This window comes from Thamnophis sirtalis, unplaced genomic scaffold, assembly GCF_051295495.1.
Source record: "Thamnophis sirtalis isolate CommonGarterSnake01/CBP01778 unplaced genomic scaffold, rThaSir2_p1.2 scaffold_1, whole genome shotgun sequence".
NCBI lineage: Eukaryota > Metazoa > Chordata > Lepidosauria > Squamata > Natricidae > Thamnophis > Thamnophis sirtalis.
Genome location: NW_028261381.1, coordinates 30,790,523 through 31,317,117, shown reverse-complemented (window position 1 = coordinate 31,317,117; position 526,595 = coordinate 30,790,523). Strand labels below are relative to the sequence as shown.

The 526,595-nt window shown below is 38.6% G+C and overlaps 4 protein-coding genes and 1 long non-coding RNA gene across 48 annotated transcripts; 2 read left to right on the top strand and 3 right to left on the bottom strand.

The window, feature by feature from the left end:
- Positions 1 to 8,975: 8,975 nt before the first annotated feature.
- Positions 8,976 to 18,970, bottom strand: LOC106549922 (uncharacterized). 2 transcript variants are annotated; one of them, XR_001313619.2, is made up of 5 exons: positions 18,892 to 18,970; positions 17,120 to 17,302; positions 12,575 to 12,723; positions 11,054 to 11,187; positions 8,976 to 10,254 (listed from the first exon to the last, which is right to left on the bottom strand). It is a non-coding gene; the product is annotated as an uncharacterized LOC106549922 (long non-coding RNA). The 2 variants fall into 2 exon arrangements; XR_001313618.2 differs by lacking the exon at positions 12,575 to 12,723.
- TANC1 (tetratricopeptide repeat, ankyrin repeat and coiled-coil containing 1) lies at positions 18,400 to 172,362 on the top strand. 8 transcript variants are annotated; one of them, XM_087710185.1, is made up of 27 exons: positions 18,458 to 18,534; positions 33,980 to 34,050; positions 77,751 to 77,830; positions 97,996 to 98,196; positions 110,035 to 110,139; positions 114,686 to 114,816; positions 116,471 to 116,660; positions 119,970 to 120,227; positions 126,773 to 126,898; positions 127,813 to 128,091; positions 131,983 to 132,134; positions 134,860 to 135,091; positions 137,691 to 137,857; positions 139,259 to 139,866; positions 143,783 to 143,891; positions 145,993 to 146,115; positions 149,403 to 149,639; positions 151,997 to 152,182; positions 155,715 to 155,793; positions 157,596 to 157,729; positions 158,312 to 158,435; positions 158,715 to 158,890; positions 160,305 to 160,437; positions 163,433 to 163,524; positions 167,719 to 167,865; positions 168,351 to 168,451; positions 169,786 to 172,362. In XM_087710185.1, exons 3-27 carry the CDS (start codon positions 77,770 to 77,772, stop codon positions 171,149 to 171,151), a joined length of 5,517 nt encoding a protein of 1,838 aa, XP_087566311.1. In that variant the 5' UTR covers positions 18,458 to 18,534; positions 33,980 to 34,050; positions 77,751 to 77,769; the 3' UTR covers positions 171,152 to 172,362. The 8 variants fall into 8 exon arrangements, with proteins under 8 accessions (XP_087566305.1, XP_087566330.1, XP_087566311.1 ...); XM_087710192.1 differs by lacking the exon at positions 33,980 to 34,050 and adding an exon at positions 43,570 to 43,691 and having other exon boundaries at positions 18,485 to 18,534; XM_087710197.1 differs by lacking the exon at positions 33,980 to 34,050 and adding an exon at positions 97,059 to 97,139 and having other exon boundaries at positions 18,519 to 18,534.
- On the bottom strand, positions 169,618 to 193,762 carry WDSUB1 (WD repeat, sterile alpha motif and U-box domain containing 1). Its single transcript, XM_014068976.2, has 11 exons — positions 193,224 to 193,762; positions 192,060 to 192,244; positions 190,604 to 190,693; positions 189,760 to 189,853; positions 188,504 to 188,537; positions 186,802 to 186,842; positions 186,597 to 186,703; positions 185,111 to 185,290; positions 180,278 to 180,418; positions 173,486 to 173,708; positions 169,618 to 169,993 (listed from the first exon to the last, which is right to left on the bottom strand). Exons 1-10 carry the CDS (start codon positions 193,697 to 193,699, stop codon positions 173,530 to 173,532), a joined length of 1,527 nt encoding a protein of 508 aa, XP_013924451.2. The 5' UTR covers positions 193,700 to 193,762; the 3' UTR covers positions 169,618 to 169,993; positions 173,486 to 173,529.
- A 10,714-nt stretch (positions 193,763 to 204,476) lies between these two features.
- Positions 204,477 to 448,839, bottom strand: BAZ2B (bromodomain adjacent to zinc finger domain 2B). Of its 26 annotated transcripts, XM_087710070.1 has the most exons (39): positions 448,704 to 448,839; positions 389,887 to 389,929; positions 316,558 to 316,710; positions 296,490 to 296,678; positions 293,520 to 293,693; positions 289,099 to 289,260; positions 282,444 to 282,637; positions 279,913 to 280,134; positions 278,217 to 278,612; positions 271,180 to 271,804; positions 269,523 to 269,822; positions 266,718 to 266,778; positions 263,816 to 263,924; positions 263,195 to 263,296; positions 257,567 to 257,777; positions 254,536 to 254,628; positions 254,365 to 254,426; positions 252,505 to 252,585; positions 249,241 to 249,306; positions 248,148 to 248,192; positions 247,820 to 247,852; positions 246,502 to 246,567; positions 240,489 to 240,629; positions 237,633 to 237,887; positions 235,218 to 235,432; positions 234,810 to 234,884; positions 230,764 to 231,004; positions 230,078 to 230,140; positions 228,593 to 228,737; positions 225,542 to 226,218; positions 223,011 to 223,290; positions 222,505 to 222,660; positions 221,476 to 221,636; positions 219,161 to 219,471; positions 218,615 to 218,750; positions 217,066 to 217,212; positions 214,366 to 214,631; positions 211,640 to 211,783; positions 204,477 to 205,975 (listed from the first exon to the last, which is right to left on the bottom strand). In XM_087710070.1, exons 3-39 carry the CDS (start codon positions 316,706 to 316,708, stop codon positions 205,822 to 205,824), a joined length of 6,909 nt encoding a protein of 2,302 aa, XP_087566196.1. In that variant the 5' UTR covers positions 316,709 to 316,710; positions 389,887 to 389,929; positions 448,704 to 448,839; the 3' UTR covers positions 204,477 to 205,821. The 26 variants fall into 26 exon arrangements, with proteins under 26 accessions (XP_087566196.1, XP_087566128.1, XP_087566217.1 ...); XM_087710002.1 differs by lacking the exons at positions 389,887 to 389,929; positions 448,704 to 448,839 and adding an exon at positions 350,942 to 351,104; XM_087710091.1 differs by lacking the exons at positions 389,887 to 389,929; positions 448,704 to 448,839 and adding an exon at positions 350,942 to 351,104 and having other exon boundaries at positions 219,266 to 219,471.
- A 49,310-nt stretch (positions 448,840 to 498,149) lies between these two features.
- MARCHF7 (membrane associated ring-CH-type finger 7) lies at positions 498,150 to 524,761 on the top strand. Of its 11 annotated transcripts, none has more exons than XM_087709931.1 (12): positions 499,285 to 501,652; positions 502,434 to 502,596; positions 503,817 to 503,975; positions 507,188 to 507,368; positions 507,777 to 507,938; positions 512,108 to 513,212; positions 513,382 to 513,551; positions 514,878 to 514,987; positions 519,377 to 519,490; positions 521,091 to 521,139; positions 523,358 to 523,455; positions 523,877 to 523,937. In XM_087709931.1, exons 1-11 carry the CDS (start codon positions 501,636 to 501,638, stop codon positions 523,405 to 523,407), a joined length of 2,280 nt encoding a protein of 759 aa, XP_087566057.1. In that variant the 5' UTR covers positions 499,285 to 501,635; the 3' UTR covers positions 523,408 to 523,455; positions 523,877 to 523,937. The 11 variants fall into 11 exon arrangements, with proteins under 11 accessions (XP_013914535.2, XP_087566057.1, XP_087566049.1 ...); XM_087709923.1 differs by having other exon boundaries at positions 523,874 to 523,937; XM_087709956.1 differs by having other exon boundaries at positions 499,287 to 501,652; positions 523,400 to 523,455.
- The last annotated feature ends 1,834 nt before the right edge of the window (positions 524,762 to 526,595 follow it).

Below are 526,595 nucleotides of genomic sequence, written 5' to 3'. Positions count from 1 at the left end.
TCAAACTTCTGGGTATTGTTCTTGCTTTTTAGAAAAGCATCTCAGTCAAGCAACAGTCCAGTATCATAACTCTTCTTTTGTTATTTGCCTGAGGATCAAGTTCTCAGCAAAATGTTAAATCGTATGTAAATGTTTATAGTTTGTTATCTGACATACTAGCCCTCTGGTTTTTATTCCTATTCTCCAAATTATTAGTCTCTGAACAATAAAAGGATATCTCTTATCCCATGACTGCTGTGTTTGTTCAGGGACCTTTATTTGGGAAAGGAGTCACAATTCTTTTTGTTTGTGGTATGTTCATGAGCAATGTGACATAAATGTGCAGAAGAGATTTGCCTAAATTAGGACATTTGTTTTTTCTACATATAATCCAAGTAATTGTGAAATACTCAGGATGTTTTATGTGCTGCAAGAATAATAATTTTGGTTTGGTTATTTTAAAGGGCCTCATGGGTAACTTGGGAAGAACACTGAACTTGGGGCATGTGGTAAATATGATCATTTTTGAAAAGTCTGTATCAGCAACTAATTCATGCTTTTCTGTGGAATGAATTCAAAGGCTTGGCTCCATAGAAAGTCAGCATTAACCAAAGATAGAGTGGATTTGTTAATTATACAGATCAGTATGGAAATCCTGACCAAGTGGAGCCACCAGCATGCCTGGAATTCAAATTTGTCTAACTGGTAATGTGATCTATTACAGAATTTGTATCATGAATTGTCATCCTGAAATATACTTAAAAGTTTTAGCTGGTCTAGGCCTTCCAGAGGAAAGGAACTTCATAGCTCCAAATTTGACACTTAGGAATTCACCAGGAAGCAAAAAGATCTGCAGATTCTTACACTAGGTATATTTTACACTGAGTAAAAATTTGTTTAGGTTTAAGGCCCCCTCTCTTCCCACACACATAATGCCCTAATTTGGCCCCTCGTAAATCATTGTCTTCTGCCAAAGGCTTTCATGGCCTCATCTGGTAGCAATGATTCAAGTCTCTTGTTTAAATTTCCTGTAATGACAAACAGCAACACTCCCTCGGAAGCATTCTGATGTTCCATAGGAAGCTTTTATGGTGCCTCTGAACTACTAAAGCATGCACAGAAATTGGGACAGATATCAGCAGTAGATCCTGCCCCAGCACAGGGATTCTTACATCTGCCCAAAAATGTAGTTTGCTGATGCCAGCTACATTAGTATGCATCACATTGACCATAGAAAGATAATGTAACTGGGATTGTAATATTCTTAACTGGCACCTATTTTTGGTGTAATGGTTTTGTCCTATATTAGGACTAGGTTCTGTAGGCGTGGCTTGGTGGGCGTGGCTTGGTGGGCGTGGCATGGCTTTATGGGCATGGCAGGTGAAGGATACTGTAAAATCTCCATTCCCAGCCCACTCCAGGGAAAAATTACTGCAAAATCTCCATTTTAAATACCACCAGTTCTCCAAACTACTCAAAATTTCTGCTACCAGTTCTCCAGAACTAGTCAGAACCTGCTGAATACCACCTCTGCTTCTACTATATTTAGCCATTCGTGGTAGAGGAGTGGATAATGTAGTGCAAAGTGAAAGAATATCAGAAAAGGAGAGTTGGAAGGGACCTTGGAGGTCTTCTGGTCCAACCCCGTTTAAGCAGGAAACCCTATACAATTTCAGAGAAATAGTTGCCCAATCTCTTCTTAAAAACCTTCAGTGAAAGAATACCCAAACCTTCTGGAGGCAAATTGTTCCACTGATTAATTACAATATTCTAACTGTTAGGAAATTTCTCCTTAATTCTAGATCCTCTCCTTGATTAGTTTCCATTAATTGCCTTCAGGTGCTTTGGAGACGGTCTATGGAAAATTGCAGCACCTACCCATGTAAGATTTCTTAGGAAAATATCTGAAAGCAGCAGTCAAGAAAGCATGGTAAATCTTTGCTGTGTGTGGCCTCGCTTAATCTTGTCTATAAGTTTCTTTTATTTTTGAAATGTGACCTTGAAAAAAGCATGTCTTTGTGTCATCCCCTGAGCTTTTCGATAATAATTACTTTCATAGTAACCACCCAGCAGCATTAGAACTGATTGACAAATAAATTAACTCTGACAGCCAGCAGGCCGAAATAATCAAAAACAGATTGTAATTTTCCTTGAGCAACAGGCAATAAAAATGGGGGGAAATGTTATAGATCATGTACAGGGAAATGTTTGTATCCTCCCTCTAAATCAGTTGCACTCTTAAAAGATGTACAGTTTTGTCCTATCTTTTCAGAGTCGCCTATAATAAATAAATAATCCTACATGGCTGAAATGATTGAAAGAATGTCACTCTATACCTTTACTATGTAAGATCAGTTTTCTACCAAAACACCACCATCATTTTTTTCAGGGTGGAATTTTATAGTGAATGAGACGGGAATGGGAATGTCTAATGATCATCTGTGATTTGTTTTAGCCCCTTGCAGATTTAGCTTGCACCATGGCGTATCTGCTTTTGGAGCTATCTAAAGCCCAAGATAATTTTTAAACACCATGTACTATGAGTGTTATATTACAAAGATTTCTGCTACCTTAAAGACAAGCTTTATTATGCCGAAATTTGTATTAGCATATTTCCAAACAAAAATAGTGTCACGGGAGATTGTTGTTAATTTCTTTTGTCAAAGAACACTAACATTATTCAAAAGAGTCAAGAAAGTTTGTAGGCTGTTATTTAGCATCAGATTCTGGTAATAATGGTAATAACAGTAATAGTGATAACAACAACAACAACAACAATAATATAATGAAATATTGTGACCCGGCCATTGAAACTACATGGCTATGGATGAAGCATGTAACAGTGATACCTATTGTCATCGGGGCACTTGGTACCGTGTCCAAGAATTTTATAAGTTACATCAACAAATTGCAGCTTCCTGCAATAACACCAGTGGAACTGCAAAAAACTGTGCTACTCGGAACATCTTATATTTTAAGAAGGTACTTGGTTGATACCTAGGACACTGGCAGCAACCAGTATCAACCATTAGCACCAGTCAATGGTATTTGTAATGCATTTTTAATGTTCAGTTGGCTCATGTTTTATGAATAAAGTATATAATAATAATTATTATAATAATAATAACAACAACAACAACAAGTAGTAGTAGTAACAACTCAGGCTTGAAATGGAGGTGGTTCTTGACACTCTCTGAGCTTGGTTGTTTTCTTGCAGATGTTTCATTACAAACTAGGTAACATCAGCAGTGCATTGATGATGTTACCTAGTTTGATAATGAAACATCTACAAGAAAACAACCAAGCTCAGAGAGCATCAAGGACTCCACAACAATAGAGGCCTTAGGTGCAATCCCCAAAGTAAGTGGAGCACCACTTAAACACCATCGGCATTGACAAAATCACCATTGGGCAATTCCAAAAGGCAGCTTTACTTGGAACAGCTTACATGCTGTGATCATACCTATAATACCATCATACATCAATGTTGAATACTAGCGCGGGAAAACTAGCGCGCGAACAAAGGACTCCTTCCTGATTGGTTCCCGGGCGGAGCCGGTTCAATCCTCGCCCTGATTGGCCGAGCTACTCGACGCCCCATTGGCTCCTCGTTCAAACTCGGGGGTATAAATGTAGGGCGCGAAACACGCCACGTTGAATCGCAGTTTACTATGAGCTGAATAAAGTCACTTTCCTCTTAACTCTTGTCGCGTCCTTCCCTTCGCTCCAAGATACAAAACTGGCGACGAGGGTGGGATTCCGATTCCCGCGACCACGGAGAAGAACAGCCAGCTGCCACCGCGTCTGAACCAGCTAGCACGCTACCCTCGGACCAAGAACGCCGGCAGCGAACGCGAAATTTTCTCCGTCACTTCTCTCCCTCTCTCCGGCTCCACATCACGATGGCGTCATCGCTTCCTCCTTTCGCGCCATTCGGCGGAGCCACCGGAGAATCATGGGACGGGTTCATGGAGCGGTTCGAGTGCTACCTGATCGCCTCGAAAAACCAGGCTCAGACCGACGAGGAGAAGTGCAGTTTCTTCCTCTCCTGCTGCGAGCCGTCCATGTTCGCCTCTGCGAGAGCCCTGGCCGCCCCGAGGCCAGCCTACAAACTTGGGTGGGCCGAGCTGATGTCCAGGCTGAGGAACCACTACGCTCCCTCACCCTCTCTGTTTGCACGCCGTTTCGCTTTCCGCCGCCGAGTACAAAGGGCCAACGAGTCCATCAGCCATTTCCTGGAGGCTTTGCGCACCGTGGCCGCCCAGTGTGATTTCGCAGACCTGGAAGAGAATCTTGCGGAACAGTTTGTGTGCGGGGTCCGCGACGCACATTTACGCGGCCGATTACTCCGGAACCACAAGATTACCCTGATGCAGGCCGTGGAGATAGCGCGAGCAGCCGAACTCTCCGAACAATCCACGGCCGACATGGAACGCCTCCAGCTAAACCCCCCCGCACAACCCGCCGCGGGGCCGTCCACCCAGACGAACCTCGTCGACGATCTCTCCCCTGCTGAAGATGAGGAGGAGGAGGAAATCGTCGGCCAGATGAGGATGCAACCGAAGCAGAGGCCACCCCAGCAACCGCCGGCGCCCGTTCAGCCAGCATCAAACGCACCTTGCCGCGGTTGTGGCGGCCGCCACAGCCGCGCAGCCTGCCCGTACCGCTCTGCCGTTTGCCGCCGCTGCCGAGGAGAAGGGCACCTCGCCAGAGTATGCCGGGCTCCCCTGCCAGCCCCGTCGTTCATGCAACCCAGCAACCAGCGCCCGGCGCCGCAACGCCGCCAGCAACCACGTCCCGCGAAGCGCACTGAGGACTGCTACTCAACCTACCAGCCCTCCAGCGCTGACTGCGTGGTCTACCAGGCATCCCACGCTCCTGCCGGCCACCGGAAAATAAGCACCGCCGTCCGGCTCGAAGGTCAGCTTTGCCAAATGGAGGTGGACTCCGGTTCATCCCGTTCTCTCCTATCTTGGGCTTTGTTCTCCCGCCTTTGCCCCGGGGTTCCCCAGAGAAAGCTGCGCCCCGCCCGGGTCTCCCTCCTAGACTACCAGGGAAATGGGATTCCCACAGCCGGGATATACCACATCCGGGTGGAATACGGGAATTTTAAAGGGAAACTCCCAGTTTTAGTCGTTAGAAACAACCTGCCCGCTCTCCTGGGGTTGGAATGGTTCTCCGCTTTGGGCCTCACCATAGAAGGGGTACACAGGGTAGTTCCCCTCGCCGTAGATAGCGTCCTAGACGAGTTCTCAGACGTATTTGATGGGAGATTGGGCTGTTATAAGGGCACCCCCATTTCCCTCTGCCTCGATCCCCAGGTCGCTCCCGTTAGACTAAAGGCACGCAGGGTTCCCTTCGCATTGCGAGCAAAGGTAGACGCAGAACTGGACAAACTTATTGAGCAAGGGGTACTCGAGCCCGTAGATCACGCCCGTTGGGAAACCCCCATAGTCCTCCCGGTCAAACCCGACGGATCGGTGAGAATATGTGCCGACTACAAGTCGACCATCAATTTGGCCCTGCAGGCAAACCCATATCCGGTCCCCGTAGTACAGCACCTACTCCACTCCTTAGGACAGGGCCGCATTTTCGCCAAGCTAGACATGGCACAGGCCTACCAGCAGCTTCCCGTAGACGACGATGCGGCTACAGCCCAGACCATCGTCACCCACCGTGGGGCCTTCCGTTGCCGCCGCCTACAATTCGGCGTCTCGGTTGCCCCTGGGATTTTCCAGAGCCTCATGGAGCGGTTGCTCCATGGGCTCCCAGGCGTCGTTCCCTACTTCGACGACGTCCTGGTCGCAGCCCCCAGCCACTCGGAACTCCTGAAAACACTGCGGGAGGTCCTCACACGTTTTAGGGAGGCTGGACTGAAATTAAAGCGCAGCAAATGCGAAATTGCTGTCCCCAAAGTTGAGTTCTTGGGGTTCCTCATTGATGCCCAAGGCATCCACCCCACTCCTTCCAAAGTTGCCGCCATCAAAAACGCACCCGCACCCACCTCTAGGGCGGAATTACAGGCGTTCCTGGGGCTTCTAAATTTCTATGCCCCTTTTATCCCCCACAAGGCGTCACTAGCTGAGCCGCTACACCGACTACTTGACCGGTCAGCGGCCTGGAAATGGGGTAGCCGTGAGGCGCACGCATTCGCGGCTATAAAAGATATTTTAACTTCATCGGCAGTCCTAATCCAGTACAGCGATAGGATGCCTCTAATTCTGACTTGCGACGCCTCCCCCTATGGCGTTGGGGCGGTCCTGAGCCACGTCCTCCCGAACGGCTCAGAAGCCCCCATAGCTTTCTATTCCCGGACACTCTCCTCTACGGAGCGGAACTACAGCCAAATCGATAAAGAGGCCCTGGCTGCAGTCTCCGGCATTAAGCGGTTCCATGACTACCTCTACGGTAGGAAATTCACCCTGGTCACGGATCACAAGCCCCTCTTGGGGCTACTGGCGGGCGACAAGCCAACTCCCCCCATTCTGTCCCCCCGCATGACTAGATGGACGGAGTTTCTAACAGCGTATTCATATACGCTGTTATACCGTCCGGGCAAACAGCTAGGGCACGCAGACGCTCTAAGCCGTTGCCCTCTGCCAGAGACGGACACAGCCCACGTGCCCGCGCTCTCTGTTCTGTCCATCGCCGAATCCGACCTCCCTGTCTCGGCCGCGGACGTCGCAGCCTGCACAAAGGCTGACCCCGTCCTATCTCAGGTTGCTTCATGGGTTTTGAGGGGGTGGCCCACGGAAAAGGTAGCGGAAGAATTCCGTCCATTCAAAATGCGACAAGCCGAACTCGCCCTTCATGGGGGGTGTCTTGTCTGGGGGGATAGGGTAGTGATCCCCACAGCCCTGCGGGCACGAATCCTGCCTGCACTCCATAAAAACCACCCAGGCATAGCACGAATGAAAGCGTTAGCCCGTAGCTATGTGTGGTGGCCCTTGTTAGATTCCGAGATCGCAGATCATGTAGGCCGATGTAGAATATGCCAAAATTCCAGGCCGAATCCCCCCACAGCCGCCCCTCGCGAGTGGGAAATCCCCAGAAGCCCATGGTCCCGTTTACATATTGATTTCGCCGGTCCCTTCCACGGCCGAAACTTTATGATAGTGGTAGATGCTTACTCTAAGTGGGTGGAGCTGGTAATCATGACCTCCACCACAGCGGAGAGTACAGTGAGGGCCCTCCGTAAGATGTTCGCTACCCATGGGTTACCGGATGTGATAGTTTCCGATAATGGGCCCCAGTTTACCTCCACCACGTTCCAAGAATTCCTGGCCGAGCAAGGAATCAGACACGCGGCCACAGCCCCCTATCACCCAGCTAGTAATGGCCGGGCGGAGCGCGCAGTTCGCTCAGCGAAAGAAGCCTTGGGCCGCATGGGCCAGGGCGACTGGCAAGAAAGAGTGGCGGCTTACCTCTTGAGCCAGCACTCCATACCCTGCCCAACGACGAATAAAAGTCCCGCAGAGCTCTTGATGGGTAGGAGATTGCGAACCTCCCTAGACAGGCTCCATCCACTATACGCAGGGGATCTGCCGAGCAACCTGGGGGCCCTCCCTTCCCACGCGTTTAAGTTAGGGGATCCGGTATGGGCCCGCTCCTTTTCCGGGGATCCACGGTGGGTTCCCGCAACCATCACAGCTCTGACCGGCCCCTGTTCCTTCAGGGTCGGCCTGGCCGACGGAGCACAATGGAGGCGCCACGTGGACCAATTAAGGCGTCGCCTTCCCGCGGAAACAGACGGCCCGAGCCCTGCGCACACCCGCTCACACCAGGAGCCAACATCGTTGATCTTTTCCCCATCGGACCGTTTCCACCTGGGGAACGAGAGGCAAGCCGATGCGAACTTTCCGGACAGGCACGCCTCAACCGGCTACTCTTTTCCTCGAAGCCCTTATCGAGACTCTGAACCTACACCCCAACCAGACTGCACGGGACCGCAACCGGACACTCCGGTGGCCACGGAAACGCCACCCCAGACAGTTGGACATTGGACAGGGGACCCGGGGCCAGCTCTCTCCCGCGGGCCCGAACCACAGGTTCACCGCCCCACCACGGACACGCCTCCGCCAGCGGTTTCCCCCCTGTCAACGACCGCCGGGGAGCCACGAAGGTCAGGGCGAGAACGCCACCGCCCCGCCTACCTACAAGACTATGTTTGCCCTTCCCAAAAGAACTCTTTGACTGGGGGGGGAGGGGTGTTGAATACTAGCGCGGGAAAACTAGCGCGCGAACAAAGGACTCCTTCCTGATTGGTTCCCGGGCGGAGCCGGTTCAATCCTCGCCCTGATTGGCCGAGCTACTCGACGCCCCATTGGCTCCTCGTTCAAACTCGGGGGTATAAATGTAGGGCGCGAAACACGCCACGTTGAATCGCAGTTTACTATGAGCTGAATAAAGTCACTTTCCTCTTAACTCTTGTCGCGTCCTTCCCTTCGCTCCAAGATACAAAAATCAACACCTGCCTATTCCAAGTTCTTGGGAAGGAATCCAAAGATGGATAAAATGCCAAATAACGTGAGGTTGATTGTACAACAAATCATAATAATAGTAAGACCATATTTTAATGGGTACTGATGCTTTGTCTATCAATATAAACTCTTTACTAAACATACTGATCTTTTATCTTAATCAAATATTAAGATAAAATAAAACAAAAAAGGTTGGGGACCACTGCTTTAAAGCATCCCTTAGTGGTTTACTAAGTTTCTTCAGCTGCTTTTGCAAAAATCCAACACGAATGTGCAGAATTTATCAGCATTCTGTTCTCTGAAGCATTACCCACAGTTTAAGAGAAGTCATACATGGAGACAGGGATGCTGGAATTTTTTCACTTGCCTGCCATTTATTGCGTTTTGTTACTTTCACACCTATTTAAAATAAATATAGAAGAAATGTATGAGCGAGAGTGGGCAGGTCAGGAATGAAAATCTGAATATCCTCTTAAAAACAGAAGAAAAGCTACTTTGTAAAAACAACAAATTCAGTTAGGATTATAATGCAGGTTTATTAGAACCAACACAATCTCATAAATCAGAATCAATTTCTTCCTCTCTTAAGTAGAATTCCTAAGATAACAAATATTGTAATCAGGCAACTAATTAGACAATTCTGACCAATTAATGATATACATTCAAATACCATACCATACTTTTTCATAATATCACGTTTTGTCATCTTTGCTACTACTACTATTTCTATGTTGGAAGCACTTCAGTGGTGGAAGGATTTGCCGGTGACTTCACTGTTGCCCAGTGGACGCCCAGTTGGGGGCTCCTTTCGTGTCCTCATAAAGTTGGTTCCCAAAGTGGTACCCGTCTATCTACTCTTGTTCGCCCACCTCGACTGCTGGATCGGCAGAAGCTGTAACATGTAAAGGGAGCTCACCCTGCCCACCCCATGGCAGCAATGGGTCTCGAATGCAAGCCTGCCGATCGGCACCCCACTCCACCTCATGAGCCACCCCTCGTAATTTTTGCTGATGTTACTATATCTTCAGGGTAGTAAAATTAAAAGGGATTGCAAAGGCATTCTAAAAAATCTGTCCAAAATGGATGCACAGATTTTAGAATGACAAATGCAAGTAGTTTATTGTAAACAAATGTAAAGAGATCCATGTTGGTACAAAGGAAGGAAACTTCACCTATACATTGATGGGATATTTACTGGCTGTGACAAAACAGGAAGAGGATTTTGAAGCCATATCTCAATGGAAATGTCAATCAGTGAGCAGTTGCTGCTAAAAGAGCATTTGTGTTGCAAGATGTCAAAGGTGAAGTAGACCTGTCTTATCCTTTCATCAAGGAAATGTCCTTCTGCTTTCTGTAGGATCTTGTCTTCTCTGTAACCAATCCTTGACCGTGGATTGCAGCCATAGTTTCATTGGGATGAGACTCTGTTGTCTGCACTTGAAGTATAGGTGAGTCCTGTAGTCTGTCACATTTTTGCTGTCTTTTCATATTCCAGCACCTGCCTCAGGGTTTCTTCCCCAAAATGTGTGGCAACATACCAGTGAAGATTCTCACTCATCCTGGTAGAGTTGTCTGGCATCTGAGTTATGGCAACTGCATTGCTTTTCTTGTTGGCTCGAAGCATTTTGCTGCTTATCCAAATAGCTTCTTTGGTCTGAGCAACTTGGTTAGGGGATTCCATATATGTCCTACAGGGAGGTCACCTAATCTGGATGGGCTCATTAGGTGAGTAGGCAGAGAGTTGCTGTGGGGGATTGGTGTTTATCCGTTACAGGTAGCAGGGCTTAAATATTGGCTGTTGGAAAGTAGCAGGGAAAGAAAGTTATTGACTTCAACTCCAGACTTGAAAAACATAGTAGGTGATAAGCAGTGGGAGGAAGCACTATCACCAATTTGTTTTTCAGTAGTCGGTATTTATCATAATAAGTGGCCATTTTGTGAATGTCCCCAGCTCAAAAACATCTTTGCAGATCAAATCCAAAGTACTGCATAGCCCTAATGATTTATTTAATCTTAGTTTACTAAATAAGAGCAAAGTTGACATTTGGTCATTCACATAATACACTAAGATTGGTGACCCAAAACTTTCAAAGTGAGTGGGCATCCTTTGGAGATTGAGTCTATAGAATTACCCAACATTAACCAACCAAAGCAAAAAAAAAAAAGTGACCACAGTGTGATAGCGGTTTAGAATTTAAACTTTATATAGCTCTTTGCTGCCATCTACTGATTGAATGATTTTTTGCCATTCTAATCTAACCGCGCACACCCACACCTGTCATTCAGACTTTGTGAGAGGCAGCTGTAGCAAACAGTTTAGGGGAAAAAAGGTATCTGATGCAGCAAAACTAGAGAGACTAAGAAAGATCACCTTTACAAAAATATACAGGAACCATTATCTAGTATTTTTAAAGTCCAGAATGACGTTTGATATTGGCTCAGGAAGATGCCTCCTGAATTCATTGAAGTACAGTATAAGTCAGGCGTGCAAGTCTATTGTTCTAGCCAATCTCAATAATTTTGAGTAATTTTAGGCAACCTGTAGAGTTGATTTGACTAGGTCTGTTTTACCTATACAGCTGATAAGAACCTACCAAAAATTTACTTTTACTAGGTGTAGAAGCATAATCCAAGACTGCTCCTCTCAAACAATTCAAAAGGGTCTTCTGTCGAACAAAATACAGGTGAAAAGGTTCAGAGAAGTTGTGTTCTTGGTCTAGACAATTATCTGCAAGGCAGAAGAATGAAATGACACCATCATTACAGGTATAAAAAAAGGACCTTGAGGTCTGCAAAACTTCTGTAAAATATATTCTTGTTTTTGTATTTGGTGCTTCTGGGTCCCTAATTTTTTTAGTTCTTTGTAAAAGACCAAACAGAGACCGTGGGAAGCTTCTGTGCAAGCATGTTCCAAGAAGCAGCTGTATCTCATGAAAGCTCTATTGTTCTAAACTATATGCTGGGCTCCCTGTTTATACCCTTAAAAAACCTTTTAGGGTCAGCTGCTTGTGCTAAAACAAAATTGATAATTATTAGCCATCAACTGTAAGCACTGTGACCATTGCCTCTTATCCTGGAACGAGTTACATTTCGGTGCCTGTGTGCTGCACAAAATGAGGAGTTCCTTTGAACAGCTTTCTTCTAATTGCAGTAATCTGAACAAAGGAACACAACCAAAAGAGCAGCTACATTTTGTAACTAGAAACCATAGTAGAAAGTAGCTAAAATAAAATGGCTAGGAACAAATATGTTATATAGCAGGAGGGAAAGTTTCTGAACTCCCAAAGCTGGACTAGCCTTTTGCTGCTGTCATTCCTAGCTCACGTTATGGTGGTTGATAACTTGAACAGATTTTTCAATAGTTTCAATTTTTGCAAGGGGAAATTTGAGAATCTGAAAGTAGACACGGCTCCTATTTTTTAAAAAAACTCAGCCGTTTGGCTCAGACAAGTTATCTGAATATCAGAGCAAGAGGAGAAATCTTAAGTGGAAGAACAGCTGTGAATTTGGCTCCTCCTAGGAGGAAGCTCCTGAAGATGATAATATTCCGTTTCTTCCTTTCCGTATCATTAGACATAGTACCGTAAAGCAGCATAATATTCCAGATTCCAAACCATTCTGTTGAGATTCAACCTGATTTGTTTCTTTTACATTTAAGTATTCCAGATCGTATTATTATGAATGAGGATTACCATATCTGGTTAACAAAGATCAAAATGCAGAAAAGTGCAATGGGGTTGCTGGGTTTTTTGGTTTTTTTTGCTATTTAGTGGTTGCCTGAATCACTGCAGAGCACATTTGATAATCCAATTTGTGTGTTATTAAAGGAATGTAATAAATCAGAAATGCCTTGGTTGTAAGGAGTGTCCTACTGGATTTCCAGAAATGTTCAATGACACTAAGCCATGATTTAACTGTTGCTTTTTGAAAATGTATTTAGCTGGCTGCATTCATATATTCATGCTGAGACATTCATTAAGAATGATAAATTATACTTGTGTATTCAGAAGATATACTATATATAAGGCTCAACTGCACTACATGCTAACTTGAAAAGTCTGGTTGATGAGTGTATATTTTTTTCTTCAATCAGCTCAGAGGTGGGCTGCACTTACCTTAACAACTGGTTTGATGGTTGTGAGCATGCGCATGTGCACATACTTCATTCGCAGGCGCCTCTTCAGAGCTGAAACAGAGCTTCAAACATGCAGCTAATCAACTCAGGCAGCTCCAGTGAGTATAGCAGGCGGAGCACGAAACTCAGCTAGGCAAAGGGGGGGGGGGGAGTTAGTTATAAATGGAAAGGATAGCAAAGGGGTGGGCGGGCCCAGCCAGTGATCACAACTACCGGTTCCCCTGAACCGGTCTGACCAGGCAGCAGCCCACCACTGAATGAGCTAGTATAATAATTAGGATTATAGAAACCAGTTTGTTACCTATGACATACTATAGATACCCATTGTAGTTTTTGTAAACTCTAAATGGCAGCCCCTTGGGATTCAGGCCAGATAAGACTAAGCCTTCAATTAAAGTGCTGCATGGGAGTGAGGAAGGGGAATATCATGCTAATTAGGCAAACATAGCTTAAGTCAAAAGAATAAACCATGTAATGGGTTGGCGGGATGTCTTGCTCTCACTGACAGAGGAAAATTTGTCTTCAGGATGACATTTTAAATCAATGTATCCCCATTTTTTGAGCTCACAGTTTAAACCATGTCTTATCTCAGGGTTATGCTGAGATAACCGTTCTCTGATTATGTGAACAAGACATTCCAATGTATTTCAGCCACACCTTCTGGGACTTCACTACTTAATGGGCATTAAATTCTTCCAGAGATAACAGTTCTTTTATTTACATCATCTGTCAACACAGGATGAAAGGGAGACAGTCAGGAGCTTCTAATCTTGTCTTTTGCAATTCACTTCAACCTGAATAACCCTTGGAATATGTACACAAGCCAGATGGCAAAGTTTGTCCAAGTCAGATGATTGTATAAACTGGGGAGGGGGGAGTTTTCCACCAAGGTTATGGGCCGATGCAGGAAAACATAGGGAGTTCTGTCGGGATGGGACCAGTTGACCAAGGATAGAATCTGCATCATCACAAGAAAGGCTGTTGTTTCCTTTTGCATCTATTCATTTACTTTTTGTAAAAAAAGAAAACTGGTATATGTTCTGTATACAACATAAGTATAATTCTAGTGGAGCATTTAAGAGTCGAAGGAATGCAGAGAATTAGGTGAAATTATAAAGAGATTCTTAGTTTGAAATGTGGGGACCTCAATCCCAACCTGTTGCGTGTGAACAATCATACTCACATGTGCGGAGTTCAAACTACTTTATTATGTTATGCCTATAATACAGGAATCTCCCTTGTCTGGCAACTTACTCCTAGGAACAAATAGATAAGTCTTTAAGGAACTTAAGGGGTGGATGGGTCAGACCTAGCTCTTTTGAGGTTGTGCAGTGACTCCAGACTAGTTCCATGTTTGATCCTTCCTTCCTGCCAGGCTGGGTGCTTCCCAAAACAACCATCTCCAATAATTTTTCTACAGCTGTATTTTGTTCAGAATTAAAGGAGGCTGATGTTTATCAGACTATGCAGTAATTGGTTCTCTGTGATTTACATTAAATGGCTACAAAACCTACTTCAGTTCACACATCTTATTACTTTTATTTATTTATATTTATTTATATTTGTTTGCTGCTCATCTCACTATGAATGTCAGCGTTTCAAAAATCATCCAGAATTAAATCAGAAGCCAAGGCAGAACTTTCCTCAAAGTTCCAATTTAATAAGAGAGACATTTTGGTACATCTGTGGAAAACCCGAATCTAAAAGCTTCCTGGGTTTTCCACCCAGTTGAAAGTTCAAGATCTTGCCCCACACCCACAAGTCCATCACATGGTCCAATCTTCCATTGCCACGCTGGCATCTCCACCCATCTAGTTCCGCTCAGGTGCAGAGGTGCGGAGGGAAAGAATGACCTTGGGCTTCTAGAAAGGAATGTTTTATTTTGACAACAACACATTCTACAATTCTACTCCTTACTATTCCCCTTCCCAATTACCCCACTAACAAAACAGTAAAGTAAAATAATAGCGTGTGTGGCAGGCCAAAGATCCTAAAAGGAATATGACTGTAGGCCTGACAATGAGTTAACTTTTAAGTATGATTTGTTGACTAAGCTATAGTTTGTCAGGTTTACACATGGTACTAATTTATCAACCACTATTTATAAACCAAAATGGCTTGATCCCCATGTTGTGATACGTTAAAAAAAAGCAAAATACACTATGGGGGTGTAATGATTTGTAAATCATGAATGGAGACTAAACAAAATTTGCCAAATTTGTTTAAGAAAATGGTAAAACTCCTTGGCCTAAAGGTGTGGACAGCAATATGGTACAGACTAAGAGCAAAGTAATCATAGAGATTGTACTACATGATTAAAAGCTTTCAGGATTTTTGAAATAGCTTCATCCCCCATCCTTTCTAGTAAAGTTGTTAAGAATTCAACTGATCATTATTCTGGTATTCTTGTGGAAGGAAAATTGGTTTAATTCCAAAAAAGGAAAGATTTTCAACTGATTCTCCTCACAAAATATAATTGACAAAGTAGCAGACAGACCGATATTATCCTGTATGTTCCAATATTAAAAGACCCTCCAGAAACTATAAATGTTGGGAACATAAAAGACACCAGGATAATGATAGATAGGTAAGAAGTCTGCAGTTAGACTGATATAAGCCAGTGATTTCTCACAACAGGGCTAACTGTGAATTAGCTACAAAGAAAACTAAAAGGGTTGCTTTCAACTTTAAAGGTCACACTAAATTGCGATGAAGACACCAAACTCAGATTTTTTTTATTTTTAATATTATGCGGCAAATTAAATCAATATAATTATAAAGCACCCGCCAATAAAGATTGCGTTGTCACTTAAAATTCAACTGGTACTGATGAAGTTCTTATAAGTATTTCTTATTAAATGGCAGTTCTGAATGAACAAGTAATTCCATTATTAGAGATATATATGTAGAATAATCAAACTGGATCAAAATGTTAAATAGCTGCATTTGTATAATAGAAGAAATACTTCTATTATAAAGATGGTGGGTTCATTTTAAGGTTATCATCTTTCAAATGTCTTAGGCTATCTGAAATAAGTTACATACTGGTACTCCTTGACTTACAACTATGGTATAATGAAGCCTACCAATCATGGCTGTAAGTTGTGATGATTGTAAAATGGATCTTTTCATGGTTTTGCTGAAAACTGGAATAACTGCTGATAAATGGTAAAATGTGATCATGTGACTACAGGATGTTAAACAGCTATAAATATGGCCAAGATGTTGAGCGCCTGAGGTTTGGTCATGTGACAGGTAGGGGAGGCAACCATCAGACTTACAATCTGGATCACAAGACCCTCCAGGTAGGCCCATGCAACATTAAGTTGTGGACTACCTGTAATCAGGTACAGATACAAATACAAGTAGTTCTCATTTAATGACCATGATTGGGACCAGCAATTTGTTGTTAAGCAAAGCAGTTGCTGAGTGAAATTGCAACTGTAGTTACAATCTTCCTTCAGCCTTCCTTTGCTTTATAGACCTGCAAAGATTGCAAATGCAATCACTTTTTCATCCGTGTCATAACAGGATAAATGAGGACTACCTGTGAATCACTGAATGGTGTGAAGTCACACACCATTCCAAATAATTATGAATTTACCCATTCTAGAGAGAGATGGGCAGCTATATAAAATTTAAAAATAAAACAAAATGTTTGATTATCTCTAAAAGATTTTAAGGATTTTTTTTAAAGCAGGGCTGGGCTGCTCTGCCCCCACTCTAATTTGTTGGAGGGCAGGGAACAAGGGAGAAAGGTGGAGAGAGAGAAAAAGTTGGAAGAGTTACAACAGATTGAGCAAGAGAAAGTTCTCTCTAAGTGATCAGTTCAGACTTCTGGCACAGAAGAGTAAAAATGACAGATAGGAGAAAATCCTTTCTACAAATGATAAGTTTAGGCCTTTGGCTGACAGAAGGCAGTGGAAGACTGGACTCAAGCCATAATGCAGTTTATTTGGGTTTGACTCATATCCTTCAGCTGACAGAAAACTTTTTATATACATGAAATCTGCTGTCCCCATTACAGATCTGTTGCCTGTTTCAAGTTAGCACAGTCCTCTGAAACCTCCTCTAGCTAGACAATTTTATAGACCTTGTTGCTACTGTTGGAAGAAGTGGGAAGAGGAGGGAAATAGAGATTTAATCCCAGAATGAGTAATGAGGAAGGCAGTGTTCTGTGGGAATAGGGAAGAAGCATACAGGATATGCTTGCATTATCTTTAGGTGCAAACGGGGAAAACCTTTTGCCCTAATGCACAAATTCTGCTAAATTAAGAGGAAGTAAAGTAGTTCTCCATATTTGGTTTTGCCCTTCTGCTGCTTCCATGTACAGACAGTCCTCGATTTACGACTACGAGCGAAACAACAATTTATGTTACTAAGCAAGGCAGTTATTAAGTGAATCACATGGTCATTAAGTGAATCCACTTCCCCCTTACTGACTTTGCTTATTGAAATCTAGTTGGAAAGGACACAAATAATAATCATATTGACCTAAGGGGCTCCAACTGTCAAAAATACATACCTGTTGCCAAGTACCTTAATTTTAATCACCATTGTGAGGAGACTGTGATGTTTGTGTAAGGACCAGTCATAAGTCACTTTTTGCAATTTCCGTGTAACTTCAGTCACCAAATGAATGGTTATAAGTTCAGGACTACTTGTACTCCATGGACTTATTCTTGTGTACCCCACCAGAAAGATGGCCCTGAAATAGGGGAAAAACAAATAATCTCTGTTTGAAAAAAAAATTGTCTTTCTTTTCTTTAAAAAAAATAAAATAACACAGCAGATATAGTTAGAATTCAGCCAGATTTATTTACCAAATACTTGAAAAGTATTTTTTTTTTACTCAAAGGACAAGATATATGAGTCACCCGAAGGCAGGTAAAAACTATAAAGATGTTTTTTTTTTAATGACAACTTTTGAAGATCCTGCCTTCATCAAAGGGGGGGCGTTTTGATTTCAGTCCTCTAAAATATCCCTTTTTTCCCCCTTCATTTTTCACCCCCCCCCCCTTTGCAATCCTGAAAACCCCTCAGGGGAAAAACCTGTGTCTCTTGGGACCACAGCAATGAACTCCCAAGGTCATACACAATGGCAGGGCTTATATTGTGTGTGGAAGCCGATCGCAATACGCAGTTATTTCCTACTCCACAGATAAGATACCCGAGATGCTTTCCTTTGAACCCAACTGGCAAAAGGACAACCCCACAGACCATACAAAGTAACGTGCAGTAGCATACAGATGACAGTTGCATTCCCCACCCCACTTTCGGCCGACTGACTCCATAGCCCCCCCCTTTTTTTTTTGAATGTCATGCCCCGGCCTCCCCCACCCTGACTTCCAGCTCGCCTTGTTGATCCTGGGAAAGAGAGGGGGGAGGCGGGAATGTCAAAGGCCGGGGCTCTAAAACCCGGCCTGCAATCCTGCTGAGCCCCTTCCTGCTAATTGGTCCCAGATAGTTGTGCTTTTTTTTCACCAAGCAACAGGAGCTTTGGCCGCCCGGGGTGGGGGAGGGCGAAGTGCGGGCAGGAACCGAGGGGGGGGGATGGGGTTGCCGCGGTGAGTTAGCCGCGCCCGGTGGTGGGTGGCGGGTGGGTTTGGCTTAAACTGCGGAGTCTCAGCCCAGCCTTGCCCTGCCGTCCAAACCCGACGGGGTGGAGGAGAAAAAGGGGGAAGACGCGACGCATCCATTTGCAACCTGGAAACTCCTTCCCTTCTTCCCTTCCCCCCAGCAAGAGACTGGCTGCTCAGGGTAAAGGCGGCCTTAGGGAGAACCGCGGAAGGCGGAGACTGGGGCTGCTGGCTTCCAATGAGCTCAGGCGTCTTGCTTTGCCTTGCCTGCCCGGCGCTACTGGAGGAGTCTCGGTCGAGAGACTCTCCGAGAGACCCCCAAGCGTCTTCTTAAGAGGCGCTGGACGGCCAAGCCAAGGCGGTAAGTGCCCGCTCGCACAGCGGCGGCGGCGGCAAGCAGGGAGTTTCCCGAGCCTCCCGCTTTGCACCGCTAAGGCATCCGCCCTGACTCCCTCCCGCCCCGCCTCGGTGTTTACAGCCTTTCCTATATAAAAACAGAGGTAAACGTGTCTATTGAGTGGGAAAGCAAAGCGGGTCGAAGTTTGTGGCGGGGGCAAAGGTGCGGGACGGGTCCGTCGTCATGCGGGAAAGGTTCGAGGCTCTCCCTGCTTTCCGCGGCGGTGAATTCGGGGGTTGCCGCCTCCGGCTTGCAAAAACGCGGACGGCCACGAGGCGGCAAGGAAGCTTTGGCGATTTTATGCTGCCCCGCTTTGCTCACTTGTACGTGATCCTCGGGATTCATTATTCGCAGCCGGATCGGGTAGCCCTCTGGGAAAGGTGGAAGCTCAGGTGAGGGTGGAGCTGGGGGAGGGGGAAAAAAAGCTTCTCTAAAGCTGCGCGTATCGGATTCCATTGTGGGCACCGGAGGCTGGCATGGACGCCGAGGTTTTCAAGGGCCTAGAGGCGGTGCGGGGCCGGCGAAGCTAGAAGCAAATACAATCTTGATCTTTACCTCTCCGGCGCCGAAGGAAATCGAAATGACCACTACGTGGCGTTCACACTGGACTCCGGAATTTGAGGAAAAAAAGGGCATCTCGCCCAGAGGATGAGCCATATAGACCTGGTAAACTGGGTTTGGTGGAATACGGGCCGCCTGGTCCATAGGGACTAGGTCAGTGGTTAAAAGAAAGAAAAGAATTCCTCTTGGGTGGCATGTGTGCCCAATTGTCAAAGGCATCTCCTGAGTGTCACCTCACAGGTGGCAATTTTTATACATGGCTGGAGGAATGCTACAACTTAGTTTGAGAATGATAGAAGTCAACATGCCTGCGTGGGAAAACAGACCCAGGATTAATTGTTGGAGGTGTGTTGTAGTTGTGGGTGTGATTTTCCTAGGGTGGTTTAGGAGAATCATGAAACAGCACAGTTCTAAGAGAAGTTGGCAGCAAGGTTTAGCCAGGGTCACTTCAAATTTGTGCATTTCTCATAGAATAAAGTACCTAAGGCCTAGGCAGAGTGTTTTTAATGTCATCCCTGAGTAATCTCCAGTACTGTCATCCTAACCCCCTTGACATTAGAAAGCAAGTGTTTTAACATTAGAAAGTTATTTTTCAGGTTAAACATTGATCACAGGAGTATGCTCCATATGTTCTATTTGGAAATAGGATATAGGACAAAGAGGGAGGTAGTTAATATTGTTGTATATTGATCATCTTGGAAAAATAGACTTAAGGAAGATCGAGGCAGCTGGTATGATTTAAAAAAAGGGAAGATTAAGCTTATAGTGATGTTTCCAAATGGAAATGTTCCAAATAGGCTTTTGTATGAAAAGGTAAAATAATATTGTTGGCAGAGAAGTAGGCAAGCACATTTTATTTTTTCCTCTCAGTGTCCTTATTGTGTCTCCTACATACACATGATGATGTCTGTGTATGTGAAAATATTCAAGATTAAATGTTGTTTTGCAACATAGACAACTTATTTTGAATTGGCCTTTATCAAGTAAATGTCATCTGTAATTAGAAGTGGAAAGGTACAGAATCAAGTGGCATGTTTCTGCCTTGGTTTATTTGTCTTTTGACAGTTAGAAAGATGAATGTAACAGAGTTGCCCAGTGAGGGTAAGGAGAAAGAAGGGATAATCTGGACAAAAGGGAAGGTGTCCAAGATAGTCCTGTGCTCTCAGTAAGACTTGTGGATTTAGTCCAGGTTTAATGTATAACTTCCTTCAACGTAAGTTTTATGTAAAACCTTTCTTTTCTGTGTATTGTTGAACAGCCTATTTGCTCAAACAAGTTGAGTCAAGCATAATTTTAAGGCTGTGTTAACATATTGTGCTAAGACAGAATGTGGTTTGTTTGGTTTTGGCTTACGTTAGTACAGGCATTATCTATTGTAAATCATGTCTTAGGGCATGCTGTTAGAACCTAGCCATTTGTTTCCAATAAACCATGGCTTGTTTAGTGTAATATGTGAATTCCTTTTAATCAATTCTTGTTCCACAAATATCCCTGTATTTGTAGAACTATATCTTTGCAACTATTCTCTTTGGGATGTCATTCCAATGCACTGAACAGAGACCTGCAGTGAAGCAAGCAGAACAGTATTTAATAAACTGGCTTCATTTTTATGTTTTACATTGCCAGATTTTCATTGAATGCTTTCATTATTTGTGTGTTATTAAAGACAAAGATTGCCTTTACTGTGTACTGGGGAGTCTTGTCATTTTACTATTTTTTAAACATACAGTACAAGCTGGTCCTTTCACTCAAAATGCCTAAACCACTTAGCCACAAATCTTTGCATTGCTTGCTGACAGTCCCAGTAAAATCAGAGGTGTCAAACTGGCGGCCTGTAGGCTGGATACGTCATGCGCAGGCCACGCCTACTCTAGCTTCATGAAGAGAAAAAAAAGTGTCGTGATACGTCACGTGATGGCAACATGACGCAAGTTTGACACCCGTGCAGTAGTTGGTTCAAGGGTTGCCATTTTAGGAATATTTCCTCCAGTTGGGAGTCATAACTGATGAGCACTTTAGTTGGAAAAGCTCTGACAAGGCTTTATTCTATCAATACCTCCTTTTCCCCATTGGGCAGTAGGTAGTAAAGATCATGAATATAGTCTGCAATTGGGACTTGGAAGGTATTACCTTGTTACCCTTTTTTGGAATGGAGTATTTTTTGAGCCAGACTTGGACTGTGACCTATAGATGATTGGATTTTCAAGTTTTCATAACATAATCAACTGGGAGAGGATAGTTTGACTCACAATTGCTCTTGGCCCAATCAGTACTTGAACAAGCTATCCACACCTCCCCTCCCCAGTTACTTTAAGTGTGTTGAGTGAATTAAGTTGCTGTCTTTATATACTAAATTGTGACTTGTTTAATGATAGAAGGATGAACCAGAATTATTTTGCATTCATGCTACTTGCCAAGCCCTGATTTACAAACTGCAGTGACTGAGTTAACATAATACGGACAATCACAAACAAGCAGACAATATTATAACTGAATATATTGTGTCACAACAGCCATTGTCTCCTAATGGTTAAATGTTTTATATTTATCCATTTTAGAAATGTTCATTAAGCACATATTTTACATGTAAGTAATGTCAAAATCAATCCTTGTTGTCCTACCATAGGGCAAGAATCATACAAGTGGCAAAAAAATAGGGGCAGTCAGGCATAACACAGGTTATGTAGACAGTAAACACAGGGTCAATCAAAATGGACTCAAATGTCTATACACCAATGCACAGAGTATGAGGAATAAACAGGGTGAATTAGAAATTCAAGTAAAAGAGGGCAGATTTTTCTATCTTCATTATATCTAGATTGTATCTGTACATATGAATACCAGTTCATTTCCATCCCTTCTTGTTTCAACTCTTGAATAGATTTGAGCTCACCCGCTGCATTCAATAATTCTATATATCTAACTGTTTGTTCCTTTTTATATATTATTGGATATGAAAATGCTTCAGTTGTTGATATCCAGACTGGAATTTTCAAATAGTGTAATCTTTTTACCTTTTCCCAGTTTAACAGCAACACCTCCCTTATATAATGTCTTCTAAAATAACCATGTGATTTAGTTCCCTTATACCATAAGAAAGCATGCCATCCCAACAATAAGTCGTGACCTTCTACATTCAATAATCTAGAGTTTTTTAATGATATCCATTCCTTAATCCACATCAAGTTTGTTGCTTGATAGTATAGCTCCCAATCAGGTAGCCCAAATCCTCCTCTAGATCTAGCATCTTGTAGTAATTTAAGTTTTATTCTAGCTTTTTTCCCTTGCCAAATAAATTTCAAAACTATTTTATTTAGATCTTGAAAGAAGTCCTTACCCAATCTGATTGGGATTGTCTGAAACAGGTATAGAATTCTAGGTAGAATGTTCATTTTAATTGTAGAGATTCTTCCCATCATTGATAAGTGCAATTTTTCCGATTTCTCCAAATCAATTGCTATTTGTCGTTTAGCCTCTTTAAGAGTGCTACATCTAGGTGATAGGTATATCCCCAAATATTTAACCTTACTTGTATTTTGAATCTGCAACATTTCTGACAGCTCTTCCTTTTGTGTTGCTGGGATGTTCTTCATCATGATCTTTGTTTTATCTTTGTTTATTTTCAAGCCTGCTACTTCTCCATATTCCTCTATTCTTTCTAGCAATTTGGGTGCTGTTTCTAAAGGATCTTCAAGAATAAAAACTAAGTCATCTGCAAACGCTTGTAGTTTATACTCTTCTCTCTTAATTTTCATTCCTCTTATTTCTTCTTCTTCTCTGATCTTTCTGTTTAAGACCTCTAGTGTTAGGACAAAAAGTAGTGGTGATAGTGGGCAGCCTTGTCTCGTACCTCTCTTTATTTCGATCGGATCTGTTAGTTCTCCATTTACCATTATCTTTGCTGCTTGTTTCTGATATATCATTCGTATAATTTGAGTGAATATCTTGCCAAAATTCATCTGCTCCAGTTGCAAAAACATAAATTGCCAATTCACATTGTCAAAAGCCTTCTGCGCATCGAGGAACATCAGTGCCATTTGCTTTTCAGGATGGGCCTCATAGTATTCCAAAGTATTCAAAATCATTCTCATATTGTCTTTAATTTGTCTTTTAGGTAAGAAGCCATTTTGATCTGAGTGGATGAAGCCCTTTAAATATTTTTAAGTCTCTCAGCTAGTATAGATGCAAATAGCTTGTAGTCTGAATTTAATAAGGAGATTGGTCTATAATTCTTGATTTGTGTTAGATCGGTCTCTTCCTTGGGTAGTAGTGTGATATACGCTTCTGACCATGACTTCGGTATTTTGCTCTCAGACATCACTTCATTCATGACTTGTAGGAGTGGGAAGGTCAGTGTTTCTTCAAATGTTCTGTAAAATTCCACCGGTAGTCTATCTGGTCCTGGAGCTTTCCCGTTGGGCAGATACAATATTGTTGCCATTACAGAAACTTGGTGGGATGAAACCGACAAATGGAACATACAGCTAGAAGGATTTAAATTATTTAAAAGAAATAGGCCAAATAAAAGAGGAGATGGAGTTGCACTATATATAAGAAATAATTACCTCTCTACAGAAATAGAGCACAACAATGATGGGAACTATCTTGAATGCATTTGGGTCAATATTAAAGGTTGGGGGAAATGACATTGCCATAGGTCTATACTACAGGCCACCCAACCAAGCAGAGGAAGTAGATGAACTTTTTGCTAGTCAGCTAACTAAGGTATGTAGGAAGCACACCACAATAGTAGTGGGAGATTTTAACTACCCTGACATCAACTGGGAAACAAACTGCACCAAGTGGAAGATCCAACAGGTTCCTAACAAACCTAGGAGACAACTTTGTTTCCCCAAAAGTAGAGAAGGGAACAAGGGGATCAGCCATATTGGACTTAATTCTCACTAACAGAGAGGAAATGATAGAAGGTGTTGAAGCCACAGGAACCCTGGGGGCAAGTGACAATGCAGTATTGGAATTCAACATTATGCAAACACAAGTAGTAGAACAAAGTGAAACTAGACTCTTGGATTTTAAGAGAGCTAATTTCAATAAACTTAGAGCTTGAGAAGAATTCCATGGATGAGAATCCTCAAGGGGAAAACAACTCAAGAAGTTTGGGAAATTTTGAAAAATGAGATTACAAAAGCTCAGTCTAGCACAATACCAATGAAGAAGAAAAATAACAGCTCCCAAAAGAAACCAGCATGGCTGCATAAAGAACTCTCTGACAAATTGAAAGACAAAAAAGATAAGTATAAAAAGTGGAAAGGGGGGGACATAACTAAGGCAGAATATCAGCAGATAGCCCGAGCATGTAAAGATGAAGTGAGGAAACCGAAGGCTCACAATGAAAAAAGGCTTGCCACAAAAATAAAAAATAACAAAAAAAGCTTCTTCCAACATATTAAAAACAAGAAAAAGGTTAAGGGAACAATTAGTCCATTGCTGGAAGAAAGTGACAAGCAACAGGGAGAAAGCAGAACCATTTAACTCATGTTTTGCATCTGTCTTTACACAAAGAGATAAAACAGTCCAGCCTATCAAAAACAGCACCACAAAAATCAGATTAGGAACACAAGTTGAAATAGGGAAGAAAATGGTAAGTGAGCACCTGTCTACCCTAGACGAGTTCAAATCACCAGGACCAGATGGATTACACCCCAGGGTTCTGAAGGAACTGGCAGACAAGATCTCAGAACCACTGAACTATATCTTTCAGAGATCCTGGAGTACCGGGGAACTACCAGAGGACTGGAAAAGAGCTGATGTGGTTCCCATCTTCAAAAAAGGGAAAGGAACAGATCCAGGAAACTACAGACCTATCAGCTTGATCTCAATACCAAGAAAGATTCTGGAAAAGATAATCAAGCAACGAATTAGCGAACACCTAGAAGCAAACATAGTAGTAGCCAAAAGCCAACATGGGTTTGTCAAAAACAGATCATGCCAGACTAATCTTATTGCACTCTTTGATAATGTGACAAAATTAGTGGACCAGAGGAATGTTGTCAATATAGTTTACTTGGACTTCAGTAAGGCATTTGATAAGGTAAACCATAACCTACTACTAGATAAAGTAGAAGAATGTGGGTTAGACAGCATCACCACCAGATGGATTTGTAACTGGCTGACCTCAATGGAACTGCATCTTCATGGAGGGAAGTATGCAGTGGAGTACCCCAAGGCTCTGTTTTGGGCCTAGTCCTCTTCAACATCTTCATCAATGATTTGGACGAGGGAATAAATGGGGAACTCATCAAATTTGCAGATGACACCAAGCTGACAGGAATAGCCAACACTCCAGAAGATAGGCTAAAGATATAGAAGGATTTTGACAAACTTGAACATTGGGCACTATCTAATAAAATGAAATTCAATGGTGAAAAGAGTAAGGTTCTACATTTAGGCAAGAAAAACGAAATGCACAGGTACAGTATAGGTGGTACCTTGCTCAACAATAGTAACTTTGAAAGGGATCTTGGAGTCCTAGTGGACAACCATTTAAATATGAGCCAGCAGTGTGCAACAGCTGCCAAAAAAGCCAACACAGTTCTAGGCTGCATAAACAGAGGGATAGAATCAAGATCACGTGAAATGTTAATACCACTTTATAATGCCTTGGTAAGGCCACACTTGGAATACTGCATTCAGTTTTGGTCACCACGATTTAGAAAAGATGTGGAGGCTCTAGAAAGAATGCAGAGAAGAGCAACAAAGATGATTAGGGGACTGGAGGCTAAAACATATGAAGAATGGTTGCAGGAACTGGGTATGTCTAGTTTAATAGAAAGAAGGACTAGGGGAGACATGATAGCAGTGTTCCAATATCTCAGGGGTTGCCGCAAAGAAGAGGGAGTCAAACTATTTTCCAAGGCACCTGAGAGTAGAACAAGAAGCAATGGGTGGAAGCTAATCAAGGAGAGAAGCAACTTCCTGACAGTTAGAACAATTAATCAGTGGAAGTTGTGAATGCCCCAACACTGGAAGTTTTTAAGAAGATGTTGGATAGCCATTTGTCTGAAACGGTATAGGGTTTCCGGCCTAGGCAGGGGGTTGGACTAGAAGACCTCCAAGGTCCCTTCCAACTCTGCTATTGTATTATTGTATAAGTGTTTTTACCTGAAATACCAGAGAGCTACTGGCTATGTTTTTCAACATACTTACCACAGTTAATTTTACCAAGGTATAGTAATTAGTTCAGTTGCTTGAGTTTATCCAATATATGTCAGTTAATCAAGCTGGATTTTCAAAACACATTGTGCCACATATTGGCCGAACACATTCGGTTCTTGCCTGTTGAGTGTTCTCAATCTTTGCCAAACAGAGTTGACAGTGCTAAACTAGATAAACCAGTGCCTGACTTGGCATAAGGAGGAATCCTATGACAGCAAATAAACACTGTGAATCAATCCTGGTAACTTTCAGCATTCATGGTTATATAGCTTGAATCTTTAAAACATTTTGTATATAGTTTAATGCTAATCTATCTCTACAAATTCATATGATGACCAAATTATTCATGGGAGCATATTAAGGAAAAAATAGTTAATCAAAAGCTACCTGATTAGCAGTAAGTTGGAGACTCTGTTTATACTTTAGCTCTTAAGACTAGCTGTCAGTTCAGAAACTGTTATTGTGGGTACAGCGACTATTAATACTTATTATGGAATGTTTCCCTAGATAACACTGAAGTTTTGTTGGTGATACTCATGGTTCTTTTTTAAAAGCGTTCTGTCATATATAGTTATGACTCCATTGACTTCTATTGCATATGGATAGCAGTACATACGAGTGACACTGCCTAATATTAAAAGTATCTGACAGTAGGGTTTCCAAAGTCCCAAGATTAATAAAAGTGGAAAAGATGAATAACTAAATCTTAATTTCCACGAATTGAGATTTGAAAAATTATTCATATGTGCTATCTAAATCTGGTTCTCTTTAAACAGGGTTGAGCACCTTGAAGATACTCTTAAGAGAAGTGCTTAAGATGAGATGCTACAATATAGTTTACAGCTACCATATTTGGGCTCCAGAATCTGGGGTACAATTGGATGGCAGCAGAGAGTATGTGTTATATATGGTCCCATCTTGTGGTCATCTGGATTTTACAGCTCAGATATGGTAGCGGGTAGAGCTGTGTTATGTTCATTAGCGGCTCAGGGATCTTTTTTCCTTCTTTCTGGGAACCAGGGTGGGTGTGGTTTGTTTGTTTGTTTGTTTGTTTGTTAAGCAATACTAAGTCTACTTTAACATTTTGGCTTTTAGGCGTCCCCCTCCCCCAATGGAATGAAACAATAGTGTTCAGATGGAGTTATTTCACTTTAAAATAGTAGAAGCCAAGGTAACTGAACTTCTCTGAATAATAAACTGCTATAATCCATTTTGAAGGAATTTGAAAGATAAATGTTGAGCTCATCATTTAACAAGGTTTTTAGAAACTTAGCTTGAAACATTCCCAAATGATTGCTAATTGAAATTTATGTTGGATGCTGATTCAAAATATGTACATGTTATTAAACTAATTACATTGTAAATGATACTGAGGAGTCATGTAATTTCCTTGGTACTGGTTTAGTGTAGTGTAAACTCAGTCTATTGTGGTTTATTTGAAAACAAATTATGGGTTAAGATGATGTGTGAATCCCAGTGATGGTTTAATATATAAATCAAATTGTTGCCCAAATCATGGCATCTTAATTAAAATCTAAATGATCAAACCTTTAGTTCTAAACTTCATTGAACTAAAATAAAAGCTTTAATTGGAATTGTGATTTTCTTTCTTTTTTCAAGTTTTCCCCATTTTTCCTATTGTGACAACAACAAAAATGACCCATAAATATTTGGGATGAAGGTTCTTTGCTTGGGGAAAACATACTACTTTACTAACGTGTTTGTTAAAATATTCTTTCTAATAATATGGTTATTTTGCTTACTAGGATCAAAAGAAGTTAGCATTGCTTTGATAGTGCTTGTTATAGTATGTGTGCACATACACAAACAGTGGTGCTTAAAGGCTTTTCAATATTTCTACACAGATATGACTTAAAATATTATCTCTTCTGCATTTAAGTCCCAAGACTAGATAGATAATCCAATTTAACAAATTGGATGCTTACATACACACATGCACAAACACATAGACAAAACCATTATGTGCTTTATCTAGCTGTTCCATTTTTTAAAAAAATCAGGGGCAGAGTAGACAGTGAATTATCAACTGTTTGCAGAATTTGTCTGTCAGCTATAAACTTTGGTCTGTGGCTTTAAAAAGAAACGCTAGCATAATATCCAGCTTTCATTACAAAAGGAAATGAAGGCAATATCTTACATCCTTCAGAATTTCCTTTTAAGAGCTGATTTTATTTATGTGCGTGTGTTTTGGGATATAGAACTACTATGAAACTTCCTAGTTTTTGAAGAACACTAATGAGGAATTGGATGTTATGATATTTATTTAAATCTGTTTGTTATGAGAGGGCAATTGACTATATGTGAAGATTGCTTTTGATGTGCAGGGCATGTCTATCACTTTGATAGGATAGCAGCTTTACTTTGCTCAACAGCATAAAGTACCAGTTGTTCTGCTTTCTTGGTTTAGCTAACCACTGGAATGTCCAAATGATGATAAATTAGGTCTACTATAGAGGCCAAAGCATACTTGGTTCTTTTCCAGAACTGCTTGCTTCCCATCGCTGCCTCTAGGAAAGAGACATTTTCTGCCTTTAACTGTAGAGTCTTGTACAATCAATGCCATAGCAGTTCTGAATTGGAGGACATCATTTTAAAGTCAGCTGTGGAATCTGTACTGAAGTGTATGTGTTTAAGGAAAAATGCCATCTAGGGGAAGTTTCTCTTGAATTATGCAAACCCCTTTCTAGTTAAGTCAAGTATATTAATATTTAAAACTAGGTTTTATTTGATGTTTTCCAGATGTAGAACTTTAAAAAGCCTTTGAAAACTTTCTAAACACAAAATGAATTGATGGAAGTATAAAAATAGGGTATAATCTATTAAATATTTTAAAAAGATGGTGTCATCCTAGAAATAACAGGTATAGAAAATCTGAAACCAAATAATTATACATATGGTACCTTGGGAAATTTCCATTATTATGATTGTGAGAAGTTTGTGTATTACAGGGAGCAGTACATTCTCTTGTCATCTGTAGAAAAAGACTTGCTTGTAGGAATTCTTTATTCCTTCCATTGCCAGGGGATACAACAGTTCTTTTGACCTATATTGTTCCTATTGCACAGTAGTAGTATTGCAGGTAATTGATTTATCAGCATATACAGCCGTAGAACACTCATCCCAACTCACAGCTGCATTATTTTTAGTTTGTGGGAGTGAATGGCATCTACTTACCAGCTTGTTTATACTATAATGCTGATTTTGTGCAATTTAAAATGACTAATCCTAGCAAAAATGACATCATCACTTCTATAAAAGGCATTATAAATACATTTAAAGGAACTCTACAAAGTTTTAGAAGTGCAAGAACCTTTCCATCCCAAACACTCAAATGAAAACTGACCCTGTTCAGTGGTCCTGACTGATTTATATGCAGTGGGAAAAGAGGATGGAAATGGATATTTGGGGAAAGGAATACACTTGAACAAGAGCTCTTCCCTTTGAAGCATTTATTTATAAAATAAATGGATCCCAATTGGCCTATTAATAGAAGAAGAACAGAATAGCATCACCATTACAATTACAAGCTTAAAAGTGGAAAAAATAAGACTTGCAGCCTTGTCCTTGCTAGTTTACCCACCTACAGTAAATGTGATCTATGGGGAAGGGGGAATTTCCAAGTTACTTTCTTCTGGATTTGCTCTGTTCCTGGGAAGGACACTGGACACTCAATTTGCAAGCCATTGCTTTTAATGTGATCCAGGAAATAGATTCTTGCAGAGACTTCAATAGATTTGCAAGCCATTGCTTTTAATATGATACAGGAAATGGATTCCTGCAGAGACCTTTATATTGCATACACATGATTCTCTTGATGTATGCCACCAGATTATGATTGCAAAAGCTTGAAATGATTTACAACCCTACATCAAAAGACTCGTTTACATCCATATGTTTCCCTTTCATTATGTAGGCATATGAAAAGGGTGATCTCCTGCCCCCCCCCCAACAGTGACTGCTGTGTAAAGGAGTGACATATTTGGATTCCTTCTGTTGTCATGTAAATGGATTTCATATATCATCATTTTAAGTGCCTTTGTAACTGTAAAACGTATAATTGCTAAACGTAATTTTAACAATACGATTGTTAAAAACACATAATGGGGATGTGGTTAGTGGTTTTTGCATATTATAACTATGATGAGAGGAGTATTTTTAGAATTATTCTACGTGGGAGCTGTAGTACAAAAATAAATCTAACTCTTGTGGTTCTGGAAATGAGCTCTGTGAATATAAAATGGTAAACTGTTATTTTATTTTATCCCTAACATGTGTCCTACCTAGTTTAAGAAGGTTAATAGATAGAGATTTTCATCTGCTTCTTCCATTGTGCCCAATTGTGACCTCTAAAATATGTCATTTTATTCAAGATTTTTTAATGGTGTGGGAGGAGTTTCAGCAATGTTTTGAAGGAAGACCAAATTTGTCCTCTTCCGCGTTTTCAAAAGGTTCCTTCTAGAGATTTTAAATTTATTTATTTCTCATATTTGTATAACTGCTCATCTTGCATGAAAGTGACTTTGGGCAGCATATAACATTTATGGTAATTAAAAAACAAATACATAAAACAATCACACTTAAAAATAATTATAATAGGGACGCCAAACAGGAGAGAATGATAATTATGATACAATTCTTGATTGCACATTGTAAGTGCTTTGCTATTATTCCTCACTGTAAAGTGACAGAAATGTATGGTTGCTTTGGTGGTATAGAAATTTAATTCTTTATTCAGTAAATTAGATTAATATCTTGTTAGACTTTTGGGGGAGAGATGAGGTAGATTAAGAAGGAAGAAATTGGGAAATTAACCTTTTGTCAATTATTTTCAGCCAGGTTGATTTAGGCTTTAAAGATACATTTCTGAGGTAAAGCTTTTTTTAGAATACCACTTGTTCATGCCTGCTACAGAGATTGCCTTATAGTTTAATATTTTGGGTTAACTATCACACATGATTATAAACTATTGACCATATAACATAACATGTTATAATAATGTCACTTGCAAATTATACACAAACTTCATATGGATTTTGAATGTGTGAGAGTCAGACAGACAGATAGACAGACAGACAGACACACTTTCTATATGGATCACATACATTTCTAAGCCAAGATTTATAATGTGTCTGTATTTTGTGTTTGTTTTTGCTTTTTGTGGTAATGTGATCTCAGTCTCAATGTTATCCTACCGGTAGTTGTCCAAAGTTGCTTATTACTGAATTGCTGATAGATAATTTTTAAAAGAAATCTAAATATTCCATTCTAAAAGAATATAATTGCTTAGGCTTAACAATTTATTAGTAAGTTTCAGTCATTAAGTATATCAATCTAGAAAACAGCTTACTCTGTTCTGAAGACCCCCCCTTGAATAAATTTCACTGAAATGCATAGGATTATATCTCAAAACAAGAATTACAGAATTATGAAAAAGTTGGTTAAAGTTTTGTTTGATTAATAAAAGGAAATATTTTAAGGTCATACTTGTTTACCATTTTAGGTGCTCTCACTTAGGAAAACTGAATAAAAAACTTAGTGGTGCCGGGCTGTTCAATGAATAACAGAATAACAGAGTTGGAAGGGATCTTGGAGGTCTTCTAGTCTAACCCCCTATAACTGTGATAGCGAATCTATGGCACACGTGCCACAGGTGGCACATGTAGCCATATCGGCAGGCATATGATCTCAGCTCCAGCGCCTATGAGCGCACCAGCCAGCTGATTTTTGGGCCCACCAGAAGTTTCCAGCCTCCGGGGGGGGGGCTGTTTTTGCCTTACCCAGGCTCTTAGAAAGGCTCTGGAGATGGGAGAGAGTGAAAAATAGCCTTTTGGTCCAAGCGGAAGTTGGCAAACAGGCCATTTTCAGCCTCAGGAGGGCCTCCAGGGGTCAAGGAAGGCATTTTTCACCTTCCCCAGGCTCCTAGAAAGGGTCTGGAGCCTGGGGAGGGCAAAAAATGGCTTTTTGCCATTGCATGCCAAAAGCGGGGGTCGCACAGGGGGTCACGTATGGGTGTGGGCACATGCATGCATGAGTCCCCCCCCTCCCGCTTTTGGCACGCAATGGCAAAAAGGTTAGCTATCACTGCCCTATATAGACCCTACCATTTCAAACAAATGAGAGTTTAAATGTCTTCAGAAAAGCATCACTTCTGAGAAGAACAAACTTAACGCTGTCACCCAGTTAACACACTTTCATTATTTAACAATTCCGCTTTCTAATTCTGTTTTATAATATAAAAACAATTATATAATACGCAGATGCTTAGTTCTAGCAATATTGGGTTCTCCAAAGTTTAACATTTCTTTATTCATGAGCTTACTGATAGAAATGAAGATCACACAGCAGTTTGATATGCTAAAGTGTCGTGTCTTTTCATATAGTTTCCTGGAGAAATTTTTATAAAGAACATTATTCAAAGATAAGAAAGCAGAAGTAAAAGAAAAAGCTGAGAGTCATTGAGATTCAAGTGGCATACAGACTTAATAATCAGGATATTATTTATATGGAATGCATGAATCTCACCAAGTATTTATTTATATTTCATATTTCTTAACTACTCATCTCCCTTTACAACTTCGATACTGATTATTTATACAGGTAGTCCTGGTTTAGCAATTATGTCAGTAAGCGGGTTTTTACAGTTACAACAATGATGAAACGGCAATTTTTTGACCAATGCCCATATTTACAATTTTATCAACATCTCTCAGTCATGTGTTTGCCATTACTATCAATCCCGTACCTTTTTCTCCCCCCCCCTCCTTTCACTAGAGAGAGTCATTAAAGAAGCTAACTCTTCATGGGCCGCTGTTCTTTGCAGTGCAGCACCTAAAGAATTAACAAGCTGAGCTCTATGACCTTAATTGCTAATTGAATAGAACCTCCAGCTGGCTGATACTGCTGCCTGACACTGACCAGACCCTAATTTCACATTGAAGGGTTTTTTTGGGGGGGGCTCCTAAGCAGCTAGGGCATTCCTGTCTATGTGATTTCGCCATTGTGTGCATGCTTATTCTCTTGCAATCCTGTCCTTTGCAATGAATGTAGATACAAATATCAGTTCTCTTCCCAATTATCTCCATGCCGGGTGAGCATCCCAAAGGCTGTGGGATTGGAGAAAGCGGCTATAAGATTTGCCATTTTATTCTGCTTCCTTGCGAGTAAAGTTCCAGAAACTTTATGGGTCCAAGTTACTTGTGGGTCTGTCTGACCCCACTGAGATTGTACTACTTGTGTTGGCAGAGGAGGCATGCTGCGGTTCCTATCAACCCTATTAATCCACCTAGCAGGGTCCAGGAGGAGGGCCTTCTCTGCTGTTGCCCTGCCCTCTGGTAAATCTTGCCCCCCTCCCTGCTCTGATCTGAAGTTAGCCCCAATCCTCATATCTTTTCGTCAGGGCATAAAGATCTGGCTCACCAGTTGACTTGGTACCCCAGAGGGGGAACAGTGCAATGGTGGTAGTTGACTGAGTAATAACAGATCTCTCATACTCCCACACACTGCCCCCGCTCTCCCCATGTGTCTTTGGTTTTAATGTTTGATTGTAACTTTTTATGTTTTACCTTAGATGTTACTTAAACCAGAGTTACCCTATGGGAAAATGGGCAGCCAAGGGTCATTAGATGACTTTGAGCCAATCATTGTCTTTCAGGTCATTCTTTCTCACAAAGTGGTTGGGAGAAATTGGAGAAAGGAGCATCAAGCCTTGTTCCTGGAGAAAAGGTGGGATAATTCAAACAAAACTGTTCCCTCATTTGTGTTAGTGACTATGCTGTAAAAGGAAGTATGTGATATGCTCATTTAAGTTTTTGCGTTACATTAATATAGTAGCTGCAGAAAAGCCATATTATGTGGAAGATATTTCCTATGCACTTGTTCCCAAAAGATATAATTAGTATGATCATGGAACAAAATTGATGCACGCACATGTCTGTACATAAGTACATCTAAAATACACATGAATCTATATATAATGTGAACATGTGGAAGACATAAATGAAGTCTGCATCAGTGAGCTAGATGGAAATATGTTTAGAATTAAGGCATAGTGGCCTGTTGTAATTTTTATAATACTTGACATGCAAGTAAAATATTACCAATTTGCTTTATAAAACAAAACTGGCTTTATTTCAATTGCATAATACTTACTTAGTATATAGAAGAGGTTTGGTTCTTTGCATAAAGAAATGCATCAGGTTACATGATGTAAATGTGAATCTAGCTGGGAGTCATTAAGCTATTTGTCTAGATAAATATTAATTGAATATCCAGTGTTACCTCTGAATGTCATGATATTTATATGCATTACCTTATACTGTAAGCATTTGAATGTAGTTCCAAATTCTGACTTTATCATGTACTACCAGAGATGGGTCAAAATGTTTATTGGATAAAAGTTATGAGTATTGGTCTTGCATATTTTCATTATGTTTCATCATATTCACTTATTTTGAAATCTCTTGATATTTTTAGAAACAATTAAAATTAATAACATCCAATTTTATAAAATTTCACGAAAAAAAAATCCAGTTTTGTTGTTAATAATTTCTTACCTGGATGTGATCCATAACAAACTTTTCTAGCTCTTAGCTTCCTTTCACAAGTTTTTATTGGCTTGGTTTTTACAAATTACTGGTATGGCTTGTATATTGAAGGACAAAATGTATTAATACTGTATAAATTCCTTGAAATTAATAACAGATATGCTGTAATCTTAGTACATATCTACACTTTGTTTATGGAGAGTAGAATCTGGTCTTGGTGTTTTCAGCTTCTCAGTTAATATAGGGGCTGCGTTTGTACATAATCACTATTCTTGTTTACACTATAGCTATGTGTTGTGGTACAAAATATTACTACTGGAAGCTTGCAGTTCAGATTAGGATTATTGGAAGTAGTTATCAGGTCCCCTTTAAATAAGTGTGCAAACTATTCCTTGAAATATTGGTGACCCGATTCCTATGGAGCTTTTTAAAGTTTAAATATGCAAACTTGTATATATTGATTTTATAGAAAACATGCTTGAATTTTCTATTGTGTATGCTTCTATGCAATAACTAGTCTAGAAGAATCTAGTTATTATTTTTTAATATATAATTTATTTTTACAAAAGCAAATAATCCTATCGCTCCAGTCCAGGATTTTTAATTTTGTAGGAAATGTAACTTGTCATTTCAAATAGCCTTGGAAAAATAAGAAGATAATTTTCCCCTTAATCTATTTTCATTTTAGAAATCTGCAAACAGACTTAGAAGGTCCCCAAAGAAAATCAGTGTTTATGAAGCAGGTATAATAAAATCCTTGCTCTCCACTGGCACAATCGGAAACCTTTGATATTCACATAAATAGAGAAAATGTGCAAATGTTAGTTTAGAAAATAAAATTTAAAATATAAGTCACAGCAAGACACAAGCCTTTACATCAAGTCAAACTCCACGTTAGTAGCTACAAGTCATTATTTAAATAACAGGGATTAATAAACATCAATGTATTGTCAGAAAAAAGGCTATGTATGATGTATGCAGTAATGGGCAGCAGTTGGAATTTCCAAACGTGAAGTCCATCAAGATAGATTCTAGTGATCAAATGGTGAATTCTCTTTGTTTCTGCCTCATAGGTAGTAACAGCATTTTACTTTCAGGAGGGAAGACTTGTGTTTCCCCCCCCCCCTCTGATAAAATACTGTGGATAAAGCCACATAAAGAACTGCAGGATTATAATTAACACTGATGGACTAAACCAAATAAGATATTGGAGACCCATAATTAGCTATTCAATTTCTTTTATAAGAAGCCATAGGGATTGATGTGGAATGCAAATGCTTACCTGCTGTTTTCCTACACTAAGTCTGTATTTGTATGACAAGCTGACCCAATATTCATGGTGAATCATGGTTAGTGAAATTAGCCCAATTAGTTACTACATTGGCTAGTTTACACAAATTGAGAACTAACCAAACTGAGAGCCAGTTTGGTGTAGTGGTTAAGGTGCCATGCAGTGTAGGTTTCCACATTTTACTACTGATTCGCTCGTGCCATGTGCAGAACCGTCTGGGTGGGTGGGCGGAGTCTTCTGTCACCACTACTACTGGTTCGGCCGAACCGGGAGCAATCCACCTCTGGGTGCCACGCTAGAAAGCAAGAAACTATGAGTTGAGGTCCCATCTTAACAATGAAAGCCAGCTGAGTAACCTTGGGCCAGTCATTCTCAGCCCAACCCACCTCACAAGGTTGTTGTCAGGAACATAGGAAGCTGTATTGTATATGTTTGCCACCTTGAATTATTTGTGGGATATAAACCAAACAATGATAGACTGATGTGTGGTTCATTGTGTTATACAAAAATAAAACTATCTATTCATATTACTTTAGAACCTAGGTAATTTTATTTAATATTTATGTGTTCTCTACTGTGGTAGATAACAGCTTAAAAGGAATAGATACAACAAAGAAAAGAGTACAAAAGGCAATTTTATCCAGTTTGTGCTTTCTTAAAACTGCTTTTGAAAAAATTGAAAGACCAGCGACTGTAACTGTTTTCCTACATTTCTTTTGGATTGGCCATTATGTAGTTTAGAGAAAAAGAAATTTAATGGTTGTTTAATCTGAATATTTTAAAAAGCCATAATAGTATCGTACCACATCATAAGATTGTTTTAGACTTGCTTCCCCACCCCCTACCCCTATAGTTCGGGGGGGGGGGAGGGAGATATTGAGTCATCTTTAGCAATTTTTCTCAGCTGATAGGGGTTATTTTATTTTTTTGATTTCTTGAGTAACACATTTTGGTACTGAATCATCTCTATTATTATTTTTTACATTTTTAAAATTAAATTGTACAGATTTTCATAAAAAGTTACAAAGTTCATAAGAAAAAAAGAAAAGTGATAAAATATTTAAGGAAGTCTAAAATACTTGGCAGCTGTTAATTTACATAATTGCCCAAATATGGGATATTAAAATATTGAAGTAATCTTAAATATGCTAAAATAGCAATTTTTGTGTAATGTTTGGCTACTATAAATAATGAAAAGCTTAAAACTTCCCCTTTATTAATAATTCCCTGGGATAGAGAAACTGCTTCAGAACATAGTTACCTGAAAATGACTCTGTATATCAAATATATTTTTATCTATATTTTTTATTTATTTCATAGAGAATGTGTAAGATGAGGGAGGCTTAACCTTTTCTCATAAAAACTTTCCATGGCACAGAAGTGGGAGGCAGTTGAGAAGGAAAGATTAATCCTGTGTGGTAATTCCAATTTATAGTGATATCATGCAGTTTTACTTGGCACAAAAATAGAGAGGGAATTATCTATTATAGCAAACACGGTAAAAACAATCTTCACAGCAAAAACATCTTAACATATTTTATCAAAATACGTTGTGTAGAGATGTATAGTACTTGGGTCCAATTCTGGCATAAGTATTATGTTACACTGTCAGCTGCTTACACCACACTCAAAGTGCTCTTCCCTGCTTGGAATACAAATACTTTAATAACATGATTTGAGCAGTTTTTGTTCAGCATCATGTATGGGGTTAATTTGACACAGCATTTAAATAACATTGTGCTTTCATATCATGTGTGAGCCCATAATGTAGTTTGTGGAGGCAGAGCTGGAGTCTATTGTTGTTAGAGACTGCAGCTACACATGGTTACAGGAAGGCGTGCTTCAAGACAATCAGGTAGATGATGAGTCAGAGACAAGAAACCGAAACTGGTAACTCATCCTGATGTACTCTGGAAGATTTCGACTTCTATTTCTTTCAGCCCTAGCCATATAATAAGGAATTGTGAGAACTGTAATCCAGAACTTCTGGAAGACACCTTGCTGTCTTCTCTTGCCAAAGTATTTAGGAGTCTGTTGTAGCTTGAATATCTGCTGCTGAAATTGAAAAAAAAACTGGATTGACTATGAGGGATTTCTAGTATATGCAGGTTGGTTGTAAAATTAGCAGGCTACATTAAACTTGGGAAATAAGCTGATTTTCAATGTGGAACAGCAACCTAAGAGAGACTAGGTGACCTACTTTGCTTGATGTTTCGAGGAACCTGTTTTTAAACCATTAATTCAAGAGGCAGGATAAGAATGACCCTGAAGAGAAATAAGCCCTTCCCTCTTTGGCAAGATATAGAGCAGGAGAAAATGGTATCTTGTGGGAATAGGGAGCTGGTGGTTTGAAGTAATTGTTTTGGGTGATCTTCTGATCTCCTGGAAGTCAGACAAGTCTTTTAATATGTATTATGAGGGCCTATAGAGAATATAATTAGTGGTTACTGCTTGCCTGGAAACACCATGGAACCGATGGTAGTAACTAGGGGTGGGAGGTAGCAAAATAATTAGAATTCTTTATTGGCCAAGTGTGATTAGACATACAAAGAATTTGTCTCTGGTGCATAACCTCTCAGTTGCCCTTTTTATGGGGTCTCCTTCATGTTTCACCCACCATTTTAAAAAATGAAAAGGTATCCAGCTTTATTGATCGCATTCCCCGACATAGGTACAGGTAGTCCCAACAGTTCATTTATCAATCATTCAAAGCTACAACGGCACTGAAAAAAGTGACTAATGACCATTTTTCACACTAACAACCTTTGTAGTATCCCCACAATCATATGTTCAAAATTCAGGTACTTGACAATTGGTTCATACTTACGACCATTCCTGTGTCCCAAGGTCATGTGATTCCCTTTTGCAGCCTTTTGACTAGCAAAATCAATGGGGAAATGAGATTCACTTAACAACTGTTACTAACTTATCAACTGCAGTGGTTCACTTAACAACTTTGGCAAGAAAGGTTGTAAAATGGAAAAAAATTCACTTAACAAATGTCTCCTTTAGCAACATAAATTATGGGCTCAAGTTGTAAGTCAAGGACTACCTGTATTTTCTTGCGTCTTCAGTTCTCAAGTATACATTTAACAATAATGTTGATGGAGAGGCAGGTGTTTATTGGCTTCTTATTTTATGCAGGTGTTCATCGGCTTGAACTGTTTTGTGGAGTTCTATGAAATCAACTAGAACATTTTCATCTAACCTTTTAAATTTTATTAATATAATATTCCAAAAAGTTTGGATGGGCTATCAAAGGTTGGTGGGAGGATTCTGTCTCAAAATAATTTTTATATGTTTCCTTTAGCCACAGAATTAGATAAGGGACATCCTATGCATAAGGGATGTGCTAGCTTTTATAATATTTGAAGCCAAGAGCGAGTTACCAAGGATTATTCAAAGAAGACATCTTGGACCTCAGTCTACATGCACTTATTTGATGTTAAATGAACATATTGTATGTACACGAAAGATATGAGCAAGACAAAGATCTGTGAAAAGGCTGGAACTGGTTTTTTAATTAAGCAAGGTGTGAAGAAGTCTGTATGACGTATATTGGCAGGTGTGCAGGAAAACACAATTATGGAAACATTAAGAAAGTTAAAGAATAGTTTGAAGACTTGGTTAACAAACAAGGTAAAGGTGGTTTTCCATGGGATGTTTTAAATAAAAGCAAGTCTTACCAGAGAGAAGCTGCAACTTGTTAATCTGAGAAACGCCCTTAACCAAGAGGTGTGTATAGGGCTCTACTGTATATGAGTAAGAACTGTGTAGCTGGATGTACTTGTTGCAAACTCTTATTTGCTTTTAGGGTAGCTATGAAACATGTGGTGTGGTATAAATTCCTGCTTCCTCTGAATCTTTTTAAAAAGAGAATGGGAAATATCCTACATCAAACTCAGTTTAAATGCACGACACACTATAGATCTGAATCTTTTGCAGACCAGTTTGAAAAGCTTTTAATTACTAAAAATGTAAGAACTTGCTGGTTTTCATTAGCTATAAACCACTTTAGCTTTTAGGAGAGTTTTTTTTTTAAGAATTCAAAGCAACGTGACGTTTTGCATTCTGCCTTTTGCTAGAATAAAAACAAATAGAATAACTATTGGGCAAGAAAGATGAATTAACTTTTTCTTGAGGAATCGAACTTTTCCCCTCTTCCCTTTTCTTCCAGCAGAATTAATGTGAAAGGGAATGTAACTTCAAATAAATAAAGTAGATGTGGAATATTACACCAGACAGTGACTCTGTTTGCATGTCATGTTAAGGCACATAATGTAGTTATAGGTGAACTCAATGTTACCCAATGCCTTCTTCCATGAGTATATAATTAACAAACTATAAATGATGGTTTCACAAATATAGGGCAAACTCTGGATTAATAAAAAGGTAAAGATTCCCCTCGCACGCATGTGCTAGTTGTTCCCAACTCTAGGGGGCGGTTCTCATCTCTGTTTCAAAGCTGAAGAGCCAGCGCTATCCAAAGACGTCTTCGTGGTCATGTCTAAATGCTGAAGGTGCATGGAATGCTATTACCTTCCCACCAAAGGTGGTTCCTATTTTTCTACTTGCATTTTTACATGCTTTCGAACTGCTAGGTTGGCAGAAGCTGGGACAAGTAGTGGGAGCTCACTCCGTTATGTAGCGCTAAGGATTTGAAGTGCTGACCTTTCTGATTGACAAGCTCAGCGTCTTAGCCACAGAGCCACCACATCCCCTGGATTAATATGCTAAATAAGGTACAAATATAGTTTGTTAACCATATCCATTGGGGGGGGGGCAGAACAATGAGTTTAAGAATACTTGTATTCCATCATATTATTATAGCATTTGTTTTGAATCCGTCCCATAGAACAAAACAAGTTTGTATTTATTTCTATTGTCATTGTTGAATTATAGGATTTCTGAAGTCCTTCCATGTGCCTAAAGTTCAGCATATTCCATAGATATTCAGTGATATGAATATGATTGATTATACCAATTTATATGTATTTATATATACAAAACAACATCAGATACATGGTGATGACAAAGCCAGGGATGGCAACCCACAGAGAAAAATAGCCATATGTTTGTTCTGTGTTCTAAGATGAATGGTAAGGAATTATTTCTGCCAATTTTCAAGTCTGTCTCCATTTGGAGATGAAGCTATGTGTTCTGCGATAATGATAAACATAGCTTGAAAGGACTTGTACTTGTTCTTCTGGTTTGTAGTCAACAGCTTCCTCTACATTCTCAAGTGGCTCGTTTTTTTAAGCACCATGAAAACATTGCATGAAGTTCAACATGTATTGCTTTTGTAAAATTCCTGTTTCCTGTTTTGGGAAATATTTGACAAGAAAAAAGGAATTTAATATGAAGATTAGATGAAGTCCGATAATTCTTTTCTTATTGCTAAAAATCTATCCTTTGGATGGTTTGGAAAGCAAATACAGCAAGCCAGTGTACTGTTGGAAATCGGCTCTGTTGAATTCAGACAAGTTTCTAAATGCTTATGCATTTGCCTCAATCAACTATGATACTTTCTGCATAAATTCCTGCTGCATAATATATTCATATTATCTCAGGATCATATAGATGAGTAAATCATATAGGGTCACTATAGGCTCAAAGCATCTTTCCCTTGACAACATGGTTCTCCATCAGTTTGTGAACAGTGGCATTGGAGGAAGGGCTTTTACCAAATTTGTATACATTTCAAAGCTATATTTGTGATTAAAGAGACATGGAACTGAACTGATATGCTAACTGATTGGGAAGAGATTGTATTCTGTCTTTTGCTAATCTGAATGGCCACAATCAACGTGGTACTCTCCAGATCAGAGGTGGGTTCCTACCGGTTCGGATTGGTTCGGCCTAGTAGGTAGTAACTCGGCTGGCCATGCCGCCAAACTGGTTCTATTGACGGTGCTTAGGCTTCGCCATCTAGTTTTTTGCTTCTGCGCATGTACACGAAGTGCATCCCTGAGCAAACCAGCAATAACAGAAGCTGGAATCCATCCTTGCTCCAGATGCTTGGGGCTACAACCTTTAGTGCATTGCTATTGAGTTTTCCTATATCCAGCCTCAAGGTTTAATTATTTTATTTTAGTGCAATCCATCCTGACTAAAATTACAGTTATTATAATGTCTCTGAATTGAATTGATTTGCGTGTTCACTAATTACCATAAACTGTGGTTAAACTTGAGAAGTACATTGTGTGCTATTTAAAAAAAAGTATTTTGTTGTAAGGAAAAAAAAGGATATAAAGAAACATAAGGCTTCATTCTGCTCAGAGGTTGTGTTGTGTACACCCACTTGTCATCTGGAGTTCCATTTTTCCATCTGAGCTGTGAGAAAGTCACTTTGCTACAAGCAGCTGATTGGCAATGCAGTCCTTTACATGGCTGTTCAGAAGTAACCATTAAGTTCAGTGAGGCATATTCATGGTAAGACAAAGGATTATTATAAACAAAGTATCTTCAAAATAGCAATGTTTTTGTTAGTTTTGTAGGAAAATCAGTTTGAAAAATGAATTCGCAAAATGAAGCATTTAAATACAACAGACTTCACCTCAGTTTCAGAGGTGCCAGCCATTTCCTCTTTTGGTTAAAACCGTTCTTTCTTCCTATAATGGTTCATAAAAACAGCCTTCATTTATAATAACAAAAACAACATTAGATGCCACAGTTTAAATAATCATGTTTTATTCTTATCCGTTGAGTACTTTCAACCCAAGTAGTGAGGAGTAAACGTATTCTATTTGCCTAATTCTAATCATTCATATAAAGCAACTTTCCTCACTTTCAGATTAAACCAAACACCTAAACCTACAAAAATTATAGCCAATATATTAGAACATTATATCCATCTTTTAAAGCTTTTTGAAATAGGCAGGTGCCTGGTTGGGAGCACATCCATACATCCATATCATATGCATTTCTATTAGTTTAAAAGATTTATAGCATGCTTCATATAGACAGAATAATGATAGCATTCAATGTATAAGGTATAATACAGGCAAAATATAACTCATAAACTAGTAACAGGATAAAACCTCAGTTGATTGTGACTATACACAGACTACAACAAACAAGTTTTAAGAACCCCCTGAAGGGTAACATGCCTCCATCCCAGAGAAGGTATTTCTAAAGATGTAAGACTACTATAAACGGTTTGATCTCTGAAACCTGGACATAAACTATACACAAAAGTCCAGCAACTGTTTATCTTTAAGTGTAGTTAGGCTTATACACCAGGGAAGTATTTTTGACCTACTTTGAAACAAATTCTCTTCATTTTGTACCAGTTGTTAACTACAAGACTTACTTCCACAAGTCCATCTCACATAAATTGTGTAATGATAATTAAGATTAAATGTAACAAAGGTATGTATTTCTAATGAAAGTTCCCGCTCTCTCTAGATAAGGTAGTTAACAGACCGAGTGAAGCTGAAAATGCATTCCTGGCTAAAGATACTTTCTACACCTCCATGATAAGAACCATGTGTAACCATTCAGAGCCAGTTGATTCCACCCCAGCATAAGTGAGTAGGGCAGAACCTTTATTTTCTTCCGATAAACTCTCATATTTATTGCCTTGCTATATTACATTGCTGTTAGAGTAAGGAAGCAGACCAACGTAGCTTGTCAATTGGCAGTAGGGAAGAGTGGACCCGAGTCTTCTGCGTGTGAGCCTTGAATTTTTATAGACTACAAACACCAAAGTGCACGTACATTTGGTGCATTTGCAGTGGGAAAATCCAAATAATGTTCTATGCAAAACAGGACAGATGCTGGATGATGATGGGGTGTGTATGTGTGTACTGCTGTGATACCATTTCAAAGAAAGGCTTGTCTCTTATTTTCTCCACCCTTATTTCTAAAGAGACTTGTGGGTCTGCTGAGAACATCTAAGACTACAATGAGGTTTCGACAGGATTAGGCAAGACCTTGAGGCTGCAAAGTATAGACTTTGCCTCTCTAATTGCACACAGAAACAATGCGTTCATTAAAGACTTTTTTTCCTTATTTTGGGAAACACACACACGTTGAATTCTTTTTTTTTGATCCACTGATAATTTATTGCTCTTAGCACTGTTTGAATTCTTAATTAGCTAAGCAGTCTGGTAGCTTCCATAAATCTTCTACCTACAAATGACAAATAATTCATTATCTTTTGCTTTTCTATTCACCTTTGCAGCAGTTATTACCAGAATTATTTATGCAGTTTTCTTCTATTTATTATTTATATTTATAACTGATTTATGCATGGCTTGTATTTCTAATTTACTATATAGATTTATTGTTACAAATGTGAATGTTTTCTTTAGCAAGAAAAAATACAAGTTATTCCTGAAGCACTTAACAGTTTCAATAAAATAGAATATTTGTAGCTTAAGGTTGACATATGGGATACTGATGATGTTACCTAATTTGGGTAATGAAACGTCTGCAAGAAAACAACCAAGCTCAGGGAACACCAAGGACCCCTTACATAACTGTATGTAGTTTTTTCCTTGAAAATGCTTAAGATATTAATAACATATTTTTGAAAATCTATGATAAGCCTGTTGGTTCAGTGAGCCGGTTAAAATTCAATGAATGTAGGATGTAGCTATAGGTAGATTTATATATATGATGCTTGCAGCAGATTCTAGATTTGCAACAATCACAGATTTTGGTGCAGACCTCCTTCAGATCCCATCTGCCAAAGAATTTTGGCTGTTGGGATCCAGGAGAAGAGCTTTTTCTGCTGTAGTGCCACCCTTTGGAATATTCTCCTGCAGGAAGTGAAGTTGGTCCCACATTCCTGACCTTCTGGAAGAGCCTCAACACCCAGTTCTGCCAGTTGGCTTGGAGGATAAGGGTGCTTAATGCTGGGGATGGCTGTAGAAAGAAGATCCCCATCTTCAATTTTCCTGTCCTCTTAGTTTTTAGTCTTTATTTAATCTTTCTTAATTTTAATAGCTTTGTATGTTTACCCTTTTATAATTTTTAAGCTGGCAAAGGTAGCTGCAGCAATATTTAATAAATAATAAATAATGATTAGAGCATGGATGATTTCTGTGAAAGCTGTCTGAGTCACCTTGGGCCATCGCTCTCAAAGCTGTTGGGAAAATGGGAGGAGGAAGGTGTGTTACTTACGTTAGCCAGCACCTTGAGTTATTTGTAAAAATAATAAAGGTAGGATACACATAAGTAAATAATGTTCATATGCTACTTGCAGGAAAATGAAATCTGAATGCTTAATAGATGTATATCTATTGGGTTTTTAAGTATTCTTTCCTTTTTTCCTTGGTATTTGAAATCTACACACTCTGCTAGGAAAATGACCAGCTTTTCAGTTCTAATAGAAATAAGATCATGTTCATATAAGTTGTTTCTCAATGAATTATCTCAGACCTTGGTCTCATTTGTGATTTATTACATGTATTGAAAATATTTCAAGCCCTATAGAAAATCTGAGCTTGAAAGAAAGTCGGGTCTCAGATTTTTTTTTTCACAATACATTTCAGGATATACAAAAATAGTTTGGTTTTTTCCAAGAAGAGAAGGATGTTGATGTCATGTTTATCATGTGAACTATTTTGAAGAAAGAAAAATAAGCTGATAATTTGCATGTTCTGTTACAAGATATGGAGAAAATATTTAGACAAAAACTTCAGCCATCTTTAGACAAAACACTTCAACAAATGAAATGTGATAGCTATACGAAAGAAATGAAGTTGAGTGACTTAGGAGTTAATTTATTTGATGAAGGAAAAGTTACAAAATCAAGGAAAAATGATAAATATGTACGGTTATGATTGGGGGAAAATTTTTATCTTTAAATGAAATACTCCTCACTACATATACTGAGTTTTCTTGAAAATCTTCTGTAGGTTACAATCAAACAAGATTATTTAAATTGCAATTTTCTTCCCTCCCTCTACTGAACCAGGCTGCACTACTCATTTTAGAATAAAAAAGTATTTTGTAGGCTGAGAAAAAGTAAAATTGCTAATCTAGTTAGGAACTTATTTTTTGATTGTATGAACCTTTCCGCTTGGTTCCATTTGTGCTATTCAGTAGGCATTGCCCTACTTTAATTACCACAAGTTGTGGAGGAGAAAGACACTTTCTCTCAGCCCTAGTAAGGAGAATACTGGCAAACTATTTCTGAAGGACTTTGCTGAGAAAACTGCAGGGACTTGAGAATTGGACACAATCAAACAACACTAAAAAAAATTAAGAATTTTTCTCTGTTAGAATTCCCTGTCTACTCCAGTAATATCTATTGATAGGTGCCACTACCCTTTATGAAAGGGATGTGATGGCTCAATGGCTAAGACACTGAGCGCTGGCTCTTCAGCTTTGAAATGGAGATGAGCACTGCCCCCTAGAATAGCAATGAATAGCACATATGTGCAAGGGGAACCTTTACCCTACCCTTTATGTGCAAGGGGAACCTTTACCTTACCCTTTATGAAGCAGGGTTTTGTTGGCCTGAATGTCTGACCCCCAACACCCACTGCTTAAGTTCTGCCAGGTTTTTTTTAAAGGCTGGTATTCTCAATCCATACTGTCCTTTGATGGGGTGGCACTAGCCTGAAAGAGCAGTTGGACTGCAAGGTGGCGGGGATTGAGTACTGGGACTCTGGGGCAGTTGGCTGTAAGACAGAGCTTGAGTCAGCATTTCTTGGCAGTGGCTTTGGGGCTGAAGTAGAGGTCTGGGGTTGAGACTGCTGAAGAATCAGGGACTTCAACACCAGAGTTGCTGGCACAGAGGCGTCACACTGTGCAGGATGGTTAAAACGGTGGGAATAGGCAGAGGGATGGAGTTGAAGCAACCAAACAATGGTAAATTGGTGAGGGCTGCCAAGTGCCCAAATTTTTAATCCTGTGAATGCTGCAACAGGCACATCTTTGGGAACCTGGCACAAGAGGTCACTGAATGCATGTCTCTTAAGTGAGGACTACCTGTAGAGTGAGAGGAGAAAAGAAATGAAGTATAATATATGGATAAGGCTACTGTCTGCTTCAGGTATTTTCACCAACTGAGAATGAAACTTGTTCTCTCCATTTTCATTCTGTTTCTGTTTTTTCACCTTATATTGTATATTGTCATATAGGACACATAGTGGAACTAATGCTATGTTTATAAAATAATAATAATAATAATAATAATAATAATAATAATAATAATAATAATAATAATAAGTAGTCAAATGCAAAAAGCCGCACTGCTTGGATCTGCACGCATATTACGAAAATACGTTACGACGTCCTAGGCCCCTGGGTGGGGCCCAACTAGTAACCAATGCCAAATCTAGCAAAACAACTGGCCGCTGTGATACAATTGTATAACAACAACAACAACAACAACAACAACAACAACAATAATAATAGCAGCTTTGCATGGATAATGCATTGAGGGAAAATGTGATGACAACCTTACATGGGCATGGCTTAAGATGGGAACCATTAAGAAAGAAACGGAAGGTTTAATACTCGCTGCTCAAGAACAAGCACTACAAACTAATGCCATGAAAGTGAAGATACAAAAATCCACTGACAATTCAAACTGCCGACTTTGTAACAACAAAGTTGAAACTATTTCACATTTAATATATGAATGCAACAAAATTGCACAAACTGATTACAAAGCTAGACACGACTGAGTTGCTAAATTAATCTACTGGTCATTATGTAAAAAGTACGACTTACCCGTATCAAAAAAATCATGGGACCACAAAGTTGAAAAAGTTACCGAAAATGAGAAGGTGAAGATCTTGTGGGACTTTCAAATACAGACAGATCGTCATTTGGAACACAACATGTCAGATATCACAGTTGTAGAGGGCTGAAATATACAATTGATTGACATCGCGGAACCAGGACATGCCAGAGTCAAAGAAAAAGAACTGGGAAAAATCATGAAATACCGTGACCCGGCCATTGAAACTACATGGCTATGGATGAAGCATGTAACAGTGATACCTATTGTCATCAGGGCACTTGGTACCATGTCCAAGAATTTCATAAGATACATCAACAAATTGCAGCTTCCTGCAATAACACAAGTGGAACTGCAAAAAATTGCGCTACTCGGAACAACACTGGCAGCAACCCATATCAACTATTAGCACCAGTCAATGGTATTGTGATGCATTTTTGAATTTGTGGGAAAATAACAAGAAGCACAACAAAAATGCAAAATGGATCAAACAGATTGAGGATTCTATTAAAGTGCATCAAATGGAAGATGTGAAAATAACAAAAGAAATGGTGCAAAGACAGTCAAGAAATGTGAAGAACTTGAGTGCACCTGGACCAGATGGGTTACATGGCTTCTGGTTAAAGGCACTTACAAGTGTGCACAAAAGATTGGCAGCCCAAATGAACCAGATCTTAAAAACACCTGAAAATGGTGAATGGATGAAAACTAGGACATTTTTGAACCAAAAAGATAAAGGAAAGAATCCTGGAAACTATAGGCTAATCACCTGTTTGCCAACAACATACAAACTCCTTACTGGTATTGCAAACCAAATTTATGGATACTTGGAAAGAAATAACTTGCTTCCTGTAGAACAGAAAGGATGCTGCAAAAATTCAAGAGGAACAAAGGACCAACTGGATTAATTGACAAATTAATCCTAAAGAATTCAAAGAAAAGACAAACCAACTTGTTCATGGCTTGGATAGACTATAAGAAAGCATTTGATTCAGTTCCCCATAGCTGGATCAAGAAATGCCTGAAAATCTTTGGCATCAGCAGCAACATACAAAAATTCATGGAAACTTCAATGGACCTCTGGAAAACGAAGCTTATAGCTAATGATGAAGTACTGGGTGACGTTGAAATTAAATGAGGCATTTTCCAGGGTGATTCCCTTTCACCCCTACTTTTTATACTCTCAATGCTACCACTGACAATCATTTTGAAGAAGATGAACTATGGATATGAACTTGTAAAGAAAGGACTGAAAATTTCACACTTGGTGTACATGGATGATTTGAAGCTGTTTGGTAAAACAAAAGCTGAACTGAATTTATTAATTGAAAGAACAAAAGAATTTAGCCAAGACATTGGTATGCAGTTTGGAATTAACAAATGTGCAACAATGGCAACCAAAGCAGGCAAGGTCATAGAAGATGGTGGAATAGAACTTAAGAATGAAGAAATGATAAAGGCAGTAAAACCAGAAGAAGGCTACAAGTACTTGGGGATTTTAGAGGCCTCTAACGTAATACATAATAAAGTCAAGGAATTAACTTCAGCCAAGTACATTCAACAAATTCGCAAGATATTAAACTCCAAATTGAGTGGAGGAAACATCATAAAAGCCATAAATACCTGGGCTATACCTGTGATTCCATACCCTGGTGGAATAATTGACTGGATCCAGATGGAGTTGGACAATTTGGATAGAAAAACAAGGAAACAATGAATCATGCTTTTCACCCTAAAAGTGATGTTGACCGATTATATCTACCAAGAGCAGAGTGTGGTCGAGGACTCCTACAAGTAAAACAGACCGTGGAAGAAGAAAAACACAGCTTGAATGATTACATCCAGAAAAGTGAAGAACCAATGATTAAGGAAGTCAATAAAGGAGGCGTTTTAAAGACAACTAAGTCAAAAGCTGAATATAAGAAAGAAGTAATTGAGAAGCGAGCTGAAAATTGGAAAAACAAAGCTATGCATAGCCAAAACTTGAAAAGTATTGAAGGCAAAGCTGATCAAAAGCTAACTTGGAACTGGTTAAGATCAGGAGCACTGAAAAAAGAAACAAGGCTTTATTTTGGCAGCTCAAGAACAAGCCTTAGCCACAAACTGCATGAAGGCAAAAATTCAACATGTTACCACCAACAGCAAATGTCGCCTCTGTAATGAGAAAGACGAGACAGTCGACCACTTGATCAGTGGGTGCAGCAAAATTTCACAAACTGACTACCTACAATGCCATGACCAAGTTGCTAAAATCATTCACTGGAAATTGTGCCAGAAGTTTGGATTTGAGTACACTGGGAACATCAGATTGAGAAGGTTTTAGAGAATGAAAAAGTCAAGATCTTGTGGGATTTCAGAATTCAGATTGACAGGCACTTGGTACAACACACCTAACATAACAATAATAGGTACAACACACCTGACATAACAATAGTTGAAAAGAAAAAAGCTTGGTTCATTGACATTGCAATACCTGGTGATGTGCGAATTGAAGATAAGCAGCAAGAAAAAAATCACAAAGTACCGGGACTTGCAAATTGAAGTTGAGCGACTGTGGAAAAAGAAATCGTTTGTTGCTCCGATTGTAATTGGAGCCTTTGGAGCAATACCTAAAGGGCTACCTTGCTATTTTGGAAATTCTAAATTTATCAGACTTGAACATTCTATTCTACAAAAAACCACCCTACTTGGAACAGCTTATATCTTCCGTTACCTTAACAATTCCTAGGTCCTTGGTTAGGACTTGAGCTGCTGAGCTACCAACCAGCCCCAAAGGCTGTGAATCTCACCAAAGATTAACATAATAATAATAATAATAATAATAATAATAATAATAATAATAATAATAATAATAATATCATTTACAAATACAGTCCGAGTATTCAGCACCGATATTTCAATGCAGTTTGGCATGGAAAAATGCGCCACTGTATCCATAAAAAGAGGGAAAATCACTGCATGTGAGGGAATTGAAATGCCCAATGGCCAACTAATTAAATGCAATGAAAATGAAGCCTACAAATACTTAGGCATTCTGCAGTTGGATAACATCAAGCATGGAGAAGTAAAAACTATTGTCAGGCGAGAGTACACCAACAGAGTTAGGAAAATTTTGAAATCTAAATTGAATGGTGGAAATACAATCAAGGCCATAAATACCTGGGCAATACCAGTTATAAGATACACTGGTATAGTTAACTGGACACAAGCTGATTTGGACATTTTGGACCGAAAAACCAGGAAACTAATGACAATGCACTACAGTTTACATCCACGTGGTGATACTGATAGACTATACCTGCCCCGAAAATCAGGTGGCAGAGGATTATTACAAGTGAAGCAAACAGTTGAAGAAGAAAAACATGCACTGGCTGATTATTTAAAAGAAAGTCAAGAACATCTATTAATCGAAGTAAAGAGCAAAAATCTACTGAAGGCCCAACAGACGAAACAAGAATACAGAAAACGTGATAAAATCAAGAATGGAAAGTTGGCAGAACAAAGCACTGCATGGCCAATTTCTTAAAAGATAAAGTGGACAGTGAACAAACTTGGTTATGGTTAACAACAGGTACATTAAAGAAAGAAACAGAGTCACTAATCCTGGCTGCGCAAGAACAAGCTATCCGCACAAATGCCATTAAGGCCAAAATCGAAAAATCCTCCGATGATGCCAAATGCAGACTTTGCAAAGAAGCTGATGAAACTGTTGATCACATACTCAGCTGCTGTAAAAAAATCACGCAGACTGATTATAAATTGCGGCACAATTCAGTAGCACAAATGATCCATTGGAATTTGTGCAAAAATTATAATATTAAAACAGCAACAAACTGGTGGGAACATCAGCCTGAAAAAGTCACCGAAAATCAGATGGTCAAGATTTTGTGGGATTTCCGTATACAAACGGACAAAATACTGGCGCATAATACACCAGACATCACACTGGTTGAGAAAAATAAGGTCACAATCATAGACATCGCAATACCAGGTGACAGCAGGGTCGCCGAGAAGGAACATGAAAAAAATCACAAAATACCAGGACTTAAAAATCAAAATTCAATGACTATGGCAGAAACCAGCAGTGGTAATTCCAGTGGTAATTGGCACACTGGGTGCTATTCCAAAAGCACTAGAATTACATTTAAAACAGTTAAAAATTGACAAAATCACCATCAGTCAAATGCAAAAAGCCGCACTGCTTGGATCTGCACGCATATTATGAAAATACATTACGACGTCCTAGGCCCCTGGATGGGGCCCGACTAGTAACCAATGCCAAATCCGGCGAAACAACTGGCCACTGTAATACAATTGTATAATAATACAAAGCAATAGCAATAGCAATAGCAGTAGACTTATATACCGCTTCATAGGCCTTTCAGGCCTCTCTAAGCGGTTTACAGAGAGTCAGCATATTGCCCCCAACAATCTGGGTCCTCATTTTACCCACCTCGGAAGGATGGAAGGCTGAGTCAACCCTGAGCCGGTGAGATTTGAACTGCTGACCTGCTGATCTAGCAGTAGCCTGCAGTGCTGCATTTAACCACTGCGCCACCTTGGCTCTTAGTACATCAAGAAATTGCAGCTTCCTGTAATAACACCAGTGGAACTGCAAAAGACTGTGCTACTTGGAACAACATACATTTTAAGAAGATACTTGGTCGATATCTAGGATGCTGGCAGTGTACCCGTATCAACAATCAGCGCCAGTCAATGATATTTGTGATATATTTTTAAATGTTCAGTTGACTTAGTTTCATGTTTAATGAATTTTTTTTTTTAGCAGCCTTTAGTTTCATTGTACATCATGTATACAACAAAATTGGTTTAGCCTTTACTTGTGCAATCCATAACAGAAAATACAAGACAACAGGAACAGTCTATACTTATGCAAGTAATTGTGGAAAAATATACATTTATTTTAAATGCTTACAGAATTTTGTGGGTTCAGCTCCTTCTTCAGAAGAACCCCAGGTTTCCCCCCTTTCTGTGTCCTTATTTGAGTATACAGTGCATCTCTTTGAATATATAATGCATTGCTTTTCCTATCTGTGAAATGATTTGGGTTTATTCAAAATAATGAGCACAAATAGCATTGTTATATGTTTGCTTTATATGGGCATATTCCTAATTAATTAAAAATCTTACCTCTGAAGACAAGATAGAAGAGGTGATTTCAGGGGAGAGAACATATTTCAATTTGTTGCAGTTGAGGATTGACATACTGTGTGATTGGCAGTCTTGACCTAGCATTCCATCCAAAAAACAAAAACAATTAATTTGGCAGGGTCAAAACTATGCACATCTAATATCCTCTTTTGGAATCAACAAAAGAACATTGGCTGTCACCTGGACATTCCTTTCTCTTTTTCCTTTGTGTGCTCCAGGGCCTTGCTTTTCAGATATGTGCAACAAGAGCTTTGAAACTGAAGTCTGCAGTAGAGTAGAACATTTTTCAGTTCATCAAATATATATGTGGGAGGTTGCATTCTGCATTTGGGAGACGCTTCCTCCCTTTGCTCCTGTCTTTGGATAGCAATGTTCTTGTTGAGGCTGTTTTTTTCTTCTCTCTCTCTCTCTTCAATTTGTAGCACAAAAAGACTTTTGTTTAGAAAGCCTTTTAGGCTTATTTCAAAGCGCTGTTAAGGAAATATGTAATGTAGTATGAAGAAAGCCTCCACTGACTAAGTAGAGATGGCTACAATGCCACCCTGGAATTTTTGATATTTTGCTCTCCAAAATGATACATCGAATGAGGGTTCATTTTGAAGTTATGGAATGTGTGCTTCCTGGAACTCACAATACCCCAATTCTGTCAGTTGAACCATTTATCCTTTTAATATCATGTAGCTCCCCCATTCATTTAGGTCATGTGTTTTATTTATTTGCCACTGCAGTGTCCTTTAAATGTAGCAAGATCAAAGAAGGCACTATTGTAATGCTATCTTTAATTTTCTGTTTGATATTCATCCTCTATAATGATTAGTAGTGACAGAACGCCACATATTCTTTCTTTTTTTTCTTACCCAGGCAATGCAACAAGGAATCTGCTGTAGTATCTTCAAACAGACCTGCTGTTCCTTGCAGTAATTCAGCAGAGGGTTTTCAAGCTGTCATGCTATATACAGCAGATGCACAAAACCGTTGATTTACTCATACTCCCTCTCACACACACTCCTTCAGAAAGTACCAGAAGTCATCTGGGCTGTGTTTAAATTAAACAAATATTAATGCGCTCAGGGAATTGTGCACTCTTAAGTGTTTTTCCTCTCATTTTATATAGGGTTTCCAGAAATTAAAACGAGTCTGTATTTTTCTGGTAATTGCAACAAAGACTTGTTTTGTCATGTGTTTCTGAGACCAAATTATAAACGTACAGAAAGAAATGTTCCCAGAATTATTAAATGCACCCAAACCAAAACTGATCAGTAGTTATGCAAGACATCTGGCACATTAGTTTATATCAGGTGTCTGCAATATTTTTGTATTGAAAACCACCTTCTCTTTTTACAGGGCTACACCAATAAAATGAACAGGGCCAAGAGAAACAAATTCAAAATAATGATTAATTCGATAAAATGCTATTAATTAAAATATAACTAATAAGATTACTCTAGGAACACAGTGGCTCAGTGGCTAAAACGCTGAGCTTGTTGATCAGAAGGTTGGCAGTTCAGCGGTTCGAATCCCTAGCGCCACATAATGGAGTAAGCTTCCGTTACTTGTCCCAGCTTTTGCCAACCTAGCAGTTAGAAAGCACGTAAAAATGCAAGTACAAAAATAGGTGGGAAGATAACAGCATTCTGTGCGCCTTCACTATTTAGTCATGCTGGCCACATGATCACAGAGCTGTCTTCAGACAGCCCTGGCTCTTCGGCTTTGAAATGGAGATGAGCACCGGTCCCTAGAGTCGGGAACAACTAGCACATACAGTATATGCGAGGGGAACCTTTACCTTTACCTCAATAAGATTACTATCCTTATAAAAATGTTTCCTGTTCTGTCATCTTAAATATTAATAGGCTGTTCAGCCTAGCAGCAACATTGGGAGAAATTGGATCACAATTATAGCTTTCGGGATAATACTGCATTGCCTATAGTCCTGAGGCCTTGGATTGTGCAGATCAGATTACAAATTCAGAGGATTGTGTTCTGTTTGGTCAGACATTTCAACACAATTCTGACATATCTTATAAGAGGAACATGATCAGTGAGAAAGTGTCTCCAATGCAGACTTATTGATAGATTTGACAAAAGTGGTTAAAAACAATGTGAATAGCATTGAAGAATTTTTACATGGGAGCATCATTTTTGCATGGAATTATTCTATGTTAACATTTAATTTAGTTTCCTTTTAATATTATGCATCCAAGATAGTGAAATTTAGAAGAAGAACAACTTTTGTTTCTCACTTTATTCATTTACTCGGTGAATTAACTTCATTCTTGTGCATTACCTTTTCTACTCAAATGAATACTTGAGGCATGAGGAAATATAGTACTGCTGTTAGTAATATTGATACTGTAATTTTTAAATAGTAAAACATTCCCCATTATTTTGGCTAACTCACCTTTTGGGGGTCATATCCTTCTGATGTTGTTAAGCAAAGAAAGTTGAAGTAATAAGTGCATCATTGAGACACATTAAATAATAAGTTGGAGGTGGATTGCTTTGGAGAAATTCTATCTGCAATATGTGATTCCTAGGAGTCAAAAACATTTTGGTGGCACATAATCTACCACTTTGTTTAATGACTGAATCATCATTCATTACCAGTGCTGGTCCCAATTGTGGTCACTACCTGTATAAGGGAAAGAAGTGATTATTGGAGATAATATATTTGTTCCACACTCTCAATTCATCTTACAAGTTTGCATAATATTGGCATTTGCAGTATAAATGACTGGGGGAATAGCAAAGAATGGAAAGGACGTATTATATGTTTTATTATCAAATGTTTATGTTGTTAATTAACTCACAGTCATTTTTAATATAATAAAATGAGAACCTGAAATATTACAAAATCTGGTATCAAAAGCCTACTTTAAATGTGTCCAATTCTTAAAAACCAAATAAGAAATAATTCCCTCAATTGAAGAAGTAGTGCTGTGAAGAACTAGTGATAAACCAATTCTGAGTTTGGTTTGCTTAGAATTAAAGTTAAGAACTGTGATGCACTAATGAAGAAAAACCTAAAATACTATCTTATGGTGCTTATTGTTTCTTCTGAATCTGTAAAATATAAAGTGAGTTAAATCTAAGTATTTGGGACATCTTGAGCTTGTTCACATGTAATTAATGCACAAAGGAGTATTCAGTACTCTATGTTGATGAAAAAGTCTTTGATTTAGTGAAGGTTTAATCAGCAGAATTTTGTGGCTACTCCAAGATTATATCAAAAGAGTGGAGGCTTTTGGAAAGTGCCAAAAATCATCATAGTGGGAAGGCAACTATCAAAAATTGTTGCTTATCTGGTAGTGGAAGCCTCTATTGGATCAAAAGCCTTGTGTCCATAGTGACCTTCCATCATTGGATATAGTTCTAAGAAATGAAACATGTTGTTTTAATCAGAATAGAAAAGTATAGATTCAACTATGTATATTAAGAGAAATATTTTGTGTCAGTTTCCTCCAGCAGTTTGATGGTGATAAAAAACATATCTGATTCAAAATACAGATCAGTATTGTAAGGAACATTGTTACATTTATATTAATTGATGATGATATTTGTTTCCTTTGATGAAAATTCTGCAATTACTCTTATATATAGAAAATAAAAATGAACAAATAAATAACCACGTGACATTTTGCAAACAAAATGTTCCAATTAACTGATAGGGTAACTGCTACTTTATGGATTCCACACCATTCTAATCATATAATTTTCAAAAGAAAAACTATAGAAAAATCACCAATACTTTAACCCTGTAACAATTCTCTGGACTCACTAAGGGAAATTATCAGAAAGAGTCTGTACAAATATGCCCAAGACCTTTTTGTATCATTTCTAATTAGCTTTTTCTTCCTTTTTAAGCTGCTCAGTTATATTGTCTTTAAAATTCATTGCAGTGACTCTATAAACTTAGAGGAAATAACTTAAGCACATTGATTATGTTTTTCTAAGGCTTCATTTAAAAAGCTGGCTTGCCTGTAAACCTAAAAATACTCTAGGCAAATGTTCCCATATAAAACTATGTATTTTCTCCTCTCTTGTTCATGTTTTGGAGGAGATTAATTGTGTAACAACATCCTCAGGAATGTGATATCTCCACCATCTTGTGCTTTGGAACAGATTCTATGTGCACACACTCTTGACTGAAAATAAGCATTATAGTTGTCTGCTGAAATTGCTTTGTAAAAAGTAGTGCAATTAAGCTATATGAAACAGAATCATTTAATGTCATTAATAGTATGTTCAGTCAAAACATACAAAGGTTATAAGATTATGCTTTCTTGCAGACTGCTGCTGGTCACTTTATTGTTTGAGGTTTATGGCAAATTGTTTAGAGAGGTTGTTTTAGAAGTTTATGTATAGATTCACTATCAATAGATACATATCTGTTCTAATGCAGTTCTTTAAGTTAAACAAAGGAATCCAGCATCTGTTTCCAAGAATCTTTCTTTTAATGGTTTGGGAAGGCCGCTAGTTTGAAAAGCATGGAGTTAATTCAAAGGACTTACAGTAGGTCTTGATTTAATGTTCCAATTATACTCGTAGTCCTGTTTTATCCGAAGAATCAAGTATTCTCCTATCTGTAATGCAAACCACATGTAGAAGGTTGAATCCTGTTTTGTGCCAGCATTTTGGTAAATTAATTTTTGATCCCAGCTAAGCTTATCAGCCATCTTTATACAGAGATCAGACAGGATATACTGTACATCTGACAAATGTTTCGGGAAGTAAACATTTTTACATTGATGATATGGCAGTTCAATTTATGTTTTAAATGCTTCAACATCTTCCTTGCGAACCTGCCCTGCTCTTTCCCTTTAATACTTGTTTAAGAGGTTTTTTTTTAAAAAAAGTTGTAGCATCAGTTTGAAAGCGTATTTACTGTACTCAGTTCAAATATATGTTTCATTATAAATACAGTCATAAGGAATTCACCTGTTTTTGACATTTTCTCCATTTTGCATTCTTTGAAAGGGAAACAATTAGAAGACACAGGCAGCATCTGGAAGTGAGTGTGGCAGGGTAAGATGGCCCAAAGAAGCATTAGTGATGTTGTGATGCAATACTTTTTCCATATGCCTCAAGTTATTGCAAGCACCAAGAAGACGCTGTCTCTTTTATTCCAAAGCTTATTTGGTTCACCTTTCCTCCTGGCTGTTCCACTGGTTTTGAAGTTATTGGATTTGTTATATTTGATATTCCCTTGCCTGTGGGCAAGATATGCAGATCCCTGCTGAATCCTCCTACAGGTCGAGGAAGATGGATGGAAACAAACTGTGTTATAGTGTGGTGAAATCTTGAGTGCAGGCAATAAAGTATTTTAGCTCATCTATGATTGGAGAATAAGCGAAATTTCCTGCAAGGTTGTCTCAGTTTTAACTTGATTTGTTCTCATGTCAAAAGTGTAACTAATGTCTAAGAAAAGAGTTGTAACTTTGAGCCTGAGGGAGGAGCCAAATGAGTCATCAGTCTTAAGTCCCTTCACAGCCACAAGAGATCTAAGTCAAGTCCACTTTGAATTCCACTGACTCTTATCTACTGCCAATTTGCTTTGACTGTTAGTAGTTCAGATTCTTGTAGAGAACATTAGCTTGCAAGAAACCTTTATGTTCATTTGAACTGCTTGTATTTTTGATTTTCCTGCACTTGATAAGTGTGCTTTGTAGCTTTTATTAGCAAAGTCGGCTTGTAAAGCATCACACACTACAGGCATTCTGCACTCATTTCTATAGTTATGTCTTCATTCCCTCAATTCAGTTTTGTACTTTGACATTTGTGTTATCCAGGCTGAGCATCTGGATTCTGTTGTCTTTCCTTCACAATGGAGGACAAGAATGAGGTCCTGCATATAGGCTGCCAAGGTAGGTCTTGCTTAATGGTGCCAGTTGGAACCAGAAACTCTATTAATAAGCAACACAGTTGAAAAACCACATGACTACGCCACTTAGCAACAGCAATTCTGATAGTCCTGGCTGCTGTCATTAAGTGTGGACCATATGGATTATTAAGTAAGACCTGACATGACCTGGCTTTTAACTTCTGTTGGTTTCCCCATTGACTTTGCTTGTTGGAGGCTGGCAGGGAAGGACACAAATCATGATCATGTGACTCTGGAACCTTGCAACAGTTGGAAATCCAATCACCAAGCACTTGAATTGCAGTCATTTGCCTCAGGATCAATTGTAAGTATCGAGGATACTTGATCGATTGCAAGGACTATTCATTCAGCATGGCTTCAAACAGTCGCTGAATGAGTGGTTGTTAAATGAGGACCACATGTACTTCCTTTTCCTTTGTGCCAGCACATCTGGTCTGCCTGAGTTAGGGTTATAGGAAGATGAATGGGAGCAAGAAACCAATGCATGTTCTCTGCACTGAGAATGCTAGAAAACTAGGGTATAACACTATGGCAGTAAAGGATGGAGAGATAATTAAGTGGGAGATAATTACCCTACTATGCAGTAGTCTGCTTCTAGGGCTGTATAAATCAATATATATTTAACAGAACTTTTTCTGCAAAGTTGTGGTATTTGTAAAACAAACAATTATGATTTGATAAATGTTTACGTGGCTGAGAAGTACAAACCAAAACAAGTTTAGTTTGCATTACTTCTGAAAGGAATGCCACAATTTGCAATCCTGCCTGCCTGCCACTGAGTTCTATAGTAGTTAACTGGCAGTTAATGTTTATTATCAATTAACAGTGAAATGTTCAATAAAATATCTACAATAAATAAATGAATCCACAGTCATTTCTTAGTAACAGAAAAGGTATTCACAGTATATTAAAACCCCCAGATAGTTCCAATCAGTCAAGGCACAATATGTGGACAAACACAGTTTTGAACAGTATCTGAAACAAGATGAGCAAATGTAATTTCAACAGAGAGAGTGTTGTAAAGAGTAGGTGCTGTTACTGAAAATTACTACTGCACCTCAGTTTCCTTCATGGAAGTAGGCTACTATTGGCCGTTTCTTCTGGAAGATTGGCTATGCTGATTTGAATTCAGAAAAGATATGATACATAGGGCTTCATAGGGCAAAATCAGCACTTTGTCAGGCCTGGAAGCCATCTTTTACATTGGGCCTTCCGGCCTGCCACATTTAATGCTGTGGGAAAATGGGAGGGGGGATTATATGGAGATGGGGGATATATAGTCAAAATAACATTCCTTTCTCAGAGAGTTAAGGTCATCTTGCTCTGCATCTGGACTGGTGTGACTGGGAGGCATCTCCCAATCATATGCCTGATTGGACCATGTGATGGATATGTGGATGCTGGGCAGGGACTTGTACTTTCATTTGAGTAGGGAAAACCTGGAAACTTTCAGATTCAGGTTTTCCCAGATGTGCCAATATGACATCTCTAATAAAATGGAACTTTGAGAAATCTCAAGCCTTGGAGTCTTCTTTCGCTGGGGGTGTTAATAGGAACCCCGACACACTTTGTATTAGAGTTTGAATTATGTTGGAAGCCAGTGGTGATGTAATGTCCTCCCAAAAATGCTCCCTAAGACACAGGGCACTGCGTCTTGTACCACCTCTTTTTTCTTAGTGTACTTTAGAGACAATCTTAGGTAGAGCAATAGCAGTCCATGCAGGTAAAACACAAAATAGAACCACAGCTGGCTTACTATATAGAGTGGGATGTAGGGGCTCTAGCCACAACCTCCACTTGATCAACCAACAATAAGCTGAGGCTAGGAGGGCTCCTTCCTCAACAAGGGAAAATAATGTAGCCAACACAGCCTCTTGATTTAAGCAATCAGACATCTTGTTTGTTGGGTTCTGCTTTAGACTGTCATACTCTATCCAGATCCTAGATCATCCTTCAGTATGATCTTAGGTGAGGTGAGGAGAGGAGAGAATAAAATGAAACAGAATAAAATAGAATAGAATTCCTTATTAGTGGCCAAGTGCGATTACACAGAGAATTAGTTTCCTGTGCATAAGCTCTCAATGTACATACAACAATAGCGATAGATTATTAATACAGTAATTGTAAAATACATTCATCATAAAATATTAGATACAACACTTATGATGGAAAACTGCATCTCATCTTGACTTTGGTGCTGCTGTATCCCAATCCAGCTCAATGACCTCTTCTAATGGTTTCACCTCAATGTTAAATATCAAGAAAGAGAAAACTTGTTTTTACTTTTGTTGTTTTATATGATTGTAGCGTGCTGTCCAGAGTTGCTTTTGGTGAGATGAATAACTATATACGACAGACAAGCACTGACTGACTGACTAAACCTTCTTTCCTTACTATCCCCAACTGGAGCCAGCTGCTGGAAGGAGCTGCCTCTAGTCCCTAGTCCTAAAAGGATTCCAAGGTTGCTGGTGTTGAAGTCTGCTGAAGATCAGAGGGTCATACTCCCCCATTCAAGTCCTACTAGAAGTCATCTGCTTTATGTCTTTTTCCCATTATTGGGAGTCCTGATTTTTTTTAAATTTATTGTGTCTCATTTCCATAAAACAGATTTTGCAAAAAATAGAAAAAGAACTCCATGCCTGTTGCAAGATATATTTACTCTGCAGTCTCTTGCAGAATAAAATATTTATAGGAAGCTTATAAAGAACACAATGCTCTTCCTCTGTTCTCTTTAGCTTCCTTTCAAAGAAATGATCTTTCATTTGAAAGAGAATAATAATAATTCAAGATCAGCTCCATTATCCACTTTCATTTCCTGATACTCTTAAACTGAGATAACTTATTATATTCACATGAAGAAAGAATTGGCGTTAGTAACATAATTACATTTTGAGAGAATTCTTAAGGTCCTAAATCTGATGATTGTATCTTATTTTATTAAATACTACATGTAGCTTGCCTCTTAAATCTAGTAGCTTTCCTCAAGTTTCACTTTTGGGGAGGTTTTGCTATTTTCCAGTGCTGCATTTCTTGTTGCTTGGCTATCAATCTGTTGTTACTTAAAATAGACTCATTTTAAAGTGGGGAATTGTTGACATGTTGGGTACATGTGATGCAGATAATTGAGTTTCAGATTGCCAGAATTTTTCAAACATTGTCAGACTTCACCATCGCTAATAATGTTGACCCTGTATGCAGACAAGTCCTTCATATCTCTAGATTATATTTGGGCCTTGAAGCTCAACAGGTTTTACCTGGTTAAGACTGAAATAGGAGATTACTAGGGGACTGCAATTTGACTTAGGAATCAAGTGCATTGTGGGTGGGGAATGATGTCCCTTTTATGACTTGTGGACTTCAACTCCCAGAATTCCTGAGCCAGCCTGTGTTGTTGTTCTGAATTCTGTACGAATATTTCCTTAGTATTAACACAAATCAAGTTTAATTTGAAGGAATTGATCCCTGAACATACAGTAGCTATTAATAAACTTGATATTTCTTTATCAAATTCATATTGTTTTCCAAGTCACCAAAAGCAACTTTGGACAGTGCCCAACAATAAGATAAAAGAACAAATGTAAAAAAAAAACAGGTGAAAATATAAAAATCTATGTTAATACATATCATAATAACCAAATATACAAGCCATAGGTGAAGGAGGGTAAAAAGAGCCACCTCAACAATAGAACCATCTAGGAAAGCAAGTATCAAACATAGTATTAAAACTTGAGGATGCAGACTTATTTTCTGATGCTTTGTTTTGTGTATTTTGGAAGAAAGTGGCATTTTTCATAGTTCAGAAGTGATGTTTTGCTCTGTTTCTTTTCTTACTAGTTTAAGTATGAAATTTCTTCTTTTGGGGGGAGGGTTGTTTTTAAAAATTTCTGACAATTTAGGATAAGTGGCATATACATTCTGCTCCAAAGGAAATAGTTTTTCCATAAATTCCATTTATTTCTGGAAAGGAGGGGAAAATTCTAAATTTAGCTTTCCTGTATAGCTTTATGAAGCTTTGTTAAAAAAATACATTAAATGGATTCATAGAACTTTTCCCCTCATTTACCATTATTGCAATAAAAGCAGGATTACATGCTATTTTTTCTAATAACTTTTAATACATGTATAGCCATGTAAAGCAGAGAAAGCTATTTTATTAATGTATGATACAAAAAATGCAAGGAAGGGAGAAGAGCTAAACCATTCATTTTTTAAAGTTGTTTATCCTGTTTAAAGGGGATGCGGTGGCTCTGGATAAGACGCTGAGCTTGTTGATCAGAAAGGTTGGCAGTTTGGCAGTTTGAATCCCTAGTGCCGGGTAATGGAGTGAGGTCCCGTTACTTGTCCCAGGTTCTGCCAACCTAGTAGTTCGACAGCATATAAAAATGCAAGTAGAAAAATAGGAACCACCTTTGGTGGGAAGGTAACAGCGTTCCGTGTGCCTTTGGCATTTAGTCATGCCGTCCACATGACCATGGAGACGTCTTCGGACAGCGCTGGCTCTTCAGCTTTGAAACGGAGATGAGTACTGCCCCCTAGAGTCAGGAACAACTAGCATATATCTGTGAGGGGAACCTTTATCTTTATCCTGTTTTAAAAAAAACAAGGAGCTTTCATGTAAGATGTTTTGTGCTGCCACGTTACCTCATATAGGGATTTTTATGGGACTGCAGGTGTTTTTAGTTCTCTATTTAAAACATATTCTGCGTTGTCACAATTTTTTTCCCTTTCTTTCCTACTATAATGATAGAATGGATAGATGAAGCTTGTTGATTGGTAGTGCTAGAGAAATGTAAATCAGATGTAATGATTTTTCAATTCTGTTACTGTGAGGATTATATGCTGCCTTGAATTCAATCCAGAAGAGACCTTTTGGGGCACAAATGCACAACTGCTCTAAACTTACTAAAGCAATAGTATCTGTTCCCAAGATTACACAGCCAAAGCAATGAGAGGTAGGTTCTTCTATGTGTCTGAAGCACTTTTCCCCCCCCAAATAAATGTCTGAAATATTGCACAGTTCTTTTTGCTTCTCCTTCCTTACCCACTACCTTCCCCTCTCTATTTGAAAACTGTGCTCATTGAGGATAGCATATCGACCAAAGATTATTAGTAGTCCTTGCTAGCGACAGCTTGTTCAGTGACCAATTCAAAGTTATGATAGTGCTAAACAAGGAGGAGCTAGTCCTTGAAATTGTAGCTATCACAGTGTCCCCACAGTCATGTGATTTTGAATTTGGGCATTTTGGGCAGCTGGCACATACCTATGATAGTGGCAAGTCCTGCAATCATTTGGTTATCATTTGTGACTTTCACTGCTGGCCTATGACAAATAAAGCCAATGGGAAGCTGGCAGGAAGTCAGAAGTTGTGCTCGTATAACGTTGCCTTTAGTAACCCTGCATGATTTGTTTAATGACTGCCACCTGAACTGCCACTGTAAGTCAGCAAGTCATTTGTTTTACAACCCCGTTGCTTAGTGTTGGAGTTTCCATTCTTAATTATGATTGTTAATTGTGGACTACCTGTAATATATTTAATGTATTGGATGAAACTACACTGTAGTTTTTGGTAGATATTTCATTCCTTATGTTGGAATTGTAGGAGCCGAAGTCCGCATACAGAAAGCTGCAGGTTGGGGGAAACTGATGTAATGTTTTTTTTTAGTGGCAGTGAGAGAGAGAGGTAAAGAAAGAAGGAAGGAAGGAAGGAAGGAGGGAGGGAGGGAGGAAGACAGAAAGAAAGAAGAAAGAAAGAGAGAGAAAGATGAAAATTTGACACAGAATTTAAAGGAAGCAGATAATTTTGATGGAATTTGATACTGGATATTGGATATGTAATTGCATTTTCAGTAGTAGTTTCCATCTGCATCTTCTGGAGGTCCCAACTGGTATGCCTTATGGAAGCAATATAAGGTTTTATATTACTGTGACAAGAAGGAGCCAGATGAACTTCCCTCAGTGCCAGGGAAGTGCCAGTACTGCTGATCCACAGTACAGCTGAGCAGTAACAAGTAATGCTACTGTTGTATTTGATGTGGCAACCATGCCAAACTCTTTGGTCTGCAGAAGCAGCTTGTGCTTATAGCAGAAGAACTGATCAGGAAAAGCTTAGGGAGCAACCAGACCGAGGAAGCTTCACTAAGCTGAACAAAATACTTCACTATTTGAACTATTCTGAGGAAGCTCTTTTGTTCTAAGAAGATCTCTGCAAATTGCTTCCAAAAATAAGGGAGATTTTTTTTATAACTCTCCATGCATTTCTTCACCATACAGTGTACTTGGCAAATGGAAGCACGTTTTAAAAATTAAATTTCAGTAAGAGCAAAAGGGAAAAAGAGAAGGAAAATATCCAGGGACAATAATGGCCAATATTTATAAGGATCTGAAAGCCACTATCCATTGGCAAGAAAATTAAGTCCTCAGCTGTATCTTTCCACAATATAAGTTGAAAAGGAGGAGGTTGATATGAATATTTTATCCACACAAATAATAAAAAGGAAACCATATGCCCACAAAATTTGTTTTTGTTGCTGTATCCTTAACAGCCTTATTTTTTTCTAGCATCGTGAGGTAAGTTCCAGGGTTTAATACTTTGTAAACTAAATGGATTTACATAAATAATTTAATTCTTCACTCTGTCATCCTTCGTTGCGTTTATTAGATTTCAGGTAGACCATAGTGTTGTGCTTGGGTTAAATAATTAGCGATGAGTTAGTACATTACCTATTACCTAACCATAAACCTTAAGGAAAATGGCCAAGCTGTAAAGTCGTCTGTATAGAGATTTGATGTTATGAAATGCAGTTTCCTTGAAAAATGTTTGAAGTGTTCTCTGGATCTCTGCTTAACAAGACCATTTAATTAGTCTTCATTCCTTACCAAACCCTTCCCTGATTTGCAAGTCTGTTATTAGTGGTTACTTCTTGAGTTCAGTAACTCTCTAATCTGCTGGTTTCTTCCTTTCTTCTAAATGTTGCCACACCAGTTACTAAGGGTGGAACTGTGCTTTTAAGTTTGAAATGAATATTGTTTTGCCACAAATGGAAAGCATTTTCACTCTTGTGCCATGCTAACTATGCGTTCATCCCCAAATACATTTTGAGCACCATTTCTCTGACCTTCCTTGTGTACTGAACTGCTGAAAACCTATCATGAAGAAAATTCTAGTCTTTTAGGGATTTCTTCAGTGCCCAAAAGCATTCATAGAAAAAAAAACATATCTGTGAACCTTTAATTCTACCCATATTGTGCAAACAATGTATTTTAAGGAACAAAAGACTGAAATGAATGGGGAAAAAAGAAACCTGCAGGACAAAGCATTGTACTGTAATTAGAAATCTAGAAGCTGAAAAGCAACCATTTAGCTGAGTTTCTTGCATCTCTATTTTAAATAAAAACAACATTTATCTTTCAGTTTAAGTATATTTATCAGTTAATTTTGGTAATTAGACTGTTGAGCCTTTGATAGGACTATAAAATAAGTTCCTTCACGTGGTTCCTCTCTTTATCCCAGGAAATGACGGAGTTTTAAATAAGGATGATTGAAGTGTATTAAGTACTCTTGTGTGGCCAAGTTGAACGTTCTCTTGCCTAGCTATTGTTTTATTAGTTTAATATGGACTTCAACTAAACTTCAAATATTTGTTATCATAGAGATTATTGATCTAATTACATATAGCCTAGTATTTGGAACTGATCTATGAAACCATTTGAAATCGGTGTAGGAAAGCTTTTTCAGTTCGAGATCAGAGTTGGACAGCCTGTGAACCATAAGTGACCCTAGCCCAAATTTTTGTAACTGGCAAGTGCCTCCAAAAACATTGTACCAAATTTATCTACAACCTGGCAGAATAGGTGCATTAATCTTGCTGTTAATGCTTCTGTTGTGCTTCCTGTGATCACTGCGTTACCACCAGGCTCCAATGGCTTTCGGTGGCCAAATAAATGCAATATAATAAGAACAAAGTCCAGATCCTGGTAAGACAAAGATTGACCCTGAGAAGTTAGACTAACACATTTAACATGTAGGAGATGACCCGGCTGAGCTCAAGGGTGGGATCAAAGGCATCAGTTTAGACTCTCTATAACCCCATAAGAAACCCAAGTCCAGCACCCCCCTCCCCTTGAAATCCGTTGATTGTTATCTGGTGTCAATTCACCCTGACCATTAATAGATCAGTATATAGGTTGCATGGAATAAACTCATAATGCTTTTGAACTGTGTCCTGGCTCCTGATTTCCTGTGCCTGATATAAATAGCTTACATATGGTAAACCTGTAAATATTGCCACTTGATTATATAATTGTTTGATAAATCAAATTTATAATTTATATCGCACGCTAAATAAAACGTATTTAATCGTAATTTTTTTCAAAAATTGTGTTCTAAGCAAAAGAGTGGGCCCACCACTAAAACTCATGTTGATAGACTCTCACTGGCAGTCTGTAAACAAAAATGATGCATATGCGGCTTTTAAGGAAGAATAGATCTGCATATGTTCAAAATGTAATGTATTCAACTATTTGTACTAAAAATCAGGATTCATTATTAGATTTATGTACTACCCATTTTATCTAGAGGTGACTCTGTTTAGCCCTGATAATTTGCTACAAAATTATTACTGTGATGGTCTTCACTGTGATATAATAATGATTTGTTTATGGTTTAATAACCTGTTAAAGCCTGCAGTCTCTCAGACTGATCTTCTTTGTAAGCTAGTAAATAGTCTCAGATCAGTGTTTTCCTATATTAAACTACATTTCACAGCACACCCTTCCTTTTTACATGATCACTCCCTGGCAGCCTTCCAAAATACCTACCACATTACTTCCCATTTCCTCTGAAATCTTAAAAACAATCTCTTCTCATTTTTCCTTTGCTCAAATGGTTTGGTCTTTACATATCTTTAGTCCTTAGGAATCATTGATCTGGTATCCTTCGATGGCTATTGCAAGAATTCTTGAGAAGCCCTTACAATTGGAAGCAGAACGTCAAAAGAAGTCTCAGGATAATCTATTAAATTAAGTCAGGCTTTGTGCATTTATTTCATTTTATTTTAGAATGCATCAAGAAGCCTGGTGTACACATCTGACATATTCCTCTTTAAAAAAAAAAAAGGTTTGACTTTTAACTTGCTCTTTTCTCTCTCCTATGTGCCGCAATTTCTAAACATAAAGTTTTCATAATTAATGCTGATCCATCATTGTTGAGATTTAAGCTACAGTATACACTCATATGAGAAACCTACATTGTTGTATTGACATGGTGGGTGGGAATCATTGTTTAAAGTCCCTCCTGCAGAGACTAGGTATTACAAGAACCAGGAGATTCTCTGATCCCATGGGAGGAGATAGGAGAGTTGTGACAAAGGAGGGTTTAAAAGGTGCAGCATATATTGAAGAATTTCAGAAGCGTGTAATGTTATCTTAAGCATGGTTCTTTTGTGTTTGTTTGCTTCATAGACTTTACTAGACTTCCCCGGTTTAAACTTTTGAAAACCAGTTTGGTAAGCCAAAACACAGCTGTTCTGGAAGGAAAGGTTTTCACTTTTATATGTTTTTGTGTCCTGCCTCCCCCCCCCCTTCCAAAACTTCCTTAAATTCTTCCAATGATGTTTATAACTTTTGCTTTGCTGGAGTTAGTATGAATGTTTAATGTTTAACTGCTGTTCTGGCATGTTGTCAGTGTTTTCTTGGTAAAGTCAGTGAGAAAAGAGGCCAACAGCACAAGTTTCTCTGGGCATTAACGTAATGGTAGGAAATTTAGTTGTTCAGTATTAGAGCAAACACAGATATGAAACAGAACAAAAAAAAATCCCTCACCTCCCTTACACTGATAATTTTTTCTAAGATAAAAACTTACAAAATGTGCCATTTGGCTCCTTTTACAATTGGCAATTGGGTTATAAAAATGGGGATGAGAAGTGGAATGAATCCACAATATTCTGTTTCTACCTATGAATTGCATTGCTTTGCATGTTAATACATGGGGCTCTCCATATTTTCTGGAAAAAGTTATGCATTTAAAAGATTGAGTTTATGTAATGAGCATATAGAGCAGGGGTGTCAAACTCACAGCGTCACGGTGGTATCATATGACATATCGTGACTTTTTCCCCTTCACTAAACCAGGCGTGGGCATGGCCCGTGTGTGATGCATCTGGTCCGTGGGCTGCATGTTTGACACCCCTGATCTGGAGTGAGCCAGTTTGGTGTAATGGTAAAAGCAGCAGCCTAGAAATGAGATTTTGAGTTCTAGTTCCACCTTAGACACAAAGCCAGCTGGGTGACCTTGGGCCATTCACTCTAGCCAACCACTTCTGAAATCGTGCCAAAAAATCCTGTCCAGGCAGTTGCCAGGAGTTGCCAAGAGTCAGCACCGACTTGAGAGCTCACAGCATCCAAACTCAAATGGCTGCTATAGAAGGCATAGTCAGCCACAATGTGTGCAGTGTTTCAGAGTTGCTTTGCCAAAGGTACAGGAAAATAATTGTGGCAACTGTTTGCAGCTCGGTGAAGCAGGTGGGCCTGTTTTCAGGATTGTACAGCTACTGTGGGGAGGAAGACAAGAGCTCTGCTCACACTTCCACATGTTCTGAAGCATCTTTTCTGAACTGTGTCAAAAGGTTTGCACATTATAAAGCAGCAGAACGCAAACTGCTGAGGATACCTCCCCATCTCCCCCTTTTATCCCATCCCAGGATCCTCTGTTTTAATCACCAGAATGACTCAGAAGAAGACAGCGGCAAACTACGTCCCTATTGTTTTCAGGAAAACTACATGGACCTCTAGGTAGTCCTTGATCTACGACTACAACAGAGGCCAACTTTTCTGTGCTTAAGCAAGGCACTTGTTAAGTGAGTTTTGCCCTATTTTATGATCTTTTTGCCACAGTTCTTAAGCAAATCACTGCAGTTGCTAAGTGGATCATGTCATTAGGTGTATCTGGCTTCCCCGTTGATTTTGCTTGTCGGAGGCAGGCTGGGATGCATGCATGCCAGTTGGTAAGCACATGACCATAGGGATACTGGCAACAGTTGTAAATAAGTGTGAAAAATCAGTCATAGGTCACTTCATTCAGTGCTGTTGTAACTTCAAACGGTCATTAAATGAATGGTTGTAAATTGAGGACTAGCCGTGTACATCTAGGATTCAGCTTCAGTCAAAGGAGTTAATATATATGAATGAACAAACATAGGCACCTCACCTTTCAGAATGATTTTTCTTTCGAAAGCAGGTTTTTATGGTGATGCAGGTTTGGGATATGTGCATGACTAAAAGCAATTATGAAGAACAGTATAAATAATTGCATAGACGTAGAAGACTTATGATTGCTAATAATCATGCCTGTCCTGCTAAAACCTGTTAGAGTTGAATTCCTTGTGGACGTTCAGGAAGCAGTTAATTTGATGAAAAATAGTGTTTATTGTCAACAAGACGGCCTTTTTTTCTGATAGACTTGTTCAAAAAAGCTATGCTAGCAGTTTTATGCCGATTACTGGTCCCTAGGCAAGTTGCCCTATATATCTTCAAATGATTTATTGTGCTAGTATCAGAGAGAGTGTGTGTAAGTGTAAATATGTATGTATGTATGTATGTATGTATGTATGTATGTATGTATGTATGTATGTGTCAGTGACGTGCGGTGAGGTTTATGGCTGATAAGGCACTGACATCATCACAATCTTTTTATTAAAATGCCTTTGTAATACAGGGGGTTTTAATAAAAGGATCTGCGCCGCTTTTTCCCGTCCTTGCGCATTTCGAAGGGGTGGCGGGCAAGAGTGTATTGCCGAGGACCATATGTGGTGACCACCAGTGGCCAACAACAACAAAAAAAAGAGATGGGGGGGGAGCAAGGAGCCAAGGAGTTCCTTGTTGTGTTTTCCACAAGGACGACAGTCCCTCCAAGGGGGGGAGGAGAGAGAGAGAGATATGATGATGATGATGATGATGATGATGATGATGATGATGATGATGATGATGATGACGACGACAATTAAGTATCAAAAACTTTTTGAGTTTGACAATATAATACGTTACCCAAAATTATAAATAATCTTATTTTCAGATGCATTTTTTTGCCATCTCTGTTATTTTCTTTTTAAAAAATCAGACTTGCCTCCAATTTGTGCCTTCTGGCAAACTATAGTTTTCTTGGCAAGAGTTCTAGCTTGCCATTGCTTTCGCCATAGGTCTGAGAAAGTTTCTATTTTCTTTCTTTCTTTCTTTCTTTCTTTCTTTCTTTCTTTCTTTTTTTCTTTCTTTCTTTTCTCTTCCTTTCTTTCCCTGATTTGTTTCCCTCTCTTTTCTCTCTCTCTCATTCTCTCCCTTCAGCTCTTTCATTTCTCTCTCCCTCTCCCCTTCTCTCTCTAATTTGTTTCCCTCTCTTTTCCCTCTCTCCCATTCTCTCCTTCCAGCTCTCTTTCAGTGTTCTCTCACTCCCTCTCTCTTTCTCTCTCTCTCTCTTTCTCCCCTTTTCTTTTCAACTCTTCCTTGCACGTGCAAGCGAAATACTTTTCTGGGCCGGGATCATGGCGGCGGGGACAGCCACTCCTTCCCCTGCCACCACTGAGAAGTGAATACCTGGCTGTGCTGCGGAGAAGAGCCACGCTGTGCAGGAGGCTCCTTAGAGCTAGATTCAGGTCAGCGCGAGCTGCAGTCCCATTTCCCTCCTTCCTGAGCCAACATGAAGGGGACCACGGCTCTCGCGCTGACCTGAGTCTAGTGCTGAGGAGTCTACTGCACAGCGTGGCTCTTCTCCGCAGTGCAGCGGAAGGAGTTGCTGTCCCCGCCACCGTGATCCTGGGGTATTTTGCTTGCACATGCAAGGAAGAGATGAAAGAGAAAAGGGGAGAAAGAGAGAGAGAGATGGAGAGAAATGAAAGAGAGCTTGAAGGAGAGAATGGGAGAGAGGGAAAAGAGAGGGAAACAAATTAAAGAGAGAAGGGGGAAGGGAGAGAGAAATGAAAGAGCTGAAGGGAGAGAATGAGAGAGAGAGAAAAGAGAGGGAAACAAATCAGCGCTAAAAGCCACTCCCGTCCTCCCTCCCTTCCTCTCCACAACCTTCCCCCGAAAACTTTTTCCCAAATAATACCAGCAGCCATTTCATCTCCACCAAAGTAGATACATGCATACGCACGTGCGCGCCACACACACACACGCATGCACAACAAACAATAAAATAAAATAAAATAAAAAATGGCAGAAATGGAGAAAGAAGTGAGACCTCCAGAAAATAAAAGAAGCCGGAAGCTGGCTCATCCTGTAAAAAGGGAAATCAATGAAGAGATGAAGAGACATCTCTGCGCTCCCCCTTTATTGTCACTGTATTTCAAGCGAGAAGGGAAGAAAAAGGGAAGAGAGGTAGCGTGGAGTCACAGGAAGAACGAGCGCCCTCTACTATGAGGCAGAAGAACTGCATGCCTCACCTACCTCGGGATTTTTTTAGAGGCTTTTAACCCTCGCTTAACTCTGCTCGAGCGATCATAAAACGCCTTAGAAGTCAGACTAGACTAGATGAGGCACACAGTTCTCCTGCCTCATAGTAGAGGGCACTTTTTTAGAGGCTTTTTTAAACAGGCAGTCATTCACGGTGAGGCAGCAGCTAGCTAGCCTCACCTCAGCACTCGCCATTTTCCTTTTCATGATGACAGTGGTGAAGCTGTGCCACCCCTGACTGCACGTCACTGATGTGTGTGTGTGTGTGTGTGTATATGTGTGTGTGTGTGTGTGTGTGTTTCTAATGACTGAATATTATTTAATATACTGCTTTACAATGCTGTGTGTGACTTCAACCTCTTTTGGCTGACGTGGGATGGAGAAAGTCACACTGCTCTTTTGACCATGAAAATTGAGAATAAATTTTAATTACTCTCAATTTTCATGGCCAAAGAGCATGAACACACTCTGGGTCCTCTAGAGGCTCAAAGACTGCACATCTAGTTCTGTTTGTGCTTATTGACAGAATACATATATGCAACTTACTTTGAGAAGACTACACGCAAAGGATAAGATGAAGCCAAGGATTTATGGTAGGGTAACTCTTGAAAATTTGTGTAAAGTAAGAAGATGGTGGTATTCTGGAAGAAGGCAGAGAAATTTCATGGATGTTTTTTTCAACCGATGGAAACTTAAGATAAAGACTTCCATCAACATTGAGAAAAACATCCATGAAGTTTCCCTGCTTGCTTCCAGATTTTTCTAAAAATTCCCCACCCAGCAAACATGTGAAATGAATCAGTGAGAAAGGACGAAAGCCTGGGGAGGAGAAAAGATAACATCTAATTTTAAGGGATTGCTATGAAAGATTTAGCTTTGCTAAAGTCTTCTTTGCCAGCTTTCTTTTGTTTGGGCATCTTTTTCAATACTTTGCGCTAAGCCATTCCCTGATATTTCAAAGTCACCTTCCAAGTCTGTGCACTGCATAGAATACCAATTAATTATTCACCACATGTCCTGATTTCACAGTAGATCGGTTAATATTTCCATGCTAGTTAAATCACCACTCTGTTCGGTTTTAAAATACCCTTAACATAGATGCTACTTATTGCCAAAGATTTTCCTACTAGTAGAGTTCATTGATCATGCCTACAATTTAGGATCTGTGATAAATGAATAGAAAGTAATATTCTATATACCTGCTTGAGATTATATTTAATGTGCAATTGCAAATCTAATTGCTTTGTTCCTATTCTATTTTTCCAGACATTAGGACTTGTTTTCTTGTCAGAACATAAGGCATTCCATTTATTTTTGGATACAATGATTGAAGGTTTTAATATTCATGAAGTCTACATTATTTCAGACCTCTCATTTCTCCTCCCCCACATTTTAGATCAATAACTGGAAGGGGAAAAATCTTTAACATGCAAATCACTTTTAATTTCCCTTTTTTTGTTTCCTAATACATAACCTAAGAGAAGAGTTAAGAAATAATGCCTGATGCTGTTTTTCAAATTGCTATGAAATACATTGGCAGAATTTGTGGAATGTGATCCTATGGCTTTGACCTACTAATTACATATTATTATACTGTACTTTTTCCAATTTCTAAAAAAAAATTCTTAATGTGACTTGTGGCTGAAAGAAATATATTGGAATTGAACATTGGCAAGGGCAACATGGAAAAAAAGGATCAGTTTGCCATGTGTTCATAATTTCTAGTTCAGAGGTGTGCAGATCACTAATATTTTACAAAGTAAAAAACTACCCGATGCTTGAGTATTTGTTATGAAATCAGTGTAGAAGATACACACAAATCACTCTTTTCACTGGGGTTAGAAGTTCCATTCAACCATATATGAAGTTGCATACCACTAGTATCCATATATGAAGTTGCATCACTAGTATCCATATAATCCTCTCGAAATGTAATATAATTCTTATGGAAGGATTGTCCATTAGACACTTATAAATACAATAGAAGTTTAAGAAAAACATGATTGGCAAATCTAAGATTGTGCCATATTCCCAAAGCACAATTTTGCAGTGCGAATAGAAACAATTGGATGCTTTTCAAAGGTGACATTAAAGACTGCTCAACAAGATTCACATGAGTTAGGAAGCTGAAAAAGTTATTTAAAAAATACCAAATGTGATCTGGCTATTCTAAGTACTGAATTGAATTCAGATTATAAATGTGGGAAACGCAAAAAAGTGACTTGAAATGTTGGAAAAAGGCCTTGGGGTGCTGCCTAAAATTAGAACCATGCTGTTCTAAAATGTTGTTCAGGAGAGTGGAAAAGGGAACAATGAGATTAAGAATCTGGTGTTTGCAAGAGGAAGTAGCAACAATGGAGGCTCCTAGTAGTTTTGGCTGGAATGTTAGAGATGTAAATCACAGCCGTCTCATGATCTTGCACTACTTGCACAGCTGTAGGGCTCTGAAAACATCAAAGAAGTCTGCTGATACTTTGAGCAGAAAACATATGGACTCCACCACATGGAATAATTTGTCCCTCTTTTATAAGTTGTAGCCATGAACATTTTTTAAAAATACATTAAAGAATATATAAAGAACATATTGTATTCAGTTGCAAAATAGTCACAAAGGAAAAGGCTTTTGTATTAAAAACATGTCTTGGCCTCACTTAAAGAAAGAGTAATACTGTTCCTCAGTGTTGACAAGAAAAATGACATATCCAGAAAAGAGGTATCAGCTTTGTTTGGAAAGTATATGGCAGTGATGGCTAACCATTTTTTCCTCGTGTGCCAAAATTGTACGTGTGTATGTGCCCACAATACAATGTGCGTGTGACACCACCACCTCCGTGCAGCCTACTCGGCCTCCTGCACCACAGGCCCATTTCCGGAGTTCCGGAACTTCCTGGAGGCTCATTTTTCGACCTCCTTCCAGCCTCCAGGGAGGTGATAACAGCATTTCCTGGACTCCAGAGGCCCTTGCTGAAGCCTCCTGGCACCAAAAATGTAGGTTGGTGGTGGTGGTGGTGGTGTACCGCACCCCTTGTGCTCCTTCCCCCTGCGCATGTGCGCATGTGTCTCCTGCATGTGCAGCAGAGACCCAGAAATCAGCTGGCTGGTGGGAGGCACGCACACGTGTGCCGTGGAGCTAAGCTGGGTGACGGCTCATGTGCCCACAGAGAGGGCTTTGTGTGTCACAGGTTCGCCTCACGGCTATATGGTGATAACTTACTTTTATTTCTTGCAGATTACTGGACAATTCATAAGTGAATAATACTGTACAAAATAAAGAAAATGAAAATAATTATATTTAGAGTTTTTTCTTTCAATGCCCTCATTCCCATCCCTGGGATTTTATCCAAATAGAAAGGCATTGATACTACACCACAAGCTCAGGTGGTTTTATTTCTACAGAGAAAAGCAATTAACAACACTGTGTAGCCATTTCCCCTCTACTAAATATCTCAAATTAAAAAAAATCAGGTCTAGTCATAGTGTTTTAATGTAGTCAAAGACTTTGTGGTATAAACTTTCATGAACTATACTATAGTTCATAAAATGCATGCTCCTTTGATAAGGGTAAATTTCATTTCATGCCAAAAGTATCTATTTCATGATAAGTCATTTTCTTATTTACTACACAAAATTTCAAATTTAAAAAATGGACACTGTTCTTCCATTTAATGCAACTCTTCTGTATAACTGTAAGGACAAGGATTTTTCTCCACACCTATTCATAAAATTTAATGCAGTTGCAATTTATATGCATTACATTTAGTAAAAAAGTGCTTTCATGATGGTGATTATAATTTTATCCGGATAATAATCAAATTCTATAATTATGCTAAATAGTTTCACATCATGGAACCAGATGTTATAGGTAATTCTACGAAAAAGGCAGGAGTAGAGAGAAACCTCAAAACTGAAGCAATAATGACTTTTTGGCACTAGATATTCATAAAAAATATTGTAGTAGATATTCTACCACTGGAGAGTTGGTTGGCATTTGTTGCATAAGAACATTTTGTCCGGTCCTCAGGTGGGAAAGCTTAATTGTCTTAGCTACTTTGTGATTAAATATATCTTCCTAATTCTTTTGATGAGAGATGGTCTCCTTGAAATCAGAAGTACTATATTGCATTCATTTTAGATGGTACTATTAGATTTCTGTGAAAATAGGAATATTAGTGGGACATACTGGCAAGATGATTAGATATTTCTACTTTTGATGAAGGTGCAGGCAGGAAGGATTGGGGCTATACCCTATGGAGTTTTTAAACAGGATTGTAAGCCACCCATGTATGAATTGGGCGGCCATAAAAGCATGTTTAATAAAACTTGTGTTTAATAAAAAGTTGGCACTTTTAAATGAAATAAACATGTCCAAGATGCCACAATACTAGTATTTTCATACACACAGGTCTGAAAACAAAAATGTAGTTTAAAACCCAGGGATGTATGAATGTAGCATTTATTTGCAACGCCAAAAAGCAGCCTTTCCTTTTCAGGAATCATACAGCTGCTGTTCACAGGTGCCACACCATCCAAGAAAATAGATGTATTTAATTGAACGGGTTGAAGAAAGCTTTTGTTTTTGTGCTCCTGTGCATTTTGAAGCATCTTTTTACCTTCAGTGCAAAAGTCTCGCACCAAGCTTGTTACCTAACATATAAGTTGTTAAGAAAGGGGGGAGAAATACTCCTAGAAAGTGTTACACTAAAAATCCCACCTTTAAAAAAGTATTATCCATAGGACATCTGGAGCATTTAAAGTGGCCTTCAAGAATGTGGAACCGATAGTCGTCCAGATGTTGCTAGCTACAACCCCTTATATTTCAGAAAGCATGGTCAATGGTCAGGGATGTTGTGGATTGAAGTTCAGGAAATACTTGGAAACCTCTAGTTCTTCTACTTCTACAATTCAGACTTCATTTTGTATCTATTTATATAGAGGAGTTTTAAAACATACTGAGGAATGTTCTTTCAAGGATGCTTATCTTACCTAGACTTCCCTCCATTTATAGTAGACAGTGTAATGGTACAGATTATTTCCCCTCTTGATGAACTCCGGTCAAAAACCAGACATGCTTGTGCCCAAGTGCCTAATGGTAACGTATCCAGGTTTAGCCTTCTAACCTTAATTATATGTGGAATGTAGAGAATGTTGTGTGCTGTTTTTCTTTATAACGAGACAATAAACCCCTGGCCACTTGCTTTTACTATTAAAACATTCTTTTTTACCTTCAGTATTTGGTTCACTAATATAACATGATTGTTTAAAAATAAAAGTATGCCCTCAACATGTTTTGAATTATTATGTTTGTTTATTTGCATGCAATGTGCAAAAATTAAATACATTGGTATTATCTCCATGTGCAGTCATGTAAGATTATTATATCCTGTGTTCTGTTTTAGGAAAAAGAACAGTGCTAAAATGTTAAAAGCAGTTTTGAAAAAAAGCAGAGATGGTGGAAAGGCAAACAAGAAGGAATCTGGTAGGATATTTTACTTTATTGAAACACATATTATGAGAAATTGATTTCTAAGTATTTTACAGTTGGTGACAAGTGAAGAATCTGTGTCCCTCAGCTACAACTATTAGTTCCCTTCCCCTTCTCTGCAGATTGAAAGTTCCTAGAAAATAAAGATTTCTCACTCTTGAAATAGATTGCAATGAGTGATTGTTAGTTTCCTGAGCAGACTGTATGGGACTAGAGGGAACATCTTTTTAGCTGATCAATCCTAGAGTGATGGAAAGCTGGACATGGATGTTCTTTAGAAAATAAGAGAAGAGAAACAAATCTTTTGCAGGTGCATCTTCAGTAGTTGAATATGTGGGGCCAGGCTAATCTCCTTTGTCGGGAGATGGAAGACATACAATTTTCTAATGGCCCTTGGTCCTTAGGTTGATGTTGGTCAATGGTCCTTGGTCTTCTGGCAAGGTGTATTTTCTTTCAGTCCTGGCACCTCCCAGGAAAATAGAAATGTAGTTAACAGAGTTTGAAGGGACCTTAGAGACTTCTTTTCCAAACTCCTGCTTAAGCAGCGCATCCTATTCCATTTCAGACAAGATGCTGTCCAGTCTCTTCTTAAAAGCCTCCAGTCACAGGGCACACAATACTTCTGTAGTCAAGGCATTCCACTGGTTAACCGTTCTCACCATTAGGAAATTTCTCCTTAGTTCTCGGATGCTTCTCTCCTTGATTAGTTTCCATCCATTGTTTTTTACCTTGCATTCTGGTGCTTTGAAAATAGGTTGACAGCCCATCCATCCCAATCTTTGTGGTAGCCCTCAAATATTGGAACACAAATTTTTTTGTAGGGAATTGAGAAAGTATTGAGGTTAAAAGAGTGATGAGGTACTGGATTTAATAGCAACTCTAAAAGTATTCCTTATGCAGGTGTGAGTTATACTGTACTGTAAGGTAAAAGTTAAATACCTGAACGCAATTCTCCTTTAGAAAATAACTCCAATAACTTAGCTCTTAAAACAAGAAAGCAGGGCCTGTTTATTTCCTTTGCAAGATTATGTGTTTTCATATGATTTAATTGATAAAGAATTCAGCCAACTTCCTGAGAAAGTATCAAAAAAAGAAGGGATATATAAGTGTTAGGCTTGAATGGTGTGCACAATGAGGCAGTTGCAATATTTCAATGAAATATATTTCATTTTGATTGGGGACATGCCTCAGTGAGACTTGAGACTTTGTGCTACCTGCATTCTTATCCTATTAATACATGGTTAATAGGATTTGTGTGCTTCTGGTATATATGATTAATGTGTTGGAGACTGAGAGGACCTGGATTCAAATAATTGAGTTCCTCTTATCAGCTCTTATCTCAGTCTAAATTTTATAGGTATTAGTGCACTATATTTTGTGAATTCTAGATATGCAGGCCTCATAAATGCTGTGTACCATCAGATATTCAGGAGAAGCCATAAACTGATATCAGAATCATTTCCTCAATCTCTTCAAGCTTCAGATAATAATAACAAAATAATAAAAATTTATCTTGGATGATGCAATATGTAATATTTCCTATATATTTATTCCTGAAGCTGATTAAGACATAAGTTAAATATCATTTCCCCTTCAGCTAGATAAAAATATTGTGAGAATAGTGGTGTACAAACCACAGCTATTCGGCTAAGGCTGATGTTCATTTCTAAACACAAATCATTTTGTCTCAGATTTCCATCTTAGTATATAGTGAAATTAAAGTTAGAAATTTTTAGCCAAATATCCTGTGAGCAAGAGGTCTTCTTCAGTTTGCTTGTAAAATGCAAACTTTCCTAAACAAAGAACTTAAGCCAAGAGTAGGCAACATGTTTTTTTTTTACTTTTATCTTCCTTCAGAGCCTGAGAAAAGCCCAGTGATATCATGACCTCATTGAAATGGATGAGGCTAGTTAGCTAGCAGCTGTGTTTTAGAAAGAAATTGATGATTGCATCGTTTATTTCCTCTTCTGATGAATATAAATATAACTGGATCACATATAATGGGGCTCCCAGCCCCTGGGCTGCAGAAGTGGTGGACGAGCATCCACACACTTGTGCCTACAAAGCCACTTTTGTGAAAGCAGTACATCCAAAACCATCCCCTCTTTCCCGCCACTGACGCCACCTTTTCCATTGGTCCACCAAGCCAAAAAGGTTGTGGACCGCTGACATATAAGACTACAGTATCCCCATACTAAACGGCACTTTCTTTGCTAAATTGGTGGCAAATTCTACCCTTCCGTGCTGCTGCACAATCAGAGGTAGTATTCGGCAGGTTCTGACCAGTTCTGGAGAACCAGTAGCGGAGATTTTGAGTAGTTCGGAGAAACGGTAAATACTACCTCTGACTGGCCCCGTCCCCATCTATTGTCTGCTTCCCAAGTCCCAGCTGATGGGGAGGAAATGGGGATTTTGTAGTAACCTTTCCCTGGAGTGGGGAGGGAATGGAGATTTTACAGTATCCTCCCCTGCCACTCCCACCAAGCCATGCCCACCAAGCTATGCCCACAGAACCAGTAATATTTTTTTTTGAATCCCACCACTATACACAATGTGAGAAAATCCAAACCACATTGAAAAGGCTTCTGCCATTTATCTGTCCCCACCCAACCTTAATAAGTCATCCTGCAATATAAATAAAGAAAACATATTAGAAAACCTCTGCTGTAAACATAGCAGTTTATTTGCTGCTTGATAACATGCTAAAAGGTTATTTTGTTAAAAAAGAAATTATTTTCTGGCTCACTGGTGAATCTTTGTTCCAATTGGACTGACTGGAATAGTTTGCATGAGTGACCCATTCTGGATGAAACTCTATGGCAAGATTTAAGCTCTCATCAGCCCCAATCAGTATGGCTAGCAAAATTGTGATCTAAAACAGCTGAAGGGCAATAGTAAACTGCGGAAATCTGTAGTTTGATTTAATTGTTGTTGTTTTTTAAGTTGGACTCTTGCGCACAAATAATTATATCAAACAGACTTTAGTTTGTCTCATTGTTTTCCTTCCTCTCCTCTGAATATAGAGTTACTCTGCATCAGAGCCATTTCAGAGATAGCTGAAAGGGGCAGGAATCATGACCGTTTTCTTTTGACTCAGAGCAAAATACAGCCGTTAGTTTTATTCTGAAGCCTCCTGGGCAAAACTTCATTCTCTGAGGGTTGCCTTTTTCAATAAGAATGTTTTTTTTAAATACTAAATATTTACTGGTGAGTATATAGGAAAAGTAGATGTTAGTAATAATGGGGTCCTGCAAAGAGAAGCAGTTATGGTAATTGTTGGAAGAATGTTTTAATGAGAAATGAGTGGGTACTCTTGATAGTGAAGGAAGTTGTAGATCAAAGTACAGCTACATCTGTTAAATTCCTGGCACTGTAGCTAAGACTAAAACATGCATTTGATATTGTTAATTAGACACAGATTAAAATGTCCATAAAGTCCTTCATTTTTTTTCAACAACAGGATACAGTTAGGCTGAAGAGTAAATATCTTATAAGCAAAACATATATTGTCAGATGGAGTAAGAAAAGAAGGAATTGGTTGTCAAAGTGTCAGAGAAAGATTTACAATAGGACGTTTATCTGGTCTCGGTTTGGCATCAACCAAATTCTAGGCCTGTAAGATGCTGAAATAACATTAGGTAGATTCATGCACTAAGTTCATCTTCCCTCTTAGAAGCTCACTTCAAATCAGTTTGTCTCAGTCCAACATTTCACACACATTTGTTGTAGGGCTAAAACCTTGGAAGATCTCCCTGAAATAATAGTAATTTATCACATCTATATGCTGCCTGACTCTGAGTTGTTTACAAATTGCTAAAGATATTTTTTTTTAAAAAAAAGAAAAGTAATACCAAAAATACAAAGCAAAGAACCAAGATGGCTGAGAAAATCAGGAACAAGAACAAGGAAATAAAAGGACATCAGTTGTGCTTACCAAAGGCCTGGGCAAAGAGCCAGGTCTTCAGAGCCCTTTGATACAACAGCAGGGTGGAGACCATTCATATCTCAGAAGAACCTCATTCCAGAGGTAAGGTACTTCTTCTGGGTTCCCAAAGATGGTATTGTTTAATCAGTGGAACCCAGAGTATGCAACAGCTGCTGGATTGAGTCAGCTGGACAGATAACAATGGGAGACAGGTAGTTCTTCAAATAACTAGGTCCTATGCCATGTAAGACTTTATAGGCAGACTAGCACCCTGAATTGCACCTGTCTGTCAGTCCATCTAGGTAACCCGGACAGGAAATATGGCACTACATGGCATGGCATGGCATGGCATGGCATAGAATAGAATAGAATAGAATTCTTTATTGGCCAAGTGTGATTGGGCACACAAGGAATATGTCTTTGGTGCATATCAGTGTACATAAAAAGACAAGATACATTTGACACAAATCATAAGGTACAACACTTAATGATAGTCATAGGGTACAAATAAGCAATCAAATCATACTAGGAAACAATCAGTATAAATTGTAAGGATACAAGCAGCAAAATTACAGTCATACAGTGATAAATGGGAGGAGATGTGTAATAGGAACGATGAGAAGAATGGTGGTAATAGTAATGCAGCCTTAGTGAATGGTTTGACAGTGGTGAGGGAATTATTTGTTTAGCAGAGCGATGGCGTTCTGGAAAAAACTGTTCTTGTGTCTAGTAATTCTGATGTGCAGTGCTCTATAGCGTTTTGAGGGTAGGAGTTGAAACAATTTATGTCCAGGATGAAAGGGGCTGTAAATATTCTCACGGCCCTCTTTTTGACTCGTGCAGTGTACAGGTCCTCAATGGAAGGCAGGTTGGTAGTAATTGGTTTTTTTTTTCCTGCAGTTCTAATTATCCGTTGAAGTCTGTGTCTTTCTTGTTGGGTTGCAGAACCAAACCAGACAGTTACGGAGGTGCAGATGACAGACTCAATAATTCCTCTGTAAAACTGAATCAGCAGTTCCTTGGGCAGTTTGAGCTTTGACTGCATATGACTTCATGAACTAATTCTACTTTATTGTAAGGATACATTAACAGAATCTCGCAAGTCTGAAAGTACAAACTTCTCACTCACCACTTTTAACTGCTTGACCCATTAAGATAAGCCCTTCCTAAGTTCTTTCTCTGACTGTTAAGCCATTTGGAACTCCTGCATCTCTTGTCTGATAGTTTCCTAGGTGCTGTCTCTTTCCCTTGTTTCCCCAAAGCCATCTATACATTCCATTACAATGGCAACCAGTGCAGTTTGCAAAGCAGAGGTGTTACATTCTAAGGCATTACTACCTGCACCGCTGAATTGTGGACCGGCTGAAGCTTCTGGGTGATATTTAAAGGCAGCCCAGGTAGAGTGCATTCAACCATAAAGTGACCTGGGCCTGAGTGAGTGTGTGAAGGCCTCCCCCCAACCTAGGAAAAGGCACAACTCCCTAAACAAAGGCCTTCCACATCAAGCATGACCTGTGAATCTAAGCAACCTCAAATTGCCCACTGCCCCATCCACAAAAGTTGGAATATCTTCAGATCTGGGAGGTCCAATCACCATGTCACTAGGTCTTGGTAGGAGTTATTCAAAGATGGTTCTTCCCCGTCTAATTCCACACAGCTTCCAGTCTGTCCACTGTGCCTTGAACAGGATATGATTATTAATAGAGTTACAATATCTATGCCAGATGACTGCAATGAATTGGAATTTTCTATATCTAGTAGTTGTTAGTAGTTGCTCAGCCAAAATATTGGAACCCTAACTGTAAATTGAACAAGTAAATGTGTGAAGAAGTCTGATTAAAAGATATAATTTTGAGTTACTGTGGAAAAACTAAAATAATAACGTGTTTGCTTCCTCTTGGCCGTTGCTAGAGTTTTCTGGTTTACTGTGCCAACGTTTGTAAATTAAGAGTAAAAACTGACTTATCACTGTGGTTTGTGATAGATGCGACTGAATGGGAGCCCCACTTCCATTGAGATCTTAAAGTTGCTCAAGGTAGCAGAAAGGCCCAGTGGAGCAAATACGTTATGTTTACAGTTTATTTACTGTAAACCGTGATTCGCCATTCATCTAGTTTACTATTTTGTGGAGGTATGACTACCAGCTGTGATATATATTGTGGATAAAGCCGTTGTAGTTTGTTTAGGCTCAGCATAAAATACTATTTAGATTTTTATTGTACAGACATTTAGGCTAGTTTGCCAGTGTACAAAATAGATACGGTAAATAAAATAAACCAAACAAGATACTTAAACAATTCTTGAAAAGTTACATTCCAATTTTGATGAGTTCAAAATTAAAGCATCCCTGAAAAGGATTTATTGATTGTGTGCCATCAAGTTGTTATAAACTTTTATTGGATGGATAAATTGTCTCCAGGAGAATCTGTCTTCAATCTGTTCCTTTGGATCTTCTAATGATGCATCAATTGCTGCTGTGAATGAATTCATCTACCTTATCGGCTGGCATTCTCCTTTTTTTCTTTCTTTCCATCTTTATCAGCACTGTGGGCTGATCCAATGAGGGTAGGTCTTCTTTACACATAGTATTTCCAACATCTATAATTTGAACTATATTATTTGTGCCTCAAATGAAAACTGTGAATTGACTGCTTTCTTGACTGTCCATAATATTTTTAAGAGTGTTTTCCAGTACCAAAGTTCAAAAGCATCAATACTGAGCCATGGTGGCACAGTGGTTAGAATGCAGTATTGCAGGCTAACTCTGTCTTCTGCCAGAGGTTCAGTCCTGTCCTATAGCAATAGCAATAGCAATAGCAGTAGACTTATATACCGCTTCATAGGCCTTTCAGGCCTCTCTAAGCGGTTTACAGAGAGTCAGCATATTGCCCCCAACAATCTGGGTCCTCATTTTACCCACCTCGGAAGGATGGAAGGCTGAGTCAACCCTGAGCCGGTGGGATTTGAACCGCTGACCTGCTGATCTAGCAGTAGCCTGCAGTGGTGCTTTTAACCACTGCGCCACCTTGGCTCTTTACCTGCTCAAGGTTGATTCAGCCTTCCATCCTTTCAAGGTTGGTAAAATGAGGACCCAGATGGTTGGGGGTACTGGTTCTGTATATCACAGAGATGGCTGAAAAAGCACTATGAAGCGGTATATAATCCTAAGTGCTATTGCTATTGATAAATCATACTACCATCAAGGCTAATAGCCCTATGATTTCCATGAATCATGGTAAAAAAATATATAATATAAAAACATAAAATATAATTAAAAGTATAAGGAAAATATGCTTGAGTCAAAATTTCCTGTAGGAAAATCAGATTTATTTTCCTACATGAAGCAATGGCAGCTAAAAAAGCTGTGACTCTTCTAAAATGTTAAAGTTCTGATCTTATAACAAAGTACTAGATGAAATCAATTTCAGAACCAGTGAAACTCCTCAACTTACAACCACAATTGAGCCCAAAATTTCCATTTCTAAGCAAGACAGTTATTGAATTTGCTCATTTTACCTTTCTTGCCCAAGGTAGTAACTCAGTTATTAAGTGGATCTGGCCTCCCCATTGACTTTGCTTGTCAGAAGGCCACAAAAAGTCATCACATGCTCCTGCAACACTGCAACCATAATAACTACCGTATTTTTTGAAATATAAGACGTTTTCATGAAAAATGGGTCGTTTTTAAGGAGGTTTGCAGAATGCAAAAACTTTTTTTTTTCCTTTTGGAAAGCTCTTTAACTGATTGATGAGAATTACATTGATCAAGTGCTGTGCCAGTAGAAAGGAAGTCTTAGGTGCTGCAGATTGTCAGCAATTTCCTTTTCCAGCACATTGATAAATACACCTGGAAACATCTACCTACCTACCAACTCTCTCTCCCTCCCCCTACCTACCTACTATATTTCTCCCCCCCTCTCTCTCCCCTCCCTCCCTCCCTCCATCTACCTATCTACCTACCTATCTATTCTCTCTCCCTACGTATCTACTGTATTTCTCTCTTTCTCTCTACCTACCTACCTACCTACCTACCTATCTACCTACCCTCTCTTTCTCCCTACCTATCTACTGTATTTTTCTCTCTTTCTATTTCTCTCTCTCTATCCCTCTACCTACCTACCTACCTACACACACACTCTCTCTCTCCCTACCTACCTACTGTATTTTTTTCTCTCTCGCTCTCCCTTTATCTACCTACCTACCTACTCTCTCTTTCTCCCTACCTACCTACTATATTTCTCTATCTACCTACTTACTTTTTTAAAAAAGTTGCCTCTTCAAAACCTTAGTGCGTCTTATACTCCAGTGCGTCTTATACTCCGAAAAATACGGTACATGCCAAGAGTCTGAGTTTTAATCATGTGACCATGGGGGTACTGCAATAATAATAAGTGTAAAAAAATGGTCATAAATCACTATTTTCAGACCCATTGTTCAAACAAGAATAGAACAGAACAGAACAGAACAGAACACAGAGTTGGAAAGAACCTTGGAGATCTTCTAGTCCTACCCCCTGCTGGGTAGGAACACCTATACCATTTCAGTCAAATGGTTGCCCAATCTCTTCTTAAAAACTTCCAGTGTTGGAGCATTCACAACTTCTGGAGGCAAATCATTGCATTGATTATTCTAACTGTCAGAAAATTTCTCCTTAGTTGTTTCTCTCCTCCTCTTTTCCTGCCTTCAGGTGCTTTGGAGAATAGCTTGACTTTGTGGCAGCCCCTGAGATATCGGAGCACTGCTATCATGTCACCCCTAGTTCTTCTCTTTATTAAACTGGCCGTATCTAATTCCAGCAACCGTTCTTTATATGTTTTAGCTTCCAGTCTCCTAATCATATTTGTTGCTCTTCTCTGCACTCTTTCTAGAGCAGGGGTGTCAAACTCACGTCATCACGGTGGCATCACATGATGTATCAGGACTTTTCCCGTTCGCTAAAATGGGCATAGCCAGTGTGTGATGCATCCAGCCCATGGGCCGGGAGTTTGACAACCCTGTTCTATAGTTTCTACATCTTTTTTACATCGTGACAACCAAAATACTAAACAAATGACACTAAACAAATGATTGTAAATTGAGGACTGCTTATATAGGTGGAAAGAAAACAATATTGCAGAGGTCATAGAGCACGCTCAAATATGTTTCTACACATATTAGAATTAATAAAATGTTAAAGGACTGAATTGGCTCTCTTATTAATACTCTTTCCTGTTCTTTTTTCCTAAGTTTTAGATTATTTTATCTACTATTATATATGGACAGAAACATGTTCTTCCCGTTCCAATTCTGCTCATTGCTTGACAAATTCCCCTAATTCTATTACTTTTTATTTGAAAATGCTATAGGTTCTAAGAGAAATATAGTTAAGTATGTATGTTATGTCGGTTTGAAATAATAAATAAAACACTGGTTTTAATACTTAAACATTTAATTAGAGGTTTTTTAAAAAAAACAACAACCCTGGAGTATATAATATTATATAAGATGCCAACTGTGCTGTAGAAATGCTACCGTATTAAACTTCTTATAATAATCAACACCATAAAAATGGAATAGGATTCAATAAATCATAAACAGATCCATACATTTAGTATTATTTATTTTTTTAAAAACTTCTGTTGAGGAAATTGTGCTAAAAATCAGATTGCAACTTGAAAATATTCCAAGGAAAGCTCCACATTTACAATGAACAGATCTGAACTTTTCATGCCAGAAAACTTAAAACCCATGACATATGGCCTATATGATGCACTTCAACGGAGTTTGCCAGTTTTAGCTTTTCAGATGTCAAAAATGATTTTTATGATTTTGAAAGTTGAAGATCTTGGAAACCCATCACAGAAAATACTAATAACTGCTGTTTCAGTTTGCTATTATGTTCACACACAAGAGATACACAGGAACTATAACTCTGGCCTCAATTAGAGATCTCCACATAGAAGATAATGGCTTTTTAATTATGTAACACATTCAACTGTCACAAATTGTCTGGCACTGCCTTATTTCTAAGAGTGTAATCCTGCAGCTAAACCTGTCCTGAAAAAATCCTGAGCCCCAAGCAGCTGGAATCCATAAAGTGTTACTTTCTACAGCTACAGTAATGTGCTATTCTTCCCATCCTCCATTCACTCTTCCCCCCCCCCTCCCCTCTAGAAGACTTCTTTTGAGCATGCTGATTTGACATCCATTCCATCAATTTAGGATCTATCTAGTTGGGTCCTTTTTATAGCCATTTAAAGGCAAAGACAACTTGATAACAGCAAATATGTTAAATTATCAACAGATAATAATTCTTTAAACTTCAGCTTTTCTTTTACATTCAGGACTTCAAATAATTTATTGTTTGCTTGAGCAATAGTAAGGAGTGGAATAGCACAATTTGAAGGTCATTCTAATTATCTTTAGTAAAAGTCTGGTTCAACCAATAGGACACCCCATGTTCTTTATTTATATAATACTAAGCCAGCTGTCAAAAGGAGTGGAGGTGGAGTGAAAGAATTTCTGTTGTTTTTTACAAGTTGCTGCAACGTTAGAAACTCAATGAGTATTATTTCATTCAATCTATTTAATTTAATACTATTAAGAAAAAGCATCCATTTAAATTTTGCTTAGGAATGCGCTTCATTGAACACAACTGGATTTATAGCCAAATGTATAAAATCAAAATTGTGCCAATAGCACTATTAACTTTCAATAGGAAAACAAACTGGTTCATAGATCATTTTGTATCACTCTGGTAGGGAATTCCTGTTTCATTAGAGCTTTGAATTTATTATTCACATCTCAGTAAGGAGGCTAGAATTTTGTGCATATTGAATATAGAAAATTTGCTGGTTCTTTGGAAATGTATTAGGAGGTTTGACTTTGAGAAAGCAAGATAAAGTAGCAATAGCAATAGCACTTAGATGTATATACTGGTTCATAGTGCTTTTACAGCCCTCTCTAAGCGGTTTACAGAGTCAGCATATTGCCCCCAACAATCTGTATCCTCATTTTACTGACCTCGGAAGGATGGAAGGCTGAGTCAACCTTGAGAATCGAACTGCTGGCAGTCAGCAAAATGAGCCTGCAATATTGCATTCTAACCACTGCGCTGGAAGACTAGCTGCTTTCAATTCAATTTAATTTATTAGATTTATAGGCCGCCCAATCCCGGAGGACTCCGGGCGGCTTTCTTGTGCAGTTGGTTGGATTGTGAAAACAAAGCAGTAGATTAAATGGGCCATAGGGGCCATCTAGCAGGACACTGTTTCTGTACTGGTCACTGGTGTCACAAAGTAATTTAGTAATTCAGTACTCTATTCATAAAATTGTTTTATTGTGAACTAGTTTTAAGTATTTATAATAGTACTCAACTATTGTTTATAGTGTTATTTTAATTTGATCCATTTTATTTCTGTGAATCATCTAGAAAATATTTGTGTATCTTAATCAGTAGCCCTTTTACAAAAAAAAGTCTAAAATGCTGACCATTGCTTATAATAACAGTACTACAATTTGATGTTTACTAAAGCTTGGGCCCATTGATTTTCCAAGCTTTAGATATTCCAAGTCTTTATTCCACAGATCATATATTAACCAATATGTTTTGGGTTTTGTATAGAACAGGCTTTATTTCAAATAATTATCTTTTAAATATTCAAGTATTACAAATGCCTCTGAAACAGCTAACTGGTTGAGGCCATACTGGAATAGACTGTATTTTAAAAATACATGCTTCAACTGTATATACTGCCAAGGAACTGATTCAGATAAATTATATTCAAAATGTAACCTCTAAAAATATCGTTTTAACTCTCAGGTACTCTGGTGGTCAATTATTTGAAGAAAATGTGTCCATTTTGTACTGTGGCTATATTAGACTGTAGGGATGGAAAGAATTCCTCTAAATTGTTGCTTTGACTTGTGACCCAATTGCTAGTATTTCCTGGTTCTTCATTGTTGGTTTAGAGCAGATGCAAAATAACAGTTCTTTGGGATTTCTATTCCATCTGTTCTTTCTTGTCTTTTTACTGCTTCTAAAAATAAAATGGCTCTTATATCCAGCAAATGAATGGGATTTATTATCCATGAATGTACCAATTCTATAGAATTATGTTCAATGGGAAAATAAATTAGTTTTTATAAAAATTAGCGGCAGAATGTTTTCCGTCAATATATGCCTGGCTGGAATGTATGGATAATGTGTTTATTGAGAAAAGAGCCCTTGCATTGCTTACTGTATAAGTATAATGAAAGTGATACAGACATCTGTGCTGCCTGTGGAATATCATAGCATATCTGTTTTATTTAAGCGATGTATCATGGAGATCATGAAGTTCCGTTGATCTGGCTAATATGCATGCAAGATTTCCATTTTTTTAAATCTTCTCTAACATTAGTTTTTGATGACGATACAACACAAATCTATGTATTTCAGTTGATTGCCTCTTTCATAATTTGTTTTCCATATACAGTAAATCATCTTTTTCAAAATCATTCTATCTGCCTGTCATTTGTAATGTTGGTATTATAGCTACTGATTTATGGCTCCATTCTTCAAAGATCTCCTTTAATATTTCCAAAGTTATAATCTTTTATGTCAATTTGTAAGTCCCAATATGAATGGCCATCAACTGTACTGTATCTTTTTTCCTTCTGCTTAGAATCTTTAGTCCCTCTAGTGTCCAGTTTTTAAAATCATAACTTATCTTTGTTATGGCGTATAATACCCAGGATAGCCAAAATAAATCTGTTTTCCACAAGAAGCTATTTTTTATGATTTAATTTCAAAATCTTTTAATAAAAGCCAATATTCCAAATTTATTTTGATCATTAATCCATTTATAACTTTATTAGAGCAAAAGTTTATTTAGCTTTTGCTTCAAATTCTTCAAGTTCTTAAGTTTATAATTTTTTTTTGTTAAACCCATCCAATGAAGATTTTTCAACCTTATAATTCTAAATATCTCTAATATCTTTAAGATGGTAAATAGCCAATTTCTGAAAGTGATTAGAAAGTGATACTTGAAAACTTTAATGTCCTTTAAAATGTCCACTAAAATTGCAAGCAAGATGCCTGGTCCCCATCACCACCATCGTCTCCTGGTGCTCAAACCCATGGAAAACACAGTCCTGCAGTCTCCTAGGGAGGAGCAGCTTTTCAGAGTGTGTCACGGCCCAGTCTCCTTAACTGGAGAGGTTCTAAGGAATCAGTCGACACACAGGTTCCTTGATTTTTGCCTGGTCGTCAACTGGTTGACAGTGCTTCAAACAATTAGGCATGCCTTCTTCATAAGTCTTAGTTTGTCATACATTTCTTAATGCTTTCATTTTGTTTTCTTTCTTCTCTTCCATGCTCCTGAAGTTCTCTAATAATCTTTGTCCTCTTTGTTATGCTGTTTCTATCACTTGGAGCTCTTTTCTATCTAATATATCAAGTTACTTACCCTGCTTCCCTGAAAATAAGACCTCCCCGGATAATAAGCCCAATCAGGCTTTTGAGCGCATGTGCTAAAATAAGCCCTCTGCCCAAAATAAGCCTTCCCCTAAAATATTTAACCGCATGCACAGCCGGGCCCTGCCATTTCCTGGGGGGAAAGGGGGACATGCCCCACATGCACCTGCCATCCAAGTGGAACAGCCTCACAAAGGCCACTCCTGCAAACCCTAGCTACCATGCCCCTTCTCTTAGTGGCGGCCGCAAAAAGAGCAGCAGGCCCAGCGACGCTAGGGCTGGCAAGAGTGTGCTAGAAACAGACAGAATTTCCTATCCTCTCTGGATCAGCTGATCCACGGGCTGAAGTCTGAGGTTAAGGGGCCTCCTGCACCTCAAAAACAATAAGACCTCCCTGAAAATAAGGCCAAGCCCTTATTTTGGGGGTCAAAAGAAAATAAGACCCTGTCTTATTTTCAGGAAAACACAGTACCATTTTAAAAACATAGCATTTGGTTTTCTGTTTTTATTCTAATTTTATTCTATTTTCCCCCAAATAAACCCAAATTTACTTTTAAGCAAGCAGCAAGGTATTGTGTTGCAAAACAGAATGTTTTGCTGAAATCATAAAGCTTTAATCTGTTAATGAAAGTGTTAGTTCATTAGGCAAATTATGTACTGAAATTGAAAAGAGACATTTCTTATATATATTTCATTTCTGTTTTATCAGCAAGACATCGCTTTTTAGGTAGTTTTTAAACCAGTCTTTTAGATTTTGAGATTGTTAATCTTGTTTTTTTTTTAAATTTACACAAAGATATTTGCCAATGTCTTTTTGCCCTTTTTAATTAAACTTCTTAAGGTCTTGCTTGAAAACATCAATGAATTTTAGAGGCAGAAAATATATCACTATTCCCGTGATGGCAAACCTATGGCACACATGCCCAAAGTGGCACACGAAGCCATGTCACCCAGCACACACGGACTTGCTTGTTTGTCTTCCAGGTTTCTGGCACGTATGCATGCGCAACGATTAGCTGTCCTTTGTACGCGTGGCAGTGCCAGCTGATTGTTGGGTACGCATTCGTGCCAGAACCCAAAAGTTCAACTTTTTCAGAGCATGATTTCTTCACGCACATGGCAGTGCCGAAAACCGGCCTGCGCATGCATGCCAGCCAGCTAATTGTCAGGTACGCATGCGGGCTAGAACCCGGAACTTTGCCTTTTCTGGAGCCCAATGAGTTCGGGAGCACACGACATTTCCACACAACCTTTTTAGCACTCGGTGCCGAAAAGGTTCGCCATCACTGCACTATGCTGAAGTTATCTTATAGTTGGGCCAGGAATCTCTATTCCTATCTCATTTCATCAATAGATGAGTGTGGAATCATGTCTAGATACTCTGTAAGATGATGAAAATCAGTGTAGACGTTATTAAGTCCCACTAGTAGAAAATTGTTGTCAGTTATCCCCATTCTGTGGAACATAGTCTCACCAATCTTATTTGTTTGTTTGTTTGTTTGTTTGTTTGTTAGTTATTTATTTATTATTTATTTATTATTTTCATATACCATCCAGCTTGCTATTTGAGACAACTCTAGGCCGCAACAACATAGACATCAATACATACATTAAAAATGTTTAGGCTTTTCATTCATGGTAAACTTACACCTTTATTTTTCTACATGTATTCATGAGTTCCACTGCATAAAATCAAACTGCCAATTAGATCTGTTGCATTCTTTCAGTCTGACTTCGTTTTACAAACACACAACATATTTTTTTATGTTTATTTTTAATTAATTCATGTTCTTTACTACTTACTTCTCCTACATTCCAAAACAGAATCTTCCATGGACCATACTTGTCAGAATATGGGCCCATAGTTGCTATCCTTTGTGACCTGTCATGTCTTGTATAATTGGGGTTTTCACATAACACTTTTTAATAAGTTTAAAAAAGGTCTAGACTAGATTACAAGCTTTAGTCATACTTATACTACATCCAACAATTTTGCTAACGGAAAGTACATATTTTCTCCAAGGATATATTCTATTCTAGGCAAGATAGGATCTCTGATCTAGAGACTATCTTGTAAGCTAACATATTGTTGTCTGCTTCCCACCAACTGGGAGCTAACATGATTCCCTGGGTATTGATACACACTAAGGAAAACAGAATTAAATTATTTACTACTGCAATATAATAATAAAGCTTTTACTGTTCATGAGAATGTAATTGGAAAAGTGGACAAACATGCCTTCTCTTTAGTGTCTAGAATATATACAACATTCCTTTAATCAATTTTTATTAATGACTGTTCAATCTTCACTAATCAGTGTATTTTAGATTGTAAGGCCAGGAAGTATGAACATCAGTATTCTTAGCAGTATATAGTTTTAAAGTGTGAAATATCTATTTTTATAACATATGTGTTCTAAAAATAAAAGTGTAAGATTAGTTTTTATTTGCAGGCTTCCTGTTATTTCCAGAATTGCATATTGCATAAATTTAAAATTATTTAAAATTATAATGGATGTAAATTAAACATAAAGGTAAATGCCCAACAAATAACTACATATTTTGTAGCAAAAATAAAATTACATGGAGATAAGTTAAGATATTTTCCTCGTTGGTGTGATAAAGATGAAAATCTTGCCCCCTGCATTATATTAATTCTGGAAGAAACACTTACATTAGTAAAGACCCATTTTCCAGTGGGTTCCTGCTCGAAAACTTCAAGTACAATTTGTACACAGGGACTGGGTTCAATCATCAGGCTTATATACCACTTTTGAATTCCTGAAAAAATGTCTAATACAAATAATTAACCAGAATTGTTTCGGTTCACCACATTTCAAGCAGGGATGGGTTCCGGATTCTTTTACTGCTAGTTCGCTCTGGGACTCTATGCGCGCATGTGCAGGAGTGAAAAATTGTTTATGCACATGCGCAGAAGCAAATAATAAGATGGTGGCGCCTATGGCACCACTGATAGAACCAGTTTGGAGGCATGGGTGGCCGAGTTACTACCTACGCAGCCTAACCTGTAGGAACCCACCTCTGATATCAAGCCCTAAATCATGGTTTACACATTACAGTGGCTAATATTAAATATTTCACCAACATCATGAATTAATATGAAACAATGTTTTCATCCTATACTCACAGTTGTAAATGTCCTCTCAGATGTAAATGGGTTTTTTTTATTGATTTTTGCAAACCAACTTGGTTCTTTAAAATATGCTGCCTGACTCTTAAATCTGGCATGTAAATACAACAACTTGAGTATCTTTACCTGGACTCTCACTAGAGAAATATATTGTAATGAATGAATGATTTCAGATATTCAGCATAGGATATTTAGGTGGTTTATTTCTGCCCTGGAGCTCTTCAGATGGATAAGATATATAGAAATGTTTGTTGCAGGAAATCCCCTGGCGGGCAGCCAAAAGACATAGCTGGGTGTGGACAATGCCATTCTTATCAAACAATGTTAATAAGCTAAGTATGAATGACTAATTAGGGCATTTATCCTGAATACTTTTCTCAGCCTGAAATCTTACTGATTTTCGTGGTATATTTTTGTAAGCGTTCCTAATTCAATATGATGTGTTGAATCCTAAAAAGCATTACTACACTGAAGGCAAAAACTATACTTTCAAATAAAGAGGGACACAACTCTGAGAATAACAATATGTCAGGTTGTGAGCTTTTTTCCCATACGTAGACACAACAATCTAATAGAACTGTTGAACATTTTTAAAAGGATAATCTATGTAAAGTGATCCTAATGAATTTGTGTTTGAACTGAAAATTGAATTAGAATCTGAGATCATGTTCTTAACTGCAGTAAGGTTTAGTGATTTAATATTTGCTCCACAAGAACTGCAAAAATATACTGTTTATCTTTTACACAGGATCTTTGATGCATTTAATAATTTAAATATGCATGAGATGTCCTAATACAACCATAAATTCTACAGTTAGCTAGAGATACCCATTTTTTCTAAAGCAGGCTTTAATGTAACACAAATAAACCATTTCAAACTGTGCTTTAATATTTTTCTCCTTTAGATTTGGCAATTATCAATTCCTCTTTCTCATGAAAAAGGGAACAACAATTATTAGAGGTTTCCCATTTTTAGTTATGTTGTATTGAGAAGGGCTTACAATTTTGGTACTCATTAATATTCCAGCTTATGGAATCAATAGTAGTTGTAATACACATAGGTGATGGCTGTTCTTAACAAAGGCAGAACATAATATTATAATAATGTTTTTATTCAAATAAACAAGAATATGCTGTGAATCAGAGAAACTTAAGAGCTGTTACTCTTAACATAGATGAAAATACCCTGATTTAAATAAAGAGAAACATTGCTAAGCATCCATAGCTAGGCATTTTTAGCTAGGACAGATAAGGCCGTACTGATTCAGTCTCTAGTCCAGGGGTGTCAAACTTGCATTATCACGTTGTCGCCACGACTGTGATGTATCACGACTTCCCCCCCCCTTTGCTAAAATGGGAGTGGGCATGGCCAATGCGTGACGCACCCGGTCCATGGGTCTCGAGTTTGACCCCTGCTGTAGTCTGTAGCTTTGTGCTGAATTTGCACTGCAAACCTTATGACTTAAACACAATTTTGGGAATTTTATGTCTTGTTTCCAATTATTTTTTCTAGCAACCTTCCTTAACTCTAAAAATACCAGAAAGCTAAAAAGGCCTGTGTATGTTGTTGTTGTTGTTGTTATTTTGGTTAGTCCTCAAAAAGACATTTTAGAGAGTTTGCTTCTGGCTATTTGTTGATTGACATGAAGCTAAACAGAAAGAGTCTGAAAATAGGTGAAAAAAGCCTAATTTTGTTAACATCTGTATTTGAGGATGAGTTATTTAATTTTTTTTAAAGGTTTATTTCCCCCCCCCCCACTTCATCCTAATCTAAGTCTTCTGTTATAAAGTACTACACAAAATGTAAAACATATAAACTGTTAAACTGATTTATTGGTGTGCATGTAATTAATGATTCAGTGGCTAGAAATTGGCAGCTGTAGACTGTGATTGTGGGACTGTTCTGTCATTAATTCTATGAAATATACAGACCTAGCAACAAGATACCAGATCAACTTTCCCCAACCCAATGCCCTCCAGATGTGGTGGGATTACAACCCTCAGAATTACTGGCAGATTTCAGCAAGAGAAAGAAGTACTGAGTTGATGTAATTTGGGGAAAAAAACTTCACTACAACATTTTGTTGCAAGGCTTCCAAGTTCTATTTATTTTGAAGATTTATAGTTGGTCTTCTGCAACAGACTGCTCTAAAACAAAACAAACTTTCCCACCTCCTAGCAGTTCTTTGGATGATGAATGGAGACAGCATATCCTTCTCTTCGGTTCTGGCATCCTATGGCAACTGGCTCTTGGAGCCAATTGTTTTTTGGAGGTTAGGGAAGCAAAAGCCTTGCAGATGCTCTTTCTAAGTGTTTGAGACCAAGGATGATCAAGGAGCTTGTCCCTTTGCCATGGCCTTCTTGTAAAAATAATCTGTGATGCATAATTTTAAAATGCTACATCCAGCATGCCAAAATAGCTTCTTAATCTTAGTCTTTATTCTTTAGTATAATTTTAATAGTTATTCTTTTAATATTTTAATCTTTATTATTTATTTTTAATCCTTATTTATTACCAATAGAGCTAATAGTTTATAATCTCTAGCTTAGTGCCTTAATCACTACAGCTAACTGTAGAGTCTCTCTCTCTCTCTCTCTCTCTCTCTCTCTCTCTCTCTCTCTCTCTCTCTCTCTCTCTCTCCTCCCTCCCTCCCTCCCTCCCTCCCTGTGTGTGTGTGTGTGTGTGTGTGTGTGTGTGTGTGTGTTCTAGCATAACCCTGGAACACCGAGCAATTTCAACCAAACGTGGTATCCAGATGACTTACTCTCTGGGGAAAAAAATACTGTAGGGGTAAGACACCCCTAACACATCTCATGCTATGTGTTCTGTTAAGATACAGCCTGTTGCGCCTTAAAATGGCTTCTACTGTACTGTTATGAAATGGCTTCTACTGAACAGCACAGTGGAGTTGCCATGGATTTTTCCCCTTACAGAGGGATCCTCTGTAAGGGGGAAAATCCATGGAGTACTGCTTCACAGAACTCCACAAGGGGGGGGGTCCCTCTGTAAGGGGGAAAATCCAATATTAGAAATTACGTTTGGTCTGGACATTTTCTCCCTATAAATAAATACCTGGCCAATGCTGGGTTATCAGCTAGTTAGAGATAAATGTTACAGCCGTCCTATAAGAAAACAAATAGAACTTTGCTTTTGTATTTAATTTATTTAATATTTTTAATCCTTAATGGTTTTAATTATAAGCCTCCTACCGTTGTTTTTCAGAGTGAGCTGGCCATTGTATCAATTTAACAAATAAATTATTTTTTCGATTAAACAGGATAAACATGAACAACAGCAGTGGTCCGGTTCCTAGCAAAAAACCTGGAATAGATATTTTCTTTTGATATTGTGTATGCTAATTCAGCTTTAAGAGTTTGGCGCTGGCGTAGCAACATGATTTGAGTACAAAACAAACTAACATAACCTTTTTGTTTTAGTTCTTAGAATCTGAAGCAAAGTTTATCCTATTCACTAACTATTTCTGTTTCTAGTTCTCTCTTGCGACCAATGCCACTAAAATTAATTTGTGCTCTGTTGCCAGTACATCAAAGAGATCCGTGTGCTATATCATACAGCTCTGATCAATTTTGTAGGACTTACGAGATTTCATTTGCTAAGTAGCTTAATTTGTCACTGTTTGTTTTAGGTGATTCATGTTCAGAAAATGTACCGCAGATCATATCCACATCTGGCCACAGTGCAGATTGTCAAAGTGGCATCCAACCTGTATCTGAAGATGTCTACAGAATGAATTTGGCCAAAGGAGTTTCAGTCTCCTTGCCCTCATCACCTTTGTTGCCTCGTCATGCTTATTTGATGCAGACAAGAGTAAGCAAAAAATCTCCAGGTAACTAGAAAGACGCACTTGCAGTTCCACACTATTTAGTGAACAAAATAGTTTCCAAATGGCTGTGGTTTGCAGATCGCTTCATTACGACCTTGTTAATTTTTGTTTGTTTATTGGGGGGGGGGGGGGATATCCTACTTTTTATGCTTCTGATTTAATACCTGAAATGAATTGTCTCTATTTTTTAACAGATAAATGTGGATAAACTGTTTGTCTGATATTTTTTACAGGTAGTCCTCAACTTACGACCACAGTTGAGCCCAAAAATTATGTTGTTAAGTGAGATGTCTGTTAAGTGTTGCCCCATTTTGCATCCTTTCTTGCCTCAGTCATTAAGTGGATTACTGCAGTTGATAAGTTGGTAATCTTAGCTGTTTAGTGAATCTGGCTTCCCTATTGATTTAACTTGTCAAAGGGTCACAAAAGACCTTGGGACATAGCAAGGGTCATATATAAATATGAATCAGTTGCCAAGCATCTGAATTTTGATCACATAATCATGAGGATATTGGAAATGTCGTAACTATGAAAAATGGTCATAAGTAACTTTTTTCAGTGCCGTAACTTTGAACAGTCACTAAAAGAGCTGCTGTAAGTTGAGGACTACTTGTATTTGCCACAGTTGGATAAGTCATAATGCACTTTGTTTATTTTTGGCATAGCATAAGGTGTAAACCCACCCATCCAAAGTTGTAGTTTACAAACCATAATTCTTGACTGTTTAACACAACTTTTTGAAGTCAGCTATTGCTTGAATAGATATTTTACCTGCCAGAGTTGTATACTTCAAGGTTGACACTTGGGTTTGATGCTGCACACTATAAAAAGCAGGTACATTAAAATGATTTAATTTTAAAATTAAAAAGTAATCCATAAAAATTGGTGTTACCTTTCAGGATACCAAGCTTTTTCAACATGTTATAGGGCTTGTCCAATTGGAAACTTGAAGATAGGAGCAGATAACATGATAAGAAGGAAAAAAATTGGGTTTTGCAATTTTGTTGTTGTTACTCCCCCTGAACTTTGCCTAATGTGTGATCTTTATAGACCTTTTGAGGACAGATGAAAAGCTCCTGATTGGTCAGTTATCAAAGATACATTGCCCGCTATCTCAAATCCATACTTGCTTGCTCAGGTTCCTTTGTCTACATGGGCAGATTGGAATTTTATGGGGCTATTAATAAGATTCTGACTCCTTTTCCAAAAGGATCCAAAAATTAGTCTTGGTCCTGGATTTCTCTCTCTCTCTCTCTCTTTCTTTCTTTCTTTCTTTCTTTCTTTCTTTCTTTCTTTCTTTCTTTCTTTTTTCTTTCTTCTTTCTTTCTTTCTTTCTTTCTTTCTTGTTCATCACTTCTGGACTATCTGCCAAGTTCGGATATGCATCTAATTTTTTACTCTGTTGCCTTATTTGGCAACTAAAACTTTGTAACTAATTCCACAAATAAATAGAAAAAGAGACGGCTTTGTTTCTCCATGTCATACCACCTGAAGCAATGTTTAAATTTCCCATCTTTAAAAAATAATAAATAAATTGGGTGAAAAAAAATCTTCATGTTCTTTCCCTAGGAGAAAGCAATGTTCAATATATAGGGCTGAGTAGCAGCCTAACAATTGGCCCAAATGTGTTATCAGTTCTGCACACTTATAGCAGAGGTGGTATTCAGCAGGTTCTGACCAGTTCTGGAGAACCAGTAGCAGAAATTTTGAGTAGTTTGGAGAACCGGTAAATACCACCTCTGACTGGCCCCGCCCCCATCTATTCTCTGCCTCCCGAGTCCCAGGTGATCGGGAGGAAACAGGGATTTTGCAGTAACCTTCTCCTGCCACATCCACCAAGCCATGCGACACCCACCAAGCTTTGCCCACATAACCAGTAGTAAATTTGAATCCCACCCCTGATTATAGGCTTAAGGATATGAGAGAAAGTTGAAAAGAATATTTAAGGTAATAGAATGAGGGAGGGACAGGAAGAGATAGTTACAAGAATCCGGTGACATAATACTGGATGAAAGACTTTTTGTAACCTGTTGATGTATTTAGAAATGTATTTGATAAAAGTAGTTATAAGTGTGTCATATTTTGTCCTTGTAAAATAAGTGTGAACTTAGAAAGAAGCAATTATAGCATATTTACCTAGATTTTTCAGAAGGGAGAATTTGTATTTTGTATTTGTATTTGTATTTGTTTATTATTTATAGGCCGCCCTTTTCCCTGAGGGGACTCAGGGCGGCTTACAATTTATGGGAAGGTGAATACAAGACAAGACATGAGACAATACATAAGTAAAAATAGAACACAACATTCATTCATCATTCGGGTGGGGACGGATTAGAATCTTTATCCCCAGGCCTGACGGGATAGCCAGGTCTTGAGGGCTGTGCGGAAGGTCTGGACGGTGGTGAGGGTGCGAATCTCCATGGGGAGATCGTTCCAAAGGGTCTGAGCTACTACTGAAAAGGCTCTCCTCCACGTAGTTGCCAGTCGACACTGACTGGCGGATGGAACTCGGAGGAGGCCTAATCTGTGTGATCTAATAGGTCGTAGGGAGGTAATTGGCAGGAGGCGGTCTATCAAGTAATTTGGCTATATTACTTTCCTAAAGCTCTTATTTCATATGAAGTTTAGAAAACATGAACACCCAGTTAATACAGCAAACTTGGGACTATATTGCTATGCCTAGATTGTGTCTGACTTGTAAATTACTTGTCAAGTTAAATAAAACATGATTTGGAAAATGGAGAACTGTTTGGGTTTGGAAAGAATAACTCTTGAAAGATTTATTTGTAACAATAAATAGAATGTTTGTGTACATATCTTACTAAATAAGGTGTATCTACTAACTTCCCTTTTATCAATATATTGGACTCAGTCCAGTATAGTAACATTTTTATGTTGGCAGGCTAGAGTTCTAGGCATCTGCAATAGTTTGCCAGGTGCTTTTTATCTTTAGTTTTTGGCTACTCTAAATCAGGAGTGTCAAACTGGTGGCCCATGGGCCAGATCGATCATGCCGCGCCCACCCCAGCTCCACAAAGGGAAAAACATTGTGAAACATCATGTGACGGCAATGTGACCCCTCAGATTTGACACCCTTGCTCTAAATGATCCTTCTTTGAGCACTTTATTTGTCAGGAAAGAAGCACACCTAGAAAGATATGTAATTTCTCCCATTTTTTCATTTTTATATATTCGTGTAACTAATGCTCTTTCTCAGTACAAGCACCAAGGAAGCTTTAATTGATTTCCTGTGTAAGCTATTAAAATTAAATATTATTGTCATTCAGGAACTTAATTTAAAAATAGCTTTGCCTTGAAAATATAATATATATTTAAAATCTAGCTGGAGTTTTATTTTGGTTGATGCGCTGTTATAGAGCCAACTAGGTTTTTTTTTAAAAAAAAAATCCCTAGAACGAGTAGAAAATATTTCCAATGCACCTAAATTTTTCTAACTTTTACAGAAAAATATATCAACTTGATTGTAGTTAACTCCTGAACATAACTATAATATTTAGTTGATATTTAGTAAATAAACAAAGGACCCTCTGAGATGGCCCAATGTTAGTGCCTTATGCTTTTGGGACTAAGAGGCTTAATTTTATTTTGAGATGAATACTGGCATAGTAAATATCAGAATGAAAGTAGGTGGCATCCAGACAAATATTAAATGTTTCAATTTGTTATAAATTAAGTATAATTAACAAACAAGTGCCCAATGTAATTATTAACCATTTGAGTTACATTAAAATTACAGTCAGTGGCAATTTGGAGAACACTTTCTCCAGAGTTATGTTTGTAAGAGCATAACCTCTTCCAAACTTAATAAGTATGTCATTTTTATGTGATAACAATTCTGTTGTTTCATTTATGTAATTCAAATATTAAACATAGTGATTGGTGACACCATGTGGACAATAGTAGAATAATTTCTGGGTGGCTTAGGAAAAGGAATAATTGATGAAGAGAAGAACAAAGGGAATACTGGAACATAGAATAAAGTATCAGCAACTAAAAGAGACATTCAGGAGTAGCAGCAGTAAGAATGTAGGAAATTGTAGGTCAAATGAGGGAGGGACGCAGCTTCCTCCTTCTTCTCTTCTATCACCTTTCTCATTTGCAGTTTCCAAACTAGTGGGATATGTTTATAATGCCACTTTAATGTCTTTCATTCAAACATGCATGAAGTCAAAAGGCATTGCTGTGTTTTATATGTTTAATATTTTACTTGGTATAAATCAGTAAAATGTTGTCAACAAGAATTCATAGCCGCAGTGAAATTGGATACTGATAGATTCACATTTATTTCAGTGTTCTCTCTAGTTCTACTTCTATTGTATTTTTGTACTATTTCTTTTTGGCCCACCAAATTATGCTAATTCATTGGCAAGATGATCTAAAGACTTATTGTTCTATTTTGGGATGGTCCTTGGTTCTACAGCTCTTTTATATGACATTTTTAGCCGATGAAAAGTAAATTAAGACTTTTGAAGACAGCAGTGACTGATTCTGAAAGCGTTATATTTTTCCCATAACAGCTGTATCATTCTGAACACTTAAAAATTTTTCATTTGCCAGGGTTTGCCCTTAAATTTGTGGTTAGAAGTTCATGACAATAGTCTGCAGCTTTTTTGTTTGTTTGTTTTAAACATTGCTGTGATGTCTGGTCTATGATGTTTAAAGTTTAAAGTTTCCATTGTTCCTGCAATAATGAAATTTTGGAGGGAAGCTGTGTCAGAGGGAGATTTAAAATCTTTTCAGGCTGTAATTTAATTTTACCCTTTCTTGTTTGTTACTCTAATCCAGATTCCAAATGGTTGTCCTCTGATGTTCCAGTTTATTGTATCTAATTATAGCATTCATCTGCAGTAAAGAACAGAAAGAAATTGTCTTTTGACAATTTGAATGTTAAATTATGAATATTAGGGTTACTCCATTTTCATTTGGTCTTGCTGCTTTTATTTCAGAGCAAATACATATCAAAGTAGCACCCTCTACTGGTATTTTTATATTTAAATAATTGATTTTTAGATTTATAAAAGTCTTTTTCTGCTGCTGCATCTCTCTTGTATTGAATGTAGAAAGCTTACCACAGAATCATTTTGCTGAGGGAGGGAGGGAGGGAGGGAGGGAGGGAGAGAGAGAGAGAGAGAGAGAGAGAGAGAGAGAGAGAGAGAGAGAGAGAGAGAGAGAGAGAGAGAGAGAGAGAGAGAGAGAGAGAGAGAACGCAGAGGAACGCAGAGGAACGCAGAGGTGTGTTGCTGCCGGTTCAACCCCGTTCAGCTGAACCGGTAGTGGCAACAGTGCGAGGCTCTGCCCACCTGCTTGGAGGCTAATGCACATGCTCAGAAACGTGTGCGTGCGTGAGCACGAGCAAACTGGTAGTAAACTGGTTAGCAACCCACCACTGATGTAGACATAGATATATAGACATATACTTTATACATATACTTTAAATCCTGATTTAAGGTACCGTTCTACAAGATATAGTTTAATGATTTAAATCAGGTTTCTCAACCCTATGGAACCCTAGGTTTTTATAAGAATTTCAAGAGACTCATAAGGGCAAAACCAAAAGTTCACCTAGACACAGACACTTTTTTGTCATTTGAATGTTGCTTCTTGATTAGGTCCTAAAAAACTATGGGTAATCCTCAACTTACAACCATTTGTTTACAGCCTGTTTGAAGTTAACGCTGAAATAAGTGACTTACGATGTTTTTCGCAGCTGGCATGTATTTATGACATTTGGAGTGTCCTGAGATCATGTGATCACCATTTGTAACCTTCCCAGTTGACTTCCTACAAGTTAATGGGGAAGCCGGATTCACTTAACAACTGCATGATTCATTTAATAACTGCAGTGATTTGCCTAACACTTTTGGCAAAAAAGGTTGTACAATGGGAGCAACTCACTTAACCACTTAGCAATGTTAATTTTGGGCTCAATTGTGACCTCTTGATAAAACCTTTCTTTATTCATTACTTTGGAAAATTCTGATCAATTCATCTCTAACAAAAATACATTCTGCTTGATTACAAACTTCCTATATTTTCCCATTCCCTTTTTTTTAAAGAAAATGAATTGCTCAAATGGAAGAAATGACAGAAATAGTAGAAACTGTTAATGTTAAAAGTTGGATTACTATTTCAGTAGTCTCTGAATCAAAATGTTTAAGTGACTTCTACCATCTCACACGTTACCAGTAATATATTTATTTGAATGAATCACTAGTTGCCCTGAAATTTATTACAACTGAATAACTGTTGAAGAATGATTGCTGTAGATACACATGATACAGCCAAGTCTTCTTTTTCAATAGTTAAGTATTGATTCTAGTACTAAGTACTTAGTGCTCACTTTGGCAACAAAGTGAGTTGAAAAAAGTATTTGCACTATTCATTATTTTCTTAAAACTGTCATTGTCTATTATATATAAAAAAGCTTCCATTGAACATCAACTGAGACTATTAATTTGGTTTTCTTTGCTTTCTTAAGAGCAGCTGTTAGAAAAGGGGTTATTGTGCAAGTATTTTTTAATACTTTTTAAATTTTTTAAATGTGTAATATAGTTTTTGTGTCTAGAAATCCAGTAAATCCTCAATTTAATGGAGCATTTGAGAGGAAAGGGTATCTATTAAACCTGAATTTCTCTTAGAATAATAAAATACCTATAATTATATAAAAAATGTAAACAGATGCAAATTATGTAAACATTTTCAGTTGTCTGGGTTACTCTGATAAAGTGAACATTGCCATTATTTTGGTGAGAGGCCCAAAGAAAATTGTTGTCTGATGCATCCAAACTCCACTGAGTAAAGGTTTAATCATATTGAAATGTTAGACTATACTGAAATCGAGCGACTTTTTTTTGTTCCTTTTAATATTTTAATTCATTTTGGTATCATCATCTGTGATGCTGTGCATGTGAAATTCTTGGGACATTCATTACAGTTTTTACTACTACTACTTATAAATATGTAATAGTATGTGGATTATCTGCTTTCTCAGTTATTTGAATATTTGAATAAGGAAGACACTATTTTATTGATGCTGGATTTCCTTACACATTTTATCTATATATAGATTTCTCTTGTTTGCCCGTCACCTCAAATCCCTACTGATTTGGCTTTGTGTCTTCCACCTTTGGAACGGGACAACTCACTGTGGCCAACTTGCTTAGGATAACTCGCCGTGGCCAACTTGCCACAGGACAACTTGCCCCGTGACAACTCAACAATACAAAAGTTAAATTAATTTCAATAGAACCGTGGCCAATAGTAACACAGAAAGTCAATCCAGAAATAAAAGAGTTACAATATTTTTTATGAAAACATGGTCACCAATAATAAAAGTAACTGAATAAAATGATTAATACAATGTTGAATTGCCTCACAGTGAGTAGTCCCGGGACAAGTTGGCTGTGGTGAGTTGGCCATGGCGAGTTGTCCTACATCGGTGCCGAGTGCCAAAAGTGCATGTGCACCCATAATGCAATGTGTGTGCCCCCATACCACCCCGTGTATGCATGTGCAACCCCCACACATGTGCCCCGCCCCATGCATTCATTTGTGACCCTGCACATGCACACATGACCCCCCCTGTGCGTGTGTGCCTGCCCATGCATGCATGCACATCTCCTGCATGCATCTCCTCCCCCATGCATGCATGGCAGAGGCCCAAAAACCTGCTGGCTGCAGGAGGCACATGCACGGTGGGGCTGAGCTGGGGTGACGGCTTGCATGCTCATAGAGAGGGCTCTATGTGCCACCTGTGGCACCCGTGCCATAGGTTCGCCATCACGGTCCTATATCCTCCAGCTTCTTACAGTTTTTCCTTTTTTCAGAGGCTGAAGGAACTTTGTTGTTTCCCTTTCCTCAGTATAGCTGAGTAACTTAGTAAATCCCTCAGTTGCTCTTCCTCTACCATGTTTCCCCAAAAATAAGACAGGGTCTTACTTTCTTTTGAGCCCCGAAATAAGCACTTGGCCTTATTTTTGGGGAGGTCTTATTGTTTTTGAGGTGCAGGAGGCGGCGAGCATGGTCACTTCATGGCTACTGCTGTGTTGCAATATTTTCAGGGGAGGGCTTATTTTAGTGCATGCGCTCAAAAGCCCGATTGGGCTTATTATCCGGGGAGGTCTTATTTTTAGGGAAACAGGGTAGTTCAAAAGAGGGAAGGGTTGGAGTAACTTCTCTGGATCTCAACCAGCAGGTATGAATGTTTTTTATGTTTCAGATCTTTGCAACTGAAGTTACTTCTGGTGGAGCTTATTTTAAAGTTACTATCATTGGCTTAAATCTTTTTGCTACTTCTGTGTGTAAGAAAATAAATATTGCCATTTTTAGATTAGTTACTATTAGGTGAAAGAAAAGAATAGGCTGCCGGTTTTTAATATGAACTTGATTGACTGCCAAGATGAAGTATAGAATAAAAGCTATTTTTATTGTATACATGGGGTTGGTATGAGCTCAAGTATGGTATATCACTGAAATTTAAAACTATGTGCAGTTTAAAAAAAAACAGTTTATGACTCAGAGACAATACTGTAAGAAAAACAATGTTCCAGTAAATTCAGAATAAGGACAATTATGAATAATTTAATTTGAAAATCCACTTGAGGCTCTGGAAGCAAAGTCATGATTAATTAAGGTTGTGCAAAACATTTCAGACTGAACCATCTTAAACTTGAAACCTTGCATCTCAAATACACAATACTCTACCTCGTACGCAAATTGGATATTTTGAATGTTTTGGAGGTGTTGAGCTGAAGTGTTTCCCTACTTGAAACAATGTTGTTCAAGTGTTCAAGGGGGCATGTTTTGCATTCAAAACAGGCTACTTCACAGCTGAACTGGGGTATTTTGAATTTGAAATTCTTGTATTCAGTGTTTTGCATACTCCCATTAGTAAAATTCTTCCCCCCCCCCCCCCAATCTTCTATGCTGTACCAAAGTCTACAAAGGAGATAAAGATTTTGAATTAAATAGCCTTTTGCAGTGTTGGAAGAAATGTCCATCTGGGTTCAGTTCCAAGTGGGGAAAAAGACTCTGGAAACATGGGGGCTGTTTGGAAATATGTTTTAATGGTGGACAGGATCACATGGCTTGAGCTCCTGAGCAGAATCACATGACTTGTGAAAAGCAGAAGGGAAGAGATGCTGAGAGTCCCTGGGTTTTATCCCCTCTCTGGGCTTTGAACTTCCTGGGGCATAGGAAGAGTATCCTGATTGGTTGCTGTCAGAGGTCATAGCTAGCTTTATAGGTTTTCTGTGTGCTAAGTTTGGTTGAAACTTGGTGGGTGAGGCAGTGAAGGGAATGGCCCATTGACAAATGTCGGTGGGCTATTAAAACGAGTCTGTTTCCTGTCTAAAAACATGTTTCTCCATTTCTTATCCAAGGAAATATAATAATCTGCCTTTTTAATATTTCCTAGAATATTTCATTCTTCTAGGAGAGGGGTGGGTGCTAACTTCCTACAGCAGATAGCCAACCTTACTCTCTGATAGAGCCAAAATAACAAATGAACACTCATTTTGTTAGCTCTCCCACCCTTAGCAAAGAGAGTTATCAGTTGAAATATTGAAGCTGTGGATGGTTTATTGTTGAACGTAGTGAAAAGGTTACCCAATGAAAATATAGTCAGGTTTAAGAATTATTTTACTATATTGGAAGCCTGCCTCTTCTTAATTGAAAGCCCATTTGGCTTCAAAAATCCAGGAACACTATAATTTAACAATGAAATAGAAAATAATGCAATTCGCATTTAGGTAGAACTGCAAGGAATTGAATTTAAGTCAGACAAATACTTTGCTAGTTTTATCTGTTTCTCTATAAAAATACATGCTAAAATAACTTTTAAAGAAACAAAATAGATAATTAAAGACATGTAGACTACAGGTAGTCCTCAACCTAAAACCGCAACTGAGCCCAACATTTCTGTTGTTAAGTGAGACATTTGTTAAGTGAGTTTTGCCCCATCTTACAACCTTTCTTGCCACAATTGTTAAGTGAATCAGTGCAATGGATAAATTAGTAACCGGGTTGTTAAGTGAATCTGGCTTCCCCATTGACTTTGCTTGTCAGAAGGTCGCAAAAGGGGATCCCGTGACCTTAGGTGGGGTGCACAGCAATGCTCATGAATATGAACCAGTCGCCAAGCATCTGAATTTGGATCACGTGACCAAGGGGATGCTGCAAAGGTGGTAACTGTGAAAAATGATCATAAGTCACTTTTTCCAGTGCCGTATGAGGGACGCAGTGGCTCAGTGACTAAGATGCTGAGCTTGTCAATCAGAAAGGTTGGCGGTTCGAATCCCTAGTGCCACATAATGGAGTGAGCTCCCGTTACTTGTCCCAGCTTCTGCCGACCTAGCAGTTTGAAAGCATGTAAAAATGCAAGTAGAAAAATAGGGACCACCTTTGGTGGGAAGGTAATAACATTCCTTGCGCCTTCGGCATTTAGTCATGCCAGCCACATGACTAAGGAGATGTCTTCGGGCAGCGCTGTCTCTTCGGCTTTGAAACGGAGATGAGCACCGCCCCTAGGATCGGGAACAACTAGCACATATGTGGGAGGGGAACCTTTACCTTATGTAATTTTGAATGGCCAATAAATGAACTGTTGTAAGTTGAGGATTACCTGTATACCATTCATGTACAATGGCATGAGCTGCACCTGAAAGCTTTGATGAATTGATGGCTATTGGTGGCTGCAGTATGTGGCATTTCTTCATGAGTGCTGTTTCAGTTAATGGCAATAGTACAAATTGTGATTGGCTGCAGCAATGAAAATGCAATGGGGATGGCAGCTGTCGGTGGTGCTGTGGAGTGCTTACTTCTAATAGTAGTCCAATTATGGGGGTGGGGTGGGGGGATAGGATGACAGATTGCAGTGAGAACATAAAACAGTCCAAATTAAAGCTATTGCCTGAGTACTGAAAGCCTTCCTCCAAAGAAACTTTAGATGGCAGTATTTTCATTGTGACTACACATTCTATTGTTCCCTGAATGTTTCCAGCAATTGTTGCATTTGGTAGAGTACAGTGCCATTAATAATTTAAATACCCTAATGAAAGTACTTAGTCCTTCTTCTTTTTTCTTTTACACTTGATGAAATCTGTTTGATGAATTGACCCAAGTGAAAAAGACAAGCTTGTGAAATACTGAATATACTTTGGCTTAATGTAGCTATCCGTGGGCAAATGGCTGTAGGTCTTTTTTAAAACGAAAATATTGAGAGAGCTGCCAAATGGATATTTCCCCCCACCCTCTCTTTTATTTCTCTCATCGCTGACCTGTATGCGTCATTGACTTGGCCAAAAATACAGTACTCAGTAATATAAAGCTATAGACCGGGGTATTAAGAGGGCTGATGCTGCAAGCTGCCTTTGTAATCATTGCCTCCCAGTTTCAAAGATTATTCTTGTAAACAAGGGTTATCTTCCAATTGAAGTGAAAAATAGGGATTTGGCCTCCAGAGGCCAGTGCTGATGCTTGTGTGGCTTTTGATCATGACATAGCCACTCTCTTTACATATGCTGGCGGCTGCTTCAGGGGCATCACAGCTAGGAATCTGCTTTTGTTCTACAGAAGAGTTTACATTCCAAAAAGTGAGCCTAAATACAGCTTGCTGTTGCTGCTTTCCCTCCTGACAACAGACTGCACAAGTTGGAAGTACGAGAGAGATTACTGTAATCACTATATAGTATATGTGGAGGAGAGTAGTTGCATGATGAACGTCTGCTTTTAGTGTATTCTGATGATGTCTTCTGGAAATCTGTGTTCCTTTTTGGAAAAAAAAATTACAAAAGGTAATATAGTAAGTATTTCCCATTTCAGGTCCGGTTAGGAAGCCCAAGTATGTGGAAAGTCCTCGCATACCTGCAGATACAGTTGTCGTTCCAATGAGAAAAGTGTTGGAGCCAACAGAACCTAACCAGAATGGTAAGCCTGTATATTTGGAATTGTTTCATTTTTTTAACTGAATGGCTGGACGTTGCCTTGAAAGGGAAATGGGGACGAACTTTTTACAGACCTTGCATTGGTGAATGTATGATTGTATTTGGTTGCTTGACATTCTGTAATGATGATGTGCACCTGGTCTTCAAGCGAAATTTAGTCCAATGGTTGTGGGAGGGGGTGTCACATTTAATGTGAGAGGCCTGCTTAGAGTTAGTTTCTGAACTTGCTTTCAGGGTTCCCCCCCCCCAAATCAGAGTGTTCCACTTATGCCATGTTATAGTGATGTGCCTTGCCACAGCAATGAAAAGCTTGCTAAATCAGACAGCAATAACAATAGATGACTGTGTCAGCAAGACTAGTAACAGCCTGACCCTGGAGTTAATTGGTATTCTTGAAAAGTTCCATGTTCATTAAATTTGACCACGGCATAACAGAGTGCAGTTTCAGTGAATGTCAGTGAGAAATTACAATCAAATGCTCCATAAGTATTTGTAATATAATAAGAATTTCTTCTTCAGCATTATATTTTAGATTTACAGCCTGGTTGACATCAGCAAAATCAGTATATAGCATCTAGTTAAGTAAATTATCTCCTTGTTTTTCTTGAGCTTGAACTCTCAAAATCTCTTGCTATTTGAGGCATAGATTTTTCTGGCAGAATTGAAAGCTTTGCCTGCCTGTTCCCCCACATCTCACACCTTCTCCCTTCCTTTCTTTAGTGAGAAATCTACTATGGCCTTGATTCTCCTTTGGGTTTAGCAAAGCTAGTTTCTAAAACGTAGTGTTTTATGCCTCCAGTTTTTCCCCTAGATTGAGGAAATTAATGGAGCGCTAAAACCATCTACCATTATAATTTCCAATGGTAGTTTTATGTATATTAATGCTGTCATAGATGTCAAGCCTAAAATGTTTGACGGTTATAATGTATTGATTTTGAGCATTTTTCCTTTAAAACTCTACGCTCATTCTTTTATTCTATGAGCTGTGCATGCAGTGGCTGGGAAGGATTGGCAAAGTGAGGTCTTTTTTGTAGACGAAACATTGTAGTTAATTGTGCATAAAAATTCTTCTACCATCTCCAATGCCATATTTATTACTAGTTCTGTTTATTCAGCAGAGAAGACCTAGCTAGGGCTTGTAATCCAGAAAAGGGACTAAAGAACATCATATAAACCTGAAGAAACGCATTGATTTTGCTAGTTAGTTGATTTCAATCTCCATTCTTATCAGTTCCACATGACAGGATGCCACACAATCACTAGTCTGTATGTATTCTTTATACTTAATACCGTATATTAAAAATAACATTAGGACAAAAAATAAAATAAGGTCTAATATTTAATAAACTAGGTAGGAGAAATCATAGACATCACAGATGCACAGATTAGTTTATTGCATTGTTTATAATCCTGTAAAGATTGCTGTAGGAATTACAGGTTTTTGAGAAAGGACCTTCATGAATGGACTCAAATAGCTAGGATAGCAAAGCCATTGCGAAGTAAGATTTTTGGCATAGCAGGCATTATATGAATGCCATGGCATAGCTCACAGACATGGTAAGATTATATATTTTAACTTTCATTATATTATAAAAATATTCTCAGATCAGATTCAAACAAGTCTTTGTTAGGTGTTTTTTCTAATGTCTATCTACTCAATTTGTTTATTTTAGCTAGGAAAGGCTGATTCTGATTTGGGAGAAAGTTTGTCTCATTGTCCCAGAAGTATTATGCTTGTGAAATCTGCTAAGTAAAGGATTGTGGTACTGGTTTGAGTGAAGGTGGTTTGGCTCATAATTGTGGGCAAGTGATAATTAAATTGCAATATTTTGATTTAAGCATCTTGAATCTTTGGCAAGTTTAATAGGTGGGATAAATGACTTAATATAGGATTGAATGGCAATCAGAGAGATTTGATTTGTCTCTAATCAGTAATTAAACCGGGTTTTCTGTTGTTAGGAAAGCCCTGGCAGCATCATAAATTGTAAAAAGAAGGCTTTTAAAATGTATACATTTCATCCACCAAATATCTTCAATTCTAGATTAGCCCTTCATCCTGTACTTTTCACAAAACATTCAACCATGAAAAGGCTACGTGAAGTAAGGTTAAAAAAAAAGGTTGAAAGAAAAACGAATACATTCGAGAGTAAGACAAAGTGTTTCATTTGTTCACAATACATTAAGTTTGTCTTGTTTTGTTTTGATATGATACGCGAAACTAGCTACCGTAGTTATTGAAAAGACCTGATTAAACAAACTGTACCAATAAAGGAGAATAAACAAAACTGTGTTTTAGTGGGTTGAGTAAACTTAGTCAACGTGATGTTGACTTCCCAGAATATGGGTTTGAGCAAGTTATTTGAATCCCTGATTCACAAATTTCCTTTTTTGTAATGTCAACCACAGTGATAACAGCACAAATGTGGTCATAGGAATTATGCGTTGTGTGGATTAAACATTATCTTTTTCTTGTACTCAGGTTGCTGCTTTAAGTAGTTTTTTTGTCTCGATGTCATATATCACGATTCCAACAACAAACAGCTGCTAGGTCTGTGTACATTTACAAGGGTTATATGATGACAACAGCATTCCCCTTTCTTGTCTTGAGCATCTGGTATTCAGAATTAACTGTGTTTGGACATGAAGATTCCCTTAGCTTCTGTAGCTGATGAAAAGGTCTTTGGCGATGTGGCTGGCATGGGGCAGATCATAGATTTTTTTTTCTCATAAGAAAATGGATTGCCAAGTAAAGCTGAAGCATGTGGATCCTTGCTTTAGAATGTCTTGTAAATGGACATCATTTAAAATCTTATTGTTATTAAGATTGTTTTACTTTTTAGCACATCACTTATTATTTGTTAAATATATTTGCTGCCTATCTTGCTACTGTAGGCCAGTGATGGCTAACCTTTTCGGCCTGAGTGCCGAAACTGGAGCACCCTCCCACACTGGAGCACCAGAACCCGGAAGAGAGCAGCTGGCCAGTGTAAATATGCGTATCAACCAGCTGCTCTTCTGGTTCCGGCACACATGCTGGTCCGTTGTGAATGTGTGCGACAACAGGCTGTTCTCTTTTGGGTCTGATGTGCACATGCGCACCAGGCAGCTGGTCTTCATGTGAAGACCATCTGGCCACTGCATACATTCACAATGGACCAGCTGGCCAGCGTGCGCGCGCAATGGAACCAGGAGGAGCAGCTGGCCACCACACACATTTGTGATGGACTAGCTGGCTGGTGCACATGGACAACGGAACCCGGAAGAGCAGCTGGTGATGGTACGCATGCCCACAGAGAGGCCTTTGTGTGCCACTTGTGGCACGCGTGCCATAGGTTCACCATCATGGCTGGAATTTCTATAAAATTTCTATTTCTATAAAATAATAGTACAACTGAAGAAAGTGGATTATGGTATCAGCCAATGGTGAGGATATTTCTTCAATTTAAATACCTCCTTTCCAGCTGTTGAATCTATTTAACAGTTGGAAAAGTCCTTGGAGGCCTTCTAGTCCAACCCCTGCTTAAGCAGGAAACCCTGCATGTACCATTTCAATCAAGTGGCTGTCCAATCTCCAGTGTTGGAGGACCCACAACTTCTGGAGGCAAGTCGTTCCACTGATTAATTTTCTGATTATTTGTTTTGTGTATGGGAGGATTAATATGCCAGAAGATTGTCTAATTGCAAGAATGAAAAAGGCCATGCACTTCTAAAACAATTTTGCTTGTTCATTCATGGAATTCTTGGTGCAATTTAAAACATAAAACAAATTTATTTGTTAAATATATTTATTTAACAGAAACTTAGCAAAGCAAACAATGAAATATAGCAGTATAACATCCAGGAAGCCTGAAGGTATTTTGGTTGGTAGCATAGCTGCTAACTGAATTGTTTCATATGATCAGTCATGAGGAATTACCATATTACACTGGTAGACAATTTCATAGGTTTGCTTTGTTAGCATAGAAGGGCCTGGAAAAAAATCACATTGAGCTTTTTTGGTCATCTCCCAGTCTGAACCATTTTAGAAATTGCTGTCAGTTTCCATAAGAATATAGATATAGGTGTGCAGACACACACGGGCACACACATACATAAAAGAGGCTCATATATGACCACATATATTCTGTGCATTTTTTGTTTTAATCCATGGAAAAAAATAGCATCTTCACATTCTACTTATCTGTGTGAGAGAAAAGGCATTCTTTATACTCTAAAAACTCATGCTGGATGCAAAACTGAAATAATTTAGTTCTAGATTGCAGAGCTAGTATTTACATCTTGTTTAATTCTTCAGTTTCAGAAGTTAAAAGTGTGCTAAGATCGCTCTTTACATAGGGAGTTCTATTTAATAAATAGACATTAAAGGTGCTTTTTAAATAGAATTTTGTTAGAATATGGCAAAATAAAATGCGTTGATAATAACTTGTTTAAATTTTATTATCTGCCTTTGTGTGGGAAGCCACAATCATTTGAAGTGAATGTAAACATTGTTTTTTTTCATTCTCTTTGAAATTATCTTTTTTGAACAGAAGCAAAGTCAGAGAAGGAATCAAGCTGTTCTCCAGCAGCTCAGGAACTGATGACAAGACTTGGGTTTCTACTGGGAGAAGGTCTCCCAACTTCTGCCCATATCTCCACAGAAGAAAAACATGAAACTATGGTACGCGAATGGAAAATAGTCTCAATCTAAGATGCTACATATTTTTTGCTTTCAAAATATAAATGTGTCATACATATAAATGTGTCATACAAATAACTTTAGGTATTCCTCAATTTAACACATTGACTGTTCAAGTTACAACGGCATTGGAAAAAGTAATCTATGACTGTTTTTCATACCTACAACTATTGCAACATCCATGTGGACATGTGATGAAAAATCAGATGCTTGGCAACTGACTCATATTTATGACGGTTGCAGTGTCCCATGGTCATGTGATCCCCTTTTGACAAGCAAAGTCAATGGCCAGATGCATTTAACAATTGTGTCACTAACTTAACAACTGCAGTGATTCGCTTAACAACTGGCTAAAAAGTTGGAAAGTCACTTTAAGTGTCTAACATAGCAACAGAAATGTTGGAATCAATTGGAGTCTACCAGTAATACGTAAGTGGTATATTTATTGGCAATAGAAACACTACTTTTAAGATACACCACATAGAATGATTAGAATACTATTGAATAATTGTTTTTTAATTCAGATGATTCAAACTACTTGACCTAGAAAATATTTTTAAAAATATTTAGAATATTTAGTTCTTACCCTTTTCTTCTCTAAGGCCACAGTGATGCAGGTTATGGTACTTGACTTGCTGGATCTGTGGAGAAAAGCTAAATGAAATTCTCTCCTGGCAGAAAAATTAAGTCTATACAATTTTTGTTTGACATTTGGAAGTCAGTTTTGAATCATGATGCAAATGGAGATTATTATTTTTTCTTACAGTGCAACATGCGTAGTTATTTTGCAAATGAACACTCTATATATTGAATTAAAGGTTTTTCAATTCGACAAATTTTATCATTTAGCATGATACAGAAAAATCTTCTACAAAATGTTTAAAGAATGGAATCTCTGTCTAAAAGAATATGTGGTTTATTAATCTGCTTCATTCTAAATTATAATCAGTTATGACCAGAGGTGATATTCAGCTAGTTCGAACTGGTTCGCCTGAACTGGTAGCAGAAATTGTAAGTGGGCCCACCCCAGCTCTATGCCATTATATTTAGGCACATTTTTGAGGCTGGGCGCTTGCACGGAAGGCACACAAGAGAGCAAAGCACATGTACAGAAGGCTGGGAGCATGCGTGAAGCGAGTGGACATTTGTGGGGTGAACCGGTGGTAACAAAATGTGAAACCCACCGTTGGTTATATGACCAAATAGTTTTAAATAAGATCTTCTATATAGCTCTGGGATTTTGGGGGGGGGGAGGGGGAGAAGGGGGTTCTTTGTTTAAAAAACTAATGAAATATAATCTGCATTTCACCTTCCTTCTGAAAGCCCAATAGCTGGGTTTGGTATTGCTGGCTTTTAGCAAGATGATTTTTCACCAGTATTTCAGAAACTCCTGCACAGTTCTGACCTAGAGTATCAAAGGTCCATAAGTTGATTTAACTTCTTATTGTGGTCATGGCTGTACTAACTCCCTGAAAAATGTTCAATGGATCATTCTGAGAAACATCCAGGGGAACTTTGTATGTCTATGCAGGGTTTTGTGTTTTTTTTCTTTTTTTCTGCTGAATATGAACTGTTCTCTTTGTGGATTGATCTGTGCTGTGTTTGTTAATTCCTTGTTTCATTCATTTTTTTTTAGTGCACAGTAGCTAGTCAAGGAGTCAGTCCTTGTTCTACACTAACAAGCAGCACTACGTCGCCTAGCACCGATAGTCCCTGCTCTACTCTGAATAGCTGTGCTGACAAAACAGCGGCCAACAAAAGTAGTCCCTGTGGGACCATTAGCAGCCCAAGCTCCACGTTGGAAAGCAAGGACAGTGGAATTATAGGTAAGCAGTTTAATTCCTGATAGTGCAGTCACTTCTGGCTGTCTCTTCTGTAGCTTGCTTTTTGTGTGTGTCTGCAAAGGCTATCTGCTGCAAAAAAAAGGGAGCTGAAGCTCTCTTACCTTAATTCCTGATAGCGTGTGACTCCAATTTCTTCTTTTTTAAAAAAAATGTAGAGTGATCTTTCATTCAATACTATGTCATTCTCTGGAATTCCTTTGAGTATTTTTTTAGGTATGTAATTGTGTTCTATTTACTTTCAACTCTTATTGGGCTAGAAGGGGTTGAAAACACGACTTCATTTATTACAAGACTGTGGTTTTCAGAGGTATATGTTGGATGTGGAAGATTGTAGTTACTTTCCGTAGAAACAGATAATGTTCCTATAGCATAATAGTTTATAGATTTATGAATTTCAAAGTCCTTTCTTCAGATTTCAGTGCTACTATGATCTTGTTAAAGTATCTTCAAAGTTGATATTATCCCTGAATCCCATCTAGAATGCAACGACAACCTTCTGACAAGCAAAGTTGATGGGGAAGCCAGATTTACCAAACAACTGTATTACTAACTTGACAGTTAGAATGACTCACTTAACAACTGTGGCAAGAAAGGTTGTAAAATGCGGTAAAACTCACTTAACAAATGTCCTGCTTAGCAAAGGAAATTTTAGGCTTAACTGTAGTCGTAAATTGAGGATTATGTTAGAAGATTAGAAAAGGAGGTCACATGACCCTGGGAACTGCGAACGACATAGTCTGTTTCCAAGCACCTGAATTTTGATCATGTGACCATGGGGTTGCTGCAACGGTAAGCGTGAAAAATGGTAATAAGTCACATTTTTCAGTGCCGTTGTAATTTTGAACGGCCACTAAATGAACTGTTTATACTTATATTCACAAACATGTTAGTGTAGCACAGTGCAGAGGATTTGTGGTATCTTGAGTTGTGGGGATGATGGGTGAATGGTTCAGTAGTACTACTTAGGTATAGTCAAGGCTTGTGTGCAAAATCTTGGACATCTGCTGCCAGCCATTGTCCAGTCATTACTAATCTAAAGCAACCAATAATGTACCTCTCTAAACAGAAGTCTTAAACAGGGGGTCCCAACCTCTGGGCTGTGGCCCACTAGTGGGCCGTGAATTGTTTGCAACTGGACTGCGGAAACAGGCAAACGAACAAGCACGTATTGCGCATCCCCATTTGCGTGAGCAGCAGACAAGTGTGTGAATGCACACTGTATTTGTGTGAGCAGTGGACGCATGTGCACACAGCTCGTGTAAATGGAGCTGTGCGTGTACACATGCTTGCTAGCCAGTTGTCCAGAACCATTCCCTCTTCCCCCAACCCCCCCGCCGGTCCACAAAGCCTGAAAGGTTGAGGAAGTCCTGTCTAAAATATGGAAATAATTGTGCATATGTTGTGCCTATGAATGACCTAGTGCTCTATTGCTCAGCAAAAGGCTCATCCCCACCGTGATGTCTATGTTAATTGGAAGTTACCATGCCAGGTTTAATTGCCTGGAAAATTGGTTTTCTTATACTGAAAAAAACAACACTGGTCTGTATAAAATTTGAAAAAAATCTGAAGTAAATGTGCAAGCTGGATGCCTAAGAGTTGCTTTCTGTGAAATGAGCAGCTACATAAATTTGATAAATAAATAAATACAAATAAGATTTCTTGCAATTTTTGTGAAGCTATATATTTCCCTGGGAAGTGGCAGTGCACAAAGCATTTAGCTGTTTTACTTTGAAGTTGCTGTGGCAAGGTCAGGCTTGGAGTTCAGAATGGTAGTGAAGGCAAACAATGGGCACTGGTAAAATGCTGCTTGTCTTCCAAGAAATAAGACAATGTTGCTTATTTTTAAGATGTGGAAGCAGATGAATTTTTATACTAAGGAATGGTTTGCATGCTTAGTTTAAAATTGGGAATGTAAAATGAACACAAAGTAAGCTATAGAGATCTGAACTAAAGTGAAAGCTTTAGGAAATCTGGAAGAAAGCCAAGGAAAAATAGCTGGGACAACAAGGATCTGTCTCAATGTACATAAGTTCATATCATTTATTCTTAGTGCTGTTACAAAAATACATAAGATGCATCAGTCTGTCAGACATACTTCCCAGCAAATATTGAAAGACGGTAGTGGTTTTTGAAAGAGAAATTTTAAAATGGACTGAAAATGATGGACTAAGTTTCTTCTGTTTGCATTTATCTGTTTAGTTTATTTCCCATCTTTTCATTCATACAACCCTCGGGTCACTTCACAGCATTAAAAGAATGAAAAGCTAATAATGAAATATTTCACGAGTTCCTTATAAATCTACTTATTCTGCATTTATTTGATAAGGAAAGCAGACTCCATTTTTCAAACCTACCAGGCCTTTTTTTTTAGGTTTATGTGTGCAAATATATTACTAGCATTAATGTTCATTCGGTACACAGTTTAATAAGTATGCCTTTTGTAAGGTTTTCTTGTGGAGGGAGGGCAAGTTTTGCTCAACCATGAAAATAGTTGTTCTTCTATGCCACTTAAGTCGGCTTCTATTCTGTTTCCATTCCTGCTACGTTATTCTGGGCCAGTAGCTCCTTTGAGTGGAAGGCTACCTTCCCCTCCTCCTCCTCCCACACTTTTTACTGGCTCAGATAGCTTTCCTTCTCTTTTTGGTGTTTTATTGCGTTAGTTGAAATTGTCTGTGCCTCCACTGACATAAAAAAAAAAGTAAAGGCAGAATTTCGTCTTTTCCAGTGAGCTAAAGAAGAGAAAGGTCTGGGCTAGTGGCCAAAAGGAGGGGAGCGGGGGGGGGGGGGCATTTGGCAAGATGCCTTCTTTTCAAGGTTTCAGACTTGAGTGGAAAACCTCTTCTTTCAATTAGAAAATCAGGAGGGAGTTTTCTTTCATAATATATCAAAAGACCAATTTTTTTAAAAATCAAAACATTTAATAATTCTGTCACATGGAAGCATACTATAAGGCTCTCTTCAAAGTTTTAGATTTTTTTATAGTGCTTGAGTTGTTAGTCATCGCAATTAAATGATAGTAGTTTTCATGGCATATTTTCTTGAATGTTAAGAAGCGTGCAGTATATATAGTCAAAACTAAGAACATTTACAGCGACTATCCTATATTTTCCCAAGGGTTATAATTTAAAATGGCATGAAAGAACTTGTAGATTTGCCAGATGGGTCACATAACTATCATTTCTCCTTATGTCAATTCAAACTTTCCCATGATTGTGTGGGTGTAACCAAAACTGTACCACTATTACCCAGGAGGAGTGTATTTTTATGGATTTGTGTTTGTTGGGTTTTTAGGGACAGTAACAAGTTCATCTGAAAATGACGACCGGAGTGGATCAAGTTTAGAATGGTCTAAAGAAGGAAATCTCAGATCTGGTGTACACCAAGGAATTATTGACCGAAGGACGGATAATTGTTCACCAGTTGCAGAAGAGGAGACAACAGGTTCCTCAGAAAGTTTGTCAAAAGTGGAAGTATCTTCTGGAGATGGCCCCATTACCTATATTCAAAACTGCGGCTCGTTAGGAATGCCTCGACCCAATTCTGTTGCAGGTAAGGAAGAACTGAACAGTTAATGTTGATTGCTTTCCATATTTTGTTCTGCTGAAGTGAAAACATTTCCCTTTTAATGTTGCCCTTGTATTCGCATCAGCCAGTTCTTGTAAATTTAGATACCTTCTTTAGCTAATGGGCAGACAGAGGCAGAGTTCAACAACAGGAATTTTTAAAAGTACAACATAAACCATAACTCTGTTTATAGAATATTCTGACTTTTGTAATAGTTCTTGCAAAAGCCACCTATGCAGTTTTTTAGGATTCTAGTCAGGGCACAGAAGTTCGCATCCCCTGATGGAGAAGAGAAATTTGTCCTGTATGAAATTACTTTAAAATAAAGTCAAGTGCATTCCTGCTGAATTATCTTCTCTTTGTTTCTCTTAAGTTTTAAGTCAAATGGTGGTAGTCCCTGCCTATCTTTATTTTTACATGAAATTCTTTTGTGAAGGCTAAATAGTTCCAATTCCTCAGCCCTATATTTATGGCTCGTGTAGTTCATTCTTGGTTAAAAATATAGTCATCATAGGATGGATGGACAGGATTGTTGTCTTACTGAGAAGAGCCTGTTCCACATTGCTAGAAGTATATTAAGCAAATGGGTAATAACTGGTCACCCAATGGCATGCCTTGCTTTTCTGATGAGGTTGCTATGAAATAGCAATAGCACTTAGACTTATATACCGCTTTATAGTGCTTTCTAGCACTCCCTAGCGGCTTACAAAGTCAGCATATTGCCCCCAACAATCTGGATCCTCATTTTACCCACCTTGGAAGGATGGAAGGCTGAGTCAACCTTGAGCCTGGTGGGATTTGAACCGCCAAATTGCAGGCAGCCCGCAATCAACAGAAGTAGCCTGCCAGTACTGCACTCTAACAGTACTGGGTGTGGGGGAGAAAAAAAGCAAGGACTTTCTGTGACAATCTCTCCTTTGCTTGACCCTTTCTCTACCCCACAGAGCAGAGAGATTGGAGAGGTAGGGTTTTCAAGAGAGTAAGCTGTTTGCTATTCTACCACATCAAAAACAGTGTGATTGTACTCGCGCCCTGAAGCCCAGGGCTGGGAGCCCGCAGGCATACTACACCAGCAGCTTACAGTATTTCCTTGCATCTTCTCACAGGGCTCTTAAAGATTAATTCAGGACTCTGCACATAAAAGAAAGAACTATATCCTGAATTTGCTCTAAAGATAGTTAGTTGCTGCATTATAACCTTGTCCAGCTTTGGAAATGCTTAATGGCATAATAATCTTCCCGTTGCAAATTTATATAACTATTATAAATCCTCTGCAAGAGGCTGCAGAGCAATACATTTTAAACATAAAAAGAAAGGGAAGTGGTCACTTTCAAGTTGAGGAACAATTTTTAAAAACTGATTTTTTAAAAGCAGATCGGTCTATGTAGGCAAAGTTGTGGAAACTCTTTTCTGTTTTGTTTGGGCAAACCTGCAGTGGGCTTATCTAGGCATAGGTGTGTGTGTGTGTGTGTGTGTGTGTGTGTGTGTGTGTGTGTGTGTAAAACCTGAAGCAACTTTTGGGAGAGGACTAAACCCATGGATCGAAACATTTGTCAAAACCAAGTGCCAATCACAGCAATTTTATTCAGTTAGTTAATGTTTAGTGTGTCAGGGTTCCAAGTAACACCCCCAACGAAAGAAGGCTCCGAAGCTTGAGTTTCCTCAAAGTTGAATTTTATTACAAATGTCATATTGGCACACCTGGGAAAACCTGAACCTGAAAGTTTCCAGGTTTTCCACACCCAAATGAAAGTTCAAGTCCCTGCACAGGTCCATCACATGGTCCAAACAGGCATCATCACAACTGAAGATGCCTCTCAGCCACACCACTGCAGGTGCAGGGCAAAATGTCCTTGACTCTCTGAGAAAGGAATGTTATTTTGACTATATATCTCCCATACTCCACATAATCTCCCCTCCCATTTTCCCACAGTAGAAAATGAGGCAGGCCTGAAGGCCCAATGCAAAAGATGGCTTCCAGGCCTGACATAGTGTTTTTCAAGGAGAGACCAGGCACAAACATTTACCATTTTAGAGACTACCCCAATATCGCAAAGTTTAAGAACTCTTGCTTCACTGCGTTCTGTAAAGTTATCGGCGCTTTCCTATTGGGGGTTGTTTTTTTAAAATGCTTTTTATCAGCCGAATGAATCAGTCAGATGTGGCCTTGCATCTTCTATAATACCGTAGAGATATTTGGATCCCCGATGGACCACCTTCCTCTCCCCCAGTTTCCCGCAGAGGCCCATTTCCATGGATCCCTGCTTTCCAATTTTCTTTCCAGCTTGAAGTGGCTCCGCAAGTGCAGACGAGTGCCCCGGAGTTCTTTTCCCTGTTAATGCAATTGGCCCACTTAGACAAGGGGGTGTCTTTTCCATTGTAAATGTCACTGCTTGAACAATCCAGGCATGGATAAGAGCTGCTGGATCTTAGCCTGCCCTTGAATAGCGAGTCTAAAGAAGGGAAGAAAGAAGCTGTATCTGCGTTTCAAGGACTCCCTCTTGCATGTTTGTAGTGTTGCTTCTTTGAGACCAGCCGCTTGTGTTCTTTGTGGGAACTACAAAGCTCATAATTCATCTGGGTGGCTGTCTCAGTGTGGATCCCTTCCCTTAAACAGCATCTAGCTGTCTGCTAAATGCATTGAGCTCATGTTAAAACATGGTTTCTTGATCTTCAATTAGAAGTAATAGGACAGCTCTTCTTTTAATCTAATTTACTTCTGTTTCCAAGCCCTTGTTTTCTGCTATGCATAAAACAACAACAACACCTGATTATTGTCATTTTATTTAGCTGTTGTCACGGTTAACTTTACTTCATTTGCTTTTCTGATCTGCTTATCGGCTTTCTTATTTTTGACTTTGAGGTTATTAAAAAGTTTTTATTATTTTTTCTATAGCTGTCAGGCCTGCAGCCATCTTTGCTTTTGGATCTTTGGCCTGCCACACTTTCTATTATTCTACTATGCATTCTCTATTGTGAGAAAATGGGAGGGGGGATTGTATGGAGTTAGATGATATGTAGCCATAACAAAATTCTTTCTAGAAAGCCAAGGTCATCCTTTGTCTTTGCACCTCTGCACCTGACCGGAACTGGATGGGTGGAAGCTGCCAGCAATTTGGAACCCTGACAATTGCAATGTTTAGTAAATCTAAGAGATGCTTAAATCCTTGGAAATACCTCCAGAATTTCTAGTTTGTTTGTTTGTTTTTAAATAGAAAGAATAATTTCTAAAAGATCTTCCAGATTAAAGATAGCTTTTGGTTTGTATACAAGTCTTAATTCCCAGCCTTGTACATGGATATGTTGTAAGAGTTGAAGGATTTCACTTAGATTTTTTTTTTTAGATTTAGATTTTATTAATATTTGTAGGCCGCCCTTTTCCCTGAGGGGACTCAGGGCGGCTCACATAAAATCAGGGAGGGGGAATACAGACATTGACATAAAGACATATAATAAAATAGCAAGCAACATACATTCATCATTCGGGAGGGGCGGCTATCCTTATCCCCAGGCCTGACGGGCTAGCCAGTTCTTAAGGGCTGTGCGGAAGGCCTGGACGGTGGAGAGGGTACGAATCTCCACGGGGAGCTCGTTCCAAAGGGTCGGGGCTACTACTGAGAAGGCCCTCCTCCTTGTAGTTGCCAGCTGGCATTGGCTGGCCGATGGAATACGGAGGAGGCCTAATCTATGTGATCTTATTGGTCGCAGGGAGGTAATTGGCAGAAGGCGGTCTCTCAAGTATACGTGCAAACAAACTCAGGATCTCATTACCTCTTAATGAAATTTTGTCTTTATTGCAATATATATCAGAACTCTTTGAAAATTAATTCTGCTATTCAGTTTAACTGAGAACTGGAGCTATGCCAGGGTATATATTGTTGTTATTTCAGTTAGAAATAGATGAGAAATGAGGCAGATAGATGTTGCTTAAATGCAAAAGAGCTAAATAGGGACAGTCCCTTACTCCAAGATATTGGAAATTATCCAAATCTCTAAACTAAATTACCAATGGCTAAAGTGAGTTTGGCTCTTTTGGAAAACATCACACAAATATCAGGATGCTAATTGTTACTAGCCAGTCTCTGCTCTTGTGTGACCCAAAGGTTGCTCAGTAAATGAGAAATGTTTCAACAACCTTGGACAGCCCACTTATTACAGTTGGATATGTTTGAGGTTTCCCTTCTAATTTATATATAAATGTTAACTATGGGTTTGCTTTTTAAAATTTCTGCTGCATAACTAAAAAGGTTCTAAAAAGGCAAGATTCTTGAAAGTTGTACCTTTGTAGGTTGTGCTATTGTATAGCAATCTTTCTCTCTACCCTCCCAAAAAAGGAAAAACCTGGACTTGGGTTAAGGTCTGTGGTGTGAACCAGAACTCTCTATTGTCAGAGTTTGTTGCAGAAATCACATGCAGAAAGCACACACAGATTACTGATTCAGTGGGATTCATTAACTTTTTTATATACATAATAACACATGAGTAAATGTACAATACCAATAGTGGATTCTCCAATGTGGTAGTAGTTTCAGGCAAAACACAGTCAGAGGAGGGAATGGTTTCAGTTCAGAGTTCAGAGCTTAATAGAGACAAGACCAGACTAATTTCATTTTAGAGCTGAGCACAGAGCTAAGCCATGGCCAGACTCCTTGCTTAAGTTTCTGTTTCCAAACAGTCCTCATTGGTTGACTTAGTTGCTATGCCTATTCGTTGGCAGACCTTGTTACCATGTCTCTGCCAGTTCATGAATATTCTGACATCTATCTTGATATACCTCCTCTTATTAATCCTTTGAGGTAGCTATTAATTCTGAGGTTCACCAGACTGTTTCCCAATCTCTTGAAAAGATGTTATGATTAGTTATCTTTGGGAAAGTGAGGCTGGGAACCCAATCAATAACAGTTTATTGTTAAATGCTGCACGAAGTCTTTCTTGCCTCCTTTGGATATCCATTGACTCAAAAGTCATCTCAAAAGCTATCTTGTCATACAGAAAAGCAGAAAGTTTAATACATAATTTGAATGTCAAACATCCTATTAAAATGGAGTCAGATACTGCCTAACTAAATCAGTTTTAAACCCTTTCCAATGTTACTTTATATTAAAAATACATATCATAAACCATATTTTAATTGAAATAAAGGAGCCTTGACCCAGGCAATTTGGTCAGAAGTAGGATACTTGAAAAATGTTTTCTCTACAAATAGGAAATTATACATAGTAAAAGCAACTTTCATGTGCAGATTTATTTCCTACTACAAAATATTTCTGGTTACATTATGTCTTCAAAAGAAGAACATGGATTGTCTTGAGTATCTGATATTTCATAATTCAACAACTTGAAGCATAATAAATTCTTAAAATTTAGGGCCATGGAATATTACGATTGATATATTCATAGACAGTAGTGATTTGACTCTTAATTAACTTCATACTCATGAAAGTTCAAGGCTCTATTTCCAGAGTGACAAAACTGTCAAAAGTAGTTGTGTGGTTCTGACAAGAAAATATTTCAAAGATCATTGCATTGGTTGTTGTTGTTGTTTCTTGCTTATATCAGTTTTTCCAAAGAATTCCAGAGAACATATTAATTTCACATTTTCTCTTTCTCAAAGAAATAAACGTTCTTTGTCTTGGCAAGTAGACACAATTTCCTTTTGTATGAGTAAGAGCTGAATATTTTCCTGAGAGTGAATATAGCTTCAAATTATGGCTTTATAATCCTGACCCTTTTTTCTTCCTCTTCCATTTCTTATGTAGAATTAAGAACAATGAACTAACAGGTAGCACTTTAAAAATTTTTAACCCTTCTACTTTTCCTACTTAAAAGTGTCCAAATATAGAGTGATACTTAATATAGCATCAAATCATCTTTTTCCAAGTCCATTACGGCAACACTATGAGAATATGTGGTAGCATATGCAAGGTCCTTACATGTCTTATCTGAGGATGGTTTGATAATCCATGCATGAAGTTGAAAAAACAATATACTACTGTATGGTTTCCTTCTTTTGGAGCTACCATGTTTCTCCCAAAATATGACTTGCCCCCAAAACAAGCCCTAACCTGATTTTTGCACCCAATATAAGCCCTACTCCAAAAATAAGCCCTAGTTAAGCACCACCCCACCATCTGCTGGGGGTGGGGGTGAAGAAAGCGATGGATAGGGTATAAATACCCTATGGATAGCAGAAGAGCCAATGATAGTTTTGGGGGGTTGGTAAGATGAATTGACATAATTTTGAATAATATAAAATAGTGGTTATCTGTATGAAAATTAAAAAGAAACTTTTTATTAAAAAAAAAAGCTAGAGGTGGGGGTGGAGGTTCCCCATGTACCCCGTACCTGGTTACCTTACCAGGACACTGCTAGGCTCATCACACCGGTTCCACCGCTTGCAGCAGAACACCCCCACACTTGCCGCCTCTTGCACATTGAAAAAATAAGACCTCCCCGAAAATAAGCCCAAATGATCCTGTTGTTCAGCCTTGTTTAGTTCTTCTTACCTTCCTGAGTTATTCTCATTACAGCCACAAGTTCCACAAAGCTTGAAGATCTGAGCTATTTGGATGGACAGAGGAATACTCCTTTGCGGACTTCAATTCGCTTACCTTGGCACAGCACTGCTGGAGGGAGAGTTCAGCAAGAAATCAAAGGTAAGACCTATGCCAAAGCCATGATTTAAAAACTCGCTATTCTTTTTTTAAGAAGGCCGTGCTACCAGTAGAAACTGCAGAGGGTGTATTTGTGGCTAACATCAAGCACTGATAACGTTACTTAGTTTGGTAATGAAACTTCTTCAGGAAATGATATAGGGTCTCCTGCTTGGGTGGGGCGTTGGACTACATGACCCAACTCTGTTAATCTGTTAAACAATCAAGGTCAGAGCATACCAAGGTCTCCAGACTATGACTATGGTCATGAAAGACAAAAGATGTCTTATTTTTAAATATTGTATTTTTCAAAGAAATAAGTTCTGGGCCTAGAACATTATGCCTGAGTATTTAAGGTCAACATTTAATAGGGCTCATTTTCTATTGCTTGATATCTGGGTTTATGATTTGCTGCCATGTTGTCGCCCCCCCCCCCACCTCCCTTGGGCTGTCTATCTTCATATTAGGTATTCTCAGAATTTGTGACTTGTCCTGCTGCCTTTGCTCTTTCTAATTCAAATGATAAATGTCGAATCCCCATCCTTTCCTTAATCCTCCTTCATATCTGTTAAGTCTTAAAGCACACATTTATTCAGGAGAATTAGGGATAAGGCTTACTGAGCATGATTGTTGAAACTAAGAGCATTTTGGATGAAAAATCTAGTGTGTTCATTACAGAGTCTAACTTCCTGATTTGTTTAGCACTCCTGCTGGAAGGAGGAGTCATGTGGGAATAATGGACAGCATGGACAATTATGCTTCCCACCCCCCCCACCCCTTTAAAATCGACTCACTATATCTGGACTAGATTATTGAATTTCAAAGCAGATTAGATGCTTCTGTAGGATTTAAATTCTTTTAAAAACGCACGTTTTTTCCATTGCTTTGTCTTCTAATAAAGTCTTTCCTTCTTTTAGCACGTTTTGTCCCATATAAGCCTCAAGATATTTTGCTAAAGCCATTATTGTTTGAAGTGCCAAGCATAACAACAGACTCTGTGTTTGTCGGAAGAGACTGGCTGTTTCAAACCATAGAAGAAAAGTTGAAGAATCCCAAGCAGACAGAGACGAGGGGCGCTGTCGTCATTGGAAATGTGGGGTTTGGAAAGACGGCTATTATTTCCAAGCTTGTGGCACTGAGCTGCCATGGAGGTCGCATGCGGCAAATTGCTTCCACCAGCTCTGCTTCTCCCAAAAGTAGGTTTGAAACTTTTTTTTTTCTATTTAAGGGGAAAAAAAATATTTAATTCAGAAAGCGGAGCTATATATGCTTTTGTGTAAATGTGTCTTATATAGATTGCCATTCCTAAAGGATAGTGAACTTTCTATTAAAAGATCATAAAATTGTTATTCTCCCCCCACCCACCCCGCCCTGCTCTGTTAATACGGAAAGACAAGTCCTTGTCTACAGGTAGTTTTTGATTTATAACCATCATTTATTTAGTCACTGTTGAAAGTTAACTGAAAAAAGTGACTTGCAACCACACTTAAGCATCCCCACTGTCACAATATCAAAATTCAGGCGCTTGGCAACCAGCATGTATTTATATGATGGTTGCAGCATCCCAGAGTCATACAATGGCCTTCCAGCTGGCTCCAGACAATTAAAATCAATAGGGGAAGCTGGATTCATTTAACAACAACACGATTAACTTAACACCAGCAGTGATTCATTTAACAATGGTGGCAAAAAAGGAAACAAAATTGGGTGCAACTCACTTAAGTACCGTCGTGTGTAGCAATGAATAGTCTAGTCCCAACTGTGGTCATAAGTTAAGGACCGCCTGTATTCACATTGTATGTCAAGACCTGTTTGAGATTCATTAAGTGCCGTTCGATGCTTCCTAGCATAGAAGCACCTGAAGCCTTTTTTTTTTTTTTGCACTGCCTGGAGCTCTTTTCGGATTTTAAATCAAAATTGGTGACAAAAGTTCCCCTCCCCAGTTTTGAGGTGGGGAACACATGAAAACTACAAACATAATCCATAAAATATTTAATATGATTAAAAAACCCTCTAACCTCACAAGATCAGAGAAACACAGGAAATCTTTAGTTTTGCTCTGGGGCTGCCTGCTGAAGTCCTTCCCTTCCCCAAGATGTTTCCATGGAACCTCTTTTTGCTGTCCTTCAATGCAACAGATTTTGCATGCAACACTCCAAATTTCCACAGCAATTTTCATCATTTGAATAATTCCGTTGTCATATACATGATGCAAATTACGCCTTGACTTGTTTATGTCATTTGCATATTAACATGTAATTTTCTTCATGGCATCATGCCATCGAACTGACATTTGTGGATACTGGACATCCTCTCCCTGGGGATAGTTTGATAACAGGAGGTGTCATTTTAATTGTGGCTTGTGGTTAAAAGCTTTTTATCCTAAAGGTTGATTTCATGGGCCTTATCTATGGAGATTCTCAATTATCCAGGTCATGGTTGTCCCAAAGATGCATTTTCAAGAGGCAACTGGACTTTCTTGGGTTTTTTTAAAAAGATGTTTCGTTTCTCATCCAAGAAGCTTCTAATATGCGCGCTGGAGCCATATCTGAGGGCACACAAGGCATTGCCCTATGTCGGCTCCAGAGCACATACACATGCTGGCCATCTGATTTTCGGCTTTCCGGAGGTCAAGGGGAGGCCATTTTCGCCCTCCCCAGGCTTCCTGAATCCTGTTTCTGAACTTCCGGTAGACCTGTTGGGCACCCGTGCCATAGGTTTTACATCATGGGCATAGTTCATAAAGGAGGTAAACTTTGCAGCCAAATAACTTTCACATTTAATATTAAAAAGACTGTTTACAGGACCATGTATAGGTAGTTCTCAACTTACGATCGCAACTGAGCCCCGAGTTTCTGTTACTAAGTAAGAAATTTCTTAGGTGAGTTTTGCTCCATTTTATGGCCTTTCTTGCCACCGTTGGTAAGTGAATTACTGCAGTTGTTAAGTTAGTAACACAGTTGTTAGATGAATCTGGCCTCCCCATTGACTCTGCTTGCTAGAAGGTTAGAAAAGGCACTCACATGACCCTGCAACACTGCAACCACGATGGAGCTGACATAGGGCAATTCCTTGCGTGCCCTCAGATATAGCTCCAGCGTGCATGCGCACACTGGCCAGCTGATTTTCGGCCTTCTGGTAGACTGTTGGGCATGTTTTTCGCCACCCACAGGCTCCAGAGGCTTTCCTGGGGAGGGCGAAAAACATCCCAACGGGCAAACTGGAAGTACGGAGGCTTCAGTGTGGCCTGTGTGCATGCGCGGGGGCAGCAGGGGCGGGGTTGTTTGCACAGGCATGGAGGGGGGAGGTAATTGCATTATGGGTCTGGGCACGCACGCACATGCCATCACGTGCATGTGTGCCCCTTTGGCACCAAGCAGAAAAAGGTTCGCCATCACTGAACTATGTGCTTTGCACTCATTAATCCAATCCCATGATCACTTGCTTATTGGGAGATTACTCCTATTTACAGCTATATATTACTCCTATGTTGGGAGATGTGGTTCCTCTCTGCTCCATTCACTGGAATGTGCTTTTTTTTCAAAAAGATTCTGGAAAAGGTTTTGAAAGATGTGGGCCAAGAAGCTCAAGTGGCTTGAAAAGGGAAACTGAAGAAAATTAGGAGGAACCCAAAAAGGAGAAGGTTGGGGGGTGGGAGAGCAAGTGAAAGGCCCATTGTGTTGATGAGGCCACCTGCCATTTTCTTGGATCATGCTTTGGCAGGGAAACTGAAGAGCAATTTCTCCTGCAGGCTTCAGTGAAAAGTGTGTGGATCACGTCCAGATCCTAGTCAGTCTATGTCAGCCTTCTTTATCCACATGGATAGGATTCTAGGTGCCGTCTTATATGTGCCGGATGGATTTGACAGCTGCTGACAGGGAGCTATTTATCCTGTTTCCAGAAATGATGCAAAAACTGGTGTGTGAGGAGAGGACACAGAGCTTCAGCCAGAGGCTATTAGCTACAGATAAATTTGTGGAAGCCCAGAAGATCAACACTTTAAAAAGTTGCCCAGGGAGCTCTGTTAGGACTAAAGGAGAAAATAAATTCCAATTTAAAGGTGAAAAAAGTGGAAAGTCATATACCGAATCATAAATTGAAGAGAAGAAATTATCCTATATTCCTGGCAAATCCACAGATTCAATACTTGTTTTGTTTCACAAGATGAATTTGTGTAGAATTTGAATTGATTCAGTAGATGTCAATGTTCAGAGCTGGGCACAAATTCTGCTTCTAACATACCATTCTTTTCCCTCCCATTCCTGTTCACAGCATAGCTAATCACCACATTTAGCAGGGCCCTTGAAACTGGGATGGACTTGAGGGGAGACTAGAATGGATGCGAAGGAAATGTCCTATTTTATCATGTATTCATTAGATGCCGTCTCCACACTTGTGTACTCTACAGTAGCATGAGTGCTTTTGGCCTTGAGCTCTTGGCTGGTTTCTAAGTACTATTGAGGTCCATTATATCTCATAATTAATGCCTGTCTCTCTCTCTGTGTCTCTCTATCTCTCTCTTTCTCTCTCTCTCTCTCTGTCTCTCTCTCCCTCCCTCCCTCGCTCTCTTTCTCTCTCTGTGTCTGTCTGTCTCTGTGTCTGTGTCTCCCTCTGTCTGTCTGTCTGTCTCTCTCCCCCCTCCCTCCCCCCTCCTGCCCTCCATCTATTCTATTCTGTTTGCTGACTTGTAGCCTTTTGGGAATAAGACTGTGTGACAAAATGTGATTGTATTTAAAATTCTGATGTGAAGATACAAACAGAAATCAGTGTAGCATGACACAATTTTGTGAGAGCAGGGGGGCGGGGGAAGTGTGTGCATTTGCCCTTTCTGTAATCCACTTCTTTGGAGATGCTGGCTTGTTTCAGTTAACTTCTCGTGCCAAGATTTTGTTACCAGAAGACTCCAAAGGGAAGCATAGCCAGAAGCTATATTCCGGAGTCCTAACTGGTAACACCTGAGAAAAGAACACAAACAGTGTTTAGGTTTTTCTTGAAGACTAAACATCTCCAGCATGACAGATACATAATGTACACCACAAATGGATGCCGTTCGGTTATAACTCTAGTCTCTGCTTCTTCCCCTGCAGCCAGTGATTCTTGTCAGGAGATTCCTCTCAGCCAGCTACCCCCATCCCTGGTTCCTTCAACTGGTACCAGTCCAGCCAAAACTTCAGCTGGTCCTCCTGCTCAGGAACACCAGAACCAAATGGATGAATCAGTTAAACGCCTTGCATCCAAGGTAGCACATTTAATGTTAAATTGGGGTTTTTTCAGTCTTATGACAATACAAAAGCCATGGTTTGTGAACAAACACACAAACACACACAGTCTGTGTGTGTATACACATAAGCGTACATAAGCGCGCCAACGTGCCTACCGTCCCTATCCTAATGTCCCCTTTTATTCTATCCTTTTCATGTATTCAAAATCATGTTTATACTTTTAGCTGTTATCTTATATATATGCTTGACAAAACAAACAAACAAACAAACAAACAAATAAATAAATAAAACACACACCACCCACTCACTCACTTATCATGAAATCTCCAGAACTGTAAAGCCTACAAATTTGAAATTTGGTACATATGTTCCTCTTGGCTTCTAGATGCTCACTAACAAAGGATTTTTCAAAATGACTATCAGATCATTAGTATTTCTTATACAGTAATTAATACACTCTGATGCTAAGGAGTTCTACTCTCCCTCCCCATCTGAAAAGAACTCTGTTCCAACTGCCAGTTGCCTCACATTCCGTTACCTCAGTTCAAACTGGCAGACATTCCACTTCTTCACTCAGGAGCGGTCTGGGCTCCTTACAGTACTAAATGTCGGTATCTCACCAAAATGTTTATGCCTTCCACCTATGGAACTGTTTCCGGACTCAAGGCGGCAGGAGCGATATTCCCTTATGCGTTTCAATCACCAACCACCACTGAGCCAACAGATTGAACCAGAGTGAATCGGATTTCTCCTACATTGCCCGATCACATAGTTTTGTCGCGAAGCACAGGTATCCAGCTAGTATATACACACACACAAACACACACACACTTTCTCTGTATGTGTGTGTATATGTGTATTCAGGATGCTGTGCAGATAGACAAGCTTATGTCGCACCGTTTTATTTTATTGTTGTTTAGTTTTAATAAAACCTGATCAATTTGCTGCACGAAGGCAGAGAAGAGACAGTGCACATTCTTGAGGACTATTTTTCTCCTTCCTAATGTTGTTGCTTCTGTCTGACTTTGACAGGGTTAATCTGTGATTCCAAAAGGAACAGATCCCACCCCCCTTCCACTTCTTCCTAATTTATTCAGTATAATTTCCTTCCTCGTCTATTGGGAAGAGAGGGAAGGGGAGAAAAAAAACACTGGATTTAGCAGCTTAGAGTGTGTTCGTCACTGATGTATCTAACAGTTACATAAACTGGAATTAGCAGATTGCAGCAGGGATAATTCTAATGCATTTACTTTGGTAGGAAGGATTGTGAAAATAGGAAAGCCTTGCAAAGGATTGGAAATAAAAGAGGATTTGCTTTGGTGTTGAAGTATTTACTTAAAGCGGTATTATGTAACTGTTATCCTAATGTTGTCATCCTCAGTGCCATGCTATGTTTAGAATTTGATAGAAAGCACACACATTAAGGTAATTTAATTTAATTAAAGCTATAGTTTTATGCCCCTTGCTTGGGTTTACACTGTGGAATTCAGCTGTATTTCTGAATAATGGAGTACAGTTGCTGAAATTAAATTGGATGTCCCTACTGTTTGTGCACTAATTAAATGTACCTAAACTGTGGAGCTTCACGACAATTATTTAATTTTTTGATATCACGCTCTCAAATAACGGTAGAGTTGATTGTCAGCAACCAAATAGCATTCTGCAGAAAAGCAAACAAATGAACAAAAAGACAGTCTGTAGACACTGGATTGGGTTGCCGCTGTACTGAATACGTGGAGTAAAACTTTCTGGTTTTATTTACATATTGGCAGGAACTTCCCCCGTGGGGTTAATGAGGTGCCATGTTTATTTCCTATTACTTTAACTATTTATTCTGGCGTTGGGTACGGAGTAAATTCTTTCAGTGCACAGCACAGATCTCTGATGCTGACCAAGATTATAGGATGGAAAGTAGAAGCTTTTAAACATTTTCTCCTGCAGAAGAATTGATCCTAATTTCGGGGGAGGGGGCTTTTGTTTGCAATTTGCATTGCCAAAAGTGTTCTTTTGCTTCCTTAAATGAAGTGAAAGGATGAGAAATTAGCTGCACCTTCCCAGTCTTGTTTAGATGATGTAATGGGGGACAAAAGGTACATGTATTCTTGAATAAGACAATATTCTGTAGAATGGATGAAACTGATAATGAGTTTCTCTTGAAAACTCATGTGCTGGCCATCAAATGAATTATATCTGATGACTTTCAAAGATCTTTTAAGACTTTCTGTAAAATACCGGGCATAAGAACTCCATCCTAAACGTTTCTTGAATATTCTCTAAAACTCTTGTGCTATGAAAATATATGCTATATTATGTAATATAGAAGATTTTTTGTGGGGGAAAGAAAAGTAATGTTTTATAGAGATATTTATAGGTAAATTTATCCCAGTTAAGAAAAAATGCCATACTGTGATTCTGCTGTTGTAAAAAATTAAAATAAATTATTCACCCATTGCATAGAGAATTATATTAGATGTACAATGCTGGGGGCCAGATATATTTAGCTAATGGATGTAAAAACATATATACATGCACGCTGAAGAAAAAGATTTGCTAGTTTTAACGATTGTATGTTAAACTAGAGTAGTGAGATCTGCACATACAGCTTGAATAGTCTTCTGAGGTTTATATCTCAAATGGTTTAAGGAATAATTAGAATGCATTTCAGCCTAGGATACTGCTTTTTCATTATTTTATGTGGTTATCAGCCAGAAATTCTAAACAATGTGGTGTTTTTTTTAAAAGGTCGTTGCCTATCACTACTGCCAAGCTGACAACACTTACACATGCCTTGTCCCAGAATTTGTGCATAGTATCGCAGCTCTACTTTGCCGGTCACCTCAGTTAACAGCATACAGAGAACTTTTGATAAAGGAACCACACCTACAAAGTATGCTTAGCCTTAGGTCCTGTGTTCAAGATCCTGTGGCAGCATTCAGAAGAGGCGTATTGGAACCACTGGTGAATCTCAGGAGAGGTAAGCAGGAAAACATACATGTGGCTAATATGGAAAAGTATGTGGAGTATTTTATAGCAGTGGACTGGAGAAGAGTGAAGAGGTTTTCTTTCTTTGAAAGAGAAAAACAAATACCTTACAGAATGAAACGGGAATGAAAGGTGATGTTTAAAAGGTAAATGTTTCCTGTCCAGTCATGTCCTGACTGTAGGGCTCATTGCTCATCTCTGTTTCTTGGCCAAGTGGTCATGTGACCAGCATGGCTATACGCCAAAAACACACAAAACTTTCTCACCAAAGCGGTACCTATTTATCTACTTGCATTTGCATGCTTTCGAACTGCTAAGTGGGCAGGAACTAGAGCTCACCCTATTGTGGGGCGCTCAGGTCTCAAACCTCGACTATCAGCTTTCCCACTGACAAGCTCAGCACCTTTAACTACTGTTATTATTAATTAAATGTGTATTCTGTGGGACTCTGGGCAGCTCACAACAATCTAAGAAATTAAAATGAATGATACATTGTTGAAAGAAAGAAAGTGTGATGAAGTGAGAGATTCCACTCTTCCTTGCTCATTCCTTCCCTTCCCAGGGCTTCACGGCTCTTCCAAATAACAGCAGAGTGGGAGAGGGGCATCTCGATCTCAGGAGGAATCCCATTCCAGAAAGCAGGTGTTTCTAGAGAGAAGGCATACATGCAGGGTTTTAGAGATGGTATTGCCATGTATGTGTCATATAGGGCTTTATAAGTAAAAATAAGCACCTTGACTTGTACCTGGAAGCAAATTGGTAATCAATGCAGTTCATGAAGCAGAGGTGTTACATGGGCATACCATGGCAAGGTGCTTAGTAACTTAAGGTGACTAGGGCATGAATTACTATCTGAAGCCATCCCTCGATCTAGGAAAGAGGGCAACTGGTGTTGCCAGATGGTGTTGTGCAAAAGCCGTCTTGCCACAGATGACACCTTGTATTCAAGCAGGAGCTGCAAATGCATGGAGCTCCCCAGATTATGTTTATATTTGTTAGCCAGGAGAGAGACAGAGAAAGAGAGAGTTGATACATTAGTCTTAAATTAATAATGAAGATTAACATCAAAGGTTTTTTAGATTATAGTTTTATATATGTATTGATATGCTTCCAAACTGTCTCATCTATACAATAATGGAAAACACGAATTATTCATGAGAGGCGCTGTGTATCCATTTGCAAAATGGAACCTCAGGGTGCCGTGCAGATGTTTGTTCCACAATCTAGAAATGCTTTGTAATCATTCTACTTTTAGTAATGTTGCCACTCTCTAGAAAAAAATGAAATGCAATTGCTATCCCTTCATTTAAGTATATTTGTTAGATAGAAATTGAAGCAAACACCAGCCTGGATTGCCACTTTTTGATGAAATATCTAAGTGGACAAAACACATATAACTCTTTTCTTTTGGTTTGTTAGTCATGCTTGATAATCTTATCTATTGTTCTTAAGATTCTAAAATAACAACATGATATAGTATTTGTTTCATCTCAATGCTGTCAAACTTGTGGCCCATGGGCTGGATATGTCATGCGCTGACCACGCCCACACCCAGTTTAGTGAAGGGGAAAAAAGTCGCAATATGTCATGTGATGATGCCACGAGTTTGACACCCCTGTTTTATCTTTTGTGTCTATAATTAATTGTGTAAATTTAAAATGGGATGTTTTGGTTTCTTCAAGAAGGCAAGAAGCTATTCAGTGCTATGTTGTTTTTTTAATTCTCTGACCATTTTAATGAATTTCGGAATTTGTGTCATTATTGTTTTATGTTAATATTTGTATATTTTTTTAGTAACAACCTTCCATACAAAGAAGTACTGTGGGTTATAATTAGATAGTGTGTACTTAAAATATGTATTTAATAATGTTTTCAAATAGAACAGTAACAAATAAATCACATCTTGAGAATTTTGGTAATTTGATAGATTATATTGCTGCATAAGAAATAGCATAACATAGATGCACTATAAATTTTGGGCACATAGGAGCTATTTTTTCAGGGGATGAAAGCATGTTAAAGCATATTGTCTGCTTATCAATAAATATTTTTGATCTCTTGTCAATTTTTAAATTAGTACTATTGCCAAATGTAACATTTTGCTTGAGTGAACTATTTTAATATTTCTATTAACATGCAAAGGATCATTCCTTTTTAAAAATATTTTAATTTTTTAAAAGTATGAGCACAATTCTGGGAAATTGTCAGAGTGGGACATTTGTTTTCCCTTTTAAAATTATAATACTTTTTTTTACAAAATCTAGCTTTTACTGCCTATCTTATTAAGAGAGAATGATCTGATTTACTAGAAAGAAGGCTCCTTTACAGACAGTAAAATAACATTCAGCTATGTCGCTTTTTAGTAAAGGAGTCTTTGCTATAGGTTTCTTAGAAAATAGGTAAAAGAGATTTTTAATATTTAAATTAGTTGGCCAATGAGGAAATAGCCTTTTATTATTCACTTCATCCTGTGTTCCATATATAAAAATTAAGGAACATTAATACTTGTTTTTCTAATCAGAAATCACATTGCTGCAATATATTAATAAATGTTGTTACCTCTTTTGCTTTTTCACAATCGTGTCCTTCAGAACAGAAAATTTCAGAAGAAGAATGCATTATTTTGATAGATGGCTTAAATGAAGCTGAATTTCATAAACCTGATTATGGGGATACAGTTTCTTCCTTCATCACAAATATTATTTCTAAATTTCCACCATGGCTAAAACTGATCGTGACCGTAAGAACAAACTTTCAGGTAATATTGAAGCAAATGGTGGTATCAATTTTTGCTCTGTTAATAACATTGCACTCTCAGAACAGAAAACACCGTTTTAAGTTTTACTTGGAAGGACTGATCTGAACTCTCTGACAGTTTCTTCTGTTACAAACTAGATGTAGGCAGGAATGGCCATCATCATAGTTTATACGCAGTGGAGGCTTGTACAAAAGGTCATAATGTATTTGTTATGGGTCTCCAATATTTGTATTCAAGTGTTTTCATTGTGTAGTAAGAACATTCTTCCACACCAATGCCACTGTGAGTCAATTTGACTCACATTGATGCTTGCTAAACTCTAAAACGTAGGAGTTGAGAACTGTGTAGTATTCTGAAGCAGCCGCTGTGACCTGATGCAAGTCTTTTGATTATGTACCACACAGAATTGCTAGAATTTCTGTTGTTCTTCCCATTTTCTCTTTTGTTATGAAATATCTGTGCTTTCAAAGTTTTATTTTTAAATTCCTTTTCTCCAATACAATCTGATTTCAAAACGTAGACTATAAATCTCTGAATTGAAGAATGCTAGGGATCAGTTTAGAGCAGAATTCACTTCCCAATCTTGACCACAGCAGGAGCCTAACCAGGAGGACTATCAGAATAGTATGTCAGAAAGTCACATGATTGTCTCCTATTAAAACATATGGGGAAAGTTTTTTCATGAGTATAAGATGTCTCATTGTTTTGCATATCCCCTTGTTTAGTGTATATTGGGCCTTTAGCTTTTAAGTAACTCTTGTTTGGTCAAAAGAACAGGGTCAGGATTAGGGGTGGTATTCACTTACTTTCCCTACTGGTTCGCAAATGTGAGCGTGCGCGCATCCACGAATACGTTTGGTCTTCTGTGCATGCGCTTTGGCTTGAAAACGTGCCTAAATAGGACGGCATAGAGCCGGGGTGGGTGGGCAGGCCACTATCTGTTTGGGTGAATTGGTCCGAACCAGCTGAATACCACCTCTGGTCAGGATGAATCACTGTCAAGTTATTACACTTGACCTGTATCAAAGATTACCATTTTAGAATGCAAATAAAATATTTTGAATGCTTTTTTATACTAAAACATTCAGGCAGACTAGAAAAAATGCATTGATTTTGTTTTGTGTATATAAGGAATCTGGGGTTTTTTTTGGTCCCTGATGATAAGTGTCTGAATATTGAATTGTTGTATGAATATAAGAAATGAATAAAGGTATTGTTAGACCAAAGAGTTCCCTGTTAATTTAATAAATACACACTAGTGCTAATTTGTTTTTCTGATTCCCACTCAAAAAGCTTTCACCAGCTTTAATTTAGCATGCTTTTAAAATCAGTAGATATAATAATGAAGTTTGACAAATGCTATAAAGTACTTATTTCTTTCTCCTTCCTTCTCTAATGCAGGAAATAACCAGCTCGCATCCTTTCTTCACAATCTCTCTGGACAATTTTTCAGACAACAAAGAAATACAGTCTGATTTAAATGCATATATTCAGTACAGGATCAATGCCAGCCAGGATATAGTAAACAATATTTCCCTCAATGGAAAAGTTGATGCCACGACTATTGGGAAAGTGAGCAACCACTTGATCTTGAGGAGCATGGGATCTTATCTCTATTTGAAGTTGACACTAGATCTCTTCCAGAAGGGTCACTTGGTGATTAAAAGTGCAAGTTACAAAGTAGTTCCAGTATCTCTTTCTGAGCTTTATTTACTTCAGTGCAACATGAAATTCATGACAAATTCAGCCTTCGAAAGAGCCCTCCCGGTGTTGAATGTGGCTCTAGCATCCCTTCACCCAATGACAGATGACCAGATCTTCCAAGCAATTAATGCTGGCCAGATACACGGGGAACAGGAGTGGGAAGAGTTCTCGCAGAGGATGGAGGCCCTTTCAGGCTTTCTGATAAAAAGACGTGACAAAACACGGATGTTCTGCCATCCTTCCTTCAGGGAGTGGCTTGTATGGAGAGCAGATGGGGAAAGCACTGACTTTTTGTGTGAGCCAAGGTAAAATATAGGAGATACTAAAAAGAAAAGCTTTAAGAGCCATCATATTGTACACTTTTCAAAGTATAAGACGCTCCGAAGTATAAGACACACCTAGCTTTTAGGGAGGAAAACAAGAAAAAAAACTGCCTCTGCCTCCTAGCAATTTGCCTCCTTTCAGCAAACAGCCTGTTTCAGCACAGCCTGATTAGCGCACACAAAAAATCTGCCTCTGCCTCCCAGCAATTTGCCTCCCTGCAGCAAACAGCCTGTTTCAATTTCAACACAGTCTGATTAGCACAAGCAGATGATTGTTGGTTGGATTGGCCTCCCGATGATCAGCTGTTTCAGGCTTCGGGGATTGCCATAGCTGTTGCCACCTTTGTGCGCCCCATTTCGGCCTCTGCATCCCACTTCCAACCTTCACATCCCTTGTTTTCGTCCTCCCATGTCCTATTTTCCATCCATTCCAGGTGGCAGGGATCGGAATGGGCAGAAAATGGGATGGGAGAAGGCGGCAATAGGCAATCCCTGCACCCTGAAACAGCTGGCCGATCCAACCAAATCAGCTGCTTGTACTAATCAGGGTGTGCTGAAACTGAAACAGGCTGTTTGCTGCAAGGAGGCAAATTGCTGGGAGGCAGAGGCCAAAGGGTGGGGGCCAGCAGGTGGGCAGGGCTACATTTGGTGTGTAAGACCCAAATTTCACCCTCTTTTATGGGGGGAAAGTGCGTCTTATACTCCAAAAAATATGGTAAGTTGGTTGAAGGATACATAGAGTTGAAAAATAAAAAGGAGATTTGTGCATATCCAAAAGTAGAGGTCCTACCATTGTTACGGAATGAATTATTAATTATTTGATTCTGCATTTTAAAATTTAGTAACGGGAAGGATGGTGTTCTCATCTGCTGTAATGCTAGTGAGTCTGACTGTCCAGAATTTACCAAATTATTCTTGTACACTTTCAGACATGAATTTCTCAGATTTGCAGAGATTATAGACACAGACGGAATACTTATTTTATTTATTTCAAATATTTACTGTCCATAGCTGCCTCTCATATAGAATAATATGGGAGGAGGGAACCTATTGGAGGAATCTATTAAGTTTTTGAATTTGGGGCACTGATAAGTATTTTTAATAAATAAATAAATTTGGGTCTGGTCTGTAATGGAATTATTGATGTCTCCGGTGACATTCATATTATTTGGAAGAAAAAAAAGTTCAGCTATCTAAGATTTATGGGCCCCTGCTGCTTGGTGCTCTAAATTTAGAAGCAGTTCAAAAATTAATGAAGGAGAATGAATGAGCATGTTGGCTCCTGGAGAAATGTACTTCATCAGGTTTCTTTTGCTAAGCAGAAGTATCATTTGCATGCTGGTCCTGGCGCTGCAGAAGCTCTTAACAATTCCCTTTCCTAGCTCCGAGCATTTCAGTATGCAAAATTGGGGATTTAGTGCTGAGCATAGCTATCCTTCGAGGCTTTCTTAACTACACAAAAGTAACACTGACTGAGGCTCTAACAGGTCTTCAGATGAGTTTTTCTTGCCACAAAAATTACAGTCACGGTACATCTGAAACCCAGGCGTGCCTTAAAAACACTGGGAGGTGACTTTGAGGGAGAGCATTGCTGAAAATAAAAATAGTGAAAGTTCAAGTTACATGTGTGCAAACCATTAAATACGACAAAAGTAATTTTCTCAAAGGTATCTTTCAGTTCAGAACGAAGAGGCATTTATCACAATAACCTTGTGATAGATAGGTTGTGCTAGTCAAGGGTGGGCAACTTGCAGCCCCAAATCTTCAGTAAACCCAGTTACCTTCTTGTGGCCCAGGAGGCCTGTCTAATGATTCCCCAAACTGGAAGAGGTGGTTTCCTTCTATTTTGAAGGACAAAGGAAAATATGTAACCACATACATATAAAAATATCCTAGATAAGACACAGTTGACTCAGGAAGATTTCTAAAATTGCTTCCCCTGCGCGCCCCACTCCCCAGTTGTGCTGTTTAGGTAATCCTCAACTTATGACCACAATTGAGTCCAAAATTATGTTGCTAAGTGAAACATTTGTTAAGCGAGTTTTGTCCCATTTTCTATTTTTTCTTGCCACAGTTGTTAAGTGAATAATTGCCGTTAGGTTAGTAAGACGGCTGTTAAGTGAACCTGGCTTCTCCATTGAATTTGCTTGTCAGAAGATCGCAAAAGGTGATCACATGACCCCCAGACACTGCAACCAGTATAAATAGGAACCAGTTACCAAGCAACTGAAATATTTTCACATGACCATGGTGATGCTGCAGTGGTCATAAGTGTGAAAAATGGTCATAAGTCACTTTTTGCTCTGCTTATTGTAACTTTGAATGGTTAGTAAATGAACTGTTGTAGATCGAGGACGACCTGTATATGTGATGGGCCTTCACCCATCTCACAAAATGCTAAGAGTGTCCATTGTCACCAAAGCATTGCTTTCCCTTATCATTGCAATGAGTATAATTACTCAATAGTTTCCCCGAACTGCAAGATTAGTGACATACACATTTAATAAATTGAATTAAATTAAATTATGCAGCATTATTTGACAATTCTGATATATTATGAAGTATTGTTTTTATGTAGGCAGCATATATTTTGATTGATCTTGAAAACTAATCCTTAATTCTTCGTTGGGAGGAAAGTCTGAGGCTAGACGGAGAAGTTAGCAAAAAAAAAAGCTTTCTGTATTATTTGAAGAATATAATATGGATAAGTCCATGAGGTCACTAAGAGTTGAGCTCAAATAAGTGATTACCTTTTTGTTTCTTTTAATCTCTTAACATGCATAAAATATTAATCCATTAAAATAAATTGGAAGTCATCTTCCTGAAGATCTAAAGTTGACTTACATCAGCATAGTTACATTGTCATAGTTTTATTATGATCAGGAAAAGAACCAAAATCTGCTTACTGTTTGAATATTGCGCAGGGAATTGACAGTGGCGTTTGCACAACTTTGTAATCATGTATATTTATACTTAATTTGCATTGGTATTATAAATACAATACATTTTCTTCCTAAAAAGAACTGATTTAGTTTCAGACGGATGTACAAATAACAGACTAACAGATCAGTTAACCAAGTTGGAAGGGACCTTGGAGGTCTTCTAGTCCAACCTTCTGCCCAGGTAGTAAACCCTATGCCATTTCAGACAAATGATTGCCCAATCTCTTATTAAAAACTTTGAGTGTTAGAGCATTCACAACTTCTGGAGGCAAGTCATTGCACTAATTAATTGTTCTGTCAAGAAATTTCTCCTTAGCTTTAGGTTGCTTCTCTCCTTGATTAGTTTATTGTTTCTTATCCTGCCTTCAGGGGCTTTGGAGAATAGCTTGTCTCCCTCTACTTTGTGGAATCCCCCCAAATAATCCTTAATTTACAACTGGTTGTTTAACGACAATTAGAAGTTATGACAGATTACAAATTAATGACCTATATGCAAAGTTACAGCTGCCAGCCCACCCCACAGTCACATGATTGCATTTTAGGCCCATAGCAATGGATTTGAATTTATGACCGCTTGCAAGATTCCCTGGTTACGCCATCACGTTTTGCAATGTTTTCGCTGTTTTCCAGCAAAAAAAAAAGTCCATTGGATAAGTTGAATGAGGACTTAAAACCACGTGATTTACTTACTGATGGCTGTGTCTCACTTATGAAATAGAATCTGGTCACATGACTCAACTTACGACTGCAACAACTTCCAACCCAAAGTCTAGGTTCAATTGTGGTTCCCAAGTCAAGGACCAATAGCTTTTTTACTTCCTAAGTTTAATATATTTTGAAATTTAAACTTTACGCAGAGGAAAGAGAGAATGAAGACCTGTCAGTTGAGATATTCTGAAGGGACTTATTAGGAACCTTTTAAAACTTGTTTCCATTCATTTTATTGTTGCATTTAGGAATGGGCACGCTTTGCTTGCATTCCTCTTTTCACGTCAGGAAGGAAAACTTAACCGTCAGCAAACAATGGAACTCGGGCATCACATCCTTAAAGCTCATATTTTTAAGGTAAGAGATACATTATGTTCTCCCATTTAATCTGCCATTTTGGCTTATTCTTTGTTAGGTATTATGCCTTACATTACAACATTCTTGGTGCTTTGAAAGAACCGGAGGCCAACACCACTAAAGAACTGGCAGCTGTGGCTTCACATTGCTGTGCATAATAATAGTTGTTCTTTATTATTGTTATTTGATTAATATACAAAGCCAAAACAATTTATGAACCACAAAATACCCAGTTTAAAAAAAAAAACGGAAAGGGAAACAATTACAGAAACAAAAGCCATTACTTGAACATTCAAATAGAGAAGGCTTGGTTTAAGACAGTGGTTCCCAATGTGGGGCCCAGGCCCCACAAGAGGGCAATTTGATTTTTAATGGGGGCAATTTGAACCTTGTTTAAACCAAGTTAATGGCTTTTTTAGGCTTTCTCGGCGTGAGTAGAGTTCACTTTTGGAATAAAGTAAGAATTATATGTCACAGGGGCTGGGGGCATCAAGATTTTAAAGATGTTTAGGTGTGGCATGGCCCAAAAAAGGATGGGAACCACTGGTTTAAGATAATAGATTTTCAAGTGCACCATTAAGATATAATGTTAGGTGCTCTGAGAATTTCAGTGATTTGAGCATTCCAGAATTGAGGCAAAAGAGAGAAAACCTTTAAATATCACTAAACAGAAGACTGCCAACCAAAGGCCACCGAACAGTTCCTTGTTTTTCTGGGTACATGCATTCAGTTCTCCCCTTAGGATCCATTAGGATCAAAATCATACCAGCAACTATCCATGGCCAGAGGTGTACTCTTCAGATACTTTCCAAATCCATTACTCCAAACCAGGATCCGAAACCTTCACCCCCACCGTGTAACTATAGAATTCATAGCTGTAAATTGTCTCAAAACAATGTAGGAGGATATCACACTTGGCAGTATCAAAATGTCCCGAAATTGCACTTCCTCTGCCTCCTGTATGGTTATCTGACAAGATGACTGTAGTTATACTGTATGGGTTTTTTTAAATTGTTTTTAATGCTTGTATTGTTTTTATGGTTGCTTTATTTTTTAGATTTTTGTTAATATTTTAATTGTAAGCTGACCAGAATAATACAATATGAGAGAGATGTCTCTATAAATTGATTAGATAAATTGAATAGTTAGGTAGACAGAAAGATTGATTATTTTTCCCACAAAGCCAGACTGGAACTGAAATTGAAAAAGTTTGAGATAATTGGGGGAAAGACCTAGCATTCTCTCAACTACTTGTCCCAGAAGGGATATTGGTACTAGGGCAACAGTTGGCAAATCTCTGGATGCAAGGCGAGCTTCTTCAGGAGTGGACAGACCCAGGGGTGGGTTCCAGCAGTCACTACTGCCGGTTCGCTTGTGGCGCACGTTTGATGTGTGCTGTGCGTGCATGCACAGTGTAAACAATTGTTCTGCCCATGCGCAGAATAAAAAAACAAGATGTCGGCACTGTAGGCGCCACCCGGAGAACCAGTTCATGGGCTTGGCAGGCCAGGGTTGCTGCCGGTTCCAGCAACCCAGGCCGCCAAACTACTACCAGTTCGGTTGAACTGGTCCAAACCAGTAGGAACCCATCATTTTGAACAGACCACTTTGATATACCATTCAGGGATCTTTAAATTAGATGAGCAATCCTTTTTGTTCCAAGAGCTGCATTTGTATCTATGCAAACATGTGTAGTTACACGTCTGTCTCTCCCTTCTGGCCACTCAGTCACATTCTAGTTTTCTTTGTTATAGGTCAGAAAAAAAGAAAAGGTAAAACTTTTTCCCCCTCTTCAGGCAGGAAGAAAACTCTGCTGACTGCTGCTATATCCATGCAGTGGCACAAGGAACCCTCATCAGGTGACAGAGAAAAGATCTTAAGGCCTTTAGGATACATGTACTTTAAAAGATTATGCACCTTAAGTATATTTTTATGCCATGCGCCACTATGATAACCACCCTGAACTATGAGAATTTAGTCCATGAGGGCTTTTTTTAAAAAAATGTCAAGGAACATTCAAGGCTTCTTTCTGTAGCTTCCCCTCCCTGCAATTTTGTTGCTTCAGTTTTTCTTATCATCACCATTCATTGTGTCTTGCCAGGGACTGAGTAGAAAAATGGGCATTTCTTCCAGTCACCTTCAGGCCTTGTGGATTGGCTACAGCACTGCTAGTTTGTCAGCAGCACTTGCGTCTTTGAGAAATCTCTACACACCAAATGTAAAAGTAAGAAAGTAAATTATTGGTTATGTTTCCAATTTGTGTTCTGATTTTAAAAATAATAATAATAATAAAGATTTGGTAGCTGGTATGGGGGGGACATCTTTCTTTAAAAAAAGAATTTGGAAATAATAGTAGGTTTTAAATGTGTTGAGAATTTGTTCCAGTATGAAGAGAAATACTGCCAAGGTGGCGCAGTGGTTAAATGCAGCACTGCAGGCTACTGCTAGATCAGCAGGTCAGCGGTTCAAATCTCACCGGCTCAGGGTTGACTCAGCCTTCCATCCTTCCGAGGTGGGTAAAATGAGGACCCAGATTGTTGGGGGCAATATGCTGACTCTCTGTAAACCGCTTAGAGAGGCCTGAAAGGCCTATGAAGCGGTATATAAGTCTACTGCTATTACTGGAATATTCCATCAGTCTTCAAATCATAAAGTTGAAAGGTGCCCTTTCAGCCATTGTGTCCAACCTCAGCTCAATTTGGAAAGGTTCTTTTTCCCCCTGAAAACTTTATTGTTTCTGAAAAGTTAGTAGTTAGGATGGCAAACAGAAGTAATGAGAGTAAGGTAAAAAAAAGCAACCAATTTTATGAAAGAAGAAATGTGCTATTACAAAAATATGCCCAGATTCTGAGGTGATATTTCGCTATCTGCATTTGCAGAATTTTTTTGGGGGAAAAAATCCCCATTTTAGGAGAAAAACCTCAGTGGAAGAAATCTGGATGAAGTCATTGCTTCTGCAAATGTTAAGGCTAGAAAAATTAAGATGGCCAAATTCTCTAGCCCAGTGTTGGCGAACCTTTTTCGCCTCGGGTGCCAAAAACATGTGAGCACTATCGCATGCATACGCGTACCCACGCTCATAATTTAATGCCCCCTGCGCATGCGTGTGTGACCCACCCCGTGCATGTGCACATGGCATTTTTGGCCTCCCCCATTCCCCCAGAGGCCGAAAACGCCCTCCCAGAGCCTCCACCTGAGACCTGTACTTACCTGGTATTGTGTGCCATAGGTTCGCCATCATGGCTCTAGCCTGTATATAGGGTTCCAGTCCTGACTTGGGACCAAAGCCAGTGACCTTGGGCTAGTCACTTTGTATGAGTCCTAGGAAGGAGACAATGGCAAACCACTTCTGAAAAACCTTGCCAAGAAAACCGCAGAGACCTGCCCATGCAGTCTCCAAGAGTCAGACATGACTGAACGGAAGAAAAAGGAGCATATTATAGCATTTTCTGTACAACAGAACTAGAGAGACCAATGGTCTCCCAACATGTTTTAATAATATCTTAATGTAATATTTATCTGGGACTGCTGCAGTCACAGACTTGAATTTAATTGACTCAGTATGATTTTCCACTTAAACATTGCTCTGGAGTAAGCTAATAAACATTATTACAGCAATTCACTGGCAATTTACTCAGTATAACTGCTGTCATTATTACCATAAATTTAGAATCCTACAGGTTACGGTTCCGTAGTACAATTGCAAGCTGAGTTGCACTGAATTCTATGGCTCACTATTAAACAATTACAATGTTATAATTCTTAAAATTATAAATACTACACCCCCACCCCCACCCACTCTTCTCTAATGGTAGTGTATCATGCCAAATGACACTAATGAGAACATTTGATTTGATGAATTTGAAGTATGATTGCATTCAATGGAATCCAAGTTAGTTGGGACTAAGTTTAGCTAGTCCAGTGTGGATGACTTTGATGTAAATGAATAATCAGTTTATTCCAGTAATGTACATTCATTCATAATGTAGAAGATAGAACTCCCATTCTCCTGGTTTCTAGTCTGATGCCTTAATCACAACACCAAATGGACTCTCTTTAATATGTACAGGTAGTCCTCGACCTACCACCGTTTATTTTGTGAACGTTCAAAGTTGCATCACTGAAAAAAGAGACTTATGACCATTTTTCACACTTACAACCATTACAGAATTCCATGGTCACGTGTTCAGAATTTGAATACTTGGCAACTGATTCATATTTATGACGGGTGCAGTGTTCTGGGTCTTGTGATCACCTTTTGCGACCTTCTGACAAGCAAAGTCAATGGGCAAGCGAGATTCACTTAATGTCTGTGTTACTAACTTAACAACTCCAGTGATTCACTTAACAACTGTGGCCAGAAACGTAAAATGGAGCAAAATTCACATTCCATCTCATTTAGCAACATAAATTTTGGGCCCAATTGTGGTCATTGGTTGAGCACTACCTGCATAGATTGTATTAAACCTTATGCTCTAGTAGGCACAAAGAAACATCAGTTAGTTGATGTCGATAATAAAAGTGCCATCTAGACAGTACATCCTGCACTTGTGAAGTGAATAATTTAAGGCACAGCAGCCTGTAAATATGCCCCATAATAATAATGCAAACACAGAGGGCTGTCTGCCATTGTATAAACAGCTTACACAATCATTCTTATTCCTTTTGCACATGAAACATCCTTCCACCTGGGTTCACATAATTCTTCGTCCCAATTAGGTTTTTTGGGAAAAGCATAGGGAGAAAAAAGTAGGTTGCACAGAATGTCTTCATCTTTAAAACATAGAACAACTAATATAGGTTATTGCCCACAACAAGGATGCCCGTGCTTTCCTTTTAAGTTCTTGATTTTTATAAAATATAAAGGGCAGTAGTGAAATTTCAATCTGTAGCTTTAAGTTATTGAAATTGATTGGCACTTTTTTTTACAGTTTTTATTGATTTGGGCTGTCATTTTTCTTATACATTTGAATTGTTGTATATGTTTCAGTGTTTATTTAGATTATACAAGTAGCCCTCGACTTACAACATTTAGTGACTGTTCAAAGTTACGTCACCGAAAAAAAAGTGACTTACGACAGTTTTCCACATTTATGACTCTTGAAAGCACGCTCGTGATTGGGTGATCGAAATTCAGGCACTTATGACATTTGCAGTTTCCCAGGATCATGTAATCACCTTTTACGACCTTCTGACAAGCAAAGTCAGTGGGGAAGCCAGATTCATTTAACAACTGTGTTAATAGCTTAAGAACAGCAGTGATTCACTTAACAACTGTGGCAAGAAAGGGTGTTAAATGGGGCAAAATTCACAACAACAAAATTTTGGGCTCAGTTGTGGTCGTAATTTGAGGAATATCTATAAAGTAATAAAGGATAAATATTAACAGAATAAAGGAATGACCTTCAGGTGACCTGAATCAATTTCCTGCTTTAACACTCAGAATCAAATGAATTTTAATTAAAATAGTGTTATCAAAATGACGGTGATTTATTTATTTTTTAAACCTAGGTGAGTCGTCTGCTGATTCTGGGTGGTGCAAATGTAAATTACCGGACAGAAGTCCTGAACAATGCCCCAATATTGTGCGTTCAATCTCACCTTGGGCATGAAGAAATGGTCCTCCTCCTCCTAGAATTTGGGGCTTTGATTGATGGAGCATCTGAAAATGGGATGACTTCACTTTGCTGTGCAGCAGCTGCAGGCCATATGCCCATAGTTTCACTTCTTAGCAAAAGAGGAGCCAAGGTAAGTTTCATAGGAGACTTTGCATGTTTGGAATTGTAGCAATAGCTATAAGCAATGGCACTTAAACTTGTCTTCTGCTCCATAGTGCTTTAGTTGTAGCAGTGTTGTTGATAAGCAGAGCACGCTCCATCAGCATATGCTTTCTGTCAATTCAACGTGGAAAATTTATGTATAAAACTGTAACCATAGGGTTGATGTCCTGCTCATGTTTGCGCAAAATTGATTGGAGAAAACTAAGTTAAAAGCTGCAGGATGCAACTGTATATGGCCCTACTTTTCTAACATTTAGTGTATCTTACTTGGTGATAAGTATCTTTATTATTTGAGAATTATGCACCAAGAAATGGTTAAAATGGTAATATAAGTAATTAAATAATTAAATGGAAGCATTAGCTGAATCCTTGAGGAAGAGTACTGTAGTTACTTTGCAAGAAGAAACATAAATGAAGGGGGAGAAAGAGCTCTAATTTAGACATGTGCTGTTCGGAGCTTAAGATTATTAGGAGAAGCTTGTGCCTTCCAGAGATTTGAGAGGTAAGAATATTGACGTGTACTTATGCATGCTACAAAATCAGCCTGACCCAGTGGCCTCTAGAGAGAGCAAGAAGGGTCATGCTTACAAGAACAGCATCGCTATTGTCAACCCTGAAGTTTGTCTGAACTGAAGCCATGTTTATTTTTCCACTTCAGTGCTGGCACTTACTGGAGCTGAGGATAGGGAGGGGGGGAATAGAGATAACTGGGGTGCTGTAGCCAAAACACAATGCTTCCCCATGGGAACCAAGGACAGTCCTGCAGGTGTTCAGGGAGGAGGAGGCTGAGGTCATCTAGCAACAACTGTATGCTGATTGGACCATGTGACTGAGGGTTTAGTGGAAGTGACAAACTTTCACTTTTAGTTAGGTGAAAACTGTGGGAACTTTTAGAGTTGGTTTTCACCAGATCTGTGTCGATATGATATTTCCAATAAAGCTATTCCTTGAGGACTTCACCTGCCTCGGAGTTTTACTTGATACGGGATTATTACTTGGAACCCTGACAGCTACATAAGCCCCATCCTTTTTTTATGTGTTTTGACATTGCAAACATGCCCCAAAGTTTATAGCATGACACTACAGTGCTATTTTTGTGGGATCTTGCTTTGATCTCATCTCTCCCTTTCTGCAGGGTTCTTTTGAGTCAGGAGAAATAATTGCTAATTAACAGGTTGCCTCTCCCACCACCTAAGTGTCATTTCATAGTGCCTTTTCTTCTTTAAGCTTCCTAAAGCATCAGCATATACAATCAAGAAATTAGATCACCTCTTTATTACTATTGCTTTGATCTACTACACACTGTTTCAGGTTGTTGATACTATGAAAGAAACATTGGCTAGTAAATAATTCTTGGCACACTGTAATGTTTGGTGACTGATAGGTTGCCAAGAAATCCTGTGATAGGATCTTTGTCTTTTGCATGTACCTTGGCTAATCTTTTGTGGCTGAAAAGCAACTAGAGACTACAAGGTTATAATTAACCCAGTACCTACATTGAAATCATTTGGGAAAGGGAAAAATCATTTTGTTTGAAACATTTTGTCAGGCCTTCTAATAACTCTTTAAGAAAAAAGATCTTATCATAAAATTAGACTGAATAGAGCAGGCATGAAATTCTCTTACCTTTGCTGCCGGTTCGGAACCAGGAGCATGCACTTGCACGTGGCGCTTCTGTGCATGCACAGAACCTTCTGCACATCTTCTATGATGACGTCTGGGCAGGTGGGCGGAGCCTCCCGCCGCCACCACTACCGGTTCGCCTGAACCACGACAAACCAGCAGAATATCACCTGTGGAGCAGAGACTACCATATTTTTCGGAGTATAAGACACACCAAGTTTTTGAATAGGCAAATTAAAAAAAAAAGTTTTTGAACTCTGTAGATCTCCCCAAAACAGCCTGTTTTTTGTCAAAAGGGCATGCATAGCCTTTAGGGGGCTTATAGAGTGCTTCTGGGGGCTGGGGGGGTTCACAAATAAGCAAAAAACGGCCTATTGCTTCCAGGGAGGCGCACCCTGAAAGCCTCCTAAAGACTATGCATGATTTTGGTGAAAGGGGTGCGGTTTTGGCAGGAAAAAATTGCTGTATTCAGTGTATAAGATACACCCAGATTTTCGCCCTCTTTTCTGAGGGAAAAGGGTGCATCTTATACTCCAAAAAATACAGTATGTTTGTTTTGTAATATGTGGGATGCCAAAACCACAGTCCTAAAGGCCTCAGGGTTCCTTCTGATGGGGTGTATTCTTAACTGGATTATTAGCTTGATTGTTATTTTGATTATTATTATGCTTGATGCATCATTTTCTTCTCCCTTTAAAATAGATCGATCACTTGGACAAAAAGGGACAATGCGCTTTGGTTCACAGTGCTCTAAGAGGTCACTCTGATATTCTCGAATATATGCTCAGCATAGATTGGCAGACTTCGCCTCACCAGCAAAGCTCCCTGTCAAAGAAGCAGGCTCTTCAGCAGGCTCTGACTGCCTCTTCAAGCATGGGACATGGCCAGGTAACTTTTCTACTCTTGGTTTTCCATGGTCTGTTCTCACTCCTTCGGGGTAGACCAGGTTAGGAAAGTAATGGAGGCTGCTTTTATTATAGAGCTATTGTAACAGAATCTTGCCAGTCTGAATACACCTTCTTTCCTTTATCTTCATGAGAACTAGGAAGTTTCTTATCTGCAATGTCTTCTCAGGCTACAGTTCTGGCCTGGACTTCGATTTCTTTTATCTATTATTTTGGTTCCAGCTTTTCTTCCCGTTCCTCAAGGTTGTTTCATTACATCTTTTCATAGATTTAAAAAAGAATCGCTTTCTCTCCGTTTAAAGAACTATATTTATTGCATCTTTGTGTAAAATGGGAAGCAAAAGAAAGAGGTTTGCATATACAGTAGACCTGCTGATACTGGATTGACCCTGAACCCAGCCTGCATCACTGCCAAACTTGGATGCTTATAATTTTAACATACAGCAAAAAGAGTCTTGACTGGTATTTTTTTAAACCATTGCCTTTGATTTTGGGCTTGGTTTCAGATAGCTGGACAACATAACTTTATTTTGTAACTAAAGCTACTCCATTGGCAATATTGGGCTGAAAAGCTCAACTGATGCATCTATAATTTTATCAAATTAATCTTTGCTTCCACACTTTAACCTCTGTAATATTTTCATTACCACTATTAAAAACATGTTGAACTCTATGCTGTGCGCGGGGTAAAGCAGGATTAGCTCCCCTGTGTAAATAGAAGATTCTTTTTGGTTTTAAAATAAAATCCAAATGAAGTGAAAAACTAATTGGAACAGAATACCCAGATAGTTATTAGCAATAATCATTTGTGATTCAATTCATATTAAAATAGTTTGCTTTTTTACATGTTCCTTCATTATATGGTTAGCAGTAAATCCAGTAGAGCAGGGGTGACAAACTAACTCGCATCATCATGTGACATGTCACAACTTTTTCCCCCCGTTCACTAAACCGGGTGTGGGCATGGCCAGCACGTGACACATCCAGCCGCAAGTTTGACACCACTGCTGTAGAGGCTTCTGAAAGAAATTATCTGTAAAGAACCAGTAAAAACAAAGAATTGCTTCTTTAATTTTTTGTTTTAAATAAGACAGAATATGTATCTAAAATAGCATGTTAATATTATAGATTAATATGAATGTATGTATGTATGTATGCATGTTTGTGTTTGTGTATGTGTATGTATATATATATATATATATATATATATATATATATATATATATATATATATATATATATATATATATATATATATATATATATATATATATATATATATATATATATATATACACACACACACACACACACACACACACTTCAGGGTATCTCTTTGATTCACACAAATAAGTTATAAAGTTGAGCCCCATTAAGAACTTTATGGAAAGAGCTTACAAAATGTTCAGGGGAAGACTCTCTCACACACACATACACCCATGTTACAATCCTGCCAACCCTCTCTTCCCTTTGTTTTTGATCTTCACAGCTTTTTTTTCTTTAAAGTAAAGATCATTCTTTACTGATGTTTTACTTTTCTTCTGCTTTCTTCTAATTGTTAACTTTTATTTAACCCTCCTATCACAGGCACCTAAGATTCAAATGTCAGGCCCCAAAAATTTCATTTCAAAAAAGACAACATTGTGGGAACAAATTTTCACCCTCTAATGGGCATAAATGGCTTTTTTTTGTTTTGTGAAAGGTCACACAGCATAGGCAGGCATCTATTAAACTGTTTGTTGCAATCAGTCCTCTCATTCGTGAGCCAAGAGACTTCTCAACAAGACATTCTTTTGAGGTTCACATCACCCCCAGACCCTAGCATAGAAGTGGCCTCTTACCCAAATATCACAGGTTTTCCCTTCAGTCAGACATTCATCTGCTGAGAGTAGACATGGGAATTTATAACAGAGCGTGTGGGCAAGCAGGCCATATGGATGAGGCTTTTCTGTGTCAGAGAACAGGGAATTTGAATGGGATTCCCATGCTGGGAATGTAACTTCTGAGAATTAGAAGTAACAAAAAATCATATTTGTTATGTTTGTAAGAGGCTATAAAATGGGACAAAACTAGCTTAACAAATGTTTCACTTAGCAACATAAATTTTGGGCTCCACTGTGGTTGTAAGTTGAGGACTACCTGTACAGTGTCCAGATCTGGGCACCAAATTTCATATAGGATAGTGACAAGTTGGAGCAAGTTCTGAGAAAAACTGCCAAACTGGTGAGGGCCTTGGAAATATCTCTGTCTGGAAAATGGTACCTGGGCAGTAGTCTTCAGAAATTTAAGGACTGTTATATAAACTAGGGAATGCACTTCTTTTTATTCATTTTTATTTATATTTCCTATCTTTAAAGTGTCCATCTCCCTCAGAGAGGGCTCTTACTTCCAGATGGCAGAGTATTGCCACCTAAAAGACTGTGTGCCTTGTTGTATGGTATGCATGGAAGTTAATAATTAGGTAAGATCTCAGAAGTTGGCACATGGGTCTGCACAGGCTATAACCAATGGGTGTGAATTCATGGAAGACCACTGCAGATCAGAGGTGGGTTTGACCAGTTTGGCCAAGTAGGTCTGCTATGTCCCCAAACCAGTTCTATCGGTGGTGGTATAGGCAGCACCATCTTGTTTTTTGCTTCTGCGCATGTGCAGAAGCATTTTTTTAGTACTTTGCATGTGCGCATAGCGCGCATCAAGCGCCCCCGTGCCCGAAGCACCTCCCTGAGCAAACCAGCAATAGCAGAAGCCGGAACCCACCACTGCTGCAGACGTACAATTTTGCACTCTTTGTGTTTCCTCCCAGAGGCCAAGCAATACACCGAATACTGTTCCTCCAGTTGGTATGATAAAGAGGCTAGTAATGGTGTTACAGTATCCAGCTATAGACCAGCTTGTCCTTTCATAGGTCTTCTCCTCTTCCTAGTTCAGAAGTATTTGGGGGGGGGGAATGGGGAGGGGGCAAGGAGGAAAGAAAATAGGATATTAATTTGTGTTAATGAATGTGTTTGGCTGCTTGCAGGGATTATAGGCTATTCCATTCAGTTGATTCTGAGTAGGATTCAAGTTCACACTTTTTGTTTAAAATAATTACATCATGACCAAAGATTAAAACCATGATCATACATTATAAAACATTTGTGTGTGTGTGTCTGTGTGTGTATACATACATACATACATACATTACACACACACACACACACACACACACACACACTCCGTGGTGAAGGTGGAGAACCACTGACTTAGTTGATGAATGTTGGGGAGTTTTCATTTAGAACTTTTCAAAGCTAAAAGGCAAAAAGAGCTGCTTTGTTCACAAGCTACCTCTGTTGTCAGCTTTGCTGTTAATTTAATTCAGTACAATCTATGTATAATATGTCCTTTAATTGAAACTCAGTGTTTACACAAGCATCATTCACAATAATGAAGTGCAACAGTTGAGCAAATTCACGATTTGATGGACCTCATCAACTGTTTCTCCTCCCCTTCCTCTCTTTTCATTTTTCTTCTCTTAGGTCATTCGTTTTTTGATAAGAATTGACAAGGAGCCTAAAATTGACATCAATGAAACAGATACTTTGTGGGGAGAAACAGGTATATGTGCTAAAAGTTTTTAAGAAACCTTTCCAAACAATGGTACATTGTAAAAGCTAAGTGAAATGTGTAGATTTAGAGCAATGCTTACCAGTTTGGGGGAGCGGTAGGGAGGACACATAATTACCAAGCTTCATTCACTATTGAAAATCTGGTGATTGTTTGTGGTGTGTACCCAGAGATAGCAATGATAGTGTCAGGGTAACTATGTTATGGTATTAATATTCATGATAAGCATGAATAGGGGACTGAACTTTTTAAGGCTGTTACCTTCTGTGAAACAATGTTAGACTTAAACATTAACTTTTTTTTTTGTCACAACAGTGCTTGTTTATTTTAAAGTTTGTTTGCTTCTTTTGCCCGAGCCTCTTCTCATTTCTTTGTGGAAAGTGTGCAAGGAAAGTGTACTTAAGTAAATGAAGTTAATGCAACTTCCTATCATTTTAATGTTTAATTCTAATTAGTATTTCTGATTGTTCCCCATGCATAGTGAGGCTCAAAGCATTAATTTCCATTTCTTTGTATGATTTTTTTAAAATTAAGGAATGATCCTTTTCTTTTTTCAGTGGGTCTGTCTTAATTATGCAATGTACAACACTAGACCAGTATTTAAGAATGGAGAGGGGCTCAGTGTGTTTGACTTGCAGAAGATTGAAAATTCTATCTCCGGTTGGACAAAAAAAAAGTCTGCCTGGAATTCTGGGGTCAGGATGGAGAACACTGAGATGAATCAATCATGGCCTGATTCAATAGTGCAAAAGCTACTCTCCTATTATGCCAGAAAAGATGGATGCTAGAAATTAAATTCCAATTCCAAGTTTTGCCCACTGTGTCAGAAGGTAGCTGTGCACAAAAGCCAACATTTGTGAAACGGAGATTATTTGAAATGCTATGTGAGATACAGTAAAGTGAATGAGACAGCTTATATTGAGTACAGCAACTTTCAGCTGTTTGAATCATTTAGCTGAATAATGTCCTTTCCTTCACCCCCCCCCCCCCAACTTTTTTTCAACATTTGTGGCAGCATTCCTCTGGTCTAATGGGTCGCTGTCATATTTTCCATTTTGGATCAGCTTCTTGTTTAGATTTTCATTTAAACTTCTTTCCCTAAAGTCAGAATTCATCAGACAAATTAGAGATGGAGTTTTTTTTCAACTAGAATGGTTAGCATTCCTGAGCATATGGGTTTTTTTCCCAGAGGAACTTGTTTGTTTAAGCCCAGTGCAAGCTAATCTTCGGCCTTGCTTTTTCCCCAATATGGTATACTTGAGATTCATTGTTTTTGTATCTTAAGTGACCTTAGAGCTGTGAGCAATGCTGAGATGGAAGACAGGTTTGCATTCTGTTTTTACGACAGTGGATTGCCTTGCCTTACACCACCCATAGTGATCAGTTAGAAAGTGTAAATACAACTGTCAGACTGCTTGGGTCAGCACAATCCTAAAATAAGTTAAGAGTTATCCCCAATGCCGAATGTCATGGTTTTTTTTTAATTGTAAGTGTATTTCCTGTAGTATATTAAATAAACGGCCAAGCATATTTTAAATTTAGGTTGAGTTAAATAACCCTATTAAAATACGGACAAGCGTCCTGATTTTTAATGCAAACAAACTGGAGTATTTCCCTCTCTATAATCATAATGAAGGTTAAAATCTGAGGGTATAGGGAAGTTCCCTTTTAGTGATCATTTAATTATATGCTCTATAATACATAGAATGTTCTTATGGTTTTTTTCCTTAAAGTTTTTGGCCCCCTTTAAATCCTATATAGTACATTCTTTCTTCTTTTTCTTCAATTTTTAGCATTGACTGCTGCTGCTGGGAGAGGAAAACTGGAAGCGTGTGAGCTGTTACTTGAACACGGGGCTCTAGTTACAAGACCTAATAAGAGAGGGATACCTCCGCTTTTCTGTGCCGTGCGTCAGGGGCACTGGCAGGTGGGGCTATACCGTTACGCATAAAACAGCTTCATGGCAGAATGAAGGAAACATTCATAATTTCAACTCAGTAGCCATTTTGGAAATCAAAAGGAAATCTGATGAATTAACGAAGCCATGGCTTTGTTTAGATATAAGTACAAATGTGTAAAATTAGTTGATTTAGGAAAGAGTAGAGAGGGGAAGGGAGGGGAGAGGAGAGAAGAGAATTCTTTATTGGCCAAGCATGATTGGACACACAATGAATGTCTCTGGTGCATAAGCTCTCAGTTGTGGACAGGTGATTCTGGTAATAAATCCTTTGATATATATACTTCAGGTGGCATGTCCCAAAATAAGGTTGTTTTGCCAGATAATTATTTCTGGGACATCTCAAACAACTTCTGGGTCACATTTTTAGTTCTGGAAACTCCCTTCTACCCTCTGGTCAAGTATGGTTAGGAGAAATTTGTATTTTGTGGTTTAAATTTGTTTCAGTCAGCTGTAGGTTCAGATATTCATGTGAAGGTCATCTTTTCTTTTGTTTTCAATGATTGTGATTTGGCAGCAGGGCTAATGAGGTTTTTTTTTTCATTTTTCCAGATAGCAAAGCTTCTATTGGAACACGGTGCTGATATAAATTTAAGTGACAGGCAAAGCAGAACACCACTCATGGTGGCATCTTGTGAAGGACATCTGAGCACTGTTGAATTTCTAGTCTCTAAAGGTACAATGAATGGCTTCTCCAAAATGTTTTTTTTCCTAAATGACCTTCTTTTTCCACGTACTCTAATATAGATACTATTTATTATTGTTGTATTTCTGAACATAGATGGACTTTTATGAATCCAGGCAAAGATTCAAACTCCAGTTGAAATTAAATAGTGCATGTTGTGAGCTTTCTAGAGAAAGTCAAGCAGTTAAATGAAATTATCATATATGAATATTAGCTTAATTTTAAAAAGACATTTCTTCACTTTATTTATTTATTTATTTTTGCATGTAGGTGCTGATATTTCATTAGTAGACAAGGAAGGCCTGACAGCATTAAGCTGGGCTTGCCTCAAAGGACATAAGAGTGTGGTCCAATATTTGGTTGAAAAAGATGCTAAAATAGGACAAACAGACAAGAATGGAAGGACACCTTTGGATCTAGCAGCATTCTATGGAGACTCAGATATTGTAAGCCAGGATGCATTTTATCTTCTCTATCAATTTCTCTATCTGAAATCAAGTAAAACTATCCTTACCATATCAATTTGAATACCATTTAAGCAAATTCATTCTGCTCTTTTTTTATGTGCAGGAAAGACATTTTAACAGATTTTTTAAATGTAATTGCTATTTAATGTTGAGTACTTTAGAAATGCATATATTTTGCTCATTTGATTTTCAATTAAAATACTTTCAATGCTGTGTCACTATCAGATCAAAATACTGAAAGGAATAACATTATACCTTTTTTCTGCTACTTAACATCAGAATTGCATTGTTTGTTGTGAGTTCAATAGATGAGATGCAAAAAGATGCCTCACAAGAGGTCCTTGAGTATAGCTTCTGTATTAATTTTTGTAGTTTGGACTTTATATTTGTACATTGTACACTGTCATATAGCATGGATGTCTGTAATAACAGCTGCAGAACGATTTCTTCATCTAACAAATTTATATAGCTGCCAACTCACATATAGGTGACTCCACATGGCTTACAACATTTAAACATTTAAAAGATCCATCATAGAATAAAATCACATCATATAATAAAAAACCCTTACCCACCCCTCATGGCAGAATAGCACAATTAGATTAGCCACTTAATTAGCTCCATTTCCATCTATTGTCCTTAGGCCTACTAACATAGCCATGTTTTTATGGACTTTTGGAAAAGGAGCAGGGTGGGGACCAACTGTATCTCGGGTGGGGGGGAGAATGATGTTCCATAATAAAGGGGCCATCACTGAGAAGACCCCTTTTTTGTGGTTCAAAAATGACAATCCCCAATTAATGAAACCAGTAGCATTCCCTGCCTTCCCACGCTGGTGGGGATGGATGGATATAATAAGGGAGACCTGGACCTTCAAATAACCTGTCCCAAGCCATGTAGGGCTTTAAAGGTGATAACCAGCACTGTGAATTGTACCCGCAGCTTCTGCAGAAGAGGTGTCACAGGTGCAAGTCTAAGCTTAAGCAAAATTGTTCAGGATGCTGTGTTCTGAATTAGCCAAGTATAATTTTATGGTATTTTATGGTTAAAGTCTGGATATTCATAATATAAGTAGTTAAGTACCAAGGGCTTTTAAATACAATGTCTATCTATAGAAAGATTTCTTGAAGCTTGATGGAATACATCAAGAAATATCAATTAAACATTTTTTTCAAGATTATCCTTCCTGGAAAAACTGTCGTAGAGTACTTTATTGATCAAGTAATCTAAGCATTACAGTAGTAGAAAACTGATATACAAAAGAAATCCATGACATAACAGTTCCCGGTTGTATTGTTTCAAATTGAGGATTGAGTGGTTGCACCAGTTACCACAAAGTAATGTTGAATTTTTTAAAAAAAACTTTATTGCTTTATGTTTTCATTGTTTACAGGTGCAGTATTTAGTGGAGAAGGGAGCTGTAATTGAGCACGTTGATAATAGTGGAATGCGCCCGTTGGACAGAGCCATTGGATGTCGAAATACATCAGTGGTAGTCACCTTGCTTCGAAAAGGAGCCAAGTTAGGTCAGTGAAAGGTGTTGAGAAAATAAAATGGTTTTGTTTAGGAATGTTTCAAAGCCCAAACCATTTGCACTAGGCTGTTTTATAGATATGATTTTAGTACTAATATTATGCCTATCCTAAATAAACTGAGGTTTCTAGCAATCCAAATGTTATCTATTTTAAGTTAAATTCTTAGCCTGTAAGTATCCAAAGCTTGGGCATTAACTCCCAGGAACCTCCAAACTTCATGCTAAATTGTAATTACAAATGTGACAAAAATGTAGAATTATTAAACACATGAAGAATCAGATTAATAGTTCAGTTCATTCATATAAAATTTCATGTATGTCTGGTTTTTAGAGCATAGATCTCTCCAAAGGTTACATATCTGTTAACAGATCATGAAAAATTAGCAGCTATAATAGAAACAAAATAAGATTAGAAAGTACGGAGTCATCCAAGAACAAGACAGAAATAGGTTATTCCATATTGCTAAGTTTATTACAATATTTCTAGGCTGCCAACTCCACATGGACGTTCAGTGGTGCATAACTCATTAACACTAATACAAAATAAATATTTTCATTAAAGTTATATTAAGATCCCTCCCATGGCAATGCCTGGCAAAATTGCACTCTGAGTGTTGTTCTGTGAAAGCTATCGTGGAAGGCTGTTCCTTCAGGATGGAGCATATATATATGATGCTACATAACCTAGATGTGCTTAGAACTGAAGACAAGCTTCAAGATATATATTAGACAGGGATCACAGAGATTTATGGGTGGAGGGCTTTGTGTTTATATATATAAGCGGAAGCCTTTTAACACTGGTAAGGAGCTCGGGCTGGCGGGTGGGCCCTCCGGAACACAGTACTGGAACGGTATCTGGTGCTTTGGGCTGGCTCCGGTATGCGCGTTCCAGGAGTACTGCCTGCAACCCACCACTGGCCTGGATGATTTCTCCAGGTTTTCCTGGTGCAGGTAGGGTTAGACACAGTGGTGGGATTCAAATTTTTTTAAATTTTTAAATCCGGATAAAAAAAATTTAAATCCGGATACGCTTCAAGGTGCTAGTCGTCACTTATAAAGCCCTTCATGGTATTGGACCTGGGTACTTGAGAGACTGCCTGCTGCCAGTTACCTCCACCAGACCTATTAGATCCCACAGAGTAGGCCTCCTCCGAATCCCATCTACCGGCCAATGCCGATTGGCTACCACCCGGAGGAGGGCCTTCTCTTTGGCTGCTCCGGCCCTCTGGAATGAGCTCCCCGTGGAGATACAGACCCTCACCACCCTTCAGGCCTTCCGCAAAGCCCTTAAAACCTGGCTGTTCCGACAGGCCTGGGGTTGACGAGTTCCCGTCCCCGCTCGAACTGTGTGGTTGTTGATTGTTTTTAAATTCTTTTGTAGTTGCTTGTTTGTTGTTTTCCCCCTTGTTTGTATTCCCTCCCTTGATTTGTGAGCCGCCCTGAATCCCTCCGGGAATAGGGCGGCATATAAATGCAATAAATCCTAATCCTAATCCAGGTTCTGTGGGGTGGGTTGGTGTGCGTGGTTTGGTGGGCATGGCAGGGGAAGGATACTGCAAAATTCCCATTTCCTCCCCACTCCACTAACCTGTTTTCCAGCTCTGTTCTCCTGTGCAGGGCAACAGAAGAAGACCCAGCCTATCAGCTGGGACGCCGAATCAGCTGGGACTCAGGAGGCAGGGAATAGTTGGGGGCAGGCCCAGCCAGAGATGGTATTTGCCAGTTTTCTGAACTACTCAAAATTTCCGCTATCATTTTGCTAGAACCGGTCATAACTGGCTGAATACCATCTCTAGTTAGACATGACAATCCAACAGAAATCATTTGTCTAAAAGTTCTGGGGAAGTACTCTACTTCACACTGAATTTATTAAGTTATTTATACAGTTACTTATAGACTCTCCACTTCAACAACAGACTCGAAGCATTCAGGAGCAGAGAAATAAAAACAATAGTCTAACCTGATTTGATTAACTCAGACAACCCTTGTATTGTTAATGTCCTTAATCACTGGGACAAACAAGGAGGCAGATGATTCCTAGACAACACATCCAACTTGCATGGGTTCACCTTCACCTTGGGCCTTCTCACTGAGACCCCTGACTCTGGGCAAGGACCTCCATAGCATCTCCAGGGTGGAATGGCTTTGTTTCTTTGCAGACTGCGATTCTCCTGTGCTGCTTTTCTTCCCACTATCTAGAACAGTGAGGTAGGCTCAATTTCTTCTTGGGAACACTGGTTGAGGAAAGATATTTCCACACTTCCACAAGTGCAGAAGGGGGCAAATACAATTAGGTACTTGTAAGCCAAGAGCCGCTCTCTTCAGTCCAAGCATCAAAAAAATATATTTGGGTTTTCTTTTTCAGCCCTCAAAATATAGGCTTAGTAAAACCTGTAAAAATCCTATGATGTGTTCTTTTAAACAATACATCCAAATACCCAGGTTTGAAGAGATAGCTGTAATGACATACACGGATTTCCAAAAAACAGCAAGGTATACTAATATAGTCCAGTACAAGGAAACTGTTCAATAGCACCTTGAGTTTCAGAGCCCGCAGACTCCATTTCAAAGATCTAGGTTTGAGAGCAGCAAGGACTCCTGGGATTATTGGAAGACAGACTAAAGCATCCCGTTTTTTATGGGACTCTTGGATTGTGAATAGCCAGCCACTTTGTGGAAATAGTTGATCTACTTACAAGCAACATCCCCTTTTCATGTCAGGTTTCACCCTGAAAGTTCAACAGCCTAAAAGCGAAGATTACCTTCCTAATTGCGTTCTTCATTTGTAAAAGGGCTGGTTTCTTCTAGGCAGACAAACCATTATGCTGTAAAGCTTCATGTTTGGATAAAAATTGGGGGGGGAGGGGGGGGAAGCATTCCTGATAGAGTCAACTAAGAGGCACTGTTGAATTACATAAATATAGGAGTTGTCAATCATTTGAAAGATTTCGTAGAATGCATTTAAGTGTTAATTTTACTTATTTCAGGAAATGCCGCATGGGCCATGGCTACTTCAAAACCTGATATTCTGATTATCCTTCTACAGAAGTTAATTGAAGAAGGAAACATCATGTATAAAGTAGGTAGATACTTGTGCTAATTGAGATCTGAATGAATGAGTGAAAAAGTATATGTATTGGTAAAACATCCATAGAATGGATTACTAAACTACTGTTACGTGCAGAGGGGCTTTGTACTACAGTAGGTTTGCTTTTATTTGTAATATTAATCATCTTAGTCTTGACTGCAGGAAAAAGATAAATGAAATAACTTCATTTAAAATATAAAGGTGTAAGCAAGGCAATGGTTGCTGCAAATGGTTACCTCCCAAAGACCGATTAGATCGCACAGACTAGGCCTTCTCCAGATTCCATCTGCCAGCCAATGTCGGCTGGCGACACCCTGGGGGAGGTCCTTCTCTGTTGCAGATCCGGCCCTCTGGAACGAGCTCCCCATTGAGATCCGGACCCTCACTACCCTTCCGGCCTTCCGCAAAGCGACTAAGACCTGGCTGTTCCGGTAGGCCTGGGGCTGTTGAGTTGTCCAGCCTCACTTCAGATTTGTGACTGTTGTGTAATTTTAAACTGTTGTTTATTTTTTTATAGCCCCCTCCCTTTTATTGTAAGCCGCCCTGAGTCTCTTTTGAGAGTGGGCAGCATACAAAATTTAATAAATAATAAATAATAATAATAAACTAATGTTTAAACGTTGATTTCTGTACTCATACATGAATATAATTCAATGTAATCCTGATTCTAATAAGGTTTCTCTAACGACAGTAAAAATCACCTGAAGAAATAATATAGGTAACCGTGATCTCTGTGTAACCTTACATAAGAGACATAACAGTGATTAGTTGTGTACTTCTAACCAGTACATTCAGCTTCACAGATTTGTACCCGCAAAGGCTACAGCTCTAGAACCTTCTAAAGTTGGTCATTTTATTGGGCTGCTCCTTCCTATTACAGATGCCCCTTCAGAGAGTAGGGTTAAGGAGCTTGATGTGATAAGAGGCTCAAAAGGAGGAGTGCTTGAATGTGCAGATGATTACTTAGAGGAATTGCAGCTATAGAAAACCGAACTCTCATTATTCTTTATGACTCTCTACGTGACACATATTAGAGAATAGAAAGCATATTGTAGAGTGATGGTCTGTGATAACATAGAACAGTAGACTGCCTTGTGTAAAGCTGCATGAGGCCAGTCAGCAACATCCAAGCAGTAATGCTGAATGGGTTGGAGCTGGGAACACTCTAGAAGTATCCTGATTGGGTATCCTCTGGCAGTGGCAGCAGACATAAAAGCAGCCCTTTAGACTCTGATGAGCTATGAAGTAAGCCAATTCCCACCATGAAAGGCATGGAGCTTTGAGGTCTTCGTGACAAGAAAAAGTGCTGAGTTTTCTGGCATGCGTATAACTTTCCTTGTGTGGAATATTGTAAGGTTCACTGGTCTGCAGAGCACAGAGTTCTCTGGTGTGACATACAGAAGTAATTAACCAAGAGAACAATTTTCATGGTCAGCAGCCCTTGGAGAAGTAAGTTGCCTTAGGTCCTAGCAATTTTTGGAAGACTTTTGAGAACTAGAAGACGAATACTTCATAAACTGAAACCATCCAGTATCTTTTAAATTAAAGATTGAAAGGGGGAGGGGAGTGATTAAGGGAGTTTGTGCTTATTCTCCAAAGGGAAAAGAGAAGTGGGCAACCTAAAGAGTAGTGAGACGTGGAGGGATACACTGGACCCTGTGATTTGCCCCTCCTTTCCGCTCAATTTCATTTTTAGATACGTAACTATGACAGCCAAGTCCCCTGTATGGGGCACCACCACAAGGGACTTTAAAGGAGTAACAAGGGAGGCTGAACCAATCTAGATGCCAGTTTGATGATGAAAGGTAAAAAAGCCCCTTCATGCCTTAAAGCAGGGGTGTCAAATTTGATTTCATTGAGGGCCGCATCAGGGTTGTGTTTGACCTCTGGGGGCTGGTGTGTGTGTGCAGGTGGGCGTGGCCAGCTCAATGTCACTCCTGTCTGAGGCGCCGATGGTGTCCCCAGCACTCTGCCAGCGAAATTGGGCTCCCGACCGGCGTTTTCACTGGCAGAGTTGCAGGAGACTGTGGCCCCTGAAAATGGAGCTTGGGAGCCCATTTTCGCTGGCAGAAAAACCGCAGGCCAGTCCTTTACTGTTTCCAGGGCGGCCCCACTGGCCAGATCCAAGTACCCCACAGGCCGGATCCGGCCCCGAGCTTTGAGTTTGACACCCCTGCCTTAAAGCATTTGTTTTTAAATGAGGCATAGGAAATTGATAGCTGTGTTTTAAGGATAAGGTGCATAGGATTCTCCCTGATGGAAAAACATATCTCTCTCGTCATTTTATGACATTTCCACAAGAAGTTAAAAGCCCTGGCCAAGGAGTAATCTTTGAAACTCAGCTCAGTAATTTGAAATGCTAAAGACTGAGATAATGATAAAGCTAACCTTTAGAATGTTGCAGAACCATAGTTTGCACAGGCCTTTGTGGGTGATGAATAAAACCAAGACAGAAAGGGGGGGGGGGGGAAGTACTTCACAGCTAACAACCATCAGCAACTGCCCTCTGCAGCTACAATATGATCCCAGGAAATGTTGATGTTGGTTTAAGGAGTTGCCAAGTGATGCTACATATGCATTGATGTGCTGTGAAGCTGCCTTTCTCCACATTCAAAACAATGCACAGCAAGGCTTGCCTTAAGTCAAGACAGTATCTGTATAAGACAGTGTTTCTCAACCAACTTTAAGATGCATTGACTTCAACTTGCAGAATTCTCCAGACAGCATATTTTGTGTTTTTTAAGTCTACACATTTTGTAAAATTGCCAAAGTTGAGAAGCACAAATATAAGGCAATGTACTGCAAGTGGAACAGCAGGGAGCGCTATTGCTTCTTTACACACATTCCAAATAGAAATTACCCAACCATTGCCAATTATATTTTAAATGAATGTGCACACAATTTAATTGAGTCTTGCTTAGGTTATATCTCAGGTCAGTGGACACTTTATAGAGAAACTAAGGACATTTATAAATACATACCTCCATAAATGTGTTACTCTTCAAAACATGTGAAGTTGTTTACTTGGATGAAGAAATTTGAACTATCTCCAGATGTAAGGCAGTGTTATATTAGTAGTTAAAATATATTGGATGTCTTTCTGTCCATTACAAACAAAAATCAGTATGATAACCTAGGTTGAAATTAATTAAATGATGTTCAAGCTAAAGTTAAGATGCAAGTGATAGATTGTATTTTAATGAGATTTACAGAATCTTAATGAGATTTATGGAATTGCACCTGATCGCTCCTACCTTCACATTCTTTTTATAGAACTATCATTTGTGAATTTGCCTTATAGTGTTGATTAATTTTGATTTAAGTGGGTTTATATATAGAGACAGATGTTTTAATAATTAACTTCATAAATGTTATCTAAATATACAGTTACTACTATGCACTTTTCCTTCTGAAATATCTGTAAAGTTGATAAAATCCATGCATAATTAACTATAGCAATGTAATTTACTCATAGCTTTGTAGTCTCTGGATTTGTTTTGTTTAGTGTAATCTTTTTCTCCTTACAAATGTACATGTTAATAAAGCAGAAAATACCTGTAAATAAAATATTACTGCATTTATGGCAAGCATAACTTGATTTAAATGAATATTCAAAGCACTGCCATGTGTTTAGTTCAGGTGTAAAGCAAATATAGTTAAATTTCAACAACCATATTATTTGCTTCTGTCCTTGATGTAAAAGATCATTATTGTTGAAATCTAGTTAGCTTCCAAAATGAAATAGCTTCATAACTTATAAAACTGATTGGTAAGATGTTACACATTTACATAAGATATTATTTTAAAATATTTTAAATATCACAGTTTTATTAAGATACAGAATGCAGGTTCAGATTTAATTAGTTTTTACAAAAAAATATTTGCGCTATCCTATCACAGAGCAAACCCTTGCCTATACAGATAGGTCCTGAAAGTAAACATGCAAGCATTCCTCAAACAATCTGCATGAAATTCCAAGTCTATGTTATCCTGTAAAAAAATATTCTTAGTAAAATATGTGAAGTACTAAACAGTATTACTACTTATCAGGAAAATCAACTTTTTTTTTTTTTTAAGTCTTTCATGATGCCCACTGGACAACCAGTTTATTTTAAAGGCAAAAATACTTTTAGCAGTGAAATATTATTATTGTTTGGTTTTATGGTATTATGGTTTGATCTGCAGAAAGGGAAGATGAAGGAGGCAGCACAGCGTTATCAGTATGCCTTAAGGAAGTTTCCTCGAGAGAGTTTTGGAGAAGAAATGAAAGCTTTCAATGAACTCAGGGTTTCCTTATACCTGAACTTATCAAGATGTCGTAGAAAAACTAATGTAAGCTCCTTTTCCAAGTTTTTCCCCATGGTATAACTTGCAGGAAATAATTCTGGGTAGAACTGCCAGTTTAGATAATACTAAGCAGCTTTTTGGGATAACGGGCAATTGCCTTTAAAAAAAACATTTGTAATGACTTAAGGTTTCATCCAAGAATATAGAGTTTTTGAAAGTTTTGGCTCTTTTAGAACTGTTTAAATTGGATGGGGGATGAAGGAGAGGATGATGGGCACCATCTAAATGTTTTGTAGACACTATATGGTTAAGCCCTGAGTTATATGACTGCTCGCATGTCTTTCAGATATCCAGGTTTTCTGAAGGCAACTTGGATATACACATTTTCAATTAATGACAATCATGTGTAGCTTACAAACAGATTCAAACAATCTGCAGAAGTGGGATAAGGAAGATGTTTTGAGATTATCTAAACAGATACTCCTCAGTCAAATGGTTACATTAATTTCTGCACTGTGATTTTTTGGCAGGATTTTGGCATGGCAGAGGAATTTGCTACCAAGGCCCTTGACCTCAAACCCACATCCTATGAAGCATATTATGCTAGGGCAAGAGCCAAGAGGAACAGCAGGTACTTAAAGCCCTTTTGCAATAACATTTATTTTGGTGATATTTTAAAAAATGTGCAAGAATGATGAATCGACCTTCAATATTACATTTAGATAAAAGAACGAGAGGTTTTCTACTGGTTTCCATGCTGTTAATGGATATTTTGTGTTAATTTTGTGTACTTTTATTGGTTGATGCTGGCAGAATTTCCAATCTTGGTGGGGTACCATGATGGCCCGTGGAGCTGAACAGAAAAATTCTTAATTGACAGAGTATTATGAGGAAAAAATTAATTGGGATATTTTTGGAAGGAGCACAAAAAATGGCTAAAATCACCTCCTTAAATGCCATAACCAAACACTGACTTCAAATGAAATTGAAAATAGGAAACCATTGGGATGTGCAATATATATGAAACAGCCCTATCATCTTTTTTGTGATAATTTTCTAAAAAGATGGAAAACAATGCTTTGCTAAAAGCAAGGCTTGGTTTTGTTCATCTATTTCCTTTTCAAACTGAGGTACATTTTTTGGACTGGGCTTTGCTCTGTCTAAAACAGCAATACATTAGCTTTTTTGAGTTAGGAGCCACATTTTAAAAACTGGATGGGCCCAAGCTAACAAATACATTTTATATCATTTAAAGGTAATAACAGAAAGTTATGTTAATTAAAACATTACTTACATTATTCCATATTTAATTTAATAGGGTTAGATTTTCTATTCTTTGTCAGTAATTTTTGAAAGAGTTTTGAGGCCTACTGTTCCTGTATTTGGGAGTAGCAGGTTATCCTGTTTTGTTGTTCATAGAAGACAACATTTACCAAGTTATTTATCTTATCTTTATTTTAGATATCAAATTTATTTTTACACTATTCATCAACATAAAACATTTTACTATTTTACATTTTTTGGTATGCTCTCCAGATGCACGTCGTAGCACATCCTAAAGTTATTATAGTATGAAATGTACAGAAATGTGCATATGTTTTAAGAATGCAATGTTAAGGGAAGACTACAGTTGTGCAGGGGAGCCTTTCCAGATTCCTCAGAACCATCCTGGACTGTACATAAGTGTCCTTTATCTCCTTCAGAAGGAAGCCCATTGCAGAAAAGAAGCTACTTTCACAAAAACTATTTTATTGCTCTGGGAATTTTTGACAAGGGAGTGCTTTTTTAAAAAACTGCTTTGGTAATAAATAAGGCTAGGAGCTTATTGTGCTATTCTTGAAAGGGATTTACAAGTGGGTTATAAAATATATAAGGAACTGCCAAAATAAATATACTGTGGCTTCTTGTGGTTGTGAAAAGAGGAACGTGCCAAGCTCATTGTTTTTTGGATTTCCCCCCTTCCAGGCAATTTCAGGCAGCCCTCACAGATCTGCGGGATGCAATAAAGTTGTGCCCTGGAAACCAGGAAATCAAGAGACTGCTAGCTCGAGTTGAAGAGGAGTGCAAACAGCTCCAGAGGACGCAGCAACAAAAGCAGCAATATTTTCAGGCGATGCAGCCGAGCAATGACTCTGACTATGAGGGTGAAGTACTTGTGCAGGATCACTTCAGCCTGGAAGAGATAAAAGAGGAGGAATTTTTATGTGAACAGGAACCTGGCCCAGCTAGGCCAAGATTGCCACTTTCCCAGGCTTCTTTATCTTGTAGCAGAAACCCTCAGGAAGGTACCCAGCAGAAATTTAGGCCTGTATCTCCTCCAAACAGAGCAAGCAGTGCATATATGCAAGAGCCTGGCTTGTCTGTGCAGTCCACGAAACAAGCTCAGATAGTAAAAACCAATCAGCACCTGAATTCTGCCCAGGCTGGAGCAAGACTTAGTTCTAGTCAGTCTGGGACAAAGATTCAGCACCTCCAGTATCTTCCTCCAAGCCCTGTGGCTTCCAGACACCATATGACTCCAAACAATAAAGCACTGCATTTAGAGGGGGCACACACGGTATCAGCAGGCAGTAGCTGTGCACTTTTCAATGAAAGATTAGCAGCTGGCCAGGTTCCCTACTTGCAGCATTGTGACAAAGGATCTTCTTTCATGAGTAAGTCCAAAACACACGAGAAGCTGGCTGTGCATCCTCCTCCATCGTTAAGTCAAGGAACCGGTGAATTAAGGCAGCAAAGTAGTGCCAGTTTACTTTCTGTCAACATGGCACCTTCCAGCTCAACAAGCAGCTTGTCTTCTAGCAGCAGCTTTTCTGAGTGCATGGCGGGACAAAACCTCGACACTCGACTCAAGGAGAACAAAGCTGGGCTTGGTCAGAGTGGAGCAGCCGAACCCCGGTCCCGCAGTATTCCGTTCATGGGCATCATGGATAAAACTGTACGCTTCCAACAGCAGCAGATGAACCCCGCAAATCGCAGTTGGCACAGCCAGGCTCCAGAAGGGGTCCTGAAGAGCTCTGGGACAACTTTATCTGCAAGCTGTGAGTTTTCTTCCAAAACTGCAGCAAGCAACTCTGCAAATCAGGGTTCATCTTTCTCTTCCTCTTCCCTAATAATAGGAGACAATCTCCAAAATGGAACTCAGTCTAAAGAACTGGAGGAACTAAAGCACCAAGCATCTGCCGGCCCTCAAGATCACAGGATAGGTAAGCCAGTGGCTCATTTATATCAGGAAGCTCTCTCCAAACAGCATTCTCAGCTAAGCAAAGACATTCATTCAAGTCACATCACTTCTACAAAACCAAAGCGATCTTTTGTAGAATCTAACGTATGATTCTGTTGGAAATTAATAACAGGGATGAACTGTGGCTTTTGGTTGTAAAACGTATGGCAATAGTGGCATATAGGTTACTGCTATTAATCATATTTTAGGGAGTGTATCACAAAAATGTGATCTTATAGCTGCAATATGAACATTAACCCAGCTATCCTTATTGTTTTTTTTTAAATATGTTCTTAAAGTGTTTGTTAACACAGTTGAAAAGTTCCATCATTTATGCCAAACTTTGCAAGTCTGGATGTACGCGGCCTGTGGCAGTATAGCAAACTAATTTTTCTTTTTAAAAAATTATTTTACAAATCTGCAGTCCTGAAACTCAGTGGTATATACAGTCACCGGGACTAAGTGTCAATGAACATAAGTATAATTTACTTCTCAGACTATAGGATTGTGTTGTAAAACTCACTTTGTTCAGTCATGTATATTGTTTATTGTTTAAATTTGATTAATTGGTTCCGAAGGACGGAACCCACAGAACCTTTACTTTTGTCAATGAGTATTTTCTTAGAAGGAAGATTGACTGTTATTCTCCCACTTTTATAAACCTGGCAAAATATAACTTATATCATCTCTACAAATATTTCAGCAGTGATATTTTATTCCATGCAATCGAGGCTGTCTATCATTATTGCAAGGCAAGAAGAAAATTTTTGCATGCATTTTATTCAACATCTTTGTTATTGCACTGAGTCATATGATAAGTTGACAACATACAATCAGCACTTTACATAGTTTATCTAAACATCTTTTGAGGTGTTATATCAGAAAAACAAAGAGAAATACAGGTCATAGAGTATTTTTATAGAACATCTAAAATCTATTTGAGGGAGAAGCTTACATAAAGGCCATTGATACGTTCCTCAATATGCAGTAGGAAATATCTATTTAAATTACAAATTGTTCTTGAAGAGGCACATTTGTAAGGATGTTCCTATAAGTAATAAAGGCTGGTTGTATAAGCTGGAAAATTCTGTAGCCCCTTTAACAAATTATTTCCATATGTACAGAATATATGTTACGTTATAACAACATCACACTTTTTTTTTTAAAGCATTCAAAAGTCTGTTTTGGAATGACTTAATCTATTCTGTAGCTTATTTATTGTTTATCTTGGTATTTGTACAATCTTATTCTCTTGTTCTGTAGATCTATTTTTTGCACAGCTACTGTATTTTTCTCTTATTAAATAAAAGATTATTAATATAGTTTATGGTTCAGTAATGCAGTTTTACAGCACAACGTTGAGAAGTCATCACTAATGCAAGCTTAATTAGGATCCATTTCAAATGTAAAATATATGAACCACCTGCATGGATTACTTCTCTCTTCCAAAAGTTGTTGGAACCCAGGTGAGTGTTTGTAGATCAACTCAACTGCTGGTTTCCATTGAGTTGACAACTATTCCATGCCAAACCTTTGGTTGAATTGTCAACTTTCTATCTAGGCTGCACATCTGGAAAGGCACTGAAATAGGAGTGTACTGCAAAGTTATAATTGATCATAAGATACCCTTTTAATTAAACTATGCCATGGTCTGGGTAGTTTTTAACTTCATTCTGGATCATAGTCCTCTGAAGACTGTAACAGCTAATAAAAGGAACATGGTTTCAGGGCTGGTAGCAAGCAGTAGTAATTCTGCCATTAACACTTACCAGGTCACGCAAAATCTAGCAGCACTGGGTCATGCCAACTCAGAACTGGAAAACTAACGTCAGGTTCTTGCTCTTTGTGCTAGCTCTTTCTGAGCTCAACAAAACATGGCACCAGACCCATCTCACAAAGGTATTTGGAAGAAGGTTGGGCAAGACAGGCAAGTCTTTTGATCCCAAAGATCAAGCACCTATTGCTCTCTGTCAGGGCCACGGTATGCCTACATTCTTCGGAGTAAACAGGAACGTAAGTACATATACTCAGAGATCTAGGACAGGGACAGAAAAACATGTATTTCTCTATGGTCTCAATTCTGTACTTCTGGTCTACTATGGGCTGGGCCCAGGAGTGTTTGGGAAGCTCTGATATCCAAATCAATCTACAGAGCACAATCTATTACAAGCTATATACTCTCTTGAAATTAATAAAACATACTTTCTATCCCATGCATACTTAATCAAAACCACGTCCTATGTCATAGGAATCCATTTTAACATAATTATCACTGCAACTAGGATTTCATTCAGTAACAGACACTTAAATCATTTGTAACACTCAATAGCTGACATTTGTCAAGGATCAAAGTACTTGAGCTAATGTTATCAGTTACCCCATGGTTAAAAAAAAAAGTGTACTGTATCAACAGGATGCAGTTCACCACTGAAATGTTTTACATACCTTTAGATTCATTTCCTCTAATTTGAAAAAGAAGATGAAAGTTTTTAAGGTGCTTGCTTTTCATTATATTCTGGATGAGTTTCCAACCAGCGATTAATAGCCATTTTTAGGGTTCGGTTTGGGGTGAGTACAAGTCTCTGAAGAGAAAGATTCGTCATTGGACTAGAATGCCGTTTTTTAATTATCCAATTTTCTATTGCTTCCTTCTCATAGGAGTAGCCATCTAAAGAAAGAAACAAGCATTCCTGAAGAGAGTCGTGTTCTATAAATCATACCTTAAAGCAAGCTATCTAGCCTATTCAGATAGGAAATGGACCAACTTTGTATCAATAGACACAAATGATTTCTAAAAGAAATCAGTATGAACTTGGTAACTTCATCCACAATAAGAATCTATTAATGTACAGATGTAAAAGATTAATACAATGTAGAAAATTTCATTAAATACATTTTAATGTTACACAAAATCATTCAGCAGCAGTGCTTGAAGTGACAAAGTGTCATGTCTTTCACATCTTTCACAGCCACACTGAAGGCTCCTGCTGCTTTGGCAGCAATTCAGACTGGAAGTGCTGTCTGACTAGTCATTCATATTCAGACGCTGTGAGGCGGCTCCTGAAGCAGCCATGCAGAGCTTTTGAAAGGCCCCAGCATGGCGAACTGATACAAATAGCTTTGCACTGCCATAATACATACATCTATACCAAGCTGGGATCAGGTATGCTGGCTCAATATGTGGAGGGCCCCTATTGCAGAGAACTATGCTATGTGAGAAGGCCTTTCTTGGCCATTTCAATGCTTGTTTTGCAGTCTCTGGACTGTATCTTCACGTACTGAAATTATCTTCACCTGCAGTACATAAACAGGGAAAGCATGCCTTTTCCCAGGTCCCTCAAAACTCAGTCCTGTGTATTATACTTGTAGATGACAGCCTCATTAAAGGCTACAATTTTTATATACCAGAACGACATTTTTATAATTGTAGGCAAAGCCTTTTGCCCCAAAATAAAAACAAACGCAATTTTGACAAAAATTGAGATTGCACAAGATTTGATAAAAATCCATTCTCAATATTGCCAAATAAGGATATAAACATATGGAATACTGAAGGAATTTGCAAATAAAATATTTTCCATGTATTTTAAACATCATTCAATTTTACATAGCTACAACGACTTGTGGGGCAGAACGTAGGTTTTAGAAATAGAAATGGCTTAATTTCTTTTTGTTTAAAGCTTTACAACAGGGGTCCCCAACAGTGGTGGGTTTCTATTTTTTTTACTACTGATATGCGCATGCGCAAGCTCACGTGCACGACACTTTTGTGCATGCATAGAATGGTGGAGCCTCCCGCCGGCACTACTACCGGTTCACCCGATCCGGGCCGAACCGAGAGCAACCCACCGCTCGTCCCCAACTCCTGAGCTGCGGCCCACTACCAGGCTCCAGCCCATTCGGAACTGAGTTGCGCCAGTGGCACATGCACATAGCCCCACTTGTGCAAATAGTGGGCACTGACACAGCCCCACTTGCATGAGCCAGATGCAGCTGCTCAGAGTCCCACTCGCATGAACAGGTGCTGGCACTTGCAGCCCCACTGGTACAAAAACATTTTCGTCTCCCCATGCCAGGCTGCCAACTCAGAAAGGTTGGGGAACAACACTTTAGAAAGCCACTATGTAAACTTTAGAAGGTTGGCATACAAATAATTTGTATGAAGCAGTTTTGTATACTCGGTTAATGAGCAATTAAACTAGCATTTATAATTTTGTTCAGAGAATTTTTAAAGTTTGCATACTATACTGGTAATTTTTATATTGTTTTTTTTTACTTTATTTTATATTGCTGTTCTTTTTAAACACTATTAACTTGGAACATTTTTCTTTATAATGTGACTACAGAACTTTTTCCAGAAGTAGCAAAAAGGCAGTGATCATTTGAATATATACACATCTCTTCAACAAACTAGATAGAAATAAACTGAATCTCTCTCTTTCTCCCTGTGTGTGTGAGAGAGAGTGGGGGGGGGGGAGAGAAATATAAATGTATAGTATTTAAATAATAGGTGTAGTAGTTAAATATAGCAATATCTATTTCACTGTTTTAAGATAGCGCAAAAATTAAATGAAATATATCTGAACCTCATACCTTATAGTCATTCATCAGACAATATGAATATTTTCTCATCTGGAAATCTGATTTCCATGAAATTAAAATAACGGAATAAACAAGTGTCACTAAACATTTTGTACTGATGGATAAACACATCTCACTCTCTCCTGGTTTGCTATAAGTGAGCCAGAATTCTCAGTATGCGGAGTCTGTTACTTTAATCCTGAGTTTAAAATTAATTTCCAAAAACTCATCACAAAGCTGTCAAAGAATAATCAAAACTGCTACAGAGAGTCCCTTGTGTCCTAAGCTTTTCATGTATAAAACAGAAGCACAAAGTTGTGACGTGACTAGGAGATAAATGCATTTACCAGGCGATATTCAGTTCTGCTAAGAAAAAGAAATAATGTATAAATGTACTGCCAATTTTTGCAGAAGATGTTGCCACATAGACTTTCCAAAGAATTTAGAAATCTGTAATCTACTTTCCCTCACCTTCCTTTTGAAATAAGAATGAAATAATAATATGCTGCATTCAGATATGGCTTTCCTTAATGCAGGCATCAAGAATGTGGGCTTTCAAAGGTGGGGTCTCCATTTCCATCGTGCTTAGCTACAATAGTTATTTTTCAGGAAGATTTCTTTGGTATAACTTCATATGGCCACCCATCCAATAATTGAAAACCTGTATTGTCATTGTACATCATGTACAGTATATAATTAAATTGGTTTAGCCTCTACTCGTACAGTCCATCAATAAACATGACTTGGGGCAGCTAACAAATTAAAAGCACAGTAAAATCAATAACCAACATTTTAAATAGCATAAAATAACAGCAGAAGACTTTCGCTGCATCCCACAATTGATACAACCAGGAACTGGGCTCATCCTATATTATCAGGACTTCGAGCTTGACGGCAAAACCAGATCATTAAGCTCCTGTGAAAAGCCAGAAATTTTAGGGTGAGTTTGATCTTTGGGAGATGGTATTCCAGAGGGTGGGCAAGCAGTCTTTTTAATCCAGCCAGATTGCACACCCTTGCAGACAGGATCTGGAGCATACCTCACCTGCTGGATCTAATAGGATGGGAAGATACCAATATGGAAGTTCACAGCTTCCTAATTCCTACTTCAGCAGAAATAACTTCCCAACCCATTCTGGGTTCTTTATTCCTCCAAAACTAATTACTGAAATTCATAGGGGCTTTGAGAATAAAGCCTGGCATGGTATCAAAGGCTGCAGTGGGTAAAATAAAATAGCTAAAAAAGCCATGCTTAACTTGTAAAACTGAGAATTCATTAATCATTCTCACATTTCTAAAATTAAATCCCTATTAACTTATTCAAATATCCTGAGGAATTATGAAGCATCTTGTTTTGATATCAAGTACTAATAGAAATTATTTTTTTAAAAGCAGCAGAAGTAGGGGAGAAGGCTCATGGTGCTGGAGAGGCAAGGCAGGCCCATTGAGTAGGTGCAGTGCAACAAGAGGAGGAGAAGGATGAGAGAAACAAAGTCTTAGCTCCTTTAACAGTTCAGTGTATTTGTCTGGGCCAAAAAGTGAATCAATTTCAATGATCCGGATTTTGCTTTGTTCAGGTCATTAATCCTCCTAGAATGGTCTGGTTAAATGTCTGAGGCTTCATTCTGTCGATGAAGCAAAATTTAATTCCACTCTATGTATACTGCTACTAACAATCAAAATGTGTACTTACAGAAGGCAATCCAACCTAATCAAACCCGATACATTTTCCCAGGTATATGCATTACAATGTGTAAATGGCAGGCAAGTTTAGTACAGCAGATCGTCTTAGGATTTTCCACCGTCAGAGAAATGATGTTGTCAGCAACAGAGGACAGGGATTTTGTTGAACCTCTGACTTTGGGCAGAGCAAAATTCCAAGTAGAAATTAGACTAATTGAAAACCCCCATTATCATTTTAGCAAGTAGACTGGTTATCTGATATTAAACCCTCCCAATAGCATCACTTTTGTTCCCATATGCATAAGAAGGCATGGCCAGTGACCAGAATGAATACATAAGCCACAGGAATGTTTCTGTGAAGTCCTAAATATGAGCACCAAGAAGACATCACTCTTCTCACAATAACTTGCCTGGTCCACACACATCTGCTTCTGACCCTTGCAAGGCTGATTCTTTCATTAACACCAACAGTATTCTTCTGTTTCTCTGTGAAAAGCTTTGGTTTTGTTGATCCATGTAGAGTTGAGAGTCTTCTATTATTTTGGAAAGCCTGGGGTAACTGAATGATCTCAGGAATTGTAGCTTGCTTTTCATGTCCACATGTTCAAATTGGCTGCTGGCTCCAGAGGACAAACTTATTCCTGGTTTGTCCACTGTTTTTTGCTAGATAACACTAAGTGCTCACTCCAGCATTCCTCTTTGTGCCCCCCTTCCTATCTATCCTGGTCCCAAACATTCTGGGCCTTCCCCTCCTTGGAAATCAGCTGTTTCATGAAAAGCTCTGAGTAATCCTGATGAGTCTTAAAAGAAGATGTCCTCCATTTCTTTTACCTTATTCTTTATTAAGAAGACAAGTTTCCATTTGCAGTAGGTACAATTAAGATACCATTCTAGTATTAGTATTAGTATCTAGTGATTACCTGCATTCCTGGCAGGTAATCACTGAAGATTCCTCATTTTCCCTGTAAGATCTGAGTTTGTCTTGTTCCTGCCTAGCTAAATTCCTTGGCCACTGTTGCTGGCTTGCTGGCTGGCTCTAGTCACAAACTCCTTGTTGCCTGATCTCTTCCTAGGAATGATGCCTGAGGGGTAACCGCTTGCTGACAAATGCAGTTCCAGCCACTAGCAGACACTTGATTACTGAGTCAGCTACATCTGTAAGTTCAGACTGTGTACTCAGCAAACAAGCAAATCTACCCCCAGGCCAAGAATCCACAAAATCAGCCAAATGCCCCTCCTCTACCTCAGATCACCTTTGTAACTTGCAAGCTCCCTTACAAAATGTCTATGTTCCCATGTTATCGTGAGCTCTTATGTTTTTACAAACTTTATACATAATGGAGAACTGAACAGAATGATAGCCATTCCATAAACCTTTGCCAGAAGGATGCTGCTTTAGAGAAGCTAGGTTGACAGATAGTTTACATGATTAAAGGAATCTCCTTCCATTATTCAAACCTATCAGTGTTAACTGACAATCATATGTCCCTAGATTATATGTGATATTATTCTCTGAAGTATCTATGTATTCTATGATTATTGTTCCTATTGGTTTTATTATTTTAAAATGTTTTAATATTTTGATTATAGTATATATTTTTTGAATTGTAAGCCACCCAGAGACACTGACCGAGTTGGGTGGGAGAAAAGAAAAAAAGGAAAAGAAGAAAAGAAGGAAAGAGGAAAGAAAGAAGGAAGGAAGGAAGGCGGGAAGGAAGGACGGACTTAATTTTCAATGAAGCAGTAACTTGCATCCAAACATCTTTGAAATAGTAGGCTTGAGGACATACTCAAATGTGAAAGCTAAGTGTCCAGGCTTTCTAAAAAAATTTTTTAAAGAATGTTTATAAATTTGGGAACCAAGCAAGAGGTCCACATGCCACACTGAAAGAGCCAACATTCAAGGGAAACTTTTTGCTGTCCCTGCCATGAATTGTGGTACAACCTCCTCCCAAGCTTGCAAAAAACCCACCTAAAACCAGGAAATTTTCAACATCACAAATAGATTGGTCTCTGAGGCTCAGAATTATGCTGGCCAGATAAGGGATTAAAAGTCACTGGAATCCATTTGAGAACATTAAACCCATCCCTTAACTTTCAAAACAGTCAATTTAAACTGCAGGTAGTCCTCGATTTGCAACAGTTCACTTAGTGACCATTCAAAGTTACAATGGCTCTGAAAACTGAGTTATGACCATTTTTCACACAAGCATTGCAGCATTCCCATGGTCACATCATTTACATTTGGATGCTTGATGATTGACTCACATTTATGACAAGGCAGTTTCCTGGGGTCATGTTTTGCAACCTTCTGACAAGTAAAGTCAATGGGGAAACCAGATTCATTTAACAACTGTGTTACTAATTAAACAACTGCAGTGATTCACTTAACAAATGTGGCAAAAAAGTCATAAAATGGGGCAAAACTCGCTTAATAAATTTCTCACTTACCAACATAAATTTTGAGCTCAATTGTGGTCGTAAGTTGAGGACTAGCTGTAATTCAACATTTTAAAAGAACAAACAGTATTTTTAAATCCAAAACCTGTTAATAATCAGGTATGAGAAAAGCTCCAGCTTCTGGCTTCACATAATTTTGCTTCAGAACTAATGAGATGTTCTTTATCTCCTTCATGCATCTTGGAAATGACATATGTGAACATTATGCAGTATTGGGCAGCCAGTTCTACACATATCAAATGTGAACATAGAAAAGCCACCTATTGGACACACCCTCCATCATATATAATATAGTATATCAAATTGTGTACCAGACTTTCGCTGTATCATGATTATACTATGGTTCGTTTCTATTGGTTTCTGGGAATGTAATCAACATGGTGATATTTAAGACTAAAAATGTTTTCCCTGTGCCTTTGATAGAAAAAGAATACACAGAACTTGCTTTATAAACACTTATTTTTCATTATTAAATCTCTACCAAAACGATATATGCAACTAAGCCATCTTTACCTGCAGCAATCACTGGCTCTTTCATAAGTTCTTTGGTTATGGGACACAGGAATTCATCAGGAATGCCTAGAGAAGCAGATTTCATCTCATTCCTCAGCTCCACAATGTTACGCAAAACTTTACTGCGAAGACCTAAAGATTCTGGAAAAGTCATATTAGTGATTAGATCTAACTGGAAAATAATACAAGGGAGCATACAGTTAACTAATTATGTAATAAGATCAGAAGCTGAAATCGTGTCTCTCTTTTAAGGTTGCAGAGAGAACATTTCAAACAATGGTCTTATGTAAAGCTACCTGTAACAAGGACAATATAAAATAAAAACATTGCATTCACTTTTGCCTACTTATCTTTAGCTCAAGTGACAAAAAGACATTATAAACAAGAAAAAAAATAGCCAAGAAAACAAACATGAACACTTATTTTGTTTTGGTTTGACATGGCCAAATAGTATCTCTAAATGGCCATGTTTGTTATAATGTTTGAAAAAAACCAGAGACACTTTGATTGCACCAGTAATCCTGTAGTAAATTATACTGTTTGATTTTGTTTCGTCTGCTGCTCACTTATTGAATTCTACTGTTAGTAGTTTGTACTTGTTTGGAAGGAGCTGGCAGTCATCTTTTATATCTTTTGTATTTTTTATCTCTGAATCTCAAGGCAGCAAGGAAAAATGGTTGCATCTTCTTCATGTTTTTTAAAAATACCTTTTCTAATGTATCCAACTCCATGATTGGTTTAGATTTTATTGATTTATTTTATTAAAATTAAAAAGCTGCCCATTTCACTATCCAAATTATGTGATAGTATGGGTAGTGGATGGATGTGCCATATCAAGTCATCAGAAGGTTTTTGGATTCAACACATCTTCAGCACATCTTTTCTCTTTTTTGGATGTTGCAATGTGTCAGCCTGAGAGGTTGATAGAAGAAACTGAATTTCACTTTTCTTTCCTGAAGTCGGAGCATTCTGTCTAAACTAGGAAAATGCAAGCAATCCTGTAGTTATTCTGATTTCTATCAAGGACCATAAAACTGCAGCCTCAGGAAACATTAATTTAAATTATCACAATTATTATTGCCATTTCTTAATGTTATTTCTTTTTGGAAATACTAAGATAGAAATTGCAGCCATTAAAGAACCACTTTTGAAACTATTATTGCTCTTGAATCTTGACAAAAAAAGTTAACACAGATGAAGTAATGATGTTGAAAACATTGATTTTGTCAAAAAGGGGGGAAATCTCTGTGTTGTTGGCCTACTCAGGGAAAGGTTTTCTGACATAACAGAAGCAAAAATAAATTCTTTTCAAGTTGCAGAGATCAGTATCTATACAAGTTCTGAAGATAAAAGAAGAACAGCTTAGAGATAAGTTGTATATATAATATGAAAAGAAAAAAAATCCTCATAAGGATTTTTCAAGAACAAGAATTTTTTTCTTGTTTTCAAATTAATCTGACAGAAAATGTCAAAACAGGATGTAATATTATTAGGTAAAGTTATATAGAATAATAAATACTGTGCTAAAAAGAGTTGCGAGTCAACACTTTTTTCTTTCTTTCCTTGTATCTCATGTTTTCTCCCCCCACCTTTTCCTTCTCTTAATTTCCTATTTTTATTTTTCTTTGTATTTTATACATTGATAAAACAATAAAAGTCAAAGATGCTCTAAGTTATAGAGAATAATGCTGTTTATTCTTCTTCAACTGAAAATGATAAAGTGCATTTCAGATTTCATTGCTGTACAATTCAAGTTTTGGTATTAGAAAAAACTCAGTAAATATTTAAGTTAACAATAGTTCTGTTCTATAGTGATCATGATGAAGAGGGCCTGTACAACTGTTTTCAATCAGTCATAGTCCAACTGAGTTAAACATCAGGAAGACAAATTTATATATAATTATATGCTGAGAAGTATTGTGCAGTAAAACAATGGAGGAATGATGCACACCTGCAAGTACACCTGCTTTCTTTCTATTCAGTTAGCTTTATCAGAATTATGGAGATCAGCAAATTCTGCTAACTAACGTATTTCACATTTTGTTTATCCACCTTATATTACAGATCTCATTATGATCAACTCTGCCAAGTTTCTTCTTATTTTCCTGTTTGTAGCTAGTAATTAATTCTCAGTGGTGTCATTAAATGTCCCTGTACACTGACGTGTTATTATGTTGATGTTTCCACAGAGAGCTGGTGCACATGCGGGAGGTCAGCCTATCTTCAATCCCACTCATTTCAATTTTTATATAAGCCTATCATCAGCATTATCTAATTAGTCTCAACTGATAAGCTTTGGCAACTTTGGTATCCTTGAATATTCAACAAAATTCATGGAACTCAAAAGAGAACAATTATGGAAATTATCTGTGATTTCCATGTATATGAAACTCACAAGATAATTTTCATATATACCAATATATATTTTCATGTATTTATTTATAGAAAGTAACCGTGATTTAAAAAATTTAGAAAGATCATTTCGTGAAATGGCTTTGTGGTTCTCCTAGTAGTACAATGAATAGTAAACACAATTAAAAGATTACCAAAAAGGAAGATCATTCATTTTCAAATGCATTTGATTTATAAACAATTCCATTGAACAAGTTATTTCTTGTTAAAAATCCTCATCCTCATTTGTTTGTATTATCAAATCATTATTTGATTACCTGTATGGTTATTTCATATATAAAAAAAGAATCTGACAAGGATTAAAATCAAGGAATAGAATGTATTTGATTATAAGAGTCAAATAATCTTGTCCACTATAATAGTAATAGTAATAATAATCATCATCATCATCATCATCATCATCATCACCACCACCACCACCACCACCACTAACAGTCACTGTTATTTGTAATGCATTTTTGAATGTTCAGTTCGCTGTTTCATGTTTAATGAATAAAGTATATAATAATACCTAAAGGGCTACCTACCTTGCTATTTAGAAATTCTAAATTTATTGGACTTGAACATTCTGATTCTACAGAAAACCATCCTACTTGGAACAGCTTATATCCTCCGATGTTACCTTAACATTTCCTAGGTCCTTGGTTAGGACTCGAGCTGTTGAGCATGTCCAGGTATTGCAATGTCAATGAACCATACTTTTTTCTTTTCAACTATTGTTATGTCAGGTGTGTTGTGGGCCAAGTGCCTGTCAGTCTGAATTCTGAAGTCCCACAAGATCTTGACTTTCTCATTCTCTAAAACCTTCTGAACCTGATGTTCCCAGTGGTTTTTGCTGTACTCAAATCCAAACTTTTGGCACAATTTCCAGTGAATGATCTTAGCAACGCGGTCATGCCGTTGTAGGTAGTCAGTTTGTGAAATTTTGTTGCAAGTGGTCGACTGTCTCGTCTTTCTCATTACAGAGGCGACATTTGCTGTTGGTGGTAACATGTTGAATTTTTGCCTTCATGCAGTTTGTGGCTGCCAAAATAAAGCCTTCTGTTTCTTTTTTCAGTGCTCCTGCTCTTAACCAGTTCCAAGTTAGCTTTTGGTCAGCTTTGCCTTCAGTACTTTTCAAGTATTGGCTATGCATAGCTTTGTTTTTCCAATTTTCAGCTCGCTTCTCAATTACTTCTTTCTTATATTCAGCTTTTGACTTAGTTGTCTTTAAAAGGCCTCCTTTATTTACTTCCTTAATCATTGGTTCTTCACTTTTCTGGATGTAATCATTCAAGCTGTGTTTTTTTTCTTCGACAGTCTGTTTTACTTGTAGGAGTGCTCAACCACCCTCTGCTCTTGGTAGATATAATCAGTCAGTATCACTTTTAGGGTATAAAGCATGATTCATTGTCATAAGCTTCCTTGTTTTTCTGTCCAAATTGTCCAACTCCATCTGGGTTCAGTCAATTATTTCTGCAGAGTATTGAATCATAGGTATAACCCAGGTATTTATGGCTTTTATGATGTTTCCTCCATTCAATTTGGACTTTAATATATTGCGAATTCGTCGAATGTACTTGTCTGAAGTTAATTCCTTGACTTTATTATGCATTAAGTCAGAGGCCTCTAAAATCCCCAAGTACTTGTAGCCTTCTTCTGGTTTTACTGCCTTTATCATTTCTTCATTCTTAAGTTCTATTCCACCATCTTCTATGACCTTGCCTGCTTTGGTTGCCATTGTTGCACATTTGTCAATTCCAAACTGCATACCAATGTCTTGGCTAAATTCTTTTGTTCTTTCAATTAATAAATTCAGTTCAGCTTTTGTTTTACCAAACAGCTTCAAATCATCCATGTACACCAAGTGCGAAATTTTCAGTCCTTTCTTTGCAAATTCATATCCATAGTTCATCTTCTTCAAAATGATTGTCAGTGGTAGCATTGAGAGTATAAAAAGTAGGGGTGAAAGGGAATCACCCTGGAAAATGCCTCGTTTAATTTCAACTTCACCCAGTACTTCTTCATTAGCTATAAGCTTCGTTTTCCAGAGGTTCATTATCATCATCATCATCATCATCATCATTACCTGAAAGGCACTGAAGTTCTATAACTTATTTACAAAATCAAGTAATTAGGCCTAAAAACTGTTGCTTGGTTTCCATGCCAATAAACATATAAAATTATTTATTAAATGACAGTTAGTTGATAATACATCATAGGTTCCCATGAGAATGAAATATTTTGACAACCTGGACTTGTTATTTTGCTAAATGTTAAATGTTCATATTGGTTCTACATAAGACAAAAAAAAATCAACCATTCCTAAAACCATTAATGTTATTAATAGCTATGCTGGGTTTTTCTGCATAAATTATGTTCAGATTAGATCATAATATTAATCTTAAATAATACTGTAAAATACTTTATTTAATGTCTTACCAATTTTTAAATCATCAGTCAAGCTCTCTTTTGTAAGATTTAACAATTCTTTACCATCAATATTGTTTCTTTTAAAAATCTCAACTAGATCTTGCAAGTTATGTGTTTGAAGCCAAACGGAAACATCTTCTTCTGTCCAGTTATCAACAGAAATCTTTGATTCCCTTATCAGAGGACTTCCTGAGAAAAGATTAAAATGAACTCACATAACTAAATAACATATATTAAAAGAAATAATTAAAACATTGCACCAAGTGTGAAGGGTGGCACAAATATAACATTTATCCTCTCTCTTTTTTTTGCACTAGATTTTAGCAAACGCTACATAACATAAATCTTCCTAATATATAGGGTTCCCCACCGGTGTGCAAGACAATATTCCAGTGGGTGCAAAAACTTGGCTTTAGAAGTTTCAAAATTATAGTGTACATGAATAATTATATGTATATAATTATTTATTTATTAAAGGGATGGGAAAATATATCAGAAGTGCGCTAGGGGCGCGTGGTATAGAAAAGGTTGGAAACCTCTGTGTTATACAATTAGAAGAAGACAAATATTACTGTATTATTTGGTTTTAATGTATTGATCTGGACACATGTTCAACATATGTTTCCTTGTGCTGTTAAGAAAACCTACTTTTTTTTAACCGGATTCATTTTTTTGTCTGTGTTTCCAAAATGTATCTTTTCTTGAATTTCAATAGGCTAAAAAACTCTTGCTTGAGACCCCTTTGAGGGGGACAGAGACAAGACTAAGCTGAATTGCCAGTCTGAAAAAGAATAAATTCAGATAAACGGAATAACTTGCCTTCAGTTATAAGTAAAGATAGAATCATCTAGGGTGATACAAAAATTAGTAGGTGCTTCTACTGAGGAAACAGACATGAGTTCTTTCTTGGATAATTTATTTAAGTACAAATGAGGGTCAATCACTTTAATAATGCCTCTATACCAATGCAACGACGAATTGATAAAGCAATAAGAATATTTTGTGGGAGAATGAATTGGTTGGGGTATGTGAGGTGCTAGCCTCAGCCTATTTCAGATGGTTGGCTACAATAATTAACTTGTATAGTTGATTGAATTGCTTGATTTGGCCACTAGTACAACAAAGTAATATTCATTGAAAAGTATGTAACAACACAATGATTTAATCCTGGATTAATGTTGTGAACTGACATGTGTGATTTAAGCTTGGTTGGATAAAAATGGGTGGCCAATTTCATCCAAAAGTACAACTGGATTTCCAACTGTATGTTTCAAAAATTATGGAATAGGAATTTTTCTTGAAAGCAAATTCATTGTTTCTAATTGAGGCTTGGGATTAGGTGAGGAAGGCTTCTATTTGGAGCCTTACTTGAGACAAAAGGCAACAAAGAACATTATGTTACACATAAAATTTTTTAAAAACTTGGGTGGTAAGGATGTAAAACAAATTGGTATAATGTTTATAAGGCAGGACACAAAAGCGTTTTGGCACTGACCTGTGAAAAGTTGCTCTGGTTCCAGTTGCCAGATGTGGACACATTTATCCATTGAACCGGTAGCAAATAATGGCATATCTGGTGCAAAGGCACAAGTTGTAACATATCTAGAAATAACAAATTACTTGATAAATATATATATCACACTTCCTTGATTTAATAATAATAATATATAGCAATATACTAATACATGTTAATGGCCTACCTAGTATGCTGAGTCAAAATGTGCAAGTTGCTCCCAGTGCTCTGTCCAAAACAAACAAGCAAACAAAAAATAAGGACATTTCCAACTAACTTTACACCATTCTTACATACAAAGACTACAGATGTACAGTATACATTCACAGATATCTATAATACAGGAAACTGAATCTATTAAAATTGAAGTAAATCTATCAAACACAGAGAAGAATTCCAAAACTGCAGGTGTCCCTTACTCAATTGGGCTTATAGGAAAAATATTCTTGCAGAATATCCTGCAAATGACCAGTTGTCTGCAAGGAGTATAAATCCTTCTACTCCCTACTGTCCTATCAGAGCTAAAGAAACTTCTTGGATAAGAAGTGAAATGTCTTCAAAAGGAAAACAAAAACAAGTTGCCTCCTGAAAAAGAACCTTTGGGACAACCATGACCTGGATGACTGAGAATCACTACAGACTTTTAACTATACAATTTGGGATGAACACCCTTTGAATGGTGTGGGTGTAGGATTGGATTTCCAGAGGAAAAAAATTGCAGACTACAGGAGTCCTTTGGGACATTCTTGCAAAATATTTTTTAAAAAACCATTACCCAATGTTTATATATATTTTTGAAGATTATTTACAATTATGCTACTCTACAAAAATATTAAAAAGTTACATAAATGTGACTAGAATTAATTATGCTGCCACCTAGTTAAGTGGACTACAAATCCTGTAGTTAGCATCTTCACCACTAGATGCTACCCTTCACAAACATTGTTCTACTTCCATTGGAAAGGCTATTTCTGTAAAGAACTAGTGTCAGTATATATGGTAGTTTCCTATAATAATTTTGCTCATTCTTAAGGTGTCATAAAAATCTTTCTTATTATTTTTGAAATTCCAATTTCCTCTAAAATGTATCTAAAATAAGGCATTGAAGTATTATACATACAGTACTCAAATTCAACTCAAAAACTAGATAAAATATTACAAAATTAACTATTTAAATGTCTCATGGTTGTATAAAATAACAGGTTTACAATTTAAAAAACCTTATAGATAGCAAGTACATGCTCATTTTTCAGTACTGTACAATATTTCATTGTATGTTCACTATCACACAACTGCTTATACAACTTGCTATCTGCCCATCACTTGTCTTTACAAAGCCAAAGAATCTACCTTGCTATTTGGTATATCAAATCCCCAATTTTCATTTTTTAACTTTCAAAGACATTTGGACTAACAATGACTAAAACTTCTGTATCATTGAAAGATAGACATATTACTCTAGGTCAGGGGTGTCAAACTCAAGGCCTGAGGATCCAGCCCTTGGGGTGCTTAGATCTGGCCCACAGGGCTGCCCTGGAAACAGAGAAGGACTGGCCCGCAGGGCCTCCACCAGCGAAAATGGAGCCCGTTTTCGCTGGCAGAGCACTTGAGCCATCACAGGTGCCCCCGACATGAGTGACGTCAAGCTGGCCATGCCCACCTGGCCACGCCCATCGCAGCCCCCCGAGATCAAACACAACCCCGATGTGGTCCTCAATGAAATTGAGTTTGACACCCCTACTCTAGGTAATCAAAAAGTGCATGGGAAAAAAAATACTACAGTATCATGTTTCAATTGAGACTGCAATCCTTTCCACATTAACAGAATGTTAATATATTGTTATCCTTGCATAACAAGGACTTTCCCTCTTAGATTCTTAAATACTTACAGTTTCAAAAATCATTACAGTTTTGTCCACAGATCTAATAAGAAAAAAAGATGAAATAACATAACTGCATCAGTACTCATCCTTCAGTAGTTAAAAAAAAGGTTTTAATTGTACAAGAATCAGAATAATACAAACAGCAAACAGTGAGCAAAAAGCTCAGTATTAGAGCACAGTGATTATTATGAATAGTTAACTTTACAATAACCTCCTTTGCAACTCAAAGGAAATGAAAAGAAATCCAGGAGGACTAGAACCATGAAAATAATCTGCTGAACATTTTAAAAGCTGAGAATCCAATAATTAAGAATTTGAGAGTTATCTCTACTAGAAAGAGTAATATATACTCTTAAATAATATATACTCTTAAATAATTTTGCTTGTTGGCTTTGATTTGTATTCTGTGTACAGGTAGTCATTGACTTATCACCAGTCTCTTAGTGACCAATTGAAGTTATGATGGACCCCTACTTACAACCCAAAATTCCAACAGCCCCCAAAGTGACTATATTTGGGGTGCAATTTATGATGTTTCCCCCACCCCAAAACCAGCATTTTCTTCAGGAACACTGCCTATTGCAGACAATGGATTAATGGCTGCTGTGTTTGCTTACTCATGGTGACTCACTTAATGACTGCTGCAAAAAGGGCTGAAAAATGACTCATGTAATGACCCATTTAATGATTGGCATGACTTATGACCATAATTCCAGGCTCAATTACAATCATGATTCAAGGATTATCTGTAGTTCTGATTCACTGCTTGGTTGAACAAAAGTTGCTCCATAACCTTGAAATGCACTATATTAATGTAGAATAAGCCTTTCTGCAAAAGCAAATGATGTTTGAGTATGAAGATTTTTTTGATCACTTATATTTACTTTCTGATGCAAAAATACATGTTTTGCAAATGTATTTAATGGAAGTATGCCATCTACATATTTGTCTTTTAATTCACATACAAGGTTTGATGATAGGTGCATTATATATATACATTTGGGAGATTGGTCTATAATCATTTTGAGTTCATTACAAATGCTCAACACCGTTTTCAAACAGCCTTCTCCTTGAAATGATTCATGAGCTAAGATAGATTTAATGTGATGTTCAGTATTGCCAATGGCCTCATAGCCATTATCAATTTAGAAACAAGCTCAATAAAGGTCTAGCTTTATAAACACAGAAATGGGAAAAACTAAGAACCAACTGAGCAAACCAACTGCAGAAGTAAAATGTATAAATTAAACAAAGATTCTTACCCAGTAACTAAAACCTGCCCATTGGAGGAAAAAGCACAAGCCAGAACCGGGGCAGTATGTCCACTTAAAGTACATCTATATTGCAGGTCAAATCCTAAACATTGAAAGGTGAACAAATATTTAATGAAAATATTATCAAATTGTAACCTTTTCACCTTTCAATACAAAGTAAAACATACTGCACAATGCAGGGTCTAGCTTGGGTTTTGTATTGTAAATCTGGCTTCTTTTTAATTTTCTAGTTCGGTATTCCATGAGAGCAATGAGAATAGGATAGAATGGAAGGCTTTCTTAAAAATTCTACTTTCATAACAAAATTTTCTGATCATTCCCCCCACCCCTCCTGGCAGGCCCGGCCCTAAATGTGCTTTGGAAGATCTTTAGAGTCAGTTGTAGAGCCAAAATAGGGAATAATTTGATCTGACAGAGCCATATACCACTAAATATTATCAATGAATGCATGTTAATTAATTCATATTCATATTAATGAATGAAAAATATTCATTCTAATATCAATCAAAATAATGAATAATTATATATGAAAAAGCTTCACACACTCTTAAGAGTGATTATTTTCTTTACATTTGTCTCTGTTGCTGTTTTTATTGCTTTGTTGTAATATGTTGCTTTACTGAAAGGTACCATCAATTATTTCTTTTACTTTTTATACTATTATCAAAAAGGATTATTCACTTGTTCAATAAGATACTTTTTTGGTCTTATGGGTTTGTTTATTGTTTGAACAAGACCTAATTAAAAATCTAAGCAGTGGAAAGGCAAGTAAAGAATAATTTCTTTACAAATAATAATTTTTAAAGAATAAGCATTTTTAAATTTGAGATACCTGTAGAATCAGAAGATGAAACGAGCCAGATCTTACTTATGCCATCCTGACCAGAAGATGCCATTCTGAAATAATCAGCATCTTGCTTATCTGATAAAATAGATATATATTCAGAAATGCATAAGACACATAACAAAATAAGATTTTCTGTTTTTTTCAATATCTGTTTCTAGTAAACTAAGCACAATTAGAAATTTGCCTTGCATAACTCAAAAATCTGGTGGACTATATGTAATGCAGGTAGTCCTTAACGTATGACCAGAATTGTGACTAAAATTTCTGTTGCTAAGCAAGGCAGTTGATAAATGAGGAATGCCTGATTTTATTAATTTTTTGCCACAGTTTTTAAGTGAGGAACCACAAATGTTAAGTGAATCATATGGTTGTTAAGCAAATCCATCTTCCCCCATTGATTTTGTATATCAGAAGCCAGCTGGGAAGGCTTCAAATGGCAATCACATGACTCTGGGATGCTGTAACCATCCTAAATGCATGTCAGTTGCTAAGCGTCCAAATTTTGATCACATAACATAAATCAAACAGTTCTTGAATTTTTCAGCTTTGTGTTCCATAAAAGCAATAAAAATATGCTATAATGGAAGGTTTTTTTCCTATAACATAACAACAATAGTTCTATGTAGTCCCTCCAATTCACACACCTGTTTCGTATAACACGAGGAATCCCAAATAGGCAAGGATAAAATGGACATATTTCATTCCAATTTTAACAATGGTAACTTAAAAAATATTATATATATATTTTAAAAGGACTTAATTTGACATATGGATGTTGACATTTTTCCTATAATACTGGAATTTGAAATCATGAGACTAGCTGAACTGAGCATAGAATATTCTAGTAGAAGCCAATTAGCAATTCCAAAAACCACATTTATTGGGGGGGATTAATTGCTTTGAATTTGACCACATCTTTCATATGAAGAGAGGTTAAAAGTTATTGTCCTTTTAAAGTGTATTCAGTGAAAGCAAAGCAGCATTATGTATGACTGTCCATGGGATTACTTATAAAGTAAAACAATGAAATAAAATCAAATAAAAATAATTTTGCATGATTTTAATTGCAGTCAAAATTCTCTTCTACTTCAAACACAATTCTTTATAGGGAAAGAAGAATATGATAAACTTTTTGCACAATACAGTCCTCTGCGTATATACTAAGAATTAACTCCTAGTGTGACCAATAGGGCTCACCCCCAATAAATATTTTTAAGATCACAGCCTTACGTGCCGTACATACTGCATGCAGATCACTAGACAAGAAATATTACTTAAGAAAATAAAAGTGGCTTTAAAATCATTACAATGGAATTAAAGAGAAATTTAAAAGGATTTTATATTCATCAATTAAATATACGAAGAAGAATACAAGTAAAAGTTAAGGCTAGAACTGACAAGATATTTAAAAAGGATTTATTTAAATAGTAAATTATCTAACCAGAATGTGGCCTTGAAGAAAAGTCACAGCAGGTAACACTAAGATCATGAGCTTTCTCATTATATAAGCACTTCATTTTGTCATCCCAGAAAGTTAGATCTCCACAGGATGATCCCGTCACAAAGAAACGTCCATTAGGAGCAAATGCACAAGCTACCAATGATCCATCTTTAACACTACCAGACCTAAAAAGCAAGAATAAAGGAATTTGGTAGTTAAAAGCGTGTTTGAAAAAAACCCAAAACAAATTAAATCCAAAAGGAGAATATTTCAAACTAATCTTTGATGTAACAAATAGAGCAATTATCTAAGCCGCCTACAAATATACTGTAACATTTTAATTTGTGTAATTATAAAATATCAAAGCTTATTGTCAATCCCTTGTCAAAGCCAGGGCTATACTTAAAAAGCCTCACTGACATTTAGAAAACTACTTATACTCCTTTTTTTGCTCCATTTTATATTAAGTGTAAATTCTAAACAATGTTAAATCTTAATTATATTTTTTAGAGTAAGCAAAAGTCTTTAACTTAGTTTGTAAATTGGTTTATTCTAAGATATGCCAGGATTCAGATAATAGGCAAGTAGTTGTTAATTTCATGGAAACAAAAATTTCAGAACAATTGCAGTTGCACCAAAGGAAAACAGCTAGAGCCACAGTTTAGCATTATGTCCAGTCTGTTGACTGATTCACATGAATACAGCACAAGAAAATTGATCATTCTTATTGAGCTATCTTAGGCCTAAAATAATAATTATGCCCACATAAAACTGCATTGTTTCATAGAGTAGTTATAAACATGATACTGTACAGAAGGACATGTCATTTTAAAAAAACAACGGAAACAAATCTTTCCTGCAATACTTGAATTTCAAGAATTCTATTCAATCCATTGATGTCCAAGTTTGTCCTGACATTCACAGAAACCATCCTAACTTTATCACTAAACAAGACAGCCTGATCAGCCTTTCCCAAGTGGTACCATCAACACTTATTGGGCCTAAAACTCCCTTGAGGTCTGATTCACACGGCTAAGACAGCTATTGGAGTAGAAATGGGAATGCAACTTCTTCCGTTATATTAAGCATGAGATACAAATAAAGATAAACTTAATACTTCTGGAAAAAAAGTATTTCTAACAGCCTCAGATTTGATATACTCACCGATACAATTTTAGTGTCTGAACATTCCACACATTTACACTTCCATCAGCTGCTCCTGAAACTAAATATGTGGAATCAGGGGAAAATCGACAAATTCTTAGAGGGTTTCTACAGGGATGCTCCAACACTGCCACTTTCAACCCATCTTGAGTCGTCCACAAAATTGTGTTGCCATCTGTAGAACATGAAGCCAAAATATGTCCCGAAGGAGAGAAGCAACAGCAATGGACAGCGTAAGTGTGGCCTTTTAATGGTGAGTAAGGAACCTCATCAAAATTGTTTAACGAATACAGACGGACTGTTTTGTCCAAGGAGCATGTCGCCAAATAGGAAGAAGAGAAGGCACAACAGTTGACATCATCTTTGTGGTCTGCCAAAGTGCAAATTAATTTAACCATTTGGTGATAGAAAGTGACCTGAAATAAAGAGAACCAAAAACCAAGCTGATTCATAATTTCTAGATCGTTACACTCCATTGAACATTCAACTAAGAAAGCCCATCTATCGTTACCAAAATATTGGCCCTCACAAAAAATGCTTTGTCATTAGTTTTAAATCAGAATAAAGGTGAAAAGCTAAACCCAAAATAATAATAATAAACCATAAATTAGGGATTACATTGTATATTGACAGAGACCTTACATCCATTATTCTTTAATTTAGAAAGCCGTCCTTTAAAATTTAATTCTTTGCTTGGTTTTGCTCTTGGGCTGCTCTTTGTAAAGCAAAGTTTTAAACATAAACAATTAACTTTTTTTCTCTCCTTATCAACAAACCCCTTTCAGATTTGCCCTGATTTTCAGGCTTGTCTTTTTATTTTTCCCAAGAACACATGGGCCTTGTTACTGTAGGTCTCCTCTTCACCAGGCATCCTGGAAATGCCTCTTTGGATTTTGCTTTACAGACAAGAGGCTGGCAGCCTCCAACCTCACAGGCACCTGCGACGTCAGAAATCGCTTCCTGGAGTCCCTGGCACTTAAATCTGCTTGGAAACGAACATTTTCAAGGCAGAGGTCCGACCTTTTTAAAGTTTTAAGACTAACACTAAGACTAACCCTTCCGCGTTAGGTAGGTTGGGGGAACCCAGAATAGAATGGCTTTAACAGGGAAACAAAGGACCACCCACCACCGGGAGGCGTTCTCATTCTAACGGCCCCGGCACTCTCAGGAGTCACGCCTCAGCCCTCCAATCCGGGAGGGGAAGGAGGGGAGGCGGGAAACCCTCCCTCAACTCTATTCCTACCTCTACCTTACCGCCGCTCGACGGCTTCGCGAATTTGCCCGTTTCTCTCAGCGAAGAACCGTGAGCGAGGCGCGCGGCGCGAGGACAGAAGCAAAACAAGATCGCGTGGCCGCACCCATTCGCTTCTCTCCCGAGGGGGGGAAGGTGGAAAGGCTTGGAGCGTTTAAAAACCGGGCGAACTTGTGCGCTCACGTGACCGAACACGGAAGCAAAATAAAGGGCCGGGGCGTGTTGGTGACTTGACGTCACCACGCTAAGCAAAGTCTGCAAACTCCGTTCCAGTTTTTTCCGATCCTGCACAGTGCTTGCGCGTTGTAGCTGCACACAAGGAGAAACTGCATTTAACACACACACATACACAAAAGGGGGGGGGGGTTGGCGAGCCGTAATAGTCCAATAAATGCGCCCGAATTAAAGACTAATGCGTCTTTATTGACCTTTGAGCTAAACCCCTTAAAAAAAAGTCACTGGGACCTAAAGATGTGTTGGAGGAAGTTGCACTTGGTCAACTGTTCCGTTTCTAGATTCTCAACTGACAGACATTCAACAGTCTCCAGTCTAAATTTCAAGACTGTAATGATTGCAAGATAAATACATAATTGAAGTATTAACCCGGTCTATTCGGTTGCTAGATCCAAGTATTCCTGATGTACCACAGGAAGACAGTCATTCCTCTAGAAGTGTTTGGGGGGGGGCGGTGTGTGGTTGTGTTACCAATTATATCTACAAAGGTCAGGTGTGGTGGCTTATAATAATGCGCTAGTTCTTTCTCAGCACATACAGTAGATAGAATGTAATTTGCCTACTATTTTAATAAATGGTGCTGCGATTTATTAACTACCTTCTGGTGGTTAATAATAGCTTTTAGAGGTTGAATTCAATTATATATAATTTATTGACACTCAGAGAATAATAAGGAATGTAAAGATTTTAAATATTTAGTCAAATTTGAGTTCCAATTAGAACTTACATTTTTAAATATTTGATGGGATAAAGATGTGTTAGAGTTCATGTCACTTGATTAAGTGGTCACCCATAAAGCTGATCAATGACTGCTGCCTTTTACTGAATCATTCGGAAGGAGTTCCTAAGGAAACATCCTGTCTCCAATAGTGGTGAATCAGATATAATTTTAAGGTGTACGTATCAGTGGCCATCAGCTGGTAGGAAACTCCATAGTATAACTATGTGTGGTATGAAGTGCTTCCTTTTATCTGTCCTGGATTCCAGACTTCATCTTCATTGGATGACTGCAGAGGTGGGAGGGGAGCTAAAATGTAAAAGTGACTCAATAAAATTTCAGATGTGTTGTTTGTTGTTTTTCCTGCTTCAAAACTTTACTTTGGATGATAATTCTATTTTTATTGCTTTAGAAATATTTATTATTTGTGATTTTATTGCTTTTAGTTGTAGAAAGTCAGCACCTGCCCCCTGAAAGAATGAAATATTTTGAGGAATATTATATTTCCCCAAAGGAAGAAATGGAGAAACATGTTTTTTTAGAGGCGGAAAGCAATCCCTGCTTTTCTTAATAGCCCACAGCAGATGTCAGCACTTAAAAAATAAAAAGCTTATTGAAAGAAGCCAAATATCTAGATAGCTCTCAATGTTGGCATCCTTCAGTCTCAAAAGAATATGGCATCGTGCTCTGGAAAGAGGTCCTAATGCAGCATCTGGTGTGGCCAAAAAGTCCCAATCCCTTCCACACAGACAGCAGATACATTCTGTCCCCTGCCCAGTCCCCAGATTTTGCTGGTTCCAGACTGCCTCTTTGCCTCAGCCTGCCGAACAAGTGACAAGCTAGATAGTTCTACTCATAGGCAAAGCAAATACTGTAGGCAGAAATCCATTCAAGACAGGATATTTTTAAACTCCCTGCAGCAAGGTCAAAAATAGGATTAGCCCTCAGCCACAGTAGGAATTGCCCAACACCTTTCAGTTGCGCCACCGCCAGCAAACTTCAATCAAATTTGGAAACTCAACCAAACACCTAGGATTTGCATTTCCCCTTTTGCCTATAGAGCCAGCCAGAATTCCTACATAAATCCTACAGCAGCCAATAGAATACATGTTCTTGCACATGAACAGGAAGCTCAAATACAAAGCCCCCCTAAAAGGTATAAAAGCCACCCATTCTCAACTCCATTTTGTCAGGTGCACCAGAGCCACAAACTCCCATGGTTCTATTCATCAATAAATGGGCCTTCTTTCCAATCAGCCTCCAGCCTCCATTTTGTCTCCAGTGCCTTTCTCCCGGTCTGGAACTGAACCAGATGGATATTTTTCCCCACATAATGTTAGGCCAGAATCATTTAGAAGGGAGACAAGTGGCAAACAAATTTAATAAATATATAAATAAAACATTAGCAGGAGCTTAAATTCACATTCATGCTGCTTCTTAGGAATGTTCTCTCAATGAAATTCTGTTAACAGATAAAAGGTTTCCACATCCTTGATTGTATAAAATTTGGAGTGTATGTGCAAGTCTGTGTGTGTGTATAGAAGACAGAAGGAATTGATGAAAATCTACACATCTCTTCCTTCAGTGGGTAAAGTCTGAGTGAGAGTCATATTCACAGACGTGTTGAGATCCAAACCAATAAATGTCCAATAGCTACTTGCCTAGTCATCAGTGATATGTAAGTATCCCTTCTGACAACTAGAATTAAAAGGTTAATGTAAAGAAAATTTGTTCTGTGCTTTGCACAAAATTGTCATATCCCTTGGATAACAAGTACAGGTGAAATTCGAAAAATCAGAATATTGTGCAAAAGTTCATTTATGTCAGTAATGCAACTTAAAAGCTGAAACTAATATATGAGATAGACTCATTAGATGCAAAGCAAGATAGTTCAAGTGTGATTTGTCATAATTGTGATGATTATGGCTTACAGCTCATGAAAACCCCAAATCCACAATCTCAGAAAATTAGAATATTGTGAAAAAGTGCAATATTCTAGGTTCAAAGTGTCCCACTCTAATCAGCTAATTAAGCCATAACACCTGCAAAGGGTTCCTGAGCCTTTAAATGGTCTCTCAGTCTGGTTCAGTAGGAATCACAATCATGGGAAAGACTGCTGACCTGACAGTTGTGCAGAAAACCATCACTGACAACCTCCATAAGGAGGGAAAGCCTCAAAGGGTAATTGCAAAAGAAGTTGGATGTCCCCAAAGTGCTGTATCAAAGCACATTAATAGAAAGTTATGTGGAAGGGAAAAGTGTGGAAGAAAAAGGTGCACAAGCAGCAGGGATGACCACAGCCTGGAAAGGATTGTCAGGAAAAGACCATTCAAAAGTGTTGGGGACTTTAACAAGGAGCAGACTGAGGCTGGAGTCAGTGCATCAAGAGCCACCACACACAGACTGATCCTGGACATGGGCTTCAAATGTCGTATTCCTCTTGTCAAGCCGCTCCTGAACAACAAACAATGTCAGAAGCGTCTTACCTGGGTTAAAGAAAAACAGACCTGGTCTGTTGCTCAGTGGTCCAAAGTCCTCTTTTCTGATGAGAACAACTTTTGCTCCAGAGTATGGAGGAAGAATGGAGAGGCACACACTGCCAAAAGCACCAAAACCTGGTTCAAAGTCCATGGGATTACTCTGCTTGATTGACCAGCAAACTCGCCTGACCTGAACCCCATAGGGAATCTATGGGGCATTGCCAAGATAAAGATGAGAAACATGAGACCGAACAATGCAGGAGAACTGAAGGCTGCTATTGAAGCAGCCTACTCTTCCATAACACCTCAGCAGTGCCACAGGTTGATAGCTTCCATGCCATGCCACATTGAGGCAGTAATTGCTGCAAAAGGGGCCCAAACCAAGTACTGAGTACATATGGATGCTTATACTTTTCGGAGGTCCAATATTGTTCTATGTACAATCCTTGTTTTATTGATTGCATGTAATGTTCTAATTTTCTGAGATTGTGGATTTGGGAATTTCATGAGCTGTAAGCCATAATCATCACAATTATGACAAATCACAGCTTGAACTATCTTGCTTTGCATGTAATGAGTCTATCTCATATATGAGTTTCAGCTTTTAAGTTGCATTATTGAAATAAATGAATTTTTGCACGATATTCTAATTTTTCGAGTTTCCCCTGTATATTTAAAAATGTACTATCGTTGGATTGATTTCCAGTCTGTTACTCCTGAGGAAGTGGCTAAGGCCATCGGAGCAGTGAGTGCCTCCACATGTGTACTGGACCCGTGTCCCTCCTGGCTGGTCGCGAACAGCAGGGAGGTGACACGGGGCTGGATCCAGGCGATAGTGACCGCATCTCTCCGGGAAGGGTCCTTTCCCCCCCCGTTAAAGGAGGCGGTGGTGAGACCCCTACTGAAGAGACCGTCCTTGGATCCAGCCGTTTTAAATAACTACCGTCCAGTCTCCAACCTCCCCTTTGGTGGGAAGGTTAGCAATAGCAATAGCAGTAGACTTATATACCGCTTCATAGGCCTTTCAGGCCTCTCTAAGCGGTTTACAGAGAGTCAGCATATTGCCCCCAACAATCTGGGTCCTCATTTTACCCACCTCGGAAGGATGGAAGGCTGAGTCAACCCTGAGCCGGTGAGATTTGAACCGCTGACCTGCTGATCTAGCAGTAGCCTGCAGTGCTGCATTTAACCACTGCGCCACCTTGGCTCTGGTTGTTGAGAAAGTGGTGGCCTCTCAGCTCCGGCGGTCCTTGGAAGAAGCCGATTATCTAGACGCCTTCCAATCTGGTTTCAGGCCTGGCTACAGCACGGAAACTGCTTTGGTCGCACTGACCGATGATCTCTGGAGAGCCAGAGACGGGGGCCAGGCCTCTGTTCTGGTGCTCCTGGACCTCTCAGCGGCCTTCGATACCATCAACCATGGTATCCTTCTGCGGCGGTTGCGAGAGGTGGGGGTGGGAGGCACCGTTTTTCGGTGGTTCTCCTCCTACCTCTCGGCAGGTCGCAGTCGGTGTTGGTTGGAGGACAGAGGTTGACCCCTAGGCCCCTTAACTATGGGGTGCCACATGGGTCGGTCCTGTCCCCCCTCCTGTTTAACATTTACATGAAGCCGCTGGGAGAGATCATCCGACGGCACGGGATAAAATACCACTAGTATGTGGACGATACTCAATTGTATCTGTCCGCCCCGTGCCAGCTCAGTGAAGCAGTTGACGTGATGTGTCAGTGCCTGGAGGATGTGAGGGTCTGGATGGGGGTTAACAAGCTGGCTCTCAATCCTGACAAGACCGAGTGGCTTGTGTTTTTTCCTCCCACAAATTGGCAAGGTATTCCATCTCTCAGTCTGGGCAATGAAATTATACGCCCCTCAGACAGGGTTCGCAATTTGGGAGTCCTCCTGGACCCACAGCTGACCTTAGATCACCATTTGTTGGCTGTGACCAGGTGGGCATTTGCCCAGGTTCGCCTGGTGCACCAATTGCATCCCTACCTGAACCGGGAGGATCTTACAACAGTCATTCATGCCCTTGTGACCTCAAGACTGGACTACTGCAATGCGCTCTACATGGGGCAGCCCTTGAAGAGTGTTCGGAGACTTCAGCTGGTCCAGAATGTGCGAGCGATTGTGGGTGCACCACGGTACACCCACGTCACATCTATCCTCCGCGAGCTGCACTGGTTGCCTATTGGTCTCCGGATACGCTTCAAGGTGCTAGTTATTACTTATAAAGCCCTACATGGTATTGGACCTGGGTACTTGAGAGACCGCCTCCTGCCAATTACCTCCCATAGACCCATTAGATCCCACAGATTAGGCCTCCTCCGAATTCCATCTGCCGGCCAATGCCGGCTGTCGACCACCCGGAGGAGGGCCTTCTCTGTGGCTGCTCCGACCCTTTGGAACGAGCTCCCCGTGGAGATTCGGACCCTCACCACCCTTCAGGCCTTCCGGACAGCCGTTAAGGCCTGGCTGTCCCAGCTAGCCTGGGGTTGAGTTCCCCGCTTACTCGAATTTGCTGTGCTTGCTGTGCTTTTTTAAATTGTTGTATCACTGTCCTGTTTGTCTTACTTTCTGTATTTGTTTTCCCCTTCCCCTGGTTTTTGTTCAGCCGCCCTGAGTCCCTTCGGGGAATAGGGCGGTTTACAAATCGAATAAATACCAATACCAATACCAATACTGAATGCCCAGTTAATTTGTAAGTGGCATCAAAAATAAAGTTTTACATTTATTAAGTTAAATTAAATTACTATAGTATTTATAGTTAGAGAATGAAATTTACAGTGGAATCTTGGGAATGCTTCTGACCATGACCAAATCGGGTACTGACCAAAAAATCCGCTAAATGTTTCACTCTGTTCACGAACATATCCTCGGGTGGCAATCAAACACAGTCACAGCGATTTTCCCTGCCACAGCAATTTCCCCTTCTGTGCCTTTTTTTTTTCTTCTATGCGTGCGTATAGTCAGTCTTGCTTCCAGTCATGATCAAATCAGGTGCTGACCGAAGTTCTGGAATGGATTACGGTCATGACCAGAGGTTCCACTGTATTACTATATTTGTGAATGTGAATAGGATTCCTAACACAGCTATATGCATTGTATTTTCTAGTACACGCATTGCATCATATTACTTTGGCTAGTAAATGCTGCCACTGCTCCTTCTTGGGCTTCCTCTCTTGTTTTATGTGTCGTTTATGGCAATTGTATACTTGAAGATTTATACCCATTTACCTGGAATAAGTGCTATTGTACTCAGCAGGGCATTCTTCTGAAAAGACACGTAGAGGGTTGAAGTGTAAATGAACTTCATATGCTCCATGTCATGATACAGCTTAAACATATTTTTAGTTCTGCAGATTCTGCTTAAATCACAATGATAACAAATCTGTTCACTGTAGAAGTAGTTCCAAAATGTTTGCAGCAGCTGGAATGTAGTTATTGCTATTGCAGTAAACAAAAGAGAAATTACATTTGAGAGTTTATGGACCCTGACAGTGACTTCCTTTACCGATGGTTTCGATTCATGGATGCTTAGAAGGAAATGACCAAATATTTAAACACTCTGATTGATGCTTAAAATGTTAATTGTCCAAGAGCAGCAGTGAATTGCAGACTTTTTAGAAAACATGGCAACATTAGTTTTATTACAGTTAATAATTAATTGTCCTTCACAACAGTAATGAACAAAGACTCTGCTGAGGCCAACTTGCTTTGAGGAAAAAGGTGCTGTGTTGGATCTTTTAGACACATGGAGGCAGATCTTAGTGTGGCTACTGAAATTTAGGCTTTGTTAATGCTCAGATAATATATTAATATACAAATTGAATAGACATACACATGTATATATAAGCATTAATAATACAACACTGTCAGAAAAATTATACAACAGAGTTGAACCAATTTCTTATAAGTCCTTTCTTGGAAAAAAGTTTAATTCAGATGTTTATATTCAAAAATATAGTCAATCAATTGCAAATATTAACAAATCATTTGGAACATTTCCATTCACAAAACTCACCAATTCTTAGAATCTTCTTGAAAGATTCCAATAAAAACATATGTTGACCCACAAAAATGTCAGTGAAATTGTGTCACTGTAAATAATTATTTCCTTTTTGTTTGGGGTGTGTGTGTGTGTGTCTTTTTGTGTGTGTGTGTATGAGACACGCTACAGTCAAGGCTCTTTTTGAATTATTGACATGCCGAATCCAAAAGGTTAACCACCACTGCTCTAGAAGGACTCAAGGACTTGCCTGATAACTCCTTACCCAGTAAAATATCCAGGAAATTCTTATCATTATTTATGTGCAGTTGTTATCAGATCAGTATGACTCAGTGTCCTTGAACAAAGCTAAATTTTGTTATATAATATTGCCTGTAAAATTAGGCAGAATTTGATTATCCTTTGATGAACCTACCATCAATTATGTTATCTTTGTTTTGACTTTAATTTTTTATTTAAATTTGTGAGTTGTTTGCAATTCTGCAATTCTGACTGTAAAGAAAATATTCATTCCTTGCCTAAAACCCATCAGGCATTCTTAAAGTGGCCAGCTTGCCATGTCTATACTCTAGTTTGAGCTCTTAAAATTTGCCAAATAGCATTGGTATCTCTGAAGACAATTGCCTCCAAAGCAAATGTTTGTGCTTATGTGTGCATTCATGCACATTTCAGTCAAATCCTGAATCCTGGTGACTATCTAGACTAACTTTGCTCTTGCCTCCTTCCTAGAACTGTAAGGGATTGACTGGCTCAAAATCACTCAGCTGACATCCTACATACTGTACATACATAAGGGAGGGCTAGAACCGACCACCTGTCTGTTTGTAGCCTTGTTTCTTTAACCACAGTACCAAAATGGCTGTAATAATCCTTTAGTTCTTGTCATATGTGGTACAGCCCAGAAATAATGCAGTCCAAATGCTACACATCTGAAATTCTCACCGGTCTAGTGCCAAAAAAAGCATTAATAATCCAGGAGCAGAAAGAAAATACATACCTGTGTAAGTGCTGTGTACCAGAGCTTAGTCTTAATGGTAAAAACAAAAGATTTCCAAACTTTTTTTGTTTACAATGCCCTTAGAATCTCAGTAATATTTTTCACAGCAACCCTGGTTTGTGCAGTGTCTGGTTGACATAAAGTATTGCAGTTTCCCTCAAAACTGAGGTGCAGAGGTATGAACCACAACTATAAAAACTTGTTCTTCCAAAGTCATTTTTTAATATTAGTACTACCACTGTGAAATACCACTATGCCATGAGCTTTACTACTGAGTAGACAAAAGTCATCTGCATTTTGAGTGAGTGCAATTACAACAGTGAAGACCAAAAGACTATATCCAGTATCCAGTTGGGTAGAAAATGGCCACGTCTATCAAAATACTCCAGAAAAAAAATCTCACAAACTCTTAGGACAAGCTTCCTCTGAAAAGTATTTATTTTCCAATTGGTTGGAAAAGCAGTCGGTACTGAAAAGATCTGAACTGGTTGCCGTTTATGGTATTGATACTGACCTTTTAAATTCTGAAGTGTTAAAGACCACTTTTCCTACTTTGAACATGCCTGGCTTAGCCAATGTATGGAAGAGATCTCTTTCAAGAAACTCCCTGACAGAGCTCCCACGGTCATATGGGGTAAGTCCTCCTGGGTGATTTCCAGGTTATGAAATGTATTTTTGGGGAAGTTGTCCCTTTGCTCATTCTCACTCACTCACACAAAATATCCCCCCCCCCCCCGCCGTTTGGTTCGTCATCTTGAGTGTTTGCCAGACCAAAAAGACGAAGTATGAATCAAGTAAATATAAAAGCATGTTGAGTTTGAAATAGCAGCACAATGTGAAATAGATGTTAAGATCTAGTGTTGGTATTCTCCATAGATGTGAGACATCAGTTATCCTGAAACAAGACAAGTTTTAGGAAGAGTACTAGTGGGCCTGAGCCTTCTGAATCTAAAGCCCTATGGTTCTCCTACCAGGCATAAGAAATCAACAATGTCAGGCTGGAACGGCTGTAGATCATTTTCCTCCTGTTGTATCAATGATAATTTCAGGAAACTTCTATTATACTAGGTAGAAAAAAGGAGTTGGAAAAGCACTGTATATAATAGAACATATACTGTATTATTATTAAACACAAGGTCTGTTTGTAGTAATTTTACCATGATATTCATGCAGCTTCAGGTAGTTTCCATAGCTTTCATAACTCCAGGCTGACATTCCAGAAATAATAGATTTTGGTTTAACACCGGACTGAATGTATATCCAAAGCAATCTGGCCATTAGCCGTGGGTCTGATTCTCCTACAAAAACAGTAGTGTACAAAAGGCAGCATGTTGGGGGTTGAATGTTCCAGGAAAGACTCAAAATATTCTGGTTTATTTAAAAAGAAGAAGATAAGCTCCCAGTATGTTCAAAAGTGTTTTGTTCCCAGAAAGATAAGTTTTGTCCTCAAACATTTTATATAGTACATTTTCCATTCATATTTTCAAGGAAAAAAACATGTTGCTAATAATGCCAGGTTTCTTAAAATGTGTTTGAACAACATAGAATTAAAATAACTGAGAAAAAACTGGTTTGCAAAACAGTCTTTTATTGTATCCGTGCCACACATACTAGTGAAAAATAACACTCCTAAAAAAAAAATGCTACCTTTTCCACAACATTTTGTTTTAAATGAAACTTCAAGTACTCTTACATAGGTACAAAAAAAAGTCTGATCTATCTGCCTCCAACAGGCCACCACAACACACAGTAGATAAAACACAGTGGTTACAAATTTTTTTTCTTCTTTTTTCCTTTTTTTGTTGTTTCTGTGGCAAGGCAAATGGAGGGAAATGTTTTTATGAAAAAATACTGTGTGCGTAAGAAATTGTCACATTTTTATTCCACATGGATACAAATGATTATACTCAAATTTGAGGCCCTGGTGGCTTGAAATTATATAACAAAATAGAAAAATGGAAAACTAATATCCCCTACACCCTGTTTTAAAGGCAGGCACTACAAAGATTAAGGAGACTCCACAGTGTTGGTAGAGGATACTTACTGTACAAGCCATATAGCTGTAATTACCTTAAAACTAAAATAAAATGCTACAGTCCTTTCTAAGGCATAAACAATGTCTGCAAACAATATGTACACATCATACATATTTAAAACAAGACTTAATATAAACAATAATGAACAGTATATACATATGTTTCATTTTTTTCTTCACTGTTTTGAAATACAATTTAACTACACAAGTGATGCAGCAACATATATATAAATGTACTTGTAACTCTACAGTAAAGTTTAATTTTTCGTGCTTTTTACAGCACATCAGTGTAAACAGTTTTACTTGGCTTTGTTTTGTTTTGTTTTTTTTAAATTTTAAAACATTCCTTGTTTTATTCTCAACATTTAAAGCAATTTTATTTTATTTTATTTTCTTAATTCTTCCTTTTCACAGAAAACGAAGAGTCTGGATGCTATTTAATCATAAATAATTCATAAAATTAAATACATTTACTAAAAATAAACTACAAAGTAAAAAAAATGAAAAATAGATATTTATTGAAAGGGGAAATACAACTTTTTTCCCCAACTAGAGCTCTGGTGGTTGAATATTCAGTGCGTTTTGATATATTTTAAATTGCTATTGCACTATGACACCCCTTACATTTAAATTATTTGGGTGTGCTTCCCTGTTCTACCTAAAATAGTTTGATAAAACACACAAACCAAGAACCAAGGGCCATGGTTACTGAAGGAGTGACACCTTAAGAATTAGCACTACTCCCGGTGATCCCTTAAGGAAAAATAAAACAGTCATTAGTTATGCATGTGCCTTGTACTTTAATGTAAATACACTTCACATTGCTGGTCTTATTTGTCCTCATTTAAGAGAAGAAAACATGTTGGACTGTGATCACTTCAGCTCACTTTGAAAATCTCTGTCCATTTTTTTTCAAAATGTTTTCTCATGTTGTGGCCAGCCCGACCAATGTCAGAATCATCTTCATTAAATGTTTCACAGTTGTCAAACACAAGCCTGACATCTATAGCAAAAGCCTCAAGATTAGGATACCTGAAACAAACAAACACAGCATTCTTTTTATGTGGAGTTAAAACAGAAAAATACAAACAAAATGCATGCTAAGGAGAAATTTTGTTTAAAATCGGACGATGCTGTAAATCAGCATATTCTACCAAAGCCAACCATTGCACGTTTCTATGTAAGCAATAAAGTCTAATTTTAATACAATATTACTACAATGGTAGCATACTTTGTAGAATAATATCTTTGTTTGATCCTACGCCATTAAGTCAGTAGCCACTCACAGCAACTACCCAGGCAAGCCTTCTCAGGTTGATCTGTCCTGATCTTATATAGAATCATATTCATTTAAAAATGCCTCTGAGAGATTTATACAGGTAGTCTTTTGACTTACAACAGTTCATTTAGTGACCATTCAAAGTTACAATGGCACTGAAAAAGGTGACTTATGACCATTTTTCACACTTACAACCTTTGTAGCATCCCCATTGATCATGTGATCAAAATTCAGAAGCTTGCAAACTGGTTCATTCTTACGATGGCTGCTGGGTCACAAGGTCGCGCGATCACCTTTTGTAATCTTCTGACAAAGTCAGTGGGGAAGCCAGATTTACTTAACAACCATGCTACTGACTTGTCAACTGCAGTAATTCACTTAACAACTGTGGCAAGAAAGGTCTTAAAATGAGGCAAAACTCATTTAACAAAAGTCTCACTTTACAACAGAAATGTTGGGGTCAATTGTGATTATAAGTAGAGGCCTGCCTGTACTTCCACCTGGTCTCATTAATAGCATCAATAAATAGTTAATAGATGTGGCATGATCAAACAAATGAAAAACATAAGCTTACAACATTTCAAAACTATGAATGTGTTCCAAAAGTGGCAAGTGTAAATTTTAGCTGCAGTCCAGTTCATATTTATTGGAGTAAATCAATCTCATAAAAGGGCTTGACTTCCAAACACACTCATAAGAAAACTTAAGGGCAGGGGTGGGTTCCTGCCGGCATAAATTACACCTACAATTTGCCCCTTAAAAGATCTGCACATGCGCACAACATTAAAAAAGGTTTAAAAAGTACATTTTTTCAATGAAGATTGTTCTGCACATGTGCAGAACAGAAAATCAAGATGGCGCCGCCAAAGATAGAACCAGTTTGGGCACGTGTCCAGCCGAGTTACTACCTACTCGGCCAAACCGGTCCGAACTGGTAGGAACCAACCTCTGCTCTAGGGGGAATATAATGGATACACAGATATTAACACCCCCCCCCCCCATTAAATCATGTCTGATTCTCTGAACAAGTCCCTCCAGGTTTCTTGGCAAGGTTTTTCAGAAGACGTTTGCCCTTGTCTGCTCCTTCCTAGGGCTGAGAGTGAGTGACAGAGCCAAGGTCATCCAACAGAGTTCATGCCCAAGGCGGGACTAGTCTGATATCTTTACTACTGTACCAAACTGACTCTCAAAACACTGCATAATTTAAAATAAATTAAAACTTCAGTTGTTTTAAAAGAAACTAAAAGAGTACTCATAAAATCCACACGTATATACTATCTCTCTCAGGGTATGCTTGTAAAGACACTAATCTGTGCTGTCACACTGCCCAGCATGACCTTCAAGCTCAATTTCTGAAATTTTAAGTGTGTTTCAGATTGCTTTCTTTCCCCATAGCAATATTTTTATCTATCTGTATCCCATCTTTATTATTTTACAAATAACTCAAGGTGATGGCTAACATATATAATACACTTTCTTCCTTCTCCTTTCCCCACAACAACCTTGTGAGGTGGGACTAGAACTCAGGATCTAGTTCAAACTTGGTCTCATATGCTTCTCCCTTTTTAAATCCAATCACAGTGGCAACTGCAAGATGAGCGGCATATAAATTTGATAAAGAAACAAACAAACAAGACAAGGCTGTCCATTATCCCCTTTGTTATTTGTCCTAACACTATAAGTTTTAAACAGAAAAATCAGAGAAGAAAAAGACATAAAAGGAATGAAAATAAAAAAGGAAGAATATAAACTGCACGCATTTGCAGATGACTTGGTCTTCCTCTTAGAGGATCCACTAAAAACTGCACCTAAATTGATAGAAAAAATAGAGGAATATGGAAAAGTAGCAGGTTTGAAAGTAAATAAAGACAAAACGAAAATTTTGACAAAGAATATGCTATTAAGACAAAAGGAAGAATTGGCGAAAGTTTTGAAGATTCAAGTCATGAACAAGGTTAAGTATTGGGGGATATACTTGACAGCAAGATGCAGTACACTTAAAGAGAACAATTATCTATCATAAACAGCAGATCGCGACAGATTTGTCAAGATGGGAAAATCTATCTATCAATAATAGGGAGAATATCTACAATCAAAATGAATATATTACCCAGAATTCTATATTTGTTCCACACAATTCCCATTAGATTAGGGAAAGAATACTTTGATGAATTAAATAAGATAGTGTTGAAGTATATTTGGCACGGAAAGAAGGCAAGAATAAAACTAAAATTCTTACAAGATGCTAGAACAAGAGGAGGATTTGGCCTACCGAATTGGGAGATATACTACCAGGTAACAAGTTTGATGTGGGTCAAGGAGTGGATAACATTAAGAAATTCTAGATTACTAACTGTAGAAGGACATGATTTGTTGTTGGGATGGCATGCTTTAGTTGGGAACTAAAACGCAGGGGTATTTTAGAAGACATTATATACGTGAGACTTTGTTGTTAAATTGGGAGAAGATTAAAAAGCAACATTATTTAAAAATTCCAGTCTGGTTATCAACTATTGAAGCATTTTCATATCCAATTAACATACAAAAAGGAACAAACAGTTAGATATGGTGAAATATTGAATGCAAAGAGTGAACTTAAATCTATGCAAGAACTGGAACAGCAAGGCATAAAGATGAACTGGTTTTCATCTGTGCAAATACATTCTAGATATCATAAAGATTTTAAAATGGAAGATTTCCATGATAAAATGACTGACTTAGATAAAATTTTGACAGGTACTGATGAAAAGGTAATTAAAAAACTATATGGATATTTGTTAGAGGTCAAGCTAGAAGAAGAACAAGTTAAAGAATCTATGATTGCTTGGGGGAAAAATATGGATATGGGAATGATTTAGAGAATTGGCAGAAACTGTGGTCTCAAAATTATAAAATGACAATGTCAACAGCATATAAAGAAATTTTGTATAAGATGTTTTACAGGTGGCATTTATTCCCGACGAGAATAGCAAGAATGTTCAAGAATAAATCGGAAATGTGTTGGAAATGCCATCAGATACCGGGCTCATATTACCATATGTGGTGGACTTGCACAGAAGCTGAAAGATATTGGACTAAAATCCACAATTGATTGGAAAAAATGATACAAAAACATATAGACTTTAAACCAGAGATTTTCTTATTGGGAATTATACTGGAAACATACAATAGAGAACTGAAATATTTGATTGTAAACATGTTAACAGCAGCTAGAATTGTATTTGCTAAAAATTGGAAAAATGAGAAAATACCAACGCAGGAGGAAGTTATTCACGAAATAATGGAATGTGCTGAAATGTGTAAATTGACATTTGAAATTAAAGAACAAGAAGGTAAACAATTTTATAGGATATGGGACTTATTTTATCAGTGGTTAGATTAAAAAAACAGAAATGAAAGGTATCAGAAATGTTGTAAATATAAAAATTATATATATATATATATATATATATATATATATATGTGTGTGTGTGTGTGTGTGTGTGTGTGTGTGTGTGTGTGTGTGTGTGATTTTATATAAATGATAAGTGAGGACTATGGAAAGAATGCACAAAAACCTTGTAATCAATCGACACACTGTTCGTAATGGAAGATGATTTTATGTTTCTGTTTTGTTTTGTCTGTTTATGTTTGTTTAAAAATAAAAAAACTCTTTTAATTAAAACAAACAAACAAACCCTTGTTTAATAGTATCTCATTTCTAGTATTAGAATTTGAAACCAGAATTAGTTAGGTCTTTTCAGGGGTCTTTTTAATCCACCACCAGCAGGCTCCATCTACTGGTAGTTTCCATGAAACCAAAACCATGCCACATAAAACGCCGTGCACATTTGTCCTTTGTTCAACATCATTATCAAAAAAAGAAAAAGTGGGTGAATTATTTTCAGCCTGTGTGTGTGTGTGTGTCTGTGTGTACTTCCTCACCCCTTGCCGATCTTCAATTGCGTTCAAATTCAGTATTTAATTTCAACCTGAAACGAGGGCCTTATTGCTATTTCTAATCAATCTTCCTGCTCCACTCCGTCTCTTCAATGAAGTTTAAAAGCTTTTTAGAATGCTTCTAATGTCCTGGTATTGGTGCAAGATTGCTTATTATTGATCTTCACGTACTTTTCCCCCAAGACTTTTGAGAAGGGCTACTGAACTGCAGGTTTAGCATAATAGCGTCCAACTACATTCAGAAAGGCCTCTGTGTGAAAATCTGTTGCCCTGCCACCTGGCTGCCATGCCACCATAATTGTAGTTCTTCTGAATGAAGATGTATGGTTATAATACCATGGAAATGCTGTAGCCAGGTGTGCTCACTACTGTATTTCCATTTTTACCATTTTGCTTCATACTGCCACTCACAGAAGAGGCTTTTTTTGATTTCCAAACCGACAAATGTAGATTGATGCAAGTTCAGATATAAAGGATGTAAAACTGCCAATGGCAAAAAAAAAACAAAAAAAAAAAAAAACAGAAACACCCACCTCCACTCTCAGCCATTTTTTAACTTGAAGATGAACACAGACTGATGGTCTTTGAAAGTTTGAACTCACAATACTACTAAAATGTGCTCCCTATCATTTTAGAACCATGAATATCAGCATAAATCAGAAGAGATTGAAAAGAGAATGCAAAAATATTCTGATTTTATTTAAATGTGAATGGTAAAAGCAGAAAATTCATCATGTGGTGATTTATAGTAACTGTTGCTACTTGTATTGCTAGGTAAATTAATTGATTGGTTTTGAATAATTCATGCAGGACAAGACTTTCAATGGCTATATTGTTATAATATGAAACATTATAAAGCATAAGTGGAACAATACCTATTACGTTCTTGACTTTCCAGAGGCATTTAGTTCACTGCTGCATATCTGACTATGTGGGCTTTGATGTGATCCAGCAAAGCTTTTTTTCTTTTTCTTTTTATAAAAAAATGCATATATATGCTTTCTGGATACATGCATATACTTATTGCCTCTTTTCCTCCTGCTGCTGTTCCTCCATTAAGCCCCAAGCACTATGCCATGTCCTTCCAAAGCATAATAATATAACACATAATATAACACTACAACCCATTCTGCACTTCTTCCATTTGACCATTTTTCCTGACTCTGGGTAAATGTTCTTTGATGGTGGTCCTAAGACTCATCACACTTTAGATGCTTGCAGAAGCTAGCAAATGCAATGTAGTTCCTTACTGGATAATAGTCTGATACACAAAGCCCAAGGAAACAACAAAAGCTTCAATCGCCAGTGTAACTACTAGTACTACATACTTACTCACCTTGCCAGCCCTGACTGTTCACCATTATGGTGTTCTAGCACCTAAAATATTAGACATCAGACACTACCTGGGTTTTAATTAATCAAAGTGGATTTAAAGTTTCACTTTTTTCTTTTCTGTGGTTCCTCTGATTTTTACTTACTGTCCACTATTCAGCTTCTCTCGAATTGTAGAAAAATCCATCGGTTTTTTAATAACTTTCCTATAACCAGGAACATGTTTCAAATTTACAGGAAGTAGGAAAGGCCAGGCATCTTCATGAGTTTCCAATTCAGACAGGAGCACACTAGAAATATTTAGAAAGAAAGTCGCAAGTCAGTTCTCAACTATTTTACACCTCATGTTGCAATGAGTATCAATAAAAAAAAGTCAAAGGGCACATTAAAAAGTAACACATTTACTAAGGGATTAGCTACAATTAAACTCATTTGATGCAGAGAGGAATCTTTAGAAAATATTTGGGACAGAGAGCAATGGTAAAAACCAAAATTGGAAGAAAATGATACTATAGAAGCTGTATAGATATGAGAGACCAAAATCGCCACGTGAATAAGAGGCACTGAATTCTGCCCAACTTTCTGCAATTTGTATCAAAACCTGTTTCTCCCAGTCACATTTTGACAACAGAAGGGATATTAGGTAACTAAAAGATGGGCAATTGATGACACACCCAAGGAAGGATCTCTGAAGGGTTTTTCCCTGGATTGTGGCTTTTTCAATTTACCAATAGGAGGAACTGACATTTCCTTTAGTTTATATGACTCTCCTGGATTAGGGAAAGTCTGAGAATTATCCCATAAGATCCTCTGATACAGCAAAGGTTTGCAGGTAGCTTCAGGAGCTGTGCTTCAAAGCATCATGCATGCCGAAAGCTGAGGGGGAGGGGCTGCAAAGACTTCCTTGTTGAAGAAGCAAGTGCTTTGAAATTTATTTTTCAAATGGACAGTAAGTTGTGCCTTTCATTTCTTAATCATTTTAAGGACTATTTATTAAGATAAAAGGGGCTCTCTTTAGCCACAGCCTCACTCCTTTATGAAGCTCTGTGCCATTTTGGGGATTTCTTCATTATTAAACAACAAGGAAGAAGGCTGCTGAAGGCAAGCTAAAATAAAGAAGTGGGGAGTATCTTGAAAAAAAGCCAAACTGATGGAGAAATATAAGGGCAGAAGTTCATTATTTTTAATAATCTGTAGCTTGGTCTGCTTTGCTATGGGTGGCTAAAACTTTCCAATTTTTATGATTCCTGATTGGCCAGCAATTCTTAAGTGACTTACAAAAAAGCCACTCTTTGACAAAAGAGGAAGTTAAGAAGATAGAGGAGCAAATTATTAGAGATGTATTTGAAAAATCTTTAAATGAAATCCATCACTTCAAAGATCAGTTATGCTCCAAGGATGTTAAAAAAAACTTCTCAAACTACTTCAGAGATGCAAATATATGTAGAAAGTTACTAAACCACTGAGCCAATTTCACAAGTACTGTAGCTGACAATGCAGAGAAATTGATTGCAAATTTGGAATAAAAACCTAACACCAATTTTTATTATAATGTTTTAAATATAAATCTCCCAATACAATTGAAAAAAGAGCTCCTAGAAAATCTGCAACTTTTGAAAGGACTTTCTTTCCTCATGAACATTAACAAGGTTGAGAAATCCTTGAGAAAAAGAGAAGCTTATAACTACTTGACAAACATTGCAGAGAAGGAGAACATTTTATTCCATGAAGACAAGCTGGAAAAAGTAACTTAAACTTAATGAGTCAATTGGAATGAGGATGGATTTTATCGATCTGATATTTGTAATTGAAAGAAAGTCTTAATCTAAGGTTTGAAAATGTATTTTTAATATATAATGCTAAAGTAATTCCTAAAGTTTGTAAAATATTATTGAACGTGTATTTGAAAGCATCTATGTTAAGAGAAAGTTTAAAAAGATGTATTGGCTTAAAGAAAAGTTTAGAATTTTTAAAAGAATGTATACAAGAAGAAAAAATATTCCAAAAGAGTAGCTTGAAGGGAGTGATCTAAATTTTATGAGATAATTGGAGTTAGTTGAAATTTTATTGGTCTGAAGTGAAATATAAGAGGAAGAGGAAATTTAAAAAAAGATGTATTAGAATGTTTTGATTTTAGAAATGTTTTTAAAGAAGAGTTTAGTGTTTTAAAATGGATGAAAAAAAGTATTTTCTCTTCACGGTTAAAGAATCTGAAAGAATACAGTGTTAATACAGTTAATATAAATGGTGATGGTTTATAAAGATTATTAAGTGCAAACAGAAATACATATTACTTCCACAACAAGGAAGATAAAGCAGAAATGGTTAAATTGATTGTTCAAAGAAGATAATATGTTTAATTATTTTTTTTAAATTTGGATATCACTTCTGCATTTTGTGCTTGTGATGAAAAAAAATGAAACTTCAATTTTGGTTTTGCTGATTAGATAGATTTGTTGTTATAGAAATGACTAATTAGTTATATATTAATGTGTAAATGTAAAAATGTGAGGCTGTACTGTTGTTGTATTGTCTAAAAAAGTCAGAAGTCAATGCTTTTTTCTTTCTTCCCTTGTACCTCATATTTTCTTAATCCTCTCTTTTTCCTTCCCTCAATTTCCTATTTTTATTTTTATTTTATACATTGATAAGACAATAAAAGTCATGAGATAAAACAGAAAGGAGGAAGCAAGGCAGGGAAAGTAGAAGTGGAGTTTCATTCCATTCATCTGTTTTGTTCTTAGGTTGGGACCTGTCAGATCTTTCCTTTGCATGAGATTAGGGCAGGGTCAATTTTAAACAGCTCCTGTCACATTTGAGTGTCTCGGTTTGTTTTCAGATAAAATCTAAAATTAATGCACTCAAGCAATACCTGCAAAAAGCCAAGTCCTTGGATTCATCACGTTTCATTTTCTTCACAGGGGAGAGTGTTTCCTGTTTTGATGGACTAACAGAAATGCTGTCTTCGATTTTTCTCTTTTTGGACTCCGTTTTCCCCTTTTTAACAGAGCTGCTTACAGATGCTGAGTCCTCATCTTCCATTTCTACCCCTGGAGGGAATTTCTTGCTTTTCTTGTGTTCATTACTTTTTTTCCCTTTCATCTGATTTTTTTTAACTTTTAAAGTTTGACCACTTGCCTGTATCAGAAGAAACGAAACCAATAAGAGCAGAGCAAACATGTACTTATTTCTGTTAGCAAACCTGGTCCATACCTATCACTGTGGCTTTGTCAATATTGCTTTCATCTGAAGAGGGCCACAAGCTAAGCACACAAAAAGGAGTTAACTGTGCAGAACCTTCCTAAAAATGTCTTTAAAAAGTTATGAACCAGATGCTTTTAGGACAGCAGTTTTTTTCAAGGCTAAAGCTTGTATGCTGTGAGAACATGGCACATGACGATATAACCATGCGGATGAAAGAACAGCACTGGAGATGAATTTGTAACAAGGAACGTTTCAACTCTTCCAATCCAAAAATTCCAGGTACATGAAGTACTGACCGTAGTGCTGATCCTACTAAATTTAAGTCGAGGTTAATAAGAGGTTTTGTGAAGGCCACTCATCCCACTACCAGTCCTGTACACACAATAATCCTCTCCTTGGTAAATTGGAAATAGATACTGTATATTCGGAACCAGCTGCAATGGAAAGCCAATTTCTAATAGGCACTTGTGCAACTCCTCTACCTCACAGGAGCCCGATACCTTTCCAAAGAGCTTTTGGAACAACAATCAGTGAAGCACCAGGACAATGATTCTCTTTTCTATGCTTGTGATTGTGCTTTCCACTTATACACTATAGAGGAAGAAAGGTTCAAATGTGATGTTCAGAAATACATGGAGATTACATATATAATTTTTTGGATGCCACAATCAATAACTTGATTTTTGGAAATTACTGAAATGTGCTTTCTTAAATTCAGGGCAAGTCTAGAGTTCAATAGATTTGATCAGACTTCCTTTTCTCCATTTTCAAATTAATCATTTTAACTATTCTGATTATCCTACATTATTCAATCAGTTTGACACCAAGGCTAGAAATTTCACTAAACGATGTGGCAATAAAGAAAAGCATGTATTTTAGGATGGTGTTGCAGTTTAGTTCAGTTTTAACTTCTTTTACTTAGATATGAAAGAATAAACTCACTGGTTCAATACCTTCTTGATAATAAAGGATGAGTCCTGCAAAAGAAATTGCCCTGAAAAGTGGGAGGTTAAGAAACACTAAGTGAAGTCAAATTGCAATATGCCTAAAACCATTACGTGCTCTAATGACACCAACTCATACCATCAAGACTCTTCAAAATAATTTTGTTTTTAACAACATACAGAAAGCAAGTAGGGGTAGATAACATTTCCTGGTAGAAAGCTACTCCAAAGTGTAAGCGCAATCACAGAAAGGTCATGCCTATAAACATCTAACCATGGATCTAACCACTACTCCTTTGTTTCACATATGTGGGGAACTACAAGCAGATTCTCCAATGATGTTTCAGTTAGATGGATCAAAACTGAAGGGGAAAGGCGTGAAACATAAAAAATGTTAAAAAGTTATGATATTTATGTAGTTTCTTACCAAACACATCTAAATTATATTAAAGCAACCAAAATATCTTTACAATCCCCGAGGCATGCCACAACTTTTGAGACCCCTAATGTCTGGAAATTGAAAGTTGAAATATTTGACATGCCCTAAGCTGCATTGTGTTGCCAAATCATGTGGGCTATAAAGGCCAATATCAACACTTTGATTTCCATTTGGAAGCTCATAGGAAACGAGTGAAGGAACCAAAGTACAGCTATAATGTGCGCATATCAGTACCCTGCAGTTGGCTGCATTCTGGTCAACTGAAACTTCTATACCATCCTCAAAAATAACTCCCATGAACATTGCAGTGGACCAAATGAGAGGTGACCCAGACATAGGTTACTCTCTTCTTACTCTGCATAGGGCTGCAACTGTCTCAACTGATGAAACTGGGCAAAGCTTGCCTTGGCTATGACCTTCACCTCCCAATCTAAGCAATAGCTGAGTCCAGCAGAACCAAAACGTTGCAGACCTGCTCCTTCCCAGACAACCGCACCCCATCAAGAATGTGTGCTACCATCCATTATTCATCCTCATCAGCCTCCAATGCTCCTGGAGCACTGGGGGCTGCCACTTTAACTTCTGGTGGTCCTCGGTACATTAAGGAGCCACCTGAGGCTAGCTAGCAGGGACTCTAACCACTGGAAGCAAGCACATAAAATACATGTATCTCTAGCCAGAAGGAATCAAGGACTCAACAGAGCTGCTATAAAGTTTCAGCTTGTAGAAAGCCATCCAGATCCATGCAGTGCCTGGAGCAGGCCATCCTAGTTCTAGTCTTTCATTCATAAACTTCTACATTTCCATGTATTAGACTGGCTTAATGTCAGAGAGGTGAATTCTCTTGTACGCCAGAGACATTTGTGAGTAGTCAATATATTAATTTATAAATTGCAAACTATCGTGTCTTGTAGTTTAGGCATAATAATCAGATGGCAGTCAGCTGAAGGAAAAAATATACAGATTTATCTCCAATTCATATTACCTTTGCTATGCAGGCAGGACAAAACCAGTCACCATCCGGAATAGTACTGATCTTGGGCCGATGGCAATATGTATGGCAGCCTTTATCACAGCCATCACAGAGAAGCAGTAGTTCCTCATTATCTCCTTTTCGACATATTTGGCAGTACTAAAATACAGAGAAATTATTTCAGTTATCTTCCACTGGAACATGATAACCAGCATGCTATGAAGACTCTAGCAACACTTTAAAATTAACTGGTCCAAAATTAATGGACCATTGCACTTACAGCAGAAGTAGAGAAATAAATACATAGTCAGTCAAATAATTACCTCCACCTCCTTAATTTTATTGAATTTAGAGATCTTATCTAAGCCAAAATTCCCAACCAACTCAATTAGGGAGGAATTACGAAGGCAATTTGAAAATTGATTCCCAATTACTGTATATTTTGTATTTGCAATTGTGCCATATTTGTGTTTCAATTCGTGATAATGTGGAATTCAAATAAAAATATGATGCTCCACTAATGCTACATAGAGAAAGTATTAAATCAAGAAAAGTGTGTGGATAATGTTGAGCTTACTGCTTGCTGGTTAAGAAGGATGTAAATTTGGTATGGACAGTTCAAGCCCAAGAGCTAAATAGGGGTCACAATTGTCCTAAGATTTCATTTTTGAAGACTATTAATGACAATCTATATAATCTTCATTCCAATATATATTTGCCTAAAGTTTGGAAGGAAATGCTTTATTCCCCAATTTTTAGTGAAGAAACATCCTATAAAATGATAATATTTCCAATGTTAATGGAAAATCATTCCGGTGCAAACTAGATTAATATAATGTGCTGGAAACATACATATCACAATCACCAGTGAAAAAATAAGTTTGAAAGTTTGTAGCAAGTTGGAGAGAGAGAGAGTTATTTCGAGAGTGACACACTCACTGTTTGTTAGTACTTTTTCCCATTGATTACTACAGCATAAAAAGCTTCATTTTTCAGAAATCTGATGCCCAGGATTCATGCAAAATCTGTTACATGCATTTTCATGCCACTTATGAATATGCAATTAACATAGCGGTGCTTGTTAATTTGTTACTTCTATGCGGAAATGGGACATTTCAGCTTGTATGCTGTACAGCATCCAATCCGCACATACCCTTGTATTGGGTAGGCATGCAAAGAAGCCATGCACCTCTTTAAAGCATGTACTTTGCATCTCATCTTTCTGAAAAAGCCTTTAATTGCAGTTTTTGACCCAGAACCCCCATTATGGCAACGCAGAAGGCGTCACTTGATTAATTTGCATCGAGACCCCTCCCAGGGAGAGGCAAAGAAACTCCCTGAAATTCAAAATATGCCAGCAGAAAGGCTATTTGACATATGGAAGTTCAAAATACTGAATTGGGCTACAGGAGGACCCTTTATTTTTCTTTTCCAAAAATGTATCTGATCCACGTAAAAGTGCCATTTAATTGTCATTTTGGGATGCAGCGACAATGCTATCAACTTAGGTATCTGGAAAGGAGGAAAATAGGATAGGTAAAAATCAGTTCATAACACTTACAACTTTCATAATAGATTTTTCCCATGCTATTGTTTTCTGTAACTGCTGAATGCACAGAGCTACCTGTGCAGCACTGCGAGCTTCTGACAATGCCCTTCTCCATACCCTTAGCCCTGGAGCAATATCCTCTTCCATTCTGCATTGAAATATAGAGAAATTAAGCAGGTCACATCCATTTTCATCAGTTTCTGAACGTGGAACAATCATCGTCACATTGAAAGCCAAGCAATGACAAAAGCATACACAGCCAATAAGGGTAATAAAGGCTTAAGCAACTAAATTTGATGTAGTGCACAGACTGTGGCTACGTGCCTCAAAGCTCAATCACAACCATAAGATAACTTTGCAGGATTAACATACGTAACAGAAAAATAAATAAAATAAAATAAAATAAATAAATCTTTGCACAGCACCATGCATAAAAAATGCAGTCCATATGGATCAGAGACATACGAGAAGATACATAGATAAACACACAATAGGAAAAAATAGGCTCCAATTAGCAAAGAAGCACAATAATTTTTCAAGTTAATCTCAATAACCTACCCGTCACCATCACCACTAACGGATGGTGCAGGAGCAGGGACAGTAACTGTGCCCACATTATCCAGTTTGATCTGAATGGTGGTACTTAAGGGGCTCTTCAGATACCTTCGCTCTATGTTCCGCTCCAAGTCAGTGAGTCTGGTTACAGCTATATCTAGAGGGTTGTCGCTCTTCCGTTCTAGAGTACTGCTACTGCTTTCTTCTCCACCAACACAATCACCATCACGCTTCTTGTGCAATGGAGTGATTGATTTATGCTCATAATATACCAAGTCTTCCCTTTCCGATTCCGGTTCAGGGCACATCCAACCCTACATTTTAATACAAAATTGTGCACATATGTGTTTGGCACTGTTAACCATTTCAGTTTGGACAATGGAGGGATCATTTGTTTACCTCCCTAAACTGGGCATCTCTTTCCAGAAGTTCTCAAAAAGTCAAGAGCTGATTCCCCCCCCCCCCCCTCTTTCCTATACTACTGAAGACAACCACACACATTGATTTTTAAATCAGAGTTCTCATGTTACATTTTTGGGAGGAAAAAATAATCTGCAATTGTGGAAAATATACAACTGGCACAAATCCCAGTTTCAGATTTTTAATTTGTTTTTCTTTTTTTAAACCCTGTAATCATTTCTGATGACTCACAGTAACAAGGTTAATTCACATTAATTATATGTGATACGTAACACCTTCATATTGCACATTTTGTTAATTCCCCAAGAAAAAAATGCAAATATTTACATATGTTTATCCCCCCCCCCCAAATTTTAAATGATGCCAGAAGTCACATGTTGATCATCATGACTAATGGGGAACGTAGGTGGAATCAAAGAGCTACTAGCCTTTGTGCTCTTCGTCAGCGGAACTTACTATTCTGTTTGCATGCAAAATCAAAGGCTCTTTCCCACTTGCATGATAATGTGTTCCCCTGCCCCCATCCTCAAGAGGGGAGGAAAAGAGAAAATTGGGTCTCCACAGTAATCTTTTTTGCTGCACTTTGAAAACAAGGCCGGCAAATTTGCTGCCTGCATATGAGGGTGGGGGCAGTGATTGCTATGCAGCTGCTACTTTCGGAAAAATGAGATGCAAAAAGAGGAATTTTTCCTTCATCTCTCCCTGCTTTTACCTCTGTGCTTGTTGGGTAACACAGCTATCTCTTTACTGTCCAGCAACATGGAGGTTAGAGCAAGATCACTAAGACAAGACAGCAGCAGGAATTTCTGATAGGAGTATTGATCCAGGAGATTGTTATTTTTGCTAGAATCAAAAGCAAAGGAAAAGCTTGGCTGCTGGGTGAGTCTCTGTTTGGCATACAGAGAAGGATCCAGGGGCGCCCAGAGTCCCATAGGCAGATAGGAGGGCAGTTCCATGGTGGGCTGCTGACCTCCCTCAAGCTCTTCCTCCACCATGTGAACCCGAATGTTCACATAGGGGAGAACTTGCTTTTGCTGCAAGCTATGTCCTCAGTGGCAGCAGCCATTTTGGAGCTATGTGGATGACATACAAGACAGAAAATAAACTGCTCAAAGTTGCACTCCTTGTGTAGCAATTCTTCCATACACACAGGGGAAAGATGCTGTTTGCAATATACTAGTCTATCTTCCAGTAAAGATAAAACTAAAATCAAAAAGAAAAATAGATGCTATTGGTCTCCATCACTCCAAAACCTGACAAAAAAAATCCTAAATCTACACTCAAATGTTTTCCTGAAGCATGCAAATTTGAAGTATGATCCCAGAGAGGCTTTATTTTGAATTTAATAATATTGCATTAAATTCTACTACATGATGCTGAGGACTTGCAGATCTACGATGGTCATGTTTCCTCCATAATATTTATTTACTGACTTATTTTTATCCCACCTTTATTATTTTTAAATAAATAACTCAATATTAACATACCTAATGTTTCTTACTCCTCCTATTTTCTCCCCAACAATAACCCTGTGAGGTAGATTGGGCTGAGAGAGGGAGAGCATGGCCCCAGATCTTTAGCTGGCTTTCATGCCTAAGGTGGGACTAGAACTCAAGGTGTGTAGTTGGTGTCTTGGTTCATGAAAAGAGTTATATTTTTAAAATCCCATTTCCTAGTTTTTCCTCTGAACATTTAACCAACCATAAAAATAAAGCCCACTGCATAAGAAAAGAGGAAATCATTTCATTCCAGGTAATATTAATACATTCTTCAAAGTCTTTTGATTTCTTTTATTACTGAGAATAATCCTTAACTTTAGAAAATCTACTCTTCGTATGTTTGAATTAGCACTTTAGCCAATAATTACTAAATACAGATTTTACTGAAATAGATTTTACCTTGATCTGCAAACTAGCTGATGCCACTCTTCTCTCTAAATCCTCTACCTGCTGAAGAATAGCAATATCCGTATCCATGGCTTGCTCTTCTATGGACCAATTTTCTACAATATCTCGTGTTACTTGGTTTTCATCATTTTCATTTACTTCAATAATTGCAGCTGTATTTAGAAATTAGATTAGGCTATTTTAGTATAACTTTCAGATCAAGTGTTTTGTAGTAACAAAGAGGTCAATGGCAACAATCATTTTATCAATACAAGAGGTCACAATTAATCCAACAGGTATATGTCTATTGAATTACTTCTATAGACATATACTTGTATACCCAATCTATAGATGAGTAATGTATTTTGCTTTTCAGTTGAGTTTAATAGGTTAGAATGTTCCAGAAACTTTATAGCTCAGTAAAATGATGAGAGAATGGAGATAAGAAAGCTTTATAAAATTATGCATAGCAATGAGGAACTAAATCAAGACAAGTTTTTCCTCTTTCTCAAAACACTATAGCCAAGGAGTCATGGAAGAATAATTGGAAGGAGATTAGAACAAAGGAAAGGAAGTATTTCCTCACAACAGCATAATATAATATGTGGAATTCATTACCACCTAACCTGGTGATGGCCACTAACTTGGACGGCTTTAAAAGGGGACTGGAAAAATTGTGATCAGTCAACGGCTGTTAGTCTTGGAGGCCCACTGTTATTCTCTGGGTTGCGTAGCATGCCTCCAAATACCAGCTGCAGGATAACATGGCAGGAAAGAGAAATTATCTCTGCTTGTCAACACACCAAGTTGGCCATTGTGGGAAACAAAATGCTGGAGTAAGATGGGCTTTGACTTGATCCAGCATAGTTATATTCTAATGTGTTTTTTTTATTAAAGAAAAATGTCCATTAGCCATTTCATAATTAATAGGTTACCTAGACTTAATGTTGCTTCTGTGCCATCTGAGCTATTAGAAAGGAATCTTAAAAGATCTACTTCTCATTATACCACTGGAGATTTTTCCCCATTTAAATTACATACCATCTTTATTCTTGAGGCAAGCTAGAGTAATATAATCCATATGTTTTTGAATTTGCTTCTGTAAGGCCTTTTCTCTAATTCCCCTGAGATGCAACACTTTAACCAAAGCTTTTAGGTCCTCTGGATCAATAATTCTCCACCAGCCAAACTGCATTTCTGAATCAAAATATGGAGACAAAGAAAGATTTAAAATACACAAACATTCTATATGGGAAATGGGCACCCCAAAAACCTAGTTCTCTTAACATTAAAAGACACGGATATATATATGATCTCAGGGAAAACTACCGCATAGCTGAGATCCTTGCTGTTATTGCCATTGCATTGTTGCTGCCGCCACAGAAAACCTCTTTTCTAAAACAAACAAACAAACAAAAAAACAGTGGTCTGCCACAAACACACACTGGGTCATTTTAGAAAGTCCTAGTCTCTAACTAGAAGAACAGAACTAGGATTCTGTTAGAATTAGTTAGAAACCCCTATAAAAAGAATAAAATGGTACTGACCTTCTGGGATAGGCTTTGGACTAGGATAATCAGCTGGTTTGGCTACTTCCATAAGAACCGAAGAAGGTACAGAAGTTTGTTTCTCAGCCTGTGGCACTGGCGATTCGCTTTTACTTGTCGGAACACTGGGTGTCAAGAAAGAGCTACCATTGCCCTCTGACAGTCCTAGGCCGGACCCCATACTAGGCAGTGGGGATGAAAACGAATGATTTGAACTCATAACGCCAGTAGGCCATCCACAGAACTGAAGTCCCATTACAGGCAATCCAGTCTTCATCTGCTATCCAAAAAAACAACAACAACCCCAATTTGAATAGTTATAACTATTTGTTATATAACAGCTCCAAGCAGGAAATTGCAATCAGAATAACAGCGTTGGAAGGGACCTTGGAGGTCCCTTCTACTCCAACCTCCTGCTCAGGCAGGAAACCCTAGACCATTTCAGACAAATGGTTGTCCAAATCTCTTCTTCCAGTGTTGGAGCACCCACAATTCTGGAGGAAAGTTGTTCCAATGATTAATTATTCTAACTTAGGAAATTTCTCCTTAGTTCTAGGTTGCTTCTCTCCTTCATTAGTTTTCATCTATTGCTTTTTGCCCTGCCTTCAGGTGCTTTGGAGAATAGGCTGGCCCCTCTTCATTCAGTAAAAATCAGTACAGATTTTTAGTAAGAAGATGAACTTGCAATAATTCCAAATCAATACACACTGAGCCCCAGTATGGTGTACTGATTAAGATAGAGCAGACAGATAAAGGTATAAATCCCCACTTGATTGTAGCACTCACCGATATGATCCTTACATTAACCATTCTTTTTTAGCCCATCTTATTTCTTAGAGCTGCCAACATATGCCATTATCGGCTCTCAGAGAACAGATGGGATTAAAAAAAAAACTATTGACTAATAATAACAAGCATATGCAAAGAGTTCCATAAATGGCCCATCCTGTGCATGGAACAGACAGCATCTGTTTTGGGAATAGAACTATGATATGCATTTTCCAGAAAGATGTTTTGAGATAGGACAGGGAAGAAGGGAAATAGGGAAATAACATAGCCATTTGCAGTGGTACATGGCAACAGCAGCAATTAAGTGAAGGTAAGGGAGAAGGAAGGTGGTAGAAAGAGAAAGCGATTAATGGGCTGATCTGATGTGTTACACTTGAATTCATAATCAGAAGTCACAAGCATTAAGGAAGACAGTACTGGAAAGATGGGAAAGGGTTTTTTCCCCACAATTGATGGGTTTCAAATAATGGATTTAGTTCAATAATTAGCAGTATCACTTTAAAATATCACAATGCTTTCAGATAGTACAGTTATTGACATGCCAAAAAAAAATTCTTCTTCAGAAAATATTGTGGCCTTTTTCAACTCAGATTGCCTCAGGCACCATTTTGTATCCAACGTGTTCCCTTGCTTTATTTAGAAAACACACATTTTCTAGCATATGTTTCATATGTCCTCATTGCTTATAATAGGGAAATTAACAAATAGATTTTTTCTTTTTCAAAACCTTTTCAGAAGTGAATAGAGCTTGCATGCACAGTAATGCTTTCTGATGAGGGATGGCAGAAATTTGCAGGCATGGTTGCATCTTCTTGGAGACAACGTTTACTAAGATGAAACAGGACATTGTGCAAATAACTAATTTAAAGAGGTTAGCAGGGATCCCATCTCCACCACTCTACTCTGTAAATAGTTTCTAAGGAAAACAGTACGTACACCAAAGGTACCAGCAGATAACTACATTTAACAAACTTTAGATGTAATGGACATTTCTGTCCCAATCTCCACACTCTTGAACTAAGGTAGCATCTGAAACAAGGCATGGTATTTACACAATTTGTATTAATTTACATAATTACACAAATAATGGGAATTACTGCGTATAATGTATTTTCAGATTGAATGGATATTCAGAAATAAGACAAACTCCCTCCCCTGGAATGTTTTTTTATAAAATTGAGGTTTTACATAACTGTCTAGATTTGGATATTACAGTAAAGTTTCACTTATACTAACTCTACATAGAGAAACACCAAATATCCATAACTGAGTTCATACTCTATACTAAGCCATAGTTTGTACGGTTCACTGAAAAAGTCACAGTGGCTCAATTGACGCTTTACAAACTGTAATGATTGGCTCAGCTAGAATGATTTCAAATATTCCATTAGCCCAAACAAAACAAATCATATCAGGGCTTAGTACAATGTATGAACTCAACCACTGGACTCAATTTTGGAAGAAATTCCAATCAAGAGAAGCTGGAGAGAGAAAAGGAGAGTGATGATTAAACCAATTCCTTTCCTCCTTACGACTCCCTGCATCACCCACCCTACCCAACCAGACCTGAAAGATCTTCACACTCATATGCCCACAACTAGTAATTAACTTTATTTCTTTACAACAAATGGTAATCAGGATTCCTATCAATACTCTTAGCATCCATTCCATATTCTTTTTCTTCCTGTAGAAAACGCACAGGGTGAAACTTCCTGTGGAATAAAATGGAATAAAATGCTTACCTGAAGTGGTGACAAGGCAAATGGACTTAATCCGATTGGGCTTGGTGAAGAGGCTGAACTAATAAGTGGAGATGGAACAGGTGAGGGTGATTTAGAGGGAGGGTGGGAATGAGGAGTGAGAGATGAAGAAGAAGTAGCAGCAGCTGGTGAATCTAGGTGGGTAACAGAAGTGTCATCACAAGGAGTTCTGGGTAACAAGCTGAACCACTGCCTGCTCTTTTCTGTAAGAGTCTTTAACAGTTGGTCATTTGAAATCAATGGAGAGCTATAAAATTTCCCTGGCCCAGTTGCCACGGGATTAAAAAGATGATTCGGATCAGATCGTTCATTGCTGCTTTGTGATAAAGTGGCCTGGTGGCTGCACATTGAGGTTTTAGAGCTATTCTGATAGGCCAGCGAGCACCCGTTTGCTGCGCTGCCATTGGCTTTGGGAGCCAGAAGATCTGACTCGGGAGGCATTTTTGCTACTTCTAAAAGTTTGCTTAGCTTTGAGAAAGAGCCAGGCTTCTGCAGGAAAAGATTTGTGCTGTCCTTCTCTTTGACATCCTCTTTCGGATTACAATGTGTTGCATTTAAACAATTTAATTTTTCTTCAGAGGTCTCAAAAATTTCTTCTTTGATATGAATATTTTTGGCCTTTTTCAGCTTCTCTTTTTCTTTTGCAATTTCTTCCAGACCTGTAGGCATAGAAAGACAATAACTTAACTTAATTTACAACTAAAATGGGTTTGGTTTTCAGCTGTTAAAGCTGAAAAACCACATTATCATCTAAAAAAAACCCCCTATATCCTTGATTTATAGAATGATTTTTTAAAGTAGGATATTCATCTAGCATAAAATCAACAATGATAACCAAAAGAATATAACAAGCGTGTATGAGGCTGATCACAATTTCATTTCAAGAGATGAAACGGAAACACAATCAAAAGCATTCTCTTAACATCTGAACTGAAAATGTTTGACACTTCAGCAGGAGGAGGCAGAACAGTGTTATTAAATGCATCGCGCAAAGGGGATTCATATGGAAAAAGCCTTTTTTGCATGCTGTGATACATAAAACATACTTCACTGCTTGTAGAAACCTGAATAAGAGAGTAAGAGAAATGAATTTATACTACACCTTAAGCCATGCAGTACTGTTCTATTATAGTGGTACAGAATAATTTTTTTAAAAATAATACAAAGATACTCTTTTAGTGTAAGTAAATTTTTTCCAGAATTTCAAAATAAGGGATGAAGAAATAAGGCTATTATGTAGAAAATAAAAACAAGATGGGTTTCACAAGTATCTGGCACAGGTGAAATATTCCCTAACCCATGGTTTAGTACCAGCAATGGGACTTTTTTTGTTTGACAGCAAAATTCTGACAAACCATTTTTTATGAAAATTCCCATTCTATGGCACCCTATCATATTTATGCTTTATTCAAGAAGTGTCAAGAGAAATTCTTTTTATTTAATTTATTTATGTTTCCAGTGTTTAAATTACTTGTTTTTAATTAACAATTATAAAGTGCCTTAAAATTAGGTGGTATCCTGCTAGTAGATTCAATTATCAGCATAAGTTTTTGTTATCAAGCCTTTCCCCCTTTGTGTTTTTTTATGAAAGATGTGTACAATAAATTCAATAACTTGTTGCTACTTGTATCAGAACAGGCATCACCCAAATAAAAGAATGTGGAGGAATGTATAACCAATTTATATATAACCTATGAGCCCTCATAAAGGAAATAAAGAGGACCAGACTCTTTCAGATAAGTATCTGACAAATATTCTGAAATGTAAACTCTCCAGAATTCTATTAACTGTGTTCAAGGAGCAGTTCCATTTTTTTCAAATAAAGAAAGCTTTCATTCTTGATCCCCACATTTCTCCACTTCTTCTTTAAGCACGTGTCAACATGCATTAACTATTTCTTCACAAAGAGCAAAAGGAAAAGAGAGAATCACATAAAAAGGAAATGAAAAATGGGAAAGAAAGGAAGTGGTTGGTGTTTCCTCTCTCCCAATTTTAATCTCTCTAATGACAGTGCATTTGGGATACCTTTAACATAGTTGATGATAATCACTTTTAAAGGGCATGGGGCCAGGTTTCTTGTAAGACTGCATATCTCTGTGGGTTCTGCATGTCCCATTAAATCCAGCAGGTTGGGCATTTTGCAGCTCTCCTTGGTGAAGCAATGTCACCTTGTGATGCCTAAGAACAGGGGTTGTCAAACTCAAGGCCTGGGGAGCGGATCTGGCCCATGGGGTGCTTAGATCTGAACCATGGGGCCTCTCTGGAAACAGCAAAGGACCAATCCACAGTGTCTCTGCCAGTGAAAATGGAGCTCGGGAGGGCTGTGTGCGGCCTTCTCAAGCTCAGTTTTCGCTGGCAGAAGGTTCCAGGAGGCCATTGCAACTGAAAACAGAGCTCAAGAGACCATTTTTGCTGGCAGAGCATTCAGGCCACCACAGGCACGCCCCCCCCCCCGGACACAAGTGACATTGAGCTGGCCATGCCCCCCTGCCTCCCCCCCAGGTCAAACGCAAATCGAGTTTGACATCCCTGCCTAAAAAAATCCCTCCCCTCTTATGGGAGCTGCCCTGTAAGGATACTTTCTCCTCAGAGATTTAATTTATTCCAGATTGTAAATTTGGGATTATCAATAGTTCACACATAAAAGCACATTCAGTCCTTCACCCAGGACGTACCAATACCAGCTTGTGGCTAAAAGAAGACTTTGTCAGAGAAAAGCATGGATATTTTTTTCAGAGTTCCCAAATCTAGCTGGGGATGCGGTGCCCTAGAGGTTAAGATGCTAAGTTTGTTGACTGAAAGGTTGGCAGTTCAAGATCCAAGCATCGTGCAATGGGCTGAGCTCCTGTTCTTGGCCCAATTCCTGCCAATCAGCATTCAGTGCACTTCGGCATATAGTCATGACCATGGAAGTATTTTCAGACAATGCTGGATCCTTCAGCTAAGAAACAGAGATGAGCACCCCCACCCTGCCCCAGAGTCAGACACAACTGGACAGGGGAAGCCTTGACCTTTTTAGATCTAGCTCGTTACCTTCTCCACTTTCCATGCCTTCAACAAAAATGCCCCCACATTGGGGCAAAATCCAGTATCGACGTCTGTAACGATCCTGGCCAAACATCATTGAACGTAAAGAGTGAGAAGCTTCAAACAGCTTTCTTCTGTACTGGTTTTGTTGCTGTTGTATATATATAAAAAAACACAATGGTAAAAATAAATATTTCTTCAAAGTTAATTTTGTTGTATACATGATGTACAATGACAATAAAGGCTATACTATGCTCATCAAACTTTTTGGATATTTATGTTACTTCCAAACAACACTATTGTTCTTTTTTTTTTTTTTGAGAAATTGAAAGAGTCTAATTGATGATGATGTATCACACTGGACAAAATTAAAAGAAATTGAAGGAGATATTACATAAGCAAGGTTTGGGCTTTTGTTACCAATTTCCAGAGAACAAAAGAATAAAGGATTTTCAATGCAGGAAAACAAATGAAATGCTAACAGTTATGACATACAGCAAAGGATGTGTACATCTAGTACAACAAGCCAGGCTAATATGAGAAGTTGTGGCTTTTTATATGTAACTAATGAGATATTTTATATGCCCTTGAGATAAATTATGTTTAGGATAACTTGTAGATAAAGCTAGTGCTCAGGTGTCCACAGATAAAGAGAAAAAGTTAACATGCTGAATGCCATATTCTTGCTTCAGTTGAAACAAATGGCAACAAATGCACATTAGACGTGAGAATATGTTCTGGCATGTGTCTCTCAAACGCACAGGATCAAAAATTCCAAATAACACTTTCCCTTATTTAAACTAATAATTTTGTACTATTATAATTATTTCACTATAGATGGAATCAAAAGGTAACTTTCCATCTTTAAAAAAAACCATTAGCAGTTTACATCAGTTTTACTTTGAGAAAGAAAGCCTATGTTATTTTGGACTCACAAAACTAGTTTCGAGGCTGTTATAATTCGGGGGAGTAATATTAGTTATAGTTTCTCTTAAGAGTACCAGTCCATTAACACATTCAAGTCTTCCAAAACACACAAAGATTGCTCTGGCTCCAGAGAGCACATTATGATCATACAATTCAAATAACAGATCCCAGAATAAGGCAATATGATGCTTTTTTTTGTAGTGCTCTTTGTAGGCTTGTGTCAGCATCAAATAACATAATTAGCTGTCTTCTGGATACAGCCTTGGATTTCTGCCTTTTTATAACATCTCACAGGTTTAAATTAAGCCAGGTTCAAGAGCTTTATTTATACTTTGTTATATCAGCAGCAAATTGGTTCATCTTTCCTCATTTTCAACAAGACTGAAATTTGGCTAAGACAATGAGGAAAAATCTGGTGAATGTGTATAAATGTTAAGGATCTAGTTAAGAATACTTTAAAAATAACTCTCGTCTACATTATAGTGACAGAGTAAAGTTTAAATTTATATTTAAATATAAATATAAATTTAATAAATTATATTAAATTTATAAAGTTCAGGTTACCTTAGTAAGTTTGTCAATCTGTTTCTCTAATTCCTCAACACTTGCAGCTTGGTCTCCATCATCCTACCACCAACAAATAAAATGCAGTAATGCATTATTTTCTATATAGTAATTGTGCTCACAATTTTAAAACTGGAATTTTATGAAATATGCCTCAAAAAAGGCATTGCAATCATAAATATTTATTATGGGATGTGGTCTCCAAAGGGAATCTGTTCTTTATAGCAGTTGTATACAGGGAGACGCAAGTATGGCAAAAAAAAAACCTAATGATTTTTTAAAACGTATTGGTCTCAACAAGGCTAGAGCAGTCCATGCAATGGAACTATGGATTCATTCACACATCATACTGAGCCTTGTTCACTGAATAGGCCAGAAGTCTTGATTGCACATAACACAAAGTCATAACAAGCAACTGCATATCATTGTTAGTTAAAAACAGAAAAACATAATGGCAGTTTATTTTCAGCAATGGACACAACAATAAAGACCTGCTAATCCTTCCCTCCTATGCCTCTACATAGTTGGTAAATAAGAAATGTTACCGTAATGTTACAATCAAATCAACTCTTGTCATAACCTCTTTTAGCAATTTTCAGTCAAGATTTTTCACATAACACTACATTAAAGACAGATATACTTTATAAAAGTCAATATAAGTTATCTAATTTATCAGCAACTCCTACCTCATCTTCACAAATATCTTTCTTTCCCTTTTTATCATCTTTGTCGTCATCTTCTTCCTCATCTTCATCTGCTTGATCATCACTATAATCATCATCGTCGTCATCATAATCACTCTCCCCTCCCTTCCGTCTCCGCTTTCGGCCGGGTGTGGGTGTACCTAGTGAATGGGGTTCTTCTCCTATATCACCTCCTCCTGTGACATCTCGCTTGCCTGTTTTCTTAGCATGAATGATTCTAAGCCTTCAAACACATGGTAGACAAACAGTATTATGGAATGTTGGTAAATACATAGTTCCTCACATTTCACCAAGAGGAAATCATTCTCCTTACGCATTTGAACCATTTTTGTCACATTATGTATTGCAGCTACTGAATCAGCACTTGAGAAATGTAATTCACCAACAGAACCCTTTTTATTGAAGGTATAAATTTGTTCGGCAAGAGCTTTAAAATTCTTTGATTTTATTTGCTGGGAATCATCAGAAACCACAAAATCTCTACTCTTATTTAATTCTTCATGAAATATTTTAGGTCTAAGATGAATGATACCATATAAAATTCTGTTACAACAGCTAGGAACAGCAGAAAGATTTCCAGAACCTTTCCTCTAAGCTGAAGAAACAAGTATTTAGCTGTATTCTTCTTTTGGTCAATCTTAATCTCTGTAACCTCTTTCCAGTAACATTTAAAAAAAACCAGTGCTAACTCTAACCAAAAAATGATAAATCTGATGCTTGGTTGTAGATTATATGAATACAAATCATTTCTCAAGTGTCTGCGTATTACTTTATATGATATGTTATTAAGCATTAATCTTGTAGCACTCTGGTAGCAGAAGCCTTAGTTTCATGTTTATGAAACAAAAGAAACTTACATACCAGTAAATACAGTTGTGGTAGCCTTTCATCTCTTACCCTACAAAACAAGATTCCATACAGCAGATGTTACAGCTCTACCTACCAGGAATCTAACAGGCAAATTATTTTGAAACAGCTTATTTGGTACTTCAAAGCCAGGCTGCACATGCCCTTTTAATATTTTGGCATGTAACAGAATTTAAGGAGATATGAAAATGTGTTTTTTTGAAAAGGCAAGGATTTCACAAGAAAGAAAAGAAAGGAGAAAGAGTACGGATTAGGATGGCAAAAGTAGATAAATTATGGTATTTGAATGCTTCTATGTATTTTTTTTTTCAGTTTCCTTTTCTTCCTTTCCTCGCCCATCCTACAAAACAGTATTCCATACAGCAAGTGGGTATGATGCAGTGAAGCTGGCTTCTTTATGATTTTAAAAAGAACGCAACTGGAGGATGTCTATCAGACTAGTTAAAGAAAGATAAAAGGATGACTTGAAATCTTCAGCTATCCTCAGTAAGCTCTTCTTATAATGCAAAATATGAAATTTACTTTTAATGTTATAATTTGCAAATAATTAAATGCCCACTGCTTGACCAAGGAGTTATTAGGCTGAAATTGTATACTACAACATATGCCTTAAGTAAAATGATAGATATCTCTAGATTAAATATCTGCACCAGTATTAAATCATTGAAAAAATAATTACAGTAATGATGCATTTTGTCCTTGCGCCCTGACAAAGCTCATTCTATTCTAAAATGTTATAGTTCAGCATACGTAGTACTAGAATAGATCAGCCATCTTGGTGAAGATAATTAAAACATTACCAAAAGAAATTAAAAACCCAAATGAAAAACTTACATTGATAGTCAGAGTCTGGCATAAAGTGCCACTGGATTTTGATTTTCTTCCCAAAGATCTTCTACTGATCTATTGCTATGTTTAAACAAACTCTACTTCTGCTAGCCAATATATTTTACTTTTCTCTACATTCAACTAACAAGAGTAAACTAAAAAGACAGTTCTGGCAGTATGCAATTACTTTCACTTGCCCTTCCTAACCCCAAGTAAAATAACCGTTTCTTTCCCAATCATTTACTTAGAAGGGTGAAATCACAGCATCAACAAAGACAGCAAACAGCTGGCCTGATGTTTTCAACAAAGTTGTAGTCCACAGAGAAACTGCCAATTTATTGTATCTTTGGCAAGGTACACCTATGGTCAGAGACCAATGTAATAGCAGTTTTTTTAAAAAAATCATATGTCTCTCTAATATATTTATTCTAGCTCATTATCACTCCAAATAGGACAGGGCTGTATTTTATCAATAAAAAGATAACCTGACCCAATATTGAAACCTTTCTAACTAAGGGAAGCATCTTATGATAGTGTAGAAAACATAAGATTGGACTCTGGCCAAAAGCATTGAATCTAAATGTCTAGTTGGGCCATAAAACTAAATGGATGACCATGGGAAGGTCAACATCTCTTAGTTTAATCAACTACATAAAAATCTTAGATTTTGGGGGGAAGAAAACAGGGACACAGCAAATGAACTTTGGGAGGACAGGCAGAATAAAAATATAATGTAACTTTTTCACACTCAAGAGATCATGAAAATACATGCTTAAGTAAATCTAATGGAAAAGAAAAAGAAAGATAAATATGAATAATCTTGCCTTCTACTACTCAGGTGCATTTTATGCCTATTGTGAATGAATGCTAGAATGTAATATTTAATAAAAGCTTCATCATCTTCTACAGCTAAGAATGGTACTACACACCATACAAAACACTGAAGGATTGATATACAGCTAGGACCTGAACACAAACTGTCTTAAGATTGACCAAAAAATACCTTACTCTGTAACACTTCAACAGATGCAAAATGAAATGATCTGAGCTCACTCTCATGACAATAATGAATGAATAGTGAAAGAGAAATAGTGGCATCATATAAGATGGGAATGGGTGGGAGCAAGAATGAGAAACAGAGAGTCACAAAGGAAAGATTTAGAAAAATAAAATTTGCCAGTTTTTTTTAAAGTAGAGCTAAATAAAAGAAGAGAAGCAGCTATGCCCCTCAAATCTAGTACTGTACTTACATTCATTGAAAGGACAGTTAAGAGAAAACTGAACACCCCCCCCCCCCAAAAGTCTCCTTCCATAAGGGACTGCAGGGCAACTTCAAATGTTAATTGGCCCGTGATTAGGGTGATTTAGTACATGGTTTTTATATGAGTTAATTATTGCAAGGGCCCCACAGTTATACTCATGAACACAGTATGAATTTGGATCCGGTATCATTAACAGAAATTTACAGTCAAGATCTTTTTCTTCCTGTAATTTGCTTTATATATCTTTTTTTTACTTCTTCTATCTCCCTCCTGTAGCTCTCCTTTACTTCTTCTTTCTTCAGAGGTGCATTAAAATGAGTGGGGAAGGAGAAATAGGGTTAGAAATGCAAACAGTGTCAGAATTCCTTGATTTGCTAAACAAGAAAGAAAAGTGACTAAAGAAAAGAAAGTGGAGTCTGGCTATGCATAGCACCGGGCTATGCAACCCTCTTGTGATTTACAATTACTTTCAAATTCTATGGTAGACTAAGCTGTTATACTTGCTGTATGGAATTTTGTTTTGTGCAATGGAAAAAAATGGCATCCTTAAAAACTTGACTATTTGTTTTATAGCTACCTCAATACCTCAATATTGGCAAGTATACTCCAGATGTATCAAAGGAAGTACTTAAAGTTATATGACAAACTTTGAGGCATTTTTAACCATTACCTAAATAATTTGCAATTCTATAGATGATCCGAACAAAATAACTTGACCCTATAAATCCTCTGAGAAATAAAAATAGACAATTGTTCCAATCAGATTTTACTAATCCAAAAAAAAAAACCAAACCCAATTTATTAACTTCACAAACCTTCAAGCAAGAAACAAATTTATTTCTTATAAGTACCATAGTATAGATTTCTTCCAATTTCAGTCCTTCTAATTCACTACCTTTTTTTCTTCAATGGACTATCAAAAATAAATTACATGCTTTACAAAATTAATTTCACATTTTAATTAAATAAATGAAATTGCTACTTTTACATAACAGATTTGTCTTTGCAAATAAGCCACATAACAAATTAAACAAAATTGGTGCTAGAATATTTTAGAGAATTATTACTTACTTCCTAAGTTTGCCTTCAACCATCCACTTATCTCTTCTTAAATTTGACATATAATCTATATTCTTTTCTATTTCGCTGAAAGCAGAAAACATTAATTACTCAGGCACAATTTATTGCATGACATATTCCAAATATATTTAATATCTGAGAAAATAGTTTGTTACCTAAATTTATATGCTACCTATTTAAACTAGCATGAGTCAAGAATAAATAAAATATTCAGTTTAACAATGATAAATAAGTACAATTATTTCATGGAATGTGGTTAGAGAAACCTGTTCTTTTTAGAATGATAGCTTGCGGTTGACTCTGCTAACTCTGTTGCTATAGAGGTTCATTCAGAAGTTCAAACCTATTACTGATCATTTTATTAGCTTCACCAGAAACATGCACAGAGGAAATTCTTACCTGATGACACTTTTGCTACAGGCTAATTCATTAACAAGGAAAGCAAGCACGGATGCTTTCTGAGCTGGTGTATGTGCCTGAAAAGCTTTGGTTTTCAAACTCTCTGTGAGCTCGGTTTGCCCACAATGACCTTCCATAAATATCTGCAGTATTTCAGACACATTGTCTCTGTTGATGCCCACATTCAACAAATGATCCCCGAGAATTGTTTTGGCCTAGAGAAAAAAGTCTGCTTGTAAATAATTGCACTCCGTGCACAGTAATGACAGCACATATGTAATACAGCTTTCTGTTACTTGATAACAAAGAGGGGAAAAAAACCAAACAAAATACAAGCCATAAACCAGAGGCACCACCATCTATTAACTTGGAACATATTACTATTTTATTTTTGCTGCCAGCACTTACAGAACCAATATACTACCCTTAATTTTTTAAAATATTTATTTATATTGAAATATACAGGCTCCTTTTTGAGAGTCCTTTCCCAAGCAATTTCCTGGCTTAACTGTCGGATCTCATACAGAAAGGTAGATTCAAGAATCCTAAACTAAATTTAAGAAAAAGGACATTCAAAGAAATCTAGAGTAAAATAAAAATTGGCTAATTACCTGGGGAGGTAGGCAGATGTTTGGAAATAATTGGGAAATAATCTTAATATGTTGAAACTAAAGGCAACAGACTTATAAAGTGGTATCTGTTGAGGACAGATTTGAAAATCCACACCATTATTTAAGCCCACATAAAAAGATAACATTACTGTTAAATGTTAGTAAATGTTAAATAACAAACTAAAATTTGTTATCTGTTATGTACCATATTTTTCGGAGTATAAGACACACCAAGGTTTTGAAGAGGCAATTTTTAAAAAAAATAGGTAGGTAGATAGAGGGATAGAGAGGGAGAGAAAGAGGAAAAATACAGTAGGTAGGGAAGGAGAAAGAGAGAGTGGGTAGGTAGGTAGGTAGGTAGGTAGGTAGGTAGGTAGGTAGATAGATAGATAGATAGATAGATAAAGGGAGAGAGAGAGAGAGAGAGAGAGAGAAATACAGTAGGTAGGTAGGGAGAGAGTGTGTGTAGGTAAGTAGGTAAGTAGAGGGATAGAGAGAGAGAAACAGAAAGAGAGAGAAATACAGTAGATAGGTAGAAAGAGAGAGAGTAGGTAGGCAGGTAGATGTTTCCAGGTGTATTTATCCATGGGCTGGAGAAGGAAATCGCTTACAATGTGCAGCACCTAACACTTTGTTTCTGCAGGCACAACACTTGATCAATGTAATTCTCATCAATCAGTTAAAGAGCTTTCCAAAAGGAAAAAAAAAGTTTTTGCACTCTGCAAACCTCCCAAAAATGGCCAGTTTCACGCAGAAATGGACCCGTTTATTTCCCAAAAAAGACATGAATAGCCTTGGGGGGCTTGCAGAGTGCTCCTGTGGGGTTGCCCCCCCCAAATGAGCAAAAACGAGGCCATTTTTCGTGAAAACAGGGTCATTTTTGTCAAACAAATTGCATGCATAGCCTTATGGGGGCTTATAGAGTGCTGCTGGGGACTTGGGGGGGGGGGCAGAAAACAGCCCGTTTTTTGCTCATTTCTGCTCTCCCCAGCCCCCAGGAGCTCTCTGAAAGCCTCCATAAGGGTATGCACGGCCATTTTGGTAAAGGGGGTGGGCCTTCGGGAGGCAAAAAAATGCTGTATTCGGTGAATAAGACCACCCAGATTTTCAGCCTCTTTTTTGAGGGAAAAAGGTGCGTCTTATACTCCAAAAAATACGATACTCCAAATCTCTATGAAATACAGCATCTTATCTAAGTTCTATACACTCCCTTCATGCTAAGTGAGCGATACTGGAGGTCTAATTGCATTTAGCATCAGCCAATGGACAGAGAAAGATTGGGAGATATGGGGAAGATTTATACATGCATCTTAAGACATGGCTGATCCTCTAACAGAATAACAAAGTTGGAAAGGTCTTGGAGGTCTTCTAGTCCAACCCTCTGCTCAAGCAGGAAACCCTACATCAAATCCCAACCCTAGTCAATAGTGCAGGACGATAGGAACTGCATCTCAACAAATAGAAAAGTATTCAGTTATGTAGTACAACCAGAGGTGGTATTCAGCTGGTTCTCTCCAGTTCGGGTGAACCGGTAGTGGCGGCTATGGGAGGTTCTGCCCACCCACCCTGACATAATGTGAGAGCATTGTGCATATGCAGAAAGTGGTGTGCATGCGCAGATGCAGCACACGCGAGCGAAGCAAGCATACACACTCACATTTGTGAACTGGTAGGGAAGGTAAGTGAATCCCACTGCTGGGTATAACCCATAAGGTACACATACTGTACTACCAACTCCATATTTATCCATGATACTGTAAACATATTATCATAAGATCAAGAATAGTGTAAAAGTACTCATTACCTTGTATCCTGTTATTAGTCCTGGATCACAAATTGCAGCCGAGAGCAACCTCACCAGCAGATCTTGTATTTCTCCCATGCTGTCTCCTATGTTCAACAGCCCCTCTTGCAGAACATTTAAACTTGGGACATCCAGATTCACATCAAAGCCAAGAACTTTGCCAAAGTTGCTGAGGAACTGTACCACCATGAGACAATCTGAAAATGTACTTCCCGAGAGAACCAGGCCTGGAATGCGAGGCAATTCTGGCAAGGGCTAAAAAAGAAAAAGGAAAAAAAAAAACATCTTTTGCATCCTATAATGCTGATCTTTGGCAAATTATTTCCAAGAAATGTAGCCGGCATCCAAAGGTTTGTATGTTTCGAAGTGAATAATGCAGACTATCCAGCCTGCAAAATAATTGGTTGAAACAAGGATAAACAGGGCAAGAAATTTCTAACCACAAACAGGGTATCAATGATTTGTGCATAAATGGATTGAAGCCTCATTTATTTGTAGGGATCATATTTTTGACCCATTAAATCTTCTCTGAAGAAAAAAATGGGAACCCTCTACATTTGTAATCTAGTTATTGTGAAAGCTCTGGTTACCCATAAGTTGCTGCTAAATTATTATGTCTGACTTTGGCAGGAGGCAATTATTAAATACATCAAGAATAAATATAACCATTTGATTTAGTTAAATTTAACATTCGATCAAATCAGGGGTGAATTCCGGTAGGCACTACTGCTGGTTCACTCATGTGCGCTTCATGCGCATGCAGTGTGATTAAAATTGTTCTGTGCATGAGCAGAACCAAAAAACAAGATTGTGGCGCCTATGGTGCCGTCGGGAGAACCAGTTTGAGGGCGTGGCAGGCCTGGGTCACTGCTGATTCCAATGACCCAGGCCGAACCGGTAGGAACCCACCACTGAATCAAATCAAATCTAGCTTTTATTCTGGTTCCAGCATGATACTCAAAGGCTAAGTGTGATTTTTCAAACCCAAAGAGGTTGCACAGGCCTGCCTAAGCTAAAGTTGCAGCTGACAAGGTGCTCAGAAACATAGTAAACCACTTTAGTTGTGAAAATGCAGTACATGAAAAAACAAACAGGCCATAATCTATTCAGCTGCTTTGTAAGGAGTCATAAATTCAATAATAATTATTAAAATATATTTGGCTAAAAGCTATTTCTGGCTATTATACACTTATTTCTTACCATCTTAGGTCCTCATTGCAGAATTTTGGCAACCAGTCTAACCTTTTGTTTGAACAGGAAATTAGACCAGCAATCACACAAGGCATCCAGGCATGGAGCTAAAGTAATACTCCCACGCATCTTTAATAGAAGTGTTTTTATATTGAAAAGGGGAAATAACTAAGCTCCTGAAATAATGCTAGAATATCACACGCTGCATTTTCCTAAAACGTTGATGAAGAAAATAAAGAACAAATACTAGGTCCAGTGTATTCTAGCAATAGCAATCCACATTTGATTATTAATGAGCCATTCCTGGTTACTCTTAAGATAAAATGTTTAAACTTTGTTCTCCATTTCACCCAGCAATAAGACCATCTGAAGTCTACAGCAAAACAGAAGCTGGTATACGTCTTTGATGTGGATTAGGAGCAGAAAAGAGAAATCAATGGGTTTGAACATATTGGGGTTCAGAGTTTTGTATTAAGCTACACAAGCCCTCTTTAGGACATGCTTAGTGTGCAAAGGTTAATAATGTCTAATGTGGTATGGTACCCTGCTATAAACCGTGACCCGCCAAAAGGGCGAACGACAAAACCGCGCCCGACTAAACCGCGTCGCTGATGTCATCAACGCGGCGACAACAGCCAGCGCGGAGAAAGAAGGGCGCTTTAAATAGCGCGTTGAAAGAAAGCCGATTCAACTTAAGATAAGGGTTAGCTTTAGGGTTAGGTTTAGGGTTAGGTTAAGGGTTAGGTTTAGATTTAGGGTTAGGTTAAGGGTTAGGGTTAGGTTTAGGGTTAGGTTAAGGGTTAGGTTTAGGGTTAGGTTAAGGGTTAGGGTTAGGTTTAGGGTTAGGGGTTAAGTTTAGGTTTAGGGTTTATAGCGTGCTTCTGTCTCCGCGCTGTTGTTGCCCTGTTGATGACGTCAGCGGCGCGGTTTTGTCGTTCGCCCTTTTGTCGGTGAACCCTATAAACATTCTATTATATACTATTGCAGACTGTCTTCAGTTTATGATAACCATCAGTTTAAAACTCCAAGGTACACTTTGGACCAAAGTCAGATAAAATTAAAAATAAAGAAAAATATATTAATTTTTACCCATCATCTCCTACTGAATAGCTGACCAAGACAGGTGGAAAACATCTATTTTTCAAATTATACTCCATTGTGGTTTGTGTTCTGAGGAACAGTGCCTTTCCCTAATGGAAAATGTTTTCCTTCTGCATTCTGCAAGATTTAACTATGCCCCATGGAAACTGATAGTCCAGAAAAATTCTCAGAAGCTATGAGTGTAAGAGGAACAGACAAAAAACATTCTTGTTCCCAAAAGGAGGCGACCAAATATCTCTCAGAATTCCCAAGCAGAGTATAAAGGCAAGACCTTAAAGAGGTATACTGGAAACGAGTGGAGAGAGTTCGAACAAACAGCCCAAACATTACAATGTTGGCTACTAGTTAAAGAAAAACGAAAAGAAACATACAACACCCCAGTATGTGCTTTAGTGTAAATGCCACTCATCCTGAAACACTGACATAATATTATCAAGCAATCTAAAATAAAATGGGCATAATTTTAAAAGGCAATAAATTAAAAAGAAATTGTTACAACAATAAGAGAGGAAGGAAGGAGAAGCAGCAAGGCAATGAAAGGTAAATTTACATGATTCTGATTACCTTCTGGTCTGCTAAACACATATCTTCATTAGGCTTCTTTAGCTCCTTAGCCATTTCTAATTCTAATCTTCGCTGTTCCAGTTTTCGTTGTTTGTTTAATCTCTTTTCATCACGTTTTTCTTGTTTTAACCGCTCTTTCTCCTTAAGTAGCACAGGATAGGGGGGGGGAAAAGAATTAAACCCTGTGCAGTCCACTTCTGAAGGAACAATTCAAGAATTTGAAAAGCAACGTTACATAATCTTAAATCATCACCCTAGCAATTAAAACATTTAAGTTAAAAGGGGGGTGGGGAGACACCTAAACTTTAAATACACAAAAGAGCAAATCTTGCAAGTGAGATCTGCCATAGTAGGTTCTGTGGAAAGATGCTAGTATCAGTCGGCTCTGGAGTCTATTTTCAACAGCATGAATGAATTCTGTACTGTGAGTCTACAAACAAGGGCTGCACTATATATAAATGCAGTGAAGACTCTTAGGCTTAATTGAGGCAGAGTTTCTAGAATCAGCAGCATGATACATTCTCTTAACATTGCTACTTTTAAATGAATTGCTATGTGATAAGAGTGTGAATACATTTGATTCAGTACCAAATGCATACTCAAGGTCAAGGCATACTGGAATTCTGTCATCTGCTAGAAAATTGGTTCCAACTTCACAGGAAACTGGAGGGAGACATATGTATGTAAATACCCCTCCCGCCAAGGGTGGGTTGCTGCCTGCGTTACTGCCATTTCGCAATGTGCGCGGAACGTGTTTGCATGCCAGATGCGCGCTGTGTGCGCGTGCACAGTTCAATGTAAACTGTTCTGCGCATATGCACAGAACAATCTACAGTGAATTGCGCACATGCAGTCACTAAAATCCAAAATGGCCATGCCCAAGTGGCAGCGAGGGAACCCTGGCAGGCCTGGGTTGCTGCTGGTTCTGCAAGCCAGGCCTGAATGCCACTACTGGTTCAGCCAAACCGGGCCGGCCTGGGCCGGCAGCAACCCATCACTGCCTCCCACCCCAAAAACACATGACAGCAAACAAAAGTAGTAATAGAGAAGTTCTAATTTCTAATTAGAAGGGAACACAAAATCCACACCACTATTTTCATTCACTTTTTTCCCCTGATAAAAAATATTATGCCAGTATCCTAATAAAATGTATGTTACCTTACTGTTCTACTACTTTTATTTTAAATCTGAAACCACCTGTTACTGTTTGTACAGTATTTTCATTTGTAATAATATGTGGGAATGACCTTGGGGGACTGTTGGAAGAGCCGCAAGCCAGACAACTATCTGACATACTAAATTAAATCTGACTCTGCAGATGGAACAGGGGCATGGCAAATGTCTCAAAACGAACCCTCCATAGTTTCTTGAATAATAAAGGTGAAGGGAAAAGAGATGCACTTTCAGACTTTCAAGAATCTGTTAATGTAACCTTACAATAAAGTAGAGCTAGTACTCCTGGGTGTGCTGCTTGTCTGGGCTACCTTGCATCAACAGAAAAAAGGCATCTGAATTGAAAATAGAGACGCATGGAAGCAAGTGGACTCTCCTAATGATAAGGCCAAAAGATGACATTCCCCTACAACCTCTCCTTAATGATGATGCAGTTGACAATGATGACCAAGCCTTGCCTGCCTGCCTGCCTGCCTCTGTGCAACAAGAGGAACCAACTAAAACACTGTTGGATTGCAAATTTGCACATGTACGCAAAAATTTGGCACATAAAGCCCAGGGGATGGCCCAGCACCAGGGGTGGTATTCGCTTACTTTCTCTACTGGTTCGCAAATGTGAGCGCACGCACGTCCAGACATACACTCGGCCATCCACGCATGTGTGTGACTTGAAAAACGTGCCTAAATAGGACGGCATAGAGCCAGAGTGGGTCGTGATTTCCACTACCGGTTCAGGCAAACCGGTCCAAACCGGCTGAATATCAGCTCTGCCTGGCACTCCAACAATGCTTGCGACAGCAACCAAGCGACAGCAAATAATCCAGATTCTCAGAAACCTCCACAGAATAGGATTCTTTATCCCCAACACATCCCCTGGGGGTGCATCTACCTATCTTTCTCCTGCCTCATTTTGTTTGGACTAACTTTCACCTCGCAGGGGGAGAGATCAAGCAAAATTTGTTCTCATTGTGGGTCTGGGTTTTATGTGGTAGAGCACACTGTCAGTCTGTGATAGCTCAGCAGATAGATCTAAATGATCATATAACAATAAATGTTGATCAGCAGGCAGTTTATACGTTTTAACTCCTAATAAAATAAACTTTGCTGGAAAATCCCGAATACACTGATTGAAGCGTTAGAAATCCACCTACTGAAGATGTCAATTCTATGCTTGTCTATTCAGCATTAAACTGCACCGATTTCAGTAGGACATCTCCCCAATGAAAAGTATATAAGATTGACTTTAAATATCATTGTCAGTTAATGATTGCCCTGTTTAGCAACGGTTTGAAATTATGAGGTCACTGATAAAAATAATTTTATGCCCAATCCTTGAAATTATGACAGTTAAGTGCTCCTTTGGACACATAATTGCGATTCGGGTTGCTTGTAACCAGCATGCGTTTACAACTGTCACAGTGTCCTGAAATCACACGATATAAACATTTGTGACCTGCACAGCTGGTTTCCAAACAACAAAATCAATGGCAGTATAATCACAACTCGTGGTCATGCGATGTCTGACCTAACGACCAGAGGTGATTTACTTAATGACCACAGCAGGACTGCTGCCAGTCTGGTGCAGTCACATGATCTTCCCCTTGATGAGCACAGCATTTAGTGATGGAGATTCTGGTCCCAAATGGGGTCATTAAATGAGGACTATCTGTTTTAAGTAACAAAAAAAAAGCTTTTTTCCTTCTAACTTTGTCATTATCTATGAACATTTGCTCCCAAAGTAGTATGGATATGCAATATTTGTTCCTATATTTCAATTACACTCTTATCTTTCCCCCGCTAATACTAAAATGGTGTGAAACCTAAGGTAGATGAGCTGGCTGCTCACAGGGTATATGTAAGAAGATGGGACTAAGACAATACTGTATTGATCAGTTCCCGAAAGGCACCTGGACAGGTAAACATAGAATGATAAAAGCTCTATTTACTCCCTCTATTTACTCCCCCTAAGCATTGGTTATCTCGGCCAGTTACTATTTATTGTAAGGAGAGAGATAGGGATAGGCATGGATGCTAGCTGCATGACTAATGGATGCCCTTCGATATCCCAATGACATCACAGACCTTCCAGCAAATCCTGCAAAAAGAACCTTGCAGCTGTAATGCAGGTGGTGTGCTATTTCATCTGCTTCCTCATGCCCCCTGAGATTCTGCCTATCTCTTTGAAGCACCGGGCTGCTATATCCGGATACTCTGATGCAACTGTATTGTGCACAAGAGCCCACTGAGTTTTGGCTTGTTCATGTTTTTGCTTTTTGAATGGAAGAAACCACAGGGATGGATGGGTGGGTGGGTGAAAGAGCCTGCAAGCTGCCCTCCATGTAGAAGGGGCCCAAGATAGAAAATGAACAGTGCTTTCCCCTTGTATATCATGCAAAGAAGTCTTGCGTTGCAAAGTGTGAAAGATGCACTGATGCTGGACAGTATAGAAATGCCCAGTATATTTATGCATGCATAGGCAGCCTGCACTCTACCGCATTTCTTGGCTGAGCAGAATTATACTCATTAAATTCCAGGGCAATCTGTACCTATTATTTGAACGTGGGGGAAACTGCTTAAATAACCCATATTGTTGCAGCTTTGTATTGCCCAGGGAGCCATTATGGTGGGTGGGCTGGGCAAAACAGAACCTTTGGGGGGGAGCGGGGGACGACACCGACTTGGCTTGCTTCTAAGATGTATTGTTTATTCATTCCTGCTGGGCTTGAAAAATTATGCTTAATCATCCTGCAGCATTACTTACCTCCACTTCCAATTAATAAAACATTCTTGGCTCCTGCATTTGGCTTTATCGATTTTAAATGGTCAAAGCGTATACACAGAACACTTAAAACTGAAAGATGAGTTTTGTTAAGTAAAACTAGGACTAGATTCCCCCATGGTATGTTCAATAGGCAACCAGGTGGTATAAATCTTAAATCATGGAATATTCAGAGCACAAGGCTCACTCGGGTGCTGTGAATTTAATTCTGCTTTCAAACTGCTTATTAGACAACTTCTAAAACCTGAGATACGCTTCCATATTATGACTGCCGACAAAACTGCTGACAGCGCTGCTTAGTGATAAATGCATGTTTAACAACCTTTTGTTGCTTATTGATCCTCTGAGAGTTACCAGGAGGGAGTTGGAGGGAAGGAAGAACCAGTGGTACAATTGTAGCACTTTGTTATAGAGTTCATAGAGGCAAAATGAAGATAAATTTCTGGGTGCAGCCATCTGAAGATTTAGTGGCTCTAAGAAAAAGGGCAGAGACTTGAACAAATATAACTAACACATATGCACACAGACATGCACAGAGAGAACCCACTGACTGATTTGCAACTGTTCAAATATCCAGAATCTAAGATCTTCTCCCAACAGACTGTGGATGATCAAGGCATTAATTCACAGAAGTTTATCTTTCATAGTATTTGAAATTAAACATTATTGATAAGGTGTTTTTTACCTTTGAAATTAATTAAAATTGATAGATTCTTTTCAGCTGTAAGTACTTAAATATGCAGCTATATTTGATTTATTAATCTTTGCTTTCAGTATTTTCAGCTGAGTTTGAAAGGCTGCTGGGTTTTTAAAATTAAGATTTTAATTGAATATTTTATGCATGTTAATCAACCAACGTATTAGTGATATATCAGTTACGTTGCACACTGTATTTGAATCTAATTGCCCGTGCTTTATTTTATAGCCTATGTACGATGATCATACAGTATGATCTGTAATTATTAGTTCTTAATATCTGGCAATGCCGAGAGAAACATTTTATTAAATTTTGGCTTAATTCTGAAATATGTTTGCTGGTATGTTAGTAATTTCCCAATTTTCATCTTTAGATACCTTTTTTCACATTTCTATTTTCCAAGCAACTTCCCCATATATCCTTACTCATTGCAGACATTGGAATATGCCTTTGAGCATAATTCACACAGTGACAGATTATGATTCATGCACATTCAACATGAAGAAATAATCTAGATCAGTCTTGGTTATTATATGGATAGGAGACCACCAGGAAATTCCACTACTTACAGTATATACTGTTGTTGAAAACTGTATGGAGGTGTCTTTACAGACACTATGAGACAAGGCTAATTTGAAGAAGTGTTTCCTTTTTAGCAGTTCTTTATAGCTGCATTACACAGGAAAATAAAGCTGATTAAATTGCCTTCCAGTTCTTATTTTCATTGAAGCATCCCTGATTACTCTCCAGAAAATCTAATATTGCCTAAAGTTTAAATAGTTGTTTATTATATTTGACAGTGTCTGACAGCACTGGAATGAATAATAGTGCCCTCTCCCTGTAAACAGTTGTGATTCTGAACAAGACTGTGTCTTGGTCCCAATCCAGGTCAGAGCCCTACAATAGCTATTAAAAAATCAGCCACATGGAACCAAACTGAAATTGCTTTATGCAAATGCTATGCCAAATGTAACCCAGAGTTCCATTTGTTTCTTGTATGTGACAGCTTAGATCAAGCAAATAGAGGAATAAGCACCTATAATTATCATTTATTTTGGAGTTTTCTGTAGAAGTCACAGAGGAGATATTCTGCACCAGGTTCGGGAGCGGGGTGAATGGGAAGGCAAAATCTGCAAACTTAAGGAAGGAGGGCCGGGAATAAGACTGCACTTGCAGGTAAAATTTAAGAGCATGAAATGACCTAATTGCAAAATGAAAGTAGATTTACTGACGGTAGGTAAGCTACTACTTGTCCTTAAGAAGTTTGATTAAAACTAGATATATTTTTTAAAAAAAGAAAGAATTAAAATATTGGAAGGGAGGAGAGGAAACAGAATCAGTCTACATCAGACTTTAATACTCACTTCTGCTTTTTTACGTGCTTCCATAGCTTTCATCAGCATCATATGCTGCCTTCTTCTTTCCCGTTCCTATTAAATCAAATCAAATTAGAACAAAGTACTATTGAAAGTAAGAGTTTATATTTTTTTTATTAAAAAATTTTTCCAGAACTTGACAGGACATGTTTAGCATTAACAGACAAGTCAGGGTGTATGCTAAATAAAAAGTATAGCAAGTCTGTGCATGTTTTAGTTCAGGTTTAGAAAGCAAATACAAGTACAACTGAAAGCAAAAAGGTAAAGCGATGAACATGGAGACAGTGTAAAACAGAAGCGTACAGATTTACTTATGGTCAGTTGTGAGGCTCCTTCAGAAGCTGGCCGAACAAAAAGCATAATGGTTGGCTGGAACAGGTCAGTTACCTTACATCTGCTGTAATAGGAAGTTTGCAGTAGCTCGCTGAGTGGCCAATTAAATTTTAAAAAACTGTAATGCAGATACTTTGGAAAATAATCGAAAGTTACTAAAAAAAAATTGAAAAACCATTTGGGCTACACATTGGCTGTAATCATTCATTTGGGTATGTGTTGCTGAGGATACAATTAACATTGGCAGCCAATCACTGAAAATAAAATATGTTGGTTTGACAACTAGTGTCCGATGAAGTAGCCATATTTGAGCAGGATATGAGATAATCCTCTGGGTTGTCTCTCTAAGGCAAGCCAAAGAAGCTGCACCCAGGATTAGGTTGAGTTAGTCCTGATCTAGAGCGCAATGGGGAAAAAAATGGCAAAGGTTTGTCTAGGGACCAAAATCGTTTGGGTTTATTTTAATAAAGCCCAAAGACTGCATACTCTTTAGTAATTTCAAACCAAGTTTTTTTCCCAATTGCACAACACTGAAGTAATTTGAAAATCGTATCTCTTTGACGTTAGCGTAAAGTAAAATTGAACATGGTTTCCCCAATCATGTGCACAAATGGCCTAGTGAAAATCATGGATAACCTATTTATACTTCGAAAAAGCAAGCGTAAGGGTAATGTGAATTTGAACCCTCACTACGTTCAGCAGTCCAACTTGATACTACAGCAAAGAAGATTCTGTTAACAAGGCAACAGCCTCACAGGTGGCTCAGATGGGTCAATTTACAGTTAAGTTTCAGGTAAGTTGTGTTCTTTTCTTTTACAGACAAGACAAGCAGATGTATGCAATGCACTGTGCTGGAAAGCCATGCAGCATTATGTAATATGACAGCAGCCAGTGCTACATTTTATGCATTGCTATGACAACCATATCACAACCAAATCACAATGCGGTGTTAGATGTACAAAAGTAAACATACCCATACCATATCTAGTCTATGCCTCTCCAACTCCTGGTAGAAAGAGTTGGCACAATATTATGAAACAGAAATCACAGAGTCAAAAAAACCATTTTATAATTCCCCTCTTCCCCCCCCCCCTCCAACCATCCCATCCCAAAGCAAAGCTGTTTACCCATAAGGTGAATGAAAACATTTAAATAAAAAGTTTACATATATTTACACTTATTCAACTAAAATAAATATATACCCTATAGGGGAGAACATTTGAAGATTTGTCCTCCAAATTCTTTAGGTGTTCATACAAATTAGAATTTCTGTTTCTTTAAATTAAATTCTGGATACATACCTGATGTTTCAGAAGGACAGCTTGCTGTCTCCTTATTTCCTTTTCCTTGAAATATGAAAGAAAGAAAGAAATCAAGTATCTGATAAATGTTACTATCAACCAAAGATGACTTTTCTACCATATTGATCAAAGTAAAAATTCATGTTTTTTTAAAAATTGAATCCCACTTTAATTTATTTTTTTAATAACCTGCAATGACTTGTTGAGTATCTTGAAAAACACAGTGTGTGGAAGACGCACTTCAGTGGTTAGCAGATCATGCCGCAATCAGGAATGAGGCAACATGATCAGAAGAAAACAAGGCCCTCATATTCTGCATAGACCTACAGGTTGTATAGAGCTATATCATCCCAAACCTGATGGAAACAAAGTAGGATTCGAATGTTCTGTTACACTACCCAAACAGACTTGCATTAACAGAAGAAAGCTTTTGTGACCTTCATGGTGCGATTCTTTTTTTCTATAGATTAACTTCTTTCCAAGAGTAAAATGGAAAATTGGGAACAGATCCAGTAACTTGAATCAGAGCTCTTTCATGCGTTTCGGACTGGCCTCAAAACTACAGAAATTATCCACTTCCCCCTCTTCCTTCTATTGTTGAGTCTCCAGTGCTACACTGGCTAATTCTCTAGATTTAAGGGGGAATTTTAGAGAGCAACAATGAAGATGGAGATTGACAGCAAGAGGGAACTCTGCTATGCACAGAAGGTAACTCATTGTTTTTGAGATCCTGGCCTCAATCTAACTGTTAAGCTACATATTTATTTAATGGCTCGTGGGTTTTTTTTAAGATCATGTATGAACTTTTAATTGTTTTCATTATTATTACTTACATATACATATATGGAAGCTGAATGTCAGAAACATACGCTTAAAAGCCTATTGTGTTTTTACAGACTATAGATGCACACACACAAAACACAGAAAGACACATGTATATGCCTATACAGAGCAAAGCATTCAGAATAAAAGTGTGTTGATTTTTTTCAAAAAAAAAATATTTGGATACATTATCAGGTTTGATGTGTATGGTCATACAATGCATTTTTTAAATGGTTGGAAAATAAAAGTTCTGATGCTTCTCTAAACTAACCTTTATACGTTTCTCGGCCTCCAATAATTTGGCATTTGCTGCTTCTTCCTTCTTTTTCTTTTTAGCCTGTGCATGCAAAACAGGTCCCAAGGTCATGCAAGAGAACGCTACAGCTTGAAAATAATCTCAGACCAGCAATAAGGCTTCATGCTTCACGAGGTGCGAAACAATACTACACACCATGTACACGTCATAACAAAGTTCTTCCTCAGTACTTTTTTGTGTTAGGAGTCATTCAATTGATTTTTTTTTCTAGAGGAAAGACTTACATATGTACAGTCTAGGAAAAACATCATATATAACAACATGTCATCTTAAATATGGCTGCACTACTGAACTTCTAAACTTTTTGCTTGGAGTGGCATGTTTACAAACAAATGAACAACTAATGATGAATGATGTTTTTTTAATTCCCTAGATAAACCTCATCTGTGGGTACAATTTTAAGGATCTAATTAAGTCAGTATTTAAAAAATAACATCTCTTTGGCATATTATTAGAACCACATTTCCCCAGATTGATGGTTAAACAACAAGTATGACAACTGAGATTAAAAAGAAATGTTGCCAGAAAGATCAGAAATGGAAACCTGAAACAGGAATCATGAATCTCAATTTTCTCCATTTTAGTTATATATAGAATGTATACAAACCAACTTTTTGCCCCCCCCAAAAAAAAGATTCATACACCTCTTAGAAGTATAAGCATGCACATTCTTTAAGATTAAAATCATGCTATTCAAGTATCAGTCTTCTTAATACACCTTTGCTTGTTCTAGTGACTTGGACAAATTGTCTTTCCCTTCTCTGCCTTCATCATTTAGCTTTTCAATGTCTACAGTAGCAGTAGTGGGATTCAAATTTTTTTTACTACTGATTCTGTGGGTGTGGCTTGGTGGGAGTGCCGTGGCTTGGTGGGCATGACATGGCTTGGTGGGCATGGCAGGGGAAGAATATTGTAAAAGCTTGATTCCCACCCAACTCCAGGGGAAGATACTGTAAAATCTCCATTCCCTCCCCATTCCAGGGGAAGGTTACTGCAAAATCCACATTTCCTCCCGATCAGCTGGGACCCAGGAGGCAGAGAATAGATGGGAGCGGGGCCAGTCAGGGGTAGTATTTACCCATTTCCTGAACTACTCAAAATTTCCACTACCAGTTCTCTAGAACTGGTCAGAACCTGCTGAATACCACCTCTGATAAGTAGTGCTTACTTCTACAATGTTCTAGATAAGTCATTCCCAGGGGACACACAAGGATAAAAGGGTGAGGAGAACTGGCCAAACTATCTCGTTTCCTCCAGCAATTGTATCAGTGAGTGAAAATAATTCTGGATCCATTCAGAGAATATATTAAATTAAGAACATGCATCAGAGCAACCCTGTCTAAATTGTATTTTGCTGCTTGTTATCTGGATGAAAGAATGGATGTTGCTGAGAAAGAAGAGTCTTTTACAGTTAGAAGTCTGCAACCTGAGTTTGGATGGATGAGTATTTATGGTATGGTAAAGTTAATGAGTGGTTAAAAGTTATTTTATTAGTCATACCGTATTAAGAATATGCAATAGCTATAACTCAGGTTGTACCTAAAAGGAGCTTTATGGATTGCAGCTCAAGAAGCATATTACAGAAGAGAAATGGCAGACAAAGTTAAATGTTTGACATACTGGCATTTATTGGGAAATTATCAAGGTATTTAAGATCAAATCAAGAGAACAATTAATAGCAAAAGGATATGTAGTTGTTAATGATTCTTCCATTTAGTTACCTGAAAGTTTTAAAATGGATAAAAAGACTTATGATATAGAATGACAATCTATAAGTGAGAATTTGAAATACTATAGTGTACAGATGATGAACATGTAATTTCATTTATTAAGAAAATTGCAAAAATGTATTAAGTTTTGTAGAAATTTCAAACAAAGGAAGAAGTTAAAGAATGTACAATAAAGTAGGCTAAGAATTTTGGTTATGCAGATAGGTCAATATGTGTTTAAAAAGTTTGCAATTTATATTGTGCTATGTTCTCAAACAGAATTTTGAGAAAGAGAAATGATGTACTGTTGGTACATGATGGCAGAAAAAATTATCTAGAATACATAAAGGCACTTCAAATGTACGTTGGAAATGTGAACAACATGGAGGGGCATTTTATCATGCTTGTAAAAAAAAAGCTAAATAGTTATGGATCCCAATATATATTTTGATACAAAGAATTTTAAAGATTAATATTCAACTGAAGCCAGAACATTTCCTCTTAGGATTGATGGTTAAACAGTTAGAAAAAAACCATGGAAGATTATTTCAATATATGTTCCCATCAGCAAGATTACTGTATGCGCAGAGATGAAAAGATTTGACACTACCAACCAAGGAGAAACCGTTGGCTGACAGATTTTGCTGAAATGGATAAATTGACTTCTTTGATAAGACACACAACATTATCTACATTTATTGCTGACTGGAAGCTTCTTGTGGACTTTTTTTGTGTAAAATGGAAAAAATTAACTTGTGATTTATGGTTTTGATGTTTAGACAGGATAGTGTATAGAAAGATGAATATGATGATATAAATTTAGAGAGGTCAAATATATATTTGTACTTATAATTGCTATGAAGAATTCCGGAAGGCACGTCTTTATACTTTCTTTCCCTATTTTGTTTTAACTTTTTCCTTTTCTTCCACTTCTTGTTTTCTTCTTGCTTTCTCTTTTCTTTTTTATTATCTATTAGTTCATATTAGCTAATTAGTTTTAATAAAGATTATACTTAAAAATTATTTTTAAAAACCATGGAAGGTCGTGTGTGTGTGTGTGTGTGTGTGTGTGTACTCAGGAGCATGAGTGAGTTTACCTATTGCATCCTGAGCATGAATGTATTTATTGTCACATAAAATTTCATAAGAGTACAATCCACTTCATAGGATGCTTCTAGTGAACCTGATGCCCTTGACAAAGTCAAGTCCAGTATATTAAAGTGTATTATAACCTATTAAATGTGTTACTCTTTTAAGTATAAGAATATAATTCCTCTGAATGTGAACGAGAAGTTGGCAACAGTCTAATAATTTTCTTCCAGAAATTCCTGTACAAATTAACTGTTCTATGAAGTGGTTTTATATCCATTTAAAAATAAAAATTCTCAGTTTAGGAGCCACACTTTAATCTATGGACTGAAATTTCTACAACAGCATACAATCCTAATAGAAAATTGTTAAATTCTTGCAAGAGCCCTTCTTTTTATTTGCCATTAAAAGTTGGCCGTACCTCTAATATTTGCTGAGCTCGGAGTTCTTTTTCCATTCGGATTTGCTGAATTCTCTTAATTTTTTCCTGGAACAAGAAAGGCTTTCATTCATTTGAAGCAGCAGTAATAATGGGCCATCCCCCCTGCTGCCGTAGCTGAGAGTGAATTTCCACACAGACCCATCCAGTTCAGGTGAAGCCTCCCCTGTACACTCATTGCTTGCTATTATTGCATCGTATTCCCCTGGAAGAGGCCAGCCAGAATGATTTCATATGCAATACCAGATCATGCAATGACATCTGCCAAATAATGCAATGTTAAGACTGCAGCCCTTTTCTAGGTGGTTGGGGACTTCCAGGCATTGTGGTACCATTGAAGGAGGACCTTCTGTGAGCTACAATCTAAGTTAGAAAGAAAATGGCCCAGATGCTTAAAAATAATGTTTTTCTATGATTCATCTGCACCTCAAAAATCTCATATTTGGCCTAAAACAAATGGCTGCCGAAATAACATGTATTCCAATACTGATAAACAAAGCACTTCTAAGAACTTTGTTTTCCCTCTATACTTAGCAGAACACACAGCAATATTAGCCACGTTATTGACCAATTTTATTAAAATCGTTGCTGTTCCTACCACCTTTCTATAATAGACTGGGACTGAGTTCTTAATAAAAGAAAGCTACCAAAAATACAGAGGGAATCGCTTCTGAGCAAGAATGTATTGTAAATTTCTTCATTTCAATTTGTGTCTCTGTATGAAGACATCCCAAAGGCTGCTGCTCACTTCTCTGGCATTTCACAGCTTCAAGAGCTGATGGTAATAACTGTGAATTAACGGAGAATATAATGGACAAAGAAAATAAATTCTATGCAGTAAATTTAAGAATAGGATGAACAGTATATGTGGCTAAAGGACTGAAAATCACATTATCTTATAATTTAAGAGAGAATTTGTACAAAACAAAGTATTATTAGTATACAACACCAAAAATAACATAAGGCAACAGGTGTCCAACCTTTTGGCTTGCCTTGGGCTGCTTTGAGTGAAGATATATATAAAATATATAATATAGTTAATGTATAATACTGTTAAATATTTATGATCTTGCGGAGTTGCGTTATTCAGGACCTCTTAGGGCCTATGGGCCGGGAGTTGGACAAGCCTGATCTAAGATGTACAAATAGTCCTCATCTTACAATCATAATGAAGCCTGCCGATTATGATTATAAGTTATGGCAGTTGTAAAGTGGATCTTCATGTGACCAACCTGATTTTCTTGTCCTTTTTTTTGCAGTGGTTGGTAAGTGAATCACTATGGTTGTTAGGTGAATCTGTGGTCATTAAGCAAATGCCAGTGTTTTTGCTGAAAATCAGTAGCAAACACCAGTTTTCGGCAAAAACAATGTAAATCATGGTCACCTGACAGAGGGACGTTGCAAGCGGTCATAAGCATGGGACTTCTGAACTTTCCCCAATTGATCCTGGAAGGGCAGGGCAGGAGAAATGGAACAAAATGTTCCCTTATGTTCCCAATGTTGATGGTGTATTAATGGATGGCTATTCATGATTGTACATTCCCTCTTTTTTTTTTAACTTTCCTCTTTTTCTTTTTTTGCTTTTCCCCTTTAAACGCAACTTTATCTATAGAATTTGCAGGTGTTGGCAAATCTTCATGCTTGAAATGCATTATTTTCCATAATGTGTTATGGATCATCAAATTATCCAGCTGAGCTCGAGCAAAGCAAAATGAGTTTTCAAGTGGTAGCCCCACTACAGATACACAAACGCATACACATGTACACACAAACATGCACACACACCCCTAAAATAGTACATTTTGCAAGGCGCATAGTTGCAACCTGAAAGACATAACTTACCTGCTGTTTCATTATTTTTATCTGCTCTTTTTGCTTCCTTTTTTCTTCTGCAGCCATTATAGCTAAGAATAAGACAAAAATGTGTTGGTAGTAAATAACAGTCAGGGATAATGGAAACATAATATCTATGGTTTCAAAAGCTGGAAGGTTCTTAAGATGTGTAATACTGACCTTGCTGTTTTTTTGCTTCCTTAGCAGCTCGGGCCTGCTCTTGCTTCTGAATTTTTCTCAAAAGCTTGATTTGTGCTGCTTGTCTAGCAATTTCTGGAACACAAAGGGGAAATGCTTGTGGTATAATAAAGATTGCCTATTGACACAAGGACAGTTGGACAAATGGAGAGATTAAAAACAAATGGAAAAGAGGCAATTCAGCACTGAGGAAATCCTTAATATGATTTCAAACAAATATTTGTTATTTTGTTAGTACCCCAGGGAAAGTATGAAACTGCAGATGTATCTCAAACCATCACTTCTTTTCTTTTCTTTTTTTCCCCTTGGGTAATTTAAAACAATATTAAAATGATATGGATTGACATTCAGATTCTGGAAGATCACTGGAGCCATATTTGTTTTTTACTTGCAGGTCAAAGGGTTACAATTCGGCTTGGTTGTCCTAGAAGTAAAATTTTCCTTCCTGTCACTGCTATCCATTATTCTGAACCTGCTCTCTGGAATCAAATTCTGACTTTTGACTCTGTGATATCATCTCAGGTAATTGAAAAGTGCTGTTGTATCCTTTTCAAGGCTAAACATACCCCGTTCCCTCCATCTCTTTCATAGGGCTTAGTTTCTAGTCCCTTGATCATGCTCATGCTTTCTCTGAATCTTAAAGGGTGATTCCCAGAAATGAACACAATAATTTGAGTTAAGGATTGAGAACTGCAGACCGATGTGCAACAATTATTCCAGGGGTAAAATTCAGCGGGTTCTGACAGGTTCTGGAGAACCGGTAGCAGAAATTTTGAGTAGTTTGGAGAATCGGCAAATACCACTTCTGACTGGTCCAGAGTGAGGTGCGAACCCTAACCCTAACCCTTTCCATGCCATGCCCACCAAGCCAGAACTTCACCACTGGATTATTACCAATGTAATTTGAAACTACACTGAGCAGAATTCTTAGTTGCTATATGTAACAGTTTGAATCTATTATTTTCCCACAGCAAAATTCAGTGGCTAAAACAAGCTACCTTACAAAAACAAAATAAACCACAATTAGAGGCAGAGGATTTTTACCCATAGATATAACACAGGTGCCAATTATTGAATCAGAGGCTATTGAAGTGAGAACATCCAGGCCATTGGCACGTGCTCTGAAGAATGTGCCAGAGGCTGGATAAGTATTATTCTCCCCTAAGTGTTACAAGTGTTACAAGATTTAACCAAGCTCTGCAGCTTTGATTTTATTGTGAGGCATATCTACAAACACACAAGCAGCAGAAATGTGGATGTGAACCATTCTTTTCCCTTGAAAAGAGCTCATAGGCCAAGAGCTCGAGATCCAAGATTTAAAGATAAAATTTCCTTCATTCTTTTGCAGCACTACAGACCTATAAACCAACTGTCCCTTGGGGTTAAGAAGCCAGGAAAAAATACAAACACAAATGTAGCCTTAGGAAGGACTTGTGGGATTTTTCGGACTGTCAAAATTCTGCTTAAAAGGCTTCTCCTCATCCTTAAGGAAATTATTTTTAATAGTTCAATGTAAAAATACTAAACTTTTTCCATTAAATTGTCAAAAGTGAAGTTTCATGCCAAGGAAAGCAAGTTTCCATAAGAATTTACATATTTTACAAACACTGAAAGATAGGTCATGTACTGCAAATCTTTAACAGCCTGTAGAAATCCTTTATCTATCCAAGCTGGTGTTATGTTCCTCCACATGTGCAGGTTGGCAAATCCAATTTGCCAAAGCAACTACTAGAACAGGATGGCATGACGGGCAGTTGCTAAGGACCCTTCTGTGGCCCGCTGGTTTTTTTTTCAAAACCTTAACAAATCCACAGCCACCAAATATTGTTGCTGCCAGGAAGAATCTGCTGCCATCACCTAGCTTTTCACAGCTTCCTCCACCCTGAAAAATAAGCTGCTGAGTGCCTCCAGGCCTCATTGACACTGCCAGCTCCAGCACTGGCTCCTTGTCACTAGCTGAAAAACAGCGATCATTAGACCAGCTATTCTTTCTCAGCCCGTGATTATTTTTAAGGTATTCATTTCAACATAATTAACCTGGCCCCTTCTCTTCTGACTGTGCAAATCTGTAGTAGAATGCAATCAAAACAAAAGATCCTTTAGAGATAATATGTTAAAAATACAGAAAAAAATATTCAAAAGTTAAAAAGAGAAAATTGTGAGCATAAATGCTCATTTGTTATATACTTGCAGCAATTTCATCCTGTGAAAAGTGGCAAAGGAGATTTAATTAGAAACGGAAGAAATGTGTATTTATAAATTTAGTAAGAGAAGGAAAAAGATAGTTGCATAAAAGGGATAAACACTGCCAAACATATTGGAGAAAAGATAAAAACAGAACTGTAATCAAGCAAACTACCAACTTGTAAGCAAATATTAGAGCCGTGCAGCACCTGTTGTAGCTCCTTAAGCTAAACGCACAATTTTGCGATTGCTTGGGAGCTGCAGAGTATGGTCCTGAGATAAGCCACAGTTACTTTAAGGATTTGCTGACAGATGCGATATAAGCACTCCCAGACATCAAAGAAGCCTTTTTCAAATCCAAAGGGTTGTTTGTGGGAATAATTATTGTGAAATATTAAGCTACATTAATATCTTATGTTAAGTTAAGGTATCTATTGAATTGAACTACCTAATCCCATTTTCCAAAGCAAAGAAGTGGCTCTGTGTGTGTGTGTGTGTAAATAAAATCCTGTTTGAGTCAAGCTCAACTGCTGATGACTTATCCAGGCAACATTTTCCCCTTGAAAACAGGATACACTACAAATCTTTGCACTGCCTCTTGGGGTGTTACTCAACTTCTCAGGCCAGCCTATATTGTCCTGATATTCCAATAATCTCTCATCGGAGCACTAACCACTTGGTTTGCTTAGCTTCCAAGTTCGTGCAGTATCAGCCAGATGCTGCCCCCTGGTAAAAAAAAATCAAGGAAGGCACCATAGCCTCGTTTTTTTTATTACAGAAATTTTAGACAGGTATACAATAATAATAAAATAAATAATAAAATACTTACCTTGGGCTTGTAACTTTCGTAAAAGTTTAGCATCTGTATTGTCAAGGAATTCGGTGGTACCAACATTTGGCGGTCGACCTTTGCGACGTCTCATTTTTGATTCCTCCTTGCTACGTTGTCTATCAGGATTTGGTGGCCGGCCCCTACGACCTTCCATTGCTCTGATGCGGGGAAGGACATCCTCTCCTTTCAGCAGACACCATTGCATCCCCTTGTAATTAATATTTTTCACAGAAAGTAATTATAAACACAAAATTAAAAACAAAATTAAAATTCAATATCCATATATATGTATATGCATCGAAGCATATGTCTATATCTGTAAGTATTAGAACTGTAAGCTTGGAGTGATTCAATTAGCAAATTAATGAAGTAATAGTAAATGGACGAGAATTTGTGCTTTCCGCAGAGAGAAATTGAAGAGTACCAAACTACACAGAGTCCACAGCTGTCTTGATCTCTTTTCTTTCTGCTTATTTCACAATAAAAACATGATTGCCCATCCATATATAACCAAAGACAACATGTACCTGTACTGAGGGGTGATAAGACTTTCGATTTCCTTTTAGAAACCAAACCCATAAATTGATGGAACTCCAGTGAATACAGAATCAGGAATTTCTTAAAATCTGGATCTTCCAAAATTCTGATAAACTGCTCTATTTGACAGCCATGTGGGTTCTGGTATATCACCAGCAAAATGGAATAGCCATCATGCTGGCTGGACTTGATGAAAAGGAAAATGTGAAGAATGACCTTTTTCTTGAAAAAGTGGTGACTTCTTTATTAAAATTGCAAGTTGCCTAAGAGAAAAAAAAATACTAAAAGAAGTGTTTGTTAATACAAATCTATAATTACTCTGACAGTTGCAAGTAAATCCCAGTGGTAAGGTTGCTTAGGATTGTAGCCTTAGAGCTCAATTCCCCAAACTTGATGGGATTACTTCTAAATGACTGTAAATATATTTGAGACTTGAGTACTTGCCAGAAAAGAAAGATGAGGCAGGAATCAAATTGTAAATAAATAAATGATCCTAATAAATCCAATTATGCATCTGATTTTTCTGCTTGTGATTAGAATATTTATTGAGTTATCCATTGAAACTATTTTGTAATGCTCTATAGTTTTAAAACATTTTTTTGACTTGCAGAAATGGAAGCTTGGCTTCATACCATCCATTCCACTTAATTTGTAGAACAGGAGTCTTGTACCATGTTTACCTAATCATTAATACTGTAATCTAGTATCTTCTGAATTGTTTTTCTTTTTTTTCCTGAAGCCCAGTTATCAATGAGTTGGTCAATATGTATCTTATTTGTAACACTTCAACTACATGTCAAGACTCACATAATAAATGCTCTTCTAATTATCTCTGCACATGGAAATGCACCATCCCGTTATATATGTATTGCTCAATTCAGAATTTGTCTGAATGGAAGTCTGGTCATAAAATGTTCTTTGGCAAAGTAGTGGTGAAAGGTTTTTGCGGATACTCCCCAGATACTCTGAAAGCTACTCCAGAAAGTTGGAAAGCAATGGACCAAGTGAATCTCCTTTGGATCATAGTCCTTTACATCAATGATGGGATTCACTTAGCTTCTCTACTGCTTCGCTTGCACATACTACCTTCTGCTCATGCGCACCACCTTCTGTGCATGCGCAGAAGGTCGCACATTATGTCGGGGCGGGTGGACAGAGCCTCCCGCAGCCACTGCTACCAGCTCGTCCAAATCGGAGAGAACCAGCTGAATACCACCTCTGCTCTACACAAATGGAAAGATAACTGAATTCCAACCTTCCCCTCTCTCCCTCCCCTCTAATAGACTATTGATTTGAGGGACAATGAGCACAATCTGTTTTCTCATAAGAGTCTAACAAGAATTTAGATAAATTTGCTAGATTAATTAGAAAATTAACTATATCAGATGGGGTTGAATTCTAACCCCATCTGCATCAAATAAACACAACTAATTCACCAAGATTTCTATAGGTATAACAATGTGGATAGGGATAGAAAGATTCTGTTTTCATAAGGATCATTTACTGGATTGCTACATATTGGCCTGTTCATAAAATAATACCCAGATATTTCAATTAGAACATACACATTTGTCAACAGATCTTATTAGCTCAGTATCAGAGCACAAGCTCTACATAGAAAATGTAGAATCCCCGGAAAGGCTGGAAGGACTTCCGCCTGAAATCCTGGCACATCTCTGCCTCAGAAATTATGACCTAGATAGACCAGCTATCTAACAAGACATTTTTCCCTATGAACTATTAAATCCTTAGGGTGCCCTAAGATTGATTAAATTAATTATTGAATGAAATTTTAAAATAAATACAGCGACTTGCATAAAACTGAAAGCAAATAATCAAGTCCTTATAGATGATAATGTAACAGATGCAGAACTCCCCATCATATTAGTTTTTTTTAAGAATAGCAAGCTGGCTTAGTTTAAATGGTATAAAGAAAATAACCTTCCCCAATCCATTGTCCTCTAATGCTTTGAACTACAACTCCTATTATATTAAGCCACATTATCAGTGGCATGCTAAATGGGGATGATGAATATAACAGCTGAATATATCAGAACAGAACCAGATTAGAAAGACACTTAAAATTACAATAAATTTAGAGCTTACAGAGTAAGACTGTTATAGACATATACAAAAACGCATCCACAAAGCATTATTTACACTAGCAAATGTAACACCAAAGGTGCTATTCTGAATTTTCAAATTCATACTTGCTCTAAATTGCATTTGTCCCAAGCACATATATTGCAATTTAAAAAATCCTATCAGGGAAGAGTTACTTACCTTATTTACCCTGTAGCTTATATAAGATCCACACTAACTATAACATAAAATACTTCTATTCTTCCAATTTCTTAAAGGTGTTTTGCTAACACCCAAAATGAAGACAAAGATGAATTCAAAACTAACACTTGGCACAATCAAATGGAAATTGGTTTGCTTAACTGGATTTTTTTTCAAATTGACTATGTAAACCAAAGACATACTGGACAAAGAAAGCGACAGTTAAAAGTTCTATAACGGACAGTTAAGCCTGGCAAAAATCTAAATTCTCTACATTTATTCCAGTGCTTAATACCAGCATAATAATGGCATTTCAATGGAGTTATGTAATTTTTTTCCCAATAATACACAAATTTCCAGCAATAGGAACTATAAGAGAAATCTGTGGTGGAGGCCTCAATGTTCATAATCAAAAATGATTTTTGCTCAATAGCAATTCAATTTTCTAAAGGGGTAGAAATAACAAGCAGGGGGGGAACAGTTATAATTTCAGCAAAAATGGTAAAACAATTGGAAGTTGTGATCTCAGTTTAATAATGTTACTGAGATATTCTGACATTTTGTTGTAGGTTTCTCCAGGTTACATTAGTACTTCTGAGACAGGGTCTATAACTTCACTAAAGATTCTGTAAACTGCTTACTATACCAGGTCCACTTAATCTCTCAGGGGAATCCATTATATCGGGGGTGTCAAACTCACGGACCCGCGGGCCAGATGCATCACGCGCTGGCCACGGCCACCCGTTTCACTAAAGGAGGAAAAAGTTGCGATACATGATGTGACGATGTGTCATCACAAGTTTGACACCCCTGCATTATACTAAGAACCTGATCATGTCAATAGAATGGCTTTCTCCAATAATCCTGGGAATTATAGCTTGATAAAGCTTCTGAAAATACTCCGTCAAAAATGTATCATTCTCACAGAATTTGCTGATGGAAGGGAACAGTCATAGAGTTTCATCTGTACAGCAGTACAGATATTTTTTATTTTGTTTCCATAAAAGTAATCTAAAACCATTATCATTAAAAATAACTCAAGATCAAAGCAATCCATTCCAGTCCTTTAAGAAGCAAAGGGTACTTTTTTTCTTTTTTAATTGGAATGTGCTTACATGCATGCATGTATCTCAATGCAAGCAAGCAAACAAAAACAAACAAACAAAAATTTTCACAGAAATGAATACTGCACAAATCTTTTTTTCTGTTTCTATCCATTATCTAGAATAATAACCTGCATTATTGACATCTTTTTACATGAATAAGCTTTCATGGAACTAACCATAAGCCTCCATTATTCTTCATCTACTGGATAAGAGATTCAAGCAGAACCATTTTCTTATCTATGTGGCTCTACAATGTTAGGATTTTTTCACAAATACCCTCTTTTTGTAGGCTTGTAGATACATGGTATAATAACCATGTAGAATAGTTCCAGGTGTTTCGGAAAACATTTTTGGAGCATATGGCAAATATCTACACATATCTGATTTGTAGCTATTAAATCTACGGAGGAAGAATAGATTGTACATTGAAATCAAAGAGGAGGAATGGTACTTATTACATAGGAATATATCAGATAGCATGTGATGTAATATGAAGAAGGATATTAAGGCAGGGAATATTAAGGATAAACAACGTTTCCTGGGTAAAAATCCCCCCAAAATCAGACATGGAATAAACCAAGAAAGAAATCACTTTGTAAATTCTTACAACTATGTATATTGATATATTTAAAAATACCATAAGCCTCATTGAGCTCTTTAGGAGTTGCTCCTACATAAACCTGTGCAGGATGACTGCATTTAGTCATCTATCACCGAGCAAGGTGTCTTATTGGTAAAATGACTTTAGAAAATAATCTTTATCATAGCGTCCCTGCCTTTTCAATTTACTTGCCCAGTTTCTCATGCATGCAACAAACACATCTATCTTCCATATCTGAGTTAACGCCACATATGTTACTAAAAACTAAGGTAAGAATATCAGAGACACAAATGTTAACTATATATAACTGCCACTTGTCTAACACAGACCCAAAGTTTTCACAAATGTTGAAAGGAATATACCAACATTGGTGTTATAATAGATGGAATAGTGTTGTCTATTGATGTTACGTCTATTGATGTAACCCAATAGTATAGGGCTACAGATGCCCTACATAGGCATTTTAACCACAGGAAGTATTACCTAACCCACCCACCTATCATTAGAGCAGTGGAATATGCTGAGCATTACAGACTGGTAATATTGAATAATGGATTTGTCTGCAATTTGAACAATACTACATTGATTTCAACAAGACACTGATTAACTTGGCAAAGTCAAAACATGAAATTATGAAGGTTTTTCCACACTTTCCCTGATCATGTGCTCAGTCAACTCACCATCTCGACAATAAAATCATAAGTACTGCTCTAAGAATGAACAACTACCAATAGCAATGTTACAGAGTGTAGTGTATGTGTATATGCATGTATGTTTCCCTGAAAATAAGACCTCCCTGGATAATAAGCATAATCGGGCGTTTGAGCGCATGCGCTAAAACAAGCCGTCCACTGAAAATAAGCCCTCCCTGAAAATATTGCAATGCAGTAGCAGCCATGAGGTGCCCTCCTCAAAAATAATGCTTATTTCAGGGGCCAAATGCTTATTTCGGGGGTCAAAAGAAAATAAGACCCTGGGGAAAACACGGTGTGTGTGTTTGTATGTTTGTTTGTGTGTGTGTGTGTGTGTGTGTGTGTATCACTTAGATTTATGGTACTACTCTCGGATCAAAGACTTTACTTTTTAAAAAGCGGATACCTGCAGTCCATCTCTGGCTTCATAGAAGTCACCCACTCCTATTTTTGCACTGAAGCTGAAATTGTCCCTTGAGATATCCATTATTCCATTTCGGCTGAGATACTGAAAAAATCACATATTTTTCCACTTCAGGTTTTAAGTCATTACAACCCAGCTTTGATGTACAGCTAATATTAGAGAATTCAAATACTGTGCATATTCTAGCAAGGGACTATGACTTTACAGTAGGTGAATTCAGAGACAGATTAAGGATCATTAGAGAGCTGAGGTGGCGCAGTGGTTAGGGTGCAGTACTGCAGGCCACTTCAGCTGACTGTTATCTGCAGTCCAGCGGTTCTAATCTCACCGGTTCAAGGTTGACTCAGCCTTCCATCCTTCCGAGGTGGGTGAAATGAGGACCCAGACTGTGGGGGCGATATGCTGACTCTGTAAACCGCTTAGAGAGGGCTGAAAGCCCTATGAAGCGGTATATAAGTCTAACTGCTATTGCTATTGCTATCATTAGCCTCCACATTGCAGGCCATTTTGTATCAAAGAACTTTACAGGAAGAAAAAAAATTCCATTTAAACACAAATGTGCATGCTAAATACATACACAAAAGCATACTGTTTAAAATATACCTTTACAACTTCTGGGTACTGCCTTAACTTCTTTCCACATGGTGCATAATATGCTACTTCTCCTTGAAGGCGGCCACCAATGTTCCTTATTCTTGTTTCCCTTTGCCACCTGCAAATATAGTTCTGTGTTAAGAAACAAACTAGGAAAGGAATTGTCTACATACTTATTTGAAAGTAAGTTTTTTCTAGAAGGTAAAAGATTTACTTCATAAGTATGAAATATGGACACGGTTGAGAAGACATGGAACAACTCTTTGGAGTCAGGAGTAACTGGTACTGAGCTAGAGGAAAGGAAAGTCATGAAGGTGTTGGAATGGGATTGTGGAGACTCAAAATCAAGTGCACCCTCACTTATGAAAGTTCAATGGATTACATTGGGCCACAGGGTTGTTGCAGGACAAAATGGGAGGAAGGGGTGCTATGGTTAATGCCTTGAACATCTAGAGCAGGGCTTTCAAACTCAAGGCCTGGGGGTCGGAGTTGGCCCACGGGGTGCTTAGATCTGGCTCGCAGGGCTGCCCAGGAAATAGTGAAGGACCGGCCTATGGTGCCTTTGCCCATGAAGACAGAACTCACAAGGACCGTGCATAGCCCTCCCGAGCTCTGTTTTTGCTGCCAGAGGGTTGCAGGAGGCTGTCCCAGCCAAAACAGAGCTCGCAAGGGCTGCATGTGACACCCTCCTCCCCAAACTCTGTTTTGTCATTTTGATACAATATCATATGCAAAAAATTAAGCCGACACTGAAAGAAGAAATCAGAAATCTTGGTGGTAGGGTAAAACTAACTTTCAAGATAAGGAATGACTGGGCTCGATGATGAGCTGTGGTGGTGTTGTGGTTAGAATACAGTACTGCAGGCTGACTCAGCCCACAACCTGGAATTTTGTACTGATCAGCTGATAGTTGACTCAGTCTTCCATCCTTCCAAGGTCAGTAAAATGAGGATTGTTGGAGGTAATATGGAGACTCTGCAAATTACTTAGAGAGGGCTGTAAAGCACTGTGAAGCGGTATCTAAGTCTGTGCTATTGCTATTCAGGTTGCACTTGTAATCTGTATAGAAAGATTGGTTGTTACAAATTGATTCTAAACCAAGTCCTAGTCTGGAATTCCCCATATGAAGCAAGAAGAAAATACAGTACATTGCCAAGTGAAGAAAGAAGTAAGATGCAAAGACACTTAACAATGCAAACTAGTTTATAGACAAAGGTTTCCTTTCTTTCATACATTCTTTTTAAAAAGAATGTTTAAAGGTAAAGGTTCTCCTCACACATATATGTTAGTCATTCCTGAGTCTAGGGGGTGGTACTCATCTCCGTTTCAAAGCCGAAGAGCCAGCCCTGTCTGGAGACGTCTCCGTGGTCATGTGGCTGGCATGACTAAACGCCAAAAACGCTGTTATCTTCCCACCAAAGGTAGTTCCTATTTTTCTACTTGCATTTTTACATGCTTTTGAACTGCTAGGTTGGTAGAAGCTGGGGCAAGTAATAGGAGCTCACTCCGTCACACGGTGCTAGGGATTTGAAGCACTGAACTGCCAACCTTTCTGATCGACAAGCTCAGCGTCTTAGCTACTGAGGCATGGTGTCCCTTGCAAACTAGTTAGAATGTCTGAAAAATGGAACCTTGAAAAATTAAGGATGTTCTACTCTCCAGCAGGATTGTAATATATTTTGACAATTTAACTAGGAAGGTCCTAGTCAGATTGAAGGACAAAGGCCCTTCAAGGACACTTCCAACTCTATTATTTTGTATTCCGTTTGCCTGGACATATTTCAAACATGGTGTATTTGTTTAGAAAAATATACGGAAAAAGTTCAATGTATAAATTTGTGTAGTAAGTTAAGGTAGTTCTTGATCTATGACTAAAACTGGGACCAGAATTTCAGTCACTAAGCAATGTGTTCATTAAAGCAAGTCATTGAGTGACTGGACCCAATTTTATGACCATTTTACTGCCATTGTTAACTGAATCTCATGGTTGTTAAGCGAATCATGCAGTCGTTAAGCAAATATGGCTTCCTCTATTGACTTTGCTTGTTGCAAGCCAGCTGGGAAAGTTGCAAATTGTGATCATGTAACTCCAACGTGATGCAACTGTTGTAAATATGAGCCTGTTGCCAAGCACCCAAATTGCAATCACATGACCGTAGCCATGGTACAATGGTCATAACTTCAAGGATAGATTGTAAGTCACTTTTCAGCACTGTTATAACTTCAAACCATCACTAAACATATGGTCATAAGTTAAGGATTAACTGTATAAAAGGTTTAAAGTTTCCTATGAAATGTATTGTTCTTTGGTTACTTGTAAGCAGATCTATTTTGTCACAACACATTCAAAACATTATTGTATGTTTTTGGAGAACTGGATTTAGTTTAATAAAGAACCTCAGAGGTTTATTACCTATTAAAACGTTATGTTCTCCCTATGAGGCAGAGTAAAAGAGAATATGAATGGAGGGGGTAGCTTCTCAGGTCTCCATCTTCAAATGGACCCCTAAGCAGTTTTAAATAATTTCCTTCTATTCAGATTTCCAAAGTGAATCTAGCCTTAGTAAAGTAGCAAAATTGATATTGAGAGGAGATCTAAGGTTCAAATGAAGCTAAATGATGTCCCACATATAAATTCTCTTCCCCAAGTGCCTCCTGTTTAATATTAGATTGCAAATATAAGCCTTTGGCAACAGCAACTTAGAATTCTGTCTTCAGGGTTGACAATCGTAACACTACTTTTTCAAGATTTAAAAAAATCTAACAAGATATAGCACAAATCAATATTTTACTCCTCTTCCATCAATCCTAAACTCAGACTGACATCTTAAAATAATTCCCTCTCAGAATGGGTAAGAACACACAACAAATAAACGCTGCAAAAATTTAATTTCAAATTTATTGTACATACCCATACTCCAGAGGAATGCGCAATTCCCGTTCATCTGTCACTCGTCGCCTTTTTGAAGAACCTTAAATAGAATTCAAAAAGTCAATTTATAATGAAACATACAGAAATTAAAACTAGTTGGCAAACAGAAATTAGAAGCTGATCATTTTCACTTGCTACTGTAACATATCCTATAAAATCAGTAGATATCGAGGTTTACTGATTTACTGATCACAATATTAAACCATATAATTCAGCTGCATGGAAGTGAAGGACATTATCTCCCAATAATGTGTAAATCCATGCGAACTCCAGAACTAAGTCAAATTTGCGTTGCTGCTGTATCATGAAGTAACTTATTCAGCTTACTTTCATGAAAAATGAATATTTCAGAGGCCTACACCTCAGGCTTTTAACAGCCTTTTCTTCTTCTTCTTCTGATAGATCTCTATGCCATTTTTTCACTCCTAGGAGAAGGTACTGACAACTAATTGCTAAATTGGATACTCATTAGAAAAAATATGGTGCAAAATTATTAAAATATGTTTTTGCAAGCAGATATGGCCTAAGTCCTCATTTTAGTGGTAGAATACCAGCTTTGCATGCTGAAGGTCCCTGCTCATTTCCCTGCATCTCTAAATATGGCTGGGAGAAAATGATTTCTGAAATCATGGAAAGATTGGTAATCTAACATGGTATGACAGATTCCTCTGTGAAGTCCACCAGTTTGGATGGCTTTAAAAGGGGATTAGACAATTCATGGAGAATAAGGCTATAAATGGATACTAGTACTAGATTATCCCCATTAGTAAAAACTTTAAGCCTGTTAACTCTAAGTCGCTGGAGGAAAATGAGTAAATGAGAGTTACTGATTGTGGGCTTCCTAGAATCCAGAGGTGGTTTGCTCCTGGTTTGGCCTGGTTCAGCCGAACTGGTAGTGGCGGCGGCAGGAGGCTCATACGCAGAAGTGTTGCACGCACATGATCAAACCAGTAGTAAACTGGCTAGCAACCCACCATTGCTAGAATCATCTAATCAACCATAGAATACTAAGTTAAATACACATTTGTTCTAATCTTTTCCTTATATGCAACAATTCATGCAATTCATATTGAGCCTGGCAGGCTCTCCATTTTGTTGTTTTTACCTAAAAATAACCCCAAAATTATACCCACTTAACAAAAAATCTTCTCCTTTGCAATGTGATAGGAGTAGCACTACTAGATGAAAGATTTATACAGCATGCAGTATGCTAAAACAGTTATTTGCTGACAAATGATAAGGAATGAGATTACGGTAGTCCTTGACTTACAATCATTTGATTAACAATTGTTCAAAGTTACAACAGCACTAAAATAAATGATTTATCACCAGTCCCCATCCTTACAACTGTCAGCATTCCCATGGTCATGTGATCAAAATTCGGTTCCACCACAAAACCGCGGTAGACTAAAGCGCGCTCGACGAAAGCGCGTACCTGACATCATCACAGCGCGACGAAAACAGCACGCTGTGAGCGGTAAAGTTAAAATTAAAGCGTAAACCTAACCCTAACCCCCCCCAAACCTAACCCTAAACCTAACCCTTAACCTAACCCTAAACCTAACTCTAAACCTAACCCTTAACCTAACGCTCAACCTAACGCTAACCCTTAACCTAACCCTAACCCTAATGCTTAACGTAACCCTAAACCTAACCCTAACCCTAACCCTAACCCTAACCCTTAACCTAACCCTAACCCTAACCCTAAACCTAACCCTTACCTTTACGTGAATCGGCTTGCTTTAAAAGCGCTTTTTAAAGCGCCCTTTTTTATCCGCGGTCGTATTTGTCGCGCTGCTGATGACGTCAGGTACGCGCTTTAATCGGGCGCGCTTTAGTGGACCGCGGTTTTGTCGTGCCACGCAAAATTCAAGTGCTTGACAACCAGCATATATTTACTACGATTCCAGTGTCCTGGGTCACAAGATTGCCATTTGCGACGTCATCAGTCAGTGGTGAAAGCTGGATTTGTTAATGACTGCATGTTCATTTAACAACCATGGCAAAAAAGGTTGCAAAATTAAGGACAGCCCACCTAGCAACTGCTTTGTTTAGCTACAAAAATTCTGGTCACAATTGTAATCCCATGTGAAGGACAACCTATATATGGAGTTGAAACCTGGATATAAGAGAAGTGTCTGGGCATTTAGCTAGCTGGAAGGCAGGATTAAACTTCAATTAAGTTTTTAAATCTTATTAAAATGAGAACTATAATTTTAATACCTATAAATGGAAACAGCAGGCTTGTCTTATTAGATTAGGAACAATGTTCTTTGATAGTATGATTAGTCTGAATTAAGAAATGAACAGTTGAACACAACTATCTCCAGGTAGTCTTGTTGAAACCAGTAACATAAAACAGACATAATGAATGGTTTTTTAATCTATTATGCACCTATTTTATCTTGAGTCAGTAGAACTTAGATATTTTTTATAAATCTCACCTATGAGTCTTACAAATTTTGGAAAATATATGATTCTGCATAGACCATGGATAATACTCAACTAATGGATAGAACCAGGGGTGGGCTGTTGGGGGTTCATAGGGGTTCGGGAGAACCTCTAGCTAAGATTCTGTGCAGTTTGGAGAACCCCCAAATCCTACCCCTGGCTGGCCCCGTCCATCCCACCCCGACCCTCCCATCGTTTTAGATGCAGGTAAGTGCAAAGCACACACGGAGGCTCAGGGAGGGTGAAAACCGGCCTACTGGAAGTTCATCACCTTTTTGATTTCAAGCAAAGATCATACAATAGTCTTTTAGAAATAATAAATAAATGCTGTACCACAATGGGTGCTTGAAGCAAGTCCAGATGATGGCGTTCCTACAAATACTGGTGAGGGGGACTCGGGGCATAATGCAGCTGGAGCAGAACTGGGTGTCTTTGCTACTTGGAGATTAAGTGGTGTCGAACAAGTGGCAAGATTGATAGAAGAGCTTTTAGTGGAAGAAGGGGTCTTGCTCAATTTAATGGTAGATTTTTCTCCCTCAGTATCAGACTCTGACTCATCTGGATCTTTATCATCTTCTTCCTCATCATCTTCAGACCCTTCCGTGTCAGACCCTTCTGAATTAGTATCGGATTCTTTGAGAAAATAGAGAGAACCGTGAATTACATAAAACAAATGGTGCCTTATTCCAGCATTCACTGGAATATTGAGGAAAAAAATAAGTAAGTAGGACCCAAGAAATCCAAGTATGTATCCACCCATTAGCAGTACTAGATTAACACACACACACGAACACACACACGGACACACACCCTCTGTATTGGGAATATGATCATATACCCATAAGGCTTTCACATCTACTGTTCATGCCTTCACAAGAAAAAATGCAGCCCATGGATTATAGGTTGTGTCTATCAAATACTACTCCAAGAAAGCAGTCTAAAGCAGATGCTTCTTGAGCCTTTCTTTCATCACCAGAACTATTGATTGGCTACTATTTGCTTTGTAATACACAAAGAGAAGGATGCAGGTCTGCGTAAGTTTTAATGGTATACAAAACCTCTTGTAGACACTGATATTAATTCCGAAGCTGAACTTGAAAAATATCATAGCTCTCATAATTTTCAGTTAAGTAAAATGCTGGTTTCTAGCCTACATTTAATCAGAAAGTTGACAGTTTCTTCATATGAAGAACTATCCAGTAGCTATGTAATTTAACTAGTATTTAAACCTTACCCCAGTAAGCATGTGTGTAGAAGGTATTTAGATATGCATTGATTACAACTATCATGCAAATGGGCAGCATAGCTTCGTTGTGCCCATGTATATGTATCTGTGTGTATGTGTATATTTTACACGTGTAGAGGTACACACACACACACACAATCTCCTTCTGAATCCAACTGGCTCATTTCCAGGTATTTTTATAGAGACTTAAATAAAATATTTAAACTAGGCCATCAGCTATTCCTTATTCTCCCCCCTCTCCTTTAGCAAACCTTTATTCGAGAAACATATCTCCCTAAACTCAAAATTTCTTTCTCATTGTATGACCAGATCAAACAGTTATTTCATAATTACTGTCAACCTCCTGAAAGAATAAAAATTGGCAGTGGAATGTACAACCTGTGACACTCCAGATTTTGCTGTTCTGCAATTCTCAGTATCGCTAGGAAGTTTAGCCAATAGAGAAATATGTTGGGAGTTATAATTCAACAACATCTGAAGTGTTGCTGGCCTACTGTGATCTAAAAGCAATTGCAATAAAAGCATGGCAGCAGTCCCATCACCACTAGTTTAAATGAGTTAGGAATTATGCTGCATTAGGATTAGTTTATCTCTAAAATACTTATCTGAAATATCAGCATTTCATACAGAAACTACTATAGAACCAAAAGCTTCAGCATAAATTCAAGACACTTGCAGCACAGAATATGAGTTTTAGAAAGACGCAAGAATGCATTTTACACAGATTCTTTAAAGGAAATAAACCTGATTGACTATCATCAGAATCTTCATCTTCATCATCCTCATCTTCTTCTTCATCATCATCATCCTCGTCATCTTCGTCATCATCATTCGAATCTTCAGAATCTTTACTGCTTAGAACATCTGAATCTGTTCCTCTGAATTGTTCAACTAATGATTTTGCCGAAGAATGACTATGTTGTGTTTTTACTGCTGTTACTGTATTATTGCTGACTGCCTTTTCCTTTGCTGGGCCAGGTAATACAGGAGAGGTAGAAGACATAATAGGTGTCCGGTTGCTTGGTGTCTTTTTCCCACATGTGGTTAAATTTACTGGTGAGGAAAAGGTTACGCTGCTGGAAGTAGATATGTTTTCGTTCACCTTGGGTTGAGATTTGGATTTGGTGGTAAGTGCTAGAGGAGCCTCTTGAATGACGCTCTGAATTACTCCATTAGGTTGATGATTACCTAAAAGTGCATTGGTCAAGAAAGGATTTGAATGGTTGTTTTCTAAAGAGGTGTGTTTTTGATGAGCTGGTGATGAACTGGTTGGCTTTGGATTTGATAATGCTGTGATAATCTTCTTTAGGCTCTTGGATGATTCGTGCTGTTTCTTGAATTGTGCTGGGAATGTTTGTTTGTACTGTTCCTGCAGAAACACAAAAACATAATAATTATCACCAAATGTAATGGGAAGTGGGTGGGCGGGCGGACATATAAAATCTTTCTTTCTTTCTCTCTCTCTCTCTCTCTTTCCTTCCTTCTTTCTTTCCTTCCATCCATCCATCCATCACTAGCTAAATGGGACAGGACCAGGAGATACCCAATTAATGAAGTATCTATTGCTAAAGTGTAGAAACAAAATACTGAGCTAGACCTAGCTGATCTTGGAATGCTGTTTTTAACATTCTGATAAACAAGCTGCAGAATCAAATAAATTGAATTACAGTTCATAAAGAAGAAAAATGGTTAATCAAAATTATATTATTAAAAAAAGTAAAAGTAAAGGTTTCCCCTTTCCAGTCATATCCTTTTCTAGAGGCTCATCTCCTTTTCTTAGCCAAGGGAGCCAACCGGAGGTGGATTCCTACTGGTTCGGCCGAACTGATAGTAACTTGGTGGCCTGGGTCGCTGGAACTGGCAGCAACCCAGGCCTGCCATGCCACCATCTTGTTTTTCCCTTCAATTTTAGTGGTACTGCGCATGCATGCTTTGCACGCATCAAGTGCACGCACGAAGCGTCCCTAGCGAACCAGCAGTAACGGCTGCTGGAACCTACTCCTGGAGCCAACGGTGTCTGAAGACATTTCCATGGTCATGTGGCTAGCATGACTGTACAACTACACACTGTTGCCTTCCCACTGAAATGGCACTTATTTATCTATTTGCATGATTTCAAGCTGCTGGGTGGGCAGGAGCTGAGGCAAGTAATGGGAGCTCACCCCATCATGCACTGCTCAGGTCTTGAACCTAGGCTGTCAGCTTTCCAGCTGACAAGCTCAACATCTTTAACCGCTTAGCCATTGCACCCCCTAAATTATTAAATAAGATAAACCTTAATTGTTACATGCTGGGGTTACTTTAGCAACAGAAAGTAGATGAATATATTGTCTGTAATTCTATATGTATTCAAGACAGAATTAACAGATATCTCAACAGTAATGGCTGGATAAGTAATTACATGTATCTACTTGCATTATTACAGAGTCATGATAATATCCACTAAGATCTGGTATGGAAGAAGAGAAATTGGAATGCCTAATCCATTTACCTGAAGAAACTGCCATTACATACAAAGTGTTTAACGTATGAGGAGAAAGATGATTTTGAAATGAAATATCATAATTTTTTAACAGATAGGTATAATGCAATGTTAGTTAATAATAAAGTACTATTAATAAGGTACAGGTACCCCTCAACTTATGACCACGATAGAGCCTGGAATTTTGGTCTTAAATTGTTGCGGACATAAGTCAAGACACTGCAACCTCAGTTACATGACCACATTCTGGGTGTTTGGGCATTTGGCAACTGTTATGCATTTATGGCTGTTTACAGTGTCCCCATACTGTGACGCTGAGTACTGCGATTTATGACATTTTTGCCAGAAACCAGCATTTATTTCCTGTTTCCATCAAATAATGCCCATAGCAAACAAAAGGGTTCACTTAATGACTGTGGTGTTCACTTTATGGCTGTGGTGTTCACTTTACAATGTTTGCTTAACAACCATTGCGAAAACTCATAGTCCTGTGAAGACCCACTTTACCATCATCAAGATTTGTGACCGTAATTCCCAGACTCAATTACGTCATAAATCAAGAACTGCCTAAACATGCTTTACTCCTGTCATATATTGCTTTACTGCATTCAACAACCAATGTTAAACTCCATAGTCATGTCAAACTTTCCAAAATTCCAATTATTCATTTTAGTGTACACTTTTTCTAAACCAACAAGAATGTAATAAACTTTAATAATCTTACAGTGCTTATCAAGAAGCAGAAAGAAAGAAAAATCTAGTCTGCACACTCGTTGCTTGACATAAAGCCACACTGCACTTTTGAAATGTTACTCAATGTCATATCTTATATCCTGTCAATCAGAATTCTGCTGAGAATCATCTCATGGTCATTTAACCTACTAAATACCCTTTAGTTTTACATTCATTCTTGTTACTTCTACCCTGTTTCCCTGAAAATAAGACCTCCCAGGAAGCCCAATCGGGCTTTTGAGCGCATGTGCTAAAATAAGCCCTCCGCTCAAAATAAGCCCTCCACTAAAATATTGCTACACAGCAGCAGCAGCAGCCATGAGGTGACCATGCTCGTCGCCCCCTGCACTTCAAAAATAAAAAGATATCCCTGAAAATAAGGCCAAGCAGTTATTTTGGGAGTTAAAAGAAAATAAGACTCTGTCTTATTTTCGGGGAAACACGGTATCTTTGCATGGGGAATAAAAATAGCATTTTTCAGAAGTCATGCAGCCTTTTGATTGCGCACATTAAACAAACATAGCCTCTCCATAAAGGAAACCATCTATATTTTAACATTTCTTCTGCTACAGGTAGTAGCAGTAGTACAATTGAGCCTGGTAACTCCATTGCTAAGCACCCTAGACACTAAGCAAAAGATCACATGACTGGAATGAGCTTCCACCCTCACTTTCCTTTTAGCATGTATGAAATCCTTTTTATCAGTTTTTTTCTTTCTTGGACATTAACATTTATGATAGTTATTTCAAGTCCTTATTTATACATGTTAGTATCATTCAAATATTTAAAATAGTCCTTTAAGCATTCCCTCATTTCAATTTCAGACTAAGTTCTTAATTTTTATTTCTAATTCCATTCTCTCTATTGGAGGCACCTTTAGCCACTCCCATCCAATTTCCCCCCTCCTCAAAAAAGTGTTTTATTTCCATTAAAATTCCACTGCATTTTCTTTGTTTCATTTAATCTTCTTGGCCATATTTGATTATATTCTTTCCAGCTGTGTTATTCTCTTTAACTACATTATACAACATCTTCCTCTCACTCTCATTTTTGCAGAAATAGTTTTCTTACATGCACTTTTTCATTATCTAGTTTCTTTCCTTTGTTATTCTACTAAGCAACTTTTTTCTTACTTTACACTTCAGATCCTTGTATGGAACTTTGTAACTGTGTTTAATTATTTTCATTGTGTTTAAAACATCTTCCTCATTTCTTTTCCTTATGTTCACTTTTTGTTCAGAATTACATGTAAATGGAAAATTTAAAAATCCATAGGCAATTTAAAAAAAAAATACTGATGTTAAAATATCTTTATGTAACATTTGTAGCAACAAAAACAAAAAACAAAACAAAACAGGACTCTAAAACACTCCATGAATATAAACTGAAAATCCAAAAAAATGTGAACTGACACTACATAATGGGATCCAGAATCTCTGGGGAAAAATACAGAGAAACCTGTTTAATTTCTTGCTACTTTAAAAGTATTTAATATATACAATTGCTCAAGTCTCTACTTTTAATCATGAAACACAATTGTGAAGCAGCCAATTGATACAATTATACTGTGAATAAACTTTGATCTAGTTTTAATACCAGTAAGATCACAGCTGCTAAAGCAAAACAATAAAATAATTTTAAGATTATGCATATAAAATTGTCACCGCCAATTTTATATACAAGTTCCAACAACTGCATTCAAATCCACTGTGCTATCAGCAACAGTTCAATTTGTCTGAAAGTTTTGCACTTTTAAATAACAACAAACAGATCCCTACATTTAAGAATCCCTTGTAGTATGAGACGACATGATGGAAAATAAAACAGGATGGAAAATAAAAGATGACCAATTCTTCCTTTGCAGAAACCAAGCATGAAGGTCACTTTAAAAGGATGTCTTGTACTGTGCTTAAAATTCTGAGGTTAGTACTTTTGTGCGACCTCTTTTTCAATAGGCACTTGGTTCACATATCCGAGTTGCTTTGTATGTACAAGAAAGCAGCATGAAAAAAGTGTAAGTGACCTATACCTCCACTTGGCAGGCTTCTGGGTCCCATCAAAAGAAAGGGATATGGATTCCCACACAGCACTTTGGACAAGATGTGGAAGCACAATGAGAAAAAGTACAAGCAATCCTTTCATTGCTTTTTATCTGCTGCAGGTCTGAGGTATATTATTGACTACAGCCCTTACAAAAAGTGTGAAAGGGACAGCACAGAGATGAAATGTAATAATATGTGCTATTTATCTATTCAAACCAGTTTGGTAAAAAACAAAACAAAAAAAATCACATATTAATTGCTGCATAATCTCTGAACTTTTCCCAAAAAGAAGGAATAACAGGAAAGCATCTTGAGGACTAATGAAAGATTATACCATACTTACAGTCATTTTTATATTGCCAATAGACTCAGCTGGTTTCCACACACCCCGCATCACTGTAAGATTATATTTGTGGGGCCCATTATCTTGTTGGAGAATAAAACTACTATACGATAAGGCCAGACATGGTACTAAGCCTATTCATATCCATTTTTCTGAACCGTCCTTCATCACTTCTAAATGGAAAGCTTCTTGAGGTTTTTTTAAACAATATCCAAGAGGTTTCCTCTTTAATGGATTCTTAATAGACCTCCCCCCACTTTAGAAAATCCAGAAAGGTTAGAAGATGAAGAAAAAAGGATATGAAACTTCTGTTTGTGAATATGACAGCACGATAAGGCCTTATTTGAAAGCATCTGTGGTTCAAAATTAACCTTTTCTATTTAATTCAAGTGCAACACCAGAAATATTTAGGTAGCTAGCATCATGACTTCATTTCTGTCTTTAACAATCATTGGATGTCAAAATCCCATTCTGGATTTCCACAAAATCCAGGATTTATACAATACAATACAATAGCAGAGTTGGAAGGGGCCTTGGAGGTCTTCTAGTCCAACCCCCTGCCTAGGCAGGAAACCTTATACCGTTTCAGACAAATGGCTATCCACCATCTTCTTAAAGACTTCCAGTGTTGGGGCATTCACAACTTCTGGAGGCAAGTTGTTCCACTGATTAATTGTTCTAACTGTCAGGAAATTTATCCTCAGTTCTAAGTTGCTTCTCTCCTTGATTAGTTTCCACCCATTGCTTCTTGTTCTACCCTCAGGTGCCTTGGAGAATAGTTTGACTCCCTCTTCTTTATAACAAAGCACAAAACTTTATATCATGCCAACAGAGCAATACATTTTGTTTTGCCTTTTAACTATTTGAAAGCTGAAACATATTCCATTGAACATTTGGTGGCATCGTGCTCAACTGTATTTTTAAAAGTTCGGACTTGTTAAAAAGACGATACCTTTCTCAAAAAAAAATGTGATTTTATAAACTGTATTGCTTTTGAAATAAGTATTTTATGAACGCATCCTCTATGCCTTCAGTAGAAGTTCTGTGGGTGTGGCTTGGTGGGTGTGGCAGGGGAAGGATACTGCAAAATCTCCATTCCCTCCCCATCTGGGGCCAGCCAGAGGTGGCATTTGCTGGTTCTCTGAACTACTCAAAATTTCTGCTACCGGTTCTCCAGAACCTGTCAGGACCTGCTGAATTTCACCCCTGGGTACCCCACTTTCATGACTTCAGGTGTCCACATATAATGCAGTAGAACAGTCCATCATAAGTTCATTTTATGCACTGTGAGAATAGCAACTCCTAAATCCCATTGGCATTATCTCAATAGAATTAATCAATTGTTTCCTTCTTAGCTCCCTGCCCAGCCTCAGCTCCAGTCTCCCCAGCCCCCACTCCCAACCCCAGCCACAGCCACAACTACACTTCACTTGTATCTGGAGCATCTATCAGAGGAGTACAGTCCTATTAAGATTCATACAAGACTTATTCACTTGCCCAGGCTCTGCCTTCCATTCTACAGAGGAGGTACAAGGCTGCTACCACTATACAGTATCTCTTTCATCATTTATATATTCATTATTTTAAAGCATTTGGCATGAAAGCCTGGAGGGAAGGGAGTCCAGATTTCAGTGCAATCTTTCTCTGTAAAGTAGAGGATGAGATATTTTTTAAAATGTACAACTGCATGATCAGCATTAATGCAGAGCATTCCATGTATTTTAACTGCCTGGAGGAGAAAGCGAAGAAAGAACATGTTCTTCTGTCAAAGGAAAACTGTTATTCAGCAAATCCTCTAAATCGGGATTCAGTGTATTTATTTCATTGATATCCTGTCCCAAGCAGGGGCCTGGGGTACATGGCTCTTCCCATCCTGTCCATTTGTCTTTTCAATAATCCAAAATGTAATCTGACAGGTTAGGCTGAAAGCTGGCAATTTGTGCCGAGGGCTCCTCTTTTATCGATTTCTATTCTCTCCCCCCCCCGCCCAAGTCAAAATAATGTAACCATATTAAACCATTTTATAATATATAATTGTACTGACAGTTTCATAGTTATCATTCTTCCAGACACGTAAGATAATTTAAACAAAGTAAAAATTAACATATACGGGCGCACAAACAGAACCCCCCCCCTTCCCCACTTTTTCAAAACGTTCAGATAAAAGGGAAATTCGTCTCACCCGGTTTGATCTGACATCAATGGTCAATGCGCTAGCTTCTTCAGAGGTATTTTTATTCCCTGTCTTGAGTAGATCAGGAGAAGGAACTATAAGTTTTAAGAAAGTTTCCTTTTTGGCTTGATTTACCAAAGACAAAGGGTTCACATTGGGCACCAATCCAGTAGACTGTATTACACTTGTGTGTTTGTTCACAGATTCCACCTTTGCCTGAGAGCTTTGGAAAATAAAGGGAAGTTGCTGTGACAAAACCTGAGGCTGCTTCTGCTGGGCCTGGAATGATGAGTGAGTCTGGCTATCAGACGCAAGAGGTATTGGCTGGTGTGGTCTCTTTTCCTGGGACATTTCCTGGGATTTCTGTCCATCTCCTTTCATGTCTGGTCCGCTATGCATTAGCACCTGTAAATATGGAAAAATAGTTTGATGGAGAATACTATAGGGATGCTTAAAAGATAAGCCACCAAAAATAAGATAGGCTTGAACTGCCTTTGACCCCAAGCCCTTTTTAATGCCAAGACAAAAGGAATTGTGAGGTCCTGGCCACAAAAAGGGGTATCTTCCTGTGATCACAAGCGATTTTGAAAAATAATAAAATAAAATAATACTATACCCTTACAGGCCTACAGATAACAAGTAGTTTTTAAATAAAACCCAAAAGATCATTAATAACGAAATAACAATTAAATTACCAGTACTATTTCATCCAAATAGCATAATGACATACTTGATTGTCACTAGCACACACCCACAACAGGCAGGCAGACACACCCATCCACTCCTAACTACTTTACCTAGTAAAAAACATAAAATAACCTTACAATATATCTTCTCTGGCTTATTTCCTGCAAAGTCCTTTTACTACATCAAGTTACAGTTTCGAGGGTAGTGAAAAAATACTATGGAAAAATCAGTTATTTTTGAATGTATGTCACACGATTAACTTAACGGAACATTAAAGATTACATTCTGGTTACTGGACAGTGTTAACTGCTCTGCAAGGAAAAGAGGAGCTGTAAACAGAATTCAGTAGTCATGGCAACACTCAGGACACCCAAACCTTTGCGACACAGAGTATTTCATTGGCTTGATATCCATGGGCCTCAGTTTACAACCTAGAGTTCCCATTTTAGAAAAATATAAACCTGTACTTTGTCCAGCTAATTTAAAGCACTTATCTTTTTTATCCTAAACAGAGGGCATATTTTACTGAAATCCAAGGGGATTTCGTCCAAGAATAGAAGGACTAGACTAGGCTGTGCCTCCTCCTTTTTTAAATGTGCTGTTCCATCTAAAATGCATTTTAGACTGAGACTTGCAGAATAATAAACACAAGTAAATTATTAGAGACCAGGAAAACCCTATAAACCTTTGCTCATTACATTGGTTTGGTGGTTTCAGTCAGTTTTTAAAATATAGAACAAGTTTGAGAACAGCTGGCTGTTTCTGTGAATACTTGTGTGGTTTAATGCAGACTTTGTGATTTTGATTCCCACGCAACCCAAAAAGTTAATCCATCAAGATAGAAAAGCATCAGACTTAAATCCTGCTCTTGTTGTTCCAAACATGTTGAGAAGTTTGAAAGGGAGAACATTTAATAATTAATTTATGATACCCAATGCAACCTCACAATGCAGAGTCCCATAAATTGAAAACGTGCCCTGTTAAAAAAAAAAATCTAGCAGTTGTGATATGAGCACACCTTGTTCTTATTTTTCGGCTGTGTTTCATTCTCAGAATCTGAATCATCATCTTCACTTTCTTCAACACTTTGATCATCTTCTTCTTCCTCCTCTTCTTCCTCTTCCTCTTCTTCCAAATCATCTGAGTCGCTGCTACTGATGCCTTCACTAGAGGTGTCTGAGGAGGAGCCAGAATCACTTTCACTGTTGCTGGAACTATCCACTGCTTTCTTTCTGGGTTTCTAGGAATGAAGGTTGAGTGTTGAAAATTTTTATTATGGGAAACATTAAGCTCTTACTCCTGTAGCAATAACACAGAGATTTATCTCACAAACAGCTCACATGAATTTCAGGAATCAGTTGGGTTTGCACATAGATAACTGATATGGTTCCACATTCTGAGAAATTTGTTATCTTCACCTGCCCATCTGCAAAACAGATATCTAATTCTATGCACTTGTTGAATTTATAATATCACTATTCCAGGACCTAAAAGCAGCATATATAACCTTCCCTCCATTGTTTTTCTCACAGCAACCCTGTGAGAAAAACTGGGCTAAAAGAGAGTTACTAGCTCAAAGATAGCCAATAAGGTAAGGATTTGAACCTTTACTTCCTCAGCCTTAGACTTAACCATTCTATCACACTGCAATAAAGCTAACAAAATGAAGGCTGCAAAATGTGATATGAAATGCTGGCCAGCTGACAGGCCTGCTGATCTGAATCTGGTATCTTCTAGTTGTGCTGGGACATATATCAAGGGAACCATGTTGGCAAAGATTAATTTGGAAAATAGGATCTTTGTTCAGAGAAATTATTCAGTCAGTTGCTCCAAAATAGACTGCACATTAAATTTAGGAAATTATGTTCGTACAGAGCGGAGATATGCAACAGCCATGTTTTTATATCACCCCACCTACCCATCCAATAATTGCTGTAATATCTACCACATTAGACAATCTGGCAAGAACAAACTATTTCTTCTTACTGAAAAGCACATGCTTTTATGTACTATAATTGCTCTTATGTGTGCTATTGCATGAAAAGAGGGGAAAAAGTTAGGCATAATGCCATGGCAGAGAGACCAGCTTCCAAATGTGAACTGTTTTGGTAGCTCATAAACACTCCACGCCACACAAACATTAAATACAAACATACACGCCATTGAAATACAACACTTATTTAATATTATCAGATGTTGGTGGGAATATACACATTGATCTTTAGTACAACATGGGTAGAATACATATCCACAATCACAACTCCTGCTTAAACAGCAGGTGATAGCTGTGGCCAGGATGGCCTTTGCACAGGTACACCTAGTGTGCCAGCTGCCCCCTTTCATGTACAGGGAAGTCCTTCAGAGAGTCACTCATGCCCTAGTTATCTCACAAATGATTTGCTGTCATGCGCTATAGATGGTGCTACCCTTGAGATCAATTCGGAAGCTAGAGCATGGGAAGTGTTGCGTATTATGCCCATATGACTCAACTGCTCTACAAGTGGAAACTGATTACCAATTGGTTTCCAAATGCAATTCAGGGTGCTTGTTATCACCTAGAGCAGGGCTGCCAAACTTGGAGCCCACAGGCCGCATACGTCACGTGCTGACCACACCCATGGTTTAGCAAAGGGGTGAGGAAGTCATGATACATCAAGTGACAACATGAGTTTGACACCTCTGACCTAGAGAGCCCTGTATGGCATAGGGCTTATTTATTCGAGCAATCATCTATCATTGGTTGCTTCTGTCTGAGAGTCAAAAGCTATTATATTCAGTAGAATATATTTAGTATAATACATTCCCAAGTAAGCATACACAGAATTTCATCATTCTTACCAAAACTTTTTCTTTCTATTTTTCTCTCCTTCCCCCATTGTCTAGGCTTCTCTACTACTCAAATTAGTTACTATATTATTCTATTTTATACTATGTTATTCCTATGCTATTATAATTTTCCATCATAAAGATATTGCAATACCGGTTCTGTAATATAGCATCAGTGAAGCTGCAGCCCATAAGCTTATCCCTGTCCTACCAGACCAGCCTTTCAGCTTGCAGGCTCTCAAACCAAACTTATTCCCTACACAACACCTATCCCAAGCCCCATACCCATACTCAGCATTTCTGAAGGGCAAACGCTTGACTTATACAGAATGACTTTAGCTATTCCATGTTTTCCCTCAATGAATGGTTCTTCTCAACGTCAACGTCGCCTTCATCTTTCAAGGAAAATGATGGGATAATTAAAACTGCTCCTTGGTGAGGTCTAAGAGTACTGTTCATAATACATATTTCAGACCTGATCCTTTTCTAATTTTATGTATCAAAGATACTGTATCACAAGCAACAAGTTACCCCCATGAAATATCTCCATCCTAAGAATGCATCAACCCTCATGGCCCCATGGGAATAACCATCACAAACAGCAAACATACACACCAGTTATAGCCCACAAAGGTAGGCATTTATATAAGGATTTTCCCTTACAATTCAAGTGACTACATCTTATGTGAAAATTTAACCTGTTTATTTTTTCACTGTTTTTACCTTGTCTTTAATCTTGACAGCTCTTGCATCCAGAACCTGGTTTTTATTTTGTTCCTGGTTACATTTGCGGCTTCCTCCTACTGAGGTTATAACTTTTGCCTGTCCTGCGGAACTTGCAGTGGTGGTAGATAACACAGAGGTGTTGATGCCTGATACTGAAGTGGTACTATTTCCATTTACAGATCCATTAACACCTTGAAAAACAAAACAAAAATGTATATTTAATAATACATCAAGAAATTGCAGCTTTCTGCAATAACACCAGCAGAACTGCAAAAAACTTGCGCTATTCGGAACATCATACATTTTAAGAAGGTACTTGGCTGATACCTAGGATGCTGGCAGCAACCCGTATCAACCATTAGCATCAGTCAATGGCATTTTTGAACTTTCAGTTGACTGAGTTTCATGTTTAATGAATATTATTATTATTATTTTATTATCGCAACAACAGAATTGTATCACAGCAGCCAGTTTTTTTGCTGGATTTGGCATTGATTACTAGTCAGGCCCCACCCAGGGGCCTAGGAGGTCGTAACGTATTTTCATAATATGCGTGCAGATCCAAGCAATGCGGCTTTTTGCATTTGACTGATGGTGATTTTGTCAATTTTTAACTGTAATTAGGCATTGTAATTCCAGTGCTTTTGGAATAGCACCCAGTATGCCGATTACCACTGGAATTACCACTGCTGCTTTGTGCCATAATCGTTGAATTTCGATTTTTAAATCCTGGTATTTCGTGATTTTTTCATGTTCCTTCTCGCCAATCCTGCTATCACCTGGTATTGCGATGTCTATGACTGTAACCTTATTTTTCTCAACCAGTGTGATGTCTGGTCTATTATGCGCCAGTATTTTGTCCATTTGTATACGAAAATCCCATAAGATCTTGACCATCTGATTTTCAGTGACTTTTTCAGGCTTATGTTCCCACCGGTTTGTTGTTGTTTTAATATTATAATTTTTGCACAAATTCCAGTGGATCATTTGTGCTACTGAATTTTGCCGCAATTTATAATCAGTCTGCGTGATTTTTTTACAGCAGCTGAGTATGTGATCAACAGTTTCATCAACTTCTTTGCAAAGTCTGCATTTGGCATCATCAGAGGATTTTTCGTTTTTGGCCTTAATGGCATTTGTGCAGATAGCTTGTTCTTGCGCAGCCAGGATTAGTGACTCTGTTTCTTTCTTTAATGTACCTGTTGTTAACCATAACCAAGTTTTTTCACTGTCCACTTTATCTTTTATTTTTCCCAGAAATTGACCATGCAATGCTTTGTTCTGCCAACTCTCCATTCTTGATTTTATCACATCTTTTCTGTATTCCTGTTTCGTCTGTTGGACCTTCAGTAGATTTTTGTTCTTTACTTCGATTAATAGATGTTCTTGACTTTCTTTTAAATAATCGCCCAGTGCATGTTTTTTTTCTTCAACTATTTGCTTCACTTGTAATAATCCTCTGCCACCTGATTTTTGGAGCAGGTATAGTCTATCAGTGTCACCACATGGATGTAAACTGTAGTGCATTGTCATTAGTTTCCTGGTTTTTCAGTCCAAAATGTCCAAATCAGCTTGTGTCCAGTTAACTATACTAGCTGGGTATCTTATAACTGGTATTGCCCAGGTATTTATGGCCTTAATTGTATTTCCACCATTCAATACAATTAAGGCCATGAATACCTGTATTGAAGAATTGTTGTTGTTGTTGTTGTTGTTGTTGTTGTTGTTGTTGTTATGACTATGGCAAAGGCAAGCAAGGGTAGTACCAATAGTAATAGGCACCTTGGATGCAGTCCTAAAATAACTGGAGCACCATTTGAACACCCTAGGCATTGACAAATTTGCCATCAGTCAATTGCAGAAGGCAGCTTTACTTGGAATTGCTTCCATCCTGCGACGATATCTGTAACACCATCAAACATCCAGATTTGCCCATCCCAGGTCCTCGGTAAGGACTCAATAGGTAGACAAAAATGCCAAACCAAGACTGAACATCTGGCTGACTGTGCGATGATGATGATTATATTATTATTATTGCTGTTGTTGTTGTTATTACACACACATATATGAATATGTAAATTATATATTAATTTATAGATTATATAAATACAATTTATTTTGTATTGTTAATTTAAAAATGCTGAGGATAAGTTTGCATTTAATATTCTCTTATTTAATAAAAAATTAAAACAATAACTATTAATACTAAAAATACAATCAGTTTTGGAGGTTGAGGGCTCTAGTGATAGAAAGTCTGCAAATTTCAACAAATTGAACCTCAAGTTAACATTTGATGTATTCTGGTATATCATTCATAGTTGGTTCTGTTTAGAATCTTGTAGTAGTTAGAAGAATAACAAACATGATTATATAAAGTGGCATAGATCCATTTGATGAAGTGGACTGTGGTCAACCAAAGCTTATGTGATAATAAATGATTAACTCTTTACAATATCACAAGACTTTGTGTTGTATTTTTTGCAAAACTCTAACATGACTTCCCATCTGGTAGTAGTTAAACATATACGTATAGGTTTCTTTTCCAGTATTAACTGTATTGGCAGTTCATGATCAATGCAAGTTTCACTGCTGCAATACAGGTAGTCCTCAATTTATGACTACAATTGAGCCCAAAATTTATGTTGCTAAGTGAGAAATTTGTTAAGTGAGTTTTGACCCATTTTATGACTTTTATTGCCGCATTTGTTAAGTGAATCACTGCAGTTGTTAAATTAGTGATCCCAGGACACTGCAACAGTCATTTATGTGAGTCAGTTGCCAAGCATCTGAATGTAAATCATGTGACCATAGGGATGCTGTGAAAAAAATGTCATAACTCACTTTTTTCAGTGTCCTTGTAACTTCGAACCGTCACTCAATGAACTGTTGTAAGTTAAGGACTATCTGTATACAGCACAGAAACCGCTTTGGTCGCATTGACCGATGATCTCTGGAGAGCCAGGGATGGAGGCCACGCCTCCATCCTGGTTCTCCTTGACCTCTCGGCGGCTTTCGATACCATCGACCATGGTATCCTTCTGCGACGACTGCGGGAGGTGGGGGTGGGAAGCACTGTTTTGCAGTGGTTCTCCTCCTACCTCTCGGACAGGTCGCAGTCGGTGTTGGTGGGGGGACAGAGATCGACCACGAGGCCCCTAACATATGGGGTGCCGCAGAGGTCGGTCCTGTCCCCCGTACTATTTAACATCTACATGAAACCACTGGGCGAGATCATTCGGAGGCACGGGATAAGATACCATCAATATGCGGATGATACGCAGCTGTATCTGTCCGCCCCGTGCCAACTCAATGAAGCGGTGGACGTGATGAACCGGGGTCTTGAGGCCGTTAGAGACTGGATGCGGGTTAACAAGCTTGTACTCAACCCGGAAAAGACCGAGTGGCTGTTGTGTTTCCCTCCCAATAATTTGGTTAGCGTTCCACCACTCAGGCTGGGGGGCCAAATTCTACACCCCTCAGACAGGGTTCGCAACTTGGGAGTCCTCCTGGACCCACAGCTGACCTTTGATCACCACCTGTCGGCTGTGACCAGGGGGGCATTCGCCCAGGTTCGCCTGGTGCGCCAGTTGCGACCCTACCTGAATCGGGAGGCCCTCACAACAGTCACTCGCGCCCTCGTGACCTCTAGGCTGGAATACTGCAATGTGCTCTACATGGGGCTGCCCTTGAAGAGCATCCGGCGACTTCAGCTAGTCCAGAATGCGGCCGCGCGAGTGATTGTGGGTGCACCTCGGTTCACCCACATAACACCTATCCTCCGCGAGCTGCGCTGGCTACCTGTTGATCTCCGTGTGCGCTTCAAGGTGCTTCTTACCACCTATAAAGCCCTTCATGGTAGTTGATCTGGGTACTTGAGAGACCGCCTCCTGCCGATTACCTCCTCGAGACCGATTAGATCTCATAGATTAGGCTTCCTCCGAGTGCCATCTGCCAGCCAGTGCCGGCTGGCCACTACGCGGAGGAGAGCCTTTTCAGTGGCAGCTCCGACCCTCTGGAACGATCTCCCCGTGGAGATTCGTACCCTCACCACCCTTCAGACCTTCCGTGCAGCCCTCAAGAGCTGGCTATCCCGCCAGGCCTGGGGGTAAAGACTTGATCTGCCCCCACCCGAATGTTGAATGAATGTTGTTTACTTTTTAATTATGTGTTATGTTATATGTTATTGTTTGTATCCCCTCCCTATAAGTTGTTAGCTGCCCTGAGTCCCCTCAGGGAAAAGGGCGGCCTATAAATAAACTTATATCCAATATCCAATGTATTTAACTTAGCACAATTTATATATGTTAATTCCAAGTACCTGTTCCATACCATTCAATGCAAGCCAAAATACAATTAGGGCAAGACTAGCAAGCAAGTGGTTGAGGTTAATGATAGTGCATTTGGTATTGGGATTTTGAATACCAATTATTGTGTATGCAAAATGGAAAAAAGGAAAGTTCTGTTCAAGGAAATCTCAAAAAAGAGGTTCATTTTGAAAAACTATAGCAGGCTACAGATGATAGCAGGTATGCTTTGTCTTCCAGCTTGTCCTGTGTTCATCTGATGATTTAGTTTACAATTTATAAGATCTATTTATCTAGATCAGGGGTGTCAAACTATTTGGGTCGCATCAGGGTTGTGTTTGAACTCAGGGGGCCAGGGTGGGCATGGCCAGGTGGGTGTGGCCAGTTCGACGTCACTCCTGTCGGAGGCCCTGTGGCAGCCCAAGCACTCTGCCAGGGAAAACAGGCTCATAAGCTACGTTTTCGGCTGCCACAGCCTCCTGCAACCCTCTGCCAGTGAAAACGGAGTTCAAGAGCTTTTTCATTAACAGAGGATTGCAGGAGGCTGTGGCAGTCAAAAACGGTGCTTGGGAGTCCGTTTTCTCTGGCAGAAGCACCACAGGCTGGTCTTTCACTGTTTCCAGGACGGTCCTGTGGGCCAGATCTAGTACCTGAGAGACCGCCTTCTGCCAATTACCTCCCTACAACCAATTAGATCCCACAGATTAGGCCTCCTCCGGATTCCATCAACTAGCCAGTGTCGACTGTCGACCCCCCGGGGGAGGGCCTTCTCTATGGCTGCTCCGGCCCTCTGGAACGATCTCCCCGTGGAGATTCGGACCCTCGCCACCCTTCAGGCTTTCTGCAAAGCCGTTAAAACCTGGCTGTTCCGGCAGGCCTGGGGCTGATGAGTTCCCAGCCCCATTCGAATTGTTGCGGCTGTTGCCGAGTTTTTAATTTGTTTTTTGTATTTGTCTTGTCTTCTTGTTTTTTGTACTTCCCCTTTCCCTATTTAGTTTGTTAGCCGCCCTGAGTCCCCTCGGGGAATAGGGCGGCATACAAGTTTAATAAAACTAAACTAAACTAAACTACCCTGTGGGCCAAATCCAGGCCCCGGGCTTTGAGTTTGAAACCCCTGATCTAGAAGATAAGGGAATGATGGTTAGATACTTTTGGCTTTATTTTACATTCTATTGCTAATCTGGGACTTTGATAAAAAAAAAAAAAGTTTTAGTACCCTGTTTCCACGAAAATAAGACCTCCAGGGATAATAAGCCCAATCAGGCTTTTGAGCGCAAGTGCTAAACTAAGTTCTCTCTGGAAAATAAGCCCTCCCTGAAAATATTGCAGCCCAGCAGCAGCCATGAGGTGACCCGGCTAACCACCTCCTGCACCTCAAAAATAATAAGACCTCATCCTGAAAATAAGACTAAGTACTTATTTTGGGGGTCAAAAGAAAATAAGACCCTGTCTTATTTTTCGGGAAACACCATGTAGTCTTTTAATCTTTTACTGTTATATTCATTAATAAACATATCAAATTATTTAATTCCATTGAACTAGAACCAATTACCCTATTTTCCATATAAATATCACTTTGAAAAGCACAAATTCCAATAAAATGACTGTGATAGATAAGAATAATTGTAGACATTAATTCATAAGTATATAATTAATTTTTTTATGTGAAGAGGACAGATTACTGCCTCTCACCAAGGAGGAAGAAAATCCTTGTTTTTCAGTTTTTCTATTCTTCTCTGAGCTGAAATTTATTTCTAAGTGGACAAGGTCATTGAAACTGCAGCCCATGTACTGCTATACTCTACCTTTGCTAAGGATTCACAGACTCACGTTGTAATACCTCACCTAATAAAATAACCAGGAAATATTGAAATATTGATATCTTTTATGTACAACTACTGCTATCAGATCAGTATACAGTAGTTTCTTTGAATGTGGCAAACTTTGTTATACTGTATGCAAAATTAGGCAGACTAACTTCCCACTGGTAATTAACCACTAATTATAATATATTATTTTGTCTGCTTTTATTTTGATTGTTTTTAATGCTTTTATTTGTCATTTAACCACTAATTATATATATTATTTTGTCTGTTTCTATTTTGATTGTTTTTAATGCTTTTATTTATAATGCTGGTCTGTGACTGTGATGAAAACTGATTATTCCTAAGATGTATTCAAACTCAGAATATTAAAATTCCCATTTATTGTAGATCTATGCACACATTTGAGTTGAATTGGGAATCCAAGTGAAATATAAAATATCTCTATACTTTTATGCATGCACACACACTCACCCCTTCCAGTCCTAGAGAGGATGCTGTGGGCATGTCTTATTCAGAGCTTACCTTTCTCCAAACTTCCTCGTGCATTTTTTCCTGGGGTCCTTGTATGGAATGCAGTAGAGTCATGATTTTGGGCAGGAGGGGCAAACAGAGGAGAGATTCCAAGTAGTGGTGGGAAAAATGTAGTGCCAGTACGGGAGTGCACATCTGCATTCCGCCACCATTCTGCATATTGCAAAGAAAATGAAAATGAAAGTCACATTATTTATTCCGCTTTTGGATTTTGTGTGTACTTGTGGTTACATATTCATATACAGATCTCAAACATGTACAAGTTAATACTGTTAAATAACAGAACTCCTGCACTTAAAATCTATATCAGGCTACACCTTTCTTTAGTGTTTTGAAATTTAAATATGCCCCTTTAATTTCCTAATCTTAACACCATATCTTTACATTTAATTTGAACATATCTTTCATCAATCAAATATGTTGGCCTACCACTCAGAAGTACTTTACATCTGAGGCTCAACATTTTGCAAATAAAACGGGGAAAAATGTAATTATTACAATTATGTGCAACATCTACTAAACTGAAAATAAAGAAAAGAATTAGCAACAAGATTGGTCTCAACATGCAAAAGGCAGAAATTATTGACTGCAGAAAACATCTCAAAGATGTAGGAATTGACATCTTTTTTAAAGTGCTGTAGGGAGGGTAAAGGTAAAGGTTCCTCTCGCAAATATGAGCTAGTCGTTCCTGATTCTAGGGGACGGTGCTCATCTCCATTTCAAAGACGAAGAGCCAGCACTGTCGAAAGACGTCTCTGTGGTCATGTAGCTGGTATGACTAAACACTGAAGGCACACAGAACGCTGTTACATTCCCACCAAATGTGGTTCCTATTTTTCTACTTGCATTTTTACATGCAAGTAACGGGAGCTCATTCCCTTACATGGCAATAGGGATACGAACTGCCAACCTTTCTGATTGTCTTAGCAATAGGGCCACTGCGTCCGTCTAGGGAGGGTATGAATATGAGTATGTATGAGGGTATGATTTAGGATTTGTTTCAAGTGCTACAAGATATTGAAATAAGATTGATAAGCAACTGCCATATCGGTGTCTAGGTATTCTGAGAAACTACACAACCTCTGGGTGTGATTCAAAATCAAGTGATACTAGAGTTGTAATGACCGCAACTGAACACAAGAAAATACAGTTTCAATTTATATTGCAAGAGTATACAATTTATACTCTTGTTTCAATGAAGTTAAAAATTGGATACTGTAGCACCCCAGCTGGTCTTCTTTTTTTCTTGACATTAATATATTCTGCAAGTACAAATTGAGGATTTGAACAAGCCAGGCTTGGATGGGATTGTGAATGTCAATGCTTTAGAGAGGGGTTAATACTTTCCACCCTTAAAAAGATGGCAGTAGAATTTCTTTTGAAAAAGAATCAAGCTCTAATACTTTGATCAAAGGACATTAGTGCTCAATGTCCCATTTTATAGTTCTGAATATTGAAGAAAGCACTTCTACTTATCATAGCAGAAGGACTGGCAAAGCTCCCTGTTTCAAAGCAGGGAAGCCATACCATTCAGAGTAAGGATACACTCTGGACCATGTAAAACAGATGGTGTTTTAGCCCAGATTATTTATTCCCCTGTGTAAAATTGTGTTTATTACTCTTCATATGCCTTATGTGGATAATAGAATTTGTCCCTTAGAGATGAAACAAAACTGCACAATATTATAATCTTTACTACATATGGCAAGAGTAACCACTGATTAAATCAATAACATGGGATGACTCTCGGATGAAGTGAGCTGGTCCTTTTGCTCCTTCTACTACCAACTAATAAGCTAATCAGTACCGCCAAAGCCAAATCACAACCCACTGATTAAACCAGAAGACATTTTCTGAACAGCAAATTTATCTTATGAAACGTGAGGTTAGCCCACTCCCTGGATTCCACTTGCTGCTTATGTTCTACATGCAAATGATCTGAAGATGATTTCTGCATCTTAATGAAAATTGACAAACACTACCTAACTGTTGAATCCCAAAGACAATTTCTTAAAGGTAAAGATTCCCCTCGCATATATGTGCTAGTCATTCCCGACTCTAGGGGGCAGTGCTCATTTCCGTTTCAAAGCTGAAGAGCTAGCGTTGTCCGAAAACGTCTCCATGGTCATGTGGCCGACATGTCTAAACACCAAAGGCACACAGAACACTTTTACCTTCCCACCAAAGGTGGTTCCTATTTTTTCTACTTGCACTTTTACATACTTTCAAACTGCTAGGTTGGCAGAAGTTGGGACAGGTAATAGGAGCTCAATCCGTTACATGGCACTAGGGATTCGAACTGCCAAACTGCTGACCTTTCTAATAGACAAGCTCAGCGCCTTAGCCACTGAGCCACCATGTCCCTACAATTTATAATATTACTCAAATACAAAGACCTATGATACTATAGTTGCTGTCTTTATTGTGGCACAGAACAGATCTTTCATGGGTTTGATCAATTCCATAAATTTAATGTGCCATTTTTTTCTCCCCCCTCCACAGTGTTACAAACCATGTGGAGATAAACTATATAATGAGCCTACCCACACACCACCATTTTTTAAACCTCCTTCTTGGCTTTGGAATGAATGGCCTAAATTGCCTGATATGGAACAAAGAATTAAACACCATTGTAATCCCAGAATAGTAGCTTAGAAAATAATTGTTCCTCAGTAACAAAAGGCAGCAATAAAGAATGTGTTTGCATTTTTAAAAAGAGTTAGCAGAATAAGAAATTGGTTATTGCTTAATACTATACCAGAATAAATGCATTATAAAAATCTAAAGAAAATCATAGGAGTTGATATTAGGCAAACTATAATAAGCAAGTGTGAAAATCATACTGCTCAAACTGACATAGGTTACAAAATATTGAAATGTATAAACACTAGATTAAACAATTATGGGGCTTTTTTCTGGAAAGAGAAAAACATTATAAATAAAACTACAACTTGAACTGCCTTTCTGGCTGTCAATATTAAATTGATTACCAAAAAATGAAAACAATGTAAAGCAAAGTATTCTAAGCCATTTGTCTTCTCATAGTGCTATTCAGTGGAGTTCATTAGCATGTCTCGAACATAATTTGGAACAAGCTTGTAGAGCGAATGGAAGAACTATTAAAACTAGGCAAACACTCAAGGAGAATATGGGAGTGAAGCCGCAGCGTGTCCAAATGCCTGAGAAGCCATGGGAGAAAAGAAAAAAGACATAGATATTTTAACAACCTGGGAAAAAAGGTGCTTTGTGTGTCCTTCTCAGTGTTCCAAAACATCTTTTTTAAAAGGAGCCGCACAGCCTTTCATCTCTCTCAACTCACTGGATTAAGGAAAATACAGAAAGCACTAAAATACTTTGAGAATAATTGAGGCAGATAAAATTATCTCATTCCATCACATATGCTTTCCAGAAGGGAAAGGAGAAAAACAGGAGAAGCTAATGCTTTAAAAAAAAAAAAAGACTTAGGCAAATGTATAGGTGATGCCACTCAAAATGTTGATGTAATCCTGCTTTAAAGCCATTTCCCTCTCCCGCTGCTCTGCAGGAGGGCTTCCTAAGGTGCATTACATCAAGTTCATCAATGAGCTAAGGCAGAAATTTTGCCAACAACAAGCAATCTGCCCATCCTTATGCCACTATGAAGCTAGACTCCAGCCACCTTAGGTAAGTTCATGGAATTAATTTGCACCTCATTTATATCATTGCTTTTGAACATAAATTTCAAACCATTTGTCACACATCATGAAAGAAGGGCTGTTTTTTTAAAAAAAAAACTTTCAAAAGAAGAGATGGTTTATGGTAATGAAATACCTGATGATTAGGTAGAAAACTGGCTTTGTAACATGCATCATTATTTTGAAAGCTCAAGCATGTCAATAAATTAAAGAAAAAGTAAGGGAATGTTAGATGTCATGTGAAAGTATTCACTTATATGGTTTAGAAGTATAAATGAATACATGAAGAAGATAAATACTTGAGTTGGACCTATCATTCAGCAGAGCAAGAAATTTGATTTAGGGTGATAGTTTCCTCAATACTGCAGCATTTTGAGATCGCAGAACAACTACATGTTTAAGGAGTCCATACTCACTCTGTTTATTCCAATAGGATATCTTTCAGTTTACATCAAAATTCTCAATCTGTTTCTGCGCCAGAGGAATGAGAATTAGATATCCGACCTACTTGTGGTGCTACTTGCCATATACAACCATAGCACACATTCACTTTCAGTGAGGAGTTATGAGACTTGCCAAGAGCCACGAAACATTTACTACATAGCATGCCACAAAAGTCGACCAAAGATGTAGATGAAGGTCCAATCTACTCTGGAAAGAGTGCCTAACTAAATTAGACAAGCACGTGGAGATAACACAATATAATAGGTGGTGGCCGGTCCACTTTCACACACTCACCCAGCCATTGTGACTGCTTCTGGGAATGGAGTGGGGATTCCTTTGGGTCTATTACAATTCGCCACGGCCAACTCGCCGTGGCCAACTCGCTACGGCTATTCGCCAGGGACAACTTGCCACGGCCAACTTGCTGCAGGACAGCTTGCCACGGCCATCTCGCCACAGGACAACTTGCTGTGGGACAAGAGTTACACTAATATCAAAGAAATGGTGGAATAGAATCATTAAAGAAAGGATGCAAAAGGAGGGACAGAATGAAATGTGAATGGCAAAAATTAAAATAAATCTTATTTATTTTAAATAGTTAAAACAGAAATATTAAATTATGCCGCAGCAAATTGGCCATGGTGCAGTGGCCATAGCAAGTTGGCTGTGGCAAAGTTGCCCCATTCCCATTCCTTTTGCTTTTTACTAGTGGTATCTTCTGATTATATTACTTTGTTGTTTGTATGTCCATTGAGAGATTATGCACTGGAGACAAAAATTCCTTGTGTGACCAATTATAGTTGGTCAATAAAGAATATTCTGATGTTCTAATTCTTTGCCAAAATCCACTCAAAAATGCCTTTCATAGAGTAATTAGTATTAAGATAACATTGACAGTGCAATTCTTTTTGGAAGCCCTGAGAAAATGGGGTAAGCCACCCTTTTCCCATTTGTCTTAGCAGTAGTAGATTGAGGAAGGGATCCCTGCATGGGAAAAGAATTAAGCCATTGCTTGGGAAATGATGTGCCTTTTTAAAGCACACGTATCACTTAGGGCCGGGATGGCAAACCTATGGCATGCGTGCCACAGGTGGCACGCAGAGCCATTTGTCAGGGCACGCGAGGCGCTGCACTGTCAGCTGGCCAGCATGCATGTGCGTGCTGGCCAGCTGAGTTCACCCTTTTTTAAAGCCATTTTTCGCCCTCCCCAGGCTCCAGAGGCTTTATAGGAGCCTGGGGAGGGCGAAAAGAGCCTCACCGACCCCCTGGAGGGCCTCCGGAGGCTTCATGAGCTTCCCTGAAGCCTCCAGAGCGCAAAAAACATGCCCTATGGGCAAACCGGAGGTTCGGGAATGGACTTCCGGTTTGCTTGGAGGGTTGTTTTAAGTGCTCCGGAGGCTTCAGGGAAGCCTCCTGAAGGTCCCTGAAGCCTTCGGAGCACTCAAAATGACCCTCCGAGCAAACCGGAAGTCCTCCTGAAGGTCCCTGAAGCCTCCGGAGGGCTTACGGGGGGCAGGGGAGGCTGTTTTCTCCCTCCCCAGGCTCTGGAGTCTGGGGAGGGCGAAAAAGCATGCAAAAAATGGGGGGGGAGCACCTGTAGTGCGCACATGCACACTGGGGGGTGTGTTGCACATTGCATTATGGGTGCGGCACACCTGCACACGACCCTCCCTGCGCTCCTCCCACTTATGGCACGCGAGCCAAAAAAGGTTCGCCATCGCTGATTTACGGAATTTATACATGACACTTTCAACCCATAAACCACAGATTTTCCATTCGTGACCTTAGATGTATCTTGACAGATAGAAAAGAAACAGTCTAAATTAATTTTTATTCTGGTCAACAACAGAATGTGCTTTATAGCCCATTTCGATATAGTTAAATGATGCATTAAATATGTACCACAAATTACCCTTCAGATTTTAATTTAAGATAGATTTTAAAAATCCAGAAGTCTTAAACACTATGTCCACTTGATTTGCAAACTACACTCTTAAAACTAAGTCACATCTGCCACATAACTAAGTGTACGGCAAATATATATTTTAAAAACAGGTTATTGCAAAAAAGTTTTGTTATCCAAATACAGACACATCAAGTGCAAATAAAACATAGTTTTGCAATTATATAGCCACATGCTGTGCTACAATTCTGATAGATGAGTAGAACTTTTATGATAAATCTTAGGTATGCTAAAGTATCATTGAATTCAATGGAATTTACTTAGTTCAGAACAAGTGTGCACAAAACTGCAGACTTTTTTCCCCCTTTCCTTTTTAAAAATTAAGATTCTCAGTCTCTTAATTATAATCTGAAAGATGCAAACATGCCTACCTTTGAGAGCCCTAAATTAAAGCTGTACCATCATAATCACCAATTATAATAATCCAGTAGAACTTATTCCCAACCAAGTTGCGTAAAATTGCAGACTCATAGTGCAAGCTAGCACATGCTTACTCAGAAATAGGTTTCCAACATGATTTATTTTGTGATGTGTACATAGGATTGTAGCCTTACAAAATAATCATACATCATACAGTTTCTGGAAAATAAGTATTTTAAGACTTCAATAACCAGGTCTGTTTTCCAAATAAAGTGTCCAACTCAATTCATGTTTAGCTAGAAAAGCCAGATTTCGATTCTCAGCACTTGGAGGCTGATCAGATATTTTTCATTCCACAAAAGTTCAAATAGATTTGAGTTAGAAATATGTAAACCAAATGTACAGAAAGGTCTTTTATAAAACAACAGGTGACTTACTTCTATTCAGTTTTTTTAAAAACATGCCTAGAGATGTCTGATTTAGGATGTTGACAATATTTTCAGATTAGCGCCAAAGCAAATCATAACCTACCTAGATAATTTTTGTTACAAGTAGATTAGAAACATAAATAAACAAACAAACAAACAAACAAATAAACAAGTGATGGGAACATGAGTAGAATAAAGCAAAAACAACCTAGAACCAGCCAGCATGCATTACTATTCTCTTTCTAACCATGCAACGCAACTGTCTCAACTGTATTTACTCATGAGTAAGTCTCCCAAAGATCAAAGGTGTATTCTCAGATCAATGTATATAATACTAGGGATATTCCTGATGTGGTAGAATCTGGACCTTACTAGAAAAAAGGCTGACCATTTATCTTTAGTATGCAAAATATAAAATCCATGCCCCTTTACTTTGAAGGAACATTTGTAGCTGCATCTTCAAGCATTTTTTTTTTAAATGGAAGATTTTTTTGAACACATAGACTTGTTTACCTGGAAAAGTTGTTAGCTGGGGGTGCGCTGCTAAGGCTATGGGTGTACCAAGTGACCCCAAGCCACCAAATTCTGTATGCCCTGAGCTGGCTGTTTGTAGACCAAAGACTGGGTGGCTGACCATTGGAAAGGCACTCGACACTGTGGACAGGTTACACGGTTGATCCCCAGCTGTTCTGAATAAATGTCCTGAAGGAGGAAAAAAGCAACACTTGAAAAGGTCCCAGAAAAACACACGCTCCTCTTGAGATATTTCTGGTTTTGGGGTTTTTGAATCTGGGTTCTTCTATAGATTTCCGCAAAATCAGCAGCCATCAGCTTCAAGCCACTGGAGTAAAGCTGGCATTATAAGGCTGCTAAGTTCTGTGAAAAAGTATTGTGAAACTAAATATGAATTCTAAAAGCAAATTAACTTTCAATTCAGGCTACCAGATTGGGGCTGTGAAAATCTAGACCACCGTTAGATGTCCAAAAAAAATACAAACTCGCTCTGGTTTTTAAAGTATTCCTATATTCCCTCTTGCTAATAAGTGTAAAGCAAGTTTAAAATACGTTAACGTTAATACAAATGTAATCCATAATGGTCAACCTATTGCTTGGTAAGTGTGGCAAGTGTTACAAAGAAAAGTCATGAAGAACGGTTACAGGAATTGGGTATGTGAAGCCTAATGAAAATAAGGACTAGAGGAGGCAAGGTAGCAGTGTTCCAATATTTGAGGGGATGCCATAAAGAAGAGGGTGTCAACCTATTCTCCAAAGCACTTGAAGGCAGGACAAGAAGCAATGGATGGAAACTAACCAAGGACAGAAGCAACCTAAAACTAAGGAGAAATTTCCTGACAATTAGAACAATTAATCAGTGGAACAACTTGCCTCCAGGAGTTGTGAATGCTTCAACACTGGAAGTTTTTAAGAAGAAGTTGGATAACCATTTGTCTGAAGTGGTGTAGGGTCTCCTGCCTAAGCAGGGGATTGGACTAGAAGACTTCCAAGATCCCTTCCAACTCTGTTATTCTATATTCTATGTCTATGTAATATTTCTTCCACTAATAAGAACGTTTTTGGAAAAATACTGTTGCTTTATGTGCTAATTTTCTTTCTTGTAGACTGTCAGAAGATAACTATTTGGACACTGTTGGAAACAGGTTGCTGGATTAAGATAGAATTTACTAATCCAGTAGGGTTCTTTTTACATTCTTAAGGACCACGTTTGAACCACGTATACAGGTAATCCTCAACTTATAACCACAATTGTGTCCCAAATTTCATTTGCTAAGTTGTTAAGTTTGTAACACAGTTGTAAACTGAATGTGGCTTTCCCGTTGACTTTGTCAGAAGGTCGCAAAAGATGATCCCAGGAAACAACAACCGTCATAAATATGAAACTATTGCCAAGCATATGAATTTTGATCATATGGCCATGGGGATACAATAGTGTCATTAGTGTGAAAAATGGTCATAAATCACTTTTTTCAGAGCTGTTGTAACTTCAAATGGGCACCAAATAAATGGTTGTAAGTCAAGGACTACCTGTACTTGAGTTCAAATCCTGACAATTTCAAAAAGACTATTATGGAAACGGAGGCCAATCAATGTATGGAACTGAATGGTACACTAAGCCATTTGTTATTTTAACAATTATGCAGAACAGGTTATAGACTTGCACATACTATGGATAATATACTTTGACTGTGATTTACATTTGTATAAGTCCAAGTATTATGGCTTATTAAAAAACCAAAGTTACAGCAATGTGCCTTAGTTGTCAAGGTGTGCCTTACACTATGTTAACCTTGTCACAATGATTTAGAATATTTTATGGTTTATTGTGCTCTGAAAGGATAATTTTTAAAAAAATAAATTATTATTATTTACCCCCCTTCCTTCTTGATCAATACCACGATGACAAAGGATGATTTCACCTGCATATGGGTCATGATATACGGTATATATTCCTGGCTGCTGTTTCCAAAATGCCACTATTTCTAATATCTTGGGATATAATTCCTGTATTGTGTAGAAATTATCACTAGGTGGTACTATTTACATCACTTGCACATAGGAGACATCTCTGTGCTTCTGAACATTCTAATTATTTTAATTATCTAGGACAAAGAAGGTAGAAACTCTGTCTGAAGAAAATGCACTGACTCTATACAAACAAGCACAAAAATGATAAGAAAGCAGAGATCTAGGGATCTAGGAAAGAAAGAACTATCGAAATTACAGTAAGAGGCATTTCTTTCAGAACTCGTAGAATGCTACCAAGTTCTGATTATTTAATGTAATTTAATCTTTAGATTTTATCTTCAGGCAACCATCTTTTGTCAATGTTACCCAGACAAAGGTACCCAGATAAAATGGAGCCTGACATCCTTTGACAGGCCTGCCATGAGGGCCAAAGGTGTGATTCCGAAATGGGTGCAGTGGTGGGATTCAACTAATTTAACAACCAGTTCTCTGCTCTAATGACCAGCTGGGTAGGTGGGGCTCAGTGGTCATGTGACTGGGTGGGCCTGGCCAACTCAACGTCACTCATGTCGATGGGTGCTTCGCCTTAGCTGTTACAATGTAATAAGGGTTAACCGGAGAGGCAGTTTCTGTAAGCAGGGCAATAAAGATTAGGCTAGAAACAACACCAGAATGCTTCCTTCCTGCCTTCCTTACAGGATTAGCCCTGTAAAGTAGGGGAAAAAACAAAATGTGATTTCTTCCAACAACCAGTTCTCCAAACTGCTTAGAAAGTTAACAGCCGGTTCTCCCGAATAGGTGCCAACTAGCTCAATCTCACCACTGGTGTGGCTTTAACAATATGCCACAGCTGGACTGCTGTGGTCCCTTCCTTGCTCCCTCTGATCATGATTCTCAGCCAGGCAATACAAGGTAGTCCTTGACTTATGACCACAACGGAGCCCAAAATTTTTGTTGCTAAGTGACAGTTGTTAAGTGAGTTTTGTCCAATTTTACAACCTTTCTTGCCACAGTTGTTAAGTGAACCATTGCAGTCATTAATTTAGTAACAAGGTTGTTAAGAGAAGCAGGCTTCCCCATTGATTTTGCTTTGCAGGTCACAAAAGGTTATCACATGACCCCAGGACACTGCATCTGTCATAAATATGAATCATGAAATTTGATCACATGACAAAGGAATGCTGTAACGGTCATAACTGTGAAAAAGAGCCATACGCCACTTTTTTGAGTGCCATTGTTTTTGTTTTTGTTTTAATTTTTTTATATGCCGCCCTTTTCCCTGAGGGGACTCAGGGCGGCTCACAACTCAAGGGAGGGGAAATACAAACAAATAACAAAAAAACATAAAACCATACACAGTTAAAAGCACAACAGTCATACCATTCGAGTGGGGCAACGAGTCGTTAGCCCCAGGCCTGTCGGAACAGCCAGGTTTTAAGGGCTATGCGGAAGGCCTGGAGGGTGGAGAGGGTACGAATCTCCACGGGGAGTTCGTTCCAGAGGGTCGGAGCAGCCACAGAGAAGGCCCTCCTGTAACTTCAAACGGTCCCTAAATGAATGGTTGTAAGTCGAGGACTACCTGTAGTGGTGAAGATGAACCTGCAAGTTGCCAGCTCTTGTCCTAGGCAGAATAGAGGACATCCAATTTACCTGAAAAGAACCTACATTTCTCCTGGACTTTTCCTTTAGGATAGTTTGTCAGTAGACTGACAGAGATCAACCCTAATTAATTTTTCTATAATACTCCAAGCTTCAGCAATTGCCTTAATCATCAGGAGTGACTCCCAAGCCAAAAACTGGTGACTAATAATAACCATAACAATAGTCATAATAATAAAATGCATCACACAGCAGTAGAGTGCGGGGAACAGTTGGAAGCTGTCCCAAGAACAGCAACATGTGGTGTCCAGGCATTACATACTATGAGCAAAGAAATATAAACCAAAGGATGGGAGAAGGAAGAACAAAGAACAGCAAAGTTTACTTATTCTAGAAACAACAAAGTATCAATGCACTTGGCATTTCCCCCTCAATTATACTGTTTTTAAATTAATCAGGGTTGGCAAACAGGTAAATGCCTGATCCCTTGAGTAAGGATTATCTCCAGGAGACAGACAGGGAGATTTAACACACTAAATAGGTCCTCTGGTATGTTAAAGAGCCAGTCAGAATAGAAAAGGGAGGACAAAGTTGCAATCCTTGTTCAGCCGGGAAGCTCACAGCTAGCCTAAGCTGTTTTACAGGGTTGGTGAGAACAAACACATGGAGAGGCAGGCATTGGGGCGGATAAGACAAGGAAGAATATAAATATGTTAAATAACAAAACAGTATGGTATTGTTGTTAGCTACTACAGGTGGTCCTCGGCTTACAACAGTCCATTTTATGACCGTTCAAAGTTACAACAGCATTGAAAAAATGACTTTTTCACACTTATGACCATTGTAGCATCCCCTGGTCACATTCAGATGTTTGGCAACTGACTCATATGTATGACAGTTTCAGTGTCCTGGGGTCACATAATTCCCTTTTGTGTCCTTTTGACAAGTAAAGTCAATGGGGAAGCCAGATTCACTTAACAACCATGTTCCTAACTTAACAAATGTGGCAAGAAAGGTTGTAAAATGGGGGGAAATTCACTTAACAAATGTCTCACTTAGCAACACAAATTTTGGGCTCAATTGGGGTCATAGGTCAAGGACTACTTGTACAACTTACCATACATAGCCACTAACATAGATATAGATAAACTATACTGGCATAATGTGCTTGTCCTGGGAAGCCTGGTATGTAAAATCCCTGTTTTGTTCTTATAGTTTGGAACGGTTTTTGTTTACATTGCTCTAGACTCCTAGAGTCATATTTTGTTATGAATTTTTTCTCAAACACCTCCTACATGGAGTACACAAACAAACACAAATACCTTTTTTATGAATTAAAAATGTGAGCAATTGCTTAACAGAAAGAAACTCTTCAAGTTTCTTTATCTGCAACAACACATAAATAAAGCTATCGATTTCTTACCGGATATAGTTTAAGTTTCGATACTGATCTTTAAATCCCTAAATGACTGAAGATTTGCGTATGGGACCATCTATCTCATTATAATATTCTTTTAAGATCTGCAAGAGAGGCCTTTTTAAAGATGTCCTACTTCCAGTCAGAGGTCCAGGTTTTTATCATTAGGGAGGGGATATTTTGGTGTTTATTTTAATCTCTTTTTTTTGTTTATAAATATTCGGTTCTTATTTAGGGTTTTGTTAAACTTTGCAAGATACATCTTGAGTAGCTACTGAAAAAGAAAAACAAGACATAAATCAAACCAACCCACATATACACTAAACACAACAGAATCTTAGTTATATTGCTACTTGTAAAAAAATGCTAACTTCTGCAACTTGAAAATAGCCACTGAATGGCTTCTTGTACTAGGTAAATCACACCAGGAATCAGAGTCAAATAAGTCAGTCCTTATTAGTCTGTCAAAATCAGTTGTCCCCATTTCTGAGGCAGATAACACTTGATTTTGCACTCCTTCGTTATAGAGAAGCAAAAAGAGAACCTTGGAGAAAATACACAACCAGCACAGCAAAACATAAACTCAGCCAGAGAAAACAAGAATGAGAGACTTAAAATTGCCCTCTTTTTACTCTCTTTGATATAAAAGGGAGGAAAGAAGAAACCTGGGAGGCTTTCAAGGTTTAAGACAGCCCGACTCAATAAAAAGAGTTCTAGTAATTTTAGTGAAGTCAGTTTCGTGACCTGCTCTATCTTGAAGGGTTTTCTCTCAAAGTTGAAGAATTAAATGCCACTTGCTACACAGAGACCGTCTTTAACAGACTTCTCCCTGTTTACTTAAAATGCAAAGATGCCTCTTGATATCATGATATTTTAACCGACTGCTATCTATTCTCCAAAACACCACCCATGGCTTCTTGTCCAAGAAGCAATGGATGGAAAATAATCAAGGAGAGAACCAACCTAGAACTAAGGAGAAATTTCCTGACAGTGGAACAGTTTGCCTTCAGAAGTTGTGGGTGCTCCAACATTGGAAATTTTAAAAAAAAGTTTGTCTGAAATGGTATAAGGTCCCTTCAAACTCTGTTATTCTGTTATGATGCTGCTTGGGCAGCGTCTTCTTCCCATAATTCATTTATTGTTTAAAACCACCCCCTTTTTAAGTGAAGACAATTGCCATGGAAATTCATACTCCACAGTGATAGTGTGCCTATGTGTTGAGGCATTCATATGAAAAGGGTTGCTGCAGAGTTATTACTTTATTAATGTTTGCCATTTTCCATGGAAATAGTATCTTATGCAAGCTAGTGCATCAAGTACTCCCAGGAATATTTAATATAAATTCAGCAGGCCAATTGATGCAGTAATTTAACTCAAAATCCTACTTAAGAAAGCATTTCAGTTTTATGTTCACAATGTAGGGAATGATAGGTACACCAAGATAATGTTAATAGGCATTATCATTAAATTTAAGATGACCCATGTCAGAATATTGAACGTTATTTTGTTTCATTTGCAAGGTTTCATAAAAATAAGTATGCACATGAAAACATGCCAAGCTTCTGAAAGTACTTTTATGGGATATAAGAAAAAGATTCTAATATGCTTTGGAAATTAGAAATAGTAATTTCAAAATACATATTTTATAAACAAAACTAGTATGTTCAAAAAAGAATCAGATTGTAACTTATCCTCAAAGCAAGTCATAGTGGTGAATTAAATAGATTCTTTCCTTTCTGCCAACTCATTATCTTTTTGTTTCTTAATACATTAATATGCTGGCTAGAGATGAATATTTGTATTTCCTTTCATTTTTTTTCTTTTGTTTTTTGTTCCCGTTAAAAAGTGCCAGCTTTCTGCATGCTTATTTTGCATAATGAAATTTAATACAAAACTACATTGCTTAAGACTCTTGACTTATATTATAATAGGCTGAATATTTTTCAGCAGAGCTTTTGAAATTCTACTAGCCAGTACGTAGATAAATGATTGAAAGTATTACCCAAAAGGCCAGCATCCATTTCGACAGGGCTGGTGTCTTAGTAACAAGGAACGATAAAGGCAAATGCCTTTATTAATATTAATGAATTTTGTGCTGCACTGTAATAAGCCTTTTCAAAAGAACTAAAAAGGATAAATACTTAACTAATGCCTTAAATGTAAAAAGATGGTGAACAAAATCCTTTGCAAAGCAACAGAGGCACAAAAATGACCAGCTAGATACCCACCCCACCCTCAACTGCTTGTCTATTTAAGACATAGGAGATAAAAGACATTGACATGAAGGACAAAGTGGGTGATTTTAATGTGAAGTTAATGCAATTTTCTTTACTATACATTTTACTCAATGTGAGTAAAAGCTCTACTTCTATGATTTAAATCATTATCTGAATGTAGCCACAACATTCACACCTCTGTGCTCTATGCAGTTTTACCTAAATACAGAAATCTCTAAGCAGCTTGTTGCAACATGTCTTTCAAAGATCAGATGTTTAAATTCACAGTACTGGCAAGTGTATCTCCTGTGTTAAAACTGAGAAGAGCGCCTAATCATCAGGAGCAACGAGTACCAGCCAAGTAAAGGTCTCCTGTTTTAATTAACATTTCTCCTAATTTGGTACAATACTGAAAGGTTACAAATAAAAAGGGTTTGCTTCAGGGGTGGGTTGCTGCTGGTATTACTGCCAGTTCAGTGCACAAAAAAAATTGTTCGTGCGCATTTTCATCTAAAAATGTCTGTGCATGTACAAAATGCTAAAAAAAAAAGGGAAAAAATACATTTCTGCAATGAAAATTGTTCAAGATGGCGCTGCTGTAGGAGAACCAGTTCAGGGGTGTGGCAGGCCTGGGTCGCTGATGGTTCCAGCGATCCAGGCTGCCAAGTTACTACCTAGTCTGCCGAACTGGTCCGAACCGGTAGGAACCCACCTGTGGTTTGCTTCAAAATCGCTGCCAAATCATTAAAAAAAAAACCACCATCACGTACCACAATGTATATACTATTGGAAATATGAGTCATAGATACAGTATGGATGTGTGTGTTATCTAATTCCAAAGCTATGGCAACATAGTTCTTTTCTTACCAATGCTGAATGATATGTATGTATATGTATGTATACCTATCTCATAAAACTTTATTCCCCAAATCATAAATAGGTGAACATAGAGGTAGATAATTGAGGCTAACAGAATCTTGCAATTTTAATAGTAATGCCTTCAAATCTGCTGGGTTTTGAATGACAGATTGCTTTCTGTTTTGCTCTCCTCCTTTCTCTTTACCCATTACACATGAAAACTGCTTCCCCATGTTCCTGACTAAAGAAAAAATATATGTTTTGTCCAACCCATTTGTGATATATTAAAATCTTATTCTGTCCCCTTCAAAATCTCTTCTGTCCATCTCTGTCATATATGAGAGCAACTTGACAAATACATGAGTCTAGTCTAATAGGATTTTTTCCTTTTCTGAAAAACATTGTATAAAGACAAATATTTTGACTATGTATTTGTCTGTCTAGCCCACCACTGGCTTACACAAGTATTGCTCCCTTTACTTCATAATTAAATCCTCCATAACTTTAACAATTGAAACTACATATTTGAATGCTACATGTCTCATATTTACAAGAGCTACCTGATCCATGATGCTCAATGATTGTAGGTGAGATGCTTAAAAAGCCTGGGTGTGTACAGAAACTTCAAGATCAGCCACTATAATTTCATTATAATTGGTGCTTGCTTTGAAAAATCAGGATTGAAAACCAGGATGGCTCATACAACAACACACACACATCTTGAAATAAGCCAACTTTAAATAAAGAATGACAAAAATCAGAGCTAAGCAGTTGGCTCCTGGAAAGGAGCTGAAGAATACAAAAAACAGGCCTGGGGATTGCCAATTATTCTTAAGAATGGGCTCCTTTCTTTGGTGGAAATATATATTATCATCATCTCCTCCTCCTCCTCTCCTCTCCTCTCTGAAATGCAGATTATTTCTGGACCGCTAAGCAGAATGGCACATATTTCTTATTAGAAACAGGCACAAAGATGTTATTATTTATATTTGAGATCTAGATGCTAATTAGCACAGAATTGTTTTAAGAGTTAATTTCAGCGTGTAGCTTGAACACTGATTCCTATGTTAGCACTTTGGAGATTACATTTCTAGTAGGGCTTCATAGGCATCTCTGCCATAATTGCTAATAGCATAACCTTTGAATCAGCCCTCAGGGAAGTCCACTGAAATATATGGGAGAATTCAGACTGCAATGGAGTAAGTGGCTTGTGATTCAGATTCATAATGAGGAAAAAATACTGCAGAAAATGTATGTATAATATAATTACCATACTCAAATTACACGCATTTGGAGAAGTATTTTTTTCCAAAGTCACATTATATAATTATAGTAGAGTAACCACAAATAACAGCTGATCTGTAACACAATCTTTCTGGCACGACATCTAGAGTTCCAGTCTGGACTAAGTCTCTGTCTTGGGATTTGTATGGCTGAAAGACTGAAGTTTATTACAAGCCTGCTTAATAGACTATTGATTACTGCAAAGAAAATAATTATATTGCATTGGATGAAACCTGAGCCTCTCTAACTGCAAGCTGAGATGAAGGTGTTTTTAACAGTATAGCACTGGAAACAATAACTTCTAAAACTGTAAAAGATAAATGCTCAATTATATAAAGAGATTTTTTTTGTCTCTTCACAAGATCCAGGCTGATAACTCAAGAAATTATCACACGGGGCACGAAATTAGGGCTAAAAATATGCAATTATATTTCTTCTTCATTCTAGAATATCTGATAAATGTAATATTTACTAGATTTTACTTGAAGACTGCAGTGTAAAAAGCAGCTTCATGTGTGTTCCTATGCAATCAATAAAGTGAAGGCATTGTAATATTAGACGTGATCATGAGCTTTCATCAGATACATCCCAAACTTGTTAGACTAAGCCACATAAGCAGTTTAAGCAATTAAATATAGTGGACAAATATTTACCCATTTGTCTCTCTTACAAACACCCAGAGAGCAAGAGAGAAGTAGTTCTGTCTGAGTATCCAAACTACATGATGGCAGACTGTATGAAGGAGATTATATTACCTTGACTAGCTTTTATGGTGATGGCATTGAGCAGAATAATAAATGAAGAAGGGAGTGGGGGGAGTGAAGAACATCCTGTGAATGTGTTATGTCTGATTCAACATCCCACATGAGTAAAGAAACAAAAAAAACAAGATGAAACAGCCATTATTCCTGAGCTTTTTTTTCCTTCTAATTATCCAAAATATGTGTAGACTGGTGTCATGTTAATATCTTTCTCAGTGCCTAGTGAGAAATATTCCATATAAAGTAAATAGCATTCTAAATTTTGATTTCATATTACCATAAGAATATGATTATACTCTAATATTCTATAATTTATTTTGTATCTTGGAGCGAAGGGAAGGACGCGACAAGAGTTAAGAGGAAAGTGACTTTATTCAGCTCATAGTAAACAGCGATTCAACGTGGCGTGTTTCGCGCCCTACATTTATACCCCCGGGTTTGAACGAGGAGCCAATGGGGCGTCGAGTGGTTCGGCCAATCAGGGCGAGGATTGAACCGGCTCCGCCCGGGAACCAATCAGGAAGGAGCCCTTTGTTCGCGCGCTAGTTTTCCCGCGCTAGTATTCAACACCCCTCCCCCCCCAGTCAAAGAGTTCTTTTGGGAAGGGCAAACATAGTCTTGTAGGTAGGCGGGGCGGTGGCGTTCTCGCCCTGACCTTCGGGGCTCCCCGGCGGTCGTTGACGGGGGGGAAACCGCTGGCGGAGGCGTGTCCGTGGTAGGGCGGTGAACCTGTGGTTCGAGCCCGCGGGAGAGAGCTGGCCCCGGGTCCCCTGTCCCATGTCCAACTGTCTGGGGTGGCGTTTCCGTGGCAACTGGAGTGTCCGGTTGCGGTCCCGTGCCGTCTGGTTGGGGTGTAGGTTCAGAGTCTCGATAAGGGCTTCGAGGAAAAGAGTAGCCGGCTGAGGCGTGCCTGTCCGGAAAGTTCGCATCGGCTTGCCTCTCGTTCCCCGGGTGGAAACGGTCCGATGGGGGAAAAATCAACGATGTTGGCTCCTGGTGTGCGCGGGTGTGCGCAGGGCTCGGGCCGTCTGTTTCCGCGGGAAGGCGACGCCTTAATTGGTCCACGTGGCGCCTCCATTGTGCTCCGTCGGCCAGGCCGACCCTGAAGGAACAGGGGCCGGTCAGAGCTGTGATGGTTGCGGGAACCCACCGTGGATCCCCGGAAAAGGAGCGGGCCCATACCGGATCCCCTAACTTAAACGCGTGGGAAGGGAGGGCCCCCAGGTTGCTCGGCAGATCCCCTGCGTAGTGTGGATGGAGCCTGTCTAGGGAGGTTCGCAATCTCCTACCCATCAAGAGCTCTGCGGGACTTTTATTCGTCGTTGGGCAGGGTATGGAGTGCTGGCTCAAGAGGTAAGCCGCCACTCTTTCTTGCCAGTCGCCCTGGCCCATGCGGCCCAAGGCTTCTTTCGCTGAGCGAACTGCGCGCTCCGCCCGGCCATTGCTAGCTGGGTGATAGGGGGCTGTGGCCGCGTGTCTGATTCCTTGCTCGGCCAGGAATTCTTGGAACGTGGTGGAGGTAAACTGGGGGCCATTATCGGAAACTATCACATCCGGTAACCCATGGGTAGCGAACATCTTACGGAGGGCCCTCACTGTACTCTCCGCTGTGGTGGAGGTCATGATCACCAGCTCCACCCACTTAGAGTAAGCATCTACCACTATCATAAAGTTTCGGCCGTGAAAGGGACCGGCGAAATCAATATGTAAACGGGACCATGGGCCTCTAGGGATTTCCCACTCGCGAGGAGCGGCTGTGGGGGGATTCGGCCTAGAACTTTGGCATATTCTACATCGGCCTACATAATCTGCGATTTCGGAATCTAACAAGGGCCACCACACATAGCTACGGGCTAACGCTTTCATTCGCGCTATGCCTGGGTGGTTCTTATGGAGTGCAGGCAGGATTCGTGCCCGCAGGGCTGTGGGGATCACTACCCTATCCCCCCAGACAAGACATCCCCCATGAAGGGCGAGTTCGGCTTGTCGCACTTTAAATGGACGGAATTCTTCCGCTACCTTTTCCGTGGGCCACCCCCTCAAAACCCATGAAGCAACCTGAGATAGGACGGGGTCAGCCTTTGTGCAGGCTGCAACGTCCGCGGCCGAGACAGGGAGGTCGGATTCGGCGATGGACAGAACAGAGAGCGCGGGCACGTGGGCTGTGTCCGTCTCTGGCAGAGGGCAACGGCTTAGCGCGTCTGCGTGTCCTAGCTGTTTGCCCGGACGGTATAACAGCGTATACGAATACGCTGTTAGGAACTCCGTCCACCGAGTCATGCGGGGGGACAAAATGGGGGGAGTTGGCTTGTCGCCCGCCAGTAGCCCCAGGAGGGGCTTGTGATCCGTGACCAGGGTGAAATTCCTACCGTAGAGGTAGTCATGGAACCGCTTAATGCCGGAGACTGCAGCCAGGGCCTCTTTATCGATTTGGCTGTAGTTCCGCTCCGTGGAGGAGAGTGTCCGGGAATAGAAAGCTATGGGGGCTTCTGAGCCGTTCGGGAGGATGTGGCTCAGAACCGCTCCTACGCCATAGGGGGAGGCGTCGCAAGTCAGAATTAGAGGCATCCTATCGCTGTACTGGATTAGGACTGCCGATGAAGTTAAAATATCCTTTATAGCCGCGAACGCGTGTGCTTCACGGCTGCCCCATTTCCAGGCCGCTGACCGGTCAAGTAGTCGGTGTAGCGGCTCAGCTAGTGACGCCTTGTGGGGGATAAAAGGGGCGTAGAAATTTAAGAGCCCCAGGAATGCCTGTAATTCCGCCCTAGAGGTGGGTGCGGGCGCGTTTTTGATGGCGGCAACTTTGGAAGGAGTGGGGTGGATGCCTTGGGCATCAATGAGGAACCCCAAGAATTCAACTCTGGGAACAGCAATTTCGCATTTGCTGCGCTTTAATTTCAGTCCTGCCTCCCTGAAACGTGTGAGGACCTCCCGCAGTGTTTTCAGGAGTTCCGAGTGACTGGGGGCTGCGACCAGGACGTCGTCGAAGTAGGGAACGACGCCTGGGAGCCCGTGGAGCAACCGCTCCATGAGGCTCTGGAAAATCCCAGGGGCAACCGAGACGCCGAATTGGAGACGGCGGCAACGGAAGGCCCCACGGTGGGTGACGATGGTCTGGGCTGTAGCCGCATCGTCGTCTACGGGAAGCTGCTGGTAGGCCTGTGCCATGTCTAGCTTGGCGAAAATGCGGCCCTGTCCTAAGGAGTGGAGTAGGTGCTGCACTACGGGAACCGGATACGGGTTTGCCTGCAGGGCCAAATTGATGGTCGACTTGTAGTCGGCACATATTCTCACCGATCCGTCGGGTTTGACCGGGAGGACTATGGGGGTTTCCCAACGGGCGTGATCTACGGGCTCGAGTACCCCTTGCTCAATAAGTTTGTCCAGTTCTGCGTCTACTTTTGCTCGCAATGCGAAGGGAACCCTGCGTGCCTTTAGTCTAACGGGAGCGACCTGGGGATCGAGGCAGAGGGAAATGGGGGTGCCCTTATAACAGCCCAATCTCCCATCAAATACGTCTGAGAACTCGTCCAGGACGCTATCTACGGCGAGGGGAACTACCCTGTGTACCCCTTCTATGGTGAGGCCCAAAGCGGAGAACCATTCCAACCCCAGGAGAGCGGGCAGGTTGTTTCTAACGACTAAAACTGGGAGTTTCCCTTTAAAATTCCCGTATTCCACCCGGATGTGGTATATCCCGGCTGTGGGGATCCCATTTCCCTGGTAGTCTAGGAGGGAGACCCGGGCGGGGCGCAGCTTTCTCTGGGGAACCCCGGGGCAAAGGCGGGAGAACAAAGCCCAAGATAGGAGAGAACGGGATGAACCGGAGTCCACCTCCATTTGGCAAAGCTGACCTTCGAGCCGGACGGCGGTGCTTATTTTCCGGTGGCCGGCAGGAACGTGGGATGCCTGGTAGACCACACAGTCAGCGCTGGAGGGCTGGTAGGTTGAGTAGCAGTCCTCAGTGCGCTTCGCGGGACGTGGTTGCTGGCGGCGTTGCGGCGCCGGGCGCTGGTTGCTGGGTTGCATGAACGACGGGGCTGGCAGGGGAGCCCGGCATACTCTGGCGAGGTGCCCTTCTCCTCGGCAGCGGCGGCAAACGGCAGAGCGGTACGGGCAGGCTGCGCGGCTGTGGCGGCCGCCACATCCGCGGCAAGGTGCGTTTGATGCTGGCTGAACGGGCGCCGGCGGTTGCAGGGGTGGCCTCTGCTTCGGCTGCATCCTCATCTGGCCAACGATTTCCTCCTCCTCCTCCTCGTCTTCGGCAGGGGAGAGATCGTCGACGAGGTTCGTCTGGGTGGACGGCCCCGCGGCGGGTTGTGCGGGGGGGTTTAGCTGGAGGCGTTCCATGTCGGCCGTGGATTGTTCGGAGAGTTCGGCTGCTCGCGCTATCTCCACGGCTTGCATCAGGGTAATCTTGTGATTCCGGAGTAATCGGCCGCGTAAATGTGCGTCGCGGACCCCGCACACAAACTGTTCCGCAAGATTCTCCTCCAGGTCTGCGAAATCACACTGGGCGGCCACGGTGCGCAAAGCCTCCAGAAAATGGCTAATGGACTCGTTGGCCCTTTGTACTCGGCGGCGGAAAGCGAAACGGCGTGCAAACAGAGAGGGTGAGGGAGCGTAGTGGTTCCTCAGCCTGGACATTAGCTCGGCCCACCCAAGTTTGTAGGCTGGCCTCGGGGCGGCCAGGGCTCTCGCAGAGGCGAACATGGACGGCTCACAGCAGGACAGGAAGAAACTGCACTTCTCCTCGTCGGTCTGAGCCTGGTTTTTCGAGGCGATCAGGTAGCACTCGAACCGCTCCATGAACCCGTCCCATGATTCTCCGGTGGCTCCGCCGAATGGCGCGAAAGGAGGAAGCGATGACGCCATCGTGATGTGGAGCCGGAGAGAGGGAGAGAATGACGGAGAAAATTTCGCGTTCGCTGCCGGCGTTCTTGGTCCGAGGATAGCGTGCTAGCTGGTTCAGACGTGGTGGCAGCTGGCTGTTCTTCTCCGTGGTCGCGGGAATCGGGATCCCACCTTCGTCGCCAGTTTTGTATCTTGGAGCGAAGGGAAGGACGCGACAAGAGTTAAGAGGAAAGTGACTTTATTCAGCTCATAGTAAACAGCGATTCAACGTGGCGTGTTTCGCGCCCTACATTTATACCCCCGGGTTTGAACGAGGAGCCAATGGGGCGTCGAGTGGTTCGGCCAATCAGGGCGAGGATTGAACCGGCTCCGCCCGGGAACCAATCAGGAAGGAGCCCTTTGTTCGCGCGCTAGTTTTCCCGCGCTAGTATTCAACAATTTATTCCTTTAATCTTTAGCCAGCCATTGACTGTTCCTTTATTTAAAATATATGTTGTTAGGCAGAAACCCATTTGGGCTCACGGAAAAGCAGGTGTGAGAGGAAGCACTTGGGGTTTTCTTCAGCCAACTCTCAATCTTCACCTGGGACAGAAAAGTGCTTGATAATTAGAGATTCATCTGAAATTCATTCCACACACAAGAGCTACTGATCTAAGATTTCCACTATGCTACAGCTTTCCAAGGTCTTGGCAAGTTCAGCTGATTAACTCATCCTCAGTGGTTGCTCTCAGGGAATTCCCAAAGGAATGTGACAAATAGTTTTGTGCCAGTTTCCCATTGGTATGGATTTCCACTTCCTGTCTCAGAGTGTTCTTTCCTGATTACAAGGTGCTACGGCACCTTAAAACCCTCTTCCATAATTTTTGACCATGTGGAGATCCCACATATGCTGTCGTCTTCTTCTTCTTCTTCTTCTTCTTCTTCTTCTTCTTCTTCTTCTTCTTCTTCTTCTTCTTCCTTCTTCTTCTTCTTCTTCTTCTCCTCCTCCTCCTGCTCCTCCTCCTCCTCCCGCAAATGCAGAGTCCGCTTTTCGGATCATTGAAAATTTTGCTTTTTTCACATGGAAAAAAACCCAACCATGTTACAGGAAGAATGGGGATAAGGTGCTACCTGATTGTCTTTTGGTTCTCTCTTATATATCGGCCCGATTCGCAGGGGTGTCAAACATGGTGGCCCAGATGTGTCATGCACAGACCACACCCACCCCACCTCTGTGAATGGGGGAAATGTCACACAGCACCAAGTGATGCTGTGCATTTGACACCCGTGAGCTAGAGGGGAAAGCACAGGGACAAAGAGAATACAGCAACAATGAGCAATAGGACTGTTCAACACTTTGGATTTGAAAAGGAATCCAGACTATGCAGGATATGCAGGTCATTCCTGTTATCCTTAAAGAATGAGAAAATTATTCAGCATTGCCTGAATAATTTTTAATGCTGTGAATCTCCTTTGAATAGTTCTTCTAAGCATCCTTAGGTGGCAGTTCAAAAAAGTTCTCAGAGTTTAGGGAGTGTAGCTGGTTATGGAAGGACTTTTGTTTTGTTGTGTTTTTAATGTCCTGATACAAATAGTTATCATCTAAACTATACATACTGAAATTACTATGCTGATGCAGAAACAAATCTTCAATATGAATTACCTTTCTATCATAGTGGCTCAAATGTCTCTCCTCCTGCTGCTCTGGATATTATCAATGGACCAAATCAATTATTTTACAACTTTTATTTAATTAATGAAAGGATATGTGAAACAAAATAGGTTAACAACATCTGTGATTCACTGAAGAGCCACAAATACCAATATTTTGATTTTATACAATGAGCCATATTTACAAACATAGGACCTTGCGGTGAACTCTGTAAATGCTGAATGTGATTATACTTCAGAAAATGTAAAGCATTTAGATCTGAAATTATTAATCTCAGATAACCCTGGAGAAAATCTATTTTAATTTAGATTGAGATTTAGAGACTTTTTTTTTGTTTGAGATTGTTGAAGTTTGCATTGTAAATCATAGGAAATTTACTCCATACTGGACTCTGTGTGAAGCCAATTTATGGATTTATTTTTTATTTTTTGCAGTTTGGACAATCAAGCTAGTGGAGATGTAATAACTCCCATCTGAATTCTCAAACTGCTGCTGACAAAATCAAAAAAAAAGAAGAAAAAAAGCTAAAAAGAACAATATCATTCAACTGAAGGTATTTACCTTCAGGCTCCTTAGATTAGTATTTAAAAATAAGGATCTTATGCATCCTAATTCACTCAACATACCTCCAGAACCTGCACTGGATTACACAATAAGTTTTCTCATCTTGGAGGCAATGGGAAAAATAAAGTATGTATTTATTTATTAAATTTATATGCTACCCATCTCACTCTGTAATGTATCAAAAGCTTCTCTCATCTTCTTGCTCAGGGTAGTGGCAGCTTTTTTGTCACAGATCTCTCCACAACTTCTACCAACAGCTAAAAATATAGGTATCATGTAATTAGTAATGTTGATAGGTCAAAAGTGGAGCATCTGCTTTAATTTAAAAGGCTACAGATTCAATCCTAGACTAGCATGGGAAACATTCTGTCTTTATTCTTGGCAAACTGCTGCCAATTAGTATAAACAGTCATGAAGTAAACAGACCAAGAGTTTAACTACAAATGTAATGAATATATAATATAAATGAGATTCCATATGCATTGAAACCTAAATACATCCCCATTTAATTGATCAAATTTCTATTGGAACATCCTCCTGAAATCAAACAACAGGTTGTTGAATCCTTTTAGAGTTGCTTTACACTTTGATTAGAATGAACTTTATAAAACAAGGAACAGGCGTGGAGTGATCCACAAAAGAGACAAGCTTCTAGTCCTCTATATAAAAAAATCAGGAGGAAAACAGATAAGGAAATTGTCAATTAAATTGCCTATACATACATGACTCACTTGATAACAGGAAATTTGCTAGAATCCTTAACCTTCCTGCAACTAAACACTATTAATCAGAGGTTAAAATTCTCATTCCTTGGAATAAGTGTTTCCAGTCTAGATTGCCTGGAGGGAAGTCTGGCAAATCCAAAATAGTTTTAAACAATCCAGTTAAATTTACATTAATTTAACTGCAATTTTATTACATTGCATAATGATATCATTATGCAAATAATGTAAATCATCAAGATGACACATGGGTAAGACTTGTCGCAACTGACTTAGTAAAAAAACTATTTGCAAGGGTAGACTTGCAAAGCCACCAAAGTACTAATAAGTAAATTTAGTGCAGTAAAGTTAACGAAGTTAATGAATAAAGTTATAGTGAAACTTCTAATATATGTCCCTCTTTTTCCTTCCCATACAAAGTAAAAACTAGTAGTTCACCGTCTCTTGTTCTGGTATTGGACAGATCTGGTACCAGATTACTTGCTTCTGACTGCATAAGGACATATTCACACATATACTTTCATATTTATCAGGCATTTGGGAGTTTAAAAACACACTCTGCCCCCAAATGCTCAATTAAAAGTACTGTACAGCATTTCAGATTGCTGATTTGGTGGGTTTTTGTCTTATTCAAACAATTTCTGCAGAAACATTTTGACAGATAGCCTATGACCGTGATGGTGAACCTGTGGCATGCACAGCCCTCTCTGCGGGCCGGCCAGCTGTTGTCCAAGCCTAGTTCCACCGGACATGTACACATGCCTCCTGCCGGCCAGCTGGTCTTCAAGTCTCTGCCGCGCATGCACAGGGGGCAGGACACATGCGAAGGACGTGTGCACACATGTGCAGGCGGTACGTTTGCGGGGAAAGCTCGCATTGCATTTTGGGACCTCGTGCGCCCCCCCACCTCATTTTGGGCGTGGAAGACCTCCTGCACCAACCTGAAAACCAAAACAGGGCACAGGGATGCCAAGCAAAGCCCCCCTCCCCGCACCCCGTTTTGGGCCTGGAAAGCCTCCTGCACCAAACTAGAAGCCAAAAATGGGCGAGTATGAGGTGCATGCGCGGGGGGGGGTCACACACACATACGTGGGGGCAGTGGGAGCACAGGGGTCACGTGCACATGCATGGGGGTGGGGCACTATGCACTATGGGTGTGTGCATGCACTGTCATGCGCCTGCATGCATGCTTTTGCCACACACCAACGAAAAGCTATCACTGGTCTATGAAATCATATAAAACACACAGAACTGGACAGAAAGAAGAATTCATCATGACCAGGACAACTTGGATATAATCAACAACAAAATGTTATGATCCATGGCCGTGAAAGCAGCTTTAGATAACTTTTGCAATTATCTTAAGCTTTTAGTTGTTTCTTCAATAACTTATTAGTTATTTACACACCCTTAGGAAGCTTATGGCATCAGTTCCTATTTGGATATAACAAAATCCAAGCAATCTACAAATCATGCGTGGTGTGCAACTTCCTCAACCTGGTGTTCTCAATTATCTTCAGGCTATGTTTCTCAAAATTTCACTTGCAAAATTCTTGCCCAATGTTGTCAGAGTTGGGAAGTTCTACAAGGTACAGTTCCAAATCTCTAGAATGGGAACTTTCCTTACCTATAATTGTTCAACTGCTTTAAAGGTTCCTTCCTAGCAAGGCATCAGTTTTAGGGATCGTTACACTGAATGGCAAAAATGTCACTTCTGTTACATACCAACTTCACTACTTTTCTTTTCTTTTTTTATTGCATTCAGATCCCAAACCTATAAAAATCCTAAAACACAGTGAAACCTTGACTTAGTGGACCTAAACACTAAATATGGCACCTGCAACCCACTATATCTGTTAGCGATTTATGCCGTTTCATACAGGGTTAACTTTAGAAGGAAGGGCCAAAAAAGTTAGTGCTGGCCACAACCTGCATGTAAGGGGATGAGTCTTTGTTCACATAGTTACAGCTGCCATCTTTCAACATCCCCCATATCTTTGTCATTTGTGTGATGACATAATGTGCACATGTCATCATTTTGCATCAATTTACATCCTTTATAATTAATAATGTATTGCGCAACAAGGTTCCACTGTGACGTAAATTCATCTGGATGCCTTGATACAAGCCATCCACATGGTACAATATAACAAATATGGCATATTCACCACAGGCGTTGATTGTGGAGCTAAGTGATGTGGCTCCAGTGGAAAGGCCACCTTTGGAAATTGCTGAGACGATGGATGCTGAGGACAAGGCAGGAGATGAAGCTGCAGTGGAAGAGGCTGCTGTTGACGTTAACCGCTCTCCAGACTCCATATCTAAAATGAAAAAGGACGTGTTTAAAAAGAAGCACGCATTAAGATGGATGTATAAGGGGTTATCCAGTATTTAGCCAAGTTATTCTGCATTTGGCGAAAAAAAGGCAACTAATGAATTTAAAAGACAACAGAATCCAAAGGGTTCCATATTTTCTTTTACATTGGGGAATCTTATTGTTGGATTTTATACTATTCCAAATATGACTGAATTTTGCTTGCTGAGACTATATTTACCAGTATAATATATTCAATCAACTGAAACTGGGTTCTTCTTGCCAAATATTTCTATAAACTATAAAGAATAGATAGATAGATAGATAGATGGATGGATGGATGGATGGATGGATGGATGGATGGATGGATGGATGGACGGATGGACAGACGGACAGATGGACAGATAGGAGACAGACAGACTGATAGAGATAGATAAATAGATGACGGAGAGGCAGAGGAAGGGGGAGAAGGAGAATAATAAAATTATCTTGCAAATGATACACTGTTTTCCAAAATGGTTTTTAGTTTGCTATATTAGGTAGAATGAATAGTCATGGCCAAGGCAGTTTCTGCACTTGAACCATTCTTCATCTTCATATATACAGCATCTTAAGTGCAAAGATAACTCCTTGAGTGTTCCCTTTGTTCTTTTCCTGGTAAAGTTTTGAGTAAACTGCAAAAGAAGTTGGGCTCCTCCAGTGAATTCTACAGTTTGAACTTGGGTTCTCAGCAAGAATTTCTGCCTGACAACCTATCTGACCCAACCAAGAAGGGATATTTATTAATTTATTTGAATCCCAGCTTTATAATTTTTAGAAATACCTCAAGGCACCAAACCTATCCAATATATCTTCCTCCCCTTATTTTCCCACATCCCTGTGAGGTGAGTTGGACTCAGAGAGAATGACTGGCCCAAGGTCACCCAGCCATTTTTTATGGCTAAGGTGGAACTAGAAGTCACGATCGCCCACTTTCCAGCCTGGTGCCATAACAACTAGACCAAACCTGCTTTATGATAATAATCACCTGAACTGTGTACACATTCTGTGTATGTTCTTTGTTCCTGATTACGCCTTTGAGATTTAGTATGACTATGAAGTTAGTATTATCTTCATGGCACTCTGAAATTTCTATAATCAACAGGATAAAAACCAGGAACGAGCCTTTGTTTATCCTTCCTTCTGCTTTGGAGGAGGAAAATGATTGAAAGATGTGGTGTCTGAGAAATGAAAAAGACAGACCAGCTTCTTCCTCCTTACAACCTGCTCAGTAATTTGTGATGGCAATAAAGAATTTTATTTGTAACTCTTGTCTGTTGTCTAGCAGTTCTCCAGATTTTTGCAGCAAAGAAGCTTGTTTTCTATGTGCCTATGGCCAGAACATCTGAAACATTTTTCATTTTTGTTTCATCTGAACGCAGAACAAGTAAATCTTTTGCTTTGTCTCAACTGCAGCCAACCTGAATCGGGTTGACAGAACTTCTGGGACATAATTTTTTGAGTTTTAAATAAACCACGTTATTTACAGAATTAATTTAAAGAATTAAAACTCTTCTGTCCTCGGATTGATGTTCTGTCCTCAGTTATAGCACCAGAACTTCTGCCCTTGAATTTTTCTGTCCTCAATTATGGCACCAGAATGGCTAGAGAACAGCCACGAGTTACAAATAAAATTATTTATTGCCATTGCAAATAACTATATACCTCTACGTTTTCCCACATGCTATAACACACTAGTTCCCAGTTTTTGTCTTGGCTTTATCTTTTCTTCTACTTGTGGTAGTAATAGTGGAGAATCAATAACCATTTCAAGATGCAGAACTCCTCATTGCTTTTTGATCTTGAGATATTCTGGTTCTAATATATTGTGAATATTGCATATCCTGCCAAAGCTCATGATTTGATAGAAAACCAAAGTTTGTTTGGATTATTTTAGGTACTTGAAATTTTAATTTTTTAAATTATTTTTTCACCACTGTGAAAATTATAATGGAGAAGCATATATTTATGGTCTTGTCAATGGTGAATATTTTGGAATAGATTTTTCTGAAGATGACATTTGCTGAAATTAATGCACTGATACTTTGATGGACCTATTTATGTCACAAAAAATATGGGCCTATGTTTTTGTTGAATATTTTAACATGTTTTTTTTTTTAAAAAATTACATTTTCGAAATTGTTCTATTTTGTTTATATGTGTAGAGCAGGGGTGTCAAACTGGCCAGATGGGCAGGCCAAATGCGTCATGTGCTAGCCATGCCCAGCCCCAGTTTAGCGAAGTGGGGGGAGGGGAGTCACGATATGTCACGTGACGACAACGTAACGATGCGAGTTTGACATCCCTGGTGTAAAGAATTTCTAATTTAAAATATTAGATATAAGTTTACACAATTTATTTACAGAATTCACTTAATAGAATATCTGATGTCGAAAGCTAAATAAAAGCATACAAATATTACCACTGGTACACAAAGTACATCCGAAACAAAACAAAACCCCTCAAACATTTCAGTAAGCACAATTATTTTCAAGTTAAGTGTGAAAGTAATGACTCAGATATAATTCTACGACTTCTCTGAAAATAATCCCCACTGACCTCAATGATACTTAATTCTGGGTGAACTTTTTATAGGATTGCATCATTAATTAATGGTGTCTCCCACTGGTTTCAGTGGGATTAAAAGTACACGGTTTACTTAGATGTAAGTCCCACTGTACTCCCAGTTAAATTAGTACAGAATGGCAACTCTAGATATTACTAACTTCAGCTGATTAGAGCTCAATATCATTAACATTATTTATTATGAAAATTAATAGTAACGTGATTTTATGTTAATTAAGTAGGAAAAGCCTGTAGCCCAAGGGATGCGCACATGACTCCCGCATGCTCCATTTCAGGTAACTAGGTATTGAAATTAACATTTTATCACTATTTTATTTGCCATATATATATGCAATGCTCTCAAGTATCAGTGTTATCTTTTCACAATTAAACAATAAAATCACTAAGATTGGCACCCAAGATTATTTGCAATATGGGATACAACAAACTTTCTCAGAAACAGGGATTAATTGAAGACCAAGGACATGTAGTATCAGTATTTCAAGATAAAGTGCAGTTGACTGAAAATTATTTTTCCATATATAATAGAATTGAGTGGCTATTCAGATATTCTTTACAATTACCCATTTAGGAGAAACTCACAAAACAATGTCCTCTGCAGCCAAACTTTGTAGCTTATTAAATGTTGATCAGTGGAACTAAAATACTGATATGCCACCTAACTTTTTTCTGTAGCATCTTCTATTGTGTTTTGAGAGACCTAAGAATTTTGTTTTTAAATTTAAGAGTAAGCCTTAATTGTACCCAGTTAGTTCATTATTCTAAACCACTGCAGATGGCTGACATTGTAAGAGATAATCCCTGAAAGAGTCATTAGTGAGGATCAACGATAATTAGACTGCAACCCGAAAGGTTCACAAGAGAGAATAAAAAAGTATCAATATAGCAGCTTTTCCTATGAAAAGCAACAAGTGCTTATTCCATTTCCCCCCCTTTGGCTAATGTATTGTTGGCAAATACACCCAACTGTGACAAATGAAAGAATCTTATTACAGATCAAATATACTTTAGATAATACAATACTTGCCCCTCTATCCCCCTATTATCCAGGACATACATCTATCTATCTATCTATCTATCTATCTATCTATCTATCTATCTATCTATCTATCTATCTATCTATCATCTATCTATCTATCTATCTATCTATCTATCTATCTTTCTTTCTTTCTTTCTTTCTTTCTTTCTTTCTTTCTTTCTTCTTTCTTTCTTTCTCTTTCTTTCTTTCTTTCTTTCTTTCTCTTTCTTTCTAGCTATCATCTATCCATCCATCCATCCATCCATCCATTCTGACAAGGACTGAAACTTCACTTCGAGGCTGCTTAGTGATGAACAGGGTTTTTAACAGGCAGGAATATCCAGCTGAACTGAAAAGGATGAATCGTGTGCCTCTTTTAACATTGTGAGCAAAACCTGTCTTTTTATCTCTACTAATTACTATATAAATATTTCAAGGCACACTGAAATAGTTTGGCTCAAAGAAGCCAAAGAAGTAAATAATGTATTTCATAAAAACACACATGTTGTAATCCTTTTCAAAATGACAAATGCATATTGTGTAACAAGCTGATAAGTACACAGCATTGCTTTGTCCGTGTACCTTTCCAGAAAGATATTATTAAGAGAATGTACTGTATTGGTTTATTTTATGGGAGGTCAATCTCACAAGCACAGGATCTGTTCACACATCTATCATGTTTCAGATTTCTGTTGCTGGGCGTTGGCTGGAAAGCACTGGTCCCATTGGGGAAGGGTAAATTAGTTACATCCTCTGACAAATTCCTTGCAGCATTAGAACTGTTGAGCTGAAATATCTTTAACAAATGTAGCTTCCTTCCTATATAATTTAAACCTTAAAGATCATTATTACTTAAATCCATGGTTTAAAATAAAATTTAAACTTGCTATAGTATTATTTTAATAAATGAAAAACATATTTTCCTAAAGACCAGTGGTACTTGTTCAGGCAATACAAGTGTTTCTTTAGCGAAATAAGTTATAATGTTTTAAAATGTTTCGCTATTTGCCCTTGACTCTTTATCCCATAATTCTCTTCCCAACAGATTAAGGATGGGATTTCTATGGCTTAGAACATCTCTTTGGTTAAATCTGCATTCTACAAGTGGGCAAGACATTTCCAGGTGTTGGTCTTACAGATTCACGTCACTCAACTATGGGACAGCCTAATACGAAAATAAAAATAGATTTCATGCTACAGACAATTAACAACAGGATACAAAATGTGATGGGAGATACAATACACTAAAAGTAACAACTGTTTCTTATCTGATGGTTTAATATAAAAGGTTTTGATGGTTTAATATAAAAGGTTTAATATAAAAAGGCATAACTTCTCCAATCTGTAAAAGCAATAGCTATTTCTTACCTGATGGTTTAATAGAAAAAGCAAGGCTTCTCCAATAGTCACTTACACTTAAAAATTATATACCAAATATATAATTGAAATAATATGGTCTAAAAGTGCCCAGGTCTTAGGTGCCAGAGAGACCATAGATACATTTAAGTTAGACGCCGTATTAAATGGAAGCTGAATCTTCGCATGGAGCAGATATTTGTCTTCGGATCAAGCAAGAGGTCTTCTGTTGCCTTATTAATATATCAGGGTGACTGCCCAACTACAGTAGTTACTACTTAAATTCACTGCATAATACTACCAAATCATATTTAACATAACAGGAAGCAAAATCTGTTGCACAACAGAAATGTCTTTTTAAAGATTTCTACTTTTGTTTAGGGGAAAAAACTCTGTTCAGCTCTTACTACAGTGAACAATACAGTTTTAGTTAGAATATAAATAATGACTTGGGATGGAAAATTATTTTAGATACGCAATGTGATCACAAACTCATTATCTGCTTTGGAAAATTGGTAGACATTGTGAGTTGAGTTAAATTGCATTCCCAGAATTCATTTAATTCTTTTTTTCACATTTCCCTCTAGATGCATTGGGAAGAACAACAAATTAAAGCAGAATGCTCGTCTCCTATGTGCCTTTGTATTATTCCTATTAGTATAAATTCCAGGAACTGTTGCTTTTCATCCTCTTCTATTTTGCTGTTAAGAGTCAGCTGTAACACTTTGTCCTACTTCAGGCTAGCAACAAGAAATAAAAGCCAAAAACAGTATCTGTGAGTATTTAAAAAAACAGAAAATATTGAGAAACAAGAAAAACTGCACTGTAGCTTAAGTGGGAGCGACCATCTCTTGCTAGTCACAGCCCATGACCCCACAAATGTGCACACGACAAAAGCGTGCCGACAAAACCGCGGTGCGAAAGCCACGCCATCATCAACGCGCCGACAGCAGCGTGCAGACAACAGCGCGCAGACAAAAGTGTGATTTAAGTTAAGGTAAGGGTTAGGGTCAGGGTTAGGTTTAGGGTTAGGGTTAGGTTTAGAGCGCGCTTCTGTCAGCGCGCTGTTGTCGGTGCGCTTCAGTGCTCATTCGTTGGCGCGGTTTAGAACTCGCGGTTTTGTCACCGTGGTTTCGTCGGGTGCGCTTTTGTCGGGCGCCCTTTTGTCAGTGAACCGTCACAGCCACCTGACCTACTAGAGGGGGGAGGCGACTTCCTGGGAGGAGCCTACTGGTGAAGGCAGCAAAAAATCAGCTGCCTCCGAATTCCTGGCTACGTACCTGTTTAGAGGATCTTCCATCTGACGTCTTATCAGGTTTTCTTATCCTTCAGGCAAGAGGGAAAGAAGAAACTGTTTTGCTGGCAAATGCTCTTCGATTTTTGCAGCTTTTGTGCTTGCAAGGAAAGGGGGGCGAGCCCAAGGCAGAACGGCTGTCCGTGCTGGGAACTTCAAACTGCCTTGTGCAGGACAAAGTAGGTCTCTCCCACTCTGCTCTAAGTTTTGTTTGATTTAATCTTATCACGAGCTGAATCCGTTTACTGCGAGGACAATAATTGCTTATCAACATTTTAGTTTCTTCTCTTTTTCTCCTCCGAAAAATTATTTACTCAGAGGCTTTTAAAATGGCGCCGAGCAGGCTGGTTTCTCCGGTAATAACGAACACTTTTTGCTAATCCTCACAAGACTTCAAAAGAATTCAAAACAAAAGAGATAGCTTATCAAATGTTTTGGTTTCACAATAGAAGAATTTTACTCCTTCATTAACTTTGTTATTTGGAAGTTAAATGGTGATGAATCTGTTGAACGGTCTTGTTACAATGTTTACTCACTGAAAGTTTTGCCAAGCCTTAAACTTCAAAATAAAAGCCTCTTTACTTAAAGCTGCATATTTAGGCGATAGAGTTTTATTAACTGCAGGCAGACAAATTTTGAAATGGCCTCAAAACCAAATATTAACTTGAAGTCTTCACCCTCTACTTCCAGGGGTACACCCTCAGTGCCTGGCACAAAGCTGCAGCCTCTGCTTCCTACGCCCCCTGCTGGGGATGTATTAACGAAAGAATTTTTTCTGAGTAATCTAAGCGAGGCTCTTAATGCACAGACAATTAAAATGGAAGATAAATTTAGAGATAATAGAGAGGAGAGAAAAGAGGAAATAAAAGAAATGAAAGAAGAAATTAAAAGTGAAATTAAAAGTGAAATAAAAGGACTTAAACAGGAGTTGTATGAGAAATTTGAGGCTAAGGTTGATAAAATTAGAGACGACATGCTGAGTCTTGTAACTGTATTAACAGAACATATTTCTGGAGTGGAAGATACTCTAGAGGTTCTTAATGATGCCAATGCTAACTTGACATTGAAAACAGAGGTGGTGGAACAAAAAGTGGAAAATGCTGAAAAAGAAATTATTATGATACAGTACCGACAAATGGAGCTTGCATTAAGAGTAAGGGGGCTGCGTGAGGAGAAACAGGAGAACCTGAAACAGATCCTATCGGAAGCTTTTGACCGCCTGATGGGAAGACCAGGGACCAACCAAGGCTGGCAAATTGACAAAGCTTACCGCGTTAACTCCTGGCTGGCAAAGCAGAAGCAGCTTCCTCGAGACATCGTTATATATTTTACTACAAGAGAGTTCAGAAATATGGTACTGCAAGCGTCTTATAACACTAAGCTTCAAATTGGCGGTCAAGACCTGGCTGTTTTGAAAGAGATACCACCTCAAATGTTAAGAGCCAGAAGAGACTACGCTTTTTTGGTCGAAGAACTCAGAAACCGTCAGATACAGTATAGATGGGATGCACCATTCGGCATCATATTTACATTTGATAAGCAAAGGTACCGCCTCAACTCTGTATGGAAAGCCCGAGATTTTTATTATAATATATTGAAGGCTGGACACCCTGCACCATCTGGACCTAGAGAAAGACCACAAGAAGGACAGGATAGACAGCAAACTACACAACCACCAGACAAGATGGAGCATCTCTCTTCTCTAGAAGTGCAAGGTGCTATGGAACCAAGACCTAGCCGCATGCCAGTATGGGCAATTACAGGCTAGGTGGAAAATAGATCAAAAAATTGGTTTTATTCAAGTTGAGGATAATCTGTTTAAACAAATAAGAGATCAAAGCTTAATGCATATAAAGAGGATATATAATGTATTAATACAGATGGATTCGGAAACAGAATTAGTTAAAGATTGTATGATAAAATGGGCTCAAAATATTGAGGAACCAATAATGTTGGATACATGGGAAAGAATCTGGGTAAGAAATGTGAAATTTACACAAGCTCAAAATCTGAGAGAAAATTTTTACAAGATGTTCTATAGATGGCATTTAGATCCTAAAAAGTTGGCTTCTATGTATCCGAATGTACAGCCTAAATGTTGGAGATGTGGTTCTCTCGATGCTACATATTATCATATATGGTGGACCTGCCAAAAGGTTAAAGCATTTTGGATAAAAATATGGTGGGTCATGCAAAATGTTTTTAAAAGAAGGATAAAGTTTAGTCCTCAGTTATTTTTACTAGGTATATGTACTGACTTTACAGTGGTAGAGACCAATTTGACTCTGCACCTGATAACTGCAGCAAGACTGTTGGTGGCGCAATATTGGAAGAAGGAAGACTTGCCTACAATTCAAGAATGGACATTGAAAGTAACAAACTTAGCTGAAATGGCTAAAATATCGGCATATCTCAAAGATCATTCAAATGAGAGATATAAACGAGACTGGAAAAAATGGATTGACTATATACAAAATAAATACGGGACTAAGAAATTCCAGTTAGCCTATGCTTAAGATCAGAAATGATTTAAATTGTTTAAAGTTAGTTCAGTAAGAAGAAGCTAAGGTCAATCTAGAATGTTATTAATTTCTTTATTTCTTTTTTCTCAATAGATTTTAGACTGTGTTAGTTAAAATTCTATACCGTGTACGGGTTCTGGGAAGTCGGGGGGGGGGAAGGAGGAGGGGGGGTGGGGGGGTGGAGGGAGGGAGGGGTATACACACAAAAAAAATTGTACTTCAATGTTTTAATGATTGACAAATGATGACATATTTGTGTTTTTTTTTTTTTAAAGAAAAATAGAGGGGGGAGGCAAGGAATATTACAGATCCCTTCCCCTAAGGAGGTACATTTGGCAGGATCCAGAAACAGGACCTTCTCTGTGGTGGCTCCCTCACTTTGGAACATCATCTCTTCAAAAATTAGACTTGCCCCCACTTTGACACTCTTTCGTAAGGCCCTAAAAGACTTCATTTTGCCAATGGACTTGGGGAACCCAGAGTGGGATGGCTTATTTGACTCTGTGTTGTCACTGGGGATGGGTGGTGGGAAGTTATTGTTTTTTGTTTTGTTTCCATATTGTGTTTTTATTTTTTGTAAGCCGCCTAGAGTCACTGTGAGCAAGTAGGCAGCTATAAATTTCTAAATAAATAAATAAGAAGTAAAATAAGAGGGGGGGAAAAGCCATTTACCACCATCAACAGAAAATATCTGGAAGAAAGTGTTGTGGCCCACAGATTTGGACAGTGAGGAGGTTAAGAAGGAACATGGGCCAGTCCGGGTGGCTCTTACGAGTGCTCTGCATTGGGAGCAGAGATAAGGCCATGGCTGTCTGACAGTTATCAGCTGCCTTTGAAGTTGGACATCAGTGAGGCAGACAAACAGCTGGAGCCTGTTCCCAGTGTGAGCATGCACAGAGTTGCCAGATGAAGGGAACGGCTAAGGAACAAAGGTCGACTTGGGAGTAAAGCCATAGGTGGAGAGTGAATGGCCCCTCCCATAGAGAATAAAAGAGGAGTAAAAGGGGAGGGATGTTTCCAGGACACAGTTCATTCCTGCATTCTTGCCAAATATTGCAGTATCTGAAAGATATCAGCCTGGCCACTCTTCAAGTCTGATAAAGGTCGGTATTTGTGAACTATCTTGAAAGACTATGGGCTGGGACTTTGCTGGAGAGGAATTCACTGTAAATTAAATAAAAGGGGTTTATCGGGATGAGGACTCGACTCTGTGCTGCTGGGGAAGCCTAGGTCAGAACAGAAAGCTTTTGACAAGTCTGACCAAGAACAGCAACCCCCTCCCTTTTTAAGTACTTTTCTGTAGAGTTACATAGAGAAGAACATTTAAGTTCTATCGTTTCTAAACTTACTTCTCTGTTATGGCCCAGCAGGAGCCGTTGGAGCTACCACCAAACTCCGACAGCGAGGGGCCCTATGAGTCAGCTCTGGAGGATGTGGAGGACCCTGGACAGGGTTCCAACACCGAGCAGGGTGCAAAGAGACTGGTTGGCCACCAGGTGGTGCCTGAGCCTTGGACCAGTGGGGAGGAGACAAGGGAGAGTGATCCAGAAGCCAGCAGTGAGTTGTTCCTGGATGCATGCCATCGAAGAGCTACTAGGTGTGAGGAACAATTACACAATTACATGAGATAATTGCGCTCAGCTGATGGTCATTAGGCTCCTCTCCAGACTATAAAAAAGACTGCTGGTGCACACGGCCCTCTTGCAGAAGTCAACGCATTGACTAAAGAGAACTGTTGTAACTAACTTGGCAGGCTGGATTGCTGCCAAGGTTTGTCTGAGTTGGTGCCAAGGTTTGTCTGAGTTGCTGCCAAGGTCCTTATCTGTTTGTTTTCTTGGCTTTCAGCCACCGAGATTTTGGTCTTGCTATTAAAGTACATTCTAGTTAAGCTTGTCTCGGCTTTCGTTACTGGACGGAGGAGGGGGTCAGAACACTTCTCTATGGACTTTGTTCATTTTTTAAGAATACAACTTAGCATAGAAATCACAGCTGCTGGACTTAAGTAGGACTCCTTTGCTTTTAGGGAGTAAAACCATGAACACACTAGGATCTCAATTATTTAGTCAGGACATCTAACTAATTTCCCTGAATATTTTTTTTAAAGCGCTATTTCTATAGGCTCCATCTACTTGGAATGGATGATAGGAATCATATTTTAACCTGCTGTTCCCACTATGTCATACATTTCTGTTTGTGCCAACAATTGCTATTTTATTTTCTTCCTTCTTTCTCTGTCTTCATCTCATCTTCAAAACAAGTACCAAAAGGAGAAGCTGTTTTTGTTGACTTTTTGCTATATAACATTTCACTGTGGCTAGTCACATAAGGTGGGATCAGATAGGCCATTAGCGGTGGGTTTTATATCACCTATGTCCATGATTATGAGTCATAATGCAACAATGATTAAAAAAAAAAGAAACAAGAAAAATGGGTAGGATTTGACCAGAATGATTAAAAAGAAGAAACTTCTGGAAAAATACAAGCTAAATGTCACAACACATCTGTACCTTTGCACAACAGACCTTGACTCTTAGGCTCAGGCTTCTGTCTTCAGAGAACAAGAATTACAGGTAATTAATTTTATTTCCTGACACAGTGCTTATATAATTGGCATAAAAGGAAATGAAGTGCCAAAAGAAACAGAAATAAGAGTAATGAAATTTTGCTAAAACCTATTACATTTCAAGTATGCTAAAGAATTGCAGAGGACGGATCTACTCAAAAGGATAAAGAGGCAATCATACTAAAAATTTAGAGATGGGAGAATCTGTGAAATTCAATTTCACCCCATTTTTTATTTTTCCAAACTTAGTTTCATCCTGATTCATGAATCAGTTGACTATTTTTAAAAGTTAACATTAAAAGTTTTATCAATCATTTTGGTATATACATCCTCCTAATTTACCCATTTTTCTTTACTACAGCACAATAAACAAACTTAATTACAAATTTCAGACACAGGAAGTTTTCTTTCTTGCTTCAGGGTTTATTGATATTTGAAAACTGTGGATTGCGTAAAATGCAGTCCAAACACTTCTACTTTTCTATTTTTGTACATAATTAATTTATGGTATTGTCACATTTCATATCTATGATCTAATAGTACAAGGAGAAGGTGACTGACTACTAAAGAAATATAGGTAGTCCTCGACTTACGACCACAATTGAGCCCAATATTTCTGTTGTTAAGGGAGACATTTGTTAAGTGAGTTTTTTTACGAACTTTCTGGCCACAGTTGTTAAGTGAATCACTACATGCATTAAATTAGTAACACTGTTGTTAAGTGAATCTGGCTTTCCCATTGACCTGGTTTGTCAGAAGGTGGCAAAAGGTGATCACATGACCTCAAGATACTGCAAACGTCATAAATAAGAGTCAATTGCCAAGCGTCTGAATTTTGAGCACATGACCATGGGGATGCTGCAATGGTTGTAAGTGTGAAAAACGGCCATACCTCACTTTTTTCAATGCCTTTGTAACTTCGGTCACTAAATGAACTGTTGTAAATCGAGGACTAGCATGTTGTGGTATCTAGGATTTGTAGAAGGAAAATAAGGGACTTCTTTCTTCTCATATATTAGGAAGCCTGCACTTCAGTTCTCAAACGCTTCAGCAGTCTCAGTCTCAGTCTCTCTCATGGGTGTTCTTTTTTTCTTCCCATATTCCTCACCATACCCTTATTCAAAATGTTCTCTTGCATATACAACAAGAAGCAAAATAAGTGTGACTCCATAACAATAAAGTTGATATAATTAAGCACTCAAACTTGCATTTATGGTTAAGTGAGACACTGGAATCCTTTAGTGAAACTACAATTTAGTGGATTTCGATACAATGGACTGTGCATCTGGTGGGTCCAATTTCCACGGCAATTTTGCATAATATGTGTAATGACATAAATGATGTCACTTGCATCGATTTTGAGTAATGATACGATTCATGCAAATGGCTGCAACGACAGACTTTTGTATTTGAGGGATGTTTGTGAATAAGGGACATCCTTTCCCTTAATTGGTCTGTCAAAGCAAAGTTTCACTGTGCATCGAAGAAAAGATATGCACTGCTAAAAATCAGACCACTAGCAGCTCTTTCTGATCACAATGTTTCCTTGGTATAAACTCTTACACACCGCATATCAGGGATGAGCGACAGCTGTGATATTTAAAGCAAAAAACCTGGAACTTTTGGAATAGGTTAAAAGGGAATCTGACGCTCACTTAGATTTCTTAGGGTCTCTCAGGGTTTTTTTTTTTTTTTAAGAAACGTTTTTTCCAAAATTGTTTTCAAATGATATGCCAGCAGGACACAGTGAAGACAAGATCTGACATTTGAAAGTCCTTAACACGGCCATTATAATTAGAGGCACAAGATGATTGGGGGGGGGGGGAGTTATCATTTATTATTTGTTTTGTGGCATACAATGAAAAGAGGACAGAGGAGAACAGAGCTGATATCTAAGACATATTCTTAAAGAATTAATAACCTAAAATAAAACAAGCATTCCAGCATCCATTAACACAGAATATTAAAATCAGCACCAACTGTAATTAAGAATGCTGAGTTCTACTTGGTAGTTAAAAATGAGATAAGGCTATTTTTATTCACTACAAAATGGGTTTAAAATCACCACAGATGGGGCAGGGCAGAATTCACACTGATGATATCAATTTCAAAATTATCTAAATTTGTAGCTATGACTTGTGGGACTGTCTATCTCTGATCAACAAGGTGCGTACTCCAGGTCCCATCTATTAAGGAGTGTCATCTGGTATCATGCCTTCTCTAGGTGTCAGCATCTTCCCAGACATCTGGATGCCCCTGATCCCATTAGCCTTTTGGAAGGCATTAAAGCCCTGGTTAATCCCCACCCCCACCCCCCAACTTTTGGGCTCTGAAACTCTGTTAGGTGATTTATCCTACAATTATAAGTGGAATATTTTTAAACCTAAAAAGCCATAAATGGCTATGCATTTATGTTTATTTTCTTGCTATGGGTTAGTTAAGGGACACAGTGGATCAGTGGCTAAGACGCTGAGCATGTTGATTAGGTCAGCAGTTTAGCGGTTCGAATCCCTAGCGCTGCGTAACTGAGTGAGCACCTGTTACTTGTCCCAGCTTCTGCCAACCTCGAAAGCATATAAAAATGCAAGTAGAAAAATAGGGACCACTTTGGTGGGAAGTAACAGCACTCCATGCGCCTTCGGCATTTAGTCATGCCGGCCACATGACCACGGGGACATCTTCAGACAGTGCTGGCTTTTCGGACTAGAAACAGAGATGAGCACCACCCCTAGAGCCAGAAATGACTAGCACACATGTGCGGGGGGAACCTTTACCTTTATCTTTATGGGTTATTTATAATATTCTTTCTTTCTTTTTTTGCTTTTCTTGGAATCCTTGTTCGTCATCTGGAGTTACAATATTGTGAGATAGGTGACTGTATAAACTATATCAAACAAACAAAGACACCCCATATCACAGAAGGTTTCCATGTGGGGGAAGGGTTCCTATATGTCTCTGCAGAGAGTCAGGAATGCTAAGGATTAGTATAAATGGAAGGCAAATACATCTGGACAACCGCTTAAGATTCTTTGAACAAAGCGAAGGAATGGCACATCTGGAAGCATGCTGGCAACTTCACTGCTGACATTGAACTAAATACTGTAATAACAATATCAACATGTTGATACGATGCACTGATCCGGTAAAAACCTCACTCAGTTCACTGACCCCACATTAAGTTTCATCTGAGAAGTGAAATGTACTAATTTTATCCTGTGCTGCATTATTATCAAGGCAGGCAAGGATCAGGCAAGTACCACCTTCATACTATTTTGACAATCAGAATACTTTCCAGGTGTAAGACTTCATCTCCCATCATTCCTAGAACACATTTAGAAGGCACCAGATTAGGAAAAGCTCTTCTAGATTAGCCAGTGTTTAACATAATCTAATCCAAAATAGTGATTTAGGCATCTTAATTAATTTTGCAGAGTGGTCTTAAATGCCTGTTCCCTCAGATGAACGCCCCATTGCATCGCATGGACTTGATTCCCAAATAAACAACAGGATCACAGCTTTATGCAAAATAGAAGCTAAACCCTGTTAATTGAAATCAGCTGCAGTTTCCTCCATTCTAAAATTGCGGTGCTCCTTCTTAAATTGTAGCTCTCTTCAACAGCCCAGGGTGCAATTATATGAATGACACAATGTGGGTGGAATCACACTGAGTAATGCTTACCGCCTTGAGTGCATAAGCTGAAGCCAAAGGCAGCTTAGCTTGGGTATCCATTCTTTTCATTGCGGCCCTTTCAGGCCCGTCTCCTGAAAAGCCACAAGCACAATGAAATGGAAGGAGGGAGAGCTGAACATGTAAAACATACTCTGCTCAATCTGGACCATTATTACCCTTTGAAAGGGGGGGGGGAAGTATTATGAGAATGTTCTTTTCTCCATAGAAGTTGCACAATGGAGAGGTGGGGGATGGACTTTTCAACCTTCATCAATATTGATCTGGAAAATTGTTAAAATTAGGAAGAACTTCATAAAGTACAGGAAATAAAACAGAGGTGGATGATAAATAATATCTAGCAATTCAGGGATGGGTTGCTGCCGGCAATACTGCCAGTTCGGTGAACGCGTGCACATTTGCAAACAAAAAGTTCTGTGCATGCACAAAACCTTAAAAAACTGGGGGGGGGGGGATTGTTGCAATGAAAATTGTTCTATGCATGTGCAGAATCGAAAAACAAGATAGTACCACCGTAGGAGAACCAGTTCAGGGACATGGCAAGCCTGGGTCGCTCCCAGTTCCAGTGACCCAGGCCGCCAAGTTACTACCTATTCGGCCAAACCGATCCAAACCATTAGGAAGCCATCTCTGTAGCAATTGCAGAAGCTGCCTAAACTTGATTTTAAAAAAAAATCAAATGCTGAACTGGACACTATAAATCGTCCTAAACAAGTATTTGATATACCATATTTTTTGGAGTATAAGATACACTGGAGTATAAGACGCACCAAGATTTTGAACAGGCAAATTTTTAAAAAAAGTTTTTGCACTCTGCAGACCTCCCAAAAAGGGCCCATTTTTTTCCCCAAAAAGGGGCATGCATATCCTTTAGGAGCCTTGTAGATTGCTCATGGGGGTGCTCCCCCAAAACAAGCAAAAAAAGGCCCATTTTTTTCGCAAAAATGGGCCCCCTTTTTGTCAAAAAAAGGCATGCATAGCCTTTAGGAGGCTTATAGAGTGCTCCTGGGGCCTGGGGGGGGGCAAAATTGAGCAAAGAAACGGCCCATTTTTCACTCATTTCTGCCCTCCCCAGCCCCCAGGAGCACTCTATAAGTCTCCTAAAGGCTAGGCACCACCATTTTGGTGAAAGGGGTGGGATTTCGTGAGGCAAAAAATTGTATTGAGTGTATAAGATGCACCCAGATTTTCAGACTTTTTTTTGAGGGGAAAAAGTTGTGTCTTATACTCCGAAAAATACGGGTAAGGGAAAAAAAGAGGAAGAGAAAAAACTGTAATTGATAATGCCTAAGGTGACCAGATTTTAACATAGGTACAGCGGGACACCATTGACCCGGGGGGGGGGGGTTGGGTTCCTGATTAAAAATTTGGACTAAATTATCTTCTCCACCCACCCACCCCCAGGCATCCTAGGCAAAGGAAGGACTTAGGCTGAACCCCGTCACACCTTGCTTTCCCATCCACATAAACTACCTTCAAAAACGTGGGGCTGCTTCAGACGCAGCGGGGGGCGCCCACCTCATTTCCAGAGATTCCCAGCCGGAGACTGTGGCTGTATCTCCCTTCTGTCCGCCCCTCAAGCTCCCTCTGTCCCAGTGAGCAGCATCAGCGAGCGAACCATTCTCTCTTTCTCTCTTCCTCTCTCTCCCCGCGGGGCTGAGCTCTCGCGCCCACCAGCCCTCTCTCTCTCTTTTTTTTCTCCACGCACATGCATGGCCAGAACAAGAAGGGCGAGCGGTGCTTCTCGCTCAACCTGCCCTGGCCGTGCGCTTTCGGCTTCTTTCTTGGCTGCCCCCGCTTCCCTCCCCCCCACACACTCAGATGGTGCAGCGGCGGCGGGCATGGGGGTATGGAGGGATGTGGAGGGGGGTGAAGATGAGGGGGGAAGAGAAGGAAGCGCGCTTCGCAGTTGCTGCTTTGGGTCCTGAAAAGCTGGAGAGAAGCGAGCAAAAGGAGGGTAGAAGACCTCACTTTCTTCTCTCTGGCGGAGCCGAGTCTGTCTGCAGAAGCGGCTACCTAGAGAAGTCCTTCATGTGGTTTTTTTTTCCAACACCCCCCTCCTCCCCCTCCCTTCCCTCCAGCGGTCTGATGTCCTGTTTTTTGGCCCTTCTGGTTTGCTTTGACCAGAGCCGAAGTCCCTGCTCGGGCTCCCCTCAAAAAAGTCAGGACTTTTTAAAAACACCGCGGGACGCGGGACAAATTGTTCAAAAGCAGGACTGTCCTGGCAAAAGCGGGACATCTGGTCACTATAATAATGCCATCAAATACATTCTGAAATATCTATACCATGGTTGGTACCATCATTTAGTCCATACAAGAAATATAGTACTGTATAATATGGTCAAGGTGTGAAGGCACCAGGCTAGTAAGTAGGAGTTGTAAGTTCAAGTTCTACCTTGGGAATAAAAGCCAGGTGGGTGATATTGAGCAAATTATTCCCTCTCATTCACCTCACAGGGTGGTGGTGGTGGTGGTAATTGTGAGGAAAATAGCAGGAGAAAGGAGGAGTGTTAGGTATGTTTGCCATCTTAAATCGTTTATAAAAATAATAAAGGTGGGATATAAATAAAATAAAAAAAACAATAATCATAGCCATGCATTCAATACTACAATGAAACAAATAGCAATGGGCACTTTCCAAATAAATAGCAGAAATAGTTCAAAGCACAATTTGTAGTTTCAGAAATTCCACTGTTCGTTTCTTTCAATTTGGAAAAGTGTTATTTCCTGAAAAAAAACACTGATTACATAAGCTAATATAAAACGAAGCTCACTATGATGATATGGCATTCTGTATTTGTTTTTGATAAAACTTGTTCTTATTAGTATAATGACTGAAGGTAAAAAATGGTATTATTCCTTTACAATGATTGAAAGCATTTTAATTGCAATCATTTATATATCAGAGGTTTGTTTAGAAAAACAAGCATTTAGGGGGAAATCTTATTTTTTATTTTAATTTCATAACACGTGTATAAATAAAAATTTAAACTGAATTGATATAATTGCTAGTAATTTATGAGGTAGTTTGGGACAGTCTGCATGTATACTGTGATTTTTATTTTCACATGGTAGCTTTTGGGGGGTATATCTTTTATATCCTCATTCTCTTTTTGCCATTAATAAGGTTTTGGGATTGTATAACATCATACAAAATTCAGTCTATCACATAAATACATTCAGAATGCCTTAATTCTACTTTCACAGACTATTTCAATAGAAGTATATACTTAATTCCATAAAATTAATCATTTATTTATTCCTCTCCATTTTAAACGCTAAAGCGCAAATTTTTGGCATTCAATCTGTCATAGAAGTAAACTGCAAAAATAAATACACACTTCTAGATGAAAAGATGATAATTATTCCTTTTCACAAGCACTTGTTAAAAGAAACCTCACTAAACAGTTAATGTTTTCCTATTATTATATAGCAGCTACTGCTAGTTGTAAAATATGAGCACAAAGACTTATTCTTCTGTTAAAACTTACAATTCAGCTGAAGAAACTGATTTAAGAATAAATAAATAGATCACTATCCACTACAGGCTGAATACCCTGGAAGTTCAAGGAAAGATGGAGTAAAATAGCTCTACTTAAGAACTATTTAGCATGACTTATGATCTACTTTTTTATTTAAATTCATTATAGTTCCAATAAACTGAGGCATTTTCAGAATTTAAAAAAAATCAATTAAAAACCTATCAAGCTACATGCAAATCTCCCCAAGTCTCATTACTATTCATCCCTGATATTTCTTTTATCATGATACTGAAGATGGTATACACAATGTTCCCCAATGGTATTTCCCAAAGCTTGTTCAGTTTTCCTGAAGTGGCTGGATTACATGCCCTATAATGCCCCATCAAGGACTCCGGTGGTTTTGCTATTTATTTACTGTTGCAAATTCACAAGAGCTTGCTCAAGACTTAGTGCCCTAAACTACATGGTTGGTGCACAGTATCAGTTTATTCATTTAGAAGCACAGATCTTTGATCTAAGTCTCTTCACATGCTGAAGGCTTATAACCTCCAGATCAGTGGTGGGTTGCCAATTTTTTTACTAACAGTTCGGATGCGTGACACTTCTGCGCATGCGCAGAAGAGTCTGGCGAGGTGGGCGGAGCCTCCTGCTGTCACTACTACTGGTTCACTTGATCCGGGTCGAACCAGGAGCAACCCACCTCTGCTCCAGATCTATGACATCCGTAGTTAATTTTATGCATTGCAATATGATACAGGTAGTCCTCAACCTGCAATCACAGTTGAGCCCAAAATTTATGGTGTTAAGTGAGAAATTTGTTAAGTGGCTTTTGTCCCATTTTATGACTTTTTTGCCACATTTGTTAAGTGAATCACTGCAGTTCTTTAATTAGTAAGACAGCTGTTACGTGAATCTGGTTTCACCCATTGACTTTGCTTGTCAGAAGGTTGCAAAAGGGATTACGTGACTCTGGGACACTGCAACCGTCATAAATGTAAGTCAGTTAATCAAGCATCCTTTTATGTTCCTAGATCGAAACTAATAATCAGGATGCGCGAATGTACATCATGTGACCATGTGGATGCTTCAATGGTTGTAAGTGTGAAAAATGGTCATGTCACTTTTTTCAACGCCGTTGTAACTTTGGATGGTCATTAAATGAACTGCTGTAAGTCGAATATGTGTAAACAGAGTTGGGTTTTACTAATTCTTCCTGCTTTGAGGAGAGGTTCTCTACTGTAAATACGAAGCTAAAGTTATTGTTAGTCTTATACTCTGCCTCTTTGAAGTTTTATGTCTTAAAATTGTCGAACACTGTCGTGCCAATTTATTGGGAGAAGGGCAGAAAAAAGATTATGGTGCTGCATTGGCCTTAATTTCCCACTCCTGTAAACCTGTTGCTATTTCCATCTATTCTCTGGAGATACTCACTGCAGAGAAACCATCTTAGAGGCTGGTAATACCATCGCAAATAGAAGGCCATATGAGATGAAGGACTGTAGTAGATAAAGAGGATTCTGTGGGAGCTTAGTACTCCAACTGATGCTACCATTAGATAAAATACTAATGTTGGATTATGATCATTACTTTGGATTAAAATGAAAGTAAATCTACTCATGAAGATACCTTGATAAACTTGAGTTAAGAACCCGTTTTATTTTTAACTGGCTTGGTCATTACCCTCCTGAGTAATATAAAAGCTGACTGTGGGTAATGCATAGGAAGATCTTCATATAAAAAAGTAGGAACCAGTTAGGATTTTTTTAAAATTTGACTTCAGTACTTTAAAAAAAAAATTATCCACAGAGACAATTTATACCAAATGATGAAGATTACCATTACCAATTACTACTGGTCTCAACAACTTAGAAGAAAGAAAAATTATTATGAGTGGAAGCTTGAATGAACCAGAATTAATAAATTGCTTACAGGTTTGGAGTACCTTGGCGCTGGCATTATAATTGGTTTTTTAATGCATGGTATGGCATAGAGAATATTAGAATACTCAGTAAAATTTGACTTACCCTTCAGCTAGAGTTCATGAAAGTGCATTGAAGTATTATGACAGCTTAAAATCTGATAGAACAATTGTCATTATTTGTCTGGTACTTTCTATGAACCATGTTCAAAGCGGCTCTCAATTTTAATATAGAAACACATATTTTACACTGACATACGAACTTTCCAAATGAGATGGACTTCAACTCCATTGGCTGAAGTTCAACATATCTCAAGGGGAAGACTGCACCAGCCATTTCAAGGCAACAACATTTAATAATCTTATAAATATTAGAATAGCAATAGCAATAGCAATAGCAATAGCAGTAGACTTATATACCGCTTCATAGGCCTTTCAGGCCTCTCTAAGCGGTTTACAGAGAGTCAGCATATTGCCCCCAACAATCTGGGTCCTCATTTTACCCACCTCGGAAGGATGGAAGGCTGAGTCAACCCTGAGCCGGTGAGATTTGAACCGCTGACCTGCTGATCTAGCAGTAGCCTGCAGTGCTGCATTTAACCACTGCACCACCTTGGCTCATAGAAATTATTTAACAGTGCCTGGCAGTGATTTGTGTGTAATAATTTCAACATAACAGAAAATTTCTATCTCCTCATCGTTTAAACTCAACTAAATGGATGGGAATTTGTGACAGCAAACCAAAGGGTTCAGGCGCAACAGCAAAGCCGAGGCTACTATGAAATTGAATTTAAAATGGTCATCATCACTCACTAGTTTGCCTGTATATTATCAACAAACAACCCCAAATTGAAATCTCCCAGATGTACTCAGAGTACAGGAATCTATACCAGCATATTCACTGACCATCTGGTTGGGAATTATAATCCTAACATATCTAAAAGGCGCCAGATTGTTGAATAGACTTTTTTTAAAGGATCAAATGGGTAGAGATAGCTGACTGAAAACAAGAACAGCTCCATCTTCAAACTGATTTTTTAAAAACTCCAGTTAATCTAATATTTATATTAGAGTTAGCACAGAAGTATTGAATTTTAATAAACAGTATATCTAAGAAATGCAAAGCTTTTTCAGAGAGATACAGGAATGCTCTTCAGCAATATTCCCTAATGTAAATTCCTTATTTGCATTACAACATAGGTAGAAAAATAATTCTTCCTGTGATTTAAACTTCTGAAAGCTTCTAGACTTCTCATCAAGTCACTCCACAACCTTTACCACTAATTCCATCAGGAAACTGCATAAAAATGTGATTACTTTCATGCCTTTCTGTCACATTCGTATTACAATGTTTTTCAGTCAGGACCCAATGCCTGATTAAATAAATCTCAGCCAATCAAGAGAAAGCCATACACGTTTAATTTGTTGGTAAACTAGTTGATATTCCTTAGGAACAAGCTTTAAATATTGTTTTGCTGGCAGCACTGAAAATCCCTAACAAGGCAATACTTACCTAACATAAAAGTCCTATAATCCAATCCCAGAAGCTTTGATGATGGAAATTTTCTGTCAACAAATGAAAACCTGTCCCCACCCCTCACTTGTCCATTTACAGAATGTCCTTCATCTGCTACTCAGTGCAAATTTCTTTGTTAATCTATTTACCAATCAGTCAATTCTAAATGCATCCACACCAGGGGTGGGTTGCTGCCGGTTTTACTACCAATTTGCAACCCGCACGTGCGTGCATGGGCTGTTCAATGTAAATTGTTCTTCGTGCATGTGCAGAACAATTTACAGTGAACTGCACATGCCCAGTCACTAAAAACCAAAAGGGTGGTGGTCTGGCAATGGCGAGGGAACCAGTTCAAGGGGCGTGGCAGGCCTGAGTCGCTGCCAGTTCTGCAACCCAGGCCTGAATCCCACTACCGGTTCAGCCAAACCGGGCCAAACCAGGCCAAACTGGGAGCAACCCTCCTCTGATCCACACAGTGTTCAGATTTGGCCAAGAACATTCCATCTTTCCCTCAGAGATCTACATAAAAACCATCCACATCTCTATATCTATATCTCTATCCCTCAAAAACACTTTGAAGATAGTTGAGAATTATTTCCTTAGTCACCAGAAGATAACCCAGCAGCTGAACTGGGAATAAGTCTGTCCATCTCTTGAACCCAATCATATTATAAGAGTGCCAAGGTCCAGAGCTGGCTTTTATAGTAGCTAATGTTCCTAATGAAAAAAGGGCATGAGATCCCAAAGAGAGGAAGAGATAATCTTGCCACAACCAACATAACCAGATCCATGTAAACTTCTTCTGAAAGAATACTGCCTTTTATAGATGAAAGATGTCCTGTTCCTTTCATAGAAGATAAACTAAAGTACAGTAAAGATTCATAAATATCTTCTTCTGCTGAAGCTCCTGAAGTAGCCTTAATAAGCAACTATTTTAAAGACTGGTCTTATCACAAAACTACTCTGAAAAAAGCTTGCTTATGTGTGAAACATACTTTGAGAAGCCTCTCAGTACTTAATGGTTCAGGCACAAAGTTTGATTTCTTGAAGGTTAGAGATGAATTGTTTACGTTGGCAGTCATTCCATTTTAATAGCTGTTACCTATGAGGAACAATTCCATCATTTTTCTGAGTCCAGATGTTTTCTATGGAAATCCCTGAGGTTACTTGCATGATTGGAAAGTCCTTGTTTCATCTTAAAGATGAAAATTGCTACATAATTCTAGATTTCAGACATTTCATTTTGACAGTGCCTAATGCAGAAGAATCTGGGCATAGCACAGGTGTAGATATAATGATTTAAAACTGTCTTTTAGTGCTACCCATTCAACAAAGGAGGCCTCCATCTGCAGCAACTGGATCCCAAGGTCATGATGGTGCTGGAGGTGGTACAGAAAACTACAATGCGTGTTCATATTATTTTGTGTTTAGAAGGCACCTTACAGATTTGACATGCTTTGCGGCCTAACAGCTTAGAGACCACGAAAAGGCAGATGGAGAATCAAGAAGAGGAAGAAAACAGCATGCTTGAGCAACCCAAGGGGAAATCAAGACAGGATAGTTCTGATAACAGGTCAGGAACTAAAGGAAACGTGACCAGAACTAAACACTAATTAACTTGGGGCTTGGGAAAGTACAACCACAGAGATATGATATTCCCAGTACTCAGTAGTGGTATGGGTAAAATTAGACTGAGTTCAATTAACTGCTTTTTTTCCTTGCTTTTTTAATGCTTTTTTAGTGAAAAGGTGAACACAAAAGACTTTTCCAAAGCTAGCAAAAAGTTATGCAGAAAAGAAAGTACATAAGTTTAAAGCATCAATTGCAATTGGATTTTGAAAAGCACTATTGAAAGAAGATTTTGGGGTAAAGGCATACTTCCAGGGGTGGGATTCAGCCGGTTCAGGCGAACCAGTAGTTCTGGTGATCAGTAGTTCTGGTGATCAGTTCGTCCTGTCCACCCGCCGCTGCTCTTTCCTGTCCTATATTTCCCCATTTTTTTAGCTCAGCTGATTCGTGCGGCACAGCAGATTGCCACGCGTCAGCTGTTTTACTCACTGGCGCTGACATAGAAGGTAAGCTTTTAAGCTTAAAATGTGTGGTTTATGAACGCTGGGTGCGTGTGCAAGGTGCACGTTAGGTGTGCATGTGTGCAAAGTGCGCATTTGCATGCTCACCGAACCGGTTGTTAAACCAATTGCATCCTACCACTGCATACTTCATAGGCAAAAATATGTATTACGAAGAATCAGCACATGAAGAACCCTCTGTTATACAGAGTAAAAATCTTAAAACAAATAACAATGGTTTGGACAAACAAACATTTCAATCCAAAGAGTAGGTCACTAGCATATTAAATAGGTTTATTCTGGCTATAGTTAGAAGGTTGAGGACCATTCTCAAACTGGCTGTTTGAGACAACAGGAGGGACAAACATGATAGTTCCAACAGAGTTTAGGCTCCAGATAAAACACAGATTAGTAATCAGATTTGTAAAATTATGCTTACAACTTTTCCCACTATCTTAATAATGCATCTCATATGCAGATTGCACAGTTGGATTTTCTGGTCACAAACTCCTTCTTCTAGATGTTGGTTTCTACTCTGCTAGGCATTCTACTTTCTACCTGGGTAGGATGGCACTGTGCCAATCTGATTGTGTGCATATTCAAAATCAAAATCTTTCTAGATGGATCATGATTTTAAGATTTGAACTCTGCCATCTTCAATTAAGGAAGAATACTGTAAATGAAAATAAGGCTTAGAAAAAAGCCTACCCAAAACGGTTGAAGCTGGAGAAGACCAATGCCTTGGCATGTTTATTTGATTACAACCCAACCACCAATTCTACTTAGGCTCTGCAACTTATAACAAAATACCCTGTATTTCTACAATTTGGGAAAACAAAACTGAGAAAGCATGTGGCATTTAATTACACCCATTTCAAACAAGCAAAGTGGAACTACAGGTTGGTGAAGCGCTGAAGAAACATCTTTAGAGTCTGTCTCTGTCTCTCATACTGCAAAAGTATCTCTGTATTGGAATCAGAGACACTTTCAATGAATACTTCCTTTAATAAACATCTGATCAGATAGCAAACATAAAACCCTTAGGTTCATCCACAGAAACACATACTAGATCAGTTCTAGCACCTCAGAGTTTCCTGATACCTACTTTTAAATCACCACCAGAGACAAAAAAAAAAGCTCAGAAAGAAATTGTACAGATGACTAAACATTTTCTCCTGTTGCTTGAGTTGGGCCTAAGCCACTGGAAATAGATGGAGAATTTGAGATCTTTAAATCAGAGAGAGATGCTTAAAACCCTAAATGGGTTCTTTCACTAACAGTTTTTAAAAGTTTGACGAGCACCAAAAGCATACACAATTTTTAGCAGGACATATTTGACTCCATGGCATCAGTGTCCATTCTTCTAAATCATTGCCATTTCAAATTAAAACACAATAAATAAGTAAACAGACTTACAATGGTGGGTTTAGTCTCAAATCCACTTACTCTGAAGTACTGACAGTAATTTTATGAAGATTTCCAGAGTCAACTGACAGATGATTGTGGTCTGTTATCTGTTTAACTGTAATTCAAATTGTGAAATTTTTTCCCTTAAAAGATGTGCTAACATCTTTTTCCTTTTTCTAAAAGTTTAGTTTCCTGAAATTCAAGCAAAGAATTGCAGTACTAAAATGCAGCTTTAAAATTGCTCCAGTTAAACTAATCCAAAAATTATTCTTTATTTTTATTATCCTTGTTCTCTTTTTTCTAAATGTGTAACACCGATGCTGTGATATGAAAAGCATCCCTCTGCTTTTTCCTTAGGTTCTAATTCAGGATTCTCATTGTTCAGTTGTCAAATTACTCCCATGTTGTTAAACCATAGTGGTTATTCAGGCCAGAACTGGCTAAGATCCAAATTTAAAAACAAACCTATAATTAACATGTTTAAGGAAATAAAATTCAGAAAGGAAGCAGTGTGTGTGTGTGTGTATGTGCGTTTATATAGCAATAGCACTTAGACTTATATATCGCTTCACAGTGCTTTACAGATCTCTCTACATGGTTTACAGGGTCAGCATATTGCCCCTGACAATCTGTATCCTCATGTTACCCATCCTTGGAAGGCTGAGTCAATCTTGAGCCAGTGAGACTCAGTCAGCAGAAGTAGCCTGCAATACTGCTTTCTAACCACTGAGCCACTACAGAGTGTGTGTGTGTGTGTGTGTAGTTCTCGACTTATGACCACAATTTATCCCAACATTTCTGTTGCTAAGCAAGACAATTGTTAAGTGAGCTTTGCCCCATTTTATGACCTTTCTTGCCACAGTTAAGTGAATCACTGCAGTTGTTAAGTTACTAACACAGCTCTTAATTGAATCTGGCTTCCACATTGACTTTGCATGTCAGAAGATCACAAAAGATTATCACCTGACCTCAGGACTCTGCCACCATGATAAATACAAGCCAGATTCACATGTCAATCACCCAAATTCTGATCATCTGACCACAATGATCAATGTGTGGTCAAAGTGTGAGAAACAGTCATAAGCCATTTTTTAAAAACAGTTATGAGTTGAGGACTACCTGTATATACGTATTTGCTTGCACATCTAGACTCTAAAGAACCTGAAGTCTGCTGTAGTCAAATATTTCATATAATATTTGTGTACCATTAATTTAGTATAGACTACCAGTTATGAATGCTAAATCAATATCAAGTCAGAAATCTCATTATGCAAAGAAATTCAATGTTAGGACAGACACACTAGATTAAATTGAACATCAACAAGGGTTATATCATGGAGTTAGTGCATATGAACTGGAATAAAGGGATAAATATCTATTGGCTGTGCCCTTCCTCTGCACCTATTGATGCAATTTGGGAATTATCATACATGCAAACAAATAGTATACCTTATTCTGGGAGTTGACCAGCTTGGGCAGGGTCAACAGGCATGATGTAATTTCATTTAGATATGGCAGTACAAACTGTCTAATATTTGTTTACATAGTCATTTGAATTTATATGTTAATTAATATACAGTGGTACCTTGCTAATTGTTAATTGGTTCTGGGAGGTATACTATAATATAGCCTTTATTGTCATTTTACATCATGTATACAATAAAATTGGTATGAGTAATGTGCAATGAGTATCAAAAACGATGAGTACCAAACAAAAATTTCCCATAAGGAATAATGTAGTGAATGACAATGGAGCCAATGACAAGTTCTAGTGTGTACGTTGAGTACCAAACAAATGATGAGTACCCGGACAAAATGTTTGTGTCCAAGTGCATTGAATACCAAATTCAATGAGTTTCAAAGCAACTGAGTACCAAGGTACCACTATAATAATATTTATGGCCTATAATGAGAATGATGAATATGGATTGCTTTTGTCAATCTATGAAACTTCACTGATTTACATGACTAATATTTGGCTTTAATAAAAACATTGTTTCTGTCTTTTTCGGAACAAAATTATGGCAGATACTCTGCTCATTGAGACAAACTTATGCTCCTGCCCAGAGGTAGGTTGCTTCCAGTTTGGCCCAGATCGGGCAAAGTGGTAGTAGCAGCGGAGGGAGGCTCTGCTCACCCACCTGGATGCTTCTGTGCATGCGCAGAAGCATCACATGCGAGCAAACCGGTAGCAAAAATTTGGAAACCCACCACTGCTCCTACCGATCGACACCATCAAAATGCAGAAGAGAAAGTTATTCTTGTGGCTGAAACTGAACAACCCTATAAGAAAAAAATATAGTACAAATTTTCATAACATCTAAAATCAGCTGTGAATAATAACAGGACTTTTCTCTTATGATTCTATGGCATATGACAAGTAAATCAGTACATTTGTTTCACTGGTTGTAAGAAGATCTTCAATATTCTGAAGTTTACATTCTTATAATTTGTCTTGGATATATAGGTAGTCCTTGAGTTATGACCACTTGTTCAGTGACTGTTCAGAATTACAATGGTACTGAATGAAAGGGACGTGTGACCAGTCTGCAAACTTTCAGCCATTGCAATGCCTCTGCAGGAAAGTAATCATGATCCAGATGCTTGGGTGCCCAGCTCGCAATTACCATACTGCAATAAGCCGCAGTCACTGCAACAAGCCATTTGCTACCTTCCCTATCAGATTCCCACAAGCAAGTAGCAATAGCACTTAGACTTATATACTGCTTCACAGTGCTTTACAACCCTCTCTAAGTGGTTTACAAAGTCAGCATATTGCCCCCAACAATCTGGCTGGATCCTCATTTTACTGACTTTGGAAGAATGGAAGGCTAAAACAACCTTGAGCCGCTCAGAATCGAACTCTTGGAGTGAACGGTGAGTTAGCCCTGCAGCAGGGAAGGTTGCAAGTTGCTCCCATGAATTACTCCCACTGCTCTCAGAGTCCCACTATGCAGTGCAGGATCCAGGCATCTCATACTCCATAGGGATCTAATACACCCATCTCCCAGTGTTGTCCTTCCCAGTCCTCCTGCATTCCCAGCACCTGCTCATGCTACCCAGCATCTGCCCACTGCACTTGCTGGCCCACCCAGCCCCAACTTGTGGCATCCATTCATTCTCTTCCCATCTGGGACTCCCGATCTTCTTCCATAACAACCCTTGGGGTCCTGGGATTACAACAACAACAGGAACTCCTGGAATTGTCATCACTGAGCAATGTGATCACATGATGTCATACTTTGACTGTATTGCTCACTGTTGGCAATCTCAGTCCCAATTGCCAATATAACCCAAGGATTACTATGTTTTTTCTTCTCTTCTAGCAATTGGATTAAAATGTGCTATTGAAATCTATCAATCAGTGTTTTAACAAATATTATTTCTTCATATATCAAGGTGCTTCAGGGAACTTATCAATGTCATGTAATATCTCCACTTTATTCTTTAGAAACTTTGGCTTCTTTATTAGCAGAGTATGTTTTGAATATCGAAGTAGCTGAAGTTGAATACAAATTCTTGTATGCTGATATTTTATGTGTTTATGTATTATTGATAACTATTGATGTTCTTTCCCAGAATTTATGGCTGTAGTACAATTTGATAATTATCAGGTGAATAAATTAATTTGAAAAAGCCTAATATACTTCCTATAAAATGAAGGCTATTATGAAAATTTGTAAAAAAAAATACAGAGTTTAAGTATTATTTGAATTATTTAAAAGACTTTGGAATAATTATTCAAAGAATGACTTTCTCGTTTGTAGGGAAAAATATTTCAAATTGTTTACATCAGATTAATACTTACTTTTTAACAGGTTAAACATACCTACAAGTTTATTGAAGGGATAACACTGTTAAACTGAGTCTCAGATATACCACCGACTTATATTTTGATTTCTACTTCATCATATAGAATTGGAATTTTTATTAAAGACCTCCATGTATAGAACTAGAACAGTGATTATTTTACCTTTTGACTTTTTGGCAGGGGCAGTGATTTTACTCTAGTCAGTTTTTTTTCAGAATTAAAAACTGGGAGACATTTTTTGCATGAAGTTGGGCATTTAAATTTTATGCCAAGTTCCCTGAGAATTTTGGGATAATCCTAGTTTGAAAAATGTAGGAAGCTTTTCTTTGGAGTTTCAGGGCAAGAAAGATATTGCTACTGTTAATCAAACTTTGAAATAAATGTCTACTGTCTTGCAGCAAGACTTTGGGTTATCTAAAATTGCTGAGCAGTAATATATTCAACTAAAACATCTTTAGCAGACTTGGGAACTCCTAAATTATTGTCAATAGATAGTTTCAGATACTCCTGTATGGACAATTTCTTTTTACTTCCACTAAAGTATATCACTCAAAGAGTTACCGGTAATTAAAAAAAAAATGAAACAAAGCATTAAAAGGCCATATTTTAACAAACTAAACTAATGGACTTGAAATGGGTTTTAAAAGTGTTTAATGTACACATTATGATCTTGCAATTAACTTAATGCAAGAGTTGTGCTGATTGGGCACTGCAGAAGATGTTAGACAAGAGTTGGCTGTCAACTTTACTAACTTTACTAAGTTAGAAGTGCAATATCACTGATACATGAGTTCTGGGTTTCTATTTGGTTGTCCTGTTTTAACTTACTACTTACAGATTCCATTTTATCATATATGGTTGAGCATGACAAAGATGTAATATCATGTTCAATTATGTACAATAACCTTGGAACGTATTGCTTTATAAAGAACTAGCTGATAACTTGGCCTTGCCCGGGTATTTATTTATAGGGGGGAAATGTCTGGACCAAACATAATTTCTAATGTTGGATTTTTCCCACTTACCAGAGGGAGCCCCCTTGTGGAGTACTGTGAAGCTGTTACTATGGCAGTTTTACTGCGCTGTACATTAGAAGCCAGTACGGCACAACAGGCTGTATCTTAACCGAACACATACCCTGAGGGGTGTTAGGGGTGTCTTTATTATAACTTCACAAGGAAGGACAGAGGCTCGAAGGTAACAGTAACCAATTTAATATAACAAGTAACGTTGTAACGATAACAATGCAGTAGACCGGACAGGCTGGTAGCTGTGCGCGGTAGATAGGAAAGTCAGAACAGTAGATCGGAAGGTCAGAATAGTAGACCGGTAACTTCCACGGCTATGAAGTAGATCGGGGAGCCGTTGGAGATGTTCTCTCTTTTATACTCAGCTGGCTTGCGTTTGACAGCTCGGCAACTGACAGGCGCGTCTGATTGGCTAAGACGCGCCTGGCTGCTGCCGAGCCATCATTCGCAAGTGTGAGGACTTGCTAAGACTATATAACAGTCTTACCCTAACGTATCAAGTTTGCTTGAGGCGTTCCAGAGTTATGCTGGCATGCGCGCGCACACACATACACACACAGCCATTTATATATAGAGAGAGAGATTTGGGATTTCTCATGCATGAATGTTCCTCAAAAGATGGCTTTGTTTAGATGGAAATGATCTGTCTCCCCATATTTAAAATCCTGAAAGGAACATACATACTTGCTCTTCAACTATAAATTGGTTTGCTACTATTGTTTTAGAAAGACTGACAAATATTGTTCTGTGTGATAGGGTTTAAAAATTGCTGTTTAAAAACTGACTTATTTTCTGATGTATATTTTATTGTATACTTTGCCTTTTCTTTTTTTTTTATCTTCTTAATTTTTATGCAGCTATCTTCAACTACTTTCTTAAATTGGAGAAAAGGTGATTCAAGGAGTGGATAAAGTTATATGTTCATATCTCCTGTTTTAATTTGAAATGCCTGAAATTCCAGGCATTTTAAAATTAAGAGAAAGAGAAAAGGATACACATCAGCCTTTCATTCAAATACTAGTCTGAGAAGAACAGGTAACCAGAAATTGTCTACAAGTAAAAGTAAACTAGCAGAGCACAGGGGAGGTACAGAGCTAACTATCTTGCAAGCTAATAACTTTTTGCTTAGTTTAATAACTTGCCTTTATAAGATTCCCATTGTTTTTGAACCAATAAAAAGCATCAGAACCCAAATGAAAAATTGCTCAGGCATCTCTTTTACCCGTTGCTGCAAGACCATCACATTCCAGGAAGATATCTGTTCTGAACTACATACTTTAAATATTTCTTAATATAACCCAGTAAATACAGACAGTATTCATCCACTTCACTGAAGGATCTTACTGAAAAAAAACCCGGTGTGCTTGAGATGTTTACTGCCCTCTAAATTGTTATTTGCAGCATTTAATAATTTGAAATATCCATAGGAAGAGCATAGTCTTTGGTCTTGGATCACTAATAGAGATTCTTGCAAAATGTTGAAAGAAAACGCTGAAGTTAGTTTAGCAAAGTTCATTGCAGATATAAAGTTATCAAGCAGGAAAATTCTCCATCGAAAATAAAAGAGATATTCATAATGTTTTGACTTCTGGAGTTTCAAAACTTATGCAATATTAACTCTTCATCCATGGATGATCAGGAATGAAACATAATATGTGTAGAGTATAAGAAGGAGGGGGCCACAGGTGGTATTCTACTAGTTCAGACTAGTTCGCCCGAACCAATAGCGGATATGGTGGGTGGCCCCACCCATCTGGCCTACAGGCTCTACGGCATCCCATTTAGGCCCTTTTTTCGCCAAAAGCACATGCGTGGAAGGCTGTGCACATGCAAAGAGGTGGCCCGTGCGCTCATATTTGCAAAACGGTAGGGAAGGTAAGTGAATATCAGCCATAGATGGGCAAACTAAATTATGTTTCCTGCTGCTCTGCTGAGTCTCTATTAGATCAAAGGTTCTTATAAATACTGAAGGAATACTTCCATTAATGGAAAGGAATGCCTGAATTTACCAGTAGTGATGGCCATTTCTCCATACTTTCAGCTTGATACTGTATTATATTTTAGTAAGTATGTGGAAAAAAATTGTTCCAAAACCCCATTCCATCTGCACAATTTTGTGCATGATAATATATTGTGGGATGCCGTAATATATTGTGCTGTGATCCTAGATCAATTGATCCCACCAGCAGAGATGATGCAAAAATGGATTTGTCTGAGTAAGAAATTCAGGTTATGAGGAACTCTAACCCTAATTAAACCACTTTCCCAACCTTATGCCTTCCATTTATTTGAATCCTATTTTTTATATTCAACCAGCCACCATGTTCAACTTATTTGAAACACAAGGCACCTGACTAGAGAGGAAAATCAAAATACATTTAATAGGTAACCACCTTATAAAACAATGACATAAACTGGGCAACAAGATATTCTCAAACGGTTGTGGGGTCTGGTTATTTCATTCACTATAACCAAATTACATTTTCATCAATGATAAAAAGTTAACATCTTTGTCAAAATATCTACAAAGTCTCCTTGTCACCAAATACAGGTAGTCCATTTTAGCAACTGCCTTGTTCATCACTGCAATTACAACAAGCGATAAATAAGTAACTTTACAACTAGCCCTTGCATTTCTGATCTTTGCAGATCTATAAAGCAAATGACAACTGAAGTAAGATCAGAAGCACAACTGCGGTTTCACGTAGTTTTGGCTTTGCTTGAATTGCTATATGTAAATCATGGTCACTAAATGAGGACTGCCTGTACTGATTTGATACACACACAGAATTTCACCTCACCTTCTGATCTGGTTATAGACCAGATAATTATGAACTTGGCATTTTCGAAGTTAATCTTTCAATCATTACCATCAAAAATTAAAATGCTGTAAATCTTTGCAGTATTGATTTATTGTGATACCTTCACTTTCAAAATGATTTACCAGCTTATTTGACAATGAAAGTGAAGTTGCTACCCAAGCCTCATGTTTACTCAGAAGTTTGTTGCAGAGTTTAAATGGGATTTATTATTAAATATCAATCTATTCATAGTAATGCACTCTTCATCAAGCAATTTTTAGAAAATTTAATTTGGATAGCACATTGTGCTATCAATAGTAGATACAATATCATGATGTAGCCAATTTCATTTTGCTTTTGAAGTTTGTACTTACTCATATTCGATCTTCAAATATCTAGCATTACATTCTCAGACTGCCCAAAATTGCTACTTGTACTATATGAAGCTGTTAATAAATACTTAAATAATGGATTCAATCACTACAAACTGCATAACAAACTGGTGATATAAATAAAGCTCTGTTCATCATACTTCCTAAATCATTATTTTTTCCAGAAAAAAAATAAGTCAGATTATACTAGATATATAAAAATCATTCAGATATAACTAAGGACCTAAAGAGTTCTTGATTTTCAGCTCATATAATGTGACAAATGCCTTCTATCCATTTTACTTAATGGCATGCTACAATTCCTTTTCACAATAATATATAATAATTCACATACTTATATCATTAATGCACACAATGTAGCACTGTTGTATAATTCTGAACATAGGTAAAATCCGGCATGCCTGTAGGAAAATATTTTACAGCTTTTAATACTCAAGAGCTTAAACAATTTCCTTACTTTAAAAGACAGAAGAAAGCAAAACAGAAAAATGAAAGCAAGAATGTAACCCACTCTATCCATAACCCTGTTAAACTGAAAACCCCTTAATTATTTTTCTTCTGAAAAGAAAAAAAGCATTAAGCACGTCTCCTATTTCAAGCAAATAGAGATGTAATATGAACAGCTTACTGTGAATAGTGGTTTAATCAGGAAGTAGCCATTACCCCCTCGATACAGAACAGTGACAGCACTCCAAAACAAGCCGTAATATTTTCTTTTTTTAGTTAAGAGGAATGAAAGAACACCTACTATTGTATCCTAGTTCTTCTGACCTCTGGGTCAGCAGATCTCTATTATCAAATGCTATCAAGGCAGCATAATCCAAAGCAAGCATTTACAGCACTCTATTTGTGGAAACACCTAAAATCTGTCTTAACACAACCTCTCTCTCTCTCCCTATGTTACTCACAAAACATGGCTGTCTTATTCAGAGATTAGCAATTATTGTAATGAGATACTGCCGGAGAGGGTCAAATAGTACTTCCTGCAGTTTACACATCTTGATTTCCTGGTAAACAAACTGAAAGGCAGCTGGAGCACTTAGATTACCGGTAAACATCCATGTTCATGTGACCAAAACCAACCCAGGTAAGGTATGTGGCTTGCAAAATATAAGGTAGGAATTGTTTTACTGAACTGTGGCAACACCCTCTCTAAAGCAGTTTTAACAAAAGGAGCGTTCTCTATGCAAAAGACAGTTTCCCCCCTCTCAGAGAAACAGATGAAAGGCTTAGTCCGTATTATGTTATTCCCTTTGCTATAACAAGGAACTAAGATTACCTGGATTTTAAATAAAAGCTTAAATTTCAGTGGCAGCTACGAGTCAAGAAAAACAGAATAGCCCAACTTCTCAAAGAACAAGGAAACTGCACTGGGCTGAAGCTAATTTAATACAAATCAATATTACTTTCTTGAAAATATACTTGAATGAATAAAAACATGATATAATTCCCTGTCAAAGAATATACACCTGAACTTTTTTCTGCAAATACATACATACATACATACATACATACATACATACACACACACACACACACACACACACACACACACAAACACACACAAAAAACCCTATATTGCCAAAAATATTCACTCACATGCCTTTACTCGCATATGAATTTACTGTAAGTGACATCCCATTCCTAATCCATAGGGTTCAATATGACTTTGGTTCACCCTTTGCAGCTATAACAGCTTCAACTCTTCTGGGAAGGCTGTCCACAAGGTTTAGGAGTATGTTTATAGGAATTTTTGACCATTCTTCCAGAAGCCCATTTGTGAGGTCACGCACTGATGTTGGACGAGTTTACGTGGCCTACCACTTCGTGGCTGAGTTGCTGTCGTTCCCAAACACTTCCACGTTCTTATAATACAGTTGACAGTTGACTGTGGAATATTTAGGAGCGAGGAAATTTCACGACTGGATTTGTTGCACAGGTGGCATCCTATCATAGTTCCACGCTGGAATTCACTGAGCTCCTGAGAGTGACCCATTCTTTCACAAATGTTTGTAAAAACAGTCTGCATGCCTAGGTATTTGATTTTATACACCTGTGGCCATGGAAGTGATTGGAACATCTGATTCTGATTATTTGGATGGGTGAGTGAATACTTTTGGCAATAAAGTGTGTATGTATGTGTATGTGTGTGTATGTATGTATGTATACACACACACACACACACACAAACATACCCCCTTCCCAAAGCACCAATAATAAAAATTAATATAAAAACCTAAGAGCAACCCTGCCAAGTCAAGCCAATGCTTTCTTAATATAGTTTCTAAATATGTTTTTCACTGACCAACCAATGGCATCCAAGATGGTCATAAGCAGGAGATGTGGAAATTGTCCTGAACCTGGAAGTCTCAAGACACATATTGTCCATAAGTGGATTCAATCCCCTTCTAAAGACATTCCAGTCAGTGGTCATCATCATGTTTTGTGATGATGACTTACACAGGTGAACTATGCATTGGGTGAACAAGTGCTCCTTTTTCCTTTTGAAATGTTCCTGTTCAAATTTTTCTAACTAGCTTCATTGAATGCCCATGGACTTAGTATTTTGAAAGAGAAGGAAGCCTCCCTGTTGACTTTCTCCTCATTCATGCATTCATTCATTCGATTTATGTGCCGCTCATCTTGGCTAGAGGTGACTCTGGGTGGCTTACAGTCATTCACACACTTTGATCCATCCCTCCATCATCTTTATTTTAAATGAAGTGTTTTAATTATTTTAGCATTTTTCTTTGTAAGGAAAGTGTTCAATTCTCCTTCAATTTGCTAGCACTGATGATGTTAGGTAGTTTGGTTCATGAAACGTCTACAAGAAAACAACCAAGCCAGAGAGCACCAGGGCCCCCTCATTTCAACTCTATTCTCCTTTATCGGTATTCCTTCAATTTTTCTGATAATTTTAAAAGCCGTTAAAATAAAAAGTAAACAATTTAAAAATAGTCTTTCCCATGAGATCAATACTTTCCCTTTCTTCAGATAGTTGTTAGTTGGGAAGTCGTGTCCAACCCATCGCGACCCCGTGGACAACGTTCCTCCAGGCCTTTCTGTCCTCTATCATCCTCTGGAGTCCATTTAAGCTCATGCCTACTGCTTCAGTGACTCCACCAGCCACCTCATTCTTTATTGTCCCCTTCTCCTTTTGCCCTCAGTTTTTCCCAGCATTAGGCTCTTCTCGAGTGAGACCTTCCTTCTCATTAGGTGGCCAAAGTATTTGAGTTTCGTATTCAGGTTCTGGCCTTCTAAAGAGCAGTCAGGGTTGATCTCCTCTAGGACTGACCAGTTTGATCGTCTTGCAATCCAAGGGACTCGCAGGAGTCTTTTCCAGCACCATAGTTCAAAGACCTCAATTCTTTGGTGCTCAGACTTTCTTATGATCCAACTTTCACAGCCATTTCTCCAGATAAGTTGACCCAAATGTAATACAAGCAGGAAGAATATTCAACAGTAGAACTATGGTCTGTCTGTCTCTCTCTCTCTCTCCCCCTCCCTCCATCATCCATCACATCATTAGCATAGTAAGTTCTAAAAATATGTATAATAAATTAAAAATGATGTTATAAAAAGAAAAGAATAAATAAGTATCCAAACTTAGCTAATGGTGACATATTGTACAGATGGTAGCACAAATCTGGGCAACTTCAGATGATATTTTTGAGTTCTTGTCTGAAAGAAGTAACAGTAAGCAGAAATTCCATTCTCTGCCTGGAAAAATGGAAGTCAATCTATATAGACACCAGCATAGTAGAATATGACTTAAGAGCCATATTTCTCGACTTCAGCAATTTTAAAATATGTGCATTTCAACTCTCAGAAGTTCTCCAGCCAGCATGCTCACTACAGACATAAATGACCAAGCTCAAATCTTATATCAGATATATTATATGATGATCTAGCTCTCAACAGAAGGCTCTAATGCTGGGAAAGAGAAGCGAACAACCACTAGTAAAATTGACAGACTCCGTTACAGTGATGATGAGTGCACGGGTAAACCATTTCTTCCAACAAAACAACAATTCCTAAAAATTCTGTCTGGATTGCTTCTGGGAGACTTTTTCGCGGAGGGAAGTCTTGTAAAAATTGGGAAGAGTGCTTAATTTCACTGTATTAAACAACAGCCATATACATTAAAACAATGAGTAATGAGTAAATTCAAGCATCATATTAAACTACTACTGGCTAAGAATTGAGCCTCTGTGATTGGTGCAGCAACTTCTGATTAACCAAAATGTTTAGCTTCATGTATGAACCCAGCGCAACATCTAAAGCTTGAATTTGAGCTTCAGGAATGAATTGTTAACAAGGAGTTTAACTTCAGTAATCAATCAAAAATAAATCTATTACAGATAAAGAGAAGATAGAGATCAACTAGATTCTGGGAAAATTAAGAAATTGTCTTAGAGTAAGAAAATAATTTTGCAAATAACTTCAAGTACTATACACTACAAAGAGCAACAATTCATTCACACTGTTGCAGACATTTGAGCAAATCAGGTAGTAAAATCCAAGATTCCTGTTTGTGGGCTGCCTCAGGGGACCACCATCTCCCCTCTGCTTTTTAATATATATATAAGGTCATTCATCGGCCATGGTAGATCTCTGCCCTGGCTATACATATGAAATTGTTAAGATTCTACTCTGCTTTCTATTGATTGTCTTATAGATAGAGAGTCTGGATTGGTAAAAACAGACTTTGGCTCAACCCTTCAAAGGCTGTGGGTTTGGGTCCCCATAACTGGACCTGCAGAGATTTCTCTTTGCACTTCAGTGGGATTGCATTGCAATGATGCATATAGTAACAAAAACAGACAGAAATGGCAAAAGAGGAGCTATATGTAAAAGATGAAATAGACAGGATTATAAGTAATCCATAAAACAAACCCCTATAAATACCAACAGGATAATCCAGAGTGCAGAATATTTAATAAAACAGGGACTGCAATGGATATATAGAAAATAATTATAATTTCTATATAAGTGGAAAGTATGAGCATTTGTGCAAAAAGAGGAAGAATCACCATATTTTTCGGAGTGTAAGGTGTACCATAGTATAAGACGCACCAAGGTTTTGAAGAGGCAAATTTTTTAAAAAAGTTTTTGCACTGCAAACCTCCCAAAAACGGCCCGTTTTTCGTGAAAACAGGCCCATTTTTTGCCAAAAAAGGGGCATGGATAGTCTTTAGGAAGTTTATAAAGTGCTCCTGGGAGCTTGGGGGGGGGAATTGAGCAAAAAAATGCCCTTTTTTGCTCATTTCTTCCCTCCCCAGCACCCAGGAGCTCTCTGAAAGCCTCCTAAAAGCTCTGCACAACCATTTTGGTGAAGGGGACGGGGTTTCGGTAGGCCAAAAATGCTGTATTCAGTGTATAAGACGCACCCAGATTTTCAGCCTCTTTTTTTTGAGAGAAAAAGGTGTTTCTTATACTCCAAAAAATATGGTATCTTGATATTTGAGGGGCCTTTTAACTAGATATGTCCAAATGTCTTTGTAAGGAAAATGAGTAGACAAAGAGTTGTATTGCATGAATAAAGACATTTGTTTTTTTACTATTTTCTACAAGGGAACAGGATCAAGGTTGTATTTTGTCAAACGTTTCAATATTGTCCAACGGGGTGAATTTTCCTTGTAATTGCCCTGTTTTCCCAAAAATAAAACTTCCCCAGATAATAAGCTCAATAGGGCTTTTGAGTACATGTGCTAAAATAAGCCCTCCCTGAATATATTGCAACACAGCAGCCGCCAGGAGGTGACCACGCTCACCACCCTGTGCACCTCAAAAATAATACCTCCGTGTAAATAAGACCAAGCACTTATTTTGGGGTTCAAAAGAAAATAAGACCCTGTCTTATTTTGGGGAAAACATGGTAGAATTACCATAGGTAATGCACCCAACATACCCCGAAGTTATTGTTTAGGAGAAAAAAATGGGACATTATTAGCAGATTTTATTTGAATTTAAACAAACATTGACTTTTAGAAAATGCAAACCCTTACCAATCTTTTGAACCAATTTTTGAGAATGTGGCTTGAAAAACTAAAGAAACTGAAGGAATAATGGAATGATGAGCCAGAGGAAAGCAGGAGGGAGGTGCTCCCTAAAGGGCAGGGAATGAGCAAATGTGAAACAATAGTTCACTTACTTTCAGTTAAGATAACTTGAAATACAAGTTTCTTTTGAGGTTGTCCTTTCTCTGTATTGAAAAGCATGAATGTACATTTGCACCCCACCCACTATACATCATCCAGGATGCATAAACATTGTAGATAAACCCTGCAGATTCTGTAGTAGTACAGTAGATAATTTTGCTAGGAATAAGGCTACAACTTCTAACTTTGATTCAACCTCGTGAGGTAATAATCTACAAAATTAAACCATGTCAACTAACTCAAGAAGATCATTCCATAAACTAAGTAGGCATACCTAGTGAATCATATATGCATTAGATGCCATCAAGTCTTCGCAAGCCCAACAAATGATAGTTACATTGACATTTGGTGCTTTTGTGCAAAAGCGGAGGAATGTAGGCTGGATAGATGACGATACATCTATAGTAAGTGTCATAGAGGATTATTAGTGATGGGCAAGGCCAACACAGTGCTCACAGTGGATTGATTCAGACATGAGCCAAGTTTATTTTTTGATCGAAACAACTGAGATTATTTTCTGAACTAACTACACTCCCTTGTCCATTCTCATTTTCTTGTCAATCCTGTTACCTCTCAAGCATTTTTTATTTTTGAAAAGACTTAGAAGCTGGATATAGCAGTAAGAAAAAATGGCACAAAAGAGCCATCATGAAGTTATTCTCTAAGTTTTCTTGGAGTTTGAGGAAATTGCTCTTCCACTCCTTTCAAATATCCTAGGTCAAAGGCTTCTATAATATGCAAAGGCCTCTACAAAGATCACTGATTTTCTTATGGAAAGAGAGTCCACATTCCAATGTACTAATGGTGCTAATACAAGAGTTGTTATTCGGTCTCTTCTAGCAATAATTCTACCTGCATCTCAATTCTTCACTCAGGTTGGCATTTTTTCCTCTCTTCCTATATTGGCATACCAAGTAAACAAGGGAGAGCTCTGGATTCTTCAAGCTGAAAGACTCCCTCAAATTTTTACCATTTGCCATTTTTATTGTTGGAGCATAGCTATGGAGGATCAGTATCAGAGATGACCATCTTTAAAAGAGAAGACCAACCTCTTTCTCCATCAGTATCCCATGGATTCTGTGACTCTCTTCTATCCTGTTTCCCTGAAAATAAGACCTTCCCGGATAATAAGCCCAATCGGACTTTTGAGCGCATGCGCTAAATAAGCCCTCCTCTGAAAATAAGCCCTCCCCAAAAATATTGCAACAGAGCAGCGGCCATGAGGTGACCACACTCGCTGCCTCCTGCACCTCAAAAATAATAAGACGTTCCCAAAAATAAGGCCAAGAACTAATTAAGGAAACATGGTAGACATGATAATGATTACCATCATCATTTATTAAACTTGTATGCCACCCAGCTCTTAATGATTCTGAACTAAGATTTATCTCCATAAATTATTTATTGTTTAAAAAATGGACTGTGCAGCAGTCATTTAAAAGATATAAAAACTAGTTTTAAGGCTGAAAAATGTTAATGATTTGACCAATCTTGCACTAGTCTTTACCATTTTGTCCAACAAGGATTCCTAAAAATCATAACTTTTCAAATTAGTGGCACCACGTGGAAGAAAATGTATATCACTGTAATTGTTATGACATTATTTTCATGTATAATTTTCACAACATTTCTACTTACAACATGTCACTGAAGACACGAGATTGCAATCAACCTTCCATCCATACATTGACTTGGTTCTAACAAATCACATACACTATATGCCTTCTCTGGGATTAGCTTCCCAGGATGTTAGTTTGGCTTCCAAAAAGTGCCCTTTCTACTTGAGTTTTATTGTAGGGCAAGAACATACCATGAATGTTCCTGACGTCACCTACACTTTACCCATCCCCTCAAAACTTGGGTGCACAAGTTCCTCCAAATTTTATAATCAAATTACAATAAAAGAGTGATAGAAAAGAGAAATTATTGAGTGAACATATAGTAATTATTATATTATCCACATTTAACTTATCTTACATTTAAATTGAATTTTATTTTCTGACTCTAGTCATTTTGTAGCATACGGGCCCCTTCCCCCAGCTCCATACCCATACCATTCAAAGCCATATGTAGTCCTTAGCACAAGCAAGTTTGTGAACTCCTGTTACAGAAAATAAATAACTTTTTGAGACTTTTAAAGTCAAAAGTGTTTTTTTTATTTCAAAGCTCAATATTTGTACCTGAACAATAAAAAAGCTACTATTGGGATAAGAAAGATCTATTAGCCACCAGTTGCTAACTTTTCATTACATCTTCCAAATCATATCACTAGTCCTCTGAGCTGGATCTAACAAGAAATGTAAAGACAGCAAGAATAAATCATATCCTCTCTGGAAACCCTGGTTCTTATATTTCTATCTATTTTCTATAACCTTATTGGGCCATGGTAAGTAGGGTAATAATTTACTACATTCATTCCAATATTTTAATTGACTACACTATAACAACTATTCAAAAAAAGCATGCAGGTTTGTGATCTTTTATAACCTTGAACATTTAAAATATTTTATATTATGGTACTATATTAAAATATATAAAACAAAATAAAAAATGTTTATAGTTATTACAGTAGCCATAAGGAAATGAAATTCCTGTATCACTTTTATAAAGGGATAATAGGAAAAAGATGGTATCAGAGTAGTTGCTATTGTATAGAGTAATAACGCGTTGTGTACCCAGACTAACAGCTTTCAGTAGGTTTCTTGCTTAAATGTAACCCCTCTCCAGCAGAACATGAAAAAAAAAAAAAAACTAAATTCATTCTGACTATCTTGACTGTAATGCTGGGTTAATTTGTACAGGGTACTGTGTATTAAAATATTCATTAATATGCAGCTCTTAAAAGCTTTACAAGAACAGAAGGGGGGGATAAACTGAATCAGAAGCTTTGTTTTTCCCCCTATAAAATGCATGAAAGTCGGTGAAAAGCAGTAAATATATATCCTTTCATTTATCCATCAACAGAAAATAGACACACAGCCTGAGAGAATGCAATATTCATTTTGCTGCAGAAGAACAGACATTGCATAACAATGAGATTTGCTAATGAAATCAACCATCAACCTGGAATACATATGTATTAAACCAAGACCTCGGTGTCATTTTCTTTTTGCATCATTTGTTCTTTTCCTGATTCCACCCCCTCCCTCCTCTTTTCAGCATTTTGTCCTTCCTTCAGTTTTCCTGCATTCAAATATAGCTATGTTGTACAACAATGTTTAAATATTATAGATGCTTTTATTTTAACATTTTCTTCTCCCTGCCAAATGTAGATGCCAACAGCGTAGCTTCCATCAGCATTGTTAATGTACCCTTGAAGGAAAAATCAATGGGTACTAAAGAGACAAAGACAATTTATTTCTCTGGAAAATTGTTGAAAGTATTCGTCAAAACTGTTTGCCATCCAGATTACAGAGGTGTACCAATGTATACTAATATGTAACATAATAGATGGTGTTTAAAAATGAAAGTTACGTATACATTGTAATTCAATCATTTTCATTCTGCAATAATTACTAATAATGGTTTAGAACTATCCTAATTATGTTTTTAATTCAACTGTATGAAGACCACCATGGTACAAAAATAATCTTAACTATAATACATGGTATGTGCCACTTGGAAACTAGAATTTCAAATGCCATTTTTAAATTGCAGGATGTGCCTGAATTGTTGGCAATTAATGATATTCTTTTGTAATATGCAAAGTCAAACCCTTTAAGAGGAAGCTATTCGCTTCAGGATGAATTAACAATGGAAAGTTTTGAATTTTAAAAGATCCTAGTATTTAAGTCATACCTCTGAAAAAAAAATACTATGGCCTTTTTCAAAAATGCTTAAATTATTGGCAAGCAACAATATTCTTATATAAAGTAAAAGCTATCATTCTTTAAGAAGCCATTTATTTTAAAATACAAAAATGCAAGCTTTCATTTTGTGAAATATTTTATTAAGTGTGCATAAACTAGATTTAATTAACCTGCACACAACTAGGAAAGTTATCACTACATCCTTCTGTTGATGTAATTAATCCTAATTCATGGCACCCATAATTTCTGAGATAGCTGCACTGCTATTAAATAAGGGAATAACTCATCTAGTACTTGCTACTTTAAAAATCTAATTCATACTGAAACAGCTTATGTAGGTGGCCACATAAACATCATAGAATTTTATGGAGGAGTATTGGTTGGTAAACCGTTGTTGTTGGACATGATAAGGAAGCTCCCTTTTCCATTAGTACCAATTCAGCTTTCAACCATTTCCTAATGTTTTCTTAATTGTATAATGCATTTGAGCATGGAGTAAACTAGAACTGTCATCTACCTAAAATTTAGATTCTAAAGAGGTCAATGTAGTCACAGGCTATAATTAATCACAACTAGCAGAGTAAATGTAAATTATTAACTCTATGGGGTTTGCAATACAAGCCACTAATGCACAACATTTGTGCTGGTAATAGGTAAATATTATGTTGGATTTACGGTACTTCGTTTTTTCCACACACACATCTTGAACAGTAATACACGGATGTAGCAAATTTTAGGAATCAGCTACCCATAATATATTCCATACCGTAACATTTTATTATACTGTACATGTAGTCCTTGAGTTACAACTATAATTGAAACCCAAATTTCCATCGCTAAGCAATACAGTTGTTAATTCAGTTCTGGCCCATTTTGTCACAGTTGTTAAGTGAATCACAGCAGTTGTTAAGTTAGTATCAAGGCTGATAAGTGAATCCCTGTTCCCCATTCTTTACTTGTCAGAGGGTTGCATGACCCTATTACACTGCATGACCATTGCCAAATGTCTGACTTTTAATCACGTGACCATGGGGATGCTGCAACAGTGGTTAAGTGTGAAAACCGGTCATAAATAACTTTTAGTGCTATTGTAACGTTGAATGGTCATTAAAACAAATGGCTGTAAGTCGATGACTGCCTGTGCTTTGTATCACTTTTACAACATTCCCTAGTTCCTATAAACAATGAAGCATTCACTCTTGGATGTAATAGAAACATATCCCCCTCCCCCCCTCTCTCTCTCCCCCTCCCCCCCTCTCTCTCTATATATTGTGTGTGTGTATATATTTGTTTTCGTAGATTTCGTATATATATATGACAACACACACACACACACACACACACACACACACACACACACATTGCTGTGTGTATATATCTTCCAGCATAACTCTGGAATGCCTCGAGCAATTTCAACCAAATTTGGTACACAGATGACTTATCTGGATAAAAACACTATGGGTGTAACATCACTCGGGGTTGTGTGTGTGTTCTGTTAAGATACAGCCTGTTGTGCCTTAAAATGACTTCTACTGTACTGCCATAAAATCGCTTCTACTGTACAGCGCAGTGGAGTTGCCATGGCAACGGCTTTACAGTAATGCACAAGGGGGCTCCCTCTGGTAAGGGGAAAATCCAACATTAGAAATTGCATTTGGTCCTGACATTTTCCCCCTATATATAAATACCCAGGCAACGCCAAGTTATCAACTAATGCCTATAAATAAGCCACAGATTCACACGGAATCCTGAAGATAGTGACCCTTGAAACTGGTTTCATGAACCTAAAGGAGGTTAGAAGAGGTGAGAGAGATTTCATCTTTTCTTTCAGTAGCAGCCCTCCTCTCTATTCCCCAGTTGAACATTTATATGATAAATGGAGTTTCAAATCAGTCAGTGAGATTTTGGACTAGTTAAATTCAAATTTCCAGCATAACTTCCATGAATTCCATTGGATTAACCAAACCTAAATAGCTGTACAATGAAAAAAAAAGCCCTCTTCTCCACTTTGTATGCTCCAGATGTGTTGGATATGCAATTCTTACACTCCTGTATCCTGAACTAGGAGCTGCAGTCTGAGCACCTGTGGAGGAAACCAGATTGCAAAAGGCTAGAGAAAGGCTGCAGCACTTTTGAGTAACAGCAGTAGCACAAAAGAAATACCAAATAAAATAAATCTGAGTACCCATTTTGAATTGCAAGATTTAATTCCTCCTCTGCTCGTTGAAATTGCTTCATATTCCAAGTCAGAATATCAGACAGGGAGCAGACGCACTTAGCCTGAGAGTAGGCTAACTTTTTGGAGCAAAAACTATAACCTCAATAATTTGAGAGAGTGCAGAGTTTAATGCAACAGCCCTGATGCTGGAAAGCATAATTTTGCTTTTTTGTGTGATAAAACACTTATTGCTTTCTACCCAATTTCCCCGAAAATAACCCCAATTGGGCTTTTAAGTGCATGTGCTAAAATAAGCCCTCCCACAAAAATAAGCTGTCCCCTAAAATATTTAAATGCATGCACAGCCTGGTCCTCGCCATTCCTAGGAGTAAGGGGGGACATGCCCCATGCGCCCCACATGCACTTACCATCCACATGGAATGCCCTCATGGAGAGCTGAGGTGGCACAGTGGTTAGGGTGCAGTACTGCAGGCCACTTCAGCTGACTGTTATCTGCAATTCAGCGGTTCTAATCTCACCGGCTCAAGGTTGACTCAGCCTTCCATCCCTCCGAGGTGGGTGAAATGAGGACCCAGACTGTGGGGGCGATATGCTGACTCTGTAAACCGCTTAGAGAGGGCTGAAAGCCCTATGAAGCGGTATATAAGTCTAACTGCTATTGCTATTGCTATTGTGGCTGCTCCTGCAAATCCTAGCTACCACACCCCTTTCATTAGTGGTGGCCACAAAAGAGCGGCAGGCCCAGCAATGCTAGGCCTGGCAAGAGTGTGCCAGAAACAGAGACAGAACTTCCAGCCCTCTCTGGATCAGCTGATCTGCAGGCAGCGGGCTGAGGTTAAGGGGCCTCCTGCACCTCAAAATAATAAGACCTCCCCCAAAATAAGACCAAACATTTATTTCGGGGGTCAAAAGAAAACAAGACCCTGTCTTATTTTTGGGGAAACATGTTATATTCCTAACATTTATCAACTGGGATAAAAAGTAGCCAAGGCAGATTATGGATGGGAAACCTTCATTTTAATTATTATTTGTTGCGCTAATCTAAAATATCTCCAGTTGAATATTTTGGCTGTGGTTTTCAGCAATCCCATGCTCAGATTGGCATCAAGATACTTTCAAAAATTAAAGGATAGCAGATCTTTCTTGAAATATATAAGAACCATGTGAGTAATTCTTCGTACAAGTTTATGAAGAGAAAAGATTGTAAATTAGCTAGCTGGAGAATGATTAAAAATAATTTATTCAATTATTCTCAGGTTTCTACTATAAAACATGTTAAACAAAAACATTTGTTTAAAAGGGACCATTATTTATACAAGCCCCAAATGAATGATAGTGAGTATTTGAATGCTAGGAGGTGAGATCTTTATGATTGTTATCCCATACTGGAACCACCTGCCTGAAATGCAGTGTTTCTTAAAAACATAATTTATTTTTAAACAAACAACCTCAGCCTGAAAAGTGGGTTAATGCCTCTATCTTGAGGGAGACAGGGAATAGCTTGTAGATTGCCCACTCCTGTGAGGTACAATTGGCACCTACTTTGTTCTCTTTCCACTACAGCAAAAATATTTTTATTCTCCAAGACCTTTTTAATAGATAAATATGCTAATATTTCAGCTTTTCCACTTCAATGGAACTTTTATATTAATGTAATTTAGCCATTCTGTTTTTAATTTTTATATGTTGCATATTTGTTGCACAAAATATAATCTTTTTAAATATCTTTTTTAAAATGTTAACTCAATGATATAACCAGTAGTGAGTTCCAGCCCGTATGCCCAGATAGGGGCGTACAGGTGCCTGCTGGGAGCGGCAGGCACCATTCAAGTACGGTGCTGCAGAGGGCCCACCTGTCCGTCTGCTCTCCTTACCTCTATTTGAGCCGACCGGGGCATTTGTGCACGTGCACGCAGCATATGGTACCTGCGTAATACTCTGCTGAGCAGCTCAACCATCGCAGGGCAGTGGTGCGCATGCATTCGCAGCACATTTGCATGTGCTGGGCTCTCGGCCCCGTTGCAGCGTGCCGGTTGAGACGGGAACCGGAATCCACCACTGGATATAACCATATTACTACCCTCAGAGTTATACAGGTAGTCCTCAACATACAACCACATTTGAGCCCAAAATTTATGTTGCCAAGTGAGAAATGTGCTAAGAGAGCTTTACGACTTTTCTTGCCACATTTGTTAAGTGAATCACTGTGGCTGTTAAATTAGTAACCCGGCTTTAAATGAATCTGGTTTCCCTATTGACTTTGCTTGTCAGAAGGTAGCAAAAGGGGATCACATGACCCAGGGACACTACAATCGTCATAAATGTGAATCTGTTGTCAAGAATCTGAATGTAAATCATGTGACTGTGGGGATGCTGCAACAGTCATAAGTCACTTTTTTCAACACTGTTGTAACTTTGAACAGTCACTAAGTGAACTGTTATAAGTAGAGGACTACCTGTATTCTCCAGATGAAGAGATCCCACTAAGCAGAAGTTTCTTACTCTGATCTAGGTATTCTGTGAGTTACTACTGAATTACATTTTGAAAAGTGGTTCAACATTGAGAAAAGGTGCCCCGGGGGGGAAGGGGGGATTGAATAGATAAAACCAAATCAAAATCTTTTTTAAAGAAATAGAAGCCACTATTTATCATTACAGGTAATAATTGGGTTGTAATAAGCAATTGGTCTTGCTGTGGTTAAAATGATGTGATTGCAAAGCACAATGTCACATGACAATATCGCTCAACAACCAGGCAGTCCTGGTTGACTTCATCAGATGTCTGGGTCAATAAATGGAAAGTGGGGAGCGTCTCAGATAAGAAATACAGGAGTGCCAGAAGTGGATGGGGAAGGCCCTGGGAGGCCCCACACAGGATGCATGTGAATTGGGACGAGGGGCATGGCAGTGTGGCACAAATACAGGGAGGCTGAAGGAAATGTAGCAGGAAGGTGTGGGGGAGAACTTAGCAGAGTGATCTGTAATCTTTCTATCCAATTTCCCTATTGATTCTGCGTGTGGGAAGCTGGTAGAGAAAGTTGCAAATGGAGAGCACATGACTGTAAGATGTTGTAATCGTCCTAAGTACAATATGACTGCCAAGCATCTGAAGTATATTCACATGACCGTGAGGATGCTGTGATAGTCAGAACTTCAATAACCAATCCAGTGGTGGGTTCCAGATCCCGTTGCAACCGGTATGGTGCAACGGGGCCCGGTGTCCTCCACATGAACGCAAGCAGTGCACGTGCATGCGTCCTTAAGTCCTGTGACACTCTGCGATGCCTCCGCAACCCTCCAGATGCTTGGTGGAGTGTCCCGCAGGAGCTGTATGCCCCATGCGCGTGCGCGTAAGCCGCAAAGAGCTCAACTAGAGGTAAGGACGGCAGATGGGCAGGTGGGTGGGCCCTCCAGAGCACCGTACCGCAACCCACCACTGGATCAATCACATGTACCACTCATTCAATACCTTCTGCAACTTCAAACAAGTTGTTGAACATACAAAAGAGGCAGAAATGGCATCAGTGTGAAATTATTTTAAACGCTTGTCTGATTACGGTTTGCCTCACGCAAGCCAATTGCCCAGTAAAGCAGCAACCTCCAGAATGTATATTTAGAATTAAACATTGGCAACCTTATTTTCCCATTCTGGGTTTAGAGTCAGAAACACAGAAATACATCTTTAACTTACAACCAGCTTGAAGTTACAATTGCCTCTGAAAGGGTGTTTTATAGCCTATAAAATGCTTCCAGTATTATTAAAAAATCATGTCGACCCTCCCACAAGTAATCTGATCACATTTGGGGCATTTGGCAAGTAGCTCACATGTACAACCTGTTGTGGCAATCTATGGTGGTGGGACTGCTATTTTCAAGAATGCCTATTCAGGAGAATAGATTTGGACTTACGGCTGCATGGTTTGCTTAACCCCACAATTGGCTTAACGACTGTGTGATTTGCTTAATGATGTGATAAAATATGTTCAAAAAATTAGGCCCGGTCACCTGGTGCCTCGACTTACAATTGCAATGCCTTACAATCAAAATTTCAGATTCAATTGTTGTCGTAAGTCAAGAATAACCTGCAGATAGCTAAAAGAAATATAAAACCATCTTATTCTTGAAATCAGCTAACCTTGCTCTGACCTCCTCATAGGTGTTTATGGGAGGTTGAAGGAGGACAACGGATAAAACAAGCAGAATGAATGGCCAGAGTCTGCATCATGAAATAAAGGTTGTCCTCGACTTACAACCATTCATTTAGTTACAACGGCACTTATGAGCTTTTTTCCCACTTAACAACTACTGCAACATCTCATGGTCACAGGAGCCAAATTCAGGCTCTTGGCAAGTGGCATATACTTATGAGAGTTGCAGTGTCCAGGATCCTTGCAAGCACCATTATTAACCTATCCAGCTGACTTCCAACAAGCAAAGTCAATGTGGGGAAGCCAGATTCACTTAACAATTGCATGATTCATTTAACTACTGCAGTGATTCGCTTAACAACTGTCGTAAAAAGTTTGTAAAATGGGGTGAAACTCAACTTCACAATTGTTCTGCTTAGCAATGGAAATTTTGGGTTCAATTGTGGTTGTAAGTTGAGAACTACCTTTATCACTATTTCATCATTGTTGTTCTACCAGTCATCTAAATTCTACCATCCACAATTGTTTTTCCTGTTTTTTATTACAGAACATAGGGCTTAGTAGGCAGGTGGTTTTTTTTAGCTTTCTTCCATTAAGCCACATAGTTACCAATCATTTTAATCAAAATCAATGAAATGCGACACATTGACATTTAGCTCTGATCTAGAATAACATAATCCATTATGGTGTAACGCAGGCAGTTTATCAGCTAAAAAGTCTTAAAATGTTCAGAGCTACAATTTCAACCATCCTCGTTGATAAGATATACCGAGTTTTTTGTAGTTGTTCCTTTAAATGTCTTATTTTCTGTTCTCTCTCTCAAGGGTATTCCAAGACAATACTAGCTCTAGGGCCTAGCAAAATCTAATTTATTTTAGGTTTTGTGTCTCTTAATTTTAATCCTATGCCCCCCCCACCCTTTTAAAAAAAAAGCTACGGTTTCCTATCTCCATTCAGGGAAGCAAGCACACTTAAAAGCTGTCATATTAAGCATGTAGGTAATAAAGTAGGCTTATGTTCCTTTTATAATGAAACAGCTCAATTTGTCTTGAATTATGATGACGACTATTTATCTACTTTTAAGGAATAAAAAGCAGAGGACAATTTATTAAAGCAGAAGCATAACTCCTGAACACTGGAAGGTCACAGCCCGTGAGTTGAGCTGCTAGGAAAAACATCTCCGATGCTCCGGAGCTGCCATTTTTCTTCCTTGACAGAGACTCCATCTGCCACAGAGCCATTTAACAGCCTCAGAGTCGGAATATCAATGATTTTCCAGCATTCTGCAAGTCTGCTTTCACCTTGACATCACCTCTGTAATACATCTAAAACAGATGATACGTGCATATCTCTTTTCCAGACTACAACCCAGCTTCACGTGACTGAGAGGAATTTGGTTCTGATGAGCCATTTTACATTCATGCCCCACTGGGAAAAGAATGGGAGTTTTAAAAGCTACAGTGCTTCCTACTTTTTTGTTCAGCCTATGCACCTGAAATGAAGTTCCTTTCTCCTCCTGGGGAGGGAAAGCATTGTAGCCCAGCCACATTTACACAATAATTCTTCGTGAGGGCATTCAATCAGAGGTGGTATTCAGCAGGTTCTGACCAGTTGTGAAGAACTGGTAGCGGAAATTTTGAGTAGTTCAGAGAACCACTAAATACCACCTCTGATTGGCCCTGCCCCCCATCTATTCTCTGCCTCTCAAGTCCCAGCTGATTGGGAAGGAATGGGGATTTTGCAGTAACCTTTCCCAGCCACGTCCACCAAGCCACGCCCACAGAGCTGGTAGTAAGAAATGTTGAATCCCACCACTGCATTCAATCAACTGCATTAATTGAGTTGAATGTTTCAGAAATAGCAGAGCTAACCCTGATGGTGTAGCCCACTATCAGAAATGCATTACAAGTAATCTTCAACCTATGACCATAATTGAGCCCAAAATGTCCATTGCTAAGTGAAAAAGTTGTTAAGTGAGTTTTGCCCCATCTTACGATTTTTCTTGCCACAATTCCTAAGTAACTCACTTCATTTGTTAATAGCAATAGCGTGTGCGCGCAAGCACACACAAATACACACACACACACACACACACACACACACACAGTGCTTTTACAGCCCTCTCTAAGTGGTTTACAGAGTCAGCCTATTGCTCCCAACAGTCTGGGCCCTCATTTTACCCACCTCGGAAAGATGGAAGAGTGAGTCAACCTTCAGCCTGGTGAGATTCGATCTGCCAAACTGCCAAACTGCTGACAGCTGGTGATCAGCAGAAGTACTGCACTCTAACCACTGTGCCACCACGGCTCATAAATTAGTAACATGGTTGTTAAATGAATCTGTTTTCTCCATTGACTCTTCTTGACAGTAGATCGCAAAAGGTAGTCACATGACCCTGGAACATTACAACCGTCATAAATGCATGCAAGTTGCCAAGTGTCTAAATTTTGATCATGTGACCATGGGGATGCTGCAATGGTCGTAAGTGTGAAAACTGGTCAGAGTCACTTTTTTCAGTGCCATCGTAACTTTGAATGGTCACTAAGTGAATTGTTATAAGTTGAGAACTACCTGTACTTTTCTCAATTAGAGTAAGTAAAATACCTGGATAAAACAAGCACATTGTCTTCTGCAACACAGCCCTTGTACTTGAAAGAAATTTACCAAGGATTTCTATCAGATCCGATCTGAAAATAGGTTTTTTTTTATAGGTTTTATTGACATTTGTAGGCCGCCCTTTTCCCTGAGGGGACTCAGGGCGGCTCACAGAAAACCAAGGGAGGGGGAATACAACATTAAGACGACAACATATAATAAAATCGACACCATACATTCAATATTCGGGCGGGGTAACGGTCCTTATCCCCAGGCCTGACGGGCGAGCCAGCTCTTCAAGGCTATGCGGAAGGCTTGGACGGTGGAGAGGGTACGAATCTCCACGGGGAGCTCGTTCCAAAGGGTCGGGGCGACTGCTGAAAAGGCCCTCCTCCTTGTAGTTGCCAGCCGACACTGGCTGGCCGATGGAATGCGGAGGAGGCCCAGTCTATGCGATCTTATAGGTCGTAGGGAGGTAATCGGCAGAAGGCGGTCTCTCAAGTATCCAGATCCACTGCCATGTAGGGCTTTATGGGTGAGTAAAAGCACCTTGAAGCGCATCCGGAGATCGACAGGTAGCCAGCGCAGCTCGCGGAGGATAGGTGTTATGCGGGTGAATCGGGGTGCACCCGCGATCACTCGCGCGGCCGCGTTCTGCACTAACTGAAGTCGCCGGATGCTCCTCAAGGGCAGCCCCATGTAGAGCACATTGCAGTATTCCAGCCTAGAGATCACAAGGGCCCGAGTGACTGTTGTGAGTGCCTCCCGGTTCAGGTAGGGTCGCAACTGGCGCACCAGGCGTACCTGGGCGAATGCCCCCCTGGTCACAGCCGCTAAATGGTGGTCGAATGACAGCTGCGGATCCAGGAGGACTCCCAGATTGCGAACCCTCTCTGAGGGGTGTAAAATTTGACCCCCCAGCCTGAGTGTTGGAATGTTGGCCAAATCTTTGGGAGGGAAACACAACAGCCACTCGGTCTTTTCTGGGTTGAGCACAAGCTTGTTAATCCTCATCCAGTCCATAACGGCCTCAAGACCCCGGCCCATCACGTCAACCGCTTCATTGATTTGGCACGGGGCGGACAGATACAATTGAGTATCGTCCGCATATTGATGGTATCTAATCCCGTGCCTGCGGATGATCTCTCCCAGCGGTTTCATGTAGATGTTGAATAGTAGGGGGGATAAGACCGAACCCTGCGGCACCCCATAATTTAGGGGCCTTGGGGACGATCTCTGCCCTCCCACTAACACCGACTGCGACCTGTCCGAGAGGTAGGAGGAGAACCACCGTAGCACGGTGCCTCCCACTCCCACCTCCCGCAGTCGTCGCAGAAGGATACCATGGTCGATGGTATCGAAAGCCGCTGAGAGGTCAAGGAGGACCAGGATGGAGGGATGTCCTTCATCTCTGGCTCTCCAAAGATCATCCATCAATGCGACCAAAGCGGTTTCTGTGCTGTAACCGGGTCTGAAGCCAGACTGGAAGGGGTCTAGGGCTGGCTCTACCATTAGGCCAAATGAAACATCTACTTCACATAACAGAGACTGATAATCATGAGACAGTCAGTAACTCTGCTTTGAATTCAAAAAGAACTTGGATGGCCTTCGTTAACACCAATCTTGACTTGGGCATGGGCGAGGTGTGTTGGAATGAAGTGGGTACGTTTGGTATTTGGCCAGGGCAGAAAAATGTTTTGGAGTAGCTTTGGAGATTGGCCAAAAGAGACTCTGCTGGAACTAAGACAATGGTAATAATACTTGAAGTCCGCTAGTCTCATAAAAATCTCCATACACGATGCATAGTTCAAGAAGAATGCACTTGAAAAAGAATGTTTTTCTGAAACTGAAATGCAAAAAGGAATTGTTACCCTGGTTCCCTGAAAATACAACCTCCCTGGATAATAAGCCCAATTGGGCTTTTGAGCACATGTGCTAAAATAAGCCCTACCCCAAATATAAACCCTCCCTGAAAATATTGCAACACAGCAGCAGCCATAAAGTAACCACGCTCGTCGCCTCCTGCACCTCAAAAATAATAACATCTCCTCGAAAATAAGGCCAAGCACTTATTTGGGAGGGGGGTCAAAAGAATATAAGACCCTGTCTTATTTTCGGGAAAACACAGTATGTTAAAAAAAAACCAGAGAGCTTACACTGGAGAAACAGATGTCTAAAGAGCACGCCTTAGAGAAATGTATTAACAAGGTACAACTTCAGGGAAATTTATGTTGCAAAGTATCTCGGGGACTTTATATTAGCAGCTATGCATATTAGGGGAAATTCATATAAAAGCCCTGGATATGTAGGCCAGTTGGATATGAAAAAAAAAAGATAACTGGTATATTTTTTACCCTGAAAAAGAAATAATCTGGAATATTGTCCCACTAATGAGACAGTAAAATGTGCCAGTTTTACACCGGTCCATATATTGCTATTTATTACTGAAACATTGTGGTCTATAACAAGATGACAAGATGATGACAGGCACTTTCAAAAGTGAGCAGAGACATCTCTTTTTTCAATATACACATATTTGTTGATGCCATAGATTTTGATGCACCTTACACTGCCATAATTAGGCCACCCAGGCTATCTAAATTGAAGGTTTGAGCATCATCAGTTCTCAGTGTAAACTTCTCTCAGGAATACCCTCCCAGGTGTTTCTTGTTAAAAGTACCTTAAATGTTCTAAGATTTTAAAAGTAATGCTACATATGGAACCCATTTGAGGTGTGCTATGTGCTGTTTCCATTTTCTATCCATAGTTCTTCAGATCTCAATAGTAACCAATAAAGCAGGGTTGCCACCCCAACAACTGTGATTCCAAGAAGATAAAGAAATTACAGGTGTAATTCTCAGGCAGGTCAATGGAGGAGTGCAGAGTCCAACATTCTGATGCAAAGTTAAGACTTTCATTTTTGACAGTCACAAGTAGCATTCTGCAACAAGTTTCCATCATAAATAGCACCTGGCAACAACACTTTTCTATTTGCACTTTAGACTTTTATTACTGACAAATTGCATTTAAATCCACAGTTCTGACGGATGACCTGAAATTATGAAATTCCAGAAAATTTGTCATATAATATGGTTTGTCAGAATCAGACAAGATAGCAAAACTGCAGGGGAGATTCGTACATGTTGATGTGTCAAAAATGAGGTATCCCAATAAAGAACCGTGAGATGGCACAGTATAATCTCACTGTAGCAATAACACTAACAACAGAAGTGATGCTTTAAGAGCAATCAAAATGTCTGCATTGATTCTTTGAATTGATATTAACATCCTGAAAATATTGTTGACCTAATGCCAAAAGCAGACTTCACTAACTGCTAAAATGTACAAACATTGTTAAAGAATTTTTTTCCTGAAATCTCTCATCTTCCTGAACTATCTTCTCTATCCCCCAAAACCTCTGCAGTGGGTCCCCAACCTATCAAAATAAATTTAAGGACGGATGAGAAAAGGGCTGCAGGAGAGGGAAATTACGGTATCCTCTTTCCATTCTGCTGACGGGAACTGACTAACGTGGCATATATTTTGACAGTAGGATCAAGAATAACCTAGAGATCCAAAAATATAAAGAAAAATAGTAATGAATTATTTATTTTGTCTCCTTTAGTGAGCAGGTGGCTAGGGCTTGCGTTACTTAAATTCCTGTTAAGTTCCCAACGGAAAAGTTATACTAGCTTTTTGAAACAAAACCAACGAAGTTTTACTTCATGCATCTGAAAATGAAGATCAAACCACCTTCAAGTCAGTCTTGACTTGTATGGCTGCAACTATGCACGTTTGTAGCAGAACTAGTTTGCTACTACTACCTTTTCAAATGTTTTCAGCAGCCCATAAGAGACCCACAAAAATGTAATAATGCATTTACTGGTCTTGGAGATGCCATGAAAATGTTTGCGATTTTAAATGTACAGTTGTACAACCTTTGTGCCATATCTTCACAAAACGGACATCCACCAATTCAATTAAGTTATCAAACCATTTCCTTCAACAGCTGAAGACTGAAGGTCTGGGGTTGTTTTGGTTTTTTTTTGGGGGGGGGGTTGAGCAATACCAATACATTTGACATTTCTCTACATTTCATATGTATTTGTCTACATATTTCATTTTGTACACTCTCAAGCATGATTTTCCCAGGTTAAGTCCCTGTAATTAAAACTGGGGTGTTTGAAGCTATAGTCCATGATGCCCACCATACATATAAAAAATGAGCCACATTTTTGTCCTTGTTGTTTGGTAAAACATTCCGTAATCATGATCAGTTGGATGGCCATGTAAAGAGTCTTATTTCCAAATAAGCAGGAAATTAAGATTTTTTTAATATTTATTTATTTAGTTTGTCACTCATGTACAAGATAACAGGAAAGAATAAACCTGAATAAGAACACATGAAATGGGTACAAATAAATGGGGACAGCAGGACAAGGACGTTAGGCATGCTGGTGTGCTTATGCACTCCCCTCTGTGGTGTCATTTGAATATAATTTGAATTAAGAAAGTTACAAAAGCTCAGGTCATCAGTATTATTGACATTTCCTCTCTCTTAGTTTTTGTATTCTGATCTTCCTATTAGGTAAAAGACAGAAGCAAGAACTCCCTGGGTTCTGGGCAGTGGTGAGGTTCAATTTTTTTTTTTTACTATCGGTTCTGTGAGCATGGCTTGGTGGGTGTGGCTTGGTGGGCATGGCATGGGAAGGATACTGAAAAATCTCCATTCCCTCCCACTCCAGGGGAAGGTTACTGCAAAATCCCCATTTCCTCCTGATCAGCTGGGACTCGGGAGGCAGAGAATAGATGGGGTGGGACCAGTCAGAGGTGGTATTTATCAGTTCTTTGAACTACTTAAAATTTTTGCTACCGATTCTCGAGAACTGGTCAGAACCTGCTGAATACCACCTCTGGTTCGGGGTCTACAATTATCTAGCTGAAGACCTCCAATGTTTTGGCCAATGACCACAACTTTACTTGTGAATCCATATTCTATATCCTGGCTGTGGTCTGCCAGAAGCATTGGGTCATACATTATATTGGATGGGGTTTCCAGTAGGCAGTAAAAGAGATACCTAGAAACATCATATTAGGGAATCCAGACCAAACTGTAGGCTGACATTTAATACAGTTCGATTTATTCTGAGTAGATAAATATACATTGCTAAGGCATATTACCTTTGTAAATGCAAATTCTCAATTTCATGTTTGTTGGGTTAATGTAAATGGAGAGACAGAGTCTATTATCTGCTCAAGTCTGTTTAAGATTTAAATTATGTCTCTCTTTGGGAATAATTTTCAATGTGTAGTTTATGTATCTCTATTTGCACACAGGAAACCAGAATTTATTTCTTTAAGAACCGAAATGCTGCTTATATGATTAAAAAAAAAAAGCCAAAAAAAAGCAATTGCTGTTCCAGCAAATTAACATTTAAAGCCATCTGCCTTATATTTATAGCCTTATTTAACATATTTATTCCTTAAACAAGTTACAGAAACTTTGTTGTAAACAACAATTCCTTTGGATGCTTTTGGCACCTCCTAAACATTAGCAACTAACAGGAATTCTCAAGGTTTATTCAAACATACTACTGCTATTTGACTAATAAAACCAGCTGCTCTGAGTAATAAAATGACAGCACAGAAAATTCAGTCTACATCCGAATCCTTCCAATTGCCATCTGTACAGTAAAGCTTAATAAACTGCTTATTTCCCCTAACAGATGCTAATCATCAGCTGATAATACACAATCAAAATCTGTTCTTTAATGCTTTTAGGCAATGGGCACTAGCAATTCCACCCAAACAAGCTTAAAATATTCTATTTAGTTCAAGGAGCCTCATTCCTATGTTTCTATAAATTGGAAAGCTGCCTCCTGCTAACTATTAATACAAGCATCTACCATAGGAATAAAAATGTCTGTGGAGATAGAATTTATAAATGTTAAAACGTCTCATAACATTTTTGGAAAGTTTTGTCTACTGATTAAAAATATAGATGATTTTATTAAAAGAAATTCCCGCTGTTGAAAAAAATATGTATATTAAATATATAAAGATAGTGAAATGTATATTTCTGAGGTATTAAGCAGATATAATTCTTTCCATTTGGTGGTTAGGGCAAAACTCAAACATGAGATAAATGTAAATACTATGTCTAGGAAAAGGGACGCAATGGCTCAATGGCTAAGACTCTGAGCTTATGTATCAGAAAGGTCAGCAGTTCAGCGGTTTGAATCCCTAGCACCGTAATGGAGTTTGCAACTTTTATCTTCCCTATCCCTTGATCATATTGTTTGATGTTATGTGAGGTCTGATAGGTACCAAGTTCCCTGTCCCACAACTGAATTTATGTTTCCTCTCCACTTTCAGTTGGAAAATGGGTCTCTGGGTCTTTGTATGAAAGATTCTTGCTGAAATAAAATTTGTTTCTAAGTTTGGAATTTGTGCCATGAATTAACATTTAAAAAGCAGTTTCATTTTCCATTCAAGTTAATTTGTATTCCTCAATCATAGAACACAGGTTTTACTTAATCTTTACCGCTGATTTGTCAGCAAATGAGTCTCCGAATTACAAACACCAAATAACTCATATTCATTTGCACCACTTCAAACTTAATATTTGTCTCTTTATAATGTACATGTATGTTTTGCAAAACTGCTTTCTTTAAAAATAATAATCTTGAGATGTATAATTACTTCTTGGCTTCCATTTTAAACAGTTTTTTCTTATTGCAAGCACTTAAAGCACTGCTTAGAGATCTTATTCTTTTTGGTTTCTCAGTTATAATTATTGTTATTATATGGAAGGAAAGGTTTAATTAAATCTGCAGGTGCTGCGAACATACAAAGTAGTGAATTTTCAGTTTTCTTTTTGAACTGTCTGTAGAAAAGAAATGATCTTGTTTCCATAATATTTTGGAATATTAAAATAACATTTATAGTTTCATGCTGGGTCTGAGAATTCACTATACCCAGAATAACAAAAATCATTACCCTTAGGTGAGGGAAGGAGTGTCTTATTTTAGAATCCCTGTTTTCTCTTTTTCCCTACATACACACAAATACACACACACACACACACACACACAGTGTCTTCTATCATTAAGACTGCCTTAAATTAATGAAAACTATAGCAAAAAAGATTTTTTTAGCAACCGCACGCTCAGTTTCAAAGCATCAAAGAGTTATTTATACATGTAATAAAGGCAGGATTTTTAAAAAATCTACTTTTTCTAAAATCTAATCGTCATGTAACAATTGAGTTGCTAGTGTCAACTGTGGTTGCTAAATGGGGACTTCCTGCATATACTTTTAAAATAAAGAAGTCTCACTTTTGTAGGTCAAGAATTTGCACAATACATAATGATGATGATATCTACCAGATAATTTATTGTCAGAAGAAACACTAAATACTATATATCATATCAATTTACCATTATTTCAAAGAAACAGATTAGCAGCTTGTATCAGATGATAACCAGATCAATGGGGGTAAGCGGGCAATGGTGCAGCGCAGAAGGCAAATCAGTCCCCTGTGCCCTCTGAACTGCTAACAGAAGAAAAGAGGTTAATGTGGATAAGAAAGGATTTTTCCTTACAGGATCTAGTAATTAATATATTGATTGAAATCCCTATCCAGGCAACCTACCCACCACATAATTAAGTTCACTTGATGGAAACAAGAAACAAGTCTGTTGGCTCCACTCTTTTCCATGTCTCTTCATTAAGTGGTCCCATATAATTATGATTATTTCATGAAAATATTCAACATTATCTCATTGGTCCTCCTGTGCCCTCAAATTTAGTGCTGTATTCACACTATGGCCAGTCTGCACTGATGTAGGGCCAAAGCAGAGGGTATAACAGAGGCCACTGCCAATACAGATTTATACAATCTTCTTTGTAGGGGAACACAATGCTTCTGATTTGATTCCTAAAAGCTGCTTTGGAGTAAGTACGGAGCAAGCGTCGCATCTGTCTGCAACTCTTTACAGCAGCTGTGTCTTTTCCTGCAATAATGGGGCATCCTCAAAATCCCAGGAAAAGACACATTTGCTTGCAAGAGTCACAATTGTTACGCTCAGCTGCCTGTGTGCTCCAAAGCACCTTTTCTTTATTTTCAAGTGCTGCACAACCATATGTTGATCTTCTTCCCTGATGAATAATTCATATCAAAATGCAGGCACATATCTGAAATGAATTCAATGTGTGTCCGCCCCACACTAGACAACTCTGGTAGCCAATTCCTAATATTAATCATGACCATGTTTTTCAGGCCTGTCCAATTTGTGATCCACCAAACCAAATGCACTCGACCAATCACCCACATATCACTATCTGCCAAACTAATATGGTTATGAATAGCCTGAAAAAACCATTATATATCCCTGCTAGATTACATTATTTGTTACATTTATATTCTGCCTTTCTTTTGGAAGGTTAACTGTCCACATCCAGGAATCTCCTATTTTCATCTGCACAAGAACTTTCCAAAGACACTCAGTGAATCTCCTGATGGAATGGGCTCTGAACAAGGCTCTCATTATTCCCAGTCCAACATTTTAACTACCATATAATACCAACTTGGTGGGTTGTACAGGTATACAGGAGAATGCAGCTTTGTAGCCTTTCCGTCAGATGTGGTATTCTACCGGTTTGGATCGGATCGCCTGAACCAGTAGCAGAAATCCTAAGTGGCTCTACCCACCTGCATCCGGCTCTGTGGCATCCCATGTAGCCTTTTTTTTCACCAAAAGTGCATGCATGGAAGGATCTGCATGCTTGTGCTCACCTTTGCGAACTGGTAGGGAAGGTAAGTGTATACCACCCCTGCTCTGCATCCTTTGATTCTTTGGATCTGTTGCTGCAATAAAGAAGCTAGCAATTCTTAAGAGACAGTCCAGAGAGAGAATCTTCCGGACAGAGAGTCTTCCAGCAGCCGGCCCACCATAGAGAGCACTCCTAGAGTGGCCGATGCTGGAAGACTCGGCCCCGAGTTTTGGAGTTTGGAAATTACGCTCAGAGTATGGTGGCAGTGGGCGGCGGCAGCCACCGGTGGTGCCCTGGGAGAGCTGCGCAAGGGCTTGGTGAGACTGGGGGCGGAACAGGCCCTTGCGCAATCCCTCTCCAGCCAGGCAGAGCTCCATGCACTGACCTAGGGGGTATCCCGAATGTGCCTATCCGCGGGAGCTGGGGGCGGACAGAGCACCACGTGGCTTGGCACCTTAGTGATACCCCCTAGGTTAATGAATGGCGCTCTGCCCGGCTGAAGAGGGGATTTCCCAGGTGGCTGCTTGTGAGCATGGTTACCTCATGGCTGCTTCACCCCTGAGGCTGTGCCCGGCTCTTCGGGAGTCCGCTCGCAAGGGAGCAGCCACCCAGAAACTCCCCCCTCCGGCCAGGCAGAATGCCACCCCCCAACCTAGCGGAATCCCAAAGGCGGCAAGCAATGTGAGTGCCTTTCCCCCCCCTCCTGGCGGCTTGGCGCCTTCGGGATACTGCTAGGTTGGTGAGCGGTGCTCTGCCTGGCCAGAGGGGAGGTTGTCCAGGGGGTATATTTTGGGGGTGGGCTTATATTTTTGCCCATGCAAAAAATGTGGCAAGGCGTTAGTTTCAGGACAGGTCAAATTTTCGGGGAAACGCAGTATATATTCATAGATTTTCACGGATGTAGGTATGCTGGTCTTGTTGTATTCGGGTCTTTTCCGTATAAGATTGAGACTGTCTTGGCAATGTTTCGGCGAGGTCTCACTCGCCATCCTCAGTTTGGTGTTTTTGGCTTAAAGTGTGATCGGAGCTCCCTTACATCAAAGGCACCACAGATAAAATCAGCAAAATTCTCCACAAACCCAATATCAAGACAGTTTTCAACACTGACCAAAAAATAACCAACATCTTAAGAAACCTCAAAGACAAAATCCAGCTAGAAAACCAAGGAGTCTACGAAATACCATGGAAAATCTGCCCTGCAACATACATAGGACAAACAAACAGGAGAATAAATGCACACATCGCAGAACACAAGAACACACTAAGAAAAAAAGAAAAAACTTCCTCCCTTTTCCAGCACCTTAAAGCTACAGGACATGAGATTAATTTTGAAGGAACCAGGTTAATCTCCAAAACTGAACACTTCAACAAGGGAATAATTATGGAAGCTATCGAAATTGAGAAACACTCCCACAACATGAATAAACATGACAATACCTCCCGCCTACCAGACATCTGGAAACCAGCCCTAGTCAACAAATGAGCCCCACCCACCATCCAGGCCGTTACAACACAAAACAACAATGGACACACAGGCAGCACCAATCAGCACCAACCTACCAATCATGATACAGCCACACATCCAATCAATCCACTTACTGAAACAACGCCGGCACTCCACACACCCCACCAAGATTTGTAGAAAGATGGCATCACACTTTATGCTTTATACTGCATGCAGTAATATATAAACAAATATGCAATAACATCAATCATATTATAACATATATTATCTTCCATTATAGTGTTGATTATATAACTGTCAACAAAAATTTACTCATCTGTTTTTTTTTTCTCATGTAAACCATATTTCACCTAATTCCACTCCACTAATCTCAATATCTGTCATTTAACCATTTATAGAATAGTTCACGTTATGAAATAATCCAGATCTTCTTTTCCTTTTATTTTTAGGGTTAACCTATCCATCTTTGCACATTCCAGAATTTTTTTGATTATAATATCAGTAACATAGTTGTTAAGTGAATCTGGATTCTCCATTGACTTTGCTTGTTAGAAGGTTGCAAAAGGTGATCTCATGACCCTGGGATACTGCAATTGTTATAAATATGAATCCGTTGGCAAATGTCTGAATTTTGATCACATGACCATGGGGATGCTGCAATGGTCATAAGTGTGAAAAACAGTCATAAGTTACTTTTTTTCAGTAATGTTATAACTTTGAATGGTCACTAACGAACTTTTGTTAAGTCGAGGATTACCTGTATTGGAATGGGGAAGTGTAACTTGTTCAGATTGAAGGCTGCATTTTGCCTTCAGAAACAACCAAAAATAGGTTGAGTTAATGAAAATTTAATTAAAATTAAATCAAATATAGTTAATATGATCGCTCTCCGTGTAATTAACAAATCTCTCCTTATAGCATATTAAAAATTACAATTTAGAAGCAACTTTTTTATCAGTTCTGGGGTCACACTCAAATCTTGAGTGGCCCTGAGGAAGGGGGAAATGAGGATGATTCATTAAATTTGTATGCCACAAGATTCTCATCAACCCTGGGCAGCTCACAACAAACAAAATAAATTACAATAAGATCAATTAAACATGAAAAATAAAGATAAAATATAAGTCAAAGCCCTGGGTGAAGAATCAGGTTTTCCCAGCTCTTCTAAGCAATGACAAAGTGAGGGTACTTGGATCTGGGTGGGGGAATCCCTTTTTATGGGACAGACACTGCTACAGATAAGATGCATTTCTGGGGTACCGAAGGATGACATTGTTTAATCACAAAAAAATAGAGTGCATCAATCCTGCAAGATCAAATCAACCCAGCAGATGTTATTGGAGATAGGTATATGGCCTTATGCCATTTACGACTTTATAGACAGCAACTAGCATCTTGGAGGCGATGTCCTAAAGGAGGTCAACCCTGACCGCTCTTTAGAAGGCCAGATCCTGAAGATGAAACTTAAAATACTTTGGCCACCTAATGAGAAGGAAGGACTCACTGGAGAAGAGCCTAATGCTGGGAAAGATTGAGGGAAAAAGAAGAAAGGGACGAGAGAGAATGAGGTGGTTGGATGGAGTCACTGAAGCAGTTGGCGTGAGCTTAAATGGACTCCAGAGGATGGTAGAGGACAGGAAGGCCTGGAGGAACGTTGTCCATGGGGTCACGATGGGTCAGGCACAACTTCACAACTAACAACAAAAAGTATCTTGGAAGCAAACTGGCAGCCAGTGTTGCTCACTCATTGGAAATATTGCATGGACAGAGAGGCATGCCCATGATTGTTCACACTACCAAATGTTTGCACATTTCTCCTTCTACACGCAGCCATCTTTAATCCAAACATTTGCTTTGGCAGGTTAAGACCTCTCTGGATAAGTGGGAATGGTTACACAAGGCTTTCAGAGAAAATTGGCAAAGATTACTTGGATTCCCTGCCTCCGCATCACCTCCACCTAAGCACAACGGAAAATGAACATGCACCTAGCGAAGTCACAATGAACATTTTCTCGTTTGTCTCTCTTATGCCTCCTGCCATCCCTCCAAAGAGATCCAAGTCTTTTTTGGAGTTCTTCCTCATATTAAGTCTGCCAGATCTGGGTTGCAACTCTGTGGAGGACAGAGAGTAAGCAGAGAGATACAGAAAAATCTAATTCTGGGTTTATGCAGCCCAGACCTGCTAGCTTTATTTAGTTTAGTTTAATGAAATTTGTATGCCGTCCAGTCCTATTGGGACTCTGGGTGGCTCACAGGCAAGATAAAAGCATTTATAAAAATTTTAAAATAAGAAATACAATATTAAAATTAACACAACATCTATTCTGTCCAAGAGCGGCTGGATCAACAGCCCCAGGCCTGACGGAATAGCCAGGTCTTGGTGGCTTTACCGAAGGCCGGGAGAGTGGTGAGGGTCTGGATCTCTATGGGTAGTTCGTTCCACAGGGCTGGCGCAGCTACAGAGAAGGCCCTCCCCCGAGGGGCCGCCAGCCGGCACTGTCCGGTCGACGGTACCTGAAGGAGGCCCAACCTGTGCGATCTTATTGGTCGTTGGGAGGTAAATGGCAGGAGGCGGTCTCTCAGGTAGCCAGGTCCTAAACCATGTAGGGCTTTAAAAGTAACGACTAGCACCTTGAAGCGTGTCCGGAGACCAATGGGGAGCCAGTGCAGCTCGCGGAGGATAGGTGTAACATGGGTGTATCTAGGTACACCCAATATCGCTCCCGTGGCTGCGTTCTGGACCAACTGTAGTCTTCGAACACTCTTCAGGGGCAGCCCCATGTAGAGCGCGTTACAGTAATTATCAATCACGGAAAGACATGCCTGGATCTCTAATTGTGTCTCGTTCAAATCCTCTTCAAGTTTAAGCAGATTTCACAATATTTGTGATGAGGTGTAAATCCCTTCTTATATTGGCTGGTTTCTGCCTTCTGGTTGCTTCAAATGCGTATGAGAAGAGGGAGGTATTTTGGTTTTTACAGGAACCTGCTAGGGTACTTATTTTGGCCACTAAATCACTTGTATCCTCCCCTATTTTATAGATTTAACCTCATGTTACAAATTTGGGCATTTTCTGATGCTATCCTTTCCTCCATTCTTTTTTTTTTTTAAAGATGACTTTAAATGGTTTCATACTCAACTGTGGGCCCTGACTGTCTGATAAGCAGAAAGCACCCCCAACTTGGGAACCATTTAAAACTAACCTTTAAAAGGATTCCTTTTAGTCAGCATTTCTAAAACAATTGTTTTAGCATTCCCATCCACTCATCCACTACCAGATCTGATTTTAACTTTACTGATTGTAAAGCACCCGTGGGACACAGGCATGAAGGTCGCTAGTGAAATACAAGATTGCAGACTATCGTAAAATATTCAGCTTGCGCTAAAGGAGGGAAGATAAGAGTCCTCCTGCCTGGGATTCCCTGACACAGTTAAAATACAGCAGCATCAAACAAAGGCTCACCTTTATCTTTGACTACCAAAGGCAGAAAACAAATTAATTTTCAATTAGAACAGCTATAAATTCCATTCAAACTGTACCAGTAGTCATCGACCACTTTTAACAATCCATAGTGATGAAAAGTCTCAGATCTCTCCAAAACAGCCAGCTAAGCATCCGAGACTCAGACAGGCTCTCTATTTTAAAACTGTCGTGTTTTCCCAGTGCGCCATCAGCTTCAGCTTGAACCACTAAACAGGGTTGTGCTTCAAAAATTTTAGTAACATGTTCTTTGCCCGGTTGCTGGGTGGGCATGGCCATGTTGGGCGTGGCCTAGTCAGCCCCCTGCACCATGGCGGGGGACTGTTTTTGCCCTCCCCAGGCTCCAAAGGCTTTTCTTGAGTCTCCGGGAGAGTGAAAACTGCCTCCCCCGGCTCTGGAGGCCCTTCGGAGGCTGGAAATGGGCCCGTTTCTAGCCTTCCGGGAGGCTCATTTTTCCCCCTCCCAGAGCCTCCGCATGGGCCCTGCACATCCAAAATGGGCCATGTAGAGACTCCTGGGAGAAGTGGGGTGGGTGGGGCCAGCCAGGGATGGGATTGGGAGGTTCTCCTAATCAGCCATAATATTAGCTACGGGTGCTCTGGAACCCGGCCAAACCTGTAGCAGGCCACCCCTGCCACCAAGTCACAAAGAGGCTTGGCTCATACACTTCTCAAAAACAACTGTGCTCTTGAACAAGTCGTTTTTGAAACCAGGAGAGATATGCAGATAATTTGCTACATTACATGGGAGGCTGTACTCATAGGATTAGAAATAGTCTTCAAATAATCCTAATTCTTCTTCTTTTAAGATTACCTGGAGTGCAGATATCAGCAGGTGGTCAGGCTCAGACAGAATGGTTGTCTAAATTGGGCAATATCTGATCATTTCACAATAGTCTTTCAAAATTGTAAATATTAGAGTAATTTGGATAGTGAGGTGAACCATGTCTAAATTTGATAAATAAAAAATGTTATGCCAATTTGTTTTTTAAAAGCTACCAGTAGGTTATTTCAACAAAGATGTCGATAAAATAGAACTGCTCAAATTTTGCAACATCGCAAATCACTACAATTTCAATTCGAATTGATTTTGCTGATCATCTTGATAATACATGAATCTGATCTAAATAACAATGTAATTATTGTTAGATTGAAACCTCTGATTAATACATTGGTTTGGGAAGGCTAGACCGGTGGGGGAAAAAATCCATATAAAGAATTCCTTTTAATCTGGATCACCTCTCATAATGTAATAAAAAAAAATTGTAATAAAAAATTACAAAATATAATCATGGTTGCTTTACTCACAGGACAGAAGAGATAAGATGCTGTAACTTCACATTCTTCTTGGTGGTAAAAATTAAACTCCGTCTCTGGGCAGATTGGACGTGAGACTAACCCATTCCTGGACACTTCCACAAGCTACTCTGGAGAACTTAGAATTTTCTTCCTCATTTCTTCCCTCTATTTTTAGTATTGTTGATATGATATCCAGTTAAATAATTAAAATATTTTAAAACCTATACTAATAAAGACCATCAATTGCAATCTTAAACTCATTATCCATAAGTCTACTTAGAACTGGGTTGATTTAATACAATTTCAGGCTCAAAGTCCTACTGAACCAGAAATGGCGCTATACTGGTTTGGACCGGTTCACCTGAACCGGTAGCGGAAATCGTGGGTGGCCCCACCCACTCGCCCCGGTTCTACGGCATCGCATTTAGGTCCCTTTTTTTTCCAAAAGTGCATGTGTGCATGCTCACATTTGCGAACCGGTAGAGAAGGTAAGTGAATACCACCACGGAACTGAACTTAATAGGCCCAGCATTAAAAAAAAAAATAGACGTTCTTTTTCCATAAAGTACAATCAAGCACATCACATTCCAGTAAAAGAGAATAAGCAGAAAATAAATTCTCCTCTAGATACTCAAATCCTAGTATCTTAATTAGAGGTAAGTTCACTCTGTCAAGATAAGCTAGTTCTCTAGAAAGCTGAAAGCAGTTTCTCAAGGGCCTGGCTTTGATTGTACATACAAATCTTGATCCCTTTCTTTTCCATTCCATCTGGAGAAGCCAGCTTGTCCAGACAGACTAGGGGGAGGAAAATGAGTTTGGGACTTGGCTGCAATGATTGTGGCAATTTAGCAACCTGTTCTCACAAACCAAACTGAATTGGCTAGATTCTTTCCCCAACAAATTGGAAAACCTACATGTTCACATTTAAAATGCTAGCCTTTAGCATAGAAGCAGGAAAGCAAAAGTTCCACATTGTAGCTGTGACAGTTGCTAAATAGTCAAAGGCTTTATTGAAGAAGTCTAGCTTTTTCTTCTTTAGGTGGTAGGGTTTTGGCTGTTGTTTTAATCATGACAAAGCATTAGGGCAGAAGAATATGACAAATCCAGGTGCAAGCTGTTTAGCCACAACAGATGGCTAGAAGTAAAACGACAGTGGAGAACTTGGCTGTACGTTAGCAGTAAGAAAAGTGAGGTCATCTTTTCAAGGCTTTGTTCCACTGGTTCCGGTGAACTACTACTGGTTTAGCCCAACTGGTAGGAACCCACCTCTGCCCTCTACTCATCTCACCACATGTCAGCTGAGAAAATTATATTATACAGCAAGGCTCAACCAAGCCTGGGACACAGGCAGCCTACAAAGTTAGCTAAGACTCCCTCGCCCTGGGAATCTGACACCCAATGGGATACATTTCTTACACAGGAACAGGACACTGTAAGGTGGGGCCCAATGGAGGGTATAAATCTCTCTCTCTCACCCATGTGTTTTTCGCCCAGAACCTCAAGCCATGTGGTCCTGTCCACCATTAAAACCATCTTTCCAAGCGGTAACCATGTTTCCAATGTCTTTCTCCCCACTTGGAATTGAACCCAGGAGGACATTTCTTTCAACACCTCTCAGCCCTAGGGAGGAGGCAATGGCAAACCACTTACAAAACCTTGCCAAGAAAATTGCAAGAATTTGCTCAGGCAATTGCCAGGAGTCAACAGTGAGTTGAAGGCACGCCAGTGATGGGTTTCAAAATTTTTTAGAACCTCTTCTGTAGGTGTGGCCTGCTTTGTGGGAATGGCTTGCCGGCCATGTGACTGGGTGGGAGTGGCTTGCCAGCCATGTGACTGAGTGGGAGTTACTTGTGACTGGGTGGGCGTGGCCAACTTATAAAATGTGGTGAGACTCACTTAGCAACGCTCTTGCTTAGCAATCAAAATGTTGGCTCAGAATCTCTGGCATTTGAAGCATGCAAGTCTTAAAACTGTCAAGTTACAAGACCCTTGCACCCCTAACCCTTTAGAGAAAAAAACACCAGAGATGTTCAAACTTGACAGCTTTAAGACTTGTGGACTTCAACTCCCAGAATTCCTCCTCCAGTCATGTTGGCTCAGGAATTCTGGCATTAAAGTGTGCAAGTCTTAAAGCTGTCAAGTTACAAGACCCTTGCTCCCCTAACCCTTTAGAAAAAAAAACCCAGGGATGTTCAAACTTGACAGCTTTAAGCCTTTAAGATTTAGATAGGACTCTTAGAGGCGTGCAGGGCAATTGGTGAGCCAGCCAATCAGTGGGCGGTGGGCGGGGCAAGCGTGGTGCGGACGGGCAGGGGGAGGGAGCTGGAACCGGTTCTAAACGGCACGGTAGATTTGTGGAACCTCTTCTATAGAAGAGGTTACAACTGGCAGGAACCCATCCCTGAGGCACACCCTCCACCTTCCTCAAAAGCATATATTTTAGACAATAAAAGGTGCTTAATTGCAAATAAGATGAGTTATAGCCAATCGGCTTCATCATTTCTGATTTGAATTTATTTTCTCTCCTATAATCACAAGCAATTAACCACATTGCATCCAGGTTTATACAAAATACAATGTATTTTTATTTTCTGAAAAATCTGTGATAAAACGTCTAGGAAGAAAGGAAAGATGATAAAAGGCCCCAAATAGTTAATGGGTAGGTTTTAAATAATGTAACAGCCAAACAGATTCTCACATAGTTTTCCTGAGTTTGGTAATCCCAAATGATTTGGAACTAACCCCCACTGGATTTTCAACACCCTAATAATTCTGCGACCCAAAAGCAGATGAAAGATGTTAAGCTACTTAAACCTTGATATTTTTTTCTTTCCTTTTTCCATTAGCGTGGCCAAACAAATTCTGCCACAAGAAATGTAAGGTTACAATAAAACAACAAAAATGAAATAGAACAAAATGTTTCTAGAAGCATGTTGTTATAAAAGTTAAAATAGACATTTATTATTTGGTTAGCTTAAAAGAAAAAAGAAAAGAAAAAACACACACAACCAAAGAAGCAAATGAAGACTTTTCTCACAATAGAAGAAACTGAGCTGGGCAGTGGGCACATCCCTCAAGATTCTGTGCGGGAATTGATGCTATTTAATATTTATAAATATCCTGGAGAGTGGGAGCGCTGTTAAATATCCAAAACTATAGATTTTTCTGAATGCAATCCCAAAGATTGCCACGAGTCCCTAAAAATCTTAATAAACTGTGCAAATGGTACGTAAAATAACATATCAGTTGAACCGTAGGAAGGATAACACATTTGGGCATCAAGTGCTGGTTTTTGAACCAGTACATGGGGAAACAGGACTTTGAAGTCCTAAAGAGCTTGGGTCCAGGACACCTGCTGAACCCTTCAAGATTTTCTCTGCCCAGTAAGATTACTGGAGAAGTCCCTGTCAAGAAGCAGCCAACCCATTGGATCAATGGAGTTGATGTATAAAATGTGCTGATGGCCTTGGAGAACAAGAGGAAGTGATGCTACCAAAGAAAGCATCAGACAAGAGAGGCAAGAGTCCCTAGTGACTTAAAAGTCAGACAAAGAAACTTAGGAAAGACCCACACTAATGGATCAAGAACTTAAAAGTGGCAGTGAGAAATTGTACTTTCAGACTTGCAAGATTCTATTAATGCAACCTTACAATAAAGTGGAATTAGTCTGGTTGGCTGAGGAGAGCCAACTGATTGAAATTTACTTCCCAGCACAGTAACTAGACTTCCTCATGTGTTAGCCATTGAGAAATCTTTAATAACATCTGTGTCAATTGGCCACCATCTTTAATTACTTAGTTAATGGATTTTTGAAACTTCCAAAATGATACTTCTAAAATCTATTTTAAAGGTAAGAATGTGTTATTTTGTGTATGTTTATCTATCTAATTTTTTGGCCATTCTGTTTATTGCCGAGGGACTTTTATGATGTATTGTCTAAAAGCACAAAAACGAAATCAATAAATACATGCTATCAAGGACTAGGTGTTACTGAGGCTGAAAGCAGACTATTGTTTTTCTGATTATTTCTACACAGGTGTATAACATACCAAAGCAAACCCAGCAGTTCAATGGGAGCTAACCATGGGCACTAGAGGGAACCAACCAACCATATATTATGCTTGAATACATCATTTATGGTTCAGCAAAGGGCTTCCCAGCGTGCAAACTTAAAAGAATAGTTTTACATGGAAATCTCAACTCAGTGATATTTTGATTTATCAAGAAATATTTCTCCTTTCTCTTCCACGCAGTGCAGTTACAATGATAAAACCCAACCTGATTTTGTTTTTAAAAATGTCAGAATCAGGCCAGCTCTAAATGCCTTATTCTCACCATTCACTTCAGTATGACTTTCGAATGAGAATAAAAAAGTGCTTTGCTAATTTGTACCAATGGCTAGAAACAGTGGGTTCCGTGCAGCAAATGAGCCATAATAATGATAATATCAAACAGCATCTAGGGTATGATTTCCCTGTGTGGCAATAGTAAACAGAAATAAAGACTGCTATTTGAAAATTGCTGCAGTCCTACCTGAGCGGCCGATGACATTTTGCTATCCGCAATAAATGCCAAAATGGTTCCATATAAAGAAGTTGAACAGCCCAGTAGATGAATCTTACTTCAGCTATGGAAACAGAACAGTGTCCTCCTCTATAGCTAAAGGAAGCAGGGTAGCTTATGAAGTGCAGAGAAAGTTCTGTGTATTCACTGTCTCCATCTTATCCTCCCAGCATCGATTCTTGATACAATTTGCAATGCAACCTTAAAATGGCATTTACCTCTCATAAGCAGTGGTTTTCACATTTTGTTACCACCAGTTCGCTTCGGCCCGTGAGCCCACTTTACAGGCATACCCACATCTTCCACGCATGCGCTTTACTTACACATGCACCTTCCATGCATGCGCCCAGCCTCAAAATTGTGTCTAAATAGGACAGCATAGAGCTGGGGCAGGTGGGCAGGCCCATCCGCGATTTCTGTTACCGATTTGGGCGAACTGGTCTGCACCGGCTGAATACCACCTCTGCTTCTCATTGATATTGGGTCAGCCTTGCAAGTTAAACCATCCAAGAGGGGCATCCAGAAGTACTAGCTCTAACATTATTGTAAGATTATATTCATAGAATCTTGCAAATCTGAAAGTAATCTCCCCCTCCCCACCTTTAGTCTTAAACTAGGGAGAGTCCCTTCTGAGACATCTGCTACACACCCCATTCCTTCTGAAACTCAGCTGCCTCTATCTGACCATTGTCTAGTCTGCGGCTCTCCTTCCTGTCTCTCCAGGTCATTCCCACATACTAATTATACATTGAACGTACTCAGGTAAAGAAAGTAATCTGAGTAACAGCTTCACAGCTCTGGAACTACCCAATATATAGTAGGCTAACCCTGCCCAACCTACTCCTTTCCAAATATATAAAGCTACACAATAGTCAGTATAACGTAGTGATTAAGGCATCAGATTAGAAACTAGAATACAGAGAGTTCTAGTCCCATGGTAGACCCAAAGCCATCTGGGTGACCTTGGCCACCCTTCTCTCAGTCCCACGAAGAAGGCAATGGCAACCATTTCTGAAAACCTTGTCAACACAACTGCATGGATTTGTCCAGGCAGTCTCAGAGAATTAGACACGATTGAACAAAAGAAGAAAAAATAAAGCTACACAATTTTTCACGCATTTAACTTTCCCTAGGTCATGCACAATATTTTTAAGTGCTCCAATACAAATCATATCTTTAAAAAATTATCTTATTGTTAGACATTGAGCAACTAACTTACTGCGATCAATGTAGTCAGTTCTGCGGCATCACTGTTTTGCAAGCTGAAACACAAAAGAAAGGCAGCACTCAGTTGAATTATCCCCAGATGCTAAACAACATCCAATAAGCTATGAGATGTCATATTAAGGACATTCCATAAACAATCAAGACAGTAAATATGCACAATGGAACATGGACATTTTTACAATAAAACATGCAATGTGCAGTCTGATTCCACAGGAATCATGAGAAAATTGCTTCTTTCACTGTCCTGGCTTGGCAGGGTGTTGGTATACTCGCCATACTACGTGTCAACCTGAAGTGATGATTGATTAGAAGCCCACCATTCTAAGGTCAGCATGAAATGTGGCATTGCTGGACAACTGTTAAAAGTCCTTATCTGATAAGGATTGATGCAGTTGCCAAACTTTCTATTTGCCTACCCTGAAACCCCACAGGTAGTCAACTCTGGACACCAAGGGCAAAACAAAGCCATGGTGTGTCTGTGTGAATAGATAGGAGGTGATACTCAACAGCATAGTCATCATAGATACTGATCCCAATCCCACAATTGAGAGAAAAAGAGAATTTCTCTATCCACAAACAGTATTTTATTGAGAGCAAAGAAGAAAGGGGGAAATAATGTAAACCACTTCTAGGTTACTCTTTAGCCCCCACCCAATGAAATCAGGAAAATAAAGTTGTTCTTGGTTGCTCTTAATATATTTTTCTTGATCAGACCAAATGATGAGGCTTTAAAACAGTCGTTTACAAGTAAATGGTAAGATGTGGGAAGAAAATATTTTTATTGTATTTTCAGAGAAAGTAATGTTACTGTGTTATAGTATATTCAAAGGAAAGGAATATAAACTTGGTTTATTTGATTAATGTTTTGTATGTTTGTATGTTTGTATGTATGTATGTATGTATGTATGCATGCATGCATGCATGCATGCTATTTTGACAAATCCTAATAGACTTTGGTTGAGTGAATGATGAAGCTTTAACATTTGTTTATATTTAAGACAAGAAATGTATGAAAATCTTTGAGTGCTGAATCAGAGGTGATAAATTGGTCAAATGGAATGGACTTGTTATGATGAAGGGGTGGAATTATTTCCTTATAGATCTTTTTATTTTCTTTTTATTACTTTTTTTCTTTTTTATAATTTTTTTATCTCTGCACTTTTTTCTTTTTATATTTATATTAGTTTTTTAATCTTTGTATTTGTAAACTTTAAAATAAAATATTTTTAAAAAAGAAAAATTAAATCTTAAGTGACTAGGAAAACTGAGTAAAGATGCATGGTACATTGATAAATGATTGAGTCTGGTCTTACATATTTAACAAAAGAAATGTCTGTAGAAATGGGTGGTTGATACATTTTGGTGTGGAAATAACTATAAATTAATGTCTACAGACTGGGCTTTGGATAAAGTTCTGGATAAAAGTCATCTTGAGTCTATCTAATATAACAATCCAACATCAGATATTTTTATCCCAACATTTATGTAGATTCTTACTAGTTTAGTTGCTCTGTTTCAGACAGTTTGGCTCCTGTTATTATTTGTATCATTTTTCTGGAGTTTACTGAAAGAGATCAATACTAGAAGAGAAAGTAAAGAGAACAACATTTCCTCAACTACTCCAACATACAATAGACTTAGACTCTACAAAGCGTCATGTCCCAAAAAAGCATAGGTCTACAATAAATTTAGAGTTTCAACCTCTGAGTATATTCTATTCTAGGTACCATATTGAAAAAGGACAATTCAAAAAATTATCTCTTGAAGATCATCTTCAAAATTATTCAACAAAGCAACTGAGCAAATTTAATGACATATAATGCTGCTAGTAAGCGACAAAGGATGTTAATTAACTATATATTAATATAGCCTATCAGGAAACAGAAAAAGAATTTTTAAAACCATCTGCTCTGACTGCAATCTTCCCACAGAATTTGAAAACTGCTTCATCTACAATATGAACCTTACTAGAATAAAGAGGAGAGTAGAAGTGCAAGGCAATGCCATTTGACAAGTGTCAATGAAAAGTATTTTTCTTTAACCCATCTCCCAATATGTTATGGTTTATTACATACATATCAATGCTGCACTGACAACACAACAGTACACGATAATATACTTTGAATTATCCACTGCAAGAACAATGTCTGGAAGTTCAGGAAAGTCTTGTGTAAATAAATAACACTTTATTAAGAGGAAAGATTGTAAATACATTATATATCCTGCAACACCCTACCTAGAATGCCTATATTATAGTACATTCATATTGTATTATGCCAATATAGCAATCTCAAAGTAAACACAATTGTGAAATGTGTTTAAAAGTTCATGGCTTAGCACTTTGGCTAAAGATCATGTGTTTTTCTAGATCAAAAGTTTATCATAACTGTTTTTCTCATTTCTAGTTGGGTTAATGGTATCATTATTTTTTTCTATAGAACTCAATGGAAAGACAGTACAGTAGTATAAAAACCTTTCTCTGGAAGCAACCTTGCAGTCAAAGACCTAATATTAAACTGCAATCTATTAACTATAAATGGACTTTAAACCAAGATTATTGCCATAACTATCAGAGTTAGATACTTGGACTTAAAACCATGATGTCCTAGGTTCAGCTCAGCATTTCAAGCTTCCTAGGTAATATTTGCATTTTCCCTTTAACAAACAGTATTTGCCTTTTCCAATTCAATTTTCTCCCAGAATGGCTAATAAACGTATAAATTCACAAGACAAACAGAGAGAAGAAATTTATAACTAAATTAAATTATAGATAAACACCCTACATCTAAGATGCAGTCAGATTAATAAAGAATGTTTCCAGGTACCAAAAATGCATAATCAGTAACCATTAGTAGACAAAACATCCTTTTGAACTTGGTCTGAATGGCATCTCTCCTCCACCTGTGAATTTCAAAAATGAATATGGAAAAAAGAGAACTCTCTATATTGCTTTGGTTGACAAAGTGTATCAGTCATGCGAATTCTTAAGGTTTCTCAACCTAACATCTCCCAGGATTCTCGTAAAGGTCAAAAGCTGGAGGGGATGGATTTTAAAATAAAATAAATGCTAACCAGGATAACCAGGATCAAAAAATCTAATAGAACTGACTGATGGGCTGGTTAGAGAAAGTATATTTAAGCATGAAAATACCTCAAACATCTCTGTTTACATACTATGACTGGCAAAAGGATGATCATGTTATGAATGTCGATTTCACTTTTGTTTATTTTAGAAAGAGAAGAAAACGGCAGTAATGTTTAGCTTAGTTATGTTTGGCGGCAGCATTGCCTTTGGCTTGGATGGCCATGCAGGATGGAATGGCCACAAATGACAAGATCTCCTTCACACTGCATTTTTTTTCTAATTGCGTTCAACTGTTGATTCTGGCGCTCTGTGTGGCATTGCACAGATGCCTGTCTGAGATTGTCAACTCTGCTTTTGCCCATGTTTTGAAATATACCCTTCGTTGCCTTGTATGTGGTTTATGATGTGAACTTTGAGTGATACTAGCTCTACTGTGCACATTCAGTCTGGAGGCTCTTTATATACCTGCATTGTACTCTCCTTTCCGTACCAACTCTGTGGATATATGTGCATGTACATAGGCAGGAGGACTTACCGTAATGGACTGCGTTTCATTCATTTTGAATCATGTCAGCTCCTGCTGAAAGCCAGGTTTTTTTTTATTTTTGTCTAGCAGAAGCCAGCAGTCTCAATTAACTTGTTTTATATTACTGGTATTGTTCTTCCTTTTGATAGAACAGAATGGGGCTTTTTTGTTGTTGCTGCTGCTGTTCACATCTTGCTTTGCTGCTCAAGAGCTGCTTGCTATACACTGTTAATCATGCTCAAGGGCATCTTACAAATAATCCTGTTCCTCAAAGACAACATGTCCATATTTCATATTTTTAAGAAACTGTTCTTCTATGTTTAGAAATTTATCATTTCCTTACATTTTAACATTGTTTCCAAAGCATATTGCACACTGCAAGGTCACGAGTTAAAAATGATTGACAAATGACTATTAACAAGCACCTTCCAAGGCAGAAGTTAAATATATTCCAGCCTCTCACTATAATTAGTAAAAATTGTCATGCTCTCATTATATTCTTAAAATAACTCTCTGTAACAGAAATGAGCACACTGGATAGACTCTGGTTAAAATTTCAAATGGTAAAGATTAAAGCTGCTTGATAGATTTGTATTATACTCGCCATTACATACAAGAAATTAGAACTTCTCAAGTAATTTAACTCATGGTACCTTTCAAGCTGTTGTTGTTGTTATGCTTCATTGCAGCCAAATTCTTAGACTAGATTTGAAATTTTTATTCACGTATTCAGTCCTTCCCAAGGATCTGGGATAGGTAGATGTAGTTTGATAGTGTTAGAGGTATCATCACAGCATGTAAGCTGTTCCAAGTAAAACTGCCTTTTGCAATTGACCAATGGTGATTTTTGTCAATGCCCATGGTGTTTAAATGGTGCTAAAATTGTTTTAAAATTGCACCTAAGGCACCTATTAGGATTGGTACAACTATCTTTACTTCATTTTGTCACATTCTATTTCTATTTGCAGGTTTTATATTATTGTTATTATGATTCATTGTACAGTCAGTTAGATATTTAGATTGGATTTGGCATTTTTATCCACTTATCAAGTCCTTCCCAAAGACCTCAGATGAGCAGATATTCTTGTTTTTATGGTATTAAAAGAATTATTGAGGGATATATTATTATTTTTCAAGAATATAAATGAGATAAAGTAGGCTTTTTCAGTTGCTGAGAAATGAAGCAGGATTTATTAGACCTCACTTGAGGTAATTATTTCATTGAGGACTATTTTGGCATTTAGAATATATAAATGCAATATAATAAATAAATAAATAAATAACACACACACACACACACACGTGTATGTGTGTGTGTGTGTGTGTGTGTGTGTGTGTGTAGTCCAGATGCCAGAAAAAGGAATCAAGTCATATACAAGCATATAATGATGTAAACCTAGAAGAAGAAGAAAGTTTGGAGAGGGTTTATTTGGGGGAAAAAATGAAACAAAACACTAACACTAAATATCAACGGGAAATAAAGAGAGAATACACTGTAAATCTCTCAGTTTTGTCCTCTGACAAAATACTTGGCATGTTTGCCTTTGCTGGTGTGATTGGCAATCATTCCTTGGCTAGAGTCCATTTGTCCTAAAGTGGGATGCTGACAGATTTCTTGGAAAATTACTTTGATGCCTTTATAAAACTCCAAGTGCAAAAGTTCTCTCAATATTAGGCCTACATTTGATTGGCCTTTTATCTTATTATCTCTGGTTATCTCCCCCTTACATTTTGCTCAACAATTCTACTCCACCATTCCATTTAACTCTTAGAAAAGAGCCCTTTAACACTTTCAATGCTTGTGAAAATATTAGCCGGGTGCTCCAAAACGAGAACATTTGTAGAGCAGCAGGTCTGGCGTATAACTGCCATCAAGGCTACAGGGCGTACATGACAGGAAAGCCATCTGTAACCAAGAAAGGGCAGTCTGCTCAGTCAGAAGACTTGAGAGAGAAAGTATATGCCAGTACACAAATTTCTGCAACAGATCTAGTATAGAGGCCGCTGGTTGTAGGCAAGAAACTCAAATCTGTTTTCACGTCCTAATAAAAAAAGGAGAGTAAATCAAAAGCCCAAGCAGATTTGCACGTGTGTGTGTATGTGTATAACAGATGATTCTGGCTTTGTAATTGTGACACAGAGATTTTAATAGCTGTGCTGGTAAAACACACAACAGGAAGGACTTTTAAGCACCACCAACTCCACTTTGCAAAAGCCATTGTGAATGACCACGGCATTTCAGGAATCTCACTCTTCACATGAATTTTTACATTCTCAAATGCAATTAAATTAAAAAACAAGATCTGGGTGTTGATTATCATTGTTAGCATTCTTTAGTACAGATCTAAAATGTTTGATTTTGTTTGTATGGTCATGATGGAAAGAATTTCCAGGCCAAATTGCTTTCAGAGGTATTTCTGGAATAGAGACAAAGTTTACTAGCTTCAGGCTCATTCTGGAAACATAAAATGCATGTTCTGGAGCCCAGATGTTCCTACCCATACACCCATCTCTTACTTCTAGAATGTTTCCCTTGGTACCTCAGAGAGCCTAAACTAAACCTTACAGGTATCTTAGTTTTCACTGCTTCCACTTTTTTCCTTCCCTTTCGGTGCAGCTATTAGATGGCAAGATTATAATATTCAATACTGAATATGAGAATGAATTTAATTGTAAAATAATTTTAAATGGACAATCCATATATGGATCTGAGGAGGATTTCTCACCTCTTTTTTTGATGTTCTGAACCACAAATTGTTGGGTTTCTTCCTCTTGACTTATTCATACTTCCCTCATATATGGCAGAGAGCCAATTTGGTATAGTATTGAAGGCAGCAGGCTAGAAACTAGGAGACCAGAGTTCTAGTTCTATCTCAGGCATAAAGCCAGCTGGGTGATCTTGGGTCAGACACCCTCTCACAGCCAGAGAAGGAGCAGGTAATGGCAAACCATTTCTTAAAAACTTGCCAAGGAACCTGTAGGGACTAGTTGAAGTGGTCACCTGGAGTAGACTAATTCATTTAGTAGCCATTCATTCTTGATGCTCTTTTTGTGTTGTTTTATGCCACATATTTCTAAATTTCCCCATTCCTTCTACGTTCAACTTACATGCATATTTCTCATGATTTACTCAATTCTCACTTGCACATAATTGTTCTTGCAAGAAGATCACACTTCCAGATAAAGAACTATGCCACAGCTACCCATCTTTATCTGTTTGTTTGTACCCCACCTTTATTATTTTTAAAAATAGCTTTATTTTCTAAGAATGCCTCCAGCATTTTCTTTTAAATAAGGCTGATGATAGAGGCTGATATTTTTCTTTGCAACCTGAAAGCTCCTCATGTAATTGCTTTGTTTAAAAAAAAAATTAAAACATCAGATACAACATGGTGTCTGGGAACACCACAGAAAGGTTAATCTGACAGCCACTTGGGAAGTTTTTGAGAAGAAACTTTGATTATATATTGTTAAGTAAATAAAAACAATATGGTAATATGATCTGGCTTAGCAAAAATAGCTTCGTGTACACATATAGGAGCCCTGGTGGTGCAGTGGTTGAAGTGCAGTATTGCAGCCAACTCTGCCCACAGTCTGGAGTTTGATCTTAATGGGGCTCAAGATTGACTCAGACTTCCATCCTTCTGAGGCTGGTAAAATGAGGACCCAGATTGTTGGGATAATATGCAAATAATGCTCCAACATTGTAAACTACCCAGAGAGTGCTGTAAAGTACTATGGGGCAGTATGTAAGCCTAAAATCTATGCTTTATATTCTTGTGTCATCAGATCTCCTTGTGTCAGTCACTAAGCAGCTTTCTTCCTTAAGGCAACCATTACTAAATTCCTATCCATCCCTGACCATTGGCACTTAAATATAAAGGTTGTATGCTAGTTTGGAATCATTCTGGACCAGTAGAGCCTTATGATATTGGTGGGTTCTGAGAAACAAATCAAACAAATTTTCAGCGCCGTTGATTTATAGAGTAGCGTATTTTTTGTAGTGCTTGCAGTACCACAGCGATTGTGGGTGGTCTATTATTCCCCATTGATGTGAACTATAGTTTCACCCTGCCTCCCACCTCCTGGAGTTCCCACCACTGAGCTTCAGTGTTCTGCTTATTTAGAACTCATCTCTTTCCCTGCCTCTCTCCAGCCATCACATTTACAAAGGTGCCTAGCTGCAAAAATATTGATGTGCTATTTTTCATTATCACAGCTTGTGGGTCCTTACAGCCACTTGAGAAAAGGTAGCTTGGTGATTTGTATCTCCTGTTCTTAGAAATCACACATCATTTTTTGCAAGTGACCAGACAAACACTAAGAGCATAAATAAAAACATAAGGTAGATTCGGAGAGGATTGTTACCTTCCCCCCCCTTTCTATTTGGGGTGAGTGGGCTCTAAAGGATTTGTGTTATTCCAAGATCCACAGAGAGACCAGTAATTGGTTCATGGTATTCTCTACACATTCTCTTTATTTCAAGGTTGGCAGAATTGAAGATGATAATGGCTCAGCTTCAAACTGTTTTGAACAGATCGGGGAGTGGAAATCGTAGCATTGAAATAACCAAGAACAAAAGCCGTTTCCTGCTTTCCAAATTTTGCTCTTAGCAGTACCTTGCTTTTTGTAGTGTGACTGAAATCATCACACACACATGCTACATGGGAAGCAGAAACAACTGGGTAAACAAAACCCTCTCTTTACTAACAAGAATAGAATAGAATAGAATAGGCTGTTGGTGTACTTGCAACAACAAGTGATGAATCATGATCATAATCATAAAATATAATCATCATAAATAATAAGACACAACATTCAGTGACAGTCATAGGATACTAAATAAAAGCAATCAACATAAATCATAATAGGATGCATATATGAGTATATATTAACATCTATTAGTATTAGGAATTGAATAGGAAGAGGTAATGTAAATGGGTTATTATTATTTCAGGGGAAAAAGAACAAATTTAATCATCCATATACAATATTTCTGCTCAGAATTGTATTTGTATAGTCACAGTTATCTGTTAAGCAAAACTCTGCTAATTTTTTTATCAATGATAAATGATAAACCTTTCTGAGTAAATTTATGCTGCACTTTTATGATTCTTTCAGTGGCCTGCTTTGTTGTGCTAATTTTAAACCATTATATTAGAAGGACATCATTTTTTAAAACATTAAATCGATTCTTTCGAGCCTGATATCTTCTTAGATGCACCAAATACATATACAAATAAAATACATTTATCTAGATTAATAACTAAGATATATAAATGTTAATATAAGCCCATATAGATCCTTCTTAAATCAAAGTAAACAATGATGTCTAGAACGTTATTCTACCTTATACACTGTATTTGTGTAATACAGTTGTCCTCAACTTAAAATCACAATTGGGACTAGAATTTCTGTTGCCAAGCAAGCCAGTTGTTAAGTGAGTCACCCAATTTTATAACCTTTTTCCATGGTTGTTAAGTGAAGCATATAGTCATTAAATGAATCCAGCTTTCCTCATGTACTTTTCTTGTCAGAAGCTGACTGGGAAGCTTCCAAATGACAATCAAATAATCCTAGGCTGGGGTGCTGTAGCCATCATAAATACATGACAGTGGCCAAGAGAAAGAATTTTGAATATGTCACTGTGGTGGTATTACAATAGTCGTAAGTGCAAGGACCAGTTGTATGTCCCTTTTTTCAGTGCTGTTCTAACTTTGGATTGTTGCTAAACAGTTACAAGTCAAGGACTCTCTGTACTTTGTTTTTTTTCCCTTATATGTATTGTTCTCATTCGTTCTTCCTTTCTTTTGTTTGGGTGAAATTTACACTCTCTCTTCTAAAAAGCAGTTTGCTCATGGGCGCACTGCACGCACATGCACAGTGCAAAAAAGAATTGTTCTGCGCATGCACAGAAGCAAGAACCAGGCGCTGCCTGGAAAACCAGTTTGGGAGCATGTCAGGCCTGGGTCACTGCCTGTTCCAGCCACCTAGGCTGCCAAACCACTATTGGTTTGGCCGAACCAGTCCAAACCAGTAGGAACTCACCACTGCCAGGGACCCTAAACATTGTATGGTTTCCAGAATTCCCCACCCAATTCTAGCCACCTGGGATCAGTTTTCAGACAACCGAACCAGCATCATTTAGAAGCCTAAAAGAGAGACGTAGCAAAGGATAGAATAGGAAATAACAGTGTGGGATAATGGATAAAGTACTGGAGTGGTGCAGTGGCCTAGAGGTGGAGCTCTCGCCTCACAATCAGGAGACTGTGAGTTTGATCCTAGGTAGAGGCAGATATTTCTCTCTCTGGGCATAATGAGAATATATCTGCTGAATAAAGCGCTGCATTGGCGACAGGAAGGGCATCTGGCAAGTAAACACTTAGCTCCATTCAGTTGTCCAGACTCCACCCCACGAGGGATTAAAAGAAAATGATAATAGTTAAGGTACTGGACCAAAGAACTCACTTGGTAATTTTGTGCCAATCACACAGTGGCAGATACAAAGATAAAACCAGAAGGGGTGCAGACTTCTATATAAAGAAAGGCATTTCTCAATTTATAAACAGCTCATTTAATGACCATTTGAAGTTACAACGGCACTGAAGAAAGTGACTTATAATCATTTTTCACAACAGTGTTGGAACATTCCCATGGTCACATGATCAAAATTCAGACGCTTGGCAACGGATTCATATTTATGACAATTATAGTGTACTGGGTGATGTGATCACCTTTTGTGACCTTTTGACAAGCAAAGTCAATGGGGAAGCCAGATTCACTTAACAACCACATTTCACATTTCACATTTTATTGAGATTTATAGGCCGCCCTTCTCCCTGAGGGGACTCAGGGCGGCTTACAATCACAAGGGGAGGGGGTGCAACCAAGAGACAAACAATAGTGAACAAAATAAAATGGTAAACCACAACATGCATTCAACAGTCAGCACTCGGGCGGGTAAATTGGAAACCTATCCCCAGGCCTGCTGGGAGAGCCAGGTCTTGAGGGCTGTGCGGAAGGTCTGGATGGTGGTGAGGGTACGAATCTCAACGGGGAGCTCGTTCCACAGGGTCGGAGCTGCAACAGAAAAGGCTCTCCTCCGCGTAGTCGCCACTGACTGGCGGATGGAATTCGGAGGAGGCCCAGCCTGTGCGATCTAATCGGTCGGAGGGAGGTGATCGGCAGAAGGCGGTCTCTCAAATATCCAGATCCACTACCATGGAGTGCTTTAAAGGTGGTCATCAATACCCTGAAGCGCACCCGGAGACCGACAGGTAGCCAGTGCAGCTCGCGGAGGATGGGTGTAATGTGGGCGAATCGCGGTGCGCCCACTATCACTCGTGCGGTTGCATTCTGGACTAACTGCAGTCGCCGGATGCTCTTCAAGGGCAACCCCATGTAGAGCCCATTGCAGTATTCCAGCCTAGAGATCACAAGGGCTCAAGTGACTGTTGCGAGAGCCTCCCGGTTCAGGTAGGGCCGTAACTGGCGGACCAGGCGAACCTGGGCAAATGCCCCCCTGGTCACAGCCGACAGCTGATGGTCGAAAGTCAGCTGTGAATCCAGGAGGACTCCTAAGTTACGGACCCTGTCTGAGGGGTATAAAATTTGACCCCCCAGCCTGAGTGTTGGAATGTCAGCCAAATTATTGGGAGGGAAGCACAACAGCCACTCGGTCTTGTCCGGGTTGAGTACCAGTTTGTTAGCGCTCATCCAGTTCTTAACGGCCTCAAGACCCTGGCTCATCACGTCCACCGCTTCATTGAGTTGGCACGGGGCGGACAGATACAATTGTGTATCGTCCGCATATTGGTGTCACTAACTTAACAACTGCATTTATTCGCTTCACCACGGTAGCAGGAAAGATGGTAAAATGGGGCAAAACTCACTTTACAAATGTCTCACTTAGCAACAGAAATTTTGGGCTCAATTGTGATCATAAGTCTACGACTACCTTCAGTTCTCCTCCCTCCCATGCAGTTCTCCAAATTCATAGTCAAAGGTGGGTTGCTCCCGGTTCGGCCGAACCGGTAGTGGAATTCAGGTCTGGGTCGCAGAACCGGCAGCGACCCAAGCCTGCCATGCCCCCGAACCCATTCCCTCGCCACCACTGGGCCGCCGCCATTTTGGTTTTTAGTGACTGGGTATGCACAAAATTCACTGAAAATTGTTCTGTGCATGCGTGAAGAACATTTACAATGGGGCTTGCAAACCGGTAGTAAAATTGGCAGTAACCCACCCCTGCATAGAGTATGTAAGAATCAGATACCAGCTTACCGGACCTAGGATAATACTAATATACCAGAAATAAAGCATTTAATTTTAAAAAAATCATAATTCTCTTAACATCTGGAAAGGCCCACTTGATGTCATTATTTGAAATTGCTCAATACCAAACAAGTCTTTTAATTCTGACATATTTATAGCATCAGTTCATAAAAGAATAATCTTTTACATTCAGTACAAGTAAATATGCCTGAATTGTCCATATGGTTCTTGCTTTTAATGATACTGTATTTATATTTTAGAAAAGATTGCAAGTCCTTTAAACATTATCTTCTATGGAAATCTTAAAATATCAGTTTCAAGTCTAGAGATTCATAAAGACTGTAGGAAAAAAAGTATATAATATCCTGCTCTGGAAATATGATACAATACCTTTGCTGAAACTAAGCATATTTGAGTGGCACAATCTTCAACAATACCTTCTATTCATGGCACTGAAGAGAAAACATGCAAGAAATACATCTGCTTTTGAAAGTGAGCTTAATGGCATTTTTACATTTTCTTACGTGTCTTAAGGGAAACTGGTATTTTTTTATTTCACTGAAAATTCACTTTTAAACCACATCTCACACCACATGAAGAAACCATAGATGGTTTCTCTTACCTTACAAACCTAATTCATAGAATCATAGGGCTGGAAGAGAGACCTTGGAGATCTTCTAGTCCAGCGGTGACTACCCTTTTTGCCATCGCGTGCCAAAAGTGTGGGGAGCGCAGGGGAGTTGTGCGCGGGCATGCCCACGCCCATAATTCTATGCACGCAACCCCCACACATACATGCACGACCCCTGCCCTCCCCTGCTTTTGCCACACGATTGGACCCATTTTTCGCCCTCCCTTGACTCCAGAGGCTTTCTAGAAAACTGGGGAGGGCGAAAACAGCCTCCCCTGCCCCCTGGAGGCTTCAGGAGGCTTCCCTGAAGCCTCCGGAGGGCAAAAAATGGTCCAACAGTCCTGAGCAGACTTCCGGTTTGCGCATTGGATTGTTTTTCGCCCTCCAGAGGAAGCCTCCAGAAGGTGAAAAATGGCCGAAAATGAAGGCTGAAGTCAGCTGGCCAGCACGCATGCACACTGGAGTTGACAGGGCAATGCCTCACATGGCCTAACAAATGGCTCCACGTGCCACCTGTAGCACGTGTGGCATAGGTTCGCCATCACGGTTCTAGTCCAAGCCCCTGCCCAAGGCAGGAATCCTTATACCATCCCAGATAAATTACAATTACTTTAATCTGTCATTGAGTATACTATCAAATAGCTCAGTTATCCTTACCTGGACTCCGCATCTCACAACCCATCCTTACATCGACTAGCATTGTTCACAGGTAAGTCTCCAAAATCATCAATTCTAAATCTATTCTTTCCATATTTAAAACCTCTAGTTGGCCAGTTTTACACCATTTATTGCAACGTGCTTCCCTCTCCCCTTTCTGCCAGCCACTAAGCATGCCTGTAAAAAGACCGTTGAAGTTTACCCTAGGGACAAAGAAGGAAAAAGTTGACTGTGCATTTGATTCAGTATTATTAATTCAGTAAACCATCTGCAGGCACCATTCACATCATGGGAACACGGGTAGACATCAGGACTTCACTCCACAAACTGAATCGGCCCAATCTCTCAAAAAGTTAGCAGAAGACCCAGGGTTATTGAGTGTTCAGTTTCAAAGTAGGAAAGAAGCATTTGAAGCCCATTTGCCAACAAGCAATAGCACTTAGACTTATATACCACTTCACAGTGCTTTACAGCGCTCTCTGAGAGGTTTAAAGAGTCGCAATATTGCCCCCAACAATCTGGGTCCTCATTTTATCAACCTTGGAAAGATGGAAGGCTGAGTCAACCTTGAGTCAGTCAGGATCGAACTCCTGGCAGTCAGCAGAATTATCCTGCAATATGGCATTCTAACCACTGCGCTGCCAGGACTCTCATCAAACCACCGGAGCGGTTAGAGGTGGAAATGAAACAGCAAATCCTACAACAATTTGCCTCAATGATATGGGAATTGCTTCATGGAAAGGGGGCATTCCACAGCAAAAGGGGTACCTTTACCTTTAAAGGCAAAAATCAGGGGGATGGGCAATTATCCCAGGCAAAAGCAGTCACACATCATACAAGTACCATGTTATGCCAAGTGGCTTCAAATTCTATTAAAAGGACAGCATATTTTCTGATAAATTTGCATCTTTTCGCAAGTACAAAGATAGACCGTTAAGATTGATGGGGGCATATAAGTAGTCCTTATTTAAGAATTGCCTCATTTAGCAATTGTTCTCAAAACAGTAATGAAAAAAGTAACTTTGATCCCAATCCTCACATTTACACCCTTTGTGTGTCTGTAATTAAAGGAAAGCTGAAATAAGATCAAAAGCACAATTGCAGTTTTATTTAGCGAGCACTTCGTTGTGAGTCCCAATTGTAATCCCTAAATGAGGGCTACCTATGTTTGTTTATTGAATGCAACAACTTCCCTTTCAGACAAATCATGTGAATAAGGTTAATATAACAAAGCAATAATTAATTCAAAACCCACATAATGAAATAATCTTATTTTTTTTGTTGACCACTTTTAAATAATATAAAATAATGTGGAAAAAGGCAGATGCTACCTTCTTAATATCAGATACACCATTTTAAGCACTGAGTCTGCTGACATATTAAGACTTATTGAAAAGATTAACCATAAACCAAATATATAATCAATTCGGGCAGATTTTTAAAATTATTATTAAACTTGATCAAGTTTAATGAAATCATATCTTTACTAATGAGATCCTGCCAAACATTGCCATCTATTATACAGAGCTTGGTAGTGATATAAGAGTTTGTGTCACTGTGGCTTAAATATAGTTAAGATAAAAAGACTAATACAGCATGAGCTTTTAAATTAGTAAAGGAATTATAGGTTTATATCATACATCTTAGTAAGACTAACTGTGAAATAGCACACAGACTATAGTTTTAATCAGTGGTGGGTTCCTACCAGTTCAGTTCAGCTGAGCTGGTAGTGGTTTGGCGGCCTGGGCCACTGGAACCGGCAGCAACCCAGGCCTACCATGCCCCCAAACTGGTTCTCCAGGCAGCATATACACCGCCATCTTGTTTTTTGCTTCTGTGCATGCACAGAGCAATTTTTATTGCACTCTGCATGCGTGCACAGCAAACCGGTAGTAGCGACTGCCAGAACCCACCCCTGGTTTTAATGGTTCCAGATTAGTGGGAGAGAAATTCATTGTAAAGGATTTTGTGAAACCTGCTTTCCGAGTCTGCAGCTTGACCTGTTTTGCTTAAAATACCCTTTCATTTGTTTATTTTTACATAATCTACTATTGACATCAAACATCAATTTAAAACTTGAATAGGATTTTTTTCTTTATTTTAGATACAATTTGGTGAATCAGCATGTTGTGTGGAATCATCAGTGAACTGGTGAAGAAGACTCTCTCTAAACTCTATTCTTCCATAGAGCCAGTTTGGTGCAATGGTAAAGATACAGGCCCAGAAACCAGGAGACGGTAAGTTCTAGTCTTACTTTTAGCACAAAAGCCAGCTGACTGACACTGGGCCAGTCACTCTCTCTGAGACCAACCCACCTCACAGGGTTGTTGTTGTGAAGAAAATAAGAAGAGGGAGGAGTATTGGGTATGTCTGCCATCTTGAATACTTATAAAATAATAAAGGCAGGATAAAATCTAATAAATAAATAAATACATTACATAAAATGGAGACAAATCGCAACCCTAAGGAACACCATAGCCCATTTGCTACCCACACATGGAACAAGCCTTTCCTAGTACGTCCTTCGGAAGTCATACATTCAAGTAGCATTTGAGCCATAAGAAAGCAATGTTTCTAAATTCCATCCAAGGTAAATAGTTCAAAAGAAAACTATGGTTATTAGAGCTAAAAGCTACTTAACAGTTCCAGACCTAAGATCAGGGGTGGGTTCTGGCTGCTACTGCCAGTTTGCTCAGGGATGTGCTGCACATGCGCTTGATGCACACATGCACAGTACTAAAAAATGTTTCTGCGCATGCGCAAAAGCAAAAAACACCGGTTTGGGGGCATGGCAGGCCAAGTTACTACCTACTCGGCCGAACCCAGTGGTGGGTTCCGGATCCCGTTGCAACCAGTATGGTTGCAATGGGGCCCAGCGTCCTCCATATGAACGCGTGTAGCAACCTTCCAGCAACGCCTTCTCAAGCCTCCGCGATGCTCCAGCTGCTCGGCAGAGCATCGCGCAGCAGCTGTATGTGCCATGCCCGTGCACGGAAGTGCCAAAGGCTTTAAAGGACAGGTAAGGAGACGGGCAGGTGGGCCCTCAGGAGCACCGTACTGCTCCGGGCAGGCTCCGGTACCCTGTACTGGGGCGTACCGCCTGCAACTCACCACTGGCTGAACCAGTCCGAATCAGTAGGAACCCACTTCTGGTAGGATTACTACCCCTGTTCATCTTAAATAAACTGAGAGCCAGTTTGGTCTAGTAATTAAGTTTTCAGGCTAGAAGGCAGGACATTGCGAGTTTTAGTCCTGATCTCTGCCATGAAAGCCAAATTGGGTGACTTTGGGCCAGTCACTCTCTCTCAGCCCAACCCACCTCATAGAGTTGTTGTTGTGAGGAAAATAAGAGGAGGAAAATATGCTGGATATGTTTACCACTTTGAGTTATTTGTAAAAGCAATAAAGACAGAATACAAATAAATATTTTTTTAAAAAAAAACTCAAGGAAACGAAAACTATCTGACACATTCCCAAGTCTAAACTTCAGTAATGAACTTGAGAAACAAATGGTGTTGAGTAGGCATCACATGCTCTAACACCTTGCCCAAAACTGGGGGAAAAAGCTATTTTTCCCTTTAAATGGTAGGATTTAATGAAGGTTTTTAAATTTAAAAAAGAGTCTTACTCCACTCCTTTTAAATATCATGGAATCTCAATCAATATAAAGAAGTTCCATACTAGATACATTCAAAACGTTATTGTGGGATTCAGTTCAGTCCAGGTTGTAATATATCTATGACAACAGAACTATGGTACTGTCATCATCTCGTCTAACTCAGATTGAAAACCAGGTTGAATATGTGTACTTATGAATAAAAAGGATATACTCCAATTTGGACAAGCCTATGTTGGCTATTCAATTCATGAAGATCTAAGTCACTGATGACAGCCCTAAGTACTTTTGAAATGCGAAACTTGTTTTGTAATGAAAATCATTTTTCCTGTGATGCTTAAAAGAAACACCCTTTTCAAATCTAGCTGTTGGAAAAAAAGCACATTAATAGCTTTTCCATGAATATTTCATTTATGGTGTTTGAAATACTAAATTGTTCTTGTAGCCATATCAGATTAAAACAATGCTTCTGGTAGGCAGACTTTGTAGCAAATGGAAAATAAACTGAGGTTCAGCCATGAGGATGTGATCTGGCATACAGTTGAGAAAGTTACACAATATGAACATGTTTATACAATAAAAATATCAGTCAGAGGCACAGGAACTTTTTAAAATTAACTGGTTTCTTTTCAATGCATGCAATGCATTGTGTCAATGCATGCAATATTTTAATGTGAACATTTTCCAGTGCTAATAAGAGCCATATGCTAATGTTCAGGTCTTTATTAAATTCTATGAGAGTCTCCTCCCCTTCCCAATCTTTGGAAAATTGATGTGTGTGCGCATTTATGTGTGCTGTGTTAACTTCATTAAAAGATTGATTTAAGTGCTATTTATTTTTAGGGCTCATTAGTAAGAATGAGCACATATATTGCCTAATGAAAACAAAAAGTTAATGTAATTCCACGGCATAGTTGCACAATTAAAATGCACCAAACAAAGCCTTTAAAAGGTCAATTTCTAAACACAGCATCCTCACAAAGATTACACCAAGGATGTTTTTGTATAACTCTTTTGAAACTTCCAGTGTCATTCAGCTTCAACATCCATTTTAATTTTTGTGCTGTAACTTAAACTGCTTTGTCTCTCCTTTTGGCTTGTTAAAAATCCATCTCTCAATCTTTTATTGAAATTACAGTTTTGTTTGCCTTTTGTTTAGGTTTTGCTGCTTGGAGACGAGTTCCTGATTCTACAGTTTATTTATTATGTCTGTTTTTTACCTTTTCTCTAAGAACTGCAGAAATTAGTCATATACTTTCTGTATCTGCACAAACACACCGACGTCTGATCCAGCCTTAATTCCCAAATCAATAAACCTTAGTTGTTGAACAGGAATAAACAGGATTAAGCCCTCTTGCTTTTCATCTTCTAACTACCCTTTATTTTAACTGTGTACTTCCTTTGCAATTACATAACAATTTCATAGGTGTCATCCAAGCCAGGCAATTGGTTTCATCCCATAGTTTGCATATCATAGGAAACTATGTTCTAATAAACCAGGCAGTGCTGAATTAAGAGGCATTAGAGAAACAAGAAAAGAGAAAGAGTTGGGAAGGCACACAGCTCATTAAAGTGACATTCCCTTCCATTTCTGCCATCAAAATTCCCTCTGATTTTTTTTAAAAAAGAAACTATGGCATTGTGACTATTCCCAAGTAGTTTGATTTTCTCCTGAATTACAGAATAGATGTTATGCAATGGAGGACTCGAGGGCATGTTGATAACCTGCCACAAAATACTCAACATATCTTCTAAGGTAAAGGTAAAGATTCCCCTTGCACAAGTGCTAGTCGTTCCCGACTCTAGGGGGCAGTGCTGATCTCCATTTCAAAGCCGAAGAGCCAGCACTGTCCAAAGACGTCTCTGTGGTCATGTGGCCAGCAGGCGTAAATGCCAAAGGAGCAAGGAACACTGTTATCTTCCCCCACAGTGGTCCCTATTTTTCTACTTGCATTATTATGTGTTTTTGAACTGCTAGGTTGGCAGAAGCTGGGACAAGTAACGGGAGCTCACCTCATTATGCGGCACTAGGCACTGAGCCACCGCACCCCTAAAGTATCTTCTAATTGCACACAAATTCAAATTGTAGTAAATAGGATAGCACTTATACGCAGTCCATAAGATGGGAAGAAAAATCTTATATTTGAAACCATTATCAAGCCATTGATTGTTAAAATCTTACAAATATATAAATCTTCCAGAAATCATGGAGATGCACTGTTACTACTTATTTTATTTAAATGTCGGCCTTTTGTCTTAAAAAACCAAACATTGATTTGTATGGACACATTGTAAGACATTAATGTAGCAGCACATTGCAGAAAACCAGCAACTCTGGAAATTTTTTCTTTTAAGGCCATGAAAATTCTAACATTCAGCTGTAATATATGGGCTGATTCTTCCTACATTCCTCCATCATTACAAGAGAGTAAAACTAGAATATGGGCGGTTTGTGTTTCAGCAGTAGAAGCCTTCATTGACATTATCTTTCAATATAACCTAAACTGGGAAAAAAAATGTGCTTTCCATTGCCAGCTCACAAAATTCCACAAAGTGGAAGGGATAAGATGACTAAATCTATTAGTCATCAGCTAAAAGAGTTACAATGCAGTTTTGCAGGCTAATTATGCTGACTGCCAACAGTTCAATTCTCAACAGCTCAAGGTTGACTCAGTCTTCCATCCTTGTGAGGACCCAGACAATATACTAACTTGTAAACTGTTCAGAGAGGGTTGTAAAGAGGTATATAAGTCTAAATACTGTTACTATTGCTGTTATTCCTTTATCTATATTTTGGAACATTAAAGAGTGTGACTTAATGTTCTTCTAAGTGACCTTCTTTCAGGCAGCTAATGATACTTTCATATCCCTTTAATTTCTAGTATTTAAACATACCAGTTGCCTATATTTTGATGCTGGTCCTATTTCTCTGATTCATTTTTAAAGGGTGATGTCTAGTACTAATTGCAGTATTAGAAGTAGGATCTCACTGAAACAGAATGAAGTTGAGCAATAGCTTCCTAGGAAAATATGCTACTGTTAGAGTTCCAGGGACAAAATGGTGGATTGAAGATGGCTCTACAAAAAAAATGGAGCTGACGACCTTGGCCGAATGAAGAGCTGGTGAGTAGACTGTCTCTTTGATAATTCCTCTCCAAACAAGGAGAAGACTTGAGATCCTCCATAAGTATGTGAACTTTAGACAGCTGCTCCTCATAAGGACGGTGAAAGATAATGGACCTCAGAAAGTTTAGAACTTTTGGAGATGAAAGAATAGTCATCTTTCTCAAACCATGGTCAGTATCCTTGAAAAGGTACTAAGTTCAGACTTCCTTTTCAAATCATTCAGAAATGGCTTATTAGCTGATTTTCAGCTATTTGGGAACTTATAGATTAATATGTTTTATAGCAACAGGTACTATACATTTCCTTCAATCCTTAGCAAAAGAAGTTTTAACAACAAGGATATTTTTAATAAACAGGAAAAGGGTGATTTAAGCTTTGATTTTAGAAAGTTAAAACAGATTAAGAGTCTGGAAAAAACCAAAATAACATCTTGGGATTAATTATGAACAATCCTTATTGTGGGAAAATGCTTCTGTTTTGAATTAAAAAATAAATAAAAGGAACTTAGAGGAAACTAAAGGTTATAATTAAAGGAGAAAAATACTTAAACTTGACTTACAATTCCAGAATGAAGCACACTATTTTAACATTGGACATGCTGATAGATATTTTTGAACAATGGACCAAGAAATTATTTTTAAGAATGCCTGCCTCTATTGATATACTGTGTCTAAAATTTGCTATGGAAGAAGAACAGGTTCTACTTGACAAGATCAAAGCTGACTTGAAAGTGGATTTTAAAATGACATGGAAAAAGATGTTACACTGGACACACAAATAAATTAGCTGATATCTTAATAATTGAATAAATGAATAAACAAACAACAAAAACCAAGATGATGAGCTGGAAAATTTTCCTTTATGGGATTTACAAAAAAGGCTTGTTAAAATTTTGAAGTATTTTGTGAGAAGAGACAAATATAAAAATAAAAAGAAATTGAGTTATACAACATTATTTGAAGAGACTAAAGAATAAGATTGGTAGAAATTAAAGAAAGGAATATAAAATTGATATATATTTGATTTAAGGTTAAAATAGATAAATTATTAACTCTGGTAAATCTTAATGGACTTTGGTGATATCAGGATTAAAATAAGAAGGCTTTTAGGTTTATAAAAAAGAAAAAAGAAATGGGATATGGGAAAAAAGAGATTGTTGTATTTTAAGAGATGATAAGTTCCTAAAATTGTTTATACTGCCAATGAAGGCAGGAAGTCACTTATTTATATATTGTTCTTTTTCTTTACTATATTTAGAATAGAATATTTCTGTTTCCCTTTTTCCTTTTTCTTTCTTCAATCCTTTCTTTTGATTCTTTTATTTTTTTTTCAGTTATTAGTTTTTATTGTTATAATTATATTTAATGAAATTGCTATTAAAAAAGAAAATATGCTTTTGTGTATCCAGTTTTTTATCTTCGCCTTATAATTTTGACACATATGTAACAGTATTTTCCAATCAATTGCTATTAAATACTAACCAAGGACTTTTTCATATGTACCATTACCAAGCTTGCTATTCCTCACTCTAAAGATAAAGGTTCCCCTTGCATATACAGTATGTGCTAGTCGTTTCCAACTGTAGAGGGCGGTGCTCATCTCCGTTTCAAAGCCGAAGAGCCAGCATTGTCTGAAGACGTCTCTGTGGTCATGTGGCCAGCATAACTAAACACCGAAGGCACAGGGAACACTGTTACCTTCCCACCAAAGGTGGTTCCTATTTTTCTACTTGCATTTTTACATGCTTTCAAACTGCTAGGTTGGCAGAAGCTGGGACAAGTAACAGGAGCTCACTCCATTATGCGGTGCTAGGGATTCAAACTGCTGAACTGCTGACCTTTCTGATTGACAAGCTCAGCGTCTTAGCCCTATTCCTCACTCTATATCTGTGCATTTGATGCTTGTTTCCTGACAGCAATGTTGCATTTCTTAAATGTTCCTCAGTACTGAGGAACATAAGCAATCAATGCATCTACTTAACTGAAATTTGTACAAGCCCATGTTTAACTAGCAGAATGTCAAGGGATACATACATTATCAAATAGATTGTATACACACACACATACACACACACACTTCCATGATTTTGACATAAACATACGCTTGCATCCAATAAGTCATTCCTCCATAGATGAACACAATGTCAATGGCTTCCATAGTTGAACATAAAGTATTGCTATGAAATGCTGAAATGTCCAAGATTTTATATTAATTTTAGTTTTGCTCAGTATAAGCTGAACTCTTTTCGGTTCTAATTTTATTAACTTCCAGCAGTTCCACTCACCCTCCATCATAAAGCAGTAGATCTTTAAACGATCGTTGGTACTTACCTGAGCGTCGATTCTAATGATAAGAGAGGGAGGTGCTACCAATCCTGATTGGTCCATAGACTGAGAAAAAATTGTTGCAGCCACGCCTCTACTCCTTCTGCCCAGTTTCCTCGAGGTCGTAGGGAGTAAACCTGTGAATCAAATGTCACAACAAGGAACAAACAACTCCCCCTAAGCCACTACCCTACTAGAGTGGGAAGGCAGCATCTCCCTCTCTCATCATTAGAACTGACGTTCAGGTAAGTACCAACGATCATTCTCAATGATGAGCAGAGGAAGGTGCTACTATGGGACGTACCCAAGCTAGCGTCCATAGGGAGGGGAAAATTATAAATCGGTAGCGGCTGATGGAGCCACTACTTGCTGCAACTATGGCCGAAAGATGCTTCAGCTGACGCGTAAGCATCCAATCTATAGTGTCGAATAAATGAAGTAGGGGTCGCCCAAGAAGCTGCCCTACAGATATCCTCAAATGGCACTCTAGTCGCTCATGCCGCCGTGGTGGCCACATTGCGAATAGAATGCACAGTGATTCCCTGAGGGGGACTATTGCCTTTAGCTTCATAGGCCAAGAAAATCGCTTTCCTCAACCACCTACCTATTGGGTTAGATATCACCCTTGCACCTTGTGTGGACAGTTGGAAGGACACAAGAAGAGCTTCTGATTTATGGAACGAGGCCATTCACTTGAGATAAATTCTCAGTGCCCTATGGACATCAAGCCTGTGCCAGAGTTGCTCCCTAGAGTGAGACGGAGCCAGATAAAAATTGGGCAACACTATCTCTTGTGCCCTATGGAACCGAGTATTAAGTTTCAGCAGAAAGGCAGGGTCCAACCTTAAGGTTACCCTATCCTGGTGGAAAATGCATAGATCGTTACGCGAAGACAGAGCCCCAATCTTCTGAGATGTGTCTAGCTGAAGTTATAGCAATTTAAAAGGTTACTTTCAGAGTTAGAAGTTGAAGAGATACTGAGCGAATCAGCTCAAAAGGAGGTTCTATCATAGCCTGTAAAACTAAAGTAAGTCCCACGTGGGGAATCTATGTATCACCAGAGGGGCAATATTGGCAGCCACTCTTAAGAACCTCCTAACTAAAGGAAGATGAGATAGGGGAACTTGACCTTTGCCTGACAAAATGATAGAAAGCACCGCCGTTTGGCGACCTAAGGTGTTGTATGCTAGACCCTTGTCTAACCCATCTTGTAAGACGTCTAAAACTTGAGGCACTGACACGTCCTCTGATCTAATAGACACCGCCTCACACCACTTTACAAATGCCGACCACGTAGCGTTATATATTCTAGTGGTCGAAGATCGTCTGGCTGCTTCTAAGGTGGAAATAACCTTAGCAGACACCTGTGCCCTACTCAAAATGTCTCTTTCAAGTGCCAGGCGGTTAATTTGAGCCATTGAGGCTCTGGATGAATTAACCCACCCTGGCACAAGCAAATCTCCTCCCTGGGAATTCTCCAAGGCGGAGACACTGACAGTTGGACCAAGTCCACATACCACGGCCTCTTAGGCCAGTCCAGTGCTAATAGAATTATCCCCCTCTCACACTATCTTCCTGATGGTCCCTGGAAGAAGGGGAAGGGGAGGGAAGGCATAGAGAAGGCCTGATGGTCATCGGCATCTCAGCGCATCCGTGTCCTTGCTCCTCAAGTCCAATATCTGGTCACAAATCTCGGCAGTTGAGAGTTCGTCGGAGTTGCAAACAGATCGACCACTGGAATCCCGAATCTGTGGCAAATACGGCGAGTGGCAGGTGAAACTGCCACTTGCCGTGGTCTACTGTGGCTCGACTGAGCCAGTCTGCCTGGTGATTGACAATCCCAGAAATGTGATCTGCTATTATTGATATCACATGAGCCTCCGCCCATGAGATCAGTCTGTGTGCCTCTGTCCACAGAGCCCTGGAATGAGTCCCACCGTGCCTGTTCACGTGTGCCTTGGTGGCGATGTTGTCGGTGAGAAGTAACACGTGTTTGTGATGCAAGTCGTGCTGGAAATTCTGGAGAGCGAGACGCGCCGCCTTGAGCTCTAGATAGTTGATGTTGTGATGCAAATCTGTCTTTGTCTAATGGCCTTGTGTCATCTTTGAGCCCATCAATGCTCCCCAGGTGAAGAAACTTGCATCCGTAGTCACGATTACTCTCTGTGGCTCTCTGAACTGTGACCCCCGGTTAAGTGCCGCTGACAGCCACCACCGGAGCAACAGGTGGACCTGCAGAGACACTGGAATGGCCAAAGGTGAGTTGCTCATCATGTTGGACAGAAGAGAGGACCCAGGCATCTGACATTATGCGTTCCCATTGTGATGTAAAATGATGCAGGTGGCTACCTATCGGAAGTGTGGGATTCGATTCACTTCCCTCTGTTGAAGGGACGACTGCCGCCCCCTCAAAAGGGCTGTTTAGCCTGACCCTGACCTCTATTCTTGACCTGGAAGAAATTCCTGGACTGGAATCTGTCCCCACTGGGGCCCTAATATCTGTTCTGCTCAAAGTCAGGTTCAGAGGGCTGGTAGAATTGTCATCTGGGCAGGACTACTGGTGCTTAGCTGTAGATGGGAGGATTTTATTTTTCTCCTTGTTTTCCACCAAAATGGGATCCAAGGATTCCTCAAAGAGCTTTTCGCCTGCATATGGAGCTGATGTCACGTGAAACTTCGACTTATTATCAACCTGCCAGTTCTTTAACAACAGGAGATGTCTTGAGGCTGCAGAGACAGACAAAGCTTGAGGGGCAAATTTAACCAAGAATGGTATCAGCAGAATATTGGGTCGCCACGATGATCTTCCTAAGATCTTTCATTGTGTGGGCGTCCTCTGGGGGGAGTGCGCTCCTGCAATTGTAGCCACAATAGAGTTGTTCCATTGAAAAAGAAAGCAACGGCTGCTTCTTTAATGGCCCAAGTTGAAGCCTGAAAACTCTTTCTAAGGATAAGTTCTGCTTTCTTATCCTCAGGCTTCAGCTTATCTGCCACATCTCCCGCAACTACGGCTGCTGAAGAAGACAGAGCAGCAACAGGGGTGTCAACCACAGGCACCTGGAGAGCCTGAGAGAAGGTTTGTTCCATATTGTAAAGCTTCCTGTCATTTACTCCAGGGTTTGGGAAAGTGCCAGGTTGGCCCCACTGACTCTTGACCACTTCTATAAATAGAGGTGGGGCAGGCACCTTTCTTTATCTAGGGCTGCCTTGGCAAACATAGTTTGCGTTGTCCTTACAGGAATCTGGAGCGGCCGCAGCAGTGCTGGCCCCCAATTTAGTTGTAGATTTCGCCTTAGTTAACAACTGTTTGACTAGAGAAGTTTGGAAAAGTCCGGCAAAAGTAGGAGTGTCCTGCTTTGCTGAGTCCTCATCATCAGTTATTGCCAGCCCACGGATGGGCTCCTCCCCAGTAACTGACCTCTCACTGGCTAAAGAGGGTGAACCTGGAGCCTTGGCCTCCTCGTTAACATGAACCGCTTCGAACCCCTTGTCCACACCAACCGGTCGGTTCTTAACTGTTTTTTTGGAACCTGTGGACTCTTTAGCTTGTAATTTCATGCCAGAGGAAATCCCATGGGATATTGCAGAAGCAATTAATCTTTGAATGTTAGGGGGGGTAAATTCTGCAATTCGTCATAATCATCCTCCATCCCCTCCTTCGCCCGGCGGGGCGGTGGTGGTGGCAGCGGCAGCGGCTACTTTAAGTGCTCCCTTGTCTCACAGCCAGGGCCGCTCCAGGCCGCCGGCCGCTGAGACGTGCTCCTGCAAGAGCCTCTGGGCAGTGCCGGGAGGCCGCAGAGAAGCTTCGCTCCGTTTTTCACTCAGCCTTCCTCCAGAGGCGATCCGGGACTTCCAGCGGCGGAGCTTGGAGAAGCAGCGGACGCAGGCCGGGACAGCGGGGGGGGCAGCGGGGCACTTTGCATTGCGGGAGCCACCAAGCGCCTTTGCTGCAGACCCGGGCGCTTGGTTGCTCCCGTGATGCAAATTCCCCCCCCCCCGCCGAGGCCGACCGCTGCCCTGCTGAGCCTCACCAGGTATCAACCTCACTGCACGTCACTGTATTCTACGTGCCCATGGCCACATTTTTGTATTTAATAAAGAGATTAATCTGGTCATGTTTGAAGCCCTACTTCCAAGGAAGCCTGTTCATGAATAAGGCGTTATATATCCAGGGAACCAATGTTTACAGCTGAGTTTGGTGTGAAGGTTTGACAGTTAGAATCATAGAAATCTGCCTTAGGCCGTGCAAAGTTGGCTTATCTGTCCTTGATTGTCTGTTTTAACATTTTCAGGCTAGAGGTTTTCCAGAAGTGTAAGACAAACTCTCAGAATTCCAATACTGGTGTCATCTGTGGGAATTCTGAGAGTATGTCCATGAGAACGGATACACTCATGTGGCACAATTCTTTCCATCCTCATGCTGTCAGACCCTTTTGGCTGAAAATGTCAGGAACTGAACCAGAGATGTTCTGCATATAGAACATCTGTTTCACAGTATCCTTCTCCTGCCACACCCACCAAGCCATGTCCACAGAACCGGTAATAAAATAAATTGAATCCCACCACTGGATCAAACCACTAATCAAATGTCAATGGAATTTAACAAGTAGCGGAGAAATGCTGATTATATGTGCCATGTGAAGCTGCCTTTGCCACAGTACATCATTCCGTCCCACTTGGTTAGGCAGGGAAGTATGCTGTAGGTCCTTTCTGTTAAAAAATTCAACTGGTGGAGTCCAAGAAGAGGGCCTTCTCTGCCATTGCCCCTACCCTGGGGAATAGTCTTCCCCCAAGAGATGAGGCAGGTCCCCACTTTCCTGGCCTCTCATGAAGACCTTACTCTGCTGACTTGCATAGGATCCCACAGAAGAGCATGCAGCGATGGAACAACAATAAAATCACATTTGATCACACGTTGGTATAAATAAAAGATCCTCAAACTGGAAAGAGGTAGATCAGAAAATTCATAAAATTGGGAAAACATTTTTTTTTTACAGACAGCACAAATGTTTCCATGAGACATAATTTCAAAAAATAAAAATGTAAACGAAAAAGAAATATCACAATTTATTGTACAAAGATACTTGTTGAAAGCTACCAGGGCAAATTTGGCAAAGCACTGGAAAAGAGAAATTTGCCAACGATACAAAATTGGAGAATATGACAGTATATATTGATAAATCCAAATTGTCTGTGTTTTAATCACATGGACCTCTTTGTAGTAGCCCCAAATATATTTGAACATATGGCCCCTAGTTTTCCACTGTAGGATGAAATGGAGCCCTCAGCCCTAAAAATGGTTGCCTAACCCTTCTTGAGAGTTTTGCCACTTGTTTTTATAAACCACCTCCACTTGGACAGCAAGTAAACTGTCATGTATTTTATTTCACTCTCTTTTTAAAACAATTGCGCTTTATCCAGCATCAGTTTGTTCTTATAATATAGTTAAGTTAGCACATCCTCACTTTGAATAAAATATTCCTAAATACTTTCAATTGCTAAACACTTTCTTCAACAAAGTTGCCTTAGGTTCTGAGTAAATTTAGCAGTGCAGCTTGTGTGTTTTCCCCAGCTGTAGAATAGTGGCTGGAAACCTCTTTTGGCAATAAATAAGAACTGTACTGAACCTCCGATAATTTTCTGGCAGAGCAACCAGTTACTAACAATGTCATCCTTCCTTTTATTGAGATAAACTTAATAACTGGAAACTAAAATATGACATCATAGGAAGTTGTTACATTTCTCTTATTAACTGCATGGGAACTGTCGATTACTTTAAGCATACTATTTATTTTTAATCTATGATATTAATTTTGTTTTTTACTGGATAACATCTGTCCTCTTTGGTTTACATTTTGTGATATATATGCGTGTATGGGACTACACATACACATACATACACGCTTACAGAGACACAAACAGTGGCAGGATTCAAGTAATTTAATAATTGGTTCTCTGCTCTAATGATTTCTTCCTACAACCAGTTCGCCAAACTGCTCAGAAAGTTAACAACCGGTAGGAAGAAAAGAAGTCCACTTGTTCCATAGTTACAATGATTCACCCCACAATAGCCCTAAGGTATCCCAACCAATAAGAGTTGCTATCCTTTTTGGCCCTCACAACAAGAGAATATATAAAAAAGAGAATATCATACAATATAGAATAGCACCTACAGAGAATTCGCACAGACCTTCTTATCAAGGGTGTAAGACTCACAGATTGAGGAAAATATTATTCTGATTCTGACATTTCCTGATGCTCTCTACTCTCCCTAGCAGTCCAGCCCCGCTTAACAAAAGAAAACTGGAGTCAAAAACATTGTACAGTGCCAAAGTAATTATTGTTGCATTTGAGCATATGCTTCCTTCCCTTGCATATTACTACACTATGGCTGGGGTAAGAATGGGAGTTGTTTCAGATATTGGTGTCTGGAGAACCAAGAGAAGATCCCTGTTATGCGGTACTACTAATGACATTACTATTTCATTCTTTTCCTTCTTAAGTCCCTTATAATTCGAAAACAATGGTAATAGTCTTATCTTTTGACAGAAACACTCAGAAAAATCTCTTCCTGAAAACAAATATTGTCCTTCTCAAAACATTGCAAGACTAGAAGTACCTTCATCCACATAAACTAGAGGTGGTATTCAGCAGGTTCTGACCAATTCTGGAGAACCAGTAGCGGAAATTTGAGTAGTTCGGAGGACTGGTAAATTCCACCTCTGATTGGCCCAGGGATGGGTTCTGGCTTATGTTACTGCTGGTTCGCTCAGGGATGCGCTTCGGGGCGCATGCATAGTAATAAAAAAAGATGGTCGTGCCTATGGCACCACTGATACAACCAGTTCGGGGGCATGGCCAGCCAAGTTACCACCTACTTGGCCAAACCAGTAGAAACCCACTCTGGACTGGCCCCATCCCCATCTATTCTCTGCCTCCCGAGTTCCAGCTGATTGGGAGAAAATGGGGATTTTGCAGGAACCTTTCCCTGGAGTGGGGTGGGAAAGGAGATTTTACAGTATCTTTCCCCTGTCATGCCCACCAAGCCATGACCACAGAACTGGTAGTAAAAAAATTTTAATCCCACCACCGACATAAACAAGGAAAAACAAGGGGAATGGTTGGTTTTTTAAGCAAAAATGTATTTTGAACACACTATACATGTCTTAAAGAAATTGCTTATTTTGTTAAAGTCATAAAACAGCCATACAATCCCAGGAAAATATGAAATTGAGATCAAGAATGGCCACCGACATCCTCCATTGATATCCACACTCTTTGTTGCATCCTATCGGTTTTTCTTTCCTCTGAGGTAAGGTATATTTTCCTAAGGTCAGGTGAGCACTGCACAAAACAGGTGTGTAAGAACTAATAGCACTGGAAGGCTACAAAGAGCTTCTTTTGCAATATACATGGGACTTGGAGAACACATGACTTCAAAAGTCCTTGAAACAGTCACAGTGACTGTTCAGGAATATATAGCTGTCTGTTTTGAGGAGCACAGTCCTACAACAGAAGTATAGGACAGTAAAACTTATATGGTGTAAAATTGTATTTTAACATGGCAAAAAAAATGAAAATCAGAAATACAAATAGTCCTCGACTTACGACCACAACTGGCTTCCCCACTGACTTTGTTTGTCGTAAAAGTTGGTCATATGACCATAGGACATTGCGATAGTCATAAATATGAACCAGTTGTTAAACATGTGACTGTAAATCATGTGACCATGGGGATACTGCAAGTCATAAATGTAGAAAATGGTCACAAGTCACTTTTTTCAGTGCTGTTGTTAAACTTCAAACGGTCACTAAATGAACTATTGTAAATTGAGCACTACCTGTGCTTATATCAGTTATCAACACAAATATTCCCCCACAATCTGACTAATTGTGTGTTTGTGTGTTTGTGTTTGTGTGTGTGTGTGTGTGTGTATGCATACATCTTCAAGGGGAGAGAGTTTTTTTAAATGATTCACTGAAAATATGAATGGGATGGAATAAAACGGTGAAAGGTGAAATCTAAATTTGTTGCTCATCACTTCTGTGGGCATGGCTTGGTGGGAGGGGCCATGTGACTGGGTGGGGGTCATGTGACTGGGTGGGCGTGTCCAACTTTTTTTTTCACTTTTTAAAGCATTTTTTTCCTGCCAGTTCAGGTGAATAGGCAGGAAAAAATGCTTTAAAAAATGAAAAAAAGAGTTTCCGACGATCACAGCTGATGCACGCAATCGTTGGAAGTTTCCCCCCTCCACACTTTTTAAAGCATTTTTCCCTGCCTTTTCACCCAAACCGGCAGGAAAAAAATGCTTTCAAAAGTTTTTGAAAAAAAGCTTCCGACAATCACGCAGCTAGCAGGCAAGCTGTGCGATCCTCAGCTTTCCAAACTAGGCCGAACCGGGAGGATTTTACCCCTGGAATAAAGGGTATGAATCAGAGGTGGGATCCACTTACCTTCCCTACCAGTTCGCAAATGTGAGCACACTCGTCTGTGCATGCGCACCACCTTCAGTGCTCGTGCACTACGTCGGGGTGGGTGGGCAGAGCCTCCCACAGCCGCTGCTACCAGTGTGCCCGAATCGGAGAGAACCGACTAAATACCACCTCTGCTATGAATGTAGCACCAACAGGGGGCTTGATGTACAGTGATTTGTTTGTTCTTAGGTTAGAGTTCCATCCTGTACTGACATCAAAATATTTTGCCACTTGCAACTGCTACCTTTTTACCTGTGGTCATCGACAGAAGGAGAAGAAATATGAGCCATCCTTACTTGCTTTGACTTCTCTTCCTAGGCAACAAGGCAAAATGAAATAAAAGGAGCTGGGTAGTGAAAGGGAGCTTGAGAAGGAGCTGACTCATGAATAAACACCATCAGTGTTTCAGAGAACTTAAGTGAGATGTAGACAGTTTTATGCCTCATTATATTTCCTCTCACTTACACAAACATTCTGTAAGGAAATAGATGTGTCCACGGGCAAGCTAATCAATCAGAAAGCCTAACTGTGTTTGTTCTTTTGTTGTTACAAGATACCAGGAAATCTGGAGCTTCTGAAACCCAAAATGAATCCCTTTTAACCACAAGCAAGTTACTGTGTAGCTACATATGTGACCGCATGCCACATTATACCTTGAGGTATTTAATGGAAAACGCTAGGCAAAACATCTCATTTTATTCACAAGAATAATTAACAATTTATGCTTTTATATAGATGGATTATGGAAGAAAGCCAGAACTCTGAAGAGAAATTATTTGAAATAACTTTTTAAAAAGCTATTATAGCAAAATTTGGGCTGGGGAAAAAACCGCAAGCCTTGATTAACATTAAAATGTTGATGCAAAAGTATTCAGCTACTCTGAAAATTATATTATCGTAAGAACATATTTACATATTCTATTAAAACACAAAGTGAACAATAGCACACAGTTAAGGGCTAGTAATCCTGCTTTTGGAAAAAAATTGATAGTGCTTCCCAATGTTGAATTTCCACTCATCTAATTCAAGAATCTCTTCAAGGAAATGACTGGAGTTTTGGTGTGAGAAGCTGAAGCCCTCCTTTTTAATAGCCATATTTGAGGATAGTGGCTATCAAGGGACATATCTGGGATTCCACTGGTGCCCATAGGCACCAACTGCCTATTCTTGGCACCAAGGGAGTTTCATACAACATCAGAATAGAACTGAAACTAAGAGTGCAGAGAAGAGCAACAAAGATTATTAGGGGACTGGAGGGTACAACATATGAAGAACGGTTGCAGGAATTGGGAATGTCTAATTTAATAAAAAGAAGGACCAGGGGTGACATGATAGCAGTCTTCCAATATTTGAAGGACTGTCACAAAGAAGAGGGAGCCAAGCTATTCTCCAAAGCACCTGAGGGCAGGTCAAGAAGCAATGGGTGGAAACTAATCAAGGAGAGAAGCAACTTAGAAATACGGAGAAATTTCCTGACAGAACAATTAATCACTGGAACGACTTGCCTCCAGGAGTTGTGGATACTCTAACATAGAGGTTTTTAAGAGGAGATTGTACAACCACTTGATTAAAATAGTACAAAGTTTCCTGCTTCAGCAGCAGGTTGAACTAGAAAACTAGAAAACCTCCAAGATCCCTTCCAATTCTGTTATTCTGAAACAGACCAATAGCATTGTTAATCAAGCTTCCTGCTCCCACAATTGTGCAGAGTGCACATGCGCCCAACCCTCCAAATGCAATGCGTGTGCCCCCCTGTGCATGTGCCCCCCCGAGCACACACCGTGTGCCCCCCACGCATTCTTGGAAAAGACACGAAGACCAGCTGGCTGACAGGAGGCATGCGCACATGCGCAGCAGAGCTGAACTGAGGCGTGCCATAGGTTCGCCATCATGGGTATAGAAGAACACAGAAATAACCCTGATGAAGGCATGAAACAGCTGTTAAGAGAACATTAAAAAAATAGTTATGAAAAAGAGAGATGGGAGGAGAAAAAACTCTGATATCCCTGCTTTTTATGTCGCACTGTTGCTATAAACGAAGCAGATTTTTCAACAACCTATTACTGTTATTATTAAAACTCTGTGACCATTAATTAGTTGAAATTGTGCATCAAAGGACAATGTCAAGTACCTCAAATGCACTAACTTACAGAATGTGTATACAATCCAAGACCAATCATTCCTGTGGGATTTAAATTTCAAGATCTTCAGATGAGTTATATTTGCAAACTTGTCAGCTACAGTCGCATGCCTGATTTCCAAAACTCTTTGTCAACAACTTCCCATAAAGTCAATGGGGAAGCCGGCAGGAAGTTGGAAGTAGATTCAACTCCCACTGCTTCTTTGCCTGCCTATGGTCATTTTGTTTCTCTCTTTAGGCATGTTAATATTGACAATGAATGACCCAACGTGTCGTAGGTTGGCTCGTATCTACAACATTAAAGTCAAATTACCATCAACCTTGCTATGGCTGTATCTTGTCTACCTTGAAAGACTAACACAAACATATGTTAGTCCCTTTTCCTCTGTTCCACAACTATGATTGTGCTGTCGGTTAGGATAATCACAATTAAATAACTGTAAATTCCATTCACAGGCAGTCCAACCTCAAGAGACAATTGTTGTGTTATGATCTGACTTAGGAGATAGGTGATTCAATAAAATAAACCCACAGTTCTAAATATACCTACCAGGACATTGTATAGACCTTACTGGAATTAAATAAAACACAGGGGAGAGCGGGAGGGCTGTAGAAAGTGATATTAGATTAATGCTAGGAAAGTCAGATTCATGTTATTTTTTTCCAATCTGCTTTACTTACTACAAACTCTCCATTCTCAAAAGTATTTTAAAATCTATTTAAAGAATCTAAGCAGCATTCTGGATTTATCTGCACAGCTTATATAATTTAAGACATTTAATTAAGATATTGTTAAAAAATGAATATCAACCCTCCTTATTTTAGTCGCAAATTACAGTGTACACTGCATTTCATCATGAGCCTTAGATAAAACTGACAACTTGTTTCACAAACAGTACTTAGGATGGATGGAATAAAAGAAAATTGATTAGACAATATGCCTGTTCTAAAAATAAAATATGTTAGCTTCTATACATATCTGTCTGAAAATCAAAACATCCATTAATGTAAAACCCAACAACAAAAATGTGAAAAACTGGAGTATAATATAAGAAAAATATCATCTACCATAGAGTTGTTTTGTTTTTGTATCAGACTTGTCTTTCACTGCCCAGAGTTTCTAGAAAGATCAGCTGTCTACAAGGTCTCCAAAATTAATGAATAGGAACTGAAGGGCTGGTTGCTGGCAGTAAGATTCTCTAGGTAATAAATTTTAGCATGGCAAGATCTAGTTGTTCAAAACTGGATGTCATGTTTTTGAAGCTTCTGTCGGTATCATGTGACTTCCAGTATAATGGAAGGTTTCAGATGGATCAAAGCACTAATCAATATGACAATTAAAGGGAGGCTAGGATTTTGTAGGAGGAAGGGTTAGCACCCTCCAGTTGTTTTCCTTGTGTTAAAAGGTGGCCATTTTCCATTGAAGTTTTAGAGGTGCTTTCCTGGGGAGTGGCTGCTGTTACAAGCATCACAAGATTTATGTTCAGGACTGGAATCATGGATACATTAAAGGCTTAAATCAAGGCAGTTTATGGGACAGGGTTTTACAGAAGCTTTGTGCTGTCGTTATTTTGCCAGTTGTTACTGAACAATATGTGCATTATGTAATCTCATGTCAGACGCAAGATTTCCTTCAATTAGCATTTGCAGTCAAAGAGGTCATCGTGATATTGTTTCAGGTTAAGCTATCAAAGTTATTGATAGAAAGATTTTATTTTATTTCTTTAAATAAGTTGCTCTCTCTTTCTTACTAAGCCAGAAACTCCATCTTACTTATGTTCATGGGAGTTCGTCTTGATAGTGCAGGATATCCCGAAGCTTCCTCGGCACCTTTGTCAAATTGCATTATTTAGGCCATTATTGCAGGTAAGGAAAATATCAAATTCCTAAATGTCCTAAAACAATATAAACTAGTGATTTATTTTGTTCCTTTCCTCTCATAGAGTTTCTATTTATAAAACCAAAACCAATTTTAAATGCCATGTGCTTAATTGCAGGCTATTTATAAAATAATCTTGTGATGCATCTGTTTGCACAAGAAACTTGTGATGTTACTATTCATAGAAAAGTTAGGCGAAATAATGTGTTCGGACTATCGACATTGAAAGCCCTTTTAGACACTGTATGATGGAAACAAACATTCCCTTTCAACACTCAGTTATCAGATTGTAATTTTCAGACTATTAATGCTATTTGCCCATTGACTGAACCCGCTTGGAAACCTTAGAAACATGATGAATTTGACGTGCTGGTATTTTATTTTCAATTAGATGATACTTAGTGCAGGAGTCAGGATAACATAGGGAATACAAGTAGTTCTTGATTTAGGAACCCAATTGGGATCAGAATTACCGTTGCTAAGCAAGGTGTTTAAGTGGGTCACCCTCAATTTTATGAGCTGATAAGCGAATCATTGCCGTTGTTAAGTAAATGATGTGGGCATTAACCGAATCCGGCTTCACCCATCAACCATGCTTGTTGAAAGCCAGCTAGGAAAGGTTGGCAATTATGTGACCCTGGGACCTTGCAACTATCAGAAATATATAATGGTTGCCAAGTGTCCGAATTTTGATCATGTGGCTGTGGGGATCTGGTAAACTGTGGTAACCAACCAATTGTAAGTTGCTTTTTTCAGTGCTGTTATCACTTAAATACAGTTGCTAAACAAGTAGATGTAAGTTAAGGATTATCTGTAATCATATCCAATATCCAAGAAAACATTAGCAGGACAATAGCTTTTCCTTTGGGACAGAGAATGGAGAAGGGGTGTTGGTCTTACCTGACACACTCCTTCTCAGAGTCACTTAATACGCCTTCGTCAAAAAACTGGGCATGCGCAGCCTGAGGAGGCGTGACCAAAGATCTGATTGACTGAGCCTATGATCAGAAGAGCAGAGGAACCCATAGTTTGGCTTCTCTTCCCAGCACAATGGAGAAACTCACATTTTCAATGGAAGAAAGGCACATAGCTACACAAGTAATTCAAAATGCCCTATTCTCAAGAATAAGTTATTCTCAAGAATAAGTTGTAATTCTGCTGTTGCTATGCATATTCGCTTCATAAAAGTGGACAAGAGAATTGGCAATCTGGTATCTGCCTTTTTACTTTAGCTTTTCATTTTTCATATTTTTTTAAATGTAAGCTTTCCTCTGACAGATCTAAGGAGGAAAGAACTATCCCATATTGCTTTTGACATTTTCTCAGTCCACTGTGTCTGTCAATCTTTGCAGTTATCCATATTTTGATTGGTCCTTTAAACTGATTTATTTTAGCAAAAAAATAATCTTAAACCTCAGAATTTCCTTTTTGTGTGGACCATATTTTAATACATACTATATTTAATTTATCAGGGGATGCAGGAGTCCCTTGATCCGGTAAAATTAACTCCCAAGATTGTAATTTTAGAGACCTAGCAGCCAGGACTGGGGCTAATGTGGAACAGATTATAAATAGCCTCTCTCTCAGAACCAGAGCTTGGAAATAAGTATGGGAAGTCAGGTCCTCCTGCCAACGGGGGTGAGAATTTGGCAGACACTCTGCTCTCAGCTGCCAGAATGGACCGTGTTTATTTTTGCTTTCCCCAAGAGTCCATTCTTGGAGTGGTGATGATGTAAGGCTTGGCCACGGATTCCAGAGTTATAACTGGCTGTCTAGTCAAGTGGGCAAAAGATGAAAGCAAGAGCAAGATAAATAAAGCATAAGAAAAAAGGGCTGAAACTTAAGAGCTAAATGACAACCATGCCATTTTTATTTCATGCTGTTTACAGGTTCTGAACGTATGGCCCCAACAGTATGTGAAAGCTCCAGCGTATGTCATTGATTATAACTCAGAGTAAGAGCTCATATTACACACCACTGAGCCTGTGGCTGTCATTAGTGAATACTTACTTACCCTGCATTTGTTTTCTTACAGTGCTCACCTTGCGCTTCTATTTACTTTTCTCCATCTGTGACTACTCAGTCCCAATGCAAGCACAGACTGAGCCTGTTTGCAGGGACAAAAACAAGGTGACGATCACATCGAGTTATTTTATGTATGTGCTGCTTCAATAAGGAGCAATTGGCTATACCTTGCTAAAAATAGTGGAAACTGCAACTTGCATTTCAATAATGTTAGTTAACAAAAAGACTCCTGTTGTTGTTTAAATTAAAAGCTAAAAGAATTTAGAGCCCAGCAGATGTAGATCTTTTTCTGTGTATTTCTCCTTCGTTTCCTGGACTTTAGGTAGAATAGCTCCTGTGGAGACTGGTTCCAAAGTAAATTTCATACACTGAAATTTTACATGTGAGGAGGCGCACAATGCCTCCTGGGAACAAACTGTCTGAAAAAACATAATTTTCAAGTTGCAAACTTTACCCTCTCATAAAATGGGTGTGGCAAATTGTGAAAATAATACTGAAAAAACAAGGCAGATATCTATGTAGATAAACTAAGCATCTATATCGATAAACTGAAAAGGTCCAAAATTGCACTAAACTTCAGAAATATCCAGACACTCATACAATATTCAGCTGCTGTTCTTCACTGAACCAGCATAGGCTAAGCTGAGGTTTATTTAAATCAGCTGGCATGCGGGACAAACTTCCAGAAAACAAGTTCCTGGACCTGAAATGCAGTGGTTAAGACCAAATGAAAGGCATAAAAGAGCTCTGAGACTTAGAGATAATAATAAATGTTGCACTAGCCAAAGAAATGGCTTACCTCATTTCTGCAATGCAAATGCAGAACCCAAACCATTGATTACAACCAACATAATCTTGATAAATCTCCACGGTTCTTCAGTCCAAGGAGACACCAAAATAAAAGCCTCAATTCCTGTGTTCTGCTATACCAATCACTATTCAACATGAGTAGTCATATATTTGGGGAACCATTTTCCCAACTTGTCTTTAGATACTGGGGGATGGGAGGTGAATTTACTTTGAGGTTTTTGTTTGCCCTTAATATCTTTTAATATTGAAAATGGTAATTAGTGATAGTCTTATTTTCATTTAGCACTCATGGTATTTCTTAAATATAGCTTACATGGAAGAGTGGCAAGATTGCTCCTAACACGATTGGAAATGAAGTTGCATGTACACATCTGGAAACAATCTATGTCTACAAATTTCCCCAAAAATAATAAAGTTGTAGTGATCCAAAACTAACAGACTAAATTACAGTCCTTCCTCCATGTATTTTATTATCAAGAAATATTCAAACATGCAACTTTTCACCTATTATTTGAAACTGGGTGCTATGCTATCTGATGTTCTTAAAGATCACTCCAATAAATATTCTGAAATATTCTTTCTCAACTACCTCATTTTAATTGGCAAGTTGCAGAATTAAAATTATATTGTAAAAATGCTAATATCTTAACATTTACAAATTAATGTAAAATGTTATAAAGTGTTTCTAGTAGTAAATTGCTACTGCTCTCCACATTCCAAAATACTATTACAATTTTTATGATGTAGAAATGTCCAGGTTTTATTGGACCAAATGTTTCGGTTTTCTGAAGGCTCTAGTATATACCAATATAGTTTCAGTGGATTTAATGCTATGCCTATTTTCCAATAGGAAAAGGGTTACTGACATCTTTCCAACTGTCAGCAAAAGTTAGTTGGTTCAAGCGTGTATTAATCTGATTTATTAAAGTATTTAAAGTAAGGATTGCAAAATGTTGTCTTAAATCTGTCAAACAGGTTTGAATCTTGCTAATCTAGTTTAGAGTTTAAAATGTGAAATGAAGAAAAAAAATCCACTGCAGGCTTGAAACCCAGCCAGAAGCCTTAAAAACCTATCATTGCCTGCATTTCAATGAACAGTTTCAAAAATGGGTTTCATAACCTTTGGTTTTCATGTGCATCAACAATGACTGAGTAGGAAAAACACTTATTAATGAAATTATAATCAGCTGTGTGTATGGTAACCATGGGAAAGGAAACACTTTTGTGGATTATGGTCAGATTTTTGCTTCAAGGCATTTTAAACTAAAATGTAGCACATGTACAAAGATAAATTCTGAAGTTTGTTTTGAAAACCTGCAGGCAATAAACCTGTAATCACTGTTAACTAAGGAACTCAAGTAGGAGAATGTTCTGGTTTTTGTTTCCCTCTCGCTGGCTTCCCACTAGAATCTGTTACAGGAACTATAGAATGGACTAGATTTTCTAATCTAGCTGGGATCTTAACTTCCACACAAAGAGAAGAGGCAGGACGTCTAGGACCTTTTCCAGACACAGCAGTAGAATCGGTGGTGGGGGAGTGCTAATCATACTATTGCCAATTCAAGATACCTAGAAGATTCTGGACTGGGAAAGACTGATCCAAAATCATTATTTGCCACAGGGGTCGACATTGCTGGTGCTAAATATCTCTCATTCACAGTCTGTATTACTGTAAATCCAAACAATGGTGGAGCATTCAAGAAATGAATTTTCTGAAACCCAGCAGCACATATGAACAAGGTAGACTGCAAATATGGGAGCCAACCATACAAAGCATTGCTTCTTACTATGAATTCTAAGAAACAGGGTGAAATCTCCAAACACAAATTTACCCAAGTAACACATATAATCCCTATGGACAAATAACATGTCTAGAACAGCTCAAGGAAAAAACTGATCAGCAAAGGCCACCCATTTCTGAGATGCATAGAATCCAGCTTGCACGTGTGGGTATTTGCACGAAAAAGTCATATAATACTGCATTGCGGTTAGAGAGTTGTTGTCAGACGCTCTGTAGAACATGGAACGTTCTCTCAGAACTGGAAAATTGCTTGCTACCTATTTGTTTCCTGAGAAACATCCCTTTCCAAGCCCCACAAAAATTCTGCCTAGTTTGGGCAGAGGACTATCCCTCTATATCTTGGGTAGACACCAGTGGTGGGTTTCAAATTTTTTTAGAACCTCTTCTGTCGGTGTGGCCTGCTTTGTGGGAATGGCTTGCTGGCCATGTGACCGGGTGGGAGTGGCTTGCCAGCCATGTGACCAAGTGGGAGTGGCTTGGTTGGGAAAAAAATATACATCTACGTCTAGATTATGAGTCACCAGGACAACATTTGGAAAAGCTGCTGTCAGTCCTCTTGAGGCAAAAGATATAGCAGCGTATATGTTTTTGCAAGAGAGCCCATCTCCTACTGTTACTGGCTACCACACTAGATCTAACAGAGATGCATGGTCCGGGAACTTTCCATCAAACAATGCCATTTTATTGGACTCAAGAATAGTGTTTTCTGTGTGACAGTTCCTGCCTATGGAACAGCATCCCTCTGGAAATCCAGGTATCCTTACCTCTGTTTATTTTTTATAAGGCATTGAAGATCTGGCTGCTCCCCCAGATATTTGTTCAAGGGGTTAAAAAAATTCAGTGACTCTCTTGGATAAAGTTATTTTTATAAATTATATTGTTTTAATCTCAGACTTTGTGGTTTGAATCATGGGATTGTTGCTTTCATAGTCATTTATGTGAGATGGGCCCCCATAAATAAATAAACTCAAGGAGCCTAGCAATCTATTGAGCAACTGCAAGTGCACACTAACACAAATGTACATACAAATGGAAACAATTTCAAGAAGGCTGCTCTGGAAAATTGAAGTGGAGCTGAAATATACAAAGAGTGAAAAGAAGACAAGTTTCATTATGTGAAACTGATCTCTAACAGCTAGTGGGCTGCTGATGCAACCCAAGTGCTATGGTGCAACCTTTCTGTATTTATCATATTGATGGATGTATTAGTGGTGGGTTGGGGTGCATGCTTTTGCTTTACTGATATATGCCATCTAGAAATCCTGTTAAATAAATAAGATACTGCTTACTCAGGCAACATTGGTATACAAGCTTCTTGTATTGATGTTGTATGTAATAAGTTGCTCTTCAAGTACTCAAATGGTAAACTGACTAGATAAAAACATTTGTTGCTGGACTAGGATTCTATCATTTTAACTAAAACCATCAAGGGGTGACTTTCCAATGACAGGGCTGATTAGTCTACCCATGCTACAAAACATATTAATAGAATTCTCAGACCGCAGTGGTAAGAACACTAATTTTAATCTTCCACTTGCTGTACATAACTGTACATTCTCTTCACTCCCTTAGAGAAAAGGTTCAGGATCTTCTCCTGATCAGATGATCTGCAGAAATTATTTTAAGTATATTTCCCTGGTTGGAGAACTAATGGAATGGTAGAACAAGTAAGGAAACGGAAGACAGTGAAATGCTTTGCTATAAAAAATGCTAGGCTTATTTCCTATATTTCCACCAAAATAATTTTGTCCAATGCTCCAGATAAAAATAGACAACTTAGGCTTGATCATTTAATAATATAATGAAATTCAGAATGATTGCATATTCACAGTCCAATTGTTGAGAGAAATACTATCCTCTGACTCCTCTGACTCTTAGTTAAAATAACATGCCCTGTGATATAACCTCTGCAACTTTTAAAAACATTTAGAATCTTCTAAAGATGTATTTAAAAAAGGACTTTCTTATAATTTATAAAAATCACTAGGCAGGTATCAGGAACTTTTTGATACCTGAATGGATAGTATGTTCTCCAGAATAACTATATCACTTCAAAATTTTCTTTTTTCTGCCAGACACCGAAATCATTTTTTTTAAAAAACAAGAAAGCATTTTCAGATTTCCTTCAGAAACTGAAATGGCTAGAAAACAGTGGGCAATAGTTTCCAAGTCTTCGGGGGGAGAGGGGGTTCCCTGAGATAATAATTTTGTTTCCATGAAAAGCGAAGTGGAATAATGGAAATAAGCAGAAGATTATCAGTTTTAGTTGCAAGCCTGCTTCTTCTTCCATGTCAAGCTTCCAGTTTCCTTGGCAACCAAGGCGGCATCAAGGGACACTACATGAAGTACACTTTCATGGAAAAAAACGTTAGCCTTCAAAAAAAAATCAACAACTTTTTTCAATAGAAAAATTATCTGACATTAACCCAAGTCCTCGGTGGACTTTCCAGTTCCAGGTACAATTGCTTGGAATTTAAATAATTGGTACTTACCCTTGTGTAAATAGACTTAAGTTTGAGGTGGAAGTGTGTTTTAAACAATCAGAAGTAAATGCATAAAACTAAAGTGAAGGATTTTTGTCTCTCAATTTGACTTGAGGGCGCTGCCGACCCCGTTCCGGTTGGAACGGGATTTGAAACCCACCACTGATCAGAAACTGTTCTGAATATATTTTACAGTGCATGCTTCTAGGTATAATTCTCAAATTCTGAAACTTATGAAGGCCAACGAGTAATTGCTTTAAAGATTTTCAAATACTTCTTTTAAAGAGGAATTTGAGACAAAAACAGAACTGTGTTTTAAAAATAATTTATTAGATATGAACTTTGCTACATCTGAATTTGCTCTGGAATTCCAACCATATACAGGTTCTTTACTATTGAGATAATTCTATCCCTTATCATTTGCCATCTTAAAAATATTGAAATTTATGTTTTCTTTTCATAACTACTTAAGCTCAATTTCTTGAGATTTCTGTTAAGCAGAAGCAGTCTAGACACCATTTCCAATGCTTGAATATGTACCTGTGCAAAATATACTTTCTTTTTTAACCCCCACCCCAACCTCCCCTCCACATATTAGTGTAGTGTTTCCCACAACTTCCCGCTTCTACCCCTATTTTTTTAAAATTTCTTAACTTCAATTACAAATTTCACATTGTATTCCTAACTTCTTCATTTTGACTAACCCTGAAAATAAGTTACATAGAAGCTGACTTCATGCATTAGAAGCTTATATCATAGTTTGTTTAAACAATTGTTTTTAACTCTCAATTGGTTTGGTTTCCACAATACATCAAACCATATTCATAGATTATAAACCACAATAATTGGTGTTAATATACTTTCAACCCAAACCAAAGCAACATTATGACTTAGCATGATGTATAAAGAATTTGATGCTTTCTCCTTTCCTTTTTAACCTTTTACATGGGTGAGCTCATCCATCATCATGGGATAAGGTATCACTGGTATGCTGATGATATCCAATTATATCTCCCCAGCCTAGATGAATTAAATGCTACCATGAACATCTTATCTCAGTGTCTGGCTACTGTGAGTGTCTGGATGGGAACAGCAGGTTTCAACTGAACTCTGGCAAGACTGAGTAGCTTTGGAGTTTAGGGCCCACTTTGGTATTAGAAGGGATTGCATTATTATAGACAGACCCAGTGCACAATCTGCGGTCCTCCTACACTCACGACTCCTACTTTATGAGAATATGGCAGTTGTGACTAGGAGAGATTTGCACAGTTTAATCTTGTGCACTACAGGTAGACCTCAACTTACGACCACAATTGAGCCCAAATTTCTGTTGTTACGTGAGGCATTTATTAAGTTAATTTGGATTAATTTGCATTTTCTACTTGTTTTTACACTAGCTTTTTGATCTGATTTTATGCACTACCCAGAATCGCTTTGTGTGAGTGGGCAGCTATATAAATTTGATTCATAGATAACATATACGGAAATCAAAGGTAGCAAGATTCAATAAGCCAACTTAACAACATTGTGGCCTCTTGTTAAGTGATCTTTTTATTTCTATGAGCCCAGAAAAGGTTCCTCAGACAACTTATAGTTTAAAACTTTAAAACAACTTACAAACTGGAAATCATTAAACAGCATAATCAAAAGCAGGAAAAAAAAGAGAGCGAATTGTTATGTAAGAAACTACTCAAAAGCCACAGGGTACAAATGTTTTAATAGGTTGCCTCATACTGTACAAAAAGAACAGTTTGTCTTGCTTGGGGAAAACAAATTTTCAGTCAGAATTCTGTCACAGAAAAGTCTCTTGTCTATATTCCCACCAATCAAACTTCACTTGATGGTGGTCTAACCAAATGACTTCTGAAGCAAATCAAATTTTAAACAGGTTCATACAGAATGGGTAAAGATGCATCTTTCAGATATCTTTTGTATCAAGAACTGTAGAAACTGTAGTTTAAAAAGTGAAACAAGGACAGGGCCCCACTCCTTTTCTTGAAAAACAGGTGATCAGCAAAACAGAAAACAAGTATTAATAGCTTGGAGTTGTTCTGCTTTTCCCTCTGTCCTATAAAGGTTCTATTAATAATTTTTAGCATAACGCAACCTAGAAAATTATGCAAACCAGTACTGCAACAATTCCAATAGTACAATAATTAAACAAAATCTGTTCCTGCATAGGCTATTCTCCTACTGTATTTAATACTAGTCAACCTGATAATGCTTAATCAAATTCACACATATTAAATAAGAATAATGTCCAAAGTATTTAGGCTAAATAACAGAATACAGTCTCCAAAACACAATGTAGTCAGTATCATATGTAGTAAAAAAAAATGTCTTTAATTTCTCCATACACCACAGCTGATGTAGAGAAATGTACTAATGCATCACTGACTTCTTTCATAGAGTGTTACAGATTTTATATTATTGCAATAAATGGCTGATCTGAGAGACTAGCAAGGTCTTCTCACTTTTACTCCTAGGCAACATACTTCCAATGGAAGCAAAATTATGTATACAGGTACATTTCAGAAACAGTTTGGAGCTGAAATGCTTTTTCGCATGCATTAAAGACATGTATTGGGGAGGGGGAGAGAACAGTAGGTGTTCTTTTTTCAATCTGCAGAGTTTGAAAGAGAGAAGAAGGTTGCACCATATTGCAGAAAATATAGAATTCTCTACTCTTCTATAAACATTTATCTAGACTGGCCTAATAATGCCATACAGGGGATAAAAGAATTAAAGGTCCTATCATGTACAACAGTTTAATCACTCCACACTTATGCTCTAATCCCCAAAGCATCACAGGATGGGGTAAATCAGAAGAAAAACTACAAGCTTCTAAGCTTAGATCAGGTAAGGAGAATATATTATCATAGCCTTCCTTAACTGGGAAACTTTTAACTGTGCTAGGACTGAAATCCCAGAAAGTGTAATCCAAGAATATCTAGAAAATGCTGTGCACTAACCCAATGAAAGGTACAGGTTAAGATATAGGCCTACGACCAATACCATAATCCAGTACCAAGAACCAATACCTTGAGTGTTTCAAGTTCACCACTGTTTAAGGTCCATCCTCAGCCAAAGATGCTGACTGAGGGAACTGTAATCAGTTGGTATCTATCAGACCAAGTTTTTTCTTGTTGTATAGAAATGGAGATGTGAATGTAATGTGCACCACCTTCAGCTCCTAGACTAGAGGAAAGGAAGCATATACATCAGAAAGGAGAGAGGGGGAGGGAGGGAGAGAGAGCGAGCGAGAGAGAGCTCATAACAGGCCTCAGGAAGAGCAGAGGGCTTGGAACAACAAAAAACAGATGGGGAGTAGGAAATCAGATACCCTCTTTTTTAGAAATATTAATACCACTCTGTGGTTTTTAAATGTAGTCATACCAATGATTCTGGTGAAGGGACTCAATCCTTTTACTCAAGTTCTTCAGCCCCTCCTTTTCAAGTGTAGTCAGCCTCATTTTAGAACAGAGACAATAGATGTACAATTCCCAAAGTTTCTCCCCACCCTAGTATACTTATTTAGTTTAGGAAAGCTTCTCTTCCTCAGTACCATTGCGCTGATCAGAGTTTCTTTACCAGTTCATGGCTGCTGTAAATACTGCGAGGACAACCAATGGACCCTTTCTCTCACTGCTCCAATGAAGAGTAAGTGGGATATGGGGAGAAAGCAAAGGGAATGCAAAATTATCACTACTTATAGCATGTGTGGAAGTAAATGCACTCAGGAATTCTGGCAAAAAAAAAGAAATCAACCTCTATTTAATGGAAAAACAGGTGCCCAGCTGCAGTTGGCAATGCCAGCTGACGTGGGAATCAATTCCCATATAGGAACAGGAAATATTTATTTCTGTTAATGCTTTTTTTTCAGAGCTTCCTATATATCCCAAATGTTTTTCACAAATTGCCATTTTCTATCCTTCTCTTTCTTATCTGTGGAACAAGATTTCATCCTATACACAATGTCAGATGATTGCCACTTCACTCCTCATCTTTATCTTATGATACATCCAAGTCTATGGGATGAAAGGTTACAACTTTTCCTAAAGGTCTTAGAAAGTATTAGCCTACAGTGGATATAAAGTCTAGACAGCCCTTCTAAAATGCCAGATTTTAGAGGTATAAAAAATAATCAGACCAAAATAAATCAATTCAGAATATTTTCCACCTTTAATATGACGTATTAGCTGTACAGTTCAAATGAAAAACAAATTTAAATTTTTTAGGGGGGGAATAACAATAACATGGTTGCATGAGTATATAAAGCCTCTCATAAGTAAGGATGTAGCTATGTGTAGAATTAACCAATCACATTCAAACTAATGGTAAACAGTAGTCAACACATACTTGCCATCAATTAAATCACTGGAGGCTTTTAATAGATTGGACATTCATTTGTCTGGAATAGTATAGGATCTCCTCCTTGAGCAGGGAGTTGGACTAGAAGATCTTCCAACTCTGTTATTCTGTATTGTATATTCTGTAAAATAACTCTGATCAAGCTCATATAAAGTTCAGCTGTTTGAGTAAGATTTTTCTGACATTTACTCAGTTGCCTCTTACAGCAAAAGATCTCATTGTTGGATGGTATCAGTCAGAAGGCTGCAAAATAATTTCCAGGGCAGTAAATATACCATGGAACACAGTGAAGAAAGTCATCAACAAGTGGTGAAACTAGAGCACAACAGTGACATTACCAAGAACTAGATGTTCCTCAAAATTGATGAAAAAACAAGAAGAAAACTGATCTGAGAGGCTGCCAAGAGGCCTACATAATTATTAAAGGAGGAATTCCTGACAAGTTCTGGTGATATACTATTGTGTTCCCCCCAAAAATAAGACAGGGTCTTATTTTCTTTTTACCTCCAAAATAAGCACTTGGTCTTATTTTTGGGGAGATCTTATTACTTTTGAGGTGCAGGTGGTGGTGAGCGTGGTCAACTCATGTCCTGTGTTGCAATATTTTCGGGGAGGGTTTACTTTGGGGGGAGGGCTTATTTTAGCACATGCAGTTAAAAGCCCGGTTTGGCTTATTATCTGGGGAGGTCTTATTTTGAGGGAAACAGGGTACATGTGACAACAATCCCCCTTATTCTTCATATGTCTGGGCTGTGCGGTAGATGACAAGATGGAAGCCTGTTCTTACAAAGAAAAATAACCAAACCTGGCTACAGGTTTGCAAAAACCTACATCAGGTCTGACAAAAACATGTGGGAATATGTGTTAATGGTCTGATGAGACCAAGGTTGAACTTTTTGGCCAAAATTCCAGAAAGTATGTTTGGCGCAAAACCAACACTGCACATCACCAGAAGCACAACATACCCACAGTGAAGCTTGGTGGTGGTAGCATTATGCCTTGGGGTTTATTTTCTTCTACTGGAACTGGGGCTTTAAGCTGGAGGGAATTATGAACAGTTTCAAACATCATTCAATTTTGGCACAAAACTTTCAGGCCTCTGCTAAAATGCTGAAGATTAAGAAAAAGGTCACCTTTCAACATGACAATGACCAAAAAACATACCTCCAAATTAACAAAAGAATTGTTTCACCAGATGATGATCAAAGTTTTGAAATGACCCAGTCACACTGACTGACTGACTCCAACTAAAAATCTGTGAGGTGACCTGAACAGGACCTGTGCACAGGAGATGCCCTCACAATCTGACAGATTTGGAGTGCTTTTACAAGGAAGAGAAGGCAAAGGTTCCCAAGGCGAGATGCGATGAGCTGATGGATTCCTACACTAAAAACTGCATGTTGTCATAAAATCAAATGGTACTTTAACAAAGTATTAGTTTAAGTTTGTGCATACTTATGCAATCATGTTATTGTGTCTTTTTTATTGTAATTTCCCCCCTAAAAGATTTGTTTGTTTTTCGATTGAATTGTACAGCTTATATGTTATATTAATAGGTGGATAAAAACTTCTGAAGTGATTTATCTTGGTCTGATTTTTTTATATTTAAAAAACATGACATTTAACATGGGTATGTAATGGAAGGAACTTCTTAGTTTTTAACTCTTTTTTCAGAAGTTCTCCCCCAAGTTACATCTTGAAGGTGAATATTCAAATTAAAGCAAACAATCTAGAGTTCATGTTCTTTTCATTTGTCATGGAAACAATGGTAACAGGATGCTATTTGAAACATTTTTCCTCCTGAAGTAAATCTCACTGAAATTCTGAGTAAATGTATGGTTAAGTCAGAACTTCACATTTACGCTCACAATCTATCTCATGCTTGCCACTTTATCACTAGCTTAGACTGCACCAACACCGCATAATCAATGCCAGATAAATGAGAAACCTGTTTAAATACTGCCATCCTGCTGTGAAGAACACACAATTAACCTGTATAAGGAGCATCACAGAAAGTGGGTTAAAATCAAACAAATGCAGATACTGACTTGAGTATTTTTTTAAAACAAGAAAACTATGTAAAATAAAACAAAGGCTCAGTAATTCCGAAACAACTGCTTCTGAAGTTCAGCTGGTTTATTTTCTGCTGTGCTAGACACTGTGGAAAACTGGTAAGAGTTTGCTAAGTAATTGCTTATGTAGTTCCCTTCACTTTCCCTTTCTTTTCTACATACAAGTTCATGGCACGTGGGCAAAGTACAAAACCACTATGCTGCCTTTTAAGACCTGTCACGTGAAGAATATAACCTTGGCTGTACCCAGCAAATCCTCAATTCAGGTCAACAGACCAAATCAAAGGACTGGAAAGGGTTGGAGAATCCTGCTGCCAATACGCAAAACCAAAATTGCATTTATGACACCACAGCTTCATACAGATAATCACTTTCAAACTTTTGATGCTTTAACATTTTTTCCCAGCACTTTGGTAAAATTAAATATTTAAAACCACATCTTCCCTACATGGTAAGCGGAGCTAAAAGGAAAGGCAGCAACCAATTGTTAAAAAATATAAAGATCAATAAATAAGTGATAAGGGCATACACTGGGATCAATCAGGTTTTGTGAGTGAATAATCAGCCTATACAAGTTTTCAAATGATGGCATGTTGGCTGAAACTTGTAAATAGCATCCTCAAAAGGAAAAATAGGCAACCAGTTTGTGTTTTGACTTAGGAGCAATACCAGAGCAATTCAACAGTTTCCCCTACATGTTAGCTCTGTTAAAGATACAAATAGTGGCAAAATTCAGAACAAATAGAGACAAACTATTGGCATTTCACGCATCAGGTCCATTATCACAGCAGGGATTGTCAATCATTGGAACATTCCTATAACAGCTCAGGCAATATGACAATGATCTTCCAAGAAAGGAGGAGGCACAATCTCTGCAGCATACTCAAAGTCTCCTTGCCAGCTTCATGCTTTTTAATTCATCCAATCAGATTGTCAGCCCTGACCTAGCAGAAGACTTGCATCAAGCTTCAAACATTTAAAAACATCAATCATAAAAACAAAGACAGGACATTGAATTATGCAGTATTAACCTCCAGGGTTTGCATACAAAGACCTTAGATTTATTTATGTCCCAGTGCGTTAAGAGCTTCAGTACACCGTTCTTTGCACCAAACCGGCTGCCAATTTGATGAACCTCTCCGCCCTCAGCAGGAGTGCAGCGTCTTTGATTAATGAGTGCATGCTTGTGGAAAAGTGTAAGGACAGAAAAACAGGGTTAAAAACACACAATTATGGTTCCACACATCCATTGGACCAGTGCAATAATTATCTTCGAACTGAATTTCCTGTCAGGGAAAACAAATCAAGCCATTTTTGCTTACAATATAGATTCATCCAAATACTGAAGCCAAACCAGCCTTTTTATATATTTTCTTACAAATATAAATATAAGTGTATGTGCATCTCTGTGCAAGCCTGCTCCCGTTCCAATATAACAGCCTTTGATGTCTTTTCTGGAAAAATGTTTTCTAAGCCTCCACTTATTTTCCCCCCCAATCTTGAAGACATTAAATAAAAGCAAGCTTTATTTGACTCAAAAGAACAAATCAAAGAGGTAGGTATAAACGTTTTCTATCTTTTATTAGATATTTCCATTTTGAAGTTAGTGTTCAATGTATTAAATACTAATGGGCTTATTTATTTCCCTGTTCCTCCCAATCATAATTGTACAATGGCAACTGAAACACAGCAACACTCATATTCTTGAAATAAAAGCCACAGGGAATAGTAAGTAATCTTTTAAGGTTTCCTGCCATCTGTGAATATTCTTTTTCTTCAATTTTCAAATCTGAAAGAGAATATGGTCACAAATCCCACAAAGGGAATAGTAAAACATGAACAGTTAAAAATAAACCAGATTCTTACTCTAAAGATCCATTACAGCTTCATGTTTATTATTAATCTAATCTCCACAAAACCAAAAGACCCATACCTCTTATTATTGCCTCACCAAGGATGATTTATTATAATACATTATTTACAGCAGTAAGTATGTACAATAGAAAAATCAACGAAACAGCATATAGTAGTTTCCCTTTTGCGATTATCCTGGCACCTAAAGAACTTTGCTATGCAATGAGCAGAAATCAACATATTCATTCTTCTCCTGATATGGTGTTACAGGCATTTTTTGGTCATTTCAAAAAAAGGGGGAGGGATGAAGGTAATATTACCATTTTTGTGGTATTTAGCTTTAAAGATAAATATTTAAGAGCTTGTCTACTTTATAAAAATATTAGCAATTAAGGTTAATAAGATTAGTCATTTAAGAATAAGCCTTATTGAACTAAGCAGGAATTACCCTACACACAAAGGATCGCCCAAGATCGAGCTGTAAACAAAACCCAAAAGTATGTTACTTGTTGAGGTTGAGAATCAGAACAAGAAGCCTTTTCTTCTTTTTCAATTCTGAAATGTCAAAAGTACTAATTCACTGGGAAATATATATTATTTTTTTCAAAAAGAAAGCTCTTTCAAACAGAAGTTTGCCTTCAACATGTGCAAAGTGACCTGAAGGATAATGAATAGAAGGTGTAGCTAATATGCCAATTGACAAAACAGGCAACAAAGGAAGGAGGGACTAGTATTTACAATCTTTCTCCCATCACACTTTTTGCACTCCCAACAGGATTCAAAACTGCGCTCAAAATTACATCATACTAATTCATTAGCAGGAAATACATGAGTGTATCTGATGGCTGTGTTCTCTTTTGCCATATGAGAACCAGGAAAGGGCCATCAAGTATAAGTTGGAAGTTTGATGCAAATCCAAATGCAAATTTTGCTGAAAGCTATTTTACTAGTGTACATTTTAAACCACACAGCAGCTTGACAAAACTAGCATTTCAAATCAACTCTAAACATATTGCAAACATTATTTTTCCTTAGCAATGAAGTTTCAGAGGGAACTTAGCTGATTCATGAATCTGAAATATTCCTGCAATAGTAGAGAATTTGGTTGTATTGCGCATGTTAAAGCCAATATATAGCACAAATATGATCTCCTTTGAAATAATGCATTGGTTGAGTTCATTTTGACCCGTTTCTCACCCTTTTAAATGGAAAAGCATTTATTTATCCTTCTAATTTAGGTCTGTTCCCTTTGCTAAAATGAATGGAGAAGACTTGACAAGCAAGGTAGCTTTTTTGCTGAAACCCTTAGTCAGCAAATCTGCAGCGAATCAGACTGGATCTATACAACATGTGTTCTCCATATACACAAAGACCACCAAAAAGATATAATGTAGCACATACAGCCCAATCAGGTCAATGGCAAAACATCAATTTGCACTGTACAAATATCCCCTTTAAAATTATTCACTAAAATTAGCAAGAAGTACAACTTTATGCACACAACTTCATGCAAAATCTTCTTTCTTTTCATTTGCTAGTTGCAAGAAAAGGTAACTAGTGCTGCAATCCAATGGCACTTAACTTCTAAATAGACAAACCCCAATCATGCTGCCGATCTTCCTGAATCAAGATATTCGGAGTCCAGATATCCATCTAAGATGTTTATTTAAATAAAAGACTAGAAATCATACATAAGCAAACTCTTTCCCCTGATCTCAATAAATATTTTATTTCTACCCCATTTTCGCCCTGTTCAAATTATGCAAATATTTATTTTTTATCTTACTATGCTAACACACTGCTCTAATCATCAACTGAACTCTTACAAGCCTACCATTGGTCAACAAGATTAAAACTAGATTAAAGCAACAAGATTACAGAAAATAAACAATATTACATAGTGTAATATTTCTATATGAAATATAGGCACTTCATTTCTAATATTCAAAACAAATACCTCAAATTGCAAGCGATTAGAAAAGTTGCCATAAAACAGGCCATCAGAAAGAAAGGCTTCACAAGATTTTAATGTGAAACACTTCTGATTTTTTCTGAGGTTCTTTGAACATCTCTACCCAGATGTGTGTGCATACACAGACACATCCCTTTTGTCAATTAATATATTCAATAGCAGATACTGCAAAACAGTTCTTAAATGCTTTGTGCATCCCTACTTACTCTCGATGGTTACAAGGGTGGGAGAGAGAAAATTGTGTGTGAATGCATGAACTGAACTGGAAATTAAATGTATTGCTGATCAGCTAAAAAGTTTTTTTGTGAGCTAACTATTCAATATTTTACCTGTTATTCGACATTTGAGAAGCAACTCTATTTACAGGACAGAAGCACATTTCTAATTACACAGTGAGACTTTGCTCTCCCTTTGCTCTCCCTTCCCCATGCATGCCCCAATTCTAATCTAGAGGCACCAATTAGATTAAAATACACAAGGACAATATTTATGGCTTCGCAAGTGGGTAACTCACAATAACCTTCCCATTAGAGTATATCCACTAAAAGCATATTTCTTGGGAAAAGCTGTTAGTAATGCAGCATTTCATTGGGCAAGGGAAGCCAAGATCTGGAGGTGTTATTTCTCTGGGGTGTTTTGGGCCCCCTGGACTAGCCTCTCCCAGGGTGAAAATGATTTCATGCAGAAGAGCTTTCCATAAGTTAGTTATAACTATTTTAGAGGGCTTTGGGGTGTTTATATAATGTTGTTATGTGACTTGAGCAATCTGATTATTTATAGCTTACTGTGAACATTCTAATGGTACATTGTTGTCACAAGGTGCATGGTAGGTAGATTTAATAATTAAAACAAATAAACAGATTTTTCAGGCTGAAATAAATTTCTTTCTAGCCAAACACAGGATCAAATTATACATTATATTACAATTATACTGTAGTTAGCAGATATGAATTTGCTTTTTACCACTGGGAGTGAGAGAGGTTTTAATTAGCAGATCTTACCTAACGAGTTTTGAGGTAATTTTAAATTTTCTTCTTGATTTTACTGGTAACTCTTCCACAACACATCTAATAGGCATACGATATATGACACATGACACATGAGGTACATGACTTAAGGAAGAAAGTTCCAAATAATGTTTCTCCTCCCCACTCCCCAGAATGGGAAACTGCCCCATAACTAATAGAGTTACTACTGGTGCAAGCAAGGTTTATTGGGGTCACCTATTCAAAATAAAAATGGATCCCAGCTTCAACAAGAAAAATCAAGACGAGCTTCTAGGCTTAACATAGCTTCATAGTCAATCACATGAAAGACCCATTGAACATTATCGGATTGCAAGCATGACCAACTTCAATCCCCTTGGATTCATGGGCCTACTCTAAGTTTAACTATATCTAGACTAGAGCCTTCACACCCATATATACAAAACACACACAAAATAATGAACCATCTTGAAAACAGCTCAAACAATATCCCAAGAATTTAAGCAACTGGCATAACTTTGTGGAAGGATGCTTTCCTATTCTGTTTGACTCTGGCTGTTCTTGGTTTTAATAGCAACCTCTAGTTGATCTTTTTAGCTAAAGATGCTAGGATGCCACCTTGCAAAGCACAGACTCTCTCACTGAGCTATGGATCACTGGAACCAAATCTCTCTCTTTCTCTCTGCCTTTACTATTAACTAGGGCCCAGTGACTGTGAATAGGACTGTGCCCTGAGCTGGAAGATCCTCCTTTGAATTCCAGTTCAGCAGCCACGAAGTCACTAGATAACATTAGAAAATCCACTTTTCTCTTAGCTTCAGGTCTCCAAATAGAATATGTTGATAATGATATTTATCACTCAGACAATAAGTGTGGAATGCTTTGAATACTTAAAATGTTCTTTACAAATGCTATTCTTATTTTAATAATTCTCTCAAGTTGTTTTCTCCCCAACTATAAACAGTGCATATGAAATGGCTTTCTTAACAATCTATCTTACAGAAATATGCACCTTTCTCCATTGCTTGATTTCATTAAAGCACAGATTCATTTGCAAATCAATTTTCAAGCAGCCTTCCAATGCGAATACATAATTGTCCGTCTTACTAACTTTGTCAGCATTTTTCCTGCCTATCCCAGCATTTTTTAAATACATTTATTTTAAAAAGAAAAGATCAGAGGTTTGTTGTCAAAAAGTGTTCAATATAAACGACCAACTAGCAAATCCCTCAAGGTAATAACATTGGAAAGCCTCAGCTACAATTTCCAAATACAGACATTTCTGCTAATGCTTCTCCTCCTTGAAAGCAGATTAGTACCTTCCCAATATTCAGCTCACTACAATAAAGACAAATATATTTATAATCCTGTAACAGAGAAAATCTGTGAATTATATTGCACTCTAGGCCTTAGTCTATTACATACAAGACCTATTGTTTTCCATTGGACTTAAGTGTGCCAAACTGTGCTGGATTGTGATAATTACTTTTAAAGCTGAAATGCACTCTTGAAAATAAATAACAGCATGTAGCCAATCTTAGCCACTACTCCTCTACCTATGAAGGCTAGAAGGAGAATAGTGTCAGTACTGAGACTATTTTTATCCTACTGTGTTCTTCTTATAAGTTTTAAAGTCTTTTATGCTACATCTTTAGGAACAAACTCTTTATATTCTAGGAAAAAATAATAAAGATTATTGAGCATCTAGACACAATCAAATCATAGCACATCTTTTCACTGATTTACGGAGATCCAAAAGACAGACAGGCCTTCTTTGCAACTGTGATATTCTACATCTTGGGTAGGAACATAAAAGTACAACAAAGACATTAACAATTGCAGTTCAAGCTGGGAGTGACTGTTCTGTTTCAATTCAGTGACACCACTAATGGCTTCTTAGCAGCTCCATGAAATCAACCAGCTGTCAGGCTGATGCATCAGAAGGAACAGTTATGCTCCCCTAAGAAAAAGCAACACATCAGGATGTTTGGCAAAACATCTGCTCCTTTGCACTGCGATTTTATAATAAACATGCAAACAAAGAAATGAGGGGGGAAAGGGGAAAGGCACCCAGAAAGCAAATGTTTCTACTGCCCCTGTATCTAAATCTGAAATAAGTGTCTTTTGAGCAAGCAAATCAGAACAGAATCAAAACCAGCTATTTGTGCTGCAGCTCTTATCTTGCCATTACACCAAAGTTGTAATGGTTTATTCTACACCATCACCAAACAGAAGGTGCATTATTTAAGTGGTGTACAAATGTACTTTAAAAGTGCTGGTACTTATTTTAAAGAAGAAATTAACACCCAGATATAATCTATAACTAATTCTCTCTCAGACAGACAAACACACATACATACAATACATTTCTGTTAACAGAAATGTTAACAGTATTATGATGTATATGGTACTACAGCTAACTTTAAAACTGGGTCTCAGTTGGAATGTAGAACTACAATATAGTAAATAAGTATTGTGCAGCCAAAAAGTCCAAGGAACATATTGCTTAGAATGTATTTATCTACTAATTTCAGAGAATAACAACAGTACAGCTAATCCACCCATTAAAAGAAAAAAGAAAACCAGGAACTCCAAAATTTCAAACCCTTATATTTACTATCTATTACCACATTCAGACACAAAACTACAGAGGCATGCATTAACAGGTTATGTTATTACAGCATTTCAAGATCAACATTACTCCAAGAATTAAAAATAAAATGGTTTCTTGCCAGAACAGATCTAAACTATCTCAAATTATTTCAACATTTGAAATGAAACTCTTAAATATTTAACACTTCCAACTCTCCCATGTATACCCTATATGGAAAATTGTTACAACTCTAATTTTCTCAGTATTTCATGCTTTACTGATTATGCATCATAAAATATGGGCACGGTTTACAATAGGTGTGAGGTATCAAATGTATTAACTGCCATTTTCTTAAACTGCTTATCTTCTGTGGCTCGCCATTTATAATCTGTCAAATCTTCCAGGCATTTTTGCATGTATAATTTAAAGCCATCTGTTCTATGTGCTTTTAACTATTTCAACGTTTTCATCTACCTAAGATCCACATAACTGGCAGCTATTCAATTCAACCAAGCTTTCTGAAGTGGATTATTTTCAAAGAAATAAAGAAAAAAAAGGGCAGGCAAGAAAGGAAAAAACATATTAACATAAATAGTTTAATTTTGTAAACATGAAAGTATGCTTCAAACCAAGCACAAAAATACCCTAAAATCTGTCGTTCAGTTTTAATTGTATTGAAGAAAACAACTTCTTGACATACTAAAAAGGTTCCTTTTAATTTTCATTTAACAGTAGTAAATGGTAGGGTTTTTCTTTTCTTCTACCCACAAAAACAATGGAAATACACATTAAACACAAGGAATTTAGTGAGATGTTAATGTAGATGTTACTGAGATGTTAGAGTAAATAAAAACAAATGCAAGAAGCAGGAAAGTAGAAGCCCGCTTAATGATTTTATTATTTATGAAGTGCTCAATGTTTCATTAAGTTCTGCCCTACGATCAGAGTAACTTTATAAAATGAAAGGGGGTGTCTGTTGAGAAATAAATTCAATAATACTTTTTCTGGTCTCCCTTTTCACAAGCAAAGGCATCAAGGTGAGATGATGCAATTAAGATGTTTTATGCTCTAATCTTGTTAGGGAGCAATTGGGAACTTAGCATACTAATAGTATTTTGATAGCCTTAGCATCTGGGACACAATCCACAGGTCCTTTCCAAAATGGGGGCAAGTTATGGTATTGGTAAATGTAAGAAAAACAATCCACAAACTTTTTAAAAATATGTAGCTGCAGCCTGATGTACTTTTTGTGCCCTCAATTATGCCAGGAAGATTATTAAGCATTTTCCTCACATACACACGGTTCACGCACAAAAGTACAGTATTTTCAAATGAAAATACTTATTTTTCACTGGTCTTATCCTTTATGTAGTATTATCATTTAATCCTGGTAATTAACAAAAAAAAATCTATGGGTGAAAACTGAAACACCACAAAGAATATAGTCTGCCCTATAGAAAATCAATTCTTTCTCCACCTGTCCTAAAGATTCAGGCCCTACAACTCCTTCAGTGCATTTTATAAATGTAAATTACAACCTTCAATCGCATCTTAAAACTTGCTCGACCAGAAATCCTTTGAAAGAAAACAAACATCCAAGAACGCAACGTTGTAGTAGGGAAAAAGAGAGGGAGGGGGAAAAATCCCTTTTAAACTTTGCATGACGTCACTCTCCGTCCTTGTAAGATTGCCTAAACTTTGTGGGTTATTCACCAGGACTTGAACCATTTCATCCTCTTATCCTTTAAAAGACACACACAGACACACACACGCAGACCCGGACTTGATTTTTTTTAAAGCCCAAGATGGCGAAAGGCTTGTTGTTTAGAGGGCAGAAAAATGGAGGATATTGTAATATACACAAAGGGATAAATTTCAACAACTCGGCTAAAGGCAGCAGCTGCGTCTCCGGCTTTATAAGGAAGCAACACACACAAAAGACCGGAGCGGGGGTGGGGGTGGGGGAGAGGGAGAGAGGTTACTGGAGAAAAGAAAGAAGCAAATGCCCCGAGAAGCAGCGACGACTCCCGCCCGTCGTCCCCCCACATCCTTCTTAAGCTTTTACCCACACCCCGCTTTTTGCAAAGCGGCCGCAGCCTCGGATTCAACGCGTTTAAAAAAAAAGAAAAAAAAGCATTGAGGGCGGGAGGGGGAGTTGACTGGGAAAGCGGAGGGGAGGGGAAAAAGAGACGGGCACGGCCGGGGACCTCGAGGCGGGCGACAGAGCCGCGGACTCCCCCGTGCCTTCCTTCCCCGGGGAGGAAGGGAAGGAGGGGGGTGCGCCTTCTCCCACTCTTTGGGGGTGGGTGAGAAGCCAGAGAGAGAGAGAGAGAGAGCAACCGCCCCATAGCCGAGGCTGGCTGTCACGCTCAAAGTCGCCCTCAGCAGACGGAGGAGGAGGAAGAAGCGGTTCGAGCACCAGGGGGGCGAGAGGGGCACAAAAGCGCAGCGGCAGAGCTGAAGCAAGGAGGAAGGTCGCTGGTGGGCGGGCGGGCACTGAAAAAGCCTCCCGACTCAGAGACTTTTATTGCGAGCCACGGGGGTGGGCTGAGGGGTGTGTGTGGAAGGGTGTTGCAAATTTAAAAAAAAAGCCTGGCACCAAAGGTGTCGTCCCCCCCACCCGCGCCTCCAACCCCCCCCCCCTCCAGCCTGTGTGAATCCACCCGCCCCTCCTGCTTCTCGGGCACAAGGTCAGTTTCACTTCGCTCTACTAGTTGAGCCGCCGCTACGGCAGACGCACCGAGCCGGCGACTGGCAGTCCCTCCGTGTGTGTCTGTGTAGCGGTCTGTGAATGAACGTGCGAGGAGACCGAAAGATAGGACGGGCACCCAAGCGAACGCCCCTCGGATGCACAAGCCAGCAAGCGCCCCGGCAACAAAGAACGGCCACGGAGGACCGCCAGATACTTCCCAAGCTGCCTGGAGCTTCTCCCCACCCACCCCCCTCACCCAACGCCATCCTCCGTTTCTCTCCGTCCCTTTTTTTTCCCCTCTGCCGCTTCCCCGGCTTGGAACCCGAGCTCAGGGCGCCTCGGCCGGCAGCACAACTTGCGCTTCCCCCCCTTTGGAAGCCACCTTCCCCCCCTCCTCCTGTGGAATCGATTCCAACTCACCTTTGCAACTGAGACGCGAAGCGAGGGCTTCCAACACACACGCGCGCGCACCGCTGGGCTTGTGTGTGATCTGGATGCTGGGAACGCTGCCTTCCTCCAAACAGGCTGGAGAAGGGAGTGAAGAAAGACCGGGCCGGGGAAGGAGGGGAAGGGGGGGGGGAGGTTGGAAGAGAGAGAGAGAGAGAGAGAGAGAGAGAGAGAGAGAGAGAGAGAGAGAGAAGGAGGGGGGTTGAATCTAACTAGAAGGATTCGTGGTAGATAACACGCCTCGTTCCCGCTCCGTCTCTGCTTCTTTTTAGTTTGTTCCAGCGGCGGCAGCTTGAAGCTGATTTCCCCTTCCCTCAAGGTTTATTCAGCTTCACTTCCACAGCGAAGGCTTCGCCGACCCAAAGTGACGTCAACCAACTCGCTCCTCTCTTTTCTAACAATGAAAGTTGCTGTTAAAGAGACCGGGTTTTTTGTGGGGGGACAGAAGAGAGAGAGACAAAAAAGATAATTGTTTTATCTCATTTCAGCTCCGCCAATACATGACCTATCGGGCCAGAGAAGCCGCAACAGCAGGCTTTTTTAGGGGAGGGGGCGGACCCGTTGCTGCTCAAAGTTCGCCCTCTTGCTTTGCTCGCGTTTCGGACCCCTCGAAGAGCGTCCTCTCAAGTTTGAAAGAAAGTTGAGCCGCTTTATTTGGGGGGCAGGGGGCACCGCTCGGTCGCCCACTCCAAAAAGGCCAGACGCGGATCTCTCAGGCGGGGTCCCGAAGCGAATGCATCCTGGGCAGCACGCCGGAAAATGGTCACTAACATTTTTAGGGAAGTGTAAATTGGGGGGGGGGGGTTGTAAACGATCGGCGCAGAAGGGAGGAGATCCTCCAATTCCCTCCGGAGTAGGAGTGTGCAGGCTATCCAGTGATGCAGGCACACTCGAAGTAAGAGGAAAGGGGGAGCTGGCCATTCCCCATCCCCCCCCCCAACAAGCCGATAAATGTTAACTAACTTCCCTCGGCCAATAATAATCTCCTTTAAACAAAAGAATGTCAAAAAGATGCCCCAAACATTCTTTTAAATAGCCTTTTGCATCCTCATTAAGACCACAGCAAGATGGCAAAATGTGTTTTCAGTATCCAAATCATCAGCTCTTGGCCTTTTTTTCTATTTATAAACATATTCTAATAGATGGGGAAGTGGTAGTTATTGTAGGCGCAAATAATTACATCTTTCTCTATTGTTTTCCGGGAGGGGAGGGAGACAGAGAAATGCAAAATACTTCTTTAAAAATTAATCAGTTTTCTGTTTCAGTAGTTTCTAAAACCTCTCCTGGCATTGGATTAAAGTCATGCTAAATCAGGGTTAAAGTACACTGCAAGCAAAGCATTGCTTCCTGTAAACTATAAAACATATAACCTTAAACCTACAACGGAGAAAGATTTTGACTAGAAATAGCAAAGTGCAAGCGGATATTATTGGTTTTGTCACTCTGAAATTGGAGCATGTAAATTGCTAACAATTGTTTGCATTGAGTAGGACCCTCTAAAATCTGCAGGTTTTTTTAACATCAGTTCTGAACAAAAGCTGGTTGCAACATCAAAATGATATGCATATGTAGATACCATTGTCCTGGGTTTCCTCTCCAGACCCTGGCTGTGATTTTAATTGTGCTGGAGGATCTTCATTAGTATTAGCGCATAGAGAGATTTCACAAAGCTGCTTCATTAGGAGAAAAAAAACAACTCTTGGCAGGCTAGGTCTTTTTGCATGCAATGAGAATGTCAGCCTTACCTCGGTCATTTGTAACATAATAAGTGCAAGCACAATGATTGCAATGCAAGAACCACTGGGGGAAGGGCTAAATATCCTGCCCATCTAACAAGGCTATCTGAAAAGCTCCTCATTACATAGGAAAATGTATTCCAAAAGGGGGAAAAAATGTCGAAATAATGTCTTAGCAAGTTGATGACAAAATCTCAGTTAATGACCTACAATTTTAATTGTGCAATTGGTGGTAGTTTGTTTCATTCCTAGTATTCACTTTCAGCAGCAAAATTGTGCTAGCATTTATTGATTTTGTGTGTGTGTGTGCTACCACATTCCCTGAATACAGATTTTAATCATTTCACTATTCCACACTCAGTAATTTCATTAAAAAACTGGAGCCTTCCATCCTCAGAAAAGCATTTAATTTCAGTGACACACAATTTCTCTTAGCAGTGAACTGCCTGAACAGTAAAAGCTGGCCTATAGTTCAAATGCATAATTTAATCCTGAGTTTCTCCATGCTCTGCATTCCTTTGAAGCTATAATTTGAGTAACTACCTAATAACAGTAATAAGAACAATGATTTCCTTATAATATATTATTAACCCACATTTAATTAACTCAAAGGCCAAAGTCTGTACATGTTTGATTGGGTCACTAGTTCCATAACCTCAAAATTTACTAATAATATTCTTGGAGTTAAAATATGGCATAAGAATACTGTTATAAATATAGACAATCAGATATCTCACTTAGAAAGTTGTGGATTAAAAGCTAAAAGCTTTCTTAGAAGATCAGTTTTTGCCTCTCCTTTAAAAGACAACTGGGTTTTAAAATACACAAAAGTAAACAAGGTATTTAGACAATGCACAGAGTAAATGGTAAGAGTTTTCAGACATTGTTGGAAGAAAAATCTCAGCTAATAATGTCAGGATAAAAACTGTCAACCACATGTAATAAAAGGGGTAAAGGAAAATCATTTTGTTGTATTGGATAGTACAGAATAAAATGTTTATAGTGCAGCAATCCTAAAAATTGCATTGTTGCAAATCTAACTATAGATAAAGGAACAACAACTGCCATCTTAGCCAGCATCAACATTTTTGGCATTGTTGAATTGTCATCTGGAACAAAACGCCTTGTCATCTAGATACACAGGAATCAAGTAGTTGCTAATAACTATCATATACCTGAGAATATCATAAAATGCCATCCCATTCAGAAGAACATTACAGGCAAGCCTCCATCTTTCTCAGGCTTTGCTTTTCCAAATGTTATATTTACAAGTCATTGAAATAATATTTGCTTCAATTCACTGGGAAACAGTACTGGAATTGGGGATGGAGGCTTCAATTTGCATTTTAAAATATAATAAAATCCACTAATGGTATTTGTAGTCAAAATCAAATGGAATTCCCAGACAAGAAGGGATAAGTATCTTTAGCTTTCAGTTCTTGGGGTCTCAGAACCAATGGTCCCCATGGAAAATTTTTGATTCATATCAAAATGTCTGTTATATGATATGATATCCATAATCCATAGGTTTCTTTGTTGTATATGACTGCATATGAGTATAACACACACAAACACACATACCATATTCCTAAATAATTCCTAAATATCACTTCCTCGTCATAATCTGGGCCTTATTTTTTTGCAAAAGTTGGCGCGGATGAATTAAGTTTAAAATCATTTCCATCTTTCCAAATTTTCACCCTTTATGAAAACACCACTGATGTGCCACTTCCTATTTTGGTCCCGTGTTCTTTGCTGTCTTTGCCTTCCTTCTCCAGGAGATGTTTTGACATGCTTCCGTCAATTTTCTGCCATCTACCTAACAGTTACTGACTGTATGGAAATAACTGGGAGAAGACACCTGCTGCAATCATAGAAAAGGAAATTCTTGGAATGTTACCTAGGCTTGGCATATGTAAATGAACCTGCTTTGGTATGTATTTGGGCTGTGCAAAGCATTCATAGCAAGGTTGTTTTTTTCCATATTAAATATATTATTTAAGTTTTGTGTGCTGGCAAAATAATATTTAATTAATTAATTGTGGTGTAACTCTTAAAGACGATTGCTTTATTTGAAGTAAGGGTCCCTCAAAATCAACATTACTATTTGGCACTGCTTATTTTTGCAGGAACATAATAGGGAATTGAGCAGCTGACTCCGATGAGTCGTCTTGTCCATCATTATTAATTTTCTAGTTAAACTTCCAGGGAGCTAGACATTTTCTGGATGCCCAGTCTAAAAACAACAATGAATTCACTGGCTTTAGGAAACAAGAACCCCAAAGTGTGCAATTATGTCAACAGGCAAGGAGAGGCCTGTATCTGCAAGATTATTTCCAATTTGTGTGACCTGCTGCTGAAATCTGCCACATTTTGATGTGTTTTGCAATGCTCACAATGCTCATGGTGAGAGCAGTTGCATGATAACAATGAAGAAGCTATTGGAAAGTATATATTATGTGCAGTAGGGCTGCAAAGCGAAGCATACTTACCCAGAGGTTAGATCCACTGAACTCAGCGGGGTTTATTTCTTATTAGACCCCTATGGGATTTCCCTGCGAGAACATAACATCAGGAAAAAAAATGCCTGCAAAGTGTGCATCGACCATGTTTCTAGTAAAAGATGGAAGCATTTGTAGGAAGGACGTGCTATGAATTGGAAAGAAAAAGCACTATAGTAGGTTTATTAAAAAAGCTAAATATTTCATTCAATTATGGTGCAATCTATGCCTTAAAATATTATACTTATAAGTAAGACCTCAGTGGAAAGCCCTAAAAGCATAACTTTTGTGCTCAGAAAATTTACTCTGGATTTAAGAGCTTTACTCTTATCTCAGATACTTGTTGGCACAGAAGAGCTTATGCTCTCTCAGGGCTATTTATACAGTTTAACATGCCTAAGTACTCCTGCCTTTATGCTGTTACACTCCCTGGTTTATGATGTCACCCTAGAGTAGTCAAATGAATGCGGAGCTACTTCATTTCCCTATAATCAGAGTACAGAAGGACAAGAAAGCTCGTGAATACGTAAAACACAACTTTAATAGCTTTGCAGCTAGATTGATCTGTTGTTGATCACCGTGACTTGCCTGTTCTGAAATAATTATCCTGCTAGAAATGAGCCTGAAAGAAATTCTACAGGAAAGTCAAGCCCCATAAACGGGTTTCGTGATTTACAGAACATGAAGGGTGGGCTTTTCAGAGATGGGAGTGTAGAAATTGGATCCACATCTGAGAGACAAAATCAGCTTTTCTTTCCAAGGATTGCATTTTGAGCAGAGGCAATCTTTCATTGTGCCATTGTGGGAAAAGAGTACAAACGTACCTTTAGGAGAATGAAATCGAGGCAAGGTTCATAGCCTGCAAAAATAAAATTGACAACAGTGTTGATACAATCCCTTTTTAGGTTTTAGACCTAATTTTTTAAAAAGGCTTTCTACACCACCAGTTGTGGGACTCTTCTGGTTAGATGATTTGAGTTGATTTTGGAAATACCACACTGTTATAGGAATGATTAATTCAAAACCCAGTACTTAAGAGAGTGTGGTTCTACCTAATGGTTCTACAAAGTTCAAATTTTTTAAGTACTTACATGAAACCAGGAAGTCGGGCTACCTGGAGATGTGGGTTAAAATTTCACTGATATAAGATGACATCTGTTCTTTTCATGTGGTCCAAGAAAAGCAATGGATGGTCTGAGCAATTCTGCAGGAAGATAAATGAGCTAAAAGCCAATATACTGAAATTCCATCAGAAAAAGATGCTTAATCTTTGAGAGAGAGGGTAGTGCCGAGGAAACTTCCACAACTCCAAAATGGGGCAGCAGGTACTCACTCCATTATGATTTTATTACAGTATCTATGATCCATATTGGCTTCTGGTCCTTTCCCCACCTAAATTCAAGCTAATGTTTTTCACTTTGAACGTCCCAATCAGTTTATGACCAATTACCTGAAGGAGTTTTTCTTCCTATTGCCCCCTTTGGGAGCCTCTACCAAATAAAGTACTGTAATGCAACTGGTTCCTAAAGAGTAGCTCTGCTAAATTAATCTGCAGTGCTTTTCCCGTCTGTCTGATGCTAAACGGGGGTCTTTTCAGTGCCATCCAAAAATCTTTTTTTAAATTCTTCCAGGTTTCTCAAAAACAATACTTTGATATACACAGGTATACTATAAAAAAGGTATTTGCAACATGACAGCACTGTCCTTGCTGCAATTCCTTGTTTTAGATTGCACCTTTTTTTCTTTTCTTTTTTTAAATGATGTATTTTACAGTTTAAACAGATTTACTGATTTGAACAAATATGTTAATCCTATCAAAACCTCAGAAGCCATAATGGAATGAGACTGGAAAATGGCACCCTTTTTAAGGAGCATCAGTGGAGTGTGGTTTTGGGACAGTACTAGTTTCTCTACCACAGAGATTGCACTTAAAAATAAGATGTCTGTACTTCCATTGCAGCTTAAAAACCACCATGATTTCTAAGAAGAGGCTTAGCTTAACAACTTCATTTCTCAAGAGGAGACTCCTGAGCCAGGTAGTCATTAAGGAACTGCCTACTATTTGTTGATTGACTAATTATTGAATTTATATAGAAAAATAGTTCCAGCAGTGAATTGCTGATGTGTATTATTTGTTAAATTTTTGAATTGGCCTTTTTTTTATTCCTACAGAAAACCAAGATAGAGGCCTTGTCAATTTTTCTTTACACAATTCACTGTTAATTCAGACCACTCAGTTTGTTAGTATTTGTATAACAGTAATAGAAAATGTAATATTTCTATTAAATATTATAATAGAATAAAACATTAGTTACATATTAAAGATATTATTTCCTATTATTGTCACTACCAATGTTTTTAAAGGTAATAATGTAATAAAGTATACATGCACACAAACACAACATACTTGCTTTATTAAATTAACATTAAAATTATACATAATTAGAATAATATAAACTACAATATAATTATAATTAAAATATTATACATACACTCAAACTATAGAAGTATAAAAATACAGGTTGAATGTATTCCATCCACTACAGTAGTCTCTGGAAAAGAATTTGCATTGTTTCCTTATCCCATTTTCCCAAAGAGCAGGCAGCCATTCCTAGAGAGTGGAAACGCTAACATTGCGCTCTGTTAATCCACTACTCACCATCAAAGAAAGTAAGTGCACTTTTTTCCTGCAGTTTTCTATATTATATCACTTGGACAGATCTGCTCATTTGAAATGACACACTTCCATTTGTTGCAAGCTACACCAGCAATTCATTGCCTATTTCGCAGAAAAAAGCACACTTGTATAACTGAGATACTGCTTACCATTACTTCTAGTATTTATTAGATTTCTCTTTTACCTTGAATATTAATAATAGCACAATGAGTATATTTGCCTTCCAAATAGAAGATTGCTGCACAATTTTTAAAACTATTTTCTTTCTGTAAACTGCCTACTTTTACCTCTACTTTCTTTAAAACAACTAAACAAAAGACTTCTGTAAAATTTGGGGTAAAATTCTTATACTTGAAGTAATTGGGAAAATGATGATACGATATATCATTGGAGCTTCATTTAAAAAAAAATCACAGAGAAGAATAATAGGCTTGGGGAAAGAAAAAATAAACCTACATTTTTGCCACATTTTGAATGTAAATCTTATGTTTATCAAACAAGAATTATAGCTTTTGTGTTAAGTAGCAAACTTGTGACAAAATGGATCAAAAAAACACATAAGTGAAATTTTGCTACATGTATGTACATTTTAATATACACACAGAGAGATACCCACATGCACACAAATATACTGTATGTCTAAATCTGCCTGCAGGAAAGAAAGTGATTGGCTTCCTAAAACAAAAGATGGGAGAGTACAGCAGGAGTGGAATTATCCAATGGGAAGCTATGGTAACCTGCTAGCTTATTGAATACTTTACAATCTGTTGTTGAAATGTGACAATCCAGGGAAAACTTTACAATACAATACAATACAATACAATACAATACAATACAATACAATACAATACAACACAACAGCAGAGTTGGAAGAGACCTTGGAGGTCTTCTAGTCCAACCCCCTGCCTAGGCAGGAAACCCTATACTGTTTCAGACAAATGGCTGAAATGGCTTTCTTAAAATGGCTTAGAGCATGAACACAGGACAGGAGAAGTATAAAAGATAAGCCCAATTATGATATTATTCCAACCTTATATAACATTACAAACTAAATAATAATATTTGGCATCACTGTAACCAAAGGTCTGTGAAACATCCTCAGAAATAGTTCCACCTACCACATACAATGGTACAATGCAATAGACTAAGATTACAAAGGCATGCATCATAGTCATCAGGCTTTACTGGTTCAGAAAGGTATGAATTCCTCACTGAAGACGTCTTGAGAAAATAGGACCCACCACATTCAGGTTAATGTACAATACTCATTGTCTCTGCTGGCATCTGATTTCTGGGCAGACTTGTTTCATTATTTCCCCCTTCATTTTCGGAGGGAAAATTTCATCAGGCACCAGCCCAAGAATCCAATTTTTGCTATTTCTCTCATATCTGTTCCTGACCATCATAAACACTGAAAGTAGTATAATGCTCTGCATGCTCTGAAGCCTTATGATTATTTTACAATGGGTCACAACTAAAATTCCATTTTAATCTGCTCATCTGCATCCATTCCACATTAGAATTTTGATCACATGAGCAGGGAGATGCTGCAACAGTCATAAGTCACTTTTTCAGTGCCATTATAACTTTGAATGGTCATTAAATGAATGGTTGTAAGTCAAGAACTATCTGTACTTAAGAGACCAGAAACAACCTGACAAAATAGAGAAGGCTGTATATGTACTGTAGTGCACTTCACAGTGATATAAAGTCAGTTTGGGACTTGACTTCCAGGATACTAAGCACAATAATTGGCCACTACTACTTCAGACAACATACATGAATTATCTGAGCAGTTCTTACAATAGTCCTGCTATAATACTGGTAGATCAGTGGTGGGATTCAAAAAATTTTACTACCAGTTTTGTGGCCGTGGCTTGGTGGGCATGGCAGGGGAAGGATACTATAAAATCTCTAGTCCCTCCCCACTCCAGGGAAAGGTTACTGCAAAATCCCCATTTCCTTCTGATCAGCTGGGACTCGGGAGGCAGAGAATAGATGGGGCGGGGCCAGTCACAGGTGGTATTTACTGGTTCTCCGAGCTACTCAAAATTTGTGCTACCTGTTCTCGAGAACTAGTCAGAACCTGCTGAATTCTACCTTTGTGGTAAATCAATACAGGTAGTTCTAAACTTATGACCACAATTGAGCTCAAAATTTCTGTTGTTAAGTAAAACATTTGTTAAGTGAATTTTGCCCCATTTTAAGACCTTTCTTGCCACAATTGTTAAATGAAACACTGCACTTATTAAGATAGTAACAGAGTTGTTAAATGAATCTGGTTTCTCCACTGACGTTGCTTATCAGAAGGTCCCAAAAGATGAACATAGGATCGGAGGACACTGCAACTGTCATAAACATCAGTTGCCAAGCATCTGAATTTTAATCACATGACCATGGGGATGCCGCAACAGTCATGTGTGAAAAACAGCCATAAGTCATGCTTTTCAGTGCCATTGCAACTTCAAACGGACATAAACAAATGGTTGAAAATTGAAGATGACTTGCATTCTTATTTTAGGATTGCAGAAAGATTAATTCAAAAGTATCTTTCCACTTGGTCTTTCCTTAAGGTTTGTTTAAAGCCTCTGTAGCTAAGGAAAGCTTACACAAAAGACTTCCAGGCATTCATGGCTGCAACATCATTAGTGGTTTAAAAAAAAAAAAAGCTTATGTTTGAATAATGTTCCAAATGGTATCATGCTTTGGCTCATGTTTCAGGTAAGATGACAAATGAGGATTATAAGAAGAGCAGCAAAGAGGCGCAGGATTATACACTTCTCCTTCTCACCTCCTTCCTTTCCCATGGAGTGAAAGACAAGGTTGCACATTTTCTTCACAGCAAATCATATTTTTCTTATTCCCTTCAATGAGGCAAAAAATCCATGACTTGTGTTGACCATACTGAACCACATCAAGAAGAAATCAGAGTATGACTCTAACCTCTTTTGTAAACTAAGCAATGGAGACAGGAAAAGGGAATTGTAGCTTATAGTAGATCATGGCCAAGATGATAAATCCTAATTTGTTAATGCATCAGATATAAGCTTCCAATTTTTTGTTTTGGTACTTGAAGAGTCTAAATTAGGGTTTCTCAACTTCAGCAACTTTAAAATGTGTGGACTTCAATTTCCAGAATTCCTCAGCCAGTACGGTTTATTTGTTTGCTTATATCCTGCCTTTATTATGTTTACAAATAACTCAAGGCAGCAAATATATTCAACATACTTTATTTTTCCAATTTTCCCCACAACAACCCTGTGAGTTGATCTGAGATAGGGTAACTGGCCCAAAATCACCGAAGCCAGTTTTCACGCCTAAGGTAGGACTTGTGCTCACAATCTCCTGCCTTCTAGCCTGAAATCTGCCCCTGAAGAGTGTCCGGAGACTACAGCTGGTCCAGAATGCAGCCGCGCGAGCGATAATGGGTGTACCGAGGTACGCCCATGTTACACCTATCCTCTGCGAGCTGCACTGGCTTCTTATCGGTCTCTGGACTTGCTTCAAGGTGCTAGTCGTTACTTTTAAAGCCCTACATGGTATCGGACCTGGTTACCTGAGAGACCACCTCCTGCCATTTACCTCCCAACGACCAATAAGATCACACAGGTTGGGCCTCCTCCGGACAATGCCGGTTGGCGGCTCCCCAAGGGAGGGCCTTCTCTGTAGCTGCACCGGCCTTGTGCAACGAGCTTCCTGCTGAGATCCGGACTCTCACCACCCTCCCGGCCTTCCGTAAAGCAACTAAGACCTAGCTGTTCCGGCAGGCCTGGGGCTGTTGAGTATTCCAGCCTCATTTGATGTAATGGATGCTGTGTTGATTTTAATTTTGTAATTTTAAATGTTTTAAATGTTTTTATTGTTGTTTTATTTGCTGTGAGCCGCCCAGAGTCCCTAGGGAGTGGGCGGCATACAAATACCATTAAAGTTTGAAAGTTAAAGTTTGAAATCTTAGCCACCAAACATATCCATTATACCAGTGATGGCTATCCTTTTTGTCATCACGTGCTGAAAGTGCCCACGCCCACTCGCCCCCATAATGCAATGTGTGCGTGCCCCATCTGCGCCCCCTGCACATTCGTGCATGACCTCCCTTTCTGCGCCTCACCCTCCACGCATGCAAGTGCGACCTCCCGAGCATGTGCGAATGCCTCCCCTGCATCCTGTTTTGGACCTGGAAGGCTTCCTGCACCAACCTGGAAGCCAAAACGGGCGTGGGGGCACTGCATAAGGCTCCAAAATGCATTGCGAGAGTTCCCCGTGCATGCACCCCACCCCACCATGCATGCATGCACACAGCCCTGTACGTGCCCATGCATGCACGGCAGAGACCCGAGGCGCACCAGCGGAAGCCACATGCACGTGCATGTGTGGTGGAGCTGAGCAGAGGGTGCTCAGTGTGCCACCATTGGTACGTGTGCCACAGGTTCACCATCACGGCATTACACCAAACTGGTGTAATAACAGAATACTGGGAAAACAGAGAATGGATATTTCTACGTTGAATAACATTGCAAAGAAAACAGATTGCTTCCCGTTCTGTTTATCTGATAACTGGAAACAATTACATGGTTTCTCTCAATATGAGGAGTATTCCTGGTGACTATATGAACATTGAAGTCTACAATATGTCATTTCCCTGGCACCATTCTTGGGGCTAACATAATTAAGTAGCAGAAAATTAAAACAACCACGAGATGGCAGCAAAGAAAGAGTTTGTTTCCCTTTGCTGCTACCGAATGGTAATCTGGATTTTTGCAGCTCAGAAATGTTTTCTTCTTAGGTATTTATTTTTTCTTTCAAGACTTTCTAGTCTAGTTTCACCATGGCCTTTCATTCAAGTATCTGACACTGATTAGCTTTTTTAGGGTAGACCAAGTTCTTAATTTAGCCTTTCTTTATTTAGAGTTTTTTTTCCTTTTAGAATGTAATCATTGCCTAATTTAACTGGTATCCTTAAGATGTATGGCCAGATTTTGCCTCTATTCCAAAGATACTGAACTACCGGTACATGTAATACTATTCTAGTAGATGTTTGCAATGAAGACTCAATTTGCTGTTTTCTCCTTCTTCTCTAAAACCATTCTGGAAAGCTTCCATCTTCCACAACAGAAGAAGGGGTCACACAGAGATGATGGGGGAAGGGGATCCATCTGTACTGTAGGTGGAAATTCTTGAGGGCGGCACTGAAATTGTAATGATTGTACATATATATAAATAATTACATTCCAAGATAAGGTATACAATATGAACAAAGAGATCAGAGAGGGAGAGTAGGAGAATCATCCCACAAACACTAAAAAAAGGCATTACTTTAGTATTAACCTAATAATTCTTACTCTGATTGTGAAGCAGTTGACCCACCTAGGATATGATCACAAACTGATATAATAATCTTTCAAATCAAGCTTGACTCCAGTGACTATGTGGACACAAGTCAACCTTGGCTCCTGGTCACTATATGGACACATGGTACCCTGGTCAACAGTAATAACTCTGAGAGGGATTTTGGAGTCCTAGTGGACAATCACTTACATATGAGTCAGCAGTGTGCAGCAGCTGCCAAAAAAGCCAACACAGTTCTAGGCTGCATAAACAGAAGAACAGAATCAAGATCACGTGAAGTGTTAATACCACTTTATAATGCCTTGGTAAGGCCATACTTGGAATACTGCATCCAGTTTTGGTCACCACGATGTGGAAAAGATATGGAGACTCTAGAAAAAATGCAGAGAAGAGCAACAAAGATGATTAGGGGACTGGAGACTAAAATATATGAAGAACGGTTGCAGGAACTGGGTATGTCTAGTCTAATGAAAAGAAGGACTAGGGGAGACATGATAGCAGTGTTCCAATATTTCAGGGGTTGCCACAAAGAAGAGGGAGTCAAACTATTCTCCAAGGCACCTGAGTGTAGAACAAGAAGCAATGGGTGGAAACTAATCAAGGAGAGAAGCAATTTAGAACTAAGGAGAAATTGCTCCAACACTGGAAGTTTTGAAGAAGAGCATGGACAACCATTTGCCTGAAATGGTATAGGGTTCCTTGCCTGAGCAAGGGTTGGACTAGAAGACCTCCAAATACCATTCCAACTCTGTTATTCTATATTCTACATCCGTGAAGTTTTTCAGAATGTTTTCCAACTTCTTAGTCCTAGGCTGAATGCCAGCTGGGTGACTGGCCTAAAGTCACCCTGCTGGCATTCATGACTATGGGATGCCTAGAACCTAAGTCTCTCTCCTCCTAGGCCAGCACATTTAAGCACTACACCAACTGACTCTCAGGATCTCAATATACAAGGAATGGCACTCCCTGGTTGCACAGTGGTTAGAATGCAATATTGCAGGCTAACTCTGCTGACTGCCAATAGTTCGATCATGACTGCTGAAGCTTGACTTAGCCTTCCATCCTTCCAAGGTCAGTAAAATGAATAAGCAGATTATTGGAGGCAATTATAGGTGACTCACTTAAAAACCATCTTGCTTAACAACAGAAATTCTGATCCCAATTGTGCTCCTAAGTCAAGAATCACCGATAACCAGTGGTGGGTTTCAAAAATTGTTTGAACCTACTCTGTGGGTGTGGCTTCCTTTGTGGGAGTGGCTTGCTGCCCATGTGACCGGATATGAAGTTGCCAACGACACTTGTCAGAACCATTTTAAATTACCTCACACACAGCACTGACATGCATAAGAATATGATGTAAACTTTTTTTTTAAAAGGCATCTTTGGTTTGCGTTAAAACAACTTCAACACACGCAATGTTCTGATTGCACCACAAACGCAGTAGTCATCTTTACCTTTCACAGAGGCACTGAGTTTTATAAATATGAGCATGATAGTCAGTGGTGGGTTTCAAAATATTTTGGAATCTCTTCTGTAGGTGTGGCCTGCTTTCCGTGTTCACTGGTGGAACCTCTTCTAACCGGTTCAGTAGATTTGACGAACCTGTTCTACCGAATAGGTGCCTATAACCAGATGTGATATTCAATCAGTTCTGACAGATTCTGGAGAACCGGTAGCAGAAAATTTGAGAGTGGGGAGGGAATGGGATTTTGCAGTATCCTTCCCCTGTCACGCCCACAAAGCAGAGGTGGGTTGCTCCCAGTTCGGCCCAGTTTGGCTGAATGGGTAGTGGAATTCAGGCCTGGGTTGCAGAACTGGCAGCGACTCAGGCCTGCCACACCTCCGAACTGGTTCCCTCGCCGCCACTGGGCCACCGTCATTTTGGTTTTTAGTGACTGCATGTGCGCAGTTCACTATAAATTGTTCTGTGCATGCGCAAAGAACAATTTTAATTGAACAGTGCATGTGCGAAATTGCGCGCGGGTTGCGAACTAGTAGTAAAACTGGCAGCAACCCGCCCCTGCCACAAAGCCACGCCCATAGAATCAGTAGTACAATTTTTTGAACACATATATTTTGAACACATATCCACAATTCCTCCTTGTCAGGGATTTAAAAGACCACCAACACTGCCAAAAACCTCTGATTAGATTTAGATATCATTGAACATCTCAAAAAGCTATTTCCAGCAATGCCCTGGTAAAAGTAGCATATAATCTACACAGAGATTAGTTGTCCTGTCTGCATGCATGTCTTTTCTTTCCTCTTCATCTGATTCCCACAACTTCTTTTAATTAACTCCCCTTTGTTTCAAGTTGTATTTAAGCCACCTACTATCCACTAGAGAGAATTTTTGGCAAGACTCGGGGAAGGAAAAAAAATGCCTAAAGCACTTTCTGGCATTGAGTAACAACTAATCTGTGACTGTGTGTGAAGTCACAGGAATCCTCACATGTGAGAAAATTTATGTTGTGCTTGAGCTTTATTGTGTGCATTATCTACATTGTCTTCTTGAAAATTACTTTGCTCCAATCCCAATGTTGGCTCCTTAAAAATCAAATAAAAATTAATCTTTCATAGAATAGTTGGACTGAAAGGAAATAAAGGCCTACCCCTGGGACTTGTGTAATAATTTTAATGCAATTATTAATAGAAACAAAGTAAGAAATGTATCCAAAAGGAAGTAAAAGCGGAAAAATCGTGTCTAAATGTAAGCCATGTTCAATTGTAAAAAGAAAAGGATTATATAATTTGCAGTGGACAAAGTTAAATGTGGAAGCTGTGGACACCAAATGCAATGATGGCAACCATTTTAGACTGTTTTTAAAATTTAGGAGAAATCCAACATTTTCAGAGGTTTCTTCGTGGACATGAGAGTATATGCTATCTAATTGTTAAGGCACAGGGTAGAAAGCAGGAGACTATGAGTTTTAGTCCCTCCTTACTGATGAAAGTTGACTGGGTGACCTTCAACCAGTCTCTCTCTCAGCCCATTCTACCTCACAGGATTGTTGTTGTGGGGAAAATAGGAGGAGGAAACATACTGGATATGCCTGCCACTTTACATTATTTGTAAAAATAATTAAGGCAGGATATAAATTAAATAAATAAAATCTTCAGAATACAACATAGCGTATCCTAAATACTGGTTGCTAGATAGCAACCATTAAAAAGTGCAGTTGCACCGGGAGCAACTCAAGAACGCTGAAACAACCCCAAGACACTCTATTGCAGGGGTCACCCAGCCCACAGACCAGTACCACTCCACAGCGCATTAGGAACCAGTCTGTGCAAGTGAGCAAAACTTCATCTGTGCATGCGCTTTCATCCACGGTCCATGGAAAAATTGTTTCAACCACTGAAAAGTGCAGTTGCACTGGGCGCACCCTTCCCACAGTCACATGATCTTACTCTGGGTGCCTTGGCAACATGTGCAAACTTACAACCAGTTGCTAAATGCCCCACAATCAAGTGATCAGCATTTACAATATTCTCTGCCATCTCCCCAGTCAATGAGAAAGATGGCAGGGAAGTTTGCAATCTTCTGCCAACTGCCAAAGGATTTCCCCTCCCCTCCATATATGGGGAGGAGGGCTTGGAGGCAGAAGTCCTTATCAGGCTGCAGAAAGGAAGCTCTGATCTCTCTATCCCAGCGCAGGAATTTCCTTCCACACCAGAGGTGGGTTGCTCCTGGTTTGGCCCGGATCGGGCGAACCGATAGTGGCAGCGGTGGGAGGCTCCACCCAGCCACTCGGATGCGTCTGTGCATGCGCAGAAGGGTTGCGTGCACGAGCAAGCACATGTGCAAGCACGCATGTGAGCACAAGCGAACCGGTAGCACTGGGATTTGCAACCCACCTCTGTTCCACACACAGAAAGGGGAGAATAATTCCTATACAAGGCTGGAGAGATGAAGTGGGGATCCTGAATATCATCTCTCCAGTCCATTAACGAGTTCCCTTCCTCACACAGTGGGGAGAGGAACTCCTACACTGAGCTGGAAAAACAAAGCAGGGATCTTTGCAAGTTTTTTGCCTCTTTTCTGAAAGTATGCCCCTGATTTCTAATAATAATTGAAATGCTGGTGTTGACTCAGAACAAAGCTTCTTTTGACTTACGCCAATGTAAATAAGTATAAGATTACAGGTCATATTATTTCTATTTCACAAATCTTTTTAATTGCTTCCAATTCCACAGTGCCAGTAAGGCTGGACGCTATGCCCATCATTAGGATTATCATCTGCTTTTGCATTTTGACAAATATATCCAGCATATCAAACCAAGGGACAATAACATAGGAGCTATAACAGGGCAGATAAAATATACTTTTCTCAGGCTGTACAAGCATGTAACAGGAATACCATCTAACTCAAGGAACTCTTTAAACTAACACTTTAAACAGTGAAGTGACCATGGGGAAGACTTAAGTCTGATTTGGACTTCTGTGCCACTGCACGTCAGAGAACATATGTGTCGGAGAACATACGGAGATGGCTGCATAGCTGTTCACATTTATATTTCTGCAAATGTTAATTTCCTGGCTAGGGGGCACAGGAAAACTACTCTCGCAGTTGCTTCTACTTTTCTTTGTGTCTGGATCTCCTTCCACCGAACTATTTCCAATTTCCCTCCATGAATGGGCTGTTGCCTCCAGGGTTTTCTCATTTTTATCCATTACATCATACAAATGTTTATATCTCCTCAGTTTGCCAGCAAGTCTCTCCTCTAGCTGCTCCATTTTGTCATTTCAATGTGCCTTGCCTTCAGCCCGCCTCTCAACAGGAAGTCAGGTCAACCAATCAGCATGCAAGACACTCATCTCCACACAATGTATAGCTGAGATTTGGGAGATGTATGCATTGATCAGTCTGCAAATACCCTACCCATCAACCCCTTCACAGTGTAGGTATCCGTCAATTCCCGTGCGCAGTTGTGAACAAGTCTAAATCAAGTTTCAGCATCCAAGCATAAGCAGGCCTTTCCACTAATTTCAGTAGAAAGATCAGATGATCACGTACCAGAAACTGCCCTATAATCAGTCGTACAATAGATTACTTCAAGTAGGCCTTAGGGCCGCAATTCAGTGTCCCTCAACTAAAGGATCCCATAAAACAATACCCTATAACATTGATGCCAAACCTTTTGGGAACGAGTGTGCCCAAACCAGAATGTACGTACAATACATGCGCTTCTGACTCCATACCTGAATATATGTTGCATCCAGCTACAAGGAGAAAGTTGAACTTGTTGCTAACTCTGCCATTTCTTTGCAGCCAGGAGAGAACTTACTTAGTACAGTATTATTGACCATTCACTGCTTCCTATGCCTGAAACATTTGAGCTGGCCTATTTTTGAATACATGTTTACTTTTCTTTCATAAGAACACTAAATCCATGTTGAGAAATAGCCCAATGGACCAGTTTCATTCAGGTGTACCTCTGCATGTGCCATCTATTAATTGGGCAACCTACTGATTCATAAACACATCTACACACAGTTATCCATTCCCATCCCACCACACATTATGGGAAGTTATTGTTTTCCCCGTCGGTAAGCAACGCTTGTTAAAAGAAACAAAACCAGGGGAATTAATTCATTGGTTTGAAAAATGTGTCTTGCATGAAAACAATAAGCACACCTCACATTACTGAGACTAGTAAGTAAAATCTTTATTACTGTCAAAAACCAGTAATACACATTAGTTTTTACACTATATTAAAAAATACTAACATTAAAATATAATTAAAAAGTATTGACATTAAAAGTGGATAATAACATAATGGTCCAAAGATTGTTAGGGGTATGTCCAGATAATTGGTACAAGATGGTACTATACTTCTGCACGTTACTGAGACAGAATAGGGCTGAACAACTGTAGCTACACCAGCATACTCTTTTGTTGACTCTAAAACTGATGGATATCTCTTTAACTCAGCTGATTGGCTGTGCCTATCTTTTTCTGAGCTTGGGTGTTGATCCAATCTACTCAATAGCCATTGGGGCATCTTTTCAAGAGTCAAAGAACTAAGGCTTACACAAGGCTGAATTTTTGGGGTTGCAATATAAAAAAAGTATGTAGTATCATGTTCCTGTCATAGTTCTTATAGTAGAAGAGAATGAAGGAAAGGGTAGGAAAAACCAGTTCTGCCAGAAGCAACTGCAACAACATAAATAACAAACCTGAGCAAACAAGACAGAACTCTACAAGAAGTTAAAAAGCTTTCTTTATAATGCTTGTGCTATTTGCTTAGAAGCTGATCTCAGGTGTTCCTCTGGGCAATTCAAACAGGCAGGTGGAAGAGAGAGAGAGGCTGGATTCACACGGTATATATTATGCTTGATATAAAAAGAAAAACATACCAAATGGACAATTTATTCAATTGCCATTTCATTGTTACTAGTTGACTATTGGGCAAGGAATTAGTTTAGCATGATAATGAGGATTTAAGCCCAAAGCACAGGACTCACAGAGGGACTGAGACGTTTAATATTGTCACACATGTTTTAACTAGATTTTGGCCAAAGGCCACATTTAATTTTTGAATAAAAAGCTGGAGATCACATGCCAAGAAGGAATGAAGGCCAGGACAAAAGCTGTGATGAATTTAATTTAAATCAGTATAAATTGAAATTAAAGGCAATTGAAGTCAATATAAAACCTCCATTTATTCAATACTTTTTTTCTTCTGAGTGATTAAACACTGAGGCAACTTTTAGAATGGTTCTTAACCTGAGGCCAGTGACCCAAGGCACTGAGAAGGGCAGATTATTTGATGCTTCAGTCTAAGGAATGTCTGGCAGCCAAGATTACAAAAGTTCTTGCCATTATATAATGCAATACAGATTACACCGTACAAGGCTGCAATCAAATTTGCCAGCAAACCGTCACTTGGTAGAATTGTTATTTACCAACAGTGAGACCTCTAGGGGAAATTCTTGAAAATTCCTAACCATTTTCAGATCTAACCAGAAGAACTTTTCCTAAATTGCATAAACCTACCATTTTAATTATGTTGGACTTACTGTTTTAGTAACTGCTTCCATCAAACTCAGCTTTTTCTGTACATCACCTCTTAAGAACAGACAAGGATTAATAGTCATGCCAGGAACAGGCCTTTCTTAGTTCCCCTCAATCTTTATTAAAAGAAGATTGAGGCTCAATCAAATTGAGTGGTCTGTTAGAAATATCTATGGAAATTCCCTTTGTTTTCTTACACAGTCTTTTAAGAAGCACACATTTTGCAAGCCTCATTTAATTTCCTAGGTCTCACTTCTCAATCCCCATCTTGGATTCCACCTCTGCCAAGGAGGAAGAACAAGAAACATGGTGACAGCTGGCCCTGTTTCCCTGTTGGGCTAAACAGTATCTTGATTGCAAATGCTGGGTTGAGATTAATGTTATTAAACTAATGGAAAACAGCTGCTACCTGTTATATGCTTTGCCTCTCAGCACAATCTGTGTCCTCAGGTGGGTCTGCCAGCCTTTTTTTTGTCTTAGTTTCGGGCCTGATGCCCTTATTTTGGCCTTCCTTCCTAGGCACTGAAATGCTATCCTGTCTCTAGAAAGCATAGCACATTGCCTGCTGTATTGCTGTTATTATGTAAAAGTATATCCCATCTTAGATCAAGGTAGCACACCTAATACTTCAGCCTCCAATTTATCCTCACAAGCACAGTTCTGTCAGGTAGACTGCCTACTAGAGTCCTGACTGGCCAAAAGTCTCCCAGTGCGCTTCCATGCTTTAGAATGGATTTGAGCCTATTGCCGTAATCCAGTATTTTAACCATTAGATGCCACTGACTCTGAAATAATAGAAACTATTTCTTTCAAATTAGTTTCTGAACATTTTATTACCAGACTAGGTAACATTATCAGCAGGATTTTCTTGAGCTATTCTCCTTAGCTTATATATGTCTTGTGTGCCAGTGTGGTCTCTGTACAACATTTTAGCCCATGAAATTTGTCTCCTCCATCCTTTTGGGTTGTGTTCATATGTTTCCTCAGGCCATCTTGGTTTATTAGGGTAGCCTGGTCCATTAGCAGCATTTCCTGGTCTGCTGCCTGGTTGGGGCCTTGCTTCTGGAATTGGGACAGCAAGAGGTTCTAGAGGAAATCTCTGGAAAATGTAGTCCCCAGTAAAGAGAATTAAATCTGGGAGTAAAATAACAGATTCTAGCAGTTCAGAAAAAAAGAATGCGAAAAGCGAAAAGAATGAAGCGGCTGCAAGAAAAAGAGGTTGGACTTTTTGGAAAGAGAGAGAAATTATCCCCCTTCAAGAGAGAGAGGATGCTATATCTCGGCCTGGAGACTGTATCCTATCTGCCACGGGAGGTAGGCTCCATAGAAGTGGTGGGATTCAAAAAATTTTACTACTGGTTCTGTGGGCATGGCTTGGTAGGCATGGCAGGGAAGGATACTGGAAAATCCCCATTCCCTCCCGATCAGCTGGGATTCGGGAGGCAGAGAATAGATGGGGACAGGGCCAGTCAGAGGTGGTATTTATCGGTTCTCTGAACAACTCAAAATTTCCGCTACTGGTTCTCCAGAACTTCTCAGAACCTGCTGAATACCACCTCTGCTCCATTGGGTTCTCACTGGGTCTTCAGAGGACGTGTATATGGGGCAACAGGTTTGGTGAGGAGCCATTTTATGAAAAAGAAGAGTCTTTGGGATATTTTTATCTTGAGCAACATTGCCCCTCATAAGATTTAATCTTTTATAATACAGGTTGTCCTCGACTTACAATAGTTCATTTAGTGACTATTCAACGGCACTGGGGGGGAAAGTGACATGACCGTTTTTCACATTTACGACCGTTGCAGCATCCCCCATGGTCACATGATCAAAATTCGGATTCTTGGCAACTGTTTCACATGTATGATGTTTGCTGTGTCTTGGGGTCATGTGATTGGTTTTTGCAACTTTCTGACAAGCAAAGTTAACGGGAAAGCCAGATTCACTTAACAACCCTGTTACTAACTTGAAATGATTCACTTAACAACAATGGTAAGAGAAGTTGTAAAATGAGACAAAACTCACTTAACAAATGTTTCACTTAGTTTAGCAACCTAAGTTTTGAAGTCAATTGTGGTTGTAAGTTGAGGAATACCGGTATTGTGTTGTTTGATTTTTATCTTAATCGCCATTATGTTGACCCTGAAGATGACATATGTGCAGCCATTTTTTATTGTAGCCTTTGTCTATTCTTTTCTTAGATTTTCAGTTTTCTAGTAAAGGAATTTAGTATTACTTCAGGCTCACCACTCTCTAACTATTGAAAGGGGGGTTATAGATATAAAGGGGAAATGTTATGTCTAGGTGGCATTCCTTCCCATGAGAACAGAGAAGATGGCTGCAGCTGGAGGAAGGTGGAGTTTGGAGTCACTGGACTGATGACCTGAGAATTGATTGGAGTTTGTGACTCAGGCGGTATGTTTTTGTCTTTTGCTTTTTATTGGGTGTAATTCTGGATTCGGGTTGTAAAATGGGCGAAAACAAATGTCTCACTTAACAACAGACATTCTGGGCTCAATTGTGACCGTAAGTTGAGGACTATCTGTATTACATTTATCTATTATATTTTATATAACTAAGCACAGTACATATGGCAACTACACATCAATACTACTACTACAAACTGCAGTCAAAGATCAAATCAAAGTTGGAAATAAGTAACCTTTATACCAGGGGTGTCAAACTCAATTTCATTGAGGCCTGCAGCAGAGTTGTGTTTGACCTCAGGGGGCTGGGGTGAGTGTGGCCAGGCTGGGCGTGGCCAGATGTACGTCACTTGTGTCAGGGGCACCTGTGGTGGCCAGAGTGCTCTGCCAGCAAAATGGGCTCCCAAGCTCCATTTCCTGCTGCGAGGGCCTCCTGCAACCCTCTGCCAGCGAAAATGGAGCTCACAAGGACTGCACACAGCCCTCCTGAGCTCCATTTTCACTGACAGAGGCATCTCAGGCCAGTCCTTCGCTGTTTCCAGGGTGACAGATCTAAGCACCTTGAAATTGACACCCCTGCTTTATACTAAAAGGCCCATAATATACAGTATCAATGTCTATGTGTTAATAGGTTTAAAACAAAAGTTAAATAATTAGTGGAAAATATGCTTTTTTGATGCTTCATTAAAACACTGGCTCAAACCCCAAATCTGAAAATTATTTACATGGGAGGAGAGTCAGTGAAGACAAGGTGCTCAGCAGTGACATGACTATTCTAAAACCTGGGAGAACTAGTTGACCTTGGCTGATAAACAGATCAAATATATCAAAGTATTGATTTATTTAACAAATTTATATGGCTGCCCAAAATGTGACTCTGGGTGTCATAGAATACATAAAAACAATATCATAGAATACTAAAAATAGAAAAACAAAAAAGATAAAAATTCAAATGATATTGTCTCTTCTGCTATCTTAATATTAAAGGACATTGTGCCAGCTTGTGATCCCCAAGATAGATGGAAAAACTATGTCTTTTCTGAAAGGCAAGTAGAGATGGTGCCAACATTGCCTCAAGGGGAATGATATTTCAGATAGTGTGGGCCATAGCAGAAAAGGCATACTGCTTGGGTACCACCACATAGAAGTCCTTAGTAGAAAGGACACATGGCATACACCTACTGTTTGACCTGATGAGACAGGACGGGTAATCTGGAAGTAATCTCAAATAATCTGGTCTCATGCCCTATTCACAACTGATGAAACACACAGCAGGTCTTTCAAATGATCATATGCATATGGGTCACAAAGAGATCAAATTGTCCTGATCAAATGGTTGGATCAGGTTTACTGTGTGTATTGTATACTAGGACTGTGGGCTATGGCCGGAATGACTAAGGCGGAGACAGGAATAAAGAGGCTAATGAGTTTATTCCTCAATGTAACAAGCTAACAGTGTGGAACCGGCTTCAGACAGGAACAGCGGCTTCTCATCTGACAGCTCCCTTTTTATACTCGGAGCTGTCAGATGGTAAGCCAATCAGCTGTCGAATAACTCCCGCTTAAACACAACTTTATTGAGCATGCTCAGAACGTGACAGTATGCATATTTTTAATCTCATCACAACACTAAAAGTTTTTCCGTGCCTGGTTTATATCTTAACCAAGTGTGAATCTAGCCATTTTAGTTTATGTAACACAACCTGTTACAATAGTGATGTGTGAATCAGTGCAACATAAACAGTGAAAGTGTGAAGATGAGGAGAAAATCATACAAAAGGGGAATTGTAGCATCCCCCCCATCCCCAGCATGAAACTGGGAAAGGATTAAACTAACCAATCAGATTGGAATTGAACTACCTAAGAGGAAACTCTTGGAAAACTTGAAATCCAAAAATGAGGAACTAGAGAACTACTGCCAAGAAGGAACATAGGATGTTATGCAAATCCATCTGCTTTCCAGAAAAAATTACCATGGCTAAACAAACTCATTCTCCCTGAATTCTCTTGCAACCCCAGTTTTGCTCTAGAGATCTGGGGAACCACACTGGGGCAGAAGGTAGAGAGCAACAGAAGGTCTTATTAAGTAAAATGAAGTCTGCTTGTGCAATTTATAGCAAGCTATGTATGCTAAACAAACCAATGAACCATTGCTTCTTCTCATTGAATATGGTTTAATATCCAGAATTCTAACCAACTGTGCCTCCTCAAATTTCAGAAAGGGAGTTTGACCCAGATCTGGATGGAGGTATCTGGGATTAAATCTGAGGCTTGTTGCATACAAAAGAGGGGAATAGGCAATACCTCTTAAGGGAACAAATATTAATTATGCAATGTGCACAGAAACTCCTCTTTGTCCTGAATCTCAATAACAAAAATTATTGTGGTGAAACTAATTATTTTTATTAAAATAGTATTAATTTATTCTTGTGTACTATTCCTTTTAAATACTTAGTGATCATTAGAAAGCATAATGTAATAACCAATGGCTACTAAATTTACTCAGAAAACATCAGCAAGGCATTTTTCCAATTTTTCAAAAAATGTGCTACAATATTTGATTGGTTGATTCAATATGTGCCATGAATTTGGTACTGACTCTTAGTGACCACATAGAATTCTACCAGAGTATATATTTGTGCTGTTTTACAACCTAATCTCTGCACAAAATATCTTATAAAATAATGTAGCTATATAACCAAGAACAATTAATAAACACATTGAACAATAAAACAACACAATCAAAAATTATTTGTGTGTGTGCTGTGCATTTACACAAACACTCATCAGTACATGTGTGAATGCAAAGAGAAAAGAGAAAGGGATTATGTTCCAAATGTTCTTTAAAATTAAATTGACTTTTTTTCATTATCTGAAAATTCAGTTTTTTGTATGAAATGAATTTTATATCCCTGGTCCTGGTCCTGAACTGTTGTTAGTTAAAATGTTCCATAGTTGCAATGTTCTGCGATGCAATAGCACCAGATATTTGGGGTTTATTTAAAGCAGCAGCCCCCAATCTTTTGGGCACCAGGGACCAGTTCTATGGAGAGAGGTTTTTCCATGGACTGGAGGGAGAGTGATTTCAGTGCTGCCTTCATCTCACGGATGGGGCTTCACTTGTTTGTGCTGCCCAGTTTCTGGCATGCCGCAGCTTGGTACCAGTCCACAAACCCCGGGTTGAAGACCCCTGATTTAAAGTATGCATAGGTTTATTTGGGAAGATTTTGGATCTCCATGATCTCTATATTTGCCCAGCTGATTAACAAGATTAATGAGTTTTTGATTTTCTGGTTTTTTCCTACATTTCCTTATGTAGTCAGATTATTTTATATTGGCTAATTTCAGCTTTATGGTAAGAAGGCTGATTTTAGGAAAAAGCTGAATAATGTAGGTCTGCTCTTTCAATCTTTGATATATAGCATAATAGCTGTAACTTTTTTAATTTTAGTTCATCAATTTGTTCTAGAAAGCATTTTCTCTTTATCTGTCAGTGTAGTTCAGGCACTTGAATTTTTCCAGGAAAGATTCACACAGATACTTCATTCAATTACTCTGCATCTCTTTCTCCTCTCAGAAATTATTTTACACTTTTATCACTGAGCTTTCTTATATTATAGGTAGTGTCTAAACCCAGACATTTATCTGCTGTCAGTGAAGGATGTCAGCAACAGTTAAAAGAATGTTGGATTCTGTTGAAATAACAATGTAGACAAGGGCAAACTGTCAGCAGTTTGCCATTTTCACACCATTAGAACCATCTTCAAAGAACTAGATTCAGCAGATCTGTCTTTTGTTCAGTAGGGAAGACATTAGTAATCTGGAGCCAAGGACTAGGAGAATAAAGAAAACCTCAGACAGAGAAAAGAAACTAGCAGTTGTTACTGTAAGTACCTGTAGGGCACTGTTAGTGCCCTACAGGTACTTACAGTACCTGTAAGAGCCAAGGTGGCGCAGTGGTTAAATGCAGCACTGCAGGCTACTGCTAGATCAGCAGGTCAGCGGTTCAAATCTCACCGGCTCAGGGTTGACTCAGCCTTCCATCCTTCCGAGGTGGGTAAAATGAGGACCCAGATTGTTGGGGGCAATATGCTGACTCTCTGTAAACCGCTTAGAGAGGCCTGAAAGGCCTATGAAGCGGTATATAAGTCTACTGCTATTGCTATTGCTATTGCTATTAGGAGACTCAAATTAGCAGATCGAAAAGAAATAGCTGTGGAGCTTCTGTTTTACCTTTGCACAGTCTTGTCAGTCAACAAGATTTTTGAACCAGTCTCTTCAAGTTTTTTTTTTTCACACCCCTTTTGTTTTGGAAAATGCATAATTAAAAAAAAACCCAATGCATTCAGATTCTTGTGGCTGACAGTTTTCCAGAGTAACTTTAGGTGTCAGTGGATGGATGTGGGCAGCTTTCAGAATCAGGAGCTTTCGATTTCCACAGTGATAAAGTATACAAAGGAAACATTTTTGTTACAAAAATGATCAAAATTCTAGAGTGTGTTTTACAGTTGAGAACTCTATTAAAGTTACCTGAATCATACTGTCCTATCTTTTTAAACCTACTGAAATCAGAGTGAGTGAAGAGGAAATGTAATAAATCAGCAGCTATAGTATTTTAAAAAGGAGATCAAAATGAATGATGAACATTTCTCAGTACTAAACATTCCTTTCTGATGGCTATATCTCAAAGGCTAGAAGGATTTCTGAATTCTAAACCCCAAGTTATCCAAGATCTATTTGTTGTAATGAACTGTCAAATTAGAAACCGACAAGTCATAGAACCCCTCCAAATTTTGTGCACCAGTTGAACACTGCGCATGCTAAAATTATATAGCCAACAGAATTGAGCTGTTCTTGCCTAGCAAGATAAGTAATTAGCAAGTAGGAATTGATAATTGATCATTTGATGCATTTGACAATGTAGCAAAAGTCAGTGCAAATAAGCTTTGATGGACCCCAGAATTGTTTGGAATCAGCTACACAGCTGCCCATTCTTTACACGATACTTGACAAATGATACACTTCAGGACACTACTCCCCCATTGCAGGGAGGTGGAACCGATTAAGTGGTTCTGCCCCAGGCGCCTGATGGACCCGATGGGATTTCAGAGGGAGCTTGGAGAGATACCTGACTCCCTTGCCCGCAATCTGACCAAATCCTTAGTCGCTGCCTGGAATGTTGCAGCGATTGAGGCACTGGATCGGATTGCGCCTTTGAGGCCTCTCCGCGGCAGTGGATCCAGGAGGGCACCTTGGTTTACCGAGGAACTCCGGGAGATGAAGCGCCAAAAGAGACGCCTAGAGCGACGTTGGAGGACTAGTAACTCCGAATCTGATCGAACACTATTAAGAGCCTTTATTAGGACTTACTTAGTGGCAATACGGGCGGCAAAATGCACACATTTTCCCGCTCTTATTGCGTCCGCGAAATCTTGCCCAGCCACCCTGTTTAGGGTGACCCACTCCCTTCTGAAAAGTGAGGAGATAGGGGAACTCCTGCAGGGAAGAGCTGAGGAATTTGTTCAGTTTCTGTCGGATAAAATCACTCAGTTTCGGACAGACCTTGACTCCGCTTGGACAATACCAGCCGAGATGCCGAGGGTAAGTCGAAATCGGATTTCCTGGGATGAGTTCGAATTTGTCACCCTGAGGAAGTGGACAAGGCCATGGGAGCGATGAGCGCCTCCAACCTTTTTACAAGTCCACCATATATGGTAATATGTAGCATCAACACAATCACATCTCCAGCATTTAGGTTGTAAATTCGGATACATACAAACCAGTTTTTTAGGATCTAAATGACATCTATAAAACATCTTATAAAAATTTTCTCTCAGATTTTGGGCTTGCGTGAATTTTACATTTCTTAGCCATATCTTTTCCCATGTATCCAGCATTATTGGTTCTTCAAAATTTTGTGCCCACTTTATCATACAGTCTTTAACTAATTCTGTATCAGAGTCCATTTCTATTAATACATTATATAACCTTTTTATATGCATTTGACTTTGATCCCTAATTTGTTTTAGTAGATTGTCCTCATTTTGCGTAATACCAATTTTCTGATCTTTTTTCCCTCTGGACTGTAACTGTCCATACTGAAACCATGTTTGGATTACCTTTTCTTCTTTTAGTACATTCAAGGTTTTTATCTGTAATACACCTTTTTCTATAGTAAGAAGCTGTCTATATGTAATTACATCCTATTTTTGTGATATACTTATGTTCTCTATTGCATGTCTGGGAAGTGTGGCAGCCATCTTTAGGCTGCCTCCTCTCCTCGCTGTGGCATAGAGGAAAAAAAAGCCCAGGGTTCAGCGGAAGAGTTGCAATCTTGCCTGCAACCTTTCAGGGTGCCCCTACTTAGCTTTGCCTCCCCTAAAAGGTGGTTTTGACTCCTCTCCGAGCCCACAAATAGGGAGAACTCAGCACAGGGAATGCAGAAACCCATTCTTGTGTCTGATATCGCCGCGACGTCAGCCACATCAGGTGAAGTAATAACAAGAGGGGAAATCAGAACTTGAATGATGGTATTATTAAGCATGCTTGAATAATATGTTGGTTGGCATAAAAATAGCATATTGAAATATTGAATAACTAAATAATGGAAGATTATAATTTAACATAAATATGGGTATTATTATTATTAGAACCATATAAGCATTTGAAATGTAACTAATATATTATTAATATTTTATTTGTAGTAAAAGGAATGACACCCAGAATATGGTGATTGCCATAAAATAACATATTGAAATATTTAATAACTAAATAATGAAAGATTATAACTCAACAAAAAGAGGTGTACTATTACCAGAATTATGTAAGCTTGTCAAATGTAGTAAATATGGTGAGTATTATTTTATTGGTACTAAAATGTAAGACACTCAGGCACCACACTGTTCACACATTGATATGTTTATAAAAAAATAAAAAATAAAAAACTTGGGAAAAAATTAATAGCTGAAGGAGCAGACCAGACACGTTTATCTTTTTTCACTTTGGAATATTTCAAGGTTATCTAGTGCTTATGCTGATATAAAATAGATTTCAAATACCTCTTTATTCTCTTTTTTCTTTTATTTACTTTTTAAAAGAGCAAAGTGGTGTTTTTTTACTGAATTTAATGGAACAGTGCACCAATATAAAACACTGCTTATGTTTTAAACAAACCTTAAATACAAGACTGTATAAATACAGTTTGCTTCTCTGGGAACTCACTGGAGGTGAATGTTGAATGGAAAAAAAGATATCCAATCTCCTTTGAAAAATAGATTTACAGTATTCTGGTTTTTTTTTAGTGAAAATGTAAAAGATAAAAGTCATAGAAATAACAGCTAAATATATATGACTGTTAATGAAAGCCAGAATTGTTAGTTTTTGTTAAATTTAAGGAAGAAATAGAGTTCCCAGTTTTGGCATAAAACTCCAGCAACTTGACCATATGACACATATGAGTCACAATGGTGCAGTGGTTAGAGTGTAGTACTGCAAGCTACGTCAGCTGACTGCAATTTTGCAGTTCAAATCTTACCAGGCTCAAGGTTGACTCAACTTTTCATCCTTCTGAGGTGGGTAAAATGAGGATCCAAATTGTTGGGGGCAATATGCTGACTCTGTAAACCGCTTAGAAAGGGCTGTAAAACACTGTAAAGTGGTATATAAGTCTAAGTGCTATTGCTATTGCTGTATGATACTCCTTGATTTATGACTGCAATTGAGCATGCAATTACGGTCATAATTTGTCATGTCAAGTCATTAAGTGGGTCATCATGTGACCATGCTCGATTTTACAACCTTTTTTGACTTTACCAAGGGGGAAAACAGTTTATTGGGAATTCTATGAGAGAACAAAACAAGAAAACAAAATCGAACAAAACCTGGGAACATAAAAAGGAACTCTGTCTCATCTTAGGCTACAGAATGTTTCTTAACCTTTTGTTTGTATTTAAATCTTTGTTGTCTTTAGCTGCTACCCCAAAAGAGGAGGATATGCCAGGTTTTCTTTTGGAGGTACAAGACTTTTCTTTTTAAAATATTTTTTTTCTTTTCTCAAAAACAATATTTCTCTTAACTCTCTCTGTAGTCCAACTTTTCTGTCTTGAGAATTATTATGGAAACCTCATGGAACCTTTTTGGGATATTGTCTGATCCCAGAGCTTTTGATGTTGGGGTGTAAAACCTTTGAGGGGCAGGGAGAAGGAGGGAAGGGAGCAGTCTTGAGTGTTGACCAGATTGTCTTCTCCATTGATAGTCTTGGATCTGGTAGAAGTTCTATTATGTGCAGTGTATGACCATTTTTTAGATCTAAATATTGGTAAGTGGCTAAATATTTGGGAGGTGAGGATTGCATAGAAATTCATGATAGCTTCCCTGGCTGTAAACTGTTCGACATGATGGAGTACAGTAGGCAATCTGGGAAATTTGCCAGTAAGTAATGGATTATGTCTGATTTTTGGTTATCAACTGATTTACAAAGCAAGGATGATTCCACTGAATCAGAACTCTCTAGGGTGGTACCTGTAGATAGGTACTCTTAAATAAATCCATACCATGACACTTGAGGGAGATGGAGAAGGAGAGGGGGGTGGGAAGAGAGAGAGATATGAATTAGTGCATGGGTGTGGTAGAAGCAAGGATAGTTTGCAAAGATAAAAATGTATGAATATAGCAGATTCGATTTACTGTAGTTAATTTCCTTTTCTTTGCATTTATTGCCTGGCTTTGATTTCTTCAACTTACTATTTCATATTCCTTTTCTGTATTCTGTATATTGTGCCTTGATGTCCTTGAAGCTTGAACTGATATTGGGAAGCTGTGAGGATCTGAATTGGCTGATACAAATGCAGATAAAAACTTACCAATACCTGCACAGAGTTGTTTGTGGTCAGCAGAAAATAGATATTCCAATAATAATTGTTCCCGATAGCTACCATGCAGTGGCTCATGGGTTTCTGCTGATCTCACAACTTTTGTTCAAGTCATAGGTAGAAGGCGCAGCTGGGAAGCCACTAGCCAGCTGTGGCTGGTGCAATTGTTATGACCTTACCTGGACCGGGATGGCTAGATTTCAATCATGCATGGCTGGATCCTATCTTAACTGAACTACTGCAACAAGCTCTATGTGAGGCTGCCTTTGGAGCACAGAAGTTATAGCTGAATGTTGAGTTTATGTTTGCTTAGGATATAATAGGCAATGCTTTGTCAAAATTGAATCTGTCCATCTGGTCCTCTCAACATGACAAGCTGTGGAACATGAGAGCGTTAAGGCATGGCAGACCTTCTTGGTAATAGCCCGTACCCAATGAAATACTCCTCGCCTCAACACGCAGCCCTACTTTGCTACACTATCATAAACAGGTTGAAACTGTTTTATTTCAATGAGTTTTTAATCCCAGCTGACTGGGACTATCCTGGGTTTTATTTGGGGTTTATCTTCAGTATCTGTGATTATTTTTATTTTGTTTTAATAGCTATTTGTTGTTTTCTTTTTGTTGGTGTTGTACACCATCAGAATACTCTGGGATTCAGGTGAATTAGAGAAACTATAAATAAACAGTGTCTTACTTCCAACAAGGGAAATAATGAGTATGTATGTATATATAGAATGTAGGTCAGTTAAATTCACATTGCTAACATTTTTGGTATGTAACCTATGTCGGACCAAAAATAGATGTAAGATTAATTTCGTTAATATCATTTGCATTTTGGGAAAAGGTGGGAGAAGAAATCCATGACCACGTATTACTTTTATACCCTTTTGAGTTTTTCAGAATTCAATATATTACAATATATTGGCAATATATTACAAAAAGCAGGGGATGGGGAAAAAGCACAGAGAACCCAACATTAGGCTTATTAAATCAACTTTGAGATCTGTGGTATCCTATCAGTCTGAAAACAGAGATTGTATGTGGAATGTCACAGTGTTAATGGGCCCACCAACTGTTTGTTTGTTGTTGTGGAATGTGTTCCTTGTCAGAAAAAAAAGCTAACGTAGCCATCTCTATGATAATCTGATCCTATTTGGATGTAACTGGAAAAAAAAATCTACTGGTTGTATAGAATTTGGGTTGGAATACCAAGTATATGTCCATTGTTCCCATAATTGGAATGATGGATTTGACAGGGGTTATTAAAACATTCCCTATCTTTTAGTTCAATTATAAGCTAATAATAGTGCCATCCCACTGTGGTTAATGTAAAATAAAGAGACAAAATTGGAGGGGAAAAATGAATATTAAAGCAAATGTACATTTATGTATATAAATAGCGTACTGGAGGCTAGTAAGACTTTGATTTATTTTCTACTTCTCTGCAATATCAGGGATCTTGGTGGGAAATTGTGGGATTTATAGTTCATGCAAGCATCGTGTCCTGTGCTGAAGAAAAGGTGGACTGGAGTTTTTCCATTAAATAATTTACCTAACAAACAACTTAAAAACATATGGCTTGAAAGATCAGGTGCAGATCCGCCTTTCATTCAGATTTTGGGTGCACATCTTATTTGGGTATGGTGAAAGAGCAGGCTAGACCTGAATGCCAACAAATTGTTTCTTCAATTGACTCTTTCTTTTTATTTCTCTGATTATCAAGTAAATGTTTATCAGGGCATTCCCACAACTTCCTCCTAGAGAGAAATCAGATCAAAAAAATAATTGTGCCATCGATAATGTGGAAAAATGTATCCCCCCCCCCAGATCATAGTTTCAGTGTTGCAAAATCATGATGTGGACAGAGTAGAAATGTTGGGAAGCCATCTGGATTCTATACAGCAAATTTATGCATTTGTCATTAAATCAAAAGTCAAATCACATTTTAAAATGGAAGTGTCATTTACTCTCAGCAATGATCTGTTCTATTCATATCTTTATTATTAGTGTTGACATTTTGAACATTTTATGGCCTTGAATTAGCCTACTAATGATATTGCTCTAATATGAATTGTAGAAATATTTTTTTGCATAACAGATTTTTGAGTAAACTATATACCATGCACCTGAAACTTCTTTTCAGGATAATAAGAAATAAGTAATGCATGAAAATGATTCACAAACTAGATAAATTTCTATGATGTACTTTTAAAAAAGGCCTTTGTGAATATCATAAATCTGTTGAGAATTGACTATCAATAGATTTCCCAACCCAGATCAAAAGATTAAGGGCTTTTTAAAACAAGCTTGAAGTCCAGTAGCTCTCTAAGGTCACTATCCCAATTGACTTCAAGTGGATGAAAGGCCATCATTCACTTATTCACAAGGCTGAATGCTACAATACTATGAGACAAAAGTACCTGTTATAGCACCTGCACTTTGACTATTCACCTCCCTAGATGCACTGTCATTATATCTCTGATTCATCAATTTACATTTCTCTATTTCTTCCTTTTAAGCTTGTACTTTGTATAGCTACCCATAGTGACTGAAGTTATCATTCACTTCTTAACTAGGTGAACTCAGTACACAATAATTGGCAAATCTCGCACAAGCCATAAACCACAGTTTTCAATAAATAAAGATTGCGTTCACAAAATGAAAACTAAAACACACCCAATCTCACATCTTATGGCGTAGATGAATCAAATAATTATGTTTAAAGCAGTTGTTGGTTGTTATTCAGGAATGCATGCATTATACACTATATCTAGCTAAGCTTCACGGTCATCTTCAGCTATTATTTTGCTTATGCTAAAATATATTTGACCCAGGGTCTTAAACTTCACAGATAAGCAATAATCCACAATTTGATATAGCTGCACTTAAACATATAAAGATTTCTCCCCTTACTGTATAATACATTATTTAAATTCAGGACAAATATTCCTTGTTCAGCATTATGCTAAGTCTTCTATTACAACCTTAGCTGAGGAAGAGTGATGATCTTGAGTAAGAATCCATGGACAAGTGAAAAGCCTTGACGGATTTCAAACCTAGCAAGGGCCTAATTGATTAGGACCAAGCAGGGGTGGGGAGAGAATGTCACCCATTACAATTCTTGCTTAATACCAAGTATTTTTCTGAGCTGCAAAGACAATCTTCAACATTGGTGATGGCATACAAAATAATGAATCTGGTGTCCATGTTTTATATATGCAAGGCAATTTGGGAGGGGGGGATTGTGTATTGAGAGAAGAGACCATCTAGATTTATTAAAAGACGAAAGCCTGGACATTCAGGAAAGAAAGAGAGTCCCTTAACCCCAGAATATGTACTCAATCATTCAAGTGATGTAAAAAGTGACCTTGTTCTCCTTACATTACTCTGGGAAAGAATGCATAAATTACACAACACAGCAGTATGATATTTTTGCACAACAAAGCAATTTCTTAGCAAGGTACTTAAAGTCAGATTCAGATAACTAGAAATAGCTTTGTAGCTTGGTCAGCTCTTTTTTAGGTTAATGTGACATTAAAAAGAAAATACACAACATTGTGCATTTAGCTGTATGTGGAATGGGAACCCTCAGAATTAAGCTTTAGGGTAGGCAGACTAGTAAAATCTAGCATTCAAAGTATTAAAGTATTAAATGGTTTTCATTCATAGTTACCTGAAATTCCTGATATCCCTCATTGTTTTTCTCAGTCAAGTGTGGGCTGATATACCATTCAGGAAAAGGAGAAATACATCATCACAAGAAGAAAAAGAGTTATGAGACAGACAAAAAAGGAGAAGAATTAAAAGCCAAGGATGATAATGTAATCAGTTCAACTCTAAGAAAAAATAATTTATTACAATAAATATATTTTACAAAGAATGAGAATATTTTTAAACTATAAAAGCCACATTTGTGTATGACTGATTCTCCATTGTTTCCTTTCACATTTTTGGCAAAATGATGCAGCTTTAACAAAGCAGAGGAAAAGCAACAAGCACTATGTTGTTTACAACTCCACCTAGTGGTCTCCTATTTCGTGTTTTCAGAATAAGTGCTATTATGTATCTAAGCATATTTACACTTAATGTAACGATTAATGTTTTTAAAAATCGAGTCGTTTGGGTGCTGGGAGAAAAAAATTACTGATGCTGGGGATTAGGGATGTGGAGGCCAGGAAGCCAAAAAATAATAAAAAATAAATTTCCACCCGAATTCAAAAACGGATGCCAGGATAACATTCAGGGTGGAATTTCAGGCTTAAAAATGTTGCTGTTTCCTGTTTTTAAAAATCAAGAGTCTTTTGTGCCTGGGGAAGAAAATTCCTGATGCCCAGATCAGGACGCAGGTTACCAGGAGGCCAACAATATTTTTCAACCCAAATGCAAAAAACAGATGCCAAAATTAGATTCCCGGTTGAATTTCATGCTTAAAAGTAATGTTGCTTTCTGTTTTTAAAAATTGAGTGGTTTTGGTTGCTGGGTGAAGGAAATTCATGATGCTGAGGTTGGGGTCACGGAGGTCTACGAGGCAAAAATTATTTTCAGCATGAATGCAAAAAGTGACGCTGGGCCAAGATTCATGGTGGAATTTCATGCTTAAAAATGGTGCTATTTTTTTAAAAAAAGAGTCTTTTGCGTGCCGGAAGAATATTCTTGATGCCAAGGTCAGGGCTGTGGGGGTCTGGGAGGGCAACATTTTTTCAACCCAAATGCCCAAAGGGATGTTGGGATGAGATTCAGAATGGAATTTCTTCTGGGGTGGGCTTCAAAAATTTTGAACTTCTGGTAGCCTCCCGGAGCTTCTGCACATCCCCTACATTTACCTGCATCCAAAAAGGGCTGTGGGGGAATTTCTGGGAGGGGATGGGTGGGCGGGGCAAGGCAGGAGTGAGATTTAGAAGTTCTCCGAAATGCACAGAATCTTAGCTAGAGGTTCTCCTGAACCCGTGCAAACCCTCAGCAGCCCACCCTTAAATTTCATGATTGAAAATGGTATTACTTGCTGTTTTTAAAAATCGAGGCTTTTCGGTGGACAGAAAGCAACTTTTTTTTCAAACCAAATGCAAAAATGGATACCAGTACTGGATTCTGGGTGCAATTACATCCTTGAAAATGGTGGTACTTGCTGTTTTTAAACATCAGGGCTTTTTGCTGCCTGGGGAAGAAAATGTGTGAGGCCACGGTCGGGAAAACCGGTGGCCAGGAAGCAAACAATTTTTTCAAGCCAATTGCAAAAATGGATGCCAGTATGGGATTCGGGGTGCAATTCCATGCTTGAAAATGGTGTTACTTGCTGTTTTTAAAAATCAAGGCTTTTTGGTGACTGTGGAAGAAAAGGCATGATGCAGCGGTCAGGAAAACCGGTGGCCAGGAAAAAAAAAATTGACCCAAATGCAAAAACGGATGCCAGTATGGGATTTGGGGTGCAATTCCATGCTTAAAAATGGTGTTATTTGCTGATTTTCAAAATTGAGGCTTTTTAGTGCCTGGACAAAGAAATCGTGTGATGCAATAGTCAGGAAAACTAGTGGCTTTTTTCCCCCAAGCCAAGTGCAAAAACAAATGCTGGCACGGGATTTGGGGTGGAATTCCATGCTTGAAAATGGTGTTGTTCGCTGTTTTAAAAAATTGAGGCCTTTTGGTGACTGTGGAAGAAAACACCGGATCCCGCAGTCAGGAAAACCGGTGGCCAGGAAAGATATTTTTTTTTTGACCCAAATGCAAAAACGGATGCCTGTATGGGATTTAGCGTGCAATTCCATGCTTGAAAATGGTGTTACTTGCTATTTTTAAAATCGAGGCTTTTTGGTGCCTGGGGAAAAAAACGTGTAATGCAGCGGTCAGAAAAAACGGTGACCAGAAAAGAAAAAAAAATCAACTTTTTAGCTTACAGGCAGGTATACTGTAAGTTATAATTATAGAGACATACGTTTAGCTTAGCCATATCATGAGCAGGTAGAATTTAAGACTTTGGAGTTTTCATCCTGGGGAGCTAGCCAAAAACTTTGTGAAGTTTTCATGCTGGAAAACTGGCCAAAAGTAATATGATACAATATTGGAGGATAAATGTAGCAATGGATTGCTGATTTCTATGGTTTGTCAATTGGAATGCAGAGCCCTCTCTGCGGGCACGCCAACCGTCGCCCCAGCCCAGCTCCACCATGCATGTGTGCACGCTTCCCACCAGCCAACTGTTCTTCAGGTCTATGCTGCACATGCACAGGGTGCATGTGCGGGTGGGGGGGGGCGCTCACATTGCATTTTGGGGGTACACATGTGTGCTCCCCCACCCCATTTTGGGCCTGAGAATCCTCCTGCACCAACTTGGAAGCCAAAAATGGGCACGGGGAGCACATGCACGGGGAAGCATATGCATGTGTGTGGTGCACTCACATTGCATTTTGGGGGTTTGCGTGCATGCGCTTTGGGCACTCGACACCAAAAAGATTAGCTATCACTGTCATCGTACCTCATAAGCTTTTCCTAAGTCTGAATGAATTTCACAGAAAATATATTGAAAATAAAAAATTACAAATTGATATTACAAGCTCTTGATTACCCGATGGCTGCATCACAGCATTTACACCAATAGTGGTAACTTTTAAGTTGTAATACGTTAGCAATATTTTGTTTGCTTATTTAAAACAAGCTTTGCAATAGCAATGACTCGGCACATTTCCAAACAAAAATTGATTGTATTATTCCAACCAACTGCCAACGGACAAAAAGTGAACGGCTTCTGGTCTTCTTTTTTCAGTAGTTGACAGTAGTTGACTGGGTTTGTGATTCAATTCCATTGATATGCCAGTCTTTGTTAACAGCAGTAAATACTTCAGGGTTGCCAGGAATACCTTATTTTGAATGAGTCCTGCCTAGTCTTGGCAGTGCGGATTCCTTCTGTGCATAAAGAAAGTGAAAAATAATATATTGCAGTTTCTGGGGATCCTGCTCTCTGACCTTTTTCTGCATTTAACAGCAGCTTAAATGCCACGTTTTCTCAGCAAAAGCAATCACACAAAAGTTGCTAAATAGCCAGCCCCCCTCTCCCCAAGAGGCTGCTATTCAGACCCTGAGCACTGGTCCCATTGTAAGCCTTTGCTTGTTGTAGGAATAAAATGTTACAGCATCTCCAGCTTTATTCTATTGAAATTCTTGTTTCTCTTTCAGATCATTTAATGGGGGGAGTACAAATGCAAGGAGCCTGTCCTACTTTTATTCTCTTGGCTATTCCCCCCCCCCCCAGTAAAGAAAGTCAATTGTTTCAACAGCAACAATTTCTGCTTTACAAGTAGTCCTTAACTTACAACAGTTCATTTAGTCACCATTCAAAGCTACATCACAGAAAAAAAGTGATTTATGATTATTTTCCACACTTATGACCATTGCAGCATCCCCCCATTGTCACATGATCAAAATTCAGTTGGCAACTGACTCATATTTATGACGGTTGCAGTGTCCCCGGGATCACCTTATAACAAGCAATGTCCATGGGAAAAATCAGATTCATTTAACTAAGTTAAGAACTTAGAAATTGCCATGATTCATTTAACAACTGTGACAAGAAAGGTCATAAAGTTTAACAAGTGTCTCTCTTTGCAACATAAATTTTGGGGTCAATTGTGGTCACAAGTCGAGGACTACCTGTATTTGTAGCAAGAAGATTTTTAAGTGAGCATATGTGCACACATGTGTATTTAAACACACTGCTATAGATTATGATTTTACAAAATAAACTGAATATGTATAATATACCTTAAGCAGATTCTGGAGAAAGCAGTGAAATTAGCACTTGAACTACATGATTTACTCTAGAAATTACTGATATCTGATATTAAATTACTGATATCTGAAGTATTTTTTTTTTAGCTAGTAAGTTTCAGAAATCCACTGGCTATTCCAGTGTTCTATTTAACACTTTAAAAACTCTTAAGGACTATGCCATTCATATGTAAATGTCAAAGACAACTGATCTTTAATGAAAGTACAAAGGTTATTCTTATTTCTACCTCCTGTCTTGAAAATTCTCTCCTGGTATTTATAAATGTTCTCTCCCACCTAATTGCTACATTACTCTAAATCAGGAAGTCTCTTCAATCTATGTCAGATACCCCCCATCTCAGGGGAGTTAAACTGGCGGCCCATATGCGTCATGCCCAGGCCACACCCACCCCACCTCTGTGAATGGGAAAGCATCACAAAACACATGACGGCAACGTGATGTGGCGAGTGACACCCATGCTCTATTTCATTGCCTCAAAAAAGTAAATCTTTGCTATCTCTCCCATAGCCAACTGTTGTAGCATGAATTTGCACGAGGCAATACCATGTTCTGTTGATAGAATATTCTTGATTAAAAGCCCCAGCTTTTCACTAAATACAGGTAGCCCTCGACTTACAACACTTCGTTTAGTGACCGTTCAAAGTTACAATGGCACTGAAAAAGTTACTTATGACTGTTTTTCAGTGTTACGACCTTTGCAGCATCCCCATGATTAAAATGTGATCAAAATTCTGTTTTTGCCAACTGGTTCGTATTTATGATGGCCGCAGTGCCTCGGAGTCATGTGACCCCCTATTGCAACCTTCTGACAAGCAAAATCAATGGGTTAGCCAGATTCACTTAACAACCGGGTTAGTAATTTATCAGCTGCAATGATTCACTTAACAACTGAGGCAAGAAACATTGTAAAGTGGGGCAAAACTTATATAGCAAATGAAATTTTAGGTTCAATTGTGGTCGTAAGTCAAGAACTACGTGTATGACACAGCAAAAAGTCTCCTTTTTGTGCAGGAGTGTGTAAAAAATAATAATGGTGCTATTGCCAAGCGATAGAACTCAGTTCCTTGTTGCATAAGAAAGCTGAGGGGGGGGAAAAAAAGAAGAAACAGGGATTAGCCAGCAAGAAAACAGAATGAGTGTTTTATTTTATTTTATTTTTATTTAATTTTTTAAAATTTCTATGCTGCCCATCATACTAACACAGTGACTCCAGGCAGGTTACAATATAATGAAAAGTTAAAATGTGCTAAAAAAAAATTCAAATTAGAATAAAAAAGATGAAACGTTAAGAAAAAGGTTGATGAGCAACTTGAGGTGAAATTCTGTCTGGGAAACATCAGTTAGTCTAGACGGGTATCTCCTAACTTTGGGAACTTTGTGTGGACTTCAAGTCCCAGAATTCCCCAGCGAGCCTTCCATACCATCGGAAGATGCCATAATTAAAAAGATTTATGAGTGTGCAGAAATGGACAGAATGACGGGTTGGCTGAGGGTGAGGGACAAAGGAGAAACGGAACATTATCTTAGCTGGAACCTATGGTACATGTGGGCGACAAGGAGAACAGCAGGGACTTAAAACGGGGAAAGTTAAATAGCAGTTGTTAACAATGGGAACTAAAAGTGGGTATTGTACTAGATCCCTGAACTTTGTAACAAAAAGATGCTGGTTAGAGACTAAACAATGAGGAAGAAGAAGAAAAAAGTTGGGCTGTGAATGACTGTCACCGTGGGGGAGGGGGAGGGAGTTGTATGTTTAAAGTTGTATTTGTATGTCTTATTTTTAAAAAAATAATGTATAACCAATAAAGATTATTTTTTTAAAAAAGTCCCAGAATTCCCCAGCGGGCCTTACTGCCTGGGGATTTCTGGGACTCAAAGTCCACACATTTTAAAGTTCCCAAGGTTGAGAAACGCTGGCCTAGAACATGGTTGGGAAACTTGCAGGGCTGAATTAAGACCTGGTAAGGCCCTAAACTGGTGCTCTGAGGTCATTTGTCAGCCTTAATGTGCAGCCTGCATCTCAGTTACAAACAGGAAAGTGTAGCTGGAAGCAGGTCAGCACCTTACTGATTCCTCCCAAAGCTAACAAGAAAGCATGTTAGGAATCTGAAATGCATTCACTGGGCAAGGATGGCTGCAGGGTAGCCAGACCTCCCGCCACATCACCATAACACCTTTTCGCTCTAAGATCTCCTGTCTTGCCAGACGGCTCTGGGAGAGCAAAGGAGTAAAGCCAGGACCCCATCCTTCCACAGAACTACATTTTCCCAATTAAAAACTAATTATCTAACAAAACCATTGATTTTGCAGACTTTGTTAGAAGAAATATCCATCTGGGTTGTTTTTTTTTTTTTTTTGAAGATGCTTCCTTTTAGAGCCCTATTTTTCTTGGACATGGAGGGGCCTTCCCCTATGTTGCACCCAGTTTATTGAACCCATTCCCTTGAGAATGGGACTTTTCATATCGACTCCAGGCTACAACACATCTCTTTTCTCGGGTTTTCAGTGGTTAGTTAAGGGGAGTGGTGAAATCTATTTTTCCCCTACCGTTCTGTGGGCGTGGCTTGGTGGTGGGGTCATGGGACTGGGTGGGTGTGGCTGAGTCCCCTTCGGGGGAAAAGGGCAGCATATAAATATAATAAAAATCAATCAATATAGTCATGTGACTGGGTGGGTCAAAAGACAAAAACTCACTTTAACAATGTCCTGCTGGAGCAGGAGGTTGAACTAGATGACCTCCAGGTCCCTTCCAGCCCTGGATTGCTGTGCTTTTTCAAGGTATCCTCTGAAGCTGCATCTAGTGCCAGGTTTGTGGTCCTCCCTCCCTCTCCTTTTTCCCTCCCCCCCTTTCTCTCTTTCGAAGCACCTCCCCCCCACCGCTTTTTAAAGCATTTTTCCCCTGCCTACGGTATTTGCCCAAACAGACAGGAAAAAAATACTTTAAAAAGCGGGGGGAAAGCTTCCGACAATTGCACGGCTCACAGCTGAGCCGTGCAATCCTTGAAACCTTTTTTTTTTTTTTTTTACTACTGGTTCGCAGAAACAAGGACAATCATCCCTACCGGTTCAGTCGGACTGGGAGGATTTCACCCCTGGTTAAGGGTTTACTTTAATGCAAATGTTACTTTTTATTAACTAGTAATATTCATTGTTCTTAAATTAATTAACCACTTTGTGTGCCCACCAAAGGTGCAGGGAGCAACTAAATGAATAAATGTACATTACAGCACATCATGATTGCTCTCACAAAAATAAATTCCAGGAGACTCAAAATGAATATCATGTGGATTTGACTAATCATAGAGCCTTCCTTGACTACAAGGGAGTGCGTAACACAGGAATTTGTGTTGTGAGTGTATTCCTGACATAATTTCATTGGCTACCTCTATGTATAGGTTACAATTAGGTGTCTGCTGACACAGCCTCACATTTCTGACTTTGGTATGTTTGGAAACACAGGTATTATATGAGGGAATAGAAGGGGAACTCATCAAATTTGCAAATGACACTAATCTGGCAGGATAGCCAGTGGCGGATTAAGGGTCACTGGTACCCGAAGCATTGACAAATATGGGTGCCCCCCTCCTTTGTACATGCTGTACAAATCTTCATTGTTTTTACTTTCTTTCTCAACTTTGTGGTGCCCCCTTTGGGCCTGGTGCCCTAAGCATGTGCCTAGTTTGCTTAATGGTTAATACACCAGTGGGAATAGCAAATAACACAAGAGACAAGCTCAGGAGCCAAAAAGATTTTGACAGACTTGAACAATGTGCCCTATCCAACAAATTGAAATTTAATGTGGAAAAAAGCAAGGTTTTACACCTGGGCAGGAAGAACCAAAGGTACAAGTTCAGATTAAGCAAAACCTGGGTCAAAAACAGTAACTATGAGAGGGTGCTTAGGGTCTTAAACATTAATCAGCAGTGTGTATTAGTACGTGAAGTATTAGTACCACTTTATAAAGCCTTAGTAAGACCACACCTGGAATACTGCATCCAGTTTTGGTTACCCCATTACAAAAAAGATGTTGAGGCTTTGAAAAAAATACAAAGAAGAGCAACTAAGACGATTAAAGGCCTGGAGACTAAAACATGAAAAACAGTTGCAGGATTTGGGTTTGACTAGTCTAGAGAAAAGAAGGACTGGGAATGGGGGGATACTGATTGCAGTATTCTAGTTAGAGGTGGGTTCCTCCCGGTCCTGTCCGGTATGCCAGAAAAGGTAGTGAAAATCTGGTGTATCGGATAGGACCGGTAGTAAAAATGGTGGCTTGGCCATGCTCCCGAACCTGTTCTCCCGTCAGAAGCTTTGTCAGAAGCTTTCTTAAAAAAAGATCCCCTGCCAATTCAGGCAAGGGGAAAAAAAGCTTTAAAAAGTAAGAGAGGGTGGGGGAGGAAGGGAGAAAGAAAGAGAAAGAAAGAAAGAAAGAAAAAGAAAAAAGGAAGGAAAAAAGGAAGGAAACTCACAGGAGATTCCGCAAAGGAGAAAAACAAATGCTGTCACTTTAAATTGGAACTGAGCACACCTGTCTGTGGAATTCTGAGAGTTAAAGTCCACAAGTCTTAAAGCTGCAACCTTTGGAATCCTGCTTTAAATGGAAAAGCTGCTTGGGGTGCGGCGGGTTGCTTCCCACAGAGGAAAGGGAGAAAGAAAGGAAGGAAGGAAGGAAAGAAAGAAGGAAGGAAGGAAAGAAAGAAAAACAGCACAGGGGCTTCTTGAAGGAAATCTTACATTGAAATCTTGCCTTTCAACTTGCTCAAAGACTGTAGAAAGCTATTACGGTTATAACCAGTAGGTGCAGAGACAATTTTTGCTTTTGGAAGAAGACCAACAATAGAAGTGGCAATCCAAATGGATTCCATTTCCACTTTTAATCCTCCCATGCAATAATAATCCCAAATTATGTAATTTTTTAGCAAAATATCTGAATGTTAACCCTAGACTTTGACTAGGGAAAGATTCTGGGAGATGAATTAAGAGGGAATTAAAAAGTCTTTCTCTTTTAATCTCAGACATTTTAAAAAAAAGGATTATGAAAATCTGTCATTTTGTCACTGAATTCTCAGTGGTACCATCTCAGAGTTACTGGAGCTGCAGGCAGCTCAAAGGTTTGCCCTAAAGTGAGTGAAGTAGAATCAGTAACAAGATGGAATGGAATTCTTTTAAGTAATTGACTACATTAAAAAAAAACCCAACATACAATGAATACCTTGCCTGAGAACAAACAATTTGACCCACTGTATCTTTTAATACCCCCACCACCACCACCATGCCAACTTTCTATCTGATGTGGTAAATCTCTTAATAGTTTTCATCATGGTAACTCCTCCTCCTCCTGTACATTGATCAACAACCCAATAAGATGGAATGTGAATTAGCAGAACAATTTTGAAGTAAAGAACATTTTAATTATTCCCCCAACTATACAGGAACAGCTAGTCTAATCTGTAGTAAACATGGTGTAGGTAAAAAGCTGGGAGTGCCAAAGATTTTTTGAAACTTCAGTTCTTCTGTTCTCTATTAAACTTTAGCCAGATTTTTTGAGTCTTTCTAATATTGAGGATGCTGCAAGAAGAATACAGCAGTGGAAAAAGATGAAGGAGATGGTTCGGCAGTAGTTTTCTTTTTTCACTTTAATCTCAGAGGCAGAAAGATGAGCAATCTGTTTTATAAATGTCTAAGGGGCCAAAGTATTAATTATTAACCACATTTTGAAGAGACACATTAAAATCAAGGATCAATTAAAAATGCTTAATTTAAGTCACAGTTCTAAATTGAATTGCTTTAAATATGATTAAATCTAGCTTTAACCACTGCCATTTAGCAGCTGAATATTTTCATGATTTAAAGAAATTTATGTGCACAAAGTTAATTTAACCAAATGAAAGAACGAGATCCGTCATTGAAGCCCACAGGTTATTGAGGGCATGCCAAAAACTTCAGGGATATATTTGGTTTCTGAAAATCTTGGATATAGATTATAGAGGCCTAAAAAAAGGCAGATTTTGTTTTTTATGAAACAAATGACCATCAAAATATATTAACTATAATTTTAAATAAATGTAACTGTAAACAAAATTGAACTTTGTTGTCTTGGCCCCATTACTTGTGGACTGAGAAAATTTTCTACCCTAAAAATAGATGAAAATCTCCAAGAAAGGGAATAGCAAGAAAAATTCCCTTGAACCAGCACCCACCAACTCATATAGTTTTATTTTCCCACTTCGATAGTCAGGATAATCATATTGTTATTTACAATGTACTTTGAGATTGCTCACCTATTTTAATTTCAAATTACAGTCAATTTTGTCTATTATAATATTACCTCAGGATAAGATGCCATTCTTTAGAATCTTGGTATTTAATATTAAAGTATAGGTTGACATGCTGAAAAGCAGCAAGTGATCAGGGATACATTAGGATAGATTTTGAGTGAATGAATGAATGAATGAATGACTGGAAAATGTTACTAAACCAGTATCTCCAAGATGTGAATTCAACTTCAAACAGTGTTGTGATATACTTAATAGAGGATTGTTACCCTGATTAGGAACCTTGAAATGAATTTGTATTAACTCAGACTTTCTGTTGAATCAGTTGCCATGGAACTCAGTTCTAGAAAAACTAGTTTGGTAGTTTGGTAGGACTAGAGAAAATATCAATAAAGGAGAAAAATATGGCTGATTTCTGTTATATACAGAGTAGGTTTCTGAAATGAGAATTCTGGAATGAGAAAAGATTCAATGTTATAAATATGATTCAGATGTTTTACATAATAGGATGCATTCCAAATATCTTGCTCCAGGAGGCTACCACTGGAAATTAAAACTAAAGTCATTACAGTTAGTCCTTGGCTTGCAACCATTCATTTAGTGACTCATCTAAGTTATAATGGCACTGACAAAAGTGACTTGACTGTTTTTCACATTTATGACTGTTGCAGCATCCCCATAGTCCCGTGATCAAAATTCAGCTGCCTGGCAAATGGCATGTATTTGCAACAGTCATAGAAGATCGCAAGGTCATTGTGATTTTCATTGACAAACAGTCAATGAAAAAGCCAGGTTCACTTAACAACTATGTTACTAACTCAACTCAGTGCTTCACTTAACAACTGTGACAAGAAAGATAGCAAAATGGGGCAAAACAACTATCTTCTTTAGCAATGGAAATTTTGGGCTCAACTGTGGTCATAAATCAAGGACAACCTGTACCAAATGGTTCCTGAGGAATTTATTATTAACAGGGCTATTTTATGGAACACCGATGCATGCCCTTTCATGTAAAGACATAGCCAGAGATATTTCTCTTATTGTCCCCAAGTTATATTTCAGTAGTTTAGACAATTTTATTTATCTGCATTGTGGTGAGATGGTAGTTTTTATACACTTTTTTTTGGATTGCAGTAGTGGAAGGCTAGGAAAGTGGGTATGAAAAAAGCAGAAAGAAGTATTTTCATGATTAAAGTTGAACAGGATTCCATACATGGTCCTGTGACCTCCTCCTTTTACCCTAACCCACATCATGACCCATTTCACTTGGCATGGTTCCTCAGCCCTGAAGGGATAATATTTGCATGGGAGTGGGATCAGAAAAGCAAGTAGTCCAGGAATCATGGAACTTAACCAACATCTTTCAAAATACCTGTTTAGATCCAAATCAATATAATTAGTAAATTATCACACAATTTTATTTAATAAAACAACAGTTTTTTGGCTTTATGCAACACTGCATCTTGCGGTTGCTTTAAAAGCAGAAACAAAAGTTTCTGATTTGATCTTAAGTGGTTCGGGAATGTAGATGAGACCAAATCTACCCCACATTAAAACTAAAACTATTTTTTAAAAAAAATTAAGATTCACTATGGTAAAAGAAACGTGCAAGTCTGACTGTGCTTTATCTTCTTCCTCTTATACTGCTGTGAATTAGGGAAGTACTTACTGGAGACATTTTTGCATGTGTCTGCTGCATGACTTAGGCTTAAGCCATATTTTCTGTCTTGCTGATTTGGTAAAGAATCTTGACTCTTTATGCAAAGGTCACTCTTTGTACTCCCTATACTATATCCTATAGTAGAGGACAAGAAGAGAGGGACATCTTTGATGATTTTCAAGAGTTGTTGGAACAGGTGGTCTGTTATTTTATCAGAAAGGGAAGTGAGGTTCTAGGCTCTTTTAGAGTTAATCTTCTGCTGAAGTTGCATACTGTTTGCTGAGGTTAAAAGTTATGAAGCTACAGCAGCTAATGGAAGGTACAAAATAGAAGCCTGAAGAAATAAGCCTAGATTTAGAATTAACAGATACTCCTGTGCGCATGTATAATCCACAAATACACTTTCAGCACTGTATTATAGTAAGCTCAGTAAGCTCTGTTTCTTCAAGATACCTTCAACAGTCTAATTCAGGAGAAAAGAAATATATGACTTATTTTCAATTGTATTAAAAATTTGTATTTATGACCAATGCAGTATGATCATCTTTTGCAAACTTCTGAAAAGAAAAGTCAATGGTCATAAAGTGGGGCAAAACTCGCTTAACAAATATCTCGCTTAGCAACATACATTTTGGGATCAATTGTGGTTGTAAGAACAACCTATATATTACGATTTGAGGAATTTTAAATACAGATGTTAAAGCATCCATGGTCAAAAAGCCTTTCCTGTTCATAGAACAGAAGATGAGAACCTCTGAAGATTCTTCCAGGATCGGACAAAGGTGTAAGTAATCCTGCTAATGCAATACTATAGATACAAATATGTTGTGGCCCAGCAGGAGCCGTTGGAGCTGCCGATGGACTCCGATAGCGAGGGCCCCTATGAGTCTGCTATGGAAGATGTGGAGGACCCTGGGCAGGGTTCAGACTCCGAGCAGGGACCAGAGAGGCTGGTTGGTCACCAGGAGGCGCCTAAGGCATGGAGCAGTGGTGAAGATCAAAGGGAGGTTGTCCCTGACACCAGGCAAAGAAGGGCAGAGAAACAGAGGCAACAGTTACGGAGACAGACTCATAAGAGATAATCAAGCCCAGGTGGTTGTGGCTTGGCTCCTCCCAAGAGAGTATATAAGAAGAGACTTTGGGAGGAGACTTTTTGCAGGACACAACCGTTCATACCAAGCCGGAGAAGCTCTTGTTTGTCTTGTATCTCTTGTCTGTGGGAGTCTGGGTTGCTGCCAATGCCTTGCCAGTGAGTCGTGTTGGGCTTTCAGCCAACAGGATGGTAATTGTGTAAGTAAAGAGTGGCAAATTACTAAGGTAATTGTGTTGGCATAAATCACCGGATGGAGGGGGGTCAGAACGCTATATATATTTATTTATCAGCACAAATACAACACAAATGTAACAAAGGCAACAGTAAAAATATTGGGTTTCTGTCTGGATTGTCTCTTGTGACGAGCCGATGGACAGAGAGTGGAAGCAGTGGGCTTCCCCCCATATTTGGGCATACCAGGGGTTGTAACACTTAATACATACCTATCTCCCTGGCTCAGCTGATAACGGAGAAGGACCTTGTGGTTTAGTGGTTAACACATCTGCCTAAGATGTAATACAGCACAAGTTCTAATCCCAGTAAGGGTATGGCTAGCTGATGAGAGCTAAATAGCTTGAAATAGATCTATACTAGTCTCCCTTTATTTATTTATCAGCACAAATACAACACACACAGACACACACACACATGTGTGTGTGTGTGTTTGTCCGCCCGTGTTTGTACGTACATACGTACGTACATACATACATACATACATACATACATATATGCCATGTTTAATAAACTTACCAAGGAATATGCAACACTTCAGATTTGAAGCTGAAGATGCTTTGCAGCAGGTGTAGCATGTGCTATACATCTGTCAGCATCTCATTAAAAAGCTGCCTCATCTCCTTGGCTCATTATGCCATCCTGGGGAAAATGCATTTGAATTAAGGCAACAAAAGCTTGCCCATTCCTGCTTTGAAGCACCTTCTTGCATCCGGTTGATGCTTACTTTATTCAAACATATACGGTATTTTTCTGGGATTGAATGGCTAGTTCAGGTTTACACCAAGAGTTTCCTCCTGCTTTATTCTCTGCTTCTGTACCTGCCACCCGTCATCCAGGCTGCTTTGGACGCTGGTTTAATATTCTTTTGAAATAGTTCTTGACCCAGTTCAAAAATAGTTCAGCATAATAGTCACAAGCCAAGCATAGGCCACGGCCATGCCTGAAACTTGTTTAGGACGACAATTTGACAGGCAGTTATACCTGCTATTCAAAATACCCAACTATGCTCACCTGGCTTCATTCTACTCCAAATTAAGTAACTGATTATTGTTTTTCCCAGTGGCAGGTGACACTTCATGAGAAACAATGTCAAGGGAATGCACTTTCATTAAAGGGTTTTTTTTTTGCCTTTAAACCAAAACAACAGCAGTACCACTGGTTATAGCCTTCTTGATGAGAAAGAAGGCTGAGCCATCACTGGCAGCCTGTTTTAGGGATTGATCGGTTGCAGATCAACACTTATATAGCATAGATTAACCGAGTTGGAAGGGACCTTGGAAATCATCTAGTCCACCCCCCCCAAGCAAGAGACCCTACACCACTACATTATAAATAAAGTAAACAAAGCTCATGAACACCGTTTGCAATTTCTTTTCGGATTGCAGCTTCTTTGATGCAATCAGTTCCTCTTGTGTAGTGTGAAGCGTACACGGGTAAGATCACTAAATTTTGCAAAAAGGTCTCTTTCCTTTTATTCCCGGCCACGCCTGCACCTTTCCCTCTCTGAGAGCCCCGAGACTCCCCATCCACCGCACAATATGTAATGCCGCCCAGTGACGTAAGACATACGTCAGAAGCCACCGAAGACCAGCGCCAGGCGAGCTCAGAGCAACTAACGCAACTCCACCGCTTCCGCTTTCCCAGCAGCCTCCGGGTGAGCCGTTCGCCTCACCCCACGACGTCTTGTGGGGGAGAGGCCGAGATCCACACTTCCGTATAAAAGCTTCGGGCTGGATTAGAGGGCCGCTCTTCTCGCGAGAGTTGAAGGGACGGCTTGTCCGTTGACTCCGCGGTGATTGGCAGGCGGCGCTGGGGTAGCTTCCTCCTCAGGACAGACCGTACGGTAGTCGGACGGCAGCCATTGTCGGCTCGGCGAGCGGTTGGGGAGGGGGGGAGCCCGTGAAGGCGGCGAGCGGCGCTGGGGGAGACGGCGGCCAACGCAAGCAGGTGATGCCTTGCGGAGGAGGGAGAAAGCGAAGCCGAAGAGGCGGGCGGAGGCCCCTGACTTCGCGGGAGGGAAGTGCCACGGTTTTGGGAGCGGAGGAAGGTCTCCATTTTGTGGGGCTTTGGGGCGGCGAAGTTCTTGGCCCCGTTTCCTTCCCCTTCCCCGTTCGCCTTGTACGGTTCGGAAAGAGAGCTCTAACTCGGCAAACGGACCCCGGGCTTGCACGCCTGCTCTGGGCGCGTCCGCAGGAGGGACGAAGAGACGCCTTCCTCCATGGGGCTTTCGTTGTGCAATCGAATCCGGGAAAGAGAAACCTTCCGCTGTTCTTAATGTCGGCTAGCGTAGAAGGGGTTTTGGGGAGGAAAGCGGTTTTTTTATTCCGTGGTAAACCAGTTTCAGAGAGGTCAGGAGCCAACCTTCTCCATATATTCAGGTGGTTAAATTAATGTCGGAACCCGGGGTTGCCTGGTCTGTCTCCAGTATGAGGTCATTGGGGTGTTTATTATAGAGTGCTTAAGTCAGCTTGGCATTCAGGTTATATGACTAATCCTTTACAAGTCTCTTCCCCCCCCCCCAGCTTTTTAGGATGGCCTTTAAAAAAAAAATCATCTGATTAAAAAGGAATGCCAATAACAGTTCGGTTTGCTGCTTCTCCCTTGGTGCTGCTTAGCCTCGATTTGAATTTCGTATTTAAATAGAATCAATTTGAATTTCTTATTCAAATAGAATCTATTTGAATTCAATGGTTCCCAACTCTTTTTTGGCCATGCCCCACCTAAGGATCTCTAAAATCTTGATGCCCCGCCCTGTGACGTATAATTCTTACTTACTCAAAAAGTGAACTCTGTTTCCTCCAGCCTAAAAGGCCATTAACTTTGGTTTAAACAAGGTTCAAATTGCCCCCATTAAAAATCAAATTGCTTCCCTGTGGGGCCTGGGCCCCACTTTGGGAACCACTGAAATAGATGGATTGAGGTAGGTTTTTTTTTTTTTAGTATTTAGAACAGACTGTTAAAAAAAAACCCCAGCAATTATTGCGGTTTTGAGAGTATCCGATTTTTAGAGGACTTGTTCATTTTCCTTCACTAACTGGGTATGATTTCTCTCCAGTGAAAAATATTGTATTTAGTTGCAACCCTATGACCATATCAGTATTATATTAGTTACTGATCAAGTAGGAAGTACTACATGGCCACTTTTGACTTTATTGGGTCTCTTCAAGGGATAAGTAAGTATCCCCCATGCTACATAGTCTTTAGTTCTTTAAAGTCCATTATGGAGGATGCCTCCATCTGGAAACACTCAATAAGGACAAAACCAGTTGTGTAGTGCCTCCTACTGGTCACCAGCAAATACACGTAAGCCATATAAGACCCCTTTGAAAGGAAGCAATTTTGAGGCCTCTAGCATGAGGCCTAGACTAATATCACAACTAATTTGAGCATATGTGTATATGAGGCATATGTGTAACTTCTATAAATAAGAATTCTCTAGCTATGGTTTTTACAGTGAAATTGGCTATGTAGTAGATGGAGAACATGGAGGCTGGATGTTATCTATTGAATAACAAATGTGCTAACTTGCCCTAAATTGGATTTGTCTAAAACCTGTGAATTGATATATTGCTCTTTCTATATCAGCAGGAGTTTGATACAGCTAAATTCTGTGGATTGAATAGGACAAAGATGTTTATGTTTGCTGGTTCCTTCTGTCTTTGCCTTTGCTTGTATCCTTCCTCTTCATCTGCTTCAAAGATCTGAGAGACACTCTTCTGCCTATCCCAGAAGGTCTCAGACGAGCACAATGATTTTAACACATTACAATAGCCAATTCATTAGATTTTTATAACTATTTTCATATGTACCAACCCATTCTCCTTCCTCATGTCCCATTTTAATTTAAATCTGTTAACCATTCCATATATGTGTTAAAGTGAGCTACAATTCCTGAAAGTTTATATGTTTTAATAAAATTGTTAGTCTAAAAAATGCTACCAAACTCTAATTTCCTGGAACAGTTAAGAAAATAGTACTTAACTGCTTCTCTCTTCCTTCCTCTAATTGGGATGTTGTAAGCACAGCACCAGTCATGAGCCCTCCTATTACTGAAATACACACCTGGAATGCATTTCCTTTTGTTTAATGCAGTTTTGCCATTTAAAACTAGTACTTAGAACAATCCAGTAAGACTTGTCTGGTTCATCTTAAAGTGACCTGGAGTTACAATATTTAAAATTCTGTGGCTGATCTTGAATCATATTTGAAATTTTCTGGACTATTTTATTTTTTATAAAATAAGACTGGTAAATGACTAGCTGCTATAAAAATGTTGAGACACGGTACATGACTATTAACTCTTTTACAGAGACTTTTTTAGGATTGCTTCTTTTGCATTCAGATGTACATTAATAGTGTAGAAATAAATGGGTTCTAAAATAGGAAATTGCTCAGATACTCTCATGGATCAGTTTGCAAATAAGCCTACAATTTTTTCTACTACTTAGTATTGCCACAGTTTTTTGAAATTGACATTGTAAGGAAAGAAATATTGTTTTAAGATGCACCATTAAAAGGATTATAACTTCTTTCTGTTGCATACCATGTCCTTTGTGAGCAGAAAGGAAGATTGGATTGTTCAGCTAGATGTATGTATGTACTCTTGTTTATTGATAAGAGCTTAATTTATCTTCTATTTTAGTTTTGATTTTGCTGTGGCCAAAATAGTCAAAAGTAGGACAATAGGGCACAACTTTGATTATATTTGAATTCAGGCTGTGAGAAGAGTAGCAACATTAATAACATTCAAAGTAATTATATTGGCTGTTTTAGGTCTGGTTTGATATCGAATTTGCTAGCTTACAGGTGTGCAGAAATGAAACAATATATAGTACTTTGATTCATTCTCCTCTATCAATCTAATTGGCTTGTATTGGATTTTTTTTAAAAATGCAATATGTTTTTGATAATGAAATCTAAGATCCTAAGGATTTAAGATATATAGATATCTAATATATAGGTATGCTTCCAGTATTGGTAAGGATGTATTTTTAGCTAACCATCCCATGATCTAAGTTATATTTTTCAATGTTTTAATATTCCAAAATCAATCCATATGTATAATAATAGTAGAAAACCAGAGATTGACAGAACAGGTTCTCACACAAAATAATATTGAATACTTGATTAAATACAGAGATACATTATATGCATTAAAATAAGATAAAGTTCTATTTGCCTGCAAGACTTATGTTTACTTCTAGGCCATGTGTCTAAATAATTGTTTCTAAACCAGTGTTTAATGAATTGCATATTCTTTATATTCCACAGTCAGTTTTCGGGGGGACAATATGAATTGTAAAATAAGGTATTATAATATATACTAAACTAAATTTTTAGAAGTGTATGAATGTGTAAAGATGCAATAAAAATTTATTGAAAAGTGATGTTTAATGGTGACTTTTGTCCAATTTGATTATAATGTAAATCATACATGTATGAGGTGTCTATGCTTTACTCACACCTAATGCACATTTCATAAATGTTTAGCCAATTGATGTCCTTTCTTTAGATTTTATGGATTTGGGGTTTGCAGATTTTACAGATTAGTGGTCTCTAGAAAGTGATACTAGATTTTAGGTGGAATTGATGACATCTAAAAGCTATGCAAAGGCCTTCCTAGCCACAGTTGCAACCTGCTTCTCAGGCAAGAACTGCAAATTCAAGAAGACCCAGATTGTGCTCTCTGTCTGTCTGTCGCAGTGCTACCACATCAGAACCAAAAATGAAAACTCTCTAGAATCAGATAGCCCAAAAAACTCAAAGCCCACTTGATCTTGTTAGGTTGAATTCTGTTGTGTCCTATCCAGGTCCTATCACATCCTCTAGGCACTGAGATTGAACCTCCATGGCATCTCTCAGGTGTCCTGGCACCCTAACCCTGGCTAAATATCATCAGCAACTTATAAGATTTATCTTTTTGATGCTTATATCTCATTTGTAGTATTTAAAATATTGATCAGTGGTTTAGTGTACAAACATAGGGACAAAATTAACCACTGATTAGTATCTAAATTATAAACCTCTAGCTTTTCCTATATTTTAAACGGTTCATTAACTAGCAAAGTTGAATATTTGTTTTAATATAGTGCACACAAAATGGAATCAAAGCCATCAAGAATCCCACGGAGGTTATCTGTTCAGCCATCTGGTTCTCGAAGTGCTAGGATAGGAGCTGGAAGTGGTGGAACAAGTTTAACTGATTCATACCGTACGAGAGAGTCTTCAGTAAGACTTGATTCTGGACGCCAGGTAACTTTTATGATGGTATATTCTCCATCTTTCTCTAGTTGATGAGTTCAAATTGTCTGAGTTTTTTGGGCCAAAACGGGGGCATGTGGAGGCTGAAAATGGGGTGCGTGGAAGCGGTGATAGGCAACAAACCTCGCAGCCTGAAACAACTGATCGTTGGTATTCCAGGAAGCCGATCAAACCCCCAATCAGCTGCTTGTGCTAAATCAGGCTATGCTGAGACTGACCAGGCTGTTTGCTGTTTGCTAGAAGGAGTTCATGGAAGTGCATAACTTTATTTCCTATAATAAACATGAAGATACATCCCCCACCCCTTCTCTTTCTATTGCTCTCTTCATTGTAATGATAACTGTATAGCTATTGAAAAAAACTTACAGAGAAAATATAACACTAGTATCTATTTGGGATTTAGTTTCAATTGGGATTTTGTTATATTTACTGCTATGTCCTAAGTATGATCACCTAGACAAGTATTGTTGACACCAACAGTGGCTTTTCAAGCAATTTTTTCTAACATGACTGAAAATTATAGGTGTTGAGCCTGGGAATTCTGCATGTATTCTGCCACTTATTTTTGGCTGTTACCACAGTTCATTCTGCAGCATACAGTATATGCTGCTTTATCCCTGGAAACAGGATTTGCTGGTACAGAATTGATTGATTATAAATTAATAAGAAATTATTTCTATTTTAGGAATATATACACTTCTGTTTTTTTTTCTTTTCATTTCCACTTTTGTCTGTTTAGTACTTTATTTTCTTAAAACTAGTTAAATGTTCCCTTAAATAAGTAGACATGATTTGGTTTTGGCTAAAAGAAGTATATGAATAATTTGTGAGGTATGAGTTAATTTGTATTTTAGAGGGTTAGCAAATTCAGTGCCTGAAAATAGAAAATCTTCACATGACTCCTTGCATTTGCTTCAAATGTTGCCAGTATAGCAGAATCTCAGTCGTTCTCTTCAGTGAGAGTAGAATAGTAATGCTTGGTCCTACTTAGGAAATAATTTAATGGAAGCTGAATTTTTAACAAAGTAAGCCTTACAGTTATGACCCACTTAGGATGAGGTAAACTTATTTTTGAGATGGGATAGGAACAGTTGATTTATAGAAAATATTTAAATGTGATTATTTAAAAAGTGCAGATGTTATAGATTTTATTTTCTTGTGTGGAATGATGGCCCAAGCAAGGCATTAAGTAATAAACATATTTTTTGTAGGAATCTGGCAGGTTGCATAGTTCCAATAGAAACTGGTCTGTTGAAGAACGAGAAGCATATGAAAGTTCATGGAAGCTTCCAGCTTCTTCTCCAACTCACTACTCAGGAACACTTGATCGTCCCTGGTCTGGAAGATTTTTGGGAAGCAGAAATAGATTGGTAAGAATTGCATAGTTAATCTGTTGAAGATAAAATTGTGTCTTTATGTTATGTGTGTGTAAAAACATTTAGTTTATTGAAAAAAAAATACAAAATATATTTTTTTAAAAAAAAAAAACCTAAAGCAAACTCAATTGCTGAACTGAAACTGCTTTTCTTCTCTACCTGTGTTTTGCCTGTAACTACTATCACTTTGGAAGAATCAGTTACTGGGATTGTACATCTACTCATGAGGTGTTATGTATATAAATAAATTAATGAATCCTGCTGAATCATTTATCTATGTGTGCTTTCTGAAAGCGATTTCTGCAACAAACTCTGACACATCTTGTTAGCCAGAGTCTATTTTCCCCTTTGGGTGTCTCTGTTTTTCTCTGTAATCTGATGTTGGCTCAAAGCAGGGAGGGAGCTGGGAGGCAGTGAAAGAGACAGGGAAGATATTTTCTGAGCATTTAATCCAAAATGTGGAACCTGCTTCCCCCACTGACTTTGCTTGTTGGAGTGTCTGCCCCCCCCCCACCAAAAAAGAATGTCACAAATAGCAATCTTGGGACACTGTAACCATTGTAAATGTATGCTGGTTGGCAAGCACCCAATTTTGATAATGTGACTGCAGGGACTTTGCAAAAATTGTAAGTGAAAGGAATGGCCATTAGTCACTTTTTTCAGTGCTTTTGTAACTTCAAACTGTTGTTAAAAGAATGGTCATAAATCAAGGACTACCTGTATTTTGTAACACCTTATTTGGCAGAAATACCAGTTTCCAAATATTTTCTGTAACCAACTAAAAGGTTTTTTTGTTTTTGCTTTTGGAATTTTTTCCACAATGCTCATTCTGGAACTTGTTTAGCTCAGGAATATTCTTCAGTGTCTTTCCATGTACTGTACTTTTGAGGTTTCTTCCACAGATTTCAATAATACAAACATCTTATGATTGTGAATGCCATTTTGACCTTTTCTGTAAGTATTTTATGGTTGTTTAGAGATAAACTTCGATCCTACATCTTTTCAGCATCAGTTTTCACTGATTGTGGGAAATTAGCTTCTGGGATGTATCGATATGTCATTGAATCTCTCTCAATATTGGCTATGTATTGTTGCATGCACAAACATACACCACTTAATAGTTGGAATGGTATTTTTTATGCTTCATAGTTTTTCCCATAAATGTATTTTGTGTAGTTGGTGCTGGATAAGTTCATTTTTTGCTGAATGAGTCTCAATATTTTATTTCAGTGTTACAATCTGATTAAGGTTTTCTTTATGGATATCAGGCAATAATGTGTGATGAAGAAAGGGTTTTCTTCTGAGAATTCTCCAGGATTATTGATGTATAAGCAATGCTATAATGATCTAATCTTTTAAGCAGGTCATTTGCTGTGGCCTGTAAGTTTTGTTTTGCAAATCTGCCAAGTTTGGGGGCAATTCCAGCAGATATTTTTTTTGGTCTTTCAAATCTTGCCTTGACTTTAAATAGTTCCATGTAACTTCTATTTCTTAATAGTATTTCTAATAGTTTAAATTGCTATCTAGTAACAATTTAAAGAGGTTTTTTATTAGCTTTGCCTTGCTGGGAAAAGGGCAGACTCAGTGTGTTTTGGGGCCTTTCAATTGATCTATCAAGACCTAGGAAGCATGCATTCTCTGCATCCTGCCTACTCTTTGGAACATTATTCCCCAGAGATCCCTGGGACTTTCATCTTAATGATCTTGCAGAAATCTTTGAAAAGCTAACTGTTCTGTCTGGCCTTTAAGTGTACTGTAAGATATTTATGGAACCTTGTTGATTATATTTTTTGTGTATTGGCTCTCTTACTGTTTTTTATTCTCCATATAGACTATGCAGAGTTGCATTGGAGTCAGAGTCTCCAAATTTTGTAAATTAAAGAAAATGTAAATAAATTAGTTTTAGTTTTTTAGATGTTCAGACAGTTACTGATATAGATCTAAATTCCATCACAGAGTACGAATGCAAGTTGTAAATAACATTATTATTTTAAACTTAAAAGTTTCTTTTAAAGTAATAGGTACTTCCAAATCATAATTATATGTAGTTGAATACTGTTTCAATTAAAAAAAATATACTGCATAAATTTGTTCTTCCAATTGATTCTGTGCTTATTTTTTAATCAGACAGTAACATTATTATGAAAAATAATCAATGCTAAACTCTGTAATTTGCTTTACTATTGCTTGTAAAAATAAAAAGATATAGTAAACATAAAATCATACATTGAAAACACTCATGGCAAAATATCCTAAACCAATAATTTTAAAGCCCAGAAAAGTAAATGCACCACTAAAATTCCTCTGCTTTATTGGAATTAATATTGTCTCCGGTATTGGTATCTTTATTTAATCCCATACATTATTTTAATGGAGTTTGGGTAGGGCAATATATGGACAAAGATTTTGGGATAAACTTATGCAGATTACATTTTTGTGTTGGAATCCGCTTCTGTAAGATTGTGGGAATTATTTCTGAATTAGATAAAATGACTAGGATTACACTGTTGGAATTTTGAAGGTCAGGATAGATTTAGTCTGAAATAGAATTGGCAGCCAGTTCAAATTTTAAAAAAACGCAGGTATTGATACATTTCACATGCAGTTCCAACTGAGAAACTGCTATACAATTTATGCTAAGTTTCTCAACTATTTTCAAGACTGCCCTAATGTGCAATTCAGTTAATTGAGCAGCTGCCTGAGTGTGGAAGATAAATTCTTGTGTAATATGAAAATAAATAGTGGGATAACAACTTTAAAGGATTGTACATATTTAAATGAGTTTTGCATGAAATCTGAGTAAAAAGAGAGCTTGCAAATATTCATATGAAACAAAACATTGATTTACATTTCAGACAGGTTTTCCAAATACTAAGAAAATACCATAATTAGAGTTTATAATGCTAAACTGTTTTGACAGAACTGTTCCAAAAAGAACAATTTTCACCTTGTTTCCAGGACTACAATGCATTGGTATATTATCTCTAGTGTAATGCAATTTGTTATTTTTAATACATTTATTGTAATGTTTGAATAATAGCTTATTAGACTATTCTTTTAAAATTGTTCTCATTTACTGGTTCTCTTGGTTGTTTTATCCAAGCCTTTTCAGCATAATAGTTTTGGTTGAATCTTCTTCTTGTTTACTATTAAAGAACAAGTCATTTATCAGTATATTAATAATCTTCTCAAACCCCAATTGGTAGGTTACATCATCATCATCATCATCACTTCCTGCACCATCTTGGTTGAGTGAATCTGAAAGAACTCAGGGAGCATATTCTTCAAGACTGCATAGCCAACAACAAGATATTGATTCAAAAAGACCTAAACTTTCTTATACATCTACCTCTAGTATGAGAAGTAGTGGTTTAAGCACAGTTTCAGGTAAGTTGTATGTTAAATAGTAAAAAAATGTATAATAAGGCTTATTAGCACTCCAAACTGCCACTCCATTCTCCAAAGGGAAAATAAATAGAAGGTGTAAAAAACAAGAGTGCCATATTCAATCAAAATTAAAACACCATTCCTCATCAGAGTAATAATGACATTCTTGTTACTTGTGGCCTGATGGCAAACTATATTTTAATTGATTTTCTAAAAACCATGAAGGATAGACCCTTTCTGATGTCCACGTCAAGCTATTTCAGAGAAGAGGAACAGCCATTGAAAGGGTATGGTTTTGAAGTTTCTGCAGATAGCAGTACCTAATAGGAAGTGGATTTGCCTTAAATGTAGAATTTCTAAAGCAAATAACGAGGCTGGAAAATAAAAATAGTTTTAACTTGTCTTTAGATTCCCAATGGAGGTACAGTGATGTGCCCAGATCTTCATCTATGGTACTTGGATCATTAACAACTGAACTTGTGAGAGAGAGAAGAGAGCTAGAAAGGACAGAGCCATCTGTTAGTTTTGTGGATTGTAGTCAAAGGAATGGTGATTTCCCTCCATCAGCATGTATGTATTGGAAAGCTGAGCATGTTTAGTTACATGTTGTTCCTTAAACTTGCCTGGGATATTTATATTGCTCTCGTAATGTCTGACTATTGATTAGTTGCTTCATATATACAACTTGCTGTCTACTAGCAAGTTAATTTTTAATTGTTTAAATATCTGTAGGACTCTACTGTGCCTTTTAAATAAAAATTATTTTGAAATATAAGGAACATGGTGGCTCACATAGTTAGGATGCTGCTTGACAAACAGCAGGCCCATGTTCAAGACTCAAGTGCTGCTGTGGGGCAGGTGAGCACTTGTCCTTTGCTCCAGCTCCTGCCAGGGACATGAAAGCCCCCATTTGGGCGATTTTGAAATATGATATTTGGTCTAATTTTAATGAATAATTAAACTGTAACCACATAAAGTACTATTGATCAGTCTTTCCATTTACAGTATGTCAGTAACGAATTAGCTCAGAAGCTGATAACAAACACATTGGAAATTCAAGATCTTTGGTATATTTCCAATGCCAAAAAAGTAATGTGTTTGCTGTTCCCTTTGCTCAATGAATTGACATTTTTAGAGACAGAATGTCCAAGTTTTAATACATAATTCAGATGTACATTTATGTCTTTACACTGTATATGATATATATATATATAGATAGATAGAGATAGAGATAGAGATATTACTGTAGTCTTAGGAATTTTAAACTAAAATAAAACAATAGTGGGCCCATACCTTTTGAATAAATGTACATTATCCATTTTCAACATAAGTGAGGTTGACAGCCAAACATTTTAAACATGTTTTGAAATATCCAACAAATATGAAAAGTATCTTACATTTGTATGATTTATATTTATATTAAATTATATTTATATTAAATGGTAAAATAACATAATATTCTGTAAGATTCTTAGCCATTGATTTATTAATTGTAAATAACTACCATTTACCTTAGCAATATTCTTTAACAGTTTATAAAATACTGTAGATTTAGAACATTTAAAACTCATTTCAGTACTGATGATAATATGGGAAATGTAGATTCTGTTAATGCATCTGGACTACACAGTGAAATTAGGATATGTTTTGAATATTCTGCCATTTTCAAATCTTAGGCAATTCAAACTCCTCTTATAGTAGATTGTTTAAAAAAATGTTTGGCAGTAAGTAGCTTTAAGGTATTAATTCTCATGATTTGTTCCCATCCAAGAGATTTACTTGCAATTTTCAAATTTAAATTATTCCAGAGTGTAAATTTGTCATGTGAATAAGAGTAAAAATTACCATATCTTAGCTTTTCCAATTGTGCCTTTAATGCAGAAACTATAATAGACTTTGGCTGAAAAAGGAATTGTCTTGCTATTATGTCAGCAAGGTCAAATTCTTTCTAACTCTGCCAACAATATGTTTGACTTTATCACTTACAATCCATAGGCACATTGAACTCAAAATATGTGTTCAGTGACAAAGCAGAGAATCAGGAAAGATAAACTTCCATTATCATATGATAGCTATAATTTAAATAAAGAAAATCCAGCAGTTTAGAAATATTACAGCACTAAATGGAAAGGACGTTCATTATATTAGCAAGGAATATATCTTAAGTATATCAGTGTCGAAGTGATATGTATCTTTATGTTTATCTTCCCTTATATGCTTGATGGGATTTTAATGTCAACTTTATTGTGTTAAAACATTTGAAATATTTATATACATATGTGAAGAAAGTTTCCTTGGAATGGTTGTTCCCAAATTTTCCAAATAATGTAATTAAAATCCATAGAAGTCTTTAAATTGTATATGAACTTCAGTCACAGCTGTTTGAAGCAAGCTATATGCTAAAAAGAAAGTAAGCAGTAAAAATCTCATGATTTTAATTTTATTTTTTTAATTTTAATTTTAAAGATATCAAATTGTAAAAGTTCTTGATTTTGAGCTACACAAATAACAGCGATTACATGTACCTAAATTTGATTTTTTTAAATGGTTCAGTGTATCTCTTAATCTCATGGTACATAAAATAACTTTGATATCCTTTCAACTTAAAATATTTAAATCTAGAAAAAATGGGGCAACTCTTTAAAATAATTGATATAAGTCAGGAACAGACCGATATGCATTTTTAAAAATGAAAAAAACAAAGCAAAGCACAACAAAAAGAGCACACAAGAACAAGTAATAAATGTACATGAAGAAAAAGTTTAAAAATAAAATAAAAAGCCAGAAGTAAATACTGGAATAAAAACTAAAAGAAAGCTAAACCCACAAGTATTCCTAAATAGGATGTTCAGAAATTATAATACAGAAACTCCACCTCCAGGGCCCATTGTAAATAGTAGATTAAAAAAAAAGTTATTTAAGTTTATTACCTGTTTAATTCACATCCTGAAATTTTTAAAAAGTTGGAAAAAGAAAAAATATTTAGTCTCTTTTTGTATACTAGATCATTTTCAGTTCTGAACCATCAGTGGAAGAATATCTGGATCTATCATCTTTTCATTCGGGGGTTTTACTTGGTGTAACAGATAAAGAATATAGTATTGTAGATTTCAGATATCTCACAACAGTGAGATTTAGTTTTTGGGTCAAATAGAAATGAAAACCCATCCAATAAGCAGATTCAATTTCAAATGTATACATATCTGCCAGAATAAAATCCGATACAGATAGTCTTCGACTTACCACCACAATTGAGCCCAAAATTTTGATTGTTAAATGAGACATTTGTTAAGTGAGTTTTCCCTTTTTTTACAACCTTTCTTGCCACAGTTGTTAAATGAAGCACTGTTATTGTTAAATTACTAATCCTTTAATAATTCAGTGAATCTGGCTTTCCCACTGACTTAGCTTGTCAGAAAGTTGCAAAAAAGGATCACATGACTCTAGGACACTGCAACCATCATAAATACCAACCAATTGCCAAGCATCTGAATTTTGATCACATGATGGTGGGGATACTGCAAAGGTTGTAACTCTGAAAAACAGTCATGACACTTTTTTCAGTGTGTCGTAACTGAATAGTCACTAAATGAGCTGTTATAAGTCAAGGCCTACCTGTATTATCATGAAATGTATTCTAGTCTGATCTTGCTCAGTAATATATGGAATGTTTAAAAATATACCTGGTTTCCTGTATGTAATGTAATATGCTTTGTTTATTCCTTTTTTTCTCTTTTTTTCCCTTGCTTCCTTTTATGTGGGTTTACCCTATTTTTCCTCATTTTTTATACATTAAAACAGTTAGAAAAAACATATTGGACCAGTAATTTTCAATAGCCTTCATCACTCTTAGAACTAGTTTCAGCTAATGAAAAGCAGTGTAACTACCAGAACATACTTGATCATTAAGTCAGTTCAAACAGCCAAAAATGTCTCATTCTATGACACCTGGTGTTTTAATTGTTCTTCAAAGAATAATTACTGCTTTTAGCTAGCTTTACTATAGGATTGAAATTAACAATTTATATGATTCATAAATTCATTTAAAACTTTTATTTTTCATTTTTATTTAAAGCCCAAATAGAGTAAAATCTGAATAAAAGTGTTAATGAATATACCTTGCTTCTTTGCCCCTGTAAACATTTAGGAAAGTTTAGCAATTGAAACGAAGATAAAACTGTAAAACATGAATTTAACATTACTGCAATTAAAATAAATTAACAATTGATGTTTGCAAAATAACATATTGTTTTCCTAAATACTGAGAAAATGAAGACCAAATCCATCTCCCTGTAGAATGTTGCAAGTCCATTGCCTGGGAACACCAGAAAAGACACTCTCCCACATACCAAAAAGCTGAGATTTCAGCAGCAGGGGCATCTTCAGAATAGTATCTCCTGCTGATCTAGGCAGGTTCATAGCAAGAGAAGTCTTCTGTGAAATAGATAGATCCTGAGTCACTTACAGCTTTAAAGGTCAGATGTTAAATTGTGCTTACTCAGCAGTTGGGCCTATTTGGCAACTGAAAGCCAGCCTTGTCAGGTGCTAGGAATGGGGAAAGCTGAGTTTCTCTAGCCCTACCATAGATAGTCGGAGAACAAAATGTATGTAGCCTAACAACCAAGCTCAGAGATCACCAAGGACTCCGCAGATAGAGCTATGTTGTAAGAAGTATATTTCCTTAATTTGATTAAATCTGGAGATGGGGTCTAATTTTAATTTTCTTTTATTCTTCTTAGATTTGCAGGAAAGACCTGCTTCTTCATATGCACAGGGAGCTAGACCAAAGGAAAACTCATTGAGTTCTTTAAGGCTGAACACATCCATGAACCGCCAGTTGCCTTCTGAACATGAATCTTCATTTCTCTCTAGAGAGCATAGCTGGAATTCAAGATCTAACTATGTCCCAAGAGAAGTAGAGATTTCTGAAAGGAATATACAGCCAGAGTTTACCCAAGATACCATGAGAAGTGGGACCAGAACCTCAAACCTTTCTGAAGGAGTTTTGCCAACCCAAAGGTCATTAAGTGAGCCTTCTGCTGATACTGAAGGAAGGCGTTCAACAAGGCAGTTACTATCTCGCTTGGCATCTAGTATGTCCTCCACCTTTTTCCCAAGAAGGTCTGGCCAAGACTCTTTGTCGTCTTCAAGATCATTAGGTTCTAGAGATATAAGTGCTCTAAGAGCTCAAGCTCCTGCCCAGGCAACTACTTCTAACCCACTTACAACTTCTGAAGGTACAGAAGCTCAAACACCTGATCCTGGTCCTCAGGGATTTAGCTTCCTTAGAAGACGCTGGGGTTTGGCAGGTATTTCACCAAATCCAAGTGCTGAGACAGAACCTGGAAATTACAGACATAATTCTGAAAGTAGAAATGCAGGTTCCTGGCTGTCATCATCTTTGAGGAACAGATGTACACCTTTGTTTTCAAGAAGGAGAAGAGAAGGAAGAGATGAAACTGCAAGAACTTCTACCTCTGAAACATCTGCTAGGTCACTGCATCTTTTTAGGAGAAGAGAATCTGCTGGGGATGGACCTCTTGAGACACAAAGGGAGTCCCTCAGGCCGAGGCCATCGATACCTGCAGTACCCAGTGGTACTGTATCTGTTCCTTCAGGGTCAGAGTCAGTGCCTCCTAGAAGAAATTCAGGACTATCAGGAATGTTTCCCGGCTCTCTTTTTCGGTTTGCAATGCCGCCAACTTTGGAAAATAACTTGTCCGACAATGTTATGATAACTGTAGATATTATTCCATCGAATTGGAGTCAGTCTAATGAACAAGATAGTGACAAATCTAAAATATCTTCAAGAGATCCAGAAAAGCTTCAGAAAATTAAAGAGAGGTAAACAGCTATTTTTATCATTTGAATGATGTTTTAATTATAAATTTTGTTGGGCAAGTCCTATACTTATTGCAACAAATAATATCTTGGAAATGCTGATGTATCTGATTAATGTCATAATATGCAAACAATTTAATTCAACATCGTAAATTTTCTCATCTCTGTTCAGTCTTCTTTCAGAAGAAGAGGAAGAAGAGGAAGAAGACATATGTAGGATTTGTCAAATGTCCTCTACATCTGTCACTAATCTCTTAATCGAGCCATGTAAATGTGCTGGAAGTCTGCAGTATGTTCACCAGGAGTGTATGAAAAAATGGCTACAATCCAAGATTAACTCGGGTAAGAATTTTTAAGATCACAATTCAGGAAAAATAGACTAATTTGAAAGTTGATCACAAAAGGGGATTGTTAAAGTGTAGTTGGAAAATGAATGAAACTGGCTGGATGCATGTAAGCGTGAGGGTCCTTGGTGCTCTCTGAGCTTGGTTGTTTTCTTGCAGATGTTTCATTATCCAAACTAGGCAACATCATCAATGCATGCAACATCATTGTCTGAAAGAAAACAACCAAGCTGAGAAAGCACCAAAGACCCCTCATTTCAACCCTGAGCTACAAATATTTTCCTTTATTGGTACAAGTAAGAGTCCATATTAGGAATTGCATCATGGCAATAAGAACAGCAAAACAACATTATTTTTTTTGCTCTTAACAAATCCCCAGATGATTGCTCGGTAGGCCTATTTAAAGTGACCTGTTCCCTGCCAGGAAGGAACAACTTGCTGCCCCTCCAGTCTATTATGGGGAATACTGAAAGCATCTAGCACGGGGGTACCAACTCAAGGCCCGCAGAGTGCTTAAATCTGGCCCGTGGGGCCGGCCTGGAAATATCAAAGGACTGGCCCATGGTGTCTCTACCAGCCAAAACTGGGCCCGTTTTTGTTCTCCACAGCCTCCTGCAGTGCTCTGCCAGCCAAAAATGTGCTGCGAGGGGCCCTGAGAAGCCCCCCCTCGCATCCTGTTTTGGCTGGCAAAGTATTGCAGGAGGCATCCATGCTGTCTCCCCCCTCTTCTCCCCCCCTCCCGCCAGCCCTGGCTGTGATTATGACATCAAAGCACCACGGGGTTACCATTTGCAACCTTCTTTGCTGACTTCTGACAAGTGAAATGAATGGGAAATCCAGTAGGAAGTCAGAAATAGCAACCATGTTTCAACATGAGTTTTATTCAAGAATATTTCAAAATTCATTTAGAATTTTACTCATTAGAAGAAACACACACACACACACATACTGAGATTATATGTGGTTTGAAAAACCTGTGAAATTCATATTTTAATGCAAATCTTTTTTTGAAAAATAATGTGGTATAGAAACAATAGAATGGACAGCTATAAAATGTTTAGCATTTTGATCTTAACTATCATAATAATAATATAGCCTTAATACATAATCTGTGAAAAGAATCAACAGGGACACTTGATTTTTAGATGATTGTCCTGATTTCTCTACTCTTACCTATTTCTCTTAGAATCACAGTTGTATATATAGTAGTGAATATAGTTTTCTGTTTAATGATGTACTTTTCTCAACATGATTGCTGACTGTTTCTGAATGTTTTCAATGCCAAGGCTAAATAAAATAAAAGGTATAACATCCCCCCCGCCAGGTTCTTCATTGGAAGATGTAACTACCTGTGAATTGTGTAAAGAGAAGCTTCAGCTCAATCTTGACAATTTTGATATCCATGAACTCCATAGAGCACATGCAAATGAACAAGTTAGTATATTTTGGCTAATTTGGTAAGTGTCAGTTTAGTGCTTGTGACTCAGGATAGGTTTTTTTCCAACTGTGGAAGAAATAATCTGTTTATGACAGACAATTTATGTTGCTTGTATGTTGTACTCTTCAATTTTAGATGGCTAAAAATATAAACATGTAAAATACTTCAAGAAACTTCATATACATAAAACACCTCCCTTTTTACAACCGTGTAATCCCTTAATTCTGGGTAGAGTCGGGGCGAGTAGATGGAACTGAGCGCTTGATGGGCAGATGCCCTTCCTGATGCCACATGGAGTTCACAGCATATATTTTTTCTTTGCGCCCTAGAAGAGAAACAGCTTTAGCTATCTAGGATTGAATTCCCAACATTCTGAGTGGGAGGCGAGCATATTTATCACTAGGACATCATACTGCTGAAACACCATATACATAGCAGCATAAAAATATTTTTTAAAAACTCCATATACATATAAGCATAAAAATAAAAAAACAAGCAGCAACAAATACCAATACCATATACCAACAAACATACCTCCTGGTCAAAGGGCACTCCTAAGCAAAATAGAACAGAATTGATTCTGAAGTTCAAAGTTTTTCTGACACACAGGAGGGATGAGGCTGATAGAATTCCTATTGGGAGACAGTTTCAAAGAGTGGAAGCATCCATTGAAAATGCCTGTCTGCATCCTTTGCCCTTTTGGATAACAATTTCATAGGGACACCTTGTAAGAAGTATATCTATATGATCTGGTTGGAGTAGGCAAGTAAATATGGAAAAAAGTGATCCTTCAGATAATCAGGTCTAGAGCCATCTAGGACCTCAATTCAGCACTTTGCATTGCACCTGGATTGGGTTTGGTAATTAGCACAACTTCTAAAGTTGTATGGTCACATAAGAATATCAATATACAGGTGAAACTCGAAAAATTAGAATATCGTGCAAAAGTTCATTTATTTCAGTAATGCAACTTAAAAGGTGAAACTAATATACGAGATAAGACTCATTACATGCAAAGCAAGATAGTTCAAGCCGTGATTTGTCATAATTGTGATGATTATGGTGTACAGCTCATGAAAACCCCAAATCCACCATCTCAGAAAATTAGAATATGAAATCAATAAAACAAGGATTGTACATAGAACTATATCGGACCTCTGAAAAGTATAAGCATGCATATGTACTCAGTACTTGGTTTGGGCCCCTTTTGCAGCAATTACTGCCTCAATGCGGCGTGGCATGGAAGCTATCAGCCTGTGGCACTGCTGAGGTGTTATGGAAGACCAAGATGCTTCAATAGTGGCCTTCAGCTCTTCTGCATTGTTCGGTCTCATGTCTCTCATCTTTTTCTTGGCAATGCCCCATAGATTCTCTATGGGGTTCAGGTCAGGTGAGTTTGCTGGCCAATCAAGCACAGTAATCCAACAGTCATTGAACCAGGTTTTGGTGCTTTTGGCAGTGTGGGCAGCTGGAAAATGAAGTCAGCATCCCCATAAATCTTGTCTGCAGAAGCAAGCATGAAGTGCTCCAAAATCTCCTGGTATACAGCTGCATTGACCCTGGTCTTAATGAAGCACAGTGGTCCAAAGTCTTCTTTTCTGATGAGAGCAACTTTTGCATCTTATTTGGAAACCAAGAACTCAAGAGTATGGAGGAAGAATGGAGAGGCCAATCAAGCGCAGTAATCCTATGGTCATTGAACCAGTTTTTGGTGCTTTTGGCAAAAGTTGCTCTTTTGAGAAGGATGAGAGACATGAGACCGAACAATGCAGAAGAGCTGAAGGCTGCTATTGAAGCATCCTGGTCTTCCATAACACCTCAGCAGTGCCACAGGCTGATAGCTTTCATGCCACGCTGCATTGAGGCAGTAATTGCTGCAAAAGGGGCCCAAACCAAGTACTGAGTACATATGCATGCTTATACTTTTCAGAGGTCCGATATTGTTCTATGTACAATCCTTGTTTTATTGATTGCATGTAATATTCTAATTTTCTGAGATGGTGGATTTGGGGTTTTCATGAGCTGTACGCCATAATCATCACAATTATGACAAATGGCTTGAACTATCTTGCTTTGCATGTAATGAGTCATCTCATATATTAGCTTTTAAGTTGAATTACTGAAATAAATGAACTTTTGCACGATATTCTAATTTTTCGAGTTTCATCTGTATGCCTATCACTGCTTGGGCCACTGCATTCTGCATCTGCTGTAGCTTCTAGGATACTTCATAGTCAGCCCCATGTAGAGTGTGTATACACACACAAAAGCTATAACTACAAATGTCTTCCTAGCTAAAGCTGCTTGTTTCTCAAACAGGAACTCTTAAGTCTAGGAAGACTCTCAAATTGCAAAGTACAACCTGTTCAGAATAAAATATGGTGTATCCTTGATATTATTCAGGCCACAAACTCAAATCCATCTTGGAGGGGTTGAAATCTTTTCATCCCAAGCCAGACCCTGATAATCTCTAGTCACCAGGTCAGCACTTCTATTGTATCAGGAATGGGGCATATATTTCAGTATGATCAGAATATGGATACCAAACCCACAGAAGACCACCTCCAATGATTTCATGTAAATGTTAAAAAGGAATGGAGAGTGCGGAAAGGCCCTCCACAAAACCTGCCCACAGACCTCTCCTACTAACCCAATTGGAACTGGGCTTTGTGGAAGGAGCAAACCATTCCAAAATAGGGCCTTCTATTCCAGTCCCTTGGAGATAATTCCTGAATGCCATGGTCAATAGTATCAAAAGCTGCTGACCGATCAAGAAAGGGAGGAGGGTTGCATTCCCAAATCCCAGTCTCTTCAAAGATCATCTACAAGGACAACCAGTACCATTTCCGTGCTGTAACCCAGCTTGAATTCTGACTGCCAAGAGTCCAAACAATCTGCTCCCTCAGTCTAGGGTGTTTTTCATTTGTAGGTCACCACTTATTTTTAAGAAGAGGAAGGTTGGGAACAAGTTTATAATTGTCTATGTCAGTTGGATCAAATATATATTTTTTTAAGTAAGGGCATCTTCAGAGATGTCATTAACAACCCCTCATTCAGAGAATTACTGATTACTCAGATTCAACCTTCTGCCATCACAGGAGGCTTTATTAAACTGAACCAACAAATGGAGAAATAATGGAACTAAATGCATAGGATCCTATCTACGTACTTGGGACTCAAAAACTTATAATGATTCCAGATCACAAGACGTCCAGTTATCTTCACTGGCAGACAACAATTCAGTTTGCATCTGAGCAGTTGGATCTGTCTTGCAAAGTTGAGTTGCTACTGAATAGCATGGGAAGCAGCCTACTCAACTGACCCCTCCAGTCTACATGCACAAAGAAAGCATCCCTTTTGGTTTTCATGATTTAATAGACAGTTATGCTATTAATAGGTTTTAGAGTATCTGGGCTCCAACGATCTGAACCCTGGCTCCTGCTAGGAGCCCTGGGAACTGGACGAGGGTATTTGTATTAAATTTGTATACCATTTATTAGACTTTCTGTGGCTTTTTCTTGAGCATGTGTGAGAGAGTGACGGAGAATGAAGGACATCTTAGAATCTTGTAACTTGCTTGTGCTGTGTTATGTGTTCTCAAATTCATTTGCCTGGGGTTTTGGAAGACTAGAATTTGAAAATGATACAAATAGGAAGTGAGAATGAACTTTAATAAACCTATTTCATTTGCTAATACTGCTGAAATAAGGATCCTTGGGATTAAGGAACATGCATAAATCTTTCAAGACACTGGGTTTCTTTGGCAGTGACAATTGGTTTTCCTTTCCAAAAAGTACTGCAGTGTAAACACACTTTACTAAATTTGAGCCTATACTATTTTGCCCAGTTGACCACTGGGAAAAGTCTGTAGGAGAATTGGAATCCAATGGTCTTTTTCTGATTGGTTCCCCAGATCTTTTCTTTTCTTAATTACTTTCTTATATACCAAAGATAGGGTTTTATTTCTCATAAATGCTAAACAGTATTAATTTTCCAATTAGAATAGTTGAAATGTACTGTCTAATATTTGGTTCTCAGTTTTTATAACTGTTTAAACTTGAACGTCAGATTGTGAACTTTGGGCATTAAAGGCATTGTTTGTTTAGCAACAAGGACTTCAAAACAGTTGATGTAAATTATATGGCTCTCAACCCTTACTCAAAATGATTTGTCACAATAATTACTGGAATGGAGAGCTAGGCAGTAAATTGAAATGAAGAATCATCAGGAAGTGTGATTAGATGAGTTATTTCTTCAAATGTTCAAGAAAGTTCAGATCCAAGTCTGAAGTTGTACCCCTGCAATCAAGGGGAACATGATCATGAAAACACAGTATATATTTTGGAAAGCTTGAGTATCTGACTTCTAATGCCTTCTTTTTCCAGGCAGACTATGAATTTATCAGTTCTGGGCTTTACCTTGTAGTATTGTTACATTTGTGCGAACAACGCTTTTCAGATATGCTGGGAACTACAAGTGAGGCCAACACACGTATCCGGGTAAGGGATATGACTTGTTTCTGTAATAGAACCAGTTTGTTACTACAATTAAAGCACATTCCATCTCTTTCAAATATTATATGTCCAGAACCAAAAGAGACTAATTTCAAATGTGTGCTTTTTGCTCTTCTTCCTGATGTTCTGTACAGCTCCCCAAAAGACATTCAAGAAGGTCAGGGGTTCCATTTAAAACCATAGAATGAAAGGAACGTGGCCAGAGAGTAGCTAGATGTACGCTGTGTTGATAACGCAGCCTTTCCGCTTTAGGGTTTACATAGCTAAGGTAACACCTGCTTTAAAAAGTATGCTGGGAAAGACAACAAAGCAGAATATATTTTGGGTATCTTACTATAATCTGGCAACTATCTTATTGGCTGATTTACTGGCCTTCTGAAAAGGAAAGGCTGCCTTCCATTAATTTGTTTTAGTCTTCATTTTCTAAGTCCATTTCCCAAAATGGGAACATCCTAGTTTTTCTTTGTAGGGAAAATACTTCAGTTAAGTCTTTGACTTAACAGTTCATTTAGTGACTGTTCAAAGTTACAACAGTACTGAAAAAAGTGACACAACCATTTCCCATACTTGTGACCATTGCATATTTATGATGGTTGCAATGTCCCAGGAACATGTGATCATTTTTTGAAAACTTCTGATAAGCAAAGACAATGAGGAAGCCAGATTCACTTAACTGCGTTATTATCGTAACCAGTATAGTGATTAATTTAACAGCTGTGGCAAAAAAGATCATAAAATGAGGTAAAGCTCACTCAACAAATGTCTCACTTAGCAACAGAAATTGTGGTCGTAACTATTACTAATATTTTTACTGTCTTTCTCATTTTCTAGCTTATACATATCTATTTTGAACAAATCTTAAATATATTTTAGGAAAATGTTATGTGGGGATATTCTTTTATTTATATTCTGTTCTTTTTAATATAATGTATATCCCAATCTGCAACTAAATTGTTAAGCACTTAGTTGTATCAGAAATGATGAAATATGCAAGTGGATTTATACGTATATTTAACGGACTCTTCTTTGTAATGCTTTGGTCTATTAGAACTGCAGCAGTTTAACAGCTTTCTTGAATTCTTGATAATTTAGAAAGTGCCCTTAATATTTAGACTCTGTTCTTAAATAGTTCTTTTTTATAAGGTGGAGATTTAAATACCCTATGTTTAACTGAATGGCAGTGTTGCTGATTTTGCCCATTCATCAGCTCAGGCTAAAACCTCCAGGAGAATTTAAATTCAAAACATGCTCAAATCATGCACCATTTTTGCTTTTACATTCCAGCAGCATTGACTCAGTTGCACGCAGCCTTACGTTTCTTAACAGAAAAATGTAAAAAGTGAACCACTGGGTCACAGCCATTCTCATTGTTGCATGCAATTTTCTCTAAAGGGTCTAAATGCATTTATAATCCACCAGTTCGCATGTTTTTACGTAAGATGTGTTCCTGGAGACAGTAGGCACTTTTCACGTATATGAGAAATGAGGAATTCTTGAAAAATTTACTTGTGGTATTGGATTTTTAATGGTGTAAGGTCCTGTGGTGAGTTGCATTTTTAAAACTGCCTTTTTGCATTGCTTCTAGTTTATTAATCTTGCAAGAACTCTTCAGGCACACATGGATGATATTGAAAGTAGGTGATTTTACTACTATGTTTAAAAAGGGATAAAGTACAGTTTATTCTTATATGTAATATTAAGTACCAAAATATCTGAGTTGATCTGCAGTTTTCAGATAGAATTAGAAGAAATTGTAAGGGCACCTGAAGAACTCAAATCTCAAAATCCGGTTCCTGAGGAAACACAATCTGTTTACTTGTTTCAAAGTCCCCTGCACTTTCTTCTCTGAGAAAGTTTGAATGGCAAAAACTAAACTAAACTCGCCATAGTATGCATACACTTAACATTTATAATTGAAAGAAACAAAGTCCATCCACTGAAATTACTAGAACCTGGTTAGTCTTGATCAGTTTTTATATACCTAAGAAAGGCTCATCTTGCTGACTCAAACATGTGATCATAGACTTGCTTTCAGGTAGGCATTGGGAGGGTTCAGCTAAAGATCTTTGAAGAATAGTCTTTCTCTAATAGGACTCTAATTATCTTTTGGGGAATGTATACTTTTAATAAAACATCTTATGGGGTGATGTCTGTTTGAGGTAGTTCCATTTAAGATACGGTTGCTGATACAGCAGTTGTAATGAACCCTTGTTACTGCCAACCCATTTTTCTCCTGCATCTTTAGATTGTGTGTACATTTGATGTCTTTTTTCTATAGATCTCTATGCCTAAAGGCCCCACTTGCATATCCTACCGTCCATTACATACAGGTGAAACTCAAAAAATTAGAATATCGTGCAAAAGTTCATTTATTTCAGTAATGCAACTTAAATATATGAGATAAGACTCATTACGTGCAAAGCAAGATAGTTCAAGTCGTGATTTGTCATAATTGTGAAGATTATGGCGTATAGCTCATGAAAACCCCAAATCCACCATCTCAGAAAATTAAAATATTATATGCAATCAATAAAACAAGCAACTTTTGCCAAAAGCACCAAAACCTGGTTCAATGACCATGGAATTACTGTGCTTGATTGGCCTCTCCATTCTTCCTCCATACTCTGGGTCCTTGGTTTCCAAATGAGATGAAAAAGTTGCTCTCATCAGAAAAGAGGACTTTGGACCACTGAGCAACAAGACTTTGGATCACTGTGCATTAAGACCAGGGTCAATGCAGCTGTCTACCAGGAGATTTTGGAGCACTTCATGCTTCCTTCCGCAGACGAGCTTTAAAGGGATGCTGACTTCATTTTCCTGCTTCCCACACTGCCAAAAGCACCAAAACCTGGTTCAATAACCATGGGATTACTGTGCTTGATTGGCCAGCAAACTCACATGACCTGAACCCCAAAGAGAATCTATGGGGCATTGCCAAGAGAAAGAAGAGAGACATGTGACTGAACAATGCAGAAGAGCTGAAGGCCGCTATTGAAGCATCCTGTCTTCCATAACACCTCAGCAGTGCCACAAGCTGATAGCCTCCATGCTATGCCGCATTGAGGCAGTAATTTCTGCAAACGGGGCCCAAACCAAGTATTGAGTACATATGCATGCTTATATTTTTTAGAGGTCCAGTATTGTTCTATGCACAATCCTTGTTTTATTGATTGCATGTAATAATCTAATTTTCTGAGATGGTGGATTTGGGGTTTTCATGAGCTGTACGCCATAATCATCACAATCACGACAAATCACGGCTTGAACTATCTTGCTTTGCATGTAATGAGTCTTATCTCATATATTAGTTTTTAAATTGCATTACTGAAATAAATGAACTTTTGCACGATATTCTAATTTTTCAAGTTTCACCTGTAGGTTAGGGTGATGATAAAAGAAACTAAAATTATATTCTGTGAATGAATGTTATTTGTGTCCATAAAAGTTTTCCTTGTTCCCTGTTCATACATATATAGATATTTAATACAAACCTCATTTATTTATTTGGTATTATTTACTTCATTTACAAATTTAGGCTTCCTGTTAAGGACATTTTGGATTTTGACCATTCATTTACACTAGCTACATCTGGATTTTTGCTTTAAAAGGGCTTTTACTCCTTAACACATTTATTTCATAATAATCTTAACCATGTAATTTAATCATACTCTTTTTGGGAAAAGAAATCCTTTGTTAGTCTTTTTGGTATTTAAGATGCTTGCTAAAGTTATTTATATATTGCCATTCATATTCTGTACTTGCACATTAAAACCAAAGCAAAATCATATATGATGTGAAACACTTTATTGCATTGATAAAAATCTGGCCCTTTATCATTCTTAAATTGTGCAGCTGTAAAAAAACAAAACAAAAAACCACAAACCATTCCTATAGGTTCCTAACATGTTAAATTGAAATGATGGGCAGAACAATATTGTGAAAGTTGGCAAGTAAGTGTCTACATTTTTATAGAATTGTAGTTGTTAGAAAGTATACAAGAATTTCATTAGTGGGCTCCCATTGAGAATTATTGAAATGGTACCTAAAGATAGTTGCTTTACATATTTTTACTTAATTTTCTAAATTTTATCCTTCTCCTTTCTCAAATTACTTTTTAAACAAAGTTTGATATCCTTTTACATTCATGTGCTTACTAAAAGCAGTATACTTTAGCATAAGTATACATAGGTGCATTTTGATTTTTAGTTTCAGAGATGTTAAGTTAAAGTTGTACATAGATATTAATTTAGGGAAGCACTCCATTACGAAGCACCAAGTTCAAACATACATAAATGTGTTACAAGATGTTCTATGTCACATTAAAAATAATGTCCTTGAAAAGTTTCTGATTATATTCTGTACTTTCAGCAGCTTCAGATGATGATGATTCTGAAGATGGTGATCTCGATAGGACCCTTGATGCTGCATAGATGGAGTGAAAGGGCTGAATGCTCAGCTGACACAAGTATCACCAGTGCACATTTATTTAGTAAACCATGATGAATTCTATTAGATTTCTGAAGAACTGCTGAGTCAAGCAGAAAATCTGCTGTTGCACACTGGTATCCATAGATACTGGATATTGCTCATTCAGTCTGCAAGAGTATCTTTCTTCTTTCAGAGTATGACGATGTATGCCTTCTTCTCAAGGGTATGATTTTTATCTGTAAGGAAGAGTTCTTTTTGTATAAACTTCTTACAGAAATCGGTTATAAATTCTGGGAAATGTTTCTCATGTTTTGCTCTTCTGCCGGCACTAAGTGGAACTGTTAAATGAGTTTGCAAGTTCAAGTCGCGGGGAGGGGATAATTCTTTGTTAACTTACCACTTAAAAATATATATTGGGAAGTCTCATCATTTTGGTTCCAGTGTGAACAACCTAGATTGAATGAGGGAGTGAATGGGTTCTGTAATTAGTGTTAAGTTTCTCTACGTTTTTCTGGAGGAGTGTTTAACTCAAAGCAATAAACTTGCAAGGGGCTACTAATAAGTGTTAATTAAGGCTTTTATAAGTATTGATTTCAAAACTGCGGATTATATTTGATAATATTATGTACAAATTCCAATGAGGAATTACAGCAGTAAACACAAACATTTCAGCATTTCTGGAAGGAATAAAACTTATGGTTTAGAATCTTAACCAAGCTATTTATCTGAATGAACATTTTTTAGAACCCACATTCACTGATAAGGCACTGGTTATCAATGTGTTTTCTAGTGTTGTCACTTGTTTGTTAAATAAAAATTGCAATCCTATGGTTTGTCTATACCTCTTTAAAATAAGGTAACATTTAGAGTCTAAGCCATACCCACATAGGAATTTTGTTTGGTTTAAGAATGTCAGTGCTGATTGAATCTGTTGGGGCGAAACCATAATGGGGATATGTTTTCTGTGTTGCTCATAAGGCTAATGTCTCCTCCTAGGTTAGCTCTAGGATTTCAAGTTGCATCCATACAAGTTTCCTGGCAACCATTCAGAAACTACTTGCCATTTTTTCCAGGAAAGCACTTTCTGAGAATGATCCCTTTACAAAGAGCATCATTTTCCCCTTATATGAATGCAGGTAGTCCTCGACCTCCAACAGTTTGTTTACTGACTATTCAGAGTTGCAATGGCATTGAAAAACGTGATCACCTTTTGCAACTTCTGACAAGCAAAATCAATGGGAAAGCCAGATTTACTTAACAGTTGGACTAATTTAACAATTACAGTGATTCAGTGAACAACTGTGGCCAGAAAGATTGTAAAATGGGGCAAACTCAATAAACAAATGTTTCACTTAGCAACATAAATTTTGGGCTCAATTGCTGTCGTAAGTCAAGGAATACCTGTCGAACATAGTTTATTTATTCCAAATCAGCAGCGTCCATTTTAAACTTCAGAATATTGTCTCTGCAGATACATTCATATAAAATGCATTCATATTGCTTAACTTATCCTTTTGACCACTTCAAAATGAGTTGCTTGAGATTCAAAGAGAGAGTGGGAGAAGGGGCAATGCAATCCATGGTCCTGATCCAACTAAAGTCGTAAAGCTGTCATCCAAAGTACATTGTGCTACCTTGTTCCTTCCACATGATAATCCCACTTAGAATTAAGGATTCCCATTAGAGTTTCAGCTCACACAGAATTCTTTGCATCTAAAAAAACCTTTGTTGCACTCAAACAGTTGTTCCATATTACTTCTGTGTAGTTGAATATTTCTTCCTAACACAAAGTCCTTGACTTACAACCATTCATCTAGTGACCGTTTGAGGTTATGATGGCACTGAAAAAAGTGACAACCAGTCCTTGCATTTGCAACCATCATAGTGTCTTTATAGTCATATAATCAAATTTGGGCATTTGGCAACTAATAGATATTTATGATATTTGGTCATATGATCGTCATTTGGGGCCTTCCTAGCCAGCTTCTGACAAGCAAAGTCAGTGGGGGAACCTGAATCACTTAACAACTGAAGTGATTTGTTTAACAATTGTGGCAAAAAGGTTGCAAAATCAAGCACGACTCATTTAACAACTGCCTTGCTTAGCAACAGAAATTCTGGTCCCAATTATGATAGTAAACCAAGGATTACCTCTATGAATCTTAGTTGATAGAACACAGCTGGATATTCATTGGTGGGCAACTTTGCCCAATTGTAAATAGAGCACAGGTGGTCCTTGTTTAGCGACTACATTAAGAACTGGCAACTTGTTAAATAAAGTGATTGCCGAATGAAACTGCAAGTCTGCTTCTGATCTTATTTCAGCTTTCCTTTGCTTTACAGAGCTGCAAAGATTGTATATACAAGGATTGGTTGAAAAGTTGTTTCTTCATAACTGAATATGCCCTGTGCAATCATTAAGCAAGGACTATGTAGAGGTTCTGTATTCTAAGATACCCTTAGCCCAATGGATCGCTACAGTACAGTTTTGTAGGAAAACAGGTTTTTGTTTTACTTCAAGAAAGATTAACAGCCTGGCGAAAAATATCAACTTTTCCAAGTCCATATAGAGATTCTACACATATTCAATGCTTTAAAACTGCAGTCCAGAGTTTGTGTATCTTCTACTGTTAACTGCTGCTTTTTGAAATACTGGAATAGA

Bases quoted from the DNA above. Each gene is read 5' to 3' on its own strand.
- WDSUB1 (XM_014068976.2), bottom strand. From the start codon at position 193,699: ATGGAGTGTAACGATCTAGAAATTATGAATCAGCTTGGTTTTTGGTTC. The intron at 190,694-192,059 runs GTTAGATAATTT...CTATTTTATCAG, and splicing joins TTCTTCAAGGCCACATTCTG to ATAAGCAAGATGCTGATTAT. The intron at 180,419-185,110 runs GTAAGACATTAA...TGACTTTTCCAG, and splicing joins GACTGATGATTTAAAAATTG to AATCTTTAGGTCTTCGCAGT.
- BAZ2B (XM_087710002.1), bottom strand. From the start codon at position 351,026: ATGCTTGCTTTGGATTATGCTGCCTTGATAGCATTTGATAATAGAGAT. The intron at 257,778-263,194 runs GTATCCGCTTTT...ATTAATTACAAG, and splicing joins AAGCCAGAGATGGACTGCAG to GGGATGCAATGGTGTCTGCT. The intron at 247,853-248,147 runs GTATGTATCCAG...TCTTTCTACCAG, and splicing joins CTGTCCTTCTGAAACATCAG to GAGTTGGAGAGGCATAGACT.
- MARCHF7 (XM_014059058.2), top strand. The intron at 507,939-512,107 runs GTATGTATTGGA...TATTCTTCTTAG, and splicing joins TGATTTCCCTCCATCAGCAT to ATTTGCAGGAAAGACCTGCT. The intron at 519,491-521,090 runs GTAAGGGATATG...CATTGCTTCTAG, and splicing joins AGGCCAACACACGTATCCGG to TTTATTAATCTTGCAAGAAC.
- TANC1 (XM_087710179.1), top strand. From the start codon at position 77,770: ATGTTAAAAGCAGTTTTGAAAAAAAGCAGAGATGGTGGAAAGGCAAAC. The intron at 77,831-97,995 runs GTAGGATATTTT...TGTTTGTTTTAG, and splicing joins GGCAAACAAGAAGGAATCTG to GTGATTCATGTTCAGAAAAT. The intron at 132,135-134,859 runs GTAGCACATTTA...TTTTTTTAAAAG, and splicing joins TTAAACGCCTTGCATCCAAG to GTCGTTGCCTATCACTACTG.